The sequence below is a fragment of the Bufo bufo genome, chromosome 10, assembly GCF_905171765.1.
Source record: "Bufo bufo chromosome 10, aBufBuf1.1, whole genome shotgun sequence".
Lineage (NCBI taxonomy): Eukaryota > Metazoa > Chordata > Amphibia > Anura > Bufonidae > Bufo > Bufo bufo.
The window spans coordinates 83,962,336-84,479,795 of record NC_053398.1 but is presented as its reverse complement, the minus strand read 5'-3'; the positions used below and the strand labels follow the sequence as shown (position 1 = coordinate 84,479,795).

Below are 517,460 nucleotides of genomic sequence, written 5' to 3'. Positions count from 1 at the left end.
CAAATGGAACGGAATGAATTCTGGTGCATTCCGTTTAGTTTAGTTCAGTTCAGTTTTGTCCCCATTGACAATGAATGGGGGCAAAACGGAAGCGTTTCCCCCCACTATTGAGATCATGTGATGCATTCCTGTTAAAAGAGCAGAGTTCAACACAGGAACTCACACTGCTACACACTGCAAGTTTCTCCCACTGAACGCGCTCATTTGTGTCTGGCCATAGTTATTGGTCCATGGAGTGGTAAATTCGTTTTCCCAATGTTTTATGGAATGTTAATGAGGTTTTTTTTTCTTAAAGGAGTTGTCCCATGAAAAATATTCTATAGTTTTAAAACCAGCACCTGGATCTGAATACCTTTTGTAATTGCATGTAACAAAAAATTTTGCATAGCCACTGAGTTATTCAATAAAATGTATCTGTATAGCACTACCTGCTGTTTGTTCTTTTTTTTATTTCTTTGACCTGCTCACGGAGGAGGCCGCACATGCTCAGTTTCATCCTTCAACTGCCCCCTCAGCTGTGATGGGGAGAGCTGAGACACACCCCCTTAGCTGTAACAGAAAAGACAATCCCTTGGAGCTGTCAGCTTGATATAAATCTATCAGAGCAATGAATTTGGGGTACAGGGCTGGTTCTAGCTTTGTTAGTAAGAGATTGTCATGTACTATATGATGTCTGATTTTCATTTTTTACATTAGTCATGGGATAACCCCTTTAAGCTGCTCATTTCCTTCACTAATTCTGGGAAATAACACATTCATGAGGAACAGAATTCTCTACTGTATAGTTGTAGTTTACCAATGTAATAATATAAATCAGAACATCTACTTGATTTTTCCTGTTTAAAACAATGTGATTGTGCAATTTTAAGAATAAAGTTGTTAAATCTATATAAAGTTTTTTTTATTTTGTTTCATAATAAATGTATCATTTAAACTTACTTTAAAATATTTTTAGATGTTATATAAATTTTATAGTACAATATTATATTGGTGTTGGGACTATACTGTCACATACTGTAGTAGATTGAGCTAATTGAAAATGTTAATAAATATGTGTAAACTCACACAAAGAACTTTTTTCATTTAATATATATCATTTTGTATCAGTGTTTCTTAACCTATGGGAAGGTTTTCACTGGTAAATGACTCCTCTTGGCCTTATTTTAAAGAGTCTGTCAACCGGAAATTCACAGTTAAACCAGACACAGTGTCTTGTAGGACTATATCAGCTGAATGTAATGATACCTTTTATTAATTTATATGCAAATTATCAGATACAAGCATCAAGGGGAAGCTAAAGCCCCTCTGCACCCATGCTCAGTTCCTTACCAGTAGCCAAATAGTAGTTTGATGTGAATGAATGAGAATACTATATTACTTATCAGGATACTTTCACACTTGCGTTTTGGCTTTCCATTTGTGAGATCCGTTCAGGGCTCTCACAAGCGGTTCAAAACGGATTAGTTTTGCCCTAATGCCTTCTGAATGGAAAAGGATCCACTCACAATGCATCAGTTTGCCTCCGATCAGTCTCCATTCCGCTCTGGAGGCAGACACCAAAACGCTGCCTGCAGCGTTTTGCTGTCCGCTTGACGAAACTGAGCCAAACTGAGCACACAATGTAAGTCAATGGGGACGGATCAGTTTTCTCTGGCACAATAGAAGTCGGATCCTTCCCCCATTGACTTTCAATAGAGTTCATGATGGATGCATGCGGGTGTATTATTGTAACGGATCTGTTTTTGCAGATCTATGACGGATCCACCCAAAATGTGCGTGTGAAAGTAGCTTCACATTCTCAGTTGTAAAGTGAATAAAATCCTTTCCTGTCTAGGTAGCGCTCTGTGAGCTAAACACATGCAACAGTTGCACAAATATCTGACAGTTTGCTACAATGTTTCATACTTAATTGCAGGCTGTTTATCTCATGGAGCATGGCCTAGTCTGGATAAACCAACCAGTCATAACATTAAAACAATGTGCCTAATATTGTATAGGTTAGAGATGAACGAATCAGTTTGTGACAAAACGGGTTCTCCAAGTTGGTGGTGGTGCAGTTGCTGCCGTACCATTTAGTAGAGTCTGCTGCCTTTAGGAAGCTGATGGCATGCGCCCAGCCAACTACCCATAGACAGTGAATCTATTGGCTTGTATGTTCCATGCTATGCTGCTTCTGCCACTACTATTGCAGCCATGTGAATCCTACTACCCTACCTTTTCCATGTAAATCCTACTACCCTACCTTTTCCATGTACACATTGTACTTCTGCTGTTCCCAATTCAAAGGGAGAATTTTTCTAGGCTTGTTCAGAACAAGACACTTTTTCTTTTGACAATGGACACTGTCAAAGAGTAATTTTTGGATGCTGGTCCCCCAACAAGCCACTGTTTTTTGTTTTTTTTTGTTTGTTTTTTATTGCATAACACTGTGTGTGTCTAAACACCATCTGCCTCTGATGAGGGACAATTTTTGGAAGCTTTGTAATATGAAAAAGCAACATGCGACAATGCTAAAAAAAAATAATTTAAACACTCTGTTCGTTGACGCCGTCAAGCATGCGTTTACCCATAGCTATGTACTGTATGTCAGTGTCACTCGAACCTGACCTCCAAGGCATGAACTCTGCAAGACATGTTAGTAGCAGAACCTTTAACTCCAGTAAGTTTTTAAACCTGGTTTTATTGAAGATTTTTCAAAAACGATTGCAGAAAACAAAAACATTACTATACCTACAATCTGCATAAGGATAAACAGGAACATACTAGCTAGTCTGATGTAATGAGGTAGCAATCCTTTTCTAAGAAAAGGAGAGGGGGTATCTCACCAATTTCCCTGAGCAGAAATGATATCAACAAGAAGAAAGTTGGCGAAGAGGAGAATACTCAGGCCTCTACTGGCTCTAACCCTTTGGCCTGTCAATCTTCCACAATTGCCGTAGAATACGCATCTACACACCAGAGGACCTCGACAAATCCTGGCTGCTGCTGGACCTGGATCCAATCAAGATTCCATCATGGATGCCAGTCACTGCACCTTCCACGATACCTAAGCTGCCAGTCCAGGCCTCATGGCAGCAGGCATACAGAGGAAAGTGTCCGCGTTCTGAAAAGAACCCTCCAGTTAATGTTCTGGACCTTGCCTGAATGGGACTTAAACCACCACTTGATGCTACTAGTCATGGTACAATGGCTGCCATGGTACAGGTCCTGTAACCTGGGTCTTTGATTATGAAACTGTTAGGCCCCTTTAGTAAAATAGGGCTGGAGGGGTTAAAAAAAATTTTAAAATAATTTAACTCACCTTAATCCACTTGTTCGCGCAGCCGGCATCTCTTCTGTCTTTATCTGTGAGCAATAGGACCTTTGATGACGTCACTATGCTCATCACATGATCCATTACCATGGTGATGGATCATGTGATGGACCATGTGATTAATGCAGTGACATCATCAAGGGTCCAATTGCTCACAGATGAAGACAGAAGAGATGCGGGCTGTGCGAACAAGTGGATTAAGGTGAGTTAAATTATTATTATTTTTTTTAACCCCTCCAGCCCTATTGTACTATGCATTCTGTATTCAGAATGCTATTATTTACCCTTATAACCATGTTATAAGGGGAAATAATACAATCTACACTACAACTAACTCAAACCTGAACTTCTGTGAAGAAGTTCGGGTCTGGATACCACAGTCAGTTTTTTATCACACGCGTGCAAAACACATTGCACCCGCTCGATAAAAACTGAACATCAGAACGCAATCGCAGTCAAAACTGACTGCAATTTAGAACCTACTCGCGTGGGTTTGCCGCAATGCACCGGGACGCATCCGGACCTAATCCGGACATGCTCGTCTGCAAGGGGCCTTAGTTAGTTTATTAGTTGTGTGACCCTCTTAACTAAGGCGTCACTACAGATCTGGATAAAAAATGTTTACCTTTGCACCGAATGTTATCCGGTGTGTCGAGTTTAATAGTACAATTGACTAGCCAAAGATTAACATAAGTCTCTGTTTGACCATATACTGCACTATATGGTAAAGTATTGTTTCATAAGCCCCCACCTCCCCTCCCTTTTCCTGACACATGGTAATTTTTAGTGGCATATGTGTAGAGGCTTATGTCACCAACTTTATGATACAAGGGTAACTTTTAGTGACTCATGTAGAGTCTTACTTCCATCTATCAGACCTGTATACTGCTACAGCTCTTTCTTATCTGCTTTTACTCTTCCTAACAGGAATAGAGAGCTTTGGAAAAGGTTGATATGTATCATAAGGCAATATTGTAGATTGTTGAAATAACTGTAATGTAAAATGCTGCACATTACCAGCTATCGCCTAACATTACGATCTATCTGCTCTAACATGGGTCGAATAGCTTATCTGGTCACTATTTATAGGTCAGTTTAATAGTTATTGTGTATTGTAAAGTAGGGCCTGCCCTACGATGTATACTTGCATACTGCTTGTCAGGACAAAAAAGTGTCTTTGCTCCTCAACACCTCCCCCACCACATCACATCTTACCAGAGATTCAATACTGCTGTTTTTTGTGATAACATAACTATAGATTTGATACACCCTCGGCTATCTGCCTACTGTTCCACGTTCCCTCCTCCCGTCCCTCCCCACCTCTCAGTAACTGTATCCTCTACCCAGTACTAATAGACACAGATGGACTGCAGTGTCACTTCGCTTAAGGCCTCATGCACACGACCATTGTGTGCATCCGCGGTTCCGTTTTTTTTTCGCGGCTCCATTGACTTTCAATGGGTCCGTGGAAAAATCTGAAAATGCACCGTTTGGCAGCCGCATCCGTGATCCGTGTTTCCTGGCCGTGAAAAAAATAAGACTTGTCCTATTTTTTTCACGGTCACACAAGATTGTCATCCGCGCCCGTGATCCGTGTCCGTTTTTTCCTATCATTTCAATGGCAAACTTGACTTAGATTTTTTTTTCATTTTTCATGTCCGTGGATCCTCCAAAAATCAAGGAAGATCCACGGACAAAAAAATGGTCACGGATCACGGACCTACAGACCCTGTTTTTGCGGACCTTAAAAAAAAACGGTTGTGTGCATGAGGCCTAATGTAAAGGGTCTTAACTCACCCAATAAACAAAGTCATATCCCACTTCTCCTCAAGTCACACATTGTCTTCCTACAGGAGACACATTTTAAGACTAATCGCATTCCAAAGCTACCCAAATCACCATTCTCGCAATGGTATCCTAATACTAGTTCTTCCTCGGCCTCCAGAAGGGTTTCCATAGCAATATATCACTCAATACCTTTTGTTCTCTCCAAGTCATATATGGACATAGATGGTAGATTATTGCTAATAAAGGGAGAAATTGGCATACAAAAATTCACGTTAGCTAATTTTTATGTCCCCAATTCGGGTCAAGCTACCTGGTTACTCAAAGCTCTCGACACCTTGCACTTGTTTGCTGAAGGCACGGTCATTGTGGGCACAGACCTAAACCTGGCTTTGAATCCCCAGTAGGACTCATCTACAGATAGGTCTAAGGTCTCATCTAGAGAAATTAAGAGAATACAAAACAAACTTCAGGACCTAAGACTTGTAATTATTTGCAGAATATGCAACCCATCAACAAGAGATTTCACATTCCATTCAATACCTCACAACTCTTTTCAACGGCTTGACTACATTTTTGTGTCAGCTGCCTCTATTTCACTTTTCTCATCAGCACAGATAGGCAGCATTACAATATCAGACCATGCACCATGCTCAGCAACCTGCCGCCTCGCCCAGCTCCCTCGAGGAGAATGGGTATGGAGTTTGAATGAAACCCTATTAGACAGAAATGAACCAAGCGCATATCAGAAATCACTTGAACTCTTTTTTTTCAAGATAACGCTATGCCTCAGGTCTCCTCTTCTCTCCTGTGGGAATCACATAAGGCGTATATTAGAGGGGTCTTCGTTGCATTGGGTGCCAAGGTCAAAAAAGATAGACAAAAAACCATAGACAAGATATTAGCCAACATAGCTACTGCCGAAAAGAACTTAAAATTAGTTTGCTCCCCAGAAAAACTAAAGCGAATTAAAAGCCCTCTGACAACGCCTGAAACCTATACTGGATCTACGCTATGCAAAACAACAGCTTTTTTTCAAACACAAGTTATATGCATATGGAGATAAGGGAGGGAAACTCATGTCCGCTTTGATAAAGAAATCACGTGAAAAAACATACATTCACAAAATACGGAATAAACAGGAAATAATCCATACCCAAACATCTGACATAGCGCGTGCTTTTCATTCATACTATTCTGGTCTATACAATCTCAGACCCATGTCGGGCCCACTCCTCCCTGAGAGGATACATGGTTTCCTTGACAAGCTGAACATGCCTAAAATAACAGAGGAAGAAGCCTCCGAGCTCCTAACATCAGTCACAGCAGAAGAAATACGTAGCATACTATTTAGCTTTTCCCCAGGGAGAAGTCCGGGACCTGATGGACTATTGCTCCTATATTATAAGAAGTTTAGCGACCTCCTAATATACCCTATCTGACTTCACTTTGTAAACACCTACTTCAGGGAGGAACTCTGTACCTGCAGGCACAAGAGGCACATATCACATTAATACATAAGACGGGAAGAGACCCACAGGCATGTGAAAACTATCGCCCATCTCGCTACTGAACCTGGATTTGAAGGTTATATAATAGGCTGTCCCTGGATACTCTGGAGAGACCTTTCGCATTGCATTGCAAAAAATTATTATGGTGATACAGCATTTCATCTCATTCCATTTCACTTCATTTCATCCAATAGGATGAAGTTACTGGGTACCCGTTCCAACATACACCTCCTTCCCCTTCCGTCTTCCCCTTGGTTAAATCTATTTTACCACATAGTGGTCACTGGTTCACCTAGTCTTGTAGTGACATGAAAGGAGATCACGCTGTAATGAACATTGGATTTGAAGTCTGTTCTTTCTTATGTGAAGATGCATCATCACCATTCATAGAATGTGTCGGCAGATAAGAACCATTTGGCCCATCTAGTCTGCCCAATATACTAAATACTATGAATAGCCCCCGGCCTTATCTTATATGAAGGATGGCCTTATGCCTATCCCATGCATGCTTAAACTCCTTCACTGTATTTGCAGCTACCACTTCTGCAGGAAGGCTATTCCATGCATCCACTACTCTCTCAGTAAAGTAATACTTCCTGATATTACTTTTAAACCTTTGCCCCTCTAATTTAAAACTATATCCTCTTGTAGCAGTTTTTCTTCTTTTAAATATTCTCTCCTCTTTTACCTTGTTGATTCCCTTTATGTATTTAAAAGTTTCTATCATTTCCCCTCTGTCTCGTCTTTCTTCCAAGCTATACATGTTAAGGTCCTTTAATCTTTCCTGGTAAGTTTTATCCTGCAATCCATGTACCAGTTTAGTAGCTCTTCTCTGAACTCTCTCCAAAGTATCAATATCCTTCTGGAGATATGGTCTCCAGTACTGAGCACAATACTCCAAATGAGGTCTCACTAGTGCGCTGTAGAGCAGCATGAGCACCTCCCTCTTTCTACTAGTAATGCCTCTCCCTATACACCCAAGCATATATAATCATGTTACCACCATCTTGGACTTTGAGCTTGGGCGGGTAGAGCAACTGGAATCTTGTATTCCTCTCAACAAGGAGATGACATACTGGTACAAAGGCTTTGCTCTTTTGAGTGACAGCAGCAGAAAAGTCCGGGAAGATGAGAATCTTGGAATCTTAAACGATCAACTCCCTTTGTTGTCGATAGGCTTTCAAGACTTTTTCTTTTATGGCCTATAAGGCAGTGACAGTCCTCATATTTGAAGGAATGTATGTGTCTCCAAGAATGGTGCAGGAAACCTATTATAGGAGAAGCATATCATGCTTTGCTGTGTTCCACCTGAGACGTGTCACCAAGGTGCCCAGCCTTGGTGGAGTAAAAGCCATTAGCTTGTGCGTCCACTAGGATAGATAGTGGACGCTAGGGCTGCACGATATATCGCAAAAGCAATCGAATCGCGATAATCGGCAAATGCGATTTGGCGATTCGGCCGACCCAAAAAAGGCCGCGATTATATATGAAGGGGCCTCTATTGATAAAAAGTCCTCTGTCCTATTGATAACAGGTCCAGCCTCTGTACTTACTTTCACGATGAATGCACTGCAGCGACGAGCGGGAGCGAGCGAGGCAGCCGGCCGTCGCGTGACTGACGTCACTTAGTCACGCTCCTGCTTCCTGAATTAAGTGGGAGGAGCGTGACAGTGACGTCAGTCACGCGCACGGCCGGCTCGCTCTCTGCACTGCAGTGCATTCATAGTGAAAGTACAGAGGCTGGCCATTTTATGAATAGGAGAGTTATGTGCGTTTAGGACACATGAAGGGACACATAGGGCCATGAGGGGGACCAGCATAAGATGCTATATGTGTGTCTTATGCTGGCCCCCCTCGTGGCCCCATGTGTCATAGCACACATCCCCTATAACAGTGTCCTCCGCAGGTCCCCCATAACAGTGTCCTCCGCAGGTCCCCCATAACAGTGTCCTCCGCAGGTCCCCCATAACAGTGTCCTCCGCAGGTCCCCCATAACAGTGTCCTCCGCAGGTCCCCCATAACAGTGTCCTCCGCAGGTCCCCCATAACAGTGTCCTCCGCAGGTCCCCCATAACAGTGTCCTCCGCAGGTCCCCCATAACAGTGTCCTCCGCAGGTCCCCCATAACAGTGTCCTCCGCAGATCCCCCATAACAGTGTCCTCCGCAGATCCCCCATAACAGTGTCCTCCGCAGATCCCCCATAACAGTGTCCTCCGCAGATCCCCCATAACAGTGTCCTCCGCAGATCCCCCATAACAGTGTCCTCCGCAGATCCCCCATAAGTGTCCTCAACAGATCCCCCACATAACAGCGCCATCCACAGATCCCCCGTATAACAGCGTCCTCCACAGATCCCCCGCATAACAGCGCCCTCCACAGATCTCCCGCATAACAGCGTCCTCCACAGATTCCCCCATAACAGCGTCATCCACAGATCTACACCTCCACAGATCCCCCACATAACAGCGCCATCCACAGATCCCCCATAACTATGTCATACCCAGCCGCGTCAGCGGCTCATATGGGAAAATCCAAGCAAATAGACCTCTAGCACAATTCCCTTAAAACAGTGTCCTCCGCAGGTCCCCCATAACAGTGTCCTCCGAAGGTCCCCCATAAGTGTCCTCCGCAGATCCCCCATAACAGTGTCCTCCGCAGATCCCCCATAACAGTGTCCTCCGCAGATCCCCCATAACAGTGTCCTCCGCAGATCCCCCATAACAGTGTCCTCCGCAGATCCTCCATAACAGTGTCCTCCGCAGATCCCCCATAACAGTGTCCTCCGCAGATCCCCCATAAGTGTCCTCCGCAGATCCCCCATAACAGTGTCCTCCGCAGATCCCCCATAACAGTGTCCTCCGCAGATCCCCCATAACAGTGTCCTCCGCAGATCCCCCATAAGTGTCCTCAACAGATCCCCCACATAACAGCGCCATCCACAGATCCCCCGCATAACAGCGTCCTCCACAGATCCCCCGCATAACAGCGTCCTCCACAGATCCCCCGCATAACAGCGTCCTCCACAGATCTCCCGCATAACAGCATCCTCCACAGATCCCCCATAACAGCGTCATCCACAGATCTACACCTCCACAGATCCTCCAAATAACAGCGCCATCCACAGATCCCCCATAACTATGTCATACCCAGCCGCGTCAGCGGCTCATATGGGAAAATCCAAGCAAATAGACCTCTAGCACAATTCCCTTAAAATATCGCATCGCACATCGTTATCGCAATTTTTAGGGCCCTAATCGCAATCGCACAAAATTCCCATATCGTGCAGCCCTAGTGGACGCTCTTGTTAACTAGCATAGCTGGTTTCAGCTAATCCGGACCTGGCTTTTACTAGGAGTAAGCAAAGAGCTGGGTGGGTGCTTATTCCCCACGATCCACTCCGGGTTTCACACTTGGCCCATGTCCACGGTTGTGTTTAAAAGTCAGCAGCATGAAGCAGGGTGTGTCTGTATGAGTGAGAGGCTTACAGATCACAGAGCGCAAGTTGTGTGTGAAGCAACACTGGCCTGAGGATGGCTCTAAGTGAGACCCGAGCCTGTATCGCTCTATTCGTGTGTTATGGACTGACTACCTGACTCGGCTGTACTGAACTGTAAGTTGGCCGGAACTATCAACAAACCATATTGAAGTGACTTTGTTGTGTTCCTGCCTTTCTTGGTCGTAGGAGCTGACGGCTCTACAGGCCCAATGAAGGTATTTTGTTATAACCGGACGGGACCTGATATGTCTATCATCCCAATTAGGTTTCGGAGGACCCAGTCTGTGCGTCCGTTCGATCATCATTGGGTGTCACTACCAGAGCTTTGAGACGTTCTCACAGCTCTGTTTCTCCACCCCTGTGATGATGTCACTACTAGAGCTTGGAGGAGTTCCCTCTGCTCTGTTTCTCCGCCCCTGTGTTGAGGTCTTTACTTCCTCCCAGCTGTCCCTCCTGTGTTTGATTTCTCTGCCTTTAAATCACCCCTTCTCCTTTGTAGGGTGTGGATTATACTTTTCCTCTGACCTGCAGTTCCCGTTTTCTCCTTTCTGCCAAGGTGGCGCTAGAGAGCAAAGTCATTTCTTGTGAAATTTTTGTCGATAGTGGAGCGGCCGTCAATCTTATTGACACTCAATTTGTAGCCATGCATGGTTTTCAGGTTTGCACATTAGAAAAGGATATACCTGTTTTTGCTATTGACTCTGCTCCACTCTCACAGAGATACCTGAAGGGCATTGTTCACAATATCCGGTTAGCTGTAGGTGACACTCATGTGGAGGATATTTCTTGTTTTGTCCTTAACGGATTGCCCTGGCTCACTAGACATAACCCCACTATTGATTGGCAAGGAAGGCAAATAAATGAGTGGAGTGAGTTTTGTAGAGAGAATTGTCTCACAGCGACTTTGGCAGAGGTGTCTACTAAAACTGTGCCATCATTTCTCTCTGATTTCTCGGACGTGTTTTCCGAGAGCGGTGTTCAGGAGCTACCTCCTCACCGGGAGTTTGACTGTCCCATTAACCTCATTCCCGGCGCCAAGCTGCCAAAAGCACGCCTCTACAATCTCTCACAACTGGAAAGAATCGCAATGCGAACCTATATCTCTGAGAGTCTCGATAAGGGGCATATTCGTCACTCAAAATCACCTGTTGCCGCTGTTTTTTTTTTTTGTTAAAAAAAAAGATGGCTCTCTGAGACCTTGCCTAGATTTTAGGGAGCTGAACCGTATCACGATTCGCGATCCCTATCCCCTTCCTCTGATCCCGGACCTCTTCAACCAAATTGTTGGGGCCAAGGTTTTTTCCAAATTGGATTTGAGTGGCGCGTACAACCTAGTCAGGGTCAAAGAGGGGGATGAATGGAAAACAGCCTTTAATACCCCTAACGGGCATTTCGAGAATCTCGTTATGCCTTTCGGCCTGATGAATGCTCCGGCTGTCTTTCAGCATTTTGTTAACAGTATTTTCTACCATTTAATGGGGAAATTTGTATTGGTGTATATTGATGATATTTTGATTTTTTCCCCTGATGTTCAGACCCATCAGGATCATCTTTTTCAGGTTCTGCGGATTCTGCGGGAAAATAAATTGTACGCCAAGCTGGAGAAATGTGTTTTTATGGTATCGGAGATTCAATTTCTGGGTTTTCTCCTCTCTGCTTCTGGTTTTCGCATGGATCCGGAGAAGGTCCGTGCTGTGCTTAAGTGGGAGCTTCCTGAGAATCAGAAGGCTTTGATGCGCTTTCTGGGTTTTGCGAACTATTAGAGAAAGTTCATTTTGAATTATTCCTCTGTTGTCAAACCCCTCACTGACCAGACAAAAAAGGGGGCAGATTTTTCCTCTTGGTCGGAGGAGGCGCTTGCAGCTTTTTCTAAGATTAAAGAGAGTTTTGCGTCTGCTCCCATCTTGGTGCATCCCGATGTTTCCTTACCTTTTATTGTTGAGGTGGATGCTTCCGAGGTGGGTGTGGGTGCGGTATTGTCCCAGGGCCCTTCTCCTGCCAAATGGCGACCCTGTGCCTTTTTCTCTAAAAAAAACTCTCCCCGGCAGAGAAAAACTATGATGTGAGAGACAGGGAGTTGTTGGCCATCAAGTTAGCTTTTGAGGAATGGCGCCATTGGTTGGAGGGGGGCAGGCACCCTATCACCGTTTTTACCGACCATAAGAATCTGGCGTACTTGGAGTCGGCCAAGCGTATGAATCCGAGACAGGCCAGATGGTCTCTGTTCTTCTCCAGATTAAATTTTGTCGTTACATTCCGCCCTGGGATCAAAAATGTGAAGGCTGATGCTCTCTCTCGCTGTTTTCCGGGAGGAGGAATCTCTGAGGACCCGGGTCCCATTTTGGCGGAGGGGGTAGTTGTTTCTGCTCTGTATTCTGATTTGGATGCCGAGGTCCAGGCTGCCCAGACTGAGGCACCTGCCCGTTGTCCTTCTGGGAAGTTGTTTGTGCCTCCTGAGTTACGTCACAAACTCTTCAAGGAGCATCATGATACTGTTCTTGCTGGTCACCCCGGGAGTAGAGCCACGGTAGATCTCATTGCTCTGAGATTTTGGTGGCCGGCTCTTCGTAAGTCGGTGGAGGGTTTTGTGACTGCTTGTGAGACATGCGCTCGCGCGAAGGTCCCTCTTTCACGGCCTTCAGGTCCCCTTCTCCTGTTACCCATACCTTCCCGTCCTTGGACACACCTGTCCATGGACTTTATCGCGGATCTTCCTCAGGGAAGTCGGTGATCCTGGTGGTGGTGGACCGTTTTAGCAAGATGGCTCATTTCGTACCCTTCCCTGGTTTACCCAATGCTAAAACGTTGGCGCAAGCTTTTGTCGACCATATTCTTAAATTGCATGGCATTCCCTCTGATATTGTTTCCGATAGAGGCACGCAGTTTGTGTCCAGATTCTGGAAGGCTTTCTGTTCTCGCCTGGGGGTTCGGCTGTCCTTCTCTTCTGCTTTTCACCCGCAGTCGAATGGTCAGACTGAACGTGTCAATCAGAATCTGGAGACATATTTGCGCTGTTTTGTGGCAGAGAACCAGGAGGATTGGTGTTCATTTCTCCCTCTGGCTGAGTTTGCTCTGAACAACCGTCGTCAGGAATCTTCTGATAAGTCACCATTCTTTGGTGCATATGGGTTCCATCCGCAGTTTGGGACATTCTCGGGAGGGTCTCCTTCTGGTTTGCCTGAGGAGGAGAGATTTTCCTCGTCTTTGTCTACCATTTGGCAAAAGATTTAGAGTAATCTTAGAAAGATGAGTGAGAAATATAAGCGTGTGGCTGATAAGAGACGTGTGCCTGGTCCGGACCTGAATGTGGGTGATCTGGTGTGGTTGTCTACAAGAAATATTAAACTGAAGGTTCCCTCCTGGAAATTGGGTCCCAAGTTTATTGGGCCTTATAAAATCTTGTCAGTCGTCAATCCTGTTGCCTTCCGTCTTGATCTTCCACGGGTTTGGAAGATACATAATGTATTTCACAGATCTCTCTTAAAACCATATGTCCAGCCCACGGTACCCTCCTCTTTGCCTCCTCCTCCGATTTTGGTTGATGGCAATCTGGAGTTTGAGGTTTCCAGAATTGTGGACTCTCGCATTGTCCGCGGTTCTCTTCAGTACCTCGTTCATTGGAAGGGTTATTGTCCTGAGGAGAGGATGTGGGTCCCTGTGTCGGACATTAAAGCCACTCGCCTCATCAGGGCATTTCATAGGGCTCATCCTGAGAAGGTGGGTCCTGGGTGTCCGGAGTCCACCCGTAGAGGGGGGGGTACTGTCACTACCAGAGCTTTGAGACGTTCTCACAGCTCTGTTTCTCCACCCCTGTGATGATGTCACTACTAGAGCTTGGAGGAGTTCCCTCTGCTCTGTTTCTCCGCCCCTGTGTTGAGGTCTTTACTTCCTCCCAGCTGTCCCTCCTGTGTTTGATTTCTCTGCCTTTAAATCACCCCTCCTCCTTTGTAGGGTGTGGATTATACTTTTCATTTGAGCTGTATCTCTCGATTGAGTATCTTCACTTGTGTGTTATCTTTCTATGGACCTGAGTTCTGCTGAAGCAAGTACTTCGGATAGTGTCTGCTGACTTTGGATCTGTCTTCACTGCTGCTGCAGCTCCTTCAGTTAAGTGTGCAGACATTGTGTGTTTCTGTTTGTTTTCTGACTGGATCCGAGGCGACCCCGGTTCCGTCCATATTCTGAGCAGGGCACCGGTGGCCGTGCCTCTTCCACTATTGTAGGGGTTACAGTGGTCATCAGCCTTAGGTACGCGGGGATGTCTCGATCCACCATTTGGATCTGGACATGTGCTTAGCAGCATAGGGAGAGCTTTTAGGGTCTGACAGAGGTCACCCTTTATCCTCCCTAGTTTGGGTCCGGTCAGTAGCTTATTCACTGTGTATGCTCTTGTTGCTCACAAACAGACGTGACATTGGGTCCGCACCAAGGTCTAGGTGAAGAGTCGCCGGAAGATCTTTGGTTAGAGGTGCTCACCAATAACCGTTTTTGGAATCCCCCAAAAAGTGCAAATTGCTGCATCGAGCTCTATTCCAGGTCTTCTAGCTTGTCTTGCAGCTCTCTCTGTGCCCTGGCTTTGTCTCAGAGGCTTCCAGTTCCAAAATTTAAGTTTCAGATGTTTGAAGTCTGTTTTCCAGGTCCGTCAATCTCTGGGTATTGGTAGTTATTTGGGCCATAGCCGCTGTAATAGTTGAGTGAAGTACGTCAAGTCGCTTATCAAATAGTGGCATCAGTAACTTAGACACCTCTTGGGCCACCAAAAGTCGCCTGCATGGGGTCCTGTTCAGAACCAATTGGTATCGGGGAAAATTGCGGTTGAGTGATATCACATCAGTTAACAGCTCAGGTGATGCCTCTAATCGTGGAGAAGCTGGTTGCTGAGACATTACCTTGTTGATCTGTTTAGAGGGTGTTCCTGGTTTTATACATAATGCAACATTGAGGCTCGTCTAAGTATGAGGATACCTGTGAACGGGTAGATCTCTCTGCTAAAGGTTTTATAAGATATTTGTTCATATCAAATCCCCAACATCTGGGACGAAGCAAAACTAGCAGATAATATCTCCCAGAAGAATGGCAGATAAGAAGACTGCTAGTAGCAGATTATAATATCATGGCTACACTATACAGGTGAAACTCAAAAAATCTGAATATCGTGCAAAAGTTCATTTATTTCAGTATTGCAACTTAAAAAGTGAAACTAATATATGAGATATAACAAAATAACAAAGATAGGTGCACTCTGCAGTTTCACTAAACCCTCAAACTGATTTTAAAATTGAGAGATTAGTCAACATGTCCTACGGTGTAGAACATGTCTAAGCCCGGGCACCACGCCAAGGTTTCTCAAGTAGCCCGGGACCTAACACTCTCCTACCTGAGCCGTTTGGGCAATACCAGGAGCCAGTGGGCAAATTACAGGAGCATCAGGCCGACTCGCAAACAGCTCACCTAGTTACCTCCAGCATGTAGCCATGCTTGCAATGGGAGGAGGGAGGAGTCTGCAAGTCCCACTCAAGACTGGCTGATATGTCCCAGGCTTTACAGGTGCACCTAGATGTGGCCTGCAAATGGAAAACAGGCACATTTAAATTGGAGTTTATACACCTCCAGGATTCTATATATACAAACTAAGAAGACAGGTTGGCATTCGCAGGAGGTGCTCAAACCCACATGCAGTTGTGCATATATATATAGGGGAGCAAATCCTGCACTTGTGGCCCGTTGCTAATGGCAATCCCCAGCAAAATGCATACGGTGGAGGATGCCTGCGGCGAACCACAAGTACCACAATAGACATCCTACACAAGGTAACAAGTGCGGATGTGATAATTAATATAACAATATAACAAAATAACAAAGATAGGTGCACTCTGCAGTCTCACTAAACCCTCAAACTGATTTTAAAATTGATGCCCGTGGTGCCCGGGCTTAGACATGTTCTACACCGTAGGACATGTTGACTAATCTCTCAATTTTAAAATCAGTTTGAGGGTTTAGTGAGACTGCAGAGTGCACCTATCTTTGTTATTTTGTTATATTGTTATATTAATTATCACATCCGCACTTGTTACCTTGTGTAGGATGTCAATTGTGGTACTTGTGGTTCGCCGCGGGAATCCTCCACCGTATGCATTTTGCTGGGGATTGCCATTAGCAACGGGCCACAAGTGCAGGATTTGCTCCCCTATATATATGCACAACTGCATGTGGGTTTGAGCACCTCCTGCGAATGCCAACCTGTCTTCTTAGTTTGTATATATAGAATCCTGGAGGTGTATAAACTCCAATTGAAATGTGCCTGTTTTCCATTTACAGGCCACATCTAGGTACACCTGTAAAGCCTGGGACATATCAGCCAGTCTTGAGTGGAACTTGCAGATTCCTCCCTCCTCCCATTGCAAGCATGGCTACATGCTGGAGGTAACTAGGTGAGCTGTTTGTGAGTCGGCCTGATGCTCCTGTAATTTGCCCACTGGCTCCTGGTATTGCCCAAACGGCTCAGGTAGGAGAGTGTTAGGTCCCGGGCTACTTGAGAAACCTTGGCGTGGTGCCCGGGCTTAGACATGTTCTACACCGTAGGACATGTTGACTAATCTCTCAATTTTAAAATCAGTTTGAGGGTTTAGTGAGACTGCAGAGTGCACCTATCTTTGTTATTTTGTTATATTGTTATATTAATTATCACATCCGCACTTGTTACCTTGTGTAGGATGTCTATTGTGGTACTTGTGGTTTGCCGCGGGCATCCTCCACCGTATGCATTTTGCTGGGGATTGCCATTAGCAACGGGCCACAAGTGCAGGATTTGCTCCCCTATATATATGCACAACTGCATGTGGGTTTGAGCACCTCCTGCGAATGCCAACCTGTCTTCTTAGTTTTTAATATATGAGATAGACTCATTACATGCAAAGCAAGCTATTTAAGGCCTTTATTTGTTATAATTTGGATGATTATTGCTTACAGTTTATGGAAACCCCAAATTCACAATCTCAGAAGATTAGAATATTGTGAAAAGGTTTAATATTCTAGGCTCAAAGTGTCACACTCTAGTCAGTTAATTAATCCATAACACCTGCAAAGGGTTCCTGAGCCTTTAAATTGTGTCTCAGTCTGGTTAAGTAGGAATCACAATCATGGGAAAGACTGCTGACATCATAGTTGTGCAGAAAACCATCATTGACACCCTCCATAAGGAGGGAAAGCCTCAAACGGTAATTGCAAAAAAGTTGGATGTTCCGAAAGTGCTGTAGCAAAGCACATTAATAGAAAGTTATGTGGAAGGGACAAGTGTGGAAGAAAAAGGAGCACAAGCAGCAGGGATGACCACAGCCTGGAGGGGATTGTCAGGAAAAGGCCATTCAAAAGTGTTGGGGACTTTCACAAGGGGTGGACTGAGGCTGGAGTTAGTGCATCAAGAGCCATCACACACAGAAGGATCCTGGACATGGGCTTCAAATGTTGTATTCCTCTTGTCAAGCCTCTCCTGAACAACAAACATCAGAAGCGTCTTACCTGGGCTAAAGAAGAAAAAAAAACTGGTATGTTGCTCAGTGGTCCAAAGTCCTCTTTTCTGATGAGAGCAACTTTTGCATCTTATATGGAAACCAAGGACCCAGAGTCTGAAGGAAGAATGGAGAGGCACACAATGCAAGATGCTTGAAGTCCAGTGTGAAGTTTCCACAGTCTGTGTTGATTTGGAGAGCCATGTCATCTGCTGGTGTTGGTCCACTGTGCTTCATTAAGTCCAGAGTCAACGCAGCCGTCTACCAGGAGATTTTGGAGCACTTCATGCTTCCTTCCACAGACGACCTTTATGGAGATGGTGACTTCATTTTCCAGCAGGACTTGGCACCTGCCCACACTGCTAAAAGTACCAAAACCTGGTTCAATGACCATGGGATTACTTTGCTTGATTGGCCAGCAAACTCGCCTGACCTGAACCCCATAGAGAATCTATGGGGCATTGCCAAGAGAAAGAGACATGAGACAGAACAATGCAGAAGAGCTGAAGGCTATTGAAGCATCCTGGTCTTCCATAACACCTCAGCAGTACCATATACTGATAGCATCAATGCGATGGGGCAGTAATTGATGCAAAAGGGGCCCAAACAAAGTACATATGCATGATACCATATTGTGTCAGTAAAAACGGATCCGTCCCCATTGACTTACATTGTAAGTCAGGACGGATCTGTTTGGCTCCGCATCGTCAGACCAAACGCAGCCAAACTGATGCATTCTAAACGGATCCTTATCCATTCAGAATGCATTGGGGCTGAAATGATCCGTTTTGGGTCGCTTGTGAGAGCCCTGAAACGGATCTCACAAGCGGACCCAGAAACGCCAGTGTGAAAGTAGCCTAACATTCTAATCTTCTGAGATTGTGAATTTGGGGTTTCATAAGCTGTAAGCCATAATCATCCAAATTATAACAAATAAAGGCTTGAAATATCTCACTTTGCATGTAATGAGTCTATCTCATATATTAGTTTCACCTTTTAAGTTGCATTACTGAAATAAATGAACTTTTGCACGATGTTCTAATTTTTCGAGTTTCACCTGTATGTAACTGAGGGAACAAAAGGTTATCTCAATAGCAGGAGGTGATGCCAAAAATGGCCACATGAGGGCAGCAGTGCCTCAGGATTCACCAGCTGAGAGACTAATAGGGCCAGAGAGTCCAACAGAGGGTTATACAGGGAGTGCAGAATTATTAGGCAAGTTGTATTTTTGAGGATTAATTTTATTATTGAACAACAACCATGTTCTCAATGAACCCAAAAAACTCATTAATATCAAAGCTGAATATTTTTGGAAGTAGTTTTTAGTTTGTTTTTAGTTTTAGCTATTTTAGGGGGATATCTGTGTGTGCAGGTGACTATTACTGTGCATAATTATTAGGCAACTTAACAAAAAACAAATATATACCCATTTAAATTATTTATTTTTACCAGTGAAACCAATATAACATCTCAACATTCACCAATATTCATTTCTGACATTCAAAAACAAAACAAAAACAAATCAGTGACCAATATAGCCACCTTTCTTTGCAAGGACACTCAAAAGCCTGCCATCCATGGATTCTGTCAGTGTTTTGATCTGTTCACCATCAACATTGCGTGCAGCAGCAACCACAGCCTCCCAGACACTGTTCAGAGAGGTGTACTGTTTTCCCTCCTTGTAAATCTCACATTTGATGATGGACCACAGGTTCTCAATGGGGTTCAGATCAGGTGAACAAGGAGGCCATGTCATTAGATTTTCTTCTTTTATACCCTTTCTTGCCAGCCACGCTGTGGAGTACTTGGACGCGTGTGATAGAGCATTGTCCTGCATGAAAATCATGTTTTTCTTGAAGGATGCAGACTTCTTCCTGTACCACTGCTTGAAGAAGGTGTCTTCCAGAAACTGGCAGTAGGACTGGGAGTTGAGCTTGACTCCATCCTCAACCCAAAAAGGCCCCACAAGCTCATCTTTGATGATACCAGCCCAAACCAGTACTCCACCTCCACCTTGCTGGCGTCTGAGTCGGACTGGAGCTCTCTGCCCTTTACCAATCCAGCCACGGGCCCATCCATCTGGCCCATCAAGACTCACTCTCATTTCATCAGTCCATAAAACCTTAGAAAAATCAGTCTTCAGATATTTCTTGGCCCAGTCTTGACGTTTCAGCTTGTGTGTCTTGTTTAGTGGTGGTCGTCTTTCAGCCTTTCTTACCTTGGCCATGTCTCTGAGTATTGCACACCTTGTGCTTTTGGGCACTCCAGTGATGTTGCAGCTCTGAAATATGGCCAAACTGGTGGCAAGTGGCATCTTGGCAGCTGCACGCTTGACTTTTCTCAGTTCATGGGCAGTTATTTTGCGCCTTGGTTTTTCCACACGCTTCTTGCGATCCAGTTGACTATTTTGAATGAAACGCTTGATTGTTCGATGATCACGCTTCAGAAGCTTTGCAATTTTAAGAGTGCTGCATCCCTCTGCAAGATATCTCACTATTTTTGACTTTTCTGAGCCTGTCAAGTCCTTCTTTTGACCCATTTTGCCAAAGGAAAGGAAGTTGCCTAATAATTATGCACACCTAATATAGGGTGTTGATGTCATTAGACCACACCCCTTCTCATTACAGAGATGCACATCATCTAATATGCTTAATTGGTAGTAGGCTTTCGAGCCTATACAGCTTGGAGTAAGACAACATGCATAAAGAGGATGATGTGGTCAAAATACTCATTTGCCTAATAATTCTGCACGCAGTGTAAAGTTTTGTTTTTGTTTTTTGTTTAATTTTCATTCTTTATTGAAGAAAATGATAAATTCACAAAGAATCAATAAAAATAACAATAAGAACATTACTTCTGAGGTACATATCAGTACAATTGCATGTTAGGGACAATGTTTATAGAAGCAAAGGGAAATATGGTATATCTCTCAGAGATGGGCTGGGCAGAGAAATAGAATCTGAATACGACAAACATACCCTTCAGTAATTCCTAAAGGAAGACCAGTGTAGCCAATATTTCGGAAACTTCACTATATTGTTACTTTCCCATGATGCTATTTCCTCGAACCTATATAATTGATCTACTTTACTCAGCCATTGTGGTACGGGTGGAAGATCCTCTGAAAGCCAATATAACGTGGGATCAGTAGCGAGCTGCATTGAGGAGGTGGCTAAAAAGTGGTGGGGTAATCCCAGTTGAAATGGAAGGTTGGACCCCCAACAAGGCTAATTTGTTGGAATAGCTGAGTGGCATATCTTATTACAGATATTAAATATTTCTGACCACCAGATCTTGATTTGAGGGCAGGTCCACCAAATGTGGAAATAAAAACCTTTGTCAGCTCGACACCTCCAACAAATATCTGATCTATCCGTACTATATCTACATGTAATATCTGCAGTAGAGGATTATAAAGTTTTGAAACAGAGGTAACCAGAGATCAAGTAGTATGGAAATGTAATATGTCTGTCCTTGATTAAGGCCCAGAATGGGCGCCTGCCCTTAAGATTAGGTTATTGGTTTCTGAATAGCGTGGGTGGGTCTTGAGTTGTATTGGGGTGCAGTGTGCACGTGTCCATAATCTGGTATAAATGGTGTGGACAGTCAGTCTATGGTCGGGTGTAAATGCTGAGATCAGGCCATAGTCTAGTGTAAATACTGCGGTAAGTCAATCCATAATGTAGTCTAAACGCTGTGGTTATTTCATAGTCTGGTGTAAATGTTGCGGTTGGTCATTTCATAGTCTGGTGTAAATGCTGTGGACAGTTTTTTTTATAGTCTGACATAAATGCTGAGGTCAGTCAGTCAATAGTGTAATTTAAATGCTGCAGTCAGTCCATAATCTGATGTAAACTGTGCGGTCTATCAGTCCATAGTCTAGTCTAAATGCTGTGATGAGCTGCTACACTAATTGGGGTTACTACAAGTGATCTACTTGAGATTTTAGGTTGTTTTCAACAGTAATTGTGGTAATCCTAGCATCTGTTATTGGGTTGAAAGTGCTGTCTGATACAAGCAGTTTTGTGGTGTATTTTTATATATATATATACAGTACAGACCAAAAGTTTGGACACACCTTCTCATTCAAAGAGTTTTCTTTATTTTCATGACTATGAAGGCATCAAAACTATGAATTAACACATGTGGAATTATATACATAACAAACAAGTGTGAAACAACTGAAAATATGTCATATTCTAGGTTCTTCAAAGTAGCCACCTTTTGCTTTGATTACTGCTTTGCACAGTCTTGGCATTCTCTTGATGAGCTTCAAGAGGTAGTCCCCTGAAATGGTCTTCCAACAGTCTTGAAGGAGTTCCCAGAGATGCTTAGCACTTGTTGGCCCTTTTGCCTTCACTCTGCGGTCCAGCTCACCCCAAACCATCTCGATTGGGTTCAGGTCCGGTGACTGTGGAGGCCAGGTCATCTGGCGCAGCACCCCATCACTCTCCTTCATGGTCAAATAGCCCTTACTTTCAAAGTTTTCCCAATTTTTCGGCTGACTAACTGACCTTCATTTCTTAAAGTAATGATGGCCACTCGTTTTTCTTTACTTAGCTGCTTTTTTCTTGCCATAATACAAATTCTAACAGTCTATTCAGTAGGACTATCAGCTGTGTATCCACCTGACTTCTCCTCAACACAACTGATGGTCCCAACCCCATTTATAAGGCAATAAATCCCACTTATTAAACCTGACAGGGCACACCTGTGAAGTGAAAACCATTTCAGGGGACTATCTCTTGAAGCTCATCAAGAGAATGCCAAGAGTGAGCAAAGCAGTAATCAAAGCAAAAGGTGGCTACTTTGAAGAACCTAGAATATGACATATTTTCAGTTGTTTCACACTTGTTTGTTATGTATATAATTCCACATGTGTTAATTCATAGTTTTGATGCATTCAGTGTGAATCTACAATTTTCATAGTCATGAAAATAAAGAAAACTCTTTGAATGAGAAGGTGTGTCCAAACTTTTGGTCTGTACTGTATATAATTCCACATGTGTTAATTCATAGTTTTGATGCCTTCAGTGTGAACCTACAATTTTCATAGTCATGAAAATAAAGAAAACTCTTTGAATGAGGTGTGTCCAAACTTTTGGTCTGTACTGTATATCACTATATTCTAAATATTCGCGAATTCTCGAAGTGACGATATTCGCGATTAATATTTGCTATTCGACAAACAGAAACATCTGTCGTGATTGATGATACTCGCCAGTTCATAAGTTCTTCCTTTGAGAGAGTATCAATTAGGCCAAGAGCAGTTAGGAGACAACAGTCTTGGATGATCTCGCACAAATATTTCGTGATTGTCTAATAAAATTAGGGGAAAAGCAGACTCGGTATAAGCAATAGTTAACAACCATGGTCCGGCAGATGGAGGGTTTTGGCCGCCCCGGAACACCTTTACCCTAATCAGTAGTTTCTATTGACGTTAAGTCATTGGATGGACGACATGACTCCAGAGCAGAATTGTGATTGTAGAGTGTCATTGATTCAGTCTGTAATATTCAACATCCACCCCCAGTCCTGTGATCCACCCCAGTCGTATCAACCACCCACCTCCTTTTCAACAGCCATGACTTCACAACCTGCTCGCTCTTTCTCTTTGGCACACACCTTTCCCCCGTCCTACACCTTTCCCCCATCCCCCATCCCTCATCCCATACCTTTCCGCTGTCTAACACATTTCCCCCGTCAGAAATACGTGTGGAAACTAACATGGGGTCTAAAAGCAAAGGCTCTTTGGTCAGTATATAATTGTGCAACACAACACATGCTTTTATAACGTCATCCACTGCGTCTATTTTTAATTGTATTGGCCTAGTGAATATTTGCCATTTTGCAACCCCCATGACGGGGGTTTTTGTTAGAGAGCCCCAGAGTTAGTGGGATTGGAGGACGAGGATAGAGGGGGGGGAGGGGGCTAAAGGGTGGGCAATGGGTTAGGATAGGTCAGTTTAAGTAAGGGGGAGGAGTTAAGGGGTTAAATACGTCAGGGAAGAAGAAGGCAGGGAGCCATTTTAGGTTTGAAAGAAGCTGGCTGGTAACTGTGGCACCATGGAGCAGTTTGAGGCGGCAATACGCGAGTTGCGGGCAGCAGCGGAGGTGAGGGGCTCGGCGTGGGCCCAAGAGCAAGTGCAGCTGCTGCTGAGGGGGGCGGGTAAGGTTCCCGTTCCGCCTCACCCACCCGTTGTACGGCCGCGGCTAAAGGGGGAGCTAAAGATCAGGGTGATGGCAAGAAGACCCTCCAACCTGAAAGATTTGGAGCTCATTGCTAAAGATGAATGGGCAAAAATACCTGTGGAGACATGCAGAAAGCTGGTCTGCAATTATAAGAAGCGTTTGATTGCTGTAATAGCCAATAAAGGCTTTTCTATTGATTATTGAGAAGGGTATGAATAATTTTGGACTGGACACTTTATGCTCAAATGTAAATAAAAGCTGAGAAATTTGTTTTTTTCCACAATAATGCGTCTTGTACATCGTCTTATTATCTTTTGGGAGACACCTATGTTATTTCCCATCAAAAAATTACTTGCTGGTTTAATAAAAGTAACTTTAAGTCAAAATTTGCCAGAGGTATGAATAATTATGGGCAGCACTGTATGTAGCATACATACATACTGTAGGAAGGCGCAAGGGTCCGTCATTGACGGAAGGTGCGCTTATCCCAATCCTCTTCCCGCTCCTCGGGCTCAGCGCCGTATTCGGAGCCCATCGAGGGACCCTCCACGTCGGGTGCCGCCGGTGCCAGCTCCATCCAGGCCCCGACGTGGGAGGAATCGTACCTGTAGGCAGAGCCTTGGGGGTGGCCATCTCTGTCAGCGTGCGGCGACATCGGGGGACCAGGACCTGGTACTGCGGGCACCTCTGTAGCTCTGGGCACGGAGGCGGCCCCTCGGCGTGGTAGGTCACGTTTCCAGCGCGGGGCTGCTGCCAGTATGGCGTCCGGTGGCAGCAGGCCCCCAGGAGCATGTGTGAAGCGGTGATTAACCCCATCGTCCCTGGTCTGTCTGGGGCCAGGGGACAGGAGACAGCAAGACACTGGGGGCTGGGGCGGGGGGTGGCCCCCAGTTAGATTTAAGCAAGGGCCTGGGGCAACTGTTGGGGGGTTTGGCGGGGTTGGTGGCTAGTTGAGGGATGAGCGGGGGGCACCTTTGCAGGCTTGGGGGGTGCAGGGTTTAGCGGCAGCGCTGGGTCGGTGGGGGAGCAGCGGCGGGGGTTACCTGGCATTGGGGTGTCGGTGCAGACGCAGGTGGGGGCGGATGTGGAGAAAGATAACGTACGGGTGGATGATAAGGCAAAAGGGGAGGTTTACGGCTGTTTTGAGGGTCCGTTGGGGGCTCATTTGAAGCCTGAGGTTAGGGAGAGGATTTGGAAGGGTGAATATGTTAAGATATTTTCACTGCTTCCCTTAGAGCGGTTTAATTTGGATAGAGTACGCAGGGACGAGGGTAAGAAGGAAGAGGAGGAGAAACCCCGTTTTAGGTTGATACCGCGGACGTTTGCGAATTGGTTGCAAGCGTTTGCGATATTGGCTAGCGTGAATGGGGAGAAGGTGCCAGAGGCTTGTTCGGGCCTTTTTTGTTATCTGGACGCAATTGGTGAGGCTTATCGGGTATATGGGGGGTGGCTTGGTTAAGATATGATGAGCAGTTCCGTCAGTGGAAGGCGGTGCGTCCGGAAATGCGGTGGGACCACAAGGATATTGCCTTGTGGTTGAAAGTTACGGCCCCGGTGCGGTCGGGGCAGCCCTTTCGGGGGGAGGGGAGCAGTGGGGGGACGCTCAATATGGCAGCGGCCTGTGTTTCGCCTATAACGAAGGAAACTGTCGCTTCGGGGTTAAATGTAAATTTAAGCACAAATGTTCGGGTTGTGGAGGGAATCATGGGGCGACGAGATGTTTTAGAGGCGATAAACAAAGAGGGGGAGATGGTAATGGTAAAGGGGGTGACACCGGTGTGGCTGGAAAAGATGCAGCCGTATCTAGATAGGTACCCCGATAGAGAGACGGCGGGGTTGTTGGGGTCAGGGTTTTTGGATGGTTTTAGGATTCCGTTTGTGCCGGGGGGGGGCTGTGTTGCTTAGGAAGAATTTGCGGTCAGCCAGGGAGCATCCGGAAGTTGTGGGGGAGAAGCTGGGGAAGGAGGTGGCGCTGGGGCAGATGGCGGGCCCGTTTTCGGAGCCGCCCATTTTTAGTTTGCGGGTGTCGCCGTTGGGAGTTGTCCCCAAGAAGGAGGCGAATAAGTTTTGCCTTATCCATCATCTGTCGTTTCCGAGGGGCTCCTCAGTCAACGACGGTATTGACCCTGCGGTTTGTTCAGTGGTATATACGTCGTTTGACGCGGCGGTTGGTTGGGTAAAGCGTTTTGAGACCGGTGCTCTGATGGCGAAAACAGACATCGAAACGGCGTTTAGGTTGCTGCCGGTTGTTAGGGTGTTTTTGGGATGTTTTTTTTTTGGGGATCGTTGTCTACCCATGGGGTGTTGGCTGTCGTGCGCCTACTTTGAAGCGTTCAGCTCGTTTTTGGAGTGGGCAGTCGTGGACTCGTCAGGTTGTGAATCGCTGATTCATTATCTGGACGATTTTTTGTGTATCGTCCCCCCGGGGTCACGGGTTTGTGCGTTATTGTTGGAGATGTTGAGTTAGCTTTTTGATAAGTTTGGTGTCCCATTGGCTGAAGAAAAGACGGTGGGCCCTGTAACGGAATTGAGCTTCCTTGGGATAGTTATTGACTCAGTGAGAATAGAGTGTAGATTGCCGGGGGATAAGCTGGAGGATTTGAAGGGGCTGGTGGCTAGGGCGAGACGGGTGAAGAAGTTACAGTTGAGGAAGCTTCAGTCGCTGCTGAGGAAGCTCAATTTCGCTTGTCGGATCATGCCTATGGGCCGGGTGTTCAGCAGGCGCTTGGCGCAAGCGACCGCGGGGGTGGTCGTCCCACATCATTACATTCGGTTGGGGAGAGAATTGCGAGCGGACTTGCAGGTGTGGAGTTCATTTCTGGACCGGTATAACGGTCGCTCGCTGTTTATGGGGGAGGTTGTTGATTCATTTGATTTTGAATTGTTTACTGACGCGGCAGGGGGTTCAGGTTTTGGGGCCTTCTGTGGGGGTCAATGGTGTGCTGGGGTTTGGCCGGTTGTGTGGGTGGAGCGGGCCTGGTGAAGAATTTGGCCTTATTGGAGTTATTTCCCAATTTTAATGCTTGGATTGTAGCGGTGCACGTGCCAGGGGTAGACAATTGTATTGCTCCTTTCTCGTTCGCAGTGGAATCGGTTTCGGCAGTTGGCCCCGGAGGCAGACGCGGTTGGTCTGGAGTGTCCGGCTTGCCTGTGGGATCTGTTGGAGGAACCGTAGCGGGGCTCATCCAAGCGTCATTGGCGCCGGGTACGTGGGCTATGTATATGGGAGCCTGGGGTGCTTGGGAGGATTGGTGTACCGGTTTGGGAGGGGGGAATGAGGAGTTGGAGTTTTCTTTGTTAATGTTTTTGGGCCACTGTAAGGAGGAGGGTTGGTCGGTAAGTAAGATTAACGGTTATATGGCAGGGTTGGCGTTTGGTTTTAGGGCACGGCGTATGGCGGATGTTACAAAATCGTTTTTGGTGGTTCAGGCACTGAAAGGGTGGCGAAGGATGGGTATGGGGGTGGATGGTAGGAGGCGTGTGTCGTTCGCGTTATTTCTTCAGTTGGGTAGTCAATTGCGGGGGGTTTGTAGGTCGGAGTGGGAAGTCCAGTTGTTTTGTTTGGCATTCTCTTTAGCGTTTTTTGGGGCAATGCGTTTGGGTGAACTGGTTTGTCCGTCAATGAGTAGGGTGGGGGGGGGCTTTTGAGGGAATATGTTGACTTGCTTGCGGACAGAGTTGAGTTTGTGATTCGTCGGTCAAAGAAGGATGTGGTGGGTCGGGGTCGGAGAGTGGTTCTTTTCAGGATTGGGGGTTGTGATATGTGCCCTGTTCAATGTCTGCAAGACTATGGGGCAGGGACTGTTGGGGCGTTGTCCCCTTTGTTGGTGCACGCCGATGGCACTTTCTTGTCTCGTTTTCATTTTTTAGCTGTATTTTATAAGTGTATGAACCAGGTGGGGTTGGACAGGGAGGGGTACTCCAGCCACTCCTTCAGGATCGGGGCGGCAACGGAAGATTGGGCCTGGGAGAGGAGGTTATCAAGCGGATTAGGCGGTGGGAATCGGCCCGGTTTCGGTCGTACATTCGATTAGATCGCTTATAGGAGTTCCGTGGGTAGGGGTAGATTGTTGGTTAGGGGATTATGTGTTTTGTGCATGCAAAAAGCTGCGGTATTGTTCTTGAAATCTTCTCATTGCAGATGCGGCACCCGCTCTGGTGTGGATCTTGGGGCATTCTTACTTTTTCTGGGGGGGCGTCCGGGCAGCGGTTCGGCCGGACGGCCAGCAGTTGGGATTTGACAGAGAATCTACGGTGGTAAGATGGATTGGGTGCAGGGGTATGGTCTGGAAAGGGGTGTTGCCAGAGGTACATCGGTTTGTGCGGATGGACAGGGCGCCTGATGTGTTAGTGGTCCATGCAGGAGGCAATGATTTGGTGGCAAGGCCTATTCGGGAGTTGATTAAGGAGGTCAAGTGGGATTTTCTGCGGCTATGGTCATTGTTCCCCGGTATGGTGACCGTGTGGTCGGACATAGTCCTGAGGCGGGTTTGGAGGGACGCTCAGCCAGTGGAGGCAGTTAACAAGGCGCGGGTGAAGGTAAATAGAGCGATAGGGCGTTTTATGGCTCGGAACGGGGCGGTGGTGGTCAGACACAGGGAGTTGGAGAGTGGAGTAGGGGCCTTTTGGAGGTCGGATGGTGTGCACTTGAATGCCGTAGGGCTGGATATGTGGAATTTGGCGTTGCAGGAAGGCATTGAGGTGGCCCTGAGGTTGTGGAGGAACGCCCGGAGTTGAGTTGGTCAAATCCGGACGTCGGTGGCGGTGGGGGGGGGGTCCTTGGAGTTGGTCATGGTGGAATTTGAGGACATTGGGGGGGCCCCACGGTTGGGGCTGGACTCCCAGGTGGACCGAGCGGTTGTGGTGAATTGAGGGGGGGGTCATTCGGTGGTGCCTTTGAGCTGGGGGTAACGGCTGGAGGCAAGAATGTCTCACCCTGGTTCAGCAGCTCGATGTTTTTGGGGCTTCAAGGACCTTCCCCCATTGGGTTAAGTTATTAGGTCATTTATTATTATCAGTATTATTGTTGTGGTTATTTGTGTATTTGTTATTTAATAAACGGCTGCTGTGGCCATTCCATTCCAGTCGGTGGTCCGAGTCTTATGTGGGTTCGGGGGATGGTGACGGGGAGATGTAATGGAGGTGGTGGGGTAAGACAGGGAAGTGTAATGAGGTAAGTAAAGGGGGCGAACTGTGTATACCCAATACCCCCGTCAAGCAATGGCCGGACTGGGGGGGGGGGCGAAGCCTCTTTAGGGGAGGCCCCCATGGCGGGGGTTTTGGTTAGAGAGCCCCAGAGTTAGTGGGATTGGAGGACGAGGATAGAGGGGGGGAGGGGGCTAAAGGGTGGGCAATGGGTTAGGATAGGTCAGTTTAAGTAAGGGGGGAGGAGTTAAGGGGTTAAATACGTAAGGGAAGAAGAATGCAGGGAGCCATTTTAGGTTTGAAAGAAGCTCCCACCCACCCTCCCCTTTGTTTTTTGGGGGGTTGGTTGGAGCAGGGGGATGAGATATTTTGTGGAGCTTGATTATGTCACGGCGGCTAGGGGCGGTGGGGGGGGGGTCCTTGGAGTTGGTCATGGTGGAATTTGAGGACATTGGGGGGGCCCCACGGTTGGGGCTGGACTCCCAGGTGGACCGAGCGGTTGTGGTGAATTGAGGGGGGGTCATTCGGTGGTGCCTTTGAGCTGGGGGTAACGGCTGGAGACAAGAAAGGCTCACCCTGGTTCGGCAGCTTGATGTTTTGGGGGGTTCAAGGACCTTCCCCCATTGGGTTAAGTTATTAGGTCATTTATTATTATCAGTATTATTGTTGTGGTTATTTGTGTATTTGTTATTTAATAAACGGCTTCTGTGGCCATTACATTCCAGTCGGTGGTCTGAGTCTTATGTGGGTTCGGGGGATGGTGATGGGGAGATGTAATGGAGGTGGTGGGGTAAGACAGGGAAGTGTAATGAGGTAAGTAAAGGGGGCGAACTATGCATAACCAATACCCCCGTCATGCCAAAAGCACACTCTAGCATTCTTCGTGCACAAGTCAGAAGGTAATTAAAAACTCTTTTAGGATTGGTTAAACCATGGCTAGAATATGGTTTCAGTAAATTTCCACACATTTGGAAAGCTTCATCTCCAACAAGAACAAATGGTAGAGCAGGGTTTGAAGTACCAGGTAAAGACCTATGCTCAGGAATTTCAAAGTTTCCGGAGTATAGACTTCTTCCCATACACAAATTTTTAAAAACACGAGAATCATTGGTTCATCCAAAAGCTCCAATGTCCACAGCAACAAATTTGTACAGTGCATCCGCTATAGCTATTGATATGACACTATTTATAGTTAAAAAAGGAGGATTCACTACATGGGGGCTTCATGATTCTCACATGCTTTCCATACACAGCCCCAATACAATTTGGAAACTGGGTGACCTCCAAAAACTTGTTGGCTATGCTAAGCCAGTGCTGGGGAGTAGGAGTGGAAACAAATTCTTCACACAGAAGATTCCATATTGCCTGTCAGGTATCTTTAACTATGTAAGAAATGGTTGATTTTCCAAGACAAAATTGAAAATGAAGACTTGAAAAACTTTCACCTGTGGCCAGAAACCTAGGAAACAAATACATAAGTACCACATATTAAACATAATGTAGCAATACTATTTTGACAGTTTTTATAAAGCAGAACAACTGTCCGTTCATTGGTCAACAAGTAGCCTTCAGGTTTAAGTACTTAACACCAGGTAGCTAAAAATTTAAATTACCATATAGTAGCTCACAGTAACTTTGGTCAAATACCACGTATTTCACCCATGATTTATAGAAAATATGGTATACTACCATTCTGGCTTCCATTAACTGCAAGTAATAAACAGAAAATTTACTAATTGGTGTAAAGAGTCAATGTGATCCATCACTTCACCACACATGGGGATAGTACCAGTGGCCTATAAAATCTGTTCATCCACGCAATATTGTCTCTTGACATATTTCATTCAAATCCCATACTCTCACTGTATTTTAAAATGTTATCTTATTTTGGCCTAATTGAAAATAAATATACCAAAAAAATTGTGTTACCAAAAAATACAAAAAAACATAATTGCTAAAGTACTAGGGGAAAAAATGAATTATGTTGGTGATAAGTAATACATATGTCAGAGTGACCATCAGTCGTTCTTCAGGAGTTACACTCCGACAAAATTTTGTATCCTTGCATCTTAATCGTCTACGCAAACTTGGACAAGGTCGTCAAAGCTTGAGACACTTACACAGAGATAGTCCGAAAAATTTTCAGGGTGTTTTTCGAAGTTGATGGAAAAGAGTCGAAAAAACACTGCGTGCCATTTGGGCCGATGTAATGGAATGCACCCAATATTGCCGTCTTCTTTGACGTAAGCAAGCCATTCTCCTGTGTTTGATTTTCCAAATCATATAGTCCACAGAAAAAAGGACATGAACAGGCAGCATAGTTCCACTCCCAGCAAAGAGATGCAAAATCACATATCTAGCACCTTTCCTGAAATTTAAAGCATGAAAATGTGGGAGGGACAAGGAAAAAAAACCAAAAACAGATACATTAATTGACATAACGGATCGAACGGACAGTTTTAAATCCGTTTTTAACAGATCCGTTACTGAAATCCGTCTGTAAAACGGACAATAAGGGGTCTGTTGTGTTATGTTATGAAACAATCCGATTCTTTTTCAGAACTGATTCAAAACAGAACGGAGAGCAGAACGGAAAGCAAAAACGCTGATGTGAACTCAGCCTAAGAAAGTTATCCCTTCTTCATAGCTAAGCTAAAGCCTGTATCAGCCAACCACCAAGCCTGTTGTCTGGAGTTGCAGCTTTACCTCATCACTGTGAACCAAAGCACTTTTATTGGAATTGCATTTACCTCAAGGCAATTGGTTAAGTAAAGTTCCAGTTTGTTCATCAACCTTTGACTCTCCTTGTTCTTCATTATCTTCAATTGCACCTTACGGTGCTGGCGTCACGAACACCAGGGACCCTGCCTCCCCGGCACCATAAACCCAGTCCACCAAGGGCACCTCAACCACCATCTGGCGGGAGTTCCTGGACAACAGAGTGTGCCCGGAGGGAACTGGTGCTGTCCTTCTATTCACTGCACGTCGGCCCAGGGATGGATAAACTCACTCATGTTATGAGTGGACTATGGTTTTGAGGTTGTATATATTAGGATACAAGTTTAATTACATAGAAACATAGAAACATAGAAACATAGAATGTGTCGGCAGATAAGAACCATTTGGCCCATCTAGTCTGCCCAATATACTGAATACTATGGATAGCCCCCGGCCCTATCTTATATGAAGGATGGCCTTATGCCTATCCCATGCATGCTTAAACCCCTTCACTGTATTTGCAGCTACCACTTCTGCAGGAAGGCTATTCCATGCATCCACTACTCTCTCAGTAAAGTAATACTTCCTTATATTACTTTTAAACCTTTGCCCCTCTAATTTAAAACTGTGTCCTCTTGTGGTAGTTTTTCTTCTTTTAAATATGCTCTCTTCCTTTACCGAGTTGATTCCCTTTATGTATTTAAAAGTTTCTATCATTTCCCCTCTGTCTCTTCTTTCTTCCAAGCTATACATATTAAGGTCCTTTAACCTTTCCTGGTAAGTTTTATCCTGCAATCCATGTACTAGTTTAGTAGCTCTTCTCTGAACTCTCTCTAGAGTATCTATATCCTTCTGGAGATATGGCCTCCAGTACTGCGCACAATACTCCAAGTGAGGTCTCACCAGTGTTCTGTACAGCGGCATAAGCACTTCACTCTTTCTACTGCTTATACCTCTCCCTATACATCCAAGCATTCTGCTGGCATTTCGTGCTGCTCTATTACATTGTCTTCCCACCTTTAAGTCTTCTGAAATAATTACTCCTAAATCCCTTTCCTCAGATACTGAGGTCAGGACTGTGTCAAATATTCTATATTCTGCCCTTGGGTTTTTACGCCCCAGGTGCATTATCTTGCACTTATCCACATTAAATTTCAGTTTCCAGAGTTCTGACCATTCTTCTAGTTTTCCTAAATCCTTTTCCATTTGGCGTTTCCCTCCAGGAACATCAACCCTGTTACATATCTTTGTGTCATCAGCAAAAAGACAAACCTTACCAGCGAGGCCTTTTGCAATATCACTTATGAAGATATTAAACAAAATCGGTCCCAGTACAGATCCCTGTGGAACCCCACTGGTAACATTACCTTGTTTTGAATGTTCTCCATTGACTACAACCCTCTGTTGTCTGTCACTCAGCCACTGCCTAATCCACTCAACAATATGGGAGTCCATGCTCAATGACTGCAGTTTATTGATAAGTCTTCTATGTGGGACAGTGTCAAAAGCCTTACTAAAATCTAGATATGCGATTTTAGTAAGGCTTATATGTTGTTTTCAGTTAATATAATTTATTAGGTAACATTATAGCATTGTGGCCAATTATTATCCACTAATAAAAGGAATTTACTCATTATCATTTGTGGTCTATTATTAAAATGAACACTAACAATATTTGGTAAGGTTGGTTTCAATTGATGGGACTTTTGACACCATGCGGACATTTCAAAAAGAATTGTAGTGCTAAAATTGGCCACAGGGGGTCCGCAGAATACTTAAAAAGGAAGTGGAATATTTTTATTCAAAACAGTATTTATGTGATGTTAAATATCTTTGCGTTAGAAAAAGACAAAGGGGAGATTTATACAACTGGTGTAAAATAGAACTGGCTTAGTTGCCCATAGCAACCAGATTCCACCTTTAATTTTCAAGAGGAGCTGTGAAAAATGAAAGAAGGAATCTGATTGGTTGCTATGGGCAACTAAGCCAGTTCTACTTTACACCAGTTTGACAACAGCCTGGACATCCCTGGAGTTGTAGTTCTCTCCTCTTATATCCCTCTCCATATAATGGCCACTGATACTCCATAATAACAGTCTGTGCATTCTGGGAGCTGTAGTATTTCCACATAAACCCCTTTACCTATAATGTTCACTGATGCCCCATAATAACTTCCTGGTAGTTGTAGTTCTCTCCTCTTATACCCCTCTCCCTATAATGTAATGTTAACAGATGCTCCATAATAACAGTCTGGACATGCTAGGAGTTGTGGTTCTCTCTTCCTATATCCCTCTCTATGTAATGGCCACTGATGCCCCATAATAACATTCTGTACATGCTGGGAGTTATAGTTCTCTTCTTATATACTCTACCTATAATGTACAGTGGTAGCCTATAATAACAGTCTTGACCTGCTGCGAGTTGTAGTTCTCTCCTTTTATACCCCTCTCCCTATTTTGTCTACTGAAGCCCCAGAATAACAGTCTGGACTTGCTGGGAGTTATAGTTCCCTCCTCTTATACCCTTCTCAATGTAATGGCCACTTATGCTCCATAATAACAGTCTGTGCATGGTGGGAGTTATAGTTATCTTCTTATACCCATCTCCCTATAATGTTCACTGATGGCCCATAATAACAGTGTAGATATCCTGGGGGGTTATAGTTCTCTCCTCCTATGTTTCTTTCCATGTACTATCCACTGATAATAAAAGTCTGGACATCCTGGGGGATTTTATATCCCTCTCCATGTAATCAAAATCTCTTACTGAATGTCACTACAAACTGTTATCTGGGTTATATCTGTATTTATCTGAGTGGGTAGAGGGATATATCTTGATCTTAATCGATTTAGTAATCTGTAGTCCCTTACAATTCAGCATTAGCTCAGCTTTCCCAGGATCCACAAATGCAAATCTGCCTAGCTGGGGCACTATTTAGGAGTTAGGAGGGTAGATTGGAGGGAATCTTGGTAGATCCAGTGTTCTGCAGACTCCATTACAGATCCATATGGTAGTAACCCAGCTTTCCCAGGAACCTAAAAGACAAATCTACATAGTCATGGCACTATTTAGGAGATTTTTCTTGGTAGATTTTGTACTCTGCAGTCTATTACAGTTCCACATGGTTATAACCAAATCTATTTGTACAACTGCTGTGCTCCCTTATCGATTTCTTTTGTTTTTGCACATTCGGCACACTTAAATATTTCAGATTATCAATTAAATTAGAATATCAAAGATATCCTGAGTAAAAATAAAATGCAGTCTTTAAATGATTTCATTAATTAAGTAAAAAAAAAGCTTTCCAAACCAACCTGGTCCTACAGTATGTGCTCCCTAAACCTAATAACTGGTTGAGCCACACTTTGAGGCAATACCTGCATAAAGCGTTTGCGATAACTGGCAATGAGCCTTTCCTTTCTGTGTGGAGGAAATTTGGACAACTATTCCTTGCAGAATTGTTTTCATTCAGCCATATTGGAGGTTTTTTGAAGGTCATGCCACAGTATCTCAATCAGACTAGGCCACTCCAAAACCTTCATTTAATTTTTTTTATCCAGCCATTCAGAGGTGGATTTGCTGGTGTGCTTCGGATCATTGTCCTGCTGCAGAACCCAAGAACGTTTGAGCTTAAAGGGGTATTCCGGTTATGTAACTTTTTTTAACTCCTGTAGCATTGTTGTGCATGTGGTGCACTTAAACTAACCTGATACATATCAGCCTCTGAAGTGACTCTTCAAAATACTGTCAGCAGCACAAAATTGATCCCCAAAAACTTCCACTGGCCGGCTGTGAGGAGGGCCCAGGCAGCCACCTGCGCATCAGCCTACTGGTAAATTTCCCTGTAAGGTCTATTGCTAGGGCTGAGCAAAGTTCGTACCGAACTTTAGGATTTTTGGACCTCAGACCGGAACCCAAACTTTTCAGTAAAAGGCTGCTTTTTGAAAGGCTGCAGAGCAGCCAATCAACAAGCGTTTAACTTATGTGCCCTTAGAAGCCATCACAGCCATGCCTACTAATGGCATGGCTGTGATTGGCCAGTGCAGCATGTGACCCAGCCTCTATATAAGCTGGAGTCACGTAGCGCTGCACGTCACTCTGCTCTGATTAGTGTAGGGATAGGATGTTGCTGCTGCTGTGAGGGAGAGAATAGGAAATATTATTCAGAAGTGCTTGTTAACTCAGCGATCTACATAGATTTTGTTTTGTGGGTGCAGTGCACAATCTTTTTAACCTGCCCTAAGCCCAGTGACACAGAAAAATAACTTTTATCCGTCTGTTAGTTAGGTGGGCAAGTTCAGTGCACCAGCACAGCATATGTGCTATTGTGAGAGTCAAATAGAAGCTTGAAATACTGCAATAATATTTTGGGTTTAAAAAAATCAAAAACATTTTGCAAGACCCTACATTTGGGGCCTTTGCAGCATTTGTCAGTGTGAAATACAAGCTTGAAATACTGCAATAATTTATTGGGTTTAAAAAAGCACCCATTTTTGACAATACCCTACATTTGGGGCCTATGCTGCATTTGTTAGTGTGAAATACCAGCTTGAAATACTGCAATAATATTCTGGGTTTTAAAAAAACACCCATTTTTGGCAATATCCTACATCTGGTGCCTTTGCAGCATTTGCCAGTGTGAAATACAAGCTTGAAATACTGCAATAATTTTCTGGGTTTAAAAAAACGCCCATTTTTGCCAAAATACAAAATTTGCAGCCTTTGCTGCATCTGTCAGTGTTGAATACTAGCTTGAAATACTGCAATAATTTTCTGGGTTTAAACACCCATTTTGGGCAATACCCTACATCTGGGTCCTATGCAGCATTTGTTAGTGTGAAATACAAGCTTGAAATACTGCAATAATATTCTGGGTTTAAAAAAACACCCATTTTGGGTAAAATACTGAATTTGAGGCCTTTGCTGCATCTGTCAGTGTGAAATACAAGCGTTACATACTGCTGTTATATTCTGTTATAAAAAAATACACCCATTTTGGGCAAAATACTAAATTTGCGGCATTTGCTGCATCTGTCAGTGTGAAATACAAGCTTGAAATACTGCAATATTATTCTGGGTTTAAACACCCATTTTTGGCAATACCCTACATCTGGGTCCTATGCTGCATTTGTTAGTGTGAAATACAAGCTTGAAATACTGCAATAATATTCTGGATTTAAAAAAACACAAATTTTTGGCAATATCCTACATCTGGTGCCTTTGCAGCATTTGTCAGTGTGAAATACAAGCTTGAAATACTGCAATAATTTTCTGGGTTTAAAAAAACACCCATTTTGGGCAAAATACTAAATTTGAGGCCTTTGCTGCATCTGTCAGTGTGAAATACAAGCGTTAGATACTGCTGTTATATTCTGTTATTAAAAAAACACCCATTTTTGGCAATATCCTACATCTGGTGCCTTTGCAGCATTTGTCAGTGTGAGGGAGAGAATAGGAAAGATTAATCAGAAGTGCTTGTTAACTCAGTGATCTACATAGATTTCTAGTGCCGAGTGTGATTTTGTGGGAGTGATTGCAGGTGGCTGATTGTGACTTATCAGAGGACTCCTGGCGACGGTTATTCAAAGCAAACTCAGCAAGGGACAAAAAAGAACACCAATCCTCCTGATTCTCTGTCACAAAACAGCGGAGATATGTCTCCAGATTCTGATTGACGCGTTCGGTCTGGCCATTCGACTGCGGGTGAAAAGCAGAAGAGAATGACAACCGAATCCCCAAGTGAGAACAGAAAGCATTCCAGAATCTGGAAACAAACTGCGTGCCCCTATCAGATACTATGTCTGAAGGAATGCCATGCAATTTGACAATAGGATCAACAAATGCTTGCGCCAGCGTTTTAGCATTGGGTAACCCAGGAAAAGGAATGAAATGCGCCATTTTGCTAAAACGGTCCACCACCACCAGAATCACAGTCTTCCCCGAGGAACGAGGCAGGTCTGTAATGAAGTCCATGGACAAATGTGTCCAAGGACTGGAAGGAATGGGTAACGGGAGCAGAGGACCCAATGGCCGTGAATGAGGGACCTTGGCACGAGCGCAGGTCTCGCAGGCTGCCACAAAACCCTCAACCGTCTTACGAAGAGCTGGCCACCAGAATCTCCGAGCAATGAGATCCACTGTGGCTCTAACCCCCGGGTGCCCAGCAAGGACAGTATCGTGGTGCTCCTTAAAAACCTTGTGTCGTAAAGCGAGAGGCACAAACAACCTCCCAGGAGGACAAAGATCAGGAGCCTCTGCCTGGGTTGCCTGAACCTCTGCCTCCAATTCAGGATAAAGAGCAGAGACGACCACCCTTTCAGCCAAAATGAGACCCGGGTCTTCAAAGTTCCCCCCTCCCGGAAAACAACGTGACAGGGCATCAGCCTTCCCATTTTTAACCCCAGGGCGGAACGTGACAACAAAATTAAACCTTGAAAAGAACAAAGACCATCTGGCCTGTCTTGGGTTCAGACGCTTGGCTGACTCCAAGTAGGCCAGATTCTTATGGTCGGTAAACACGGTAATAGGGTGTCTGTCTCCCTCTAGCCAATGGCGCCATTCCTAAAAAGCTAACTTGATGGCCAACAACTCCCTATCTCCCACATCGTAATTTCTCTCTGCGGAGGAGAGTTTCTTAGAGAAAAAGGCACATGGTCGCCGTTTGGCAGGAGAGGGACCCTGAGACAAGACCGCACCCGCACCCACACCCACCTCAGAAGCGTCCACCTCAACAATGAAGGGCAGAGAGACATCAGGTGTTACCAAGATGGAAGCGGAAGCAAAACTCTCTTTAATACTAGAAAAGGCCTTACGCGCATCTACCGACCAGGAGGAAAAATCTACCCCCTTTTTTGTCATATCAGTGAGTGGCTTAACAACAGGAATAATTCAAAATGAACTTCCTGTAATAATTGGCAAACCCCAAAAAGCGCATCAGCGCCTTCTGATTCTCAGGAAGCTCCCAATCAAGCACAGTGCGGACCTTCTCGGGGTCCATGCGGAAACCAGAAGCGGAGAGAAGAAAACCCAGAAATTGAATTTCTGGAACCGCAAACACACATTTTTCCAGTTTAGCGTACAATTTATTCTCCCGCAGAATGAGCAAGACTTGACGTAGATGGTCCCTATGAGTTTTGAAATCAGGAGAAAAAATCTAAATGTCATCTAGATACACTAGTACAAATTTCTCCATTAAATGATAAAAAATGTTGTTCACAAAATGTTGGAAGACGGCTGGAGCATTCATCAAACCAAAAGGCATAACCAAATTCTCGAAATGGCCCTCAGGGGTATTGAAGGCCGTCTTCCATTCATCCCCTTCCCTGACCCTGACCAGGTTGCATGCCCCTCTTAAATCCAACTTAGAAAAAACTTTAGCCCCAACAATCTGGTTAAACAGGTCCGGGATCAGAGGAAGCAGATAAGGGTCACGAATTGTTCAGCTCCCTGAAATCCAGATATGGTCTTAAAGAACCATCTTTTTTCTTAACAAAGAAAAAAACAGCGGCAACAGGTGACTTCGAGGGTCGGATGTGTCCCTTTATCAGGCTCTCAGAGATATAAGTACGCATAGCGACCCTTTCAGGTTGGGAGAGATTGTATAAACGAGATTTAGGCAGCTTGGCGCCTGGAATGAGATTAATAGGGCAATCGTACTCCCGGTGAGGGGGCAGCTCCTGGACACCACTCTCTGAAAACACATCCGAAAATTCAGAGAGAAAAGATGGTACAGTCTTAGTGGAAACCTCTGAAAGAGACGCCGAGAGGCAATTCTCTCTGCAAAAGTCACTCCAACCATTTATTTGCCTCGCTTGCCAATCAATGGTGGGGTTATGTTTAGTGAGCCACGGTAGCCCCAACACTAGAGGAGTAGGTAATCCGCTTAGGATGAAACATGACACATCCTCAACATGAGCATCACCCACAGTCAAACGGATATTGTGAACTATGCCCTTTAACGATTTTTGAGAAAGTGGAGCGGAATCGATAGCAAACACAGGTATGTCCTTTCCCAAAGTGCATACCTGGAAACCATGTGTTATAGCAAATTGATTATCAATGATATTGACAGCTGCTCCACTATCTACAAAAATCTCACAAACAATGTTCTTGCTATCTAGCGCCACCCTGGCAGGCAGGACAAAACGGGAACTACAAGCAAACGGAAAAGCTTCAATTTCTGCATCAACCTTGCCAATAGTAACAGATGGAAAGTTTTTAGAGGACTTTTTTCTTTTTGTTTCTATATTACCCTCAAAAAACTCCCTGAATCTTCTAGAGGGGCAAACATTTGCCAAATGATTTATACCTCCACAACAGAAACAAACCCTCCTCTGAGAGCTGAATCCTCTATTGTTAGAGGCAAGCAAACCCAGCTGCATGTGCTCCTGCTCAGAGGGGATTGAGAGAGACTGAGGTCCCTGCGCACTGAATGAGACCACCCCACTGTCCTTGGACTGAATATGACAGGAAGGAGTGATCACTCCTCTCTCTCTAAGACGCCTGTCAATACGAACAGCCCGAGACATGGCAGACTCCAAGGAGGTAGGTCTCTCATGAAAGGCAAACGCATCTTTCAATCCCTCCGAAAGAGCATGGCAAAATTGACTTCGGAGTGCAGCATCATTCCAACCAGAATCAGCTGCCCATCTCCGAAATTCTGAACAGTATACTTCTGCGGACTGTTTACCCTGGCATAAAAAACGCAGTTTAGATTCAGCCAGAGCAATACGATCCGGGTCATCATATATCTGACCCAGGGCTACAAAAAATTCATCCACCGATCGAAGGGGCCGTGCCCCCACCGGTAGCAAAAAGGCCCAAGACTGAGCGCTATCCCTGAGCAGCGAGATGATGATCCCCACCCTCTGCTCCTCATCACGAGGAATGGGGAAGTAGGTGAAAATGGAGTTTGCAAGCCTCTCTAAAACGAACAAAATTCTCACTACCCCCGGAGAACGTATCCGGAAGCGAGATCTTAGGCTCAGAACAAACTCCATGAACGCAAGCAGAACCGGTCACCTGAAACTGAGAGACAGTTTTACAGAGATCTGCTACCTCCAGTGAAAGACCCTGCACGCGGTCAATCAAGGCTGAAGCCGGATCCATGCTTAAGACGGTTTTGGTGGTTTATAATGTCACGGATGGTGTTTGCAGAAAACTGGAAGTCACAAATAAACAACAGACTGACTTGATCCCAAACTAAGGAACAAATGGGTAAGCCCTATAACAGCCCTAGAGCTCTCCCTTACTGCTCAGCCCATGCAAAGATCTCTATGATAGATAATTGCATGCCCTCGTGCCTCGACTGTATGACACCTGGGAACCCTACAATAGTGAGGGGACACGACCACCAGCTCCCTGCACTCAATACGGAGGAAGCCAGGGTCACCTAGAATCAAGCCAGCAGAAACACAAATAAAGGAAACAGACTTATCTGTGGAATCAGCAGTAGCAGCTTCTAGCAGTAGCACAATCCAGGAAGTAGTATAAACCACAAAGTGAGGCAGTATGGGAGGGGATATAAAGGGAGGCAATCAGTGTGAATAGATGAGGGAAGGAAAAGAGATGAGAAAGTGAAACCAAAACAAAAGAACTTCATGCAGGAGGTACATTTCTGGAGCGTAATAATATTACAGGCTATAGCTACTAGAGAGGGGTCGTTGATCTAGGGAGTTATTCTGATTGCCTGATTGGAGTCGGGAAAGAATTTTTTATTCCCCTAAAGTGGGGAAAATTGGCTTCTGCCTCACAGGGTTTTTTTTTGGCCTTCCTCTGGATCAACCTGCAGGATAACAGGCCGAACTGGATGGACAAATGTCTTTTTTCGGCCTTATGTACTATGTTACTATGTTACTAAATACATGCTTGAAATACTGCAAAAATTTTCTGGGTTTAAAAAAACACCCATTTTGGGCAAAATACTGAATTTGAGGCCTTTGCTGCAGTGTGAAATACAAGCGTTAGATACTGCTGTTATATTCTTTATTTTTTTTTTTTTATTCTCTTTTTATTAGGTGTATTTTATTTTAACACAGTACAAGAAGGGGACACCCTGGGATGCAGTCCAAGAGAGTTACCCCATAAGACATATAGGCACATAAATATTAACGTAAGGTATAATATGAAATAAGCAAATGGGAAATAACAGTGAGACGCCAATGGCGACCAAGTTGCTAAATGGTCGGTTCCAGCATAGGCCGGATTACATCGTAGAATTCAATCCAACTAGGTGTGGTCCAGTAAACATGGAACTACGAACGATTAGTGGGGGGGAGGAAGGACTAGGGAAGATAGGGAAGGGAAGTGGGGGAGAGAGGGGGAAGAGACAGGACCAAGAAAGAAAGTTGTCTTGAAAGAACAGAAAGAGAAAGGAAGGCCGGTTAGTTGACAGAAAACCATCAGCATCAGGCAGCAAAAAGAAGTTTATACGCCTGGGTGTCTTGAAATGCCATCCAGCTTTTCCACGTTTTAAGGAACTTATTCTCAGTGTTTTGTAGTGAAGCAGTTGGATCCTCCATCCTCATGATCTCATGAATATTACCCAACCACAGAGACATCGTAGGTATTGTCGATTGTCTCCAAAGGCATGGGATACAAGCCTGGGCTGCGTTAACCAGATGTCGTATCATAGATTTCTTGTAAGTCGCAAAAGACAGGTCGCACTAGTGGAGCAGGAAAAAACGGCGGTGACCTCGGGAGGTTGACCGTGGTGAACTTAGATGTGACCTGTCAAACTCTATCCCAAAATTGTGTCAGTGCCTGCCATTCCCAAAAGATGTGTATTAAAGTTCCTCTAGCTTCGCCACAGCGCCAGCAAAGTGGAGATACCGTAGGGAATATGTCATTCAGTCTTGTGGGTACTCTGTACCATCTGGAAAGTATTTTAAATCCTGCTTCCTGTATGTTACTAGCTATAGAAGTCTTATGTGCACACATGTAGATCCTGTCTTTCTGTTCAGTCGTGAACGTCACTCCCAGGTCCTGTTCTCATTGTGTCATGTATTTCGGGGGTGGAAGACCTGAAGGTGAGTTCAGTAGACTGTACATGCTGGAGAGAGTGTGTCGGAGAGTACCCCTCTGGTCACAGAGTTTCTCAAAGTCAGTTTTGTTTCTAGTATATAAGGTCGCCTGGGGGAGTGTAGAGAAGAAGTGACGGAGTTGTTGAGACTGCCAGTCAGTCAAGACTGGCGTGTCAGTAGTTGAGTGTGGAATCGTCCAGGAGTTTGTCACAATAAAATGGTGTGCCCGGAAAGTGTTGTTGGATAATAAAGTCCTAAGGTTGCCCTGGTCGAGCCCCGATGCAAATTGAGGGTTTCCTAAGATCGGATACATCGGTGAGGGGGAGGGGGAAATGTCAGCGTTATCCGCAGTGGAGGTAAAGGTATCAAGGGTCGGACCAATGGTCGGATGGAGTCGTGCTTGCAGGGGCACCCAACCATGGAGTCGCTGGCAACGGAGTGGGGATGAAGAATTGTTCCAATTGGACCCACTGTTTATGCGATTGGTGCCGACACCAGTCAACAATGCGCATTAGATGTGAATCCCTATGGTAGGCTACAAAATTAGGTAGTCCAAGACCTCCACTGTGTTTAGGGCAGAACAGGAGGGAACGGAAAATCCTGGGGGTTTTCCCAGCCCAAATGAAATGTGTGAGCATTTTTAACAGGGTGTGAAAGAAAAGCCTGGGGATGTGTATCGGGATCGCTTGGAATGCTGTTATATTCTGTTATTTAAAAAGAAACACCCATTTTGGGCAAAATACTAAATTTGCAGCATTTGCTGCATCTCTCAGTGTGAAATACAAGCGTTAGATACTGCTGTTATATTCTGTTATTAAAAAACCACACATTTTGGGCAAAATACAAAATTTGCGGAGTTTGCTGCATCTGTCAGTGTGAAATACAAGCTTGAAATACTGCAATAATATTCTGGGTTTAAAAAAACACCCATTTTTTGCAATATCCTACGTCTGGTGCCTTGTGAGCATCTGTCAGTGTGAAATACAAGATTGAAATACTGCAATTATTTTCTGGGGTTAAAAAAACACCCATTTTAGGCAAAATACTAAATTTGAGGCCTTTAAAGCATCTGTGAGTGTGAAATACAAGCGTAAGATACTGCTGTTATATTTTGTTATAAAAAAAAACACCCATTTTGGGCAAAATAAAAAATTTGTGGCGTTTCCTGCATCTGTCAGTGTGAAATACAAGCTTGAAATACTGCAATAATATTCTGGGTTTAAAAAAACACCTATTCTTGGCAATACCCTACATCAGGGGCTTTTTCAATAAAAAAAACACCCATTTTGGGCAAAATACTAAATTTGCGGGGTTTGCTGCATCTGTCAGTTTTAAATACTAGCTTGAAATACTGCAATACTTTTCTGGGTTTAAACACCCATTTTTGCCAATACCCTACATCTGGGTCCTATGCTGCATTTGTTAGTGTGAAATACAAGCTTGAAATACTGCAATAATATTCTGTGTTTAAAAAAACACCCATTTTTGGCAATATCCTACATCTGGTGCCTTTGCAGCAGTAGTGAGTGTGAAATACAAGCTTGAAATACTGCAATAATTTTTCTGGTTTAAAAAAACACCCATTTTGGGCAAAATACTAAATTTGAGGCCTTTGCTGCATTTGTCTGTGTGAAATACAAGCGTTAGATACTGCTGTTATATTCTGTTATTAAAAATACCCCCATTTTGGGCTAAATACAATATTTTTAGCATTTGCTGTATCTCTCAGTGTGAAATACAAGCGTTAGATACTGCAATAATATTCTGGGTTTAAAAAAACACCTATTTTTGGCAATACCTTACATCAGGGGCTTTTTCAGCATTTGTTAGTGTGAAATACAAGCTTGAAATACTGCAATAATTTTCTAGGTTTAAAAAAACACCCATTTTGAGCCAAATACTAAATTTGAGGCCTTTGCTGCATCTGTCAGTGTGAAATACAAGCTTAAAAAACTGCAATAATATTCTGGGTTTAAAAAAAACACAAATTTTTGGCAATATCCTACATCTGGTGCCTTTGCTGCATCTGTCAGTGTGAAAGACAAGCGTTAGATACTGTTGTTATATTCTGTTATTAAAAATACACCCATTTTGGGCAAAATACTAAATTTGCAGCGTTTGCAGTATATCAAAATTTGAAATAAAAGCGTTAGATAATGCGGTTATATTCTGTTATTAAAAAAAACCATTTTGGGCAAAATACTAAATTTGTGGAGTTTGCTGCATCTGTCAGTGTGAAATACAAGCTTAAAAAACTGCAATAATATTCTGGGTTTAAAAAAAACACCCATTTTTGGCAATATCCTACATCTGGTGCCTTTGCAGCATTTGTCAGTGTGAAATACAAGCTTGAAATACTGCAATAATTTTCTGGGTTTAAAAAAAACACCCATTTTGGGCAAAATACTAAATTTGAGGCCTTTAAAGCATCTGTGAGTGTGAAATACAAGCGTAAGATACTGCTGTTATATTCTGTTATTAAAAAAAACACCCATTTTGGGCAAAATAAAAAATTTGCGGCGTTTGCTGCATCTGTCAGTGTGAAATACAAGCTTGAAATACTGCAATAATATTCTGAGTTTAAAAAAACACCCATTTTTTGCAATATCCTACATCCGGTGCCTTTGCAACATTTGTCAGTGTGAAGTACAAGCTTGAAATACTGCAATAAATTTCTGGGCATAAAAAAACAGATACTGCTGTTATATTGTTATTAAAAATACACCCATTTTGTGCAAAATACTAAATTTGCAGCGTTTGCTGCATCTGTCAGTGTGAAATACAAGCAAGAAATACCGCAGTAATTTTCTGGGTTTAAAAAAACACAGATTTTTACTAATACCCTACATCTGGGGCCTATGCTGCATTTGTTAGTGTGAAATACAAGCTTGAAATACTGCAATAATATTCAAAGTTTAACAACACACCCATGTTGGGCAAAATAAAAAATTTGAGGCCTTTGCTGCATCTGGCAATGTGAAATACAAACTTAAAATACTACAATAATATTCTGGGTTTAAAAAAAAACACCCATTTTGGGCAAAATACTAAATTTGAGGCCTTTGCTGCATCTGTCAGTGTAAAATACAAGCGTTAGATACTGTTGTTATATTCTGTTATAAAAAGAACACCCATTTTGGGCAAAAAACTACATTTGCGGCGTTTGCTGCATTTGTCAGTGTGAAATACAAGCAGGAAATACTGCAATAATATTCTGGGTTTAAAAAAACACCCATTTTTGGCAATATCTTACATCTGGCGCCTTTGCAGCATTTGTCATTGTGAAATACAAGCTTGAAATACTTCAATAATATTCTGGGTTTAAAACAACACCCTTTTTTGCCAATATCCTACATCTGGCGCCTTTGCAACATTTGTCAGTGTGAAATACAAGCTTGAAATACTGCAATAATTTTCTGGGTTTAAAAAAACGCCTATTTTGGGCAAAATACTAAATTTGAGGCCTTTGCTGCATCTGTTAGTGTGAAATACAAGCGTTAGATATTGCTGTTATATTCTGTTATTAAAAATACACCCATTTTGGGCAAAATACTAAAATTGCAGCGTTTGCTGCATCTGTCAGTGTGAAATACAAGCTTAAAAAACTGCAATAATATTCTGGGTTTGAAAAAAACACAAATTTTTGTCCATATCCTACATCTGGTGCCTTTGCAGCATTTGTCAGTGTGAAATACAAGCTTGAAATACTGCAATAATTTTCTGGGTTTAAAAAAACACCCATTTTTTGCGGACCGTGAAACCCCGTTTTGCGGACCGTGAAAAAATACTGTCGTGTGCATAAGGCCTTAGATACTGTTGTTATATTCTTGTCACGGAACCATGAACCAGACGTACAACAAGAGATAAATGAAAATAAGAAGGCTTTATTGAAAATAAAGCTGTAAAGCAAAAGTCCAAACGGATGGTGAAACCGAGCAGAGTCTGCGAAGCCAGAGGTCAGGAACCAGAAGGGTAGTCAGACGAAGCCAGGATCAGGAACCAGCAGGGTAGTCAGACGAAGCCAGGATCAGGAACCAGCAGGGTAGTCAGACGAAGCCAGGATCAGGAACCAGCAGGGTAGTCAGACGAAGCCAGGATCAGGAACCAGCAGGGTAGTCAGACGAAGCCAGGATCAGGAACCAGAAGCAGCAGCAGTCTTAGAAGCATGTGAACACAAGGGGACCAAGCAAGGAACTGAAGCCACAGACCTCCTATATATATGAGCTAGGCATCCAGCTCCTCCCAGGGGAAGGAGGAGCCGCAGGGTGGAAGGCTACAAGAAACCCAGGACCCAAGATGGCCGCCAGCACATGTCAAACGAAGGAGAGCAGCAAGCAGGTAAGACCATGACAGTACCTCCCCCTCAAGGGCCCCTCCTCCGCGGAGCACAAAACGGTTTCTGAGGGAAGCGTGCGTGGAAGGCTCGGAGCAAGGCAGGAGCATGGACATCTGCGGAGGGAACCCAGGAACGCTCCTCTGGACCATAACCACGCCAATGGACCAAAAACTGCAACCGACCGCGGACCAGGCGTGAGTCCAGGATATTGCTCACCTCATATTCCTCACGATTGCCCACTTGGACCGGACGAGGCCGAGGAACCGAGGAAGTGAAACGATTACACACCAGTGGCTTCAACAGGGAGACATGAAACACGTTGGAGATCCGCATGCCAGGAGGAAGCGCAAGGGCATAGGCTACCGGGTTTACCCTGCGAAGCACTCGGAAGGGACCAACAAAGCGAGGCGCCAGCTTGGGAGTGGGCACTCGAAGGTTGAGGTTGCGGGTGGACAACCATACACGGTCTCCGACCTGGTAGGAAGGAGCAGGCGCTCGTCTGCGATCAGCCTGGAATCTCTGGCGCTGCGCAGAGACCTCAAGGGACTTCTGGATCTGTACCCAAGAAGCACGTAGGACGGAAAGGTGATCCTCCACAGCCGGAATATCCTGGCGAGAGAATACCTCCGGTAACACGGCAGGTTGGAACCCATAATTGGCCATGAAGGGAGACGTCCCAGAGGAAGAGTTCACCGCCGTGTTCCTGGCAAACTCAGCCCAAGGCAGGAGGTCAACCCAATTGTCTTGGTGATCGGAGACATAGCAACGAAGGAATTGCTCCAAGGCCTGATTGGACCGTTCTGCGGCCCCATTGGACTGAGGGTGGTAGGCCGAGGAGAAGGAGAGATGAATCCCCAACTGGGAGCAAAAGGCGCGCCAGAACCTGGACACAAACTGACTCCCCCGATCCGACACAATCTCCTTAGGCAAACCGTGCAACCGGAAGACCTCCCTGGCAAAAATCGTGGCCAACTCTTGTGCAGAGGGTAACTTCTTGAGAGGAACACAGTGGCACATTTTGGAAAACCGATCCACAATCATGAGAATGACCGTATGGCCTCGGGATGCAGGGAGGTCCACAATGAAATCCATCCCCAGGTGTGACCATGGGCGCTCCCCGGTGGCTATGGGTTGCAGAAGGCCCAACGGAAGGTGCCGAGGGGACTTACTCTGGGCACAAACGGAGCATGCCGCTACATATGCGGCGATGTCGGAACGTAGGGAAGGCCACCAGAACAGACGTGAAACAGCCCAGGACAGCTGATTCTTTCCAGGATGCCCCGCGGTCTTGGAGTTATGGTAGGTTCGCAACAACCGAGTGCGCAACTCCTCAGGCACAAAACATCTGCCGTTGGGTCTCCCAGAGGGAGCACCAGATTGAGCCGCCAAAATCTGCTCACCCAGGGGAGAGGTCAGGCTGGTGCGAATGGCGGCCAGGATCTGATTCGGAGGTATGACCGAAGTCGGAATCGACTCCTCCCTGGACAGCTCGGAGTACTGCCGTGATAAGGCATCCGCCCTGATGTTCTTGGAACCGGGTAGGTAGGAGACCACGTAATTAAAACGTGACAAGAACAGAGCCCATCTGGCCTGACGTGGTGTCAATCTCTTGGCCTCAGAAAGGTAGGTCAGATTCTTGTGGTCCGTCAGGATGAGAACCGGAACCACCGAACCCTCGAGCAAGTGCCTCCATTCTTTAAGGGCCTGCACGATGGCCAATAACTCCCTGTCACCAATCTGATAGTTGCACTCCGCGGAAGACAGTTTCCGGGAGTAAAACCCACAAGGAAGCAGAGGACCCTCTGGTGTTCTACGCTGAGACAGAAGGGCGCCTACTCCCGTCTCAGACGCGTCCACCTCGAGGACAAAGGGCAACCCAGGGTTGGGATGCGACAGAATCGGAGCCGACACAAAGGCGGACTTTAGGGCCTCAAAAGCTCGGATGGCCTCGAGCGGCCAGACCTGGGAATTACTGCCCTTCCTGGTCAGATCCGTGAGAGGCTTGGCCAGCATGGAAAAGTCCCTGATGAACTTCCGATAATAATTGGCGAAGCCCAAAAAGCGCTGCAGGGAACGAAGACCACTGGGCTGGGGCCACTGTAAGACAGCCGAAACCTTCTCAGGATCCATGGAGAACCCCTCAGCGGAAATGATGTAACCTAAGAAGGTTACCTGGGATCGGTGAAATTCGCATTTCTCAAGCTTACCGAACAGCTTGTTCTCTCGTAACCGTTGCAACACTCGTCTGACATCCAGAATGTGGACCTCCATGGATTCAGAATATACCAAGATGTCATCCAAATAGACTACCACACACTGCTGCAACAGGTCACGGAAAACATCGTTGATGAATTCCTGAAAGACTGCGGGCGCATTGCACAACCCAAAGGGCATAACCAAGGATTCGTAATGACCGGTCCTGGTGTTAAACGCGGTCTTCCACTCATCGCCCGCCTTGATCCTTACCAGGTTATATGCCGCCCTCAGGTCGAGTTTGGTAAAGACCGTGGCCCCTTTAAGGCGATCGAACAGCTCGGAAATCAAGGGTATCGGGTAAGCGTTCTTGATCGTGATGCGATTGAGACCCCTGTAATCGATGCAAGGCCTCAACTCACCTCCCTTCTTTTTCACAAAGAAAAATCCAGCCCCTGCCGGGGACGAAGATTTGCGAATGTGTCCGCGTGAAAGCGCCTCCCTCACGTACTCCTCCATGGCCTCATTCTCCGCTACCGACAGTGGATAGACTTTGCCACGAGGAGGAACGGCACCAGATTGTAACTCTATGGCACAATCGTATGGGCGGTGCGGAGGTAGGGCAACCGCGCGCACCTTATCGAATACATCCCGGTACTCCTCGTATTCAGGAGGCAACAGAGAGTCCGAGGAAGTACACAGCAACTTGACAGACCCATGGATGCAACTAGCCCCACACTGCGGTGACCACGAGAGGATCTCGACCGATCTCCAATCGAAAGTCGGATTATGCTTCTGGAGCCAGGGGTACCCCAAGACCACCGAGTAGTGTGGAGACGAAATAACCTGGAGGCAGACCGACTCTCTGTGAACGGCACCAATGGCTATCCCCACTGGAAGGGTCTCATGAGTCACGTGTGGCGGCAGAAGGGGTCTGCCGTCTATCGCCTCAAGAGCCAGTGGGGAACCTCGAGCCTGCAGAGGAATGGAATTGGCGGCAGCGAACACACTATCAATGAACAAACCACCAGCACCAGAGTCCACCAACGCCTGGGTCGTCACCGAGCCCCCGACCCAGGAGAGGACAACAGTGATCAGTGGTTTGTCAACACGGGAAACCGGGGACGAGGAGACTCCACCCAAGATCTGCCCCCGACAGGATCTCAGGGTACGAGCGTTTCCCGGACGGTTCGGACATGCCAACCGAAAATGCCCACCGAGACCACAGTACATGCATCGGCCCTCGCGTCTTCGGAGTGCCCTCTCCCCCTCGGACAGGCGAGCAAACCCCAGCTGCATGGGTTCACCCCCAGACAAGTCATCCCCAGGAGGCGTGGGAGGAGAGGGAGGCACGGGTGGGACAGCAAACGTAGGCACCAATCTGTTAGACGACCTCCGCAGGTTCTCCTTAAAGGAAGGTCTCTCCCTGAGTCTGGTGTCAATCAAAATCAGGAAAGAAATAAGAGACTCGAGCTCAACTGGTAGGTCCTTAGCTGCAACCTCATCCTTCAAGGCATCCGAGAGACCATGAGAGAAAGCAGCGACCAGAGCCTCATTATTCCAGCCCACCTCTGCTGCCAGGGTACGAAACTCAATGGCGTATTCAGCTACGGATCGTGAACCCTGTCTGATGGACATAAGGAGCTTCGCAGCAGAGGCAGCACGAGCCGGCACATCGAATACCTTCCGAAGAGAAGCAACAAAACCGGAAAACTCGGCAACCACCGGATTGTTGTTCTCCCATAAAGGGCTGGCCCAGGCCAAGGCCTTGTCCGAGAGCAGCGAGATCAAGAAGCCCACCTTTGATCTCTCAGTAGGAAAGGCATGTGGCAGCAACTCGAAATAAATGCCCACCTGGTTAAGGAAACCTCGGCACTGAGTTGGCTCTCCCCCAAAGCGCTGTGGAAGAGGGGCAGAACCGGTCATACCCCGAAACACCGCAGGCGCAACAACAGGTGTCGGGGTAGACTCTGGCGCAACAACCGGAGCGGCAGTAGGAGCGAGCCCAGGAGCGACAACCGACCCATCGGCAACGGGAGCGAAATGAGCCGTGCGTTCAAGCAGGGTTTGCAACGCCACAGCGAACCGACCCAACAGGTGATCCTGCTGATCAAGTCTGGCAACCAGCGTGGGTAGCGAGGATGGCCCTGTACCGTCAGAATTCATGGCTTGGTCCTAATGTCACGGAACCATGAACCAGACGTACAACAAGAGATAAATGAAAATAAGAAGGCTTTATTGAAAATAAAGCTGTAAAGCAAAAGTCCAAACGGATGGTGAAACCGAGCAGAGTCTGCGAAGCCAGAGGTCAGGAACCAGAAGGGTAGTCAGACGAAGCCAGGATCAGGAACCAGCAGGGTAGTCAGACGAAGCCAGGATCAGGAACCAGCAGGGTAGTCAGACGAAGCCAGGATCAGGAACCAGCAGGGTAGTCAGACGAAGCCAGGATCAGGAACCAGCAGGGTAGTCAGACGAAGCCAGGATCAGGAACCAGAAGCAGCAGCAGTCTTAGAAGCATGTGAACACAAGGGGACCAAGCAAGGAACTGAAGCCACAGACCTCCTATATATATGAGCTAGGCATCCAGCTCCTCCCAGGGGAAGGAGGAGCCGCAGGGTGGAAGGCTACAAGAAACCCAGGACCCAAGATGGCCGCCAGCACATGTCAAACGAAGGAGAGCAGCAAGCAGGTAAGACCATGACAATTCTGTTATTAAAAATACACCCATTTTGGGCAAAATACTAAATTTGCAGCGTTTGCTGTATATCTCAATGTGAAATATAAGCGTTAGATAATGCGGTTATATTCTGTTATTAAAAAAACACCCATTTTGGGCAAAATACTAAATTTGTGGAGTTTGCTGCAGTTTTTGGCAATATCCTACATCTGGTGCCTTTGCAGCATTTGTCAGTGTGAAATACAAGCTTGAAATACTGCAATAATTTTTTGGGTTTAAAAAAACACCCATTTTGGGCAAAATACTAAATTTGAGACCTTTGCTACATCTGTCAGTGTGAAAGACAAGCGTTAGATGCTGCTGTTATATTCTGTTATTAAAAAAAACACAAATTTTGGGCAAAATACTAAATTTGCAACATTTGCTGCATATGTCAGTGTGAAATACAAGCTTGAAATACTGCAGTAATTTTCTGGGTTTAAAAAAACACAAATTTTTGCCAATACCCTAAATCTGGGGCCTATGCTGCATTTGTTAGTGTGAAATACAAGCTTGAAATACTGCAATAATATTCAAAGTTTAACAACACACCCATGTTGGGCAAAATAAAAAATTTGAGGCCTTTGCTGCATCTGGCAATGTGAAATACAAACTTAAAATACTACAATAATATTCTGGGTTTAAAAAAAAACACCCATTTTGGGCAAAATACTAAATTTGAGGCCTTTGCTGCATCTGTCAGTGTAAAATACAAGCGTTAGATACTGTTGTTATATTCTGTTATAAAAAGAACACCCATTTTGGGCAAAAAACTACATTTGCGGCGTTTGCTGCATTTGTCAGTGTGAAATACAAGCAGGAAATACTGCAATAATATTCTGGGTTTAAAAAAACACCCATTTTTGGCAATATCTTACATCTGGCGCCTTTGCAGCATTTGTCATTGTGAAATACAAGCTTGAAATACTTCAATAATATTCTGGGTTTAAAACAACACCCTTTTTTGCCAATATCCTACATCTGGCGCCTTTGCAACATTTGTCAGTGTGAAATACAAGCTTGAAATACTGCAATAATTTTCTGGGTTTAAAAAAACGCCAATTTTGGGCAAAATACAAAATTTGAGGCCTTTGCTGCATCTGTTAGTGTGAAATACAAGCGTTAGATATTGCTGTTATATTCTGTTATTAAAAATACACCCATTTTGGGCAAAATACTAAAATTGCAGCGTTTGCTGCATCTGTCAGTGTGAAATACAAGCTTAAAAAACTGCAATAATATTCTGGGTTTGAAAAAAACACAAATTTTTGTCCATATCCTACATCTGGTGCCTTTGCAGCATTTGTCAGTGTGAAATACAAGCTTGAAATACTGCAATAATTTTCTGGGTTTAAAAAAACACCCATTTTTTGCGGACCGTGAAACCCCGTTTTGCGGACCGTGAAAAAATACTGTCGTGTGCATAAGGCCTTAGATACTGTTGTTATATTCTGTTATTAAAAATACACCCATTTTGGGCAAAATACTAAATTTGCAGCGTTTGCTGTATATCTCAATGTGAAATATAAGCGTTAGATAATGCGGTTATATTCTGTTATTAAAAAAACACCCATTTTGGGCAAAATACTAAATTTGTGGAGTTTGCTGCAGTTTTTGGCAATATCCTACATCTGGTGCCTTTGCAGCATTTGTCAGTGTGAAATACAAGCTTGAAATACTGCAATAATTTTTTGGGTTTAAAAAAACACCCATTTTGGGCAAAATACTAAATTTGAGACCTTTGCTACATCTGTCAGTGTGAAAGACAAGCGTTAGATGCTGCTGTTATATTCTGTTATTAAAAAAAACACAAATTTTGGGCAAAATACTAAATTTGCAACATTTGCTGCATATGTCAGTGTGAAATACAAGCTTGAAATACTGCAGTAATTTTCTGGGTTTAAAAAAACACAAATTTTTGCCAATACCCTAAATCTGGGGCCTATGCTGCATTTGTTAGTGTGAAATACAAGCTTGAAATACTGCAATAATATTCTTAGTTTAACAATACACCCATGTTAGGAAAGATATTAAATTTGAGGCCTCTGCTGCATCTGGCAGTGTGAAACACAAACTTAAAATATTGCAATGATATTTTGGGTTTAAAAAAAAACACCCATTTTGGGCAATATCCCACATTTGGTGGCTTTGCAGCATTTGTCAGTGTGAAATACAAGCTTGAAATACTGCAATAATTTTCTGGGTTTAAAAAAAAGCCTATTTTTGGCAATACCCTACATTTGGGGCCTTTTCAGTATTCGTCAGTGTGAAATACAAGATTTAAATGCTGCCATAATATTCTTTTTATTTAAAAAAAACACCCATTTTGGGCAAAATACTTATTTTTTTCAGCCTTTGCTGCATCTGTCTGTGAAATACAAGCTTGAAATACTGCAATAATTTTCTGGGTTTAAAAAAACACCCATTTTGGGCAAAATACAAAATTTGAGGCCTTTGCTGCATTTGTCAGTGTGAAATACAAGCGTTAGATACTGCTGTTATATTCTGTTATTAACCGCCTCCGGACCGCCTAACACAGGATCGCGTTCCGGAGGCGGCAGCCCAGCGCAGAGTCACGCATATATGCGTCATCTCGCGAGACGCGAGATTTCCTGTGAACGCGCGCACACAGGCGCGCGCGTTCACAGGATCGGAAGGTAAGCGAGTGGATCTCCAGCCTGCCAGCGGCGATCGTTCGCTGGCAGGCTGGAGATGCGATTTTTTTTAACCCCTAACAGGTATATTAGACGCTGTTTTGATAACAGCGTCTAATATACCTGCTACCTGGTCCTCTGGTGGTCCCTTTTGTTTGGATTGACCACCAGAGGACACAGGCAGCTCAGTAATATGTAGCACCAAACACCACTACACTACACCCCCCCTGTCACTTATTAACCCCTTATTAACCCCTGATCACCCCATATAGACTCCCTGATCACCTCCCTGTCATTGATCACCCCCCTGTCATTGATCACCCCCTTATAAGGCTCCATTCAGACGTCCGTATGATTTTTACGGATCCACTGATACATGGATCGGATCCGCAAAACACATACGGACGTCTGAATGGAGCCTTACAGGGGTGATCAATGACAGGGGGTGATCACCCCATATAGACTCCCTGATCACCCCCCTGTCATTGATCACCCCCCTGTCATTGATCACTCCCCTGTAAGGCTCCATTCAGACATCCGTATGTTTTTTACGGATCCACGGATACATGGATCGGATCCGCAAAACACATACGGACGTCTGAATGGAGCCTTACAGGGGGGTGATCAATGACAGGGGGTGATCACCCCATATAGACTCCCTGATCACCCCCCTGTCATTGATCACCCCCCTGTCATTGATCACTCCCCTGTAAGGCTCCATTCAGACGTCCGTATGTTTTTTACGGATCCACGGATACATGGATCGGATCCGCAAAACACATACGGACGTCTGAATGGAGCCTTACAGGAGGGTGATCAATGACAGGGGGTGATCACCCCATATAGACTCCCTGATCACCCCCCTGTCATTGATCACCCCCCTGTCATTGATCACTCCCCTGTAAGGCTCCATTCAGACGTCCGTATGTTTTTTACGGATCCACGGATACATGGATCGGATCTGCAAAACACATACAGACGTCTGAATGGAGCCTTACAGGGGGGTTATCACCCCATATAGACTCCCTGATCACCCCCCTGTCATTGATCACCCCCCTGTCATTGATCACCCCCCTGTAAGGCTCCATTCAGATGTCCGTATGTTTTTTACGGATCCACGGATACATGGATCGGATCCGCAAAACACATACGGACATCTGAATGGAGCCTTATAGGGGGGTGATCACCCCATATAGACTCCCTGATCACCCCCCTGTCATTGATCACCCCCCTGTAAGGCTGCATTCAGATGTCCGTATGTTTTTTACGGATCCACAGATACATGGATCGGATCCGCAAAACACATACGGACGTCTGAATGGAGCCTTACAGGAGGGTGATCAATGACAGGGGGTGATCACCCCATATAGACTCCCTGATCACCCCCCTGTCATTGATCACCCCCCTGTCATTGATCACCCCCCTGTAAGGCTGCATTCAGATGTCCGTATGTTTTTTACGGATCCACGGATACATGGATCGGATCCGCAAAACACATACGGACGTCTGAATGGAGCCTTATAGGGGGGTGATCAATGACAGGGGGGTGATCACCCCATATAGACTCCCTGATCACCCCCCTGTCATTGATCACCCCCCTGTAAGGCTCCATTCAGATGTCTGTATGTTTTTTACGGATCCACGGATACATGGATCGGATCCGCAAAACACATACGGACATCTGAATGGAGCCTTATAGGGGGGTGATCAATGACAGGGGGGTGATCACCCCATATAGACTCCCTGATCACCCCCCTGTCATTGATCACCCCCCTGTCATTGATCACCACCTTGTAAGGCTCCATTCAGATGTCCGTATGTTTTTTACGGATCCACGGATACATGGATCGGATCCGCAAAACACATACGGACATCTGAATGGAGCCTTATAGGGGGGTGATCAATGACAGGGGGGTGATCACCCCATATAGACTCCCTGATCACCCCCCTGTCATTGATCACCCCCCTGTAAGGCTCCATTCAGATGTCTGTATGTTTTTTACGGATCCACGGATACATGGATCGGATCCGCAAAACACATACGGACATCTAAATGGAGCCTTATAGGGGGGTGATCAATGACAGGGGGGTGATCACCCCATATAGACTCCCTGATCACCCCCCTGTCATTGATCACCCCCCCTGTCATTGATCACCCCCCTGTCATTGATCACCCCCCTGTAAGGCTCCATTCAGACATTTTTTTGCCCCAAGTTAGCGGAATTTTATTTATTTTTTCTTACAAAGTCTCATATTCCACTAACTTGTGTCAAAAAATAAAATCTCACATGAACTCACCATACCCCTCACGGAATCCAAATGCGTAAAAATTTTTAGACATTTATATTCCAGACTTCTTCTCACGCTTTAGGGCCCCTAGAATGCCAGGGCAGTATAAATACCCCACATCTGACCCCATTTCGGAAAGAAGACACCCCAAGGTATTCCGTGAGGGGCATATTGAGTCCATGAAAGATTGAAATTTTTGTCCCAAGTTAACGGAAAGGGAGACTTTGTGAGAAAAAAAATAAAAAAATCAATTTCCGCTAACTTGTGCCCAAAAATTTTTTTTTCGATGAACTCGCCATGCCCCTCATTGAATACCTTGGGGTGTCTTCTTTCCAAAATGGGGTCACATGTAGGGTATTTATACTGCCCTGGCATTTTAGGGGCCCTAAAGCGTGAGAAGAAGTCTGGGATCCAAATGTCTAAAAATGCCCTCATAAAAGGAATGTGGGCCCCTTTGCGCATCTAGGCTGCAAAAAAGTGTCACACATCTGGTATTGCCGTACTCAGGAGAAGTTGGGCAATGTGTTTTGGGGTGTCATTTTACATATACCCATTCTGGGTGAGATAAATATCTTGGTCAAATGCCAACTTTGTATAAAAAATGGGAAAAGTTGTCTTTTGCCGAGATATTTCTCTCACCCAGCATGAGTATATGTAAAAAGACACCCCAAAACACATTGCCCAACTTCTCCTGAATACGGCGATACCACATGTGTGACACTTTTTTGCAGCCTAGGTGGGCAAAGGGGCCCACATTCCAAAGAGCACCTTTAGGATTTCACAGGTCATTAACGTACTTACCACACATTAGGGCCCCTAGAATGCCAGGGCAGTATAACTACCCAACAAGTGACCCCATTTTGGAAAGAAGACACCCCAAGGTATTCCGTGAGGGGCATGACGAGTTCCTAGAATTTTTTATTTTTTGTCACAAGTTAGCGGAAAATGATGATTTTTATTTTTTTTCTTACAAAGTCTCATATTCCACTAACTTGTGACAAAAAATAAAAAATTGTAGGAACTCACTATGCCCCTCACGGAATACCTTGGGGTGTCTTCTTTCCAAAATGGGGTCACTTGTGGGGTAGTTATACTGCCCTGGCATTCTAGGGGCCCTAATGTGTGGTAAGTAGTTTGAAATCAAAATGTGTAAAAAATGACCTGTGAAATCCTAAAGGTGCTCTTAGGAATGTGGGCCCCTTTGCCCACCTAGGCTGCAAAAAAGTGTCACACATCTGGTATTGCCGTACTCAGGAGAAGTTGGGCAATGTGTTTTGGGGTGTCATTTTACATATACCCAGCATTTGCTGCATCTGTCAGTGTGAAATACAAGCTTGAAATACTGCAATAATTTTCTGAGTTTAAAAAAACACCATTTTTTGGCAATACCCTACATCTGGGGCCTATTCTGCATTTGTTAGTGTGAAATATAAGCTTGAAATACTGCAATAATTTTCTAGGTTTAAAAAAGCCCCCATTATTAGCAATACCCTACATCAGGGGCCTTTTCAGCATTCGTCAGTATGAAATACAAGCTTAAAATACTGCAATAATATTCTGGGTTTAAAAAAAACACCCATTCTTGGCAATACCCTATATGTGGGGCCTTTTCAGCATTTGTCAGTGTGAAATACAAGCTTGAAATACTGCAATAATTTTCTAGGTTTAAAAAAGCCCCCATTATTGGCAATACCCTACATCAAGGGCCTTTTTAGCAGAGTGAAATACAAGATTAAAATACTGCCATAATATTCTGTTATTAAACAAACACCCATTTTGGGCAAAATACTAAATTTGCGGCCTTTGCTGCATCTGTCAGTGTGAAATACAAGTGTAAGATACTGCTGTTATATTCTGTTATTAAACAAAAACACCCATTTTGGGCAAAATACTTAATTTGCGGCCTTTGCTGCATCTGTCAGTGTGAAATACAAGCGTTAGATAGTGCTGTTATATTCTGTTATTAAAAAAAACTAAAATTTTTGGCAATATCCTACATCTGGGACCTTTTCAGCATTTGTCAGTGTGAAATACAAGATTAAAATACTGCCATAATATTCTGTTATTAAAAAAACACCCATTTTGGGCAAAATACTAAATTTGCATCCTTTGCTGCATCTGTCAGTGTGAAATACACACGTTAAATACTACTGTTATATTCTGTTATTAAAAAAACAGCCATTCTTGGTAATACCCTACATCATGGGCCTTTTTAGCATTTGTCAGTGTGAAATACAAGCTTGAAGTACTGCAATAATATTCTAGGTTTAAAAAAACACCCATTCTTGGCAATAACCTACATCAGGGGCCTTTATAGCATTTGTCAGTGTGAAATACAAGCTTGAAATACTGCAATAATATTCAGGGTTTAAAAAAAACGCCTATTTTTGGCAATACCCTACATTTGGGGCCTTTTCAGTATTCGTCAGTGTGAAATACAAGATTTAAATGCTGACATAATATTCTTTTTATTTAAAAAAAACACCCATTTTGGGCAAAATACTAAATTTGAGGCCTTTGCTGTATTTGTCAGTGTGAAATACAAGCGTTAGATACTGCTGTTATATTCTGTTATTATAAAAAAAAAAACAAATTTTGGGCAAAATACAAAATTTGCAGCATTTGCTGCATCTGTCAGTGTGAAATACAAGCTTGAAATACTGCAATAATTTTCTGAGTTTAAAAAAACACAAATTTTTGGCAATACCCTACACCTGGGGCCTATTCTGCATTTGTTAGTGTGAAATATATGCTTGAAATACTGCAATCATTTTCTGGGTTTAAAAAAGCACCTATTATTAGCAATACTTTACATCAGGGGCCTTTTCAGCATTCGTCAGTATGAAATACAAGCTTAAAATACTGCAATAATATTCTGGGTTTAAAAAAAACACCCATTCTTGGCAATACCCTACATGTGGGGCCTTTTCAGCATTTGTCAGTGTGAAATACAAGCTTGAAATACTGCAATAATTTTCTAGGTTTAAAAAAGCCCCCATTATTGGCAATACCCCACATCAGGGGCCTTTTTAGCATTTGTCAGAGTGAAATACAAGATTAAAATACTGCCATAATATTCTGTTATTAAACAAACACCCATTTTGGGCAAAATACTACATTTGCAGCCTTTGCTGCATCTGTCAGTGTGAAATACACACGTTAAATACTACTGTTATATTCTGTTATTAAAAAAACACCCATTCTTGGTAATACCCTACATCATGGGCCTTTTTAGCATTTGTCAGTGTGAAATACAAGCTTGAAGTACTTCAATAATATTCTGGGTTTAAAAAAACACCCATTCTTGGCAATAACCTACATCAGGGGCCTTTATAGCATTTGTCAGTGTGAAATACAAGCTTGAAATACTGCAATAATATTCAGGGTTTAAAAAAACGCCTATTTTTGGCAATACCCTACATTTGGGGCCTTTTCAGTATTCGTCAGTGTGAAATACAAGATTTAAATGCTGCCATAATATTCTTTTTATTTTAAAAAACACCCATTTTGGGCAAAATACTAAATTTGAGGCCTTTGCTGCATTTGTCAGTGTGAAATACAAGCGTTAGATATGCTGTTATATTCTGTTATTAAAAAAAACACACATTTTGGGCCAAATACTAAATTTGCAGCATTTGCTGCATCTGTCAGTGTGAAATACAAGCTTGAAATATTGCAATAATTTTCTGAGTTTAAAAAAACACAAATTTTTGGCAATACCCTACATCTGGGGCCTATTCTGCATTTGTAATACTGCAAACACCCATTTTGGGCAAAATACTAATTTTGAGGCCTTTGCTGCAACTGTCAGTGTGAAATACAAGCGTTAGATGCTGCTGTTATATTCTGGAGTAGCGGCATGATGTAGGACGTGCCGCGCCCCCTCGCCTCGCTCCTTGCTCGAACGCTCCATCACCCCACCGCCTTAGCGCTGCCTCGATTGTTCCATCGCTTCACCGCCTGTCCTTGTGGGATGTCGGATGCTGGACGGCGGATGAATGGTTGACGCTGGTGCGGGACTCTTCACCGCCTCATTTTCCCTACTGCAGCTCGCCGATGCCGATCCCGATGCCCAGGTGATGGCAGTTCTACCACCAGTGAGTCTTCTGATGGATGGCCGGACGTCTGGGTGAAGCTTGGTCTGAGCCCTTTATTTGATGTCTTTTCCAGCGTTTCATTCGTTTATCCTCGACCGTGGATAGTAGTTTAAGGAGGTGGAGATTTAACATCAGGGCTTTTTGAGTCACCGTATTACAGGAGCATTTTTTGGAGGCATGTGGGACTGGTTACATGGCCCGTGTGCCAGCGTGATCTGTGCCTTCGTGGTGGTCTGGACATAAAGGGGGGCTTATATTGCCGGACTCAGATGCATCGCCTATTTGCTCTCAGGGCGGTGTTAATCTGCGGTAGTTCAAGGTCATAGACATTAGACAAACTCACTTAGTCCCTTTAAACACTGGTGTGAGGTGTGGGTGTGCGGAGCAGGGGTCCTGTGTGGCCCTGAGGGTGCCGGTGTCCTGGGCGGAAGAGCTAAAGGGTGCACTTGGTGTGAGCAAGAGCGCCCCAAGCCCGGTTACGGCCTTGTATTTGCCTCCTGTTTTGTTCCAGTTTTGTTCCAGTTGTGCAATTAATAGGCCGTCCTGACCTCTGCACCACCTCTGATGGGGATGAAGATTGGCTCCTTGTGAGAGAGGGAGAGACCTTCATGCCTAAGTGTTTTATGCCTAAGTGTTTTTGCCTGTGTTTTTCTGCACTGCGTTGAACTGTACTGATGTATATTATTGGAACTTTTCAGGCCCATCTGGCAGTTTTTATGCTGTCCCCTCCTTGAAAACTTAGAGAAAAGGGCTGAAGATTGGTGAGATCTGCAGGGGTCGCTATTTTTCTGCTATTCAACCTTAAATCCTAATTACGCTTTAACAGATACTAACTTTGATTAACTTTGATTAACCTGGATTGAATGGAGCGTTCATATTTTTTTATAACAACACTTATGTTTTTACCCAGTTTAACCTCTATTCTTTCTCTGTAATATGCGGTTGTCTATTATGCTCCGAAAAGATGGCTACAGTTGTATCCTTTTGACTTATTTTGCATGAATTGAATTTCCATCTTCTCCCTAGGTTGTGTCAGCAAATGTAAATTCCGGTCACGCCCTTTGATATAGGGTGGTACTACATTTAGTTATAATGCCCCCTAAGTTTCGGAAATCGGGGGGGGGGGGGGGTAAGCCCGCCTAAAGGAGGCTCTGGGACTAGTCCCCAAGCACGCCTAGATACTTTTTTGCGGTCACCTACACCCAAAACTAGGGAGGCCACCTTGAGGCGGCGAGAAATATGCCAGCCGCTTCAATGTCGGTTTCCGCGGATTCTAAGGAGGTTGACAGGGAAGGCCTGGATTGTGTTAATAATAAATTAGCTGAAATGGGGGCAGTGAATATGACTAATAGCACTGTATCTCAATTAATCACAATGGCGGCTCTACAGGGGGACATCACTATAATTAGGGATGAAATTACAAAATTAAGAGTAAAAGTGAAAGATTTGGAGCTGGAGATAGTGGCTGTGAATAAGGAGTTGGGTTTAACAAAAAAACGCCTTGAGGGTGTGGAGCAAGAATGTCTTGGGTTGAAAAATAAACTGATATATCTGGAGGATAGATCCCGGAGGAATAACATAAAACTGATGGGGTTTCCTGAGGGGGTGGAACAAGAGAACCCAGCGGACTTTGTGCAAAAGTGGCTGGTGCAAACACTGGGATCGGATTACGATCTTTCTACCTTCTGTGTAGAGCGAGCGCATAGAATCCCTCTGAGGAAGCCCCCTCCAGGTGCTCCCCCCAGAGCTCTATTAGCTAGATTAGTTTACTCCAAGGACCGGGATTGGGTACTTAGACGCAAAAGAGAGATCCTCAAAACTGGCTTTGATGGGAATGACATTCAAATATACCCGGATTTTTGTCGAGAGACACAAAATAAAAGGCGCTCTTTTTATGATGTGAAAAAAAGATAAATTTCTGCACATATAAAGTACGCAATGCTGTATCCGACCAAACTCAGGGTTGTTTACAACGACTCTGTGCAATTTTTCTCTACACCTACAGAGGCCGTACAGTGGCTTGATTTGACCGGTTTATAGCCCTTGTTGGGATCTCTAATTTATATTTTGATGGCGTTTGTACTTTTACACGTTGGCTATATGGTGGTGGAGTGAGGAGGGGGGTTTGATTGGGAGCGGGGTTGGCTATAGTGGAAGAGGTTGATGGGGATAATATTCTCTGTGAGCCAAATGGTGGGTTTAGGTAATGGCTATGAGTGGGGGCTGGGTATTAGGGAAGGGGTGGGGGGGTTAGCTGCTGTCGCTGGGCCTAGGGGACCTCTCTCCCCTCTCCTGCCGGTCTGCGGAAGGCTTCGTCCTGTGATAGCTTATAATGACGCTTAGGGTCCTGTGTTGGAACGTGCGAGGGCTGGGGGATAGAATTAAAAGGACAGTGGTGTTTGATGTTATGGCTCGGCACCTCCCGGCAATAGTGGCCTTATTGGAGACACACGCAACGGTTGAGAAGCTCCCCCAATTAAAGAGGCGATGGGCGAAACTGGAATACCACTCATGCCTCTCATCATATTCGAGGGGTGTGAGTGTGTATATTCATCATGTGGTTGATTTTCACCCGTTGGATGTTCGGGTGAATAGGGCGGGTCGATATGTTTTTCTCCATAGTCAGTGGAATGGACAGGAGACTATTTTAGCTTTTGTCTATATCCCTCCCCCTTTTGCATCCACTGTCCTATCTTTGTTGTCTACGTTCATTTGTAGTAAACCCCCGTGCCCGATGTTGCTGGTAGGTGACTTCAATTCGGTTTTGGATCCGGAACTGGATAGGATATCTCTCTCCTCTGAGCAGAAGCAGACTTGGTCCCTTTTGGGCAGCATCACTCAGGAGCTTGCATGGGTTAATGTTTGGCACTATCTGTATGGAAAAAAAAGTGCGTATTCATGCTTCGGCTGGACGTATAGGTCAATGTCAAGAATCGACTTAGCCTTCGCAAATGGGGCTATGTCTGATCAAGTGGTGAAGATGAAGTATGAATTGCACGGAATCTCTGACCATTCTCCGGTTCTGCTTCTACTCAGGGGGGCGGGGTTAAATACGCGTCCCAATAGAGCCTTTAGACTGAACCCTTATTGGTTGGAGGTTATTGGTGAGCGGGATTTGATCAACGAAGAGATCCTTGAATATTGATACCGTAATGAGGGCTCAACTCATATCCATTTTGTATGGGATGCTTTGAAGGCCTACATTAGGGGCCTTTATTGTAGTAAAAAAAAAAAAGACAACGAGCGGAGTTCCATAAGAAGGAAAATGAAATGAGGGAGACAGTTAGGAGGTTGCAGGGTGCGTTGACTAAATACGGTACGGATTCACTTCGTATACAATTGAAAGAAGCTAATCAACAATATAGGTCTTTTATGGTAAATAAAGGACAGAGACGTTTTAGGGAGGAGGGAAAAACAGGTAAATTGTTAGCCATATTGGTCGCCAATCAAAGGGGTGGGACCAAAATTAGGTATATTAGGAATAATTGGGGCCAGATAGCAAAGGATCCGGATCTGATTAGACAGGAATTTGCCAACTACTACTCTACTATATATAGATCCGACACGGTATGTAGTTCCTCTAAAATCGATGACTATTTGGACCAATTAGAAATGCCCATTCTTTCACCTCAGGAAACTGGAATGCTCGATCAACCCATACAACAGGCAGAATTGGAAGATGCTCTTCGGTCGGTTAAACATAACTCATCCCACGGGGCGGACGGTTTGCCATTTGAATTTTATAGATATCACGCTAAAGTACTCCACCCTATTTTGTTGCAGGTGTTAAGTGAATCTTATAGATATGGTTCTCTCCCTCCATCTTTAAGGGAGGCAATCATCATGATTAATTAAAAAAAAAGATAAGGATGGTAGTGAGGTTGGGTCTTATAGGCCCATATCACTCCTTAATACTGACTATAAGATCTTTGCAAAGCTTTTAGCAAACCGTCTGAAACGGGTGATTGCAGCCCTGGTCCATCCTAATCAAACAGGATTTATACCTGGGAGACATATCCAGGCGAATCTGTATGGGACGTATTTGAACCTGTCGGTAGGGGGGGGGGACCGGACCACTCCATCCTGTCTTTGGATGCTGCTAAAGCGTTCGACAGGGTAGAGTGGTCCTTCTTGTGGCGGACTATGGCACACTTTCGATTGGGGTCTACCTTCATTGCAATGACTCAACTGTTATACACCCAACCAATCTCCCGAGTTAATATTGATGGGGTTAATTCCTCCATTATTGAGCTTCAACGTGGCACGAGACAGGGGTGTCCCCTTTCTCCCTTATTATTCGTGCTATTTATGGAGCCGTTGGCTTGCGGGATTCGTTTGGACGGACAGATTCGGGGGTTCAGGGTAGCGGGAGAGAGTGACAAAATCATGCTTTATGCCGACGATGTCATACTCTTTTTGGATCAGGGCTGGAATGCTGTCCCCTACGTTATGCAGGTGATAGAGGAGTTTAGTCAACTGTCTGGTTATTTAATTAACTGGGCTAAGTCCTCACTCCTCCCGCTAAATCGAAATGCCCCCGGCGGAGGCTCCCAGGTTCGGATATTGTCTACGGATGATTCTCTGGATTATCTAGGGATAAAGATAGGTGTCCCCATAGGTAGATTTTATGAGTTAGATCTTTCCCCGGTAATAGATAAAGTAAAGGGGAAAATTTGAGCCTGGCAAAAATTGGTAATATCCCAAACCGATCGTCTGGCATTAGTAAAAATGATCATATTACCGCTGGTTTTGTATCCGATCTGTGCTTCCGTCATAGACGATACTTTTTTTTATAGATTGGAAGTCTTAATAAATGACCTAATTTGGGGGAGGAAGAGGGTCCGCATAAAGCAGAAGTATCTGTGGCTGGCTGAGCCAGATGGGGGACTATCACTCCCTTTCTTTCAAGGCTATTTTTTCTCTGCGCAGTTACAAAGATGTTGTAATGCTGGAGAGAATGCATTAGGGCAGTACTTAAGGAGGACCTTTCACCGATTATTACACTGTGAACTAAGTATACATACATGTAGAGCGGCGCCCGGGGATCTCACTGCACTTACTATTATCCCCAGGAGCTGCTCCATCCTCCTGCTATGCCCTCCGGTATCTCCGGTCACAAAGTTATGGTAGGCGGAGTCTGCCCTTGTTCTTCTGTAGCGCTGGCCAATCGCATTGCAGAGCTCACAGCCTGGGAGAAAATAACCTCCCAGGCTGTGAGCTCTGCGCTGTGATTGGCCAGCGCTAGAGCAGAACAAGGGCAGACTCCGCCTACCATAACTTAGTGACTGAAATCTCCGCCTACTATAACTTAGTGAGTGGAGATACCGGAGGGTATAGCAGCAGAACGGAGCGGCGCCCGGGGATAATAGTAAGTGCAGTGAGATCCCTGGGCGCCGCTCTACATGTATGTACAGTTGCAAGAAAAAGTATGTGAACTCTTTGGAATTATATTGATTTCTGCACAAATTGGTCATAAAATGTAATCTGATCTTAATCTAAGTCACAACAATAGACAATCACAGTCTGCTTAAACTAATAACACACAAATAATTAAATGTTACCATGTTTTTATTGAACACACCATGTAAACATTCACAGTGCAGGTGGAAAAAGTATGTGACCCCTTGGATTTAATAACTGGTTGAACCTCCTTTGGCAGCAATAACTTTAACCAAACGTTTCTTGTAGTTGCAGATCAGACGTGCACAACGGTCAGGAGTAATTCTTGACCATTCCGCTTTACAGAACTGTCTCAGTTCAGCAATATTCTTGGGATGTCTGGTGTGAATCGCTTTCTTGAGGTCATGCCACAGCATCTCAATCGGGTTGAGGTCAGGACTCTGACTGGGCCACTCCAGAAGGTGTATTTTCTTCTGTTTAAGCCATTCTGTTGTTTATTTGCTTCAATGCTTTGGGTCGTTGTCCTGTTGCAACACCCATCTTCTGTTGAGCTTCAGCTGGTGGACAGATGGCCTTAAGTTCTCCTGCAAAATGTCTTGATAAACTTGGGAATTCATTTTTCCTTTGATGATAGCAATCCGTCTAGGCCCTGACGCAGCAAAGCAGCCCCAAACCATGATGCTCCCACCACCATACTTCACAGTTGGGATGAGGTTTTGATGTTGGTGTGCTGTGCCTCTTTTTCTCCACACATAGTGTTGTGTGTTTCTTCCAAACAACTCAACTTTGGTTTCATCTGTCCACAGACTATTTTGCCAGTACTGCTGTGGAACATCCAGGTGCTCTTGTGCAAACTGTAAGCGTGCAGCAATGTTTTTTTGGACAGCAGTGGCTTCCTCTGTAGTATCCTCCCATGAAATCCATTCTTGTTTAGTGTTTTACGTATCGTTGATTCGCTAACAGGGATGTTAGCATATGCCAGAGACTTTTGTAAGTCTTTAGCTGACACTCTAGGATTCTTCTTCACCTCATTGAGCAGTCTGCACTGTGCTCTTGCAGTCATCTTTACAGGACGGCCACTCCTAGGGAGAGTAGCAGCAGTGCTGACCTTTCTCCATTTATAGACAATTTGTCTTACCGTGGACTGATGAACAGCAAGGCTTTTGGAGATACTTTTATAACCCTTTCCAGCTTTATGCAAGTCAACAATTCTTAATCGTAGGTATTTTGAGAGCTCTTTTGTGCGAGGCATCATTCACATCAGGCTATGCTTCTTGTGAAAAGCAAACCCAGAACTGGTGTGTGTTCTTTATAGGGCAGGGCAGCTGTAACCAACACCTCAAATCTCATCTCATTGATTGGACTCCAAAAAAAAAAGTTCACATACTTTTTCCACCTGCACTGTGAATGTTTACATGGTGTGTTCAATAAAAACATGGTAACATTTAATTCTCTGTGTGTTATTAGTTTAAGCAGACTGTGATTGTCTATTTTTGTGACTTAGATGAAGAGCAGATCACATTTTATGACCATTTTGTGCAGAAATCCATATCATTCTAAAGGGTTCACATACTTTTTCTTGTAACTGTATACTTAGTTCACAGTGTAATAATTGGTGAAAGGTCCTCTTAACTAGGGTATTAGGTAGGTCATTGGATAATATTTTTATGCACTTAGAAACCGCACATTTTGGCACCTTGGACACTAGATGCCCAATCGCAAGAACGCTACAGAGGGTTTGGGACACATTGAAAACGACCTTACAGGTGACACACGCTTTTTATTTTACCTCGTTGTGGGAAAATCGGAATTTAGGGGAATTTTTTTAAATAACTGATTACACTTATTGGAGTTGTAGGGGTATTACCAGAGTGGCTCATTTGTTTGTTGTAGATCGTTTTAAAGTTTTAGGGGACTTTAACTTCACAAACACTTTCTTAGATCGATTTATGTACGCACGTTTAAAACATGCATACGACGGCACACTTAATAAAAAATATATGATTACTAAACAACATTCATTTTTTGATTATTGTTTTTCTCACGCAGGGAAAGGCTTATTGCACACGACAGTATATTTTCACGGTCCGCAAAACGGGGTCCCGGTTTTCCGTGATCCGTGACCGTTTTTTCGTCCGTGGGTCTTCCTTGATTTTTGGAGGATCCACGGACATGAAAAAAAAGTCGTTTTGGTGTCCGCCTGGCCGTGCGGAGCCAAACGGATCCGTCCTGAATTACAATGCAAGTCAATGGGGACGGATCCGTTTGACGTTGACACAATATGGTGCAATTTCAAACGGATCCGTCCCCATTGACTTTCAATGTAAAGTCAGGAGTTAATATACCATCGGATCGGAGTTTTCTCCAATCCGATGGTATATTTTAACTTGAAGCGTCCCCATCACCATGGGAACGCCTCTATGTTAGAATATACTGTCGGATTTGAGTTACATCGTGAAACTCAAATCCGACAGTATATTCTAACACAGAGGCGTTCCCATGGTGATGGGGACGCTTCAGGTTAGAATATACTAAAAGAACTGTGTACATGACTGCCCCCTGCTGCCTGGCAGGTGCTGCCAGGCAGCAGGGGGCAGCCCCCCCCCCTGTAGTTAACACATTGGTGGCCAGTGGGCCCCCCCTCCCCTGTAGTTAACTCATTGGTGGCCAGTGGGCCCCCCCCTCCCCTGTAGTTAACTCATTGGTGGCCAGTGGGCCTCCCCCTCCCCTGTAGTTAACTCATTGGTGGCCAGTGGGCCCCTCCCTCCCCTGTAGTTAACTCGTTGGTGGCCAGTGGGCCCCCCCCTCCCTCCCCTGTAGTTAACTCATTGGTGGCCAGTGGGCCTTCTCCCCTCCCTCACCCTCCTAATAAAAATCTCCCCCCTATCATTGGTGGCAGCGGAGTGTACCGATCGGAGTCCCAGTTTAAACGCTGGGGCTCCGATCGGTAACCATGGCAACCAGGACGCTACTGCAGTCCCGGTTGCCATGGTTACTTAGCAATTTGTAGAACTATTATACTTACCTGCGAGCTGCGATCTCTGCGTCTGGCCGGGAGCTCCTCCTACTGGTAAGTGACAGGTCCGGCCGGGAGCTCCTCCTACAGCACCTGCCAGGCAGCATGGTTACCGATCGGAGCCCCAGCGATTAAACTGGGACTCCGATCGGTACACTCCGCTGCCACCAATGATAGGGGGGAGATTTTAATTAGGAGGGGGAGGGAGGGGAGAAGGCCCACTGGCCACAAACAAGTTAACTACATGGGAAGGGAGGGGGGGGCCCACTGGCCACCAACGAGTTAACTACAGGGGAGGGAGGGGGGCCGGCCGCACTGGCCACCAATGAGTTAACTACAGGGGGGGGCCCACTGGCCACCAATGAGTTAACTACAGGGGAGGGGAGGGGCCGCACTGGCCACCAATGAGTAAACTACAGGGGAGGGGGGGCCGGCGGCACTGGCCACCAATGTGTTAACTACAGGGGGGGGGGCTGCCCCCTGCTGCCTGGCAGCACCTGCCAGGCAGCAGGGGGCAGTCATGTACACAGTTCTGTTAGTATATTCTAACCTGAAGCGTCCCCATCACCATGGGAACGCCTCTGTGTTAGAATATACTGTCGGATTTGAGTTTTCACGAAGTGAAAACTCATCTCTGAAAAAGCTTTTATGCAGACGGATCTTCGGATCCGTCTGTATAAAAACTAACCTACGGCCACGGATCACGGACACGGATGCCAATCTTGTGTGCATCCGTGTTCTTTCACGGACCCATTGACTTGAATGGGTCCGTGAACCGTTGGCCGTGAAAAAAATAGGACAGGTCTTATTTTTTTCACGGACTCAAACCACGGATCACGGTCAAGGATGACAAACGGTGCCTTTTCCAAATATTCCACAGACCTATTGAAAGTCAATGGGTCCGCGAAAAAAAACAAAAAACGGAACAACGGCCGCGGATGCACACAACGGTCGTGTGAAAGAGGCCAAAAAGATTAAAATGGCACAGATTTACTCGAAAATGCGAGATTCACTGTCCCCAGTGTTTCCTTTTAAAAGTATACCTAAATGGGAGCAGGAATTAAAAATCTCCCCCTCCCCTGTTCACAGATTTTTTAAAATATGAAAAAGGTAGTATCGGCAGCCAGCTATAGCTTGATTCAGTTTAAGATTCTTCACAGGTTATACTATACACTGCAAATGCAGGCTAAATTTGCTAATAACCGAGGACGTAATTTTTTTCTGTCTAAAGTGCGGCAGACCCAATGTTGGATATATCCATCTTTTATGGGAATGCAGTGTGATAAAGCGTTTTTGGGAGCAGGTATTTACAGCATTGCAGGGGGATCTTCCCCAATCCTCTGCACCAGATATGATCTTAGCAATTTTGGGCATTTATATACCTGACAGTCCTAACCCTTCCGTACATCAATTAGCTTGGCTGAAGGGCTGTTTGATAGCAAAGGTGCTGATAGTCAAGAGATAGGGTTCCCCCATTTCCCATGTACTTGAGGAGTGGAGACGGATCATGTCCCAAATAAAGCTCTATGGGGAGGTTGAGAGGCGGAGTAGGTGAGGCATGCGTTATTATGCTGCTCCGCAGAAGTGAGGTGAATTGATTAGTTCAGCTTGAAGGGTGGAGTATATGGATGGGTACGGGGGGGGGATACGGGGTCCGGGCTATCAGCGACAGCAGCTAAGGGAAAGAGGGGGAATAGTGGGGCTTAAAGGTATTAGGCTTGAGTTTTTACAGTGTTGGATTGAATGTTATTGGCTATGATAATGTTGAAATTATATTAACATCTTTGTCATATGCGTATAAGATTTGTTTTTCTTTTTGTATTTTTGGCTTATTTTTGTTCCTTCCGCTCTGTTTAATAGCTTTTTTGTAACTATCATTGAAGAAAATAAAATTTAAATAAAATAAAAAATAAAACTCCCATTTTGGACAAAATACTAAATTTGAGGCCTTAGCTGCATCTGTCAGTGTGAAATACAAGCTTGAAATACTGGAATAATATTCTGGGTTTAAGAAAGGACCCATTATTGGCAATACCCTACATCAGGGGCCTTTTCAGCATTTGTCAGTATGAAATACAAGCTTGAAATACTGCAATAATATTCTGGGTTTAAAAAAACACCTATTATTAGCAATACCCTACATGTGGGGCCTTTTCAGCATTTGTCAGTGTGAAATACAAGCTTGAAATACTGCAATAATTTTCTATGTTTAAAAAAGCCCCCATTATTGGCAATACCCTACATCAGGGGCCTTTTCAGCATTTGTCAGTGTGAAATACAAGATTAAAATACTGCCATAATATTCTGGGTTTAAAAAAACACAAATTTTTGGCAATACCCTACTTGCCAATACCCTACATCTGGGAACTTTTCAGCATTTTTCAGTGTGAAATAAAAGATTAAAATACTGCCATAATATTCTGTTATTAAACAAACACCCATTTTGGGCAAAATACTAAATTTGCGACCTTTGCTGCATCTGGTAGTGTGAAAAATACGCGTTAGACACTGCTGTTATATTCTGTTATTAAAAAAACACCCATTTTGGGCAAAATACTAAATTTGCGGCCTTTGCTGCATCCTTCAGTGTGAAATACACATGTTAGATACTGCTGTTATATTCTGTTATAAAAAAAACACCCTTTGTGGGCAAAATACTAAATTTGCGGCCTTTGCTGCGTCTGTCAGTGTGAAATACACGCGTTAGATACTGCTGTTATATTCTGTTATTAAAAAAACACCCATTTTGGCAAAATACTAAATTTGAGGCCTTTGCTGCAACTGTCAGTGTGAAATACAAGCTTGAAAAACTGCAATAATATTCTGGGTTTAAAAAAACACCCATTCTTGGCAATACCCTACATCAGGGGCCTTTTCAGCATTTGTCAGTGTGAAATACAAGCTTGAAATACTGCAATAATATTCTGGGTTTAAAAAAAAACACCCATTCTTGGCAATAACCTACCGTACATCAGGGGTCTTTTCAGCATTTGTCAGTGTGAAATACAAGCTTGAAATACTGCAATAATATTCTGGGTTTAAAAAGACACCTATTCTTGGCAATACCCTACATCTGGGGCCTTTTCAGTATTTGTCAGTGTGAAATACAAGATTTAAATACTGCCATAATATTCGTTTTATAAAAAAATATATATATATATTTCAAAATACTAAATTTGCGGCCTTTGCAGCATTTGTCAGTGTGAAATACAAGCTTGAAATACTGCAATAATTTTCTAGGTTTAAAAAAACACCCATTTTGGGCAAAATACTAAATTTGAGGCCTTTGCTGCATTTATCAGTGTGAAATACAAGCGTTAGATAATGCTGTTATATTCTGTTATTAAAAAAAACACCAATTTTGGGCAAAATACTAAATTTGCTGCGTTTGCTGCATTTGTCAGTGTGAAATACAAGCTTGAAATACTGCAAAAATTTTCTGGGTTTAAAAAAACACAAATTTTTGGCAATACCCTACATCTGGGGCCTATGCTACATTTGTTAGTGTGAAATACAAGCTTGAAATACTGAAATAATCTTAGTTTAAAAAAACACCCATTTTGGGCGAAATACAAAATTTGAGGCCTTTGCTGCATTTGTCAGTGTGAAATACAAGCGTTAGATAATGTTGTTATATTCTGTTATTAAAAAAACACAAATTTTGGGCAAAATACAAAATTTGCTGCATTTGTCAGTGTGAAATACAAGCTTGAAATACTGCAAAAATTTTCTGGGTTTAAAAAAACTAAAAATTTTGGCAATACCTTACATCTGGGGCCTATGCTGCATTTGTTAGTGTGAAATACAAGCTTGAAATACTGAAATAATAAAAAAACACCCATTTTGGGCAAAATATTAATTTTGAGGCCTTTGCTGCAACTGTCAGTGTGAAATACAAGCTTAAAATACTGCAATAATATTCTGGTTTTAAAAAAACACCCATTCTTGGCAATACCCTACATCAGGGGCCTTTTCAGGATTTGTCAGTGTGAAATACAAGCTTGAAATACTGCAATAATATTCTGGGTTTAAAAAAACACCCATTCTTGGCAATAACCTACCGTACATCAGGGGTCTTTTCAGCATTTGTCAGTGTGAAATACAAGCTTGAAATACTGCAATAATATTCTGGGTTTAAAAAGACACCTATTCTTGGCAATACCCTACATCTGGGGCCTTTTCAGTATTTGTCAGTGTGAAATACAAGATTTAAATACTGCCATAATATTCTTTTATAAAAAAAAAAATATATATATATATATATTTCAAAATACTAAATTTGCGGCCTTTGCAGCATTTATCAGTGTGAAATACAAGCTTGAAATACTGCAATAATTTTCTAGGTTTAAAAAAACACCCATTTTGGGCAAAATACTAAATTTGAGGCCTTTGCTGCATTTATCAGTGTGAAATACAAGCGTTAGATAATGCTGTTATATTCTGTTAGTAAAAAAACACCAATTTTGGGCAAAATACTAAATTTGCTGTGTTTGCTGCATTTGTCAGTGTGAAATACAAGCTTGAAATACTGCAAAAATTTTCGGGGTTTAAAAAAACACAAATTTTTTGCAATACCCTACATCTGGGGCCTATGCTGCATTTGTTAGTGTGAAATACAAGCTTGAAATACTGAAATAATCTTAGTTTAAAAAAACACCCATTTTGGGCGAAATACAAAATTTGAGGCCTTTGCTGCATTTGTCAGTGTGAAATACAAGCGTTAGATAATGTTGTTATATTCTGTTATTAAAAAAACACAAATTTTGGGCAAAATACAAAATTTGCTACGTTTGCTGCATTTGTCAGTGTGAAATACAAGCTTGAAATACTGCAAAAATTTTCTGGGTTTAAAAAAACTAAAAATTTTGGCAATACCTTACATCTGGGGCCTATGCTGCATTTGTTAGTGTGAAATACAAGCTTGAAATACTGAAATAGTAAAAAACACCCATTTTGGGCAAAATATTAATTTTGCGGCCTTTGCTGTATTTGTCAGTGTGAAATACAAGCTTGAAATACTGCAATAATATTCTGGGTTTAAAAAAACACCCATTCTTGGCAATACCCTACATCAGGGGCCCTTTCAGCATCTGTCAGTGTGAAATACAAGCTTGAAATACTGCAATAATATTCTGGGTTTAAAAAAACACCCATTCTTGGCAATACCCTACATCAGGGGCCTTTTCAGCATTTGTCAGTGTTAAATACAAGCTTGAAATACTGCATTAATATTCTGGGTTTAAAAAAAAACACCCATTTTTGGCAATACCCTACATCTGGGGCCTTTTCACCATTTGTCAGTGTGAAATACAAGATTTAAATACTGACATAATATTCTATTAAAAGAACACCCATTTTGGGCAAAATACTAAATTTGCGGCCTTTGCTGCATCTGTCAGTGTGAAATACACGCGTTAGATACTGCTGTTATATTCTGTTATTAAAAAAACACCCGTCCTCCTAGATCAAGATTTTTTTTATTTTTTTTTTGCGTATTTTATGTTAAGTAATATCCCTATCCACATTTGTTTGCAGAGCACTTGCCATGCTCTTAATCACATTTTGATGTGATTTGCAGCCCTCTAGCCCTTTCCATGACTTTTTTAGAGCCATTTTAGTGCTTTCGTTCGGGTTCCCATTGACTTCAATGGAGTTCGGGTTCCGGGCCAAGTTCGGGTCCCGAACTCAAACTTTTTTGTGAAGTTCGGCCGAACCCGTCGAACCCGAACATCCAGGTGTCTGCTCAACTCTATCTATGGCCAATCCACCTCTGTCGAACAATAGCAGGAGAGAGCAGATAGGTTGTAACCAAGGGATGCAGAAGTGTAAACAAGGCTGAGGGAGACTAAGAAGTAGATATTATAAGAGAACAGTGCTAAAACGTTTATTACAGTATATAAGACATTTGTAAAACCTGCACAGTGCTTTCAAACCAGACCCAGTCCAGAGAACCGGAATACCTTTTTACGGTCACAAACTGATGGCCGGACATAATCCTTCAGGATTTTCTGGTAGAGAGCAGAATTCATGGTTCCATCAATCACAGTAAGTCACCCAGGACCTGAAGCAACAAAGCACCCTAAGACCATCACACTACCACCACCATATTTGATCAGAATGATGTTCTTTTTATGAAATGCTGTGTTAGTTTTATGCCAGCTGTAACGGCACGCACACCTTCCAAAAGGTTACATTTTTGTCTTGTCAGTTTACAGAATATTTTCCCAAAAGGCTTGGAGATTATCAAGATATTTTGGGCAAATGTAAGACGGGACTGGTCAGAATTGGTTTTTACCTTGGAACTCTCCCATGGATACCATGTTTGGCCAGTCTTTTTCTTATTGTTGAATTATGAACACTGACGTTAACTGAGGCAAGTGAGGCCTGCAGTGCTTAAGATGTTTTTCAGTTTTTTTTGTGACCTCCTAGATGAGTCATTGATGCGCTCTTGGAGTAATTTTTGTAGGCCGGGCACTCCTGGGAAGGGTCACCTCTGTTCCATGTTTTCTCCATTTGTGGATAATAATTCTCACTGTGGTTCACTGGAGTCTCAAAGCCTTAGAAATTAATTTATAATCTTTTCCAGGGTGATAGATGTCAATGACTTTTTTTCTCATCTGTTAATTTCAGAATTTCTTCAGATCTGAGCATGATGTGTTGCTTTTTGTGATCTTTTAGCCTACTTCATGTTCTCAGACAGGTTCTATTTAAGTGTCTTCTTAATTCCACAGAGAGCATTGATGAATTAAAGATTTTTGGAGAAGTTAGGGAAAAAGCAAGAGGAAAATTCTTTCATTTATTCTTTTCTATTTTTGTTCTATGCTGGTGGGGGTGGTATTCATTTGTACCGGGGCCCATGAGCCGCTAGCTACACCTCTGTACCTAACAACTGCTATATCTTTCCAAAATCAGCTCTATTACGGTTGTTACACCAGTCAGAGAAAAGAGCTGACTCTAAAAACACTAACTGGGCGGTGGTAATGGGAGGCAGGTCAGCAGCAGTGTCCAGAAAGAGAAAGCAGGATGAGGCAGCAGCTTCTGAAACAAACCTCTGAAGGGAAGGATATCTGACACTGGAGTCTCTCCATCCTGAATTCAACCAAAGACACTAATATAAGGTTTGTAAACATCTTTTTAACAAGAGGCTGCTGTGGTGGACCAGCATTTGCTGCCTTTGCCTGTCAGTTCATGTATTTATAAGGCAGATTTCCTGTTTATGGGAATGCAGCAAATTTTCCAGGATACTAGGAAGAGACTTAAAACATTAATGGAACCAGTTAACTTAATTGCTTAATGTACTTTTATAGGGTTTAATTACATATGAAATGTTAAATGCATTGTGCTGAAGAAGGATTGTAGTGCTGAAGCACATAGCTCCTAAATTGCTGCACCAATAGAATTGCAGAAAAATACATTTGGTTGTTGCTATGAATTTTCTACAATAACAGCTATGGTTTTTTTTAAATAAAGGAAGCAATTCTAGGGAAAGTTTCTAGACCTGTTTCTATGAAAAACTATATTACTGCATCATAATAAAAATGCTAAATTTGCTTGTCAGTTGGGTGAAAATGTCAAAAGGTCCCAAATATGGTAAGCCCTAAAATGCATGGTTAACTAATTGCACTGTGTAAATGAAATGTCATAATATTGTATTCACAACAATGTAACATCTGTCTAATGTAGATGTATACAACAGTGGGTATTGTAAGAGTTTATTATTTGTGGGTTCTTACAAGGTGGCCAAAAATATCTTGTTGTAAACAAAGGAGTTTATGGGGTTTAGACCCGCCCTTTGTGCCTCCATTCTGTCATAATCTAGCGTTTCACCCAGTAGACCTCTGTCTTGCTCCCAGACGTGGGCAGTATGGCTACATAATAGTGTCACTTGAGCTTCTTGTGGAGGTATTATTCAAGCACTGCTTACAATTATCTATGTCAGCATTAATTTTCTATATTATTTTGGCACTTTATTGATGGTGTTTTTTGGTTTTACAACGTGGAAGTATTGTTTAGGTATACTGTAATGTGCTTTTTATATATGTCTCTGCATACATGATTTTGTGTGTATTTGCAAACTACTTTATGTGACAAAATCATGCTTACATCTCTGTTACGTATTGATAGACTGGTTTGAGAAAGGGAAAAATGTCAAGTAAAACAAATAGCAACCTATACAAACATGTTTCTTTGCAACCTAAATCCTCTATCTGTAATTTGTATTTAATATAAGCACTGCTAATTCTAGTATACAGAAATTGGCTCTTATTGACAGTGTGTGGTTCAAAGTAATAAATCCTCAATATATAGTAATACATTTTTTTCTGTAGTTTTCCACATAAACATTTACCACTTACTGTACCAAAATGGCCACAATGTGATTTTCTAGCTCACTGCATAAAGTTATGTCCTGTAGTTCAGCTTCAGTTTGCTGGTAAAGCATGCTCAACAGTGGGAGGATAGCAGACTCCCACTGTAGGCTACTACCCACATAGTACCGCCAAGCCAACTCTAAAAAGGTCATGATACATGTTTAGGAAGTAATATTAGTGCTGTACCACTGCTTTGTGTGTAATTATCCTGCTGCCCTGTTCCAAACAACAGAACACCCATTTAATGAGAAATGTGTAACTTACAGGGGTTTTCCGAGATATTTTTATTGATGACCTATCCTTAAGATAGGTCATCAATATAAGATTGGCGAGGGTCCAACACCCGCCACCCCCGCCGATCAGCTGGTTGAAGAGAAGGCTGCGCAGCCTTCTTTTCATTGTTTACCTGCTCGCAGGTGTAATTACAAGAAGACGTCCCATTCACGTCAATGGGACGGCTCGTTCCTAAACAAGTGGCTTCTTGTAACCAGTTGATTGGCAGGGGTGCTGGGTGTCGGACCCCTGTAGATCTGATATTCATGATCTATCCTGAGGATAGGTAATCAATAAAAATTTCTCAGAAAACTCCTTTAATATTACATACCTTATTCTCTGACGCTTGATAGACTTGTCTGCTGATAATTGTTCAGAACACACATTTCAAATCTACTTAGTTGTTTATGGTCATTTACTATAACAATAACTATGGCAGAGATTGAGATATTAGATAGCTATTCAGACATTTCCACCTCCAGCAAGTCGGTGTTTCTTTTTTCCATTAACTCACTGCTGATGCTAATAACTATGTGATATCATTAAGGTAGTTCAGAGAGGCTACTGAAAAACAGGAAATAAAATTTCCATGTTTAAAGAGGATCTGTCATCAGGCAGCATGTTATTGAGCAGAAGGTACTGCATATTGTACTGCATTTCATGGTGACAGGTTCTCTTTAATGGCTTCTGACTTTCAGCAGATATTAGTGGTCCCTTCTTTAATTCTCATTAAAAAAAAATGCATAAGTTCCCATGACCTGCACATTTTATTTGTGTGGAAAAACATCCTTATGGACAGTTTTCATTTTTGTTCAACATAGTCACTGTAATGGGCCGCCTAAGGTGCACTCGGTCTCCCATCAGCCGCAGACCTGCTGCTTAGCTTCGGGAGACAGGATCTGTGTTTGGCCTCATACCCAGGGCGGCTTTGCTAGCTGGGAGGCTCCCTGCTCCTAGGTCTGCCTTGAGCGCCGAGCTGATCACTCGGTGCTCGACTTGTCTGGCTGTCGGTCATGTGACGCTGGCCACGTCACATGACCCTCACTCCCCACTATAAATACAGGCGGCCTGCTGGCTACAGGTTGCCTGTGATTTTCGTCCTATAGGCTGTGTACTTTATTGTTATTAAGCTACCTCTGGAATTGAACCTCGATGCGCCTCTTGACACCTCTTCTGCCTGCTCCCTGTACCTTGACGCTACTTCTCGGATTTTGACCTCGGCTTGTTTACGCATTTGTCTTTGCCTCTTCCCTTGTTCTGACGTGACCTCCTGGACTGACCTCGGCTAGTTGACCCGCCTCGCCTCCCGTTTTTGTTCTACCTCTTGTCCGCTTATTGTAACTTCTCAGTGGCTGTCCTCTTCCCTGCTGTCTCTTTCTCTCTGCTTGCACTTAGTAGCTTAGGGACTGTCGCCCAGTTGCGCTCCGTCACCTAGGGCAGGTGGTGCAAGTAGGCAGGGACAGGGGACCGGGTGGCAGCTCAGGGGGTGCACCTCTGCTCTATCTTGATACCCGTGACTCTACCCGTGACAGTCACAGTCAATATCAAGGATTTTCTATGCAGAGGCCAATTAGGGAAATATATAAATGATGTGCAATACAAGGGAATATTCAGGGTTTGGTGACGAGAACAATAAACTCAGGGAACAAGCAAAAAAAAGGGGAGAAGGATAAAAAGATAGAGGGAAGTTTGAGACAAAAGGTGTAGAAATAAAGGTTTATGCTGGCAAAACCACATCCCCAACTTTTAGGTCATTAGAAGAGTTATCAGGGAATAAATAAGTGTTCACAGATACCTGCATCCTTTTTCCGCTATGGAAAAAATCATTCTTACCTGCTCCCTGACACTCCTGTCTTGCGCACTGGCTCAAATGTGTCTGTGGCTTACTTCCTCCTCAGCATGGGCATGATCACCTGCTCAAAAGTATTGGAACACACCCCTTAATTATTAAATACAGGTGTTTCATTCAGTCCTATTGTCACTGGTGTATAAAATCAATCATTTAGCTGCGCAGTCTGCCTTTATAAAGAATGGTTCATTCTAAAGCGCTTACTGAATTCAAGTGTGCTACTGTAATAGCGTTCCAATATTACAAGTCAGTTAGTGGAATATCTAGATGGGAAGAAATTTCACAATCATCTGTGAGTGGTATTATTGCAAAGTGGAAGCATTTAGAAACCACAACTCAGCCGAGAACTGGCAGATGTAAAGTTACAGTGAGTGCTTATGTGTCTAAAAGTCGTCATCCGTTAGTCTGATGGTTTAGTGAATTCCAGAAAAACATTACCTGCATAGCCTAACTGTGCCAGGTGTAAAGTTTGGTGGAGGGGGGATAATGCTATGGGTTACTTTTCTATGGTTAGCTTTGGCCCCTTAGTTCGAGTGAAGAGAAATCTTAATGCTTCCACCATCATGGGAACAGTTTGGCGAAAGCCATTTTCTGTTCCAGCACGTCTGTGCCCTATTTCACAAAGCAAGGTCCATAAAGGTATGGTTGGGTGAGTTTGGTGTGGAAGAACTTGACTGGCCACACACAGTCCTGACCTCAACTCTATCAAACTTTGGGGTGAACTAGAATGTAAACTGCACATCAGGCTCTCTCATCTAACATCAGTGTTTGACCTCACAAAGACTCTTCTGGATGAATGGCAAAAAAAAATCAAAGACACATTCCAGCATTATGTAGAAAGGCTTCCCAGAAGAGTGAAAGCTGTTTTAGCTGCAAATAGTGGGGCCAATTCCACATTAATGCTTATGGATTTAGAATTGGATGTCATGAAGTTCATATAGTAGTAATGTGTAGATATCCCAATACTTTCTGTCCATATAGTGTACTGTGCCCGCTTCTCTGTGGAGTTCAGTTCCTTCATGTTGAAAGAAGCTACCTAGAAGGCCACCATCAGTGGAAGAGGGAGCTCAATAACATTCATAGTATGGAATTCACTAAAAAGGGGAAGTAAAAGAGGAACATACAAACAATACACAGTATCTAAAGGACTACAGCAAACCATATTATGTAGTATAGAAGTTCACAAAAAAACTTCAAGTCCCATGTGAAGACCTCTGGCGAAGGGAGAAGTGACAGAATTACCAACTATCAAAGCTCCCTAAGAAGTAATGACAAAGAAGGGAGGCATTTTATGGATATAAGAGGGCACCGCCAATGGTTCCCTTATGGTGTATACGAAAAGGGGAAAGCAGGGTCGTTTTTAGACAAAATGTATATAGTATAACCCACCCAGCCCCACACTGTATACAGTATAACACCCAGCCTCAGACGGTATAGAGTATAATACCCCAGCCCTCACAGAATATAGTATAACACCCCCAGCCCCATATGGTATTTAGTATACCACACCCAGCTCAGGGGTGCACCTAGCCTTTCTGATGGCTGAGGTGAAAATTTAAAAAGCACCCCGCCATGCCAAATTCTCAACCTAACCCCTTCCCTCCAGCCCTACTGTTGAAAGCATACTTGCAAAACATTACATATAGCGCTACAAAATATACTCTGCAATACAGTACTACATGCCATGTGTTCAATAATGCCCCCCAGTAGTAAAAAATCCACTTATAATGTGGGCCAGCACAAAAATACCCCCTTATAATGTATGTCAGTACAAAAAAATAATCCCTTATAATGTGTGCCAATACAAAAATGCCCCCCTTATAACAGGTGCCAGTACAATAAATACCAACCTAGTGCCCCTTGTAGAACCAGTGTCCCCATAGTGCCCCCTTATAATGTGTGCCAACACAAAAAAAGCCTCCTTATGTGTGCCAATACAAAAATCCACCTTTTTAGTGCCCCCAGTAGAACCAATGCGCCCATAGTGCCCCCACAGTTATAATAATGATCCCCAAAAAAGCCAAGCAACATTCCACCAAAAATAACAAACTCAAACTCACTAGGCCTGAAGCCTTACAGAGTGGCAGGGAAGATACCTTTCCCATGCCCCACCAAAGCATTTACCTGTATCACCGTCACTGATGTCTATTTGTATCAATGGACTGTAAGCTTTTGCACCTTTATATTTATCTGAGATAAAGAAGCTTTTCTGCTGCTTGAGGTTCCTCTCCTTCCCATGCCAAATTCTCAATCCAGCTTCTCCTCCAGCCAGTCTCCTCTGATGTAGATGTTCTTTTTCCTCATCTTCGTCATTTATCCCAGACCACCATGACAACTTCTTTCAGCCACGTCTCATCTCTGCAAAGTTTGCCATACAGACACACATCTTAGGTGCCTCACTCTGCTATAATTTTCCCGAACAGTGTTATCCTGCTGCTACTCCCAATACTGTGCCAACAATGCTCCCCAGTGCCCCCAAATACTATCCTGAGTGCCCTCATTAGTAATAGTGCTCCCTAAAGTGCTCCCAACAGTGATAATGCTCCCCATGAGTGCCTCCATTAGTAGAAAAGCCCTCCATATTGTGCCCAATAGTAATACCAAATGCCACCACCGTATGTCCATTAGCAAATATTGCCCCCACAGAACCCCTAGTAGAAATTAGGACCTCCTATAATGCCCACAGTGGTAATAAGGCCCCCTATAATGTAATTATATTTATAATGCTCACTGTAGTAGCCCCAGTAATTGTGCCCCTCTGTAGTGCCCCCAGTATTTATAATGCCCCCTTTAATTATAATGCACTATGTAGTACCTCCATGATTTATAATTCCCCCTGCAGTATCACATTATTTATAATGCCCCCTATCGTTATAATGATCCCTCTGTAGTACCTGTGTATTTATAATTCCCCACTGCAATGCCACCTATATTTATAATCTTCCCTGTAGTGCCTGCAAAAGTATTAATGCCCCAGACACCCTAACATACAGGTTCATGTAAATAGCATCACACCCTCTCTCCAGTCCCCTCCAACATACAGTCCCATGTAAATAACATCAATCCCTCCCCCAGCCGCCTCAAATATACAATGACATGTAAATAACATCACTCCTCTGCGTTCAGCCCCCTCCAACATACAGTCCCATGTGAGTAACATCACACCTTCTCTCTAGCCCCCTCTAGCATACAGTCCCATGTAAATAACATCATACCCCTCCCTTCAGCCCTTCTAAAATACATACCCAGGTAAATAACATCACTCCTTCCATGAAGGGAGGGGATATAAGAGGAGAGAACTACAACTCCCAGCATTTTTCTAGGTCAGACACTGAATCCATCCTTCCTTCATTTACTTCTCCTCATGTCACAGATGTCATCACAGGTCTTCACAGCCAGTGAGCTCTGCTTCATCTCTTTACTGCTGAGCTTCGTCCCCTCCTGCATTGATTACCGTATTTTTCGCCCTATAAGACGCACCGGCCCATAAGACGCACCTAGGTTTTAGATGAGGACAATAAGAAAAAAAAAATGTCATTAGAACTCAGGTCAGACCACTAATCAGACCCCCAATATTAATCAGACCCCAACAAGACCTCAGATCAGACCCCCAATCAGACCTCAGATAAGAGCCTCATGCCTCTCATCAGTCCCCAGCAGTCTCACATCAGTCCCCAGCAGTCCCTATTGCCTTATATCAGCCCCCATGGCCTCTCATTTTAGCCCCTAGCAGGCCCCATTGCCTCATATCAGCCCCCAGCAGCCCCATATTGCACCACATCAGCCCCATATTGCCTCAGCATCTCCATATTGCCCCAGATCAGCCCCCAGCATCTTCATATTGCCCCCATATCAGCCTCCAGCATCTCTATATTGCCCCCAGCATGTCTATATTGCCCCCAGCATGTCTATATTGCCCCCATATCAGCCTCCAGCATGTCTATATGGCCCCCATATCAGCCTCCAGCATCTCCATATTGCCCCCTCATCTCTATATTGCCCCCATATCAGCCTCCAGCATGTCCATATTGCCCCCATATCAGCCTCCAGCATGTCCATATTGCCCCCAGCGCCTCATGTTTTATAAAATAAAAAAAACACTTACCTTCCCTGCTCCGGGCGCCGCCGCTCCTCACCGCCCGCGCTCGGTCTTCCTCCTCCTCCATCTGCTGTGCTGTGAACTGGCGCACACAGTCTGAGGTCACAGAGCGCCCTCACACTGTGCGCAGCCTTTACAGCCGACAGCCGAGGACCAGGAAGCGGTGAGTACAGAGCCTTCACCGCTTCCTCCGGTACTAATGAAGCGCTTCCATAATGAAGACGCTTCATTAGTATTCGCCCCTTAAGACGCAGGGGCATTTCCCCCCATTTTTTTGGGGGGGAAATGTGTCTTATTGGGCGAAAAATACGGTACATGATTGTGATGTCATCACAGGTCCTTCACCACCACTGAGCTCTGCTTCTTGCACTGATCACATGACTGTGATGTCATCATAGGTCCTTCAGGTCCTTCAGCTCCTGCAGCGCATCCTGGTCCATAGTCACTGCTGTTTTACTGTTTTACAATATTTACAGTGTGCAGGGGATGCAATATTCCCAGCGGCAGTGGCTATGGATCAGCTGAGCAGGGGGCCCCTTTTAGAGATGGGGGCCCTGGGTATTTTCCTAGTCCCCCCCTCTCTCAAAGCCACCTCTGAGTGGAAGGAGAGGTATAATGTGGTGGCCCTACACTCCTACATACATTACTTTGGGTTTGAGAGCGTTATCTGGTCATATGGACAGATATTCTATACATTTTCTCATCTTGGGAGGAACAATATTTGTATAATCTGAACAATAACCATATTTCATCCTCTGTTTGGTTAGGAAGGATAGACAACATGTTGCTCTTCTGGAAAGCCTGTCAATAGGATTTTTTTATTTCTACGGTAGATTATTCTTTAAATTTACAATTCACTGCACATATGAGAGGGTCACCGATTACCTTTCTTGCTGTTAGGCTTGACATAAAAATAACAATAAATGGCCGGTTTTCGTTGAAAATAAATCCACATTTATTATTACCTAAAAATGCATATATGGTAGCTTACAATCCTGATAAAGACAAAAAATACATCAGGTATAAGCAATAAATAAAACGAAAAAATGAATAAAGATGTGCTAGATCATGCAGTCATGGTCCCTCTATATGTATATCGTGCTGAGCTCTCGCACTAATTAAAAATCACATTTTCCACAGCAGTATACGAGGAGTAGATACAGTATTTTAATTATGCATGCTTTTTTTTATTATAATGTCCTTGACGGATTTCCAACAGCCACTTTTTAGACTGCTAATAGATATGGTATATAGCGGTACTCAACCAGTAAAATTGTTATTATTTGGGTCGGCGGCACCATTTTAATGCAAGGTATTCCAGCAATACGTCCATATGTGGCTACCTACTCCTTTTCAGGTGCGTATTAATTATGGCGTGGTTACGCCACCACTGTCCGACTCATCCACCCGGTTGTATAGTTGATACAGACGGAAATTTGGTAAAGTATGTTATTAGCTGCTTACCAGATCCGTTGTTGCCCACAATGTTTAGTAGTACATATGTGGCTGTATTGAGCTTCGGGATCTCTTGTGAAGCACCTGTTGATTTTCTTACATCGGTGCTAGTGCCGGTACTACCTTCCAACGTACGTTGTTTCCGTGGATCGGGTCTTTTATTGTGGGATTCTCGCTGTAGAAAATGATACTCTTTATGAACTGCTGTGTTTTAAATCACCAGATGCGTTTCGAAACCGCTTGGGTTTTTTCCTCACTGGTTAAACATATATGGTAATTTAAAACATAGCAGTTCATAAACAGTACGATTTTCAACTTTTTTATTTTTCCATTGATGTAACCGTAAGAGGGCTTGTTTTTTGCAGGACAAGTTGTAGTTTTTAATGGCACCATTTTTGGGTACAAATAACTTACTGATAAATTTAGATTTAATCTTCCTATGTGTGGGGGTATGGAAAAAAAAAATAGCAATACTGCCAACTGAGTTTTGATGTTATAAATTTTGCGGGGTTCATTTTTCAGTAACATTATTCTCTGGGTCAGTATGATTACAGCAATAAAAAATACATATACTTCTTTTTTAAGTTTTACTACATTTGCACAATAAGACACTTTTTTTTTTTTAAGAAAAAGAAAATGTTTTTGCATTACCGCATCCCAAGACCCATAACTATTTTTCTTTCTATAGAGCTGTGTGAGGGCTTAAAGGGAACCTGTCACCGGGATTTTGTGTATAGAGCTGAGGACATGGGTTGCTAGATGGGCGCTAGCACATCTGCAATACCCAGTCCCCATAGCTCTGTGTGCTTTTATTGTGTAAAAAAACTGATTTGATACATATGCAAATTAACCTGAGATGAGTCCTGTATGTGAGATGAGTCAGGGACAGGACTCATCTCAGGTTAATTAGCATATGTATCAAATCGTTTTTTTTACACAATAAAAGCACACAGAGCTATGGGGACTGGGTATTGCAGATGTGCTAGCGGCCATCTAGCAACCCATGTCCTCAGCTCTATACACAAAATCCCGGTGACAGGTTCCCTTAAATTTTTTTGGGGCGAGTTTTCATTCCTATCAATTTGAACTACATAACACTTTGATTGCTTTTTATTCTAGCGACTGGAATTATTTTTTTTACAACTTTCACTGTAAGGGCTGTTTCACACGAGCGGATGCCGTGCGTGACATCCGCTGCGTGAATGACAGCCAAGACCCGATGCAGACTGCAGAAGCACGGAGCATTAACATGACTGATAATGCTCCGTGCCTCTCTGTGATCGCTTTACTACGAATTCACAGTTAGATAAAGTTGTCACTGTGATTTCGTAGTAAAGAGATCAGAGAGAGGCACGGAGCATTATCAGTCATGTTAATGCTCTGTGCTTCTGCTGTCCGCATCGGGTCTTGGCTGTCATTCACGCAGCGGATGTCACGCACGGCATCCGCTCGTGTGAAACAGCCCTAAGGGATAATTGTGTAGGGGTAGGGATTTAATTTTTGCAATTTTTTCCACCAAAATGCATTTTTTTTTCAATAAATTGTGTTTTCTTATTGGAATTTTTTATTAAAATGTTTTTTAACTTTTTTTAACATTTAATAGTCTCACAAGGGGACTTTAATAGGCAAAATTTTGATTGCATCTATGATTCTCTGGCCTATTATGCACTGCAGAGAATTATACTGTTAGTCACCAGCAGGCTGAGCCAGAGAGGAGTGACCTACTAGGATACACTTCAGGCAGGGATGGGGGCTTCATTAGGTCCCAGCCTGCCATGCACAGACATTGGCATCTTGCGATCTCATTAATGGAGTGCCGATGGGAGACAGAGTTAAACAGCCTGGATCAACACTTCTCCCAGTCTGAATCATTAGGGCAGGAGCCGGTTTTCATGTGAGAGCCGAGCTTCCACTCTCTGCTTCATCAGAGACCCATGCAGAGCTAATTCAAAGATGCTGTAGAAAGCTGGCAGTCTAGAAATAAAGCCCCTTAATGACTGATGTAGAAACCCGTATCGGTGGTCATTAAGGGGTTATTATTTATTTAGTATTATTCCTGTGAAGAAAGCAGTAATACTAATTAGGCACAGAAAATGCTTACTTCCTAAAGATACATTCTATACAATTCCATATATCATACCTGTAAAATAATTTCATTATTAAAGGTTGTAACATGTACAATATAGTGAAGACATATGGGGGGAATTTACCAGAGACCAGTGTTATAGGCTACTTCCCCATCTGCGCTTTCCCTTCCCATTATTGAGATCCGTTATAGGATCTCAATAGCAGAGGAAAAAGCTTCAGTTTTGTCCCTATTCATTGTGAATGGGGACAAAACTGAACTGAAGGGAATGGAGTGAACCAGTATTCATTCCGTTCCATTTCATTGCATTGCCATGACGCACACAAAAGCGCTGCAAGCATCGTTTTTGAGTGCGTCCTGGGATGCGGAGCAAGACGGATCCGTCATGATTCACAATGTAAATCAATGGAGACGGTTCTGTTTTCTCTGACACAAAAGAAATTGAATCCGTCCCCCATTGACTTACAATGGTTTTAGAGACGGATTCGTTTTGGCCATTTTAGAGATAATACAACTGGATCCATTCATAACAGATGCAGACGGTTGTATCATCATGAAGCAAGCGTTTTTGCTGATCCATGACGGATCCAGCAAAAACACAGATGTGAAAGTAGCCTTACACTCTTACACTTTTTGCAATATGGTTGAAGAAATCCAGCTCCACTTCGGTAAAGGAAAAATTTATTTTGCTTGCGGTAAAATCACATCCAGTTATAGTTACAAAGTCGTTGTCTACGCGTTTCGGGCTACTGAAGACAATTCGAGCCCTTACTCATGACACAATACAACATTAAAAAGTGGCAGTATTTATAGAGGGACTGCACCTGTTTTCACTGATTGTGGTCCCATGACTGCAGACACCCTCTAAGACATGCCACACCTATGAACAAGACTTCTCATGAGAAAAAAACACACAATGAACAAAAAAAGCCTATATAAAAATGCGCAACATATGCACTGGCTATAGGAAGCAAAATTGAAGGAGAGACTTTTTTGAGCTTTTTGACTTTTTTGAGGGACGGCTGTGAAGTGCAGGAATAATGACATAATGAGTTTATTGTTGCAAGTTTAGGTCTAGACGTCTGTTCAGACCATCAGGTTGCCGCGTGTTCAATGCGAAAATCCAAAAGGATTCTCTATTTAATAATTTTCTTTTGTAATCCCCTCCTCTTTTTGGCAAAAAAACCCTTTCTATACCCTGTACCACTAGATCCGATGTATCCCCACCATGGCAGACAGCAAAATGCAGACTAGCTGCAGATATATTGCGACTGCCGTGGTGGGGCACATTGGAAATGTGCCTGCGTATTCTGGTTTTTATGGCATTGGTGGTGAAACCTACATATTGCAGTTTGCATTTTCTGCATGTGATTAAATAAACTGCAAAGGTTGCGTTGCAATTAAGATATGTTTTCATTTGAAAAATCCTGCCAGTAGAAGCTGAAACAAAAGTATTAGATATCGACATGTGGGTGCAACATATGCACCTATAATGTCCGCATCTATAGCTTCCTTTGGTCGTGAGCCCGACAGGCTGCGATTTTTTCCTGTCCTGATGCAGGCTAGGACTGACATAGTTAGCGATGGTGGGTGCTCTTCTGGCTGCACATTTAACCCCCTCTGCAACTATGTCCGTCCATTCTCTATCATATGCCAGGACAGGAAAATGCCTTTTTACAATGTGGCAGATCTGTGTGGACTCCGTGCTGTATTGTGTAATAAACAGATTTCTTTTGTTGTTTCCATTACTTTTGAAATTTTAGTTTTTAGTTTTGTTTCTGTTGGCAACCACAGCACTGAGTTCACTATCCCTAGACACACTCTCCTGCTCTGGATGGACCAGAGACCCTCTTTCAATCTCAGACACCTGCCGTATTACATCCTCAACCTCACTTCTGGCATAAGCTCTCTTGTGTAATCTGTGGGCGATATTTTCGGCTTCAGTCATGAAGCTATCATCATCCGTGCAGTTCCTTCTTGCACGTATTATCTCGCCCCTCGGTATGTTCGCTATGATATGTTTCGGATGGCAGGATGTGGCGTGCAGGGTCGTATTTCCTGCTAAGGGATTTCTATAGGTACATGTATGGATTTTTCCAGTGGAGGGGTCCCCCCTGCATGTCATGGTGGACACTAAATGAAATAGTGTCCACACAGGAGTTGATATAGCAACCAAAAGCTGGTATGGCCGTCACATCACCCGTCCAAACCAGGATAAGGTCATCAATGTAACGGCCATACCACCTGATGCAATGCCAAAAAGGATGGGTGTCGATGAGGAGAAAGCTCCTCTCCCACCATGCCATAAAGATATTAGCTATGGAGGGAGAGAACTTAGCCCCCATCGACACCCCTGATACTTGCAGAAAAAACTTATTGTTGAACAAGAAGAAATTGCGCCTGAGGAGGAAATCCACCACCAGAAGTACATATTCCTGCAACCCTGCGGTAATGTTACCATAGGTTCCGAGGAACCAGGCTAATGATTTAATAGCCAGTTCATGCGGAATATTAGTGTATAAAGACACAACGTCCGCTGTCATCCATGTATAATTTGATGACCATTCAATGTTCTCAATTATTTGTAAAACGAACGCTGTGTCTTTAAGAAAACCTGGTATGAGCGGTATTAGCGGTTGAAGTATAGAATCGACCCACTGGGAGATTTGTTCTGAAAATGAACCAATACCTGCTACAATAGGCCTGAGAGGAGGTGGAAAGGTGTTTTTGTGTGTCTTGGAGAGTGCATGAAAAACCGGGATGACGGGAGATAAAACATATATGTATTCAGATTCCCTGTTAGTCAAAAAAACGGATTTAACCCCCAAATCCAAAATATTTTTAAATTCCCTCTGAAAAGAGGGGAGGGGGTTGTCGCTAAGGGTGACATACACTGTGGTGTCACTTAGCATAGATTCAATTTGGGTCTTGTATAGACCATTATCTAATACGACAACTCCACCCCCCTTGTCAGATTGTTTGATAACAATGTCATCCCTCAATTTCATGTCCTGCAAGGCCTTCATTTCATTTTTGGTTATATTTTTAGTACCAGCCGTATTCACATTAATTTGATCATGCAACAGGACTAGATCTCGCTCTACCAACTCTTGGTACCGATCCAGTGCTGGGGATCTGGATTGAATGGGATAAAAATCCCGATTTTTAGTGTGGAAATACAGAGACCTATTGTTCAAATCCAGATCACCCAGGACTGTGTTAGATTCCTGTAACTCACATGCATGCATCATTTCAAGAAAGCTCATATTGCCTGTATTGTGAGAACTAGTGTTATCATAAACAATGGAATCGCTCATGGGTGCCACAGGGTGATCCGCGATCCCCATCTCCGCAACACAACCATCGTGATCACCCACCTGGAAATGTCGCTGGAGAGTGAGAGCGCGGGCCAGCCTGTTGACATCCAGGAGCGTCCTGTACAAATCAAATTGGCAGGTGGGAGAAAAAGTTAAACCTCTTTTAAGCACATTAATGTCATCTGATGATAAAATAGAGGCGGACAAGTTGATCACTTGAAGTTCATCTTGTTCTTTTTGTATCTCACCGGATATCGGCGGTTTTCGATGTTTCCGACCCGCCCTCCGTTTTTTGAAGCCGCTTTGTGTGAATCAGTCTCTTTCACTTTAGAAGTATGTGCAGGTGAAGAGGTAGGTTCCTGCTCTGAATCAATGGAATCCAGATCCGTCGAACTAAATGAAACCCTCTGGGAGTTTTTTCTGTTCTTTTTATTACGCAACCTTTTCAAAATCGAATGGGGTGTATGTTGTTTAGAAACCGTCCATGTATATACTTGGTTCGACTCATAGTCAAGCAGATCTCGATTATATTTCATCTGTTTAAACTTTATAAGATCATCCTCCATTTTTTGCAGATCTTCCTTTAATTTGTTATCCAGTTTGATGAATTCAGGATTATTATATTACACTGTATAGAAAGGGTTTTTTTGCCAAAAAGAGGAGGGGATTACAAAAGAAAATTATTAAATAGAGAATCCTTTTGGATTTTCGCATTGAACACGCGGCAACCTGATGGTCTGAACAGACGTCTAGACCTAATCTTGCAACAATAAACTCATTATGTCATTATTCCTGCACTTCACAGCCATCCCTCAAAAAAGTAAAAAAACTCAAAAAGCTCAAAAAACTCTCTCCTTAACCACCTCAGCTCCCCTAGCTTAAACCAGACCACTTTTTACAATTTTGCACTACACTACTTTCACGGTTTATTGCTCGGTCATACAACTTACCACCCAAATGAATTTTACCTCCTTTTCTTCTCACTAATAGAGCTTTCATTTGGTGGTATTTCATTGCTGCTGACATTTTTACTTTTTTTGTTATTAATCGAAATGTACCGAAATTTTTGCCAAAAAATGAAATTTTTCACTTTCAGTTGTAATTTTTTTTTTTAAACTACATTTCTATATAAATTTTTCTCTAAATTTATTGTTCTACATGTCTTTGATTAAAAAAAATGCAATAAGTGTATATTCATTGGTTTGGGTAAAAGTTAGAGCGTTTACAAACTATGGTACAAAAATGTGAATTTCCGCATTTTGAAGCAGCTCTAACTTTCTGAGCACCTGTCATGTTTCCTGAGGTTCTACAATGCCCAGACAGTAGAAAAACCCCACAAATGACCCCATTTCGGAAAGTAGACACCGTAAGGTATTCACTGATGGGCATAGTGAGTTCATAGAACTTTTTATTTTTTGTCACAAGTTAGCGGAAAATTATGATTTTTTTTATTGATTTTCTTTCTTACAAAGTCTCATATTCCACTAACTTGTGACAAAAAATAAAAACTTCCATGAACTCACTATGCCCATCACGAAATACCTTGGGGTGTCTTCTTTCCAAAATGGGGTCACTTGTGGGGTAGTTATACTGCCCTGGCATTTTAGGGGGCCTAATGCGTGAGAAGTAGTTTGAATTCCAAATATGTAAAAAATGCCCTGTGAAATCCTAAAGGTGCTCTTTAGAATTTGGGCCCCTTTGCCCACCTAGGCTGCAAAAAAGTGTCACACATGTGGTATCGCCGTACTCAGGAGAAGTTGGGAAATGTGTTTTTGGGTGTCTTTTTACATATACCCATGCTGGGTGAGAGAAATATCTCTCTAAAAGACAACTTTTCCCATTTTTTTATACAAAGTTGTCATTTGACAGAGATATTTATCTCACCCAGCATGGGTATATGTAAAATGACACCCCAAAACACATAGCCCTACTTCTCCTGAGTACGGCGATACCACATGTGTTACACTTTTTTGCAGCCTAGGTGGGCAAAGGGGCCCAAATTCTAAAGAGCACCTTTAGGATTTCACAGGGCATTTTTAACACATTTGGATTTCAAACTACTTCTCACGCATTAGGGCCCCTAAAATGCCAGGGCAGTATAAATACCCCACAAGTGACCCCATTTTGGAAAGAAGACACCCCAAGGTATTCTGTGAGGGGCATGGCGAGTTCCTAGAATTATTATTTTTTTGGCACAAGTTAGCGGAAAATGATGATTTATATTTTTTTTTCCCTTACAAAGTCTCATATTCCACTAGCTTGTGACAAAAAATAAAAACTTCCATGAACTCACTATGCCCATCACGAAATACCTTGGGGTGTCTTCTTTCCAAAATGGGGTCACTTGTGGGGTAGTTATACTGCCCTGGCATTTTAGGGGCCTTAATGCATGAGAAGTAGTTTGAAATCCAAATGTGTTAAAAATGCCCTGTGAAATCCTAAAGGTGCTCTTTAGAATTTGGGCCCCTTTGCCCACCTAGGCTGCAAAAAAGTGTCACACATGTGGTATCGTCGTACTCAGAAGAAGTAGGGCAATGTGTTTTGGGGTGTATTTTTACATATACCCATGCTGGGTGAGAGAAATATCTCTCTAAAAGTCAACTTTTCCAATTTCTTTTTTACAAAGTTGTCATTTGACAGAGATATTTCTCTCACCCAGCATGGGCATATGTAAAAAGACACCCCAAAACACATTGCCCTACTTCTCCTGAGTACGGAGATACCACATGTGTGACACTTTTTTGCAGCCTAGGTGCGCAAAGGGGCCCAAATTCCGTTTAGGAGGGAATTTTTAGACATTTGGATTCCAGACTTCTTCTCACGCTTTAGGGCCCCTAAAATGCCAGAGCAGTATAAATACCCCACATGTGACCCCATTTTGGAAAGAAGACACCCCAAGGTATTCCGTGAGGGGCATGGCGAGTTCATAGAAGATTTTTGTTTTTGCCACAAGTTAGCAGAAATGGATTTTTTTTTTTTTTCTCACAAAGTCTCCCTTTCCGCTAACTTGTGACAAAAAATAAAATCTCCCATGGACTCAATATGCCCCTCAGCGAATACCTTGGGGTGTCTACTTTCCAAAATGGGGTCACATGTGGGGTATTTATACTGCCCTGGCATTTTAGGGGCCCTAAAGCGTGAGAAGAAGTCTGGAATATAAATGTCTAAAATTTTTTATTTTTTGTCACAAGTTAGTGGAATATGAGACTTTGTAAGAAAAAACAAAAAAACAAACAAATCTATTTCCGCTAACTTTTGACACAAAAAAAAAATCTATGAACTTGCCATGCCCCTCAAAAGTGATCTTTTTATAGCGCCGCTGCGATTTTACGGTGTTATTGCAGTGATCAGAAAGAAAAAAAATTATGCCACTGTGGTGGGGCGGACTGAATGCAAGTGTGCGCACAAGATCAGGTCTGATCGGGCAAACACTGCGTTTTTTGTAGAGCCTATAGAACATGTCCTATTCTTGTCCGCAATTGAAGACAAGAAAAGGCATTTTCTATATAGTTCTGGCAATGTGTGGATCCGCAAAATGCGGAAAGTACATTGCCGGTGTCCGTGTTTTGCGGATCCGCGGTGTCCGTGTTTTGCGGATCTGCGGATCCGCAAAACACACACGGACGTCTGAATGGAGCCTTACAGGGGGGTGATCAATGACAGGGGGGTTATCAGGGAGTCTATATGGGGTGATCACCCCCCTGTAAGGCTCCATTCAGACGTCCGTATGTGTTTTGCGAATCCGCGGATCCACAAAACACATACGGACGTCTGAATGTAGCCTTACAGGGGGGTGATCAATGACAGGGGGGTGATCAGGGAGTCTATATGGGGGTGATCACCCCCCTGTAAGGCTCCATTCAGACATCCGTATGTGTTTTGCGGATCCGTGGATCTGCGGATCCGCAAAACACATACGGACGTCTGAATGGAGCCTTACAGGGGGGTGATCAATGACAGGGGGTGATCAGGGAGTCTATATGGGGTGATCAGGGGTTAATAAGGGGTACATAAGTGACAGGGGGGTGTAGTGCGGTAGTGTTTGGTGCTACTTTGCAGAGCTGCCTGTGTCCTCTGGTGGTCGATCCAAGCAAAAGGGACCACCAGAGGACCAGGTAGCAGGTATATTAGACGCTGTTATCAAAACAGAGTCTAATATACCCTTCAGGGGTTAAAAAAATCGCATCTACAGCCTGCCAGCGAATGATCGCTGCTGGCAGGCTGCAGATTCACTTGTTTACCTTCGGTTCCTGTGAACGCGCGCGCCTGTGTGCACACGTTCACAGGAAATTTCGCCTCTCGCGAGAGGACGCGGCGGCGCTTCCAGGAGGAATAACAGGGCCGCCGCCAGGATGCAATCCTGCGTACGGCGGTCATGTACTGGTTAATATTGTTTCCTATATCCAGTGCATATGTTGCGCTCTTTTTTTCTCATGAGAAGTCTTGTTCATAGGTGTGGCATGTTTTAGAGGGTGTCTACAGTCATGTGACCACAATCAGTGAAAACAGATGCAGTCCCTCTATAAATACTGCCACTTTTTAATGTTGTATTGTGTCATGAGTAAGGGCACAAATTGTCTTCAGTAGCCCGAAACGCGTAGACAACGACCTTGTAGCTGTAACTGGATGTGATTTTACCGCAAGCAAAATAATTTTTCCTTTACCGAAGTGGAGCTGGATTTCTTCAACCATATTGCAATACGTTACCCGGGCCTGACACGGGTCCTCCGTGCTCACAGGTGAAGGTGGGGCAGGTGAGAGCTGCTGAACTTTCTTTTCTTCTACACTCTTACACTGGTCTATGATATTCCTTGGTTGGTCATCATACTGCAAACGTTTCAGTCCTCCATAAAACTTATCTTTTTAATATAGTAATTATTCAATAAAGCTGTGAATTTCAGTGACCAAACTGTAGAAGTCATTTTTACCTCTGTTCATATTCTGTGAAGTTGTGCTAAAATGATTAGTGATTATTTTGTGCGCAGTGCTCCTACCTTCAGTTCCTATCCCCATTTGAATTCCCATTGTTTTATACATGATATCCTAATGTTTAAGATTTTTGCAACTGTGTTGCTAACCAATAAAATCTAACACTCAGAACCGCCAACACTCCTTCTTTTGGGCTACCAAAAACCCTGAACCCAGAACCCCTGTAATAACATTATGAAGTCACAATGAACAGGCATAAAACTGTTCATTTTCATCATTGCCCTGAAGAAAAGGCTCTAATCAGAATGGTACCATGTGTAACTAAGACTTTTTTGTTAGATCTTTTTTGTTAGATCAATGTTTATACGTTAGGAACACAGCTTTGACATTATTTATTATTCTTAAGATCTAAAAACCCTTTAGAATGGTTGGGGAGTATAGTCTGTTATTTTAATTAATTGTTTTTAAATTACTGATAGAATCATTTGGACTGTTGTAAGTTAAAGGAGCTGCCCACGTTAGAAAACCACTTTTTGTTGTCCCTTGCTAATAATCTAATCACAGGTTATCCTGCTGGTGAGATCCTCATGGATCAGCCGTAATCTTTGGGGGAATCCATCAACAAGTGATCAGCTCTTCTGCAGCACCACCCAGGGCCGGCTCCAGGTTCATGTGAGCCCTTGGGCGATAAATCTCAGTGGGCCCTTTTGTGGAATTTTTTTTACATTTACATGCCGTACATTTACAGTGCCCCCTGGAAAGTATAGTGGCCCCCATACAATATAATAACCTCCCAGTGCCCCCATACAGTATAATGACCCTCAGTGGCCCTCCACACAGTATAATGACCCCCAGTGGCCCTCCACACAGTATAATGACCACCAGTGCCCCCTGGAAAGTATAGTGACCCCCAGTGGCCCTCCATTCAGTATAATGAGGCCCAGGGGTCCTCCATTCAGTATTATGACCTCCCAGTGGCCCTCTATTCAGTATAATGACCCCGCCAGTGGCCCCCTTCAACAGTATTTTAACCCTGGTCCCCTCACAGTGTAATGACCCCACAGTGGCCCCCTCACATACCTATCATTGCTGGAGCGCAGGGGAGCTGGTGGTGATACACACGTCATGATGTCACCGCTGGGCCAGTCCTGGAGGAGAGAAAGAGCTGGGGTTAGTGAATAAAAGGTCCGCCCGCACCCCTGCACTCCAGCAATGAGCACTTCAATCTGTATTGATGAAAGCACTTATAGCAGCCGGCCAGCCACCCCCCCTGAGAGCAGGACGGCATACCTTCCCCCCCCCCACCAAAAAAGTATTGTGAAACTTGATACCATTGGATACCATGCGAAAAAAATAAAACACCAAAAGCTATGTGCATTTTGGATTTTATGGAACGTCCGGCCAGTGGTGGATCCAGAGCCTGGTCTCGGGAGGGGCACTTCCAGATTATTTTCTGTCCACCGCCACAAAACAATGCTGCTTATAGAACAGACTCCACAGTGTAGAGGTATACTATATATTGTGTGGCACAGTGTATGCTATATGCGTATAACAAACATATTTCACATGAAAACTTACAATTACTTGGCTTGGCCCTTGGGGATCTCGGACACCACCTCAACACTTTGGCCGAGGGCTTAGCGGAGCTGATGTGTTTTATCCTAATGAGAAAGATTTCATAATAAGGATTTAGAGAAGGGGCAGAGGGATAGCAGAGCAGGGAGAGGCTGGTGCTGCTACTAGGGGGTCATACCATGGGGGAGTAATAAAGCCCACCATAATGCCCCCCCAGTAGAAATAATTCTCCTTATAATGTGACAGTGCAAAAAATACCCCCTTGTAATGCCCCCAGGTGTGCTAATATCCCCATAGTGCCCCCATAATGTGCCAGTATAAAATACCCCTACAGTCAGGTCCATAAATATTGGGACATCAACACAATTCTAAGATTTTTGGCTCTATACACCACCACAATGGATTTGAAATGAAACTAGATGTGCTGCAGACTGTCAGCTTTAATTTGAGGGTATTTACATCCAAATCAGGTGAACGGTGTAGGAATTACAACAGTTTGCATATGTGCCTCCTACTTGTTAAGTGACCAAAAATAGTATTGTACCTGTATTGCCTCTTACGATTGTGCTATGAGACAATGTACCTGTATTATTTTTTCATTGATAAAAAAATCAATAAAATAAACAATTTAAAAAAAAAAAGTGACCAAAAATAATGGGACAGAATAATAATCATAAATCAAACTTTAAATTTTTAATGCTTGCTTGCAAATCCTTTGCAGTCAATTACAGCCTGAAGCCTGGAACGCATAGACATCACCAGACGCTGGGTTTCATCCATGGTGATGCTCTGCCAGGCCTCTACTGCAACTATCTTCAATTCCTGCTTGTTCTTGGGGCATTTTCCCTTCAGTTTTGTTTTCAGCAAGTTAAATGCATGCTCAATCGGATTCAGGTCAGGTGATTGACTTGGCCATTGCATAACATTCCTCTTCTCTCCCTTAAAAAACTCTTTGGTTGCTTTTGCAGTATGCTTTGAGTCATTTTCGATCTGCACTGTGAAGCGCCATTCAATTGTGAAGCATTTGGCTGAATATGAGCAGATCCTTTTGCCCGAAACACTTCAGAATTCATCCTGCTGCTTTTGTCAGCAGTCACATCATCAATAAATACAAGAGAACCAGTTCCATTGGCAGTCATACATGCCCATGCCATGACACTACCACCACCATGCTTCACTGATGAGGTGGTATGCTTAGGATCATGAGCAGTTCCTTTCCTTCTCCATACTCTTCTCCTCCCATCACTCTGGTACAAGTTGATCTTGGTCTCATCTGTCCATAGGATGTTGTTCCAGAACTGTGAAGGTTTTTTTAGATGTCGTTTGGCAAACTCTAATCTGGCCTTCCTGTTTTTGAGGCTCACCAATGGTTTACATCTTGTGGTGAACCCTCTGTATTCACTCTGGTGAAGACTTCTCTTGATTGTTGGCTTTGACACACATACACCTACCTCCTGGAGAGTGTTCTTGATCTGGCTAACTGTTGTGAAGGGTGTTTTCTTCACCAGGGTGAAGAATTCTTCGGTTATCCACCACAGTTGTTTTCCGTGGTCTTCCGGGTCTTTTGGTGTTGCGGAGCTCACCGCTGCGTTCCTTCTTTTTAAGAATGTTCCAAACCGTTGTTTTGGCCATGCCTAATGTTTTTGCTATCTCTCTGAGGGTTTTTTTTTTCTTCTGCCTAATCATGGCTTGCTTCCAGTGGCGTAACTGCAGGGGAAGCGGCTGCTTCGGGGCCCCGGGGCCCGGCGCCCCGGCAGCGTGTGTGACAGTTTATTTTCAAGTTAGTTAAATATGATCGATTCGATTCTTGTCTTAATGTTCAGGGCCCCTTCACAGCAGCAGCGGACCAGGCCCCCTCGCTAATGTGATCTAATCTTACTGTCTCCTGAAGTCTCCTGATGTGTCTGGGATTCGAACCCACAACCTTCATGTATCAGAGGCAAAGCATTTACCCACACAGCCATAAGGGCTGCATTGCCACTGATTAAAAAAAAAAAAAAAAAGAGACTTCTACTGTTATAGCTGGCTAAGTGTATATCTATACACATGACAGCTGCCCCAACACACCCAGTACTGCTATATCTCTATATGACAGCTGTCCCAGCACACTCAGCTCTGCTATATCTCTATATATGATAGCTGCCCCAGCACACCCAGCTCTGCTACATCTAATACACATGACAGCTGCACAAGCACACTCAGCTCTACTATATCTCTATATATGACAGCTGCCCAAACAAACCCAGCTCTGCTACATCTATACACATGACAGCTGCCCAAACACACCCAGCTCTGCTACATCTATACACATGACAGCTGCCCCAGCACACTCAGCTTTGCTATATCTCTATATATCTATCTACTGTATAGCAATACTTAGAGATATATAGATGTAGCAGAGCTGGGTGTGCTGGGGCAGCTGTCATATATAGAGATATAGTATAGCTGAGTGTGCTGGTGCAGCTGTCATGTGTATTAGATGTAGCAGAGCTGGGTGTCCTGGGGCAGCTATCATATATAGAGATATAGCAAAGCTGAGTGTGCTGGGACAGCTGTCATATAGAGATATAGCAGTGCTGGGTGTGTTAGGGCAGCTGTCATGTGTATAGATGTACACTTAGCCAGCTATAACAGTAGAAGTCTCATATTTTTTCAGTCAGTGGCAAGGCAGTTCTTATGGCTGTGTGGGTAAGTGCTTTGCCATTGATACAGAAGGTTGTGGGTTCAAATCCCAGCAGAAACTTTTCTGAAATACAAGCACTGACTCCATATATGGACATACAGGGCGGGACACAGGAAAAGGCTGACATGGAGGTAAGTATAAGTGTTTATTTTTTTAATACCCGACTGTTACTGCCATGGGGGGAGCGGGAGGCACTTGATACTGGCACATGGGGGGAGGGGGGTTGGCACCTGATACTGGCACATGGGGGGGAGGGAGGTTGGCACCTGATACTGGCACATGGGGGGGAGAGAGGCACCTGATACTGGCACATGGGGGGGAGAGAGGGGTTGGCACCTGATACTGGCACATGGGGGCGGGGGGTTGGCACCTGATACTGGCACATGGGGGGGGGGAGAGGCACCTGATACTGGCACATGGGGGGGAGAGGGGTTGGCACCTGATACTGGCACATGGGGGGGGAGAGAGGCACTTGATACTGGCACTTTTTTTGGGGGGGGGGGGAGATGTCACTATGATACTGGGACATGGGGGGAGGAGAGAGGCACTTGATACTGGCACGTGGGAGGGGGGTTTGGCACTTGATACTGGCACATGGGTGGGTTTGGCACTATGATACTGGCACATGGGGGGGAGAGGCACTTGATACTGGCACTTTTTTGGGGGGTAGATGGCACTATGCTACTGGGAAATGGGGGGGAGAGAGAGGCACTTGATACTGGCACATGGGGGGGGAGGAGAGAGGCACTTGATACTGGCATGTGGGGGGGTTTGGCACTTGATACTGCCACTTTTTTGGGGGGGAGATGGCACTATGATACTGGGACATAGGGGGGGGGAGAGAGGCACTTGATACTGGCACATGGGGGGGGTTTGGCACTATGATACTGGCACATGGGGGGTGGGAAGGAGAGAGGCACTTGATACTGGCACATGGGGGGGAGATGGCACTATGATACTGGGACATGTGGGGGGAAGGAGAGAGGCACTTGATACTGGCACATGATTGGGGGGGGGCATCTATGGGGACACTTACTGGCACATTATTGGGGGGCATTATGGGGGACACTAGGCCGGCAGCCTATCAGAGGCCGAACACTGAGGGGCATCTACTGGGGCACTATATATGGGGCATTTTATACTGGTACATTATGGGGGGCACTAGCAGGAAGGGGGGAGAGGAGCACTATGGGGGAATTTACTGGGGGCACTATATAGGGGTATTTTATACTGGGACATTATGGGGGCACTATGGGGACATTAGCTCAACTGGGGGCATTACAAGGGGGTATTTTTGCACTGTCACATTATAAGGAGAATTATTTCTACTGGGGGGACATTATGGTGGGCTTTATTACTCCCCCATGGTATGACCCCCTAGTAGCAGCACCAGCCTCTCCCTGCTCTGCTATCCCTTCTGCCCCTTCTCCAAATCCTTATTATGAAATCTTTCTCATTAGGATAAAGCACAACATCAGCTCCACCGAGCCCGCGGCCAAAGTGTTGAAGTGGCGTCCAAGATCCCAAGGGCCAAGCCAAGTAACTGTAAGTTTTCATATGAAATATGTTTATGTTATACACATATAGCCTACACTGTGCCACACAATATACAGTATACCGCTACACTGTGCCAAAGGAGTGGGGTTTACACAGGAGGAGGCAGGTGCGAAGCGCGCTGGGGGGCCCTTACAAATATTTGCTGTGGGGCCCAGTCACTTCTAGTTACGCCCCTGCTTGCTTTACTGATAGTGACAGCTCTTTGGATCTCATCTTGAGAGTTGACAGCAACAGATTCCAAATGCAAATAGCACACTTGAAATGAAATCTGGACCTTTTATCTGCTCATTGTAATTGGGATAATGAGGGAATAACACACACCTGGCCATGGAACAGCTGAGAAGCCAATTGTGCCATTACTTTTGGTCTCTTAACAAGTGGGAGGCACATATGCAAACTGTTGTAATTCCTACACCGTTCACCTGAATTGGATGTAAATACCCTCAAAATAAAGCTGTCAGTCTGCAGTTAAGGCACATGTTGTTCGTTTCATTTCAAATCCATTGTGGTGGTGTATAGAGCCAAAAATCTTAGAATTGTGTCGATGTCCCAATATTTATGGACCTGACTGTATATAGTGCCCCCAGTAAATGCCCCCATAGTGCTCCACACCCTCCTTCCTCCTAGTGCCCCCATAATGTACCAGTATAAAATGCTCCAGTAGATGCCCTCAGTGTCCCCTATAATTTGCAAGTATAAAATACCCCTTCTTAGTGCCCCCCGTAGATGACCCCATAGTACTCCTCTCCCTCTTCCCCATAGTACCCACCATAATGTGTCCCAGTATAAAATTGTACTGTACAGAGAGCCCCATATAAAATACCCCTTCTTTGTGGCCTCAGTAGATGCCCCTATAGTGCCCCCAATCATGTGCCAGTAATAACAGCCCCTCCATGTGCCAGTAATAACAGCCCCCCCATGTGCCAGTAATAACAGCCCCCCCATGTGCCAGTAATAACAGCCCCTCCCCCCCATGTGCCAGTAAAAGTATTGTATATTTAAAAAAAAAAAAAAAACACATACTTACCTCCATGTCAGCGATGCGATGCAGGCCTCTTCCGGCCTGTGTCCCGCGCTGTACGGCTCAGGCGGCGTGATGACGTCCTCATCCCGCCTTTGCCGGCCTCTGATAGGCTGCCGGCCTAGTGCCTCTCGCTCCCTCCCCTGCCTCAGCACAGCCATCCGTATCGCTGTCCTGGGGAGACAGCAGCCTTCATTAACCTCACAGGTGTTCCCCTCCGGGCTCAGCGTCGGTGCTGTGCAGCCAGAGCCTCGGTGCGGCTCGTGTGTTGAACCAGTTGCTTCGGTGTCCAGTTGGCGTCCAGGAACCAGCTGAATTCTTTTCAGTCGGGTGAGTTTGCTGCAAGTTTGCGCAGCACCGTCTTCTTTCAGTCCGGTCGGCGGTGTGTCGGCTCCTTAGGTGAGGAGGAGCAGCACCGCAACGGAACGGTCTGCCTGGCAGCCCGCGATTGGCTCCCTTTTAGCAGTACAATTAGGGCACTGTTTCGGTTCTTCCTGTTTAATGTCTTGCACGGGCCGCCGTGCTATGAAGAGAGGCAGGGTGGTGAGGGGGGGTGAGACGGGGAAGGTTTTCAGCCCGTGTTGCAGTGGTTCCTTTTCTGCATCACGTAGCGGCACCAGCTGTTTTAGGTTATGGCGGTATGGTCCATGCTTATGCCCGGGCACGCCGCCGTGGCCCATGCTGCCCAACCGCCCCCCTCCCCGTTTGCTGGGGGATACGAACTGATAGCTTACCCAACTACAGCAGTGTTGGTCCATGTTATGTAAGCTTTGTGGTCACATACGCTTTCTGTTGAGGTCTGCATGCTCCAGAGATAAGGTGGTAATAGTATGTCGTCTTTATTTTCAGGTCAGCGCTCTATTTTCAGTTGATTATCAAATACGCCTTTGGATCATGTAGAAGAAAAAAAAAAGTTTGGATGAGGTTTTGATGTTGGTGTGCTGTGCCTCTTTTTCTCCACGCATAGTGTTGTGTGTTGCTTTCAAACAACTCAACTTTGGTTTCATCTGTCCACAGAATATTTTGCCAGTACTACTGTGGAACATCCAGGTGCTCTTGTGCAAACTGTAAACGTGCAGCAATGTTTTTTTTGGACAGCAGTGGCTTCCTCTGTGGTATCCTCCCATGAAATCCATTCTTGTTTAGTGTTTTACGTATCGTAGCTTCGCTAACAGGGGTGTTCGCATATACCAGAGACTTTTGTAAGTCTTTAGCTGACACTCTAGGATTCTTCTTCACCTCATTGAGCAGTCTGCGCTGTGCTCTTGCAGTCATCTTTACAGGACAGCCACTCCTAGGAAGAGTAGCAGTAGTGCTAAACTTTCTCCATTGATAGACAATTTGTCTTACCGTGGACTGATGAACAGCAAGGCTTTTGGAGATACTTTTATAACCCTTTCCAGCTTTATGCAAGTCAAAAATTCTTAATTGTAGGTCTTCTGAGAGCTCTTTTGTGCAAGGCATCATTCACATCAGGCAATGCTTCTTGTGAAAAGCAAACCCAGAACTGGTGTGTGTTTTCTATAGGGCAGGGCAGCTGTAACCAACACCTTCAATCTCATCTCATTGATTGGACTCCAGTTGGCTGACACCTCACTCCAATTAGTTCTTGGAGATGTCATTAGTCTAGAGGTTCACATACTTTTTCCACCTGCACTGTGAATGTTTACATGGTGTGTTCAATAAAAACATGGTAACATTAAATTCTTTGTGTGTTATTAGTTTAAGCAGACTGTGATTGTCTATTGTTGTGACTTAGATGAAGATCAGATCACATTTTATGACCAATTTGTGCAGAAATCCATATCATTCCAAAGGGTTCATATACTTTTTCTTGCAACTGTATATACCTCAACCCAATCAAGAGATGTTGCTTGCATTTCAGGATTTGGTCATGTAGTGTTGGTTTGTCATAAAGTATTGCTAATCATTGAGTTGTGGTGTTTTGCCCTCTTTTAAGTATAGAGAGAGAGAAAAAAATGCGAGGGTTAATCCAATCTAATGGAGGATACCAAAGAGATAGGATATAACTAGAGGCACCAGTGGATGGAGAACAAGAAAAAAGCAGAGGCAGGAAGAACCAGTGTATCAGGGTAGGCAGCTGGAAGGGGTGTCCACACTGAAAGAAATCAGTGTGTATAAGGAGTAAACAAAAATACTTTTCAAGTCCAAGAAATTACACCCCTATGAGAAGCGCCAAAACCCAAAGTGCATATCAGAGAAATAATTGGTTATATAAACATTAGACGTTCACCCTAATTAGGGTGACTAAAAGGTAGAGGGGTGAGTAGATGATAAACACACCACTAAAGCGTACCTATAATTAATAGGTGGAAATAGTCATATAAAATAGCCGTATAACGGTATATTAAAATAGCCAAGGATAATAATTATTAACTCACTTCACGGGGGGTGAAGTGAGTTAATAATTATTATCCTTGGCTATTTTAATATACCGTTATACGGCTATTTTATATGACTATTTCCACCTATTAATTATAGGTACGCTTTAGTGGTGTGTTTATCATCTACTCACCCCTCTACCTTTTAGTCACCCTAATTAGGGTGAACGTCTAATGTTTATATAACCAATTATTTCTCTGATATGCACTTTGGGTTTTGGCGCTTCTCATAGGGGTGTAATTTCTTGGACTTGAAAAGTCTTTTTGTTTGCCCTCTTTTAGGCATCCCTCCTATGCAGCTGTTATGGCACAATTCAAGCCGCTTAGATCTAGTTAGTTAGTCAGGTTGATGGTCACGTCTCTAGTTGCCTTCGTCACACAGGTAGCCGTGACCACAAATGTAAAATTGGAGAAGGGGGTGATTTAAACTTTTAATATTTTTGTGGTTTTTTTTTAAACTTTTTTTTACTTTTTATTTAATAACTATTAGCCCCCTTAGGGTGCTGGAGCCCTTGTCCTATTCACCCTAATAGAGCTCTATTAGAGTGAATAGGATTTTACACTGTCCCTGCTGCCCTTTGTGCACACGGCAGCAGGGAGCTTATCATGGCAGCTATGGAAGGCTTCAGCAGCGCCCTGGCTGCCATGGTAACCGATCGGAGCCCCGCAATTTTACTGCTGGGGCTCCGATCAAATGCTGCCACTGCCAGCAATGAATATACTGAGTGGAAGGGGGGGGCCCTGTGGCCACTGCCACCAATGAATATAACACTGAGGAGGCGGGGATGGGACCCTGTGGCCACTACCACTGCGCCACCAATGATTATAGTTAAACCATTAATAGAATTGTAGGCTGCGGGGGCTAGCCGTATCATATACCTAGCACCCGTCTCTATGACAGGGCAGGGCAATTTGCAGCAATTAACCCCTCAGGTGCAGTACCTGAGGGGTTAATTGTCGCGGATCGCCCTGCCCTGTCATAGAGGCTGGGTGCCAGGTATATGATATGGCTGGCACCCGCAGCCTACATTTCTGTTAATGGTTTAATTACAATCATTGGTTACGCAGTGCGCCCCCCCCCCCCCCCAACCCTAGTAATATATGCATTGATGGCAGTGGCCACAGGTTCCCCTCCCATCCTCCTCACTGCTCTCCTCATTGCTGGCAGCGGCACCCGCGTCACAGTGGGGAGAGACTCCCTCGTTCTCCACTGTGCTGGCTCAGGAGAACATGGCTCACGCTGAGGGTAGAGCGTGCCATGTTATCAGCGCAGTGGGCCCTGGCCCTTGCCCGGGTATGCCAGGTGCTGATGATGGCCCTGGCACCACCACTGGGAAAATTAAAAGGGTTGTCTTCTCTCTTCCTGTCCGCTGCTGCAGTCCCATAGGCATGTGTGCACTGCACGCACAGTCACCTCAAACAGCTGATTGGCGGGGGTGACGGGTGTCAGACTCCCGTCGATCTGATATTGATGATCTATCCTAAGGATAGGTCATAAATATTAAAAGGCCAGACAACCTCTTTAAAGGGGTATTCCAGTTAGATTGTTATCTTCTATCCACAGGATAGGGGATAACTATAAGATCTGTGAGGGTCCTACAGCTAGCACCACCACCAATCACGTGAACAGGCCCCGTACCACCTGCAGCCTCCCTGTAATGAATGGAGCAGCCGGTCACACATACAGTACAGACCAAAAGTTTGGACACACCTTCTCATTCAAAGAGTTTTCTTTATTTTCATGACTATGAAAATTGTAGATTCACACTGAAGCTCATCAAGAGAATGCCAAGAGTGTGCAAAGCAGTAATCAAAGCAAAAGGTGGCTACTTTGAAGAACCTAGAATATGACATATTTTCAGTTGTTTCACACTTGTTTGTTATGTATATAATTCCACATGTGTTAATTCATAGTTTTGATGCCTTCATAGTCTTGAAAATAAAGAAAACTCTTTGAATGAGAAGGTGTGTCCAAACTTTTGGTCTGTACTGTATTCGTGGCCGCTTCATTCATTTCTAGGGAATTCCAGAGACAGAGTAGTGCTGTACTCTATCTCCGGAACTCCCATAGAAATGAACGGTGCGTCCACTGCATGTGCGGCCGGCTGCTCGGTTCATTTCAGGCTGGCTGCAGGTGGTACGGGGCCCCATTCTTGTCATTGGTGGTGGTGCTAGCTGTAGGACCCCCACAGATCTAATTGTTATCCCCTATCCTGTGGATAAACTCAATCTAACCGAAATACCCCTTTAAATATTACATAGCTCTCATGGAAAGCAATTTGCTTTCCATGTAGTACACTGGAGAATGCTGAATAATAGATGAAAGTCCTGAATGGTAGAGGGGATGCCTGGCTTTTTAAAGAAGGGGATGCAGAGGTAACAGTCGCTACTCGGCCCAGGAGCCTGAGGGGGCCGAAAGACCCTTGTGCCACATAAGAAGACACCAGTATTATAGCAAGTGCATGTTGGTCAAGTTACACCTCTGGCTGGAGGGAAGGGGTAAGGTCAAGAGTTTTGCATGGGGGGGTGTGCCATTTCAATTTTTGCCTTAGGCAGCACAAAGGCTATGTGCTCTAGATCTATGTGTTCTAGATTTATCACTAATCCAGCATTTATGGGACCAGCTTGGAAGCCAGCTTCGGCAACCTATGAGTGTGCAGGATCTACAGGCCCTGCTGCAACATCCGATCTTGTATCCAGGCTTGTTCCCCAATAAACATATTGTTCTGCTCTAATATTGTAATTACTTATATATATCATCATTACATTCACAAAGAGAAAGTTTCATTTCATTCCAACAACTACAATATACATACGCACAGAGGTGTGTGTGTATATATATATATATATATATATATACACTCACCTAAAGAATTATTAGGAACACCATACTAATACGGTGTTGGACCCCCTTTTGCCTTCAGAACTGCCTTAATTCTACGTGGCATTGATTCAACAAGGTGCTGATAGCATTCTTTAGAAATGTTGGCCAATATTGATAGGATAGCATCTTGCAGTTGATGGAGATTTGAGGGATGCACATCCAGGGCACGAAGCTCCCGTTCCACCACATCCCAAAGATGCTCTATTGGGTTGAGATCTGGTGACTGTGGGGGCCATTTTAGTACAGTGAACTCATTGTCATGTTCAAGAAACCAATTTGAAATGATTCAAGCTTTGTGACATGGTGCATTATCCTGCTGGAAGTAGCCATCAGAGGATGGATACATGTTCTCATTCTGTTTACGCCAAATTCGGACTCTACCATTTGAATGTCTGAACAGAAACCGAGACTCATCAGACCAGGCAACATTTTTCCAGTCTTCAACAGTCCAATTTTGGTGAGCTCGTGCAAATTGTAGCCTCTTTTTCCTATTTGTAGTGGAGATGAGTGGTACCCGGTGGGGTCTTCTGCTGTTGTAGCCCATCCGCCTCAAGGTTGTGCGTGTTGTGGCTTCACAAATGCTTTGCTGCATACCTCGGTTGTAACGAGTGGTTATTTCAGTCAACGTTGGTCTTCTATCAGCTTGAATCAGTCGGCCCATTCTCCTCTGACCTCTAGCATCCACAAGGCATTTTTGCCCACAGTACTGCCGCATACTGGATGTTTTTCCCTTTTCACACCATTCTTTGTAAACCCTAGAAATGGTTGTGCGTGAAAATCCCAGTAACTGAGCAGATTGTGAAATACTCAGACCGGCCCGTCTGGCACCAACAACCATGCCACGCTCAAAATTGCTTAAATCACCTTTCTTTCCCATTCTGACATTCAGTTTGGAGTTCAGGAGATTGTCTGGACCAGGACCACACCCCTAAATGCATTGAAGCAACTGCCATGTGATTGGTTGACTAGATAATTGCATTAATGAGAAATAGAATAGGTGTTCCTAATAATTCTTTAGGTGTGTATATATATATATATATATATATATATATATATATATATATATAGAGAACAAAGAAGTAGGACTGCACTCCAAGATAGTGATAAAATCAGCAAGTGGTTTATTCACCCATAATATGGCAAGTCTTGCGACGTTTCGGCTCACAAGAGCCTTCCTCAAGCATGGTAAGAGTGAAAGTGAGAGCATTATAAAGGCATTTACAAAGTGTCCAACCCATAAGGGTGTGGTTACAATCAATTACAATTGCAAACATACGATGCATAGCAATACAAATAAAGTGCATGTGCATAAAGTGAGAAGTGGTATACAATTCATGACTAAGGGATGCCATCCCTACAAAGTGTATTAAAATGTATGTGATACTTCATCTAAGCTAAAATCACAATTATATAGGTGATAATATGATGAAGGTGGATCACAGAAGTCAAACCGTAGGAAGCAATGGGGCCCGCACATACCATGGCGTTCTTTGTGCGTCTCCAGGTCCTCATTGCGCATGACCACACTGACATCATCCGATGCATCACAGTGTAAAGGTCAAGCGCTCGCGCTCTGCCTGGGTCGACATGAGAGCGCCATTTTACATAAGGAAAAAAAACACCTAAAGGTTACGTACAGGTTATCTATTTAACTGTTGTCCACACGGAACAATCATATCTCCGACCGCTGCAGGGATCTCCTACATATATCAGCAAATGGACAGGGGTCCCGTCCAAATGGGCGGGACACCTGACCAAAGCGCCACTACAAGCACAATTGCCAAAAAAATAGCAGTCGTAGAGGGATGATCCCTCAATTGTACCAACAACCTTATCTTGTTAAAATATAATGACATATCTGGAGTAACGCATTAATGAAAGAACGCTGATGTCCACCTCGGGTCGCATAGCTTCCAAAGGGTCTGATTCTAGGATCCACATCCAATTTAGTGAAAATATAAAATCCTAAAAAGCAGAGAAAAAATATTTTAGTTTCAAAATAGATCTTTTTCCTAATTGTAGATAAATCTTTCACGGTTATCAAGCACCAATATACAAAAATGAGAAAGACAAAGTGCAAACATGCCAAGGGACCGGGGGTCAGCCACAGATCCTAGGTCTCTCACCTGAACTCAATATTGAGACCCCTGGGATGCAGGCTATCCAGATCATATATCCAGCGTAACTCTCTTTTCTTCAAGAGTGTCAGGCGATCACCACCTCTTCTAGGAAGCCTGACCTGATCAATGATCCAGCATCTTAGATCACGCTCGGAGTGTCCGAGGGATCCAAAATGTCTGGACACTGGTAGGTCAGTACGTTTCTTCCTTATTGAATTCCTGTGGTTATTCAACCTTACTTTCAATTCTGTGGAAGTTTCCCCGACATATAATAGGTTACAGGGACAAGCCAACACATAAACTACATATGACGAGGAACAGTTTAGATGGAACTTTATCGGATACTCTTTGTTGGTAAGCGGGTGTGTGAAAGATCTAGTTTTACATATATATCGACAATTGACACAACCGAGACACGGATAACATCCAAGTCCCGGCTGTGTCAATGTCCGCTGTATGCTGGTTTTCTTTGGACCTGCATCCGCTCTGACCAAGTGGTCTTTAAGATTTTTGTTTTTACGGTACGATAAAAGGGGCGGAAGCTTAAACTCTGGTACATCTTTAATAGACCTGCTTAGGATACCCCAGTTGTCCTTCAGGATACGTCCTATCTCCATACTACATCCAGAATATGTGGACATAAATGGTATCCTCTGAGTTTTTTTAGAGGTGGTATGTGTTATTTCAGTATTCATATGTAGGATTTTGTTCTTATGTGCATCTAATAATCTGCGAGGATAACCCCGCTCCCTAAACTTATCTGACATCGTATCCAGTGTAGTCTCCAACTCAGTGTGGTCTGAAACAATGCGTTTCGTACGGAGGAACTGCGAATGGGGGAGGTGTTTAACCAGGCTGCGTGGATGATTGCTTTCATAACGTAGGATAGTATTTCTATCTGTCGATTTGACATATAAGCCTGTGCCAACCATACCATCAATTAGCTTGACGTTCGTGTCTAGAAATGACAATTGCGTTTTAGAGTATGATATAGTATACTGAAGATCAGGATCTATGTCATTCAAATATGTGTGAAACTCCCTCAATTGTAGTTCAGTGCCCGACCACAGGAGTTTAAGCTTCCGCCCCTTTTATCGTACCGTAAAAACAAAAATCTTAAAGACCACTTGGTCAGAGCGGATGCAGGTCCAAAGAAAACCAGCATACAGCGGACATTGACACAGCCGGGACTTGGATGTTATCCGTGTCTCGGTTGTGTTAATTGTCGATATATATGTAAAACTAGATCTTTCACACACCCGCTTACCAACAAAGAGTATCCGATAAAGTTCCATCTAAACTGTTCCTCGTCATATGTAGTTTATGTGTTGGCTTGTCCCTGTAACCTATTATATGTCGGGGAAACTTCCACAGAATTGAAAGTAAGGTTGAATAACCACAGGAATTCAATAAGGAAGAAACGTACTGACCTACCAGTGTCCAGACATTTTGGATCCCTCGGACACTCCGAGCGTGATCTAAGATGCTGGATCATTGATCAGGTCAGGCTTCCTAGAAGAGGTGGTGATCGCCTGACACTCTTGAAGAAAAGAGAGTTACGCTGGATATATGATCTGGATAGCCTGCATCCCAGGGGTCTCAATATTGAGTTCAGGTGAGAGACCTAGGATCTGTGGCTGACCCCCAGTCCCTTGGCATGTTTGCGCTTTGTCTTTCTCATTTTTGTATATTGGTGCTTGATAACCGTGAAAGATTTATCTACAATTAGGAAAAAGATCTATTTTGAAACTAAAATATTTTTTCTCTGCTTTTTAGGATTTTATATTTTCACTAAATTGGATGTGGATCCTAGAATCAGACCCTTTGGAAGCTATGCGACCCGAGGTGGACATCAGCGTTCTTTCATTAATGCGTTACTCCAGATATGTCATTATATTTTAACAAGATAAGGTTGTTGGTACAATTGAGGGATCATCCCTCTACGACTGCTATTTTTTTGGCAATTGTGCTTGTAGTGGCGCTTTGGTCAGGTGTCCCGCCCATTTGGACGGGACCCCTGTCCATTTGCTGATATATGTAGGAGATCCCTGCAGCGGTCGGAGATATGATTGTTCCGTGTGGACAACAGTTAAATAGATAACCTGTACGTAACCTTTAGGTGTTTTTTTTCCTTATGTAAAATGGCGCTCTCATGTCGACCCAGGCAGAGCGCGAGCGCTTGACCTTTACACTGTGATGCATCGGATGATGTCAGTGTGGTCATGCGCAATGAGGACCTGGAGACGCACAAAGAACGCCATGGTATGTGCGGGCCCCATTGCTTCCTACGGTTTGACTTCTGTGATCCACCTTCATCATATTATCACCTATATAATTGTGATTTTAGCTTAGATGAAGTATCACATACATTTTAATACACTTTGTAGGGATGGCATCCCTTAGTCATGAATTGTATACCACTGCTCACTTTATGCACATGCACTTTATTTGTATTGCTATGCATCGTATGTTTGCAATTGTAATTGATTGTAACCACACCCTTATGGGTTGGACACTTTGTAAATGCCTTTATAATGCTCTCACTTTCACTGTTACCATGCTTGAGGAAGGCTCTTGTGAGCCGAAACGTCGCAAGACTTGCCATATTATGGGTGAATAAACCACTTGCTGATTTTATCACTATCTTGGAGTGCAGTCCTACTTCTTTGTTCTCTATACCATTGGGGATTGCCGTTACCCTACGTTGGACCTTGCACCCACATGCTGGCTGGTGCTCCCACTGGACTTTTTCTTCTCTATATATATATATATATATATATATATACAGTACAGACCAAAAGTTTGGACACACCTCATTCAAAGAGTTTTCTTTATTTTCATGACTATGACGGCATCAAAACTATGAATTAACACATGTGGAATTATATACATAACAAACAAGTGTGAAACAACTGAAAATATGTCATATTCTAGGTTCTTCAAAGTAGCCACCTTTTGCTTTGATTACTGCTTTGCACACTCTTGGCATTCTCTTGATGAGCTTCAAGAGGTAGTCCCCTGAAATGGTTTCCAACAGTCTTGAAGGAGTTCCCAGAGATGCTTAGCACTTGTTGGCCCTTTTGCCTTCACTCTGCGGTCCAGCTCACCCCAAACCATCTCGATTGGGTTCAGGTCCGGTGACTGTGGAGGCCAGGTCATCTGGCGCAGCACCCCATCACTCTCCTTCATGGTCAAATAGCCCTTACTTTCAAAGTTTTCCCAATTTTTCTTAAAGTAATGATGGCCACTCGTTTTTCTTTACTTAGCTGCTTTTTTCTTGCCATAATACAAATTCTAACAGTATATTCAGTAGGACTATCAGCTGTGTATCCACCTGACTTCTGCTCAACGCCACTGATGGTTCCAACCCCATTTATAAGGCAAGAAATCCCACTTATTAAACCTGACAGGGCACACCTGTGAAGTGAAAACCATTTCAGGGGACTACCTCTTGAAGCTCATCAAGAGAATGCCAAGAGTGTGCAAAGCAGTAATCAAGGCAAAAGGTGGCTACTTTGAAGAACCTAGAATATGACATATTTTCAGTTGTTTCACACTTGTTTGTTATGTATACAATTCCACATGTGTTAATTCATAGTTTTGATGCCTTCAGTGTGAATCTACAATTTTCATAGTCATGAAAATAAAGAAAACTCTTTGAATAAGAAGGTGTGTCCAAACTTTTGGTCTGTACTGTGTATATATATATATATATATATATATATTTATATATTCAGTACTGTGGAAGAGGCAATTGTGCAACAAATGCTGCAAAGTAAGAATGCTTTCAAAAATAGAAGTGTTAACAGTTTTGCTTTTATCAATTAACAAAATGAAAAGTGAATTAACAAAAGATAAATCTAAATCAAATTTTTGGTGTGAACACCTTTTGCCTTCACCCTCTGTTCTTCTAGGTACACTTGCACACAGTTTTTGAAGTATATCATCAGGGAGGTTGTTCCAAACATCTTTGAGAACTAACTACATAGCTTCTTTGGATGTAGACTTGCCCCGATCCTTCTGTCACTTCATGTAATCACAGAGAGGCTTGATGATGTTGAGATCAGGGCTCTGGGGGGGGAAGGGGGGCGCGGGGGGGGGGGGGGGGCATATAATCACTTCCAGGACTCCTTATTCTTCTTACGCTAAAGATAGTTTTTAATGACAGTATGACTGACAGCAGAAAAAGACTACATGGTCAAATCTTGGGATACACTTGTATTTATACTAGGCATGATTAAATTCACTTACTATTTCCCAACCACATCTGATGGAAGTTGGCTCCAAGCCTGAACTACTCATGGAATACTGTGTACTATATACTGTATATACTCATTCCATGTATCCAAAGATATAATGGAAAGTAAAGAATGTGTGCCTCTTTTTTGTTAAAACGTAAATAACATACACCCAGGATGTCCTCTTTTTCCTTTCCCCAGTACCAGTATTGTGACTAGTAAGTGCAGCACATGTACACTAGCTACAAATGTACAGGAGTCATTACTGCAGACTTCATACAGTATGAGCATTCTCATTTGACTCCGCAGATTCCATGGCACAAATGAATGTATTTGCACCATTTCCAATATTTTGTCTTATCTTCTGTGGGAAACATTTCTTAAATGGGTATTACCGTTAGATTACTGTAGGTTATCCCCTATTCACAGGGTAGGGGATAACTATTAGATCATGGGGGTTCTACAGCTAGCACCCCCACCAATCACAAGAATGGAGCCCGTACCCCCTGCAGCCCCCCTGAAATGAACGGAGCAGCTGTTCACATATGCAGTGGCCGCTCGATTCATTTCTATGGGAGTTTCGGAGATAGAGTACAGCACTACACTATCTTCGGAATTCCCATAGAAATTAATGGAGCGGCCACTGCATATGTGCGACCAGCCGCTCCGTTCTTGTGATTGGCAGGGGTGCTAGCTGTAGGACCCCCACCAATCACAAGAATGCCGACCCCATACACCCTGCAGCCACCTGAAATGAACGGAGCGCCCGGTCGCATATGTGTGCACTGTACTCGGCTATATCAGAAACTCCCATAGAAATAAATAGAGCGCCCACGCGCATATGCGGCCAGGCGCTCCATTCATTTCAGGGGGCTGCAAGGCGTACAGGGTGCCCATTCTTGTGATTGGTGGGTCCCAATGCGGGGTCCCCCACCAATCTGTTATTTTACTGGAATACCTCCTTAACCATTGGCCTAAAAATTTGAGTGAACATCAATTTGTAAAAGTGGAAAGAAAGTGGAAATAGCTTTTTAACATCTAGGCAACATCTGCCTTACATGTGGAGCAGATGGGAGCAGGGGAAATATGGCACAGGCACAAAAGACAAGTCCGTTCCATATATAGCAGGTGGTGGCTGTGTTACACCTGCCTGCCCTGACTGGGACCAGAGATAACTCCAATCCCATTCATTTAACCCTTCAGATGCTGTGATCAATAGTGATATTGATAATAAATGAGTGCTTAGACAGACGGAGGGGGGCTCCCTTTATCTTTCTATGCCCCCTCCCTGCAAAATTATGGGGCGCCAAGTGGTTGTCACAGCAGCAGGGGGTCCTGTAAAGGCCCCCTGCCTGCCATGTTATTGCCAGTTGTAATAAAATTCAGGCAAATCCTTATATATACATTATACTGCAATACAGAAGTATTATAGTCAGTGTATGGTAGAAGCAATCAAGCGATCACGGGATTAAATCGCAGTGTCGCAACTCTGCAGAAAAAAAATGAGTAAGCAATTATCAAAAAGTCTCAAGGGTCCTAAATTGGTATTAATAAAAACTACAGCTCATTATACCAAAAAACAAACCCTCACACAGCTCCATCAGTAGAACAAAAAATAGCTAAGGGTGTCAAATATGGCAACACATAGGTTTATCATTTTTAATAGTAGTAATAATTTGAAAGACCTACCGCATATAAATTTGGTATCTCCATTATCATACTGGCCTGCAGAAGAAATTTAATATGCAAAATTTAGCACACACTGAGGGAGATTTATCAAACTGGTGTGAAGTGGAACTGGCTTAGTTGCCCATAGCAACCAATCAGATTCCACCTTTCATATTCCAAAAAAGCTTAGAAAAATGAAAGGTTGAATCTGATTGGTTGCTATGGGCTACTAAGCCAGTACGATTTTAAACCAGTTTGATAAATCTCCCCGCTGATCTCTGTAAAATTAAAACCTAAACACAATGGCAGAATAACTTTTTTTCCTTTTTCCACCAAACAAATATTTATTTTTTCTGTTTCTTAAAACTTATTATTAACATTAGATGGTAGCAATTAATAATACAACTTGTCCTACAAAACAAGCCTTAATATGGCTATGCCAATTGAAAAGTATAAAAGTTCTACCTCTTAAGAGATTGTTTTCTGCATGTGGAACTTGAGCTCCATGGGTTCTTCCTGTCCTGGCTCTTTAACTTCCCCTTTCTTTGGACTTTTAGCACAGCAGTTTTGCTTAGGCTAAGTTCACATCAGCGTTGTTTTCTGTATTTCTGTTCCATTAAATGTACTGTAAAAAGAAACTAAAGTAACATGTGCTCCATGTGACGGCCGTGAAGAGAGCATAAGAGGTGCTGTGAATCTTTAAAAAAATAAAAAGTACTCTAATCTATCTACTGTACATGTCTTCCTCCCCCACCCCGATTGTCAGTAGGATTTGGCTTGGGGGAAGGGTGCCGTTTCAATTTTAGCCTCTCGGCCGCTGTCCACAAAGCACTGAGTGAACTCTTGCAGCAGGGCCCGGGAACCTTTAGCTAGGCAGTTCCGCGAAACAACCCGATGAAGGCCCCAGCGGCTGTTCTCGGAACTGCCTGCTCACGGTGACCACATTTGATTTCAGACCAGCTCCCGGCACAGGCACAGGTAAGGGCTTACCTGTGCATCACCGGACGGGTGAGTCTACCTTACTAAAGATGGTAGCCCGCATGTGTTCGCTGGCGAACACTGCGAACTGACCATCACTGCTCTCTATGATGTAAAAGCTATAGAAATTACAATTGTACGTTCATGTGCTCTTCCTGGGAGTCCAGAGGTCGCAATAGTGGATCTCTTTTCTTTTCTTTTTTACAAATGGACAAAAATGGATTACATAATGATAGAATAAATGGACTTAAAGGGCTTGGCCCATCTTAGACATTGGTATTTAATATCGATGCATCGTGTTCCCTTGCAAGTATTGATGTCGAAGCTCTATACAGCTCAATTCCCCATGAGAAGGGCTTAATGGCATCTAAGGAATTTCTGAACACTAGAGCCGTCTGTCATAGACTACATAGTAACTTTGTGGTGACCCCTCTTATGCAAATCTCCTCCTGGGCTGGTGGGAGGACAAAGTGGTCTTCCCGGATTTATACACATGGTGGGGTGACAAGATCGTCTTCTGGACTCGATACATCGATGATGTATTCATTATATGGAATGGTACTCGGGAGGAATTTGATTTATTCATCAGGGTTCTCAATGCGAACGAATTGGGACTCTCTTTTACCTCAGAGTACCATCCAGAGTCTTTAACATTTCTCGATGTTAGAGTAACCAAAACCGGAGGCGGTCTTGTCACCTCTACTTTCAGGAAGACCACGGCTACTAATAGCTTATTGCATTGGAACAGCCATCATCCATCTAGTTTAAAGCGGGGCATACCCCGAGGGTTTCCACCAGGATGCGAGGAAACTACAAAAAAGATTCATTAAGAGAGGTTATCCCCAACACGTCCTTAGGGATGCATTCCAACATGCATCTGCATGTGAACGTAACACCCTACTGGTCCAGAGAAAATCAAATAAGGAGGACAATGAGGTCATTAGAATAATCTTAACCTATGACACCATGAGCCAAGAAGTGAGAAACATTATCGGAAAATATTGGCCCATCTTGCTAATGGACCCGGACGTGTTGGATAAACTCTCCCCTCAACCAAGCATTTCATTTAGACGCGGTAGGAGCCTTCGTGATCGACTTGTCCACAGTCACTACACGGGGCCCGCACCCAAGGGCACCTGGCTCGATCGCAAGCCCTTGGGTACCTTTCGGTGCGGATCCTGTCTGGCGTGCCATAATGTGCGGAGCTCCAGACAGAATACCTGTACTGTTACAGGAAAAACATATGAAGTCCGTGATTTCGTGAACTGCCGTAGTAAGGGAGTGGTGTATTTGGCTCAGTGCACTTGTCCCAAAGACTACGTGGGGAAAACGTTTAGGGAGTTTCGGAAGCGCATCCTAGAACACCTAAATGACATCAAGAATAAAAAAGACACCTCTTTAGCCAACCACATATGGGAGCATCATAATGGAGACCACCGGCTCATAAATTTTTCAGCACTCGAACTGATTAGACCCTCCCCGCGAAAGGGAGACTGGGACCGCAGGATCCTCCAAAAGGAAACCGAATGGATCTACCGACTGCGGTCCCAGACACCGGGTGGCCTCAATGAGCGACTCACATTTACCTGTTTTCTTTAGCGGACCCGAGCATTCCTTCTCTGATTATAGGGGATTCTTTTCCCGTCTTCTTCTCGTCCTCATACGACAGAAATTGACATTGACACAAGAAGTGTCAAAATTCACACATCCAAGGGTCTCTCTTATTATTTAGACCCAGTATATTGTTTATTATCTTTAAGACAGTAATAACGCTCAAGTAGCCATTACCCCCCCTTTTACATATCTCTTATGTGTCCCGCACTACCCCGTGAAATTTACGCATTAGGCACACTTCCGTCACACATTCCCTAAATTGGGACCATGCATCTTGGGTAGACGGGATATTGCTAAAGGGTGACCCTTGCATACATGGATTCTGTCATTTCCTGCATACATGGACTCTGTCATTTCCAATAATAATAATATATACAGGATCTTGTCATATTTATTCATATGTATATGTCACCAATACATATTTTCATATTCCTCATTGATCATCAGGGTTTCCACATCTGCTTTTAGGCACCTAGTTATTTAACTGGACACCCCCTGATCAGTGCTCCCTGCCCAGGCACACCGTCGCTGTGTCATGGGCATTTCCTGGTCTGTGGAACGCACGGCCATTTCTCATATCGGCGTGCGTTCCACAGGGACCAGCGATGTGCGGCTGGGACAGCGCTTCCTGGACGGTGAAGCGCACGGCCATCTTTGATCTTGCCGTGCGTTCCACAGGTCCCTACAATACAGGTGGCGCTCCTATTCACTGTGCAGGCGGGCCCATGGTGGAGTGCACGGCCATCTTGTATGTTCGGGGTGCGTTACACCTGTACTTTAGTAATATGAATTATACGATCATGCCATGCCCCATGGGCACCACTTACCACATGGAGTCTAGGCGATCCACCCATTATATTATTTTATTATCCTATATACATCATCTTATAGGTGACCTATTTGAGTGATGGTATGCAGGGATAATTATGTGATCCAGCCCCCACTGTGATTGGGGAAGTGCTAATAGGGACCTCCTACTTAGGGTTTAAATGTAATGGCGCAGATACACACATTGGAGCCTCATCTTAGTGCCCCCTGGAGCACCTCAAATCGCCTGGACGCACTTCCTAAAGATAAGTACAGCACGTTTTATCTCTTTTTGAGGTTGATAAGTGCATTCTTCCGCCGCATGCTCTGCTTGATTGACAAATACAGCACCGTTGACTAATATTCAAGTACTTATTTCATAGCAAGTTCTGCTTTTACATCATTTTTGCTAATTGCATTATCATTGCTTTTCCTGTTGTGTGTCAGGCGTTTTGAAGGTATTTGCCTGGTGCTCCAGTATCTTGGTCTATATCCCTCCTGTGGATTGTGTATGTATAGACTTAGCAGTGCGTCAGCACTGCACTGGGTTTTTCTCTAGCTGTCTCCTGACGAACCAAATCTAATGGGGAAACGCGTCGAGACGAGAACCTTTAATTTATTTTAAACAATCAATTCGGTATTCATATCTTACTATATTATATGACCTGGGCATCCATAAGGGTCTACTGTGTGTTATAGGGTTAATATTAGGACAGATAGGGCAGGCACGGGGACAGAGTGCTCCCACCATCTGGGTGCATCTCTGGGCTGAGCATTAGTAAGGGATACCCTAGGGTTTACTAGGGACCCATCTTGCCTGCCCTCTCTTTGCTATACCATCTTCCCTCCTGTCCTGATTTAGCCTAATTGTGCTTGTTTGTTTGTTTGTCTGTCTTGTTCTATTTGTCCCCACGTGAGGGATTCATGGTAATTTTTAATATTTTTCCATTAAAAGTTATATTTTAGGTGGTTGACCTCTGTGACATATATTCTGTATACAACCACCATTTACGCATTTTCCAGTGTTTAAATTAAGCCCTTACCTGTGCCTGTGCCGGGAGCCGGTCTGAAATCAAATGCGGTCACCGGGAGCAGGCAGTTCCGCGAAACAACCCGATGAAGGCCCCAGCGGCTGTTCTCGGAACTGCCTGCTCACGGTGATCGCATTTGATTTCAGACCGGCTCCCGGCACAGGTAAGGGCTTACCTGTGCATTGCCGGACGGGTGAGTCTACCTTACTAAAGATGGCAGCCCGCATGTGTTCGCTGGTGAACACTGCGAACTGACCATCACTGCTCTCTATGATGTAAAAGCTATAGAAATTACAATTGTACGTTCATGTGCCCTTCCTGGGAGTCCAGAGGTCGCAATAGTGGATCTCTTTTCTTTTCTTTTTTACAAATGGACAAAAATGGATTACATAATGATAGAATAAATGGACTTAAAGGGCTTGGCCCATCTTAGACATTGGGGGCAAATGCTTGTACATGTCCTCATCATCTCCCACCTAGACTACTGCAACACTCTCCTCTGTGGCCTTCCATCTAGCACTCTCGCACCGCTCCAATCTATCCTCGCCCTGTTACTCCTCTGCCTCTCCCCTCTGCCAATCCCTTCACTGGTTCCCCATTGCCCAGCGAATTCAATTCAAAATTCTAACAGATATGAATAAAGCCGTTCACAACCTGTTCCCCTCCCTACATCTCTGAGCTACTTTCCCGATACATCCCCACACGTAATCTCTGATCCTCACAAGACCTCCTTCTCTCCTCTCCTCTTATCACCTCTTCCCACAATCGCCTCCAAGATCTCTCCCGTGCATCCCCCATAATCTGGAACTCGCTGCCCCAACATATCAGACTCTTACCTACAGTGAAATCCTTCAAAAGAAACCTGAAAACCCACCTCCTCAGACAAGCCTACAGCCAGTGACCCTGCTGCCTCTATACCGCCATGACCAGCTTTACCCTCACCTACGGTGTCCTTTCTCCATACCTCATAGATTGTAAGCCTTTGTGGGCAGGGCCCTCTCCCCTTCTGTACCAGTCTGTAACGCGTCTTCTTTATACTTAGTGCAATTGTGTGTATTATGTATGTATACCCCTTATCATATGTACAGTGCCATAAAATGAATGGCGCTTTAATAATAAATAATAATAATTATTATATCACTATACCTAGAACGGAGCCTGCAAAGTGCTGGAGGCGCGGCTGTCCGCCATTCATTCCTATTGGAGTCCCAAAGGTGAGACCTGCACCAATCAGACATTGGGGGAATATCCTAGCAAGATGCCCCCAATGTCCAAGATGGGAATAACCCTTTAAGGTGCAAAAAAGATGGATGTCCACAAGGAATGAAAAACATCCCTTTTTTGCAGCAAGAAATAGGACATGTTTTTTCACAGCCATCTTAATCACGCGTTAGGGCTTGTGCACAAATGATAAATCTGGCAAAAACCATACTAAGGGCTCATGCACACAAACCTATTTTTCTTCCATGTCCATTCTGTTTTTATTGCGGCCCATAAGCAGAACCATTCACTTCAATGGGGCCACAAAAAAATGGAAATGTGTGCATTTCGTATCCGTATGTCCTCATTGTCGTTTCGCAAAAAAATAAAATATGTCCTATTATTGTCCGCGTTACAGAGAAGGATAAGACTGTTCTATTAGGGGCCGGCCATTCCACAACATGTGGAATACACATGGCCGGTATCCGTGTTTTCTGGATCCGCATTTTGTGTACCGCAAAACATCCAACGGTGGTGTGCATAAGCTCTTATTTTGTGTTTTTTATTTATTTAGGGCTTCCAAAGTTCATCAGGCAGATTATGTGCAAAAAATAGCCCTCTCATAGATGTCAAAAAGGAAAATCCAAACCACGGATCAATTTATACATGGAAATATTTTATTTCTATGTATTATGTTTTAAGAGTTACATGGGAGGAGGGTGTTGCTGGGGGTGCCCATTCAAAAACTTGCTGGGGGGCCCAGTCAGTTGTAGCTACGACACTCATGTTAACATGTTGGCCCGTACACAAGTAAGGTTTACCAGATAAACCCAGGCACAAGTTTGGTCAAAGCTTATGGGGGGAATTTATCATGAAGAGGATATCTGAAGTCATTTTTGCTTGAGTCTGTGTTGGAGTACTTTGTGCCACATTTATCAAATGTCACATGTCACTTGTTGTTTGATAAATCTGACACTTCTGTTTAGAGAAGCTACTCCAGTTTTTCTGCTCCACTCTCTTCCTGGAGTGAGATCGCAACTTATTTACGACTTTTAAATAAAGTCTCAATCCTTTCACACTCACGTTTTGGCTTTCCGTCTGTGAGATCCGTTCAGGGCTCTCACAAGCGGTCCAAAACTGATCAGTTTTGCCCTAATGCATTCTGAATGGAAAAGGCTCCGCTCAGAATGCATCAGTTTGCCTCCGTTCAGTCATCATTCTGCTCTGGAGGCGGACACCAGAACGCTGCCTGCAGTGTTCTGCTGTCCACCTGACGAATAGGAGCACACAATGTAAGTCAATGGGGAATGATCCATTTTCTCTGGCACAATAGAAAACGGATCCATGGTGTTCAAGACAGATCCGTCATGGCTATAGAAGACATAATACAACTGGATGCGTTCATGACGGATGCATGCAGTTGTATTATTGCAACGGAAGCGTTTTTGCAGATCCATAATGGATTTGCAAAAAAAGCTAGTGTGAAAGTAGCCTAAGAGATGAGCGAATCGAAGTTGGAAAATTTGACTCGCACCGAAGTCGAATTTCCTCACACTTCATGGTAACGAATCACATTTTTTCCTAAAATGACTGCTCTGGGAACGAGGGATCATCCACAATGCCATGCATGCAGCCAATCAGCAGCCAGCCAGCCCATGTGATATCACAGCCCGCAACGCATCTGGACCTCTTCTGTGAAAGGGGACTAATAGAAGCGATTCTATTACACCTTGCTGCACTTATTGGGGATCAAAATTGCACTATATAACTCAGTAATTCCAGCAAACCTTGCATGTTATTGAGGTGCAAGTGCTGTGTGATACAGCCATTTACGGGGTGTATTAATAGGCTGATGCCACTTCACCACTCTGTGGTCTCCTCATGCTGCTGCCACCTCACCACTCTGTGGTCTCCTTATGCTCCTGCCACCTTACCACTCTGTGGTCTCCTCATGCTACTGCTACCACAACACTCTGTCACTTGTCCACTCTGTGGTATCTTCATGCTGCTGCAACCTCACCACTATGTCACTGGGCCACTCTGTGGTCTCCTCTTGCTGCTGCCACCTCACCACTATGTCACTGGGCCACTCTGTGGTTTCCTCATGCTGCTGCAACCTCACCACGATGTCACTGGGCCACTCTGTGGTCTCCTGGTGCTACTGCCACCTCACCACTATGTCATGGTCCACTCTGTGGTCTCCTCATGCTGCTGCCACCTCACTGCTATGTCACTGGGCCCCTCTACAGACTTTTCATGCTGCTGACACCTCACCACTATGTCACTGGCCCACTCTTTGGTCTCCTCATGCTGCTGCCAACTCACCACTATGTCAATGGCCCACTCTGTGGTCTCCTCATGCTGCTGCCACCTCACCACTATGTCACTGGGCCACTCCATGGTCTCCTCATGCTGCTGCCACCTCACCACTCTGTGGTCTTCTCATGATGCTGCCACCTCACCTCTATGTCACAAGGCAACCCTGTGGTCTCCTCATGCTGCTGCCTCACCACTCTGTAGTCTCCTCATGCTGCTGCCATCTCACCACTCTGTGGTCTCCTCATGCTGCTGCTACCAAAACACTCTGTCATTGGGCCATTCTGTGATCTCCTTATGCTGCTACCACCTCACCACTATGTCACTGGTCCACTCTGTGGTCTCCTCATGCTGCTGCCACCTCACCACTCTGTGGTCTCCACATTCTGCTGCCAACTGACCACTCTGTGGTCTACTCATGCTGCTGCTACCACAACACTCTGCCATTGGGCCACTCTGTGGTCTCCTCATGCTGCTGCCACCTCACCACTACATCACTGGGCCACTCTGTGGTCTCCTCATGTTGCTGCCAACTCACCACTATGTCACTGGGCCACTCTGTGGTCTCCTCATGCTGATTGCACCTCACTGCTCTGTGGACTTCTCATGCTGCTGCCAGCTCACCACTCTGTGGTCTCCTCATGCTGCTGCTACCACAACACTCTGTCACTGGGCCACTCTGTGGTCTCCTCATGCAGCTGCCACCTCACCACTATGTCACTGTGCCACTCAATGGTCTACTCATACTGCTACCACCTCACCACTATGTCACTGGTCCACTCTGTGGTCTCCTCATGATCATTCCACCTCACCAATCTGTGGCTTCCTCATGCTGATATTACCTCAACACACTGTCATTGGGCTAATCTGTGGTCTCCTCTTGCTGCCACCACCTCATCACTGTGGTTTCATCATGCTGCTGCTACCACAACACTGTGTCACTGGGCCACTCTGTGGTCTCCTCATGCTGCTGCCACCTCACCTCTATGTCACTAGGCAACCCTGTGGTCTCCTTATCATGCTGCCACCTGATCACTCTGTGGTCCCCTCATGCTGCTGCCACCTCACCACTCTGTGGTCTCCTCATGCTTTTGTTACCACAACATTCTGTAATTGGGCCACTCTGTGGTCTCCTCATGCTGCTGTCACCTCACCACGCTGTGGTCTCCTCATGCTACTGCGACCTCACCAATCTGTGGTCTCCTCATGCTGTTGTTACCACAACACTGTGTCACTGGGCCACTCTGTGGTCTCCTCATGCTGCTGCCACCTCATCTCTATGTCACTAGGCAACCCTGTGGTCTCCTTATCATGCTGCCACCTGATCACTCTGTGGTCCCCTCATGCTGCTACCACCTCATCACTCTGTGGTCTCCTCATCCTGTTGCCAACTAAGCACTGTGTGGTCTCCTCATGCTGCTGCCACTTCACCACTCTGTGGTCTTTCCATGCTGCTGCCACCTCACCACTCTGTGGTCTACTCATACTACTGCCACCTCAACACTATGTCATTGGGACACTCTGTGGTCTCCTCATGCTGCTGCCACCTCACCACTCTGTGGTCTCCTCATGCTTTTGTTACCACAACATTCTGTAATTGGGCCACTCTGTGGTCTCCTCATGCTGCTGTCACCTCACCACGCTGTGGTCTCCTCATGCTACTGCGACCTCACCAATCTGTGGTCTCCTCATGCTGTTGTTACCACAACATTCTGTAATTGGGCCACTCTGTGGTCTCATCATGCTGTTGCTACCACATCACTCTGTCATTGGGCCACTCTGTTGTCTCCTCATGCTGCTACCAACTCACCACTATGTCATGGTCCACTCTGTGGTCTCATCATGCTGCTGCCACCTCACCACTATGTCACTGGGCCACTCTGTGATCTCCTCATGCTGCTGCCACCTCACCACTATGTCACTGGGCCCCTTTATGTTTTTTTCATGCTGCTGCCACCTCTCCATTATGTCACTGGGCCACTCTATGGTCTCCTCATGCTTCTGCCACCTCACCACTCTGTGAACTCCTTGAGCTACTGCCACCTCATCACTATGTCACTTGGCCACCCTATGGTCTCCTCATGCTGCTGCCACCTCACCACTATGTCACTGGGCCACTCTGTGGTCTCCTCAAGCTGCTGCCACCTCACTACTCTGTGGTCTTCTCATGCTGCTGCCACCTCACCTTTATTTTACTGGGCCACCCTGTGGTCTCCTCCTGCTGCTGCCACCTCACCACTCTGTGGTTGCCTCATGCATCTGCCACCTCACCACTCTGTGGTCTCCTCATCCTGTTGCCAACTCACCACTGTTGGGTCTCCTCATGCTGCTGCTACCTCACCACTCTGTGGTCTCCTCATGCTGCTGCCATCTCACCACTTTGTGGTCTCCTCATGCTGCTGCTACAACAATATTCTGTCATTGGTGCCACTCTGTGGTCTCCTCATGCTGCTGCCACCTAACACTCTGTCACTGTGCCACTCTGTGGTCTACTTATGCTGCTGCCGCCTCACCACTCTGTGGTTTCTTCATGCTGCTGCCACCTCACAACTATGTCACTGGGCCACTCTATGGTCTTCTCATGCTGCTGCCACCTCACCACTATGTCACCGGGCCACTCTGTGGTCTCCTCATGCTGCTGCCACTTCACCACTATGTCACTGGGCCACTCTGCGGTCTACTCATGCTGCTGCCAACTCACCATTATGTCACTGGTCCACTATGTGGTCTCCTCATGCTGCTGCCACCTCACCACTCTGTGGTCTCCTCATGCTGCTACCTTACCACTATGTCACTGGGCCACCCTGTGGTCTACTCATGCTCCTGCCACCTCACCACTATGTCACTGATCCACTCTGTGGTTTCCTCATGCTGCTGCCACCTCACCACTCTGTGATCCCCTCAAGCTGCTGCCATCTTATCACTCTGTGGTCTCCTCATGCTGCTGCTTTCACAACACTCTGTCACTGGGCCACTCTGTGGTCTCTTCATGCTGCGGCCACCTCACCACTATGTCACTGGGCCACTCTGTGGTCTGCTCATGCTGCTGCCACCTCACCTCTATGTCACTGGGCCACTCTGTGGTCTCCTCATGCTGCTACCTTACCACTATGTCACTGGACCACTCTGTGGTCTCCTTATGCTGCTGCCACCTCACCACTATGTCACTGGGCCACTCTGTGGTCTACTCATGCTGCTGCCACCTCACCACTATGTCACTGATCCACTCTGTGGTTTCCTCATGCTGCTGCCACCTCACCACTCTGTGATCCCCTCAAGCTGCTGCCATCTTATCACTCTGTGGTCTCCTCATGCTGCTGCTTTCACAACACTCTGTCACTGGGCCACTCTGTGATCTCCCCATGCTGCTGCCACCTCACCACTATGTCACTGGGCCACTCTGTGGTCTACTCATGCTGCTGCCACCTCACCACTATGTCACTGATCCACTCTGTGGTCTACGCATGCTGCTGCCACCTCACCACTCTGTGATCCCCTCAAGCTGCTTCCATCTTATTACTCTGTGGTCTCCTCATGCTGCTGCTTTCACAACACTCTGTTACTGGGCCACTCTGTGGTCTCCTCATGCTGCTGCCACCTCACCACTATGTCACTGGGCCACTCTGTAGTCTCCTCATGCTGCTACCTTACCACTATGTCACTGGACCACTCTGTGGTCTCCTTATGCTGCTAACACCTCTCCACTATGTCACTGGGCCACTCTGTGATCTACTCATGCTGCTGCCACCTCACCACTATGTCACTGGTCCACTCCATGGTCTCCTCATGCTGCTGCCACCTCACCACTCTGTGATCTCCTCAAGCTGCTGCCACCTCATAACTCTGTGGTCTCCTCATGCTGCTGCCACCTCACATCTATGTCACTGAGCCACTCTTTGGTCTCCTCATGCTGCTGCAACCTCATGTCGGGGGGTAATAATCCAATTAAGAATTATTAATTATGGTCATAAAAATAATTAACCATAAAAAAATAAAATGTATAAAATTTGTCATAAATTCTTAAAATCATGACCTGGTGAATTGTAGACAACCTAATTGATACAATTCACATCTGAGTCCGACTATTTCCTCAGATAAATAAGTTATTTTTGACGTGAGATGACATCAATGATAAAATGTAGTTCTGCATTATACAATAATACACAGGTATTATAAAAAAAAGCAGATTTATTGGTTACAAGGTTATAAGCATATATAAGTAAATAAACACAATGATACATGCAAATGAATATATATAGCGTTAATATAAAGCATTACAAGCTTAACAATACATGTGAGTGGAAATAAATTGTCACATTATAACCAAGCTATTATAAGGTTAGGATATCAAAATAGGAACATAAGTTATATACATTACTTCTGTTCAGAGAAAATCTCATGATATCAAGATGGGCATGTCTAATCCTAGACATTATTATAGAATGCTAAATACATTCTGCCCCCCTAACCAACTACACATCACATGGCTTCAAGATGGGCACTTCCATCCAAGGATATAACTTAGAAGAGACAACTGTATCCTTCCACCCCATCCTGGACTATTTTCACATATATAACATTGGTAAGACTATTAAGACAAATAACAGGGATCTAGGATCTTAAATGGGAAGGACTTGACGTCTTTCCTGTGGGAATCCATCACTTAGCTTGGCGAAGAATGTTCTACCAATATATATACATATATATATATATATATATATATATATATAAAAGCAATCATTTAATGCTTTGCTAGATTATGAGTCTAGATTCTTCTGCAGGTAGAATGAAGCCTCACAATATCCTAAGACTACATCTCAATATGGAGATGATCAATTAATTTAATCATTTATTTATTCGCAAATCTAGATGGTATAATTTCACCCACACTATCAAATTAGTCTTAATAAAATGAAATATCATTTTCTGTGTCTCTTACCAAGTCCTAGTAGGAATCTCACTTCTGCTCCTAGGAAAGCTGGGTGGTCCATCATAGCGCATCTCACCATGGTTTCCATCTTGATAGACCTCAACTTCTCCTCTCCTCTCTTTCTCCTTTTTTCTCTCCAGCTCTCGCCTTTTTTCTCTTGCTAGCTCCCCATGCTACCCCGCACACGAGTAATTATTCCCCCCCTTATTTAAGAATCATCCCCTTTAGATTATGGATTCCCAATCAGGTAGGGTGGGTGTATTCGCATGCTAATTACCTCATGACGTTGTCTCAACTCCTAATATGGTATAGAGCAAATAATGAAATAATATAATGTTGCCCATCTGCCTCCAGATGGCACTGCGGTACTGTAGGTGAACATCCCAACTTTTAAGCATAAAATTAAATACCTAATAATATGTTTACAGGACCTCGTTGACCTTTCCATATAAATCATTGAGGAAGGTCTTTCCTGACACTTTTAATTACCTATATCCTGGACTTGTTGGAGTTGACTGTCTTCTCCTATCTTTTTGAAATATAGGTTGACTTGATGAAAATTTTATATAGCGGCTTTGATGCTTGGCATTGGAACTTGTAAATTTCATTTATCTACATCCATGAATAACTATTATTTTGAAATGGCATTTACTTCTCCCAGAAACCCAATTAACACTCACCACTCTGTGGTTTACTCATCCTGCTGCCACCTTAACACTCTGTAACTGGGCCACTCTGTGGTCTCCTTATGCTGCTGCCACCTCACCACTTGGTGGTCTCCTCATGCTTCTGCTACCACAACACTCTGTCACTGGGCCACTCTGTGGTATCCTCATGCTGCTGCCACTTCAACCACTTTGTCACTGTGATCCCCTCATGCCACCTAACACTCTGTCACTGGGCCACTCTGTGGTCTACTTATGCTGCTGCCGCCTCAACACTCTGTGGTTTCTTCATGCTGCTGCCACCTCACAACTATGTCACTGGGCCACTCTATGGTCTTCTCATGCTGCTACCACCTCACCACTATGTCACTGGGCCACTTTGTGGTCCCCTCATGCTGCTGCTGCCACCTCACCTCTTCGTGGCCTCCTCATGCTGCTGCCAACTCACCACTGTGTGGTCTCCTCATGCTGCTACCTCACCACTCTGTCACTGGGCCACTCTGTGGACTTCTCATGCTGTTCCCACCCTCCCCACTCCATGACTGGGCCACTATTTTGCCGTTTTGGCCTGTATGACATCATCATTTACTTGACCCTTCTGATCTGTCAGAAGGAAGGAAAAACCAGGGTGCCGGCTCTCAGGGGGTGTCAGAGCCTAGAAGCCATGAGCGCTTCGATCAATATAGATGGAAGCGTTCATTGCTGGAGCACAGGGAGCTGTGGTCCTGTCACTCAGCTCCCTGCATTCTGTCTCTCCCGCACTGAATAGTGAAGCAGAAAGACTGCAGTCACAGATCGCGCTGCCTGTCTTTATGGGCGGAGCCTACGGCCTAGAAATCTGCATAAGCTCCGCCCGCACAGTGCTGCAGAGCGATCTGTGTTTGTAGGGGAGAGAGGACTGTGAGCTTCAGGAACGGGACAAGGTGAGTAGGTACTGTTTTTTTTTTTTTTAACAGAGGGCATTTATACCATGGTGGGGGCACAGAGGGTATTTCTACCATGGAGGCGGCACAGAGGGCAATACTACTACAAAGGGGGCACCGAGGGCAATACTACTACAAAGGGGGCACAGAGGGCAATACTACTAAAAAGGGCATTACTAGTATTAGGGGGAACAATGGGCATTACTACTGTGAAGGAGGCACAGTGAGCATTATTACTATGAAGGGGGCACAATGAGCATTACTACTATTAAGGGATCACAGATTGTATTAATACTATGAAGGGGGCACAGAGAGCATTACTCTTGTAAAGTGGGTGGGCATAACTGTTATGAGGCACTGAGTGGGCATTATTACTATGAAGGGGCACAGAGGGCATTATTACTGGTATGGGGGCACAGTGAGGGCATAACTACTTTTAAGGGGCACAGACAGGGCATTACAACTGTGAATAGGGCACATATAGGGCATTAGTACTTTGAAATGGGCACAGAGAGGGCATAACTACTGTTAGGGAGGCACAAAGAGGGCATTACAACTGTGAAGGGGGCACAATGAAGGGATAAGTACTTTAAAGGGGCACAACGTGGGCATAACTACTGTGAAAGTTGTACAGTGAAGGCATAACTACCTTGAAGGGGCACAATATTGGCATAACTACCATGAGAGGGCACATATCTGGACAAAACTACTCTGAAGGTTTTACAATGAGGGCAATACTACTGTATTGCGCTATCCGGCAAAGCTATGGATAGCGCAGGCACGGGATCTCGCTGCAGAGAAGGAGGACGCAAAGGAAGAGCGGGGTGGGCAGAGGAAGAGGCTGGGGCGGGGATATGACGAAAAGAGGCAGAACAGCCTGGGCTCCAACGAGGTGAACGCCGCCCCTGGGCACTTGCGAGCCCTAATTTACATATGAATAAAAGTCTGTTTTTGCCTTGGGGGAACTTCACAAGCAAACATCAAAGGTACCATTAGAATCATAGACCGCTATGCTAGAGCGCTATGTAAGCGGTCTATAAGGTCAAAATCTGGTGACAGACTCCATTTAAATATGTTCTATTTAATATGTTTATTGTTCTTAGTATTTTCCTGTGTGTTTTTTAAATATGATTTAATTTTTTTTTTATAGTTTTAGGCCTCATGCACAAGAACGCATTTTTTTACCGCGTCCGTTCCGTTTTTTTTGCGGACCGTATGCCGAACCATTCACTTCAATGGGTCAGCAAAAACGGATGTTACTCCGTGTGCATTCCGTTTCACCATCACCACCTCCTCAGGAAGAGAGTTCCATAGTCTCACTGCTCTTACCGTAAAGAATCCTTTTCTATGTTTGTGCACAAACCTTCTTTCCTCCAGACACGGAGGATGTCCCCTTGTCACAGTCCTGGAGATAAATAGATGATTGGAGAGATCTCTGTACTGACCCCTCATATATTTATACATAGTAATTACCGTATTTTTCGCCCCATAAGACGCAAAGTGGGGAGAAAATTGCAGTGCATCTTATCGGACGAATGCTGGCATTTTTACATCGCTAACGCTGATACATCACCGGCTGCGATGCTGCACAGCGCAGCGATGTATCAGCAGGGAGGGAGTAGGGGCTGGAGGCTGGCAACTCGTGGCGGGGCCCAGTGCAGTCACTGTACTCTTACAGCCACGCCACCCACAGCAGTATACATATCTAAACAGTACTCCTTAACCTCGAGTAACTTTAACTTTAAAGCAGCGCTATCCTGGTTATTACCTTACAATCAATCTCCAGTAACAGGCAGAGCGGGCGGCGGCATAACGTCACTCACTCACGTCACGCGCCTGCTCCTCCCACTTTATGAATGAAGCAGGCGCGTGAGTAAGTGACGTTATGCCGCCGCCCGCTCTGCCTGTTACCGGAGCTTGATTGTAAGGTAATAAATAGGATAGCGCTGCTTTAAAGTTAAAGGGGTTATACTTTTTTTAACTGATGATCTATCCTCTGGATAGCGGGGGTCCGACACCCGGGATCCCCGCCGATCAGCTATTTGAGAAGGCTGCGGCGCTCCAGCAGCACCGCAGCCTTCTCACTGTTTACCGCTGGCCCAGTGACGTCACGACTAGTATCAATGGCCTGGGCGGGGCTAAGCTCCATTCAAGTGAACGAAACGTAGCCCCGCCCAGGCCAGTGATACTAGTCGTGACGTCACTGGGCCAGCGGTAAACAGCGAGAAGGCCGCGGGCTGCTGCCTTCTCAAACAGCTGATTGGCGGGGGTCCCAGGTATCGGACCCCCGCCGATCAGAAGCTGATGATCTATTCAGAGGATAGATCATCAGTTAAAACTGCAGAAGTTGCGGTACTCGAGGTTAAGGATTACTGTTTAGATATGAATACTGCTGTGAGCGGCGCGGCCTGGTGTATTGGGGGACACTGTTATGGGGGGGATCTGTGGTTGACACATATAGCATAAGATGCTATATAGTGTCATCCACAGATCCCCCTCCCCATAACAGTGTCATCCACAGATCCCCCTCCCCATAACAGTGTCATCCACAGATCCCCCCATAACAGTGCCATCCACAGATCCCCCTCCCCATAACAGTGTCATCCACAGATCCCCCCCATAACAGTGCCATCCACAGATCCCCCCATAACAGTGCCATCCACAGATCCCCCCATAACAGTGCCATCCACAGATCCCCCTCCCCATAACAGTGTCATCCACAGATCCCCCTCCCCATAACAGTGTCATCCACAGATCCCCCCATAACAGTGCCATCCACAGATCCCCCTCCCCATAACAGTGTCATCCACAGATCCCCCCATAACAGTGCCATCCACAGATCCCCCCATAACAGTGCCATCCACAGATCCCCCTCCCCATAACAGTGTCATCCACAGATCCCCCTCCCCATAACAGTGTCATCCACAGATCCCCCCATAACAGTGCCATCCACAGATCCCCCCATAACAGTGCCATCCACAGATCCCCCCATAACAGTGCCATCCACAGATCCCCCTCCCCATAACAGTGTCATCCACAGATCCCCCTCCCCATAACAGTGTCATCCACAGATCCCCCCATAACAGTGCCATCCACAGATCCCCCTCCCCATAACAGTGTCATCCACAGATCCCCCCATAACAGTGCCATCCACAGATCCCCCTCCCCATAACAGTGTCATCCACAGATCCCCCTCCCCATAACAGTGTCATCCACAGATCCCCCTCCCCATAACAGTGTCATCCACAGATCCCCCTCCCCATAACAGTGTCATCCACAGATCCCCCTCCCCATAACAGTGTCATCCACAGATCCCCCTCCCCATAACAGTGTCATCCACAGACCACCTTTAGTTTAAAACCCACCAAATTTGGTTATAAATATTTTTTTTCTTATTTTCCTCCTTAAAAACCTAGGTGCGTCTTATGGGCAGGTGCGCCTTATAGGGCGAAAAATACGGATCTCCTCTCAGTCGTCTTTTTTCTAAAGTGAATAACCCTAATTTTGATAATCTTTCAGGGTACTGTAGTTGCCCCATTCCAGTTATTACTTTAGTTGCCCTCCTCTGAACCCTCTCCAGCTCTGCTATGTCTGCCTTGTTCACAGGAGCCCAGAACTGTACACAGTACTCCATGTGTGGTCTGACTAGCGATTTGTAAAGTGGTAGGACTATGTTCCCATCACGGGCATCTATGCCCCTTTTGATGCAACCCATTACCTTATTGGCCTTGGCAGCAGCTGCCTGACACTGGTTTCTACAGTTATCATTGTCCTTTTCCATGGCCCATGCCTGTGCAGATCCGCAACATGTGAATGGGGCCTTATGCAGTGAATCTGCATGTAATACTCAGTATGTGCATGCAGCCTAAGACCACTATTGGGTGAAATGTAATGAATCTAACTGATGTGATTGGGTGAGAGGCAGATGTCCCTGGGCAGTGATGTCAGCCTCTTCCCCTGCCCAAAGATAGGTAGGCTGGAAGAAATCCCAGGAAGGCAGCGGCCCCTCCCCCTCCCCTCCTCCACATAGTGGGGCTGCTGCGTGTTGTCTCCCTCCTGCCCTCGGCCGCATCCAGTGACAGGAGCCGCGGCAGCGTGTGGAGGAAGGACGGCAATGTGAGCAGCGCTGCGGCCAGGACCTGCCCTTCCTTCAGCTCATCCGGCGCAGCCATGTAAGTCCTCGGCTTCTCCTGCCCTACACGGCCAGATAACGCAGGGTAGCGGTTCTGTGTACACTGCCAGATAACGCAGGGTAGCGGTTCTGTATACACTGCCAGATAACGCAGGGTAGCGGTTCTGTGTACACGGCCAGATAACGCAGGGTAGCGGTTCTGTATACACTGCCAGATAACGCAGGGTAGCGGTTCTGTGTACACTGCCAGATAACGCAGGGTAGCGGTTCTGTGTACACGGCCAGATAACGCAGGGTAGCGGTTCTGTATACACTGCCAGATAACGCAGGGTAGCGGTTCTGTGTACACGGCCGGATAACGCAGGGTAGCGGTTCTGTGTACACGGCCGGATAACGCAGGGTAGCGGTTCTGTGTACACGGCCGGATAACGCAGGGTAGCGGTTCTGTGTACACGGCCGGACCAGAGGCTGCTCGGGCACAGCTGTGTGAGGACTGACGTAGTGCTGGTGAATGTGTCGTCTGCTCTCATGGAGGCCAGCGCTCCACAGACTAGGCCGTTCCGGTGGGATTATTCATTGTGCGTAATATATCGGCCATGTAAGGAGGGGATCTCTGTCACATCACAGGCACCGTGCTGTGTGACGTCATGTACAGAGAGAAATCCCCAGTAACCAATCAGGTGGCTTCTTTCATCACCCAATGATAGTTGGGGCTGTAATGTCATTAGTTGCTATGGGCAACCCCTCCATTCCACCAGTGACTAAGTATCTGTGGCAGGAGGTAGGACTTTACATGGTGCTGCCAGATAATTATGCTGGTAAAGCTAGAATGTCAAAAAACTGGTGCAAACCAGAGGGAAATCCGGTGCAGTCTGGTTGCCGTGGACTCTTACATTGCTCCAGCTTTGATTCATCTCCCTGGTTGAGTACACATCATCATGTGCCACCCATCAGATCACTCCCTTTAGGAAGATGAGGGTTGGCATCTAGTTTGCACGTGCGTGCCTGGCATTTATTGCATGAGGCGCATTGCGTATCTGATATCCAGCTTTCTGACTTTGGCCTAGTCTCAGTGGAAAGTGTGGCCCTCGGAGCGCTCCGCTCTATTAGATCACATAGACTCTGCTTAGCACCCAGGGTCCCCTCTGCGCCGCTCGCTGTAGCGCGGATGGGAATCGGTGGGTGGAATCCTCAGTAAAACCCCAGGCCCGCTCATTTATTAGGGCTCATGCACACAAACGTATTTTTTGTCCTTGTCCGTTGCTTTTTTTTCGGCCTGTATGTGGAACCACTTGGTGGGAAATGACTCTGTGTGCATTCTGTTTTCGTATGTCCACATTGCCGTTCCGCAAAAAAGATAGAACATGTCCTATTTTTTTTTCCCTTTTTGCCGACAAGAATACGCATTGTTACAAGGGATCAGCAAAAAAACGGATGCAATATGGATGTCATATTTTTTGCGGATCGCAAAATACAAACGGTGGTGTGCGTGAGCCCTTATACTTATACCCTGTCCAGCTTATTACATTCTAATCACTTTATTACTCTCACGTCTTCATACTCCTGAGGAGGCTCAAAGTGAGACCAGCCGGGTACTGCTGGTGACCAGATATATGCAAGGTGCCAGGATAAGTGAGCGCTCCTGGGGTTTAATGGGGGATTCCACCCAAGGTGGAGAGTGTTTCCTCTTTGTCTATTCCTCCTGACTTCTGATAGTTTCCATCATCACTCCAGTGACCAGCATGGATACGTGAGGGTAGAGCGGCCGTTCATGTGGACATCTTAGGCTCCTTTCACACTGGCGTTTTGGCTTTCCGTTTCTGAGATCCGTTCAGGGCTCTCACAAGCGCTCCAAAACGGATCAGTTTTGCCCTAATGCCTTCTGAAAGGAAAAGGATCCGCTCAGGATGCATCAGTTCAGTCTTCATTCCGCTCTGGAGGAGGACACCAACACGCTGCTTGTTGCTTTTCGGTGTCCGTCTGTTGAAACTAAGCCAAACGGATCCGTTCTGACACACAATGTAAGTCAATGGGGACGGCTCCGTTTTCTATGACACAATCTGGCACAATAGTAAACGGATCCGTCTTGGCTATGTTATAGATAATACAGAACAGGGTGGATTTGATTTAAATCACTAGTCAGTAAGGCTTGATTTAAATCATAGTTTTCGAAGACTAATTCTTGCTGGTATAACTTATAATATGCAAGTAGATGATTTTTAGAATAACAACTTTTCATATTAGGTTGATTCTGCATTCATAGGTTTGTAGAAGTTAGGATTAAAGGGAACCTGTCACCAAAAAACGCTTACTAAGCTGTTAATAGTACCTTACAGTGCTGCATAGTAGTTTCCTAATGCACTTTTTCATCGTTTAGCCGCATCTAGCCTCCTTGAGAAATCGATGTTTTATTCAGCCGCTGCCCCCCTGCTTCAAGTCAGGTTTGAAGTCAAGGGGGCAGCGGCCTAGGCGTCTCCAATCCTGCTCTCCCCGCCTCCCGCCGCCTTTATTGACACACCGGATCTCAGTGTCAGGACCGCGCTCTCAGCCCGCATGCGCAGTAAAGGGCTGCTGTAGCGCTATCCCGGCTCCGGCTCGTACACTCAGCCGGCTTCAGTTTCGCTACTGAGCATGCGCCCACCAGCCTTACATACTAGCGCAGTTACAGAAGATGCCGGGCGCATGCGCAGTAGCGAAACTGAAGCCGGCTGAGTGTACGAGCCGGAGCCGGGATCGCGCTACAGCAGCCCTTTACTGCGCATGCGGGCTGGGAGCGCGGTCCCGGCACTGAGATCCGGCTTGTCAATAAAGGCGGCGGGAGCAGCATTGGAGACGCCTAGGCCGCTGCCCCCTTGACTTCAAACCTGACTTGAAGCAGGGGGCAGCGGCTGAATAAAACATAGATTTCTCAAGGAGGCTAGATGCGGCTAAACGATGAAAAAGTGCATTAGGAAACTACTATGCAGCACTATAAGGTACTATTAACAGCTTAGTAAGCGTTTTTTTGGTGACAGGTTCCCTTTTAAGGTCTTTTTCTTAACTCTGTTCATGTTATAACATTTTTGCTGTGAAGAAGAGGCATGTGATCTCTGCTGAGTCAAATTCAGTTTTGAGAGCTGCAAAAGTAAACCAAGCATCTGTGATAATATCTTGTAGGCAGAGAAACTGCCCAATAGGCCTCATGCACACGACCGTTGTTGTGTTCCGTTCCGCAAAATGGGGTTCCGTTGTTCCGTGATCCGTTTCCGTGTGTCTTCCTTTATTTTTGGAGGATCACCAGACATGAAGGAAAGTAAAAAAAAATCTGTCAAGTTTGCCATGCAAATGATAGGAAAAAAACGGACGCGGATAACAATCTTGTGTGCCTCTGCGTTTTTTCACGGTCCCATTGACTTGAATGGGTCCGCGAACCGTTTTCCGTGAAAAAAATAGGACGTTATATTTTTTAGACGGACTGGTACCACGGATCACGGACGCGGATGACAAACAGTGCATTAGCCGAGTTTTCAACGGACCCATTGAAAGTCAATGGGTCCACAGAAAATCACGAAAAACGGAACTACGGACACGGAATAAAACAACGGTCGTGTGCATGAGGCCTTAGGCGTCCGCGTCCGTTTTTTTCCTATCATTTGCATGGCAAACTTGACTTAGACTTTTTTTTTACTTTCCTTTATGTCGGGTGATCCTCCAAAAATAAAGGAAGACACACGGAAACAAAAACGGATCACGGAACAACGGAACCCCATTTTGCGGAACGGAACACAACAATGCATGAGGCCATAATCTTACAAAAACCTCTGGAAGAGCATGACATTGTGAATGGATTAATGGAATTTATTTACCCAAAAAATTACACCTATACAGCCTCGGGCATCTTTCACACTTCCGTTTTGTGGGCCGTTTTTTGCGTTCCGTATATGGTCCGTATGCGGAACCATTCATTTCAATGGTTCCGCAAAAAAAAACAAAAAACAATGTACTCCATATGCATTCCGTTTCCATATTTCAGTTTTTCCATTCCGTTGAAAGATAAAACATATCCTATTATTGCCCGCAAATCACGTTCCGTGGCTCCATTCAAGTTAATGGGTCCGCAAAAAAAAGGTACACATACGGAAATGCATCCATATGTCTTCCGTATCTGTTCCGTTTTTGCGGAACCATCTATTGAAAATGTTATGCCCAGCCCAAATTTTTTCTATGTAATTACTGTATATGCCATACGGAAAAACAGAACGGAAACAAAAAAAACGGTACAACGGATCCTTGAAAAACGGACCGCAAAACACTAAAATAGCCATACGGTAGTGTGAAAGAGGCCTTATTCTACATAATTAAAAAAACTAATCTTTATTTCATGATGGAATAACCTTTGGATGGTAATATATTTTCCTCCAAAAAGCATTTTATATATAAAAAAAAAATCCAATTATTATATTTATTTATTTTATTTTTTATTTATTTTTATTTTTTTATCATAGATTTTTATCCACCCTGATACAAACAGATCCGTTCTGAACGGATGCATGCGGTTGTAATATCTGAACGGATCCGTCTGTGCAGATCCATGACGGATCTGCACCAGACGCGAGTGTGAAAGTAGCCTTATCTGAAAGATGCAAGCTGAGGAGCCTCGGTGTTGAGGAGCCATTCTTGGAGATCAGAGCTCTTATGTTTTATTATCTTAGTGCGGTGTGCGCCGTGGTTCATATGTTTTTGTGACTATTTGCTGTGGTGTGGACACGGTCTACCTCTTTGACGAAGGATCCTTGAGCTCCGTTAAGAACTTTTGCTGTATTTCTGTTCAGGAGAGGTATCAGTTTTGCATTGGTGGGGATCCCACTCTTGAAGCCCTTGCTGATCAGCTGGGTCAACTTGCAGGATAAATGGCTAAACTGGATGGACAGATGTCGTTTTTTTTTTTTTTTCTTAGGCCCCTTTCACACGGGCGAGTATTCCGCGCGGATGCGATGTGTGAGTTGAACGCATTGCACCCGCACTGAATCCCGACCCATTAATTTCTATGGGGCTGTTCACATGAGCGGTGATTTTCACGCATCACTTGTGCGTTGCGTGAAAATCGCAGCATGCTCTATATTCTGCGTTTTTCACGCAACGCAGGCCCCATAGAAGTGAATGGGGTTGCGTGAAAATCGCAAGCATCCGCAAGCGAGTGCTGATGCGGTGCGATTTTTCACGCACGGTTGCTAGGAGACGATCGGGATGGAGACCCGTTCATTATTATTTTCCCTTATAACATTGTTATAAGGGAAAATAATAGCATTCTGAATACAGAATGCATAGTACAATAGCGCTGGAGGGGTTAAAAATAAATAAAAAAATTAACTCCCCTTAATCCACTTGCTCGCGCTGCCGGCATCTCATCTGTCTCCTTCTTTGCTGAACAGGACCTGTGGTGACGTCACATGATCCATCACCTGATTCATCACATTGGTGATGGATCATGTGATGACCGGAGTGAAGTCACCACAGGTCCTGTTCAGCAAAGGCGACAGAAGGAGATGCCGGCAGCGCGAGCAAGTGGATTAAGGGGAGTTAAATTTATTTTTTTTTTTTTTTTTTTCAACCCCTCCAGTGCTATTTTACTATGCATTCTGTATTCAGAATGCTATTATTTTCCCTTATAGCCATGTTATAAGGGAAAATAATACAATCTACACAACCCCGATCCCAAGCCCGAACTTCTGTGAAGAAGTTCGGGTTTGGGTACTAAACATGCACGATTTTTCTCACGCGAGTGCAAAACGCATTACAATGTTTTGCACTCGCGCGGAAAAATCGCGCGTGTTCCCGCAACGCACCCGCACATTTTCCCGCAATGCCCGTCTGAAAGAGGCCTTAGGCCCCTTTCACACGAGCGAGTTTTTCGCGTGGGTACAATGTGTGACGTGGACACATAGCACCCGCACTGAATCCTGACCCGTTCAGTTCAGTGTGTTGGCGGCGCAGTGGCCACAGCCCCCCAACCCCAGTATTAGACATTGGTGGCGCACTCTCCACAGGGTCCCCTCTCCCCTCCTCCTCAGTGACAGTTCCCATTGGAGCCCCAGCAGTGTAATCCTGGGGCTCTGATCGGTTACCATGGCAGCCAGGAAGTCCTGGCTGCCATAGTCAGCTCCCTACTGCTGTCTGCACAGAGCAGCAGGGACAGTAAGAGGCCCTATTCACCCTGATAAAGATCTATCAGGGTGAATAGGACAAGGGTTCTAGTCCCTAAGGGGGCTAAAAGTTAGTAAAAAAACCCCCCACCAAAATATTAAGTATAAATGGAAAAAGAAAGATTTACAAAAAAAAAATAACTGCACATTAAGGCCTCATGCACACGACCGTTTTTTTTGCGGTCCTCAAAAACGGGTTTCGTTTTTTCGTGATTCGTGACCGTTTTTTTGTCCGTGGGTCTTCCTTGATTTTTGGAGGATCCACGGACATGGAGGATCCACGGCCTGGCCGTGCGGAGCCAAACGGATCCGTCCTGAATTACAATGCAAGTCAATGGGGACGGATCCGTTTGACGTTGACACAATATGGTGCAATTTCAAACGGATCCGTCCCCCATAGACTTTCAATGTAAAGTCAGGAGTTAATATACCATAGGATCGAAGTTTTCTCCAATCTGATGGTATATTTTAACTTGAAGCGTCCCCATCACCATGGGAACGCCTCTATGTTAGAATATACCATCGGATTTGAGTTGTTTCGTGAAACTCAGATCCGACAGTATATTCTAACACAGAGGCATTCCCATAGTGATGGGGACGCTTCTAGTTAGAATATACTACGAACTGTGTACATGACTGCCCTCTGCTGCCTGGCAGCAGCCGATCTTTAACACCTGAAGGGGTTAATTGTGCGTATCATAGCCCCCTGTAAGAGATCAGGGGCTGCCAGGCAGCAGGGGGCAGACCCCTTTCCCTCCCCAGTTTGAATATCATTGCTGGCCAGTGTGTGGCCCCCCCCTCTATTGTAATATCATTGGTGGCCAGTGTGTGGCCCCCCCTCTATTGTAATATCACTGGTGGCCAGTGTGCGGCCTCCCCTCTCCCCCCCCCCACCCCCTGCCCGATCATTGGTGGCAGCGGAGATTCCGATCGGAGTCCCAGTTTAATCGCTCTGGGGCTCCGATCGATAACCATGGCAACCAGGACGCTACTGCAGGCCTGGTTGCCATGGTTACTTAGCAATATTACAATATTAGAAGCATCATACTTACCTGCTGGCTGCTGCGCTGTCTGTGTCCGGCCGGGAGCTACTCCTACTGGTAAGTGACAGATCATTAAGCAATGCGCCACACAGACCTGTCACTTACCAGTAGGAGGAGCTCCTGGCCGGACACAGACAACGCAGCAGCCAGCAGGTAAGTATGATGCTTCTAATATTGTAATATTGCTAAGTAACCATGGCAACCAGGCCTGCAGTAGCGTCCTGGTTGCCATGGTTATCGATCGGAGCCCCAGAGCGATTAAACTGGGACTCCGATCGGAATCTCCCCTGCCACCAATGATCGGGAATCTCCACTGGCCACCAATGATATTAATACAATAGAGGGGGGGCCGGGGCCGCACACAGGCCACCAATGATATTACACTAGAGGGAGGGGGGGTGGCCGGGGGAGGCCGCACACTGGCCACCAATGATATTACAATAGGGGGGGGGGGCCGCACACTGGCCACCAATGATATTACAATAGAGGGAGGGGGGAGGCCGCACACTGGCCACCAATGATATTACAATAGGGGGGGGGGGCCGCACACTGGCCACCAATGATATTCAAACTGGGGAGGGAGGGGGGTCTGCCCCCTGCTGCCTGGCAGCCCCTGATCTCTTATAGGGGGCTATGATATGCACAATTAACCCCTCAGGTGCAGCACCTGAGGGGTTAATTGTGCGGATCACAGCCCCCTGTAAGAGATCGGGTGCTGCCAGGCAGCAGGGGGCAGTCATGTACACAGTTCGTAGTATATTCTAACTAGAAGCGTCCCCATCACTATGGGAACGCCTCTATGTTAGAATATACTGTCGGATATGAGTTTTCACGAAGTGAAAACTCCTCTCTGAAAAAGCTTTTATGCAGACGGATCTTCGGATCCGTCTGTATGAAAGTAACCTACGGCCACGGATCACGGATGCGGATGCCAATCTTGTGTGCATCCGTGTTCTTTCACGGACCCATTGACTTGAATGGGTCTGTGAACCGTTGTCCGTCAAAAAAATAGGACAGGTCATATTTTTTTGACTGACAGGAAACACGGATCACGGATGCGGCTGCAAAACGCTGCATTTTCCAATTTTTTCCATGGACCCATTGAAAGTCAATGGGTCCGCAAAAAAAAAGGAAAACGGCACAATGGCCACGAATGCACACAACTGTGTGGACACAAGTGGACTAAGGTGAGTTAAAGTTATTTTATTTTTTTAACCCCTCCAGCGCTATTGTACTATGCATTCTGTATTCAGAATGCTATTATTTTCCCTTTATAGCCATGTTATAAGGGAAAATAATATAATCTACACAACCCCGATCCCAAGCCCGAACTTCTGTGAAGAAGTTCGGGTTTGGGTACCAAACATGCGTGATTTTTCTCACGCGAGTGCAAAACGCATTACAATGTTTTGCACTCGCGCAGAAAAATCACGCGTGTTCCCTCAACGCACCCGCACCTTTTACCGCAACGCCCGTCTGAAAGAGTCCTTAGCTCTAAAAAGGCCGTGGGTGGGGTCTGCCTATCTTGCAGTATATAGCAACTATGCTAGAGGAGTATCAGTGCTTATAGCTAAAGTGCTCCCTTTTCAGTTACACTCAGTGCAGCTTGATATCTCTGGCCAATACGTCATGGTTTCCGCTGCAGTGGGGGGAATGGACCATGTAATAGTTGGACTCTATGTCCCTCCCCCATTTCAGTGAGGCATAATAGAAGAAATAATGGGTAAAGTGGCAACCCTACCAATCCCCCCCCCCCCCCCGATCATGTTGGGAGACTATAACGCTTAGATCTGATTGCTGATGGACTCCGCCCCCAGGCAACTCATAGTAGATTGCTCAGTAACTCGGCAGAGGCCCATGGTCTAACGGAGGGATGAGACCCATCCTGGTGATCGCCAATACTCCTGCCACATCATCTGCCACAAATATCTCGTATAGACCTTGTGTGTGTTAGCCGGAACCTGCTGCCAATGTTAACTTAGGCGGAGTATCTGCCAAGGGGTATCTCGGACCATGCCCCTTTGCTTGTGATTCTGGCCCAACCGATTGCACCCCCAGATACAGTGGCGCCTTAACTCTAAGTGGTTGGAAGTCTTGCCTGTGGTTAGTGCATCACAGCAGTGTGTCCCCGACTATTGAGTTTGCAACGAGGTATCTACAGACCCTGTTGTAGAGTGGGAGGCATTTAAAGCGTTACTGCGGGACATGCTATAGCGTCACATAGGAAAGGACCTGGGGCTACCCACGCTAAACTGGAGGCAGAACTAGCTGCTATGGAAGAGGTATACATTCAAGACCCGAGTGATGATACACGCAGGGATGGGTAGAGGCGCAACGACGCCTAAACCTTCATTTAGTGAAATATATTCAGAAGAAGCTCTTATTTCAAAAGCAAGTGTTTTTTTCGGAGGGTGACAACAGGAGGGCACTAGCCTTTTTAGCAAAAACAGAATCGCCGCAAACTGTTTCGTATATTACTAGTGCAGAGGGAACTCAGATAAGTGAACCTGGGGAAATATGTGACCAGTCTGCCAGTTACTACTGTGATCTATATGAAACAAAGACATCCTGTACAAAGTGACTTGCAGAATTTCCAGAGGGCCATTCCGCTTACACTGTTATCCTCGTCAGACAGGAGTTACTTGGTCTCCCCAATTACTGTAGGGGAGATCAAGATGGCAATTTTGAGCATGGCAGTCGGGAAGTCCCCTGGTCCGGACTGTTTGCCCTTGAAGTGGTATAAGTTAGATGTGGATGCGCAAAGTGCGCGACTCCTTAAACTGTTTGAATACGCTTTTGAGCACAATAGGCTGCCCCATAAGCCTGGGAAGCCCCCGCACCAGTGCAGTTCATATAGACCGATTTCCCTTCTGAACATCGATGCTAAAATTTTAGTGAAGGTTTTGGTGAGACGTCTGTGATGTTATACTCTCAGTGATAGACCCTGATCAATTGGGCTTCATGCTGGGTAAGACTACAGATATACAGTGGGGGAAATAATTATTTGACCCCTCACTGATTTTGTAAGTTTGTCCAATGACAAAGAAATGAAAAGTCTCAGAATAGTATCATTTCAATGGTAGGTTTATTGTAACAGTGGCAGATAGCACATCAAAAGGAAAATCGAAAAAATAACTTTAAATAAAAGATAGCAACTGATTTGCATTTCATTGAGTGAAATAAGTATTTGAACCCTCTAACAAAAAAAGACTTAATACTTGGTGGAAAAACCCTGGTTTGCAAGCACAGAGGTCAAACGTTTCTTGTAATTGATGACCAAGTTTGCGCACATTTTAGGAGGAATGTTGGTCCACTCCTCTTTGCAGATCATCTCTAAATCCCTAAGGTTTCGAGGCTGTCTCTGTGCAACTCTGAGCTTGAGCTCCCTCCATAGGTTTTCGATTGGATTAAGGTCCGGAGACTGACTAGGCCACTCCATGACCTTAATGTGCTTCTTCTTGAGCCACTCCTTTGTTGCCTTTGCTGTATGTTTTGGGTCATTGTCGTGCTGGAACACCCATCCATGACCCATTTTCAGTTTCCTGGCAGAGGGAAGGAGGTTGTCGCTCAGGATTTCACGATACATGGCTCCGTCCATTTTCCCGTTTATGCGAATAAGTTGTCCTGTGCCCTTAGCAGAAAAACACCCCCAAAGCAAAATGTTTCCACCCCCATGCTTGACGGTGGGGACGGTGTTTTGGGGGTCATAGGCAGCATTTTTCTTCCTCCAAACACAGCGAGTTGAGTTAATGCCAAAGAGCTCTATTTTGGTCTCATCAGACCACAGCACCTTCTCCCAGTCACTCTCTGAATCATTCAGGTGTTCATTGGCAAACTTCAGACGGGCCTGCACATGTGCCTTCCTGAGCAGGGGGACCTTGCGAGCCCTGCAGGATTTTAATCCATTGCGGTGTAATGTGTTTCCAATGGTTTTCTTGGTGACTGTGGTCCCTGCTAATTTGAGGTCATTAACTAACTCCTCCCGTGTAGTTCTAGGATGCTTTTTCACCTTTCTCAGAACCATTGACACCCCACGAGGTGAGATCTTGCGTGGAGCCCCAGAGCGAGGTCGATTGATGGTCATTTTGTGCTCCTTCCATTTTCGAACAATCGCACCAACAGTTGTCACCTTCTCTCCCAGCTTCTTGCTAATGGTTTTGTAGCCCATTCCAGCCTTGTGCAGGTCTACAATTTTGTCTCTGACATCCTTGGACAGCTCTTTGGTCTTTCCCATGTTGGAGAGTTTGGAGTCTGCTTGATTGATTCTGTGGACAGGTGTCTTTTATACAGGTGACTAGTTAAGACAGGTGTCCTTAATGAGGGTGACTAATTGAGTAGAAGTGTCTAACCACTCTGTGGGAGCCAGAACTCTTAATGGTTGGTAGGGGTTCAAATACTTATTTCACTCAATGAAATGCAAATCAGTTGCTATCTTTTATTTAAAGTTATTTTTTCGATTTTCCTTTTGATGTGCTATCTGCCACTGTTACAATAAACCTACCATTGAAATGATACTGTTCTGAGACTTTTCATTTCTTTGTCATTGGACAAACTTACAAAATCAGTGAGGGGTCAAATAATTATTTCCCCCACTGTAAATCTCAGAAGGTTATTCAAAAATCTGCAGTTTAGACATGAGAACGCAGGATCCCGGGTGATCGCCTCTCTTGATAACTAGAAAGCCTTTGACTCTGAATGGCAGTTCATGTGGGAAAAACGGAGTTGCTTAAAGTTCCCCCTGTCTTTCATACGGTGGGTGCAGTTGCTGTACCAAGCACTAAAGGCAAGAGTGAGAGTAAATGGCTATCACACCCCTTTAGGTTGCATAGGGGTACCAGGCAGGGGTGCCCCTTGTCACCTATGCTGTTTGCCCTCATCATGAAAGCTCTTACCCAGTTGATTAATACTAGTATGCTGATAGAGGGGTGGACAATAGCAGGTATACAGGAGAAGCTATTGTTGTATGCAGGCGATATGTTAGTATATTTGGCAGATCCTGGTCCCTTACTAGAGGCGCTGCTGGCCACGGTAGACCGTTTCGGAACCTACTCGGGGCTTCAAGTTAATTGGGAAAAGTCTAGCCTGTGCCTTGTTGACGAAGTGGACAGGGCGGAGGTGTCACGATAGAAGGTGGTTGATTGCTTTGTCTACTTGGGGATTTGGATACACATAGACCCCAGTCAGTTTTATCAACTGAATGTGGTACCTACGATGGAAAATATTACGTGTAAAATTGTGTCCTGCGAAAACCTGCCTCTATCACTGGTGGGCCGCATAAATATTGTTAAGATGGTATTACCTAAACTGCTATATGTCTACAGAGCGACTCCAACGAAAATTCCCAAAACTCACTTCGAGTCCTTAGGTTGGCTAGGAAATCCCTAAAGGTTTTATATTCGCAGGGGGGTTGGAATTGCCAGATATGTATATTTTTTATATCGCCTCATGACTGGTGTATGCATCCTTGTCGATCTGGGCAGATGCGAATAATCCAGTGGTGGTTCTCGAGTTGGCGCTAGAGGGCTCGTACAAGGCGCTGGCAAACCTAGTATACCGGGGAGGGGTGCACACGGTGAAGCACTATATGGAAGGCATGGCGACTGTGGTTGCGGCGTGGACAACATTTATAGAGGTGTATGTAGTAGGTGCGGATGGCGAGACCTGTTCCCCATATATTCTGCTGTGGTGGAACAAGCAGCTTGAAGAACTACATTTGCCCAACTATGAGTTCTGGCCCCAGAAAGGGGTGAGATACCTTACCCAACTTTATCAAGATGGATTTTGCCGTACTTTTTGAAAGTCTTCAACGAGATTACAACCAACCCCGTACGAGCTTCTACCCATGCCTCCAGTTGAGACACACCTGTGAGACGCAGTTTAACAGTCTACCCCCTACAGTTGAAATGTGGCCCCCTCGGGTCAATCTCTAGGTGGGCATGGCCATGTAAGCCAGTTTCTTCCTTCTATAGGGAGATATTTGGGTATGCAGGATTCACCACTCCAGTGATCATTTGAGCATTGGTGCGTGGATATTCTTGACCTAGAAGCGTCTCATCTGAGGGAGCTGAGCTCTGTATGGAGATCTACGGTAATTAGTGCTCGAGACCAGCTCATTCAGATCAAGTCGGTACACAGGGTGTATCGGACCCCAGTGCGGCTGTTCCACATGCGTAGACTACCGGATCCTTAATGTTCGAGATGCGGGGAGTTGAGGGGGTCATTGTACCACATGATATGGGATTGTCCTGCTGTGTGGCGGTACTGGGGCCAGATCTGCACTTTCATTAACACAAGGCTGGGGATCTGCTCTCCTATGGTATGCTTGCTGGGCCTTATGGTGGACTTAGTCTCCACTAAGCATGACAGACGACTGCTCCATATGCTAATGTTTTATGGGAGGGAGACTATTTTCCTAAACTGGAAACCAGCTAAGGTCCCTACTCTTGAACAGTGGGTGCAACTGATAACTTATACATGTGAAGGCCAGCATTTAACATATGCTGCTAGAGGAACTCTGGACTGTTTCCAGAAGATCTGGGGTGTTTGGTTCCACATGCAAAGCACTGTTTAGGTATTGACTTGGGTGGGGCTACGGGGTGCTTAGGTGTATGTGTGAATGGAGTCTGGTGATCGCTCTATACTACCGGTGGGATGCTGCCATGAAACGGGCCTACTCATGTGATTTTAATTTTTTCCCCGTGATCGATTACCACGATACCAGGGGCTATTGCCTTTAATGGATGTCTAATGTTCTTCTTTTGTTTTCTTACTATTCAGGTTGGGATGCTGTTGTATTGTACCATTGTTTGAACCAAAATGCAAAAAATAAATACTATAAAAAAAAAAAAAGAATTTGACACCAAAAATGTGGCACAATTTTGTCGCAAAGGGTTGCATCTCAGGCCGTGCACCTTTCCTGTGAAGGCACTTCTTGGATGCAGACACTTTCTCTAAACCTAGATTTGAATCCAATTGTATGTCAATATCTAGGTGCACTCGCATTAGTACATGTGGGCCATTGCGTTATGACAAGATGCTCCAGAGTCATTATTGCACAAAGATTGGTAGGGCCCCCCAGTCAACTGTTCCCAAGCAGCTGTTTAAGGGCTCATGAACATGGACGTATTTTTGGTCCGCACCCTTGGTCCGCACCCTATCTGCATTTTTTTTGCAGGTCGGATGCAGACCCATTCACTTTAATTGGGCTGCAAAAGATGGGAACAGCACACAGGTATGTCCGTTCCCCAGCCCTGCAAAATAAATGAACATGTCCTATTCTTGTCTGTTTTACTGACAAGGAGAGGGCAGGACGTTTTGTTCTGCAAAATGTAGAACACACATGGCTGGTATCCGCAAAAACGATGGTCGTGCGCATTAAGATACTTTCACACTTGCGTTTCCGGTAGTGAGATCCATCATAGGAACTCAATACTGGAGAAAAAACGCTTCTGTTTTGTCCCCATTCATTGACAATGGGTTAAAACGTAACTGAACAGAGCGGAATGCACCAAAATGTATCCTGTTTCATTCATAATGGTTGTTTTATCGGTAACTGAAGCGTTTTTGCTGATCCTTGCCAGATCAGGCAAAAGCGCAAGTGAGAAAGTAGCCTTAGCCTTAAGTGAATGGGAGCAGCACAAGAAATGGCCTTCTTGGGCCTCATGCACACAACCGTAGTATCAGTCAGCATTTTTTTTTTTGTTCAGTCACTTTTTTTGAAGACTATCATATAGCATAAAGCAAAACATCTTGACTTTAAATTTATATTATCCAATAAGTACAATATCCAAATACAATTAGGCCATCACCTCACATGAAATGTATATTTGGTAGAATAGATGACCACTATTGCTAAGATGAAAAACCTCTTTCGGTAAGCACAAGTACAAACATCTAGAACATTGGTATCTCTATGTTCTATAAAGATTTTACACTCTGAAATCTACCTAACCAGGTTTGATACGCTTCAGAACCCTTAAATAGAATCCAGGGGGTCCACGTTTTTAAGGTATTTCTCATCCATTCCTTCATCCTCCGCCAATAATTCCTCCATTCTGCGGATCTTTTCAAACATGTCTAACCAATCTCTGATGTGTGGGGTGTCATGAGATTTCCAATATCTGGGTATGACCAGGCGAGCAGCCTGCACAAAGAATCTTAAGAGGCCCCCTTTTAAGGCTGAAATGGGACCAGGGAGCATGGATAGCAATGCCCCTTCGAGGGTCCACTGTGTTGCTTTACCGCTCACCTGATTATACAGATCATTCAAAGCCTTCCAGAATGGAGTCAGACGGTCACACTGCCACCAAATGTGGGCCACTGTACCCACCTCCCCTTCACATCGCCAACGCGTGTTCGGACAGGTAGGATAGAATGTAGGAGTGCTGGTGTCTTCTACCCCCTGGTCAAAATCTTGAAGTTCTTCTCCTGTAAACTGCAGCTAATGGTTGATTTGTGTGATAATTTAAATTTTCTCTCCCATTGTTCTGCAGAGAAGGACCTTCCCAACACCCTCTCCCAAGCCAACACATATGGCAGCGAAGATGGGGGGGGCTCTGACCCCCCGGATCAGCCCATAGACCAGAGACACGAGATGTGTGGGTGGGGTTGTTTGGAGGCAGAGAGATTTGAAAGGGGTGAGGTCCCTAGATAGTCATGATCACTATTCGCGCCTATGACTATTGTGCTGTTCTCTTTTGTTAAAACTCAATAAAAATGTATTGAACACCTAGATAGTCATGATAGGACCCAATGAAGATATGACATTTTGGATACTGATTATATTGGAACCATGCCCCTCTGTTGCTCCCCCCAGGAAACGAGTTAAGTGGGCGAATAGCGTTCTTCCTAATAAATTGAAATGCCCGGAGGTTTTCTTCCCTGCTGAGTTCCAGCAACGTAAGCTGTCCCATCCCCAAGGGAAAGTCTGGATTATAAAATACAGGAGTCGTGGGACCCGGAAAGGTTGTAAGACCTAGGGACACCGCATATTTATCCCACATATGCAATATTCCCGATGTTAGTGGGGGGAGGTGCGGGGGTCTATTTGATTTAGTGATCCAAAGCAGATCCATTCTGTGGCCTCACTAAAAAAATAGAACATGTCCTATTCTAGTCAGTTTTGCCAACAAGAATAGGCAGCTCTAACAGAGGGCAGGACATACTGAGCCGCAAAATTCGGAGCGCACACGGCCGGTATCTGTCTTTTGCGGATCTGCAATTTGCACACTGCAAAAGATGGCTACGGCCGTGGGCATGAGCCCTTTATCTAACAGACTCTGATCTGCTCTTTGGCTGCGGATATGACTGCTGTTACCTGGTGTGGGCTTGAGGCAGATGACCCTGCTGTATTTATATTGCTTTCTTTTAGGGTACTTTCACACTAGCGTTTTTCTTTTCCGGTATTGAGTTCCGTCCTAGGGGCTCAATACCGGAAAAAAACTTATCAGTTTTATCCTAATGCCTCCTGAATGGAAAGCAATTCGTTCAGTATGCATCAGGATGTCTTCAGTATTCCGGAACACTCTCTAGTAGCTATAACCTGTAATATTATTACACTCCAGAAATACATCCAGGCCCCTCTTGAATTCCTTTATTGTACTCACCATCACCACCTCCTCAGGCAGAGAGTCCATAGTCTCACTGCTCTTTCCGTAAAGAATCCTCTTCTATGTTTGTGTCTTTCCTCCAGACGCAGAGGATGTCCCCTCGTCACAGTCCTGGGAATAAATAGATGATGGGAGAGATCTATGTACTGACCCCTGATAAATTTATACATATGGAGTCGGGAAGGAATTTCCCCCCGCTTAAGTGGGGAAAATTGGCTTGTACCTCACAGGGGTTTTTTGCCTTCCTCTGGATTAACTTGCAGGGTAACGCTGCGTTCACACCTGAGTGTACGGGATGGAGCGCTCTGTATGCGCGATAGTATTTTACAATCGCGTCTCCGGAACAAGCGAACGCCCATTGTCGCACGTTCCCGGAAGTCTATGTACGGGAACATGCGACAAGACGCCCCAAAGAAGCTCCTGTACTTCTTGGGGCGTCGGGCGTTTTACAGCGCGATCGTACGCGCTGTAAAACGCTCAGGTGAGGACCATTCCCATAGGGAATCATTGGTTCTTGCCTGTTGAGCGTTTTACAGCGCGTAGGAACGCGCTGTAAAACGCTGAGGTGTGAACAAGCCTAAAAGGCTGAACTGGATGGACAGATGTCCTTATATACTATGTTACTTGCCGGAATGCCAGATCCAGCATTATTTTACATTGAAATCCATTAATGCCGGATCCGGCCCCAATTGTTCGGGAAAAACTGATCCGGTTTTGCGGTCTGCGCATGCTGAGACCTTTAAAAATGTGAGAAAGATGACTACCTGATCAGTTTTTCCGGATGACAACCGGAGAGACGGATCCGGTATTGCAATACATTTGTGAGAGGAATCCGCATCCTGATCAGTCTACAAATGGTATCCGTTTGCATACAGATTGCCGGAATCCAGCGATGCTAGTGTGAAAGTACCCTTAGGCCCCTTTCACACGGGCAAGTTTTCCGTGCGGGTGCAATGCGTGAGGTGAACGTATTACACCCGCACTGAATCCGGACCCATTCATTTCTATGGGGCTGTGCACATGAGCAGTGATTTTCACGCATCACTGCGTTGCGTGAAAATCGGAGAATGCTCTATATTGTGCGTTTTTTCACGCAACGCAGGCCCCATAGAAGTGAATGCGGTGCGATTTTTCACGCATGGTTGCTAGGATGAAAGTATTCACTGTATTATTTTCCCTTATAACATGGTTATAAGGGAAAATAATAGCATTCTTTAATACAGAATGCTTAGTAGAAGGTCAATTGAGGGTTAAAAAAATAAATAAAAAAATTAACTCCTCTCCTCCAATTGATCGCGTTGCTGCCGGTCTCTGTGATTATCACATGATCCATGGACCATGTGATAAGTTCAGTGACGACAGGTCCTGAAGAAAGAACAGGAGACCGGCAGCTACACGATCAATTGGAGGAGGTGAGTTAATTTTTTTAATTTAATTTTTTTTAACCCTCAATTGACCTTCTACTAAGCATTCTGTATTAAAGAGTGCTATTATTTTCCCTTATAACCATGTTATAAGGGAAAATAATAAAATGTACAGAATACTGAACCCAAACCCGAAATTCAGTGAAGAAGTCCGGGTTTGGGTCTGGGTACCAAACATGCAGATTTTTCTCACGCGCGTGCAAAAAGCATTAAAACGCTTTGCACTCGCGTGGGAAAAATCACGCAATTTCCCGCGACGCACCCGCTTCCTATCCGGCTCTGGAAAAATCACGCATGTTCCCGCAACGCGCCCGCATCTTTTCACACAACGCCTGTGTGAAACCAGCCTTACTGTTGTATTTGTAAAACTGCACAAACTGAATTAACACGAACCTTGTGATTTTGATCATTGTGATATTTAACGGAAAGTTTCTTTGCTTGTATGTCAGAGGAGACTTTTCTCTTGTGTTGGAAGCAGAATAATTTGTTTTTCTGTCTCTCCAAAACGGCTGTCATGCATTCCTCATCTTGCTCCCATATGTTCAGCGGTACTGTTACTCATTATAGCTGTTGGCTTAAAGGAAATGTGTCACCAAAAATGTTATCTGCCACTTAAAACTGCATAGCAACACACATTCTTTTTTTTTCTAATCAGTTTTTTTATTTTATATTTTTCTGATTGCTTTTTGTTGGCTTCTATGGGAGAGTTTTCTAGGCATGCTCTGTGACCTGTGCAGAGGTGATTGTACAAGGAAAGCATACATAAGCTTTGACAATCGTCATTCTATTCTATCCCGTGTTATCTATACACAGAGGTGATTTTATTACAGGCAGGATAAGAATGACAGATAAGCAGGTAACTGCAGTAGTGATCTGTACAGACCAAGAGCGTGCCTATTTTTAGGCCTCTTTTACACGGGCGTCGTGTGTGAGGACCAGATAGGATGTGGGTGCGTCGTGGGAAAATCGTGCAAGTAGGTACGCAATTGCAGTCAGTTTTGACTGCGATTGCGTTCAGTCTGCTCAATTTTTATCGCGCGGGTGCCATGCGTTTTGCACGCTCGTGATAAAAAACTGACTGTGGTACCCAGACCCGAAGCCAGACTTCTTCACTGAAGTTTGGGTTAGGTGTTCTGTATATTTTAATTTCCATTATAACATGGTTATAAGGGAAAATAATAGCATTCTTTAATTCAGAATGCTAAGTAAAAGGTCCATTGTGGGATTAAAAAAAATAAATGTAACTCACCTTATCCACTTGATTGCGCAGCCAGGCTCGTCCTCTTCTTTATTCTTCTTCTTGCAGGATCTGGCTGGAAAAGGACCTTCGGTGACGTCACCGCGTTCAGCACGTGATGAGCGCAATTACGTCACCAAAGGTCCTTTCGCAGGTCCTGAAAGAAGAGGAGACTATGCCAGTTGCACGATCAATTGGAACAGGTAAGTTAATTTTATTTAATTTTTTAACACCTCAATCTACAATTTACTTTGCATTCTGTATTAAGAATGCTGTTATCTTCCCTTATAACCATGTTATAAGGGAAAATAATACAGTGAATAGACTTTAATTTGGTCCGGGGTTGCTTATCCCTATCATCTCCTAGCAACCATGCGTGAAAATCGCACCGCATCCGCACTTGCTTGCAGATGCTTGCGATTTTCACGCATACCCATTCATTTCTATGGGGCCTCCGTTGCGTGAAAAACGCAGAATATAGAACCTGCTTTTTTTTTTTATTCGTGCAACACACAAATGATGCTTGAAAATCACCGCTCATGTGCACAGCACCATTTGTATGCTAATCACTAGCATCGGAACACCAGGGAGAAGAAATCGGCTTCTGTCCCTGGGCGTTCCTTCTCCCTTCCTTCTCCAATCGCAGCGCAGAGCATCACAGCCAGGGAGAAAAAAACTCGCCTTCTCTCTGGCTGTGATGCTCATCGCTGCGATTGGACAGCGCTACAGCCAGGGAGAAGGAACGCCCAGGGAGAGAAGCTGATTTCTCCTCCCTGGTGATCTGATGCTAGTGATTAGCATACAGTGCGGGACAAGGTAACGGTGGCCATAGCAGCGCAATGGAGCGGCGCCCAGAAATAATAAGTGCAGGGACATCCCCTATGTATGCCCTACATGTCCTGCTACTTAGTTGATCAAGTCCGGACCCATGAAAGGTCCTTTTTAATAGGGATCGACCGATTATCGGTTTGGCCGATATTATCGGCCGATATTGAGGATTTTGAACGTTATCGGTATCGGCATCTATTTTGCCGATATACCGATAACATATTGGGAACACAGAACGCGCTGCTCTCAGCGCTCTCTGTGTTCCCTCCGCAGCACAGGGGAGAAGGAAGCAGTGTCTCCCTCCCCCTGTGCTGCTGCTGCCGCCAATGAGAGGAGAGAACATAAGAGGAGGGGAGGGGCTGTGGCCACTGCGCCACCAATGAAGATAAGCCATTCATTCATATACAGGAGGCGGGAGCTGGCTGCAGAATCACATAGCCGGCTCCTGACCTCTATGAACGGCAGCTGCGATCTGCGGTAGTTAACTCCTCAGGTGCCACGGATCGCAGCTACCGCTCATAGAGGTCGGGAGCCGGCTATGTGATTCTGCAGCCAGCTCCCGCCTCCTGTATGTGAATGATTGAGAGACTTATCTTCATTGGTGGCGCAGTGCGCCCCCCCCCCCAAGCCCCCCAGTATTAATCATTGGTGGCGCAGTGCGCCCCCCACCCCCATCCCAATCCCAATAGTAAAAACGTTGGTGGTGCAGTGCGCCCCCCCACCCAAGCCCCCCCCCCCAGTTTTACTCATTGGTGGCAGTGGCCACAGGATCCCCTCTCCCCTGCTCCTCCGATCGGAGCCCCAGCTGTGTAAGCCTGGGGCTCCGATCGGTTACCATGGTAGCCAGGACGCTATTGAAGCCCTGGCTGCCATGTTCAGCTCCATGCTGCTGTGTGCACAAAGCACAGAGCAGCAGGGACAGTGTGAGCTCCTATTCCCCCTGATAGAGATCTATCAGGGGGAATAGGACAAGGGTTCTAGTCCCTAAGGGGGCTAAAAGTTAGTAAAAAAAAAAACACAAAAATATTAAGTATAAATGAAAAAGATATATATATATATATATATATATTACACTAACAATAAACATATTAATTTTCAGCAGATTTGTGTAGAAATTTATTTTTTTCTCAAAAATGAAAATTCCCAGAATATCTGTATAAATTATCGGCTATCGGCCTGAAAGTTCACAAAGTATCGGTATCGGCCCTAAAAAATCTATATCGGTCGATCCCTACTTTTTAATACTTTTAAAAAAAGACATAAGTCCATTAAGTTCAACCAAGGGATAGGTGGGGACGCGAATCCCAGAAGGAAATGAGACTCAGATTTCTACACATTTTCATAAGCATTAATATCATTTACTTTCAAGAATTCATCTAAACCCTTTTTAAAACTATCCACTGTTCCTGCTGTGACCACGTCCTGAGGAAGTCTATTCCACAGATTCACAGTTCTTACAGTTAAGAAGTTTTGACGCTTCCGGAGACTGAACTTTTTCTTCTCCAGTCGGAGGCAGTGCCCCTTTGTCTTTTAAGGGCATATTACATGGAACAGTTTTTCACCGTATTTTTTTTTTTTTGGTGTGGTCCATTTATATATTTGTATAGGTCAATCATGCCCCCCCCCTCTCTTTTCAAGACTAAATAAATTTAATTATTTTAATCTTTCTTCATAACGAAGACCCTCCATGCCCCTTATCAGTTTAGTCGCTCTCCTCTGTACTTTTTCCAGCTGCAGTGCGTCCTTTTTATGGACTGGTGCCCAGAACGGATTCCAGATGAGAACGCACCAGGGCTTTGTAAAGTGGTAGTATTACATCCCTGCCCCGCGAGTCCATGCCTCGTTTAACACATGACAATATCCTGGTGGCCTTAGAAGCAGCTGATTGATATTGTATACTATAATTTAATCTACCATCCACAAGGACACCCAAATCCTTCTCATTAAGTGACTCTCCCAGTGCTACATCCCCTAGGACATATGAAGCACAGAGATTATTACTACCAAGATGCATAACTTTACATTTATCCACATTGGGTATCAACTTGGCAAATGAGGTTCAATCAGAGTGTTCAAGTCAGCTTGTAGTTTATGGACATCTTCCATAGACTGCACAGTACTACACAGCTTAGTGTCATCTGCAAAACAAGAAATGGTGCTATTAGGCCTCTTTCACACGACAGTATGTCTTTTTCAGTGTTTTGCGGTCCGTTTTAAACGGATCCGTTCCGTTTTTTGTTTCCGTTGTGTTTCCGTTTCCGTTCCGTTTTTCCGTTCCGTTTTTCCGTATGGCATATACAGTGTACAGTAATTTCATAGAAAAAATTGGGCTGGGCATAACATTTTCAATAGATGGTTTCGCAAAAAACGGAACGGATACGGAAGACATACGGATGCATTTCCGTATGCATTCCGTTTTTTTGCGGACCCATAGACTTTAATGGAGCAACGGAACGTGATTTGCGGCCAAATATAGGACATGTTCTATCTTTGAACGGAAAAACGGAAATACGGAAACGGAATGCATACGGAACACATTCCGTTTTTTTTGCGGAACCATTGAAATGAATGGTTCCGTATACGGACCGCAAAAAACGGCCCGCAAAACGAAAGAAAAAAACGGCCGTGTGAAAGAGGCCTTAATCCCATCCTCAAGATCATTGATGGGTGAATTAAATAATAGAGGGCCCAGCACTGAATCTTGGTGTACACCACTTATAACCCGGGACCATTCTGAATAGGAATCATTGACCATACAGTGCTCCAGACTAAAAAAATTACCTAGGAGCCAAATAAAATTTTTAGTTGCCAAATTTAAATACATATATAATTATGATATAAAAAATTGCCTTATTCACAAGTCAGTGATTGTGAGCCAAAACCAGGAGTGGAGCCTCCACAGACATAAGGTAAAGGGAAAGATCTGCACCTGTTCTGGGTTTAGAGCCGCACCTGGTTTTGGCTCAAAATCACTGATGGAAATCACTGACTGAACACTGACGTGTGAATAAGGCCTACTGTGTGCAGTGTCTCTCTCCTCTTACAGCTAAACTTAAAAACTTGAACATTCATCACTGATGAAAGCTATTTACATAGTTCAAAATTTAGGGTTTATTGGTCCCAATAAACAGTCAAAATTGACTGACTGTCAAAATGTCAGCGTCACTTGGCCATCCTGTGTAATGAGGCATCCTCTTTCTTTTAGATCTTACTCAGAGCTCAGGATTAAATGGCTCAAGTGAAGGGCCTTCTGAGCTAATTTGGATTAGATCCTGCAGTGTAGAAATATGAATTGATTGCATACGTTTGATTTAATTCTGTTTTGCGCAGATAAACCTTCGTTCCCACTAGATTGAGTTCTACTTTTCAATAGTTATATATATATATATATATATATATATATAATATAACTTTCAGTTTATTAAAGCTGTTCGGTGAGGGCCTGCCTCCGCGTTGTCTGCACTAAAGGTAGAAATCTTCAGAGCAGCGTGGAAGTGCAAGGAAGTGTGCCGTGAAGGGAGGAAGCCGGGGGAGGGGGAACAGCACAGGGGCCTCATGATAAAGTACCCGCTATGGTATGCAGCCAGTTAGACTACCCAATTTACTATGTGGATACCGAAGTGTTTAGCAAAGCAGAGTATTGTACTTGTGTACTCACAAGCTTGCCGTCCTTGCCAATGGCGTGCCTATGGTGTTTGGCACCCGGGGCGGGTCCTTTCTCTGGCACCCCCCCCCCTCCCCAATACTTAAAAAAAATTGTACCCCTCACAATAGTATTGTCCTCATTGTACAACCTTCACAGTAGTTTTGTACAGATGTGTGCCCTCTCACAGTAGTTATGCCCACATTGTGCCCCCTCACAGTAGTTATGCCCTTTCTGTGCCACTTTCACAGTTGTAATGCCCTCTTTGTGCCTCCACAGTAATAATCCCTATTGTGCCCCCTTTATAGTAATAATGCCCACTGTGCCACCTTCATAGTAATAATGCCCTTTGTGCCCCTTTAATAGTAGTAATGCCCTCTGTGCCCCCTCCATAGTAGAAATGCCCATTGTGCCCCCTTCACATTAGTAATACCCTCTGTGCCCCCTCTGTATTACAAAACACTAACTACTCACCTTGTCCCGTTCCTGAAGCTTGCATATGTACCTCTCTTCCCTGCAGGCAGAGATTACTCTGCAGCACGGTGTGGGCAGAGCTTATGCAGATTTTTGGACTGCAGGATCAGAACACACAGGCCGGCAGCGCGATCTGTGTCTGCAGGCTGAATGGTGGAGCGGGAGAAGTCTTCCTGCTTCACCATTCAGAGAGCGCCGCCGGCCTGAAGGAGGGGAGGAGCGCGGGGAGCTCAGCGATGAGTGACAGGACCGCAGCTCCCAGCGCTCCAGCAATCGGCGCTTTCATCTGTATTGATGGAAGCTCTCATTGCTTCTGGCACCCCCTGAGAGCCGGCACCTGGGGGGGGGGTTAACTGCTGCGGATCGCAGCGCCATGTCATTTAGCCGGCACCTGACCTCTGTGATTCTGCCGCTGGCACCCGCCTCCTGTATTTGTATTAAAAGTTTACTTATCTTCATTGGTGGCGCAGTGCGCCCCCCCTTCCCCCAGTACTAAAAACATTGGTGGCGCAATGCGTCCCCCTCAACCCTCCCCCTCAACCCCCTTCCCCCAGTATTATAATCATTGGTGGCAGTGGCCACAGGGTTCCCTCTCCTCCTCCTCATTGGTGGTGCAGTGGCAGTTCTGATCGGAGCCCCAGCAGTGTAATCCTGGGGCTGCGATCGGTTACCATGACAGCCAGGATGCTACTGATGCCCTGGCTGCCATGGTAATCTCTCTGCTGCTGTGTGTACTATACACAGGGCAGCAGGGAGAGTGCGAAGTCCTATTCTCCTTAATAGATGTCTATTAGGGTGAATAGGACAAGGAATGAAAAGATCTCCGGTTCTAGCCCCTAAGGGGGCTAATGGTTATTAAATAAATAAAAATAATAATAAAGTAAAAAAATATATATATTAAGTTTAAATCACCCCCTTTCCCAATTTTACATATAAAATATATAAACAATAAATAAATAAACTTATTACATATTGCCACCCCCAAAAAGTGTGAACTATTAAAATATCAAAAAAAATCTCCTATGCGGTGAACGCCGTAACAGAAAATAAATAAATAAATAAAAACCGCAAGATTCTCAAATTTTTTATTTTTTTTTGTCACCTTGTCTCCCCCCCCCCCCCCGCAAAAAAAACCCAGGATCGGACTATTCGATTATGGGCTGGACATTCTATTAAATGCGGAATACATGCTGCTTTTTTGGTGGTTTTATTGAGTATCACAATACTTTTTTATGGTATCGAAATCAAATCAAAATTTTGGTATCACAACAATCCTACTTTACCTATTAAACGTGTATGAGAGACAGTATCAAAAGCCTTTGCAAAATCCAGAAACACTAAATCTACAGCCGCCCCTGTGTCCAGGCTACTACTCGCCTCCTCATAAAAACAAACCGTGTAGTCTGACAACGTCTGGTAAACCCCTGTTGGTTATCACTTTTGATATTATTTACAGTCACATACTCCTGTATACAGTCCCTTTTAAGATTCCTTCATTTTTCCCACAACAGAAGTTAAACTAACTGGTCTATAATTACCTGTAGAGGTCCTAGATCCTTTTTTGAATATGGGCACCACATTTGCCTTGCGCCAATCACTTGGCACTGTACCAGTACATAGAGAATCTTTAAAAATTATAAACAGGGGCATATCAATGATTGAACTGACCTCTTTAAGAACTCTTGGGTGTAATCCATCTGGACCCGGAGCTTTGTTCACATTTACCTTATCCCCTTAAGGACCGGGCTCATTTTCACCTTAAGGACCAGGCCATTTTTTGGAAATCTGACCAGTGTCACTTTAAGTGCTAATAACTTTAAAACGCTTTAACTTATCCAGGCCATTCTGAGATTGTTTTTTCGTCACATATTGTACTTCATGACACTGGTAAAATGAAGTCAAAAAAAATATTTTTTTTGCACAAAAAAATACCTAATTTACCAAAAATTTGGAAAAATTTGCAAATTTCAAAGTTCCAGTTTCTCTACTTCTGTAATACATAGTAATACCCCAAAAAATTGTGATGACTTTACATTCCCCATATGTCTACTTCATGTGTGAATTGTTTTGGGAATGATATTTTATTTTTTGGGGATGTTATAAGGCTTAGAAGTTTAGAAGCAAATCTTGAAATTTTTCAGAAATTTACAAAAACTAAATTTTTAGGGACCAGTTCAGGTCTGAAGTCGATTTGCGAGGCTTACATAATAGAAACCACCCAAAAATGACCCCATCTAAGAAACTACACCCCTCAAGGTATTCAAAACTGATTTTGCATACATTATTAACCCTTTAGGTGTTGCACAAGAGTTATTGGCAAATGGGGAGGAAATTTGAGAATTTCATATTTTTGTCAAATTTTTCATTTTAACCCATTTTTTCCACTAACAAAGCAAGGGTTAACAGCCAAACAAGATTGTATCTTTATTGCCCTGACTCTGCCGTTTACAGAAACACCCAATATGTGGCCGTAAACTACTGTACGGCCACACAGCGGGGCGTAGAGGGAAAGGTGCGCCGTATGGTTTTTGGAAGGCTGATTTTTATGGACTGGTTTTTTGACACCATGTCCTATTTGAAGCCCCCTGATGCACCCCTAGAGGAGAAACTCCCTAAAAGTGACCCCATCTAAGAAACTACACCCCTCAAGGTATTCAAAACTGATTTTACAAACGTTGTTAACCCTTTAGGTGTTGCACAAGATTTAATGGAAAATAGAGACACAATTTTAAAATTTAAAATTTTTGGCAGATTTTCCATTTTAATATTTTTTTTCCAGTTACAAAGCAAGGGTTAACAGCCAAACAAAACTCATTATTTATGGCCCTGATTCTGTAGTTTACAGAAACACCCCATATGTGGTCGTAAACAGCTGTATGGGCACACGGCAGGGCGCAGAAGGAAAGGAACGCCATAAGGTTTTTGGAAGGCAGATTTTGCTGGACTGGTTTTTTTGACACCATGTCCCATTTGAAGCCCCCCTGATGCACCCCTAGAGTAGAAACTCCAAAAAAGTGACTCCATTTTAGAAACTACGGGATAGGGTGGCAGTTTTGTTGGTACTAGTTTAGGGTACATATGATTTTTGGTTGCTCTATATTACACTTTTTGTGCAGCAAGGTAACAAGAAATAGCTTTTTTGGCACGTTTTTTTTTTTGTTATTTACAACATTCATCTGACAGGTTAGATCATGGGCTAATTTTTTAGAGCAGGTTGTCACGGACGCGGCGATACCTAATATGTATACATTTTTTTTTATTTATGTAAGTTTTATACAATAACTTCATTTTTAAAACCAAAAAAATGTTTTAGTGTCTCCATAGTCTAAGAGCCATAGTTTTTTTTAGTTTTTGGGCGATTATCTTGAGTAGGGTCTCATTTTTTGCGGGATGAGATGACGGTTTGATTGGCACTATTTTGGGGTGCATATGACTTTTTGATCGCTTGCTATTACACTTTTTGTGACATAAGATGGCAAAAAATTGCTTTTTTTACACTGTTTTTATTTTTATTTTTTTACGGTGGTCATCTGAGGGGTTAGGTCATGTGATATTTTTATAGAGTCGGTCGATACGGACGCGGCGATACCTAATATGTATACTTTTTTTTTATTTATGTAAGTTTTACACAATGATTTCATTTTTGAAACAAAAAAAAATCATGTTTTAGTGTTTCCATAGTCTAAGAGCCATAGTTTTTTCAGCTTTTGGGCGATTATCTTGAGTAGGGTCTCATTTTTTGCAGGATGAGATGACTGTTTGATTGGTACTATTTTGGCGTACATGCGACTTTGTTGATCACTTTTATTACCTTTTTTGCGAAGTAAGGTGGGCAAAATTTCAATTTTCTCATAGTTTTTATTTTTTTATTTTTATGGCGTTCACCGTGCGGGGAAAGTAACATGACCATTTTATAGATCAGGTCGTTACGGACGCGGCGATACCTAATATGTGTAGTTTATTTTATTTTTTTAATTTTTATTCAGTGATAAATGTTTTTTTTTTATCTTAACTTTTTTCACTTTTTACATTTTTTTGACCCAGACCCGCTTGGTTCTTGAAGATCCAGTGGGTCTGATGTCTGTATAATACAGTACAGTACAATATATATTGTTCTGTACTGTATTTTACTTACACTGAACAGATCTATGCTTTCAGCACAGATCTGTTCATCACCATGGACAGCAGGACGCCTGAGCAGGCGTCCTGTTGCCATGGGAACCCTCCCCGTCTGCTCAGAACTTCGCAGACGGGGAAGGGTAAGCACGGGGCTAAGGGGGGCTCTCTGGGGGCTCTCTCCATCGGGGGGCTGCAAAGGCACAGCAGCCCCCCGATGGAGAGGGAGTGAGCTCCCTGACCGATGACAGATAACTTTTTCCATACAGCGGTCCGTACGGACCGCGGTATGGAAAGGGTTAAACGGCTGACATCTGCACAGATGTCAGCCGTTTATACCAGGGTGCCAGCAATGTGCTGGCACCCTGGTATAACCACTAGAAGCCAACGATCATTCATGGGGAGGCGATCCCGCCTGCCGCACCGCCCGCCTCCCGCAACGCCCCCACCGCCTGCGACACCCCCCCCGCACCACCCGCCGGCATCAAATCATGCAGGGGTGCAGGGGGGGGTGAAAAATATAGATTATAGGCACTCAAAAGTTTCTGATCCCCGCGGTCAGGGACCGCGGGCATCAGAAACTGCAAAAAGCGCAGCAAACCGCAGGTCTGAATTGACCTGCGGTTTGCTGCGATCGCCGACACGGGGGGGTCACATCACCCCCCCTGGCGTTGTCACAGGATGCCGGCTGAAGGATTTCAGCCGAAATCCCGTTCCGTTTAACCCCTCGGGCGCCGGAATCCCGATTTAAAAGTTAGGACGTACCGGTACGTCCTTGGTCCTTAAGGACTCGGGAAATAGGGCGTACCGGTACGTCCTATGTCCTTAAGGGGTTATTTACCGTATTTTTCGCCCTATAAGACGCACCTAGGTTTTTGAGGAGGAAAATAAGAAAAAAAAAATGTTTTAACCAAAAGGTGTGCTTTTGGTGGGTTTTGAACTAATGGTGGTCTGTGCATGACACTACTATGGGGATCTGTGGGTGGCACTGTTATGGGGGGGGGTGATCTGTGGGTGGCACTGTTATGGGGGGGGGGGGTGATCTGTGGGTGGCACTGTTATGGGGGGGGGGGGTGATCTGTGGGTGGCACTGTTATGGGGGGGGGGGTGATCTGTGGGTGGCACTGTTATGGGGGGGGTGATCTGTGGGTGGCACTGTTATGGGGGGGGTGATCTGTGGGAGGCACTGTTATGGGGGGGTGATCTGTGGGTGGCACTGTTATGGGGGGGGTGATCTGTGGGTTGCACTTCTATATATGTGCCATCCACATATCCCCCCACCCCATAACAGTGGCATCCACAGATTCCCTAATAACCTGTGGGAGGGGCCGGTGTCATGCAAATGCGGCGGGGCCGGTACGGTCACTGTACTCCGGCCCCACCGCTCACTCAGTGCTTTATTGCCTAAACATTTTATAATAATAGCTTACATTGAAGTTCCGATCGCCAGCCCCATCTGTACTACTTACTAAATGTCCTGTAGCAGGCAGAGCAGGGCGGGCGGCCGGCCGGAACTTACTGATGTCACGTGCCTGCGCCGCCTACTTTAATGAATGAAGTAGGCGGCGCAGGCACATGGGGGTTTAATTTTAGCAGTTTATACTTGTTACCTAAAGGAATCAAAAAATTTGTGCAATTACTCAATGTGGATTTAAAGCTCTCCCATTTATCCTCAGTATTATTATGACAGTATCTGCTCCCAGTCTATGCCCTGAAATGCTGCCCTCAACCCAGGGAAATTGGCCTTTGTCAGGCAGAGCAAAGACACTGAATTTTAAAGAGTTTGCTTCTTAGGGCTCTTTCACACTTGCGTTGTTGGGATCCGGCGTGCACTTCCGTTGCCGGAGGTGCCCGCCGGATCCGTAACACCGCAAGTGAACTGAAAGCATTTGAAGACTGATCAGTCTTCAAAATGCGTTCAGTGTTACTATGGCAGCCAGGATGCTATTAAAGTCCTGGTTGCCATGGTAGTGGTGTGGAGCGGGGGAGCAGTGTGCTTGCCGCCCGTGCGGCTCCCGGGGCGCCCCATGCGCATGGATCGCGTGATCCATGCGATCGCGTGGTCCATGCGCGTGGGGCGCCCTGGCGTCGCTCTGGGGCGCCCCGGGGACTGCGCGGACGGTGGGTGTGCTGCTCCCCACTACACTTTACCATGGCAGACAGGACTTTAGCGTCCTCGCAGCCATGGTAACCATTCAGAAAAAGCTGAACGTCGGATCCGGTAATGCGCCGAAACGACGTTTAGCTTAAGGCCGGATCCGGATTAATGCCTTTCAATGGGCATTAATTCCGGATCCGGCCTTGCGGCAAGTGTTCAGGATTTTTGGCCGGAGCAAAAAGCGCAGCATGCTGCGGTATTTTCTCCGGCCAAAAATAGTTCCGGTCCTGAACTGAAGACATCCTGATGCATCCTGAACGGATTTCTCTCCATTCAGAATGCATTGGGATAATCCTGATCAGGATTTTTCCGGCATAGAGCCCTGACGACGGAACTCTATGCCGGAAAAGAACAACGCAAGTGTGAAAGAGCCCTTAGGCCTCTTTCACACGGGCGAGATTTCCGCACGGGGGCAATTCGTGCATTGCACCCTCACTGAATCCGGACCCATTCATTTCTATGGGGCTGTGCACATGAGCAGTGATTTTCATGCATCACTTGTGCATTGCGTGAAAATCGCATGCTCTATTTCTCTTTCACGCAACGCAGGCCCCATAGAAGTGAATGGGGCTGCGTGAAAATCGCAAACATCTGCAAGCAAGTGCGGATGCGGTGCTATTTTCATGCACGGTTTCTAGGAGACTATCGGGATGGGGACCCGATCGTTATTATTTTTCCTTATAATATGGTTATAAGGGAAAATAATAGCATTCTTAATACAGAATGCTTAGTAAAATGGTGATGGAGGGGTTAAATAAATTAAGAATGCTATTATTTTCCCTTATAACATTGTTATAAAACTTATAATGGAAAATAATAAAATCTACAGAACACCTAACCCAAACCCGAACTTCTGTGAACAAGTTCGGGTCTGGGTCCCAAACATGCCGATTTCTCTCACACGCGTGCAAAACGCATTGAAACGTTTTGCACTCGCGCTGGAAAAAAATCACGCATTTTCGCGCGACGCACCCGCTTCCTATCTGGCCCTCACACACGACGCCTGTGTGAAAGAGGCCTTATAGTTTAGGGGAAATATAATTATATTGTGGTTACTATTACCTAGAAATGACCAGATCCAATATAGCATTGCCCCTAGTGGGCGCTTCTACAAACTGGCCCATAAAGTGGTCCTGCGGCAAGTTGAGAAATCTTCTCCCCTTTGTGGTTGAGGCAGACCCCAGGCAATGTCTGGGAAGTTAAAATCTCCCATTATGACCACTGTGCCAGCCTGTGCAGCCCACTCTATTTGGTTATATAGTTGCATTTCTACCTCCTCTGTGATGTTAGGGGGTCTATAGATTACACCAAGTCTTATTTTTTTTCAGTGTTTTATATCCCTTTGAACTTCCACCCATAAGGTTTCAACATCCTAACCCACAATTGCCTCTTTCAGACTTGTCTTATAGACACGGTGATACCAAGTATGTTCAGGTGTTTTTATTTTTGAAAATTTGTTTTATTTGAAAAGCATTATTTCAATGGAAAAAAATTGAATTTTTTTTAACTTGGAGATTTTTATTTATTTAACATAGTACATAAGGCCGAAAAAAGACATTTGTCCATCCAGTTCGGCCTGTTATTCTGCAAGTTGATCCAGAGGAAGGCAAAAAAAAAACTGTGAGGTAGAAGCCAATTTTCCCCACTTTAGGGGAATAAAAAATTCCTTCCCGACTCCAATCAGGCAATCAGACTAACTCCCTGGATCAACGACCCCTCTCTAGTAGCTATAGCCTGTAATATTATTACACTCCAGAAATACATCCAGGCCCCTCTTGAACTCTTTTAGTGAACTCACCATCACCACCTCCTCAGGCAGAGAGTTCCATAGTCTCACTGCTCTTACCGTAAAGAATCCTCTTCTATGTTTGTGTACAAACCTTCTTTCCTCCAGACGCAGAGGGTGTCCCCTTGTCACAGTCCTAGGGATAAATAGATGATGGGATAGATCTCTGTACTGACCCCTGATATATTTATACATAGTAATTAGATCTCCCCTCCCCTTGTTCACAGGAGCCCAGAACTGTACACAGTACTCCATGTGTGGTCTGACTAGCGATTTGTAAAGTGGTAGGACTATGTTCTCATCACGGGCATCTATGCCCCTTTTGATGCAACCCATTATCTTATTGGCCTTGGCAGAAACTGCCTGACACTGTTTTTTGCAGATTAGTTTGCTGTTTATTAAAATTCCTAGATCCTTTTTCATGTCAGTGTTACCGAGTGTTTTACCATTTAGTATGTACGGGTGACTTGCATTATTCCTTCCCATGTGCATAACTTTACATTAGTCAGTGTTAAACCTCATCTGCCACTTATCTGCCCGAGTGTCACGGATGGTGTACAGGAAACAAGACAATACCATATAAACAATGTCTCTCTGGATCCACAACTAAGGAACAAAGGGAAACCCCTGCAATAGACCTGCCGCTCTCCCTCACTGCTCAGCCTATGCGTACACCCCAAAGGTGGATGGCCGCATATCCACGTTCCTCGGCTATCTATTACCTGAAGACCCTACAATAGTGAAGGGACACGACCACCGGCTCCCTACACTGACACGGAGGGAGTCAGGGTCACCTGGATCCAGAAAAGACAAAATCATAAATACATAAACAGCACTTATCTTGCAGAGGACTGGGAACTGGGAACTGCATGCGCACACACTCCAGGAAGTTGTATCAGCCGCACACTACTGCATTATGGGGAGGAACTTAAAGGGTAGCAATCAGTCCAACTGCATGACAGCTGAGATAGACTAACGAGATGAGAAACTAAACCAAAACAAAGAAATTCAAGGAGGAGGATCTGAGAAGCTCCTGTGAGCGCTTCTCAGCTGTCTGGCTGTGACAGTACCCCTCCCTCTAGGAGTGGACTCCGGACACTCAGAGCCCACCTTCTCAGGATGGGACCTATGGAAAGCCCTGATGAGACGAGAGGCCTTAATGTCCGTCACTGGGACCCACATCCTCTCCTCAGGACCATAACCCTCCCAATGAACGAGGTACTGGAGGGAACCGCGGACAAGACGAGAATCCACAATCCTAGAGACCTGAAATTCAAGATTTCCATCAACCATAATCGGAGGAGGAGGCAAAGGCGAGGGTACAATAGGTTGAACATAAGGTTTCAATAAGGACTTATGAAAAACATTATGGATCTTCCAAGTCTGATGAAGATCAAGACGGTAGGCAACAGGATTGATGACAGACAGGATCTTGTAAGGCCCAATAAACCTAGGACCCAACTTCCAGGAGGGAACCTTCAATTTGATATTCTTGGTAGACAACCACACCAACATTCAGGTCCGGACCAGGCACACGTCTCTTATCCGCCACACGCTTATATCTCTCACTCATGCTCTTTAGATTATCCTGAATCTTTTGCCAAATAGATGACAAAGACGAGGAGAATCTGTCCTCATCAGGCAAACCAGAAGAGCCCTCTCCCGAGAAAGTCCCAAACTGCGGATGGAACCCATATGCACCAAAAAATGGTGACTTATCAGAGGACTCCTGACGACGGTTATTTAAAGCAAACTCGGCAAGGGACAAAAAAGAACACCAATCCTCCTGATTCTCCGCCACAAAACAGCGCAGATATGTCTCCAGATTCTGATTGACGCGCTCTGTCTGGCCATTCGACTGCGGATGGAAAGCAGAAGAGAATGACAACCGAACCCCCAAGCGAGAACAGAAAGCCTTCCAGAATCTGGAAACAAACTGCGTGCCCCTATCAGAGACTATGTCTGAAGGAATCCCATGCAATTTGACAATGTGGTCAATAAATGCCTGCGCCAGCGTCTTGGCATTGGGCAAACCAGGAAAAGGGATAAAATGCACCATTTTGCTAAAACGGTCCACCACCACCAGAATCACAGACTTCCCCGAGGAACGAGGCAAGTCCGTTATGAAGTCCATGGACAGATGTGTCCAAGGACGGGAAGGAATGGGCAAAGGAAGGAGAGGACCTGATGGCCGTGAATGAGGGACCTTGGCACGAGCGCAAGTCTCGCAAGCTGCCACAAAAGCCTCAACCGACTTACGAAGCGCAGGCCACCAGAATCTCCGAGCGATGAGATCCAGTGTGGCTCTTGCCCCCGGGTGCCCAGCAAGGACCGTGTCGTGGTGTTCTTTAAAAATCTTGTGTCTCAAAGCGAGAGGCACAAACAACCTCCCAGGAGGACAAAGATCAGGAGCTTCTGACTGGGCTGCCTGCACCTCTGCCTCCAATTCAGGAAAAAGAGCAGAGACCACCACACCTTCAGCCAAAATGGGACCCGGGTCTTCAAAATTCCCACCTCCCGGAAAACAATGTGACAGGGCATCTGCCTTCACATTCTTAACCCCAGGGCGGAACGTAACAACAAAATTAAACCTTGAAAAGAACAAAGACCATCTGGCCTGTCTCTGGTTCAGACGCTTGGCTGACTCCAAGTAGGCCAGATTTTTATGGTCCGTAAACACGGTAATAGGGTGTCTGGCTCCCTCTAGCCAATGGCGCCATTCCTCAAAAGCCAACTTGATGGCCAACAATTCCCTATCTCCCACATCATAATTTCTCTCCGCGGAGGAGAGTTTCTTTGAGAAAAGGCACACGGTTGCCATTTGGCAGGAGAGGAACCCTGAGACAAGACCGCACCCACCCCTACCTCAGAAGCATCAACCTCAACTATGAAGGGTAACGAAATATCAGGTTGTACTAGGATGGGAGCGGAAGCAAAACTCTCCTTGATATTAGAAAAGGCCTTACGCGCCTCTACCGACCAGGAAGAAAAATCTACCCCCTTTCTGGTCATATCAGTGAGTGGTTTAACAACAGAGGAATAATTCAAAATAAATTTCCTGTAATAATTGGCAAAGCCCAAAAAACGCATCAGCGCCTGCTGATTCTCAGGAAGCTCCCACTCAAGCACAGCGCGGACCTTCTCGGGGTCCATGCGAAAACCAGAAGCGGAGAGAAGAAACCCCAGAAATTGGATTTCTGGAACCGCAAACACACATTTTTCCAGTTTCGCGTATAATTTATTCTCCCGCAGGATGAGCAAGACCTGACGTAAGTGTTCCTTATGAGTCTTGAAATCAGGAGAAAAAATCAAAATGTCATCCAAATACACTAATACAAATTTTCCCATTAAATGATAAAAAATGCTGTTGACAAAATGCTGAAAAACGGCTGGGGCATTCATCAAACCAAAAGGCATAACCAAATTCTCAAAATGGCCCTCAGGGGTATTGAAAGCCGTCTTCCATTCGTCTCCTTCTCTGACCCTGACCAGGTTGTATGCCCCTCTTAGGTCTAATTTGGAAAAGACTTTAGCCCCAACAACCTGGTTAAACAGGTCCGGGATCAGAGGAAGCGGATAAGGATCACGAATAGTGATACTGTTCAGCTCCCTGAAATCCAGACAAGGTCTTAAAGAACCATCTTTTTTCTTAAAGAAAAAACCAGCGGCAACAGGTGACTTCGAGGGTCGTATGTGTCCTTTTCTCAGACTCTCAGAGATATAAGCCCGCATAGCGACCCTCTCAGGTTGGGAGAGATTGTATAAACGAGATTTAGGCAGCTTGGCGCCTGGGATGAGATTAATAGGGCAATCATACTCCCTGTGCGGAGGTAAACCCTGAACTCCACTCTCAGAGAAGACATCCAAAAATTCAGAGAGGAAAGGTGGTACAGTCTTAGTAGAAACCTCAGAAACAGATGTTATGAGGCAATTCTCTCTGCAAAAGTTACTCCAACCATTTATTTGCCTCGCTTGCCAATCATTGGTGGGGTTATGTTTAGTGAGCCAGGGTAGCCCCAACACTAGAGGAGTAGGCAAACCGCTAAGGACGAAACATGACACATCCTCAACATGAGCATCACTCACAATTAAACGGATATTGTGAACTATGCCCTTTAATGATTTCTGAGAAAGTGGAGCTGAATCAATAGCAAAAACAGGAATATCCTTTCCCAAAGTGCATACCTGGAAACCATGAGTTATTGCAAATTGATTATCAATGAGGTTGACAGCTGCTCCACTATCCACAAAAATCTCACAAAAAATGCTCTTGCTCTCTAGCGCCACCCTAGCAGGCAGGACAAAACGGGAACTACAAGCAAACGGAAAACCTTCAATTTCCGCCTCAACCCTGCCAATAGTAACAGACGGAACATTTTTAAAAGATTTTTTCCTTTTTGTCTCTTTATTACTCCCAGAAAACTGCCTGAATCTCCTAGAGGGACAAACATTTGCCAGATGATTTATACCTCCACAACAAAAACAAACCCTCCCCTGCGGGCTGAATCTTCTATTGTCAGAGGCAATCAACCCCAGCTGCATGGACTCCTGCTCAGAAGGGGCTGACAGCGACTGAGACCCCTGTGCACAGAATGAGACCGCTGCACTGTCCCGGGACTGAGTATGACAGGAAGGAGAGATCTCTCCTCTCTCTCTAAGACGCCTGTCAATACGAACAGCCTGAGACATAGCAGAATCCAAGGAGGTAGGTCTTTCATGAAAGGCAAATGCATCTTTCAATCCCTCCTGAAAGACCATAGCAAAATTGACTTCGGAGTGCAGCATCATTCCAACCCGTATCTGCTGCCCATCTCCGAAATTCTGAACAGTATATCTCTGCGGATTGTTTACCCTGGCATAACAGACGTAGTCTAGACTCAGCCAGAGCAATACGATCCGGATCATCATATATCTGACCCAGGGCTAAAAAGAATTCATCCACTGAACGAAGGGGCCGTGCCCCCTCCGGCAGCGAAAAGGCCCAGGACTGAGCGTTACCCCTGAGCAGCGATATAATGATCCCCACCCTCTGTTCTTCATCACCAGAAGAATGGGGAAGAAGGCGAAAATGGAGTTTGCAAGCCTCTCTAAAACGCACAAAATTCTCACTACCCCCGGAGAACGTATCCGGGAGCGAGATCTTAGGCTCAGCACAAACTCCATGAAGGCAAGCTGAACCGGTCACTTGAAACTGAGAAAAAGTCTTACGGAGATCAGCTACCTCCAAAGAAAGACCCTGAAAGCGTTCAGCCAAAAGTGAAACCGGATCCATGCTTGAGACGGTTTTGGCGGCTGATAATGTCACGGATGGTGTACAGGAAACAAGACCATACCATATAAACAATGTCTCTCTGGATCCACAACTAAGGAACAAAGGGAGACCCCTGCAATAGACCTGCCGCTCTCCCTCACTGCTCAGCCTATGCGAACACCCCAAAGGTGGATGGCCGCATATCCACGTTCCTCGGCTATCTATTACCTGAAGACCCTACAATAGTGAAGGGACACGACCACCGGCTCCCTACACTGACACGGAGGGAGTCAGGGTCACCTGGATCCAGAAAAGACAAAATCATAAATACATAAACAGCACTTATCTTGCAGAGGACTGGGAACTGGGAACTGCATGCGCACACACTCCAGGAAGTTGTATCAGCCGCACACTACTGCATTATGGGGAGGAACTTAAAGGGTAGCAATCAGTCCAACTGCATGACAGCTGAGATAGACTAACGAGATGAGAAACTAAACCAAAACAAAGAAATTCAAGGAGGAGGATCTGAGAAGCTCCTGTGAGCTCTTCTCAGCTGTCTGGCTGTGACACCAAGCCTCCAATCTATCCAGATCCCTCTGTAGCAGTATACTGTCCTCTTCAGTGTTAATTACTTTACACAGTTTAGTGTCATCTGCGAAAATTTATATTTTACTGTGCAAGCCTTCTACAAGATCATTAATAAATATATTGAAGAGAATAGGGCCCAATACTGACCCCTGAGGTACCCCACTAGTGACAGTGACCCAATCTGAGTGTGTACCGTTAATACCCACCCTCTGTTTTCTATTACTGAGCCAGTTACTTACCCACATACAGACGTTTTCTCCCAGTCCGAGCATTCTCATTTTATATACTAACCTTGTCAAATGCTTTGGAGAAGTCCAGATATACAACATCCATTTACTCGCCGCTGTCGAGTCTAGAACTTACCTCCTCATAGAAACTGATTATATTAGTTTGGCATGACCGATCCCTCATGAAGCCATGCTGATATGGCGTTATTTGCTTATTTCCGTTGAGATGCTCTAAGATAGCATCTCTCAGAAAACCTTCAAACAGTTTACCCACAACAGATGTTAAACTTACCGGCCTATAGTTTCCAGGCTCTGTTTTTGGCCCCTTTTTGAATATTGGCACCACATTTGCCATGCGCCAATCCTGTGGGATATTCCCTGTCAGTATAGAGTCCGCAAATATCAGAAATAAGGGTCTGGCTATGACATTACTTAATTCCCTTAGGATACGGGGATGTATGCCATCCGGTCCTGGCGATTTGTCTATTTTAACCTTTTTAAGTCGCTGATGTACTTCTTCCTGGGTCATTTCATTATTAAATTTTTTATTTAATGGAACTCTTATTTTTGCAATGGATCACATACCATCAGGCTGTGTCATCTCCCTCTAAACCAGGGATCTAAGGGGTTAAACATTCCTGAACGGCACTTCTGCCGATCCAGGCTAGCAGGAGTCTGGCTCCTGCTCTTCACTGCACAGGAGATCTGTCCAGTGCTTAGACTAGATCTAGCCTAAGGCCCGTTGGTGACCCCAGTTTCAAGACAACTCAGGGGATCAATCTATAATAAAGAATAGATGATCACTTACCTGACAGATCCTAATACGCAGCTCTTTTTAGCGTCAATTCACACATCATTCTCTATGGGTCCGGAAGAGATGCGGACAGCACACAGTGTACTGTCCGCATCCCCATTTCCGGAGCGCGGCCCCGATCTTCTGGTCCGTGGCTCCCGAGAAAAATAGAACATGTTCTATTGCGGACAAGAATAGGCAGTTCTATGGGGGTTCCGCCCGGGGGTATTGCGGATCCGCAGTTTGGGAATCCGCAATACACTACGGACATATGACTGGACCCTTAGCGGCAGTTTTCCAGCCAGGAATTCTCTCTGGGAGAATTGGAGCGGTGATGCAAGAACTGTCAGGTAGGTGATCATATATTCTTTATTGCAAGTTTCCTCCTTGACTTCTCTATAGGAGAAAAAAAGTCAGATAAAACATTGTGTGATTTAAAAAAAAAAAAAAGAAATACATTGGGCCAGATTTATCATTACTCTGACAGCTCACTCCACTTTAACATATGGCTAAAGTCAGTTTTAGCCAAGTCAGATTTATGATCGGCCCTTTAAGACTGTAATAAATGTGGTTTGACGGTAGCAGTTTATCCGTCAGTAAGCAGCTTTACAAAAGTCGCACGTTTTTATGAAAAAGTCGCATGTTCTATTAAAAAGTCTCATAAGATAAGCATGGTCCTCACTGGAGTGAAATTGCAACTTTTTTGCGACTTTTTAAATAGTCCCAATAGTAAATCTGTCTAGAGATTCATTTACATAAGAAAACACGCCCACTTTCAGAAAACTGGCGAGCATAGTGCAGAGCAGAAAAAAGTCGCAAATTTGTGCGCAGTTTTAGCATTTGGGACTTTTTTGGGGACTTTTTCACTCCATTATTCTGACCAGAGCTAATGATAAATCTGGCCCATTGTGTATACATTTTTAGATCCGCAAACCACGGATCTGCTAAATATGGCTCCCGGCCATGACTTAGTTTACCTAATAGAACTGCCTACTCTTGTCCACAAAACGGACAAGAATAGGATATGTTGTATAATTTGTGGAATGGCTGCCCGGATGCTACAGCACAGGGATGACATCGGTGTACAGTCCTCCTCTTTTGCTGACCCTTAGAAATAAATGCACTTTTTTCCTAGCTCTATACCAGTTGGTTGGCTTACTATGATACAGAGTTGTGGGGCTATTGGTGCATAATGACGCATCTTAGGACCCTTTTCAGTAAACCCCGCCCCTTCTCACTATGCCCTGCCCCCTTTTTGAGGCAGTCGGAAAATAGTATAAACCCTATTTGCGCCAAATTGTATTCTGTCTACATTAAATCGATCTGAAAAGTGCCTCAAGTGGAAATCTGGGTCTTACTGTGGCAGCAGCCTATGGTGGTCCCCACATTTATGTTTTAAAATTTTTATTTTTCAAACACAGTTCCTGGGCCTGAGCCAGGAGTGGATCCAGCAGAAGGACAAGTATGTTGTTCCTTTTATGCTTCTCATTCTTTTCCACTTCTGGCTTTAGCTCCGCTGTTCAGCAGTAGCTCCAGCTTTGAAAGTCTTCCTGCACTGGAACTACACAGCTGTGTCCACCCTATAGTGGACGGAATGAAGTAATGAGAACGGGGGCCCTGAACCCCCTGCAGGCCCCTTGCAGATCCCCTAAAATGACCGGAGCGGCCAGTCACACATGCGCACAGCTGTTCCATTCATTTGTATGGGAATTCCGGAGATAGTGGAGCGCTGTACTCGGCTATCTTCAGAACTCCCAAAGACATGAATAGAGCAGCCGCACATGTGCGACCGGCCGCTCTGGACATCTCGTGATCGGTGGGGGTCCGAGCAGTAGGACCCTTTTTAAAGTCATCGGGATAACTTGTACTAACCGGAATACTCCTTTAAGGTACAGTCACACGACCATATGTATTTTGCACCCATTGTTTTCAGTGGATCCTCGAACTGCATTTTGCAGCCATGAGACATGTTCCATCCCCTGCAGAAAGCACAAGGAAGACGTCTGTATGCTTTCTGCATCTGTATGTTCATTCTGCAAAAGATAGAACTTATCCCATTCTTGGCTGAAAATGCGGACCCTGGATCCATTGAGGTCAGTGGATCCGCAAACAGATGCAACACATTAACTCGCTGTGCTCTTTGCCGTGATTGTATATCAGAGCATGAAGGGGTTAAAGTGAATGTCCTGAATGATGAGAAAAGTGGGCATATGTAGAACAGAGTGGAAAGGCACAGGTTTTGACACAAATCTACACCTGTTAAAATGTCTGCAAATGAATTTTTAAAACTATACATCTTTAATAGTGCTCTGTTTATCCCCTGCATAGTCATAATTAGATGGTGTAATTGCTTCACCACTAGGAGGCGCTTACAACATTGAGTTTCTACTTTGAGCTCCATAATATCACAGTAAGGCCTCTTTCACACGGGTGTTGAGGGAAAAGGTTCGGGTTCGTTGCGGGAACATGCGTGATTTTTCCGCGTGAGTGCAAAACATTGTAATGCGTTTTGCATGCGCGTGAGAAAATCGGCATGTTTGGTACCCAAACCCGTACTACTTCACAGAAGTTCGGGCTTGGGATCGGTGTTCTGTAGATTTGTATTATTTTCCCTTATAACATGGTTATAAAGGAAAATAATAGCATTCTGAATACAGAATGCATAGTACAATAGCGCTGGAGGGGTTAAAAAAAAGAAAAAAATAATTTAACTCACCTTAATCCACTTGATCGCGCAGCCTGGCTTCTCTTCTGTCTTCTTTGCGGTGTGCAGGAAAAGGACCTGTGGTGACGTCACTCCGGTCATCACATGGTCCGTCACATGATCTTTTACCATGGTGATGGATCATGTGATGACCGGAGTGACGTCACCACAGGTCCTTTTCCTGCACACAGCAAAGAAGACAGAAGAGAAGCCTGGCTGCGCGATCAAGTGGATTAAGGTGAGTTAAATTATTTTTTATTTTTAACCCCTCCAGCGCTATTGTCTATGCATTCTGTATTCAGAATGCAATTATTTTCCCTTATAACCATGTTATAAGGGAAAATGAATAATGATCGGGTCTCCATCCCGATAGTCTCCCAGCAACCGTGCGTGAAAATCGCACCGCATCCGATTTTCACGCAGCCCCATTCACTTCTATGGAAAACGCACAATATAGAGCATGCTGCGATTTTCACGCAACACACAAGTGATGCGTGAAAATCACCGCTTGTGTGCACAGCCCCATAGAAATGAATAAGTCAGGATTCAGTGCGGGTGCAATGCGTTCACATCACGCATTGCACCCGCGCTGAATACTCGCCCGTGTAAAGAGGCCGAAGGGTCCTTTCACACTTGCGTTAAAGGGGTTCTGCACTTTGTTTTAACTGATGATCTATCCTTTGGATAGATCATCAGCTTCTGATCGGCGGGTGTCTGACACCTGGGACCCCCGCCGATCAGCTGTTTGAGAAGGCAGCGGTGCTCCAGTAGCGCCGCGGCCTTCTCACTGTTTACCGCTGGCCCAGTGATGTCACGACTAGTATCAACTAGCGTGGGCGGGCTAATCTCTGCTCACGTGAATGGAGCTTAGCCCCGCCCACACTAGTTGATACTAGTCGTGACGTCAGTGGGCCGGCGGTAAACAGTGAGAAGGCCGCGGCACTACTGGAGCGCCGCTGCCTTCTCAAACAGCTGATCAGCGGGGGTCCCGGGTGTCGGACCCCCGCCGATCAGAAGCTGATGATCTATCCAGAGGATAGATCATCAGTTAAAACAAAGTGCAGAACCCCTTTAAACTTTTCCAGTATTGAGTTCCGTCCTAGTTTTATCCTAATGGAGAGCAATCCATTCAGGATGTCTTCAGTTCAGCCACTGTACAGTTTTTGGACAGAGAAAATACCGCAGCATGCAGCGGTATTTTCTCAGTCCAAAATTCCAGAACAGTTGCCTGTATGCCGGATCCAGCATTATTTTCCATTGAAATGCATAAATACCGGATCCGGCCCCAAGTGTTCCGGAAAAACTGATCTGGTTTTGCGGTCGGCGTATGTGTAGACCTTTTAAAATGTGAAAAAGATAAATACCGGATCCGTTTTCCTGGATGACAACCGGAGAGACTGATCTGGTATTGCAATGCATTTGTGAGACGGATCCGGATCCGTCTACAAATGGTATCGGTTTGCATACAGTTGGATACGGGCAGGCAGTTCTGTCGCCAACAACGCAAGTGTGAAAGTACCCTAAGGCCCCTTTCACACGAGCGAGTATTCCGCGCGGATGCGATGCGGGAGGTGAACGCATTGCACCCGCACTGAATACTGACCCATTCATTTCTATGGGGCTGTGCACACGAGCGGTGATTTTCACGCATCACTTTTGCGTTGCGTGAAAATCGCAGCATGCTCCTCTTTGTGCGTTTTTCACGTAACGCAGGCCCCATAGAAATGAATGCGGTTGCGTGAAAATCGCAAGCATCCGCAATCAAGTGCGGATGCGGTGCGATTTTCACGCACGGTTGCTAGGAGACGATCGGGATGGAGACCCGAACCTTATTATTTTCCCTTATAACATGGTTATAAGGGAAAATAATAGCATTCTGAATACAGAATGCATAGTAAAACAGGGCTGGAGGGGGTTAAAAAAATAAATAAATCATTTAACTCGCCTTAATCCACTTGCTCGCGATGCCGGGCATCTCCGTCTGACTCTTTTACTGTATAGGACCTGTGGAGAGCATTAACTATAGTTTAAGGACCTGGGATGACGTCACTCCGGTCATCACATGGTACGTCACATGATCTTTTACCATGGTGATTCACCATGGTAAAAGATCATGTGACGTACCATGTGATGACCAGAGTGACGTCATCCCAGGTCCTTAAACTATAGTTAATGCTCTCCACAGGTCCTATACAGTAAAAGAGTCAGACGGAGATGCCCGGCATCGCGAGCAAGTGGATTAAGGTGAGTTAAATGATTTTTTATTTTTTTTAACCCCCTCCAGCCCTGTTTTACTATGCATTCTGTATTCAGAATGCTATTATTTTCCCTTATAACTATGTTATAAGGGAAAATAATACTATTTACAGAACACCGATCCCAAGCCCGAACTTCTGTGAAGAAGTTCGGGTTTGGGTACCAAACACGCGCGATTTTTCTCACGCGAGTGCAAAACGCATTACAATGTTTTGCACTCGCGCGGAAAAATCGCGGGTGTTCCCGCAACGCACCCGCACATTTTTCCGCAACGCCCGTGTGAAAGAGGCCTTTGTCTTTTTCTCGAATGTTATTCTACATAGTAATGTTATTTTATGTTGTTGCTTGACTGCAGCAATACAATATGCATGCTTGTGGTTTTTGCCTAATTAAGGCCTGATTATGCTAGGTTTACATGCCACCGCAGCCGCATGCAGCCATACCACCACCCACCAGTGGCTACCTATCGTCAGGCATGTGGCAGCCGTCCTGTGTGTTCCCAGCCTTGTGAGATTTCAGCTTTACTTTTTTCAGTAATATGTTTGTTGGTGTTCCACTGACAGGCGACCTATTTGACCCTGCATCAGACATGTTGGGGAGAGTTCACATCTATACCTCCCAACCTTTGAAAAGCACAAAGAGGGAAAATACAGGGAGTGCAGAATTATTAGGCAAGTTTTATTTTTGAGGATTAATTTTATTATTGAACAACAACCATGTTCTCAATGAACCCAAAAAACTCATTAATATCAAAGCTGAATATTTTTGGAAGTAGTTTTTAGTTTGTTTTTAGTTTTAGCTATTTTAGGGGGATATCTGTGTGTGCAGGTAACTATTACTGTGCATAATTATTAGGCAACTTAACAAAAAACAAATATATACCCATTTCAATTATTTATTTTTACCAGTGAAACCAATATAACATCTCAACATTCACAAATATACATTTCTGACATTCAAAAACAAAACAAATCAGTGACCAATATAGCCACCTTTCTTTGCAAGGACACTCAAAAGCCTGCCATCCATGGATTCTGTCAGTGTTTTGATCTGTTCACCATCAACATTGCGTGCAGCAGCAACCACAGCCTCCCAGACACTGTTCAGAGAGGTGTACTGTTTTCCCTCCTTGTAAATCTCACATTTGATGATGGACCACAGGTTCTCAATGGGGTTCAGATCAGGTGAACAAGGAGGCCATGTCATTAGATTTTCTTCTTTTATACCCTTTCTTGCCAGCCACGCTGTGGAGTACTTGGACGCGTGTGATGGAGCATTGTCCTGCATGAAAATCATGTTTTTCTTGAAGGATGCAGACTTCTTCCTGTACCACTGCTTGAAGAAGGTGTCTTCCAGAAACTGTCAGTAGGACTGGGAGTTGAGCTTGACTCCATCCTCAACCCGAAAAGGCCCCACAAGCTCATCTTTGATGATACCAGCCCAAACCAGTACTCCACCTCCACCTTGCTGGCGTCTGAGTCGGACTGGAGCTCTCTGCCCTTTACCAATCCAGCCACGGGCCCATCCATCTGGCCCATCAAGACTCACTCTCATTTCATCAGTCCATAAAACCTTAGAAAAATCAGTCTTGAGATATTTCTTGGCCCAGTCTTGACGTTTCAGCTTGTGTGTCTTGTTCAGTGGTGGTCGTCTTTCAGCCTTTCTTACCTTGGCCATGTCTCTGAGTATTGCACACCTTGTGCTTTTGGGCACTCCAGTGATGTTGCAGATCTGAAATATGGCCAAACTGGTGGCAAGTGGCATCTTGGCAGCTGCACGCTTGACTTTTCTCAGTTCATGGGCAGTTATTTTGCGCCTTGGTTTTTCCACACGCTTCTTGCGACCCTGTTGACTATTTTGAATGAAACGCTTGATTGTTCGATGATCACGCTTCAGAAGCTTTGCAATTTTAAGAGTGCTGCATCCCTCTGCAAGATATCTCACTATTTTTGACTTTTCTGAGCCTGTCAAGTCCTTCTTTTGACCCATTTTGCCAAAGGAAAGGAAGTTGCCTAATAATTATGCACACCTGATATAGGGTGTTGATGTCATTAGACCACACCCCTTCTCATTACAGAGATGCACATCACCTAATATGCTTAATTGGTAGTAGGCTTTCGAGCCTATACAGCTTGGAGTAAGACAACATGCATAAAGAGGATGATGTGGTCAAAATACTCATTTGCCTAATAATTCTGCACGCAGTGTATGTGCGGCAAATTTTACATACTGGGCCACGTCTCTAACCCTGCCCAAAACCGAACTATACACGCCCAATCCCACCCAGTCCCTTTAATGCCCCACATAGTAATTATTCCCCCTTTATGCCCCCACACAGTAAATATGCTCTCATTGTGCCCCTTTACAGTAGTAATGCCTACATGTGCCACCTTCACAGTAGTTATGCCCAGATATGTGCCCCCTGTACAATAGTTGTGCCCCTTTTACAATAGTTATGCCCAGATATGTGCCCCCTTCAAAGGAAGTAAAAAAACAACAGAAAATACTTCTCTACTGTTTGTGATGATCTGCACTCCCCAGTAGCAGGCAGAACACACATTGCACTGCTGGCCTGCACCCCTCCTCCTACACAGCCACCAAAACCCGGGACTGTCCTGCCGGATCGGGAACGGTTGGAAGGTATGCACACCTGCGTTGGAGGTTCCATTTGGGGCCTCAGTAGCAGATTCTGTCAAAAAGACCGGCCCAAAAACTCCTGCATGTAGGACTTTTTTGTCCAGAAAAATACCGATTTCTGAACAGAAGTCGAAGGGTTCTGTTTAGCTCCCTGATGGTCAGTTATGTGTCCTATCCAGCCAGCACGGTTAGTTCCTGTTTTTTTGCTCTTCTAATGCAGCAGAACAATGGTAAATATAGGGTTGATGTGAACTTGGTCTTAAACAAATAGCCATTGCTGGTCTGGGGGACTTATTAGACTCTTAGCTGCCATGAAATCCCATTGGGACTTCACAATTGTGTCGTGTTTGTATAACCATTGAGATGCCATGGTTCCCAACGGACTGTGACATCACTGGTGAGATGCCATGGTTCCCAACGGACTGACATCACTGGTGAGATGCCATGGTTCCCAACGGACTGTGACATCACTGGTGAGATGCCATGGTTCCCAACGGACTGTGACATCACTGGTGAGATGCCATGGTTCCCAACGGACTGTGACATCACTGGTGAGATGCCATGGTTCCCAACGGACTGTGACATCACTGGGGAGTACCTGCATATTTCAGTCAATATTTTAAGTGAATGGGTCCTGCATCTGCATATGGTGGCCCTAGGGTCGATGCCACACAAACTTTTTTTTTTTTTTTTTGTGTGGCCTGTATGCGGAACCATTCACTTTAATGGGGCTGCAAAAATAAGGAAATCACTCCGAGTGCACTCCGTATCCCTATGTCTGCATGGCTGTTCTGCCAAAAAATGGTACATGTCCTATTATTGTCCATATTACAGACAAGGATAGGACGGATCTCTTAGGGGCCAGCTGTTCCATTCCGCAAAATATGAAATGCACACTGGCGGTATCCGTGTTTTGCGGATCTGCGATTTGCAGACATGTGCATGAGCCCCTAAAGGAATATGGCAGTGTATAGTGTGATGCAGGATTATAGGTTCTTGTACCGTACACTCCCTGCAGCTAGCGCTGTAGAGCACATCATACTCTATGGCTTTTTCCTCACTTGGGCTCCTGATAAGTGCTAGTTGCCCGACCTGTCATTTTCTATTCCCTGTAATGTATTTCCTTATTTCACATCCATACTGCAATGCACATGTCGTAAGAGACAGCCTGGGTGACATTGTTACAGATCAGGATTTGACTCGTCATGAGGAGGGTGATGTCAGATAGTTTGGCAGGGGAAGTATAGGGAGGAAACCTGCCTGGCCCTTTCCTGTCGTGGACTTGCTGGACCTGGCTTTCGGCATATCCGAAAGTCTGGAATCCAGGAGCTGCACAGTTCAGTGGGGCGGATGACTGCATCAAATATATCGATTTTTGCCTGAAGCCAGCAACATGAACGTTAACCTTCAAGGTAACAGACTTGGGATAGGTGCCTGCTGCTGAAGTGCGCATCCATGGGGGGGGGGGGTCATGTTCTTATTGGGTAATACTGCTCGAAATTGTGTTGTGGAGAGACGAGACTTTCTCCCTCTAAGTGACCTGGAGAATTAGTGTGTGGGGGCCCTATGGTGCCGTATGCTCTTCACGCTGACCACTCGCCCTGCTGATGAGGAGGGGCGGCGGTAGGCGCATCAGCAGGAGAGGAGAGCAGTGTGTCCTCTGATTGGAGGCGCCTACCGCCATTGACAGAAAGTGTCAGTGGTCCTCGCTCTGGCGGACTTAGCCTGTGCATAAAGGGGAATGCTGCACCGATCCCATCAGGCTGTATGTCTGATTCTGCAACCAAACCTACAGCTTGTGCAGGTACCCTGAAGTTTTCAGTTGTTACCATGTTTAAAGTTTGCAGTTGTTTATAGCATTAAATGTCAAGCTAAAGATTGCTGCATCTGTATATTATTAGGTGTGTCGGTATACACTGATTTATTTTTGCATTATATTCAGTTGTTGAACGTTCTCTAATTATGGTTTAACTTCTGTATATTTATCATTTTGATTGCACTCAATCATGCCTGTCACGTTCTCCGCCTAATTGTTTTAATGTGTATTTTTGCCATTTATGTTTGATCGGGGCTGTGCATAGCTTATACACTGTTAAAGAGATCAGTTTTGGTTATCCAGCCCTGGAGTCCTTCCCTGTTGCCCACTCGCCCACTGCTCGGTTCCATCTGCTTCCGGTACTCATAGGACTGGGGGACGGCTTGGTCAGAGTGGTTGGACGCCACGTTTTGTGTTACAGTAGCGCCAAGGATTACCTGAAACTGTGCCATCAAGTAATACCTCTGATGGGCATCCCGTTAGGCTGGACCTAATACACACAGGGCCTAATAGATGTGCCAAGTTGTCGGGCCAGGGGGGTCTAACAGTGTTTTCCATAGCAACCCTTCTATGCCTTTGTAGTTTCATTTGGGGGGGGGGGGGGACCACTTAAATACAACAGTTGTCAGAGATGTTTTAGCACAAGGGTGACTATAATACATGCATACATTTAAAGGGGTTGTTGGTCTGTCCTCGGGACTGACGCCCAGCACCCCTGCTGATTAGCCCTTTGAAGAGGCTGCAGAGCTCCGGTGAGCCGTGCGGCCTCTTCCTCCGCCAGCGATATTATGTTAACCAGTCACATGGCTAAGTGCTGCTTAGTTCCATTCAAGGGAATAGCCCTGGGCTGCAATACCAAGCTCTGCCACTATGCAGTGTACAGCACTGATCTTGGTAGGCTATGAGGAGGCCACAGCACTCGCTGGAGGAGCATTTTCTCTTCAAACAGCTGGTCGTCGGGGGTGCTGGGTGTCAGAACTCCACCGATCAGATACTGATGATGTATTCTCAGAATAGGCCATCAATATTAACTCCTTCAAGACCGGGTGACTTTCATATTATTTTACTCGCAGCCTTCCCAAAGCCATAAAGTTTTTTTATTTTTCATTTTTCCATTCACACAGCCGTATGAGGGCTTGTTTTTTTTGCAGGACAAGTTGTACATTCTAATGGCACCATTTACTTTTGCATACAATGTAGTGGGAAGTGGGAAAAAAATTCCAAATGGAGTCGAATTATTAAAAAAAAATTCGGTCACAGTTTTATGGGCTTTGTTTTTTACAGCGTTCCTATGCCGTAAAACTGATCTGTTCCTTTCATTTTACTGGGTCAGTACGATTACAACGATACCACATGTCTACTTTTTGTTGCTTAACCACCTCAGCCCCCAGTGCTTAAACACCCTGAAAGACCAGGCCACTTTTTACACTTCTGACCTACACTACTTTCACCGTTTATTGCTCGGTCATGCAACTTACCACCCAAATGAATTTTACCTCCTTTTCTTCTCACTAATAGAGCTTTCATTTGGTGGTATTTCATTGCTGCTGACATTTTAACTTTTTTTGTTATTAATCGAAATTTAACGATTTTTTTGCAAAAAAATGACATTTTTCACTTTCAGTTGTAAAATTTTGCAAAAAAAACTACATCCATATATAAATTTTGCTCTAAATTTATTGTTCTACATGTCTTTGATAAAAAAAAAATGTTTGGGTAAAAAAAAAAAATGGTTTGGGTAAAAGTTATAGCGTTTACAAACTATGGTACAAAAATGTGAATTTCCGCTTTTTGAAGCAGCTCTGACTTTCTGAGCACCTGTCATGTTTCCTGAGGTTCTACAATGCCCAGACAGTACAAATACCCCACAAATGACCCCATTTCGGAAAGTACACACCCTAAGGTATTCGCTGATGGGCATAGTGAGTTCATAGAACTTTTTATTTTTTGTCACAAGTTAGCGGAAAATGATATTTTTTTTTTTTCTTACAAAGTCTCATATTCCACTAACTTGTGACAAAAAATAAAAAGTTCTATGAACTCACTATGCCCATCAGCGAATACCTTGGGTCTCTTCTTTCCAAAATGGGGTCACTTGTGGGGTAGTTATACTGCCCTGGCATTCTAGGGGCCCAAATGTGTGGTAAGGAGTTTGAAATCAAATTCTGTAAAAAAATGACGAGTGAAATCCGAAAGGTGCTCTTTGGAAAATGGGCCCCTTTGCCCACCTAGGCTGCAAAAAAGTGTCACACATCTGGTATCTCTGTATTCAGGAGAAGTTGAGGAATGTGTTTTGGGGTGTCTTTTTACATATACCCATGCTGGGTGAGATAAATATCTTGGTCAAATGCCAACTTTGTATAAAAAAATGGGAAAAGTTGTCTTTTGCCAAGTTATTTCTCTCACCCAGCATTGGTATATGTAAAAAGACACCCCAAAACACATTCCTCAACTTCTCCTGAGTACGGAGATACCAGATGTGTGACACTTTTTTGCAGCCTAGGTGGGCAAAGGGGCACATATTCCAAAGAGCACCTTTCGGATTTCACTGGTCAGTTTTTACAGAATTTGATTTCAAACTCCTTACCACACATTTGGGCCCCTAGAATGCCAGGGCAGTATAACTACCCCACAAGTGACCCCATTTTGGAAAGAAGAGACCCCAAGGTATTCGCTGATGGGCATAGTGAGTTCATGGAAGTTTTTATTTTTTGTCACAAGTTAGTGGAATATGAGACTTTGTATGAAAAAAAAAAAAAAATCTCTGCCAAAAAAAGAAAAAGGAGGGGAAAGGCGTCTGCCAGGACATAGGAGCTCCGCCCAACATCCATACCCACTTCAGCTCGTATGCCCTGGCAAACCAGATTTCTCCATTCACATCAATCGATGTGGATGAATAAATCCTTGCCAGGATTTTTTTTTTTTTATATATACAAAGTGTTTGCCAAAGCATAGGAACACCGCCACCTCCTCAGCTCATATGCCTCGGCAAACGTATCTTTTACTGCAGAGGAGAAATCTCGTCTTGCAGCGCCGCATACACCGACTTGCGTGTAATCTGACAGCAGCGCAATGCTTCTGTCCGAATGCACATCAGTGCTGCAGCTAGTCGATCGGTTGGTCCACCTGGAAGGTAAAAAAAAGAAAAAACCAGGCCGCAACACAATAATTTTATTAACTTTGGAAGAGAACATATTAACTTTAACTTTTTGAACTAAACATTAACCTTTTTGCTTACTGGTGTTTTTTTTGTTTTTTGTTTTTTTTTACCTTTATAGAACAAACCTCTCCTTCCCCATGGGACAATGTGCAAAGCGCAAATCGCCCAAAGATGTGGCGAAGTACGTTATGCACTTTATCCCAGGTGAAAGGAGAGGTTTGCAGCAGCTGTGAGAGAAAGGGCCCTAATAGCCCTGTGTGCCTGTCCTGGTGAGATGTGATCCCTATGCTAGGTGTACCTGTGTGTGGTACTTCCGGAAACACTCTCCAAAGCCTAGGGCAGGGTGGTCAGCACAGTCAGGACAGAAATAGCGGGTGTCACGCCTTATTCCACTCCTGCTACAGACACGACATCTTTTTCGGGGTGACGGTTGGGTTGAGGTACCAGGAACGACACTGGGGAAATGTCGCTCGTGTAGACGGCTAACTACACTGGTGGTTGGGGCCACGGAACCTCCTGGGTAAAGGAGGTTCTCGATGATCTCTTCCTGGAATTTGAGGAAGGATCCTGTTCTCCCAGCCTTACTGTAGAGAACAAAACTATTGTACAGCGCCAATTGAATCAAATATACAGACACCTTCTTATACCAGCGTCTGGTTCTGCGGGAAACTAAATACGGAGACAACATCTGGTCAATGAAGTCCACCCCTCCTATGAGCGCATTATAGTCGTGGACACAGAGGGGCTTTTCAATGACACGGGTTGCTCGCTCAATTTGGATTGTCGTGTCTGCGTGAATGGAGGAGAGCATGTAAACGTCACGCTTGTCTCTCCATTTCACCGCGAGCAGTTCTTCGTTACACAAGGCAGCCCTCTGCCCCCTTGCAAGACGGGTGGTTACAAGCCGTTGGGGGAAGCCCACGCGACAAGTTCGCGCGGTGCCACAGGCGCAAATCCGTTCTAGAAACAAATGCCTAAAGAGGGCCACACTTGTGTAGAAATTGTCCACATAAAGATGGTACCCCTTGCCGAATAAGGGTGACACCAAGTCCCAGACTGTCTTCCCACTGCTCCCCAGGTAGTCAGGGCAACCGGCCGGCTCCAGGGTCTGATCTTTTCCCTCATAGATCCGAAATTTGTGGGTATAGCCTGTGGCCCTTTCACAGAGCTTATACAATTTGACCCCATACCGGGCACGCTTGCTTGGGATGTATTGTTTGAAGCCAAGGCGCCCGGTAAAATGTATTAGGGACTCGTCTACGCAGATGTTTTGCTCAGGGGTATACAAATCTGCAAATTTCAGGTTGAAATGGTCTATGAGGGGCCGAATTTTGTGGAGCCGGTCAAAAGCAGGGTGGCCTCTGGGACGGGAGGTGGTGTTGTCGCTAAAATGCAGAAAACGGAGGATGGTCTCAATTCGTGTCCTGGACATAGCAGCAGAGAACATGGGCATGTGATGAATTGGGTGCGTTGACCAATATGACCGCAATTCATGCTTTTTTGTCAGGCCCATGTTGAGGAGAAGGCCCAAAAAAATTTTAAGTTCGGAAACTTGGACTGGTTTCCACCGGAAAGGCTGGGCATAATAGCTTCCCGGGTTTGCGGTTATAAATTGTGTGGCATACTGGTTGGTCTCTGCCACGACTAAGTCCAAGAGCTCCGCAGTCAAGAACAGCTCAAAAAATCCCAGGGCCGAACCGATTTGAGCCGTCTCAACCCGAACTCCAGACTGGGCGGTGAAAGGGGGAACTACTGGTGCGGCTGAAGTTGGTGACTGCCAATCAGGATTTGCCAGCACCTCAGGGACTCTAGGGGCTCTACGGGCCTGTCTGTGCGGTGGCTGCGACGGGGTAACTATTGCACGTGCCACCGTACCAGCTTCAACTGCCCTTCTGGTGCTCGCTACTTCACCAGGTTGTACGGCAGTGCTGGTACTAGGTCCAGGAAGGGCTGCGCTGCTGGTGTATGCCTCACCACGTGATCCGGCAGCGACAGCCCCACTCTGCTGCTCTTGAAGCGGATCCTGCGTAACCTGTGGTCTAGCGACATGGGGCAGGGTACGCCTGGTGCTGCCAGGGACCTCCACCTCCTCGTCCGAACTTTGGGTCAGAGAGCCACTGCTTTCCACAGGTTCATATTCTGACCCGCTAGATTCGTCAGATGAGGGTTCCCACTCCTCATCCGACTGGGTCAGAATCCTGTAGGCCTCTTCAGAAGAATACCCCCTGTTTGACATTTTGGACTACTAAATTTAGGGGTATTCCCTGAGACTACCCAAGAAAAGAAGCAAACCTGTCTTACAAAGGGGAGGCTAGCGAAGTACCGGAGGCTGCTGCGGTTGATAAAAAATATCAAAACTGATTTTTTTATCGCCGCAGTGCGTGTAAAATGAATGTGCAGTGATCAAAAAATATATATTTTTTGTCACTGCGGTGGGGCGGGCGTGGGTGAACGCACGTGTGGGCGACCGATCAGGCCTGATCGGGCAAACACTGCGTTTTGGGTGGAGGGCGAGCTAAGGTGACATTAATACTATTATAGATCTGACCGTGATCAGTTTTGATCACTTACAGATACTATAAAAGTACAAATGCTGATTAGCGATACGCTGAACAGCGAATAAAAGTGACTGCGGTGGGGTGGGCGCTAACTGACGCTAACTACCTAACCAAGGGGCCTAAACTATCCCTAAAAGCTAACAACCAATACCAGTGAAAAAAAAAAAGTGACAGTTTACACTGATCACTTTTTTTCCTTTCACTAGTGATTGACAGGGGCGATCAAAGGGGTGATCAAAGGGTTAATTGGGGTGCAGTTGGGTGATCTGGGGCTAAGGTGTAGTGTTTGGTGTACTCACAGTTCAGTCTGCTCCTGTGCTGGATCCAACCGACGAAAAGGACCAGCACAGGAGCAGACAAGCCATATAACAGATCATATTTACTAATATGATCTGTTATATGACTTTGGATTGGATTTTTTGAAAATCGCCAGCCTGCCAGCCAATGATCGTTGCTGGCAGGCTGGTGACGAAATACTTCTTTTAATTTTGCCGGCCCGCGATGCGCATGCGCGGGCCGGCTTTGAGCGAAATCTCGCGTCTGGCGAGATGACGCGTATATGCGTGACTCTGCGCAGCGCTGCCACCTCCGGAACGCGATCCTGCGTTAGGCGGTCCGGAGGTGGTTAACCCCTTCAACCCCGGGCCTGTTTTCACCTTCCTGTCCAGGCCATTTTTTGCAAATTTGACATGTGTCACTTTATGTGGTGATAACTTTAAAACGCTTTTACTTATCCAGGCCATTCTGAGATTGTTTTCTCATCACATATTGTACTTCATGACAGTGGTAAAAATGAGTAAAAAAAATAAATACATTTTTATTCATGAAAATAATACCAAATTTACCCAAAATTTTAAAAAATTAGCAAATTTTCAAATTTCTACTTTTATAATACATAGTAATACCTCCAAAAATAGTAATTACTTTACATTCCCCATATGTCTACTTCATGTTTGGATCATTTTGAAAATTACATTAAATTTTTTGGGGACGTTAGAAGGCTAAGTTTGGAAGCAAATCTTGAAATTTTTCGGAAAATTTCCAAAACCCACTTTTTAAGGACTAAACGGATCCGTTTGCATTATCATGAACAAAAAAAAAAGCTTTTTTGGGTAGGGTCTCATTTTTTGCAGGATGAGGTGACAGTCTGATTGGTACTTTTTTGGGGGGCATACGCCTTTTTGATCACTTGCTGTTGCAATTTTTGTGATATGTGACAAAAATGTCTTTTTTTTTTTTTTTTACACCGATTTTTATTTTTTTATGGTGTTTATTGGACAGGGTGGATCATGTGATATATTTATAGAGCCGGTTATTACGGACGCGGCGATACCCAATATGTGTGGGTTTTGTTTTTGTTTTTACGGTCTCTTATTATAAAATAAGGGGAAAGGGGCGTTTTTTTTTCTTTTTTGACTTTATTAATTTTATTAAAAACTTTTTTTTTCTTTACTTTATTTATGACATTCACTTTTGGGGGTCTGATGCCCTCTGCAATGCATTACAATACACCTGTAATGTAATGCATTGCCTGTTTGTGTACTACAGTGATTAGTACACAAACAGGTTGCCTAGGAGAACCAGCCTGAGGCTGGAGCTCCTCGGCACCCGTAGATGTCAGTTCCCGATGCCGTGCAAGGCATTGGGCTGCCTTGTGTCACATCGGGTCCCTGCCACAGCAGCGCGGGGACTCGATGTGATCACCCACCCGTCACAAACCCCTTCTATGTCGCGGTCAGCGGCTTTTACAGCGATGCCAGCGGATACAGCAGGTGTCCGCGCGATCACTATGACGTACTATTACGTCAAATTGCAGGAACTCGGTGGTTCCCATGATGTAGTAGTACGTCATAGGTCGGGAAGGGGTTAAATACGGGAACATTTTTTTTGGGATAAAACTATTTTTTTTCCTTGTATCACCATCTGAACCTCATAACGTTATTTTTATGTATACGGAGCTTTGTGAGGGCGATCTGTACTTTTTGTTGATACCATTTTGGGGTGTGTGACTTTTTTGATCACTTATAAAAAAATATTGTGGGAGGTGAAGTGACAAAAAAAAAAAATGCAGATCTGCCATTTTGACTTTTATTTCCATTTCGCCGCTTGCTGTATTCGATAAATATTTTTATATTTTAATAGTGTGGAAGTTTTTGCATATGGCAATGCCCATTATGTTTGTTTCATTGTTATATGTATATATTTTTTTTGGATTAAAGGGGGTGATTTACAATTTTAATATTTTATTTTAATACATATAATTTTTTTATTTATTTTTTTCCTTTTATAGTTCTCATACGGAACTATAAGAAGCAATCATTAGATTGCTTTTCTTATAGACCTCAATGCATTAGCATTGGAGTCTATGAAAATTATACTATGTTCCTAAGGAGGCTCTCACGGTTTTTGACCTCCCAGATGCCGTGGTCACATTTGACCATGGCATCTGAGGGGTTAAGTGTGTAGGTTAAGGTCTCTTGCACACGGCTGTGTGTCCCCCGTGGCCGTATTCCATCCCGCATACGGCGGGTCCGCAATACACGAGACACCGGCAGTGTGTATTCCGCAACACGAATGTGGACCCGTTCACTTGAATGGGTCCGCAAATCCGGAGATGCGGAACGGAAGCACGGAACGGAACCCTAAGGAAGCACTATGGAGTGCTTTCGTGGGGTTCCTTTCCGCGCTTCTGTTTCGCAAAAAGATAGGACAAAGTCTATCTTTTTGCGGAAAGGGCGGATCGCGGACCCTATTCAAGTGAATGGGGTCGCGATCCGCATGCGGCTGCTCCACGAGGCCCAAATGTTTACATTTTTAAATACCTGACTGCTGGGGTGTGTGTGTGTGTGTGTTTCCTTTTTTTTTTTTTTTTTTTTTTTTTAAATTTAACAACCTGATTTGCTATCCTCCTGAATAAGTCATCAGTATCAGATCTGTAAATTGTGAATAAAAGGGTCCTCTTGATAGGTCAGTATCAGATTGGTGGTGCCTGACACTCGTGACCCCCGCCAGTCGCTGTTTGAGAAGGCACTGGCGCTCCTGTGAGGACTGTGGCCTTCTTGCAGCTTACCAAGCACAGCGCTGTACATTGTATAGTGGCTATACTTGGTATTGCAACTTGGCCCCATTCGATGATCGTGATGTCACTGGCCTAGGGTAAGCTGTGAGAAGCCTCTGCGCGCACTGGAGCACCGTTGCCTTCTCAATCAGCTGATTGGCGGGGATCCTGAGCGTCAGACCCCACCAATCTGATACTGATGACCTATCAAGAGGATAGGTCATCCGTTAAAGTCTCGGGAAAAACTCCTTTAAACTCCCGGAAAAATCCTTTAATCAATTTACAGGAACTACATAGCTCCAAGGGTCAAGAAGAGGTTACACACACACAGGCACTTATACTTCCTACAAGTATCCAGGTCCTTCATGCTGACCAGGACAGGGTCTGTATACAAGCTCCCCTCCCCCGTCATCTCTCAGACCCCACTGCTGAGCTGTCAGTGTCATGCTGCAAGTCGCTGGGAAGATGCTCAGGGGGATACAAGATTTGTATGGGGGTCCTGGAAGTAAAGCTAGAAAATGCCTAGAGGGTTTTAATACGGTCAGAAGGACTGTACAGTGCTGTGGTGGGGCATCATCTTCAAGGACCTAAGGAGAAGCTTAGGCTAGTTATACAGGAGCGAGGTCAGTCTGAGGTCCGTTCACTCATTTTAATGGGAAGCAGCACTTGTTTTGTTTCCCTATCTTGGGGCAGAATCCACACTGAATCATTGAATGAGAAGCATAAAAAGACAGCTCCGTCCATGCGTTTTTTTTTGTGTGCGTTTTCCGGGGGCCAAGAACCTTAAACTGAAAATGCAGCTTTGTATTGCAATGAACACACATTGGTTAAAAAACGAGTCAAATTTTTTTCAGTGTCAAATCTGTCGTGTGAATATCCCCTTAAGGCTCCATTCACATGTCCGCAAGTGTGGTCCCCATCCGTTTTGTAATTGTGCGGAAAGGGTGCGGACCCATTCATTCTCTATGGGGACGGAATGGATGCGGAGAGCACACTATGTGCTCCGCATCCGCATTTCCGGTCCGCAGCTCCGTAAGAAAATAGAGCATGTCCTATTCCTTTCCGCAGCTGCGGACAAGTATAGGACTTCTCTATTTAGTGCCGGCCATGTGCAGCCCGGTGTATTGCGGATCCGCAATACACCACGGACGTGTGAATGAACCCTTATGCTGGGTTCACACGTGACTGATTAGCTGCAGATTTGCCATTGTAGATTTTTGTGTGGCAAATCTGCAGTATTGGGCAGTACCAGCAAAGTGGATGAGAATTTAAGAATTCTCATCCACATGCTGCATAAAAAAAGCTGCAGTATTGCGGATTTCAAATCTGCAGCATTTATACTGCGGATTTCATTTAGGATTCCCTTTTTTTAATTTTTTTTTATAATAATAATAATAAAAAATAATAATCATGCTTGCAATGGGCGGGTTGGGGGGTTCTGTAAATGTGGTCAAATCCGGAGTACTACATGAATTTGCTTGTAGGGGTTTTCCTGGAGTTAAATACTGATGACCTATCTTCAGGATAGGTCATTAATTTCTGATCGGTGGGGGTCTGGCTCCCACATCCCTGACAATCAGCTGCTTGAAGAGGCCATGTGAGCTCTGTGGCCTTTTCCTAGGCCAGTGACATCATGTTCATTGGTCACATGGCCTTTGTGCTGCGCCTGGGCTGCAATACCAAGCACAACCACTATACATTGTGTGGTGCTGTGCTTGGGATGCTGTCAGGAGGATGAAGCGCTCACAGGAACTCTAGGTCCTCTTCAAGCAGGAGATTGGCCGGGATGTTGGGGATCGGACCGTGCCGTGGATATAATTGTTCCTGGGGATCGGACCCCCACTGATCAGATATTGATGACCTAATGATAGGTCATCAGTACTGTACCTACTGGAATACCCCTTTAAAGAAAGGAAGGGTAATAAAATGGGTTTTCCAGGAGTGCAAGTTATCCCCATCCACAGTATAGGGGAGAACTATCAGATCAGAGGGGGTCCTACTGCTGGGACTGCCACCGTTCATGAGAACAGGGCCCTGTACACCCTGCAGGCTCCTTGCTGTACCCCTAAAATGACCGGAGCAGCCACTTTGGTAGGACCCCCAACAATGTGATAGTTATCACCTATTCTGTGTACCTACCAGAATACCCCTTTAAGTTAATGCACCGCGTCACTTTGAAACTTGTGATTATGGAAAAACGGGGCAGTTGCCAGAGATAATCTGACTGGTTGCTAATGGCAACTGCTCCTTTGCAGTAGTTTTGCTAACTCTCTCCTAGGACCTTTCCCATCTCTCTATATACTATTATTATACATGTACCAATAGTTGGGAAAGCAAGTCCCCTGCCATCTCATTGCGTTGTGCTGGGGCAATGTGTACTTTCTCAAGGGAGTGGTCTGTACAAATTCCCAGTATTAAACAGATGCCGGAAGCAGATTAAACACTGTGGAGAGGACCACAGGAAACTGAGCAATGTACACCGAGGTTCAGGGACTGTAGGTCTGTGAAATATTAATAAACCGCTAGAAGATGGTTCTGAAGGAAATCCTCATTGAAATTCTATACTGATCCGTAATGTTGTTCTTGGATGTTCAGGTCTAAAAGTGGGGGTGGTGAAGGGGACGGGCGTAGAAAATGGTCTAAATGTAAGCCAACTCGAAAGCTGTCTTACATTTACAACGGGCACTGGATGTGCAAAGTTACACTACTTTCACAGCAGCGTTTTTGCTGCATCCATCATGGATCATGATAAATACAACCGTCTGCATCCGTTCTGAATGATCTGAAGGATCCGTCATGAGCACCATTGTAAGTCAATGGGGACAGATCCCTTTTTTCTTTTGTGTCCGAGAAAACGTATCCACCATCATTGACTTACATTGTGTGTCATGACGAATCTTTCTTGCTCCACATCACATCTCGGGCATTATTCTGTCCGCGATGGGGACGCAACCAAATGGAATGGAACGCATTCTGGTGCACTCTGTTTCATTCAATGTATGGGGACAAAATGGAAGCGTTTTCCTCCCGCTATTGAGATCCTATGACAGATCTCAATAGCGCAGATGTGAAAGTAGCCTTATGGAGAGGTCTGCGCCTTTTCATTATTTCGGTGTTCCACAGCCAGTGCAGGGGCTTTATTAGGCTGGCTGTTCCAGCGGGTGAGCAGCCTGTCGGATCTGTCCTGCCGCTAGTTCACGTGTGCCCCCGGACTGCAGCTCCGTCCCCATTGACTATAATGGGGGCGGGGCGGATCTCCGACGGCAGCACATGCCGAGAGGAAGCCGGATTAAAAGTACTGCCAAAGTCCCCTGCCGCTAGTGTGAAAGTTTTTTCTTTTTCTTTTTCTTTTTCTCTTTCTTTTTCTTTCTTTCTTTCTTTCTTTCTTTCTTTCTTTCTTTCTTTCTTTCTTTCTTTCTTTCTTTTTCTTTCTTTCTTCTTTCTTTCTTTTTCTTTCTTTCTTTCTTTCTTTCTTTCTTTCTTTCTTTCTTTCTTTTTCTTTCTTTCTTTCTTTCTTTCTTTTTCTTTCTTCTTCTTTCTTTCTTTCTTTTTCTTTCTTTCTTTCTTTTTCTTTCTTTCTTTCTTTTTCTTTCTTTCTTTCTTTTTCTTTCTTTCTTTCTTTTTCTTTCTTTCTTTCTTTTTCTTTCTTTCTTTCTTTTTCTTTCTTTCTTTCTTTTTCTTTCTTTCTTTTTCTTTCTTTCTTTCTTTTTCTTTCTTTCTTTTTCTTTCTTTCTTTCTTTCTTTTTCTTTCTTTCTTTTTCTTTCTTTCTTTCTTTCTCACACTTAGGCTACTTTCACATTTGGCGTTTTGGTTTCCGTTTGTGAGATCCGTTCAGGGATCTCGCAAGCGGTCCAAAACGGATCAATTTTGCCCTTAATGCATTCTGAATGGAAAAGGATTCACTCAGAATGCCTCAGCTTGCATCAGTTCAGTCCTCATTCTGCTCTGGATGCGGACACCAAAACGCTTTGCAACATTTTGGTGTCTGTCTGGCGAAACTGAGCAAAATGGACGCTAATGGGGACGGATCCGTTTTCACTGGCACAATAGATAACGGATCCGTCCCCCATTGACTTTCAACGGTGTTCAAGACGGATCCGTTTTGGCTATGTTAAAGATAATACAAACAGACCCGTTCTGAAGCGATGCATGCGGTTGTATTATCTGAACGGATGCTTTTGTGCAGATCCATGACGGATCCACACCAAACGCGAATGTGAAAGTAGCTGAAGTACACCTTTAGTTCCCTAGACAACTTTTGTATAGGTATTGAATTGCCTAGTAATTGCAGCATGTTCTTTCCTCCCCCAGGCATTTCAGTGGTGCGGCTAAAACAGCATTGCTAGGTGTCTGTCCCCCATCTCCTATATACAGAAGACGTAGGACGTAGTAGTGGGCAGTCCCGGACGCTGCGTGCGCGCTCCCGTCGGACTGGGATAGTGCCGATATTCCCGAATTTGCAATTTGAATATTCACAATCAACTACTCAGGAGGAAGAGGGCGTGTTTAAGTCTAGAGAAAGCCGATTGGTTGGGGTGAGGCTGCGCGTTCCTGAGATGAGCCGAATGAATTCTGGGTAGTTAGGGAGGGAGGTCTCAGGGTAAGGGCATCGGCGGCCATCTTGAGAAGATAGTCAGAAAGAAGTCTTGTGAGGAGCAGTTGCTATGGACGGAATCTTATTAAACAAGTGGTATGTGAACACCAATTAGTGATTCTGGATGATCACCACAGCAGCAAATATGAAAATGGAATTTGGAGTGAAAATATGACAGTTATCCTTTTAAGACAGACATCTATACCCCCTATAGCTTTATTTTCCCATCGATGTGGCCATGATGAGGGCTTGTTTTTTGTCTGACAAGATGTCGTTTTGAATGGCTCTATTTTGGGTTGCACATAATTAACTTAATGGCAGCACATTTACACAGGATTATTATTGGGAATGAGCGTTCATAGTAATGTTCGTTCCCGATAATTGATGCCCATAAGGCTCCTATTTGTCAAAAATAGTGATAAGCTGGGTGTGCTACTGCTGATGGGAAATCAGTTCTCATTAACGATTGCTTGTCCCCATACTGTAGAGGAGATCGCTGCATGTAATACCAGCGGTCTCCTCCTTTCAGACAATCGCCTGTGTAATCTGCAGGTGTAATAGAGTTTTAAAGTAGAACCCCCGCTAAAATGTTTGTTCTCTGACCTGCTAGAAAGTGATGTCATGTGACCAACTCCAGCGGACACGGGACAGGAAGTCAGTTACGTCTCTAGTCATTCCTGAGACTGAGAGGGAGGCTCCCATAGGAATACATAGAGAAACTGACTTCCTGTCCACACAGAAGACGCTGTGTAATTTGGAGAGTCTGGTTGCTGGTCACATGACACAGGTGAGAAGCAGAAGGGAGGGAATGACACTGGTAAGAAGATTACATTCGCACAGATTAGATCATGTACCCTTCTAGCAGGTCAAAGAATATATATTTTTTTCTTCTTTAAAGGGGTTGTCTCATCACAGACAATGGGGGCGTATTGCTAGAATATGCCCACATTGTCTTATAGGTGCGGGTGGGACCCGCACCTATATTGGGAACCAGCGCGCTCATTTTTGTATGAATCACATGTTCTTCTCTCAGTAGCACAATCATTGTTGCGCGGTGTTATTTAAATTGTGTTCTTAAAGAATTTTGTTGGTGGTTATTTTTTATTTTAAATGTCAGTAAAAATCATAAATTCCTCTAGTTTCAAATATTGGTCAGAATATAAAAAAAATGGCCATTAAAAACGGACACACTGTCCCTTTTTTCTGGCCATTTGTCTGTTCTTAATGGCTGTTTTGCATCTGTTTTTCAAGACTGTTAAAATGGCTGTGAAAAGAAGATGTTTATTTGTTTTGGAACATGCCAACCCCTGCAGTGCCCTCAGTATATATTATACAAAAGTGGCACAAGTAGAACTGACTGGGCCTACAGCAAATGTTTGATCTGGGCTCCTTTCGCTCCCCTTAATATAGACCTCAGACCGGACTTAAAAAGAAAAAAAATGCTCACCTCTCTTCTCCTCCGAAGGTGTTTGTGCAGCATTGTGTCTGAGCACGCACACACTGTGACCTGATGTTGCACAGCGTCTCCTACGCACACTACATTCTGTGTTGAAGCTGTGGGCTGCCAGGACTTTGTGCAGTGCAGGCGCCCAGTGAAGAAGACAAGGATGCAGTGAGTAATACCAATGCTAGGAGCATTATACTCGCCACTCCCTGGGCCCAGTAAATTAATCCATTTGTCGTCGTCGTCCTGGGCCCCTTATTGAGTTTGGGCCCCATAGAAGCCGCTTCCCTTTTTTCCATGGTAGCTATGCCGATGTTATACTCCCCCTCAGTGCCCCCAACATAAATAATGGCCCCCTTTTCATGGCGCTATACATATGAAAAGGGGTATACATTAGGGTTGCCACCCGTACGGGATTTACCCGGACAGTCAGAGTTTGTAATCCTGTGTCCGGGTACAAGCCTTTCTCAGACCCGGACACAGGATTCATTTCCAACTGCAGTGCAGACTGTCTGATTTGCTCGTCACACAGACTGTCTGACAGCTGGCGGTGAGTAAGCGGCCGGTACTCCGGGACCGGCTCGAACCTGAAGAGGACAAGGCCGCCGGTCAGGATGGATTGGAAGCCGGAGAGCTGGGGGCTGTGGGTGGTCAGGAGCACGAAGAAGCTGCTGAAGGAGAGCAGCAAACCCTCTCCCCACAGCATGGCGGCCGCGCCACGACTGAGCTGCTCTCGCTCCCAGATCGGGCTGGATAACAATGAGACGAGCCGCGGGCCTGCGCTCCTCCCATCCCCGGCTCTTCTGCTGCTCTCCTTTCCTATCACGACACCTCCCCCGGGCCCAGGAAAGCTGCTGGACTCGCACAACACTCTACAGTCAGTGTGCCAGCCCCGAGTGACTGTTCCCAGTGGATGAGGGCCACATTACTCTAACCGGGGGTCACTAATGGGGGCATTATTCTTAATGGGTGGCATTATTCTTACTGGGGGGCACTAATAGGGGTATTATTCATTCTGGGGTGCACTAATAGGGCTATTACTCTTACTGGGGCACACTAATGGGGGCATTACTATTACTGGGTGTATTACTATTACTGGGGGTGCTAATGGGGGATTTAATATTCCTGGGGAGCCACAGTATGACAGCGACTTCACACCCTGTGTTAAGCCATGCACCCACAACTAAACTTGCCCGGTATTTTTTGTTGGGAAAGGTGGTAACCCTAGTATACATGCATAATGCAGACAATTGCAATAAGCATGAACAAGACAAGTTACAAACTGGTACAGAAGGAGAGAGGGCCCAATGTACAAGGTATGGAGGAAGGACACAGTAGTGGCCCTAGTATATACAAGGCACCCGCACAGTGCCCCTTATATAAAACCCCACCAGTACTCCCCTCCAGTGTAAATATTGCCCCCAGTAGTGCCCTCCATTCTGCGGGGCCCTTTGTACTGTATGCATGTACATTAGTTATTAAGATGCTGCCGTCATGTTTTTCATGCCACGTTTTCAAAATCACTGTGAAAACGCAATGTGATCACAAGATATGAAGAGGCCCTAGAAGAATTTTACCAGTTCATTCCAAACTGTCATGGAATGTACCTTCTGTTCCAGGCTAATATTTTAATATCCGTTTTATGGGAATTGTACTTTATCTGTCACACAGTCAGATTATTATTTAAGATGCTCCAGTGGGAAAACAGCAGTTTCCGTGTATTCTTTGTAGTACTCGCCCAGCCTTTTCCTTTTCCTGTCCTGACTCTGCATTCAGTTCTTGTTTGTGTCTTCAGGGGGTGGCTGCAGGGCACACGGGCAATTGTACTGTTCTAGTAAGTCTTCTGCACGCCTGGTTTTCCTCTTGTATGTAAATAAAGTAGATTTTATTTTAATTGAACCTTGTAAATATAGTGCACGGTCGTGTTTCAATGTATTACTGCTTTTATGATCTATTTGCTGTCATTGAACGAAACATTCTTTTGTCTATGGATGGCAACTGCCTAAACGTCCATTGGAATGGATTGGTCACCTGTAATGTTGGCTCCAGTCATGGCTGGGATATCACAGTAATCGTAAACAGTAGTACCTACTTTTATCCTCTAGATGGGCTGGTTCGCAGGACCGTGTGAAGCCCATGCTGTGGACCGCAAATCACTTGAATGGCTCCACGATTCCACTGTTCCACAAAAAGAGAGCGCATGTTCTATCTTTTTGCGGTGCGGATGTACCGAATGGAACTCCAGAAAGAACTCTGTAGTGCTTACGTCCAGATTTGCAGACCCATTGAAGTGAATTGGTCCGCATCCGTGATGCGGAATGCACACGGAACGGTGCCCGTGTATTGGGGATCCGCAAATGCGGTCCACAATACGGCAACGGGCAGCACACGTTTGCGTGGACAAGCCCTAAAGGAATGGAAATCTCTTGAATTTTACTTTAATGGGGTCATTTATCAAACTGGTGTAAAGTAGAACTGGCTTAGTTGCCCATGGCAACCAATCAGATTCCACCTTTCATTTTACAAAGGAGTTGTCAAAAATGAAGGGTGGAATCTGATTGGTTGCTATGGGCAACTAAGCCAGTTCTGCTTTGCACCAGTTTGATAAATGACCCCATAAGGTTATGATTACTACAGAAACTCTAACAGTAGCGTTGAGGCTTATTCACATATTGACCTGAATTTAATAATGTGTCCATGCCAAAAATCTGTCTAAAAAGTGGCACAATTAGGTGCATTTTTCCGGCCTGCTATCAAGGGGGTAGAGCTTCACCTAAAATAGGGCAAGGTCTAAGATGCACCTTTTTTACACCAAAATTGCACCACAGTTCTGAAGTAAAAATCTGTCTCAAAGGAAGTGCTGTATTAGACAAGTAGATTTTGTACAGATGACGATTGATGATCAGATGGTTAGCGACATTATACAGAGCTATGGACACTGTAGAGATCGGAAATGTTATGGTTATACACTCACTAAAACAAAGAATATAGCTCATGGAGGTGGACGTTAGGGGAAATGGTAGGTGCAACAAAGGTGCATGTTGTCATCAAATTGGTGTTTAGACATTTTAGACCACCTACTGTACCACCTCCCAAGAGTGTCGTCTTCCTTCTCACATTTTGAATTATATCAAGATGTTGATAATGGAAAGCTGTAGATAATAAACATACCTGTGGGTACACCTAAAACACCACACCTACAGTCTGATCTTCTAACGAGTAGGTGATGAGCGCTCGATGAAAATGAATGATTAAACATGCTGAAAGTTCACGATCAGCGAGAATCAGACGATTTCACAATTACTGGAAACTATCACACACACACTTGCGAACAATATTACGATTTTTCTTGCGATTCTCACAACATCTAATACAACCCTAAGGCCTCTTTCACACGGGCGTCCCGGATTTGCTCCGGGTGTGTCGCGTGTGCATTGCGGGAAAAGCACGCGAGTAAGCACGCAATTTCAGTCAGTTTTGACTGCGATTGCGTTCCGATGTTAAGTTTTTTTTCTGCACGAGTGCAATGCGTTTTGCACGTGAGAAAAAACTATGTGGTGCCCAGACCCGAACCCGGACTTCTTCATTGAAGTTCGGGTTTGGGTTAGGTGTTCTAGTCATTTTATTATTTTCCCTTATAACATGGTTATAAAGGAAAATAATAGCATTCTTAATACAGAATTCTTACTAAAATGTTGCATGAGGGGTTAAAAATTTTAAAAAAATTAACTCGCCTTATCCAATTGAAAGCGCAGCAGTCATAGTCTTCTTGCTTCTTCTTTCAGGACCTGCAAACGGACCTTTGACGTCATCACGCTCACCACGTGGTGAGCGTGATGACGTCAGCGCAGGTCATGCTGAATGAAGATGGGTCCTGAAAGAAGCAAGAAGACTATGCCAGCTGCGCGATCAATTGGATAAGGGGAGTTCATTTTTTTATTTATTTTTTAACCCCTCAATCCACATTTTTGTAAGCATTCTGTATTACGAATGCTATTATTTTCCCTTATAACCGCACGGGTGCAATGCGTTAGTGAACGCATTGCACCCGCACTGAATCCGGAACCATTAACTTCAATGGGGCTGTTCAGATGAGCGGTGATTTTTCACGCATCACTTGTGCGTTGTATGAAAATCGCAGCATGTTTTATATTCAGTGTTTTTCACGCAACGCAGGCCCCATAGAAATGAATAGGGATGCGTGAAAATCTCATTGCATCTGCAACAAGTGCGGATGGAATGCAATTTTCACGCATGGTTGGTAGGAGATGATGTTAGTCAATTGATAAGACAATTGATAAAATTTACTGTATTATTTTCCTTTATAACATGGTTATAAAGGAAAATAATAGCATTCTTAATACAGAATGCTTACTAAAATGTTGCTCGAGGGGTTAAAAAAATAAATAAAATTAACTCGCCTCATCCTGTTTGCGCAGCCGTCATGGTCTTCTTCTTTCTTCGTCTTTCAGGACCTGCAAAAGGACCTTTTGACGTAATCGCGTTCACCAGGTGGGAAGCGTGATGACGTCGGCGCAGGTCCTGCTGAATGAAGATAGAAGATTTCTATCTTCATTCAGCAGGACCTGCGCTGACGTCGCCGTGCTGCTCACCACCTGGTGAGCGCGATTAAGTTATCAAAGGTCCTTTTGCAGGTCCTGAAAGAAGAAGAAAGAAGACCATGACTGCTGCGCAAACAGGATGAGGTGAGTTAAATTATTATTTTTTTTTTTAACCCCTCAAGCAACATTTTAGTAAGCATTCTGCATTAAGAATGCTATTATTTTCCTTTATAACCATGTTATAAGGGAAAATAATAAAATGAATAGAACACCTAACCCAAACCTGAACTTCAGTCTAGAAGTTCAGGTTCGGGTCTGGGTACCACATTCAGTTTTTTCTCACGCGTGTGCAAAACGCATTGCACTCGCGCGGAAAAAACTGAACATCTGAACGCAATTGCAGTCAAAAATGCTTGTTCATCGGGCAGTCCAGATCTTTCAGCATACTCAGTCTAATAGAGATCTGCTGCCGGCACACCACTGTCCTGTATGGGGGTGAGTGATGGCACAGCGATCACTCCTCCCTCGGCATGTAATAGCAGCGGTGTCCTCTGCTAGCTATCTGCCGATTCACAGCAGCGGTTTAATGCCATATAGATGTAATATACCGGTCACAATAGTGGATCTCCAGTCAGTCTTTCTACTATAAGGCGAGTTTCACATCTGCAGCAGAGGCTCCAGCAGCCTGCTAGTGTCCTCTGGATTTGGCATTGCCGGCTAGTGCTGCCTGTCTGCCGGACCCTATTGTTTATAATGGCGTCCGGCAAAGATCCGGCTGCTACCTGGCAAATATCCCAAGAGTCATCCAAACAAAAAACGCTGCATGCAATGGTTTTTATCTGGCCGAGTCCCGGCATTTTGTGCCAGAACTTCTGTCCGGATCACCCAGCTGCCGGTGTGAAACTAGCCTAAAGGCTTAGGAGAGAAGACGTATAGTGCAGACCAAAAGGATAGTTTAAAACCAGAGCATTTTATTCTCTATACTCACAGTTAAAATTTGAAACCGGTATACACATAACGTGAGCATTGATCAAAAAACCTGACCCATGGTTTTGCCCCCTTTGTCGTCTTCCGATGCCTGAGATACTGACTGGATCCACTATTGTGACCGGTATATTACATCTATATAGGATTTCCAGAGACGCATGTTGGCATCTTGAACTCTGAAAAGACGTGCATGACCAAATAAGAGGCCTATTGAACCTTTTATCTACTTTATCGGGTGATCAGGCATAAAACATTGCTCCAGCTGTGATATGGTGCAGTAAAAGAGTGGCTTTGTGCACACAGACCTACGTTCTTTACCACCATAATGGACAGTACTAAGATGAGAGGCTTCGTGAAATGATTGTTAGGACCTTGTTCACACCAGTTGCACATCACATAGTCAGATTCCAGTCCGTTATTAGAGACGGTTTTCTAGATAAATGCTGAAATCCTGTAATTTTGTGTTGTATATAAAATGCACTGGAGGTTTGAGAGGATGAATGTTAATGGGGTTTTCCTGTCTTTAGATATTGGATATACTCTGGATAGGTCATCAGTATGACTCCTTTCACCTTCCCAATCAACTGTTTTCAGCAGCCGGTGGTGGCGGAAACGGTGAACGGAGCTCCTTTCACTAGGACACCGGTGATAGTTGAGTGCTTGTACCATATGTATGACCCCAGCTCCATACAGATGGAGGTGCATGTTCTTGTGAACGGTGGGAGCCCCAGCATTTGACTACAGTCTATCAGACGCTTACATAGTTGCATAATTCCATCTAGTTCAACCAAGGGATGGGTGGGGATGTAAAGGGGAATGAGACCAAGACTTCTACCTGTGGATAGGGAACATGTATTTGTAATGGGACAACCCCTTTAAATGCTATACATGGATCTGGATAAGATGGTGGCTTGGATAGAGAAGTGTCTAATGACATGCACTGGTTTACTACTGATGACCTATCCCGATAATAGGTCATCAGTATCAGATTGGCGGGTGGCCAGGCTCCGTGAACCCCTGCCAATTAGGAGCGTTAAGAAGCAGCAGCGTTCATACAAGTTGTAATTATACTGCACTGCCGCTGCAAATGAGACAACGTGACGGGCAGAGATCAGGAGGGAGTAGATAAGCTTTGACAATCTTGCATTGTGAATGGAGGATTCTGTGTTATCTGTAACTAGGGCTGAAACGATTACTCAAATTAATCAATAAACTCGACACAAAAAAAAACCTTGATGCTAATTTTTTGCATCGATTATTCGTTGGTGCCATGTGACCACAGAGTGTGAGTGAAGAGCTTGCTATTACTCCCGCTCCGTGGTCATGCACAGTGCTGCACTGGATCCCGACGTACACACATCGTCAGGACTAGGGTTGTTTCGATACCAAAATTTTGATTCGGTTTTGATATCATAAAAAAGTATTGCGATACTTAATACCACGTGAAAAAAATGAACGCCAACAAAAGCCATGTGCATTACGCATTTTATGGAACATCCGGCCCATAATCGAATAGTCCTATTTTTCCTATTTTTTTTTGGGGGGGGGGGGGGGGGGCAAGGTGACTAAATAAAAATGGCGAATCGCGCAGTTCTTTTTATTTTACGGCGTTCACCGTATAGGAGATATTTTTTAATATTTTAATAGTTTTGGATATGGCGATATGTAATATTTATTTTTTATATGTAAAATTGGGAAAGGGAGTGATTTATAGTTAATATTTTGATATTTTTTTTATTTATTTTTTTTAGTTTATTTAATAACTATTCCCCCCCCCTTAGGGGCTAGAACCTGGGATCTTTTAATCCCTTGTCTATTCATCCTAATAGAGCTCTGTGAATAGGATCTCGCTCTCCCTGCTGCCCTGGACTTTGTGCTCATGACAGCAGGGAGATTACCATGGCAGCCAGGGCTTCAGTAGCGTCCTGGCAGCCGTGATCAGAGCCCCAGGATTACACTGCTGGGTCTCCGATCAGAAACTGCTACTGCCACCAATGAGAGGAGGTGAGGGGACTCTGTGGCCACTGCCACCAATGATTTTAATACTGGGGAGGGCGCACTGCACCACCAAGGTTTTTAATACTGTGGAGGGGGAGGGCACACTGCACCACCAATGATAACTAACGTTTAATATACAAATGCAGCCTGCGATCGGCGGCAGTTAATTGCCGCGGATCGCAGCTCCCTGTCAGAGGTAGGGTGGCGGCAATGTGTTTCTGCCACCGGCTGCATTTGTAATGTATTAAACGTTAGTAATCATTGGTGGCGCAGTGGCCACAGCCCCTCCCCCTTCCCTCTCTCCTCTCATTGGTGGCAGCAGCAGCACAGGGGGGAGGAAGAGACTGCTTCTTTCTACCCTGTGCTGCTGAGGGAACATGGCACACAGCCTAGTATCGATAAAAGACAAATCCTGGTATCGTATCGATACCGGGCTAAAAGCATCCGAAAAAACCCTAGTCAGGACACTGTGACATCAGGTCCCAGTGCAGGGCGTGATGAAGAGGATGGAATATCTCTGGAGTTTCGTCAGTGCCTCTACAGGAAAGGTAAGTATTTTAGTTCAGTGGTGCTGCGGCTGGGCACTGATGGCTAGGAGAGAGAGTGAGGGCACTGGGTGGAGCTGGTAGCACTGGAGGGGGAACTGATGGCATTAGTTTTTTCTAGACTACTCGGTTAATCGGTAGAATACTTGATTACTAAAATAATCGATTGCTGCAGCCCTATGGCCTCTTTCACACGGGCGTCGGGTTTGAGGGCCGGATAGGATGCAGTTGCGTCACGGGAAAATGCGCGTGAGTGCAAAGCGTTTTAATGCGTTTTGCACGCGCCGGGGAAAAATCTGCATGTTTGGGTTTTGGTTAGGTGTTGTGTGGATCTTATTATTTTCCCTTATAACATGGTTATAAGGGAAAATAATAGCATTCTTAATACAGAATGCTAAGTAAATTTGGGATGGAGGGGTTAAAAAAATAAAAATTAAACTCTCCACAACCACTTGTTCGCACAGCCTGGCTTGTCTTCTTTCTTCTTCTTTGAGGACCTGGGAGGAAAAGGACCTTTTGGTGACGTCACTGCTCTCATCACATGGTCAATCACCAGGGAAATAATAAAGATCGGGTCCCCATCCCGATTGTCACCTAGCAACCATGCGTCAAAATTGCACCGCATCCGCACTTGCTTGCGATTTTCACGCAGCCCCATTCACTTCTGCCTGCGTTGTGTGAAAAAACGTACAATATAGAACATGCTGCGATTTTCACGCAACGCACAAGTGATGCGTGAAAATCAAAGCTCATGTGCACAGCCCCATAGAAATAAATGGGTCCGGATTCAGTGCGGCTGCAATGCGTTCACCTCGCGCATTGTACTCGCGTGGAAAACTCGCTCGTGTGAAAGGGGCCTATCTGTACCCAAAGGTGATATCTGTCATTCTAATCCTGCCTGTAATGATAAGCAGATAAAGTGATCTGTACAGACCAAGAGGTGGCGCCTATTAATTAGGCTTAGTGCCCTGGGTGGAAGCTGCAAGATTTTATGGGTTTTGTTTAAATATAGATACTGACATGGAAAGTTAAAAATAATACCACCAAAAATGCTTGACATAAATATGTGATTTAAACAATAGGCCATTTTCTGATGACAAATTCCCTTTAAATAGGCTGTCTACCATGCACTATTTTTATCACAACGGCTGAAGCCTCATTCACCCGTCAGTGTTTTGGACAGTGATTGTGAGCCAAAACCAGGAGTGGAGCCTCCACAAACACAAGGTACAAAGGAAAGATCTGCTCCTGTTCTGTGTTTAGAGCCGCACCTGGTTTTGGCTCACAATCACTGATGGAAATAACTGACCGAACACTGACTGTGTGAACTAGGCCTGACGTGTTAATGAGGCATTAGGCTGGATGATAAATCTGGTGCATGAGTAGACACTAGCAGCAAGAAACTCCGGCAGGCTGTTCCGGCGGGTGAACAGCCTGTCGGAGCCGTGCTGCCGCTAGTGAACGCGTGCCCCCGGATTATCGCTTCGGCCCCATTGTCTAAAATGGGGGCGGGCCGGAGTTCCGGCGGCAGCACGGCAAACATGCTGAGAGGCGGCCGGAATAAAACTACGACGTGTAGGCGGAGACAGACCTTGCAGGAGGAGAATTGGATTTGTGTACTGCAGGCGATTAGAAGAGTCTCTAGGAATCCATCCCATAGAGTAACACAATTTTTTTTGATTTACCGTTTATACTACTCCGAGAAAAAAATGATTGAGATATTATCAGCATAAGGAATTCAAATGTCAAAAATGTGTCTGGATTGGGGTTGATGATTTACATTTACTTTCAAATTGCATCAAAATACAAGATTCCTGGAAGAACTTGATCCTGCAAATAGATGGCAACCATTCATTGAAGGTGTCTATTAGGGATCGACCGATTATCGGTTTTACCGATATTATCGGCCGATATTCAGGATTTCGACCGTTATCGGCATCTATTTTGCCGATATTCCGATAACGTATGGGGAACACAGATCGCGCTGCTCTCAGAAATAGTGTTCTTTTCACTACCAACTGATCTTTATCGGCTATCTAAGCACAACTTAGTAACCCATTTCATATCGGCTGCTAAAGCCATTATACCTCTCCATTGGAAGAATACTAGTACTCCCTCAATACAAGAATGGAAGGCTAAAGTCAATCAGATTTGCCAATTTGAAGAAATGACGAGTTGGATCAATAGAAGTCACGAGAAATTCCTGAAAACGTGGCAACCTTTGGATGACAGTGGGTGTTAGAAAACGCTATGATGACAGTTAGAAGGCTTAACTTGATTGGCTTAGCATCAACTGATCAGCTGTGTAAGCACCTGACCAGCCTTTTAAGCATTGACTAGCTTCTTGGGTACTGAAGCTCGACCCCCCCCCCCCCCACCCCCCTCTCCTTTCTTTCCTTTTCCTCCCCTCCCCCTTTTTCCCCCCCTCAATTTCTTGCCTCCCTTTCTTCTCTCTTCTCTCATCATCTTTCTCTCTAATGTATATTATGTCCTATGTTTGGGTAGCCAACGTCACCTTGAACACTCCAATATATTACACCTTTGGTAAACAATAGAATCTCTAGGAGTGGTACAGGAGACTGTGAAATTTGTAACAACTATGGCTACTATATATTGATGTTATTATACACTGCTCAAAAAAATAAAGGGAACACTTAAACAACACAATGTAACTCCAAGTCAATCACACTTCTGTGAAATCAAACTGTCCACTTAGGAAGCAACACTGAGTGACAATCAATTTCACATGCTGTTGTGCAAATGGGATAGACAACAGGTGGAAATTATAGGCAATTAGCAAGACACCCCCAATAAAGGAGTGGTTCTGCAGGTGGTGACCTGACCACTTTTCAGTTCCTATGCTTCCTGGCTGATGTTTTGGTCACTTTTGAATGCTGCCGGTGCTTTCACTCTAGTGGTAGCATGAGACGGAGTCTACAACCCACACAAGTGGCTCAGGTAGTGCAGCTTATCCAGGATGGCACATCAATGCAAGCTGTGGCAAGAAAGTTTGCTGTGTCTGTCAGCGTAGTGTCCAGAGCATGGAGGCGCTACCAGGAGACAGGCCAGTACATCAGGAGACGTGGAGGAGGCCGTAGGAGGGCAACAACCCAGCAGCAGGACCGCTACCTCCGCCTTTGTGCAAGGAGGAACAGGAGGAGCACTGCCAGAGCCCTGCAAAATGACCTCCAGCAGGCCACAAATGTGCATGTGTCTGCTCAAACGGTCAGAAACAGACTCCATGAGGGTGATATGAGGGCCCGACGTCCACAGGTGGGGGTTGTGCTTACAGCCCAACACCGTGCAGGACGTTTGGCATTTGCCAGAAAACACCAAGATTGGCAAATTCGCCACTGGCGCCCTGTGCTCTTCACAGATGAAAGCAGGTTCACACTGAGCACATGTGACAGACGTGACAGAGTCTGGAGACGCCGTGGAGAACGTTCTGCTGCCTGCAACATCCTCCAGCATGACCGGTTTGGCATTGGGTCAGTAATGGTGTGGGGTGGCATTTCTTTGGAGGGCCGCACAGCCCTCCATGTTCTCGCCAGAGGTAGCCTGACTGCCATTAGGTACCGAGATGAGATCCTCAGACCCCTTGTGAGACCATATGCTGGTGCGGTTGGCCCTGGGTTCCTCCTAATGCAAGACAATGCTAGACCTCATATGGCTGGAGTGTGTCAGCAGTTCCTGCAAGACGAAGGCATTGATACTATGGACTGGCCCGCCCGTTCCCCAGACCTGAATCCAATTGAGCACATCTGGGACATCACGTCTCGCTCTATCCACCAACGTCACATTGCACCACAGACTGTCCAGGAGTTGGCAGATGCTTTAGTCCAGGTCTGGGAGGAGATCCCTCAGGAGACCGTCTGCCACCTCATCAGGAGCATGCACAGGCGTTGTAGGGAGGTCATACAGGCACGTGGAGGCCACACACACTACTGAGCCTCATTTTGACTTGTTTTAAGGACATTACATCAAAGTTGGTTCAGCCTGTAGTGTGTTTTTCCACTTTAATTTTGAGTGTGACTCCAAATCCAGACCTCCATGGGTTAAAAAATTTGATTTCCATTTTTTTTTTTTGTGATTTTGTTGTCAGCACATTCAACTATGTAAAGAACAAAGTATTTCAGAAGAATATTTAATTCAGATCTAGGATGTGTTATTTGTGTGTTCCCTTTATTTTTTTGAGCAGTGTATGTTCTGCCTGATTATTTGTAACATTACCTTCATATATTATCAGACTATGGACATCAGACTTTTGTTGGTCTGTCTCCAGATTGAAAATTTTAAAAATAAAGAATTGATAAAAAAAAAAAAAATTCACATGTAAAAAAAAAATTAAAAATCCCCAAGTAAGGAATTTAAAAAAAATGTTAAAAATTTATTTTTTAAAAAATAAAATAGACATATTTGGTATTGCCGCATCAGTGATGGTCTGCTCTATAAATATATCAAATGATCAACCCAGTCTGATAAACACCATAAAAAATAAAAAACTGTCAAAAAAGCCATTTTTGTCACCTTACATCACAAAAAGTGCAACACCAAGTGTTCAAAAAGGCGTATGTCCCACAATATGGTACCAATAAAACCGTCGCCTCATCCCGCAAAAAATGAGCACATACATAAGAAAATCGCTCAAAAATAAATAAATAAATAAATATAGCTCTCAGAACATGGACACATTAAAACATCATTTTTTTTTGTTTCAAAAATGCTATTATTGTGTAAAACTTAAATAAATAAGAAAAAGTATACATAATAGGTATCGCCACGTCCGCTTTGGAGGCGGACACCAAAACTTTGGTGTCCGTCTGACGAAACTGAGCCAAACGGATCCGTTCTGACACACAATGTAAGTCGATGGGGAAGGATCTGGTTTCTATGACACAATCTGGCACAATAGAAAATGGATCCGTCCTCAATTGACATTCAATGGTGTTCAAGACGGATCCGTTTTGACTATGTTATAGATAATACAAATGGATCTGTTCTGAATGGATGCAGACGGTTGTATTATCTGAACAACCCTCCCACCGCTACCTTTCTATAATCGTCTGTCCCGATTTTAGAAACATAACCTAATATACAAATTTTGGGATCTCTATCCACTCTCACCGAGAATACTCGATGTATGTTCTCCAATATGCCTTTCCAGATTCTGGCATTGCCACATCATGTGTAGCAAGTCAGCTGGCTCCAGTAATCATCTCGGATATTTCGCATCAGTTCTAACTCCAATTTTATGTCAAAATATTGGCGTTTTGTATACTCTGTGAATGATAAAAAGCTGGGACAGTTTTCCTTGTTCACTCAAGGACATCAGTGGGACTGCTTCCGAATCTCTCCCATCTCTTCATTCGTGTCAATGGATGAGACTCTAAAAACTTGTCCAGTGGTAATGGGTATAGCGCAGATATCAAGCCTCTCTTTTCACCCCCAGTGAGCATTCATTTTTGGGCAGTCTCTAACTTAATATTTGTGCCTTTTTTTTGTTTAATTTTTTTGTATCATACGCATGTCGCAGCTGAAGATACTGAAATAATCTAGTACGAGGGATCTGGAATTTCTCCTGTGTATCTGTGAAGGATCTAAATACTAAATTTTCTAAAAGATCACCTATCCTAAGGATCCCCTTATTCTTCCATTCCATTATTTCTGGGAGAGATTGAAACTCCGGTAATAGGGGGTTGCTCCATAACGGAGCTATTAATACGCAGGACACCTCTCAGCTGCTTAACCTTGGTCCACACTTTTTTCATAAGTCCTATTAAAGGAAAATTTCCTTTCAGACTATGGATCCCCGCTCCCTCCAGTATCCACATAAGATCTCTCCCCCCTATTTTATACTGTAAGATCTGACTAGTCATATCCACCATTGTATAGTCCTGACGTTGCGCTGTTAAATAATACAGTATTTCCAAGGGTTTGGTACTGCCAACTCCCCGCCGTTTTTGCGTATTGCAGTGTTTCCAATTTAATCCTAGGCTGACCTCCTCTCCATATTAATTCTCTGAAATCTATCTAAGGGCAGCCAAACCAGTGCGTTATGAAGTATATACAACAGTTGCGGCATCATTACCATCTTGAGGAGATTAACTCTACCCACCACTGAAAGGAATAGCTTACACCATGTTTTAGCCTTCACTCTAAATTTCCCCAGCAATGGACATAGGTTCAAATCCTCAAAGTCCATTAGCCTAGGAGATGTATGAATTCCTAAGTACTTTGTTATTCACACAGGGAATATTATTAGCTATGACCGTATCAGACAATATCTGTCCATCAATAGGCATTAATGCAGATTTTTGCCAATTAATAGTAAGGCCCGAAAGTCTGCCAAACCGTTCTATAAGAGACATCGTGGCCGATAAAGAGGACACCGTATCTCCCAAGAATAAGAGTGTCGCCTGCATATAACACTATTTTAATATGTACCTGTCCATATTGAAAGCCCCTAATATCCGGAGATTTACGTACTGCTGCCGCTAGAGGTTCAATGGCTATAGCAAATAGCAGGGGCGAGAGCGGACATCCCTGTCTAGTTCCCCTAGCCAATTGAATGTAGTCAGACACTCCCCCTTTAGCCCTAATCCGCGCCTTCAGGTTTGAATACAGGACCTGAACCCATTTGATGAATCTCTTTCCAAATCCAATATAACCCAGTGTAGCCCAAATAAACCCCCATTCAACACTGTCAAATGCCTTAGCAGCGTCAAGAGATAGAGCTATTCTATCTCCACAATTATCCACCTGAACTTGTAAAAAAAACCAATTAATTTTAATGGAGTTTATAGGGTTTTTACAGGTTGCCTGTCTGGACGTACCTCAGGCTCCAGTATGCAGGCAGCTTACCATGGCAACGCGGGGAGCCTTCATAAGGCTGTTGGTTTTGCCATGGGGGCTCAGAGGAAAGGGAGAGACCCATCTCTCTGTCTAACCTCCACAGATGCTGAGGTCACTATTGACAGCGGCATCTAAGGGGGTTAAATGACCGGGATCGGAGCCATCTCCATTCCCGTTCACTGCTGGCAGGTGTCAGCTGTATTATACAGTCGGTACCCGTCATGTATGGAGCAAGCTCAGCACTTGAGCCCACTCTATATAACCCTTTAACATTCATGACATATGGGTACATGATGGTGGGTTAAGTGGTTAACGGGCTGACTGAATTTGAATGTGGTACTGTAATAGAGTATTAATAACTGCAGAGTTCCAAACCTCCAATGGCAGACCTCCCAAGTGTCCCTCTTTTGGAGGGACAGTCCCTACTTTTGACCAATGTCCCTCTTTGCTCCTTAAAGGTCCCTCTTTTTTATCTGAGGTATAGATTTCCAGAAATACATTTACAATATTGATCCAGAAAGTGTTTTTCTGGTTTCTCTGTATATTAGAGCCCGCCTTGTATATTATTTGATTAAATGATTTTAGAAATTTCTGTATGAAGGTTTTGTGCAAAGGAAAACACATAATAATAAAGTGCATAATCGTGCAGTAAAAATGGGTTTTTCACACAATGAACCATAAGTGTTCCTCTTTGGCTGTTGAAAAAGTTGGGAGGTATGCAATGGCCCTAAAGGGTTTCTATCATCAGAAATTCGCTGACTGACATTAGCGATGTGCTAATGTTAGCAGTACATAACAGTGTTCTTTATACTTTTGTCCCTGCCGCCGTTCTCCCAAAAAAAAATACATTTTTAAAATATGCTAATGTACCTGTAGGTGCTATGAGGGCGTTGATTCAGCACCTAGAGGCTCGGTCTACTAACCATTTATCCAGCCCAGGTCCTCCGTTTAGCCCGCCCCGCTCCTCTTGCGTGACGTCAGCGTTAGCTGGATTGCTAAAGAAATTCCACGCCTGCGCCGTCCACTTCTGTATTCGGCGCAGGCGCAGTGAATGAAGGACGCGCTCCTGGTGCAGTCTTCCATGTTTACATGGTGTGTTCAATAAAAACATGGTAACATATAATTCTTTGTGTTGTTAGTTTAAGCAGACTGTGATTGTCTATTGTTGTGACTTAGGCTACTTTCACACCTGTGTTCAGGTGTCCGCTCGTGAGTTCCGTTTGAAGGGGCTCACGAGCGGTCCCGAACGCAGCCGTCCAGCCCTGATGCATTCTCAGTGGAGGCGGATCCACTGAGAATGCATCAGTCTGCCAGCGCTCAGCCTCCGCTCCGCTCAGCGAGCGGACACCTGAACGCTGCTTGCAGCGTTCGGGTGCCCGCCTCGCCGTGCGGAGGCAAGCGGTACCGTCCAGACTTATAATGGAAGTCAATGGGGACGGATCCGTTTGAAGATGACACAGTATGGCTCAATTTTCAAACGGATCCGTCCCCCATTGACTTTCAATGTAAAGTCAAAACGGATCCGTTTGCATTATGAACAAAAAAAAAATTTTTTTTTTTTTTTTTTTCATGGTTATGCAAACGGATCCGTTCTGAACAGATGCAAGCGTTTGCAGTATAGGAGCGGATCCGTCTGTGCAGACACCAGACGGATCCGCTCCTAACGCAGGTGTGAAAGTAGCCTTAGATGAAGATCAGATCACATTTTATGACCAATTTGTGCAGAAATCCATATCATTCCAAAGGGTTCACATACTTTTTCTTGCAACTGTATATTGCTGCTTCTTCATATATTCTTGTAGTACACATGATGAAGGAACTGGTGATGTCTCGAAAGCTCGCTGTGTAACATCATTACTTCTAGTTTTGTTAGACATTAAAAGGTATCAAACCTGCAATACTCTTATTTTGTTTCTCTTAATGAGAGCACTAAACTAGTTTTGGTAGAATTGAACCACATGAGTCTCTTCCCCTGACCATGTAAAGCTTGTATGCATTCCTCACCTACTTAAAGAGGAACAAGATGCAGAACAGTCTGCAGCCAGGATGTTATAGAGAAGGAGGAACTGAGCAGATGTACAGTTTTATGGGAAAAGATTCAGTATAACTTGTAATTACTTCAGTTGTATGTGGAGGAGGTGTTATCAGTGATGGCATTCTCTATGTGGGTGGATATGCATACAAAGCTGTGAGTTACTGTAAAAGCTGTATACAGAGGTCGTCTTATGTTTTGGAAAAAAAAGAGATTATAAATGTATAAATTGCAAGTTTTACTGAATCTTTTCCCACAAAACTATATCTCAATCTGCTCAGCTCCTCCTTCTCTATATCATGCCTCTTTAAAGAGGACCTTTCGCCAGAATAAAACCTCTAAACTGACTATACAGACGTGTAGAGCGGCGCCCAGGGATCCCCCTGCACTTACTGTTATACCTGGGCGCCGCTCCGTTCTCCGGTTATAGCCTCCGGTATCTTCATAGTTAGGCTCCACCCAGGGGAACCTACCGGCAGCTTTCTCCTATGCTGTAGCGCTTGCCAATCACAGCGCTCAGCTCATAGCCTGGCTATGGCCAGCACTACAGCATAGGAGAAAGAGACGCCGGCAGGTTCCCCTGGGTGGAGCCTAACTATGAAGATACCGGAGGCTATAACCGGAGAACGGAGCGGCGCCCAGGTATAACAGTAAGTGCAGGGGGATCCCTGGGCGCCGCTCTACACGTCTGTATAGTCAGTTTAGAGGTTTTATTCTGGTGAAAGGTCCTCCTTTAAATCGTGCTAGTTCTTCTTCTTCTATTATGCAAAAGAAAAATGCTTTCCAAAATACCTGAACCATCTGCTGTCTCTCTCTGTTCTGCTGTTAGCTGTAGGGGACATCTCCCCTACATTGTTTTTACTGCTAATCTCAACGTTTTGTCTGCCATATAAAGAATTTAATACATTATTTAGATTGTAAGCTGTTACAAAAAGGACCAACTTTCCTTTTGACTCATTGAGGCAAATGAATCAAGTAGTTTACGCCACTTTTATGAGCCATAATTTACAACTTTTCACTTCTTTCACCACTTTTGAAGTTACCTGAACTTAGAAACAGTGGGGCACTTCACGGCCTGTCAGATTTACTACATTTTATGCTAGAAACTGGAGTAAATTATAGTTCAAATCTACGCTGAACAAAAATATAAATGCAACACTTTCAGTTTTGCTCCCATTTTGCATGAGCTGAACTCAAAGATCTGAAACATTTTCTACATACACAAAAGATTCATTACTCTCAAATATTGTTCACAAATCTGTCTAAATCTGTGTTAGTGAGCACTTCTCCTTTGCCGAGATAATCCATCCCACCTCACAGGTGTGGCATATCAAGGTGCTGATTAGACAGCATGAATATTACCCAGGTGTGCCTTAAACTGCCCACAATAAAAGGTCACTCTGAAATGTGCAGTTTGATCACACAGCACATTGCCACAGATGTCGCAACGTTTGAGGGAGAGTGCAATTGGCATGCTGACTGCAGGAATGTCTACCAGAGCTGTTGCCCATGCCATGAATGTTCATTTCTCTACCATAAGCTGTCTCCAGCCTTTCAGAGAATTTGGCAGTACATCCAACCAGCCTCACAACCTCAGACCACGTGTAACCACACCAACCCAGGACCTCCACATCCAGCATGTTCACCTCCATAATCGTCTGAGACCAGCCATCCGGACAGCTGCAGCAACATAACCAAAGAATTTCTGCACTAACTGTCAGAAACTGTCTCGGGGAAGCTCATCTGCATGCTCGTCGTCCTCATCGGGGTCTGGACCTGACTGCAGTTCGTCGTCGTAACCGACTTGAGTGGGCAAATGCTCACATTCAAAGGCGTCTGGCACATTGGAGAGGTGTTCTGTTCACGGATAAGTCCCGGTTTTCACTATTCAGGGCAGATGGCGGACAGCGTGTGTGGCATCGTGTGGGTGAGCGGTTTGCTGACGTCAACGTTGTGGATCAAGTGGCCCGTGGTGGCGGTGGGGTTATGGCATGGGCAGGCGTATGTTATGGACAACGAACACAGGTGCATTTTATTGATAGCATTTTGAATGCAGAGATACTGTGACGAGATCCAGAGGCCCATTGTTGTGCCATTCATCCACGACCATCACCTCATGTTGCAGCATGATAATGCACGGCCCCATATTGCAAGGATACTCGCCGGACATGTCACCCAGTGCGCCTGCCCCCCCCCCCCCCCCCCCCCCCGTGCTGCTGTTACCAATGGGGAGAGGGGGGCAGGCGCACTGCGCCACCAATGATAGGAGGATTTTAAATGGGTCCGGACTTTAAGTTAGCAGGCTCCATTCGCCGCTGTGCCCTCATTACTGTCTCCTCAGTATGCTAATTACTACTATCGGAGCGATAGGGAGGAGACATCAGCTTCTCTCCTGGGCATTCCTTCTCCCTGCTGTAGCGCTGTCCAATCACAGCTCTGAACGTCACAGCCAAGGAGAAGGAACGCCCAGGAGAGAAGCTGATGTCTCCTGCCCATCGCTCCGATAGTAGTAATTAGCATACGGAGCAGTAATGGGGGTGAACTGAGCAGCGCCCAGGAATAATAGTAAGTGCAGGGAGATCCCTGGGCGCTGCTCTATGTAGCCTGCTCATGAAAGGTCGTCTTTAACTTTTAATACAGGAGGCAGGTGCCGGCAGCAAAATCATATAGCTGGCACCCTGCCTCTGACGGGGAGCTGCGATCAGCGGCACCTGAGGGGTTAACTGCTGCTGATCTGCTGCCAGTACCCGCCTCCTGTATAAAAGGTTAATCCTTATTGGTGGCGCAGTGAGAGCCCCTCAACCCCCCCCAGTATTAAAGTCATTGGTGGCAGGGGCCACAGGGTCCCCTCCCCTCCACTTCTCATTGGTGGTGCAGTGGCAGCTTCTGATCGGAGCCTCAGCAGTGTAATCCTGGGGCTCCGCTCGGTTACCATGGCAGCCAGGAAGCTACTGAAGCCCTGGCTGCCATAGTCGGCTCCCTGCTGCTGTGTGCACAGAGCACAGGGCAGCAGGGACAGTGTAAGATTCTTTTCACCCTAATGGAGATCTATTAGGCTGGGTTCACACGAGCGGATGCCGTGCGTGGCATCCGCTCCGTGAAAGAGTGCCAAGACCTGATGCAGACTGCAGAGGCACGGAGCATTAACATGACTGATAATGCTCCGTGCCTCTCTGTGACCTCTTTACTACGAAATCACAGTGACAACCATCGGGTCTTGGCACTCTTTCACGGAGCGGATGCCACGCACTGCATCCGCTCGTGTGAACCCAGCCTTAGGGTGAATAGGACAAGGGATTAAAAGATCCCAGGTTCTAGCCCCTAAGGGGGGGAAATAGTTAATAAATAAACTGTCAAAAAAAAACGCACCAAGTATAAATCACCCCCTTTCCCAATTTTACATATAAAATATAAAAACAATAAATAAATAAACATCACATATTGCCACATCCGAAAAGTCCAAACTATTAAAATATAAAAAAAATCTATGCAGTGAATACCAGAACAGAAAAAAATAAAAATAAAAGCTCCACGCGATTAGCCATTTTTTAAATGTTTTTTTTTCCGCGTGGTATCAAGTATCGCAATACTTCTTTTTTATGGTATCGAAACTGAATCAAAATTTTGGTATAGCAACAACTCTAGATAGATTATCTTGACAAAGGAAGTGCTCCCTAACACAGATTTAGACAGATTTGTGAACAATATTTGAGAGTAATGCGTCTTTTGTGTATGTAGAAAATGTTTCAGATCTTTGAGTTCAGCTCATGCAAAATGGGAGCAAAACCGAATGTGTTGCATTTATATTTTTGTTCAGTGTATATAAGCCCATAGCTGGCATAGGTTTTGAGTTTCTAGCTCATTGCTCTTCCAGAAGATACACCTATTGTATTGTGATAAATGTGGCCGTATGTAACGGTTTCTCAATTTGTTTTCATTCTTTGATGTTTTACTAGTTGCCTCACAAATTGGAAAACTGCAGAATATGTTGATGCTGTATAAATTACAACTGATTCCAAAAAAGTTGGGACACTGTAAAATGTAAATGAAAACATTACAATGATTTACAAATCTCAGACCCATTTATTCACAGTAGAACATGGAACATATACCCCATGCAACTGGATCAGTTGATAGACTTATCATATGAAACAAGTTGCTTTGTCTGGGTTGACAAGCTTGGAATATTATATTGGACTCTGCCAAGCCGTAGAACTGAAGGCGGTTATACTACATCTTGCTAATGTGGACTAACGGGCTCAACCACAACGTCCAGAAACGTTTTGTAATATCTCAATACAAACTTTATAACAGTAGAACATACATCAGATGTTGAAAGTGATACAATTTACCACTTCATGAAAAAATTTTGCTAATTTTGAATTTCATGGCAGCAACATATCTCTAAATAGTTGGAACAGGGCAAGACAGTCTGTAAACTTGTCAGAAATGAGATGACCAATTTCAGAGGTTTTGGGAGAGGAATCTTGTCCAATTCTTGTCTGATGTAGGATTCTAGCAAAGTCTTGGGTTGTCTTTGCCAAACATTTTTCGTGAAAGGTCTGGACTGCAGGCAGGTCAGTTTAGCACCCAGACTCTTCATCTGCAAAGCCATGCTGTGATGCATGCAGAATATGGTTTCGCATTGTCGTGATAAAAAATGTGCAAGGCCTTCCCTGATAGAGATGTTGCCTGGATAAGAGCATATGTTCTAAAATCTGTATGTACTGTCCAGCATGGTTATTTCCTTTCCATATGTGTAAGCTGCCCAATCCATAGGCACTCGTGCAGCTTTATACCATCCGAGATGCAGGCTTTTGAACTGTGTGCTGGATGGTCCTTCTCCTCTCGAGTCTGCAGCACACGGCATCTGTAGTTTTCAAAAAGAATTTCAGATTTAGATTCATCTGACCATAGAACAGTTTTCCATTTTGCCTCAGTCCATTTTAAATGACCTTTGAGAAGATGGGCATCGTATCTGGATCATGTTAACATATGGCTTCTTTGTATAATACAGCGTTAACTTGCATTTTTGGATTCCACAGTGAATGTGTTCATAGACAGTCCATTCTGGAAGTGTTCCTGAGCCCGTGCAGTGATTTCCAGTACAGAACCATGCCTATTTTTAATGCAGTGCTGCCTGAGGGTCTTATCCTTTGCTCTCACTGACTTCTCCAGATTCTCAGAATCTTTTGTTCATATAATGTACTGTAGATGGTGGGATATTTGCAGTTTTACATTGAACATTTTTCTGAAATTGTTTACATTTTTAGACTGTCTTTTTTTTTTTGTCCGTCTTTGCATCGGGGAGATGGTGCCTCTCTGAGGGTAGTTTCACACTACCACTTGTAATCTCTGCAGTCTTGCGTTACCGGAAGCTAAAGCGTTGCCGTCTGGCCTTATTGGCTATAATGGGGATTGGCAGCAATCCGGCTAAGAAATGGCCGGACGAAAACTGCTGCGTTGCATAAAGTGTAATGAGGTTATTTTATTTTCATGAAATGGTAAAATGTCTCACTTTCAACATCTGATATGTGTTCTATGATCTATTGTGATAAAAAAAAAATGGGTCCACGAGACTTGTAAACCATTGCATTCTGTTTTTTCTTACTCAGCACCCCAACTTTATTAGAATTGGGGTTGTAGAAATAAGTATCCTTATTGGGCTACTTTCCCACTTTCGTTTGGTGCGGATCCATCCTAGATCTGCACAGATGGATCCGTCAAGATAATACAACCGTCTGCATCCGTTCAGAACTGATCCGTTTGTATTATCTTTAACATAGCCAAGACGGATCAGTCTGGAACCCCATTGAAAGTCAATAGAGGATAGATCCGTTTTCTATTGTGCCAGATTGTGTCAGTGAAAACGGAGCCGTCCCCATTGACTTACATTGTGTGTCAGAACGGATCCGTTTGGCTCAGTTTCGTCAGACGGACACCAAAGCGGAATGGAGAAGGAACGGAGGCAAACTGATGCATTTTGAGCGGATCCTTTTCCATTCAGAATGCATTAGGGCAAAACTGATCTGTTTTGGACCGCTTGTGAGGGCCCTGAACGGATCTCACAAATGGAAACCAAAACGCCAGTGTGAAAGGAGCCTTAGCATCCTGTCAAGTGAGTGATCCAAACTCCTACAAAACAGAAATGTAAGGAATGTGAAGAGTGTTTGGTAAGGAGAAAGGGAGTGAGGTTTCTTATCTGCTTTGTAAGTAGGATTAAAGCTGTGTCTCTGAGAATCTCCTTCTTTATTTGCTTTGTGTACACTCACATAAAGAGACGGCGCCATAGGAAGAGCCGGCATTGTTGGATGCGTTGCTATTTGTTATGGGTAAGCGACATCTCTCAAAGGAAACTGGGACTTTGTATTTAAGACTGTATTGGCTTTGAATCTTAGATGTTTTTTTCCTGCGTATTGTTATACTGGGTTTAGACGGCTGTCATCTGCGGCCAAAAGCCTGACCACCCATGGCTGCCAGTGGCTGCACGATTTTGTGGGTACAACTGGTTTATTACATGCAGCATCACCAGATAGAAACCCACTTTCCAAACTCATGAGTTAAAACGGTCAATGGCAATGAGGTGGAGCCTTGGAGTTTATTGGGAAATGTGTTGACCAAATCGGATGAATATTTTAAACATGCTGCAGAAAATGCAGCTCCTCTTTAGGACTTTTGTTCGAAAAATGTTGCCACTCAGTCTGCACGTTGTCGTCTTGATGTTCTGGTGTGTATTGTGACCTAGAGGTCAGCGCTGGCCGGCTGGAAACTTCAGCCACATTTAACATCTTCCAGAGTTTCTCCCTTTTGGAATAAATGCTGTTACTGTAGTTTGTGAAGACCGAGGGTCTTGAAATGTATTTTATCATATTGTGGAAATGTTTTGAAGAGACTGATTAGTTACTACTTCACTCTCAATAGCTAATAGGCTGTCTACCACTATAGCTGTACACACAGGTACAAACCTAATGTATCACAATGTATCACAAGATGGTATACACCATCACACTGTATTCTGTACGCCATATAAAACCAGCTAATCTGATCCAAGCCAAAGCACTAAACCTACAAAAAAGCATCACTGGACGGCATGAGTAATATCATAAATTCATATATTGAAACCGTGGCATCATACAGAACAAAGATCTAGAATCTACAAATGATCCCCTTAACGAAAATGGTAAAAAAATAAATTATAGAAACATAGAATGTGTCGGCAGATAAGAACCATTTGGCCCATCTAGTCTGCCCAATATACTGAATACTATGGATAGCCCCCGGCCCTATCTTATACGAAGGATGGCCTTATGCCTATCCCATACATGCTTAAACTCCTTCACTGTATTTGCAGCTACCACTTCTGCAGGAAGGCTATTCCATGCATCCACTACTCTCTCAGTAAAGTAATACTTCCTGATATTACTTTTAAACCTTTGCCCCTCTAATTTAAAACTATGTCCTCTTGTAGCAGTTTTTCTTTCTTTTAAATATTCTCTCCTCTTTTACCTTGTTGATTCCCTTTATGTATTTAAAAGTTTCTATCATATCCCCTCTGTCTCGTCTCGTCTTTCTTCCAAGCTATACATGTTAAAGGGACTCTGTCACCACTTTCTAACCCCCCCTTTTCAAAGTATTGTTATCTGCATGGCGCCCCTGTGATTATAAATGTGTTGTTAGAAGTTAAATTCGCCGTCTCCTTTTGATAAAAAGAGCTTTTATCTAACCTGTCAATCTTCTTGATAAGGTGCCCAGGGCGTTTCTTTTCGTCTCAATCTGCCGCCCGCCGCCGCCACCGTTGGTGCCCAGCTCCTCCCCTCATGCTTTCAGCGCCGCCTGAATGTAATCAAATACGCCTCCGGCTCTCTCTCAGTGCCCCCTCCTCCTTTTCAAAGATCCCGCGCGTGCGCACAGGGCTGTGCCTGATGCGCCCGTGCGGACATTTACAATCAGCCTCATTGAGCGAAGTGCGCATGCGCGCACTTCGCTCAACCTCCTCATCAGACGAGCACTGCAGCCAGCTGGCTGCAGTGCTCGTCTGATGAGGAGGTTGAGCGAAGTGCGCGCATGCGCACTTCGCTCAATGAGGCTGATTGTAAATGTCCGCACGGGCGCATCAGGCACAGCCCTGTGCGCACGCGCGGGATCTTTGAAAAGGAGGAGGGGGCACTGAGAGAGAGCCGGAGGCGTATTTGATTACATTCAGGCGGCGCTGAAAGCATGAGGGGAGGAGCTGGGCACCAACGGTGGCGGCGGCGGGCGGCAGATTGAGACGAAAAGAAACGCCCTGGGCACCTTATCAAGAAGATTGACAGGTTAGATAAAAGCTCTTTTTATCAAAAGGAGACGGCGAATTTAACTTCTAACAACACATTTATAATCACAGGGGCGCCATGCAGATAACAATACTTTGAAAAGGGGGGGTTAGAAAGTGGTGACAGAGTCCCTTTAAGGTCCTTTAATCTTTCCTGGTAAGTTTTATCCTGCAATCCATGTACCAGTTTAGTAGCTCTTCTCTGAACTCTCTCCAAAGTAACAATAAACTTGCAAGTGCATACAATCAATGAAGGGTACCGATACGTAGGCACATCTATTCTGTCACAATAAGGCTACATTCACGCGACCGTATGTGTGTTTGCGGTCCTAAAGTTGTGGATCCGCAAAAAAAGAATTACGTCTGTATGGCATCTCTTTTTTTGTGGATCCATTGTAACAGTGCCTGTTTTTGTCTGCAAAACGGACAAGAATAGGACATGTTCTATTTTTGTTTTGCGGTGCTATGTAATAGACATACGGATGCGTATAGCACACGGTGACTTGTCCGCATTTTTTGCGGACCATTGAAATGAATAAGTCTGCATCCTATCTGTCAAAGAACGGACACTGAAACAAAATATGTTCATGTGAATGTAGCCTAAGTAGCTGTTGCAGCCAGAGTCAACATAACAATATGTAAGACTATAGTGACAATGTATTACCCATAGTAGCTAATGCAGCCAGGATAGGGCCCGCCCCAGTGTGCGTTTCCTCTGGATAGGTCATCGGTATCTAATCAGTGGGAGTCCAACAGACGGGACCCCTGCCGATCAGCTAACTGCCACTCGCAGTAGTGCTGTGGCCCTCTCTGCTCACCAAGCACAGCGCCGTCCATTGTATAGCAGCTGTGCTTGATATCGCAGCTCAGCTCCTTTTACTTCAAGGGGGCTGAGCTGCGTCTAGGCCATATGACCCATAAACATGAGGTCACTGGCCTAGGCAAAGCTATAAAAGCCTGCGCTTTATTGTGAGTGCCGATTCCTTCTCAAATAGCTGATTCGCGGGGGTCCCAATTGTTGGGCTCCCACAGATCAGATACAGAGGATAGTTCATCAGTATAAAGCTCACATAAACCCCTTTGAAGTGTTTGGTTTGTTATATTTATCTAATATATAAATGTATTTTCCATAATGGTGACCTGGATGTGTGGTATTGTATTACTGCCCTCCTTAATTTAAATGATGTTTTATGGGTTTACTTGGGTTCTATTAGTCTCTTAGTTAAAACTTTGCAGCACCTCAAGTTATTAAGGGGCAGTTACAGTACCAAAAAAGAAGGGTTATGACCACATGGTAGGGTGGTGTCATGGTTGTCATGTGGATAAAAGCACCACAATGGGCTCTAACTAAACGAATGAAGAACGCACTGTTCAGTGGGTCTGCATTGTTGATGGCTGAGCAATGCCTTCAATACCATGCACCCATTAACAATACAGACCCACTTCATAAGTTTAATTAGAGAGCGCTTTTGGCCCCTCGATACTGGAACGCAGCACGGCATGACTAGTTGTCAGGAGATAATGGTGTAATACTGGGGCTCCAGGACAGATAAGAGGAGCACCATCTGTTTTTAGCTGTCTAGAACACCATCTTAGCAGACGCGAGTCCAGTAATCTGCTTACAAACCTCCATAGACCTGCAGCACAGTATAACCGAAGATACAAATGCTTCAAGCAGCTAATGTTATACTATTCATCTTCAATTCTTCATATGTATCTTACAGTTGTTTGCCCTTTGTAATTGGAGATGTACCATTAGTTTGTGTAGTTGTAAATAGACCAAGTTTACATCAGCAGTGTGTTTTCTGTCAGTGGAACAGAAAATGGGGAAAAACCAATATGTTTTGTTTTGAGCATTAGTTTGTGTTAGGTTAGTCTCACACTAGCATTATTTAATTCTGGCTGGGATTCCGCCTCTACCTGGCAAATATGCCAGGATCCTGCTGGACACTGTGCTGCTGCCTCACATTCCTGGACATGCCCCCGCCACTTTGACAGGGCCAGGCAGTAAAGAGCTGGTCATGTTGGCATGTTCGACAGACATGCTGTACTTGGCTGGATCACCCAGTGCTCTTTACTGCCTGGCCCCGTCAGTCAAAGTAGAGGGGGTAGAGGGGGTGCATCTGGGAATGAAAAGGAGCTGAGCCTCGGATGCAATAGCAATGTCCTCTTTGCACCCAGAGGCTAATTGGCATACAATAAAAAAAATCTGATTTCTCAACAAACCTATGCAGTTGTGGAAGCCTAAATCAGGAGAGAAAGTGTTAAAGTGGCTATCCGGGACTTTCATGTGAGATTTGCGGGGATCACCAGAGCTCCTGTGAGTGCCATGGCCTTCTCTCAGCTCCCCAAGCTCTCCTGTCTAAAGATCTAGATGCTGCGGTCACTATAGACAATAACATCTAAGGTGTTAAGCAGCCAACATTGGAGTACTGTCCGATCCCGCCTGTTACATCGGCTTCAGTCGGCACCTGGCTCCTGCGGTGACCTGGAGTGCTGTATCAATGTAGCCAGTGAGGTCTGGTCAATTCTTTCTGCTCAGTCCAGGATCAATAGTGCTGAGCAGGCGACACAGACTGTACTTCTCACCAAAGAAATTCTCATGCATAGAAATATGTACAGTATGAGACTTTTTGTAAAGCATAAAATTGCTTGTACAGGTGTTATTGTGACCTCTGGTCAGGGTAAATTAGTTTTTAACTCTGTAACTTTTAATTGGATGCTACCATCAACATTTTATTTTTTCACATGCTGCTTATGCTTACGGTAAATATATTTATTTTTTAAATGGTTGGATGTTTTTTTGGCTACAAATTTTGTATTCTATTTTCTGTGCTGGCTCTTTATCTCCTTTGCTTGGACTTTTAGCACAGCAGACTCGGGTTGTACCTGATATCGAATTTGCGATACCCAATCAATACTTTTGTACCGGTATCGATTCGATACCAGGATTTGCCTTTTACCGATACTGCGCAGTAGCGCAGCCTAGTATCGCAGAACACGGCTTGCGCTGCTCCCAGCGCCCCATGTTCCCTCATCGGCACAGGGGAGAAGAAATCAGTCCCTCCCTCCCCCCTGTGCCACTGCCACCGCGACCAATGAGAAGAGAGAGGGGAAGAGGAGGGGAGGGGCTGTGGCCACTGCGCCACCAATGAAGATAACTAACGTTTAATACGGCACCCGACCTCTATGACAGGGAGCTGCGATCAGCACAGGGCAGCAGGGAGAGCGTAAAGTCCTGTTAACCCTAATAGATCTCTACTAGGGTGAATAGGACAAGAAATTAAAAGATTCCAGGTTCTAGCCCCTAAGGGGGGAAATGGTTATCAAATAAAAAGTGGAAAAAACCCCAAAAACTAAATATTAAGTATAAATCACCCCCTTTCCCAATTTTACATATAAAATATATAAACAATAAATAAACATATTACATATTGCCACGTCCAAAAAAAGCAAACTATTAAAATATAAAAAAAAATCTCTTATGCGGTGAACACCAAAACAGAAAAAATAAATAAATCAAAACTGCGCGATTCGCCATGTCACCTTGTCCCCTGTTCGATTATGGGCTGGATGTTCCATAAAATCTGTATTGAACGCGGCTTTTTTTGGTGTTTATTTTTTTTCACGTGGTATCAAGTATCCCAATACTTTTTTATGGTATCGAAATTGAATAAAAATTTTGGTATCGTGACAACCCTACAGCAGACAGCCTCGTTTTGACTTTTTTAGCCAGACCATCAAAGCGACCAGTGAAAGAAGGGGACGAATGACCCAGAGCATCCCTCATTTCTTCTTTAGTCTTGTTGTCATCCCAATTCTAGACCTACCATAAGGCTGGGTTCACACCTGAGCGTTTTACAGAGCGTTCCTATGCGCTGTAAAACGCTCAACAGGCAAGAACCAATGATTCCCTATGGGAATGGTTCTCCCCTGAGCGTTTTACAGCGCGTACGAACGCGCTGTAAAACACCCTACGCCCCAAGAAGTACAGGAGCTTCTTTGGGGCGTAGTGTCGCACGTTCCCGTACATAGACTTCCGGGAACGCACGACAATGGGCGTTCGCTTGCACAGGAGCCGCGTATGTGAGACGCCCGTAGAATCGCGCATACAGAGCGCTCCATCCAGTACGCTCAGGTGTGAACCCAGCGTCAGGATTACCTCGCAGATAACTTCTTCCTGTCACAGCAGCAGTGAATGGACATTGGATTATCTATATAGGGGGTCTTATTTTGTGTTGACTGCTACTAAAGGACATTATGCTGTAATTAGTCTGGTACATTACAGAATAATATTGGTGTAATAATGAAAAAAGAAAAACTACCAAAAATTGGAAAAAGTTTTGTATGTATGGTGTGTTTTTTTTTTATTTATTTTTTTAAATGCTCCTTTCTAACAGAGGTGTCACTTTTACCCCTTTTTAACTGTATGGATTGTCAGGGGGTCATTAGTATGGAGGAGACAAGGGAGCCATATAAAGAGAATATAGAAAGCTTTCTATTTAGTGGCAACACCCCATCTGGCATTTAAATGTAGTTAATGCCATGTTTCAGGCCTCTGAAGGGAGAGTGGTGGGCTCCCCTGGGCCCACTACTTCAGAAGACTTAGGGGTCTTTTATGATGGCCCCTTACACCAGTTAGGCATACAGAATTTGCACGTCCCTGTTATGCGACATTCAAATGTCTTTGCACCTAAATTTAGATGCATGCAATGATGTTGTTGTTCTGCCATCCTCACCAGGGGCTAGACCATTGTCTCTAGCAAATTCACTTAAGTTTGTCTGTTTCAGGCATAAATGATGTTTCAAATCGACTTCAATCAGAGACTGGAGTAGATTTCAATCTAGGTGCAAGGGCAGCCTGAGGATGTGCCCAACTCAGGGGAGCACCCAGGAATTCTGTCTGCGCGTAGTGCGCTGTGCTGATTCTTTTACCTGCCTATTTCTAAAAGCTCAGTAGGAATAGATTAATGCGGCAATTGTTTTGCCCCGCCCATTATTAAAAGCCCCTCCTACATATAATAGGCCACTCCCAACAAACACTGTACAGCTGACATTCTATAGTTGCGGCCTGTCTCTACACATCATACGGAGAGGGGGGGCCTGTCCTGGCTGCACTGCCTGCTTCACATTATACAATAGACAGTAGGCTACAGCCAGAAAGCTCCTCCTCTCTCCTCCCTCCCCAGATCCTTCTTAATGCCTGTGGTTCCCCCCACCCGTGGCCTGCTGCCCCCCTTGGCCGTCCTCACCCAGCTCTGAATCCTCCTTCTGTAAATGGCAGGGGAGGAGCCGGAGCATCTCCTCTCCTACATAGCGCCACATACCTCTTACATCCAGTGATGTCACCTTTGTTGTAGACGTTCTCTTTCCTCATCTTCTCCATTCAGACCAGACCGCCATGATTATTTTTCAGCCATCTCCCATCTCTGAAGAGATTGACAAACAGACATTGGACAGTACTTGAAATACCCCCGCTTAGTGCCCGCAGTTGAGCTAATGTCCCCATAATGTATGTCAGTATAAAATACTCCTATATAGTGCCCCAGTAAATGCCCTCATAGTGCTCCTCTCCCCCTTCCCCATAGTGTCCCCCATAATATGCCAGTAAAGAAAATGCCCCTTCTTAGTGCCCCCAGCAGATGTCCCTAAAGTGCTCCTCTCCCCCATAATGTGCCAGTAAAAAATGCCCCTTCTAAGTGCCACCATATGCCCCAATAGTGCGCCACTCCCCCATAAGTGCCGCTCTCCCCTATAGTGCCTCCTATAATGTGCCAGTAAAAAATGCCCCCTTAGTGCCACCAGATGCCATAATGTGCCAAAAAGAGAAAAGGCCCCTTAAGAGCCCCCTCTTCCCCATAGTGCCCCCAAATAATGCCCCTATAGTGCAGTTCTCCCCTATAGTGCCCCCCATAATGTGTCAATAAAAAAAAGCCCCTTCAGAGTCCCCAGATGCCCCTATAGTGCTCCTCTCCCCCATGGTGCCCCCCCATAATGTGCCAGTAAGAAATGCCCCCAGAGTGCCACCCCCAAAAAAATGGGGCTGTAAGAATTGTCAGATGCCCCCATAGTGCCAGCTTCCACCCCCCCTAAAAAAAAAACAAAGAAAAAAACAAAAAAAACACATACTTACCTCCATCAGCAGCAATGCGATGCAGGCCTCTTCCGGCCGGTGTCCCTGCTGTGTGCTGTCCGGCTCAGGCGGCGCGATGATAATTACGTCATCTTGCCGCCTGAGCCGGCCTCTGATAGGCTGCAGGCATTAGTGCCTGCGGCCTATCAGAAGAACAGGGAAGGGAGACACCTCTCCCTCCCCTGCCGCAGCACAGTCATTTGTATCGCTGTCCTGAGGACGGCGATACAGATGAATATGGAGATGAGCGCTTCCACAATGGAAGCGCTCATCTCCTACTGCGCCCCCCCCCCCCACCGACGCCGCAATTGCATCCAGGGCCCCACGCCTGCGGTGTCGCACATTGAAAAGAAGTGGTCTATTGAAAAAGTGTCACCATCAGCTTAACAGGATTTTATACCATAAGAGCAGGAAGACTTTGGAACTCTGTGATTTGCTAAATAACTTTAAAAGACATCAGGTTGCCTTCTTCAGAAAGATCGTATTACAAGTTATCTGTATTGCTTGAGATGAATCCTTGTTCCTGGGAGTCTTTTGATTGCTATATTCTAAAAGAATAATCACAGAAAATAATACACTTGGGCTACTTTCACACTAGCGTTTTTGCTGGATCCGGCAGGGCTCAGCAAAACGCTTCCGTTACTAATAATACTACCACCTGCATCCATTATGAACAGATATGGTTGTATTATCTGTACCATAGCCAAGACGGATCCGTCATGAACTTCATTGAAAGTCAATGGGAGATGGATCCGTTTTCTGTTGTATCAGATAGTCTCCGAGTTAAACGGATCCGTCCCCATTGACTTAGATGTTGGGTCATGACTGATCCGTTTTGCTCCGCAACCCATGACTGAAATAAAACTGCAACATGCTGCAGTTTTCTCTCCGGTATGATAAAGCAACCAAACGGAACGGAATGCATTTCGGAGCATTCCGTTCTGTTCAGTTACGTTTTGTCCCCATTGACAATGAAAGGGGACAAAGCGGAAGAATTTTTTTCCGGTATTGAGACCCTATGACGGATCTCAATACCGGAAAATAGAAACACTAGTGTGAAAGTGGCCTGACACAATATATGCAAACATTATACAGTGGATATAAAAAGTCTACACACCCCTGTTAAAATGTCAGGTTTCTGTGATGTAAAAAAAAAAAATGAGACAAAGATAAATCATTTCAGAACTTTTTCTACCTTTTAATGTGACCTATAAACTGTACAACTCAATTGAAAAAGAAACTGAAATCTTTTAGGTAGAAGAAAAAATATAAAATAATATGGTTACATAAGTGTGCACACCCTTAAACTAATACTTTGTTGAAGCACCTTTTGATTTTATTACAGCACTCAGTCTTTTTGGGTATGAATCTATCAGCATGGCACAGTTTGACTTGGCAAGATTTGCCCACTCTTCTTTGCAAAAACACTCCAAATCTGTCAGATTGCGAGGGCATCTCCTGTGCACAGCCCTCTTCAGATCACCCCACAGATTTTCAATTGGATTCAGGTCTGGACTCTGGCTTGGCCATTCCAAAACTTTAATCTTCTTCTGGTGAAGCCATTCCTTTGTTGATTTGGGTGTATGCTTTGGGTCGTTGTCATGCTGAAAGATGAAGTTCCTCTTCATGTTCAGCTTTCTAGCAGAAGCCTGAAGTTTTTGTGCCAATATTGACTGGTATTTGGAACTGTTCATAATTCCCTCTAGCTTAACTAAGGCCCCAGTTCCAGCTGAAGAAAAGCAGCCCCTTGGCATGATGCTGCCACCACCATGCTTCACTGTGGGTAGGGTGCTCTTTTGGTGATGTGCAGTGTTGTTTTTCCACCAAACATATCTTTTGGAATTATGGCCAAAAAGTTCAACCTTGGTTTCATCAGACCATAACACCTTTTCCCACATGCTTTTGGGAGACTTCAGATGTGTTTTTGCAAAATGTAGCCTGGCTTGGATGTTTTTCTTCGTAAGAAAAGGCTTTCATCTTGCCACTCTACCCCATAGCCCAGACATATGAAGAATACAGGAGATTGTTGTCACATGTACCACACAGCCAGTACTTGCCAGATATTCCTGCAGCTCCTTTAATGTTGCTGTAGGCCTCTTGGTAGCCTCCCAGACCAGTTTTCTTCTAGTCTTTTCATCAATTTTGGAGGGACGTCCAGTTCTTGGTAATGTCACTGTTGTGCCATTTTTTTTTTTTCTCCACTTGATGATGACGGTCTTCACTGTGTTCCATGGTGTATCTAATGCCTTGGAAATTCTTTTGTATCCTTCTCCTGACTGATACCTTTTAACAATGACATTCCTCTGATGCTTTGGAAGCTCTCTGTGGACCATGGCTTTTGCTGTGGGATGCGACTAAGAAAATTTCAGGAAAGACCAACTAGAGCAGCTGAACTTTATTTGGGGTTAATCAGAGGCACTTTAAAGGGATTCTGTCACCTCGTTTTAGCCTATAGAGACGCGGACATGCACGGCTAGATCGCCGCTAGCACATATCTATAAAATCATTATTTAAACACCATAAAAGGACACAGCGCTATGGGACAGGTATATTGCGGACATGCTAGCGGCGATCTAGCCATGCATGTCTGTGTCTCTATAGGCTAAAACGAGGTGACCGAATCCCTTTAAATGATGGCAGGTGTATGCCGACTCCTATTTAACATGATTTTGAATGTGATTGCTTAATTCTGAACACAGCTACATCACCAGTTATAAGAGGGTGTGCACACTTATGCAACCACATTATTTTAGTTTTTTTTTGTTTTCTTCCCTCCACCTAAAAGATTTCAGTTTGTTTTTAAATTGAGTTGTACAGTTTATAGGTCACATTAAAGGTGGAAAAAGTTCTGAAATGATTTATCTTTGTCTCATTTTTTTTTTTTTTACATCACAGAATCCTGACATTTTAACAGGGGTGTGTAGACTTTTTATATCCGCTGTATATGGACTAAGCCCTCACTATGTTATAATAAAATCTGAGACTCTCAGCCAATATATTTTGATCAAAACACATCTGTGCCCGCCTACCAGCCCCAAGACCTGCTCTAAACCTATCTATGCAGTTGGGCATCTACATTCAGGAGAGCAGACCCTGCACACAAAGGTAACAAGAAGCAGTGCACTATATGTGCAGGGTCTGAATGTAGATGCCCAACGGCACAGATAGATTTAGGCCTCTTTCACACGGGCGTCATGTTTTTGGCCCAGATAAGATGCAGGTGCATTGCGGGAAAATGCACAATTTTTCAGCGCGAGTGCAAAACATTGCAATGCGTTTTGCACGCACGTGAGAAAAATCTGCATGTTTGGTATCCAGACCCGAACCCGGACTTCTTCACAGAACTTAGGGTTTGGGTTAGGTGTTGTGTAGATTTTATTATTTTCCCTTATAACATGGTTATAAGGGAAAATAATGGCATTCTTAATACAGAATGCATAGTACAATAGGGCTGGAGGGGTTAAAAAATATATTTTTTAAATAATTTAACTCTCCCTAATCCACTTGCTCAGGCAGCCGACTTCTCTTCTGTCGTCTTCTTAGGAATAGGAGCTTTGATGACGTCACTGCGCTCATCACATGGTCCATCACATGATCCATCACCATGGTGATGGATCATGTGACGAACCATGTGATGACTGCAGTGACGTCACCACAGGTCCTTTTCCTGTGCACAGCAAAGATGAAGACAGAAGAGAAGCCGGGCTGCACGAGCAAGTGGATTAAGGGGAGTTAAATTATTATTTTTCATTTTTTTTAACCACTCCAGCCCTATTGTACTATGCATTCTGTATTACGAATGCTATTATTTTCCCTTATAACCATGTTATAAAGGAAAACAATAATGATCGGGTCCCCATCCCGATCGTCTCCTAGCAACCGTGCGTGAAAATCGCACCGCATCCGCACTTGCTTGCGGATGCTTGCGATTTTCACGCAGCCCCATTCACTTCTATGAGGCCTGCGTTGCGTGGAAAACGCACAAAGAGGAGCATGCTGCGATTTTCACGCAACGCACAAGTGATGCGTGAAAATCACCGCTCATGTGCACAGCACCATAGAAGTGAATGGGTCCGGATTCCAAAATCTCGCCCGTGTGAAAGGGGCCTTAGAGTACGACCTGCCTGACTGAGACCACCTTGGCACTGGTAGGTGGGCACAGATGTGTTTTGATCAAAATATATTGGCTGAGAGTCTCAGATTTTATCATATCATAGTGAGGGCTTAGTCCATATATAATGTTTGTATCTATTGTATAAATATTAATATAAGTAATATAGTATAAACATTGTATAAATGTAACCATCCACATGTTCATGTATTACATAATGCAGGATGTGGTGAAAGGTCCTCTTTAAGGGCAATTTTGGCTTCCTTTAGAATAACACCACAGGTTAATAGGTTAAATTACATGGGCTTTAGTATTTTTCATCATAGGCCAAAGACTACCAGAACTGCTTAAATCTGGGCCAGAGAGGTAGATTTGAGTGTCATTATAGATGTGGCATTGCAAGACATGGGATTCTGAGATGTTCCAGGTCGAATGTATAAACTGAGAAATGTTCCAGAACAGTGCTTTTAGGGGCACCACAAGAGAGGTCGTGATGAGGTGGTGTGTGAATGGGAGACATTGAATATTTGGTTGGTGAGGAGATCCAGAGGAGAGCCAGGTTTCTAACATCGAGGGACGAGAGAGTTAGTAACAGGAGAGAGGTCAACATGGTCAAAGGCATATGACAGGTCAAGAAGGAGAAGTACAGAGTAATGAAGTTCAGCTTTGCCAGCTAGCAGATCTTTTGGTGACATTGGTTAGAGTAGCTTCAATTGAGTGATTTGGTCAGAAGCCGGATTATAGCTTTTAAAGAGGAACTTTCACTGGTCCTGGCATATTAGTAGCTGGCAATTCATTTTTTTATTATTTATTTATTTTTCAGAATTGCTGCTCAGTTGGGGCATTGTGCCCCTTTTTTTCTTTTGCCACCCTGTACGCTAATTAATAGTATCGGTACAGGGAGGAGGAGATGGCCGTGTTCCTCAAGGGGTGTCTGCTTCTGAGCTTTTTTTTTTTTTCCTCCCTGGCTGTTAGCTGCCCAATCGCAGTGGAGCGTGCCGCAGGGAATGCCAGCTTTCAAACAATACAAAGCCCATAGCTCTAGCTGGTACGAAACCACAGAAATTAGCAGCTAAAGCAGCGCCCCCCCCCCCCCCCCCTTACTCTAACAATCTGCAGGAGGAAAGGAGAAATAGTAAAAATATATAGAAATGTGGCATTATCATCATTGTATGGAGCCGCATAATAAAATGTTTTTTTTTTTTTTTTATCACACAGTGAACGCCGTAAATAAATAACAAAAAAAATTTGGGGGGAATTTTATTTTTAGGGTGAAAGATTAAAAAAAGTTATTTAATACACTATACCGGTATATATTAATGAAAATCCGCGGCACTCCTTGAAAGATGAAAAAAATGTGCTATTTATTCACACATGTCATACAGCCATGTTTCGGTTCTCTCACAGAACCTTTCTCAAGCCAAGTGAGCCTAAAATGTTGCACCCCCTCCCCCGTATGGGTAGTTAGGTGGCAACATAGGTGCCTTTTATTTCTTACCCATCTTCTCAGCCCTGGGTGTAGTCCAAACTTTTTAGAGATGTCTTGTAAACTTTGTCAACCAGATGTGCATCAACAACTCTTCTGTAGTCCTCAGATATCTTCTTTGTTCCATGATACACTTCTACAAATGTGTTGTGAAGATCAGACTTTGTTAGATCCCTGTTATTTAAATGAAACAGGTTACCCATTCATACCTTATCTCACCGATTGAAAACACTTGACTAAGGTTACTTTCACACTGTTCCGTGTAGTAAACAGCCTGTCGTACTTTTAGTCCGGCTGCCTCTCGCCGTGCGCTGTCGTGCTGTCAATGGGGACTAAGCGGCAGTCCGGGGACACATGTGAACTAGCGCAGGACGGATCCGACGGGCTGTTCACCCGCCGCAACACCCTGCCGGACTCCCCTGCCGCTAGTGTGAAACTAGCCTAATTTCACAGTCACGTTATCTTGCCACTCTGATATGGCATTAATTTTCCTCAATAAATAAATTATATTTTTACTGATTTGTTTTAGGTCAAATTTATTTAGAAAATTCTGAAGGGTTTACAAATTTTAAAGCACCTATGTGGCTACATTGAAAGAAAAATGTCAGTTATGACCAGGAAAAAAACAGCTACCCTCCATTATTTTGCACTGTACAGGCAAGAAATACTAGAAAAATGAGGAGTAACATAGTAACATAGTACATAAGGCCGAAAAAAGACATTTGTCCATCCAGTTCGGCCTGTCATCCTACAAGTTGATCCAGAGGAAGGCAAAAAAAAAAACCTTTGCTGTAGAAGCCAATTTTCCCCACTTTAGGGGAATAAAAAATTCCTTCCCGACTCCAATCAGGCAATCAGAATAACTCCCTGGATCAACGACCCCTCTCTAGTAGCTATAGCCTGTAATATTATTACACTCCAGAAATACATCCAGGCCTCTCTTGAATTCCTTTATTGTACTCACCATCACCACCTCCTCAGGCAGAGAGTTCCATAGTCTCACTGCTCTTACCGTAAAGAACCCTTTTCTATGTTTGTGTACAAACCTTCTGTCCTCCAGACGCAGAGGATGTCCCCTCATCACAGTCCTGGGGATAAATAGATGATGGGATAGATCTCTGTACTGACCCCTGATATATTTATACATATTAATTAGATCTCCCCTCAGTCGTCTTTTTTCTAAAGTGAATAACCCTAATTTTGATAATCTTTCAGGGTACTGTAGTTGCCCCATTCCAGTTATTACTTTAGTTGCCCTCCTCTGAACCCTCTCCAGCTCTGCTATGTCTGCCTTGTTTACAGGAGCCCAGAACTGTACACAGTACTCCATGTGTGGTCTGACCAGTGATTTGTAAAGTGGTAGGACTATGTTCCCATCACGGGCATCTATGCCCCTTTTGATGCAACCCATTATCTTGTTGGCCTTGGCAGCAGCTGCCTGACACTGGTTTTTGCAGCTTAGTTTGCTGTTTATTAAAATTCCTAGGTCCTTTTCCATGTCAGTGTTACCGAGTGTTTTATCATTTAGTATGTACGAGTGAGGCTACTTTCACACTAGCGTTCGGAGCGGATCCGTCTGATGTTTCATCAGACGGATCCGCTCCGATAATGCAGACGTTCGCATCCGTTCAGAACGGATCCGTCTGCATTAAAACTTAGAAAATTTTCTAAGTCTGAAAGTAGCCTGAGCGGATCCGTTCAGACTTTACATTGTAAGTCAATGGGGAACGGATCCGCTTGAAGATTGAGCCATATGGTGTCATCTTCAAGCGGATCCGTCCCCATTGACTTACATTGTAAGTCTGGACGGATCCGCTCGCCTCCGCACGGCCAGGCGGACACCCGAACGCTGCAAGCAGCGTTCAAGTGTCCGCTCACTGAGCGGAGCGGAGGCTGAACGCTGGCAGACGGATGCATTCTCAGTGGATCCGCCTCCATAGAGAATGCATCAGGGCCGGGCGGCTGCGTTCAGGACCGCTCGTGAGCCCCTTCAAACGGAGCGCACGAGCGGACACCTGAACGCAGGTGTGAAAGTAGCCTGACTTGCATTATTCCTTCCCATGTGCATAACCTCACATTTGTCAGTGTTAAACCTCATCTGCCACTTCTCTGCCCAAGTCTCCAATCTATCCAGATCCCTCTGTAGTAGTATACTGTCCTCTTCAGTGTTAATTACTTTACACAGTTTAGTGTCATCTGCGAAAATTGATACTTTACTATGCAAGCCTTCTACAAGATCATTAATAAATATATTGAAGACAATAGGGCCCAATACTGACCCCTGAGGTACCCCACTAGTGACAGTGACCCAATCTGAGTATGTACCGTTAATAACCACCCTCTGTTTTCTATCACTCAGCCAGTTACTTACCCACATACAGATGTTTTCTCCCAGTCCGAGCATTCTCATTTTATATACTAACCTTTTATGTGGTACAGTGTCAAATGCTTTGGAGAAGTCCAGATATACGACATCCATTGATTCGCTGCTGTCAAGTCTAGAACTTACCTCCTCATAGAAACTGATTAAATTAGTTTGACATGACCGATCCCTCACGAAGCCATGCTGATATGGCGTTATTTGCTTATTTCCGTTGAGATGCTCTAATATAGCATCTCTCAGAAAACCTTCAAACAGTTTACCCACAACAGATGTTAAACTTACCGGCCTATAGTTTCCAGGCTCTGTTTTTGGACCCTTTTTGAATATTGGCACCACATATGCCATGCGCCAATCCTGTGGGACATTCCCTGTCAGTATAGAGTCTGCAAATATCAGAAATAAGGGTCTGGCTATGACATTACCTAATTCCTTTAGGATACGGGGGTGTATGCCATCCGGTCCTGGCGATTTGTCTATTTTAATCTTTTTAAGTCGCTGTTGTACTTCTTCCTGGGTCAGACAGGACACTTTTAATGGGGAATTTATTTTTACATTCTGCATGTCATCTGACAATTTATTTTCCTCAGTGAATGCATTGGAGAAAAAAATTTGTATTTTTATTGTTCTGAAAAAAGCGTTGTGCAACCTCTGCGTGACATAATTGTGGAGTATCTAAATAAGAACATTGTGAATGGTGGTGGTTGCTACTGGTTATTCTGAGTCTACTGTAATAAATTCTCTTCTTCACTGCAATAGCTTATCACGGAACCATAACACAATTCTATGACGAAATGCATAAGTCTATGGGCTGCAAAACGGATCCGTTCTGTTTCCGTTATGCAAGCCATAGACTTCTATTATGACGGAATGAATAACGGAATGCCTCTAAATACATTCCGTTATGCATTTAGTCATAGAATTGCGTTATGGTCCGTGGTAACTGAATCTATAACGCAATTCTGCTTTTACCACCAAACGAAGCGTGAACGAATTTCATAACATGAAATTCGCTCATCTCTAGTCCTCACATGTAAGATTCTACACAGGTGGGGGTTACATGCACTGCAGCAGACAATGACTTGGTGCTGGGTGTCAGGCCCCTCACTGATCAGATATTGATGGCCTATCCAGAGGAAAATCCAAGGAGACCCCTTTAATCTTCACAAATAAAAATGTGTGCATGTTATGGTGTATTTGGACATCCATAGTACAAGAGCACAGTTATAGTGCTTATACTGCTGAATCAGACATAGAGCAACATAAGATCTTAAGGTTCTTGAACTATAGTGGGTCTGTTTATCTGTAGCAAAGATTCATCCATGTCAGGGATGGCCAACCTGAAGCTCTCCAGCTGTTGCAAAACTAGAATGCCCATCATGCCCAGACTGCCAACAGCTATCAGCTTACAGCAGGGAATTGTGGGAGTTGTAGCTGGAGAGCCGCATGTTGGCCATGCCTGATCTATGTAATGGCTGTTTGCAAATGGCCTAAGGGTACTTTCACACTAGCTGCAGGACGGATCCGACAGGCTGTCCACCCTGTCTGATCCGTCCTGCCGCTATTTTGCCGTGCCGCCGGACCGCCGCTCTGTCCCCATTGACTATAATGGGGACGGAGCTTCGTCGCAGCACGGCAGTGTACAGCGAAAGGCCGCCGGACAAAAGTACTGCATGTCCGACTTTTTAGTCCGGCGGCCTCTCACCGCAAACTGCTGTGCTGTGCCGGAGCTCTTCCCCCCCCGTCCCCATTATAGTCAATGGGGACGGAGTGGCGGCACGGCGAAATAGCGGCAGGACGGATCCGACAGGGTGAACAGCCTGTCCGATGCGTCCTGCCGCTAGTGTGAAAGTAGCCTAAGGCTGCCGGTACACAGTCAGGTTTTCAGATTCAGTTTGGTCTGGGTGAGAAAGCATAAAAGGCAGGCTCTACTTACCCACTTGTCTCTATTCCTTAATTAGTTCATTAGAAGAAGTGTTATTTTTCTTGTATTTTTTCTTTCAGGGAGCACACACAAGGCTCACTCCACCATGACTCTCTACATGCAGTCGTCTAGGGTCATATCCACATCAATTACTAGAAGTCAGTCTTTTGCAGGCGTTAACTCAAACTACGAAAAGACCAGGTTTGTAAACTTTTGTCATATTTTATTATTGGACGCCATTTCCTACATATATTTGTGTACTTAAAATATATATAGTGGGGAATTGGCTTGCTGGTCAGAGTCAAATCGGACTTTGTAGAGACACAGAAAGCCTTCAAATGTTCAAAGCTCAGGTCCTTTCCACTTTTTAACCCCTTAAGGACTCAGCCCTATTTCATTTTAAGGACTTGGCCATTTCTTGCAAATCTGACCAGTGTCACTTTAAGTGCTGATAACTTTAAAACGCTTTGACTTACCCAGGCCGTTCTGAGATTGTTTTTTTCGTCACATATTGTACTTCATGACACTGCTAAAATTGGGTCAAAAAAGTTAATTTTTTTACATAAAAAAATACCATATTTACCAAAAATTTAGAAAAATTTGCAAATTTCAAAGTTTCAGTTTCTCTACTTCTGTAATACATAGTAATACCCCCAAAAATTGTGATGACTTTACATTCCCCATATGTCTACTTCATGTTTGTAGCATTTTAGGAATGATATTACATTTTTTGGGGATGCTACAAGGCTTAGAAGTTTAGAAGCAAATCTTGAAATTTTTCAGAAATTTACAAAAACCCAATTTTTAGGGACCACTACAGGTCTGAAGTCACTTTGCGAGGCTTACATAATAGAAACCACCCTAAAAGTGACCCCATCTAAGAAACTACACCCCTCAAGGTATTCAAAACTGATTTTGCATACGTCGTTAACCCTTTAGGTGTTGCACAAGAGTTATTGGCAAATGGGGATGAAATTTGAAAATTTCTTTTTTTTGCTTAATTTTCCATTTTAACCCATTTTTTCCACTAACAAAGCAAGGGTTAACAGCCAAACAAGACTGTATCTTTATTGCCCTGACTCTGCCGTTTACAGAAACACCCAATATGTGGCCGTACACTACTGTAAGGCCACACAGCGGGGCGTAGAGGGAAAGGTGCGCCGTTTGGTTTTTGGAGGGCTGGACCGGTTTATTTACACAGTGTCTTGTTTCAACCCCCCTGATGCACCCCTGGAGTAGAAACTCCCTAAAAGTGACCCCATTTTGGAAAACTACGGGATAAGATAGCATTTTTTTTGGGACTATTTTTAGGGTACATATGATTTTTGGTTGCTCTATATTACATTTTTGTGAGGCAAGGTTACCAAATATTGAAATTCTGAAATTTCATCTCCATTTGTCATTAACTGTTGAGGAACACCTAAAGGGTTAATAAAGTTTGTATAATCAGTTTTGAATACCTTGAGGGGTGTAGTTTCTTAGATGGCATCACTTTTAGGGAGTTTTTACTCTAGGGGGGCATCAGGGCCATCAAAATCGGCCTTCCAGAAACCATGTCTGTCCTTTCCTTTTTGCGGCCTCCCTTTTACTGATACAGCAGTTTACGACCACAAATGTGGCATTTCTGTAAACTGCAGTATCAGGGTAATAAATATTAACTTTTGTTCGGTTGCTAACCCTTGTTTTGTTACCGGAAAAAACGGATTGAAATAGAAAAGTGCCAAAAATAGCGGTTTTGGCACAGTTTTTTTTTTTTTTGGACCGTGTTAATCTGGGGGGGTTAGGTCATGGGATATTTTTATAGAGGAGATTCTTACGGACGCGGCGATACCTAATAAGTCTACTTTTTTTTTACAATTATTTCGGTTTTTGTCTATATTACCTTTTTGATACAAAAAAAGTTTTTTGTATCTCTAAAGTCTAAGAGTCATTTTTTTTATTTTTTTTTATCCGATTATATTATGTGGGGCTCATTTTTTGCGGGATGAGAGGACTGTTTTATTGGCACTATTTCGGGGGCTATATGACTTTTTGATCGCTTGCTATTAAACTTTTTATTATGTAAGGTGACAAAAAAAAAAGTCCTTTTTTGCACCTTTTTTTTTTTTTTTTCTGGACAGTGTTAATCTGGGGGGTTAGGTCATGGGGTATTTTTAAAGAGGAGATTCTTACCGACACGGCGATACCTAATATGTCTACTTTTAATAAATTATTTTAGTTTTTTTGGGTGTCAACTCTGAGAACCAGTTTTTTTTTATCCAATGTCAGTGCTAAATTGGGAAATAAATTTAGTACTCCATGGAAGTGTGATACTCCCTGAAGCAACCAATAATGCAGAGGCTCGGATGATCGGGGCACGTGTCACATTGAGTTGTGGTGTCCTTCCGTATCCCCTTCCTGTGACACACTCTGCACCTTTTTTGGGTTCGTCCCTTCTTTCCAGTATGAGGGACCACACCTGGAAAGTGTTGGCCAGGGACGATCCGGGCGCCTACAGTTCCCGAGGTACTCCGGCCTGTTCTTTCCCGGTCCGAAAATATCAGGGCCTTGAGGAATGCCTCATAGAACTGGAGGAATGTCCCTGTGCTGCCAGCGCTTCGGGATAGTACAAAAGAGTTGTACATGGTAACCTGCACCAAGTAGACCGCAACTTTTTTGTACCATGCCCGGGTTTTGCGCGTGGCGTTATATGGCTTGAGGACTTGATCAGAGAGATCAACTCCTCCCATATACCGATTGTAGTTGACGATACAATCGGGCTTGAGGACCGTTGCCGCGGTACCTCGCACAGGGACAGGGGTGATGCCGTTACCATGAATTGTGGACAGCATAAGAACATCCCTCTTGTCCTTATACCTGACCAGCAACAGGTTTCCAGTGGTAAGGGCACGGGTCTCACCCCTGGGGATAGGTACCTGGAGGGGGAGGGCAGGGAGGCCGCGTTGATTTTTCCGCACGGTCCCACAAGCAGACGTGGATCTGGCGGCAAGAGACTGGAACAATGGGATACTGGTATAAAAGTTATCCACGTACAGGTGGTAACCCTTATCCAGCAGTGGGTGCATAATGTCCCACACAAGTTTCCCGGTAACACCAGAGTGGGTGGACATTCTGGGGGTTGAATCCGGGAATCTCGCCCCTCATACACACGAAATTTGTAAGTGTACCCTGAGGTACTCTCACAAATTTTGTATAGCTTCACGCCATACCTCGCCCCCTTGGAGGGCACATACTGGCGGAAAATGAGTCTCCCCTTGAACGCAATGAGAGACTTCCAGGTACATAGGCCTCCATGAATTTGGCCCCAAAGTGATCGATGACCCGTATCTTATACAGACTGTCATGGGCAGGATCACCTCGGGGGGGACATGCTGCATTATCGGAATAATGCAGACATTTCTGGATGGCCTCAAACCGGGAGCGTGTCATAGCCGAACTGTAAAGTGGGGTCTGGTATAGGACGTCCCCACTCCAGTACAGCCTGACACTGGGTTTCTTGACCAGGCCCATATGCAGCACGAGGCCACAAAATGTCCTCATTTCGGCTGCACTGACCGGCGTCCAGCCACCGGGCCTGGCCAAAATGGAGCCCGGGTGTTGAGCAACGAACTGTTGGGCGTACAGGTTCGTCTGCTCAACCATCAGATTTACCAGTCGGGTCACTGAAAAAATGACAAAAAAAGTCATATTCAGTGTAGCCCACTGTGGAAATCTGGATTCCTGATTGGCCTACAAAATCAGGAATCACGGGCTCGTATCGCTCTGGGCTACACCAGACTAGTTCACTGGCAGGGTGCGCCGGTGGATTTAACTGGTGGGCCGGGAAACCAGTACGAGCCCCAGAGCTGCTCGTACTAGTGTGGGCCACAGGGTCCCTAACATGGCGGTCCCCTTGCTCCGCCTGACGGCGTCTCCGCCGCCTTGGGGGCTCATCATCATCGCTAGATGATGAGGATGACGCGGATAACAACAGGAATGTGGGGTCATCCTCGTCCTCACTGGGACTCTCGAAGTCTGAGGCAAGCTGGGCGTATGCCTCCTCGGCCGAGAACGTCCGGCGGGCCATAGGGGAGTGTGTGTCTGCGTGTGTATGTGCGTGTGTGTAAAACTTTATTTGGTGTGCGTGTGTGTGGGGGCACGGGTGTTCACAAACTCACCCTAAAACTAACAGAAAAAAATAAATAAATAACTAAAAAAAGGGCAAAAAATTTGAAAAAAAATTCTAAACCGCTGATCAACCGTCCGAAGTTGATTAGTGGTGGAGTGTGCGATTCGCTAACAGTGGCCGGATGCTAAGAGTGCCGGCCACATTCAGCGTACACAAAAAATAAAATAAAACATCCTGCACCCCAAAAAAGTGGGGGGGGGGGGGGGGGCAAGCGGCAGCACCCCTGGGGGTGGACCCCAGACACCCTAACTTGGGGTGATGCAATCAAAGTTTTCAAACTAACTTTCCCTTTATTTTCTTTGCCTAACCCAAACTTTCCCTATGCTTTCCCTATGTACCTGAAGTTCAGATGGGGGGTGCTGGGGCACAGATCGGGTCCTGGGGGGCACAGATGGGGTGATGCTGGCAGCGATGGACGACGTGCAGGCAGCTCCTCTCTCCTCCGGCTCCGGAACACAAAAGGAGGAGGAGAGGAGCGCTTGCATCATTTGAATCTGCCACCGGCCCGCCCACAGACCAATCAGAGGCGATCCTGAGAGGTGATGTCACCATCACCTCTCAGGATCGCTGGATGGTGATTGGAGACCCGAATAACTCGGAAACGCAGAAAACCGCAGGTCTGAATTGACCTGCGTTTTTCCGCGATCGCCGACATGGGGGGGTCACCGGACCCCCCGGCACATTTAGCCTAGATGCCTGCTCAATGATTTGAGCAGGCACCGGGTTCCGATCACCGCCCGCCGCAGCGGTGGCAGAGGAGAGTTCACCAATGAATTTAAAACTGGGGAGGGAGGGGGGGTGCGGCACCTGAGGGGTTAATTGTGCGGATCACAGCCCCCTGTAAGAGATCGGGTGCTGCCAAGCAGCAGGGGGCAGTCATGTACACAGTTCGTAGTATATTCTAACTTGAAGCGTCCCCATCACTATGGGAGCGCCTCTGTGTTAGAATATACTGTCGGATCTGAGTTTTCACGAAGTGAATGAAAACTCAGCTCTGAAAAAGCTTTTATGCAGACGGATCTGCGGATCCGTCTGTGTGAAAGTAGCCTACGGCCACGGCCACGGATGCCAATCTTGTGTGCATCTGTATTTTTTCACGGACCCATTGACTTGAATGGGTCCGTGAACCGTTGTCCGTCAAAAAAATAGGACAGGTCATATTTTTTTGACTGACAGGAAACACGGATCACGGCCGCGGATGAACAACGGTGCATTTTCCGAGTTTTCAACGGACCCATTGAAAGTCAATGGCTCCGCAGAAAATCAATGAAAACGGAACAACGGCCACGGAATCACACAACGGTCGTGTGCATGAGGCCATATGGAGTGTCTGTCACTTTGTTACCAGTCACCCCAGAGAGCATTTGCAAAGTCAGGTGAGGAGGAATAGTATTGTGTTGCAGTCGTTTTTTCCACTCTGTTTGATAGGATTGTAGTCTGGTTTCTAGGCAAGCCTCCACGTTTTTTTTTTTTTTTTTTTCTGGCTAAATCCCAGCATATTTGCCAGATCCAATTATAGTCAATGGGGCTGGTGGGCATTGCGGTAAACTAGAGAGCACCGGCAGGCTATTCTCCTGGAACACCCTGCTGGAGAGTAAGCCTCAAGTGTGAGACTAGCCTTAGTAGGCCAAGAGGCCTGCCTCTGTGTGCTCCACAGTCGTTTTCAGTGTTTTCTGGCTGAGTCACTGATTTTGTGATTCCATTTCAGTGGTATAACCCTTCCCAACTTGGATCGCACATGTACTGCTCAGTGGGTGCATATAGGAGCTGTGCCCGCTCGATCATGCCAGGATCCTGGTTGTCACTGATTGCCAGGCCCCTGGTGTAGTTGCTGCCAGCATCAGAGATAACTCATGTCAGCCATTTAACCCCTTTTCATGTGGCGGTTACTGCTGACTACCCCATCTAAGGGGTTTACAGAGAGAGGGGGCTCCCCCTCTTCTCATTGGCTGGTGTGATCACAGGATGATGATGATTGTTGCTATGGCAGCCGGAAGTCTTACAAACACCTCCAGGTGTGTCAGTTATGAAAGCCTATCAGGTCCTGCAACAGGCTGTCAGTGTAAAACAGAAACAATATATTACAATACAGTATGTATTGTAATGCATTGTGCCAGCAATCTGACCATCAGAAGTTGAAGTCCCACCGTGGAACTAACATAAAAAGTACAAAAAAAGGGTTTTAGAAAAATAAAAAAATGTAAGTTTCACGTAAAAACAACATGCCCACTCATCCCATTTACTATTAAAATTAATAAATTAATAAATACATATTTGGTATCTCTGCATACGTAATGACCTTCTATATAAAAGTGAATGCAGTAAAAAACAAACACAAAAACAATTCCAGAACAGCTACTTTTTGTCACTTCACCTCACAAAAATGCTAATTCATTGGCATCTATAAGAGAAGCAATCTAATGATTCCTTGTTCAAGTTCCCTAGGGGAACTTTTTAAAAAGTGTAAAAAAAATAAATAAAAAGTACAGCGAAATGGAAAAAATCAAGATGGCCAATTTGCTATTTTTCGGTTACTTCACCTCCTGCAAAAAAACGAATAAAAAGTGATCAAAAAGTCATACACAACCCAAAATAGTATCAATGAAAAGTACAGCTTGCCCCCACAAAAAATGAGCCCTCACACAGCTTCCCTCACATAACTGCAAATAAGTTATAGGGGTCAGAATATGGCTATAAAAAGAAAAAACTATTTTTCCCAGTATTAAAACACAAGAAAAACTATACATATGTGGTATATCCGTAATCATACTGACCTGGAGAATGAAAGTAAAAGATCAGTTTTACTGCTTAGGGAACGCCATAGAAACAAAACTCATAAAGTGTTGTGGAATTGCATTTATTATTCAATTCCACCCCATTTGGAATTTTTTTTACAGCTCCTACATAATATGCAATATTAAATGGGGCCATTAGAGACTACAACTGGTCAAGCAAAAAAACAAGCCCTCATACGGCTATGTGCATGGAAAAATAAAAAAAGTTATGGCTCCAGGAAGTATGACGGAAGATAGCTGGTGGAGGATCCGCCCCATAGCTGGCGAAGGATCCGCCGAATTTATGAAGAAGTGCAGGCCTCTCCATAACTTTGGCGCTTCTAACGCCAGTTCTAAATGTAGGACAGCTCGCAAGCTGTCTTACATTTAGCCCATTTTCTACGCTTAAGTTAGGCGTATTTTAGATTAGTAAATGACCCCCCTGTATCCCTTAATGCTGGATCACCAAGACTTTTAGGTTACAGTTGCATGAAAAATTGACTTTTTTGTACTGGCTGTCACATGGCTGTCTAAGGGGCTATTCACATGACCGTTTTTAGTAGCAAATAGCGGCCATCACAAAATAGCATATGTCCTATTTTTGGCCAGACAGACCTTATTGAAATCAATGGGGCTTTTTTTTTAATGGCCATTTAGACAGTTGTCCACCCATCTAACAGCCATTAAAAATGGGCAAAAGGGGGTGAAAAAAGTAATAAAAACTCATCCTCTTGAGCTCAAGTTCACTTGCTTTGCACTGGAGGGAACAGAACCTGACACTCCCAGGATTGTGACGACCCAACGTTAAGGGCCAGTTCCTATTGAAATTAATAGAAGGCTGTTTTGAAGTGTTTTTGGAGCTGAATTTGAGGCTGAAATGCTCCAAAATCAGCACCAAAAACCTCTCTGTGAATTGGCCCTAAAGCTTCAGGTCCTGCTCACTCCAGTGTGGAATAAGTGGATGAGGTGAATATTTATTTATTTATTTATTTATTTATTATGAACCCAGCAGAATGGAGGGCACTGTTGGGGAAAATGTATATCCTGGAGGGCACTATTGGGGAGGTATTTTATATACATGTGGCACTGGTGGGGCATTTATATACTGGGACCACTATGGGGGCATTATAAACACTGGGAGCACTACAGGGGGGCTATTATAGATACTGGAGGCATTATGGTGGCTATTTATGCTGGGGGCACTCTACGGGTTTGTAATATATTCTGAGGGCACTGCAGGGGTTGGCTTGTTAAAAAAAAAAAAAAAAAAGACATTCTAACTTTTTTTTTTTTTTGAATAGCCAAGGAAAACTGATGCAAAACGGCCATTAAAACCAACAAAAGGAAAATAAATGCATGCACACATGGATGAAGAATGGCCATTAAAGACTGACCTGTGTCCATTTTTTAAAAAGTTTTTTTCACTGTTGTGAAAATGTAGCCTTAGGTTGCCAGATAATTGTCTCATAGTCTGGGTATTGTTTTGTATTACCCAGATAATTATTTGCGCTGTACTTTTTTTTTTTTATATAATAACTTATCACATTTGCCAATTGGCAGTGGAAAAAACTAAAGATACTTTATTTTACTATGTTAAGAATATATCTTATTTGTGCTATTTCTAACATACAGTGTGACTTCAGAAGTGTGCTGTACATCCATCGAAAGTTTAAATGATGTGATTTTATTTATTTTCAAATAGTTTTTATTATTTTCGAAAGGTTGCATACCATTGAGAGAATACAACAAGGTATGAATATCACATATATCAGTATGCTTATACAAAAACTTGTACAATTGTTATAAATAGGGATCGACCGATTATCGGTTTTACCGATATTATAGGCCGATATTCAGGATTTTGACCGTTATCGGTATTTGCATCTATTTTGCCGATATTCCGATAATGTATGGGGAACACAGATCGCGCTCTCTGTGTTCCCTCAGCAGCACAGGGGAGAAGGAAGCAGTGTCTCCCTCCCCCTGTGATGCTGCTGCAGCCAATGAGAGGACAGAAGACAAGAGGAGGGGAGGGGCTGTGGCCACTGCGCCACCAATGATGTTGACTTCATTCAAATTGAACAGGAGGCGGGAGCTGGCTGCAGAATCACATAGCCGGCTCCCGACCTCTATGAGCGGTAGCTGCGATCTGCGGTAGTTAACCCCTTAGGTGCCTCGGATTGCAGCTACCGCTCATAGAGGTCGGGAGCCGGCTATGTGATTCTTCAGCCAGCTCCCGCCTCCTGTATATGTATAAATGAGAGATTTATGTTCATTGGTGGCGCAGTGTGGCCCCCCAGTATTAATCATTGGTGGCGCAGTGCGCCCCCCCCACCCCCGTATTAAAAACATTGCGCCCCCCCACCCAAGCCCCCCCCAGTTTTAATCATTGGTGGCAGTGGCCACAGGGTCCCCTCTCCCCTCCTCCTCCGATCGGAGCCCCAGCAGTGTAAGCCTGGGGCTCCGATCAGTTACCATGGCAGCCAGGACGCTATTGAAGTCCTGGCTGCCATGGTAAGCTCCATGCTGCTGTGTGCACAGAGCACAGGGCAGCAGGGACAGTGTGAGATCCTATTCACCCTGATAGAGATCTATCAGGGTGAATGGGACAAGGGTTCTAGTCCCTAAGGGGGTTAAAAGTTAGTAAAAAATAAACACCAAAATATTAAGTATAAATAAAAAAGAAAGATTTGCAAAAAAAATAAACTACACATTAACAATAAAAATATTTATTTTCAGCAGATGTGTGTAGGAATATTTTTTTTTTTAAATGAAATTTCACAGAATATCGGTATAAATTATCGGCTATCGGCCTGAAAGTTCACAAATTATCGGTATCGGCCCTAAAAAATCAATATCGGTCGATCCCTAGTTATAAATACAATGTTACAATCACTGTATCGATTAATTCAACAGAACATGAAAAAGGGGTGGGGGGGGGGGAAGTTGTAGGAAAGTCTGAGGGGAAGAGGGGGAAGGGTAATATAGAGAAGTATGAGATCTCATTTAGCCATTTACTACAATAGCAATGAGAAGTCGCTTATACAATCTAAGATGTCCAAAGGAGTTATTCCATAAAACTTCTAAACTTTTTCCACGGCCCCCAGATGTCTGAGAATCATTGGGGTGTTCGGGCGTCCCAGTGTGCAATTTGTTCTAATCGGTAGATCTGGTCACATTTCTGAAACCAATGTTGTAAAGACGGAGAGTCTGGTTTCCGCCAGTATACAGCTATGAGCAGACGGGCAGATGCAAATGATGTGATTTTAAACTAAAATTGTGTTAAATGTGGGGGTTGAAATACATAGGCACTTTCAGACATGTTCTCTTCATTGCTTCTATGCACCTTTTCATACATGTCTTATTTATTTTATCTGCTCTGTTGGTTAGGCTACTTTCACACTCGCGTTTAGGCTTTCCGTTTCTGAGATCCGTTCAGGGCTCTCGCCAGCGGTCCAGAACGGATCAGTTTTGCTATGGGCTACTAAGCCAGTTCTGCTTTTCACCAATGACATCTGTCCACCCAATTCAGCCTGTTATCCTGCAAGTTGATCTAGTTCTAGAGGAAGGCAAAAAACCCTCATGAGGTAGAAGCCAATTTTCCTCATTTTAGGGGGAAAACAAATTCCTTCCCAACTCCAATTAGGCAATCGGATTGTATGTAATTGTATGTATTTCTTCTTTTAGACATCGACAGGCCTTCCATACACCAACTGTTTCTCGAAAGTCTGGATCTAAAGTTCGTAGAATGTTCTCGATGTCACACAAGTCCCCTCCTCCTAAGGTTCCTCAACCTGACAGAGTGGACGAGGTCTATAATGCACTGAAAAGGGGACTGGGGTAAGAGTACATGTGGTACACAAAACCTTAAACATTTTGTAACTAACAGCTGTCATTTTGCAAGATTTTTTATTATTTTTTCTGTCTCAATGACATACAGTATATAACCAATTATGCATTTTTTTTTTTCTCATTAACTACTATGTTCAGGCTTTTTAATTGCACCTTTGAGTAATTAAACTTAGGGTAACTAAACTTTGGTAAAGCAAAGGGGCAGAAGCACTGCTCTGAGTGCCGTGTTCCTTCAGTGTGGAGTACGGACGCCATATATTTCTGTGGATCAGTATACCATCACGCTCGGACAGCAGAGCCGAAGAAAGGCGATGTAGGACAGTGCTCAGGGCAGTGCTTCTGCCCCTTCGTTTTACCAACGATTAGTTACGCCTCAGCCTGCAGTTTGTTTTATCTCCCCCTACTTGATCCCACCAGACCAGCAACCTGCAGTATTCTGTTTGTTCAGTCAGTGCTAGTTTGTCACAGGCTTTTCATAAACAGCCCTTTATGGAAATGCTGGGTATGGTTCCGATCACCAATAATATCCACGTGTGTTCATTGGCAGCAGGGAATATAGAGAGCACCCAATCTTCACAGAGGGAGAGCATGCCGTCTTCATAGAAACACGCAGTTTAGAAACTGGAATGCAGTTGGGATCTATCTAGTGAATCCCCGGGAAACATTGGGCCGAATTTAATCAGAACTGTCTAGCAGTAAAAAGGTCACGGTTAGCCAGAGCAAATAGTTAGAACTTATTTTCCAGAGCCGTTTAAGAAATAAAAGCTGTGCTTTGATTGGGTGCCATGGGCAACAAAGACCGTTTTACTACTAGTCATTTTTGAGAAATGACGCCCGAGGACTCTAATTTAGACTCCTAGTAACTTGCAATAAACCTACAGCTCATTAAACCCCCCACTACCAACAATCTGGGATGGCAGAACACGGGTAAAAATAAATCCCAGCTAGCCAAAAACTGTAAAATTATGAAAGAATTAATAAATAGTGACCAAGAGTCAAACAAAAGGTCCACAGAAATAATAGTAAATAGATCTCACCCAAGTGTAGCTGGTGGTCAGACCATAGGAAGTAAGGAAAGCAAAGGCTACAGATATATCGCCACCACTCTGCAGCTTCCTCAACCCTTGGTATCGATAAAAACCACCCTGCAAAGCATGAGCCCTCACACCGCTCCATAGACTTAAGTATCAACAAGTTTTAGTGACAATACAAAGAAAATAGTTTTTATTTTTAAGTATTAAAACACAAGAAAAGCCATAAAAATGTGGTATCTCTGTAATCGTACTGACCTGCAGAATAAAGGTAAAAAAGGTCAGTCTTACTTCATAGGGAATTCTGTAAAAATGAAACCCGTGAAACTGTGGCAGCCATAAATGTAAGGTGCAGCAAACATCGCTTTTGCACAGAGCGCCGTACATGTCCAGCGCACTGATTGGGCAGGCACAGGAGCAGTGCCTGCTAGATCAGTACAGAGGCCTAGATGTATCCCCCGGCATGCCTGAAAATTCTTATACTGGCAAATTAATCCCTTAGATGCCTCAGTCAATGCTGTCTGCAGCATGTAAGAAGTTTACAGAAGGAGGGGGCTCCCTCTCTTACTCCATCGGCCCCCCACAATGTGATTGTGGGGCGTCTCTGGTTGCTTTACAAAGGCCTCAGGTCCTGCCATGTACAGAAGCCTGTAAGACCCAGCATGTATTGTATTACATTAAAACATGGATCAGACCCTCAAAAGTTGAGGTCCCATAATGGGACTAAAATAGAAAGTAAAAAAGTGTTTTATAAAAATAAGTTTAAAGTGGGAAAAAGCATCAAGACATTTACAATTGAAAAAAATAAACATTAGGTATCACTGCGTCCATGACCTGCTCTATAAAATTATCACATTATCTTCCCCGCAAAGTAAGCGCTGGAAAAAAAAAAAAAACAAAACAATTTTCAGTCACCCCCCCCCCCCAAAAAAAAAATATAATAATCATATCAAGCTATCAAAAAGTCATGTGTACCCTAAATTGGTACGATTGAAAACGTCACATCATGCAAAAAACAAGCCTTCACACAAAGGCAACAGAAGAAAAATATTAAAAATGAAGACACAGAAACTTTATCTTTTTTTCCGAAAATACTTTAATTGTGCAAAAGTGGCAAAACTAAAAAAAAAAAAAAAAAAAAAAAAAGGCTATATAAAATTAGTATCTTTAAAATCATACTGACCAGCAGAATAAGGCTACTGCACACGAACGTATTTAGTTTCCATGTCCGTTCGTTATTTTTTTTGCGGCTAGGATGCGGACCCGTTCATTTCAATGGGTCCGCAAAAACTGCGGACAGCACACCGTGTGCTGTCTGTATTCAGTAACACCGCAAAAAAAATAGAACATGTCCTATTCTTGTCCGTTTTGTGGACAAGGATACATAGGCATTGTTACAATGGATCCGCAAAAAAAATGGATGACATCAGATTTCGTCTGTTTTTTTGGGCGGATCCGCAATTTGCCGACCGCAAAACACATACGGTCGTGTGTATGTAGCCTAAGGGTAATGTCATTTTTCCCACACAATGCATGCTGCAATAACAAAACCCAGCATCCCAACCTTTTGCAATGTCACCTGTTTAATTAGTGCTTAGGCTTTGTCTGCACTGTAGGGGCCCCTGGGGGATTCTGTCGGGGTAGGGCAGTTCTAAGTCAAAATTACCAGAACCCCTGAACTCCCATGAAGAAAATGAGTGTCAGTATAAAGGCTAATCTGACATGGCTGCATTATATACAGAAGCCATGATGCTTGTGTGAACAGAGCACTAGCTTTCTATGTGCTGGTAATCTGTGTAATCCTATAATTGCAGAGAGTAAGTCAATCAGGGGTTTTATCAGGGAAAATTATTTTTGGCTTGTAAAGTGCATGACTTGTAATACACTCAGGAGGTCAGCGTGGTCAGCGTGGTCCGCTTTTATCATGGATGTTTGTGTGTCTTTACATGAGAGGTTTATGCTGTGCCAAGTAAATGTACCATTAAAACACATCCATGTTCCTTTTCTTCATTTTCTTTTAAAGTTAGATACTTTTCTTTCATGGAAAAAATAATTTAAGTTTGCCTAGTAGCTTTTATTTTTCACAATGACCGTTTTAGGCCTCATGCACATGACCGTGGTGTGTTTTGCGGTCCGCAAAACACGGATGGCGTCCGTGTGCGTTCCGCAATTTGCAGAATGGCACGGACAGCCTTCAATATAAATGGCTATTCTTGTCCGCAAAGTCATCGGTATTTGATCGTGGGGGTCTGACACTCAGGACCCCCTCGCTCCTGTGAGTGCCACGGCCTTCTCTCAGCTTTTCCTTTGCCAGTGACAACATGTTCATTGGTCACGTGGCCTAGGAGCAGCTCAGTCCCCTAGAGGTGAATAGGGCTGAGCTGCAATACCAAGCAGAGCCACTATACTATGTACAGCGCTGTGCTTGGTAAGCACCGGTGCCTTCTCAAAATAGCTGATCGTGGGGGTGCTGGGTGTCGGACCCCACTGGTCAAATACTGAGGATAGGTCATCAGTATAAAAATCTTGTAAAACCATTGTTAGTCTTAAAGGAGATTTATGCTGGCAGATTATCGGGAATGAACGTTCTTGACAACCGGCCCGTTTAAAGGTGCAGCCAATCACCCGATAAATGAGCGAAATGCAATAGAAATCCCTCATCCTCATACTGTGGAGGTGATCACTGTATGTAAATGCAGCTCTTCACCTCCACTGAGGGAGCAGCCGACTGTCGGGAAGGAACGCTTCCTTCCTGTTAAGCTGCTCGGAGCGTGTAAATGCGCCTTTAGTCTTTCCAGCCATATTAAAAACTGATGGTAAATGTGGGACAGTTGGTGATAGGAGACACCTAAAATTTGAACTAGAGGAGAGGGAAACTGGAAAAGTTCCTCTAACCACCATTCAGATTCCAACTCTCACATTTCTGAAGTTGAAAAATAATAGGTGTAGCCTGAATGGTTGATATGGACTACTGTAACACTTTTCCCCATAAATAACCCCCAAAATATGTAGTGCACTAAATTCTAGGGCCTAGGACTCATGAAGTCAGAAAAGTTCTTGCTTGCCGTTACAAGGCTTCCTACTAAGGGGCTATTCATACAATCTGACCATCTTATACTCTAGTAGTCTGACCATGTCGTCATGGCCCAACAGCGGGTTTAAATGGCGCAAGCTGCATAGAGCAAAACCTGCCGTAAGGCTACGAGACTCGGAAGTAATACAGACGGGAATACGCTTGTGTGAGTAGCCCCTATTCAGCTCTCTGGACCGCTCCTGTGCTGAACTGAAGCCTAGTTCCCTGTGCCTCCAGTTTCAGTTCCCGCCTTCCTGGTTTGCTTCACCCTGTTCCCTGATTGAACATCCTATAGCCTTGCACTTCCTGCCTTGCGAGATTATTGTGCTCTCAGCCTGTAATCAAGCTAGTCTCTCCTGCTCTGCTGCTGGTACTATGCTTATTGTGCATCGACCACTGACCTCCTGACTACAGTATTTTCCTACTCCTCTACTACTGACGCTCCATCTTGTGCATCGATCACTGGCCGCCTCCTGACTAGATCTGCCTGCTCCTCTACTACTGACGCTCCATTTTGTGCATCGACCATTGGCTTTCTCCTGAGTCCTGACTACAGTATTTTCCTACTCGTCTACTACTGACGCTCCATCTTGTGCATCGACCACTGGCTTCCTCTTGACTACAGTATTTTCCTACTCTTCTACTACTGACGCTCCATCTTGTGCATCGACCACTGGCTTCCTCTTGACTACAGTATTTTCCTACTCGTCTACTACTGACGCTCCATCTTGTGCATCGACCACTGGCTTCCTCTTGACTACAGTATTTTCCTACTCCTCTACTACTGACGCTCCATCTTGTGCATCGACCACTGGCTTCCTCCTGACTAGATCTGCCTGCTCCTCTACTACTGACGCTCCATCTTGTGCATCGACCACTGGCTTTCTCCTGACTACAGTATTTTCCTACTCGTCTACTACTGACGCTCCATCTTGTGCATCGACCACTGGCTTCCTCTTGACTACAGTATTTTCCTACTCGTCTACTACTGACGCTCCATCTTGTGCATCGACCACTGGCTTCCTCTTGACTACAGTATTTTCCTACTCCTCTACTACTGATGCTCCATCTTGTGCATCGACCACTGGCTTCCTCCTGACTAGATCTGCCTGCTCCTCTACTACTGACGCTCCATCTTGTGCATCGACCACTGGCTTTCTCCTGACTAAAGTATTTTCCTACTCCTCTACTACTGACGCTCCATCTTGTGTATCGACCACTGGCTTCCTCCTGACTACAGTATTTTCTTACTCCTTTACTACTGACGCTCCATCTTGTGCATCGACCACTGGCTTCTTCCTGACTATGATATTGGCCTTGCAATTACCCCTAGTAGTTGCAATAAAAGACTCCAAACCAGACCCGGACCTTTACAGCAAGAGTACCTTCTTGTTTGTGTGTTTTGGGTATTATATACCGTACTCTAAATGACATGTCTGTATTGTTAGGAAATGTACTTGAAGGTCAGGGTAGTGAGGAAGAAATTGGGGGGGAAGGGGGGTGTTGTCAAACGTGCACGCCAGACTTTTGACTACAAAAGGCTGCAAAATAGTGCAAAGCAGTTTACTTTTTTTTTTTAAATAAATGAATATAAACCTTAGAGGTTAACATACCCTTTAATGCAGGGGTGCACAACCTGCGTCCCCCAGAACCATGGTTTGCGGCCCCAGTCCTGCTGGGAAGAAACACAGCTGATCGGGTGGTCAGCTGTGTTTCTGCCCGGAGCGCCGCACAATTGCAAGATTACAGCTCCTGCTCCCGCACTGTAGTAGGAGCAGGATGGGTCCCCGGCTGTCAGACAGCACAAGACCCAAGGAGAAGGCAGAAGCAGTGTATCAGCACTTCTACCTTCTCCTCACACAGGTGAGCGGCGCACTGTGCAGTTTAGACCCGGTGATCACGTGATTGCCAGAGGACTGCAGAGCCTCACCAGCTCTGCCCTGTACAAAGCTGGAAGCAGCAGGAAGAAGACTGAGCGGGCTGGAAGTGAGGAGCAGCGGCGTCCAGGAGCAGGAGAGGTAAGTGGGTTTTTTATTTTATTTGCGCTGTGGCACTGGGGCTCATACTGGGGGCATAATGGCACTGGGGGCTCATAAATGGCATGGAGGTCTGATCTGAGGTCTTACTGGGGTCTTAACATTGGGGGTCTGATCTAAGGTCTGATTAAGGGGCTTATTAACATTCAGGCCTGATCTGAGATCTAATGAGAATTTTTTTTTCTTATTGTCCTCCTCTAAAACCTGGTGCGTCTTATAGGGGGCGAAAAATACGGTAAATAAAATACAAATAAAAAGTGGGAAAAAAAGGTTAAATGTGCAAAAAAAAGGCAGTGTCCCCCAAAGGTCTTTTTGTAGCAGAAATATATTTTTAAAAAAAGTAAAAAATAAATAGTAAAATACATAAGAAAAAAACACCCACACCAACCAAAACCATTACAATTATCACCCCATTCATGTGAAACTATACATATTGTACACGGAGTGCTGTCCGGTTGAAGTAAATGGGTCCACATCCAAGCCACATAAAAAAAAAAAAAAAAAAAAGCGGCTCAGATGCGGGCCAAAACAATGGCCGTGTGCATGAGCCTTCAGGGAAAATGCTTACTGGTTATTGCAGGGCACCTACAGTATGTCTGGCGGTGCAGAAGGTGGTAATAACCAGTGAGCGCCATCATCTGCAGTGAAGGAAAGCGCTCATTTGTGCATAGTAGGCAGGAAGGAAACGTCGCCACTTGTAGGAGTTTCCTAGTTAAAATTATGAAACAGAAGATTCCTACTTTCCTGCTCCGAGCTGCTCTCACTGTCTCCATCTTCTGCTCCCCGAGCACCTCCAGCAAATGACTGACTTTAGCAGTGGAACGCTGCTTGTGGCAACATCACCACTGAAGCCAGTCATTGGCTGGAGAGGCACAAGAGACTATGCCCATATCCAACCGGATGTAAACAGCGCCGTAACCAGAAGATGGAGACAACGGGAGCAGGAAAGTATGAATCTTCTGTTTCAGGCCCATGCTGCAGGAACGTGTTAAAAATAATTTTTTACCAGGATATCTCTAAACCCCTGATACACAGCACGATATTCTGGACAATTACTGGGAGTGTTCATAGGAGCGCTCATTCCTGATATCTGGCCGGTATAATCGTGCCACTGATCAGCAGATAAGCAAGGAATCACTCGTTTGTTGGCTGATTCACATATTTTACCAGGATGAAAGATGTACAATTATCGTCAGCACATCTCACCGTGTAATCAGGAATGTGCTACCAATAATAGATAGACGTCACTTTGCATTAGCCTGTGTAATAGGCTGATGCAAACAAGCGAGGAACTTTTTTTTTTGTTTTTTGCGGCCCCTTAAAATAGTGCGATCTGACAATACGGCCACCAGACGAAAAAAGGTTGTGCACCCCTGCTTTAATGCATCCACACTTGATAGAGATGAAATTCAATGGCATATTAACCAATTAATGCAATTAACAAGTAACCAACACATATTTTAACTCTTTAGGGCATACCTAGAAGTCCACCAAGTCGAACTGGATAAGCTGTCAGTCCAGATCAGAGAATCTAAAAGGAACTCAAGACTGGTAAGTTCCAGAGCAATGTTTAACTATATCAACTTTGCAGGATAATAGGCTGAAGCGGACAGACACACTTCATTTCCTAGTTTATGAATACAATCTGCATAAATTGTGATGTTTATGTGCCTTAAAATATATATATAAATATATATATTTTCTAATATATAAAGCTGTGTGTGTGTATGTCCGCTAAAGGAATCCGCACCGTCGCATTTACAATCACTTAATTTGGCACACAGGTACATCAGGTGTCCGGGAAGGTTTTAGAGCGGTCTAAGCTCTCTAGGAAGTACCGTTCCTGAGATATTCTCAAAAATGCATTAGCCAATAGAAGCCTGGTCACATAACCCTTATCAGCCAATAGAAGCTTGCAGGCCCTTAGGCCTCTTTCACACGGGCGTCATGTTTTTGGCCCGGATAAGATGCGGGTGCGTCGTGGGAAAATGTGCGATTTTTCTGCGCGAGTGCAAAACATTGTAATGCGTTTTGCACGCGCATGAGAAAAATCTGCTTGTTTGATACCCAAACCCGAACTTCTTCACAGAAGTTCGGGTTTGGGTTAGGTGTTGTGTAGACTGTATTATTTTCCCTTATAACATGGCTATAAGGGAACATAATAGCATTCTTAATACAGAATGCATAGTACAATAGGGCTGGAGGGGTTAAAAAAAAAAGTAATAATAATTAAACTCACCTTAATCCACTTGTTCGCGCAGCCCGGCTTCTCTTCTGTCTTCATCTTTGCTGTGCATAGGAAAAGGACCTGTGGTGACGTCACTGCGGTCATCACATGGTCCATCACATGATCCATCACCATGGTAAAAGATCATGTGATGGACCATGTAATGAGCGCAGTGACGTCATCAAAGCTCCTATTCCTCAAAGATGAAGACAGAAGAGAAGCTGGGCTGCGCGAACAAGTGGATTAAGGTGAGTTAAATAATTTTTTATTTTTTGTTAACCCCTCCAGCCCTATTGTACTAAGCTCTCTGTATTAAGAATGCTATTATTTTTTCTTATAATCCTGTTATAAGGGGAAATAATAATGATCAGGTCCCTATCCCGATTGTCTCCTAGCAACCGTGCGTGAAAATCGCTTGCTTGCGATTTTCACGCAGCCACATTCACTTCTATGGGGCCTGCGTTGCGTGAAAAACGCACAAAGAGGAGCATGCTGCACAAGTGATGCGTGAAACGCACAAGTGATGTGTGAAAATCACCGCTCATGTGAACAACCCCATTAAAGTGAATGGGTCTATATTCAGTGCGGGTCCAATGCGTTCACCTCACGCATTGCACCCGCACGGAAATCTTGCCCGTGTGAAAGGGGCCTTAGTTTCCACATACAGTTTTATACCAGGTTTCCATAACAACCCAGCCATTTTTCTTCACTGATGTAGGTCAGATTAAAAGGGACAGGGCGCTGTGGATGACACTGTTAAGCCAGCGGAGTGCTGTGGAGGTCACAGTTCAGGGGCAGGTAGGATGGCCATTCAGGCAACCCTTAAAAGACAGACTTAAAAACCCCGCCCCCAGGTCCCGCTAAGCCACGCCCCCTCCCACTCCGCAGCTGATGGGGATTGAAAAAATGAAGGTAAAAATCAACTTCTGTCAGCTGCAGGGGTGGGAGGGAGGGTGACTGCTGCTGTCTGAGAGTGAGCCGTTCAAAGAGACATCCCTGTGTCCGTCTAGGCCCTGCGCTGGATGGAGTAAAGGGAGTCTGAAAGCCGGACTTTCCAGCCTAAAACCAGACCTCTGGCCACCCTAGGGGCAGGCTGCTGTGGAGGTCACAGTTAAGGGGACGGTCTGCTAAGGAGGTCAGTGTTAAGGGGCAGATTGCTGTAGAGGCCACTGTTAAGGGGACGGGATGTTGTGGAAATCACTGATTAGGAGATGGGGTACTGTGGAGGTCTCTAATATAGTGGCGGCCGCTGTGGAGGTCACTGTTGAAGGGGCGGGATGCTGTCGAGGTCGCGGTTAAAGTGGCGGGCGCTGTGGTGGACTCTGTTAAGGAGACGGGGAACTGTGGAGGTCACAGTTAAGGGGATGGTCTGCTATGGAGGTCTGTGTTAAGGGACAGGGTGCTGTAGAGGTCACTGTTAAGGGGGCGGGGTGTTGTGGAGGTCACATTTTAAGGGAACAGAACTCTGTAGAGGTCACTTAAGGGGGTGGGTTATTGTGGAAATCACTGTTAATGAGACTGGGTACTGTGGAGCTCACTAATAAAGGGGCGGCTGCTGTGGAGGTCACTGTTAAAGGGGCGGGGGACTGGAGATGTCAGTGTTATAGAGAATACTGTCTATCTTTTAACGACACACGAATATAAAATTAAATAGATGAAATATACCCGTGCGAAGCCGGGTCCTTCTGCTAAAATATATATTATGGCATGCAGGTAAATGTTAAAGAGGACGTAGTGTTTGCAGGAGTGCCAGGTATTGTGATATGGAGAGATCATCAATATTATAACCCCTTCAGCTATCTAAGAACTCTTCTCTAGCCACCAAGACTGCAGCCATGCATTAAAAGGGTTGTCTAGAATTCTGATATTGATGGCCTATCTACAATACCACGCCCACACTCTAGTGGACGAAGTTCTGTAGTTCTGGAACTACAAGGTAACAGCTCATCAGCAGGGTGTCAGACCCCCACTCATTTGATATTGATGGCATATTCTAACAATAGGTCATCAAATATCAAAATCTTGTACTACCCGGTTAAGCTCTCTAATCTCCCTTTTCCTTGCCTGTGTTGCACATAAAAGTGTCAGTATTCCAGAGAATACAACCTTTAAGGAAATTAGGTCACTAAATAAATAAAATATCCTCAAAGTAGAACTCCCGCAATTTTTTGTATTCTCTGACCTGCTAGAAAGGTACATGATGTAATCTGTAGTGAATGTAATTTTCTTAGGGTACTTTCACACTAGCGTTTTTCTTTTCCGGCATTGAGTTTTGTCACAGGGCTCAATACCGGAAAAAAACTGATCAGTTTTATCTTAATGTATTCTGAATTGAGAGCAATCCGTTCAGTATGCATCAGTTCCGTCCCTCTTACGTTTTTTGGCTGGAGAAAATACCGCAGTATGCTGTATTTTTCTTTCCGGCCAAAAATCCTGAACACTTGCCGGAATGCCGGATCCGGCATAAATTTCTATTGAAATGTATTAGTGCCGGATCGGGCATTAAAATTGCTGCATTGACGGCTCCGTTCTTCCGGTCCGCGCATGTGCAGACCTTTAAATCTGTGGGGAAAAAAAATATACCGGATCCGTTTTTCCGGATGACACCGGAGAGACGGATCCGGTATTTCAATGCATTTGTCAGACTGATCCACATCTGTATCCATCTGACAAATTCCATCCGTTTGAGTCCGGATTGCCGGATCCAGCAGGCAGTTCCTGCTGGAATCCTCTGCCACAAGTGTGAAAGTACCCTTACCAGTGTCATTCCCTCCCTTCTGCTTCTCACCTGTGTCATGTGACCAGCAACCAGACTCTCCAAATTACACAGCGTCTTCTGTGTGGACAGGAAGTCAGTTTCTCTATGTATTCCTATGGGAGCCTCCCTCTCAGTCTCAGGAATGACGAGAGACGTAACTGACTTCCTGTCCTGTGTCCGCTGGAGATCAGAGAGTTGATCACATGACACAGCTAAAAATTAGAAGGGAGGGATAACTCACAAATACAGATACTGATGAGAAGATTACATCATGTTCCTTTCTAACAGGTCTGAGAATGGATGCAGCCGCGCAACATTTTGGAGGACACACCCTCTTACTCACGCATATTGAGGACCTATATCGACTATGTGTGCATATAGTATATATACTGTATTTTTCGCCCTATAAAAAGCACCTGCCCATAAGGCACACCTAGGTTTTAGAGGAAGAAAACAAAAAATATGTTTTTAATCAGACCCCCAATGTTAATCAGACCTCAGAGCAGACCCCAACGTTAATATGTCCTCCATTCAGACCGCCATGTGAATGACCCCAATCAGACCTCCATAAGTTCCACAATTAGACCTCAGATGAGACCTCCTTGGTAAAGACCAGGAAGCGGTGAGTACAGAGCCTGGGGAACGCTGTAGTCACTGCTTCCTGGTCCTAGTGCACTAATTAATATTCACCCCATAAAATGCACTGACATTTACCACCCACTTTTGAGGGGGAAAATTGTCTTTATAGGGCGAAAAATACATTACTTAGAAGTTGTAATCTCTATGAGAATGTTAATCCTCTGTAATGTGTCTAATTTAATGCTTACCCAGTGTTTGTTTTAATGAAACGAAATTTATTTTTTTAGGGTTTTTTATATGACTTGGACAAGGTAAGACAATTCTTAAAGTTATAACTATTCTGCCTAAGTGATCACTTTTGAGTTTCTATACAGAGTTTGAAGAATATATAGAACATGTTTTTATCGTTTACTTACTAGCGACATTGAATCGCCTCCAACGAAGCATCCTTTTATAATAAATGGAGTAAATAACTTCACTAAATATTAATGGCTAAAGCAAACATCTAGCAGTCATTTTTCTGCTCATGTTTGGCAGAAAGCCAACCAAGAATAAGGTTGAGTTCACACCACCACTAGTAATAGAAGCAGGACAACGAAAATAACAAAAGTGCTGGATTTGGCACATAAGGCCCATTTCACACGAGCGATTTTTACACGCAGGTACAATGCGTGACGTGCACGCATAGCACCTGCACTGAATCCTGACCCATTCATTTAATTGGGTCTGTGTACATGAGTGTTTGTTTGTTTTTTTCACGCATCAGTTCTGCGTTGCGTGAAAAATGCAGCATGTTCTATATTCTGCGTTTTTCACTCAGCCCTGGAAGCAAGTGCGGATGCAATTCATTTTTCAGTGATGTTGTTTGTAAACCTTCAGTTTATCACTCGCATGAAAAACGCATCAAAACGCAGTGCACTCGCACTGAAAAAACTGAACGCAATCGCAGACAAAACTGACTGAATGGTGTGAGTTTCACGGAACGCACCCTGAACGCATCTGGACCTAATCAGTCACGCAGATGGAAACCATCTCTAACTGCTTCTCATTGACTTGTAGAAGATAATGACAAGCTGTAGTGTATAGGTTAAAAAAAAAAGAGTATTAATAAATCTAAACCCTTTCAGAAACCCAGCAGTGGTGAATATCTCACAGTACTGTATCTGTGGTACGTATTCAGCATATAGGGCGGCCCTTGCCAATTGTGTGCATTGCCACAGTCTTGGGCTACATTCACACGACAATGAAAAAAACAAGTTAAAAATGGATAAACTGTCCGTTTTCATGGCCATTTTGCATCCGTTTGTGCATCCTTTTCCTGGCCGTCTATCCATTTTTGTCTGTCATCCATTTTGCATCTGTGCCCCTATTATAAATTATGGCTCTCTTAGTGCCCCCCGTATAGGGAAAAAAAAAGCCACCTTGAGGGTGCATTGACACGACCGTATAAATGGATCTGTTCCGCAATTTTGCAGAATGGGTGCGGACCCATTCATTGCAAAAAATATGGAGCATGTCCTATTCTTGTCAGCACAACAATTGGCATTCTTGTCCGAACAACAATAGGCATTCTCTATATAGCGCCGGCCATGTGCGGTCTGCAAAATGTGGATTGCAGACGGCCGGTATCCTTGTTTTGCGGATCCGCAATTTATTGCCCGCAAAACACTCATGGTCGTGTGAATGCACCCTAACTGTGTGTGTGTGTATATAACAGAATATGTATGAACAAACCTCACCGCAGGCGCGCGGTGTAGCACTTCACTGGTCGCTAAATAAACAGCCATGTGAAAACCCTCATAGACTGCAATGTTCTGTGAATGTAGTCTTGCATTTCTGATTCTGGGTACTGCAGTGGATTTTGAGCAGTTATGGGTCTGGTTTATGAGAATCATGCTGGGTATTACCCATACAAACAGAATCATGTGATATTTTTTCCAGTGTACATTGTAAAATTAATTAGTTTTTTTCTATTTTTCAACATAGCAAGTGAAGTCTATTGAGCGGTTTATCCGGAAATTAGAATTTCACACAAGTAAGGTTAGTACTTTTGTTATTTAATTTCGTTAGGTTTGTATAGGAGAGTTTTATTATCTACTTTAAAAAAATAAAAAATAAATTGGGAATTATCAGGATTTTTGCATGAAGAACATGTAAAATGAAAATGTTTTAAGGGCTGAGGATTTGGATTCCCTCATACTATCTTAGGGCCCATGTACATGACCGTTGTAGTTTTGCAGATCCGCAAAACACTGATACTGGCAGTGTGTGTTCCGCATTTTGTGGAAGAGAACGGCCGGCCCATAATAGAACAGTGTCAGTGTCCGTAATGCGGACAAGAATAGGACAGGTTTTATTTTTTTACGGAACAGATTTGTGGACTTGGAACGCACAAAGAGTAATTTCTGTTTTTTTGCAGCCCCATTGAAGTGAATGGTTCCGGATATGGTCACTGACAAAAAAATACATTCATGTGTATGTGCCCTTAGGGTTATGTTCACATGGTGCATTGATCCAGGGGCGTAGCTAAAGGCTCATGGGCCCTGGTGCAAGAGCTCAGCTTGGGCCCCCATTCCCTCAGTGTTTTGTGACCAAGAGCAGGAAAGCATATAGCCTTCATATTGCCTGAGGCAAAAATTGAAACTGCATCCCCCTCCCCTCCATTTTGACCTAACTCCTTCCCTCCAGCCAGAGGTGTAACTTGACCAGCATGCACTTTCTATAATAATGCAGCACAAGGGTCTTTGGGCCCCCTCAGGCTCCTGGGCCCGGTAGCGACTGCTACCTCTGCACCCCCTATAGCTACGCCCCTGCATTGATCTAAGTGTGATTCCAATGCCCAAGATCTTGAGTGAAACTCGCACACCATACAATGGCCTCAGGATACAATATTTTCAACATACAGTGGTCTTTTCTGGGCCATCGTAAGTTAAAACCAGACTCAACATACAATGTGTCAGACTCGGATCCAACCAATGAAGGCCATTTCTCTGATAAAACTGCTGTATTAGTTTCTAGTTAGCAGTTATTCCTGACTGTTATATGTAAGGACTTGTCTTATCTGTGTTAGTTATCTGCTTATTTTTCTTAAATCTTCATTTTCTCTCATCTTGGATAACATTTTGGCTTTGGAACGCCGATGGCGTCTTCTCTTTCGGTGATGTCATCGGCGCAGGCGCACTGAGGGAGTGCTGAGGAGGCGAGCCTCCTTCTCTCAGAGCGCCTGCGCCAAATGAAGACAGGCGCTGGATTTTTGAAATGCTGACAGGGCCAGCCGGAGGAGGAGAGCGCTCGCTAGCCCTGTCAATCAACAAGAGGAGGGGGCGTTTTTTTGCGGCGGCTACCAGCAAGTAGACGCCCTACTTGCTGGTAGTGAAGTGATTAGCATATTTAAAAATATAGTTTTTTAATGAAAAGAAGCCACAGACAAAGGTAAGATCCCTATATAGAGAATAGTCGTTAAATAACGATTTTAACAAGCCCAAAAAAAAAGGGGTTTTGGGGGTGACAGAAGCCCTTTAACCCCATAACCACCAGACTGGTGAGAGGCCAGGAAACATGAGCAGTGCACACACACATGCAGAAACAACACATTGCCCCAGGCAACTGCATGCACGGCTGACGTGTTACGGAAAACTACACCGGGACCGAGACACAGCCGTGACAATAACCTGGCCCTTTTGTTCATTGGGTTTTAGTTAAGAGCTTACACCATGGCTTATAAAGTCGTGCACGGGTAAGCAAGTGGTTAATTCGTTGATTTTCCAATACAGTACAGGTAAGTAAGGGAAACCAGAAATAAGCAGTGTATGTATGTGTGTGTGTGTGTGTGTGTGTATATACACATATATATATACACACAATACTAGACATTAAGCCCGTTACAATACAATAGTAGGAACAGTCTTTATTAAATGGCAAGGGAACTGACTGGTAGCTGTGGCTGAGACTGCTGGCACTGACTGGTGGCTGAGACTGCTGGCACTGACTGGTGGCTGAGACTGCTGGCACTGACTGGTGGCTGAGACTGGTGGCTGAGACTGCTGGCACTGACTGGTGGCTGAGACTGCTGGCACTGACTGGTGGCTGAGGCTGAGACTGCTGGCACTGACTGGTGGCTGAGGCTGAGACTGCTGGCACTGACTGGTGGCTGTGGCTGAGACTGCTGGCACTGACTGGTGGCTGTGGCTGAGACTGCTGGCACTGACTGGTGGCTGTGGCTGAGACTGCTGGCACTGACTGGTGGCTGAGACTGCTGGCACTGACTGGTGGCTGAGACTGCTGGCACTGACTGGTGGCTGAGACTGCTGGCACTGACTGGTGGCTGAGACTGCTGGCACTGACTGGTGGCTGAGACTGCTGGCACTGACTGGTGGCTGAGACTGCTGGCACTGACTGGTGGCTGAGACTGCTGGCACTGACTGGTGGCTGAGACTGCTGGCACTGACTGGTGGCTGAGACTGCTGGCACTGACTGGTGGCTGAGACTGCTGGCACTGACTGGTGGCTGAGACTGCTGGCACTGACTGGTGGCTGAGACTGCTGGCACTGACTGGTGGCTGAGACTGCTGGCACTGACTGGTGGCTGAGACTGCTGGCACTGACTGGTGGCTGAGACTGCTGGCACTGACTGGTGGCTGAGACTGCTGGCACTGACTGGTGGCTGAGACTGCTGGCACTGACTGGTGGCTGAGACTGCTGGCACTGCTGGCACTGACTGGTGGCTGTGGCTGAGACTGCTGGCACTGACTGTTGGCTGTGGCTGAGACTGCTGGCACTGACTGGTGGCTGTGGCTGAGACTGCTGGCACTGGCTGGTGGCTGTGGCTGAGACTGCTGGCACTGGCTGGTGGCTGTGGCTGAGACTGCTGGCACTGGCTGGTGGCTGAGACTGCTGGCACTGGCTGGTGGCTGGTGGCTGAGACTGCTGGCACTGGCTGGTGGCTGAGACTGCTGGCACTGGCTGGTGGCTGTGGCTGAGACTGCTGGCACTGGCTGGTGGCTGTGGCTGAGACTGCTGGCACTGGCTGGTGGCTGTGGCTGAGACTGCTGGCACTGGCTGGTGGCTGTGGCTGAGACTGCTGGTACTGTGATTGGTAGCTGTGGCTGGTGTCACTGACTGATGGCTGAGATGGCTGGCACTGACTGGTGGTGCTGAGACTGCTGTCTGTGGCTGCTGTCTGTGGCTGAGTTTGCTGGGACTGTGCGGCTCCGTGATGCACGAATAGTAATGGCGGCGCTCCGACATGGAGAGCACACCATGACTTGTGACCGGCGGCGGTGATTTGCCGGTGCGCAGGTGTGGGCGGCGTGTGGAGCGCCGTGTGAGGATTAGACGGCGCGCCATGCTCGCTGGTGTGGGCGGCACAGGTGCGTGTGGGGCAGCGGTGATTGGGCAGAGCGCCGTGTGTCGATTGGTAGGCGCACTGTGCATGCGCAGTTCAATTATCGGCACACATGCACAGACGTGCAGCCTGGAGCACGCACACAGGGTTTTATTACAAAGGACATCTAGTGGTATTTTATAGTGTTATACTGACATCTGTTGGTATATTATGATGTTTTACTGTCTTGTTTGCACTTCCTTTATGAATACTTGTCAGGTTGTTTTCGTTGGGCTGTAGCGCCAGTGGGGTGCCTTGGGTGTTTGGCACCTGGGGTGGGTTCTTTATCTGGCACCCCCCCCCCCCCAATACTTTAAAAAAATTGTACCCCCTCACAGTAGTTTTGTACAGATGTGTGCCCCCTCACAGTAGTTATGCTCTCTCTGTACCCCTTTCATAGTTGTAATGCCCTCTTTGTGCCCCCTTCACAGTAATAATCATCATTGCGCCCCCTTAATAGTTGTAATGCCCACTGTGCTAGTAATGCCCTCTATGTTCCCTCCATAGTAGAAATCTTCATTGTGCCCCTTCACAGTAATAATGCCCACTTAATTGTAGTAATGCCCTCTGGCGCTGTGTCCCTTCCATAGTGATAAAGTTCTCTGTGCCCCTTCTGTATATAAAAACACAAAACGCAGTAACTACTCGCCTTGTCCTGTTCCTGAAGCTCACATACCTTTCTTCCTTGCAGAAACAGATTGCTCTGCAGCACGGTGTGGGCGGAGCTTATGCAGATTTCCATGCTGCAGGCTCCGCCCACACATGCAGGCGGCGCGATCTGTGTCTGCAGGCTGAATAGTGGAGCGGGGAGAAGTCTTCCTGCTCTACCATTCGGAGCGCCGCCGGCCTGAAGGGGGGGGGGGGGGGGTAGGAGCGCTGGGAGCTCAGCGGTGAGTGACAGGACCGCAGCTCCCAGCGCTCCAGCAATCGGCGCTTTCATCTGTATTGATGGAAACTCTCATTGCTTCTGGCACCCCCTGAGAGCCGGCACCTAGAGCGGACCGCCCCCTCCCCCTTAGTACACCACTGTGTAGCGTGGTCTCTGTTCCCTGCCTTTTGCTCACCTGACACCACACGGTTATCTGTTCCCAGGTCCTGACTGCCCGCTCAGCATTCCCTCCACTGAATCTTACTGGATCTGCGCTGGTGTGGGCGGCGTCGGCTGATAGGTTGCCCCGCCGCTCATGCCCAGTTCAAAACTGGGTACACGGACACAGCGCACTCACACAGCGCTTTTATTATAGGATAGGAAATATAAAATATATAGATATATATTATATTATAAGCAAATATATTACATATTCTTGGTTTGTGTATTAACTCCACATTATGTCTTTATCTTTTTCAGATAGATGAGTTATATGAAGCATACTGTATCCAGCGTAGATTGAGGGATGGCGCACATAATATGGTTAGGGCTTTTTCCTCCTCTCCAAGTAGTAAAGAGGCCCGTGAGAGCATGACAGAAGCTGGAAAAGGATACAAAGAATATACAGAGGTGAGCTATATATTATGTGCATCTATATCTGTAAAGGCATTACACCATAGCATAACATTAGAATAATAATGTAAAGGTACATGGCACAATAATCGGACCATTTTGTAGAAGCTCTCATTCCCCATAATTAGTCCATTTAAGGGCTCATGCACACAGCTGTTGCTCGGCAATTCCGTGCATTGGGGACCGCAATTTGCGGTCCCCAATGCATGGGCAACATCCGTGCGGATTCCGCAGATGGATCCAGACCCATTCGACTTAAAGGGCTTCTGTCACCCCCCAACCCCCAATTTTCAGTTTTTGACTTATTATATTTGTTAATGTAAGCAGATTCCATATATGCCCCTCTTACCTCGGGCTGTGCAGTAATTACAGTAAAAAACATACTTTTATCATATGTAAATTTCTTCACTACCAGCAAGTTGGGCGGACTTGCTGGTAGCCGCCGCATCCTCTGTTTGAAAAAACGCCCCCTCCTCCACTTGATTGACAGGGCCAGCGAGCGCTCTCCTCCTCTCGCTGGCCCTGCCTGCAGCCTCAAATCCTGCGCCTGCGCTGTACTGGTCGTCATTCGGCGCAGGCGCTCTGAGAGAAGGACGGCCGCTCCTTCCTCAGTGCGCCTGCGCCGATGACGTCAGCCCTACACCCGGAAGAGAGGTCAAAAATGCCAAAAATGGAACATGTCCTATTCTTGTCCGTTTTAGGCATTGTTACAATGAATCCGCAAAAAAAAAAACGGATGCAATACGGATGTCATCTATTTGCGGACCGCAAAGCACATATGGTTGTGTGCATGTAGCCTTATGCTATAAAAACAAAACCCAAAAAACATGCCAGAATTGCATTTATTTCCACCCCCAAAACACCCTAAACCATGTCTCTTGGTTTTATACCTTTTTTAGCTTCTCCCCGTTTGCAAATTTTCCAGCACATTTACTAATCGTAGAACAACTCTTTGTTCATAAGTCAGAAATTTTTACTTGGCAGCAAAATACTGACTTTTAGGGGTTATGCTATGATTGATGTAAAAAATTTAAATTAGACATAAAATAGTACATGAAAATCTCTTTCCAAGGCTGCCTGCACACGGTTGCACAGATTTTAACGTGTCGCTTGCCGTTTTTGTTGCAGATTTGATGCAGGTTTCCATTGCAAAATTTTTAAATCGGCACTGAAGTCCAAATTGGGCACAGAAGCAAAAAGCAAAGTGTACCTGAGATTTGTCTTATCGCATACATTTTACTGATACATTATTATATTATGCGGTTTGCAGGTAGCCTAACACAGCTACAACCTCCCTGTACCTCATATCCATACAGTGCTCTCCCCATTCATTTTAGGCTGGCAGCTCAGGGGGCTTGTCCTTTCTGCTGCAACTCTCTCCCTGTAACTGTCACTGTATCTAATAGTAGATACAGCTGATGGCAGTTGAAGGATGGAACTGATCATGTGTGTCCACCTTAGTAGGTGAATGTGCACCAAGGGCTGACATTATAGTAAAATTTGGGCCACAATTCCTACACCAGTGAAAAGTCGCTCTTTAAGACACTTTTATGGCATAAACTAATTGGTCAATGTGGGCCCGATTTAAATGACAAAAATACGTGGTCTTAAAAGGCAGGAAAGGCTCAACCCCAGATGCAGTTGTGCATTTATGCTTGCGCTTGTGGTCTGTTGCTAAGGGCCATCCCCAGCAAAAAACGCATACAATGGAGGATGCCCACAGCAGACCACAAGTGCCACAGAGACATCCTACACCAGATAGTAAAATGTGTGGATGTAGAATAATACATAGAATAAATACCAGTAGTTATAAGATTAGGTGAACTACTGTGATGGATGCAAACAGTATCATTTGACTAACCCTCACACTGATGTTATAAACTGAGACATTAGCCTGTATATCCTTATATTAAGGACACACCTGAGCCCGCACACCACGCCAAGGTTTCTCAAGTGGCACGGGACCTAACGCTAAACTTACCTGTACCGTATGGGTAGTACCAGGAGCCAGTGGGCAAATTACAGCAGCGTAAGGTCCGACTCACAGCACAGCTCTCGGTTCCCTCCAGTATGACTAACCACACATACAATGGGAGGAGAGAGGAGGCTTATATGTTGCAGGCCTCACAGGTGCACCTAAATGCTGCCTATGGATGGTAATCAAGGCGCATTTAAATTGGAGTTTATACACCCAAATGTAAATATATACGATTTAAATGAGAAAAATACGTGGTCTCAAAAGGCAGGAAATGCTCAACCCAAAATGTAGTTGTGCATTTATGCTTGGGGGATCAGATCAGGGCCGATCCTAGGGTCACAGGCGCCTGGGTGCAGAAATATTTCTGGCGCCCCCACATGGGCGTGGTTATCTTACTAACTCCTCCCCTTTACAATGTTTCTATGGCAACAACTTCAGCCCCCAACTTCAGCCCCACGAATCGGCGGCTCGGCTGCTCGGCTTAAAAAAAAAAGTCCCGGCGGCTCGCTCGGCCAGGGCCGGACTGGGGATAAAAACCAGCCCTGGAAAAAGTTGCACACCAGCCCCACAGCATTGCGTCATTATTTACTTGTTTATAATAGGAGAAAGCATTCATTTTAAAACACGTGTGTAAACACGAATATGAACTTTGCCCCACGATAGCTCTTTTGTAGAACCCCCATAAAAACTTACAGTTACTTGACTTGGCCCTTGGGGATCTCGGACGCCACTTCAACACTTTGGCCGGGGGCTCGGCGGAGCTGATGTTGTGCTTTAACCTAATGAGAAAGATTTCATAATAAGGATTTGGAGAAAGGGCAGAGGGATAGCAGAGCAGGGAGAGGCTGGTGCTGCTACTAGGGGGTCATACCATGGGGGAGTAATAAAGCCCACCATAATGCCCCCCCAGTAGTAATAATTCTCCTTATAATATGCAAAACATTTGTAATGCCCCCAGTTGAGCTAATGTTCCCATAATGTGCCAATATAAAATACCCCTTCTCAGTGCCCCCGTAGATGACCCCCATAGTGCCCCCCCCTTCCCCATAGTACCCACCATAATGTGTCCCAGTATAAAATGCCCCTATACAGAGCCCCCATATAAAATATCTTCTTTTTTAGCCTCAGTAGATGCCCCTATAGTGCCCCCCAATAATCTGCAGTAAGATGTGCCCCCATAGATGCCCCCAATCATGTGTCAGTAGCCAGAGCCCCCCCACCATCATGTGTCAGTAGCCAGAGCCCCCCCATATCATGTGTCAGTAGCCAGAGCCCCCCCATATCATGTGTCAGTAGCCAGAGCCCCCCCATATCATGTGTCAGTAGCCAGAGCCCCCCATATCATGTGCCAGTAGCCAGAGTGCCCCCAATCATGTGCCAGAAATAAGAGCCCCCCCACCATCATGTGCCAGTAGCCAGAGCCCCCCATATCATATGCCAGTAGCCAGAGCCCCCCCATATCATGTGCCAGTAGCCCCCCTTATCATGTGCCAGCCCAGTAGTCCCCCCTTATCATGTGCCAGCCCAGTAGTCCCCCCTTATCATGTGCCAGCCCAGCCCAGTAGTCCCCCCTTATGTGCCAGCCCAGTAGCCCCCCTTATGTGCCAGCCCAGTAGCCCCCCTTATCATGTGCCAGCCCAGTATTGTACCTATATAAAAAAAATAAAAAAAATAATACACTTATACTTACCTCCAGCAATGCGATGCGATGCAGGCCGCCTCTTCCGTCTGTGTCCCTCGCTATACGGCTCAGGCGACGCGATGACGTCATCGCGCCGCCTGCACCGGCCTCTGATAGGCTGCCAGCACTAAGCCGGCAGCCTATCAGAGGAACAGGAGGGGACACACCTCTCCCTCCTCTGCCGCAGCACAGGCATCTGTATTGCCGTCCTGAGGACGGCAATACAGATGACTATGGAGATGAGCGCTTCCGCAATGGAGGCGCTCATCTCCTGCTCTGCCCTGCCGCCGGCCGCGGCCGCCCCCACTTGTCACCAGGGCCGCGGCCTTGCGGCACTCAGGCTTGCCGGCCCACCGGGAAATTTCCCGCTATCCCGGCAGGCCAGTCCGGCCCTGCGCTTGGCGCCTTTCGGGTGACAGCGCTGGGGTGCGGTCACCCACTGCACCCCGTGTAGGATCGGCCCTGGATCAGATACTGCACTTGTGGTCTGTTGCTAAGGGCAAAAAATGCATACAATGGAGGATGCCCACAGCAGACTACAAGTGCCACAGAGACATCCTACACCAGATAGTAAAATGTGTGGATGTAGAATAATACATAGTGTGTGTCCTTAACCACTTCACATCCGGGCCATTTGCCCCCTTCCTGACCAGGCCTAATTTAGCAAATCTGATATGTCACTTTGTGGTAATAACTTTGGAACACTTTTACTTATCCAAGACATTCAGAGATTTTCTCGTGACATATTGTACTTCATGATGGTCATAAATTTGAGTCAATATATTTCACCTTTTATTTATGAAAAAATTTTGAAAAATTTGCAAAATTTCTATTTCTCTGCTCTTAAAACAGAGAATGATACCTCAAAAAATATTTATTACTTAACATTCCCCATATGTCTACTTTATGTTGGCATCATTTTGGAAATGTCATTTTATTTTTTTAGGATGTTAGAAGGCTTAGAATTTTAGAAGCAATTCTTAACATTTTTAAGAAAATTGCCAAAACCCACTTTTTAAGGACCAGTTCAGGTCTGAAGTCACTTTGTGGGGCTTACATAGTGGATACCCCCATAAATGACCCCATTGTAGAAACTACACCCCTCAAGTTTCTTAAAACTGATTTTACAAACTTTGTTAACCCTTTAGGCGTTCCACAAGAATTAAAGGAAAAATGGAGATCAAATTTCACTTTTTTGGCAGGTTTTCCATTTTAATCCATTTTTTTCTTTAACACGTCAGGGGTTAACAGCCAAACAAAACTCAATATTTATTACCCTGATTCTGCAGTTTACAGAAACACCCCACATGTGGTCATAAACTGCTGTATGGGCACACGGCAGGGCGCAGAAGAAAAGGAGCGCCACATGGTTTTTGGAAGGCAGATTTTGCTGAACTGGTTTTTAGATACCATGTCCATTTGAAGCCCCCCCGATGCACCCTTACAGTAGAAACTCCCAAAAAGTGACCCCATTTTGGAAACTAGGGGATAAGGTGCCAGTTTTATTGGTACTATTTTTGGGTACATATGATTTTTTGATCATTCATTATAACACTTTATGGAGCAAGGTGACCAAAAAATTGGATGTTTTTTTTGCACTGTTTTTATTTATTTATTTTTAGAGCGTTCACCTGAGGGGTTAGGTCATGTGACATTCTTATAGAGCAGATCGTTATGGTCGTGGCGATACCTAATATGTATACTTTTTCTTATTTAAGTTTTACACAATAATAGCATTTTTGAAACAAAAAAAGTATGGTTTAATGTGTCCATGTTCTGAGAACTATAGTTAAATTTTTTTTATTTTCTTATGTAGGGGCTAATTTTTTGCGGGATGAGGTGACTGTTTTATTGGTCCCATTTTGTGGGACATACCGTATGCCTTTTTGATCACTTGGTGTGGTGTGTTTTTTTATGGTGTTTATCGGACTGGGTGGATCATGTTATATATTTATAGAGCCGACTGTCACGGACACGGCAATACCAAATGTTTCTATTTTATTTATTTATTTTAAATTTTTCGCTTTTTTTTTTTTCCACTATTGATTTCTCCTGTAGCTGGGGCTGACATAGTACACCCCCCAGAGAGGCTATACAGAGGTACTGCTCTGTACAGTCTCAGTGCAGGGCTGATCGAGGTCTGTGAAAGACCCGACAGCTCCTGCACACTCCCGGCCCCGGCAGTCACATGACCGCCGGGCCGGAACAAGAAGCGCATAGCGCTTCCTGCACTGTATACACAGCGCTTGGTGAGCGCTGTGTATACAGTGATCTAGAAGGCAGGGACACCTGGGCACTGTCACTGCCTTCTCTAAGGGTTGCCCTGCTGTCAGTGACAGCGGGCAACCCGCTCTGCAGCTGCACGATTAGCGTGAAGCTGCGATCTCTGAATGGACGTTCAGAAACGTCCATTCAGAGATAGGAAACCACCTTCCGGACGTTTATTGTCAACGTGCGGACGGGAGGTGGTTAATATAAGGATATACTGGCTAATGTCTCATTTTTAACATCAGTGTGAGGGTTAGTCAGATGTTACTGTTTGCATCCACCACAGTCGTGCACCTAATCTTTTAACTATTTAGTCAATGTGGGCCCACTGGCTTAAAGGGGTTGTTTCACATCAGCAAATTGCATTTATTATGTAGAGGAAGTTAATGCAATGTACTTGCTAATGTATTATTATCTATATTGCCTCCCTGGCTGGCTAGATTAATTTTACCATCAGTTATACACTGCTCATTTCCATGGTTACGACCACCCTGCAATACAGCAGCAGTGGCCGTGCTTGCTGTGACGATCAGTGTCGGGGGGGGGGGGGGGGGGGGACTCCACCACACTGAACACTGGCGGAAAGGGGAACAGTAACTGGGTCTGAAAACTAGGGAAGAAACAGTTCACCTCCTAGACAACCCTAATCCTGGCCCTGACTACCTATCAATATGAATTGAACTTGAAGGTAGGAATATTCATATGCAGGATACCTAGGCCCTGATTTCCCTATAATGCCCTGGATTAGGTTTAGGACCAGAGACAACCCATTCCTCCTCAGATGGACTAATGGAAGTCTCAGGCTCAATAGGGGCTCAATACCTGAATAGAACTGATCAGTTTTATCCTAATGCATTCTGAATGCAGAGCAATCCGTTCAGGATGCATCAGCATGTCTTCAGTTCAGTCTTTTTGCCTTTTCAGGACGGAAATAATACCGCAGGATGCTGCGGTTTTATCTCCATCCAAAATTCCGGAACACTTGCCTGAATGCCGGATCCAGCATTTTTTCCCCATTGACATACATTAATGCCGGATCTGGCCCCAAGTGTTCGGGCAAAACGGATCCTTTTTTGCGGTCTGCGCAATTTTAAGAAATAGGTGATTTTCTTATGATATTATTGTAGCATAAATTAAGTACATATTTGAAAATAGTACATATTTGAAAATATGTGTCTGTACCAATACTGGTGCATCTGTACCTTTCCCCAGGAAGCAAGCACTAGATTTTTCAATTTGTTGTGGTCTTGTCGACCTTTACACACACCACAATGTAACTGTACGTTGTTGGTGCTCTGTATGGAGTAGGTTCACGAGCTGAGCCTGCTGCCTGCACAGTGAGTTTTGGCTGTGTAATGTAGCTCACATTCGAATGCAGTCACCAGGATCAGCGATTTTTTTTCCCCCCTTCCTCCCAGTAGCAACCCCAGTGTCTGAGCGGTTAGATGGAGGGGGCTCCCTCTGTCCACTAACTTTGGTCGGTTGCTGTGACAGCCTGGGACCTTGTGAAGGTTTTAAGGCCTGCCATAGCAAACTGTCTGTTTTTACTTGCCTGCTGAGGGCTTGACAGCCAGTAAAAATCCCATAGACTACAGTAGTATTCTATTGCAGTCTATGGCACAAGCAATGTTTGTAAAAATAAACACAAAAATGTTAATAATTCCTAACTTATAAAAAATTAGTAAACAGTGCCTGAACTACTAAAATGTCTAAAAACTTTTCCTCACGTTACCCTTTGAAAAATTGAATAGAAGGTGATAATAAGTATTATGTACCCCAAAATGATACCAATTAAACACTACAGCTTGCCCACAAAAAAGAAGCCCTCTCACGGGTCTGTAGACAAAAATCTAACCCCTTGGGGGTCCAGGTCGATTTTCATTTTTGCATTTTGGATTTTTCTTCCCACGTTCCAATAACCATAATTTTTATTTTATTTTTTCGTTCACATACAGTATCTATATGAGGGCTTATTTTTTGTGGGACATGATGCATTTTTTTATGTCACCATTTAATTTACCATATCTTGTTTTGGAAAACGGGGGGAAAAAAATTGTTTTGGCAAAGTAAAAAAAACAAACAAAAAAAAAAAAACAGCGGTCCGCCAAGGTTTTTGGGGTTTTGACATCACAGCGTTAACTGTGTGCTAAAAATGACCTGACGTCATTATTCTGCGGCTCCATACGAATGCAGCGATACCAAACTTGTATAGGTTTTTTACTACATAAAAAAAAAATGTAAAAAATATTTTCTTTGCATTGCCATATTTTATATCTTGGTCTACAAAGCCGTAATGAACTGTATTTTTATTGGTACTATTTTTGTGGTGTGTGTGTGTGTATATACGTCTTTTTGATCACTGTTGTAAAATTCTTTGGGGGGACAAGATGACAAAAAATGGGGAATCGCGTGTTTTTCATTTGTTTTCCGTTACGGCGTTCACCGTACAGGAATTTTCTTTTTTTGTTTATATTTTAATAATTCAGACATTTTCGGACACAGCGATGCCTAATATGTTTGTTTATTTTTTATTATATATTTAATATTATATATCTTTATATGTAAAATTAGAAAGGGGGGGTGATTTTAAACTTTTAATATATTGGAGTGTTTATTTATTTGTATTTTTTTATTTTTTTTGTAACTATTAGACCCCTTAGGGGCCTAGTACATGGGATCTTTCTATCCCCTCTCCTATTCATAGATCTCTATTACGGTACTTTCACACTTGCGTTGTTGGATTCTGGCAGGCAGTTCCTCGCGTTTAGTTGGATGATTCATAAATCTGGCGTGCAGCCAGAAATACATTAATACATTATTACATTACATTACACAGGACGGTCTGAATTTGGCCCTGCTCAACATGGACCATATGTTATTGCTAATTATCTTTTTTTTTTTAACAGAACATGTGTGTACTAGAGAATGAACTTGAAAGTCAGCTGGGAGAATTTCGCATTAAAATGAAGGGTGAGTATTGAATCAGTTGATAGTTCAGGGCTCATGCACATTGCTGTATTAAACACTTACTGCTTCAGCCAGTTTTGACGTTAAAGGGGTGTTCCCACAAAAAAACACTTATTTCCTATCCTGTGGGGAGAAGTATGTGATTGGTTGGGGTCCAGCCGTTGGGGAAATACTGGCTTCCCATTCTCATGATCGATGGGAGCTTCAGTGGTTGGACCTTCACTGATTAGACACTTATCCCCTATTATATGGATAGGGAATAAGGCGGTCACTTATTAAGATTGACATTTTAAAACCCCTTTAGCTGGCGGTGGATCCGCCGAAGTTATGAAGAGGCGCCGCCCCTACATATCTTCAGCATATCCACCGCTGGCCTGAATCTACTCCAGTTCCCTTGCTGGCGTTATACTGCAAGTCAGTATTATTGCAGCAAAATCAAATTTGTACAGTTTTGATGAATCTATATATCAATTGGCTCAGCTCCTCCTGGTCTATAACATGGCCCCAGTAGCTTACATTGGATTTTTTATGGTGACAGGTTCCCTTTAAAAAAAAAAAAAAAACTGTAGCAAAAAATTGCTATATATATATATAACAGGGGCAATAGAGAGGAAATGCATGGTCTTGCAAACTGAGAGCCTTCAGGAAATAATTGTTAATGCAGCTTTGGTATGACTGGAGTATAAGACCCTGTGTGTGTGCCTTGTTCTGCGATGATTAGTCTCTATTGTGTGGGAATGTGGTTAGAGGTTTGGCACAGTGTGTTCCGTATTTTTGAGACCCACTAGCTGGAAGTTAAGATTCCAATACTAATGTTATCCTGGTAGGAAGGCACTGTCTACTTCCTCCTGCACCGCCAGTCTGGCCCTCTTTCTACAAACAGTGATGTGCAGGGTTTGCCTGTATGGGACCCTGAAGTTCCTGGTGGTAGCCCTGTTGTCCCTATACACAGGGGATGGGGGGGGAGAGAGCTTTTTTTTAATTTTAATTTTTTGTTCCCCTAATTTAGGGCTTGCGGGATTTGCAAGGTTGTGTGCTGGAGATCAATATGAGGTAAGGCTGGAAATAAAACTAATGCATTTATGCTTACAGTAGTTGGTAAATACTGAGTTAATGGGGTATTTAGTTAAAAGATTGTATGTTGTGGCCTCCATTTGTAACAGAAGCTGCAAGGTTCTGACAGATTTATTACAGGTTAGATGTCAGCAGTACCTGATCGATGTCTTGTTCTGCCTAGTTGTCTGTCCATTTGGTGGGAAAAATGGTGCTGCCTGTAGCAATCTTTTTCCCATCAAAAACAATGTAACCTGTGATCCCCTCTAATGCAGTACATGTCAGCCAGCAGCGACTGCTTAGAAGACCTTATGGCGAGCTACCTCCAGATGTGCGCGGCTCTCTCCATTACACTCTACAGCGTTTTTTTTGGTCCTGCCATCTGGTGTCGGTACCAGAACTGGGATCAGTTTCAAAACATTATTACATCTAATAATCTTTATTTATATAGTGCTGCCATATTCTGTAGTGCTTTACAATTCAGAGGGTACATGTACAAATCAAAATAGACCTCGCATGATTACAGGTTAATGTATCATTGAAACTCCAAGAGTGAGGGCCATGCTCACAAGAGCTTACAATCTATGAGGAAATCGGGGTGACTCAAAAGGTTTTCTATAGTCTTCCAGCCATCGTTTAGTAAATGGTGTAGTGCAGGCGGCGCTGCATGAGGTAGTCCACTGAATGTGGGGATTACGGTCAGAAGATGGAGTTTGTTTCTGAAGGTTGAGGGGCGGGGATTAACGGGGAAGTGTCCATTTAGGGAGCATGATAAGAACTGAGATGTGTTTTGAAGACCTGTTTGAAGGTAAGGCTTCATTCACACGTCCGTGGAACACGGTCCTTGAGATACCGGTCTGGCATGCTGCTTAGTGCAGGAGCGCACGGCATCATTGGTTGCTATTACGGCGTGCGCTTTGTCCCGCGGCAGTACAGTAATACTCGTATGATCTATACGAGTGTATTAATTACTGAACAGCAGCAGTGGCACGAAGCGCACGCCGTCATAGCAACCAATGATGCCGTGCGCTCCTGCACTAAGCAGCATGCCAGACCGGTATCTCACGGACCGTGTTCCACAGACGTGTGAATGAAGCCTTCGGACTTAATCTGATTGCCTGGGGCAGTGCATTCCAGAGAGCAGGTGCAGCTTGAGAAGTCTTGAAGACGAGAGTGAGAGGTTTGAATTATGGAGGATGTAAATCTTAGATCATTGGTGGAAGGGAGAGCGAGAGTCTGGTGGTAGACAGAAATGAGAGGGGATATGTAGGAAGGTGCAGTGTCATGGAGGGCTTTGTGGGTGAGACGTTTCACCTGTATTCTGTAGTGGAGTAGTAACCAGTGAAGTGACTGGCACAGGCTAGAGACATCTATAGAACTAGTACACAGATAGATGAGCCTGACTGCTGCATTTAGGAAAGACTGAAGGGGGGCGTTTAGTGAGGGGAAGACTGATGACTGTTTTAGCCACACAGTTGCTCATGTTTGCTATAATCTGTTCATTTAATGTTCGATTCTATTATTTAATATTTAGATTTTTATGAAGTATGGCCGGCAACGCTGGAAATTAAAGGGACGCATTGAAGTAAATGGAAAGCAGGTTTGGGACAGTGAGGACATGGTATTTCTTCCACTAATCACGGAGTTCCTTTCTATAAAGGTATGCAGAATCATTCTTTCAGGATCTAGGTATACAGAAATAAAGTACCAGTCGCCACAAAATGCAGTGCAATCTGCGGGCAACATATTATACAGCAGCCGAGCAGATTGATAAATAATTTTGTAGGAAAAGATTCAATAAAACTTGTAATTTATACATTTAAATGTCTGCTTTTTCAGAGTTATACATGGGGAGGTAATCTATGATGAATTAGCATTCACTGTATCAGTCACTGATAACTGTTCAAAGGGGTGGACTTAAAGTGGTTTTGTGGGATTTTAATATTGAGACCCTGTACTCAAGATAGGTCACCGATATCAGATTGGCGGGGTTCCGACACCCAGCACCCCCGCCGATCAGCTATTTGAAGAGAAGGCTGCGGTTCCTTCATTTTTTATCTGCTGGCCATTGAAATGGCAGCGGTGAGCGGGTGTAACTACAAGCTGTCCCATTCACTTCTATGGGACGTCTCCTTCCTATACACTTGAATACTACAGAACTGTCCATATACCTGCTCACCGGTGCGATGTCTATGTTTTATTGTGACTATTTCTGTAGTCATTACAGTCCATAAAAGGAGCCGTTTGGTCAGTTTTTCCCATTTAACATGAGAGTTTTATGAATCTCAAGTCTTAGTCCAAATCTCTAGTGCTTCTTAAATAAATGACCAAATCCACCAAAGTAATAAGAGAATTACATGTTTTTTCCTACTTAAAGCAACGCCCGTAACCTAAACACCTAGCATACCAATCAAAAAGCTACTGAGTACGGTATTATTTTAATCACGTAGCAGTATGCTTAATCTTTGCTCCATAATAAAAACTAATTTAAGATTTCAGACGTCAAATAATTGACTCTCTTGTTATTGCAGGTCACAGAACTGAAGAGCCTTGCAAACCATGTCATAGTAGGCAGTGTTTCATGCGAAACAAAAGACCTCTTTGCAGCTCTTCCCCAGGTTGTAGCAGTGGATATTAATGACTTGGGAACAATCAAACTAAATTTGGAGGTCAATTGGAAGTAAGTGAAGGCAGTAGAGCAGATGACCAGTTTCATATTCAATAATTTCTATTGTTTTGCATACATTTTAAGTGCCATAGATAGATATATATATATTTGGCTTTCGGGGGAAATTTATGAAAAACGTAAAAAGTTCACGCTACAGTGATATTATATCATGAAAATAGGGCATTTAAGTAGAAGCATGGAGTGGTGATTTCCTCATATCAAACAATTTATTGAAACAAAAGGCAACAACAGTGGTGGGTATACCCCCACAAAAAATGTCAATGTCTCAAAAACTTGTCATGTGGCCATGAGCATCAATTACAGCTTGACAACGATGTCTCATGCTGTTCACAAGTCGACTTATTGTCTGCTGAGGCATGGCATCCCACTCTTCTTGAGGGGTGGCTCTCAGGTCATTGAGGTTCTGCGATACAGAGTTTCTAGCCTCTACATGGCGACCCAGCTGATCCCGTAGGTTTTTAATGGGATTCGGGTCTGGAGAAAGTGCAGGCCTCTCCATTTGAGGTACCCTAGTCTCCAGCAGCCATTCCCTAATGATATAACCTCGATGAGCAGGGTCATTGTCATCCATGAAGATGAAATTAGGCCTGTGTTGTTCATGCAGAGGCACAATGACTGGATTAATGATGATGTTCAAGTAGTATGGGCTTGTCACTGTACCATTCAGAGTGTATGTGTCACGGTAGGTAGGTAAGCAGGGAAATAACCAAACACACGGAAAACAAACAGAACAATTGACTAGGCCCAAAAGCTAGGGAGAAAAGGGCCACCTCCTAGCGATCCCTAAGGCTTTCCCTATACTGCTGTGCACATGTGCATACCCTTATGGTGGATATGCACATGCCCTCGTGCCTAAGTCTATACACCCTGGAAAAACCCTGAGCAGTAGGGAAAAGGGAAGAGGCAACCTGCTTCTTCAAACAGGAGGAAGCAAGCGTCTCCCTAGAGGCCTAGATAAAAGACACCAAGGGAAGAAACAGAGAGGACTTATCTTGAGCTGAGCTGGAGCAGACGATCCACAACACATACAAAGCCCACAGGAATGAACTATAACCCGCACAGGCCACTGGGAGAAGGAGGAATAAATAGCCTCGCTAACAATCAACCCAGTACACCTGAGGGAAGGTGGATCCAGCTCAAACCCAAGCCAAAACAAAGAGAAGAGTCAGACATGTGCAGCCAGCCTGGCAGATCTCCGCACAGTCACAGGGCAAGGCATGACAGTACGGCAGTTCTGTATTCACTAGACACACCTGCCTACACTGTAACACCACCACCAAAGGCAAACAGTGGCTGATGCATAACGCTCTCCTTGAAGTCTCCATCATTGGCGGCCATAATTTCCCTAACTTTTTGAGTAGTATGTGTGTGTGTGTGGAGAAAACTTCAGGGACGTGACGGCACTCACGTTCTTGAATCAAAACTTAGTGTTTAATCACACCGGAAAATACTGCAACATTGTATGTGTAAATATATAGTGCTGTCCATAATTATTCATACCCCTGGCAGACCAAGGAGGACGCCACTTCTCCAGATAAGGCACACAAAAGCTTGCTTGGCCTTTGCAAAAGTTCATCTGGACAAAGAAGACTTCTGATCTTCTGTGTTATGGTCAGATGAAACAAAAATTGAATTGTTTGGTCACAATGATGTTTCCTTCATTTGGCATAAAAAAGGAGAAGCCTTCAACTCAAAGAACACCATACCCACTGTCAAACCTAATGCTTTGGGGGTGTTTTTAAGCCAATGGACCAGGGAACCTAATCACAGTAAATGGCAATGTCAACGACAACATCAGGCAGTCTGCAGAGAAACTTGGCCTTGGGCACCAGTGGACATTTCAGCATGACAATGACCTAAAACACGCAGCAAAAGTGGTGAAGAAATGGTTAGCAGACAACAACATTAACGTTTTGGGGTGGCCCAGCCAGAGTCCAGACTTGAATCCAATTGAGAATCTGTGGAGGGAGCTAAAGATCAGGGTGATGGCAAAAAGACCCTCCAACCTGAAAGATTTGGAGCTCATTGCTAAAGATGAATAGGCAAAAATACCTGTGGAGACATGCAAAAAGCTGGTCTGCAGTTATAGGAAGCGTTTGATTGCTGTAATAGCCAATAAAGGCTTTTCTATTGATTATTGAGATGGGTATGAATAATTTTGGACTGGACACTTTTTGCTCAAATGTAAATAAAAGCTGAGAAATGTACAAGAGGCATTATTATCTTTTGGGAGACACCTATGTCATTTCCCGTCAAAAAATTACTTGCTGGTTGAACAAAAGTAACTAAGTCAAAATTTGCCAGGGGTATGAATAATTATGGGCATAACTGTATATATAATCTTAGAGGAAAAATCTAAAGGAGTTTCCCAGTAATACACAATTTCTGACAGCTGCCAGGGTCATACTTAACCTGCCCCGCACAACTCCAGTCCTCCTCGCTGGCAACTGGCTTCAGGTCCAGAAATAGTTTTCTTCTTTCTCAGAATTGGTCTCCTGATCCTCTTCAGCCAACTGCTAGCCTCAGTGGTGACCTATCTTTTGTGAAGCCAGTGATTGGCTGAAGAGGATCGGGGATCATGCCAGAGGGGAGCCAAACAAACCCTTGACTGAAACATACGGACACAGTAGCCAGTGCGGAGGACTAGAGCGATGTGGAGCAGATAAGTGTGATCCATTAGTAGGGGAGGCAGGCTGCCGGCATGTGTTCTAAATTGTGAATTCCTGAACAATCCCAGTGTATAAAAGGGTGCTAGATCTTCACCGGAATTATAGACCCAGTAAGCTTAACATCCATTGTGGGAAAAAAAATTTGAAGGACTTCTACGGGACTACATACAGGATTATATAACTGTCAATAATATAATTTATTATTATTATTATTATTATTATTATTATTATTATTATGTGATGGCCAACATGGTTTTACTACGGACAGAAGCTGTCAAACTAACCTGACTTATTTTTGAGGAGGTGAGTAGAAGCCTGGACAGAAGGAAGTCTGTGGATATTGTGTTTTGGGACTTTGCAAAGGCATTTGATAGTGTCCTGCACAGATGCCTAATGGGTGTAAATTGAGGTCTATTGGCTTAGAAAATATAATTTGTAATTGGATTGAAAATTGGCTTCAAGATCGTATCCAAAGAGTTGTGGTCAGTGATTCATACTCTGAATGGTCCCCAGTTATAAGTGCTGTACCCCAAGGTTCTGTGCTGGGTCTGCTATTATTTAACTTATTCATTAATGACATAGAGAATGGGATTAATAGCGTTGTTTCTATTTTTGCAGATGATGGGAAACTTATTAATATCTTCCATAGAATGTACCGTATTACAATGTTACAAGCTGACTTGGACAAACTTACTGTTTGGGCCTCCATTTGGCAAATGAGGTTCAATATAGAAACATGTAAAGTTATGCACTTGGAGGCTAATAATCTGCATGCAGCATATGTCCTAGGGGGAGTAACACTGGGAGAGTCACTGGTTGAGAAGGATCTGGGTGTATTAGTAGATCATAAACTAAATAACAACATGCAAAGCCAGTTGGCTGCTTCTAAGGCCAACAGAATTTTGTCTTGTATTAAGAGGTATGGACTCGCGGGACAGGGATGTAATATTGCCACTATACAAAGCATTTGGATGGCCTCACCTGGAATACGTGGTTCAGTTCTGGGCACCAGTCCATAAAAAGGATACTGTGGAGTTAGAGAGTCCAAAGGAGTGCAACTAAACTCATAAAGGGCCTGGAAGATGAGATTAAAAGAACTTAATTTGTTTGGTCTTGGGGGGGAAAAAAAGACTTCTAAGTGGGGGTGGTGGTGGGGGGGGGTTAAAGTATATAAACAGACCATAGGAAAAATATCGAGAGAAGCTATTCTCTGATACACCCCCTCACAAAACAAGGGGCCACTCCCTACACCTGGAGAAAAAAAGATTCAGTCATAAGAGGCGAGAAGCATTCTTTACAGTAAGATCTGTGAATCTCTGGAATAGCCTGCCGCAGGAGCTGGTCACAGCAAATACAGTAGATGGCTTCCAAAAAAGGTTTAGATGACTTTTTATTTTCAAAATAACATTAGGCTTATTACTTTGTATGTACCCTTTCCCTTTTGGCTCAAACCCTCATTAAAAGGAAGATGGATGTTTGAATTTGTTCCGTGGATCAATATAGCAGGATTACAGGTTGGACTTGATGGACATGACTCATTTCCATGGTAACCACCACCCTGCAATCCATCGGTGGCCGTGCTTGCACACTATAGAAAAGAGGCACCTGCCTATGCACATTCCCATGGTCCCAGCCACCAGAGAGGTTTGTACTTTTTTCTATAGTGTGAAAGCACAGCCACAACTGCTTGATTGTAGGGTGGTCATAACCATGGAAACGAGCAGTGTATAATACAATGGAAACATGAATCAAACCAGCAAAGATGTTGTCTTATTGGCACACAGGATTATTGTCCGATCAGCAGGGATTTGACCACTAGGACCCTGTTATTCATGGGAACATTATGTTCCCCCATTTGAATGGAGTGATGGCCATAGATGCAAGCTACTGTCCCATTCAACTCTGTGGGTTTGCCAGAGAAAGCAGAGTTGAATGTAGCAGCAGTGCACATGCGTGACCACTGGATCATTCAAACAGAGGAACCCATTCCCATGATCGGCAGGGGACCCAGTGGTCAAATCCCCACCGATGAGTAACTTATCTTCTATCCTGTAAAGGGCAAGTCTTTCTAATGGGACAATGCAACCAAAGACGATGGGGTTGTGGAATAACAAGAGTCACAAATTACTCAACTCAAAAATGTAAATGGAAAATTAAATGAAAAAGGTATTTGGGTATCTTTCTGGGACTGCTTATGAGCATAGTGCAGTGTAGATGTGTGTAATGTACAGTATTGTGTAGTGTGCACAATAACATGCTCAGCTCTGTAATGTTTCCTAGGCCATGCTTCACACTGTTCTCTCTGCAGTAGATATGTCCCATACACCGCCTCTCTCCATGCTAACTAGGCCGAGCAAACACTGTGAAACATTATAGAGCAAAAGCATGCTGGCTTTTGTTGGAAAACCCAACAGGAAGCTGGTAAAAACAGACATTTCTGCATCCAGACATCCAGCCTAAAGGAACTAATGCAGAAAAAAGAGAAAGTACAGTGCGGACATAAAAAACAGGCATATGGGGCAACAATATGCAGTGTTTGGAGTACTCTGGGTAGATAAAATAAAATTAAGAAATCGGATAACCCCTTTAAAAGGTAGGATTTTTTAATGAATTTTCAGGCAAATGAAGTATAAAAATAAATGCTTTTATCAGTCTGGGTTTGTTAATGATATTTAAGAAGAATTATTCATTTTGTAATATTATTATAATATCTATATTTTTATTTCCATTCATATTCATTTGTTTCTTTTTTTGCAGTCCATTTGACAAGGAAGACCAACCCTCAGCTGCCAGTACTGTAAATAAAACCTCTACTGTGAACAAGCGATTTTCCACATATAATCCTAGTCCTCCAGATACCCCCTCATTGCGGGAACAAGCATTTTATGTAAGTAACTCTCAGGCAGGGACTCATTTTATATTAAGAACAAAAGGGTGGACCTGAACAAAAGTGCTCCTGGTTCTCAATGTCTTTGCTGACTACCATATCTTGCAGAATTCAAGATGCACCTGACTGTAGAACCCCCTTTTAGTTTAAAAACTGGAAAAAAAAATCTTTAACTTTTCCTGTGTTCTAAGGAAGTGAAGGGGTTAATAATCACTAACTTTGGTCCCTCCTTTCTTTGATGTTTCAAGTGAAAGAACAAATGAACAGTGAAGCCATTATTCACTGCTTTTATCAGAAAGGTGTGTGTATATATTGTGGGGACTCGCTCTGGTAGGATTAGCGGACACAGTATAGAGGCAACAACAAGTTCTTTGCATCAAACAGTTCAGTGTTTTATTCACACTTTAGGCAAGTGACAAAACAAGCAGTCATATTCAAACAATTGCCTCCGAGCCTTGCTGATAGTAGCACCAACCTGTTTTCACGCCAAACAGGTAGCAAGCCTTCATCCAGACACAAGGCTCCCAGATTCCAACACAGAGACATGGCTTCTGAGCTCAGCTGCCTATTTAAGGACAGCCAGGTGCTGACAAAACCCGGACCGGCATTTAAAATCTGGTCCGGTATTTGACCTCACCTGGCTGGGAGAAGCACATGCTGGGAGGAAAATACCTGTTTTCCCAGACCAAACCCCTCACTGTGTCACATACCCCCCCACCCCCCTTTGGTTTAACCATGAGGGGTTAACACATGCCAGACAGTGTATCCGGGACAGAGCATCCACTTTTCCCTGTAACCGGCCTGCCCTGTGTTCCACCGAAAACTAAAAGTTTTGTAGGGAGACAAACAATTGGGTGACCCAGGCATTTCTGTCCTTTGCCTTGGTCATCCACTTGAGAGGGGAGTGGTTGGTCACCAGGCGGAATTTTCTCCCCAATAAATACTAGCGGAGAGATTCTAGTGCCCACTTGATAGCCAGGCACCCTCTCTCCACTATACTATAGAGTGAGCTTACGGCTGAGGAACACAACGGGATGCTCCTCCCCGTTGACTTCCTGAGACAGTACAGCACCGAGGCCTACTTCTGAGGCATCGGTCTGTACTATAAACTTCCTTTTGAAGTCGGGTGTCACAAAAACCGGGGACCCACACAGGGCCGACTTCAAAGCGGAGAAAGCCTCTTCTGCCCGATCATACCAGCGAACCATCATTGACTTGTGTCCCTTCAAGAGTCCTGTTAAGGGCGAAGCTAGAGTAGCAAAGTGGGGAACAAACCTCATGTAATAGCCCACCATTTCCATAAATGACTTTATTTGCCTAGTGATGACAGGTCGGGGCCAATTCCGTTTCGCCTCTATTTTGTTCACTTGGGGTTTGATGACTCTGTGCCGAATGACATACCCCAGATACTTAGTCTCTTCTAACCCTATCGCACGTTTTTTTGGGTTAGCGGTTAGGCCAGCTTTCGAAGGGAGTCCACTACAGCCTGCACTTTGGGTAGGTGACTTTCCGAGTCGGCACTGTGGATGACAATATCGTCCGGGCAAGCCAAAGTTTACCAACGATGTGGACGAAGCACAATGTCCATTAGTCGCTGAAAAGTGGCGGGGGGCCATGCAGACCAAAGGGTAAGACCTTATATTGATACAGCCTCCGTTAAGGGCACCTGCCAGTACCCTTTCGTGAGGTCTAAAACAGAAAAATACTGCACTTGTCCTAACCTCTCGATGATCTCATCCACCCGGGGCATGGGATATGCATCGAATTTGGAAACCTCGTTAAGTTTTTCGAAAGTCGTTACAAAACCGCAACGTCCCATCCGGCTTGCGTATCAATACTATAGGACTGGCCCACTCACTTTTTGACTCCTCAATGACGTCTAGCTGCAACATTAGCTGCACCTCCTCCAATATGGCTGGTCGCCGAGCCTCGGGCACCCGGTATAATTTTAATCGGACTTTTGCCTGAGGCTCAGTGACTGTCATGCTGGATTATGGAAGTGCATCCAGGGAGGTCCGAGAACACATCCCTGTTCCGACTAACTAACTCCCTGGCCTCCTGATTCTGTTTAGAGAAGAGGCTGTCGGCAAATTTTACTGTGGCAGCTGCCTCTCTTGCTTCAGACAGAGGGGCCGGTACCTCTTCTCCTAGAAAACGTGGCCACGGGCTGTCTTCTGTACAGGTTTCCCTATCTTTCCAGGTTTTGAGTAAATTCACATGGTACACCTGCTCCGACTTTTGCCGCCCTGGCTGGTGTACCTTGTCGTTTACATCTCCAATTTTCTCGAGTACCTCGTAGGGCCCCGGCCACCTAGCCAGGAACTTACTGTCCACGGTCGGCAGCAGAACCAAAACCCGATCACCCGGGTTAAAGATCCAGACCCGAGCCTGTCGATTATAGACCTGACTCTGGGCTCACTGAGCTGCCTCCATATGCTCCCTAATAAGAGGCAACACTGTCTCTATCCGATCTTGCATCTGGGTAACGTACTCAATGACACTTTTATGTGGAGTGAGCGGTTGTATCCAAACGCCTCTTTGGCCACATCCAAGAGACCGCAAGGGTGTCTGCCATAGAACAGTTTGCGGATGGTAATCGGACGTCCGTAGTTTTATGTGTAGCAACTTGCAGAGTTCCCTCATCACCTTGGACATAAAAGGGGTCCCTTGGTCGGTCAGAACCTCTTTAGGTAGTCCTACTCAGGAAAACATCTCAATTCACTCCTTAGCTATGAGTTTGGCCGAGGTATGTCGCAGTGGCACTCTGTACGAGTGGCTTAGTCTAGAATGACTAAGATGTGTTGATTCCCTCTGGCGGACTTCGGTACTGGGCCTATGAGGTCCATAGCTATCCTGATGAACCACAAAATAGGAAAAATCTGACTCTGCCCCAGGTTGTTGTAGTTCACCATCTACTATTAATACATTTTCCCAGGCGCGGGATAGGGTTGGGTCCCGACGTTGGGCGGTACCAAAATTATCCTCGGAGACATTGAGGTCTGCCAATTCAGGACCTGGCGGCAAGTCCTCCACGTCTCCCAACATCACACTTAGCGGGTTTGTCTCCCCCTTTTCCACCGAAGTGGTGGTCACCCCTACCGCTGGCCCTTCGGTCTCAGGTTCCCAGGGTTCTGGTCTCCCCCTGATCCGGGCCACTCTGCTAGGGTTACCCCTGTCTCATGGGTATCAGTCACTTTCATAGCAGGCCACAGTGCCGGGAAATCTCTTCCTATTATAAGTTCGTAGTGTAAATTTGGGGCAACTGCCCCTTCGTGAGTCGATCTGCTAGTCCCTGTGGTTAGAGACACCAGGGCGGTGGGATAGTCTTTTAAGTCTCTATGGATGCACATGACCCAGACTTTCCAGCCAGTATACTCAGTGGACCGCACCAGGGTAGCCCTTACGAGGGTCACCAGACTCCCTGAGTCCAGCAGAGCCTCAGTCAGAGCCAGGTCCGCCGTGGGTACATCCCGGGCAGGTTTTATAGGCTCAAATCTCCGGGCCTGGGGTGGAGATTTCCGGGGTTTGCCGACGCCCCCCCTCCCGACAGAACCCTCCTTTAGATTCCTGGTAGCTTCATACCGTTCCACCAGGTCCACCATCTCAAGGGCATTGCCAGGAAACACCTGACCAATCCAGTGCTGGAGAGGGTATAGCAAAGCCCTCCAGAACATATCGGCTAATAGTCTATCCAGCATAGCCAGGGGACTCGGCACATCAGGCTGTAGCCACTTTTGCAAGAGGTGGAGTAAGTCGTAATACTGGGTCTTCGCAGGCTCAGCCGGCCTAAACCCCCACTGATGTACCCGCTGGGCCTGGACCAACACATTCACCCCCAGTCTTGCCAATATCTCACCCTTTACTTTTTGGTAGTCTGTCGCTTGATCGTCCGGCAAGTCGAAATACACCCGCTGGTAATTGGATGCCAGTGATGGAGCGACGACCTCAGCCCACTGGTCACGGGGTAGCTTTTTCCTGATGGCCACTTTCTCGTACATCGCCAGGTAGGTTTTGATGTTGTCTGCTGGGGTCATCTTAGGAATCGCGGCACGGACTGATTTCCGGGCATCATGGACTCTTGGGGTTGCTCCTGCTGTCTGCAAAGCCATTACGTGTTGTAGCAGCAACTGGTTAGTCTCCTGCTTATTAGCCTCGCGTTGCTGCAGGTTTGTCTCTCGCTGCTGCAGATTAGCCTCCATGAGGGCCTTCACAACAGCCTCCATTTTTTTTGTGGGGCCCTGGTTGTAATACAGCTGGTTTAATGTATGACATACAACCGTGCCTGAAAAATGCAGAAACCAAAAATATAGGCGTTCATACCAGCCTCACTGCTCTTGCCCGCATCCTCCACCAATTGTGGGGACTTGCTCTGATAGACAGGATTAGCGGACGCAGTATAGAGGCAACAACAAGTTCTTTGGATGAAGCAGTTCAGTGTTTTATATTCACACTTTAAGCAAGTGACAAAACAAGCAGTCATATTCAAACAAAAAGTCACCTTGCTGTGTTGGTGGTAATTCACACCATGCGGCAATTCTGCCTTAAAGAGTCCTTGCTGATAGCAGCACCAACCTGTTTTCACGCCAAACAGGTAGCAAGCCTTCATCCAGACACAAGGCTCCCAGATCCCAACACAGAGACATGGCTTCTGAGCCCAGCTGCCTATTTTAAGGACAGCCAGGTGCTGCCAAAACCCGGACCGGCATTTAAAATCTGGTCCGATATTTGACCTCACCTGGCTGTAAATCAGCCCAGCAACACATGCTGGGAGGAAAATACCTGTTTTCCCAGACCAAATCTCTCACTGTCATAACAAAAATGCCAGTGGAGATAATATATCCAAATTCATATCACTTTATTGTATAAAATGTAGAGAGAAAGAGCAAGATGGAAAAAGTATACAGAGAAGCAAAGGGCATATATTTGCACAGGTCTGTGCTGTGACGTACAAACATCAAATGTACACCAAAGAGGTGTATAGTATAACGTATACACACCCCAATGGGGAATTACATAATATACTGCAATTACCTCAAAAGAAATTCATGGATATTATTGCGTATGGATATACGCAATAATATGTCTGTATAGCCTAATCAATAATATGGATATGTAGAGAGAATCTCTAAATCGCACATCCTCATACCTATGCTTCTGATATACAACTGTTTTCAATTATCAGCATTTCTTATGATAAAACATGGCTATACAGCGATGCTATCAATCATTTGCTGTGCACTATAAAGAGACAATTAGTAGCACAGCAAATGATTGATAGCATCGCTGTATAGCCATGTTTTATCATAAGAAATGCTGATAATTGAAAACAGTTGTATATCAGAAGCATAGGTATGAGGATGTGCGATTTAGAGATTCTCTCTACATATCCATACAATTTATGCTATAAACTTCTTTTTCCCCCCTCTGAATCAGCACTCCTCCCCATGTGGCTTAGGTGCTTTTTAATTAGCAGAAGTCTGCAAAGGGTCTATAAATTCCTACCACATCTCAGTTGGAGTTCCTGAGAGGCTGTGAACAGGTGAGCCATTTGCACCAGTTCACATGCGGCGCTGGACGGCGGCCGTCTCTGCTTCTGTGCCGTGCTGGTGGAGTGATGGGACCCGGGGCCCATGTGGCCTCACTGTATAGTGGGGCTGCTGTGCGGCTGCTGGATCCCATTGCCTGCTGGAGCGGTGTGGAGGCGTGGTGGTCGCTGCACGGCTCTGCGCCATGGTTAGAGTAGGTTCCCACTTAAACAAGAGGCAACCTTGTCGCGGTAAGTGGGCCTATGCGCTTTGATCAAACTGTATACTAATTGTCTCTTTATAGTGCACAGCAAATGATTGATAGCATCGCTATATAGCCATGTTTTATCATAAGAAATGCTGATAATTGAAAACAGTTGTATATCAGAAGCATAGGTATGAGGATGTGCGATTTAGAGATTCTCTCTACATATCCATAGCCTAATCAATAACATAGGCCTAATATAGAAGCTGTATATGGCAGTGTCTATAATGGTGTCTCAATAAACACTTTAGTCCTAGGACGTACCTGAAGACATGACCACGCCCAGATGGATGTAATAGCCCTAAGCGCAAGGAGGTACTTTTTCCATCTTGCCCTTTCTCTCTACATTTTATACAATAAAGTGATATGAATTTGGATATATTATCTCCACTGGCTTTTTTGTTATGACATTGTATGTTACTCCAGGTGGAACGTTGTGCTGTCAACTATAGACAGAGAGGTTTTTTGTAGGTTAACAAATCTCTCACTGTGTCACTATACATACTTCTTCAGGATTCACCAGGATTAAGGTCCAAACAACGCTTTTATTTGGCACCAGCTCAAACATAAATGATACAAAATAAACACCTGCCCGTCTAGGCACTTGCTAATACAAAATAGCTTATCCCTGAATCGCCTAAAGAGCTCTGTTCACACATGAAAATCAAATGCGGCTTTCCTCAGCCAAACAGGGTAGCAGCTGTGACAACTCCAGTACCTTTTGGCGGGATTATGGCCCAGTAGTCCTCCTGACTCTCTGGCCGTGCGACCCTCGCTCCACAGGCGTCGCTGGGCCCCCCAAACTTCGAGCTATCACGTAGCCTCGTGGCCCCTCAACCTTCCTGCCTGAGACCACTCAGAGCCTCTGCAGGTCTCTGTTCCAAATCACTCTCTCCCAGCTGACACCCTGGGAGGTGCTTTATCCCAGTCTGATTATCGCAGACCTCACCTACGATCCTCTCTGGACCAAGGGAACACCCGTCCTGGAAGGGTGTGGATTGGCAGATCCCACTTCCAGTCCTATCTGCCAATTCAACTAAAATCAAGCCCAGAATATACCAAAAATCTTGTCTCCGCAACCTACATGCTGCTGAGACTATTACAGATTTTAGCTATTCCACCCAGCTGAGGTATCTGAGTGGGATATACACACCGTCCCGCACTGTCCACTATATATATATATATATATATATATATATATATATATATATATATATATATATATATATATATATATATATATATACACACTCGCCTAAAGAATTATTAGGAACACCTGTTCTATTTCTCATTAATGCAATTATCTAGTCAACCAATCACATGGCAGTTGCTTCAATGCATTTAGGGGTGTGGTCCTGGTCAAGACAATCTCCTGAACTCCAAACTGAATGTCAGAATGGGAAAGAAAGGTGATTTAAGCAATTTTGAGCGTGGCATGGTTGTTGGTGCCAGACGGGCTGGTCTGAGTATTTCACAATCTGCTCAGTTACTGGGATTTTCACGCACAACCATTACTAGGGTTTACAAAGAATGGTGTGAAAAGGGAAAAACATCCAGTATGCGGCAGTCCTGTGGGCAAAAATGCCTTGTGGATGCTAGAGGTCAGAGGAGAATGGGCCGACTGATTCAAGCTGATAGAGCAATGTTGACTGAAAGAACCACTCGTTACAACCGAGGTATGCAGCAAAGCATTTGTGAAGCCACAACACGCACAACCTTGAGGCGGATGGGCTACAACAGCAGAAGACCCCACCGGGTACCACTCATCTCCACTACAAATAGGAAAAAGAGGCTACAATTTGCACGAGCTCACCAAAATTGGACTGTTGAAGACTGGAAAAATGTTGCCTGGTCTGATGAGTCTCGATTTCTGTTGAGACATTCAAATGGTAGAGTCCGAATTTGGCGTAAACAGAATGAGAACATATATCCATCCTCTGGCTACTTCCAGCAGGATAATGCACCATGTCACAAAGCTCGAATCATTTCAAATTGGTTTCTTGAACATGACAATGAGTTCACTGTACTAAAATGGCCCCCCCAGTCACCAGATTTCAACCCAATAGAGCATCTTTGGGATGTGGTGGAACGGGAGCTTCGTGCCCTGGATGTGCATCCCTCAAATCTCCATCAACTGCAAGATGCTATCCTATCAATATGGGCCAACATTTCTAAAGAATTCTATCAGCACCTTGTTGAATCAATGCCACGTAGAATAATGGCAGTTCTGAAGGCAAAAGGGGGTCCAACACCGTATTAGTATGGGGTTCCTAATAATTCTTTAGGAAACGGACAGCACATCCAATAGAAAACCGTGATTTATTCAGCCTAAGTGGCACAGTGAGACAACGTTTCGGCTCGGACACAGAGCCTTTCTCAAGCATAAACCATAAGTGCAATACAGAGTATAACTAGACAACCATGATTAAGGGGTGGAACAATCAATCAACATGATCATTACAATATAAATATAATAAAAATAATGAATACAATGTGAAATAACATGATACAGTGTATTACAATGTTTATAAAAAAGCATGATTGCATGTGAATTACAAAAAATGTATAATGATAAAGTGCACACAATGAATAGGATCCATAAATGATACCCAATACATATCAGCTGCCGTGTATCATAATAATTAGATTAAAATATGAACAGGTGGAGCAAAGGATAAGATCAGTAACATACCACACAGAACTATTGTAAATCCACATGCTGCCAATGGCCAAACTCTGCGTGTAACAACTAGCAATGCGCAAGCGCCAGGTTGCGTCTCCACTGTTTGATCTCATGCCGTACCCGGGGTGGACGTATCACGCATCTCCCCACCATTCGGATGCGGCCAGACCGGAAGCTGCTACCAATGTTCCAACACGCATGCCCACATCAAGCCGAGTCGAGAAGCGCCATATTGGATATTGGCGAAGTTGTCCCGAGTAGTAATATTATAATAATATCAGTTAGCAGGAAGCAAATATAGGACGTGGACACTCCCTTGTCAAGGGGGTACATCATCCTAATAATTGGGCATGCAATATGAGCCAGAACGGCACTGCCGTGCCAATCATGCATCTAAGCACCGCCCCATACACGCATCCTATCCCAGCCAAGAACAGGGTTCTCCTGACAACTATGGGATACAATATAAAAAATATACATCAAGGCTCAACCTGGACAATGGCACAGATAACAATAACACAATTGTACTAGACAAGCATGTACAGTACAGACCAAAAGTTTGGACACACCTTTTCATTCAAAGAGTTTTCTTTATTTTCATGACTATGAAAATTGTAGATTCACACTGAAGGCATCAAAACTATGAATTAACACATGTGGAATTATATACATAACAAACAAGTGTGAAACAACTGAAAATATGTCATATTCTAGGTTCTTCAAAGTAGCCACCTTTTGCTTTGATTACTGCTTTGCACACTCTTGTCATTCTCTTGATGAGCTTCAAGAGGTAGTCCCCTGAAATGGTTTTCACTTCACAGGTGTGCCCTGTCAGGTTTAATAAGTGGGATTTCTTGCCTTTATAAATGGGGTTGGGACCATCAGTTGCGTTGAGGAGAAGTCAGGTGGATACACAGCTGATAGTCCTACTGAATAGACTGTTAGAATTTGTATTATGGCAAGAAAAAAGCAGCTAAGTAAAGGAAAACGAGTGGCCATCATTACTTTAAGAAATGAAGGTCAGTCAGTCAGCCGAAAAATTGGGAAAAATTTGAAAGTAAGGGCTATTTGACCATGAAGGAGAGTGATGGGGTGCTGCGCCAGATGACCTGGCCTCCACAGTCACCGGACCTGAACCCAATCGAGATGGTTTGGGGTGAGCTGTACCGCAGAGTGAAGGCAAAAGGGCCAACAAGTGCTAAGCATCTCTGGGAACTCCTTCAAGACTGTTGGAAGACCATTTCAGGGGACTACCTCTTGAAGCTCATCAAGAGAATGCCAAGAGTGTGCAAAGCAGTAATCAAAGCAAAAGGTGGCTACTTTGAAGAACCTAGAATATGACATATTTTCAGTTGTTTCACACTTGTTTGTTATGTATATAATTCCACATGTGTTAATTCATAGTTTTGATGCCTTCATAGTCATGAAAATAAAGAAAACTCTTTGAATGAGAAGGTGTGTCCAAACTTTTGGTCTGTACTGTATATATAGTTTATAATATTTTAGTGCAATGCCAATCTAAAATTTATACACACCTTTTCCTTCCTTGTTTTTTATTTTTTTCTACATTGTAGATTTATATTGAAGACATGGAAACGATAAAGGAACACATATGGAATTAGGTTGTAAACAGAGTGTTTATTCAAAAAAGAAAAATAGACCCCTTTATGGTCCAGGGTATTTCAATAATAAAAGCACAATAGCTAAGGAGGCTATATAGAAACCCTGTTTGAGACCCATCTTTAAAACTTAATTTTTAATAAGGTAATAAATAATAAACACCCACAATTTAACAAACTGATTTAAAAGTTAGCTGTCTCCCTGCTGACTTCAAACCTAAATTCTGATTGATAAATCCCATCTGGGAAATCTAAAGGTTTAGTACTACAGGTCTTAATATAGGTAGTGTGGAGTAACACACCTAAATTATTGATTCACAGCACCACTCTGATTATGACTCTATTAACATTGTAAGAAACGATACAGAAGTCAGCAGGGAGACAGCTAACTTTTAATCAGTTTGTAAAATTTTGGCTGTTTATTATTTATTACTTTATCAAAAGTTAAGTTTTAAAGAGAGATCACAAACAGGGTTTCTATATAGCTTCCTTAGCTATTGTGCATTCATAAAATATAGTATCCTAATCTACTGTCAGTAGGTTAACAAGAAGCAGAAGGAAGATGAATAGAAGCAACACAAGTGCAGGACCAGACTAAGTGTTTTGTAGTCGGTTTCCTTGAAGACACAGCAGCCTTCATAGGAATTTACTGTATATACAACAGTGAGTTTTAAAGGGATTGTCCGGGCTTTTTCATATAGAATCAATATGAGGATAGGTCATCGATATGAAAAAGCCCAGACGACCTCTTTAATCAAAACTCAGAGGTTGGAGTTGCTTTATTTTATACATTGGATGCAAAAGAGCAAAAAATGATAGCAAGATGACTTATTTTCACCCAGGCAGCCCCCCTGATGTTAGCATCAGAGCATCTCATGCCCCGATGTGCTCCCTTGCCCTGTGCTGGATCGCTCAGGGCACGGGCTCTTTTGTTTACAATAGCACACTGCTGGGCGGAGGCTTCTGCCCGGCAGTGTGTTCGGTGACGTCACCGACTCTGATGGGCGTGCTTTAGCGATGTTCTAGCCGTTTTACTGGCTAGGGCAGTGCTAAAGCCCGCCCATCAGTGCCGGTGACGTCACCGGGCTTCGTGGCAGACCCATGAAAAGCCTGGTTCATCACCGGAACTCCTGAAAATGCCTTTGTCCTGCGCGATTTAGCGCAGGGCAAAGGAGAGCATCTGAGCATAAACTGCTCCGATGCTCAAGTCAGGGGGGGGCTGCCTGGGTGAAAATGGAGGCATGTCCGGGTTCAGCTCTGAACCTGGACAACCCCTTTAATGAAACCTTGTTAAAACTTTGTTTATTCATGTTTCTGTTAAGGAAATGTAATTATTCAATGTGACTTTTTATTGAAAATCCAGTACAGTACATTTCAATAAGCCCTAATATTTACATGTATTTATTGTATCTTTTACTACAAAATGCATCCTGCCACCGTATTGCACATGATCTGAAATAACTGACATTTGCATACTATTTTCATCTCCTGTATGATGCCTATTCTTTTTATTTATGCTATGGAAAGAGTTCCTTGTTGCCAGATCTGGGAAAGCATAGCTGGCCAATGCTTGTAATGCTTCGAGAGACCCTAACTGACAAATTGTCTCAGGCTTGCTCGTGCAATGATGTCTCATCTGTCCAGGTTAATACTTATGAGCAAGACTACTATGTAAGTTGTCCTAGATGTAGCATAATTTAGCTTTTGAGAACTTAAAGGGGTTGTGCAACTAATATAAATGTATCTCGCCCAACAGATATTACTATTATATTGCTTTCCTTACACACCACCATTTAAAAAAATGGTAGTTTCCAAAAGTTATTAGCCTATCATTGCACTCTCTGGCAAATCTGCTTTGATTTTCACTTGCTGTTGGTTACGTCCTGCATTGGAGACTTATAATGTAGGACGTAGGAAGCCTCATTGGTAACAACAAGGGTTGTCGTTGGTCTTATATCATCTGCTGAGGTCAGTACACATCTCGCTGCCCTAAGGCATGATGGGACAGCAGTCACATGACAAACCAGGAAGTAGGATTCAAACATGGGGGATAAGAGAAAACTGCAAATGAGGTACATTTAAAAATACCAATGAGAAATGGGAGCTTGAATAATTGATGAAAATACACTTTATAGTTAAAAAGTAATTTATAGCACAAACCCTTTAAAGGCTATGGAAACCTTTTATGGCATTTACTTGCTTAAATGCATGTAAGTTTTTCTGAAAAAAAAAAAACATTTCTACAATAGGGTTGTATTAAAATATTTGCACCGTTTGGTTTCTGCAGCTTCAATGTTTCACATTACATAGCAGGCTGCAGCCTGCTGTTCACAGTGAAATTTGTCAGAGACCACACTGAACCCCACTGTATTTAAGTAAAAAATGCCCACAAAGGTGTCCATAGCATTTAAAAATAAACTTCCAGAAACATTCTGCTTTATAGAAGCTAAAATTAAGTTAGCAAATTACTTCCTGGATAGCTCGCTGCTTCTTTTCACGTAAAAATACTGGTTTCTACCTCTTTCTCAAGCCTCTAGCATTTGCTGAAAAGAATGTAAATATTCTTTATAATGCAAGTGTTCAGTAGCTTGTGCAGTTTTCATATGATACATTAGTATTGAGGTGCTGAAAATAGCTTGTTTGTTCATAACATGTTTGCTAAAATGAAATGTGGTATGTATGCATTTATATGTGCCCTTACCTTGCTGGTTATACAAATAACTGACTGAATGCTATGTGACTTATGTGTTCTTGTATTACTTTATTTTATCACCATATATATTGACTGTTGCATGTCTTTTTTAGGGCATATTATATAACTTATTGGATGGATAACTAAACCTGACCTATTACTTGCTGGACATAGTGAAAAAGAGTGAATTGTGAAAAATGACAGTGAAAGATAATGATTGAAGGGATACTCCCTTCTTAGATGTTTATGGCATATCTACAGAATATGCCATAAATGTTTGGTGCATGTCCCTTCATTGGGACTACTTATTGAGGTGGCTGCTAAATCTAGTTGGGCAATGAATGGAAAGGTGGCCACTTCTGTGCGTGGCTCTATCCATTCGCCAATGGAGTGATGGAAATAGCCAGGTGTGCTTTGTCAGCTGTTTACATAACTCCCATTGAAGTGAGTGGGGAAACTTGCACACCTCTCTATTCAGTCGCTGCCTCACCAGGCAGGATAGGGGTCCAGGGGCCCCCATTCTGGAAATAGGTGGGACTCAAGTCTGTTAGACATTTATGGATAGGCTGCAGTAAGAGAGGAGGGACACAGATCATCCTTTTTCTCAATGTTTAACTGTACATGACCCCAGGGTAAGTGTAACATGGACTTATGTGCATGTTATCAATCCACTTTCCCCCATCAGTCAGAGAGCATACTTGCTCTCTTATTGTTACATATGGTCTTTTCTTATTGATCATCAAGTCTGATACCATAAACATAATTGTTATAGGTGGCTCGGTTGATAAATGCAAATGTGGCTCAAAGAATTCCTGTTTAATGTAAAGCCTGCTCCTGGGGTTCAGTGGTGTTGACCGTGCTTCCCAAGAATTAAGTTTTATTGTGAAATACAGGGCACACAATACTGTAGCCCCAAACCGAAGCTGATTAAGGCTACTTTCACACTAGCGTTCTTTGAATCCGGCGTTCAATTCCGTCACCAGAACTGGCCGCAGGATCCGGAAAAACTAGTGAAAACGGATTACATTTGAATCCTGATCAGGATTTTGATCACAATGAAAAAACGCATTGGAAAAAACGGATCCGCCATTTATGGACTTTAACTTTTTTTTCACATTTTTCGGGTTTAACATGCAAAAGCCGGATCCGGTTTGATGGAACACACGGCGTTAATGCAAGTCAATGGGGAAAAAGGCCGGATCCAGCGTTCAGTCAAAGGGTTCCGGATTTTTGGCCGGAGGTAAAAATACAACATGCTACGGTTTTCTGAAAAGCCTGATCAGTCAAAAAGACTGAACTGAAGACATCCTGATGCATCCTGAACGGATTAGGGTACTTTCACACTTGCGGCAGGACGGATCCGACATGCTGTTCACCATGTCTGATCCGTCCTGCGGCTATTTCGCCGGACCGCCGCTCCGTCCCCATTGACTATAATGGGGACGGGGGCGGAGCTCCGGCGGTGCACGGCGAAAGCCGCCGGACTAAATAGCCTGACATGCAGTAATTTTAGTCCGGCGGCCTTTCGCCGTGCACCGCCGTGCTGTGCTGGAGCTCCGCCCCCGTCCCCATTATAGTCAATGGGGACGGAGCGGCGACACGGCGAAATAGCCGCAGGACGGATCCGACATGGTGAACAGCCTGTCGGATCCGTCCTGCCGCAAGTGTGAAAGTAGCCTTACTCTCCATTCAGAATGCATGGGGATAAAACTGATCAGTTCTTTTTCGGATTTGAGCCCCTAGAACGGAACTCAGCGCCGAAAAAGAAAAACGCTAGTGTGAAAGTACCCGAACACCACCATGCCATGACTAAATAACATAATTTTTATCTCTGTATTATTATTTTTTATTCTCTGGTAAGAAGCTTCAGCATGAGCCAAGTGTTGGAGTCCTCGAATTCATGTTTTGCTCAAGGTCTCTGTCACTAGTTTATGCTGCCCTCGGGAGCATAAAAATGGTGACAGATTACCTTTAAAAGTTTACTTTAATAACTTTGTAAGTATGTTAATTTACATTAAAAGAAACCTGTCACCATGAAAATGCAGTGTAATTGGCAGACAGCATAGTATAGAGCAGGAGGAGCTGAGCAGATTTGTATATAGTTTTATGAGAAATGTTTCTGCAAAACTTGAAATGTTTTCATTATTTTGGCTTGAAAGGCCAACATATTGTTCTTCGATTTTTATTATTTTTTTTTGTTTATTTCAGCTTATTATGTTGGCTTGAAAAAGCCTGTAACATACTGTTATTCGATTCTTTCAGCTTATTATTCCGTTTTATTATTCTTCTCCGCCCCCCCTTTTTCTATACGCTACTGCTCCTACAGTTTTGGGGTTACAAACGCCAAACTTTCCACACTTCTTCGAACTATACGCAGTCCAGTGCGTATCAGTGCGCATCTTGCATGATGTATGCAGTCCTGGAACAGGAGTTCAAGGGTGCATATCTTTGTTCTAGATGTGAGCAAATTACCCATTTGGAATCACAAATCGAGTCTCTAAACGGGCAAGTTGCAACACTGAGAGGCATTGATAATTTGCGAAAGAGTTTGCTTCTCACCGAGCAAGCACTCTTTGGGGTAGATGAGGGGGAGGGTGACAGAGAGGAGGCTGAGGAAAGTGAGGTAGCTAGCTGGGTAAAAGTTAGAAAGCGGGGTAGAGGGAAGAGTGCCAGGGAGGCTAGCCCTGATCTGACACACCCCAACAAGTTTGCACGTTTGGCAGATGAGGAGACGGGGACGGCACTGCTGCAGCCGGGCACTTCCTCTGCCAGTCAGGGGAATGTCAGCTCCAGTAAGCAGGGAACGAGGAGAGCAGGGCAGGCCAGACAGGTGCTGGTAGTGGGAGACTCCATTATTAGGGGAACAGATAGGGAAATCTGTCACAAAGACCGTGATCGCTGAACAGTGTGCTGTCTTCCTGGCGCTAGAGTTCGACACATCGCGGATCGGGTTGACAGATTACTGGGAGGAACTGGAGACGATCCAGCGGTCATGGTCCATATCGGAACCAATGACAAAGTTAGAGGTAGGTGGAGAGTCCTTAAAAATGATTTCAGGGATTTAGGTCAAAAGCTGAGGGCAAGGACCTCAAAGGTAGTATTTTCCGAAATACTGCCTGTACCACGAGCCACACAAGAAAGGCAATGGGAGATTAGGGAGATTAACAAGTGGCTCAAGAACTGGTGTAGGAAGGAGGGGTTTGGGTTCCTGGAGAACTGGGCCGATTTTTCTATCGGCTACAGGCTCTATAGTAGGGACGGACTGCACCTCAATGGGGAAGGGGCAGCTGTGCTGGGGAGAAAGATGGCTAGAAGGTTGGAGGAGTGTTTAAACTAGGGACTGGGGGGGAGGGTAATTACGTTATAGGAGGGGAAGATAGTGCAGATAGAGACCGGGGGCAAGGTAGTGGGACTGGGGGAGGAATGGAAGGAGGGACTAGAACAGTTCAGAAGGAAAGGTGTAGGGTAAAAAATATACATAAACCTCTCAAATGTATGTATACTAATGCCAGAAGCCTGACTAGTAAAACTGGGGAGCTGGAATTAGTGATGTGTGAGGAGAACTATGACATAGTGGGAATAACTGAGACATGGCTGGATGATAGCTATGACTGGGCAGTTAATGTACAAGGTTACAGTCTGTTTAGAAAGGATCGTCAAAACCGGAGAGGGGGAGGGGTCTGCCTTTATATAAAGTCCTGTCTAAAGCCCACAGTCCGAGAAGATATAAGTGAGGGACATGAACATGTGGAGTCACTGTGGGTAGAGATACATGGAGCTAAAAACAACAATAAATTACTAATAGGAGTTTACTATAAACCACCAAATATACCAGAGTCCACAGAAAATCTACTACTAAACGAGATAGACGAGGCGGCAAATCATAATGAGGTGGTTATTATGGGGGACTTCAACTACCCAGATATAGACTGGGAAACTGAAACTTGTATATCTCATAAGGGAAACAGGTTCGTGGCAATAACCAAAGACAATTACCTCTCCCAACTGGTTCAGGACCCGACTAGAGGGACGGCCATACTGGACTTAGTATTAACCAATAGGCCCGACAGAACAACAAACGTGCAGGTTGGGGGACACCTGGAAAATAGTGACCATAAAGTAATAACCTTCCAATTATCATTCAAAAGAGCGTTTCTACAGGGAGGAACAAAAATACCAAACTTCAAAAAAGCTAAATTTAGCCACCTAAGAGAGGCCATAGGCCTAACTAACTGGGACAAAGTCCTCAAAAATACAGCCACAAAATGGGATATCTTTAAAAACATCCTAAAATCTCATTGTGAGAGGTACATACCGTATGGTAATAAAAGGTTAAGGAACAAAAAGAAACCAATGTGGATAAATAGAACTGTAAAGAGAGCAATAAATGACAAAAAGAAAGCATATAAAACACTAAAAAAGGAGGGTAGCACAGAAGCACTGAAAAACTATAAAGAAAAAAATAGAACATGTAAAAAACAAAAGCGGCCAAACTAGAGACCGAGAGATTAATTGCCAAAGAGAGTAAAACTAACCCTAAAATGTTCTTCAATTATATAAATGTTAAAAAGTATAAATCTGAAGGTATCGGCTCTTTATAGAGTAATGAGGGGGGAGTCGCAGAGAGCGACGAGGAGAAAGCAAAGCTGTTAAATATTTTTTTCTCCAATGTATTCACTGAGGAAAATAAATTGTCAGATGACATGCAGAATGCAAAAATAAATTCCCCATTAAAAGTGTCCTGTCTGACCCAGGAAGAAGTACAACAGCGACTTAAAAAGATTAAAATAGACAAATCGCCAGGACCGGATGACATACACCCCCGTATCCTAAAGGAATTAGGTAATGTCATAGCCAGACCCTTATTTCTGATATTTGCAGACTCTATACTGACAGGGAATGTCCCACAAGATTGGCGCATGGCAAATGTGGTGCCAATATTCAAAAAGGGGCCAAAAACAGAGCCTGGAAACTATAGGCCGGTAAGTTTAACATCTGTTGTGGGTAAACTGTTTGAAGGTTTTCTGAGAGATGCTATATTAGAGCATCTCAACGGAAATAAGCAAATAACGCCATATCAGCATGGCTTCATGAGGGATCGGTCATGTCAAACTAATTTAATCAGTTTCTATGAGGAGGTAAGTTCTAGACTTGACAGCGGCGAATCAATGGATGTCGTATATCTGGACTTCTCCAAAGCATTTGACACTGTACCACATAAAAGGTTAGTATATAAAATGAGAATGCTCGGACTGGGAGAAAACATCTGTATGTTGGTAAGTAACTGGCTGAGTGATAGAAAACAGAGGGTGGTTATTAACGGTACACACTCAGATTGGATCACTGTCACTAGTGGGGTACCTCAGGGGTCAGTATTGGGCCCTATTCTCTTTAATATATTTATTAATGATCTTGTAGAAGGCTTGCATAGTAAAGTATCAATTTTCGCAGATGACACTAAACTGTGTAAAGTAATATACACTGATGAGGACAGTATACTACTACAGAGGGATCTGGATAGATTGCAGGCTTGGGCAGATAAGTGGCAGATGAGGTTTAACACTGATAAATGTAAAGTTATGCACATGGGAAGGAAAAATGCAAGTCACCCGTACATACTAAATGGTAAAACACTCGGTAACACTGACATGGAAAAGGAGCTAGGAATTTTAATAAACAGCAAACTAAGCTGCAAAAACCAGTGTCAGGCAGCTGCTGCCAAGGCCAACAAGATAATGGGTTTCATCAGAAGGGGCATAGATTCCCGTGATATGAACATAGTCCTACCTCTTTACAAATCACTGGTCAGACCACACATGGAGTACTGTGTACAGTTCTGGGCTCCTGTGAACAAGGCAGACATAGCAGAGCTGGAGAGGGTTCAGAGGAGGGCAACTAAAGTAATAACTGGAATGGGGCAACTACAGTACCCTGAAAGATTATCAAAATTAGGGTTATTCACTTTAGAAAAAAGACGACTGAGGGGAGATCTAATTACTATGTATAAATATATGAGGGGTCAGTACAGAGATCTCTCCCATCATCTATTTATCCCCAGGACTGTGACTGTGACGAGGGGACACCCTCTGCGTCTGGAGGAAAGAAGGTTTGTACACAAACATAGAAGAGGATTCTTTACGGTAAGAGCAGTGAGACTATGGAACTCTCTGCATGAGGAGGTGGTGATGGTGAGTACAATAAAGGAATTCAAGAGGGGCCTGGATGTATTTCTGGAGTGTAATAATATTACAGGCTATAGCTACTAGAGAGGGGTTGTTTATCCAGGGAGTTATTCTGATTGCATGATTGGAGTCGGGAAGGAATTTTTTATTCCCCTAAAGTGGAGAAAATTGGCTTCTACCTCACAGGGGTTTTTTTTTTTTGCCTTCCTCTGGATCAACTTGCAGGATAACAGGCCGAACTGGATGGACAAATGTCTTTTTTCGGCCTTATGTACTATGTTACTATGTTACTATGTTATAGTGAGGTAAGTTGCTTGTGCTGTAATAAGCGATCCCACCCTCCGGGCCCCTGCGGTGGACCACCAAAGACCCCTTTTTTGCCGTTGACTTTGACAGGGAAAATTTTCAAATTGCTCCCACTTGCACAGTTTTGAAGCTACACTCCCCAAACTTGGACCACATATTGTTGGTGTCAACCCGAATAAAAGGGTACATCTCGAGGGGACACCCCAAAGTGGGCGGAGCTATCAACAGCCAATGAAAATTTAGCTATTTTCTATACGCTACTCCTCCCACAGTTTTAGGAGTACAATTACCAAACTTTGCACACTTGTTCAGCACATACCCGAATAGGTTGCTTGTGCTTTGTTAACCGATCCCACCCTCTGGGCCCCCCAAAGACCCCACTTTTTGTCATAGACTTTAATTGGAAAATTGGATACTTTTGCCACTCGTACAACTTTGAAGTTAAACTCACCAAAGTTGGGTCACTTAGTCATGGGGTCAACCTGAAAATTTCTGTCACATTTTGGGGACTCTAAAAAGTGGGTGGAGCTAGAAAACAACCAATCAGATTTTCCCAATTGACTTCAATGATAAAATGTAAAAAGCTGTCATTCTCACAGTATTTAAGCAAGAATACCCAAACTTGGCACCATGGGTCACTGGGTGACTGGGGTTAAAATTTATGAAAAGTGGGCGGAGTCTACAACAGCCAATCAAATTTCAGCCATTTGTTTAAATGGTAAAATTTAAAACTGCTGCTGCTCTTAGACTGTTAATGGCAGAGTCCTCAAACTTGGCACAGTTGGTCACTGGAGGACTGGGATTAAAATTCTGAAAAGTGGGTGGGGCCAAAAACAACCAGATTTATTTTATTGATTTAAATGGGGAAAAACTAAAAATGCTGCCATTCTCACATTGTCATGGACCGCAAATATCACAAATGTGGTCATTGGGTGTTTCCACTTCAAGGTTATAAAAAGCAGGTGGATTCACCAACAACCAATCAAATTTCGCTCATTGATTTTCAGTAGAAAAAAATAAAACTGCTGCCATTTTTACACGTTAAATGCCATTATTCCCAAACCTTAAAGGGAACCTGTCACCGGGATTTGATGTATAGAGCTGAGGACATGGGTTGCTAGATGGCCGCTAGCACATCCGCAGTACCCAGTCCCCATAGCTCTGTGTGCTTTTATTGTGGAAAAAAAACTATTGATCCATATGCAAATTACCCTGAGATGTGTCCTGTACGTGACTTGAGTCTAGCGTGAAGGAGCGCAGCACCGCCCGGCATCCTCAGAATCTCCTCCTTGCTCCCCGACGTCAGACAGCCAGAGCGCCGTATTCTCGCGATGTGCGAGCTAGCGCATGCGCTGTTCCTTCCCTGAGGCTGATGCCAGCACAGGGAAGGAACACTATGCAGACACTGCGCATGCGCTAGCTCACGCATCGCGAGATTACGGCGCTCTGGCTGGCTGACGTCGGGGAGCAAGGAGGAGATTCTGAGGATGCCGGGCAGTGCTGCGCTCCTTCACGCTGGACTCAAGTCATGTACAGGACACATCTCGGGGTAATTTGCATATGGATCAAATATTTTTTTTTTCCACAATAAAAGCACACAGAGCTATGGGGACTGGGTACTGCGGATGTGCTAGCGACCATCTAGCAACCCATGTCCTCAGCTCTATACATCAAATCCCGGTGACAGGTTCCCTTTAAAGTGTTAGTCACTGGGTGACTGTGGTTCAAAATTAGGGGGAAAAGGGGCGGGGCAACAGCCAATCAGATTTCAGCCATTGACCTGAATAAAAACAGATAAACTGCTGCTATTATCACAGTTTAAATGCCAAGTGTCCCAAACTTAGCACAATTACTCACTGGGTGACTGCAGTCAAAATTGAGAAAAAGTGGGTGGAGCCTAAAACAGCCAATCAGATTTCACCTATTGACTTTAATGTAAAACTTTCAAATATTGCCATTCTGAGTTTTAAAGCCATTAGTTTTATATGGGAAAATTTAAATTGATGCCACTCTTAGACTGTTAATGGCAGGGTCCTCAAATTTGGCACGTCAGTCATTGGATGACTTGGGTTCAAATTTTAATAAACCAGGTTAAACACACTTTGCTTATATCTCTAGCGTTTTCAAGCCAACATCCTGTGGTTTCTTCAGAAACGACACCATCTAGGTTAAATAACCGTTCTGGACGTTGAAGTCAAGGAAGAGGTCCCATCAGTGATTGATGGCCTTCCCTCTGACTGTAGTCACTGATGGGACCGCCTTCTTGACGGCAAAGCCCCGAATGAGCAGTAATTTAAATGTATAAATTAAAAGTTTTTTGCTGAATCTTTTCCCATAAAACTATATATTAAACTTTTCAGCTTCAGCTTCTCCTGCTCTATAACATGCATATTACACTGCATTTTCATGGTACCAGGTTCCCTTTAATCCAGAGAGTATACCCAAATTGTGCATACTAGCACTGCAGAATACACACTAATACAGACTCACAGTTGTCTGCCACACAGCAAGCGTATGTGGGTTTTTTCACTAATCAACGTGGCACTGGTTTTCATAATAACTGTATTGAAATTTTGAATTCAGTGAAGTTGCAGCTGTCAGCAGGAGGGAATATGTGGACAGTGATATCACAGTAGTAGGTGGATATGCACAGTGATATCACAGTATTGGGCGAATATGCACCGTGATGTCACAGTAGTGGGTGAATATGTATAATGATGTTGCATCATGTGCTAAATATGACCCTTCTCTAGTGATACCCGTTACAGTCTGCAGTAATAGCAATAATGATTATCACGAGAAAGGAATCTAATGTATTTCTGACACAAAGAAAACATTTCACTCACTGACTAACATTATTCAGCCACCTTTCAGACAGGTGGAATACAGCAGCATTTTTGTGCCCATATTATGGATGCAACACCCAGACCTACTGATGTTCATGAGAAGCAGAGTTAATGCACTCCAACTCCCATTTTCTGATGAATTTCATTAGGTCCTGTTGTGTACATGACGCTGCATTACTATAAGCCATTGGATGATAATTACCTAACTTGACATTTGTCATTTCAACTAAACTTCTTTTTTTTTATTATTGTAAAACCAATTTGATAGCAATTTCCCAGCCTGTTGCCGCTATTTATATAATACAGTTTGTATATCCTAGCTGGTTCAGATGGTGAAGCATACTTCAGCCTATTTGATTATTCCTCCTCAGTTTTATTGTGCTTTACTTGCTAGCAGTAAACACACCATTGAAATCCCTAAATAAGCTAAGCGTATACCTAACATTTGTCAGGGTCATGTTGATTCAGTACATAAGGCTTCATTCACATGACCCTGGGATATCTGTGCCTGTGTTGTGGACTGCAAAACACGGGCACTGCCTGTGTGCACTCCATATCGCTGTGCAGACTAGTTGACTTCAATGGAGTTCTTGTGTGGGTTTCCATGTGCTTCCGGGTCTGTGTCTCCGCTCTGTGGGTGCTATCTTTTGCCACATCCTGCAGATCGCAGACCCATTGAAGTGAAATCCAGGAGGAGGTCATATAAGGGACTGACAGCTATCTCTGTATACACAGTCATAGAGGAAAGGCTGTCAGTCACTGATAGGACCGCCCAGGGCTGGGACAAGGTCCACCACCAACAGAGGCTGAGCTGCCCAAGTGCGCCCCGCCCCCCCCCCCCCCCCGCCATTTAGATATGTTTGTTTGTTATTAATCATCATCCAGATCCCCCTCCCCTAAACAGTGCCATCCACAGATCCCCCTCCCCTAAACGGTGCCATCCACAGATCCCCCCCCTCCCCTAAACAGTGCCATCCACAGATCCCCCTCCCCTAAACAGTGCCATCCACAGATCCCCCTCCCCTAAATAGTGCCATCCACAGATCCCCCTCCCCTAAACAGTGCCATCCACAGATGTCCCCTCCCCTAAACAGTGCCATCCACAGATCCCCCTCCCCTAAACAGTGCCATCCACAGATCCCCCTCCCCTAAACAGTGCCATCCACAGATCCCCCTCCCCTAAACATTGCCATCCACAGATCCCCCTCCCCGACGCTCACAGGAGTACATTTATAAACTAATCAGTAACTTAAACTTTAATCATTGCTGATCTCTTAACTTGGATACCTTACTCTGTCTTAGCTCCGGTAACAGCAGTAAGTGCGGGCGGGTGGCGCTCACTCTCTGACGTCATGCGCCTGCGCCGCCTAGTGGGAGGAGCAGGCGCGTGACGTCAGTGAGTGAGCGCCGCCCCCCGCACTGCCTGCTATTACCGGAGCTAAGACAGAGTAAGGTATCCAAATAATCCAAGTAAAGAGATCAGCAATGAGCAATGATTAAAGTTAAAGTTACTGATTAGTTTATAAATGTAATCCTGTGAGCGGCGTGACCCTGTATATTCTAACCCCCAGGCAAGCGTCCCTGTCACCATGGGAACGCCTGGGGGTTAGAATATACCATCGGATCTTCTGACTCAGTGGCCTGCCTGCCAACCAGAGGCTGGGGAGCTGGCCTGCGCCCTGAGGCTGGAGCCTCCCCAGCCTCTGTGTCGGCCCGGACCTGGGACCGCCTCCTTGACTTCAAAGCTCAGAAAGTTATACTGAATATTTTACAAAAAATCTATATATCAATCTGCTCAGCTCCTCCTGCTCTATAACATACTGCCTGCAGCTCAGATACCATGTTCACCGTGACAGGTTCCCTTTAAGTGACTTCACAACATCCACAATTTTTAGGCGCTTCCTAAAAACACATCTTTCCAGCTCATCCCTCATGACAGTACAACAGGAGGTTGTTCCCCTTTGACCTTCTTAGGACAGGAAACAGAGAGGTTAAAAGGTAAATCCCACCCACCAGTATTCTTCCTGTCCCTACAGGGGATACACGCAGAGAGGTTCCCTGCTCTAGGGTTGAAGAAATTCTACAAGAACTTTTAGAGCCTAAGGCTGGGACTTAGATCGGGGGGTGTCCAGCCTCTCCTTCAAGGTCTCAAATAGCCTTGCTAACACCTCTCGGGGTAGAGGTCCCTTAGCAGCTCGGAACCCACTTGGCTGAGTCCGAGCCTATAGGTGGGTTCTCTGATGGCCTGGGTTCGATATTTGGGTTTATCCTCATCCTTCCTACCCTATAAGTAGCCGTGCCAGTACTACTTATGTGGAGGTCACCTGGCTTGCTTCTAACCCTGAAGTGGGTAATGCAGCTGGTGGTTACCTCACTATGGACGGCTATGGGTTCATGGAGCTTGAATCTGCTGTTCCTTAATGGAGTTCAGCAGGATCGCGCCTCAGTGCATCTGAAACAGTCAGCAGCTGAAATGGGGCCTTTTCTTTTCTTTTTACCAATGCTCCGTGTGCAAGTGTTGGCAGAAGCTGCATGACCTTATTGGTGCTTGCTTTGGCAGCACATACTACAAGATTGATAAGTAAACCATGCAAACTATTTGTCAGGTAAGTAAACCATGCATGTGTTTAACCAGCTGGATTGCCTCAACATTACTAATTAATTGAGAATCTGTGTGGATCTAAATGGGAAGTAAGGCGATAGTAGCATCACCTGTTTCTTTAATGAGGACTGAATGTGGATTTTAAATTTTCAGCCTGCATTCAGTTGACAAGGTCGCAGACTTAAATCTTTCAGGTCTAGCAACCTGGCTTAGTTATGTCTGACTTGATTCCTTTATCTAGAAAAAATGTATCTGTGCCTGGCGTGCCGCCTCATGGCCTCTGTGCCTGGCGTGCCGCCTCATGGCCTCTGTGCCTGGCGTGCCGCCTCATGGCCTCTGTGCCTGGCGTGCCTCCTCATGGCCTCTGTGCCTGGCGTGCCGCCTCATGGCCTCTGTGCCCGGCTTGCCACCTCATTGCCTCTGTGCCCGGCGTGCCGCCTCATGGCCTCTGTGCCCGGCGTGCCGCCTCATGGCCTCTGTGCCCGGCGTGCCGCCTCATGGCCTCTGTGCCCGGCGTGCCGCCTCATGGCCTCTGTGCCCGGCGTGCCGCCTCATGGCCGGCTGACAACTGCCACCATGCCCATTCACGTTCTACAGTTTAGCGCAAAGCTGTATTTGGAGCCACATTCCTCCTTGGACAATGTGGACAACAATAATGGAAATTGTATGTAATTCAGTGCAAGACATATGTATACCAGCCATGTGATTTATAGGGTATAGTATACTCTACACCTGGAGATAGTATGGGTCAGCCTGAAGTTAAAGGAACATTAGTGTGACCAGAGCACTGAAATTTAGTAAAGATCCTACTCAGACCTGTTATAATTGGAGGCAGCACCATCCTGGCTGGGAATTCGTCTTGTATGGATTATAGCTACCCCAACTAAACTCTTCTGTTATTCTGTCTATTTGCACCTAAGGGTGCTGATGTCACAAACATTAGGGACCCTGCCTTCATTGCACCTAATGCCCATAACCTCAAGGGCACCTCTGTCACCTCCGGGAAGGAGACTCCCCTCACTGCACGCCAATCCAGGGAGCTACAAAACGGCAATATAGACTGTGCATTCCTCTGTCCACATTCACACTTACAGCCATGCTCACACATATAAGCTGCGGCTATGTACGCTGCACAGGTCCTGTAACCTTTTGCCACTCCTCAGCCCCTGTGTCTCCTGGCCAGTGCCATTTAAAGATCTTGTGAAACCCTCAAGACAAGTGATTTTCTGTAAATGTCAACTTATGCCCTTGAGTTCATACCAACACCTCCTGGTACGGGATCCCAAGCTTGTCCTGCAGTGGTATGTAGTTAATGGTACAGTCTCGGTTACCTCATCGTTTATGTCCATGCCTGCCGTGTGCCAGTGCTGTCAGCTTGGCTCTGTTTCTTACATATAACTTGTAGATATTCCTTAGTTTTTTTTATCATATTATAACAATTAAGCTCTTGGGAATGAACTGCAATGGGTGTCTGCAGTAAATTTTTACTCGGTGTAGTGGTTATATATGATGTTACAATATTTTATCTGGTTTTATAGCGAGTCGCTTTTACGCAGTGGTACTTACCATATAAGCTAGACTTAGAGATAAAGAGCATATTTTTTATGGCCGATGTCTAATAAGACAATTTATTCTTCCTCTAATTACTGTATTTTTCGCTTTATAAGACACACCCGATAAGACGCACCTAGGTTTTAGCGGAGGACAATAAGAAAAAAATATTTTTCATTAGACCTCAGATCAGGCCAGCAATCAGACACCCAATGTCAATCATACCACATCTGACAGCCCCAATCAGACCCCCAATGTTAAAAAGACCCTCGCTCAGACAGACCTCAGATCAGCTCCCCCATGGCATTTATTAGCCCCCCATGCCATTTATCAACCCTCACTATGAGCCTCCATGCCATCTATGAGCCTCCATTATGAGCCCCCATGCCATTTATCAGCCCCAGTGCCATATATTAGCCCCCAGTGCCATTTATTAGCCCCCATTATGAGCCCCCAGTGCCATTTATTAGCCCCCATGGCACAGATAAAAAAAAAAAAAACCTACCTCTCCTGCTTCTGGATGCCGCCGCTCCTCACCTCCAGTGCGCTCTGTTTTCTTCCTGCTGTGGCTGTGCTGTGTTACGACGCGCACAGCATGAGGTCACAGAGCGCCTTCACACTGTGCGCAGCCACACCACAGCTGAGGACCAGGAAGTGGTGAGTACAGAGCCTTTGCTGTTTCCTGGTCCTCCGGTACTAATGAGCGCTTCCATAATGGAGACGCAGGGCCATTTCCCCCCCACTTTTGGGGGGAAAAAGTGCGTCTTATAAAGCGAAAATTACGGTAAGCATTTAAGTCTATAAACAGAGGTAGGTCTGATTAAGAATGCAGATAAAGAGACATTTCAGAGTTACGACTGGGTTCACAAATTCTGTCATCAAGATTTTGTTTTCTGGCAGAATCAAAAAGTTTCTGTCTCAGGTTTATTCCTGATTCTGTGATCTGTTGTCCTTAGACTTAGCCCCCCCCTAAATTATCATTTGGTACATCTCCTGTTGTGCTGTCACGAGGGATGAGCTGGAAAATAGGAATTAGATTTATCGGTAATTCGGTTTCCAGAGATTCCCTCATGACCACACCCGTACATTTCCTCCCTTACTAACTACTATGTAAATATTGCATATAAGATTTTCTTATGATTTTAATAAATCTGTTGCATCCATCCTGGTGTGGTAATCTGGAAAAACACTAGTGGGTGGAGGTGGGAGGGACCTTTTAAAGGGTTTCTGTCATCAGAATTAACCCTATGAAACTAGCTGACATTAGCAATGTGCTAATGTCAGCTGAACCGAACTAGCCTATTTCTACGCGCGCTATCACATCCCCTGATCTAGCTCTTCTTCAGTCACTGCCCCTTTATCATAAGTCTTCTGAACTTCATCCCTTGTCAAACATCCATGCCCCATGCACTCAAATGCACAACAAATATCAGCTGGGGACTGGCTCATGTAAGTTCATATATACTGTGCTATTTTATTATGGCCGCACCATTGTACAAAACAAGCAATTTTTACCTTTTGTGTTACCCCTATAACCTCATAGATTGTAAGCTCTTGTGAGCAGGGCCCTTACTCCTCTTGTTTTAATTGTTGACTTGTTTGTTGCTGTGTAATTTATGACTTTTTGTACGTGAACCCTCCAGTCGTAAAGTTCTGTGGAATATGGTGCTCTATATAATTATTATTTCTAATATTTGTGCATTGCTTTTGTATGTGAGTTTTAGGTGCTGTTTGTTTGGATGCTTCTTTTTTTTTTTTTTTTACTTCTGTTTGTCACAAAGTTACATGAACCTATGGCCGCTTTCACACGAGCGTATTGAAATCCGTCAGTATTCTGGCTCAGGATCCTGATTTATATACCATCAGTATTGTCATCAGGATTTACATAGTAACATAGTATATAAGGCCGAAAAAAGACATTTGTCCATCCAGTTCGGCCTGTTATGCTGCAAGTTGATCCAGAGGAAGGCAAAAAAAACTGAGGTACAAGCCAATTTTCCCCACTTTAGGGGGAAAAAATTCCTTTCTGACTCCAATCAGGATTTCCATGCGTATTTCTTTCTTCCTTCATTATTTATGCACTGCACATACTGTAATTTGTGTATTTGAAAGCAAATTTGCACAAAACTCGAACATGCTGTGTATTTCAAATGCTGACGGAAATTACCGTATTTTTCGCCCTATAAGACGCACCCCCCCCATAAAAAGTGGGGGAGGGGGAATAGTAGTGCGTCTTATGGGGCAAATGCTGCGACCGTCTTGTTTATGGCTGAGAGGGAGGAGGGGCTGGGGGCCGGCATCTGGTTCTGTAATGGCAGCGAGGCCCGGTGCAGTCACTGTATTCTACTACACTGGGCCCCGCTCACTGTAGTATAATCCTATCTAACTTGTGGGTATTGTTAAAGTATTCAAATCATCTTAAGTAGCTCACTACGTCACGCGCCTGCTCCGCCCACTTTATGAAAGAAGCAGTGAATGAAGTCGTGAGCTACACTGCGAGCGCCCTTCCGCCCCGCCTCCTGGCTGCCAAGAAGTTAGTAGTAAGTAGTACAGCGGTGGATTTAAGAGGATTTGAATACTTTAACAATACCCTCAAGTTAGATATGATTATAGTACAGTGAGCAGGGCCCGGTGTAGTAGAATACAGTGACTGCACCGGGCCGCGTTGCCATTACAGAACCAGATGCCAGCCCCCCATTCACTACACAGGGACACTGTTATGGGGGATCTGTGGATGACAAATTAGATAAGATGCTATATATGTTTCATCCACAGATGCCTCCATAACAGTGCCATCCACAGATGCCCCCTTAACAGTGCCATCCACAGATGCCCCCTTAACAGTGCCATCCACAGATGCCCCCTTAACAGTGCCATCCACAGATGCCCCCTTAACAGTGCCATCCACAGATGCCCCCTTAACAGTGCCATCCACAGATGCCCCCTTAACAGTGCCATCCACAGATGCCCCCTTAACAGTGCCATCCACAGATGCCCCCTTAACAGTGCCATCCACAGATGCCCCCTTAACAGTGCCATCCACAGATGCCCCCCCTTAACAGTGCCATCCACAGATGCCCCCTTAACAGTGCCATCCACAGATGCCCCCTTAACAGTGCCATCCACAGATGCCCCCTTAACAGTGCCATCCACAGATCGCCCCCCCCCCCCACAGTGCCATCCACAGATCGCCCCCCCCTTAACAGTGCCATCCACAGATCGCCCCCCCTTAACAGTGCCATCCACAGATCGCCCCCCCCTTAACAGTGCCATCCACAGATCGCCCCCCCCTTAACAGTGCCATCCACAGATCGCCCCCCCCTTAACAGTGCCATCCACAGATCGCCCCCCCTTAACAGTGCCATCCACAGATCGCCCCCCCTTAACAGTGCCATCCACAGATCGCCCCCCCTTAACAGTGCCATCCTCAGATCGCCCCCCCCTTAACAGTGCCATCCACAGATCACCATTAGTTCAAAATATTTTTTTCTTATTTTCCTCCTCAAAAACCTAGGTGCATCTTATGGGGCAAAAAATACGTTATACCCCCATGTGAATAGCTCTATTAATTAACATTAGCAGCGGATTCCGGAACATAAAATCCGGACTATATACGCATTGCAAATACGCTTGTCTGAAAGCGGCCTATACATGGTTGTCAACAGTCTGTCAAGGCAACTGCAATTATTAGGTTGTCTGCTTTCAGAAAATATATAGGTTTAGGGGTGCACTTTCTTTATTTTTCTGTATTTTATAGGTAGAAATTTTTTAAAAGTAACAATCTTGAATCTTCCAGAATTTTTGTGTTGATGATTTTATGAAGGTATGTGTGTGTAACTTTAGGCCTAAGTGGTATGTCTGAACCCTGCACACATTGAACTTTTATTTGTAGGTGGTGTGGTGGATATACCTTTCTGCTTGGATCACACTTTTACCACTGATATCAACATTATTGCAATTTTTATGAAAAATTACACTTTGCCTTAAAATTGCATAAAGATTTGTGCGTGTAACATCCTGGGTGTCTGCTTTCAGAAAATATGTGGTTATGGGGCCCATATTTATTTGTACATGTCAAAACTGAGAGAGTTTTCCTGGCTACCGAAAGTGCAAAATGTCCAGACACCCGTAACACCTTTCCTGTATGACAAAAGACTAATTGTAATAAGAATGAATAGTTTAAAAAGTTTCTTAACATCTGCTTGAGGCTCTCTAAAAAGTAAATTTTAATCATTTGTATTTTACTACTTCTAGAATATGTTACGACGTCAGGATGATTTGGAAAATGGAGCTGCCTGGTCAATTTCTTCAGAATCTTCTGATGATTCCTCTAGCCCACAGTTACCTAGCAGTACTTGGCATACTCCCAAGAACATTGTTCAACCTGAACTTCAGGCATCTGCTCCAGATATAGAAATATCCTTTACACAAACAGATGAAAGTGTGGTCACAGGAGCAGATATTTCAACCCAGGAAGTGGAAAACGATGTAAAAATAGGTAATGAAATAGTGGCATCAACAAAAGGCTCTGTAGCTAATGGCCATGTAGTATACTCAAGGACATTAAGCCATATAAGTGAAGTAAGCTTTGATGCTGCAGGTTCAGATTTCCATGTCTTGGATGAACCTCAGATAACACTACCATTGGATAAGGATGTCTTGGAAAGTGTTGCTGTTCAAGACAACTGTGAAAAAGTTGACAGTTTTCAAATCACTGCACAATTAACCTGTGCTAAGGAAGAGGAAAAGGAAATACTTCACATAAAACCTGAAGCAGATGTGGAGCAAGTGATCATTGATTCAAGTCAGTCATTGAATTCAGAGACTCAAGTACAGGAGATTGTACCTTGTGCTGAAGAGTTTGAACTTGTGTTAAATAACCTTGTTGAGACTCAGCAGTCTGTAGTTCATGGTTCTCCCACTAATCCTCCATGTTTGGACACTGTTCCAGAAGAGAGGGAGAGTCCCATCTTTGCAGTAGTATACTCTGACTCCACAAAAAGGAAGAATGTTGATGGTGTGGATGAGGCAATTAATTCCTTGAGTTCATCACTGGATGACTACCGGGGCCAGTTCCCTGAATTACAGGCACTTGAAATTAAACTCCGACATCTGGAAGAGATTCTCATGGTAAGTTATTTAATGTTTGCATTAAGTTAGGAATAATCTTTTTCTGTTGTGATGGCAGTTAAAGGGTTTCTGTCACCCCACTAAAGTGATTTTTTATTTTTGGGCTAGTTAAATTAGCTATATAGCGATATATTAAAATATAATAGTGTTCCTTACTTTGATCCAGCAGTTTAGTCAAAAAACGAAGTTTTATCATATGCAAATTCGGTCTCTACCAGCAAGTAGGGCGTCTACTTGCTGGTAGCTGCTGCAGAAATCCGCCCCCTCCTCTTGTTGATTGACAGGGCCAGCCGGGATCTCCTCCTCCGGCCAGCCCTGTCGGCATTTCAAAAATCGCGCGCCCGTGTTGAATCTGCACAGGCGCTCTGAGATGAGGAGGCTCATCTCCTCAGAACTCCCTCAGTGCGCCTGCGCCGATGACATCTTCTATTTCGATGATGTCATCGGCGCAGGCGCACTGAGGGAGCTCTGAGGAGACGAGCCTCCTCATCTCAGAGCGCCTGCGCAGATTCAACACGGGCGCGCGATTTTTGAAATGCCGACAGGGCTGGCCGGAGGAGGAGATTCCGGCTGGCCCTGTCAATCAACAAGAGGAGGGGGCGGATTTCTGCAGCAGCTACCAGCAAGTAGACGCCCTACTTGCTGGTAGAGACCGAATTTGCATATGATAAAACTTCGTTTTTTGACTAAACTGCTGGATCAAAGTAAGGAACACTATTATATTTTAATATATCGCTATATAACTAATTTAACTAGCCCAAAAAAAAAAAATCACTTTAGTGGGGTGACAGAAACCCTTTAACTCCAAGAACATTTGTCGTACTGAAAAAGTCTAGTCTCCAATGATTGTGGTTCTGCTGGTTCAATAAAATCCAATTTTGATTGTTTGATTTTGTTAGGGAGAAAAAGCTGTAGAAACCAGAAACTCTCCAGTGTATAGTCTTTGCCAAGTGGGATCCTTTGAATATTTCTTAGTCAGCTGTAGTAACGCTTAGGTTTTGAATGTGCAATTAGGCTTTTCATTTTTTGTATATGTAAAAATCCTATCCCCCATGCCTGTGGGGTCAAAGCGCTCACTACACCCCTCAATAGGTTCCTTGAAGGGTGTAGTTTCCAAAATGGGGCACTTTTTGGGGGTTTCCACTGTAGGGGTAGCTCAGGGTCTCTTCAAATGTGACATGGCGCCAGAAAACCATGCCAGCAAAATCTGCTCTAAAACCCATATGGTGCTCCTCCCTTTCTGAGCCCTATGATGTGCCCATACAGCAGTATAAGACCACATACGACATGTTTCTGTATTCAGGAGAAAATGGGTGACACACGTTGTCCTTTTTTTTTTCACGTTACGCCTTGTAAAATTTAAAATCTTGGGCTAAAGCAACATTTTATTGGAAAAAAGTTATTTTATCATTTTCACAGCTATGTAGTTCTAAATTCTATGAAATATCCTCATTACACCCTTGAAAATTTCCTTGAGGGGTGTATTTTCCAAAATGGGGTCACTTCTTGGGGGTTTCCACTGTAGAGGTACCTCAGGGTCTCTTCAAATGCGACATTGCCCCCGAAAATGATTCCAGTAAAATTGCTCCTTTGCTTCTGAGCCCTTCAGTATGCCCTTACAGAAGTTTATGACCACCTATGGGGTGTATCTGTCGAACTACGGTAATAAATATTGCTTTAATTCCTATGGACCACCTAAAGGATTAACAAAGTTTGTTAAATCCGTTTGGAATAATTTGAGTAATGTAGTTTCTAAAAAGGGGTAATTTATGGGTGTTATGTAAGCCCCTCATAGTGACTTAAGAACTGAATTGGTCCTTAAATTGGTTTGGGAAATTTTCAGAAAATTAAAAAAAATTGCTTCTAAAGTTTAAAAAAATAAAATTACATTTACAAAATGATGCCAACATAAGGCAGACACGGCTGTAAGCACACTGTGGTCTTCAGAGTGCCTGATAAAGGGCGATTGTTAGCCCGAAACGTTGCAACTGATATACCACTTACTCCGGCTGAAATAATATGAAGTGAAATAAAACCATTAATTATCATCACTTAAGGAGTGCTGTCTAAATATTTGTGTGATACCTACAGTTCTTGAAGTGGAGCTGCAGAACACAACCCGGACGTGCACCCACCCTTGCCTTTTATTGTAAAGAGTGCTGTGGCCTATTTACTTAAAAAGATAATAAATATTATGGTATTTATAAGTAAAGGTTGAAACTTATCGACTCAAATTTACCAGTAATATGAAGTACGATGTGTCACGAGAAAGCCTTCTCATAATTAGATTAAAAAAAGCATTCCAAACTTATTACCACATAGTTAAAGAGGTTGTCTCACTTCAGTAAATAGCATTTATTATGTAGAGGAAGTCACTTACTAATGTATTGTTATCTATATTGCTTCCTTTGCTGGCTGGATTCATTTTTCCATCACATTATACACTGCTTGTTTTCATGGTTAGGACCACCCTGCAATCCAGCAGCAGTGGTCGTGCATGCACACTATAGAAAAAAGCAGTAGGCCATTTGCGGTCCCGGCCACCAGAGAGGCTGATGCTTTTTCCTATAGTGTGCAAGCACGACCACCACTGATGGATTGCATGGTGGTCATTAGAGATGATCGAATCAAACTAAGTGGAATGTGATCCGAATTTTAGCAAAAATTTGATTCGCAACGAATGCGAATTTCCTCGCGCTTCGTGGTAACGAATTACAATTTTTCCTAAAATGGCGGCTACATGTGTGAGGACATGGGGCAAGGAACTCTGGGAAGGCGGGCTGACCCATAATGCCATGCATGCAGCCAATCAGCAGCCAGCCCTGTGATGTCACAGCCCTATAAATATGGCGGCCATCTTAGAGTCAGACATTTTCCAGTGTTCTGACCTGCAGGGACAGACATGAGAAGGCGCTAGGGACTGCAATAGGAAAAACCACATTGTGAGAAAAAAAATGAAAAAACTATTTAAGTGCAGGGAAAGGACAGGGAGGAATTATTTCACAGCATCTTTGTGCAGGGAGAGACATCTGAAGTCGGTAGGGACAGTGCTAGAAAAACCTTATTGTGAAAAAATAAAAAAAAAGCGATTTACAAGTGCAGGGAAACATTATTTGGGGATCCAAATAGCTATTATACAGCTCTGGCATTCCAGCAATTTGTTCTTGGGGTGCAAGTGCCATGTTGAAAAGCCTTTAGTAGCTTATATCTGTGGAAAAAGAAATATATATGCACATTTTACTTCTGCAGTTATATGTGGTGAAAGCGTTCAGTGTCCTATTTCATTACCAAAAGGAAAAAAATATATACACCCTTCACTGTTTAGCGTTTAGTGGCCTATTTCAGTACAAAAATAAATATATATTCTCAGTTCACGTGTCACAGTCCCTCCTGTGAGAGAGGTGAGAAGATTGGATAGACTTGCTGCACGTGAGGCTGACAGGTCTCTCAGTTTTCCTCTATGTATGTTGTTTGGCAGGATCTCTGCTCTCCTCAGGTGCCACTCGTTATCAGTGATGAGGCTCTATTTAGATCCGCCTCACACTGCTGACCATGTGGTTGATGGTTTCTGCTTGAAGTAGCTAGTGCTGGTTTGTCTTGGATCTCCTGCTTCTCCATACATCTCTAAGCTAAGTACTTGTTGCCTTCACTGTTTATTATCTGGTGTGTGTTGTTTCTAGGCCTCAGGGAAATGCAGGTTCCTTCATTCTGGAAGGGACCAGCTGTCTCATCCCCTACCACCTATCCTAGGGCTCGTCAGTTTTAGTAGGGCTTTAGGTATCCGGTGTATGAGTATTTCCACCATCAGGATCTGCTCATACTGGCAGGAGTTAGGGAAAGGCCTAGGGATTACTAGGAGGTCACATCCCTCTTCCTTAGCTTTTGAGGCCTAGATTGTTGTCTATTCGTTGTGGTGTGTATTTGGTGTTTTCCCTTCCCCTAAACTGTTGTTCAAATTCTTTGTTTTATCAGTGCAGCTATGGATACTGTTTCTGCACTGTTTGATCGTATGCAGGGGCTGTCTTTGGAGATGGCTAACCTCCGCACGGCTGTTTCACAGTTTTAGAGACCACAGGCGGTGGGTTCCAGCAGCGGGAACCAGGCCTGCCCTAAACCGAAGGTTGCTCTCCCGGATAGGTTTTCCGGGGGAAGTGACAACTTTGTTCGGTTCAGGGAATCGTGAAAATTATATTTCAGACTGCGTCCTAGCTCTTCTGGGGACGAGAGTCAGAGAGTGGGGATTATTATTTAGTTGCTGAAATGTGACGCTCAGTCTTTGGCTTTCTCTTTGCCGACTGGTTCACAATCCCTCCGGTTGGTAGATTAATTTTTCAGAGCTTATCTACGATGACCCAGATCGGGTTTCCCTGGCCGAATCTAAGTTGCTTTGCTTGCGGCAGGGAGAGCGTTCAGCTGAGTCCTATTGCTCTGAATTTAGGATGTGGGCAACTGATACAGAGTGGAATGACCTAGCGCTCCGTAGTCAATTTTGTCAAGGACTGTCTGAGAACCTGAAGGACGCCTTGGTATTTCACACAAATCCAGAGTCATTGGAGGCGGCCATGTCTCTGGCGGTGCGTATTGATGGACTCCTTTGGGAGAGATCTAAAGTTCCTCTCGCTCAGGACGTATTATCATACAGGGAAGTGGGCTCTTCTGACACTCTAGGTAAAGAGACACTCGAGCTAGTCTCTGATGATGAGCCAATGCAATTGGGTCAGGTCACACTTGGACCAGGTGATAAAAACTTTAGGGTTAAGAAAAGACTTTGCTTTTTCTGTGGTCAAGGAGGAAATTTTATTAACGAATGTTACAGGTTAAGGGGAAGGGAAAACGCCAAATACACACCACAACGAATAGACAACAATCTAGGCCTCAAATGCAAGTAAAGCCTTGGCCTTTTCCTAACTCCTGCCAGTATGAGCAGATCCTGATATTGACTAAGAAGACAGGTTGGCATTCGCAGGAGGTGCTCAAACCCACATGTAGTTGTGCATATATATAGGGGAGCAAATCCTGCACTTGTGGCCCGTTGCTAATGGCAATCCTCAGCAAAATGCATAGGGTGGAGGATGCCCGCGGCGAACCACAAGTACCACAATAGACATCCTACACAAGGTAACAAGTGCGGATGTGATAATATAACAATATAACAAAATAATAAAGATAGATGCACTCTGCAGTCTCACTAAACCCTCAAACTGATTTTAAAATTGAGAGATTAGTCAACATGTCCTACGGTGTAGAGCATGTCTAAGCCCGGGCACCACGCCAAGGTTTCTCAAGTAGCCCGGGACCTAACACTCTCCTACCTGAGCCGTTTGGGCAATACCAGGAGCCAGTGGGCAAATTACAGGAGCATCAGGCCGACTCACAAACAGCTCACCTAGTTACCTCCAGCATATAGGATTCTATATATACAAAATGTCTTCTTAGTTTGTATATATAGAATCCTGGAGGTGTATAAACTCCAATTTAAATGTGCCTGTTTTCCATTTACAGGCCACATCTAGGTGCACCTGTAAAGCCTGGGACATATCAGCCAGTCTTGAGTGGGACTTGCAGACTCCTCCCTCCTCCCATTGCAAGCATGGCTTCATGCTGGAGGTAACTAGGTGAGCTGTTTGTGAGTCGGTCTGATGCTCCTGTAATTTGCCCACTGGCTCCTGGTATTGCCCAAACGGCTCAGGTAGGAGAGTGTTAGGTCCCGGGCTACTTGAGAAACCTTGGCGTGGTGCCCGGGCTTAGACATGCTCTACACCGTAGGACATGTTGACTAATCTCTCAATTTTAAAATCAATTTGAGGGTTTAGTGAGACTGCAGAGTGCACCTATCTTTGTTATTTTGTTATATTGTCAGATCCTGATATTGGAATTACTCATACACCGGATACCTAAAGCCCTTCTAAAACTGACGAGCCCTAGGATAGGTAGCAGGGGATGAGACAGCTGGTTCCTTCCAGAATGAAGGAACCTGCGTCTCCCTCAGGCCTAGAAACAACACACACCAGATAATAAGAAACAGCGAAGACAACAAGTACTTAGCTTAGAGATGCACAGAGAAGCAGGAGATCCAAGACAAACCAGCACTAGCAACTCCAAGCAGAAACTATCAACCACATGGTCAGCAGTGTGAGGCAGATCTAAATAGAGCCTCATCACTGATAACGAGCGGCAACTGAGGAGAGGTGATATCCTGCCAAACAACAAAATACATAAAGGAAAACAGAGAGACCTGTCAGATAGCCTCATGCGCAGCAAGTCTATCCGATCTTCTCACCTCTCTCACAGGAGGGACCGTGACATCATGTCAGTGGTTATATGTCTTAAAAGCGTTTAGTGGCCTATTTAATTACAAAAAGAAAAATATATTCTCAGTTCACGTCGACTGTTGTGTGTTGAAAGCATGGCTGGGAGTCAGCAGGGTGGCAGCAGTGGAAGGTCGGGAGCCAAACGTGCCCGGGGTAGACCTACCTGCCTGGGAAGTAGTGGTGCAGGGGTTCACAGAAGCAGTGATGGTAGCAATCAGTCAGTGCGGACTGTTGGGGGGGGGGGGGGGGAAATCACCTACTCTGCAGTGTGGCAGTTTTTTGTTAAGCTGCCGGAGGAGGTTAACATGGCCATATGTAGAATATGTTGGCACCACAGCCCTGCGTCAACATATGCAGCGTCACCATATGTGGTATCCTGCTGCTGCTACTGCCATCTCCACACTGTCACCTTGCAGGTCTGTGGTATCCTCCTGATGCTGCTGCCACCTTCATACTTTGTCATTGGGCCACTCTGTGGTCTCCTCATGTTGCCGCCAACTCCAGACTGTGTCATTGTGCCACTCTGTGGCCTCCTCCTGATGCTGCTGCCACCACCTCAACACTTTGTCATTGGGCCGCTCTGTGGCTTCCTCATGCTGCTGCCATCTCCACAATCTCTCGTCGTCGTGCTACTCTGTGGCCTCCTGATGCTGCTGCCACCTCCAGACTCTATCATTGTGCCACTCTGTTTCCTCCTCCTGATGCTACTGCTGCCGCCACCTTTTTTTTTGCATTAGCAATACTGATGGATTATTGAGCAAATGCTGACCGAGTGAAGGCTCTACTTGTATACGCGTTTAATAGAACAGGTTCTGTGGACATCTATGTGGAATCAGCTGGCGACGGTGTAAAAGGAGTGCGCTTCTTCTTGGCGCTAGCATCGACCTGTAAGGCTGAGTTCATACTTAAAGGGAATCTGTCACTAGCAATGTTTAAAATTTCTTTTTTTCATGGATCCATGTTTAATAAAGTACCTTTTTTCCATCTGTGTTCTTCTTTTCCATGTCAGTCTTGTCCTTTCTTCTAAAAATCGATTCTTAGGATATGCAAATGACGCTGTAAGGAGCCCAGAGGGGCGTTTTTCTTTCTCCACGGTGCCCAGGAACGCCCCTCTGAAGTGCCGTGCCCGCCTAAATATGAAAACTACTAACGCCTCCATGTTTAGCTGAATCGCCTCCCAGAGGCGCGGCTAAGTCCTCAACACCCCTCCTCCTCCTCAGCGCCGCGCTCTGCGAACACCCGATCCTCCTCTCGTCGGCGTCCCAAATCCCGCGCAGGCGCAGTGCCGGCGATTGCCTGCGCTCTGATAATACGGCTGAGGGCAACAGCTTCAACATAGTCACTGGGCTCGGCGCATGCCCAGTGACGATGTTGAAGCTGTTGCCCTCAGCCGTATTATCAGAGCGCAGGCAATCGCCGGCACTGCGCAGGATTTGGGACGCCGACGAGAGGAGGATCGGGTGTTCGCAGAGCGCGGCGCTGAGGAGGAGGAGGAGGGGGGTGTTGAGGACTTAGCCGCGCCTCTGGGAGGCGATTCAGCTAAACATGGAGGCGTTAGTAGCTTTCATATTTAGGCGGGCACGGCACTTCAGAGGGGCGTTCCTGGGCACCGTGGAGAAAGAAAAACGCCCCTCTGGGCTCCTTACAGCGTCATTTGCATATCCTAAGAATCGATTTTTAGAAGAAAGGACAAGACTGACATGGAAAAGAAGAACACAGATGGAAAAAAGGTACTTTATTAAACATGGATCCATGAAAAAAAAATTTTTAAACATTGCTAGTGACAGATTCCCTTTAAGTTATTTGGTCAGTTTTGGCCCTGTGACTGCCCAAATAAGTGAAGTGTGCAGGGATTCTAAGAGCGACGCCTGTCATCTGCATGTCTTACAATGTCTTACGGACTCGCAGTATTATTTCACTACCAAAGCAGACTCCCTATGCGTGTTACTACAAGGCACAGTGTTCTACACCACTATAAAGGCTCTCAGCAGCCAGGAAATAGACGTTTTTTTTTTAACGTAATTCACCGCAAATATATTGGGATCGATCCAAATTTTTCCTGAAAAATTTGGCGAAACGGCGAATCGAATTTTTTTTAAATTCACTCATCTCCTAACCATGGAAATGAGCAGTGCATAACTTGGAAAAATGAATTCAGCCAGCGAAGGAAGTAATATGTTAATTTTTTTATATTTCCGTTCACATAGCTGTATGAGGGCAAATTGTACTTTCTAATGCCACCATTAATTATGATATACAATGTAGTGGGAAACGGTAAATAAAATTACAGATGGGGTGGAATTATAAAAAAGAAACGCAATTCCTCCACCGTTTTAATATATATATATTTTTTTTTTCTCACAGCGTTTTGTTTGCAGTGAAACTGACCCATGCCCTCCATTCTCTGGGTCAGTACGATTATGATGCCCCATATGTATAGATTTTTTTTATGTCTAAATAGTGTAAAAATGAATTTAAACTTTGAAAAATATATATATATTTTTTACATCACCATATTCTGACCCCCATAACTTTTTTCGTAGTTATATCTACTGAGCTGCGTGGGGGCTCATTTTTTTTGGGACAATCTGTAGTTTTTATTGATACCATTTTGGAGTGTGTGGAACTTTTTGTCCACCTTTTTATTACTGGCAAACTGGACATTTTTACCCTTTTTTCCCTGTATTGGAAAAATATTTTTACAGTCATGGCCGTAAATGTTGGCTCCCCTGAAGTATTTCTCACAGAAAAGTATTGCAGTAACACATGGTTTGCTATACACATGTTTATTCCCTTTTGTGTGTATTGGAACAAAACCAAAAAAAGGGAGTAAAAAAAGCTAATTGGACATAATGTCACACCAAACTCCAAAAATGGGCTGGACAAAATTATTGGCACCCTTAACTTAAAGAGTACCTTTCACCGATTATTACACTATGAACTAAGTATACATACATGTAGAGCGGCGCCCAGGGATCTCACTGCACTTACTATTATCCCCGGGCGCCGCTCCGTTCTCCCGCTATGCCCTCCGGTATCTCCGCTCACTAAGTTATAGTAGGCAGAGATTCCAGTCACTAAGTTATGGTAGGCGGAGTCTGTCCTTGTTCTGCTCTAGCGCTGGCCAATCGCAGCGCAGAGTTCACAGCCTGGGAGGTTAGTTTCTCCCAGGCTGTGAGCTCTGCAATGCCATTGGCCAGCGCTACAGAAGAACAAGGGCAGACTCCGCCTGCCATAACTTAGGGAACGGAGATACCGGAGGGCATAGCAGGAGAACGGAGCGGCGCCCGGGGATAATAGTAAGTGCAGTGAGATCCCCGGGCGCCGCTCTACATGTCTGTATAGTTAGTTCATAGTGTAATAATCGGTGAAAGGTCCTCTTTAATATTTGGTTGCACACCCTTTGAAAAAAATAACTTAAATCAGTCGCTTTCTATAATCTTCAATAAGCTTCTGACACCTCTCAACCGGAATATTGGACCACTCTTTCTTAGCAAACTGCTCCAGGTCTCTTATTGGAAAAGCGCCTTTTCCCAACAGCAATTTTAAGATCTCTCCACCGGTGTTCAATAGGATTTAGACCTGGATTCATTGCTGGCCACTTCAGAACTCTGCAGCGCTTTGTTGCCATCCATTTCTGGGTGCTTTTTGATGTATGTTTGGGGTCATTGTCCTGCTGGAAGACCCAAGATCTCGGATGCAAACCCAGCTTTCTGACACTGGGCTCTAAGGTGCGACCCAAAATCCGTTGGTAATCCTCAGATTTCATGATGCCTTGCACACATTCAAGGCACCCAGTGCCAGAGGCAGCAAAAAAGCCCCAAAACATCAAAGAACCTCCACCATATTTCACTGTAGGTACTGTGTTCTTTTCTTTGTAGGCTTTATTCAGTTTTCCGTAAACAGTAGAATGATGTGCTTTACCAAAAAGCTCCATCTTGGTCTCATCTGTCCACAAGACATATTTTCTCAGAAGTTCATTTTTGCAAAATGTAGTCTTGCTTTTCTAGGTCTTGTGTCAGCTGTGGCGTCCTCCTGGCTCTCCTGCCATAGAGTTTCATTTCATTTAAATGTCGACACGATAGTTTGCGCTGACACTGATGCTCCCTGAACCTGCAGGACAGCTTGAGTATCTTTGGAACTTGTTTGGGGCTGCTTATCCACCATCCGAAATATGCGGCGTTGACACCTTTCATCAATTTTTCTCTTCTTTTTTTTTTTATTCTCTTTATTGAATCGAGAATCTTTCATATATTCGGTATATTATAAGCATATAACGACATACAAAGTTAGCGTTTTCTAGCAAATATCAGCTTATAACAATACAACAGGGTATCCTTTATGTTTCTCAATTCACAATTTTTCAATTTGTTGCACCCCCCCCCCCCTAAACCCCTCTCCCCAACTTTGCCCAACACCGTGAACACTGGTCTGAGTCTGTGGTAATCTCTTCTCCTTTCTGTCTTATACTACATCATGTCTTCAGCTTAGACCTATCCTGTATTACTCTATACTGCCAACTACCCCAATCTATTCGCCAGTTGTGCCTCCAAGTACCATTTAGTCAACTTGAAGGGGGCCATAAGTTCCTTGATTTCACAAGTAGACAATTGCTTCTCAATCAATTCCCTCCACTTCTTGATGTATTTCTCGATCAATCCTTCCTTATCCTGCTCTATCTCCAGTCTTTCTAGATATAGCACATTCTTCATAGTACCAACCACCTCTTCCCATGACGGTATTTCTGTTTGCAGCCAGTGTCGTAAAAGGGATTTTTTCACTGACATCAATAAGATATGTATCCCTCTTGTCGCCACTACTGTCCCTATTTCTTCTTCCTGATTCTTAGGTATGTAATGAAAAATACACTGTTGTGGTGTTAGTCCCACTGTCTCTCCCCAAATCTCTTTCACTGCTTCCACCGACCGTTGCCATATCGGTTGCACCCTCGGGCACTCCCACAGAGCATGTAGAAGACCAGCCCCTGAGAGGTCGCACTTGGGGCAATGTCGCAGGTAATGGGCCAGGGCATCACGATATGACAAATTAAAGGAGTATGTCGCCCTGTGGATAATCCTTAGTTGTGTCTCCCTCTATTGCTCATTGTACACTGTTTGCCTTACTAGGTCCCTCATTTTTTTGGCTATGTTTTGATCATTTAATTCCCTTTCCCATGTTTTGAAAGCTCCTTTCACTAAGCCTATCGTTTGTATGTTATGTCGTTTTCGGTACATCTCTGAGAGGGACATAAATGTGCCATCTCTGCCCAGTATAGCCGCGAACCACGTAAGTTTTTCCGAGTCACCTAACGAACCTGACTGAGCTTTACAGTAGCTCTTGATTTGTTGGAAAGAGAGATAGTGTGCTACAGCCAAGTCATATATTTTTCTTTCAGCTGTTCCCATGTCGGCAATTCCTGGCCACAGGTTCCCAGCAAGTCCCGAAGTTTGGTAATCCCTTTATTCCTCCATTCCCGAAACAACATGTTCTCTCTACCTTGCGGGAAGGAAGGCAGTGTCCATAATGGCATCATGGGCGATATATAGAAAGGGAGCCCATATATCTTCCTAACCGACTTCCACGCCATTATGGTGTCTTTTAACAGAATAGATTGTCTGTCTGATGCAGGAACATCTCTCAATTTTGTATGTAGCAAGGCCTCCAGGTTCCACAAGCCGGCTAATTCCTGTTCTATCTTAATTGCAGAGTGATGTCCCGTCCCCCACACCCAATCTCTTACGTGGCGAAACAGAGCCGCTAGGTTATAATGGCGAATATTTGGCAGTTGTAACCCTCCCTCCCATTTTTAGCATCGTCAGTTTTGCATATGCAATGCAGGGCCTTTTAGATTTCCACAGGAAGCGGTGTATCTGTGTGCTTCAATAGCAATGGGATCGTTTGTAGCGGGTAAAGCAATTTTGGGAAGCTGACCATTTTTATTAGGTGCGCCCTTCCGCACAGAGACAAGGGTAAATCCTGCCATTTTTCCAATTCCCTCTCTATCTTTGAGAAAAGAGAGGGGTAGTTCAACGTATACACCGATTTCGGGGTGCGCCCTATTTTGATCCCCAGATAAGTTAGATAATCTTTTCGGATTTCAACCCTAAATTGATTTTGATTATCTTGATATGTCCCCTGGCCCAGGAGCAAAAGCTGGCTCTTGGCCACATTGATTTTGTAGCCCGTTACTTTCCCATATGAGATGAACGTCTCCAGCACCTGGTCTAAATGAATTTCCGGAGACTCTAGGTTTATCAGGATGTCGTCTGCGAAACAAGTCACTTTCAACTCCTTTTTACCCACTTTTATTCCCTTTAAAGGTATCAGAGTTTACCAACAATCGAGCTAGGGGTTCGAATGCCAGGTTAAAAAGTAAGGGGGACAAAGGGCACCCTTGTCGCGTGCCCTTGCTGAGTATAATTTTTTTCGATTAAAAAGCCCGTTACATACACTCTCGCTTGAGGATCTTCATATAACGCCACTAAATTGTTTCTAAAGTTGCCTTTAATATTGACCTTGTCTAGCACTATGTCCAGCCACTGCCAGTTTACATTATCGAAAGCCTTCTTGGCATCAATTGCTAACAACGCTGATTTATACTCCTGACCACTGCTCCCGCTGCTATTTAAAACCGCTAGAACCTTGCGAATATTGGTCACCGCCGATCTACCCCGCATAAATCCCACTTGGTGGGGGCCTATTAACTCGGACACACAGAGAGCCAGTCTATTTGCTAAGATTTTGGACAGGATCTTAATATCTTGGTTGATCAAAGATATAGGCCTATATGAGCCCGGCTGAGTCAAATCTCTTCCTGGTTTTGGGAGTATCTTTATATAGGCCACTTTGCCAGTCTCTGGTAAGCTCCCTCCTTTCATAATGGCGTTAAATAGACTAGTTAACGTCGGTGACAGCTCTTGTTTTAATGCCTTATAAAACTCTGCAGGAAACCCTTCGGGGCCCGGTGCCTTGTTGTTTGAAAGGGTTTTTATGGTTGTTACTAATTCCTCCTCGCTTATGATTAAGCGTTTCTAGCACTTCCGTCGAAAGCTGGGGCAGTTTAACCTTTCTCAGGAGATCATTTGCTCTCTGGGTATCAAAGAAGTCCCTCGTATACAACGTCTGGAAAAATTCTCCCAAAGTCTCGATTATGTAGTTCGGCTGAGTACACAATCGTCCGGTTTTATCCCTTAGAGGATGTAATGGTGCCTGCTTATTAAACGGGCGAGTTAATTTGGCTAGCAACCGCCCTGCCTTATTACCATGACGAAAATTTTTTGGTAGTCTCCGAACCATCTTTCCTGCCTTTCCAGGCAGTAGTCAAAATTATGTTTAGCAGTCACCCAAAGTATTTTATTAAATTCTGTGGGATTCTGTAAAAAACTTGTATATGCCTTACGCACCAATGTAGTGGCCTCCTCGTATTTTTTTCCTAGCCTCCTTTTTCCCCCTATAGTTTGTGCCAATATGCGGCTTCGGCCGCATCTTAAAATAGAGCTTGGTTGTTAACATGCTCTGCGTTATCTTGCGAGTACTCCCACCACACCACCCTGTCACTTTGTCTATAAATTCCTTGTCCTTGGACAAGTGATGAGGCATTCTCCATATATAGTCTTGTCCCCTGGGAACGGTGTCCATAATCTCCATGATCACTGGGGCATGGTCAGAGACCACCAAGTCCGAGATCTCTACCGTTTTGACTTTCGTCAACAACATAGGTGACGTCAACAAATAGTCGATCCTCGACCATGACCCCCGAGCATGTGAGAAGTGGGTGAACTACCGGTCTATTGGGTGGTGGTACCGCCATACATCAGTCATTCCGGTGGCCTGCAATAGGGGGAGTAGCGTCTGGGTGTACCCCTGACTGTTAGTCATACTGGAGGTCCCTCGCTTCCTGTCTTCCTGAACATTATGTACTCTATTGAAATCTTCCACTACCATTATCTGTGGTGAGTCTTCCTTCAAGATGTCCGTCTCTAATTTCTTATAAAAGTCTGACTGGGACGTATTGGGAGCATAGATGTTATATATGACCATATGACCTATAGAAGATTCTAAACATGTTCTTATCCATCTCCCTTGGTCGTCAGTTGATGTGGACTTAATCACATATTGAAGACGTTTATGCAATAAGACAATTACTCCCGCTTTTTTCCCCACAGAAGAGGATACTTGCCCCACCCATAACCTCCGTAGCCTCCAATAGTCCGTCTTTTCCAGATGAGTCTCCTGCAGAAATGCGATATCAATCTTCAGCTTCTAAAGGTGACGTAATATTGCCGTACGCTTGGAGGGAGACCGAAGGCCTTTCACGTTCCAAGTGGCCACTCTCATTATGTTTTTACCTTAAGGATCTCTGCAGGAGAATTCACTTGAAAAAGACAACCGCAGTATCTCACAAAGTGTTGTCCTATCTTCTTACCCCTTACTGGTCTAAGACTAGTGTTCACTCCCCCCCCCCCCCACCCCAACCTTAGCCTTCTTGTGTAAACCCACAACATTAACATACCATTTGCTAACTTCACTTTTTTCGCACATCCTATAGTGTAGCTGTCGTCACTACATATACATAACTTTCTCATTAACATTCCTATGATCTGTCTAGCCCTCCGGCCCTTTGTAAATCATATAACTGTTGACCATAAATCATAACAGAACTCTAAGTCCTTGGGTATCTCGCTTGTCCCGTCAGGAGTCCTTTTAACTTTGCCGACACATTTTTGCTCACAGTCCTCATCTGGAATCCACGGCTTGCTCCTCTGATCCTATGGGCCTGGATGGTGGTCGTCCCTGCTTCATCCTGAAGCTTCTTCCTCTGATCGATGATGTGGATCTTTGGGAGAGTGGCGGGACCATATGCGAATACAGAGGATCTGTCTCTAGCGCCTCCATCGCCCCGCCTGGAGAATGAAAGGTGTCGATCGTTCCATCTTGACGAAAAAGTCGCAGTGTTGCTGGGTACAGCAAGGCGAACTTGGCTTTATTCTTCGCCAGTGAGGAACAGATCTGTGAAAACTCTCTTCTGCGCTTTACTTCAGCTGTGTAGTTGCTGAATAATAAAATCTTGTTGCCCCGAACCATTAGGGGTTGCGAGTTGCGCCTGAATTTCGCCAATATGGCTTCCTTGGCAGCGTAGTTCAGGTACTTAGCGGCGTATGTTGTTGGAGTTCCCTCCCGCCGACATCAGCGGACCCAGGCGGTGTGCCCTCTCCACTGTGAATGTACCTTTCAGCCCCAGCGCTTGTGGTATTTCTACTTCACAAATTGCCGCCAGCTGGCTCGGGGGGATCGATTCTGGCAATCCAATAATTCTCAAGTTGCTCCTCCTGGAGCGACTTTCTAAATCATCGACTTTCTACTTTAAAAACTGGTTGCTGCGCAGGAGATTACTCATATGGCTTTGGGCTTTTTCTAATTCCTCCTGCACCAGCATCATTCTCTGCTGCACCTCAGAGATCTGGGAGGTATGTTGCGCCACTTCTGTCTGCAGTTGCTGCAAGGCTGTTGATACTGTGGCCTCTAGCGATGCCTTGATATCCGGGGCTAGAAGTTTGGCCACCTCTATGGCCATTGCTTTACAGGAGGATGTAAATTCCCCGTTTGGGTTTTGGCTGCAATCCACTTCCTCCTCCTCTGAGTAAGAAGCCTCAGCGTTCCGTTGTGTGGATTGAGAGGCAGTGCGGGTAAGTCTCTGTCCCTTGTCTAGCGCCGACGCCATCTTGCCCCTGCTTCTGTGCCCTTCTCCTGCCGGGTGCGTTGTCTGAAGCTCTTTCTGGGAGCCGCCTCTGGCCACAAATTTTTCCATGGGCTGTCCCCGACACTTTAGGGGGTAGTTGTGGGGGCTTCACAGTCTCGATTTGCGGCGGCTCTATGAATTTCGGGCCGAACGTGCGGAGCTCTTCTCATTCGCGGCTGGTCATGTGCACGCTGGAATCGGAAGTATCCAATTTTTCTCTTCTGTCTACTCCCAGGGAGATTAGCTACAGTGCCATGGGTTGCAAACTTCTTGATAATGTTGCGCACTGTGGGCAAAGGCAAATCTAGATCTCTGGAGATGGACTTGTAACCTTGAGATTGTTGATATTTTTCCACAATTTTGGTTCTCAAGTCCTCAGACAGTTCTCTTCTCCTCTTTGTGTTGTCCATGCTTAGTGTGGCACACACAGACACACAATGCAAAGACTAAGTGAACTTCTCTACTTTTTATTTGCTTTCATGTGTGATTTTTATATTGTCCACACCTGTTACTTGCCCCAGGTGAGTTTAAAGGAGCATCACATGCTTAAAATAATCTTATCCACAATTTTGAAAGGGTGCCAATAATTTTGTCCTGCCCATTTTTGGACTTTGGTGTGACATTATGTCCAATTTGCTTTTTTTCCTCCCTTTTTTTGGTTTTGTTCCAATACACACAAAGGGAATAAACATGTGTATAGCAAAACATGTGTTACTGCAATACATTTCTGATAGAAATACTTCATTTTCTTGAAAAGTTTTAGGGGTGCCAACATTTACGGCCATGACTGTATATTTTAATACATTATAAAATATATATTTTTTTTTTGTTTATTATAAGGTAAGGGGGGTGGTTTAAACTTTTTTTTAATATTTTTTTATATATATTTAAAAAAAAAACTATTTTTTGTAATGATTCTGAAGCATATATGTGCCTATAAAATCTTTTATTTTTATTTTGAACAATCATGTATTTTTAAAATGTGTATTACTGTCTCTTGCTCATTTCTTATGTTGGCCTGCAAAATAAGAATTGCAGCATGAATGCTCTAAGTCTCGTCAGCGTTCAAAGCAATTACCGACATCCCCATTGGCCGCAGGGGATGTCTGTAACACTCTTGGAAGCACGAGCTTCCGGGTTTTTGACACTTTAGATGCCCTGATCTCACTTGAACACAGCATTTAAAGACTTTAAAGGCCACTTTCAGTATTAAGACAGCAGAGACCTGCCGGCCATGACGCCCGCTTCACGTGTGAGTGGGCACCATGTTTGCCTATACTCTAGCGCCATACATGTACAGCGCTGGTAGTGAAAGGGTTAAAGGGGTTTTCTGGGATTACTATCGTTCCTAAACAGATGTGCTCATGTAGTTGCTTACCACATGTACATCTTCCCTATGCTCTGTCTTTCACCGTGTAAACAAATCGCTGGTTTGTGTATATCCTGTATGTTGCACTTCCTGTTGCTGTATCTAACCAAACTCCTAATGGACTTTTCCTTTCTCTGCCACACCTCCAGCACCACCCTAACAATGCCTGGTTAGTTTATAGCTCCTCCTACCCAGTTAGGTACATAGACATTATCACTGCCCCTGTTGCTGCTCTGACACGTCCATGGACATAACATAACAGGAAATGAGAGAGAGCTGCATAGACATGGTCATGTGACTAAGGGCCCATTCAGACGGCCGTAGTGCTTTGCGGATCCGCAAAACACGGATACCGGACGTCTGTGTTTTGCAATTTTCAGACCGCACATGGCCGCAACCATAATAGAAAATGCCTATTCTTGTCCGCAATTGTGGATAAGAATAGGACAAGCGCTATCTTTTCCGTGGAGTCGCGGAACCGCGTGCTGTCCGCATCTTTTGTGTTCCCGTTGAAATGAATGGGTCCTCAATTTTGGCCGTCTGAATAAGCCCTAAGGCCCAGAATTGAACATAGGAGCAATAAAGGTGAAAGAAAAACATTATAAAATTACAGCTATCTTCAGAAATGGTTATTTTAAAGGATATTGATATGAACCGGAAAACCCTTTTAAGTATTGATGACCTATACATAGAATAAGTCATCACCATCAGATCGTTAGGAATCTGACTCGCAGCACCATAGCTGATCAACTGTTTATGGGAGCTCTGCCATCGGAACTGTCCAGCTTCGTCCATTGTGTAGTGGCTGGGACTAGATGATGTAGCTTTAAAGTGAATTGGAGCAGAGCTATAGTGGACGGAGGTGAAAATTTCCGGTTGCTGTTTCCGACTTTGGCTACTGCAAATGGCTGAATGGCAGGGGTGCTGGAAATTGGACCTCGGCTGATCTGATATTTCTTCTAAGGATAGGTGATCAATACATCAGGCCTGGAGAACACCTTTAATGGTGGAGAGGTCTTCGATCTGATAAGTCACAGACCTGTCTTTTTTTTTTTTTTTTTTTTTTTTTTTTTTTTTTTAAATCATGACAGCAGAAGCAAGGAGTATTCAGAAGCAGAGCATCCAGCATAAGCCTCACAGTGGAAAATGCCCTTGAGAGTTTTGACTTCTTAAATACCACTTCTGATATGGAGGATTCAGAATGCTCGGAGGGAGAAGGTGTTCCAAATGAAAGGTGAGACTATAATATTTATTTTATTGAGAAACGCACATTTTACATGTATATGTAATTATCATGCTACTGTGACATGACATCTTTAGTGGTGTAGGAATTGGGGTCACATATTTAAAGGAGTTGACTGGTTTAAAGATAAATAAGGCTACTTTCACATCTGCGCTTTCCCTTTCCGCTATTGAGATCGGTCATAGGATCTCAATAGCAGGGGAAAACGCTTCTGTTTTGTCCCCATTCATTGTCAATGGGGACAAAAATGAACTGAACGAAACTGAGTGCACCAGAATGCGTTCCATTCTGTTTGGTTGCTTCCCCATCATGGACAAAATAATGCTGCAAGCAGGGTTTTACTGTCCGCAATGTGGTGCAGATCAAGATGGATCCGTCATGACTAGTCATGATCCGTTTTCTCGGACACAATAGAAAACTGATCTGTCCCCCATTGACTTTCAAGGTGATCATGACTGACCCGTCATGGCTATTTTAAAGATAATACAACCGGATCCGTTCATAACGGATGCAGACTGGTACAGACCTCTTAGACAGTGCTGATACTATAATATACTCCAAGGAGCACTCCAATCGGGCATCATAGCGCAAGCAAAAATGCAGAAGTCCAGCATGGAATTCATGCCGCTGTATAGGGAGAAAGAAAGAAGTGAACACGACTCAAGATATATAATAATTGTGTGCGACAGTGAAAGTAACATCATAAAAATGACCCTAAAAGTAGATTGATAATAGGGCCAGGCATTCCAAAGTAGGCCTTAACCTCTTCCGGACACAGGGCGTATGATGTCCCGGTACTTAAGTACACAGGGCGTACCTGTGTATTTCCGATCACCGCCACGCGGCGGGTGGTGATTGGAACCCGGTGCCTGCTCAAATCATTGAGCAGGCACCCGAGGACAATGCGCCGGGGGGTCCTGTGACACCCCCCCCCCCTGTGTAGGCAATTGCAGCAAACCGCAAGTCAATTCAGACCTGCGGTTTGCTGCGTTTCCGGGTTATTCAGGTCTCTGGGGACCCGATAACCCGGAACAGGATGGTGATTGGTGGTGTGAGGTATGGCGTAAAGCTGTACAAACTTTGTAAGAGTACCTCAGGGTACACTTACAAGTTTCGTGTGTACAAGAGGCGAGATTCCCGTATTCAACCCCCAGAATGTCCCCCCACTCTGGGTGTTAGCGGGAAACTTTTGTGGGACCTTATGCACCCACTGCTAGATAAAGGTTACCACCTGTACGTGGATAACTTTTATACTAGTATCCCCTTGTTCGAGTCCCTCGCCGCCAGATCCACGTCCGCTTGTGGGACCGTGCGGAAAAATCAACGCGGCCTCCCTACCCACCCCCTCCAGGTACCTATCCCCAGGGGTATGACCCGTGACCTTGCCAGTGAAAACCTGTTGCTGGTCAGATATAAGGATAAGAGGGATGTCCTTGTACTGTCCACAATTCACGGTAACGGCATCACCCCTGTCCCTGTGCGAGGTACCGCGGCAACGGTCTTCAAGCCCGATTGTATCGTCGACTACAATCGGTATATGGGAGGAGTTGATCTCTCTGATCAAGTCCTCAAGCCATATAATGCCATGCGCAAAACCCGGGCATGGTATAAAAAAGTTGCGGTCTACTTGGTACAGATTGCCTTGTACAACTCTTTTGTGCTGTCCCGGATCGCTGGCAACACAGGGACATTCCTTCCGTTCTATGAGGCAGTCCTCAAGGCCCTGATCTTTTCTGACCGGGAAAGAGCAGGCCGCAGTACCTCGGGAACTGGAGGCGCTCGGATCATCCCTGGCAAACACTTTCCAGGTGTGGTCCCCAATACTGAAAAGAAGAGACGGTCCCAAAAAAAGTGCAGTGTGTGTAACAGGAGGGGGATATGGAAGGACACCACCACCACTCAGTGTGACACGTGCCCCGATCATCCGGGCCTCTGCATTGACGGTTGCTTCAGGGAATACCACACTTCCATGGAGTACAAAATTTATATCCCAATTTAGCCACTGACAATCGGATAAAAAAACTATAGTTCTCAGACTTGAGACACTAAAACAAAAAAAAATAATTTACATATTAGGTATCGTCACGTCCGTAAGAATTTTCCCTATAAAAATACCCCATGACCTAACCCCTCAGATAAACACGGTCAAAAAAATTAGTAAAAACGGTGCAAATTTTCTTATTTTTTGTCACCTTAGATAACAAAAATTGTAATAGCAAGCGATCAAAAAGTCATATGCCCCCCAAAATAGTCTTCTCATCCCGCAAAAAATTAGCCCCTGCCTAAGATAATCGGCTTAAAACTTTTTAAAAAATTGCTTCGACTATGGAGATACTAAAATGTTTTTTTTTCTGTTGTTTATTAAAAGATTATATAGTGTAAAACATAAATAAATAAATAAAGTAGACATATTAGGTATCGCCGCGTCCGTAAGAATCTGCTCTATAAAAATACCCCATGACCTAACCCCTCAGATGAACACAATCAAAAAAGTTAAATAAAAACGGTGCAAATTTTCCATTTTAATCCGTTTTTTTACCAGTAACAAAGCAAGGGTTAACAGCCAAGCAAAACTTATTTATTACCCTGATTCTGCAGTTTACAGAAACACCCCATATGTGGTCGTTAAACTTCTGTATGACCAAACGGCAGGGCGCAGAAGGAAAGGAACGCCGTATGGTTTCTGGAAAGCAGATTTTGGTGGCATTTCTTTTTTGGCACCATGTCCCATTTGAAGCCCCCTGATGCACCCCTAGAGTAGAAACTCCATAAAAGCGACCCCATCTAAGAAACTACACCCCTCAAGGTATTCAAAACTGATTTTACATACTTTATTAACCCTTTAGGTGTTCCTCAACAGTTTATGGCAAATGGAGATGGAATTTCTATTTTTGGTAACCTTGCCTCACAAAAATGTAATATACTGTAGATAAACCAAAAATCATATGTACCCTAAAAATAGTCCCAACAAAACTGCCACCTTATCCCATAGTTTCCAAAATGGGGTCACAAGTAGTTTACGGCCACATATGGGTTGTTTCTGCAAACTACAGAATCTGGGCAATAAATATAGCATTTTGTTTGGCTGTTAACCCTTGCTTTGTTACTGGAAAAAATGGATTAAAATGGAAAATTTACCAAAAAATTTAAATTCTGAAATGTTATCTCCATTTGTCATTAACTCTTGTGGAACACCCTAAAGGGTATACGACGTTTGCAAAATCAGTTTTGATTACCTTGAGGGGTGTAGTTTCTAGAATTTTTGGGTGGTTTCTATTATGTAAGCCTCACAAAGTGACTTCAGACCTAAACTGGTCCCTAAAAATTGGGTTTTCGAATATTTCTGAAAAAGTTCAAGATTTGCTTCTAAACTTCTAAGCCTTGTAACATCCCCAAAAACTAAAATGTCATTCCCAAAATGATCCAAACACGAAGTTGACATATGGGGAATGTAAAGTAATAACTATTTTTGGAGGTATTACTATGTATTCTAGAAGTAGAGAAATTGAAACTTGGAAATTTGCAATTTTTTAAAAAATTTGGGTAAATTTGGTATTTGTTTATAAATGAAAATGAATTTTTTTGACTCCATTTTACCAGTGTCATGAAGTGCATGGCCTGGATAAGTCAAAGCGTTTTAAAGTTATCACCACATAAAGTGACACTGGTCAGATTTGCAAAAAATGGCCTGGTCCTTAAGGTGAAAATAAGCCCAGTCCTTAAGGAGTTAAAGAGGACCTTTCATCTGGCCAAAAATTCTGAACTAAGTGTCATGATATATACAGCGGCGCCCAGGGATCTCGCTGCACTTGCTATTATCCCTGGGTGCCGCTCCGTTCTCCTGCTATGCCTTCCGGTATGTTCGGTCACTTGGTTATAGTAGGAGGAGACTGCCCTTGTTCTCCTGGGCGTCTTTTTCTTCCAGGCTGTAGCGCTGGCCAATCGCAGCGCAGAGCTCACAGCCTGGGAGAAAAAAAACTCTGGCTGTGAGCTCTGCGCTGCGATTGGCCAGCGCTACAGCCTGGGAGAAGACGCCCAGGAGAACAAGGGCAGTCTCCTCCTCCTTTAACCAAGTGACCGAACATACCGGACGGCATAGCAGGAGAACGGAGTGGCGCCCAGGGATAATAGGTGCAGTGAGATCCCTGGGCGCCGCTGTACAGATCATGACACTTCAGAATTTTTTGCCAGATGAAAGGTCTTCTTTAAAGGGGTTTTCTCACTTCAGCAAATGGAATTATCATGTAGAGAAAGTCAGGGCTGGACTGGGTATGAAAAACCAGCCCAGGAAAAAGTTGCATACCACAGCAGTGCATCATTATTTACTTGTTTATAATAGGGGAAAGCATTCATTTTAAAACACGTGTGTAAACACGAATATGAACTTTGCCCCACAATAGCTCTTTTGTAGAACCCCCATTGTTCATATTATCACAGTGTTTTCCCAACCAGGATGCCTCCAACTGTTGCAAAACTACAACTCTCAGCATGCTCAGACAGTGTTTTACCACGCCCTTTGACCCGCCCCTTTTTTGTTGGCCACCAATTTAATGATTGTTGCATGCAACATTTTACTTGACCAGAAATTTATGATATTCTACGGCAGTCCTGTTACAATCCCCCCTCCCCCCCCCCAATGACCCTTTCGACCAAATAATAAAAATATTAATAAAATCTCACCCATATGCTGCAAAAAATAAATAAAATCTGCAATGTAAAATCGATAATAAAGATCAACTACAAACATAAACATATTTCACATGAAAACTTACAATTACTTGGCTTGACCCTTGGGGATCTCGGACACCACTTCAACACTTTGGCCGGGCGGCTCGGCGGAGCTGATGTTGTGCTTTATCCTAATGAGAGAGATTTCATAATAAGGATTTGGAGAAGGGGCAGAGCAGGGAGAGGATGGTGCTGCTACTAGGGGGTCATACCATGGGGGAGTAATAAAGCCCACCATAATGCCCCCCCCCCCCAGTAGAAATAATTCTCCTTTATAATGTGCAAAACATACCCCTTTGTAATGCCCCCAGTTGAGCTAATGTTCCCATAATGTCCCAATATAAAATACCCCTTCTCAGTGCCCCCGTAGATGACCCCATAGTGCTCCCCCCCTTCCCCCCACCATAATATGTTCCAGTATAAAATGCCCCTATACAGCGCCCCCCAATCATGTGCCAGTAAGATATGTCCCAATAGATGCCCCCAATCATGTGCCAGTAAGATGCCCCCCAATCATGTGCCAGTAATAAGAGCCCCCCCACCATGTGCCAGTAATAAGAGCCCCCCCACCATCATGTGCCAGCAGCCGTAGCCCCCCTTATGTGCCAGTAGCCGCCCCTTATCATGTGTCAGTAGCCGCCCCTTATCATGTGCCAGTAACCGCCCCTTTTCATGTGCCAGTAGGCCCCCCCTTATCATGTGCCAGTAGCCCCCCCTCCCATCATGATCCAGTATTGTACCTATATAAAAAAAATTAAAAAATAAACACTTATACTTACCTCCAGCGATGCGATGCAGGCCTCTTCCAGCCTGTGTGCCTCGCTATACGGCTCAGGCGGCGAGATGACGTCATCGCGCCGCCTGCATCGGCCAATGATAGGCTGCCAGCACTAGGCCGGCAGCCTATCAGAAGAACAGGAGGGGACACACCTCTCCCTCCCCTGCCGCAGCATAGACATCTGTATCGCCGTCCTGAGGGCGGCAATACAGATGACTATGGAGATGAGTGCTTCCACAATGGAAGCGCTCATCTCCTGCTGCTGTGCCCTGCCGCCGGCCGCCCCCACTTGCCACCAGGGCCGCGGCCTTGCGGCACTCAGGCCTGCCAGCAAATTTCCCGGTATCCCGGCAGGCCAGTCCGGCCCTGGAGAAAGTTAATATAAGGCACTTACTAATGTACAATCGCAATACATTAGTAAGTGTATTGTATGAACTTTCTCTACATGATAAATGCCATTTGATGAAGTGAATCAACCGATTTAACAAGGGACCAACCCTCTGTCGACATTCTACACCACCTTCACTACGAGGGTTAGAACAAAGAAATAAGTGACCCCTGGGAGAGTGGCAGAGTAAATATGCTTAAACAAAAAGGATACACGATACAATACTCTGCTGTAGATTACAAAATGTGGTGTAGTTCCACACCAATAAACGAATATGAAGCATTCAAAAATAAGCCACAGAACCAAAGCTAAAGGAAACATTCAAACATCAACTTATCGTCTGGGACTTAAAGTAATAAATCCAGCTCACCTCTTTTTTCAAAATATGTTTATCCCAATCACCCTGTTTTGCTGACTGTCTCACAAGTTGGAGAATCTTAAAGGGAACCTGTCACCTGGAAAAGACAATTTACACTAATCACAGTACCTTAAAGTATCTCTCATAGTGTGCCCAAAGATGTATTCAAGTCTTCTTTCTGCGTTGTGCTGTCTCATAAAATCGACTTATAAAACTGTGTTTGGCACTTTTTTTTGAAGTCGTGCTGAAGTCACGGGGGCAGCGGCCTCCTTGACTCAACTGTCGGATAAGCCCGCCCCTATGCCGCTCCTCCACATATTGATGGACATTTTTCCCTGTAGCCGTGACCGCGCTCTTCTCGCGCATGCGCCTTGCGCGTCCTGCCGCAGCGCAATCCCGGCTACGGCTCCCTCCCTGGCATCTGCATGTTCACTGCGCCTGCGCTGCAGTGCAAGCAGACAGTGATCGCGCTCATGCCGCAGGCGCAGTGAACAAGAAGATGCCAGGGAGGGAGGGAGCCGTAGCCGGGATCATGCTGTTGCAGGACACGCACGAAGCATGCGCGAGAAGAGCGCGGTCACGGCTACAGGGAAAAATGTCCATCAATATGCGGAGGAGCGGCATAGGGGCGGGCTTATCCGACGGTTGAGTCAAGGAGGCCGCTGCCCCCGTGACTTCAGCATGACTTCAAAAAGGTGCCAAATGCAGTTTTAGAAGTCGATTTTATGAGACAGCACAACGCAGAAAGAAGATATGAATACATCTTTGGGCACACTATGAGAGATACTTTAAGGTACTGTGATTAGTGTAAATTGTCTTTTCCAGGTGACAGGTTCCCTTTAAGAAGACAAGCATTAATACTTTGGGTGACATGAACATATGCCACCAGTGTGTCTTTTTTTCTTCGATGTCATTATCATGTTCAGATTCTAATACAAAATTCCTGAAATGTTGTTTCCTACATAATTGAGAGAACAAGGGCATGTGCAAATATACACCGCCCCCGGGATTTCCAGTTAATGAAATCTCGTATGTCATAAAGAAAACCTGTAGCTGAACGAATAACTGATTTCGAGACTAGAGCCACCACAGGTAAACATGCCACAAACTTTGTGATCAAGCCATGTGTCAGTTAGTGTGGGTCAAGTGTAGTGGCCTGATGAAGATGAATCTGAACGCTGAGGGAAATGTGTCGGGACAGAGCTTGTTTTTGAGATCAAATTTTTTTTTTTTTTCTAATACATAAAAGAAAATTCAGGAATTACAGTACTTTCTGATTTAAGAAGTTTATACTGTTAATGTTAGTATGTGGGAAGGGTTAAAGTAGGTCTGCCACCAAAATTTTATTTTTCTGTGTCTTTGGACTCATCAAAATTAGATGATAAATACAATCTGCACTATGTGACTTTTTCCAGCAATGTACTGAACAAAATGACCGCTTATGAGTATTCATTAGAGGTTTCTTACTTGCCTAGCCCTCTATGGGTACAGCCACATGGTCAGATTTCTGCATGCAGTTTAGGAAGCCAAAGTCATGAGTGAATCTTAAAAGGCGAAAATGTTCTCCTTTTTTTAAATTAACTTCCAGTTTTGGCTTCCAAAACTGCATGCATATATATTACCGTGTGGCCGTAACCTTAGGGCTGTTTCACACGAGTGTGTGTCCATGTGTGAGCGTGATCCTCCATTCTGGACACTGGAGTCTGTCAGCTCTGCAAATGGCGGAAAAGACAGAAAATCCACAGGCTGCTATTACAGCATCTCAGCTATGTACACAAAAAGGGATTCATTCCATATATTTTTTTATAAAGACTCAATCACAGCAAAGGGGCAGGGAAGGGGGCGTGTTTACCGTGACTTGAAGCAAGGAGGCCGCTGCCCCCTTGACTTCAAGCCTGACTAGAGAAGCGCGCCGGGCAGGGATTAAAGAACGTTTTTACAGCTTTTGCTTCATCTGCCTGCAGGAAGAAAATGATCGTTACAAACATGCTGCTGCCTACTCTCCGGTACTGCGGCCGGCTTGGGATGTTTGTTGGAGGTGACAGGTTCCCTTTAAATGGAACCTGTCATGTGGATATTTGATTTATAATCTAACTAATTATATACAATCATTAACTACTAAAAAGTACCTTAGATGTATTCACTTACTGGTGTGACAGATGGTTACTTCATAATATACACACAAAGATGCCACATGCCGTATGCTAATGAGCTGATTTGAGTCCAGCGTTTATTTAATTAACAGTTATAGCCACTCCCCTGCCCACCTGCTGCTGATTCATATGGAAAATAACTGTCAATCAGCAGCAGGTAGGCGGGAAGAGTCAGGAGCTCATGAATATTCAGGACTCATCATTATCAGCTGGAGCTTTTCAATGCAAGATGTTGACAGATTGACTGGGTCAATTAAAGAAAGTGACCCAGCATTTTGCTAAGAGAATCAGTCACTTATTTATGTTGCCCTTTGTTAGGACACCATAAAACTGGTGACAGGTTCCCTTTAAATATGGTTTACTGCTTATAAGGTAATTGTCAGGAGATAATCTACAAATTGATGCAGGTAAATAACCACATCTTGTATTTTCTTGTAGGAGCGAGAGTAGTGAAGCTGTGCCTGTAACACCAATTGAACAGAAAAAGGCTAAGATGGAGGATGTTGTGGTATGCTCTTCCTCTGAAGGACTCTCCAATCCTCTGACCACTGGTAGTGAACAGTTGGATAAGGCCTTGGTTTTACACCTGCACAACTGCAATAGGCTGCTGTTGGTGAGTAATAAAATTTGACTGCATATGCGATTGACAACTGCCGCCGTACAGTAATGTCCAGAGTCTGAGTAAACTTTTATTCTGTCTGATTCTGAGATGCTATGGTCAATTATAATTGCTCCATCAAGGAAGAGGAGTCCTTTTTGTGTCCCCATTCTGAAGCTGACTATTTTGTGTGTGACAGCCATGGGCATAAGAAGGATCCCCAGGGCTATGCTGAGGTATGACTTACACTGATGAGCAAAAGAGTAACAATGTTTTGAACTTTTGACTTTCAGGCTCCATATGTCACCATCCACTACAGCTTCGAACGTGAGACTACCATCATTTTATTGACAATCGCCTTGGCTATCTCATACATAATTTGGCCTTGCAACTATTTAGCATATTGTTAGTTATGTAGATTCTTGTCATGTAACTGCATTGTTATTGTTTTGCTTCTAAAACTCTAAATTTTAATTTGATTATTTTGTTAGTATTTTGTAAATCCACCTTTGGCTTTCAACACTGCCTGAATCCTTCTAAGCATGCTCTTGATCAGATTCAAGCATGTCTTGTCCGAAATCTGTTCCCAGGTCTCTTCTACACATTCTCAATGTTGGTGCATACTGGTCGAATCACTTGGGTACGAATACAGATTTTTTTTTTTCCAACTCTACCCACAAGTGTTCGATTTGGTTGAGGTATGGGAACTGTGGGGGCCAATCCAGCACCTTTACTTCATTGTCATTGAACCATTTCTTCGCCAATCTCGACGTATGTTTCAGGTCGTTGTCCTGCTGGAACACTGTCATCCTTTTCATACCCATAGTACTTGAGTGTACGAAGTAACTCGACTTGTAGGATACTCACATATAGCTCAGCATTGAGATCCAGTATCCAACGCCTTTGTCTGTGAAATCACCCCATATCATCAGGCTTCCTCCACCGAACTTGAGAGTTCCTTCCATTTCTCATTCCTTTAGCGCCCTTTTCCCTTGTTTTCTTCCAGACCCATTTGCACCCATCAGAACCCAGTCTATTGACTTTCGTCTCATCGTTCCAAATCACCCATTTGCAATTTTCTACTGTCCACTGTTCGTACTTTTTTGCAAACTCGAGTCGACGCTTCTTATGATGATATCGAAGTTGAGGCGGCTTCACCTTTTTTTCAACCCACCATTCCAGACTTGTGTAATGGGTGTCGCATGGTGCGTACATGGACGTCTGTGATCTCACTATTACGAAGCATACGAGTCACCTCTACTGCCGTGTTTGTTGTGCCAAAACTGATAGACCTTGTGATGAGCCGATGATTCAGATATTTTGCCTGGACATCCACCTCTTTGCTTTGGAATGGATGGACGGACTTCATTTCGTATTCTTCCAACTGTCATGGCACTCACATGATGCATTTTGGCAATTTTTTTTAGCCGAGATACAGCAATCAATGAGGTGGATGATGCGGTTTCCCTTTTCTTGGGAAATCTTCATGGCTGCACCTCGATTCGAGCCAGTGACCTTTCACTTGGTAATCAACCTTATAACACACTGAGCTATTAGGGAATGTGAGAACAGGTTGTAACTTGTAGTATGCAGAAAGAAAAATATTGTTTCACCACCAAGTGCAAAACAGTTACAATGTAGTTACATGATAAGTATCTGCATAACTAATCATATGCTAAATAATTGCAAGTCTAATTTATGTATTAGATAGCCAAGATTGTCTATAAAATTATTGTAGTCTCACATTCGAAGCTCTAGTGGATGGTGAGATATGAAACCTAAAAGTTCAAAACATTATTACCCTTTTGCTTGTCAGTGTAAATCTGCTGTGCATTTTATTTGGCTATATTTAATATAATTCAAAATTTTGTAAAAGTATGAGTCTAATAACAGGACAAAAAAAAAATAAAGTTTAAGAAATAAAAAGAAAAAGTAGTTTTTTAAAATAATAAATCATAAGTGTTTATAAAGTTTATAAAAAAAAGAATGTTTTCTGCATTCCTTTAAAAAGCAATAAGGAGTTGAAGGGGTTTTCCTGGAGAATATTGTTTACTTAACCCGTTAAGGACACATGATCATGATCAAATCATTGAGCAGGCACCTCAGCTAAATGTGCGGGGGGGTCCTGTGACCCCCCCATGTCGGCGATCGCAGCAAACCGCAGGTCAATTCAGACCTGCGGTTTGCTGCGCTTTCTGCAGTGGGACCGTGGGGATTAGAAACTTTAATATGCCGAAAATAAAGATTTTTTTACCCCCCTCCTGCACCCCTGAATGATTTTATGCCTGCGGGTGGTGCAGGGGGGGGTTGCAGGCGGTGCGGCAGGCGGGATCGCCCGCCTCCTCTTGAATATTCATTGGCGTCCAGTGAGTATACCAGAGTGTCAGCAGTGACACTCTGGTATAAAGGGCTGACATCTGTGCTGTGAAGTCAGCCGTTTAACCCTTTCCATACCGCGGTCCGTACGGACCACTGTATGGAAAAAGTTAACAGTCAGGGAGCTCCCTCCCTCTCCTATCGGGGGGCTGCTGTGCCTTTGCAGCCCCCAGACAGGATGGGGTCACAGAGGGAGGGGGCCCCCCTCCTTCCCTTTCCCTGTCTGCTCAGTTGTGGCCACAACTGAGCAGACGGGGAAGGTTCCCATGGCAACAGGACGCCTTCTCAGGCATTCTGCTGTCCATGGTGCTGAACAGATCTGTGCTAAAGGCATAGATCTGTTCAGACTATATAGTGTACTGTACTGTATTATACAGACATCAGACCCACTGGATCTTCAAGAACCAAGTGGGTCTGGGTCAAAAAAATGTAAAAAAAATGTGAAAAAAGTAAAGATAAAAAAAAAACACTTATCACTGAATAAAAAATAAATAAAAATATATACACTACACATATTAGGTATCGCCGCGTCCGTAACGACCTGATCTATAAAACGGTCATGTTACTTTCCCCGCACGGTGAACGACATAAAAATAAAAACTATGAGGAAATTGAAATTTTGCCCACCTTACTTCCCAAAAAAGGTAATAAGTGATCAAAAAAGTCGCATGTACGCCAAAATAGTACCAATCAAACCATCATCTCATCCCGCAAAAATCATTCCCTACCCAAGATAATCACCCAAAAACTGAAAAAACTATGGCTCTTAGACTATGGAAACACTGAAACATGATTTTTTTTTTGTTTCAAAAATTAAATCATTGTGTAAAACTTACATAAATAAAAAAAGTATATATATTAGGTATCGCCGCTTCCATATCGACTGGCTCTATAAAAATATCACATGACCTAACTCCTCAGGTGACCACCGTAAAAAAATAAAAATAAAAACTGTAAAAAATGCCATTTTTTGTCATCTTACGTCACAAAAAGTGTAATAGCAAGCAATCAAAAAGTCATATGCACCCCAAAATAGTGCCAATCAAACCGTCATCTTATCCCACAAAAAATGAGAACCTACCTAAGATAATCACCCAAAAACTGAAAAACTATGGCTCTCAGACTATGGAGACACTAAAACATGATTTTTTTTTTTTTTGTTTCAAAAATGAAATCATTGTGTAAAACTTAAATAAAAAAATTGTATATATATTAGGTATCGTAGCGTCCGTGACAACCTGCTCTATAAAAATACCACATGATCTAACCTGTCAGATGAATGTTGTAAATAAAAAAAAAACTGTGCCAAAAAAGCTATTTCTTGTTACTTTGCCTCACAAAAAGTGTAATATAGAGCAACCAAAAATCATATGTACCCTAAACTAGTACCAACAAAACTGCCACCCTATCCCGTAGTTTCTAAAATGGGGTCACTTTTTTGGAGTTTCTACTCTAGGGGTGCATCAGGGGGGCATCAAATGGGACATGGTGTCAAAAAAACCAGTCCAGCAATCTGCCTTCCAAAAACCGTATGGCATTCCTTTGCTTCTGCGCCCTGCCATGTGCCCGTACAGTAGTTTACGACCACATATGGGGTGTTTCTGTAAACTACAGAATCAGAGCCATAAATATAGTTTTGTTTGGCTGTTAACCCTTGCTTTGTAACTGGAAAATAAATATTAAAATGGAAAATCTGCCAAAAAAGTGACATTTTGAAATTGTATCTCTCTATTTTCCATTAAATCTTGTGCAACACCTAAAGGGTTAACAAAGTTTGTAAAATCAGTTTTGAATACATTGAGGGGTGTAGTTTCTTAGATGGGGTCACTTTTATGGAGTTTCTACTCTAGGGGTGCATCAGGGGGGCTTCAAATGGGACATGGTGTAAATAAACCAGTCCAGCAAAATCTGCCTTCCAAAAACCATACGGGGGACCTTTCACTCTACGCCCTACTGTGTGCCCGTACAGTAGTTTACGGCCACATATGGGGTGTTTTTGCAAACTACAGAATCAAGGCAATAAATATAGCATTTTGTTTGGCTGTTAACCCTTGCTTTGCTACTGGAAAAAAATTGATTAAAAAGGAAAATTTCCCCAAAAATCTAAATTCTGAAATTTAATCACCATTTGCCATTAATCTCTTTCACATGCGTCCGGATGTGTTCAGGGTGCGTTCAGTGAAACTCGCACCATTTTGTAAGCAAGTTCAGTCAGTTTTGTCTGCGATTTGCGTTCAGTTCAGTTTTTTCCGCGCGGGTGCAAAGCGTTTTGATGCGTTTTTCACGCGCGTGATAAACTGAAGGTTTACAAACAACATCTCCTAGCAACCATCAGTGAAAAACTCATCGCACCCGCACTTGCTTGCGGATGCAATGCGTTTTTCACGCAGCCCCATTCACTTCTATGTGGGGCCAGGGCTGCATGAAAAACGCAGAATATAGAACGTGCTGCGATTTTTACCCAACGCAGAACTGATGCGTGAAAAACAACGCTCATGTACACAGACCCCTTGAAATGAATGGGTCAGGATTCAGTGCTGGTGCTATGCGTTCACATCACGCATTGCACCCGCGCGGAAAACTTGCTCATGTGAAAGGGGCCTAACTCTTGTGGAACACCTAAAGGGTTAACGACGTTTGTAAAATCAGTTTTGAATTCCTTGAGGGGTGTAGTTTCTAGAATGGGGTCATTTTTGGGTGGTTTCTATTATGTAAGCCTCACAAAGTGACTTCAGACCTGAACTGGTCCCTAAAAAGTGGGTTTTTGAAAATGTCTGAAAAATTTCAAGATTTGCTTCTAAACTTCTAAGCCTTGTAACATGCCCTAAAAATAAAATATAATTCCCAAATTGATACAAACATGAAGTAGAATATGGGGAATGTAAAGTAATAACTATTTTTGTAGATATTACTATGTATTATAGAAGTAGAGAAATTGAAACTTGGAAATTTGCAATTTTTTACTACTTTTTGGTAAATTTGGTATTTTTTTATGATTAAAAATGATTTTTTTTAACTTCATTTTACCAGTGTCATGAAGTACAATATGTGACGAAAAAACAATCGTAGAATGGCCTGGATAAGTCAAAGTGTTTTAAAGTTATCACCACTTAACCACCTCCGGACCGCTGTACGCGTTCCGGAGGTGGCAGCGCTGCGCACAGTCACGCATATACGCGTCATCTCGCGAGACGCGAGATTTCGCTCCAAGCCGGCCCGCGCATGCGCATCGCGGGCCGGCAAAAGTTAAAGAACAAGTTCGTCACCAGCCTGCCAGCAATGATCATTGGCTGGCAGGCTGGCGATTTTTAAAAAATCCAATCACAAGCCATATAACAGATCATATTAGTAAATATGATCTGTTATATGGCTTCTCTGCTCCTCTGCTGGTCCTTTTCGTCGGTTGGATCCAGCAGAGAAGCAGACATCACTGTGAGTACACCAAACACTTCACTGTAGCCCCTGATCACCCCCCTGCACCCCAATTAACCCTTTGATCACCCCTTTGATCGCCCCTGTCAATCACCAGTGAAAGGAAAAAAAGTGATCAGTGTAAACTGTCACTTTTTTTTTTTCACTAGTATTGGCTGTTAGGTTTTAGGGATAGTTTAGGCCCCTTGGTTAGGTAGTTAGCGTCAGTTAGCGCCCACCCCACCGCACCGCAGTCACTTTTATTCGCTGAATAGCGTATCGCTAATCAGCATTTGTACTTTTATAGTTTCTGTAAGTGATCAAAACTGATCACGGTCAGATCTATAATAGTATTAGTGTCACTTTAGTTCGCCCTCCACCCAAAACGCAGTGTTTGCCCGATCAGGCCTGATCGGTCGCCCACACGTGCGTTCACCCACGCCCGCCCCACCGCAGTGACAAAAAATATATATTTTTTGATCACTGCACATTCATTTTACACGCACTGCGGCGATAAAAAAATCAGTTTTGATATTTTTTATCAACCGCAGCGGCCTCTGGTACTTCGCTAGCCTCCCCTTTGTAAGACAGGTTTGCTTTTTTTCTTGGGTAGTCTCAGGGAATACTCCTAAATTTAGTAGTCCAAAATGTCAAACAGGGGGTATTCTTCTGAAGAGGCCTACAGGATTCTGACCCAGTCGGATGAGGAGTGGGAACCCTCATCTGACGAATCTAGCGGGTCAGAATATGAACCTGTGGAAAGCAGTGGCTCTCTGACCCAAAGTTCGGACGAGGAGGTGGAGGTCCCTGGCAGCACCAGGCGTACCCGGCCCCGTGTCGCTAGACCACAGGTTATGCAGGATCCGCTTCAAGAGCAGCAGAGTGGGGCTGTCGCTGCCGGATCACGTGGTGAGGCATACACCAGCAGCGCAGCCCTCCCTGGACCTAGTACCAGCACTGCCGTACAACATGGTGACGTGGCGAGCACCAGAAGGGCAGTTGAAGCTGGTACGGTGGCACGTGCAGTAGTTACCCCGTCGCAGCCACCGCACAGACAGGCCCGTAGAGCCCCTAGAATCCCTGAGGTGCTGGCAAACCCTGATTGGCAGTCACCAACTTCAGCCGCACCTGTAGTTCCCCCTTTCACCGCCCAGTCTGGAGTTCGGGTTGAGACGGCTCAAATCGGTTCGGCCCTGGGATTTTTTGAGCTGTTCTTGACTGCGGAGCTCTTGGACTTAGTCGTGGCAGAGACCAACCAGTATGCCACACAATTTATATCCGCCAACCCGGGAAGCTTTTATGCCCAGCCTTTCCGGTGGAAACCAGTCCAAGTTTCCAAAATTAAAATTTTTTTGGGCCTTCTCCTCAACATGGGCCTGACAAAAAAGCATGAATTGCGGTCATATTGGTCCACGCACCCGATTCATCACATGCCCATGTTCTCTGCTGCTATGTCCAGGGCACGATTTGAGGCCATCCTCCGTTTCCTGCATTTTAGCGACAACACCACCTCCCGTCCCAGAGGCCACCCAGCTTTTGACCGGCTCCACAAAATTCGGCCCCTCATAGACCATTTCAACCAGAAATTTGCAGATTTGTATACCCCCGAGCAAAACATCTGCGTAGACGAGTCCCTAATACATTTTACCGGGCGCCTTGGCTTCAAACAGTACATCCCAAGCAAGCGTGCCCGGTATGGGGTCAAATTGTATAAGCTCTGTGAAAGGGCCACAGGCTATACCCACAAATTTCGGATCTATGAGGGAAAAGATCAGACCCTGGAGCCGGTCGGTTGCCCTGACTACCTGGGGAGCAGTGGGAAGACAGTCTGGGACTTGGTGTCACCCTCATTCGGCAAGGGGTACCATCTTTATGTGGACAATTTTTACACAAGTGTGGCCCTCTTTAGGCATTTGTTTCTAGAACGGATTTGCGCCTGTGGCACCGCGCGAACTAGTCGCGTGGGCTTCCCCCAACGGCTTGTAACCACCCGTCTTGCAAGGGGGGAGAGGGCTGCCTTGTGTAACGAAGAACTGCTCGCGGTGAAATGGAGAGACAAGCGTGACGTTTACATGCTCTCCTCCATTCACGCAGACACGACAATCCAAATTGAGCGAGCAACCCGTGTCATTGAAAAGCCCCTCTGTGTCCACGACTATAATGCGCTCATGGGAGGGGTGGACTTCAATGACCAGATGTTGTCTACGTATTTAGTTTCCCGCAGAACCAGACGCTGGTATAAGAAGGTGTCTGTATATTTAATTCAATTGGCGCTGTACAATAGTTTTGTTCTCTACAGTAAGGCTGGGAGAACACTATCTTTCCTCAAATTCCAGGAAGAGATCATCGAGAACCTCCTTTACCCAGGAGGTTCCGTGGCCCCATCCCCCAGTGTAGTTAGCCGTCTACACGAGCGACATTTCCCCAGTGTCGTTCCTGGTACCTCAACCCAACAGTCACCCCGAAAAAGATGTCGTGTCTGTAGCAGGAGTGGAATAAGGCGTGACACCCGCTATTTCTGTCCTGACTGTCCGGACCACCCTGCCCTATGCTATGGAGAGTGTTTCCGGAAGTACCACGCATAGGGATTGCATCTCACAGGACAGGCACACAGGGCTATTAGGGCCCTTTTACTCTCAGCTGCTGCAAACCTCTCCTTTCACCTGGGATAAAGTGCATAACGTACTTCGCCACATCTTTGGGCGATTTGCGCTTTGCACATTGTCCCATGGGGAAGGAGAGGTTTGTTCTATAAAGGTAAAAAAAACTAAACAAAAAAAAAATTACCGGTAAGTAAAAAAGTTTAAAAAAGTTAATATGTTCTGTTCTAAAGTTAATAAAGTTATTGCTTTGCGGCCTGGTTTTTTCTTTTTTGTTTTGTTTTTTTTACCTTCCAGGTGGACCAACCGATCGACCAGCTGCAGCACTGATGTGCATTCGGACAGAAGCATTGCGCTGCTGTCAGATTACACGCAAGTCGGTGTATGCGGCGCTGCAAGACGAGATTTCTCCTCTGCAGTAAAAGATATGTTTGCCGAGGCATATGAGCTGAGGAGGTGGCGGTGTTCATATACTTTGGCAAACACTTTGTATATATAAAAAAAAAAAAATCCCGGCAATGATTTATTCATCCACATCGATTGATGTGAATGGAGAAATCGGGTTTGCCAGGGCATACGAGCTGAAGTGGGTATGGATGTTGGGCGGAGCTCCTATGTCCTGGCAGACGCCTTTCCCCTCCTTTTTCTTTTTTTGGCAGAGATTTTTTCATCCACATTGATCGATGCGAATGAAGAAATCTGTGCCGTTCATTTTTTTTCTTTCAGCCCAGAGGCTGAACGGAAAAAAAAAATCTCATTACCCGTATGCTCAATATAAGGAGAATAGCAGAAACTCCTAATGCTGGGCATACATGTAATGATTGCGGAGACCCTCAAATGCCAGGGCAGTACAAACACCCCACAAATAACACCATTTTGGAAAGAAGACACCCCAAGGTATTCGCTGAGGGGCATATTGAGTCCATGAAAGATTGAAATTTTTGTCCCAAGTTAGCGGAAAGGGAGACTTTGTGAGAACAAAATCAAAAAAATCAATTTCCGCTAACTTGTGCCAAAATTTTTTTTTTTTCAATGAACTCGCCATGCCCCTCATTGAATACCTTGGGGTGTCTTCTTTCCAAAATGGGGTCACATGTGGGGTATTTATACTGCCCTGGCATTCTAGGGGCCCCAAAGCGTGAGAAGAAGTCTGGTATCCAAATGTCTAAAAATGCCCTCCTAAAAGGAATTTGGGCACCTTTGCCCACCTAGGCTGCAAAAAAGTGTCACACATGTGGTATCTCCGTATTCAGCAGAAGTTGGGGAATATGTTTTGGGGTGTCATTTTACATATACCCATGCTGGGTGAGATAAATATCTTGGTCAAATGCCAACTTTGTATAAAAAAAATGGGAAAAGTTGTCTTTTGCCAAGATATTTCTCTCACCCAGCATGGGTATATGTAAAATGACACCCCAAAACACATTCCCCACCTTCTCCTGAGTACGGAGATACCAGATGTGTGACACTTTTTTGCAGCCTAGGTGGGCAAAGGGGCCCACATTCCAAAGAGCACCTTTCGGATTTCACAGGTCATTTACCTACTTACCACACATTAGGGCCCCTGGAAAATGCCAGGGCAGTATAACTACCCCACAAGTGACCCCATTTTGGAAAGAAGACACCCCAAGGTATTCCGTGAGGGGCATGGCAAGTTCCTAGAATTTTTTATTTTTTGTCACAAGTTAGTGGAAAATGATGTTTTGTTTTTTTTTTGTTTTTTTTCTTACAAAGTCTCATATTCCACTAACTTGTGACAAAAAATAAAAAGTTCTATGAACTCACTATGCCCATCAGCGAATACCTTGGGGTCTCTTCTTTCCAAAATGGGGTCACTTGTGGGGTAGTTATACTGCCCTGGCATTCTAGGGGCCCAAATGTGTGGTAAGGAGTTTGAAATCAAATTCTGTAAAAAATGACCTGTGAAATCCGAAAGGTGCTCTTTGGAATATGGGCCCCTTTGCCCACCTAGGCTGCAAAAAAGTGTCACACATCTGGTATCTCCGTACTCAGGAGAAGGTGGGGAATGTGTTTTGGGGTGTCATTTTATATATACCCATGCTGGGTGAGAGAAATATCTTGGCAAAAGACAACTTTTCCCATTTTTTTATACAAAGTTGTCATTTGACCAATATATTTATCTCACCCAGCATGGGTATATGTAAAAAGACACCCCAAAACACATTCCTCAACTTCTCCTGAGTACGGGGATACCAGATGTGTGACACTTTTTTGCAGCCTAGGTGGGCAAAGGGGCCCATATTCCAAAGAGCACCTTTCGGATTTCACAGGTCATTTTTTACAGAATTTGATTTCAAACTCCTTACCACACATTTGGGCCCCTAGAATGCCAGGGCAGTATAACTACCCCACAAGTGACCCCATTTTGGAAAGAAGAGACCCCAAGGTATTCGCTGATGGACATAGTGAGTTCATGGAAGTTTTTATTTTTTGTCACAAGTTTGTGGAATATGAGACTTTGTATGAAAAAAAAAAAAAAAAATCATCATTTTCCACTAACTTGTGACAAAAAATAAAAAATTCTAGGAACTCGCCATGCCCCTCACGGAATACCTTGGGGTGTCTTCTTTCCAAAATGGGGTCACTTGTGGGGTGGTTATACTGCCCTGGCATTCTAGGGGCCCAAATGTGTGGTAAGGAGTTTGAAATCAAATTCTGTAAAAAATGACCTGTGAAATCCGAAAGGTGCTCTTTGGAATATGGGCCCCTTTGCCCACCTAGGCTGCAAAAAAGTGTCACACACCTGGTATCCCCGTACTCAGGAGAAGTTGAGGAATGTGTTTTGGGGTGTCTTTTTACATATACCCATGCTGGGTGAGATAAATATATTGGTCAAATGACAACTTTGTATAAAAAAATGGGAAAAGTTGTCTTTTGCCAAGATATTTCTCTCACCCAGCATGGGTATATATAAAATGACACCCCAAAACACATTCCCCACCTTCTCCTGAGTACGGAGATACCAGATGTGTGACACTTTTTTGCAGCCTAGGTGGGCAAAGGGGCCCATATTCCAAAGAGCACCTTTCGGATTTCACAGGTCATTTTTTACAGAATTTGATTTCAAACTCCTTACCACACATTTGGGCCCCTAGAATGCCAGGGCAGTATAACTACCCCACAAGTGACCCCATTTTGTAAAGAAGAGACCCCAAGGTATTCGCTGATGGGCATAGTGAGTTCATAGAACTTTTTATTTTTTTTCACAAGTTAGTGGAATATGAGACTTTGTAAGAAAAAAAAAAAATCATCATTTTCCGCTAACTTGTGACAAAAATAAAAAGTTCTATGAACTCACTATGCCCATCAGTGAATACCTTAGGGTGTCTACTTTCAGAAATGGGGTCATTTGTGGGGTGTTTGTACTGTCTGGCCATTGTAGAGCCTCAGGAAACATGACAGGTGCTCAGAAAGTCAGAGCTGCTTCAAAAAGCGGAAATTCACATTTTTGTACCATAGTTTGTAAACGCTATAACTTTTACCCAAACCATTTTTTTTTTACCCAAACATTTTTTTTTTATCAAAGACATGTAGAACTATAAATTTAGAGCAAAATTTCTATATGGATCTCGTTTTTTTTTGCAAAATTTTACAACTGAAAGTGAAAAATGTCATTTTTTTGCAAAAAAAATCGTTAAATTTCGATTAATAACAAAAAAAGTAAAAATGTCAGCAGCAATGAAATACCACCAAATGAAAGCTCTATTAGTGAGAAGAAAAGGAGGTAAAATTCATTTGGGTGGTAAGTTGCATGACCGAGCAATAAACGGTGAAAGTAGTGTAGGTCAGAAGTGTAAAAAGGGGCCTGGTCTTTCAGGGTGTTTAAGCACTAGGGGCTGAGGTGGTTAAAGTGACACTGGTCAGATTTGCAAAAAAAGGCCTGGTCCTTAAGGTGAAATAAGGCCTGAAGGGGTTAAAAATGGGTTGAATGACTTAAACTCAGTAGACACCTCACTGATCCCTTGCCGCTGCTCCAGTCCTCGCTACTCTCTCTTTCCTGGTGTCAAGCTTGATGAGCAGGAATACGCTGCCTGCTCAGCCAATTGCTGCTGAGGTGGGTCACTACTGCAGCCAGTGATTGACTTAGCAGACAGTCCAAACCATTTCCAGTGTGGAGAGGGACTGGGACCAGAGCAGTGGTGGGACAGCAGTGGCAAGTGATCTGTAAGTTGAGTTATGATTTTTTTTTTTGCTTAGTTTTAGTCATTCCAACTTCATCTTAAATTAAAGTATTTCCACGGAAAACGTGAATAGAGCGAGTACTCAGCATTGAACTGCTGAGACAATTGGCAATGTAATGAAGAGGAAGCCGTACTTGCATGGATCACCGCCTCCTCCTCAAACAGCTGATCAGGGGTGTCGCGTGTTGGACCCGCAACAATCTCTATTAATATCCATAGTTCAGTAGACTCTCATTTCTCACAGACTGAGAGGCCACAGATTTAAAGTGTAATTGTCGTTTCGATTTATTTTTAATATAGTGTAGGGACACGGATGTTAAACATTTTTGTAATATGCTTTATTAGGGAACGATGTTTCTTTGTACTAGAAAACAGGCTGTAAGGTCTTCTAAGCAAAGCTGTATCATCGTTACTAAGGAGAATCTGTCTTCGGTCTTCAATCTTCAGAAGATGCTTGTGTGTAACATAGAGAGGCTTCCAGACTGCCTCTTTTCACTACCCCAGTCCCTGACTGACAATCAAGGGGGCAGCGGCCTCCTTGCTTCAAGTCAAGATGACCACGCCCCCTTCGCTGTGACTGACAGCCGGCTGTTTGGCTGGCTTTGTCGAACTCTCTGCATAAGCGCTGTCAGTCACAGTGAAGGGGCAGGGAAGGGGGCGTGGTTATCTTAACTTGAAGCAAGGAGGCCGCTGCCCCCTTGACTTCAAGTATGTCTAGAGAAGCGCGCCGGCAGGGGATAAAGAAACCTTTTCAGAGCTTTTGCCGCATCTGCTTTCAGGAACAAAACAATTGTCAGAAACACACTGCTCGCTACTCTCAAGTACTACTGGCAGCTTCAGATGGTTTTTGGAGGTGAAATGTTCCCTTTAAGGTGAAAAATGGCAGGGTTCTGAAGGGGGTTAAAGGGAATCTGTCCCCAGTTTTATGGTGTCCTAACAAAGGGCAAAATAAACTAGTGACAGAGCCCCTTAGAAAAATGATGGGCCACTTTCTCAACTCTTTAATCTAAAAATCTTCTATTAAAAAGATCCAGCGTATTCTGATGAGTCCCCATATTCATGAGCTCTTGGCTCTCCCCGCACACTTGCTGCTGATTCATATGGAAAAACCTGTCAATCAGAAGCAGGTGGGCGCAGAGAGCCGTGAGCTCATGAATATGGGGACTCAGATGTTAGGATCTAGAAGTGAGGGCAGCAGAAAACTGGTGACAGGTTCCCTTTAACCGCCTCCGGACCGCCTAATGCAGGATTGCGTTCCGGCTGCTGTCGATTTGTTCCTCCTTCACGCTTCGGCGCGTCATTTCCTGAGAACGCGCGCACACAGGAGCACGCGTTCACAGGATCGGGAGGTAAACGAGTGGATCTACAGCCTGCCGGTATATTAGACGCTGTCTTGTTAACAGCATCTAATATACCTGCTACCTGGTCCTTTGGTGGTCCCTTTTGCTTGGATCGACCACTAGAGGACACAGGCAGCTCTGTAAGTAGCACCAAACACCACTACACTACACCCCCCCCCCCCCGTCACTTATTAACCCCTTATTAACCCCTGATCACCCCATATTAGACTCCCTGATCACCCCCCTGTCATTGATCACCCCCCTGTAAGGCTCCATTCAGACGTCCGTATGTGTTTTGCGGATCTGCAAATCACATACGGACGTCTGAATGGAGCCTTACAGGGGGGTGATCAATGACAGGGGGGTGATCACCCCATATAGACTCCCTGATCACCCCCCTGTCATTGATCACCCCCCTGTAAGGCTCCATTCACACGTCAGTATGTGTTTTGCGGATCCGCAAAACACATACGGACGTCTGAATGGAGCCTTACAGGGGGGTGATCACCCCATATAGACTCCATGATCACCCCCCTGTTATTGATCACCCCCCTGTAAGGCTCCATTCAGACACGTACACCAGCAATGTGCTTTCCGCATTTTGCGGATCCGCACATTGCCAGAACTATATAGAAAATGCCTTTTCTTGTCCGCAATTGCGGACAAGAATAGGACATGTTCTATAGGCTCTACAAAAAACGCAGTGTTCGCCCGATCAGGCCTGATCTTGTGCGCACACTTGCGTTCAGTCCGCCCCACCGCAGGGACAGAAATTATTTTTTTTCTGATCACTGCAAAAACACAGTAAAATCGCTGCTGCGCTATAAAGATCACTTTTGAGGGGCATGGCGAGTTCATAGAAGATTTATTTATTTTTTTGGCACAAGTTAGCGGAAATTGTTTTATTTTTGTTTTTTTATTTTTTCTTACAAAGTCTCATATTCCACTAACTTGTGACAAAAAAAAAAATCTCGCATGAACTCACCATACCCCTCAAGGAATCCAAATGCATAAACATTTTTAGACATTTAGATTCCAGACTTCTTCTCACGCTTTAGGGCCCCTAAAATGCCAGGGCAGTATAAATACCCCACAAGTGACCCCATTTTGGAAAGAAGACACCCCAAGGTATTTCGTGAGGGGCATGGCGAGTTCATGTAAAATTTTATTTTTTGTCACAAGTTAGTAGAATATGAGACTTTGTAAGAAAAAAATTAAATAAAAAAAATAGTTATTATTTTCCGCTAACTTGTGACAAAAAATAAAAACTTCCATGAACTCACTATGCCCATCAGCGAATACCTTAGGGTGTCTACTTTCCGAAATGGGGTCATTTGTGGGGTGTTTGTACTGTCTGGCCATTGTAGAACCTCAGGAAACATGACAGGTGCTCAGAAAGTCAGAGCTGCTTCAAAATGCGGAAATTCACATTTTTGTACCATAGTTTGTAAACGCTATAACTTTTGCGCAAACCAATAAATATACACTTATTGCATTTTTTTATCAAAGACATGTAGAACAATAAATTTAGAGAAAAATGTATATAGAAATGTAGTTTTGTTTGAAAAATTTTACAACAGAAAAATTTCGGTCGATTTCGATTAATATAAAAAAAAGTAAAAATATCAGCAGCAATGAAATACCACCAAATGAAAGCTCTATTAGTGAGAAGAAAAGGAGGTAAAATTCATTTGGGTGGTAAGTTGTATGACCGAGCAATAAACCGTGAAAGTAGTGTAGTGCAGAATTGTAAAAAGTGGTCTGGTCATTAAGGGTGTTTAAAGGGTTTCTGTCAGCCCACTAAACCGTTTTTTTTTTTTTTTGTTTTTTTTTTTAATAATAATCCCTACACTGCGATCTCTGCATACATAAGTAAAATAATAATTTTCGTTCAGTAGAATTTGATAAAACGCTATTTTTATAATAGGTAAATTACCTTGCTACCAGCAAGTAGGGCGGCTACTTGCTGGTAGCAGCCGCATCCTCTGATCCTAATGACGCCCCCTCCGCATTGTGATTGACAGGGCCAGGGAACGGAATCGTTCTCTGCTGGCCCTGCCTATTTTCATTCAATATCTGGCGCCTGTGCCGCGGCCGTACCTATCTTCAATCTGCGCAGGCGCACTGAGAGGCGGCCACTCACTCGGCCGCTCCATCTTCAATGCGCCTGCGCCGGGTGTAGATGTGACGTCATCGGCGCAGGCGCATTGAGGATGGAGCGGCCGAGTGAGTGGCCGCCTCTCAGTGCGCCTGCGCAGATTGAAGATAGGTACGGCCGCGGCGCAGGCGCCAGATATTGAATGAAAACAGGCAGGGCCAGCAGAGAACGATTCCGTTCCCTGGCCCTGTCAATCACAATGCGGAGGGGGCGTCATTAGGGTCGGAGGATGCGGCTGCTACCAGCAAGTAGCCGCCCTACTTGCTGGTAGCAAGGTAATTTACATATTATAAAAATAGCGTTTTATCAAATTCTACTGAACGAAAATTATTATTTTACTTATGTATGCAGAGATCGCAGTGTAGGGATTATTATTAAACAAAAAAAAAAAAACGGTTTAGTGGGCTGACAGAAGCCCCTTTAAGCTAGGGGAGCTGAGGTGGTTAAACTGAAATGACAGTTACACTTTAACAGTGGTTCACCTGGCGGGGCTGCACCTGTTATAATGTGGTCTTTCTGTACTGTGTCAGTTCCCCATTCTCTCTGGGTTCTAAAAGTTCTGTTCTGCACCCTGTGGGCCTCTCCTCTCCTTTTCCTTTCTTGGTCCAGCTTCAGGTCCCACAGTTCAGTGGCCGCACAGGGTCAGCAAGCTATACACACCAACACCCTGTCATTTGACCATATTGACAGGAAAAGCCCTGCCCTTTTATAATGTGGCTTCAGCCCATGTGAGCAACACAATGCTTAGAGCATCAGTGTCCCTATGCTGGCCACTAAAGCTAATGATGCCAGTCTTCACCTGTCACTAATGGAGGCTGGGGCCGGCACTCCTCAGCACCATATTGACATAGGGACGTGTACCTTACCCCCAGTCACCTTGTCTTGGCTAGCGGTAAGGTACACAGGATGCCCAAATGGCTGCAAAATGTTCCCGTTCCTTTGTTTTCAATGTGATAAATTACATAACATAGTAACATAGTTTATACAGCCGAAAAAAGACATCTGTCCATTCAGTTCAGCCTGTTATCCTGCAAGTTGATCCAGAGGAAGGCAAAAAAAACCTGTGAGGTAGAAGCCAATTTTCCCCACTTTAGGGGGAAAAATTATTTCCCGACTCCAATCAGGCAATCAGAATAACTCCCTGGATCAACGACCCCTCTCTAGTAGCTATAGCTTGTAATATTATTACACTCCAGGAATACATCCAGGCCCCTCTTGAAGTCTTTTAGTGAGTTCACCATCACCACCTCCTCAGGCAGAGAGTTCCATAGTCTCACTGCTCTTACCGTAAAGAATTCTCTTCTATGTTTGAGTACAAACCTTCTTTCCTCCAGACGCAGAGGATGTCCCCTTGTCACAGTCCTGGAGATAAATAGATGATTGGAGAGATCTCTGTACTGACCCCTCATATATTCATACATAGTTATTAGATCTCCCCTCAGTCGTCTTTTTTTTAATTTAATTTTTAATTGAATAACCCTAATTTTGATAATCTTTCTGGGTACTGTAGTCCACACATTCCAGTTTTTACTTTAGTTGCACTCCTCTGAACCCTCTCCAGCTCTATGTCTGCCTTGTTCACAGGAGCCTAGAACTGTACACTACTGTGTGGTCTGACTAGTGATTTGTAAAGTGGCAGGACTATGTTCTCCCTGAGGTACCCCACTAGTGACAGTGACCCAATCTGAGTGTGTACCATTAATAACCACCCTCTGTTTTCTATCATTGAGCCAGTTACTTACCCACTTACAGACGTTTTCTCCCAGTCCGAGCATTCTCATTTTATATACTAACCTTTTATGTGGTACAGTGTCAAATGCTTTGGAGAAGTCCAGATATACGACATCCATTGATTCGCCGCTGTCAAGTCTAGAACTTATGGTGAAACATAGGAGAACACGTACAGAACACATCCGTGAAACACTGATGTGTGAATGAGGCTTTACGCCTCTTGCACATGGCTGTTGTATGCCCATGGCCGTATTGCGGCCCGCATACGGCGGGTCCGCAATACACGGGCAACGGTCCGTGTGCACTCCGCATTTACTTGAATAGGTCCGCAATTACTGAGGTGCTGAACGGAAGCACAGATTGGAACCCCACGGAAGCACTACGGAGTGCTTCTGTGGTGTTTCTGGCCGTGCCTCTGCACCGCAAAAAATAGAACTTGTTCTATTTATTTATATTTTTACGGTGTGGACGGATCACGGACCCATTCAAGTTGAATTGGTCTCGATCCATCCCGGAATAGACTCACAACGGCCGTGTGCATGAGACCTTACTTTGTAAAGGGCCGACACCTTCTGATTTATACTTTTTATATAATTGAAGAACATTTTTGGGTTAGTTTTACTCTTTGGCAATTAATCTCTCTGTCTAGTTTGCCTTATAGTTTCCTTATAGTTTTTTAATGCTTCCTCGCTACCCTCCTGTTTTACGGATTTAAAAGCTTTGTTTTTGTCATTTATCGCTTTCTTTACAGTTCTATTTATCCACATTGTTTTTTTTTTTCTTGTTCCTTAAAGGGGTTGTCCGGGGTCAGAGCTGAACCCGGACATACCCTTACTTTCACCCAGGCAGCCCCCCTGAGGCTAGGATCGGAGCATCTCATGCTTCGATGCGCTCCCTTGCCCTGCGCTGAATCGCGCAGGGCATGGGCTCTTTTGTTTATCATAACACACTGCCGGGCGGAACCTCTAAAAATTCAGCAAATAAACATTAATTGTGCAGCTTGCAGAAATATTTATGTTCGCTGAAGCGGTTGTGTTATCTTTTATCCTCAACAGAATGTGCTAACCTTGTATTAACCTATACTTGTTATCATTTTCTGCAGCATTTAGGCACATTTGGACCCCTTCGCTGTCATGAGTTATATGCACTTGATAAATTAATGAGAGAAGCCCATATCTTGGACATGATCTGTACGCTAACTGAGGAAAAGTCAGGAAGGGCACATTCTGCAGTAGAAGGTGAGCCCTTTTATACATTGTATTTTAAGTGGTCCTTATAAAATGGATTTGTTCTATATGCCACACATGTATTAAAAAATTAAACTACTAGCCACAGGAATGGACCAACTGGTGACTGAATGTAAATTAAATGAAAGCAGGGATTATACATATCTCGCTATACTTATCTCTATGGCCATAGCATATAACTGGTATCAATACAGAATTCCTATGCGTCATTCAGAGGACACATTAGTTAGTGTGATACATGAGCAAACAGCATGGAAGCTGTACTGTGACTGGTCAACAAATCTAAGGGGTCATTTATTAAACATTTTCTACACCTGTTTTAGAAGCGGTGGCGCATCCGCTGAAGTCATGAAGAGGCCTGCGCCTCTTCATAACTGTGGCGTATCCACCGCCAGGTATAGGGCTTATTAAGACCGGCATCTAAAACACTAATCTTAATAAATGTGCCCCCTAGTTTTTCTTTTAGACCCTTTTTTATGTTTCACACCTGGCATGAATGGAATGCTAAATAGGTGCCAGAAATAAAGTCTGTGGTCCTGCTTCCTGTTTTCACCTGCAGCTTCCATGTATATGAGGACCTGTATGGAGGATGTTTCTCTGAATACTCCATAGGAGAAAAAATGTGGTGACAGAGAGGCACAATTGTATGCAGTACTCACTAATGTGGCCGAGAATCGGCTATAGGCACGGATCTGTCACATGATGGTTCTTAAGGTACCCCACTGACAGTCATGAGGTCAGTCATTTACCAGCAAAAATAGCACAGCTCACTGTGCTATTTTCCCTGGCATTTTGATGAATACTGCAACAAAGGCATCTAATACAGCCTTAGGGCTCATGCACACAAACGTTTTTTGCATTCCGTATGCGGACCGTATTTTGATTCCGTATTCAGAACCATTCATTTTAATGGGTCTGCAAAAGATGCGGCCAGCATACTATGTGCTGTCCGCATCTGTTGCTCCGTTCCGTGACCCCGACATGTCCTATTCTTGTCCGTTAAGACTCCCAATTACATATACATTCATACTTCTTGTCTCCAATGTTATGCAAAGCATTTTCAGTTCACAGAAATGCAGAAATAAAGTGCCATTAAAGAGCAGTACTGTCAAGTTCAATTCAGCGCGCCCAGATTTTATCAAATGTTATGGGGATGTTTTCTGTTATTGTACAGGATTTTGTATAAAGGAACATATTAATTGGATCCAGTGAGTAAGGTTAAGCAAGACATTAAGATTTTATGAGCACAGAGGAAAAGCCTATCATATGCCCCCTGGGGATCCTGGGGAATTGAAAATAAGTATTAAGAAATGTACGTCCCAACAGCCACCTGACAATGAAAACATTTGTTTGAGTCTCACTGGGGTATAGTATATCCTGTTTAAGAATTTCGTTTGGATGAGTAAAACACAAGCACTAGCCACCGAGGAAAAATAGAAGCGGTCTACCTCCCTCTAAACTTCAACTGTTAATGATGGGATATCTACTGACCATTTTTAGCATAATATTTCTGAGGGCTTAGCTCCACTAGACTGCAATAAATGATATACTTTGGTTAGGGGTTTAGAGAAGTTCGGGGTGCCAATAAGGTCTTCAAATATAGATGAGGTCAGTGTAATAGCCATCAACCTAACTTGCTCCCGTGCAGCATGCCTAAGCTGAAGATAATGAAAATAATCATGCCGTGGAATCTCCTATTTTTTCCCCATGCCTCCACAACAGCACTTCCTGGAGGGTACCCGCCTCTTCAGGGACCGAAAAACAACCAAGATCAGCGCATAAAAGCCTCCTCCCCTTTACCGTCACCAGTTGTTTTCCTGTCCCTCAAGTGACAGGATGGGGATCAGCATGGGTGCGCAGGGCCTTTGGTAAGTTCTCCCGATCTTCCGGAGGGCTCCTGTAGGGGGAAGGATCCCGGAGCGATTTTGGGCAGATCCTCCTTCCCCTCTGGCTTAAGTCTAACATGTGCTGGCTGCCTCTGGCTTTTCTTCCCATGTGTGTTGGCCAGGATCATTGGTACGGTGGTTGGGGGGGGGTTCCCATTTCTAGGGAACACTCCAATATCTACTTCCAGGTACCGCGTGCTGTTGAACGCAGCGCAGGCATGTGACGTCATCACGCCTTACCCGGAAGCACTCGGGCTGGCAGCAGCATTGAAAAGGAGGTGGGTGGTCCACGTTCTGCCTTCCAACATAGTCAGCGTGGGGGAAATAGCAACGCTTGCCTCCTGCGGACCGCCAGAATGTCTGCCCCAGGTGATGTGGACCCTGCAAGGAAAGCCACCGATACCTCCAGGCCCTCTAGCCCGGTCAGCCTCCTCCCTGAGGACATGTGTATGTGGATATATATGCACATTTTTTGTGTATGTGTGTGTGTATATATATATATATATATATATATATATATATATATATATATTCTTTAAAGAGGAAAGCCGTCACCAAGAAGGCAGGATGTGTGTATGTATATATGTGTATATATATATATATATATATATATAATAAACATCCTGCCTTCTTGGTGACGGCTTTCCTCTTTAAAGAATATATATATACACCTGGATGGAAGGGTTCACTGCTCACTGGGTCACCCATCCAAAAATGAAACAATAAACAATAAAAATCACTCAATAAAACGTCACTAAATAAAATAAGTCACTGTGTGACAATTCAAAGGGTGTTCAGAGGTCTGGCGCCCTCATAATATACGGACTCCAATATATACAATCTCCTGAGACGTGCCACAACTGTGGCAAAAAAGGTATCCAGCTGTAACACAAAGGTAAGCACCACTCTTCTCATAGACCGCCCGATATAGTCTGGTAAATAGTTGCCAAGCTTATTAGATTGTCTCAGTGAGACTCTTACCACTCCGTAGTGTTTGTAGTGTCCGTTGGTGTGTCAGCAGAATCGCTTAGGCTACGTTCACACTAGCGTTCGGAGCGGATCCGTCTGATGTTTCATCAGACGGATCCGCTCCGATAATGCAGACGTTCGCATCCGTTCAGAACGGATCCGTCTGCATTATAACTTAGAAAATTTTCTAAGTGTGAAAGTAGCCTGAGCGGATCCGTTCAGACTTTACATTGAAAGTCAATGGGGAACGGATCCGCTTGAAGATTGAGCCATATTGTGTCTGGACAGATCCGCTTGCCTCCGCACGGCCAGGCGGACACCCGAACGCTGCAAGCAGCGTTCAGGTGTCCGCTCACTGAGCGGAGCGGAGGCTGAGCGCTGGCAGGCGGATGCATTCTCAGTGGATCCGCCTCCACTGAGAATGCATTGGGGCCGGACGGCTGCGTTCAGGACCGCTCGTGAGCCCCTTCAAACGGGGCTCACGAGCGGACACCTGAACGCAGGTGTGAAACTCACGTGTCTGCACGGGCACCTTCCAAAGAATGGGGAGTAGGATGTTATCACCGAGACGCTGAATACATGTGTTTGGAGTGCTCGGCTCCGTTGCTTGGGGGGCGTGTCCAAGTCAGGTGATCCTGATAGACAGATCAGGTGATCAGATCAGCTGGTGCAATAGTAAAGTCATGTGGTACACAGGTCCTACACCACAGCAAAAGTCTGTATCACAGATGCACAGGTCCTATACTACAGTAGGAGTCTGTATCAACGATGGCCACTGCAAGAAATTTCTTTTATATCCACGGAATTCTTCTGTACTCTAGGTCCGGACCAGTACTGGATGTGGAGGGGGCGTAGTTTGCTAGACGAGTTTCGAGGCGACTTGCCTCTTCCTCAGTAGCTACCGAACTGCGCTCCTCCAAACATTTTATAGGGTTCATAATTGGGATTCAGATAAAGTCTAGATTAAGACTCAAATAAAACACGGAGTGTATTCCAGATATAAAAACAATACTGTGAGTGAAGATCCAATCAAATTACATATATAGTGTGTGTGTGTGTGTGTGTATATATATATATATATATATATATATATATATTATATATATATATTATTCCCACTCCCCCCTGTTTTTTAGGGGAGGGAGAGCTTGAAATCTTCTGGAGAACCGTCACAAAAAAGATGTCAGATGTGCAAAAAGATATTATCCGCTGCTACCGAAAAAACTTTGTATAAAATGCATAAATTGAGTGGTCTCAGAGGAATCTTCATCTGTTGTGGATAGTTTAAGATCCTTAATTAAGGAAGATAATTGGTGCAGCCATTGATGCGAGATTGGCGGTAGTCTCTCCTAGACCGTCCACCTTGAGCGGTTCCCTCTGTAATTGATGAACATATTTCTGATCTGGACGAGAAAAAAAGCTCTTCTGATTCTAGTATCTCTGAAGGCTCCTTGGGTCGCCCTTTGTGTTCCATAGAGCAAACCGAGTCCTTACTTAAAACAATTAGGGCGACAATAAATTTAGAAGAGACTAAAGAGCAATTATCCGTCCAGGATCAGATGTTCTTGGCCTGGCGGAGAAAAAGAAACCTGGTCTTCCCAGTGCACTCCAACATAAAGAATTTAATCCAGAATGAATGGAAAGATCCTGAGAAGAGGCAGGCGGCATCTAGGATGTTTAAAAGGAAATAGCCTTTTGCAGAGGATGATTCCAGCTCCTGGGACAAGGCCCCAAGGGTACATGCGCCAGTCGCTAGGATCTCCGAGAAATTTTCATTGCCGTTTGAACACTTAGGGATCCTCAAGGATCCTATAGATAAGAAATGTGAATCCTTGCTTAAAAAATCTTGAGAGTCTTCTATGGCTATGTTGCGTCCCAGCATCTTAGCCACTTATACAGCAAGAAGTGGTGAATTTATCAGCAAAAACCGCAGCCTTATCAAATGCCTCCCGTAAGGCCGTATAGTTAAGGTCTTGGAATGGGGATTCAGCATCAAAGAATAAGCTCTGTGCCATCCCATGTGAATGCGATCATTTATTCGGGAAAGCCTTAGATGATAACATGGAGAAGGCTTCTGATAGGAAAAAAGACTTCCCCACGGAGTATAAGTTTTTCCATCAGAGACGTAATTTTCGCTCCCAGAGACGTCCTGGAATTGATCAAAAGAGGAAGAACTCAGGGATTTCCTGGCTGTCGTCAAAAGGGAAAAATAAAGGATTCCTCTTCTCAGAGAAATCTTCCCGTCCAAATACTGTACAGTATATCTCTGTGTTACAATGAAAAAGAGATGGCTCCCCCGTCAGGACTGGGGGCCAATTATACTCTAGCCTTGGCTGCCTCGTGGGCAGAGGGGGCCTTTGTGTCCCTTGAAGATATTTGCAGAGCGGCTACTGGGTCAAACCCTTTTACTTTTTTATAGACACTATAAACTTGATGTACTATCCAATAAGGACCTATCTTTTGGCAGAAAGGTGTTGTCTGCCGTGGTCCTCCCCTGTGTGTATTCTTTGTTATTCCTCCAGGAAGTGCCGTTGTGGAGACATGGGGAAAAGATAAAAATTACTCTTACCGGTAATTGGATTTTCCATTAGCCTCTACAACGGCACGGGGAATTCCCACACATTTTTTGTTTTTGTTTGATTTTTCGGTTGACAGTTTACCCTTTTCATTTTTATTGTTATGCTGATTTAACTTTATTAAATAGTACATCTATTTTTTGAGTCCTAGGCTATTAACTGGTGAAGGTAAAGGGGAGGAGAAAGGGGAGGGGGCTTTTATGCGCTGATCTCGGTTATTTTCCTTTCCCTGAAGAGGCTGGTACCCTCCAGGAAGTGCCGTTGTGGAGGCTAAAGGAAAATCCAATTACCGGTAAGAGTAATTTTCATCTTTCACTTTAAGAGCATCAAATGTGAGAAAGATGGCATCAGTAGAAAATAGATTGGTCAGTTATTTGACACCTGCTCTAGCCCACATTTTAGCGCCTGGTAAACCTGGGAAGTGAGGGTTAGACCAGATAGCAGTCTTAGGTGAAAATGCATCAGCCACAACAGCCCTAAAAAGCTTCTGCAAAAGTGACAAGACATGGGCAATAGTTTTAAGGGGTAGAGGATAGAGACCTGCGGGTTGTTACCTGCAAATTACAAATTGGATAATAATGGATGACCACCTGATTCAGACAGAAGAAGTATGTAATAAGTGGTCGAAATTAAAACTTAACATTTAGTAACATAGTAACATAGTACATAAGGCCGAAAAAAGACATTTGTCCATCCAGTTCGGCCTGTTATCCTGCAAGTTGATCCAGAGGAAGGCAAAAAACCCTGTGAGGTAGAAGCCAATTTTCTCCACTTTAGGGGAATAAAAAATTCCTTCCCGACTCCAATCATGCAATCAGAATAACTCCCTGGATCAACGACCCCTCTCTAGTAGCTATAGCCTGTAATATTATTAAGCTCCAGAAATACGTCCAGGCCCCTCTTGAATTCCTTTATTGTACTCACCATCACCACCTCCTCAGGCAGAGAGTTCCATAGTCTCACTGCTCTTACCGTAAAGAATCCTCTTCTATGTTTGTGTACAAACCTTCTTTCCTCCAGACGCAGAGGATGTCCCCTCGTCACAGTCACAGTCCTGGGGATAAATAGCTGATGGGATAGATCTCTGTACTGACCCCTGATATATTTATACATATTAATTAGATCTCCCCTCAGTCGTCTTTTTTCTAAAGTGAATAACCCTAATTTTGATAATCTTTCAGGGTACTGTAGTTGCCCCATTCCAGTTATTACTTTAGTTGCCCTCCTCTGAACCCTCTCTAGCTCTGCTATGTCTGCCTTGTTTACAGGAGCCCAGAACTGTACACAGTACTCCATGTGTGGTCTGACTAGCGATTTGTAAAGTGGTAGGACTATGTTCATATCACTGGAATCTATGCCCCTTTTGATGCAACCCATTATCTTGTTGGCTTTGGCAGCAGCTGCCTGACACTGGTTTTTGCTGCTTAGTTTGCTGTTTATTAAAATTCCTAGATCCTTTTCCATGTCAGTGTTACCGAGTGTTTTACCATTTAGTATGTACGGGTGACTTGCATTTTTCCTTCCCATGTGCATAACCTTACATTTATCAGTGTTAAACCTCATCTGCCACTTATCTGCCCAAGCCTCCAATCTATCCAGATCCCTCTGTAGTAGTATACTGTCCTCATCAGTGTAAATTACTTTACACAGTTTAGTGTCATCTGCGAAAATTGATACTTTACTATGCAAGCCTTCTACAAGATCATTAATAAATATATTGAAGAGAATAGGGCCCAATACTGACCCCTGAGGTACTCCGCTAGTGACAGTGACCCAATCTGAGTGTGTACCGTTAATAACCACCCTCTGTTTTCTATCACTCAGCCAATTACTTACCCACACACAGATGTTTTCTCCCAGTCCGAGCATTCTCATTTTATATACTAACCTTTTATGCGGTACAGTGTCAAATGCTTTGGAGAAGTCCAGATATACGATATCCATTGATTCGCCGCTGTCAAGTCTAGAACTTACCTCCTCATAGAAACTAATTAAATTAGTTTGACATGACCGATCCCTCACGAAGCCATGCTGATATGGCGTTATTTGCTTATTTCCGTTGAGATGCTCTAATATAGCATCTCTCAGAAAACCTTCAAACAGTTTACCCACAACAGATGTTAAACTTACCGGCCTATAGTTTCCAGGCTCTGTTTTTGGCCCCTTTTTGAATATTGGCACCACATATGCCACGCGCCAATCCTGTGGGACATTCCCTGTCAGTATAGAGTCTGCAAATATCAGAAATAAGGGTCTGGCTATGACATTACTTAATTCCTTTAGGATACGGGGGTGTATGCCATCCGGTCCCGGCGATTTGTCTATTTTAATCTTTTTAAGTCGCTGATGTACTTCTTCCTGGGTCAGACAGGACACTTTTAATGGGGAATTTATTTTTGCATTCTGCATGTCATCTGACAATTTATTTTCCTCAGTGAATACATTGGAGAAAAAAATATTTAACAGCTTTGCTTTCTCCTCGTCGCTCTCTGCGACTCCCCCCTCATTACTCTTTAAAGGGCCAACACCTTCAGCTTTATACTTTTTAACATTTATATAATTGAAGAACATTTTAGGGTTAGTTTTACTCTCTTTGGCAATTAATCTCTCGGTCTCTAGTTTGGCCGCTTTTATTTGTTTTTTACATGTTCTATTTTTTTCCTTATAGTTTTTCAGTGCTTCCTCACTCCCCTCCTGTTTTAGTGTTTTATATGCTTTCTTTTTGTCATTTATTGCTTTCTTTACAGTTCTGTTTATCCACATTGGTTTCTTTTTGTTCCTTAACCTTTTATTCCCATACGGTATGTACCTCTCACAATGAGTTTTTAGGATGTTTTTAAAGATATCCCATTTTGTGTCTGTATTTGTGAGGACTTTGTCCCAGTTAGTTTGGCCTATGGCCTCTCTTAGTTGGCTAAATTTAGCTTTTTTGAAGTTTGGTATTTTTGTTCCTCCCTGTAGAAACGCTCTTTTGAATGATAATTGGAAGGTTATTACTTTATGGTCACTATTTCCCAGGTGTCCCCCGACCTGCACGTCTGTTGTTCTGTCAGGTCTATTGGTTAATACTAAGTCCAGTATGGCCGTCCCTCTCGTCGGGTCCTGAACCAGTTGGGAGAGGTAATTGTCTTTGGTTATTGCCACGAACCTGTTACCCTTATGAGATATACAAGTTTCAGTTTCCCAGTCTATATCTGGGTAGTTGAAGTCCCCCATAATAACCACCTCATTATGATTTGCCGCCTCATCTATCTCGTTTAGTAGTAGATTTTCTGTGGACTCCGGTATATTAGGTGGTTTATAGTAAACTCCTATTAGTAATTTATTGTTGTTTTTAGCTCCATGTATCTCTACCCATAGTGACTCCACATGTTCATGTCCCTCACTTATATCTTCTCGGACTGTGGGCTTTAGACAGGACTTTATATAAAGGCAGACCCCTCCCCCTCTCCGGTTTTGACGATCCTTTCTAAACAGACTGTAACCTTGTACATTAACTGCCCAGTCATAGCTATCATCCAGCCATGTCTCAGTTATTCCCACTATGTCATAGTCCTCCTCACACATCACTAATTCCAGTTCACCAGTTTTATTAGTCAGGCTTCTGGCATTAGTATACATACATTTGAGAGGTTTATGTATATTTTTTACCCTACATCTTTCCTTCTGAATTGTTCTAGTCCCTCCTTCCATTCCTCCCCCATTCTTATTACCTTGCCCCCGGTCTCTATCTGCACTATCTTCCCCTCCTATAACGTAATTACCCTCCCCCCCAGTCCCTAGTTTAAACACTCCTCCAACCTTCTAGCCATCTTTCTCCCCAGCACAGCTGCCCCTTCCCCATTGAGGTGCAGCCCGTCCCTACGATAGAGCCTGTTGCCGATAGAAAAATCGGCCTAGTTCTCCAGGAACCCAAACCCCTCCTTCCTACACCAGTTCTTGAGCCACTTGTTAATCTCCCTAATCTCCCATTGCCTTTCTTGTGTGGCTCGTGGTACAGGCAGTATTTCGGAAAATACTACCTTTTGAGGTCCTTGCCCTCAGCTTTTGACCTAAATCCCTTAAATCATTTTTAAGGACTCTCCACCTACCTCTAACTTTGTCATTGGTTCCGATATGGACCATGACCGCTGGATCGTCTCCAGCCCCTCCCAGTAATCTGTCAACCCGATCCGCGATTTGTCGAACTCTAGCGCCAGGAAGACAGCACACTGCTCGGCGATCACGGTCTTTGTGACAGATTTCCCTATCTGTTCCCCTAATAATGGAGTCTCCCACTACCAGCACCTGTCTGGCCTGCCCTGCTCTCCTGGTTCCCTGCTTACTGGAGCTGACATTCCCCTGACTGGCAGAGGAAGTGTCTGGCTGCAGCAGTGCCGTCCCCGGACTGACATCCCCCTCATCTGCCAAACGTGCAAACTTGTTGGGGTGTGTCAGATCAGGGCTAGCCTCCCTGGCACTCTTCCCTCTACCCCGCTTTCTAAATTTTACCCAGCTAGCTACCTCACTTTCCTCAGCCTCCTCTCTGTCACCCTCCCCCTCATCTACCCCAAAGAGTGCTTGCTCGGTGAGAAGCAAACTCTTTTGCAAATTATCAATGCCTCTCAGTGTTGCAACTTGCCCATTTAGAGACTCGATCTGCGATTCCAAACGGGTAATTTGCTCACATCTAGAACAAAGATATACACCCTTGAACTCCTGTTCCAGGACTGCATACATCATGCAAGATGTGCACTGGACTGCGTTGTAAATTGTGCAACACATACTAAATGGGGATTCCTACAGTAAAAAAGTAAAACAGTATAAATGATTTAGATTTAGACCCTGTCTGCTGTAGTTGAAGGACCACGTAAAATTAAGCCAACAACACACAAGGAAATTATATCCAACCTTAGTTTCCAAACTCCTTTTCTTAAACTCCTTATTTTTTAACTCCACTTAATAAGAAGCCACTTAGTAGAGCAAGCCTCAGAGAATTTTTAGAAAATAGGTCCCATGATAGTGAATAACAATATATAAACATATAAACAAGAAGCAATGCGGCGGTTTGCCACACAGGTGGTAATAGTGCACAAAACCAAGTCATACAACAAAAAGAGATGCTTGGCGGCACCAGAAAATAGCCAGTTGGTCCTACCGCTCAGATGAGATGCTCCTAAGACAACAATTGTCTAGCCGGTGTTGATAGATGAGCACACCGTTGCTAGCGGTAATTGTGTGATGCAGGGTAGTGTGTAGAACTGGCTGGCCCTAGTGATACCCTAGAGCCCTACAATGGCCTATGTGACCAGATAACGGTGACCCGCTACCAGTCACCTACAGGAACCTCACCCTGGAATTAGTGCGCCCTAGAAAGCGCTCGCTTACCTGGTCCCTACACGCATGTTTCGCTGGAGGAGATGAGTAACAAGCTCATCAGGGGAAACACGGGAGCTTGGGCTGAACCTGTGCAGGGTGCACTGACGATGTCAAATGTGCGCTCTGCACAGAGACAAAGTTTCACCACGATCCAGATATGGATCAACGTGGGCAGACTAGCTATAAGGGAAGAGGGGGGTTAGGATATAAAGCCCCTCTCCTAATAACCAACTCAGACGCATGGGCTGATGTAGCCTAGGTAGTACATGAAAACCACTACCTTTTAAAGAGGGAGCCAGCCTCAGAATGAGGCTTGGCTAGGACACTCCTACCTCATTCGGAGCGGGCGGTGCACGCCCGCGCATGCGGTACATCGCATAGAAAGAGGAAGGTAAGTAAGCGGACGTGAATGATAGAGATGACGTCACTGCGTCCTATCTCGCAGATACACGCGAGATCACGCGACGGTTGCCAAGCAAACGGGACACTGTTTCCAGGCACCGTCGGACCGCGCAGCTCCAGATATGTAGCTGTGCTCAATGTAAATATGGTATTTAATGGCACAAAGATGAAACAATATTGGAATCAAGAATATGTTGGCAGTATATGAACACATATGAAGAGGAGAAGGGATGATGGAATCAAAGGAAGGGGCAGGGAGGCAGGGGGGGGAAATAAAAATGAATATGAAAGGAGACAAAAGGGAGGGAGGGCAGCATGGAAACATATAATAAGTATGTAGGCAAACACTAATGGACTAAATGAAACAGCTATAATTGAGCTGTTCATTAAGTCCCGTGGGTGAGACTGTACCTAGTGTGTAAATCCAGCGGGATTCTCTCTGGAGTAACACACGGTCCCAGTCTCCACCACGGGTTGAATGCACAACTTTCTCAATTCCCATTGCCTTAAGGCAATTTGGATTCCCCTGATGGTGGTCATGAACATGCTTCGACACTGCTGTGTCCCTGTTATTGGCAATATTGCCAAGATGCTCGCCAAGGCGCCTGCGCAGCTCACGTTTAGTTTTTCCCACATATTCCAAACCGCAGTCGCAGGTGATCTTGTAAATAACGCCCTGCGTCTTGCAATTGATAAAATCCTTAATGGGAAACGTTTTTGACAGATTAGAGCTAAAGGGTTGTTACCTGTATAACAAATTTGTAAGGCTTTTGTACAAGTCCATGAGCGCACCCGCCAGGGCCTTTTCCACATTACTAAAATGTATGCCCACCCATCAATGGGCATACACCAACTGAGATGCCAAATAATAATACATATGAGGGGCAGAGACCCCACATAACGTTTTGGAGCCTGTAGGGTAGCCATGGAGACCGGCCCTGCCAATAAAATGCACTAAGGATGGCATTTTAAAAAGATTAATTCTGCCAATGAGCGTAAGAATGAGATGGTCCCAAGTTTTCAGCTTTATTGCAGTTTTCAGCAACAAAGGGGCTCTAAATTCAATTCCATAAACTTGCGTACTTCTGGCTGTATTTTTACCCCAAGGTATTTAATTGAAGTCACAACTGGTATATTAACTGGGAGTACTGAATTATGTGGGTAGCTGGCAGACATAGGAAGAAGGGCAGATTTCTTTCAATTCACACTAAGACCAGAAATGGACCAAGCATTTGCAAAAGCTGTAAGAGTATATAGACTATAAGATATACTAAAATATCATCTGCGTACACTGATACACTTTCAACCAATGATCCAGGAGTGATGCCTTTGATAGAGGGGAGTGACGAATAGCAGCTGCAAGGGGCTCAATAGCCAAGGCGAACAATAAGGGGGTCAATGGGCAACCCTGACGCGTAACTCTTTTTAGAGGGAAGGGGCCAGAAACATCTAAATTCATTCTAATGCATGTTCTGGGAGAGTCATATAGAAGTTTAACCCAATTACAGAATTCAGGACCAATATTAAATCTTGGTAGTAGATTCCAGAGATAAGGCCACTCAATAGAATCAAAGGCTTTTAAACTATTCAAAGCTAATCTAAACCCTGGTGAGTCAGAACCCTCTGCAGCCACTATGTAAGTGTCGTCTATGAATGTTTATATCCGTGGCCCTCCCTGTCATGAAACCAGGGTGAATCGGGGACAGCATTGCTTTGTTTAGCAAGTGAAATAGGGTGATAGGAATCAAGCTCCAGAGGGTCCTTCCCTGGCTTAAGCAGGAGTAGTAGTAGTTCTCTTAGTGAGTCCGGTAGGAAACCATTGGATAATGCAGGGTTATACGTCTCACACAGTTTGGATGCAACAATTTCAAAGTTGGCTTTATACCAGCCTGGGCTTTTCCCAGGTGGGAGGGTGCCAATGGCCACTGAAACACCCTCTGGCATAATTGGTGCGCCCAACAGCCACGTTAGAGGCAGGGCATCTGGAGAAATAGAGGTTCTATTAAAAGGTGCTGAAAACAGTTGATCTCTCTCTGAGGGGTGCATACATAGTGTACGATCTCTGGCCTTAACGCTGGGGATAGAGGTACATGGCTTTTCAGAACAGTCCAGATAGAGCAAAAGCTTACCATTCTTGTCCCCATACTCCTATAGAGGCTTCCCTTGATACCAACTTTTTTTTGTGTTTGTTCTTTATAAAGCAGTAGCAGCTCCCTTTGCACTTGTACCCACTTCCTTTTATGCACTTTCTGAGAGTCATTAGCGTAAATTATTGCATTTAGTACTTAAGATGTTAGTTGAGATTCCTGCTGTTTAAGCTGTTTTCTATGTGCTGCTACCCTGCTATAAATGACCCTGTAAGAGTGGCCATGTCTGCATCCCATTTAGAGAAAGGGTCAGGGTGGTCAGTGTTATTGTCACGGCCTTTGGTTTGCGCTTTGACACTGTTGCCACACTTGCGGTTGCCCGCGGCAACGTGTTGCTGTGAGAGCATGCGGTGGCAGTGTCTTGGCCTTCTGGGTGATTGCCAGGACATGGTTGCCACCGCTGTTGCCGGTGGTAACATGTGGATTGGTATGCGTGTGTGTGTGTGTGTGTGTGCACTTCCCCTTTAAGTGGCTTCCTTCCTCTGTCTGGTGTTGGAAGGGTTAACTCCCTTCCTAGTGTTTTGTGAACACTGTGTGTGTGTGGGTGTGGCTGCTTGGGCTATTTAGCTTCTGCTGGATGCCTGAAGCTCTGGGTTCCTCCAGCCTTGGTGTATGCTGGTGGTTCATGGTTCCTGGCTTGTTCCAACTGTCCAGTGAGGGCCACCCTTGTGGTCATAGATGTTCTATGTTACCCTGGTGTCTCCTTCCCTTCCTGTCCCTATGTGTATGGAGTGGATTATGTTCAGGGTGTTGATATGTCTAGTTTTGGTGTTAGATGTCTGGTGGTGTTTGGTGTCCAGCATGTTTACTAGACATTCCCCTGTCTCACATTTATTGCAGCTTTGGGTGTCCTGGGTCCCTCTGTGGTTTGTGGTGTGTGGTGTCCTTTTAATGTTGATGTGGACAGCAGCACCAGTGCACGGGTTCCAGTCAGTGTGTCTGTGGCAGGTAAGTGTGTTATTGGTTTCGCTTACCTGCCATCTCCATATGCTGTATGTGTTCCCCTCTCCTTGCAGCCTGGCCTCAGATAGAGACTCCTGTTCCTCTGTGTTGTGGATGAACAGGTCGTCTCTCCCCTGCTCCTAAGTGAGGGATTTCCAGGGCAACTCAGGATATTAGGTATCCAGTGTATGAGCCGTCCCACCATCGGGGTCCACTCATATGGTGAGGAGTCAGGGAGAGGATGAGGGATGTTGTAGGAGGTGACCTGCTCCCTTATTACTGCTTTTTGGCCTGGCTGATCCCCTTTACCCTTTGACATCGCACGGTGGGGGGTTTCCCCCACTCCCCGCCGTGACAGTTATTGGCTCCGTACTCGGTGTGGGCTGTAAGTGCCACAGAGTTTACTGCAGGGATTTCGAGCCAGGCCGAGTGCATGGCCAAATCTTTGACGTTTGGGAAGGTGCTGAGCAGATTTGTAGTACAACAGCGGCATGGTCAGAGATCCCCCTAGGGGTGTGGGATACCTCTTTAACAGATGTAAGAATATCAACGGAGGTCAAAGCCAGGTCTATTCTGGAAAATGATTTATGGACTGAGGAATAGTAGGAGTATTCCTTGGTATCAGGAAATTTCCACCACCCGGTGCAGATCACCATGACTGAAGATGCACTGACACATCATCATTACCACCCGTACGCTCCACTGTTGCATCTAAAAGGGCATTAAAGTCGCCCACACACAATAACTGACTGGGCAAGAAAGAAGTATTTTTTTGAGATGTGTTCCAGGAGGCTACCATTGAAGAAGGGGGAAGTGGCGGCATATAGAGATTAACCACCGTAAAAACAAAGCCATTCAATGAACATTGTATATTAGCATACTGACCATAATGGTCACATGCTACTTGGGTTATCTCCAATTCTACTGCCTTAGAAACCAGGATTGATACGCCTCTCAAATAGGTAGAGTAAGCAGTGTGATAGCCTATAGCTACCGTATATAGGCTCTACAAAGGGCTAGGACTTTTTGACCAGTTATATGCATCTCCTGAAAGCAGACGAGGTGAGGGGAATGCTTCTTAATATAATCAAATACAGTGGAATGAGTTGAAACCTCTAACAAAACTGCTCATTTTAGTGAAACACATACCCATAAATTGTAAAACTACAGAAATTTATAATTTTGGAGTGGTGTCTTAATTTTCTTTGTGTGTGTATATGTACAGTATGTGTGTGTGTGTGTGTGTGTGTATATATATATATATAATGTATGTGTGTGTATGTATATATGTGTGTGTGTGTGTGTATATATATATATATATATATATATATATATATATACACTGCTCAAAAAAATAAAGGGAACACAAAAATAACACATCCTAGATCTGAATTAATTAAATATTCTTCTTAAATACTTTGTTCTTTACATAGTTGAATGTGCTGACAACAAAATCACACAAAAAAAAAAAATGGAAATCAAATTTTTTAACCCATGGAGGTCTGGATTTGGAGTCACCCTCAAAATCAAAGTGGAAAAACACACTACAGGCTGATCCAACTTTGATGTAATGTCCTTATAACAAGTCAAAATGAGGCTCAGTAGTGTGTGTGGCCTCCACGTGCCTGTATGACCTCCCTACAACGCCTGTGCATGCTCCTGATGAGGTGGCGGACGGTCTCCTGAGGGATCTCCTCCCAGATCTGGACTAAAGCATCTGCCAACTCCTGGACAGTCTGTGGTGCAACGTGACGTTGGTGGATAGAGCGAGACGTGATGTCCCAGATGTGCTCAATTGGATTCGGGTCTGGGGAACGGGCAGGCCAGTCCATAGCATCAATGCCTTTGTCTTGCAGGAACTGCTGACACACTCCAGCCACATGAGGTCTAGCATTGTCTTGCATTAGGAGGAACTCAGGGCCAATCGCACCAGCATATGGTCTCACAAGGGGTCTGAGGATCTCATCTCTGTACCTAATGGCAGTCAGGCTACCTCTGGCGAGCACATGGAGGGCTGTGCGGCCCTCCAAAGAAATGCCACCCCACACCATGACTGACCTAATGCCAAACCGGTCATGCTGGAGGATGTTGCAGGCAGCAGAACGTTCTCCACGGCGTCTCCAGACTCTGTCACGTCTGTCACATGTGCTCAGTGTGAACCTGCTTTCATCTGTGAAGAGCACAGGGCGCCAGTGGCGAATTTGCCAATCTTGGTGTTTTCTGGCAAATGCCAAACGTCCTGCACGGTGTTCGGCTGTAAGCACAACCCCCACCTGTGGACGTCGGGCCCTCATATCACCCTCATGGAGTCTGTTTCTGACCGTTTGAGCAGACACATGCACATTTGTGGCCTGCTGGAGGTCATTTTGCAGGGCTCTGGCAGTGCTCCTCCTGTTCCTCCTTGCACAAAGGCGGAGGTAGCGGTCCTACTGCTGGGTTGTTGCCCTCCTACGGCCTCCTCCACGTCTCCTGATGTACTGGCCTGTCTCCTGGTAGCGCCTCCATGCTCTGGACACTACGCTGACAGACACAGCAAAGCTTCTTGCCACAGCTCGCATTGATGTGCCATCCTGGATAAGCTGCACTACCTGAGCCACTTGTGTGGGTTGTAGACTCCGTCTTATGCTACCACTAGAGTGAAAGCACCGGCAGCATTCAAAAGTGACCAAAACATCAGCCAGGAAGCATAGGAACTGAGAAGTGGTCTGTGGTCACCACCTGCAGAACCACTCCTTTATTGGGGTTGTCTTGCTAATTGCCTATAACTTCCACCTGTTGTCTATCCCATTTGCACAACAGCGTGTGAAGTTGATTGTCACTCAGTGTTGCTTCCTAAGTGGACAGTTTGATTTCACAGAAGTGTGATTGACTTGGAGTTACATTGTGTTGTTTAAGTGTTCCCTTTATTTTTTTGAGCAGTGTGTATGTGTATATATATATATATATATATATATATATATATATTATACACACACACATACATATACAGGTGAAACTCTAAAAAAAATGTATATCGTACAAAGTTAATTTATTTCAGTAATGCAACTTAAAAGGTGAAACAAATTTTTGAGATAGACTCATTACATGCAAAGCGAGATATTTCAAGCCTTTTATTTGTTCTATTCTGGATGATTATGGCTTACCGTTTATGAAACCCCAAAGTCTCAATTTTGAAGTACCCTTTGCTCAGGGGGTATGGATTAATTAGCGAACTAGAGTGTGACACTTTGAGCCTAGAATATTTAACCTGCATTAATGCAATTCCTTTTAATTTGCATTACTGAAATAAGTGGACTTTTGCACGATATTCAAATTTTTCTAGTTTCACGTGTGTGTGTGTGTGTATATGTATGTATGTGTGTATATGTATGTATGTGTGTGTGTATATATATATATATATATATATATATATAATATATATAATTATTCTCCATGTCAAAACAATAATAAAATGTATAGAGTTTGTTAATCCTTTACAGACAGTAAAGAGAAGGGAATATTAGGCTGTTCAAAAATAGCACCAGCGTTTTTCATTAAAAACTCAAATTGCATGTACTATATAAACTGAATTTTTTTTTTGAGATTGCACTCTTGGAATTAATTAATATGTATTGCCATAACCATTGTTTCTGAGAATTGAGTAACATTTTTGTCGCATGTAGTCGATCCAACTTCAAACACCTCTGAACAGGTATTCCAGTTCAAGGCCGATTTGGATTACAGTTCTTGTGCATTTTTGGGGTTTGCCACATAAATGACATTTCTTGTCACCCCACATGGGATTTATTAGGTCAGGAGATTGGGCTGGACACTCCATTGCCTCAATCCTGTTTGTCTGTAAGGGCTCATGCACACAAACGTATTTTCTTTCCTTTCCTTATACGGAACCATTCATTTCAATGGGTCCGGAAGAAAAATGGAAGGTACTCTGTGTGCATTCTGTTTCTGTATGTCCGTATTTCGGTTCCGCCAAAAAATAGAATATGTCCTATTATTGTCCGCATTACAGACAAGGATAGTACGGTTCTACTAGGAGCCAGCTGTTCCGTTCCGCAAAATACGGAATGCACACGAACGTCATCCGTATTTTTTGTGGACCGTATAAGAGTAGTCAGACAGAAAGGGGTCAAAAGTCAGGCCAAAACAGAACCAGATCAAAATCCAAAAGCAAGTCAAATACACAGCAGAATGAACCCGGAGATTATATCGGAGGCAAAACCGGAATACAGTAGAAAATAAGAAAAACAAGCAAAGAGTCAGCGATCCAGAGTAACAAAACTAGCTAGTGAGGCAAGAATACCAATCACAGGCAACTGTGGCCAGGAGCTGCCTGCTTAAATAGCCTGCCATCAATATGTAAATCTCAGAAAACCCCTTTAACCCCTCATTTACCAATTTGCCATTTTTCATTGCACAATATACCGTAAAAGGGAACCACTGAAAACTACAGATCACCCTGCAAAAAATAATTTTTTTAAAAGTTTTATTGAAACACAAATATAGCCACTGACCCCAAGAATGAAGGGAAAAGGTCATTTTACTGCAAAACAATAAGGGGATGTGTACTAGGATAGTACACACAGTGTGATACCTCTAGACGCAAAGACACAACCTCAAATCTTTTTTTATTTTGATAATAAGCGACAACGTGTTTCGGAGTCTGTTTTCCTTTCTCAAGTCTAAAAAAACACAATATTGAAAAAATAGCATAAAATAATAATAAATAACGATAGAGGATAAATGTAAAAAATATGAGTATTTCAATATAATTAAAAATAATAAATGGTTAAATGCAAATTGGATAATTAAATGGAGTGGCTCACTGTTGCTAATGGGTGGTACGGTGCTACAAACTAAAAATCGAGGACGCCCTGCCTCAAGGTAATGGATATAGTAAAAAGTAATGAAGCGAGCACTCGCTCTATGGCAATACTCAGAATTTAATAGTTAAAATGTGAAATAATTAATCTTCAAAATAACAATAGTACAGTAATAAAACACAATAATTCAAACACTATATGATTAAAAGGTCGACCGTGTACCAAGTACTGATGAGATTGGTGCTGTTTCATATAAGGGGCTTATTCAAGCATATAGGAGACTCAACCATAAGCAGTTGTCCAGTGGTGTCCAAATACATAGGTGAAAAGCCAATAAGTGAATAAATAAGGTGATAATATTCCTAGTAATAAAATAGTGATAGAATAATGTCCATATTAAACAATTGTGCTGACAATGTGAAAATTGTGATACATAAAACACAAAAAGAGGGCACCAGATGGAGAGCTGCGTGTAAATACACGCTAATGAAGTTGTGTTGCTTCCTATAGCAACCGAAAACGTCCCGGACACTGTATATTCACTAAACCGCAACAAACAATGTGGTCCGTTGTCTGTCCTCTGTTAATAAAACTTCAACACAGTCTATGGTGTCCACAGTGATCTTACCTCTATCTAGAGGATAGTCTTTCCTAGACAATGAACAGTCTTACCTCCTGTAGAGGAACTCCTTGCTTTGCACGCGTGTTTTTATGCGCGTTTTTTGCAATAGTAAACGCGCGTTTGACGCGCGTTTGTGTGATTGACTGCAGTGTCCTATGGCCACAAACGCGCGTCAAAACGCCCCAAAGAAGCTCAAGAACTTGTTTGAGCGTAGGGCGTTTTTCAGCGCGTTCAAACGCGCTGTAAAACGCTCAAGTGAGAGCCAGGGCCATAGGGAAGCATTGGTTTTCATGTGTTGAGCGTTTTACAGCGCGTTTGAACGCGCTGTAAAACGCTCAAGTGTGAACCCAGCCTTAGGGCATTCTTTTCTACTGAGGTTGTCAGGAATGTTCTGCTCCTTGTTAATGGTCCTGAAGTCTTTAGTGACAAGGGCGGAGAATGTTTCTACACTGCGTGCAGAATTATTAGGCAAATGAGTATTTTGACCACATCATCCTCTTTATGCATGTTGTCTTACTCCAAGCTGTATAGGCTCGAAAGCTTACTACCAATTAAGCATATTAGGTGATGTGCATCTCTGTAATGAGAAGGGGTGTGGTCTAATGACATCAACACCCTATATTAGGTGTGCATAATTATTAGGCAACTTCCTTTCCTTTGGCAAAATGGGTCAAAAGAAGGACTTGACAGGCTCAGAAAAGTCAAAAATAGTGAGATATCTTGCAGAGGGATGCAGCACTCTTAAAATTGCAAAGCTTCTGAAGCGTGATCATCGAACAATCAAGCGTTTCATTCAAAATAGTCAACAGGGTCGCAAGAAGCGTGTGGAAAAACCAAGGCGCAAAATAACTGCCCATGAACTGAGAAAAGTCAAGCGTGCAGCTGCCAAGATGCCACTTGCCACCAGTTTGGCCATATTTCAGATCTGCAACATCACTGGAGTGCCCAAAAGCACAAGGTGTGCAATACTCAGAGACATGGCCAAGGTAAGAAAGGCTGAAAGACGACCACCACTGAACAAGACACACAAGCTGAAACGTCAAGACTGGGCCAAGAAATATCTCAAGACTGATTTTTCTAAGGTTTTATGGACTGATGAAATGAGAGTGAGTCTTGATGGGCCAGATGGATGGGCCCGTGGCTGGATTGGTAAAGGGCAGAGAGCTCCAGTCCGACTCAGATGCCAGCAAGGTGGAGGTGGATACTGGTTTGGGCTGGTATCATCAAAGATGAGCTTGTGGGGCCTTTTCGGGTTGAGGATGGAGTCAAGCTCAACTCCCAGTCCTACTGCCAGTTTCTGGAAGACTCCTTCAAGCAGTGGTACAGGAAGAAGTCTGCATCCTTCAAGAAAAACATGATTTTCATGCAGGACAATGCTCCATCACACGCGTCCAAGTACTCCACAGCGTGGCTGGCAAGAAAGGGTATAAAAGAAGAAAATCTAATGACATGGCCTCCTTGTTCACCTGATCTGAACCCCATTGAGAACCTGTGGTCCATCATCAAATGTGAGATTTACAAGGAGGGAAAACAGTACACCTCTCTGAACAGTGTCTGGGAGGCTGTGGTTGCTGCTGCACGCAATGTTGATGGTGAACAGATCAAAACACTGACAGAATCCATGGATGGCAGGCTTTTGAGTGTCCTTGCAAAGAAAGGTGGCTATATTGGTCACTGATTTGTTTTTGTTTTGTTTTTGAATGTCAGAAATGTATATTTGTGAATGTTGAGATGTTATATTAGTTTCACTGGTAAAAATAAATAATTGAAATGGGTATATATTTGTTTTTTGTTAAGTTGCCTAATAATTATGCACAGTAATAGTCACCTGCACACACAGATATCCCCCTAAAATAGCTAAAACTAAAAACAAACTAAAAACTACTTCCAAAAATATTAAGCTTTGATATTAATGAGTTTTTTGGGTTCATTGAGAACATGCTTGTTGTTCAATAATAAAATTAATCCTCAAAAATACAACTTGCCTAATAATTCTGCACTCCCTGTATGTGGCTCCCCCTATGATTTATAGGGTTAAATGTAGATTTCGGTTTAAGCCCCGTATAGATGGCTTTCAATGTCCCATCGGAATGTGTTGGAATGTTTTCTGATGATGCCTGCGGTGTAATCTTTGGTTTTAGAGCTTGAATCTCAAAGTGTCGGTGTAGCTGTCACGACGAGGTGTGGGAGGGAACACTACACCAAACACAAGGGGGGGGAGGTTTCTGGCCTAGAAGCTAGGGGGAGGAAAAGGTCACCACCTAATAAATCCTAACCCTAGCCCTGACTGCTAACCGAATGAACGGACCTCAGTGGTAGGACCGTTCATTCACTGGAACCTAAAGCTTGACTACCCTGTAATGCCCTGAGGTAGTTATAGGGCCCAAAGACGACCCATTCCTTGAACTGAAGGAACAGGGGTCTTGACTCAAACCAGACACTAGAAGACAGGGGAAACAACACAAAACAAATACAAAGAAATGATTCTGAAGTAAAAGAAAGAGCAGGAACACCAGAGGAGAAAACACACACCAGCTCTTCCACTTGTAAATGAAGCTATACACCGCAGGGAGTGAAGGGAGTAGCCAGACTTAAATAGTAATGACCACTATGCTGCACCTGACTAGAGGTGTGGTCATTACCATCAACAACAAAGTGAAATTAAGAGGCAGACAGCCTCTCCGACCTTCTAAAACCTAGCCTGGGAGTGACCGTGACAGTAACGGATGAAAGTATTTAAATCCACAAACAATTCAAATTCATAAAATTTGCCTGTGGGAAAAAACGAGAGGCCCTTTTGTAACAGGCTGGTCTCTGCGTCACTTAGTAAGTGTAAGGATAGGTTGTAAATTCGGACTAATGCATCTTCTTGTTTCTCTTGGGACGCAGTGTTTGTCTCAGTTTTTTTTTTTGTTGTGTGTGGTCCTATTTGGTCTTTCTTTTTCCTCCTCCTCGTCCTCTTCTAAGCTTATTCTTCATTTTAGTCCCCTAATTGGGGCAGGTCGAAAGAAGTCTGTGATTATTGTGGTCCCTGATGGTTGCCTCAAGGCATAGGTCGCTTCCGGGGTCAGGGCCCCGGGTAAGGTAAAAAAGAAGACTGATGACCAATGGGATCTGGATTATCTTGTGTACTGGTATTGTGGATGGTAATGAGGGAGTCTTCAGACAAATCGTAATGATTATTTTTATCTTATACGTTATGTACGGTTGGTAGCTGGGCAGTGGAAATAGGTGGCAGTGTAGAAGTTGGTAGCAGCGACCAGATGGATGTAGGAGAACCGAAGGTGGTGGGCGGAAAGTTGAGATGGTCAGGAGAATGGTTACCAGTTTCCAAAATAGGTGACATTGTAGGAAAATTGTTATGGACGGACCACTGGATTGATGCTGGTCTCGGGGTTAGAGGTGCGAAATTGGTGGGCTTGGGGATATGGGTAAGAGAGACTGTTGATGGCTCAGAGGTATGGTTGGATAGGGTATGTGTTCCAGAGGCAGGGCTGTGGTGCCTATTAGTATGGTGGACAGGTTTGTTTTGGGGTTTCCTCCTATTGCTGTTGAGGAAAATTTTCTTTTGGTAGTGTTTTTTGGGTGGTGCCCTGGTCAAAATGGACGTACTGATGTTGGGCGGGCGAGTACATGATTGTGAAGCTCCTGGGGGGTTGGGTGGGTGTTTGGAATGAGGGGGACATGGACCGGACTGTGTTCCGTAATGGTAACATGGGTGGATGGGGATCAGACGCATACAGGTTGTTTGATCTATTAAACCAAAACTTGATGTTATTTGTACGGAAATCTGTCCTATCCCTAATTTAGTGGATTTTGTTTCTATGGTTTCTTTTTCGTATTGGAGGACTCTGGTGGTAAGCCAATCAAACTTAAGGAAATCATTATGTGTGGCATATTGAGCCAGGTGGGCCACTTGTTCATCTATCTGTATTTTTAGTGTATCACATAGTTATTTGTGTTTGGTGTAGAGCCTATCCAACATACCACGGGCACATGTTGGCATATATTCGTCCCATTCTTTAGAGAAGATGGGATCATTTTTAAAAATGCTTTTAAATCTTGGTCTCAGACCCCTGGGGATGAGGTCTTCTTTCAGGTATTTTTCTAAAAGCAGCCAGTCCATGTGGTGGTGGATTTCTTCTTTCAATAGTTTCTCCAGACCGAAAAACAAATGGAGCAAGTCTTTAGATTTGATCCTTGGCTCTGTTGGTGGACCTTCAGATGATTGCGGTGGTTCATTTTTGTTGTTTCCATCCTGTGTACTTGTCCAGGTTGATACTAATATAGTCCGCTGTTGAATTCTTTGGAAGCATAGTTGGAATCTGTAGCTGCCGCTGTCGGATAAGGGTAATTGAAACCTAGAGCTGCTGTATTCCCAGACCAACAGGAGTTGGCCTTAGTCCTGAGAAATTTCAGGAATATATAGCATATGTGGCAAAACAGGAAAGGCGCTCATAGGGTAGTATGAATTAGAAAGGATATTTGGGAACAGAATATGCCGATAGTTGTGCTCACCTTACGCAGGCACAACACTCATGAGGGCAAAGGGTCAGTGCTGTCGGAGTCAATGTACTGGCGATGTGTATGGCGATTATATCACACAGTAGTAAAAAGGAAGAAACACAGGACCTTTTCCCAGCGCTGATACAGAAGACATGGAACCAGAATGGTATCTGTAAAAACAGTAACAATTCTTTATTCTGGGTCTACGCGATTCAGGGGCGAACAGCCCCATTCATCAGGACAATAAAACATTTTATTGTCCTGATGAAGGGGGCTGTTCGCCCCTGAAATGCGTAGACCCGGAATAAAGAATTGTTATTGTTTTACCGATACCATTCTGGTCCCACATCTTCTGCATCAGCGCCGGGAAAAGGTCCTGTGTTTCTTCCTTTTTACTACTGTGTGATATAATCGCCATTGATGATATTGGAACAGCAACTGCAATGCAAGCAAGGAAAAGTGCCATGGCGCTGGGTCTTTAGGAAAGTTTGTCATGGTTGGAGTATTTGGCTTCCTGTATCAGCTTTAATGAGTTTGTCTTTAAGGTTCGGGGGTCTTTTTAGGCACATTAGCGGTGGAGTTTGAAAGGATTGTATCATGGGGTAGGCATTCTTTAGGATGGGCCAATGTTTGCGAATTGTGTGTTGAACTTTAGGCATAAGGGGATGATATGTGTGAACAAAAGGAACCCGTTCAAGGGTTGTTGTTTTTTTGTAGTTTTACAGCGTTACATGTATGAGACATTTTATTGTCTAGTAATTTCTTAGGGTAGCCTCTTGCAGTGAATTTGTCGGCCATGGTTTGGAGTGGTGTCTGTCGGGTATGTGGGTCAGAGACAATATGGTTGACACTGTGAAACTGGGATCGTGGAAGGGAGTTTTTAGTAGCAGAAGAATGACAACTGAAATAATGTAGGAGACCATTGCGGTTTGTCTGTTTTGTGTAGAGGTCAGTACTGATGTTGCCCAAATCGTCCTTTAAAATTCTTGTGTCAAGAAAGCTAATGGAGCGAGAATCATGATTTAAGTTGAAGTGAATTGAAGTTCTTGTCTAGGGCTGTTGATTGAACGTGTGAACTCAAACAAGGAGGTGAGGGGTCAATTCCATATACAAAAAATATAATCAATGAATCTGAACCAACATGCAGCACATTGTTTAAAGAGGTCTAGGGAGTATATGTACGATTCCTCAAAGTGGGCCATGTAACCATTAGCGTAGGGCGGGGCCACATTCACGCCCATAGCAGTCCCACATGTTTGCAGGTAGGTGTCATAGCCTTTTACCTCTAATTTAATGAATTCATGTTCCTTTTCTCACTAGTGACTTGTGACCAAGGTCCGAAATGACCAAAACGTCAAGACTCGGAGTCTCCTATATAGGCATTTTTTTTCCATTATGAGCTATGTATTCATTGGAGAATATGTCACAATAAAAGAATTTTATTTGCATAAAAACCCTGAGTGTGCGGTGGTATCTCTCTTACTATTGCGAACAAGAATTGGACATGCTCTATTTATTTTATATTTTGGCGCGGCCGCGGAACGGAAGTGCGGATGCAGACAGCACATGGTGGTGCTGTCCGCATCTTTTGCGGCCCCATTGAAAATTAATGGGTCCGCACCCGTTCTGCAAAATTGCGCAACGGATGCGGATCCATTATGCGGACGTGAATGGACCCTTAGTTATGTTCCGTTGTAGCAGGATACATAACTGAATTCTTATATAACCCAAACCTGAACCTTGTACACCAAACTTGAAACACAAGTTCGCTCATCCCTAGTTGCGACCACAGGGGTGGGGTGAATAAAGTGTTTTTGTTTTCACAAATTTTTTGTGAGTGCTGCCATTTTTGAAAATTTTTATATTATCCTAGATTTGTTGCCGGATCCATTAGCTTGCAACTCCATATTTATATATATATATATATATATATATATATATATATAAACGAATTTCTGTTTGTCTAGACGTCTGTCTGGATGTTCTTTATGCACGACCAAACGACTGGACCGATCTTCACCAAATTTGGCACACAGGTACATCGGGTGTCCAGGAAGGTTTTAGATCAGGTCTCAGCTTTCTAGGATGTACCGTTCCTGAGATATTCCCCAAAAATGACCCACATCCAAGCCTGCAAGTCTTTCTTTTCAAATCCCAACTGCCATAAACCCAGTTTTACTCCAGGTTTCCATAACAACCCAGCCATTTTTATTTACTGCTTAAAGGGGCAGCCACTGTGAAAGTCACTGTTAAAGGGGCAGCCACTGTGAAAGTCACTGCTAAAGGGGCGGTCAATGCTAAAGGGGCGGTCACTGTGAAAGTCACAGTTAAAGGGGTGGTCACTGTGAAAGTCACAGTTAAAGGGGGGAAAAACAAACAAACCAGCACCTCCATAATAAGTAAATTTGATTGAGAACGCAGGTGCACGCTACCTTGGCTGAAACGCAATGGAATTAGTAGAACTACCGGTAACAGCACACTGCTAGTCAATTGCACAAAGATATAAGCAAATACTGAATAAAAAATAGCTGCTTGGTGGCCATACTTACTGCAAGGGCAGTTAGAAGCTTTTTGCGCATATAATTGATCAAAAATATGTCTGGCCCATCTACCGGACGACAAGGTGGCTTCTAATCAGATGGGGCCTACTCTAACATGCCTCTCCTGGGCTTACAGCCTACAATCTGGGCAAAATATCACCCAGCTATATCCTACACATGCATCTCCCAGGCTGTTAGGCCTATTGCACACGACCGTATGGCTTTTTCAGTGTTTTGCGATCCGTTTTTCACGGATCCGTTGTTCCGTTTTTTGTTTCCGTTGTGTTTCCGTTTCTGTTCCGTTTTTCCGTTCCGTTTTTCCGTATGGCATATACAGTATACAGTAATTACATAGATAAAATTGGGCTGGGCATAACATTTTCAATAGATGGTTCAGCAAAAAACGGAACGGAAACGGAAGACATACGGATGCATTTCCGTATGTGTTCCGTTTTTTTGCGGACCCATTGACTTGAATGGAGCCACGGACTGTGATTTGCGGGCAATAATAGGACATGTTCTATGTTAAAACGGAACGGAAAAACGGAAATACGGAAACGGAATGCATACGGAGTACATTCCGTTTTTTTGCGGACCCATTGAAATGAATGGTTCCGTATACGGACCGTATACGGAACGCAAAAAACGTCCAGTAAACGGGAAAAAAAAACGTCCGTGTGCAATAGGCCTTAGCCTGCAATATTTGCAAAGTAGAATACAACTATACAATCTATCTAATTTTTTATTTTTCGTTTTTTACAATGTTCTACTGACTGGGTACATCATGTGATGTTTTTATAGAGCAGGTCATAACGACGCGGCGATACCGAATATGTCTATTTTTTGGGATTTAGACAATAAAAAAAGTTTTGACGAAAAATCATGTTTTGTGTTTCTATGTTCTGAAAACCATATTTTTTATTTTTTTGGGGGAGATTGTCCTAGGTAGGGTCTCATTTTTTGCAGGATGAGATGATGGTTTGATTGGTACCATTTTGGGGCACATATTATTTTTTGATCGCTTGGTATTACACTTTTTGTGTTGTAAGGTGATAAATAATGGCTTTTTGGCACAGTTTTTGTTTAATTTTCTTTTTTTACGGCGTTCACCAGACGGGTTAGCTCATGTGATGTTTTTATAGAGCAGGTTGTTACGGACGCGATGATACCTAATATGTCTGGTTTTTTTTAAATATACTTTGGTTTTACACAATAAGAGCATTTTTGAAACCCAAAAAATCATGTTTTAGTGTCTCCATTTTCTGAAAGCCATATCTTTTTTTATTTTTTGGGTGATTGTCTTAAGTAGGGTCTCACTTTTTGCGGGATAAGATGACTAGTACTATTTTGGGGTACATTTGACATTTTTGATAATGTGCGAAGTGCGGTGGGGAAAATTACAATTCCATCATAGTTTTTTTTCTTTCTTTTTTTTTTTTTTTATGGCGTTCACCGTGCTGTAAAAGTATGTGATCCTTTTATAGATTAGGAGTTATGAATGCGGCGATACCAAACATGTTTAGTGTTTTTTTTATTTTTAACATTTTTAACCAATTATATGTGCAGATATAGGAAGAAGTTACATTTTTTATTTTTATTTTTTACTTTACTTTTACACTGCAGTACACTATACAGTGTCATTCACAGTAAGCCTGATCAGGCTCAGCTATATGATGGCAATCCGAATGCCCTTGAAGGCGTCAGGTTGCCATGGTAACCAGCGCAGCGGCCTGATGGAGGAGGGAGCTCCTTCCCTCAGTTTACCCTTCAAGCATCGGGCCGCTGCCACAGCAGAGCAGCGGCCCGATGGTTATCCTCTGCATGCAGTGGTCCCTAAGGAGTAAGGCTTATTGCGTCACCGGCCATCCTAAAGGAAGGGGGGGGGGGCGGCGAGTGGGGCTTGTTGCATTGCCGGGGCCATCCTGAAGGAAGGGGTGAGGCAAGGGGGCTTGTTGCAGCAACAGCCATCCTGAAGGGGGGAGGGGCTTGTTGCCATCCTGAAGGGGAGGGGTGTGTAGGCTTGTATGGAGGTGAGGACGGTCATCCTACATGGCGAGGGAAGGTCCCTGGAAAACGCATTGCACCCGCGTGGAAAAAACTGAACGGAATATCATACAAAACTGACTGCATTTGCTTGCATAATGGTGTGATTTTTCCCTGAACGCACCTGGACCTAATCCTTCACCCTTGTGTGAAAGAGGCCTTATACACACCTTCCATAAATAAAGTACCTCTGCATTTTCCACCAGCACAGTCCTACACGGAGCCTGTGTCCTCCACACATGGCTGATCACATGACTGTCACATCACCACAGGTCCTGTAACCACAATGTAGTGTTTAGTCCAGACTCTGGAGCTGCTCCCGGTGAGAGATATGTCCGTGAGGGGCAGGGCTTCATGTATGCCTTAACTGGCAGCTTCTAATACAGCTCTCCTGACTAGGGAGGGTAGAGGAGGAGTTACAGAAAATCTGTCAGATGACGGATTCTCTGTAAACTCACTGAGAGCAGCCTGCTGTGCATAGGAAGCACAGCAGGCTGTAGAACAAAAATGAAAAATATAGATAAATAGAACCAATTGGAGAAATGATTTTCTCCACAAAATAAATTAGTGTAAATGTTTTAATTTTTATTTTACCAAGTTGTCCATATCATTTAAGGCACTGGCTTCAGTTAACTTGTCCATTATATAGGGAGCTGGGTCAGATATCAAATAGTTAATCTGAAGTTAGGTATATGGCGCTTAAAAATTTTGCAGGTGTCCCCTCTACCTAACACATTGACTCAGGGCGTATTAAAGGTGTCTCAGGACCTAAGTGCGGAGCAGGGTCTTCTTGGCAGACCCTCCTCTCTTACACTAGTAAAACTGTTACCCTTTCTTTTAAGGCCAGAAAAGAGGGAGACCTTAAAGGGAACCTGTCACCAGTTTTATGGTGTCCTAACTAAGGGCAACATAAATAAGTGACTGATTCTCTTAGCACAATGCTGGGTTACTTTCTTTAATTGACCCAGTCAATCTGCCAACATCTTGTATTGAAAAGCTCCAGCTGATAATGATGAGTCCTGAATATTCATGAGCTCCTGACTCTCCCCGCCCACCTGCTGCTGAGTGACAGTTTGTTTCCATATGAATCAGCAGCAGGTGGGCAGGGGAGTGGCTATAGCTCTGAATTAAATATACGCTGGACTCAATGACATCACGTCGGACTCCAATCAGCTCATTAGCATGCGGCATCTTTGTGTGTATATTATGAGGTAACCATCTGTCACACCAGTAAGTGAATACATCTAAGGTACTTTTTAGTAGTTAATGATTGTATATAATTAGTTAGATTATAATCAAATATCCACATGACAGATTCCCTTTAATGTGGCAGTGTTGTTGGCACTTAACTTTTACACATCCTCCAACTTTTCCTTCTTACCAACGGAAAAAAAAAACATACCCCTATTAAAGTTGTTCTCCAAAAGTATAATATGTCCTCTCATATGCCAGGCACCCCACATGGAATATACTTACCCCAGTCCCTGCTCCCAGCTCCGCTCCTAGTCCCCGCACCGCCGCTGCTGCTTCTCCCTGCACATGGAAGGCTCATCCCCATCCCCGCCTGCCATTGGCTGCTTCCCAACCGACACCGGATGTTTTCATCAGTGTGCAGGGAGAAGCAGCAGCGGCGGTTCGGGGACCAGGAGCGGTGTCGGGAGCGGTGTAAGTATATTCCATGAGGGCACATTTTATGCTCTTGGAGAACCCCATTTAACTTCATAGATTTGGCAGAACTGTGCTTTTCTTGAAAAGATTTTTCAGAAGCATCCATGTTTCTTTGACCTTGCACATGGGTTTTCAAAATGGATTTGTGTTCAGGAAAACTAACACAAAATCTTAACTAGATTGTATAAAACATACCCTGCACTGAAATAGATGATTAGGAGATGAATACGTGATATCTTATAGCAGTTGGCACATTGGTCATCTTTTCTAGTCCTGTCAGAGGATACTAGCCCAGTACTACCCTACTGGGCTAAGTCAAGATATTCCTCAGCCTTTGTGCTCCCTCAATATTGCCTTAAAGGGATCCTGTCACGATGAGAATGCAATCCAAGCTATAGAACAGGAGGAGCTGAGCAGATTGATATATAGTTTGAGAAAAGATTCAGTAAGGCCTCTTTCACACGAGCGTGACGGATTAGGTCCGGATGCGTTCAGTAAAACTCGCACCATTTTGCAAGCAAGTTCAGTCAGTTTTGTCTGCAATTGCGTTCAGTTTTTTCCGTGCAGGTGCAATGCGTTTTGATGCATTTTTCACACACGTGATAAAAAACTGAAGGTTTACAAAAAACATCTCCTAGCAACCATCAGTGAAAAACGCATCCGCTCTTGCTTCTGGATGCAATGCGTTTTTCACGTAGCCCCATTCACTTCTATGGGGCCGGGGCTGCGTGAAAAAAGCAGAATATAGAACATGCTGCGTTTTTCACGCAACATAGAACTGATGCGTGAAAAAAAACGCTCATGTACACAGACCCATTGAAATGAATGAGTCAGTGCGGGTGCTATGCGTTCACGTCATGCATTGCACCCGCGCAGAAACCAACTTGTGTGAAAGGGGCCTAAAACGTGTAATTTTATTAATTTAAATTTGTGTTCATTCTGGGCTTTGAAATCAAAGCGACCCTCCCCAGCAACCCGCCTCTTTAATCTTTAACTGTGACCTCCACAGCATCCCGCCCCCTTAACATTGACCTCCACAGCATCCCGCCCCCTTAACAGTAAATAAAAATGGCTGATATGTTATGGAAACCTAGTGTAAAACTGTGTATGTTAGTGAAGCAAAGACTGAAGGACCTGCAATTCTCTATTGACTATTAAGGGTCGTGTGACCATGTGTATGTCAGTTAGGATATGACTGAAGGACCTGTGAGCTTCCATTGGCTAATACAGGTCATGTGACAGTGCCATATTTGGATTTTTTGAGAATATTTTAAGAACAGTACATCCTAGAGAGCTGAGACCTGGTCTAAAACATTTCTAATTGTCCAATTTATATGCCAAACTTGGTGCAGATTGGTACAGACAATAGACAGAAATAAAAGATGACTGTTTTTGCTTGTATATCATGTGTCTACCATCTATGTGCTCATCTCTATGTATGAGGTGGATCTTTTTTGTGCCTTTGGGCAACATTGTATTGCACTATACTGTATATGTGTATAATGTTGACTTATTGTACCCACCTTTTATTTTTTATAAAAAGATTGATGATTAAAAAATAATAATAATTTGTCCTAGTAGGACATATACATACATGCTGAGATTGCTGACCCTTTTTATTTTTTAAACGAGATTTCAACTTGTACACTCTCATAATCCATAAATTCTTAAAGGCTATTTACACCTTTTGGGGCCATTTTTGTTTTATTAGTGTACATTTTAAGCTGAAAAAAAAAAATTTCAATTGGTCTTTTGTCTGTACAGGGCTGATTTTCTCTAGTAGCAGGATCTGAATTTTCTCTCTGCTGGTCAGCTCACTTGATGGGCTCCTTATCTCTGATCTGACATTATAGAAAGTCATTATAGCTCAGGTCTTATCTTGCTGATAAGAATGTGGCTTAAATAAGTGTTTAAGACCTAAGTAATTTAGAAATAAGGTTTATTAGATGACTGGCACAAAGTGAAAGTAAAAAATACATTTACACAGCTAGAAAAAAGTTAACCCTTTGTGACAGAATGGCTCAATATTTTAATAATAAAGACCATTTGAAAAAAAGATTTTTAATCAAAAAAGAGTAAAATGCAATCATAAAAAATATTGCCCCTGAAGGTGTACACAGCCTTTTAAATTTACATTTTAGTAGTAGTTTGGTATTGTAAACTCAATGATGTAGGTCAGGGCTTGCTTTTTTGGTAAATATTTTTTGTGAAAATCTGTCATGGAGTTAGAAATTTTGTAACCCAACTTTTTGTTTTTCAGTTTTGAAATTTTCAACACCAAAAGAAAGAATTGTGGAGTTTTGGAATGAATGTGTACAGCCCTCAGATGTGTTTGTATGCTCTGTGGAGACAATTTTGCAGTCTTTGAGTATACAATATGCTGAAAAAATCAACTTGCAACAACAAGGGCTTTCTGATGCTGGTGAGTAGAACACATTTATGAAGGATAATTCACCATATAAAGTGGATTGTTTTTCCTTAGAATGGTTCCAAGAAAATGAAAACATATATTTTATTCCTCTTAATCTGTAACTTGTACACAATTGACTTAAAGGGGTATTCCAGGTGGTTAAAGTTATCCCTTATCCACAGGATGGGGGATAACTATCAGGTTGGTGGGGGTCCTACCACTGAAACCTCCACCGATCAGGAGAACAGGGGCCCCGTACTCCCTACAACTCCCCTGAAAGGAACGCAGCAGCTGGTTGCTCATGCAAGCTGTCACTCCATTAATTTCTATGGGAGTGGCAGAGATAGGCGAGCGCTGTACTTGGCTATCTCTGGAACTCCCATAGAAATTAATAGAGCAGCTGCGCACATGTCCGACTGGCCGCTCTGTTCTTTTCAGGGGAGCTGTAGGGGGTATGAGGCACCCGTTCTTGTGATCTGTGGGGGTCCCAGTGGTAGGACCTCCACCGATCTGATACTTATCCCCCTATCCCCCAGAAAGTTGTTAAAAGTTAAGTTATTTGTAAAAAAAAATGGTGCAACTGAAAAGTACAACTCATTTCTCAAAAAATAAGCCTTGAAGTATTCAATAAAGGACCTTATTACATCACCTCCTTGCACCTGCCTTTGTGTTCCTACCTTCACTGAAAGTGTCCTGGATTTTGTGTGCATGTTTTGTACGATCTCTTTGCTGTTTAAGTTCCAATTATAGATGGCTCTCACTCTGCGGTGTATGGCTTTATTTTTAGGCAGTGCTCCTTGTGAAAACGTATGGAAATTAGTCTGTGTCCGCCAAGCTAGAGACCCATCTGTAGACAGCACTGTTTCCATGTTTTTGCCCCCAATCAGTAGAGAGCAGGGTACTGACTTGCTTACTTGAGTCGATCTTCTGCACAGAAACTTGGATTTTAGGTGCCCTCTGAGAGACACAAGTGTTTGCTCATTTATTGGTTGATTGTCAACACCTTTTACACAGGCCAGTTATCAGGAATGAGCGTTTCTGCAAACACTTATTACACCTAATAACACTTAACACCCTAATAGTTGGCCAAATTTTGGGTCCATGTAAAAGAACCATTAGATGCAGCTCATGGTGATACTGGCTCTGTAAAAGGGAAATAGTTTAAATAAATTGTCCATACCTCGCCTTCCTCTTGTTTATTTGTTCAAACATCCCTGGGGCAGTGTTATGTAAGAGGCACACTTATTAGGGTGGGGCTACACCTAGACTTTTTGGAGATCTTTTAATTGATATTATCTACTGAGCTACACCCATAGTCCAAAGCAGTAACTTGAGGTGTATGCAAGATATCTTTCTCCAATTACTTGCACTTAATGTGGATTTGCCTGAATGTGTATTTGTATTCGATGGGGAGAGGGGAGAAAGCTGCGGCCCGGCAGCTCTAGCGTCAGCTTATTTTCCAGGAAAACAAAAGGTTCAGGTGAAAAATATTCACTTCTCCCGATCTGTCGGGGCAGAGTTGAGAGCTCCCCATGCACATGACTGTTGGTCAGAAATACACTAATGTGTATGGGGGCCTTTAGTGTTAGTGTACAGCTTTATCTAGGCCTTTAGTAGTACAATAGAGCCCCCCATCCTCTGTTTATAATGACATGATTAATATCATTGAGAGGTCACTGTGATCTACAGCTGTGCCCATAGTATTGGACACCATAACACTGTAGCCTTGAAAACACTAACCTTGGGAGCGCAGCCTAATTTCTCCCCCAAAATTTACTCTCTCTGACTCACGGAACTGCTCATCCAGCACAGTGCTGCTTGAGGGGCCCCCTCACTGGCCTGTGATGAAGTGGTGAGTCTTGTCAGCTTTAGCCAACACAGAGAGGCCGCTGAGCTGTGGTGTGGACACCGGACACGAGTGGCTGTAAGGTCATGGCTGGCATTGGCAGTCATAGGGCACCTACAATATTATCGATAACACCTGAAGATATCACTATACAGAGAGGGGGGTCTGGCCTAACTGAACTATCAACTTATAAAGGATGCCAATAACCCCAGAAAGTAAGAAATACTCAATATATAAAAGTATATTATTTATTGACTAGTACATATAATTAACAACACATCACATCAAATGACTGAGGCCAGATGGAACACAACCCCATTAAACTGCTACTGAATCAGAGCCTATACAAGGTAAATGAACTACTAGGCCAATATGTTTGAATAAATATACCTTATCAAACATGTCAGTCACTATCCCAAACTAATAAAGATCAAGTAATAAAGTAATAGGTCAATTATTACTCAAGCAGCTGCCAGTTATATGTAATAAATAGATGGCCCTAAAAAGTCTATCTGTGTAAATGTGATAAATATTGAATAAAGTGCCATTGCTAAGAAACAATAATCTATACAATTATATTTCCGTAGCAAATTGCACTACAGTCTGAACATACACACGAGGGCCCACCAGTAAAATACATTCTGGGAGGCCAGTGTACAACTACATGCAGATATTACCTGACGCCCATAATCAAATCCCTAAAACTGCATCAACAGATTTTTTTTTTTTGGGGGGGGCAGCCTGCTGCCTAGCCTGTGCCTCAGACTGTACTGACCCCGTTGGTGTTATGGTGACTAACTATTTTGCAGCACCAAGGTACTACAAGATGATTATTGGGGTAATAAATTGGGTAGTTTGTTAAATAATTTACCCAGTTATTTTATATAGATGCAGAGGCTTGTTGAGATGCTGTAGACTTGCTATTTGTAGATAGTGAAGTCAGTGTACTGTGCTATGTGCCACTTTTGCAGGGGGTAGGGGACTTGGGGCACATACTTGCTACAAATAGTAAAGGTAATCTCTTAACCCCTTAAGGACTCAGCCCTATTTCACCTTAAGGACTTTTTTTTTGCAAATCTGACCAGTGTCACTTTAAGTGCTGATAACTTTAAAACGCTTTGACTTATCCAGGCCATTCTGAGATTTGTTTGTTTTTGTCACATATTGTACTTCATGAAATTGATAAAATGAAGTAAAAAAAATAAATCATTTTTATTTATTAAAAAAATACCAAATTTACCCAAAAATTTTAAAAAATCGCAAATTTCCAAGTTTCAATTTCTTTACTTCTATAATACATAGTAATACCTCCAAAATAGTTATTACTTTACATTCCCCATATGTCTACTTCATGTTTTGGATCATTTTGGGAATGATATTTTATTTTTTGGGGATGTTACAAGGTTTAGAAGCAAATCTTGAAATTTTTCAGAAATTTTCAAAAACCCAATTTTTTACGGACCAGTTCAGGTCTGAAGTCACTTTGCGAGGCTTACATAATAGAAACCACCCCATGCTATAAACTACACCCCTCAAGGTATTCAAAACTGATTTTACAAACTTTGTTAACCCTTTAGGTGTTCCACAAGAATTAATAGAAAATAGAGATACAATTTCAAAATTTCACATTTTTGGCAGATTTTCCATTTTAATAATTTTTTTACAGTTACAAAGCAAAGGTTAACAGCCAAACCAAACTCAATATTTATGGCCCTGATTCGGTAGTTTACAGAAACACCCCATATGTGGTCGTAAACCGCTGTACGGGCACACGGCAGGGCGCAGAAGGAAAAGAATGCCATACGGTTTTTGGAAGGCAGGTTTTGCTGGACTGTTTTTTTGTTTTTTTTTGACACCATGTCCCATTTAAAGCCCCCTCATGCACCCCTACAGTAGAAACTCCAAAAAAGTGACCCCATTTTAAAAAATACGGGATAGGGTGGCAGTATTGTTGGTACTAGTTTAGGGTACATATGATTTTTGGTTGCTCTATATTACACTTTTTGTGAGGCAAGGTAACAAGAAATAGCTGTTTTGGCACCGTTTAAAATTTTTTGTTATTTACAACATTCGTCTGACAGGTTAGATCAGTGGTCGGCAAGCCGCGGCTCGCGAGCCACATGCGGCTCTTTTTATCCTTGAATGCGGCTCTTTGGTGCGGGCTGGCGGGTGGGCGGGTGGGCGGCCGCGCAGCCATATCGCGCTGCTCAAGCTTGCAAAATGTCCGTCATGCGCCTCCTACCCCGTCTGTCTGCTCCTTCCACTTTATGAATGAAGCAGGCAGGCGGGGCAGATAGGTGCGTCCTCCACAGATATCCCCCATAGGTGCGTCATCCACAGATATCCCCCATAGGTGCGTCATCCACAGATAGCCCCCATTGGTGCGTCATCCACAGATATCCCCCATAAGTGCGCCCTCCACAGATATCCCCCATAAGTGTGCCCTCCACAGATATCCCCCATAAGTGTGCCCTCCACAGATATCCCCCATAAGTGTGCCCTCCACAGATATCCCCATAAGTGTGCCCTCCACAGATATCCCCCATAAGTGTGCCCTCCACAGATATCCCCCATAAGTGTGTCCTCCACAGATATCCCCCATAAGTGTGCCCTCCACAGATATCCCCCATAAGTGTGCCCTCCACAGATATCCCCCATAAGTGTGCCCTCCACAGATATCCCCCATAAGTGTGCCCTCCACAGATATCCCCCATAAGTGTGCCCTCCACAGATATCCCCCATAAGTGTGCCCTCCACAGATATCCCCCATAAGTGTGCCCTCCACAGATATCCCCCATAAGTGCGCCCTCCACAGATATCCCCCATAAGTGCGCCCTCCACAGATATCCCCCATAAGTGCGCCCTCCACAGATATCCCCCATAAGTGCGCCCTCCACAGATATCCCCCATAAGTGCGCCCTCCACAGATATCCCCCATAAGTGCGCCCTCCACAGATATCCCCCATAAGTGCGCCCTCCACAGATATCCCCCATAAGTGCGCCCTCCACAGATATCCCCCATAAGTGCGCCCTCCACAGATATCCCCCATAAGTGCGCCCTCCACAGATATCCCCCATAAGTGCGCCCTCCACAGATATCCCCCATAAGTGCGTCATCCACAGATATCCCCCATAAGTGCGTCATCCACAGATATCCCCCATAAGTGCGTCATCCACAGATATCCCCCATAAGTGCGTCATCCACATTACATCCACATCTGCAGACAAGTTTAATAAAAGTAAAAAATTCTAAAGATAAAATGAAATAATAATCAAGATCCAAATAAAAGAAAGTACATATAAAAGTATGTAAAAACACACTCTGGGCTCATGCCCACGAATGTAAGGGCGCCGTGCCTGTGCTCTGGACCGCAAATAGCGGTCCGTCCGCAATGCACGGACACAGACCATGGGGCAGCTGCATGCAGGGCCGGCGCTACCATAGAGGCAAGGGGGGCAATTGCCCCCGGGCCCCCGACTCCTTAGGGGCCCCCAGCGCCGGCCCGGCCGCAACTACTAATTGAATAATTCTATAGTGAATTTGTGTGCCTGTGTCTGGAGAGACACCGCGCCGCCGCAGTAATGTAATTAATAAATTAAAACTAACTGGGCTGGTCCGGAGTCTGGACTGGAGTCAAATGGAGGGGCCCCCCCGCCGGGCGCCGGCGGCCGCTGACTCACCTGACTGTGCCTGCGCTGCGCTGCCGCTGCTTGTCTCTTTAAGAGATTCAAGACTGGAGCAGCGGCATGCACGACACAGGCAGGCACGTCTAGCGTCTGGCTGACGTACGTTGTCACAGGCTCCGCCCCCCCCGCCCTGGATTGAACTTAAGGAGGCAAATTTGAGGCAAGGAGCAAGCAGCAATTAAGCAATCAAGCGCCATTGGCATTTGGCACAGCCAGACAGCCACAGCCCAGAGCCCAGTCTGACTCTGCCAGTCTGCCAGCAGCGCCAGGGAAGGCCCGCCGCCCACAGACAGAAGGCAGCCAGCCCACAGCCAAGTTCCAAACTTCCACTGACTGTCTGGTAGGGTCATAATTCATTGGTTATATTGTTTTGTTGTTAATTAAACTGGATTGGATCCATGATCCATCCATACCATTCCCAGTGTTTCCCACTCAATGACTTACTTAGTCCGGCACCATCTCACCCGTCCGGGCCGTCCTAGTGTACTACTAGCCCGCCCTGCGGGCTGCGGCCCTGGTTCTGTTTGTGTTTGGAGTCAGTTGGACTGGAGAAATGTGCATTTGGGGGGCGGGGGGGGCAGTTACTGGTACTAACAGTAACTGCCCCCCCCCCCCCCAATGCACATTTCTCCAGTCCAACTGTCCAAACAGAACCAGGGCGGGCTAGTATACTGGCACTGGGACGGGTGAGATGGTGCCTGGGATGGATCCGACCCAGTTTAATCAACCAACCTACCAGTAATTGGCCCCCTCACACCCCCCAAATGCACATTTCTCCAGTCCAACTGTCCAAACAGAACCAGGGCGGGCTAGTACACTGGCACGGGTGAGATGGTGCCTGGGATGGATCCGATCCAGTTTAATCAACCAACCTACCAGTAACTGGTTGGTTGATTAAACTGGATCGGGGTCCATCCCAGGCACCATCTCACCCGTGCCAGTGTACTAGCCCGCCCTGGTTCTGTTTGGACAGTTGGACTGGAGAAATGTGCATTTGGGGGGGAAGAGGGGGCCAGTTACTGGTAGGTTGGTTGATTAAACTGAATCGGATCCATCCAAGGCACCATCTCACCCGTGCCAGTGCCAGTGTACTAGCCCGCATTTGTTTACAATACGGGACGTTAAAGTCAGCAAGTGTGATGTGGGGGGGGGGAGGGCCCTTATTGTTTTCCGCCCCAGGGCCCCATTTCACCTAGAACCGGCCCTGGCTGCATGAGGATCGCGGACCCATTCGCGATCCGCATCCGACTGCCCGCACCACAAAAAAGTAGCGCATGCTGAAGTGAATGGGTCCATGATGCAGGCTGCACACAGCCGTGTGCAGCCCGCATCATGGACCCATTCACTTCAATGGGTCCAGGATCGGGGATATGAGTGCTACAGTGTGCTTCCGTGGTGCTTCTGGCTGTGCCTCCGCACCGCGAAAAAGTAGTGCATGCGCTACTTTTTTGCGGTGCGGAGGCACAGCCAGAAGCACCACGGAAGCACTCTGTAGCACTCATATTCCGGATCCTGGACCCATTGAAGTGAATGGGTCCTTGATGCGGGCGGCACACGGCCAGTGCCCGTGTATTGCGGACCCGCCGTATGCGACCTGCAATATGGCAACGGCGGGCACACGGTCGTGTGCATGAGCCCTAATAGTCCTCACTGGTACTGTTGACGCAATATTTTAGATTTTAAAAATGTGGCTCTCCAAAGAAATTTCAATCGTGGTTTTGGCGATATTTGGCTCAGTTGAAAAAAAAGGTTGCCCACCACTGGGTTAGATCATGTGATATTTTTATAGACCAGGTTGTCACGGACGCGGCGATGCCTAATATGTATACTTTTGTTTATTTATGTAAGTTTTACACAATGATTTCATTTTTGAAGCAAAGAAAATCATGTTTTAGTGTTTCCATAGTCTGAGAGCCATAGTTTTTTCAGTTTTTGGGCGATTACCTTGGGTAGGGTATGATTTTTGCAGGATGAGATGACTGTTTTATTGGCACTATTTTGGGGTGCGTGTGACTTTTTGATCGCTTGCTATTACACTTTTTGTGATGTAAGGTGACAAAAAATGATTTATTTAGCACAGTTTTATTTTTTTATTTTTTACGGTGTTCCTCTGAGGGGTCAGGTCATGTGATATTTTTATAGAGCCGGTTGATACGGACACGGCGATACCTAATATGTATACTTTTTTTTTCCCCCTATTTTTTACCAATTTTTTTTTAACTTTATTTGGGGAAAATGACGTTTTTGTTTATTTTTACTTGAAACTTTAAATTTTTCTTTTTTCAACTTTTTTTTCACTTTATTTTTTGTCCCACTTTGGGACTTGAACTTTTGGGGGTCTAATCCCCTTTACAATGCATTCCAATACTTCTGTATTGGAATGCATTGGCTGTATGAGTAATAATGTGTGTATTACTCATACAGCTTCCGGCCTGTGAGATCCAGGGGGCTGAATCTCACAGGCTCGTCACCGGAAGGCATCGCTGATGTCTAAGGAAGGCATTGCGTTGCCTTCCATGCCATCGGGTCCCCCCTACAGCCGCATGGGGAACTGATGGCACCGCCGATCGCCACCGCAAACCTCAGGTAAAGCCGCAAACCACAGGTCTGAATTGACCTGCGGTTTGCTGTGATCGCCAATGCGGGGGAGGTCACATGAACCTCCCCGGCATTGTGACAGGATGCCCGCTGAATGATTTCAGCGGACATCCTGTTCCGATTAACTCCCGCTGCGCCACAATGTAGTTTTAAAGTTAGGACGTACCGGTACGTCATGGGTCCTTAAGGACTCGGCAAACATGGCGTACCGGTACGTCCTAAGTCCTTAAGGGGTTAAAGGGGTTTTCCCAGATTCCTGATATTGATGATGTATCCTCAGAATAGGTAATCAATATCTGATCGGTGGGGCTCCTACACCACACACCACACCAATTAGCTGTTCTCTGCAGCCTACGGTGCCTGAACTAGGACTTTGAGTGGGGGCCGAAGTGCTGCTCTGTTCAAAGTGTAGTGGCCATGCCAGGTTACTGCAGCTGAGCTTTCATTGAAGTAAATAAGAGCTGAGCTTTAGCTTGTAAACTATACAGGAGAAACTAAAAAAAATTGAATATCGTAATGCAACTTAAAAGGTGAAACTAATATATGAGATAGACTCATTACATGCAAAGCGAGATATTTCATGCCTTTTTTTTGTTATAATTTGGATGATTATGGTTTACAGCTTATGAAATACCCAAAGTCACAATCTCAGGTACCCTTCGCTCAGGGGGTATGGATTAATTGGCTGACTAGAGTGTGACACTTTGAGCCTAGAATATTGAACCTTTTCGCAAAATTCTAATTTTAAGTTGCATTACTGAAATAAATAAACTTTTGCACAATATTGTAATTTTTCGAGTTTCACCTGAGACAACTCTGAAATTTAAAACAAATTTTTCTGGCACATTCATGTATTTGACATTTTATATGTGTTAGTCTTGTTTAAACCCTGTTATATTTCTCAGTTTTTGTAAAGCTTCTTGAAGATATTTTGGATCAAAAGTTGCCCAGAAGATCCAGAACCACTGAAGGTGAACATATAACAATCTTTCAGTATTGGAGATACTTTGATTCTACCACAGTCACGGATTTGGATGCCCTCATGCGTGATTTGTCCAAAGAAGGTAAAATACCAATTTTATTGTTTTTCAAAAACATAGAAAATGACATGGAACCAATGAAAAAATTATCTGAATAATTATAGGAGGTCCCAGGCATTGTCAGTGTACAAATGACAACATTAAATGGTAAAACAGACACCCAGGTATAAACAGGGAGGATGAGTATATTTATCAGTGTAGATAATAGGCTAAACAGCTTGCAGTGACAAATTGCTACTCGCCAGCAAGATTTTTAAATATAATCATCAAAGTTAGGTATGATTGTAGGGATTCCTAAGCATTGGTATTAAAATGTAAAGTAAAGCAGCTTACTAGCTGACTTTTGTTTTCAGCCATATTCATATGGTCTGAAAAGTTTGGAGGCTTCCATGTAAGTTGTGACACATTGTTACAGCCTCACGTGACAGGAAGCTTCTTTTCCTTTCCTATGTGTCGGCACATAACCAGTGACCTATAAAAGGGCTGGCTGACTAACATATGAATTGTTGGCATTGGCAGTATGAAAAACTGATAGACTTCCACATTGCCAAGAACTATGGGGAGATTTAGCCTCCTGCAGCGCAGTAGTGGCACCAAAAAAGTCCTATTTTGAAGAAAACTGTGTGACTTTTTGCCCTATTACACCACATTCAATACTTTTATAAAAAGTGGGTGAAGGAGGTCAGTGCCTATTGCGAGCCAACTGTTTATGCCAGAAAACACCTGAAATCTGCTCCACCTGCTAGCTGGCATAGATTTCAGACTCTGGCTCTTGTACCTGCCATCATTCACCAGTAATAATTTTGGCGCATCTTACACCACCACAAATTGGACTACCAATTTTATGTGGTTGTTAATGTTTTCTTGTAATAAGGGACCTTGACAAGTTAAAAGGCTAGTTTTGTGGTCTTTTTCAGTTTTTTGTTTTCCAAAAACTTTTTTATATTTCCATAAGGGTTTTCTAAAATTTTAATATTGATGACCTATCCTTTGGATAGAAATAAGTTTTGACTTGTATGTTGAACCCTGATCTTTCTCTATATCCCCTAATATGGAAACTTGGACGTTGAAGGGTAATTGTACCCTTATCGTGTTTTTAACAATACCATATACATCCTCCCAAAATGCCTGAACATGTCTACAGTACCAGCAAAGATGCATGAAGTCGGCGAACTCTTGCCCCCCCGGGGCATCCCGAGTTTGGCCCCCCATGCATCCTCGCTATTCAGGCAGGTGATAAATATAACCAGTGTACAAAATTAAACTGTATTACAATATAGTTAGTATTCACTAAACATCTGCTCATATTGCAATATATCCTATCCCAATCTGTCTGTACTAACCCAGGTACCTCACATCTCGATCTTTCCCAACTGGGATATGACACCCTGCCGGCCAAGCCATGGATCAATCCCCTGTATATATGTGATAGTTTAATCTTTCCCTCCTGTGTCTTAATCATAGTTTCATAAAATAGGTTACTTTCTGCTGTAAATAAAGAGAACTGACCTGTAATAAATGTAAGCAGAATATACGTGTCTATATATAAACCAATTATTTTACATGTACCTTCTAAATGAGAAATCTCTTCAAATGTGCAAATAACCTCATTCCTACAAAGTTGAGAAATATAACGAATACCTGAAGTTGTCCAAAACTTATCTTGTGACATATTCAAAAATTCCTCCAAGTCCCCCAAAGAGGCGTAAAGTCTAGTTCAGCTGTAACCTCTAATAGTTTTCTCGTGTAGTCCCATACTTTAGTAAGGAGATTCACCATGGCTCAACATGCAGGGCCCTTCCTCTGCTTCAACTGTCCGGATTCCAGCAGCTCGAATATACACTGCTCAAAAAAATAAAAGGAACACAAAAATAACACATCCTAGATCTGAATTAATTAAATATTCTTCTGAAATACTTTGTTCTTTACATAGTTGAATGTGCTGACAACAAAATCACACAAAAATAAAAAAATGGAAATCAAATTTTTTAACCCATGGAGGTCTGGATTTGGAGTCACACTCAAAATTAAAGTGGAAAAACACACTACAGGCTGATCCAGCTTTGATGTAATGTCCTTAAAACAAGTCAAAATGAGGCTCAATAGTGTGTGTGGCCTCCACGTGCCTGTATGACCTCCCTACAACGCCTGTGCATGCTCCTGATGAGGTGGCGGACGGTCTCCTGAGGGATCTCCTCCCAGACCTGGACTAAAGCATCTCCAACTCCTGGACAGTCTGTGGTGGATAGAGCAAGACATGATGTCCCAGATGTGCTCAATTTGATTCAGGTCTGGGGAACGGGCGGGCAAGTCCATAGCATCAATGCCTTCGTCTTGCAGGAACTGCTGACACACTCCAGCCACATGAGGTCTAGCATTGTCTTGCATTAGGAGGAACCCAGGGCCAACCGCACCAGCATATGGTCTCACAAGGGGTCTGAGGATCTCATCTCGGTACCTAATGGCAGTCAGGCTACCTCTGGCGAGCACATGGAGGGCTGTGCGGCCCTCCAAAGAAATGCCACCCCACACCATTACTGACCCAATGCCAAACCGGTCATGCTGGAGGATGTTGCAGGCAGCAGAACGCTCTCCACGGCATCTCCAGACTCTGTCACGTCTGTCACATGTGCTCAGTGTGAACCTGCTTTCATCTGTGAAGAGCACAGGGCGCCAGTGGCGAATTTGCCAATCTTGGTGTTCTCTGGCAAATGCCAAACGTCCTGCACGGTGTTGGGCTGTAAGCACAACACCCACCTGTGGACGTCGGGCCCTCATATCACCCTCATGGAGTCTGTTTCTGACAGTTTGAGCAGACACATGCACATTTGTGGCCTGCTGGAGGTCATTTTGCAGGGCTCTAGCAGTGCTCCTCCTGTTCCTCCTTGCACAAAGGCGGAGGTAGCGGTCCTGCTGCTCCACGTCTCCTGATGTACTGGCCTGTCTCCTGGTAGCGCCTCCATGCTCTGGACACTACGCTGACAGACACAGCAAACCTTCTTGCCACAGCTCGCATTGATGTGCCATCCTGGATAAGCTGCACTACCTGAGCCACTTGTGTGGGTTGTAGACTCCGTCTCATGCTACCACTAGAGTGAAAGCACCGCCAGCATTTAAAAGTGACCAAAACATCAGCCAGGAAGCATAGGAACTGAGATGTGGTCTGTGGTCACCACCTGCAGAACCACTCCTTTATTGGGGGTGTCTTGCTAATTGCCTATAATTTCCACCTGTGGTCTTTCCCATTTGCACAACAGCATGTGAAATTGATTGTCACTCAGTGTTGCTTCCTAAGTGGACAGTTTAATTTCATAGAAGTGTGATTGACTTGGCGTTACATTGTGTTGTTTAAGTGTTCCCTTTATTTTTTTGAGCAGTGCATTTTTAAACCCGGAGATGTGGACAAATTCTTTTAACACAGGGTCGAGCTGCCATTCTCTTATCCTTTGTAGCTGGGCTATTAGGTAGTAACCTCTAAAGAAAGGGACACCCAAACCTCCCAGACTAACAGGGTAGTGAAGATATTTTATTTATGGTCTCCCCCAGATCAGCTCATTTAATAACTTATCAATAAGTGAAAACGTACTATTATCAATCCAGACTGGAGCAGCCATAAATTTATACAAAAATTGAGGAAGGATAATCATTTTGATAAGAGATTCTATAAGCCAATGATAATGGCAATTTAAACCATATCGCTATCTTATCTTTTGTTTTTTTAAATTAGCGGGTTGACATTAAGCGGGACAAAACCATCTATAGAGGCAAACACTCTTATCCCCAGATACTCGATTCCTGGGGTCCCAGTATTCTCAATCCCCCTGCGTTGTCCAGCACTATTTCATCCAGGGGCAGCAAGATGGTCTTGTTCCAGTTAATATCCAACCCCAACATACCCCCCAAACTTCTCCACACTATGAATGATGTACGGTAAGGAGCTCGGGGTATCACCCAGGCAAAATAGAAGTCAGCATATAAGGACACTTTTCCTACACCTACATCCTCTCCAAAGCCTCTTATTGAGTCATCTTACCTGATCTTTAAGGCCAGGGGTTCTAAAAAAATAAAAGAAAAAAAGTCAAACAAAAGAGGAGATAAGTGGCATCCCTGACACATACTTCTCAATAGTGAAACAGAAGGAGTCAGCACACCGTTAACGCTAATTTGAGCGGTCAGGTTTGTATATAACATTCGTGTAAGGTTGATAAAATAATCCCCTATTCCGAAATACCTCATTGTTGTCCAAAAAAAGCCCCACTCCACCCTGTCGAACACCTTAGTGGCATCCAAAGATAGGATGGAGCGGAGGCACCCCTCTGGTCAGCATGTATAATCGACTCTACGACTTTCCTGAGTCTGATGGACAATACCTTAGCAATGATTTTAATGTCTGTGTTGAGCAGAGAAATTGGTCTGTATGCACCGACCTCCAACGGATCTTTCCCCTTTTTTCCAATTAACACAACAATAGCCTCCATCATAGATCTTGGAAATTCCCCCTCCCGGATTGAGTCACGAATAACCTCCTCCAGGCAGGGCAACAGGACATCCTAATACCTCCTGTAAACCTCAAACGGTAACCCATCCGAGCCCAGAGAGCTATTACCGTGAATTGATTTCAGGGCATTTTGTAGTTAACTCACAGAGATAGGTGCATCCAGAGCAAGTCTCTGCTCCTCCGATAGCCTTGAAAATTCAATATAGTTCAAATATTATTCTATCTCTTCTACAGTTGCCTTGCTTTCGGTTCTGTACATATCTGTAAAATAACAATAAAAGGCATTCCTGATTTCTTCTTGAGTATGAACTATATTGCCCTGCAATGACCTAATTGCGAGTATGGAGGGGGCACTGCCCTGAGTATTAACTATGGGCGATAATAATCTGCCTGGCTTTCCTGACTCTCTAAAGGCATCATAACCAGAAAAGAAGATCTTTTGTTGTGCTTTTTCAAGCAGAAAATCACCATACCTCCATTGTGTATTTAGCATATCTTGTCTCTTAAGATCTGTCTTGTTTAATAATATACTTGCTCCCTCCTGTTAACCTCTTCTTTAAGCTCCTTTTTAAAAAAAAAAATTTATTCTCTAAATCCCTCCTCATGGATGCTATCCTTCTCATTAGGATTCCCCTTATAAAGGCTTTCATTGCATCCCAAACAAAATACATTATCGTGGAGCCATTATTTATTTTCCAAATATCAGATATCTCCTGGATAAGTCAATGTTCTACAATAAGACTCAACCAGTGTGGATTTATCCTCCGACATACTCCACCCCCTCTACTCTAACCAAGATCGATCTTCAGCAACATGGGGGAGTGATCAGAGATCGACCTTGGCTCATATCTCATTTTAATCACTCTTCCCGCATATCTAATTATCGCCATGTCGATGCGGGACATGGAGCCACCCGTTCTACTACAGCAGGAGAAGACCTTGGTGAAGCCTTTTCTGTGTCTCCAGATATCAACAAAACCCGTTTCTCTACAAAATTTTGGACAAGTGTAACTTCAATGAACCTTTTCATCCTTAGTACTGCTGAATCTGTCCAATTCTATGTCCATCACACAATTAGAGTCCCCAATAATAATGGTTGTGCAGCTTTCCATCTGTTCCATACATACTATGGTGGAGGAATGTAAACAGATGCAAAGATACATTTTGTGCCATTAAATACCCCGTAAAGAAAAATGTATCTCCCTTCCCCATCGCATGATATGGAAATGCACTTAAAGTCAACCCTATTATTTATCAATACAGAGACACGCCTTGAATAACTAGTGTAAACTGATAACAAGAGCTCATTTAGTTCTTTTTGATACAACAAATAGTATCCTTGATCAAGTGCGTTTCCATTAACCCTTTTGCTACTGATGTGCAAACATGGCGCCCGCTCGCAGCGGGCGTCATGGCCGGCAGATCTCTGCTGTTTCATACAGCAGAGACCTGCGGCTAATTACCGTGACCGACAATAATTCCGATCACGGTAATTGCCGTGACTAGGTTTGGTCATGGCATCTAAATGCGCAAAAACCTTCCAAATAGGGCATCGGTACTTGCGTTAAACACCTTCAGCCTCGCTGATGAGGCTGAAAGTGTTCAGGCTGCAATTCTTATTTGGGCCATCAGATGGCAGGCCAGGATAAGAAATGAGCAAAATTGACTTTCAATGGCAAATATAAAATCCCTGAAAGAACAAAATGAAAAATGTAAAAACATAATTATTAAGCTCATATATGAGCCACAAAATGATCAAATTTTTTTTCCCAAAAATGCTAAATATGTAAAAAATAAGAAAATATAACATTTTAAATCACCCCCCTTTCGGTATAATTTAAAAATAAATACCTAACAATAAATATAAACATTATGGGTATCCTCGTGACCAAAAACGACCATATTATTAAAATAGAAAAAAATATTCCAATACGACGAATGACGTAATGGAAAAAGGGTCAAAATGGCTGATTTGCCATTTTTTAATTGCTACTCTTACCAAAAAAAAAAAGAATACAATGTGATCAAAAAGTCACGCACACTCCAAAATGGTGTCAATAAAAAGTACAGATTGTTCCGCTTAAAATGAGCCCCTAAACAGCTCAGTAGACATAAGTATAAAAAAGTTATGGGGGTCAGAATATAGTGATGTAAAAAGAAAAAATGTTTTCCAATTCCACCCCATTTGGAATTTATTTCCCACTTCCCAGTACATTTTATGCCATAATTAATGGTGGCATTAGAAAGTACAACTTGTCCTGCAAAAAATAAGCCCTCATACAGCTATGTGACTAGAAATATAAAAAAGTTATGGCTTACAGAAAATAGGGAAGAAAAATGAAAACGCAAAAACAAAAAAACAAAAAAAAAAACAAACGGTAGCCAAGGGGTTAAACCAACTATACCTGGAAGATGTTTGTGAATCAGGTTAAAAATGGCACATCTCTTCACTTTATACCCCATGCCCCGTACATTCCATGCTAATATGTTAACCGACATACTGGGTCCAAAGAAAACCAGGGAAAAAAAAGGAACCCCCTCGCCCCACCACACGACCTCACAGTCCAGGATCTACTTGTTGATCTCTGAAAGATTACAATGCCTCATGCTGGCCATACATTAAGGAGAACCTCTCACCATGAAAATGCAGTGCAATCTGCAAGCAGCTTTTTGTAGAGCAAGATTGCTAAAGCATGCTGAGCAGATTGATATATACTGTAGTTGTGTCTATACTCCTTTGTAAAATGGGCAAAAATATAAGAAATAAATTATGTGAAAAATACTTTTTTTTTTTTACAAGTAGAAGTGCAGTCTGTGACTTAACATGGTCATTTCTCTTCTGTATGAAAACAGGATGCTTCTATCAAGGTAGAGTATAATTATTTCTAGAGTAGATACTGAAGAGCCCACCCTACAAGAAAAATGTCTCACTTTCAATCTGTTAGTTCATACATTTAAAATAACAGTTCTATTAAAAATTAATCCAAATTGCATGGAAAGGAGTTATGAATAATTAAAAAAAATTGTATTCTTGTTCACTGTCTCCCATATTGTTGACTTATCCTCAGGATAGGCCGACACCCGATCAGCTGTTTGAAGAGAATGCTGTGCCCGTTGGAGCACTGCGTTCTCTTCACTGTTTACCTGCACGCTGTTGACATTGCAGCAGCCATGCAGCGTCCCATTCACATTTCTTAATTGCAATTGCTAATATAATTTTAGTAATAATAAACTACTTGATAAGTGAAAAAGGGTAATTTTTGTTTTTTTAACTGGATTTTTTTTCTTAAACTATGGACCACCCTTTCTAGGGGGTTGTAGCAGAGTGTCAACTGATGATGGCCCGATCTCAGCTCCTGAACTTACGCCATACATGTTGCTGCACATGTTTGGCCGATGTCATGAAATAGTTCCTCTTTTTGCTTTGTATATAGTATACAATTGCTTTCACTAATGCTTTCACTTTAACTGTTTTTTTAGTAATGTTTGTGCAGAAATTGAATTCAGATGATCAGAATGTAGTTCTTAAAGCCTTGAAGAGGGTGTCTGAGAGCAGCATACAGAAGGAAGGATTCAAGACTTTGAGCCTTTTACTTACTAATGGAAACAGCAGAGTCATTGCAGCTGCATCGTCATTGCTAAAAAGTTTTGCTGAACAGCAACCTTTTAGGGAAAGGGTAAGCACAATATTTTGTTATATTTATTCCTTTTAAGTGAAGATGCAAGAATATAGTTAAAAATGCACAAATAGCACCAATATTGCCTAACCTTACTGAAATGATTCAGTTGTAGTCAGCCAGGGGCAGACTGGAAATTTAATGTAGCTCTGGAAAAAAAACCTAACTGGCACGTATGTTGTAGGGTGGTCCAAATTAACAGAGGGTGGGGGCAACACAAAATTCTGCCTCCACAAACCAAATACCAGTGCAGCACAAAATATTGCCTCAGCGAAATAAATACTACATGCACAAAATACTTCCCCAGAAGCTGCCTTTCTGTGTTGGACATCAATAGGGGCAATATTCTGTCATCCTCCTCCAGTTTAATATATGAATCAGGAGTCTTAGGAGGTGAGATGCAGGCCACAGCACCAAACCAGCACTACCTTCAGTAATGACCCCTTTAGTGCCCCCAGTAGTATGCACCCCAAGTGGCCAAAGAAATAAAAAAAAAAAACTGAGTTCCGTTCTGCTTTCTGAAGTGCAGGCCACAGGCCTTTTCCAGCCTGTGGCCTGAAACGCCTGTGTCCCGGTGCCATTTTGTACTCTGCTTCATATAGTGACCTGTGGCCAATGAGTGTGATCAGCAAGACAGGGAGCCATTGGCTTCCATGCCCCTCTACACGAGTTCAACTGTATCACTATCCTGAGGACAGGTACGTTAACGCTGAGAGCATCAGATCATTATGTACCCGGCTGTGCAGAATCTATGACCAATATCCCCTGTAGCCAGGGGTTGAATACACATTTACAATAGGTTCCCTACTTTCCCGCTGTAAAGCACTTATGGTGTTGATAATGTTTGTAAACATATTTGTGTATTGTAGCTATTGCCCCCCAAAAATGGTGCCATACACAGTCACCCAAAAATGATAGTACCATATAGATTAGAGGTGTACAACTTGTGAACAGCATGCTGCCTGCGCTGCTGCTAATTGTAGCCCCCAATTAGCCATAAGTCGCCAGGGAAGAGGTGCAAGAAGGCAGAAAGCTGCAGTAACCCAGCACGGCCACTACACTTCAGGTCTGGAGACTACAGGTAGGAGCTGATCGGTGGGGAGCGGAATGTTGGACCCTCCCCAATCGGATATTAATGACTTATCTGAGGATAGGTCATTGATGTCAGGAGCCAGGAAAACCCCTTTATTTGTAGACAGTCACAAATAATTGCACAAATATGGCTCCTTTTTTACACCATAAAATAGGCATAAATCCTATGAGGAATCTGCCTCATAGAGTATTCTTGGCTGCATGATGCCCTGTGCTGCGAATAAAGGTGAGGGAGGCTGGTGTGCACTGCCAGGTCATTAAATGGCATCTTCATAAGCACAATATGAAACAATGTAACGAGTTCCTGGAAACTCTGGGGAAAGGTATGTAGCAGGAGTTGGGTGAGATATGGACATGAATACATCTGATCGGCTTTGTGATCAGCTGCTTTTCTGTATGAAAATCAACAGGTCTGGCTTCTTCATTGCTGCAATGTGCCTTTCTTCTGCAGTGGAACAAAGCACTCATTGTTAGATTGCAGTCAGTATGGCAGACAGGAGAAGCACTCAGGATACATTTTATTGCTGTCCCAGCCATTATAAATAGAGTGCCCCCATTATTAATAGTGCCAGCAGTGTTCCCCCCCCCCCCCCCATTATTAATGCCAACAGTTTGTCCCTCATTAACTCCTTGATACCACACCATACATTTTTGGCATGGACATCACACTGCACCTAAGGGTACTTTCACACTTCCGTCGCCGGAATTGCCTGCTGGATCCGTCAAAACGTATACAAACTGATGGCATTTGGATCCTGAATTTTGGACGGAGATAAAACCGCAGCATGCTGCGGTATTTTCTCCGTCCTGTAAAGGCAAAAAGACTGAACTGAAGACATCCTGATGCATCCTGAACGGATTGCTATCCATTCAGAATGCATTAAGATAAAACTGATCAGTTCTTTTCCGGTATTGAGCTCCTAGGACGGAATTCGATGTCAGAAAAGAATAGCACTAGTGTGCAAGTACCCCAAGTCAAATTTGTTGATTGACACAGTGGTTCTACACCCATTGCCATAACTCCACTTATAACGGTTGATAGTGGCCTCTAAACAAAGGATCAGCCCTTGACAAAACCCTCCTTAAAAAAATATAAATAAATAATAAAGTGCAATTCTTTTTCTTTTGCATTATTCTCTAACAAAAACAAGTTAAATGTGCTATTGAATAATAATATTGCCACTTTAAGCCACTTAAGTTTTATATTGGTCCCTTGAAGTTAAATAGTATAATGGTGTGACCTTCAAACCGAAAAAGCCTTTATACCCCTGTGGAAGGTACAGTTCCCTAAAACAGTGACATAAATAAAGTGCTGTAAAAAATAATGCAATTACATAGTTTATATAGCTTCACATTTATAGTGCCTATAGCAATGGAACCAGATGGTGCTAATAATATTTTTAATCCATTAGAGTCATCTCCTCAATATATGTGTTTTGCAGGCTCTTGTGTCCTACTTGGAGCAGCTTGAAGATGAAGATGTACACGTGCGTGTTGCAGGTTGTGCTGCACTAGGGTGTTTAAAGGTAAGGGGACGAAACTTCATGGAAAGTAATTAGTTATCTGAAGGTCAAATGCTGCATACTGTATGTAGAAATGTATCCACCCTCTTACTGGGTTTGATTCTAAGGTAAGGCACAATAAATGAAGAGTTGGTGTAAAATTGTTGTTGTATATATGTACAAACGGAAAGATGTATTAACAAAAAAAAAATTACAAAAGGGCTCATTTGTTATAAACAAGAATTACATTATCGTAGAATTAATTCAGTTATGTTATAGCTACCAATCATGGAGACTCCACATGCTCCGGTTTCAAATTTGTTCCCTTCTGAGCCTTGCTTGCTACATCTGTGTGTTCTCCCCCTGATTGGAGTCTTACTGTACTTATCAAAGAAATGTTTGAAGATCAGATTGGTTAGAATGATGGTGTCATTTCCTTATAAACCAATGGTTGTATTTTAAGGCATTTGCAGGGCTGATACCTATTGTTCACACACTTGTTTAGCATCTGTTAGGGCCCTTTTACACAGGCTCAGAATTGGGCCAATTATAAATGCTGGTTTACCAATCATCACTTATGCCCAAAAAGTGCAGAAGCATACGCTTTATGCCGTTTCTCTTACTGAGGAGTGAGGTGCTTTGTTTTGATGTCAACAACCTGGTTTTTAAAAGCCAGAAGCCAAGTTTGAGTAATAGTGCCCACGTCCTGGTCTGCATGCTTGGAACATGTTGGGGTGGGGTACATTATGGGGTCAGGGTTTAAAGCATGGAGCCTGCTCAGGAGCTGTGGGCATCGTAGCTGGAGGGTGACTGACAGTCATGGACATTTATCCCGTCAGACACCATAGAAACATAGAATGTTTTTCTTCCAAGCTATACATGTTAAGGTCCTTTAATCTTTCCTGGTAAGTTTTATCCTGCAATCCATGTACCAGTTTAGTAGCTCTTCTCTGAACTCTCTCCAAAGTATCAATATCCTTCTGGAGATATGGTCTCCAGTACTGCGCACAATACTCCAGATGAGGTCTCACTAGTGCTCTGTAGAGCGGCTTGAGCACCTCCCTCTTTCTACTGGTAATTCCTCTCCCTATACACCCAAGCATTCTGCTAGCATTTCCTGCTGCTCTATGACATTGTCTGCCTACCTTTAAGTCTTCTGAAATAATGACCCCTAAATCCCTTTCCTCAGATACTGAGGTTAGGACTGTATCACCGATTTCATATTCTGCTCTCGGGTTTTTACGCCCCAGGTGCATTATCTTGTAAATTTTAGTTGCCAGATTTTTGACCATTCCTCTAGTTTTCCTAAATCCCCACTATTGATGTCAGGCTTACTGGCCTATAGTTGCCCGATTCCTCCCTACTACCTTTTTTGTGAATGGGCACAACATTTGCTAATTTCCAATCTTCTGGGACGACTCCTGTTGCCAGTGATTGGTTAAATAAATCTGTTAATGGTTTTGCTAGTTCACCGCTGAGCTCTTTTAATAGCTTTGGGTGTATCCCATCAGGCCCCTGTGACTTATTTGTATTAATTTTAGACAGCTGACTTAGAACCTCTTCCTCTGTAATGACACATGCATCAAAAGATTCATTAGTCTTCTTTCCTAACTGAGGTCCTTTTCCTTCATTTTCCTTTGTAAAAACTGAACAGAAGTATTCATTGAGGCAGTCAGCTAGTTCTTTATCTTCTTCCATATACCTTCCTTCTTTTGTTTTTAATTTGGTAATTCCTTGTTTTAGTTTCCTTTTTTCATTTATGTATCTGAAGAATGCCTTATCGCCTTTTTCCCCTGACTGAGCTAATTTCTCTTCTGCCTGTGTTTTAGAAGCGTTTATAACTTGTTTGGCCTCTCTCTGCCTAATCTTATAAATTTGCCTGTCATCCTCGTTTTTTTTTTTTTTGTTTTTTTTATAATTCCTAAATGCTATCTTTTTGTTTTTAATGATTTTGGCCACTTCTGCTGAGTACCACAGTGGTCTCTTCCTTTTTTTGCTTTTACTGACAAGCCTAATGCAATTTTCTGTTGCCTTCAATAGTGCCACTTTTAAGTAGCCCCATTTCTCCTGGACTCCAATGAAACTGTTCCAATCTGATAGGGACTCGTATACCACTAATCTAATTTTAGAAAAGTCAGTTTTTCTAAAATCTAAAACTTTTGTTTTTGTGTGGTGTGACTGTCACTGTACTTTTAGTAAACCACACTGACACTAGATCCCAAGCTTTCCCCTACAGTAATATCATATACCAAATTCCCATTTGTGAATACTAAATCTAAAATGGCCTCCTTCCGGGTTGGCTCCTCAACTACTTGCTGTAGAGATAATCCCAGATAGATCATCTAATTCTTTGACTTGGCTAGGTGGTCTATATATCACACCTACACAAGTTACCTTATGATTATCAAGCTGCAAGGTAATCCAAACTGACTCTCTAAATTGTTCTCGCTAACTTGTATCAAATTGGATTTTATGTTATCTTTCACATACAGGGCCACCCCTCCCCCTTCTTGCCTTCTCTGTCTTTCCTGTATAGAGAGAACCCTGGTATTGATATATCCCAGTCATTACTCCCCTTGAACCACGTCTCAGTAACAGCCACTACATCTATATTCTCAGATGCCATTATAGCCTCAAATTCATTGATCTTATTCCCTAAACTGCGAGCATTTGTAGACAAGAATCTGAGCTTGTCATTTCTTAACCTTTGTGCTACTGGCATCTTCTGGCATTGTTCCGGGGGGCAGTTGGATTGCTGGATTATCACTCTTTTGCCCCCCTTTCCTAGTTTAAATGCTCCTTAGCAAATACTTGGAACTGTTCACCGAGGACATTCGTTCCCTTGAGAGAAAGATGCAAACCATCTTTCTTGTACAGTTCTTTTCCATTCCAACAAGATCTAACATGAGACACCAAGCCAAACCCTTGGTTCAGACACCATTCACCAAGCCATACATTGAATTCCTTAATGCGCATCTTCCTTTCATGCTGAACGTTATGCACAGGCAAAACTGCAGAGAATGAAACAGTTGATGCAACCTCCCGTATATCCTTTCCAAATGTGTGAAAAGCTTCTTTCACCTTTGAAACCTCATTGCAAGCCAGATCGTTTGTCCCAAGATGGACAATAACATCCACTTCCCTTTCCTGCTTTGCCTGCCTAACAATATTAAGGATCCGTCGTCTATCCCTGCTAGCGGTAGCACCAGGGAGACATTTCACAACACCATTCTCCTCAAACTTCACACCTCTTATGATGGAATCGCCCACCAACAGCTGCTGACTATCAGTCCTCACCTTCTCCTTTTTGTCTTTGGCTGCAGTCTTGCATACTTTAGGCATGGGAGATGATTGTTCCTCACCCACTGTGCTTGAGCCATCCTCCATGATGCTCTTGCACTCTGAAAGTGCTGCAAATGAATTATGGAGAGCCACAGACTGTGGGACATGTCTTCTATCCACAACTCTCAGTCTGCCAGAACCTACAGTAACCCATTTCTAGGGGGCCTCTGTGGCAGTGGCATTGCAATGTTCTCAGCCTGAGTTTGTTTAATGGTTAATTTAAAAATCTCATATTTCAAAAAGGTAATTTCCTGCTGCATTATGGAGAGCTGTCTACAGATCAGACAGTATCCAAACCTCTGAAGAGTGGAACCTGAAATAAAAAACATGCTGCAATTTTTCACGCAACGCACAAGTGATGCGTGAAAATCACCGCTCATCTGAACAGCCCCATTGAAGTGAATGGGTCCGAATTCAGTGCGAGTGCAATGCGTTCACCTCACGCATTGCACCCGCGCAGAATTCTCGCCCGTGTGAAAGGGGCCTAAGACAATAATTAAAAAAAAACAAAACAAAAGGCTTTAAGAAAATGGAGATACAAAAACATGATTTTTTTTTTTCCTAAAATTATTTTGTGTAAAACCAGAATAAAAAAATAAATATATATACGTGTTAGGTTTCGCCGCATCCATAACGACCTGCTCTAAAAAAATATTACATGATGTACCCTGTAAGGTAAACATTGTAAAAGACAAAAAAAAAATATATATATATATATATATAATATATGTATATACAGTACAGACCAAAAGTTTGGACACACCTTCTCATTCAAAGAGTTTTCTTTATTTTCATGACTATGAAAATTGTAGATTCACACTGAAGGCATCAAAACTATGAATTAACACATGTGGAATTATATACATAACAAACAAGTGTGAAACAACTGAAAATATGTCATATTCTAGGTTCTTCAAAGTAGCCACCTTTTGCTTTGATTACTGCTTTGCACACTCTTGGCATTCTCTTGATGAGCTTCAAGAGGTAGTCCCCTGAAATGGTTTTCACTTCACAGGGGTGCCCTGTCAGGTTTAATAAGTGGGATTTCTTGCCTTATAAATGGGGTTGGGACCATCAGTGGCGTTGAGGAGAAGTCAGGTGGATACACAGCTGATAGTCCTACTGAATAGACTGTTAGAATTTGTATTATGGCAAGAAAAAAGCAGCTAAGTAAAGAAAAACGAGTGGCCATCATTACTTTAAGAAAAATTGGGAAAACTTTGAAAGTAAGGGCTATTTGACCATGAAGGAGAGTGATGGGGTGCTGCGCCAGATGACCTGGCCTCCACAGTCACCGGACCTGAACCCAATGGAGATGGTTTGGGGTGAGCTGGACCGCAGAGTGAAGGCAAAAGGGCCAACAAGTGCTAAGCATCTCTGGTAACTCCTTCAAGACTGTTGGAAGACCATTTCAGGGGACTACCTCTTGAAGCTCATCAAGAGAATGCCAAGAGTGTGCAAAGCAGTAATCAAAGCAAAGGGTGGCTACTTTGAAGAACCTAGAATATGACATATTTTCAGTTGTTTCACACTTGTTTGTTATGTATATAATTCCACATGTGTTAATTCATAGTTTTGATGCCTTCATAGTCATGAAAATAAAGAAAACTCTTTGAATGAGAAGGCGTGTCCAAACTTTTGACCTACAAAAAGGCAGCTCTGTCAACCTAGACAGCTATAGTGACCACTTGTACCACATCCAGAGTAAACTAAAAGCCAAACAAGTGGAGTGTTATATCAAAAGATGTCATTTATTATAAAATATAAAAAATGGAGAACAACAGGATGTTATACATTTACACGGAGAAGCACAGGGTAAGTCACATCAAAAAACACCACCATGGAACTGCGCAAAATGAAGCACAGATGGGCACGACCAAAAAGATAAAGCTAAGGCTCTGGGAAACCAAGTGAGTGTAACATATAATGGTCTCCCCAATAGGGGTATAGTACACAAGGTACCACAGACCAAATAAGGTGAACCCAAAGCCTTTAGCTAACATACACGGAATGATAAGGCATCACATTCAGCCAAAGACAGTAATATAATGAATGAAAATCACTAGGCTGGGCTCAAAAATAACTGGCGTGCGCCTAAGTGCAAGGGACCCAATGTGGATATATACAGGGGTACCCCGCACACAGAGTGGAACCGTGCTAGTACCAGGACGTACCTGAAGACATGGTGGTGGGATGAATGACTAGCCCTGGGCGCGAGACCTCGACGCGCGTTTCACCTCAGCGGCTTCGTCAGGAGGTACTATACAATGCATGGGCAGGGTATATATAGAATGTAGTGGAGGTGGGGCGACGGACAGAAATTACCTGGATGCGGCACATCTGCGGACCACACGATCGGGCGCGGGAAGCTCCATGATACGCGGCGCCATCTCTCAGCACGTCCGCTCACCGCGCATGCGCGGCGGCGTCTGCAGACGTAACGGAGCGCGTCAAGATGGCGCCGCCCAGCGCATGCGCACCCCGCGACCCCCGTGGAACGCAGGTGAACCGCAATCCGCGGCTCAGAAAGAGGCTTGGGGATGAAACATAATCGCACAGTTCGCACAATGCTGCGGACGCACACCTGATGCATCCACACGGGATCCCATGTCCACAGGAAATATCATATTAGAAAGATAACCATCAGTAAACATCTAATATCAATGAAAAGAAAAAGATTAAAAGGTGAAATAGGGGCATGATCATAATAGGTATTAACATAACTTCATGACCCGCCCACATAGTGACATGTAAAAATAGAGTGGTGACATATAAGGGGTCCATATAAATGGAACCATAAAAATAGCTATCTGTAGCATAACCCCGTGACACCCTCACGGTGATCCATAGATAAAAAACATGTGATGTTTTGGGGGACTATAAAAGTGGAACCGCAGTATCATTATAGCGATCAAACAATTGATCTAAATGTGTGGTGAATGCAAAAAAGAATTGTAAATAGAAACATCATATATATAAGAAAGTGCTAGCAATAATATACATGTAATCATTATGATACGCAATCCAGGAAGCATACAGTCAGGAGTGCTCATATTGGTAAAAAAAAATTACAATCTAGGCCAAAATTAGCCCATAGTTGGATGCACTCTCCGTCTCAGTCTCAAGTGTACATGATAATGCAGTCTCTCAGATTACAGAGCAGATACATGCACACAAAAAGACAGAAACATAAAAAACATGTAAGCCTAAAAAATGGACGTTGTAAGGCAGTTCGTGCAAGTGAAGAGAATCATCTCATAATAGTAATAAACAAAGATATACTATGTAAAAGGCTGTACAGTACAGACCCTCTGTGACAATGGCAGAGGGCGGGGGCGACACAGGTGGCACCCCGGGCAGCAACAGGCAGCCCGCGGGGTCACCCTAGACGCACCCACCCCACCACCCAGCACAGAAAACAAAAAAGGAGAGATCCCCAAAGTCCTGAAAAGAAGGGGGGTGACCCGGGTGACACCACCGGCGGCGAAAGCCGCCGGCGGGGTCAGCCGAGACACCCCCCGACCACCAAGACAAAGCAGCAAGGATAGGAATGTGGACAATGGCATTTGTGGAGCGGGAGTGACCGGGGGCGGCACCGCCGACGGTATCAGAACCGAATGCGGGGTCGACCCGGGCACCCGCAACCCCACAAAAGAGCTGCAATAAGAGCAGCCCCACCATATGGCACCGGGCACGTCAGATATCAAGCCAGTCTCCCCCAAAGTATAGCAATGTCATAACCAGGATCTTACTGGCTACATTATGTCAGGGAGATCTGCAACACATATAATATCGGAGCACATTATAATGCCACGCCATATACATACACTAAAAGTAATGTGATATAATAAAATGTGTTGCTAGAAGGTCTTAACGAATATCCTCTCTTGTGGCGGCCGTGTCATCACCATGGGTAGCTCTGTCCATCGTCACCAATTCCACACGGAAATGAATGATATAATCTCAAAAAGAAAAAGACAAAACAATATTATAGAAAATACAATATAATAAAACAAAAGAAAATATATACCCTGCAATTAAAATTCGCGCAATATTCATAGAAAGGAAGAAAAACTGTTAGATTCATTAAGGCCGTACGGAGTGACGGTATCCAGGTTGACAATCCACCTAGTCTCTCTGCGGAGTAAAGCCACTTTAATATTACCGCCTCTAGACCCTAGATGGATTCTGTCGATACCCTTCACCGTCAATCCCCCTGGATCGGACCCATGGAACCTTCGAAAATGTCGTGGAACCGCCTGCAGTGACTCCCAATCCCTCTCAGGGATTTCCGCCGCTGCTCGAATCTTACACACATGTTCCAAAACCCGTATCTTCAGGGCTCTCTTTGTCATGCCAACATAAAAAAGGTTACATGGGCATGTGATCAGATATAATCACAGCCTCACTGTTACAGTTTATGTTGTGTACGATCTTAAAATCTTTTTGGCCTGAGGAGTCACTGAAGGCGGTAGAACGAATAATATACCTGCAGGCGGCACACGATCCACAGGAAAAAGACCCCCACTTGGGACCCTTACTGCCAAAAATACCTCCCCTGGGTGTGGGGACATAGTGACTCTTCGTGAGGATGTCACGCAAATTGCGCGACCGCCTCCACGTAATCTGGGGATATGTGGGGAGACATACCGCCAGATCACCGTCTGTGTGTAACACCGACCAATGTCTCCTCATGATATTCTGAATATACCTCCATTTCGTATTGAAAGGGGTAATAAATCTCACACATGTATCTCGGTTATCCCTTTTCTGAACTCTACTCACCAACAAGGAGTCTCTGGATGTTTTTTTGGCTCTTTCGTAGCCCCGCTGTATGGTATTATATTGATAACCTCTTTCGAGGAATCGCTGTGTCAAGACGCCTGCTTGTTGCTCGAACTGCTTATCACTGGAGCAGATCCTGCGGGTTCTTAAGAACTGCCCTGTAGGTATTGCCTGAATCGTATTGGGATGGTGAGCAGAGGAGGCGTGGAGAAGGGCATTGACGGCAGTGGACTTCCTAAAAAGATCAGTGGACAAATATCCGTCAGGTCCCTTAGTAATCATTATGTCCAAAAATTCGACATTCGTAAGACTTTATTTCCAGGTAAGTCTGATATTACGTGTATTCTGGTTGAGACAGGCCAAAAAGTTTTCCAAGGCCGGAATAGTGTCCTGCCATAGGAAAAACACATTGTCTATATACCTAGACCATAGGAGTGCGGCATCATATCCAGGCGTTTCCTGGACGATCTCTCTCTCCCACAGCCCCAGGAACAAGTTGGCATATGAGGGGGCACACGATGCCCCCATAGCTGTACCCTGGAGCTGTAGGAAGAGGCGGTCCTTAAATAAAAAATAGTTATGCGTAAGCATAAATTCTAACAATGTCAGAATGAATTCGATCATACTATTATCATAATCTGACATGGTCAAGAAGGATCTAGATGTCCGCACTCCCTGGTCATGGTATATAGACGTGTATAACGACTCAATGTCGCATGTGACAAGGACCACATCTGAATCAACATGAATCCCATTTAGCCGTCTCAGCATGTCGGTGGTATCTTTAACAAAAGAAGGAAGGGTTTCCACGCTTTTCTGGAGAAAAAAATCAATGAACCTTCCCACATTGGTGCACAGGCTGCCGATCCCCGAAACAATTGGGCGTCCAGGAGGATGGGTACGGCTCTTGTGCACCTTGGGGAGCAAATATAGGGTGGGTTTGACTAGGAAGTCAACTCTCAAACCTTCCATCATTTTAGTAGTAATAATGCCCTTCTCCACGCCTCCACTGCTCACCATCCCAATACGATTCAGGCAATACCTACAGGGCAGTTCTTAAGAACCCGCAGGATCTGCTCCAGTGATAAGCAGTTCGAGCAACAAGCAGGCGTCTTGACACAGCGATTCCTCGAAAGAGGTTATCAATATAATACCATACAGCGGGGCTACGAAAGAGCCAAAAAAACATCCAGAGACTCCTTGTTGGTGAGTAGAGTTCAGAAAAGGGATAACCGAGATACATGTGTGAGATTTATTACCCCTTTCAATACGAAATGGAGGTATATTCAGAATATCATGAGGAGACATTGGTCGGTGTTACACACAGACGGTGATCTGGCGGTATGTCTCCCCACATATCCCCAGATTACGTGGAGGCGGTCGCGCAATTTGCGTGACATCCTCACGAAGAGTCACTATGTCCCCACACCCAGGGGAGGTATTTTTGGCAGTAAGGGCCCCAAGTGGGGGTCTTTTTCCTGTGGATCGTGTGCCGACTGCAGGTATATTATTCGTTCTACCGCCTTCAGTGACTCCTCAGGCCGAAAAGATTTTAAGATCGTACACAACATAAACTGTAACAGTGAGGCTGTGATTATATCTGATCACATGCCCATGTAACCTTTTTTATGTTGGCATGACAAAGAGAGCCCTGAAGATACGGGTTTTGGAACATGTGTGTAAGATTCGAGCAGCGGCGGAAATCCCTGAGAGGGATTGGGAGTCACTGCAGGCGGTTCCACGACATTTTCGCAGGTTCCACGGGTCCGATCCAGGGGAATTGACGGTGAAGGGTATCGACAGAATCCATCTAGGGTCTAGAGGCGGTAATATTAAAGTGGCTTTACTCCGCAGAGAGACTAGGTGGATTGTCAACCTGGATACCGTCACTCCGTACGGCCTTAATGAATCTAACAGTTTTTCTTCCTTTCTATGAATATTGCGCGAATTTTAATTGCAGGGTATATATTTTCTTTTGTTTTATTATATTGTATTTTCTATAATATTGTTTTGTCTTTTTCTTTTTGAGATTATATCATTAATTTCCGTGTGGAATTGGTGACGATGGACAGAGCTACCCATGGTGATGACACGGCCGCCACAAGAGAGGATATTCGTTAAGACCTTCTAGCAACACATTTTATTATATCACATTACTTTTAGTGTATGTATATGGCGTGGCATTATAATGTGCTCCGATATTATATGTGTTGCAGATCTCCCTGACATAATGTAGCCAGTAAGATCCTGGTTATGACATTGCTATACTTTGGGGGAGACTGGCTTGACATCTGACGTGCCCGGTGCCATATGGTGGGGCTTCTCTTATTGCAGCTCTTTTGTGGGGTTGCGGGTGCCCGGGTCGACCCCGCATTCGGTTCTGATACCGTCGGCGGTGCCGCCCCCGGTCACTCCCGCTCCACAAATGCCATTGTCCACATTCCTATCCTTGCTGCTTTGTCTTGGTGGTCGGGGGGTGTCTCGGCTGACCCCGCCGGCGGCTTTCGCCGCCGGTGGTGTCACCCGGGTCACCCCCCTTCTTTTCAGGACTTTGGGGATCTCTCCTTTTTTGTTTTCTGTGCTGGGTGGTGGGGTGGGTGCGTCTAGGGTGACCCCGCGGGCTGCCTGTTGCTGCCCGGGGTGCCACCTGTGTCGCCCCCGCCCTCTGCCATTGTCACAGAGGGTCTGTACTGTACAGCCTTTTACATAGTATATCTTTGTTTATTACTATTATGGGATGATTCTCTTCACTTGCACGAACTGCTTTACAACGTCCATTTTTTAGGCTTACATGTTTTTTACGTTTCTGTCTTTTTGTGTGCATGTATCTGCTCTGTAATCTGAGAGACTGCATTATCATGTACACTTGAGACTGAGACGGAGAGTGCATCCAACTATGGGCTAATTTTGGCCTAGATTGTAATTTTTTTTTACCAATATGAGCACTCCTGACTGTATGCTTCCTGGATTGCGTATCATAATGATTACATGTATATTATTGCTAGCACTTTCTTATATATATAATGTTTCTATTTACAATTCTTTTTTGCATTCACCACACATTTAGATCAATTGTTTGATCGCTATAATGATACTGCGGTTCCACTTTTATGGTCCCCCAGTACATCACATGTTTTTTATCTATGGATCACCGTGAGGGTGTCACGGGGTTATGCTACAGATAGCTATTTTTATGGTTCCATTTATATGGACCCCTTATATGTCACCACTCTATTTTTACATGTCACTATGTGGGCGGGTCATGAAGTTATGTTAATACCTATTATGATCATGCCCCTATTTCACCTTTTAATCTTTTTCTTTTCATTGATATTAGATGTTTACTGATGGTTATCTTTCTAATATGATATTTCCTGTGGACATGGGATCCCGTGTGGATGCATCAGGTGTGCGTCCGCAGCATTGTGGGAACTGTGCGATTATGTTTCATCCCCAAGCCTCTTTCTGAGCCGCGGATTGCGGTTCACCTGCGTTCCACGGGGGTCGCGCGGTGCGCATGCGCTGGGCGGCGCCATCTCGACGCGCTCCGTTACGTCTGCAGCCGCCGCGCATGAGCGGACGTGGACGCGCTGAGAGATGGCGCCGCGTATCATGGAGCTTCCCGCGCCCGATCGTGTGGTCCGCAGATGTGCCGCATCCAGGTAATTTCTGTCCGTCGCCCCACCTCCACTACATTCTATATATACCCTGCCCATGCATTGTATAGTACCTCCTGACGAAGCCGCTGAGGTGAAACGCGCGTCGAGGTCTCGCGCCCAGGGCTTGTCATTCATCCCACCACCATGTCTTCAGGTACGTCCTGGTACTAGCACGGTTCCACTCTGTGTGCGGGGTACCCCTGTATATATCCACATTGGGTCCCTTGCACTTAGGCGCACGCCAGTTATTTTTGAGCCCAGCCTAGTGATTTTCATTCATTATATTACTGTCTTTGGCTGAATGTGATGCCTTATCATTCCGTGTATGTTAGCTAAAGGCTTTGGGTTCACCTTATTTGGTCTGTGGTACCTTGTGTACTATACCCCTATTGGGGAGACCATTATATGTTACACTCACTTGGTTTCCCAGAGCCTTAGCTTTATCTTTTTGGTCGTGCCCATCTGTGCTTCATTTTGCGCAGTTCCATGGTGGTGTTTTTTGATGTGACTTACCCTGTGCTTCTCCGTGTAACTGTATAACATCCTGTTGTTCTCCATTTTTTATATTTTATAATAAATGACATCTTTTGATATAACACTCCACTTGTTTGGCTTTTAGTGTCCAAACTTTTGGTCTGTACTGTATATAATTAGTCAAAGAAACTGACAGCACTCCCAGTAGAAAATAAGCGGTGGTTTATTCACCCTTGTGGTACAGTGAGGCAAAGGCAACGTTTCTGCTCATACACAGAGCCTTTCTCAAGCTTGAGAAAGGCTCTGTGTATGAGCCGAAATGTTGCCTCACTGTACCACATAGGTGAATAAACCACAGTTTTATTTTCTACTGGGAGTGCTGTCCGTTTCTGTAACGATTACATTGGGTAAGGAGCTATACCCCTGGACATAGCACCCACTTTTTTGTTGGCTTATCAGTGCCAATTTTTCCTAATATATAAGTAGATAGATGGGATGGCTCACCCTATTGCTCCAACTGGAATTGATGCACCCAAATCAATAAAATATCAAGGAATTGTGTATAAAATGGGCACTCAGCAGTCAGGGTCACATAGAAATCTAAAAGTGCAATTTATTGAAATAAATAGGGGAAAAAATTATTGTAAAACATCAGATAAATGGATGAAGCATTAGATCTAATACATATAGAAAACAAATGTCACATTAAATTTCCTTAAGTTAAGAACGCAGCTGAGGGATAGCAATCCCCCACAAAGGCTAAAATCAAGAAAACAGTAAAAAGTCAGATGACCAAGAATCGCTGGTATTGTAACCAGTCCTAAACTGCTAGCGATTTGTATATCGTGTTCACATAAGGTGTTCCAGTAGACAGTGCAGACAGTACCATATGTAGGATACTTCAATACATTAATTGACTTATTTGTGGCGTACCACATTTATGAGCTTATTGCAAATATCGTCACCATACACCAATACAGCGGGACAGGAAACAGAGAGTATGTACTTATCTCTCCCAGATGCGATCTCTCATTCAGCCGTCCGCCAGTAGCCTCTGCAGCAGCGAGGAGACTGTATGCTGTGGAGTATGGTGAATGCGTGTTCGGCGTCCCACGTGTCTCAGACTTCAGTTTGGAGTTCGGTAAGTTTTGCAACCCAGACAACATAAATTCGGAATCCCAATAATAGGATTTTTTTTTTTCGGGTACAGCAAACCAGCGTTTACCTCTTCCTTGATCCTGTGGGTATTGTCTCCAGTGTATGTCTTTCGGGTGTTTCTGTGAAGCGCTTCACTTTTCTTTAGGAATATAATAAAAGTCATGCGTATAGTATCCCAATTATTTCTCACTATGCAAGTATCTGTAAAGAACACCAAACGTATTTCAGAGTATTGCTTTACTCCATCAGTGGTAATCCTTGCATAGAGTCTTTGCTGGCTTTATATCCCTCCTTATTAGGTTGGAGATGGACTGGATTTTGTTGTAGAAAACGCTTTTAAATGGGGTTGCGGTTTTTATGCATTTTTGATGCGGTTTTTGATGCGTTTGTTCACTATATAGCATTTAAGTAAACTATAGATCACTGTCAATATATATCATTTTTTTATAAAACCATTGCTTTCATCCTAATTTATTAAAATTAGATTAAAAATGCTTTAAAATATAAAGCAGGCATGTGTTCATCAATTCTTCCCTAGCTTTTATATTCAAAAGCAAGGATCAGTAATATACTTATATACTGTACATATGGGTTCTGCAAACACAAATATCTTATCTTCCACCAACGATATCTTGCTACATTCTAGCATGTGGCGTACAGGATTTTTGGAGTGGGGGCCCTCAACCAAGGGGGAACCCCAGTGTTTAATAACAACTAAACTGGGGTATTGCGTCGGTGGGAGGCACCCACCCAAGGCTCAAAGGAAGCCAAAAATTTTGAGGTCGGCATTCAACACATCTGGTAATTGACTTCCAAATTCAAAAATCTGCCTGGACTCTGCCTTTGACATTCTGGCTATGTGGTCACCACCCCTCCAATGTCGGTTGATTTGTTCAAGTGCAGCAAAAGTCAGTCCCTTTTGGGTCTTTGTTGTGTATCATTTTAAAGTGTCTGGATAGAGAATATTTCTCAAATCCGTTTTTGATATTCGTAACATGTTGTGCTTTTCTGGTTTTCAAAGCTCTTTTGGTCCTTCCAACATATTGTTTAGAGCATGGACACTGAATGATACACACTGCTCAAAAAAATAAAGGGAACATTTAAACAACACAATGTAACTCCAAGTCAATCACACTTCTGTGAAATCAAACTGTCCACTTAGGAAGCAACACTGAGTGACAATCAATTTCACATGCTGTTGTGCAAATGGGATAGACAACAGGTGGAAATTATAGGCAATTAGCAAGACACCCCCAATAAAGGAGTGGTTCTGCAGGTGGTGACCACAGACCACTTCTTAGTTCCTATGCTTCCTGGCTGATGTTTTGGTCACTTTTGAAAGCTGCCGGTGCTTTCACTCTAGTGGTAGCATGAGATGGAGTCTACAACCCACACAAGTGGCTCAGGTAGTGCAGCTTATCCAGGATGGCACATCAATGCGAGCTGTGGCAAGAAGGTTTGCTGTGTCTGTCAGCGTAGTGTCCAGAGCATGGAGGCGCTACCAGGAGACAGGCCAGTACATCAGGAGACGTGGAGGAGGCCGTAGGAGGGAAACAACCCAGCAGCAGGACCGCTACCTCCGCCTTTGTTCAAGGAGGAACAGGAGGAGCACTGCCAGAGCCCTGCAAAATGACCTCCAGCAGGCCACAAATGTGCATGTGTCTGCTCAAACGGTCAGAAACAGACTCCATGAGGGTGATATGAGGGCCCGACGTCCACAGGTGGGGGTTGTGCTTACAGCCCAACACCGTGCAGGACGTTTGGCATTTGCCAGAGAACACCAAGATTGGCAAGTTCGCGACTGGCGCCCTGTGCTCTTCACAGATGAAAGCAGGTTCACACTGAGCACATGTGACAGACGTGACAGAGTCTGGAGACGCTGTGGAGAACGTTCTGCTGCCTGCAACATCCTCCAGCATGACCGGTTTGGCATTGGGTCAGTAATGGTGTGGGGTGGCATTTCTTTGGAGGGCAGCACAGCCCTCCATGTGCTCGCCAGAGGTAGCCTGACTGCCATTAGGTACCGAGATGAGATCCTCAGACCCCTTGTGAGACCATATGCTGGTGCGGTTGGCCCTGGGTTCCTCCTAATGAAAGACAATGCTAGACCTCATGTGGCTGGAGTGTGTCAGCAGTTCCTGCAAGATGAAGGCATTGATGCTATGGACTGGCCCGCCCGTTCCCCAGATCTGAATCCAATTGAGCACATCTGGGACATCACGTCTCGCTCTATCCACCAACGTCACGTTGCACCACAGACTGTCCAGGAGTTGGCAGATGCTTTAGTCCAGGTCTGGGAGGAGATCCCTCAGGAGACCGTCCGCCACCTCATCAGGAGCATGCACAGGCATTGTAGGGAGGTCATACAGGCACGTGGAGGCCACACACACTACTGAGCCTCATTTTGACTTGTTTTAAGGACATTACATCAAAGTTGGATCAGCCTGTAGTGTGTTTTTCCACTTTAATTTTGAGTGTGACTCCAAATCCAGACCTCCATGGGTTAAAAAATTTGATTTCCATATTTTTTTTTTGTGTGATTTTGTTGTCAGCACATTCAACTATGTAAAGAACAAAGTATTTCAGAATAATATTTAATTAATTCAGATCTAGGATGTGTTATTTGTGTGTTCCCTTTATTTTTTTGAGCAGTGTATATAACATTGCAGGAATTGCATGTTAAATTTTTTTTTTTATATCAAAGGTAAAAGAGTTTTGTGTTGAGTCTATTTTAGTAGTTTTTTTTTTAAAGAAATCATGTGTTCCTGCAATTTATACATCTTCCACATCTGTGGAAACCACTTATATTTAACCACCTATGCATAGATACACCGCTTGTTCTTGAATATGTAATGAAGGGAGCGATCTTTAGTCCCAGATTTGGAGCTCTTGTGTATACTATTTGTGGTGAATCTGATATTAGTGATCCTATTGTTTTGTCTTTTTGAATATAGTGCCAGTGTTTGTTTACTATGTGTTCAATCTTTTTTATATTGTGCATTATAGGGAAGAATTATACGGGGAGTTTCTTCTTGTTTTTTCTTAGAGCTAGCCAAATCGGTTGTGGTTCTATCCATTTCTTTTTCTTTTTGTAGGGCATTATCCAATATTTTTTCTGGATAATTTTTTGTCCTAAATTCAGCTCTCATTTTTATGGCTTCTTCCTCAAATTTTTCCGTATTCATGCAGTTCCTCTTTATTCTACGGAACTGGCCAAAAGGAATATTTAGCAGCCACCTAGGGAGATGGCAACTTGAGAACAAAATAAAGCTATTCTTAGCAACAGGTTTCTGGTAAGTGTTGCATATGTAATGATCTCCATCAATAGTAATCTGTAAATCTAAAAATTCTGTACAGTAATTGTTAATATTAGATGTAAAAGACAAATTGTAGTTATTGATGTTAATTTCGTCTAAAAATGTCTAAGTCTGGTTTCCCATCTTGCCAGATCAAAATTACATCATCGATGTATCTTTGCCAGAGCACTAGGTCTGCCCCCAGCCTGGGAGTAATATATTGTTGTTCCCAAAATGCCACTCTATGCAAACAGGGGACATGGTCCCCCATTCTAGTGATCAGCGGATGCTAAACCTGGCACCCCGCCGATCGGTTGTTTGAAAGGGTTGCGGCGCTTGTGGGAACACTACTTCCGCTTCGAAATTACCTGTGCGTCGTTACCTTTGTAGAGGCGTAATTATAACCACCTATCCGATTTCAAGTTGTCCTGGCCTAGATGCAGCAAAATGGACTCAATCCATGGGATGAAGTTTTTTATGCTGCAATGCATTGTTTTCCTTTCCCCCCAAACAAAATGCTTTTAAACCAAAAATTTTCTATTTTGGTCTTCTCCATCTACAAAACATTTTTCCAAAAGCCCTCCAGTTTGTCCAGGTAATCTTTAGCAAACTGCAAATGGCATGCAATGTTCTTTTTGGAGAGCAGCGGCTTTCTCAGCATCTTTTTGCAATTCTGCCATGCACACCATTGTTGTTAAGTGTCCTTCTGATCGTGGACTCTTGAACATTAAAAGGGTTATCCCTGCTGATCCCCGCAAAGCTGCCGCTGCATCTCCCCATCGCACAGATGAAAACATACAGCGTTTCAAGGGCAGCCAATAGCTGCCCATGAGGGGAACGAGCCTCCCGAGCCCTAGGGGACCAAGAGCGATGTGGGTGCCAGGAAGCCAGGTAAGTACAATCAGTGTGAGGGGCCCGGGCGTTGGGGGAGGCTTTTTAGGGTTTGGATAACCCCTTTAACATTAGCTAAAGGCCTTTAGTTGCTTAAAGGTTACTTTGGGTTCTTCTGTGACCTTGCAGACTATTACACAACTTGCTGTTGGCGTGATCTTTGTTGGTCGACCACTCCTATGGAGGGTAGTAATGGTCTTGAATTTTCTTTGTTCGTACACAATCTGTCTGACAATGGATTGGTGGAGTCCAAACTCTTTAGAGTTGGTTTTGTAACCTTTTCCAGCCTGATGAGCCTCAACAACTCTTCTTCTGAGGTACTCTGAAATCTCCTCTCCAAGGAGAGCTTGTTGTGAAGATCAGACTTTAAAGCCTCATGCACACGTCCGTGGAACACAGACCGTGAGATACCGGCCTGGATTCCTGCTGAGTACAGGAGCGCATGGCGTCATTGGTTGCTATGACGCCGTGCGCTTCGTGCTGCAGCTGCTGTACAGTAATACACTCGTATAGATAATGTGTATTACGTAATACACTCGTATAGATAATGTGTATTACTGTACAGCAGCAGGTGTATGGCGTCATAGCAACCAATGTGTGCGCTCCTGCACTCAGCAGGAATCCAGGCCGGTATCTCACGGTCTGTGTTCCACGGACGTGTGCATGAGGCTTAATAGAGCCCTGTATTTTACCCTTTGAGGACCTGCCAATTTTCTGTTTGAGTTTTAGTTTTTTTATTCCGTGCCTTTCCATAGCCATAACTTTCTTTTTTCTGTTCACCTAGATGGCTTTTTTTGTTTTTATGTGGGACAAGTACTTTCTAATGGCACCAAGTTATATTGCGTATAATGTAGTGGGAAGCTGGAAAAAAAAATCTAAATAAGATTGAATTGGGAAAAAAACACAGTTGCGCCAGTTTTATGGGTTTCATTTATAGCGTGTTCCCTACTTGGTAAAACTGAACGATTACCTTGATTCTCCGGGTCCATACGATTACAGCAATAACACATTTATATCGTTTTTCTCGAGTTTTAATAATGAAAAACAAAATTTTGGAAAAAGATAATTTTTTTTTCTTTGCATTGCAATATTCTGACCCCAATAACTTTTTACATTTCTATACATGGAGCTGTGTGACAGCTAATTTTTTGCAGGTCAATCTGTAGTTTTTACTGATGGAGTGTGTGACTTTTTAATCACTTTTTATTCAATTATTTTTAGGACGTGAAGCAACCAAAAAACCGTGTTCAATGTACAGGATAAATATGTTTATATATGTTTAAATATGTTTATATTTTAATAGTTTGGGGTTTTTGGGATGCAGCAGTGCACATTTATTTTTATTATGGGAAAGGGTAATGATATGAATTTTTATATTTAATCTTTTTTATACTTTTAAAAACTTTTCTATTTTGTCCCCCTAGGGCACTTCAATGTACAGTCATTAGATCTCTTATCTCACATACTTATGTGATTTAATGCATTAGTGTATGGGAAATTCAGTATTTTCCAATACATTGCTGCTGCCAGCAATTACGGCTAGTATTGAGATACTACTGCCAACAAACAACTTCCCTGGTCTCATCACAGGGGAAAGCCCTTTTGGCCCCCAAGCAGTTCTTGTGGGGAAAGCCACCTCAGATGACATGGTCACAATTGACATGTATGGTGGATATTGTAAAGGGGTTAAGTAAAACAAGTCGCCCACTCACACTTGATTCTCCTCCCATTGGTTGAAAATACCCAACTCTAATTTCACCTTCAAATCATCTGCTAATCCTAAGGCCCCTTGCAGACGAGCGAGTATTCCACACGGGTGCAATGCGTGATGCGAATGCATTGCGTCTGCACTGAATCCGGACCCATTCATATAAATGGGTCAGTGTACTTTCACACATCACTTGTGCGTTACGTAAAAATCACAGCATGTTCTATATTCTGCGATTTTCACGCAACGCTGGCCTAATAGAAGTGAATGGGGCTGTGTGCAAGCAAGTGCGGATGCGATGCGTTTTTCATGGATGGTTGTTAAGAGATGTTGTTTGTATACCTTCAGTTTTTTATCACGCGCGTGCAAAACGCATTAAATCGCATTGCACCCACGCAATAAAAACTGAACGCGATCGCAGGCAAATCTGAATGAACTTGCTTGCTAAATCACACATTTTTAACGCATTCGCAACGCATCCAGACCTATTCCGCTCACGCTCGTCTGCAAGGGGCCTAAGGGTACGACCACACAGTCAGGTTCACATAATTTCATAACTCTTAATTATGTGATATTGGATAATTTTCCTCAGTAAATAAATGACCAGGTCTAATATATTTGACTCGTTTGATTTGATTTAGTTATCTTTTATCTAGAGAGACATACGGTACTAGTAGCTACCAGTCCAGTATATGCTGACATTGACTGCTTTACAATACTCTTTATGCATACTCTGCTCTGAAACAGATTTGCTCATCTTTTATTACTTTTACACCATAAGATCACTTTAAAAAAAAAAAATTTAAGCGGTTTGCATTTTGTGTCTTCACATAGTTAATACGGTTGAAAAGTCCAAGTTCAACCACAGTTATTGAGCCATAACTTTTTATTTTTCTGTGGAGTTGTAGTTTCCATTGGTGCCATTTCCTTTTTTGACACTTTTTTTTTTTTGGGAGGTGAGATGACCAAAAACAGCAATTCTGTCATTATATTTTGTTGCTTTTATTTATTATATGAAGAAAAAATGTGACCTCAGTCATTCTCAAGGAAGTCATACAGCTAATTCAGAGTAGGCAAAATAAACTGTCATGACAACAAAGTACGAAAGTAAATTTTAAAGTACAATGTCACAATAATCCCACGTGGAAAGAAAACATTACACAGAACAAATCAATGCAAACATGTTCTTGCTACCAAGTTCAAAGAAGAAACAGTCTAGAATTTGTCAAAAATATTAACACAGATGTATGGCCCTACCTGCAATTAGTTGTCCAAGATCAGATCCTCACCCAGTAGTACTTGCTCCTTATGCTAGGTTGTCCGCTGAAAGCACTCCTTGATGGGGACATGCCATGGCAAAATGAAAATGAAGCTATACTTCACTTCAAACAACCTTTTTACTCTTTGCTGGGAGATTCATCCAAGTCTGTAGCTGCAGTCCCTGAATACCCAAAAATTACTCAAAGGTACTCGAGGGGTTAAAACAAGTCAAGTGAGAATTAGAGAAGGTAATAACCTTCATCGATGAACTCCTGAATTACTAAGCAATCCCACACGGGTCATTTATAGATGCAACAATACCAATTATGTGCATTTCGTTATATATTTGTTTTAAATAATGAAGGTCTGGGTAAGGTAAAAATGTGTGTTTTTTGTAACGTTTTTTTTTGTTTTCAAACACATTTTGTACTTTTACTGTCATCTGTATGAAGTTGGAAGATGCGATCACACATTTTTTTATACAAAGTTGGCATTTGACCAAGATATTTCTCTCACCCAGCATGGGTATATGTAAAATGACACCCCAAAACACATTCCCCACCTTCTCCTGAGTACGGAGATACCAGATGTGTGACACTTTTTTGCAGCCTAGGTGGGCAAAGGGGCCCATATTCCAAAGAGCACCTTTCGGATTTCACAGGTCATTTTTTACAGAATTTGATTTCAAACTCCTTACCACACATTTGGGCCCCTAGAATGCCAGGGCAGTATAACTACCCCACAAGTGACCCCATTTTGGAAAGAAGACACCCCAAGGTATTCCGTGAGGGGCATGGCGAGTTCCTAAAAAATTTTTATTTTTCTTTATTTTTTTTAGTGGAAAATGATGATTTTTTTTATTTTTTTTTTCATACAAAGTCTCATATTCCACTAACTTGTGACAAAAAATAAAAACTTCCATGAACTCACTATGCCCATCAGCGAATACCTTGGGGTCTCTTCTTTCCAAAATGGGGTCACTTGTGGGGTAGTTATACTGCCCTGGCATTCTAGGGGCCCAAATGTGTGGTAAGGAGTTTGAAATCAAATTCTGTAAAAAATGACGAGTGAAATCCGAAAGGTGCTCTTTGGAATATGGGCCCCTTTGCCCACCTAGGCTGCAAAAAAGTGTCACACATCTGGTATCTCTGTATTCAGGAGAAGTTGAGGAATGTGTTTTAGGAACTCGTGAGATAAATATCTTGGTCAAATGCCAACTTTGTATAAAAAAATGGGAAAAGTTGTCTTTTGCCAAGATATTTCTCTCACCCAGCATGGGTATATGTAAAATGACACCCCAAAACACATTCCCCACCTTCTCCTGAGTACGGAGATACCAGATGTGTGACACTTTTTTGCAGCCTAGGTGGGCAAAGGGGCCCATATTCCAAAGAGCACCTTTCGGATTTCACAGGTCATTTTTTACAGAATTTGATTTCAAACTCCTTACCACACATTTGGGCCCCTAGAATGCCAGGGCAGTATAACTACCCCACAAGTGACCCCATTTTGGAAAGAAGAGACCCCAAGGTATTCGCTGATGGGCATAGTGAGTTCATGGAAGTTTTTATTTTTTGTCACAAGTTAGTGGAATATGAGACTTTGTATAAAAAAAAAAAAAAAATCATCATTTTCCACTAACTTGTGACAAAAAATAAAAAATTCTAGGAACTCGCCATGCCCCTCACGGAATACCTTGGGGTGTCTTCTTTCCAAAATGGGGTCACTTGTGGGGTAGTTATACTGCCCTGGCATTTTCCAGGGGCCCTAATGTGTGGTAAGTAGGTTAATGACCTGTGAAATCCGAAAGGTGCTCTTTGGAATGTGGGCCCCTTTGCCCACCTAGGCTGCAAAAAAGTGTCACACATCTGGTATCTCCGTACTCAGGAGAAGGTGGGGAATGTGTTTTGGGGTGTCATTTTACATATACCCATGCTGGGTGAGAGAAATATCTTGGCAAAAGACAACTTTTCCCATTTTTATATACAAAGTTGGCATTTGACCAAGATATTTATCTCACCCAGCATGGGTATATGTAAAAAGACACCCCAAAACACATTCCTCAACTTCTCCTGAATACAGAGATACCAGATGTGTGACACTTTTTTGCAGCCTAGGTGGGCAAAGGTGCCCAAATTCCTTTTAGGAGGGCATTTTTAGACATTTGGATACCAGACTTCTTCTCACGCTTTGGGGCCCCTAAAATGCCAGGGCAGTATAAATACCCCACATGTGACCCCATTTTGGAAAGAAGACACCCCAAGGTATTCAATGAGGGGCATGGCGAGTTCATTGAAAAAAAAAAAATTTTGGCACAAGTTAGCGGAAATTGATTTTTTTGATTTTGTTCTCACAAAATCTCCCTTTCCGCTAACTTGGGACAAAAATTTCAATCTTTCATGGACTCAATATGCCCCTCAGCGAATACCTTGGGGTGTCTTCTTTCCAAAATGGTGTTATTTGTGGGGTGTTTGTACTGCCCTGGCATTTGAGGGTCTCCGCAATCATTACATGTATGCCCAGCATTAGGAGTTTCTGCTATTCTCCTTATATTGAGCATACGGGTCCATACGGGTAATGAGATTTTTTTTTTCCGTTCAGCCTCTGGGCTGAAAGAAAAAAATGAACGGCACAGATTTCTTCATTCGCATCAATCAATGTGGATGAAAAAATCTCTGCCAAAAAAAGAAAAAGGAGGGGAAAGGCGTCTGCCAGGACATAGGAGCTCCACCCAACATCCATACCCACTTCAGCTCGTATGCCCTGGCAAACCAGATTTCTCCATTCACATCAATCGATGTGGATGAATAAATCATTGCCGGGATTTTTTTTTTTTATATATACAAAGTGTTTGCCAAAGTATATGAACACCGCCACCTCCTCAGCTCATATGCCTTGGCAAACATATCTTTTACTGCAGAGGAGAAATCTCGTCTTGCAGCGCCGCATACACCGACTTGCGTGTAATCTGACAGCAGCGCAATGCTTCTGTCCGAATGCACATCAGTGCTGCAGCTGGTCGATCGGTTGGTCCACCTGGAAGGTAAAAAAAACAAAACAAAAAAGAAAAAACCAGGCCGCAAAGCAATAACTTTATTAACTTTAGAACAGAACATATTAACTTTTTTTTAACTTTTTTAAACTTTTTTACTTACCGGTAATTTTTTTTTTGTTTAGTTTTTTTTACCTTTATAGAACAAACCTCTCCTTCCCCATGGGACAATGTGCAAAGCGCAAATCGCCCAAAGATGTGGCGAAGTACGTTATGCACTTTATCCCAGGTGAAAGGAGAGGTTTGCAGCAGCTGAGAGTAAAAGGGCCCTAATAGCCCTGTGTGCCTGTCCTGTGAGATGCAATCCCTATGCTAGGTGTATCTGTGTGTGGTACTTCCGGAAACACTCACCAAAGCATAGGGCAGGGTGGTCAGGACAGTCAGGACAGAAATAGCGGGTGTCACGCCTTATTCCACTCCTGCTACAGACACGACATCTTTTTCGGGGTGACTGTTGGGTTGAGGTACCAGGAACGACACTGGGGAAATGTCGCTCGTGTAGACGGCTAACTACACTGGTGGATGGGGCCACGGAACCTCCTGGGTAAAGGAGGTTCTCGATGATCTCTTCCTGGAATTTGAGGAAAGATCGTGTTCTCCCAGCCTTACTGTAGAGAACAAAACTATTGTACAGCGCCAATTGAATTAAATATACAGACACCTTCTTATACCAGCGTCTGGTTCTGCGGGAAACTAAATACGGAGACAACATCTGGTCATTGAAGTCCACCCCTCCCATGAGCGCATTATAGTCGTGGACACAGAGGGGCTTTTCAATGACACGGGTTGCTCGCTCAATTTGGATTGTCGTGTCTGCGTGAATGGAGGAGAGCATGTAAACGTCACGCTTGTCTCTCCATTTCACCGCGAGCAGTTCTTCGTTACACAAGGCAGCCCTCTCCCCCCTTGCAAGACGGGTGGTTACAAGCCGTTGGGGGAAGCCCACGCGACTAGTTCGCGCGGTGCCACAGGCGCAAATCCGTTCTAGAAACAAATGGGCCACACTTGTGTAAAAATTGTCCACATAAAGATGGTACCCCTTGCCGAATAAGGGTAACACCAAGTCCCAGACTGTCTTCCCACTGCTCCCCAGGTAGTCAGGGCAACCGACCGGCTCCAGGGTCTGATCTTTTCCCTCATAGATCCGAAATTTGTGGGTATAGCCTGTGGCCCTTTCACAGAGCTTATACAATTTGACCCCATACCGGGCACGCTTGCTTGGGATGTACTGTTTGAAGCCAAGGCGCCCGGTAAAATGTATTAGGGACTCGTCTACGCAGATGTTTTGCTCGGGGGTATACAAATCTGCAAATTTCTGGTTGAAATGGTCTATGAGGGGCCGAATTTTGTGGAGCCGGTCAAAAGCTGGGTGGCCTCTGGGACGGGAGGTGGTGTTGTCGCTAAAATGCAGGAAACGGAGGATGGCCTCAAATCGTGCCCTGGACATAGCAGCAGAGAACATGGGCATGTGATGAATCGGGTGCGTGGACCAATATGACCGCAATTCATGCTTTTTTGTCAGGCCCATGTTGAGGAGAAGGCCCAAAAAAATTTTAAGTTCGGAAACTTGGACTGGTTTCCACCGGAAAGGCTGGGCATAAAAGCTTCCCGGGTTGGCGGATATAAATTGTGTGGCATACCGGTTTGTCTCTGCCACGACTAAGTCCAAGAGCTCCGCAGTCAAGAACAGCTCAAAAAATCCCAGGGCCGAACCGATTTGAGCTGTCTCAACCCGAACTCCAGACTGGGCAGTGAAAGGGGGAACTACAGGTGCGGCTGAAGTTGGTGACTGCCAATCAGGGTTTGCCAGCACCTCAGGGATTCTAGGGGCTCTACGGGCCTGTCTGTGCAGTGGCTGCGACGGGGTAACTAGTGCACATGCCACCGTACCAGCTTCAACTGCCCTTCTGGTGCTCGCCACGTAACCATGTTGTACAGCAGTGCTGGTACTAGGTCCAGGGAGGGCTGCGCTGCTGGTGTATGCCTCACCACGTGATCCGGCAGCGACAGCCCCACTCTGCTGCTCTTGAAGCGGATCCTGCATAACCTGTGGTCTAGCGACACGGGGCCGGGTACGCCTGGTGCTGCCAGGGACCTCCACCTCCTCGTCCGAACTTTGGGTCAGAGAGCCACTGCTTTCCACAGGTTCATATTCTGACCCGCTAGATTCGTCAGATGAGGGTTCCCACTCCTCATCCGACTGGGTCAGAATCCTGTAGGCCTCTTCAGAAGAATACCCCCTGTTTGACATTTGGACTACTAAATTTAGGGGTATTCCCTGAGACTACCCAAGAAAAAAAGCAAGCCTGTCTTACAAAGGGGAGGCTAGCGAAGTACCGGAGGCCGCTGCGGTTGATAAAAAATATCAAAACTGATTTTTTTATCGCCGCAGTGCGTGTAAAATGAATGTGCAGTGATCAAAAAATATATATTTTTTGTCACTGCGGTGGGGCGGGCGTGGGTGAACGCACGTGTGGGCGACCGATCAGGCCTGATCGGGCAAACACTGCGTTTTGGGTGGAGGGCGAACTAAAGTGACACTAATACTATTATAGATCTGACCGTGATCAGTTTTGATCACTTACAGATACTATAAAAGTACAAATGCTGATTAGCGATACGCTATTCAGCGAATAAAAGTGACTGCGGTAGGGTGGGCGCTAACTGACGCTAACTACCTAACCAAGGGGCCTAAACTATCCCTAAAACCTAACAGCCAATACCAGTGAAAAAAAAAAGTGACAGTTTACACTGATCACTTTTTTTCCTTTCACTAGTGATTGACAGGGGCGATCAAAGGGGTGATCAAAGGGTTAATTGGGGTGCAGGGGGGTGATCTGGGGCTAAGGTGTAGTGTTTGGTGTACTCACAGTTCAGTCTGCTCCTGTGCTGGATCCAACCGACGAAAAGGACCAGCACAGGAGCAGACAAGCCATATAACAGATCATATTTACTAATATGATCTGTTATATGACTTTTGATTGGATTTTTTGAAAATCGCCAGCCTGCCAGCCAATGATCGTTGCTGGCAGGCTGGTGACGAACTTGTTCTTTGAATTTTGCCGGCCCGCGATGCGCATGCGCGGGCCGGCTTTGAGCGAAATCTCGCGAGATGACGCGTATATGCGTGACTGTGCGCAGCGCTGCCACCTCCGGAACGCGAATCTGCGTACAGCGGTCCGGAGGTGGTTAAACTCTCTACACCTGAACTAAACTTACAACAGTGCAAGGGCAGATGCAGTCTATTTAAATGGAGGAGAGTGAGTGATTTGCCTGGTCACATCACCCTTTATCAGCAGCCATTTTATGGACAGGACCTCTGTGTGGACAGCACACAAGCTTTGTTAAACAAGGGGATACAACTTATGAAATGTAGAAAATGGCTACAAAGGCTATATAAGTAAGTGCCATATAGTTATCTTACAAACAGATTGGTCAACAGTAACCAGAAAGTGGCCAACCCCGTGGCCAACCCCTTTAAGCCTTGGCAAAGATGCCAGGCTGTTATGACCATACGGTAGATCTGCATCCCGTGAACTCTCCACAGGAAACGGGTAGATAAGAGGACAGAGTTAGCCTCTTTCCTTTATCTAACTGCTCAGAAGCTATGGTGGCTATCAACAGTTATCTCTAATCCCTGTCACAGCAGGTAGGTATCAGCCATAAACACAAAGATGGTTCTTGCCGTGTACTGAGCGGGCTTAGCTGAGCCTTCTCCATAAACCCCTTCTGACATAATGACGTACAGTTACTTCAGATTTTGGGAAGGGTTTAACAATACTATGTACAACACGTTAACATTTTAGAAGGCTAATTGGTATAAATTGTCTGTATAGCTGGTAGGGATGTCCCGATACCATTTTTTTAAGACCGAGTACGAGTACCAATACTTTTATTTAAGTACTCACCGATACCAATTACCGATACCAATTATAACAGCGGCGCAGTTGCTGATAGCAATGAAAAAAATTAAAGCTGGAATTTGGTTGCTATGGACAACTGCTTTACTTTTCCATAAGAATGGACTGCAGTACCTGGGCTCCGGCAGCTCCTGACATCTCTCCACCTCCGGCCCAGCTTCTTGCAGTCCCCTGAGGATAATATCCAGAACCCCAGCCAGAGGCGGCCTCCTCCTGCCGCTGCCAGGCCAGCACGTCCCCAGGTGTATAATATCCGCTGCCATCCCCACGCTGATCAGCTGGGAGCAGCGCCACCGCCGACCGGAAGAGAAGATGGGACACGCCGCTGCCCGGAAGAAGATGGGACACGCCTCCGCCAGCGCTGATCTAGGGCCATGAGGTATCGGCCGTGGTATCGGCGACATTTGCACGAGTACAAGTACTCGTGCAAATGTCCGGTATCGGCCCCGATACCGATACTGGTATCGGTATCTGGACATCCCTAATAGCTGGTATCGGCATTTAGTTTTTGTGGCAGTTTCTGAGCCAAAATTGGTTTCAGAATATATAGGGAATATAAATGAAGGACCTATACTTCTCCTTCCTGATGTATATGACACAGCTTCCAATGGATCCAACAGGCAGCAAAAGGTTTTATTTTATAATTTTGAATCCACTTCAGGCTTTGGCTCAGAAAAGTGCCCCAACAAATAAATGAGAGATTCCTGCCTTGAGCATTAAAACTGTGGGAGTAGAGATTCTAGTGCATATTCCCTTTAACCCCTTATGGACCGGGCTCATTTTCACCTTAAGGACCAGGCCATTTTTAGCAAATCTGACTAGTGTCAATTTGTGTGAATAACTTTAAAAACGCTTTTACTTATCCAGGCCATTCTGAGATTGTTTTTCCGTCACATATTGTACTTCATGACACTGGTAAAATGGAGTAAAAAAAAAATAATTTTTATTTATAGAAAAATACATAATTTACCAAAAATTTTGAAAAATTTGCAAATTTCCAAGTGTCAATTTCTCTACTTCTACAGGGTGGGCCATTTATATAGATACACCTTAATAAAATGGTAATGGTTGGTGATATTAACTTCCTGTTTGTGGCACATTAGTATATGTGAGGGGGGAAACTTTTTAAGATGGGTGGTGACCACGGCGGCCATTTTGAAGTCAGCCATTTTGAATCCAACTTTTGTTTTTTCAATAGGAAGAGGGTCATGTGACACATCAAACTTATTGAGAATTTCACAAGAAAAACAATGGTGTGCTTGGTTTTAACGTAACTTTAGTCTTTCATGAGTTATTTACAAGCTTCTGACCACTTATAAAATGTGTTCAATGTTCTGCCCACTGTGACTATCTGATCAAAATTCTTTTTTTTTTTTGGGGGGGTGAAGTGCAAAAATGTAGAATTTTTTTTCATTAAACTGTTCACTGTGAAAATATTTTTTTCCCCATAGTACGGGCATTTTGTGACATGGCAATGACAATTCTGTTTTTGTTTTGTTTTTTTATTGTTAAAATGGGGAAAAGGGATGATTTGAGTTTTTAAAGATTTTATTTATTTTTATAGTTTTAAAAACTTTTTTCTTTTTACTCTTAAGACGCCTAGGCCTTGGCTTCAGAGCTTTAAGAAGGGCCAGGGTTGCCATATCAACTGAATAACTCCCTCGATCTCGTAGCAGGGGAGCCGTTGAGGCCTTAGGAGTGCAGCACTCCTGGGATTTCACTGCTCAGATGCTGTGGCTGCAATTGAGCATGGCATCTGTGGGGTTAAATGTCCATGATTGGCATCATCACAGCAGGCACCTAGTAGCCACAGTGCCTGCTCAGCTCCTGAACAGACACCATCTTTTAAGTCCAGACCTGCGCCGTACATTTATGGCAGATGTTATGAAGGGGTTAATGATGTATAATAAAGTTAAGTAATTCTAAAAAGATGTCCTGGTTTAAAGCACATTAACCACAATTTTATATTGTATGTCTTTGTGCATTTACAGGCCAAAGAAAGCATAGAACAACTTGTTTACCTGTGCCAAACAGACAAGGAGGAAGTAAAAGAGGCTGCCAAACATAGTCTGATTCTTTTTGGTAAGAGAAGTGTAAATTTGTCTTTGACATGTTAATTATTATTGTATAATTTTACTAGCCTCAGTTTATTTATTAAAGAGAGGGGAAAAACTTTTCAAGATGGGTGGTGACCACGGCGGCCATTTTGAAGTCAGCCATTTTGAATCCAACTTTTGTTTTTTCAATAGGAAGAGGGTCATGTGACACATCATGGGATGCATCAAAAGAGGCGTAGAGGCTCATGACAAGAACATACGTTTGTCTCTATACAAATAGTTAGCCCATGCATGAATAATTATGTACAGTTTTTGGCTCCTGTGTATAAGAAGGTTTTAGAGTGAGAGGAGGGAGACCAAGATAATTAAAGGCTGTGGACACCTTTCGTGGGCATATTTTTTAAATTAATTTTACTTACTTCGGGCTACGGGTATTTCTCATTCTCACTGAAATCTGTCAGAGGGCTGCTCTCGTTGCTTGATCTATTGCCCTAATTCTGGTCTCCCAAGGGTTCATGAACTCAATTAAGGTGAAATTTTATAAATTTGATCATAATTTAATGAATGTTTTATAAGCGGTCATGTTTTCAGATAAGGGACACAGATCGAGCAGCTCTCTGATGGATTTCAGTTAGGAGAAAGAACAGTCTACAAAATCATTGAAACCTGAAGGCTGTCGAAAACAATCAGTTGAAATTTTCTGTTAAAGTAAAAAATACATTTTTTGTAACTCGCCCGTAAAATCCTGTTCTTGCTACATGCAATTGCTTCCTAGTGGCAACAGCTATACCCACGGTCTTTTATGTTTCCTAACAAAGGTGTCCATGGCCTTTAAGGCAATGGGTGGTTTGTAGTATCAAGACCTATTCAGTTTGGAAAAAATATGACCTAGGGATGATCTAATTACAGTGTACAAATATGTAAAAGGGCAGTACAGAGATCATTCTAATTAACTTTTTATACCCAAGACTGCTTACGCACTTTTTTAGGAAAGAAGGCTTCACCATATACATAGATGGGGCTTTTTTACTATAATAGCAGTAAGGCCTCATGCACACGACCGTTGTTTTATTCAGTGTCTGTTGCGCCGTTTTTCATGATTTTCTGCAGACCCATTGATTTTCAATGGGTCCGTTTAAAACTCGGCTAATGCACCGTTTGCCATCCGCGTCCGTGATCCAGTCCGTCCAAAAAATATAACCTGTCCTATTATTTTCGCGGAAAACGGTTTGCAGCCCCATTTAAGTCAATGGGACCGCTAAAAAACGCGGAGGCACACAAGATTGTCATCCACGTCCGCTCCTGTTTTTTTCCAATCATTTGCATGGCAAACCTGTCTTTGACTTTTTTTTACATTCCTTTATGTCTGGTGGTCCTCCAAAACTTAAGGAAGACACACGGAAACCAAAACGGATCACGGAACAACGGAACCCCATTTTGCGGAACTGAACACAACAACAGTCGTGTGCATGAGGCCTAAAGCTCACAGAGACAGGATGTTGTGATGGTAGATGAACTGAACAAGTTTCTGAGGGACCTGGATGCCTTTCTTTAAAGAGAACCTATCAGCACAAAATGCATTCTGAAGGCAAATGATATATAGCAGGAGGAGCTGAGCAGATGGATTTATAGTTTTATGGAAAAAGATGTAGTAAAACTTATACAAATTTATACATTTATATCTGCTATTTCTGAGTTCATTGTTCACGGGGAGATGTTATCAGTGAAGGCTATCTCTGTATACATACAGAATGCTATCAAACAATAAAAACTCCACCACAGTACACAAAGTTAAAGGGGTATTCCCATCCGAGACAATGGTGGCATATCGCTAGGTCCCACCGAGAACAAAGCGGGGAAGTTGGTGGCCGAAGGACCTCTGATTTGGCCACCTTCAAGACCTCTCCCCATAGTGAATGGAAGTGAACCGCCACAGCTCTCGTTCATTTCCATGGGACCTACGGAAATAGCCGAGCCAACACTTGGCTATTTTGAGTGGCCCTCTGGATTGTATGGATGGCGGCTGCGCATGTGCAGTGCGCCCTCCACACCTTTCGGGGGTCCTCTCTTGGTGTAGGTGCAGGTCCCAGAGGTAGGACCCGCACCTATCAGACAATGGGGGCATATACTAGCGATATGCTCCCACTGTCTGAGATAGGAAAACCCATATAAGTGTGTTGCTTAGGCTACTTTCACACTGGCGTTTTGGCTTTCCGTCTGTGAGATCCGTTTCAGGGCTCTCACAAGCGGTCCAAAACGGATCAGTTTTGCCCTAATGCATTCTGAATGAAAAAGGATCCGCTCAGAATGCATCAGTTTGCCTCCGGGGACGGATCCGTTTTCCGTTTTCTATGACGCATAGATGGCACAATAGAAAACGGATCCGTCCTCCATTGACTTTCAGTGGTGTTCAAGATGGATCTGTCTTGGCTATGTTATAGATAATACAAACGGATCCGTTCATGACGGATGCAGACGGTTGTATTATCTGAATGGATCCGTCTGTGCAGATCCAAGACGGATCCGCACCAAACGCGAGTGTGAAAGTAGCCTTATATGGAGGTTTGTATTACCATGCCACACGTGTGTATTGTTCATATCTTAAGACTAGTGTTGTCAGGGACCTCTTACTGTTTCAGTTTGTAAGGCATACACACCCATGGCACGGCAATACACGTTTGCATATCGGCAATATAGATAACTCCATGCATTGCAGTGTAAGATGACCATGCTATCATGGGAGTATCAAACTGCGTCCCTGTGCTCAATCGCCTCCTCCCTCAGTACAGGCAGGACCAGGCTCAGTTCACATTACTGCATTTGAGAATAGAGTCCCCCCTATTCTCTTATACTCTGTGCCTGCTGTATGACAATCAATAGAGATATTGTTACCGGCTCTGAACAGCAATAACAATAAATATATCATCAGAAACTTAGTAGTAATAAATATATACTTTAAAATGTAATAGTAAGACATCCCCTTTAACCCCTTAAGGACTCAGCCCTATTTCACCTTAAAGGGTTTCCACCACCTCATTTTGACCTAATTAGCTCTCGGACACTAGCGATCTGCTAGTGTCTGATCTACCTAACAATGCTATTCTCAGACCTGTGTGTGGATCCGTTTCACTAAAAAACGAACTTTTATTAATATGCTAATGAGCCTCTAGGTGCTATGGGGGCGTCTTTTCAGCACCTAGAGGCTCGGTCTACTCACATTGTATGCCGCCCCGCTCGTCCCTCCAGCCCGCCCATCTCCTCTTGAATGAGCGAGTGGACGAATTCTTGTGCCTGCGCCGTGCGCGTCTGTATTCGGCGCAGGCGCAGTGAATGTCTGACCGCTCCCTGCACAGACATCTCCACTGCACCTGCGCCGATGACCGAGATGTCTGTGCAGGCAGCGGTCAGACATTCACTGCGCCTGCGCCGAATACAGACTAGCACGGCGCAGGCGCGAGAATTCGTCCCCTGGCTCAGATGGAGGATGGCATTCAAGAGGAGATGGGCGGGCTGGAGGGACAAGCGGGGCGGCATACAATGTGAGTAGACCGAGTTTCTAGGTGCTGAAAAGACGCTAGTGTCTGAGAGCTAATTAGGTCAAAATGAGGTGGTAGAGACCCTTTAAGGACTTGGCCATTTTTTGCAAATCTGACCAGTGTCACTTTAAGTGCTGATAACTTTAAAACGCTTTTACTTACCCAGGCCGTTCTGAGATAGTTTTTTCGTCACATATTGTACTTCATGACACTGCTAAAATTGGGTCAAAAGTAAATTTTTTTGCATAAAAAAAATACCAAATTTACCCAAAATTTTGAAAAATTAGCAAATTTCAAAGTTTCAGTTTCTCTACTTCTGTAATACATAGTAATACCCCCAAAAATTGTGATGACTTTACATTCCCCATATGTCTACTTCATGTTTGTATCATTTTGGGAATTATATTTTATTTTTTGGGGATGTTACATAGCTTTGAAGTTTAGAAGCAAATTTTGAAATTTTTCAGAAATTTTCCAAATCCCACTTGTTATGGACCAGTTCAGGTTTGAAATCACCTTGTGAGGCTTACATAATAGAAACCATCCAAAAATGGTATTCAAAACTGTTTTTACAAACTTTGTTAACCCTTTAGGTCTTCCACAAGAATTTCGATTTTTTTTTTTGGGGGAAAATTTTCCAGTATGATCAATTTTTTCCTGGGAAAAAAAAGGGTTAACTGCTAAACAAAACTCAATATGGGTTGCCCTGATTCTGTAGTTTGCAGAAACACCCCATATGTGGTCGTAAACTACTGTTTGGTCAAACGGGAGGACATAGAAGGAGGGGAACGCCATATGGTTTTTGCAAGGCAGATTTTGCAGGACTGGTTTTGTTTATACCATGTCCCATTTGAAGCCCCCCGTTGCACCCCTAGAATAGAAATCTCAAAAAAGTGACTCCATCTAAGAAAGTACACCCCTCAAGGTATTCAAAACTGGGTTTACAAACTTTGTTAACCCTTTAGGTGTTTTCCACAAGAGTTAATGGCAGATGGTGAAACAATTTTGAAATGTAAATTTTTTTGGACAATTTTCCATTTTAACCCATTTTTTCCAGTATGATCAATTTTTTCCTGGGAAAAAAAAGGGTTAACTGCCAAACAAAACTCAATATGGGTTGCCCTGATTCTGTAGTTTGCAAAAACACCCCATATGTGGTCGTAAATTACTGTTTGGCCAAACAGGAGGACATAGAAGGAGGGGAACGCCATATGGGTTTTGGAAGGCAGATTTTGCAGGACTGGTTTTGTTTATACCATGTCCCATTTGAAGCCCCTCGTTGCACCCCTAGAATAGAAATTCCAAAAAAGTGACTACATCTAAGAAAGTACACCCCTCAAGGTATTCAAAACTGGGTTTACAAACTTTGTTAACCCTTTAGGTGTTCCACAAGAGTTAATGGTAGATGGAGAAACAATTTTTGAATTTCTATTTTTTGGAAAATTTTCCATTTTAACCCTTACTTTATTACTGTAAAAAATGGGTTAACAGCCAAACAAAACTCAATATGGGTTGCCCTGATTCTGTAGTTTGCAGAAACACCCCATATGTGGTCGTAAACTACTATTTGGCTAAGGCCTCTTTCACACGACTGTATGGCTTTTTCAGTGTTTTGCGGTCCGTTTTAAACGGATCCGTTTTTCCGTTCCGTTTTTCCATATGGCATATACAGTATACAGTAATTTCATAGAAAAAATTGGGCTGGGCATAACATTTTCAATAGATGGTTCCGCAAAAAACGGAACGGATACGGAAGACATACGGATGCATTTCCGTATGCATTCCGGTTTTTTTGCGGACCCATAGACTTTAATGGAGCCACGGAACGTGATTTGCGGCCAAATATAGGACATGTTCTATCTTTCAACGGAACAGAAAAACGGAAATACGGAAACGGAATGCATATGGAGTACATTACGTTTTTTTTGCGGAACCATTGAAATGAATGGTTCCGTATACGGAATGCAAAAAACGGCCCGCAAAACGGAAAAAGAAAACGGTCATGTGAAAGAGGACTAAACGGCAGGACATAGAAGAAGGGGAACGCCATATGGTTTTTGGAAGGCAGATTTTGCTGGACTGGTTTATTTACACCATGTACCCTGCTGCACCCTTAGAGTAGAAACTCCATAAAAGTGACCCCCATCTAGGAAACTACGGGATAAGGTGGTTGATGTTTTGGGACTATTTTAGGGTAAATATGATTTTTGGTTGCTCTATATTACACTTTTTTGAGGCAAGGTAACAAAAAATGTAAATTCTAAAATTGTTTCTACATTCGCTATTTAGTTTCGTGGAACACCTAAAGGGTTAACAAAGTTTGTAAAGTAACTTTTGAATATCTTGAGGGGTGTAGTTTCTTAGATGGGGTCACTTTTTTGGAGTTTCTAGTCTAGGCTACATCAGGGGGGGCTTCTAATGGGACATGGTGTCAAAAAAAACAGTCAATCAAAATCTGCCTTCCAGAAACCATATGGAGTTCCCTTCGTTCTATGCCCTGCCGTGCGGCTATATAGCCATTTACGACCACATATGGGGTGTTTCTGCAAACTACAGAATCAGGGCAATAAATATTTAGTTTTGTTAACCCTTGCTTTATTACCGGAAAAAAAGGATTCAAATGGAAATTTTGCCAAAAAATAGGTGTTTTGGCATAGTTTTTATTTTATATTTTTAACGCTGTTCATCCGAGGGGTTTGGTCAAATGTTATTTTCATAGGGCAGATTCTTACGGACGCGGCGATACCTAATATGGCTAAGTTTTAAAATGTATTTAGATTTTACACTATATTATCTTTTTAGGAACCCAAAAAATTATTTTAGTATCTCCATAGCCTGGGAGCTACTTTTTTTTTTTTTTTTTTTTTTTTGGGCGACTATCTAATGTAGGGGCTCATTTTTTGCGGGATGAGATGGCGGTTTTATTGGCACTAATTGGGGGTGCATATGACATTTTGATCGCTCGCTATTAAGCTTTTTGTGATGTTAGGTGACAAAAAATGGCTTTTTTTTTTTTTTTTTTTTTTTTTTTTTTACGCTGTTCATCCGAGGGGGTTGGGTTACATGTTACTTTTATAGAGAAGATTTTTACGGACGCAGCGATGCCCAATATGTATGGGTCTCAGACTTTGGAGACACTAAGCAGGCATCCTCAAACTGCAGGCCTCCAGATGTAAAACTACAATTCCCACCATGCCCTGCTGATGGCTGTAGGTTGTCTGGGCATGCTGGGAGTTATATTTTTACAACATCTGGAGGGCCGCAGTTTGAGGATGCCTGCACTAAAACTAATATTTTTTTTGGGGGGGGGAATTGTTTCCGTGTCTCCATAGTTTTTTATGTTCTCTAGGGGACTGTTGGGGACTATAAAAATGTAGTACTCCATGGAAGTGTGATACTCCCTGAAGCAATCGATAACGCAGAGGCCCGGATGATCGGGGCACGTGTCACACTGAGTGGTGGTGTCCTTCCGTATCCCCCTCCTGCGACACACTCTGCACTTTTTTTGGGTTCGTCCCTTCTTTCCAGTATGGGGGACCACACCTGGAAAATGTTGGCCAGGGACGATCCGGGCGCCTCCAATTCCCAAGGTACTCCGGCCTGCTCTTTCCCGGTCCGAAAAGATCAGGTCCTTGAGGACTGCCTCATAGAATTGGAGGAATGTCCCTGTGCTGCCAGCGCTTCGGGATAGTACAAAAGAGTTGTACATGGCAACCTGCACCAAGTAGACCGCAACTTTTTTGTACCATGCCCGGGTTTTGCGCATGGCATTATATGGCTTGAGGACTTGATCAGAGAGATTAACTCCTCCCATATACCGATTGTAGTCAACGATACAATCGGGCTTGAGGACCGTTGCCGCGGTACCTCGCACAGGGACAGGGGTGGTGCTGTTACCGTGGATTGTGGACAGCATAAGGACATCCCTCTTGTCCTTATACCTGACCAGCAACAGGTTTCCACTGGTAAGGGCACGGGTCTCACCCCTGGGGATAGGTACCTGGAGGGGGTAGGCAGGGAGGCCGCGTTGATTTTTCCGCACGGTCCCACAAGCGAACGTGGATCTGGAGGCAAGGGACCTGAACAAGGGAATGCTAGTATAAAAGTTATCCGTGTAAAGGTGGTAACCCTTATCTAGCAGTGGGTACATAAGGTCCCACACGGGTTTCCCGCTAACACCCAGAGTGGGGGGACATTCTGGGGGTTCAATACGGGAATCTCGCCCCTCGTACACACGAAATTTGTAAGTGTACCCTGAGGCACTCTCACAAATTTTGTACATTTTCACGCCATACTTAGTGGGAATGTATTGGCAGAAACTGAGTCTCCCCTTGAATGCAACGAGAGACTCATCAACCGCGACCTCCCTTCCAGGTACGTAGGTCTACTCAAATTTGGCCCCGAAGTTATTGATGACCGGCCGTATCTTATACAGACGGTCATGGGCAGGATCACCTCGGGGGGGACATGCTGCATTATCGGAATAATGCAGACATTTCCGGATGGCCTCAAACCGGGGACGTGTCATGGTCATACTGTAAAGTGGGGTCTGGTAGTGGACGTCCCCACTCCAGTATTGCCTGACACTGGGTTTTTGCACTAGACCCATATGCAGCACGAGGCCCCAAAATGTCCTCATCTCGGCTGCACTGACCGGCGTCCAGCCACCAGGTCTAGCCAAAAATTAACCCGGGTGCTGAGCAACGAACTGTTGGGCGTACAGGTTCGTCTGCTCCACCATCAGATTCACAAATGGGTTACTGAAAAAAAAAACTAAAAAAGTTAATTTCAGTAAACCCCACTGTGGGAATCTGGGGTGGTCTAGGGTCTGAAAGCTGAAACAAAAAAAAGTTTAGAATAAAAGTGCTTTTTTTTTTTCCTAACTAACTTTTCCCTTCTATCCCTGCCTAACGGTGCCTCTCCCTCACTGACCCTAACCTACCTGGAGGGCGATGGGTGCAGGAGGGTGATGGGTGCCGATTAGGGGGGATCTCAGGAGCCTGGTGAGGACGGTGCTGCAGGGTGCTCGTGCAGAACAGGAGGGGAGAGAGGAGCGCAGGAAGTTTGAATCTCGCGCCTCTCTCACTGCAACAATCAGCACCGTTGACAGCAGGCATCAGCACCATGGCCAGCACCGCCTCTCCAAATGTTCATACTGCGATTGGTGGTGTGTAATCACGCCACCGATCGCAGTCTTTTTCCGGTTCATCGGGTTATCGGAGACCCGAATGGACCGGAAACGCAGCAAACCGCAGGTCTGAATTGACCTGCAGTTTTCTGCGATCGCCGATACGGGGGGGGGGGTCACATGACCCCCCCTGGCGTTGTGACAGGATGCCGGCTGAATGATTTCATCCGGCATCCTGTTCGGATTAACCCCCGCGGCGCCGCAATTGCGATTTAAACTTAGGACATACTGGTACGCCCTGAGTCCTTAAGGATTCGGGAAATAGGGTGTACCGGTACGCCCTAAGTCCTTAAGGTGTTAATAACTGAGTCTTGATAGCATTTATATCACAGTTTTGGTTGATGTATTTATAAAGCATTACTTTGTAAGTTTCCGTTTCTTTTTCTTTTGTTTTTTAACACAGGAGAAGATGGTAAAATTGCTTTTCGGCATTTGGAGGAAACTCTGGGAAATCTGCCTCGACTTTTTGCACCTGGAGCAATGGCAAGCACTGCATTCTAAACCTACCAGACACGTCATCTTGGAGACAAGATGGACACTACTAGGAGACAAGAGGCACATGAGAGAGGAATTTCAAGATATGAGCAAGTGTAGATGACAGTATTGACGAGCATCTTTACTGCGGACAGCTTTGTGCTGGATGCTGATAGAAAGCTTTATTAAAATGATCTACCTCTGACAATTGTAATGTTTCACTAAGTGACAAGATCAGTAATGAGCATCAACTACTACTCACTGTTCAAATATACAGTCCATATGTTCCATTATTGTGTGGGATAATGCAATATGAAATCAGAGAGTTTGCAATATAGGAAGGCGCCTGCTCATTGATGTTTATATGTAGATTTTATTTCATGATGTAAAGATCTGCCATGCATGCCCTCATTACAGTACACGTGTAAGTATGGGCTAAGTGACCACTGCTATTTTTGTAACAAATGCCACTAGTCCATGTGGAGTGGTCCTTGTAACGGAATTCTGTATTTTTTGTTTTTAATGGGAAATAACATGAGAAGAATGGCCTGATGGGAAGCTTCCAGTGATAGTCAGACCTTGTTTATATCAATAAATGTGGCTTATATTTTTACAACAACAAAATAATAGCAGTCTATATGAGATCTGTGAACTGACTATTTAATTTTCTTGTGTAAAATTGTGCTATATCTTTATATGTTCAGGTTATAATTCTGCTGACACTCTTGATATATATTTTTTTTTTTTCTTCAGCAATTCTTTACTCATCAGTTATTTAGTTACTAATTTAAGGGACATTTCCATCAGAACAGGGTATTTTTTCATACTCAATGTTTATTTTAAAAAAAACTTTAGATTTTTGACTGCTTTTCTCGTTCATTTCGACAGTACTATGCCATTGGAATTTAAATACAAAATATTGTCTTTTTGTAGCAGTCAATACAAATAAGACCTGCAATATAGATATACCTATCTATTGTCAGTTTACTGCCACACTGAGGGGAATATTTTATCTCAAGGATAAACCTCATGATGATAGTAATTCTAGAATTAAAATAACAGCAGAACAGCTCTATTGTTCTCTTGATAGGCATAGATAAAGATGCCCATAGAAGAGCACTGCATTGGTTAGTATATTGTGTGATGCTCTTATTTACTCACTCATCCTTCTTCCCTCGCTGGTAGCAGTGATTGACTGAAGACGTTAAGTGGGACTACCTGCTGTACTAAACGTCCAATCAAATAGGAAGTTAAAGAGCCAGGATGGGGAGTGACTTAAAAAATTATATCCAGAAAACCATCCACCCCTTTTTTGATAAAAGAAATTAAATAGAACATTCATATATAGGCTGTTAATATGTGATACATTTTTGCTGGAAGTGTCCCTTTAAAGGGAATCTGTCACCAGCAACCTTCTTATCTACGAGTTTGCATAGACATATAGCTGTGGTTCATCTGATTAAAGTGCTGTTTTTCTTTTGTTGATCTGAAGCTTCGTTCCCAAGTTATGATACTTAGGCCTTTGGTGCAGTGAGGGCGTTGCACTTGCTCTTTTGTTGCACCCAAGCTCTACTCCTTTCTGTGGCAGGCCCCTCTCTGGCTGCTTTGGCGCTGCCTAGCGCTGTCAATCATAGCAGCCAGAGAGGGGCTGGCCACAGAAGGGGGGGGGGGGGGGGGTTGTGTGCAACAAGAACAATGGTGACGCCCTCATTGCACCAAAGGCCTAACTTGCATAATGGGAAAAATATAACTTTGGAACAGAGCCTCAGAGCAACAAAAGAAAGAGAGTTTTGATTACTGAACCACAGCTATGTGTCTATGCAAATACTTGAATAGGGAGGTCACTGGTGACAGATCCCTAAATACAAATGTATTGTTTCAGTTGTTGTCACGGCTGCACCTAATCAGTAATATCACAGCTGCAGTTGGATGAATGGTGTTGAACTATAAAAAAAACGGACACAATCTCTTAAGACTCCTGCTTGCTGTATAACTTTTTCACTATGTCGGGGTTTACGTGGATAGGCGTGAACCATCACAAATCTGCTGTGTATCTCATTTTAATGTTGGGCCCATAAAAGTGACGTTTTAACAGGACATTGTCCATTGTGCTGGAATCTACATAAGGCTGCGTAAGGCCCAATTACACCAGAAGATAATCTATAAGATCATCTCTAACAAGCACTCGTATGAATGCTAGTTAGCGATGATCTGGCAGTGTAATACTGCTGCCGATTACCTGATGAACAAGCAAATGCTCGTTCATCGGGTATTCAGAGTCTTTCAACATGTTTAAAAATAATTGTTTTCAGGCAGCAGATATTGTCGTGTAATCAGCACTCTGCTGCTGGCAAACAATGATTCAGTATGAGGATGAGCGATAGTGATCACTCGTCCCCATACTGAGGAGGAGATTGCTGCTTGTAATAGCAGCTGTCTTCTCCACTAGAGAGCAGGGGATTACCAGGAAGGGACACTTCCTTCCCGACAGTCGCCTGCCTGATCAGCAGGTGTAATAGGACCTTTACTCTGGGAACTCCATGCACAATGATGTGTATCCTGAGGTGGTAAGCTGACTTACATTTCCTTTTCCTTCTCTGGGAAAAATCACTCACCTTGCTCAACTCTAGTACTGCACCCTGGTAAGCAACTGCTGCTGGCAAGGTAGACCAGTTGCTACTTCTACTGTGGCCTGCCTTCTATCTTCCGCTGCAACCCGTGCCCTGCGGCTTTGGCTATAAAGCAGTGCCAGTTGCCCAGAGATGACATTAAGGCAGTGATTTAGGAACGGTGAGATGAGTATAAGCACCTTTTAACAATTTGCAGGCCATGGGAAAACTTTTGTTTTGTGCTGGAATACCCCTTTAATGTACATTGCTTTTGCTATTGATCCTGACCTTGGCATTGTTCTGCTCCTACCGAGTCTTTTGGATACTATGCTTGGTACTTGTACCTGGCCCTGACTTCTGGCCTGTAGCCTGTGTCAAAATGATTGCGGTATGTGGTTTTTTACTTTGTAGAAATGACACAAATCACAGATATAACACAACAATGTTTTAATAGCTGAACATTCTACCTTCATGAAACATACCTCAAACAAATGACCAGCCCAAAACAGACCAGGTTGATATCCACTCTAAAAAAGTATGGAGTGCACTAGAGATGAGCGAATCAATTCTAACAAATCAAATTTGTTCAAAGTTGGCCTTCTGGTGCAGTGACCTGCTGCTCAAGACAATCCCCTTCCACTTGATTGACAGAGACATGTCAATCTTGTGCCCTTGCTCTGAGTGGGACAAACACAAGATATCTGCTGCTGATGCCTGAACAGTGCAGATACACACTCCTCATGTGCAGCATATGTCTGGTTACACCTAGAAGTAGAGATGTTGGCTTTAAATGAAGGAAAACTGCCTCCACTTCCAGGTGTACCAAGACATCAGTAGCACACGCAGAGTCAGTAGCAGCAGCAGATCCTCTGCTCTTGCACTGGTACTCGGAGCAACAGTAAAGGCAAGAGATTGATAGGGCCAGGCCAGACTTCTGGCTCTGTCAATCAAGGGAGTGAGGAGGAGTCTCTTGAATATTGGAACCAGCCCCCTAGTGCTCCAGAAGGCTGATTGTATATGAATTTCTACTAACCCTTAAAGACTTAAATCTTAAACAATAACTACTCAAACAACATTATTCCTAAAGCGTTGTGGTATGAACCACCCTTTTTTATATTAATGATAATACAGCATAGGAGGAGCCTGATTCCAATCATAGCATGGCACTAACTAAGCAGGGGTCGGCCTGCCTGCCAGCTTACAACCCTTAACCAGGACATCCATGCCTATTTGTCCTCCCAGGCAGGCTGGGAAAGCGTTGGCCCAGAAAATCCTGGGGATCTGTCATCTTACTAGTGTTCGCCAACATGCAAGTTCACTCTGCTGTGGGGCTAATGGTAGCACACCATGGTCCACCACAGAACCTCTCACCAAGAAATTTGTTTATACCAGGTCTAAATACTTTTAAGTTATTTAATAAAATGTATTTGTATAGCGCAACAAGTTGTTTTTCTTATTTTTTGGTCCACCTTGCCAAGGTGGTTGCACATGCTCCATTCCATCCTTCAGGTACCAGCAGCTATATCTTCTCTTAGAAGTTATGATAGTTACAGGGAGAGGAGGACATGCCCGCTACATTTATAGCCGTATAATTGGAGCAATGAATGGGAAGATCTCAGTTTTTAGGTTTTTTTTCTACAAAGAGATTGTCATGTACTATATGATGTCTGATTTTCTTTCTTGCATTAATCATGGGATAACCCCTTTAAGACAGTAGTAACCTGAGAGAACCTCTGAGGCCCTGTAAACCTCTGAAGTGTACAGAGAGGCTCTACCTTTTTATCTCTAGGGTGTATCCTCTCTTATGGGTAAGGGAATAATTTAACAAAAAGGGAGGGGGTGTAAGGCCTGAGTGCATGTCTAAATTTTAGACCATATTAATTTTGTAATCGGAAGCCATTTAAAAAAATATATAATTTATTACTTAAATACACATAGTACAAAAAACAACAACAGAGGGGCAGATTTATCATAGCCTTTTAGCTTATGCTGTGCTCTGATAACCAGTCACCTGCTAGATGCTGCACTTGCGTATGCATGCTTACGCCTCATCATACATTAGGGACAGCCTCCAGTAGTCCGTGAGTGTTCACCATCCCTTGGCTGGTGTGGTTTTTAGTCATCTTCTACGCCAGAAAACCAAACTGATTAATGGGGCAGGGCCACAGCCACACCCCTTTTTTTGGGGGGGAGTGGCAAGGCCAGCAGAGTAACTGCTCAAAACTTTTGCCCAAGTGCTGTTGAAAAAGTTTCAGACATGCAGTTTGCGACAAAAGTGGTGTATTTGTATGATAAATGTTGCCCATAATACATATATATACCAACCCCACCCAAACTGGAGGGGATCGGGGAGACAATTGAAGAAGAAATAGAAAAAAATTCTAATTTCAGAAAACCCAAAACTTCCTCAAGTAATAACGACATCCAAGGAGACCAGGTAGCTGTGAACATAAACCTTGTTCATACCAGATTATATTATTCAGCATATTTTTACAAACTAAAATCGAACAAAGACATCCACAGCTCAAGGATCTGCATCTTGGCACACATCAAGTCTCTTACTATGGCACCAGATATGCACTTTGGAACCTTAAGGGACCTCTGTTAATATACAAATCACAGGACAAAGTGGAACTGTTATCTGATGAGACTTGCTGAGTATTTAATTGAATTTAATTTAATTAAAGCTTCGGACATCTCTTAAGATGATTCAGGTCAGCAGACCCCTGAACACATTTTGGGCATTTATCCGAAGATCTTTTCTGGATTTTAAATAAAAAAAATTGGCATATAATATAATCGGTGAACTGACAAATGTTTCCCTATATATGTGAAACATCCCCTACATCATTTCTCCATTTTTTTTGCAGCTTCCAAATTCAAAATGTAAACACTTAGAATATATTATCATTGAGTAAAACTTGCCGACAACTTATATCTAAAGTGTTCCTCAGTAAAAAGACAACAGTGAAAGACAACATATTTAGCCTGGGCTCTATGAACAAGACATAATTCCACAGTAGGACTTTAATTATAAAATGTATATTAATCTTTACTTAATCCAAATATACAACTTCAATATAAAATATAGAAGAGAAAGGCACGATGGAAATAGATACAGAAAATATGCATGAGGGACATAAATCGGGTGAAGCACTCCATGTCACAATAACTGGATACAAATCAAAACCAGATGTATTGAATCACATATACTTAACTGAGTATATACAGATTACAAAATGAGCCTGAATAATAATACTCTACCAAAAATTATGTATCAAGCTACATGTGTACAGCTGAATACATGTATAATATCTTCCTTGGGTTTCACATTGTTACCCTGGGGAAATAGCTATTATACATGTATTCAGCTGTACACACGTAGCTTGATATATCATTTTTGATAGAGTACTATTATTCAGGCTCATTTTTTAATCTGTATATACTCCATTAAGTATATGTGATTCAATACATCTGGTTTTGATTTGTATCTGGTTATTGTGACATGGAGTGCTTCACCCGATTTATGTCCCTCATGCAAATTTTCTGTATCTATTTCCATCGTGCCTTTCTCTTCTATATTTTATATTGAAGTTGTATATTTGGATTAAATAAAGATTAATATACATTTTATAATTATAGTCTCATGATCTTTTTATGGTTTGGAATGTAATTGTAGTTGGTGGATCTGGGGACGATGTTTAGATTAATATGAGGTTCTTATTTATAATTCCATAGTATCTGCACCCGAGCTGATCAGCGCGTGTCTTTCTAGCAGCTTACCAAGCACAGTACCATGCATTGGATCTCAGCCGCATTCATTTAAATGGGACTGAGCTGTAACCACTAAACATAACACCACTATCCTAGAAAGAGGTCTCTTCAAACAGCTGATAAGAGATGGTGCCAGGAGTAGGACTCCCACTGATCGGATACTGGGTATCCTGAGGATAGGTCATCAGTATAAAACTCTCAGAAAACCCTTTTAATCTCTAGTCACACTTTCTGTTTTAAAATTGTGCTAAACTTTGTGGCCCCCAGAATTCGAACAGTGACGGTTTTTCCACCACCTAGACACATGCTCTGGATATACTGACCAACCTGACAAAAAACTTTAACTGACCCGCTAGAAAGTAAAAAAAAAAAAAAAAATACATATTAAAGAACTACACGTCCCCCTCTATCGCTTAAATTCAGCAGATGTGAGAGAGCCATTTTGGGGCATTTACCCTTCCAATTCAACTCAGAGTAATGCATCAATTATCCTAAACACTGCAGGAAACCACACTGGGTTATTTGCAAAAGGAAAAAAACAATAGCTGGAGGAGTATAACAATTTTGCATAACATCACCTGAGAAGCAAAGGATAATGGAAGCCGTTTCCGTATCTTAATTTTCTCCATCAATCTGTGGATCAAGGTGATTATATTCAGATCAACATAATCCTCGATTCTCCTGGACACTACCACCCACAAGTATTTAAATGTAAAGTTTCCATAAATTATCTCCAAGTGTTCCAGCATTCAAGGGAAGCAGTATTAATTTCTGCTAGTAATGGTTCATTCACACATCTGCAAGTGTTTTGCGGACCGCACATGGCCGGCACTATGATAGAAATGCCTGTTGTTGTCCGTGGCTGTGGACAAGAAAAGATCATGCTCTATCTTTTTTATGGGGCGACGGAACGGAAGTGCGGATGCGGACTGCATATGGTGTGCTGTCCGCATCTTTTGTGGCCCCGTTGAAATGAATGGGTCCACACCCGTTCTGCAAAATTGTGGAACAGATGCGGACGTTGGAATGGACCCTTAATCACAGGACCTGAGTAATCGCCAAACCTCTGAAAGATTTCTACGATAACTGGGAGAGCAACAATGGTATCACTGAAAAAGTATGATATTGCAGGCATACAAAGAAAGTTTACTCTCCCCAACACCATATTTAAATGATTTACGAACACCATTGCAAATGGTTCAATTGCTAGGGCATAACGTAAACCGGATGGATCCATTATGCAGGCCACAGACTTCGATTATGACGGAATGAATAACAGAATCCCTCTAAAGGTAACGGAATCCATAACTCAATTCAGTAAATACTACAACACGCACACAAACTTCAAAATATGAAATTCGCTCATCCCTAATGGTATCCCCCTTTTGGAACACACTGCAATTTTGGGGTCATTCCCTTCCTTGCTGTTTGGGGGACTTCACCAGGGAAATGTTGCCCTGGTACAACACAGGCACCATAACTTACAGAAGTACTGGGGCCATCCCATTTCTGGTTTTGAAAAATTACAGCCTTGATCACCACGTCTTTAAAAGGAAGGAATGATCCTGTCTGGCTGGCAGAATGAAAAAAAAAACACGTAAGCATTATACAGTGCCATCTGAACAATGTGCACTGCCAGCACACATACGGTTTCCTCATGGCACTGTATGGCTTCAGCATTTGATCTGAAAGATCAACCCCTCCCATGTATATATTGTAGTACAGGATGCAGTCTGGCTTAGGGGCAGTGGTAGTGGTACCCCATAGCGGAGCAGGGAAGCTGCTGTTTCCATGAACTGTGGGGGATACAAGAACATCCCTCTTGTCCTTGTACTTCACCACCAACATGTTATCATTGCAGAGAGCACTGCTGTTGCCCTTTGAGTGGTTGCTTGAGCAGGGACTTAGGGAGGACTCTCTGGTTTTTGCCTACTGTGCTACAAGCTACAGTACCTCTAAACCAAATTTGGGTTCTCACTGCACAATAGTCACAGATATGTGATTAACAGAGAGCGCATCAGTTTCCATACCCCAGAGATCATATACAAAATGACTGGATATTGAATAAACATCCAGACAGTACAGCTGCGGCATTGGCAAAAGACCAAGGAGCAGTGAGTAGAGAACCAGCACAAGGAGTGATTTATTCACTGCTTCCCAGTCCTGCCATACTAATAAGCGCTTCCATAATGGAAGCACTCATTATTATTCTCCCTATAAGACCCACTGACATTTTCCCCCCAACTTTTTTGGGGGAAAAGTGCATCTTTTATGGGGCGAAAAATATGGTAAATTAATACATGCATACATAAATTTCAAACATCATTATTAATTGGTCAATATTAAAACTAATGTCCTTATTGTAAAGCCATAGGTGGATCCACTACCACTGTTAGGATCAATTGTTGTCATAAAAAATGTTCTTTATAATGTATATGATAAGTTTCAAGTGTGAAAAAAAGTTGGCATTGATGCACCTCACGCCATTCTGATAAATTGGAATGCAGTCCTCCAATTTCCCCCTTCCCCTCCCCGGTCTAGGAAGGTCAATTTGTCTGCTTAGTGAGGTGGTTCCCTTTCATTCAAATACTTGTCCAGTGCCTAGTTGGACCATGTACACTGCCGATCAAGGAATGCCGAAGAACACTGGAGCAACGGTAACAATTTGTAAAAAGTGCGACTCATATAAAAAAAAAAGTTACTGTAGCACTGTTTCAGTAATGGCTATTACTGATAATACTGGCTAATGTCCGTTAAACTCGTGGCATGTGCTTATCCTCAGCTCAAGAATAATGGTGATGCGCTCTATATGTCAGCCTTCCAAATTCGCTAGACATGTTTCGGATTTGTCTAAACTCTGTCCTCAGTAGCATACAGAAAATGTGCCTGATCTCAACTGGACTCGATTTATATTGGTGTTTCTAGGTAATTAATAAACAATGGACTGGATTTTCCATGTTACCAATGATGCTTATCTCAAGGCTGATATTAAAAGTTGGACTGGAACATAAACCGACAAGATATAATATATAGAAAATGTACAATGATGTAAAAGAGGAACTGTCACTAGAAAATGCAATCTGAAAGCAGCATGTTATAGAGCAGGAGAAGCCGAGCAGATTGATATATAGTTCTGTGGGTAAAGATTCAGTAAAACCTGTAATTTATATATTTGCTTTCTTTACTTCCGGAACAACTATCAGTACAGGGAACTGACCGACTATCAGTATTTGTGACTGACCGCTATCTCTTATGCAGACTTATACATATTGCTATTAATCACTGATAACACCTCCCTCCTGTACCGATAGTTATTCACAGGAGGTTCACAAAGCAAAGATATAAATGACAGGTTTTAGTAAATCTTTTTCCACAAAACTATTCAGCAATCTGCTCAGCTTCTCCTGTCACCTATAACATGGTGCTTTCAGATTGCATTCCATTTTGTGGGGACAGGTCCTCTATAAACTCAAATACTGTCATATAAGGCTGGTTTCACACTGCCGACACAGCTTTCCAGCAGGTTGTTCCGGTGTAGAAATGGGCTGGACACATCATTAGAAGCCAATTTTCCTCCATTTAGGGGGGAAAAAAAATCCTTCCTAACTGCAATCAGATTAACTCCCTGGATCAACAACCTATCTCTAGTAGTGATGAGCGAACCCGGACCTCCATGTTCGGGTCCGTACCGAACATTACAGTGACGCCATAGTGTTCGTTGTTTGTAATTACACAATAACGTAAGACCAGAGGAGAATGGTATAGTCTCCCTACAATAATCCCTATTACAGCAGGAAAATCAGAGAGGCCTCCAAAAATTCGAGGTATGGGAATTTTAAAACATAACTTTTACTAATAATTGTTAAAATATTTCAACACCTTAAAGTCATACAACAATTATAGAACACTTGTGTGCAGTGCACCACACTTTGGCTACAACTTACTAAAAAATGTCACCAGGCAGGTTTGGACCATGGGATACAACCTGGGGGAGGAAAAAATTGAACAATCTCACCAGTCCAGACGCGATGGGTGGTTATTTCGAATGTGGATCGTTCAAAGGCCCCTAGGTTGCCATCAGTGCCAGCTCCGGTGCGTGATCAATGTACCGCCAAGCAGAAGATAGGAGTTCTCCAATGTGTCATACATGTGAGGCAGGGTAGCTCTTTAATGTCTATGCAGAGGTGACAGCTCTCCCTAAATTGCCCTGGAAGGGGAAGGGAGCTGAGAAAACCCTGCCTACCTATGCAGAGCACCCGCCCTGAAAGGGGCGCCCCTGCCCGGATGCCTGTCCCTAGGCCCGAGCAGAATCCCTAGTGCACGCTAGAAAGAAGTTCCCGACGTGCCACGTTTCATTGCAGTAGCTCATCATGGGATACGCCGTCTAGGTTGAATAAGCTGAGTATACTAATGGCTGAATACACAATTGTCTTGGTGAATGAGCGGAGTACACTAATTGCTGGACATACAGTTGTGTTCAAAATAATAGCAGTCAGACATCACTAACCTGATCAATCACTATTTTGGTAGAATGATATTTCTACATGGCAAATAATTTACTAGCAGGTGTAGTAGAGTAATAGAAATCCAACAGTCATGACATGCATGCTGCTGATTCTCTGTAATATTTTAGTAAGTTGTAGCCAAACTGTGGCTCACTGCACATAAGTGTTCTGTAATTGTTGTATGTCTTTAAGGTGTTGAAATATTTTAACAATCACTAGTAAAAGTTATGTTTTAAAATTTCCATACCTCTAATTTTTGGAGGTCTCTCTGATTTTCCTGTTGTTTGTAATTAAAATAAAGCTTGTTGAAAGGCTGCAGAGCAGCTAATCAACATACGTTTAAGCTGTGGGCACTTGGAAGCCATCATAGTCATGGCTGTGAATGGCTGGCGCACCATGTGACCCTGGAAAAAAAATGAGAGCATCGAATAAGGGACGTTGCCATGGACGTGGTGCTGCTGCAGGGAGAGAATGTTGTCGATCTGTGCCAGCTACGTGCCCAAATGAAACACCTTCCTCTGGTGTATGCAGGCAACAGTACGTTCTGCATCATGTAGTAGGCCCGAATACCACTTTAAGAATGGTGAGGCCAGAACAAGTAGAAGCGGTAGTAGATTGGATGGCTGACAGTGCCTCCATTTCCTTCACATTGTCTTCCACCGGGTCCACTGCTGAAAGTGCACAGTTGGCACCAGTGGCCCACAGGCATCCGTTTTCCATCTCAACCCCTTGCACATCAGCGAAGGAGTCTGAGCCCCAAGTCCTGCAGCAGTCACTTACCGTATGCTTTTTGAAGACTGCTGGTGGGCTTTCCGTGGGCCATCCACCTAGCCATATCCCAGAAGTGGAAGAGATTGAGTATCATGATGCCCAACCACTTATGTTTGAGGATTAGGATGTGGGAGGACCATCGAAGCACATCTCTGATGATGATGACGAAACACAGGCGTCAACTGCGTCGACTTTCTGTAGTGTGCAGACCAGCCAGGAGGGCAGGGGTGAGGAGTGGGTGAATGATGATGTGGAGGATGATGAGGTCCTAGACCTCACATGGCATCCAGGTCATGCCAGTGATGTGTGCAGTTCAGAGGAAGAGGTGGGGTCACGCAGCACCAGCCACACAGCAAAAGAGGGACCAGGGTGCAAAAGCAGAGCAGCCGGCCCCCAGCCAGTACGCCTGCTGCCTCCCAATGCGCCAAGGAACATAGCACACAAAGCCAGTGGGAAGGAGTTCCCTGGAGTGGCAGTTCTTCAGGCATTGTGCTGATGACAGGACACTGGTGGTTTGCACCACCTGCATGATCCAGCATGTAACTGCAAAGAACGAGCTGCAGTGAAGTAGACACCTGAAGAACCATGAAAGATCTGAGGCTCCAACTCCCCCTCTTCTGCTGCAGTCTCGGCCTCTTCCTCCCCCTCTGTAGCAACAGGGGCCCCTGCCACAACGCAGAAAGTGGATGTCACAGCAACACCACCGTCACCGAGCATCTTTTTTTTTTTTTAAAGTTATCTTTATTTTACTTTTAGAAAACCGTACAATCAATACATAAGCCAATCTCTGTCATGATAATATATCCAATGTAACAGTCATATAACATCATTATATCCCCCCCCCCACCACCCCTTGGCTGTCGTCCCCTCCGTTCAGTTAATGTATGATAGTCTCAAAAATTAAATAATGTATAACTACATAGCCCTGCGTGCATCTCTCCGCTTCCTTTCAATATCCTCGTATATTTTAATTTGTTGTAAGAATAGAGCCCACTCCCTTGACGAGGGCGGGGAGACAGATCCCCAATACTTGACCAATATAGCTTTCGCTACCATCAATCCTCTCATCCAAATCCGTCTAACTTGGGGCGGAATCTCCATCTCTGAGCCATAATCTCCAAAGATCACTATCAGGATCCCCGGGTTATAGTTCATTGTAGATTCCTTTTGAACGGCAGAAAAAACCTCATCCCAATACTTTCTTATTTTATTGCAACCCCAAAGCAAATGAACATAGTTCGCATTTACATATCCACACTTAGGACAGAAACAGTCCCGGTCCTTTTTTTGGGGGAATTTCCCTTGGGTTTTGGGCGTATAATACAACCTATGGAGAATCTTAAATTGGATTAGCCTATGGGCACTGGAAACTGTCGCCTTTTTCACATTCCTATAGATAGTAGGCCATTGCAGTGGGGGGCAATTCAACTCCTGCTCCCACTTACTAGGGCTTTTAAAAGGCGTTACGGTTGCCAGTGCCAATCGGAGCTTAGCATATAAACTAGATAGTTTCACCTTCACGTCCTTCTGAGCTTCACAGTAATCAAAGAATATATTTTCTCGTGGAAAAATAACACCCCTATCCCTAGATGCTTCAAATATGTGTTTCAATCGTGCATAGTTAAATAAATCTAATGGTGAACTAACAGAAAAATCAAATTCCAAAAATGACTTAAAACGACCTGCCAGAAAAAGATGAGACACCCTATTGATGCCATTTCGTGTCCAATAACCAAAATCTGTAATTTTGAAGAATTCCTCCAACCCCCTGTTCCCCCACAGAGGGGTAAAAGCGAACGGGTCGGAGACTTTAAGGATCTCCTTCAACCTATTCCACACCCTCTGTAGTGAGCAAGGGATCAACAGGGACCTCTCCATTCCCATAGACCCAGTCTCCAAATATGCAAATATGTTCTCTATTGACCTATCAATAACCTTAGATAAATACAGTGAAAGTAAGCACTCTTTCCAATAACAACAACGCTGTATCTGTGCACACAAAAAATAACCTTGAAAAAAAGGAAGTGACAGCCCGCCATCTGCCTCCGACAACCAAAGATATCTCTGCTTTATACGCACCCTCTTCCTTCCCCAAATTAAATCGTTGATCAAATGTAATGACCGACGACACGCACAGGGAGGAAAACAGGGAAAGCCCTGCCCAAGGGAGAGGGAAAGGTGGTGACCCCTAACTCACCTTGCGGCTGGCACCTGACTGCCCTGACGTCCCTAGAGGGGTTCCTCACCCGTGCGGCGATCGCGTGCCTAAACCCTGGCTTTCCCTAATATGTGCCCTGGATAGTGAACAGGCCGGTGGGATCGCTAGTCCACACCACTATCACTAAGAGGGAAACACCAGGGAGAGGACAGACAAAACATACAAACACATACACCCAGGTGGGCGACCACAATAAACCAAAAAGGTCCAACAGGGATCTGGAGGGTAGCGTACTGGACCAACTACCAGCGAACGCAGCAACACAGCTCCAGAAGGTCAGAATAGATGTCCAGGCAGGAAGCTCTATCTCTGGCAACCAGAGAAGTGTGAGAGAGAAATATAAGGAGGTCTGGGAGTGCTGGACAAGGAACAGCTGAGGAGAAGGAGCTACGGATCCCTGAGTGAGCCAAAAGGGTTTGCTAAGCAAACCCAGAAAGCTACCATAAGGAAAACAGCCCTATCTTAAATAGAGCGTGCAGCCAACCGCTGCGACTTCCTGACCCCGGGTATAACGGAGTCAGGCGTGGTCCTCGACACCCTCGTGACATCAAAGTCTCCAATCTATGGAAAAACATATCATCAATCCAAATAGGAGAAGCACTGATCGGGAACAAAACTATAGGCAATATAATCATCTTAATCAATGCGATTCGATCTGTCTGGGCCAGTATCAATTTCCGCCAAGCGGCGACTTTGGCCCCAACTTTATTCAAAACCGGGGCCAAATTTAGCTCATAAAACCTACTCAAAGGAACACCAATCTTAACCCCCAGATAATCCAAGGTATCATTAGAAGCCAAGACATGGACTCGCTGCCCTTCCTCTACAGCTTTCCGGTTCAGCGGAAGGAGCGACGACTTTGACCAATTGATCCTATAACCTGATAATTTACCATATTCTTCTATTACCTCTATCACATACTGTAGGATTTTCCAACCCTGATCCAAGAACAGAATCACATCATCTGCATATAAGCTTATTTTGTCGCTCACTCCCGCCACTCCGAAGCCATCTATACAATTATCTAAACGAATCCGGCAAGCCAACGGTTCAATAAAAAGTGCGAAGAGGAGAGGAGACAGGGGGCAACCCTGCCTCATCCCCCTCCGCATCATAACAGGAGAAGAGCCAGTGCCATTAATATTAATATGTGCAATCGGATGTTCATAAAGCATTTGGGTCATTTTCACAAATAGGTTCCCAAGGCCAAAACCAGCCATCGTAGCCCACAAAAAAGGCCACTCCATCCTGTCAAACGCCTTTGCGGCGTCTAAAGACAGAATGGAGTGGTCCACCCCGCCCCCAACAGATAGATTCAGGTATACTCTATATATGCTCATCTGTATTTGGCGGCCCGGGATAAAGCCCGTTTGGTCCGAATGTACCAGGCAAGCGATAACCCTCTTCAGACGACTGGCAAGGATTTTTGCAAAGATCTTATAGTCCGTATTTAGCAGCGATATAGGTCTATAAGACCCCATATCGCATGGATCCTTCTCCTTTTTCAAAACCAAGATGATCACCGCCTCTCTAAACGATGGGGGTAAAGAGCCAGAAGCACACGCTTCATTAAAGACTTGAAGTAAGATCGGCAAGAGTGATTTGGCATGGTACCTATATATTCCAAATGGCAATCCATCTGGACCAGGAGATGAATTATATTTTAGAAAGGGAAGAGTCGCCTGGAGTTCCTCCAAAAGGATGGGGGAGTCCAACATCTCTCTATCTTGAATAGATAACTGCGGGAGCACCAATTGTTGAAGATATTGCTCCATGTCGGTGCGGCTACACATAGACTCAGATCTATACAAGGTAGAGTAATATTTCGCAAATTCCTCTCTAATCTCCTCTGCGGATCTCACCCCAATTCCCTGTGGATTCCTAATTTCTCTTATACTGGTAACCTCTCTCTGGTTGGCCACCAAACGTGCCAAAAACCTACCAGTTTTACCAGATTCGCAAAAACGAGTCTGGCCCTGGAATAGGAGCTTATGTTGTGCTTTTTTATATAAGAGTGTCTTAAGCTGTGTATTAGCCTCCTTTAACTGATTAATATATTGCTCCGTATGGTGGTCAATTAATTCGGCACGTAAACTCCTTATTAGCCCTGTCAGTTCTTGCTCCCTCCGCCGTGATTCCGTTTTAAACCTATTAATTTTAGAGAAATACATCCCCCTAATATGGGCCTTCAACGCGTCCCACACATAATGAATATGTGTCGAACCTACGTTAAACCCCCAAAATTCCTGGATATCCAGATCTAATCGGGACTGCTCCCCTATCACCTCAAGCCAATGCGGGTTTAATTTAAAAGTTCTTCTTGAAGTAGGAGCGTCCACAAACACAATCAAAACTGGGGAATGATCCGAGATTCCATGCGGTTCATACCTCATTCTCAGTACACGGCCACAAAGGTCCCGACTTGCAAAAGCCAGATCAATGTGGGACATAGACCCGTATGACTGGCTGAAACATGAGAAGATTTTTTTATTGCCATATAGGTGGCGCCAGATATCAACCAGCGCCAGCTCCTGGCACACAGCAGTGAGAGGGGACCCAGGGCGACCACGACCAGAAAGAGAAGAGAATCGATCCAACTCAGGATCAAGGACTGCGTTAAAATCACCTGCCACTAATAACACACACTGATTTTTGGTGGATACATAATGGGCTAAATGTGAAAAAAATCACTGATTTAAATGGGGGGGGGGGGAATATACATAAAGGCCAGTATCACCTCCTGCCCTTTCCAGTAGCCATATAAGAATACATATCTCCCTTCTTTATCAATGACACTGTCTAGCGGTTGAAACTCCATCGCTCGGTGGATGTATACACTGACACCTCTTGAGTAGGAAGAAAAACAAGCGTGGTACTCAAAAGTGGCCCATTTCCTTTTTAGAGTATAGATCTTATCTGATACTACATGGGTCTCTAGTAGTACCACAATCGCTGGCAGGTGACGAACCACAAGATCAAATACAACCGTCCTTTTCACTCTGTCTCCCAGCCCTCTCACATTCCAACATAAAATATTAGACGGCATATCCTATGAATACAAAAGTTTCCAAATCCCCCCTCTTAACAGAGAGGCACGCATAGCCACGGAAAAGAAGACGACAGCCAATCCCTCCATTAAACCCACCCCCAAAAATCCCCCTGCATGGTTGACAAGGCATTTCACAATACCCATCAACCTCTCTCCTTCCTCCAAACCTCCCCCCCGCCACCTCCTCTCATTGTACTCCCCCCTCGCCACCTTTTCATACTATTTCATAAGCCCCTTGAGTCCAGCCATTGCACCGCCTCCGCCTGTGTGGAGAGAAAGCTCACAGAATCGTTATATACCACTCTCAGTTTAGCGGGGTATAACATTGAGTACTTAATCTTGGCTGAAATCAATCTCTTTTTAACATCAAAAAAGGCTCTTCTTTTAATTTGGGTCTCGCGGGAAAAATCAGGGAATATAGATATCAGATTACTATCAAAATATGTCTCTGTTATTTCTCTTTTACGTCTAAGAACCCAGTCCCGGTCCTTTGTGCAAACAAATTTTGCTAAGATTGCTCTTGGCGGAGCCCCTGGGGGGGGGGGGTTTTAAAGGGAATTCTGTGTGCCCTCTCCACACAAAAGGTAGAAGCATCATAATCTGGGCCCAATCTTTCTACCAGCCACTTCTGGATGAATTTTGGCGGGTCATCCTGCTCTGCCCCCTCCGGGAACCCCACTAATCGCAGATTATATCTGCGAGACCTGTCCTCCAGCTCTACCACTTTCCTTCTTAGCCAGGAACGATCTTCGTCTACTTCTGCTAATCTATTCTTTAGTACACCGTTCTCCACACTGACTGATTTAACTTCAGATTCCAATTCCTTCACCTTTAATCTCAGTTTCGTCATTTCGTCTCTTATTATTGTGACGTCCCCTTGTACCACTGCAAGGGAAGAGGCCAGCTCTGCAACCGATATACTAGTAGCATTTACCACTCCCAGTATATCCTGCAACTTTTTAGTCACCGAGCATCTTAACACTGTCCCATGGAATCGTTCAGCTGTCCATCCCTCAAACAAGAAAACGAGATCCCCCTACCCACCCGTGAGCCCTGGCCCTGAATGCCAGCATTTAAAAAATCCTGGCCTTTGAAATGCTGCCATTCCGTCTGGCAGAGACAGACAGTTTTAAAAACGGCATGACGACATCTGTCCCACGATATGTAGTTCCCAGCCGCCACTACTTTTCCAGGTGGGCCATCCCTGCCCTGCACAAACAAGTGGTGAAAAAAATCAGGTGTGTACTATGCGACGCCATCAGAAGCAAGGTCCACATAACCACCTATACATGGACCAGTAAGCACAGACAGGAACATTATATCTCCCTAACTGCTCACTGGGTAAATGTAGTGGCGGGAGTGCCCGAGGCAGAAAGCATTGGAAGCACAAGGCGAAGGCAGAGTAGGAGGACAAAGAAGTTGCCAATGCAGCTGGGGCGAAGGGAGGGTTAGCATGACCAAAATGTGGAAAAATGTCTGCATGCTACAACATCCAGCACCACCATCTGATATGGACCATCATAGCAGGAGGCAGCGTTTCAGCAACATGGTGGAACAGTATGTGTGCACACGCCTGCACAAACTGACTGATGGGTCTGCACCATTCAACTTCTGCTAGTTTGTGGATCTTCTATGATTTCCACAAGTCAGGCTTGTGGCCCTCCAGTTGATGTTCCCTGACAAACCTGATGACATCTCCATAATACCAGGGAGCATACCAGTTGTAAGGGATGAAGCTGTCCCACTTGTCCCAGCCTAGACCCCTCCAGAGGGGCAGGAGAAAGAAGCAAAAGATGGCCTTGCCTGCAGAGCCATTTGCAGTTCTCAGAGTCCGGTGAACACTGTCACAAACAAAGCCGATCCGCAGTAAAGTGTGCAGGTCTGGAATGCCCTTCCCACCTTTACGGGGCCTTTGTACATGATGGCTCGCTTCACTCTGTCCATTTTGGATCCCTAACTAAAGCAAAACACTGTCCTGGTGATGGCCCTAGAAATTGTGGCAAGAGGGAGCCATGCCTGTGCGGTCTACTGTAGCACAGGCAGAACTTCATTACGCAGTACAAGTGCTTCCGACTTCCCGCAGTTGACTTTGGTCTGTGAAGCTTGTCCAAACTCCTCGTAGGTCTGGACGAGTGCAGTCACCGAACGCCGGTCAGTGTAGAAGATGGTCACGTCATCTATGTACAGCGAGCACTTGACCTCGTAGTGTCCTTGTCCTGGTGCGGTGATCCCTCTGATCTCTCCATTCTGCCGGATAGACTCTGCTCTAGAACACAAACAAAAAGGAGAGGTGATAGAGGGAAGCCTTGTATGACCCCTGTCACGGAACCATGAACCAGACGTACAACAAGAGATAAGTGAAAATAAAGCTGTAAAGCAAAAGTCCAAACGGATGGCGAAACCGAAGCAGAGTCTTAGCGAAGCCAGAGGTCAGGAACCAGAAGGGTAGTCAGACGAAGCCAGGATCAGGAACCAGCAGGGTAGTCAGACGAAGCCAGGATCAGGAACCAGCAGGGTAGTCGGACGAAACCAGGATCAGGAACCAGCAGGGTAGTCGGACGAAACCAGGATCAGGAACCAGAAGCAGCAGCAGACTAGAAGCATGTGAACACAGGAGGACCAAGCAAGGAACTGAAGCCACAGACCTCCTATATATATGAGCTAGGCATCCAGCTCCTCCCAGTGGGAAGGAGGAGCCGCAGGGTGGGAGGCTACAAGAAACCCAGAAACCAAGATGGCCGCCAGCACATGTCAAACGAAGGAGAACAGCAAGAAGGTAAGACCATGACAGTACCTCCCCCTCAAGGGCCCCTCCTCCGCGGAGTAAAGAACGGTTTCTGAGGGAAGCGTGCGTGGAAGGCTCGGAGCAAGGCAGGAGCATGGACATCTGCGGAGGGAACCCAGGAACGCTCCTCTGGACCATAACCACGCCAATGGACCAAAAACTGCACCCGACCGCGGACCAGGCGTGAGTCCAGGATATTGCTCACCTCATACTCCTCACGATTACCCACTTAGACCGGACGAGGCCGAGGAACCGAGGAAGTGAAACGATTACACACCAGTGGCTTCAACAGGGAGACATGAAACACGTTGGAGATCCGCATGCCAGGAGGAAGCGCAAGGGCATAGGCTACCGGGTTTACCCTGCGAAGCACTCGGAAAGGACCAACAAAGCGAGGCGCCAGCTTGGGAGTGGGCACTCGAAGGTTGAGGTTGCGGGTGGACAACCATACACGGTCTCCGACCTGGTAGGAAGGAGCAGGCGCTCGTCTGCGATCAGCCTGGAGTCTCTGGCGCTGCGCAGAGACCTCAAGGGACTTCTGGATGAGTACCCAAGAAGCACGTAGGACGGAAAGGTGATCCTCCACAGCCGGAATATCCTGGGGAGAGAATACCTCCGGTAACACGGCAGGTTGGAACCCATAATTGGCCATGAAGGGAGACGTCCCAGAGGAAGAGTTCACCGCCGTGTTCCTGGCAAACTCAGCCCAAGGCAGGAGGTCAACCCAAATGTCTTGGTGATCGGAGACATAGCAACGAAGGAATTGCTCAAAGGCCTGATTGGATCGTTCTGCGGCCCCATTGGACTGAGGGTGGTAGGCCGAGGAGAAGGAGAGATGAATCCCCAACTGGGAGCAAAAGGCGCGCCAGAACCTGGACACAAACTGACTCCCCCGATCTGACACAATCTCCTTGGGCAAACCGTGCAACCGGAAGACCTCCCTGGCAAAAATCGTGGCCAACTCTTGTGCAGAGGGTAACTTCTTGAGAGGAACACAGTGGCACATTTTGGAAAACCGATCCACAATCATGAGAATGACCGTATTGCCTCAGGATGCAGGGAGGTCCACAATGAAATCCATCCCCAGGTGTGACCATGGGCGCTCCCCGGTGGCTATGGGTTGCAGAAGGCCCAACGGAAGGTGCCGAGGGGACTTACTCTGGGCACAAACGGAGCATGCCGCTACATATGCGGCGATGTCGGAACGTAGGGAAGGCCACCAGAACAGACGTGAAACAGCCCAGGACAGCTGATTCTTTCCAGGATGCCCCGCGGTCTTGGAGTTATGGTAGGTTCGCAACAACCGAGTACGCAACTCCTCAGGCACAAAACATCTGCCGTTGGGTCTCCCAGAGGGAGCACCAGATTGAGCCGCCAAAATCTGCTCACCCAGGGGAGAGGTCAGGCTGGTGCGAATGGCGGCCAAGATCTGATTCGGAGGTATGACCGAAGTCGGAATCGACTCCTCCCTGGACAGCTCGGAGTACTGCCGTGATAAGGCATCCGCCCTGATGTTCTTGGAACCGGGTAGGTAGGAGACCACGTAATTAAAATGTGACAAGAACAGGGCCCATCTGGCCTGACGTGGTGTCAATCTCTTGGCCTCAGAAAGGTAGGTCAGATTCTTGTGGTCCGTCAGGATGAGGACCGGAACCACCGAACCCTCGAGCAAGTGCCTCCATTCTTTAAGGGCCTGCACGATGGCCAATAACTCCCTGTCACCAATCTGATAGTTGCACTCCGCGGAAGACAGTTTCCGGGAGTAAAACCCACAAGGAAGCAGAGGACCCTCTGGTGTTCTACGCTGAGACAGAAGGGCGCCTACTCCCGTCTCAGATGCGTCCACCTCGAGGACAAAGGGCAACCCAGGGTTGGGATGCGACAGAATCGGAGCCGACACAAAGGCGGACTTTAGGGCCTCAAAAGCTCGGATGGCCTCGAGCGGCCAGACCTGGGAATTACTGCCCTTCCTGGTCAGATCCGTGAGAGGCTTGGCTAGCATGGAAAAGTCCCTGATGAACTTCCGATAATAATTGGCGAAGCCCAAAAAGCACTGCAGGGAACGAAGACCACTGGGCTGGGGCCACTGTAAGACAGCCGAAACCTTCTCAGGATCCATGGAGAACCCCTCAGCGGAAATGATGTAACCTAAGAAGGTTACCTGGGATCGGTGAAATTCGCATTTCTCAAGCTTACCGAACAGCTTGTTCTCTCGTAACCGTTGCAACACTCGTCTGACATCCAGAATGTGGGCCTCCATGGATTCAGAATATACCAAGATGTCATCCAAATAGACCACCACACACTGCTGCAACAGGTCACGGAAAACATCGTTGATGAATTCCTGAAAGACTGCGGGCGCATTGCACAACCCAAAGGGCATAACCAAGGATTCATAATGACCGGTCCTGGTGTTAAACGCGGTCTTCCACTCATCGCCCGCCTTGATCCTTACCAGGTTATATGCCGCCCTCAGGTCGAGTTTGGTAAAGACCGTGGCCCCTTTAAGGCGATCGAACAGCTCGGAAATCAAGGGTATCGGGTAAGCGTTCTTGATCGTGATGCGATTGAGACCCCTGTAATCGATGCAAGGCCTCAACTCACCGCCCTTCTTTTTCACAAAGAAAAATCCAGCCCCTGCCGGGGACGAGGATTTGCGAATGTGTCCGCGTGAAAGCGCCTCCCTCACGTACTCCTCCATGGCCTCATTCTCCGCTACCGACAGTGGATAGACCTTGCCACGAGGAGGAACGGCACCAGATTGTAACTCTATGGCACAATCGTATGGGCGGTGCGGAGGTAGGGCAACCGCGCGCACCTTATCGAATACATCCCGGTACTCCTCGTATTCAGGAGGCAACAGAGAGTCCGAGGAAGTACACAGCAACTTGAAAGAAACAATGGATGCAACTAGCCCCACACTGCGGTGACCACGAGAGGATCTCGGCCGATCTCCAATCGAAAGTCGGATTATGCTTCCGGAGCCAGGGGTACCCCAAGACCACCGAGTAGTGTGGAGACGAAATAACCTGGAGGCAGACCGACTCTCTGTGAACGGCACCAATGGCTATCCCCACTGGAAGGGTCTCATGAGTCACGTGTGGCGGCAGAAGGGGTCTGCCGTCTATCGCCTCAAGAGCCAGTGGGGAACCTCGAGCCTGCAGAGGAATGGAATTGGCGGCAGCGAACACCTTATCAATGAACATACCACCAGCACCAGAGTCCACCAACGCCTGGGTCGTCACCGAGCCCCCGACCCAGGAGAGGACAACAGTGATCAGTGGTTTGTCAACACGGGAAACCGGGGACGAGGAGACTCCACCCAAGATCTGCCCCCGACAGGATCTCAGGTGCGAGCGTTTCCCGGACAGTTCGGACATGCCAACCGAAAATGCCCACCGAGACCACAGTACATGCATCGGCCCTCGCGTCTCCGGAGTACCCTCTCCCCCTCGGACAGGCGAGCAAACCCCAGCTGCATGGGTTCACCCCCAGACAAGTCATCCCCAGGAGGAGAGGGAGGCACGGGTGGGACAGCAAACGTAGGCGCCAATCTGTTAGAAAACCTCCGCAGGCTCTCCTTAAAGGAAGGTCTCTCCCTGAGTCTGGTGTCAATCAAAATCAGGAAAGAAATAAGAGACTCGAGCTCCACTGGTAGGTCCTTAGCTGCAACCTCATCCTTCAAGGCATCCGAGAGACCATGAGAGAAAGCAGCGACCAGAGCCTCATTATTCCAGCCCACCTCTGCTGCCAGGGTACGAAACTCAATGGCGTATTCAGCTACGGATCGTGAACCCTGTCTGATGGACATAAGGAGCTTCGCAGCAGAGGCAGCACGAGCCGGCACATCGAATACCTTCCGAAGAGAAGCAACAAAACCGGAAAACTCGGCAACCACCGGATTGTTGTTCTCCCATAAGGGGCTGGCCCAGGCCAAGGTCTTGTCCGAGAGCAGAGAGATCAAGAAGCCCACCTTTGATCTCTCAGTAGGAAAGGCATGTGGCAGCAACTCGAAATAAATGCCCACCTGGTTAAGGAAACCTCGGCACTGAGTTGGCTCTCCCCCAAAGCGCTGTGGAAGAGGGGCAGAACCGGTCATACCCCGAAACACCGCAGGTGCAACAACAGGTGTCGGGGTAGACTCTGGCGCAACAACCGGAGCGGCAGTAGGAGCGGGCCCAGGAGCGACAACCGACCCATCGGCAACGGGAGCGAAATGAGCCGTGCGTTCAAGCAGGGTTTGCAACGCCACAGCGAACCGACCCAACAGGTGATCCTGCTGATCAAGTCTGGCAACCAGCGTGGGTAGCGAGGATGGCCCTGTACCGTCAGAATTCATGGCTTGGTCCTAATGTCACGGAACCATGAACCAGACGTACAACAAGAGATAAGTGAAAATAAGAAGGCTTTATTGAAAATAAAGCTGTAAAGCAAAAGTCCAAACGGATGGCGAAACCGAAGCAGAGTCTTAGCGAAGCCAGAGGTCAGGAACCAGAAGGGTAGTCAGACGAAGCCAGGATCAGGAACCAGCAGGGTAGTCAGACGAAGCCAGGATCAGGAACCAGCAGGGTAGTCGGACGAAACCAGGATCAGGAACCAGCAGGGTAGTCGGACGAAACCAGGATCAGGAACCAGAAGCAGCAGCAGACTAGAAGCATGTGAACACAGGATGACCAAGCAAGGAACTGAAGCCACAGACCTCCTATATATATGAGCTAGGCATCCAGCTCCTCCCAGTGGGAAGGAGGAGCCGCAGGGTGGGAGGCTACAAGAAACCCAGAAACCAAGATGGCCGCCAGCACATGTCAAACGAAGGAGAACAGCAAGAAGGTAAGACCATGACAACCCCAAAGAGAACCGGGAAGGGGTCGGTCTTCCAGCCGTTCACCAACACCACGTTATGGATATCAAGGTACATAAGGTTAACAAACTAGCAGAACCTCTTTCCCAGACCTAGTTTGCGCAGTGCCTTGACCATGAATTCATGAGAGACTCGATCAAAGGCCTTCTCCTGATCAAGGCTGACCAGGGCTGCATGTACACTGTGGTCTTTGATGTAGTGGACTGTGTCTCTCACAAGGTCAAGACTCTCTGCTACCAGGAATACTGCAGGTCTGGTCCGGATGGATGATCCTGCCAATGACCTTCAGCCAGTTGGCCAGTACCTTGGCGAGGATCTTATAGTCCACGTTCAAGAGAGAGATAGGATGCCAGTTTTTCAGGTCACATCTCTCCCCCTTCCGCTTATATAGAATCATGATCATACCTTCCCTCAGTGAGTTCTAGCAGTTCTGGACAGATCAGTTCCCCCAGCACTACATAGAACTCCGCTAGAAGGTCATCACTTCCCGGGGTCCTGCGAGACTTAAAGGATCTAGCAGTAGAGAGCAGCTCCCCCACTGTCAGTGGGACATCTATAGCCGTCGCACTGACAGGGTCAAGTTGGTTAGTGATACCTGACAGGAATTTATCGGCAGCTTCTGGGATGGTGGTCTTGGGGGAGTAGAGGTCGCTGTAGTAGTCTGTGACAACTCCCATCAGGTCCTCTTTCCCGGATCGCATGTTGCCCATCCTGTCCACCAGCTCATTCAGGGGTGTGTGACATGTGTGTAGCTTCCTGAAAAAGAATGAATTGCACCTCTGATCCTTTTCCATGTGTCCCATCTTAGAACGAAAGATGATTCGCCTGGATTCTTCCTCAAAGTGCCTTTTCAGGTTCTTCTTGGTTTCCTCCAGCTCCTCCTTCACGTCACAGCCGCAGTGGTAAAGGTCTTGCAGAGACTGCAACTGTTGCTGCAGCTTTCTGAAGACCCTCTTCCTCTCACGTGCCTGTTGTTGTTTGGCCTGAAAGAAACAGCGGAACTAGAGTTTAACATACTCCTACTAGTGAATGATCTGTTCGAACAAGCGTTTGTCCTCCTGCCAGGATGAGTAGGCCTCCCTGACTTCCGCCAGTATTTCCCCTTGTTTCAGCAGGGCGCAATTCAACTTCCAGGATCAAGGAGGGGGGGGACCCATTACCAAGGATACACTGGGCGTGAATGGCTCTGTGATCGGAGAGGGAACAGGGTACCATCAGGTGGCCACGCTACCTGACTGCCCGAGAGGTGAACACAAAGTCGATCCGAGAGCAAGGTGAGCCAACGGGCCGTCTCTATATGTAATTTACAGAGCCGTTCCCCATGGAGCCCACTATGTCTCGCAAAGAAGCCTCGGTCACCATCTCGATCAGCAGTTTGGAGGTGACATTGAGCTTTCCCGAGGTGCCGGAGCAGCGCCCCTCTGCCTCGATCGAACTGTTGAAATCCCTGGCCATCACTACTGTCCTGGTGGTGGCAAGCTGAGGTTTTAGGGCCTGGAAAAGCTCCAGTCGCACATTCTTGTTGGATGCATACACATTGATGAATCTAAGCAGTTCACCTGCCCATGAGCCATCTACAATAAGAAGTCTACCGCAGACGAGTTTCTCAACGGAGTCAAGTGCAAAGGCATTCCCCCTGACAAGGATAGCCACCCCAACGAACTTGCAGTCCCCACCCCCAGCCCAGTACGAAGGCCCATGGGATCACTGGCGAAGTGGTTATAGGGCTTGGTGGTGGGTAGGGCGCATTCCTGCAACATGAATACATTGCCAGCCTGAGAGGTGAGAAAAGCTAGTATCCTCTGGCATCTAAACCTATCCCTAATACTCCTCACATTGATGGAAAAAAGATTGAGATTAGCCATCATAGAGGTGAGAGAAAAGGTGAACGACACTGTCTAGTTACCATATTTCCATCCAGAAGCCTTGTTCATTCAGGATCTTGGTGGGCTCCCTTACCACCACGCAGAACCACTTTAGGAATGTGGAGATGTTTTTCCCAGGGGTGTAGATGTTCCTCATGGATGACTGTTATCCATCTTTCTTCTTTCCTTACGTTGCTGTTGCATAATAATTGAGTGAATGGGGAGTTTGGCCCTTGGAATGTCACCGCAGTCCAGTATCTTCTGCAGACCCCCATGGTTATGAAGATTATGTAGAAAGTACAGTTCCAAAACTCGATGTCATAGGTTTTGCTTTTGGAGAACCCCTGATCCATCAGCATCTTCTTGACAAATATCCCACTGGGTATCTGCGGCCTCCTCCCATCCACTTCCTTAGGCTGCAGGGCCACAACATTCTGCATCCAGGGCTCTAGCGGGGGGAGGGCCTGGCTTGGCTACTTGCTGTGGGCCCCTTGCTATGAGGAATCGGGGGTGCTGGCATCCTGGGGGGGGCTTGAAGTGCTGGTGGTGGGGTTCCTCTTGGCTGATCCTGGGGCAACCTTCTAGTTTTTGCTGGTCGGGGCCTTGGCTTCTAGCAGGTTTGTTCTCTTCCGGGGGAGTCCTCTCTGGCTTATAATGTTGTGGTTGAGTGTAAGGGTCTGCTCTGGCTTGCAGGATGGGGTTCTTCCAGGGGGCTACCACAGAGCCCCGAGGTGGGGGGCTGTGCGGTCTCTCCTCCGGTCATCTTCGTCAAACTTCTATTTCCCTGCCGAGAATCCCTGGTCCGCGTCGTTGGGGGTTCCTAGACAGTCCCTGGTCCTGTAGATCCTCCTCGATGATCGTTGAGTCACATAGGATCTTCGATCATCTTTGTCGGCAATTGAGATCCAAGTAAGTACTGTCTAACTCCGTACACCAAGACCGACAAGCAACAGGCCCAGATGCGATCAGAGACTGGAACTCTTTCGTAACTAAGGGAATAGCCCTACACCCAATAGCAGCAGTGAGCTGAAGCCGATTTTAACCGACGATGCCCACAGGCCAAGTGTAGGGGGTACCCAAAGCACCTGAGCCGTCAAGGTAGGCTGATAAGAACAGATACTACACTTGATCTTAGCCAAAAGGCTGAGAAGCGAGTAGGTCAAAGCGTCGAGTGGACACAGCAAGCTCTTTTTCACTCTCCCTGTTCTAAAATTCAATTTATATATATATATATATATATATATATACACTGCTCAAAAAAAATAAAGGGAACACTTAAACAACACAATGTAACTCCAAGTCAATCACACTTCTGTGAAATCAAACTGTCCACTTAGGAAGCAACACTGAGTGACAATCAATTTCACATGCTGTTATGGAAATGGGATAGACAACAGGTGGAAATTATAGGCAATTAGCAAGACACCCCCAATAAAGGAGTGGTTCTGCAGGTGGTGACCACAGACCAATTCTCAGTTCCTATGCTTCCTGGCTGATGTTTTGGTCACTTTTGAATGCTGGCGGTGCTTTCACTCTAGTGGTAGCATGAGACGGAGTCTACAACCCACACAAGTGGCTCAGGTAGTGCAGCTTATCCAGGATGGCACATCAATGTGAGCTGTGGCAAAAAGGTTTGCTGTGTCTATCAGCGTAGTGTCCAGAGCATGAAGGCGCTACCAGGAGACAGGCCAGTACATCAGGAGACGTGGAGGAGGCCATAGGAAGTCAACAACCCAGCAGCAGGACCGCTACCTCTGCCTTTGTGCAAGGAGGAACAGGAGGAGCACTGCCAGAGCCCTGCAAAATGACCTCCAGCAGGCCACAAATGTGCATGTGTCTGCTCAAACGGTCAGAAACAGACTCCATGAGGGTGATATGAGGGCCCGACGTCCACAGGTGGGGGTTGTGCTTACAGCCCAACACAGTGCAGGACGTTTGGCATTTGCCAGAGAACACCAAGATTGGCAAGTTCGCGACTGGCGCCCTGTGCTCTTCACAGATGAAAGCAGGTTCACACTGAGCACATGTGACAGACGTGACAGAGTCTGGAGACGCCGTGGAGAACGTTCTGCTGCCTGCAACATCCTCCAGCATGACTGGTTTGGCATTGGGTCAGTAATGGTATGGGTGGCATTTCTTTGGAGGGCCGCACAGCCCTCCATGTGCTCGCCAGAGGTAGCCTGACTGCCATTAGGTACCGAGATGAGATCCTCAGACCCCTTGTGAGACCATATGCTGGTGCGGTTGGCCCTGGGTTCCTCCTAATGCAAGACAATGCTAGACCTCATGTGGCTGGAGTGTGTCAGCAGTTCCTGCAAGACAAAGGCATTGATGCTATGGACTGGCCCGCCCGTTCCCCAGACCTAAATCCAATTGAGCACATCTGGGACATCATGTCTCGCTCTATCCACCAACGTCACGTTGCACCACAGACTGTCCAGGAGTTGGCAGATGCTTTAGTCCAGGTCTGGGGGGAGATCCCTCAGGAGACCATCCGCCACCTCATCAGGAGCATGCACAGGCGTTGTAGGGAGGTCATACAGGCACGTGGAGGCCACACACACTACTGAGCCTCATTTTGACTTGTTTTAAGGACATTACATCAAAGTTGGATCAGCCTGTAGTGTGTTTTTCCACTTTAATTTTGAGTGTGACTCCAAATCCAGACCTCCATGGGTTGAAAAATTTGATTTCCATTTTTTTATTTTTGTGTGATTTTGTTGTCAGCACATTCAACTATGTAAAGAACAAAGTATTTCAGAAGAATATTTAATTAACTCAGATCTAGGATGTGTTATTTTTGTGTTCCCTTTATTTTTTTGAGCAGTGTGTATATATGTATGTGTGTGTATATATATATATATATATATATATATATATATATATATAGAAAAGGAAAATAGTGGCGGCACCGGAAAAAACACAAAGAGGGTGCTAAGTCCAGGGATGTAGCAGCTTACCCCGTCAATAAGAGATGAAAAACGGACAGCACTCCAGATAAAAGATAATGGTGTTTATTCACCCATGTGGATGGCAACGTTTCAGCTCATACAAGAGCCTTTTTCAAGCAATGAACACAGTGTAAAAGTGGGGTATATATGGTCCAACCCCTATTACATCACAATATAATCAATTAGTGAACATGTGTACATAAAGTGCAGATAGTGCATATATAGAAAAAACAGCATATATAAATAGCAGTGACATATACAACAGTGTCAAAATACAACACTGGTGTATGCAAAATACATAATAAAGTGAATATAATATCACATAGAGATATAATGATCAATTAATAAAAATCAGGTGCACATAAAGTGGGAGGGACTAAAAGAAATGATGCCAGAAGGTGGGGGAAGCGACGACATACCCGGTTCCATTATCCATACCGTACATGTCATGTACCGCCACGTCCGGCGTTCGGCTGGAGACAGTGCGCAGGCGCCAAGTCGCCTGAAGATCACGATGTGACTACCTCAAATGACGTAACCGGAGCATGCGCACAAGTGTGGAAAGGCTTCGTCGGCCATCTTGGAAAAGGTACAGATGCCCACATGTAGAGGAGAACACAAATACCAACCCGCATCAGCGGTATAATGTAATGTATTGTCCTCACATATGGTGACGAGAGTACAAGCAAGACAAAAAACACTTAGTCAGCCATAATAAGACTAAACAAAACAAAATACCTCATCGATGTGTGTGCGCATAACCTAGTGTTAGACAGGATAGCGCAACACGGAGACAGTGCCGTGTACCTAAATGTGTACCCATGGGGGACAGTGGAAAAGTTGCAGCTAAGAAAAGCTGCACCTAACCTCACAGATGGATGAAATGAGATAATGCACGCCGCAGAAACCGCAGCGGACATACCGCATAGAGGCCACTATTACCCAATGGGGACACATATAGTATAGGACACACAATAGGAGGCAAAATGTAACAGGCATAACTAAAAAAATATATAAATAAAATAAAAACCATCACAGAATAAGGGCATATTAACAAATACGGTAACCACCGGGTACGTCTCACTTCTCCAACCCGCAGCATCATTCTTGTCTGTGAAAATAAAAACAGAAAGTAAAGAAATGGCTTAATAGTGTTCATAATACACTATGTATCAACAGAAGAAAGACAAATATCGCATAAATGACAATGTGGGGCAAACTACTCCTCTAAGCATATATCCCCGGATTGTAATCCACATTGAGCCCATTAGGTCTCAAACTATTGAGAGTGTAGATCCAAAAGAGCTCTCTTTTTCTAAGGATCAACACCCTGTTGCCCCCACGTCTTGGCATGGGTACATGGTCAATAGCCCAACATTTAAGGTCTTTTTCGGAGTGTTGAAACTCCGTAAAGTGTTTGGCAACAGGGAGGTCCTTTCTTTTTTTGCGTATAGACAATCTATGATTGTTCAACCGCGTTTTGAGATCCGTCGACGTTTCACCCACATATAATAATTTGCATGGACAAATTAAAACATAGATAACGTAATTGGAATTGCAAGTAAGGTGAAATCGAATCGGATATGTAATACCAGTAATAGGATGGACAAAAGTGCTGCCCTTACCCATATATTTACAGTCAATACAGCAAAGACAGGGAAAACTACCCTTACCATGTACAGTTAGAGAGGTTTGAACAGACTTGGACCTAGGTCCAATATCTGCTCGGACAAGTTGATCACGCAAATTTCTGGACCTGCAGTACGAAAAAAGGGGAGGGGATCTAAATTCTAAGATCTCACTGTGACATCCACCCAAAATCCCCCAATGTCGTTTAATAATACGGTTGATTTCCTCACTCTGTTCAGTGTACTTGGAGATAAAGGGAATCCGAGAAGTAGATCTATCGGACGTCCCCCTCTCCAAAGTACTGGTCCTATCTAAGCCACGAACCTTGTGTATATGGGAATCAAGAAGTTGGGTGGGATACCCTCGTTTTTGAAATTTCCTGGCCATGTTATCCAAAGCCAGATCTACCTGTTCAGGTTCAGAAACTATGCGTTTGACCCTAAGGAATTGGGAAAAGGGCAAATACTTCAGCATGCTACGTGGATGACCACTGTTGTAACAAAGGAGAGTGTTTTTATCCGTGGGCTTAGTGTATAACTGTGTATGCAACTTGCCCTGATTGTAGATGACTGTAGTATCTAAAAACTGTAACACAGTGTCAGAATGGACCAAGGTGAACTGAAGGTCCCTATTGACACTGTTAAGGAACAGATGGAACTCATCGAGTTGGGCAACACTACCCGTCCATATGAGGAAGATGTCGTCGATGTATCTCCACCACCGCAGCAAATGGCTGCGGTGGTGTGACACATGGACGACATCCTCCTCAAAGCACCTCATAAAGATGTTTGCGTAGGTGGGTGCTACGTTCGATCCCATCGCCACGCCCCTTTTTTGTTGAAAAAACGTTTCCTGGAACAGGAAATAATTCTGTCTTAGAATGATCTGTAGTAAATCAATAATGAACTGTCTAGCAGCTGTGGAGTGAGTTGAGGAACCCAGCATACGTTCAATGGCACCTATACCTAGATCGTGATCAATCGAGGTATATAAAGAGGTGACATCAAAGGATGCCAGGTGGACCTCATGGACACCAGCAAAATCAATCTTATCCAACTTGCACAGGAAATCAGTCGTATCTTGTATATACGACTCAGCCCCTGTAGCAAAGTCATGCAAAACCTTGTCAAGGAAGATGGCGATGCGACTAAAGATGGAGTCCGACCCGGACACAATAGGGCGTCCGGGCGGATCCTCAAGTGACTTGTGCACTTTAGGAAGTATATATAAAACCGGCGTAACCGGATGATCTACAGTAAGAAACGTGCACAAGTCATCATCAATAGTGCCTGCCAACATGGCATCCGCCAAACATTCCCTGATGAGTTTGGCTATCCCAAATTTGGGGTCATTATGAAGGACAGAGTAAACATCTCCGTCGTCCAACTGACGTTGAATCTCACTCACGTATCTGCTGGTGTCCATGACGACCACCGCGCCGCCCTTATCCGCTGGTTTGATCGTCAAAGAAGGGTCCTGTCTTAATTGGTCAAGTGCCTCAATTTCCAACTTAGAGAGATTAGGATGTTTAAAAACATAGTTACTACATCTCATCTTATATGCAGATATATCAGATTTAACAGCAGTGATAAATGCATCAACAGAAGCCTCGTTCACAATGGGAGAGAAATGGCTCTTCATGGACAGATCGAGGCGTCTCAGGGAGAACTCGCTAGCCTGAGGCGCCGCGATCTGTGCCCTAGTGTTGAACCACACTTTCAATTTGATTCTACGAAAAAATGCAGACAAATCTGTATCTAAATCAAACCAGTTAGAGGAAGACATGGGACAAAAAGAAAGTCCTCTATTGAGAACACTCACTTGAGCTGGAGTGAGCATCTTACTGGATAAATTGATGACGGTCACTTCCTCTTGTTCATCTGTAATTTGTTTGTCTGAGCTCTGGTCTTGTTGTTCCTGAGTACGGTTGGTTCTGTGGTGTCTACGACCCCCTCTCCTGGTCCGCCCTCGTCTTTTCTTTGAGGGTCCACATTGTTCCCTAAAAAAAGGGAAGATGGAGTAGAAGTAGCTGGGGTGTTTCTTTTCCTTTTCTTTGGATCCTTGTAGTTGGAATAGGTAGTGTCCGACTGCCAGGTGTATACCGCATCCTTCTTATAGTCATCGGAATCACGATTCCATTTGGACCTTTTGCCTTCCTCCAATTCAGTTTTGGCCCGTGCCACATGAGCCAACACATTGTCGCTGAACACTGAATATTCCTCTGTGGACATGGATGTCCGTAATGTGAGGTCAATCTCAGCCGTGTCGTTAGCAATAGTGGATAATTCCTGTTGCAGGTATTGGATATTTAACAGGATAAAATCCAGTGAATACCTGTTAGATAACATTTCAAATTTTTTGCAAAACAATGCATTATGAGAAAATAAATTAGGTCTCAAGTTGGACCTCATGCCACGTGGAATCCTCTGCATTTTGAAGTATTCACCAAGTGTGGTCATGTGCAGTCGTAATGAAGCCGTCTTTTTAGATAGGAACTCAAACTTCTTTTTGAGCTCATGGATAGAAGGGGTGTTTAAAAAAGCAGCATCTCCCCCAATGTCCTGTAATATGCGATCAGTCTCCTCCTGGGAGTACATAGAGCCACATGGAAAATCAATGTCCGTCATGGTAAAATGTTTGTCACCAGACAATATAGTAATCCGTGCTCAGCCACCCAAGCGATATATGGAAAAGGAAAATAGTGGCGGCACCGGAAAAAACACAAAGAGGGTGCTAAGTCCAGGGATGTAGCAGCTTACCCCGTCAATAAGAGATGAAAAACGGACAGCACTCCAGATAAAAGATAATGGTGTTTATTCACCCATGTGGATGGCAACGTTTCAGCTCATACAAGAGCCTTTTTCAAGCAATGAACACAGTGTAAAAGTGGGGTATATATGGTCCAACCCCTATTACATCACAATATAATCAATTAGTGAACATGTGTACATAAAGTGCAGATAGTGCATATATAGAAAAAACAGCATATATAAATAGCAGTGACATATACAACAGTGTCAAAATACAACACTGGTGTATGCAAAATACATAATAAAGTGAATATAATATCACATAGAGATATAATGATCAATTAATAAAAATCAGGTGCACATAAAGTGGGAGGGACTAAAAGAAATGATGCCAGAAGGTGGGGGAAGCGACGACATACCCGGTTCCATTATCCATACCGTACATGTCATGTACCGCCACGTCCGGCGTTCGGCTGGAGACAGTGCGCAGGCGCCAAGTCGCCTGAAGATCACGATGTGACTACCTCAAATGACGTAACCGGAGCATGCGCACAAGTGTGGAAAGGCTTCGTCGGCCATCTTGGAAAAGGTACAGATGCCCACATGTAGAGGAGAACACAAATACCAACCCGCATCAGCGGTATAATGTAATGTATTGTCCTCACATATGGTGACGAGAGTACAAGCAAGACAAAAAACACTTAGTCAGCCATAATAAGACTAAACAAAACAAAATACCTCATCGATGTGTGTGCGCATAACCTAGTGTTAGACAGGATAGCGCAACACGGAGACAGTGCCGTGTACCTAAATGTGTACCCATGGGGGACAGTGGAAAAGTTGCAGCTAAGAAAAGCTGCACCTAACCTCACAGATGGATGAAATGAGATAATGCACGCCGCAGAAACCGCAGCGGACATACCGCATAGAGGCCACTATTACCCAATGGGGACACATATAGTATAGGACACACAATAGGAGGCAAAATGTAACAGGCATAACTAAAAAAATATATAAATAAAATAAAAACCATCACAGAATAAGGGCATATTAACAAATACGGTAACCACCGGGTACGTCTCACTTCTCCAACCCGCAGCATCATTCTTGTCTGTGAAAATAAAAACAGAAAGTAAAGAAATGGCTTAATAGTGTTCATAATACACTATGTATCAACAGAAGAAAGACAAATATCGCATAAATGACAATGTGGGGCAAACTACTCCTCTAAGCATATATCCCCGGATTGTAATCCACATTGAGCCCATTAGGTCTCAAACTATTGAGAGTGTAGATCAGGGCAAGTTGCATACACAGTTATACACTAAGCCCACGGATAAAAACACTCTCCTTTGTTACAACAGTGGTCATCCACGTAGCATGCTGAAGTATTTGCCCTTTTCCCAATTCCTTAGGGTCAAACGCATAGTTTCTGAACCTGAACAGGTAGATCTGGCTTTGGATAACATGGCCAGGAAATTTCAAAAACGAGGGTATCCCACCCAACTTCTTGATTCCCATATACACAAGGTTCGTGGCTTAGATAGGACCAGTACTTTGGAGAGGGGGACGTCCGATAGATCTACTTCTCGGATTCCCTTTATCTCCAAGTACACTGAACAGAGTGAGGAAATCAACCGTATTATTAAACGACATTGGGGGATTTTGGGTGGATGTCACAGTGAGATCTTAGAATTTAGATCCCCTCCCCTTTTTTCGTACTGCAGGTCCAGAAATTTGCGTGATCAACTTGTCCGAGCAGATATTGGACCTAGGTCCAAGTCTGTTCAAACCTCTCTAACTGTACATGGTAAGGGTAGTTTTCCCTGTCTTTGCTGTATTGACTGTAAATATATGGGTAAGGGCAGCACTTTTGTCCATCCTATTACTGGTATTACATATCCGATTCGATTTCACCTTACTTGCAATTCCAATTACGTTATCTATGTTTTAATTTGTCCATGCAAATTATTATATGTGGGTGAAACGTCGACGGATCTCAAAACGCGGTTGAACAATCATAGATTGTCTATACGCAAAAAAAGAAAGGACCTCCCTGTTGCCAAACACTTTACGGAGTTTCAACACTCCGAAAAAGACCTTAAATGTTGGGCTATTGACCATGTACCCATGCCAAGACGTGGGGGCAACAGGGTGTTGATCCTTAGAAAAAGAGAGCTCTTTTGGATCTACACTCTCAATAGTTTGAGACCTAATGGGCTCAATGTGGATTACAATCCGGGGATATATGCTTAGAGGAGTAGTTTGCCCCACATTGTCATTTATGCGATATTTGTCTTTCTTCTGTTGATACATAGTGTATTATGAACACTATTAAGCCATTTCTTTACTTTCTGTTTTTATTTTCACAGACAAGAATGATGCTGCGGGTTGGAGAAGTGAGACGTACCCGGTGGTTACCGTATTTGTTAATATGCCCTTATTCTGTGATGGTTTTTATTTTATTTATATATTTTTTTTAGTTATGCCTGTTACATTTTGCCTCCTATTGTGTGTCCTATACTATATGTGTCCCCATTGGGTAATAGTGGCCTCTATGCGGTATGTCCGCTGCGGTTTCTGCGGCGTGCATTATCTCATTTCATCCATCTGTGAGGTTAGGTGCAGCTTTTCTTAGCTGCAACTTTTCCACTGTCCCCCATGGGTACACATTTAGGTACACGGCACTGTCTCCGTGTTGCGCTATCCTGTCTAACACTAGGTTATGCGCACACACATCGATGAGGTATTTTGTTTTGTTTAGTCTTATTATGGCTGACTAAGTGTTTTTTGTCTTGCTTGTACTCTCGTCACCATATGTGAGGACAATACATTACATTATACCGCTGATGCGGGTTGGTATTTGTGTTCTCCTCTACATGTGGGCATCTGTACCTTTTCCAAGATGGCCGACGAAGCCTTTCCACACTTGTGCGCATGCTCCGGTTACGTCATTTGAGGTAGTCACATCGTGATCTTCAGGCGACTTGGCGCCTGCGCACTGTCTCCAGCCGAACGCCGGACGTGGCGGTACATGACATGTACGGTATGGATAATGGAACCGGGTATGTCGTCGCTTCCCCCACCTTCTGGCATCATTTCTTTTAGTCCCTCCCACTTTATGTGCACCTGATTTTTATTAATTGATCATTATATCTCTATGTGATATTATATTCACTTTATTATGTATTTTGCATACACCAGTGTTGTATTTTGACACTGTTGTATATGTCACTGCTATTTATATATGCTGTTTTTTCTATATATGCACTATCTGCACTTTATGTACACATGTTCACTAATTGATTATATTGTGATGTAATAGGGGTTGGACCATATATACCCCACTTTTACACTGTGTTCATTGCTTGAAAAAGGCTCTTGTATGAGCTGAAACGTTGCCATCCACATGGGTGAATAAACACCATTATCTTTTATCTGGAGTGCTGTCCGTTTTTCATCTCTTATTGACGGGGTAAGCTGCTACATCCCTGGACTTAGCACCCTCTTTGTGTTTTTTCCGGTGCCGCCACTATTTTCCTTTTCCATATATCGCTTGGGTGGCTGAGCACGGATTACTATATTGTCTGGTGACAAACATTTTACCATGACGGACATTGATTTTCCATGTGGCTCTATGTACTCCCAGGAGGAGACTGATCGCATATTACAGGACATTGGGGGAGATGCTGCTTTTTTAAACACCCCTTCTATCCATGAGCTCAAAAAGAAGTTTGAGTTCCTATCTAAAAAGACGGCTTCATTACGACTGCACATGACCACACTTGGTGAATACTTCAAAATGCAGAGGATTCCACGTGGCATGAGGTCCAACTTGAGACCTAATTTATTTTCTCATAATGCATTGTTTTGCAAAAAATTTGAAATGTTATCTAACAGGTATTCACTGGATTTTATCCTGTTAAATATCCAATACCTGCAACAGGAATTATCCACTATTGCTAACGACACGGCTGAGATTGACCTCACATTACGGACATCCATGTCCACAGAGGAATATTCAGTGTTCAGCGACAATGTGTTGGCTCATGTGGCACGGGCCAAAACTGAATTGGAGGAAGGCAAAAGGTCCAAATGGAATCGTGATTCCGATGACTATAAGAAGGATGCGGTATACACCTGGCAGTCGGACACTACCTATTCCAACTACAAGGATCCAAAGAAAAGGAAAAGAAACACCCCAGCTACTTCTACTCCATCTTCCCTTTTTTTAGGGAACAATGTGGACCCTCAAAGAAAAGACGAGGGCGGACCAGGAGAGGGGGTCGTAGACACCACAGAACCAACCGTACTCAGGAACAACAAGACCAGAGCTCAGACAAACAAATTACAGATGAACAAGAGGAAGTGACCGTCATCAATTTATCCAGTAAGATGCTCACTCCAGCTCAAGTGAGTGTTCTCAATAGAGGACTTTCTTTTTGTCCCATGTCTTCCTCTAACTGGTTTGATTTAGATACAGATTTGTCTGCATTTTTTCGTAGAATCAAATTGAAAGTGTGGTTCAACACTAGGGCACAGATCGCGGCGCCTCAGGCTAGCGAGTTCTCCCTGAGACGCCTCGATCTGTCCATGAAGAGCCATTTCTCTCCCATTGTGAACGAGGCTTCTGTTGATGCATTTATCACTGCTGTTAAATCTGATATATCTGCATATAAGATGAGATGTAGTAACTATGTTTTTAAACATCCTAATCTCTCTAAGTTGGAAATTGAGGCACTTGACCAATTAAGACAGGACCCTTCTTTGACGATCAAACCAGCGGATAAGGGCGGCGCGGTGGTCGTCATGGACACCAGCAGATACGTGAGTGAGATTCAACGTCAGTTGGACGACGGAGATGTTTACTCTGTCCTTCATAATGACCCCAAATTTGGGATAGCCAAACTCATCAGGGAATGTTTGGCGGATGCCATGTTGGCAGGCACTATTGATGATGACTTGTGCACGTTTCTTACTGTAGATCATCCGGTTACGCCGGTTTTATATATACTTCCTAAAGTGCACAAGTCACTTGAGGATCCGCCCGGACGCCCTATTGTGTCCGGGTCGGACTCCATCTTTAGTCGCATCGCCATCTTCCTTGACAAGGTTTTGCATGACTTTGCTACAGGGGCTGAGTCGTATATACAAGATACGACTGATTTCCTGTGCAAGTTGGATAAGATTGATTTTGCTGGTGTCCATGAGGTCCACCTGGCATCCTTTGATGTCACCTCTTTATATACCTCGATTGATCACGATCTAGGTATAGGTGCCATTGAACGTATGCTGGGTTCCTCAACTCACTCCACAGCTGCTAGACAGTTCATTATTGATTTACTACAGATCATTCTAAGACAGAATTATTTCCTGTTCCAGGAAACGTTTTTTCAACAAAAAAGGGGCGTGGCGATGGGATCGAACGTAGCACCCACCTACGCAAACATCTTTATGAGGTGCTTTGAGGAGGATGTCGTCCATGTGTCACACCACCGCAGCCATTTGCTGCGGTGGTGGAGATACATCGACGACATCTTCCTCATATGGACGGGTAGTGTTGCCCAACTCGATGAGTTCCATCTGTTCCTTAACAGTGTCAATAGGGACCTTCAGTTCACCTTGGTCCATTCTGACACTGTGTTACAGTTTTTAGATACTACAGTCATCTACAATCAGGGCAAGTTGCATACACAGTTATACACTAAGCCCACGGATAAAAACACTCTCCTTTGTTACAACAGTGGTCATCCACGTAGCATGCTGAAGTATTTGCCCTTTTCCCAATTCCTTAGGGTCAAACGCATAGTTTCTGAACCTGAACAGGTAGATCTGGCTTTGGATAACATGGCCAGGAAATTTCAAAAACGAGGGTATCCCACCCAACTTCTTGATTCCCATATACACAAGGTTCGTGGCTTAGATAGGACCAGTACTTTGGAGAGGGGGACGTCCGATAGATCTACTTCTCGGATTCCCTTTATCTCCAAGTACACTGAACAGAGTGAGGAAATCAACCGTATTATTAAACGACATTGGGGGATTTTGGGTGGATGTCACAGTGAGATCTTAGAATTTAGATCCCCTCCCCTTTTTTCGTACTGCAGGTCCAGAAATTTGCGTGATCAACTTGTCCGAGCAGATATTGGACCTAGGTCCAAGTCTGTTCAAACCTCTCTAACTGTACATGGTAAGGGTAGTTTTCCCTGTCTTTGCTGTATTGACTGTAAATATATGGGTAAGGGCAGCACTTTTGTCCATCCTATTACTGGTATTACATATCCGATTCGATTTCACCTTACTTGCAATTCCAATTACGTTATCTATGTTTTAATTTGTCCATGCAAATTATTATATGTGGGTGAAACGTCGACGGATCTCAAAACGCGGTTGAACAATCATAGATTGTCTATACGCAAAAAAAGAAAGGACCTCCCTGTTGCCAAACACTTTACGGAGTTTCAACACTCCGAAAAAGACCTTAAATGTTGGGCTATTGACCATGTACCCATGCCAAGACGTGGGGGCAACAGGGTGTTGATCCTTAGAAAAAGAGAGCTCTTTTGGATCTACACTCTCAATAGTTTGAGACCTAATGGGCTCAATGTGGATTACAATCCGGGGATATATGCTTAGAGGAGTAGTTTGCCCCACATTGTCATTTATGCGATATTTGTCTTTCTTCTGTTGATACATAGTGTATTATGAACACTATTAAGCCATTTCTTTACTTTCTGTTTTTATTTTCACAGACAAGAATGATGCTGCGGGTTGGAGAAGTGAGACGTACCCGGTGGTTACCGTATTTGTTAATATGCCCTTATTCTGTGATGGTTTTTATTTTATTTATATATTTTTTTAGTTATGCCTGTTACATTTTGCCTCCTATTGTGTGTCCTATACTATATGTGTCCCCATTGGGTAATAGTGGCCTCTATGCGGTATGTCCGCTGCGGTTTCTGCGGCGTGCATTATCTCATTTCATCCATCTGTGAGGTTAGGTGCAGCTTTTCTTAGCTGCAACTTTTCCACTGTCCCCCATGGGTACACATTTAGGTACACGGCACTGTCTCCGTGTTGCGCTATCCTGTCTAACACTAGGTTATGCGCACACACATCGATGAGGTATTTTGTTTTGTTTAGTCTTATTATGGCTGACTAAGTGTTTTTTGTCTTGCTTGTACTCTCGTCACCATATGTGAGGACAATACATTACATTATACCGCTGATGCGGGTTGGTATTTGTGTTCTCCTCTACATGTGGGCATCTGTACCTTTTCCAAGATGGCCGACGAAGCCTTTCCACACTTGTGCGCATGCTCCGGTTACGTCATTTGAGGTAGTCACATCGTGATCTTCAGGCGACTTGGCGCCTGCGCACTGTCTCCAGCCGAACGCCGGACGTGGCGGTACATGACATGTACGGTATGGATAATGGAACCGGGTATGTCGTCGCTTCCCCCACCTTCTGGCATCATTTCTTTTAGTCCCTCCCACTTTATGTGCACCTGATTTTTATTAATTGATCATTATATCTCTATGTGATATTATATTCACTTTATTATGTATTTTGCATACACCAGTGTTGTATTTTGACACTGTTGTATATGTCACTGCTATTTATATATGCTGTTTTTTCTATATATGCACTATCTGCACTTTATGTACACATGTTCACTAATTGATTATATTGTGATGTAATAGGGGTTGGACCATATATACCCCACTTTTACACTGTGTTCATTGCTTGAAAAAGGCTCTTGTATGAGCTGAAACGTTGCCATCCACATGGGTGAATAAACACCATTATCTTTTATCTGGAGTGCTGTCCGTTTTTCATCTCTTATATATATATATATATATATATATATATTAGTTGCCAGGGGACATATAAGATATTAAACTGAGACAAATAGATATATATTTTTTTTTAATATACCAATAATTTTCTTTGCAATCAAATTGTCAAACATACATACTTAGTACTCTGATGCAGTGCAGGTCACAAGGCAGCACAATAAATAATTGCAATGGTATTTCATAGCATGGTATTGTTATGTAAAGCACAGACTAACCTACACTATACATCACAATGCATTCCTATTCAATCACAAATTAACAAAACTTAGACAGTGATTAGGGGTGGGGGATGGGAAGGAGGGGGAAATCTTATGCCCGGAGTTTTATTGAAAGGACAGACACAACAAGGGGGAGAGGGGGAAGGACAGGGTTTTCGTGTTCGTCGTTGACGTCCAAGATGTTGTAATCCCGCAGCAGGCTGCGGACAAGCCTGCGGCAGTCCAGAACGGACATGCTCTCCCTCCTGAGGATAAGCCGGTTCCTGGCAAGCCATATACCGTCCTTAGAACAGTTCATAAGGCGCCAGGCCTCCTTGATGGCCTCAACAGTATGAATCCCTTGAAATGGTCCGTACAACACCGAGGTGTGTTGTAGGTTGTTCCTGGGCACAGAGTCGTTGAGTTCATGTTCCAGGGCATCCAACAGGCCCTGTGCAAAGGGGCACTCCCAAAACAGGTGAAAAGATATTTCCTCCGTGAAAGAGCACCTGGAAAAGTAGCAGGTTTTGCACAGGTTGCGGGTGTGCATGAATGACCTCATGGCCATCCATGACAAGTCCTTGTGCTTGTTGGTCAACCTGTCTGAAGACACATTAGTCCATACTGTCTCTGCAGTGTCATCAGGGTGCCCTGAAATTTACTCCACCAAGTCCTTTGCTCTGATTAGCTTGTGGACTGAGGCAAACAGATTTTTTTTTAAATTGAAAACGCCTTTATTAGAATCAAATCGTCACCAATTAACACATACCATTCAACAAAGCATTTACACAGTGATGGGGGTGGGGGATGGGAAGGAGAGGGTAGGGAGGGGAAATCACATGCCCGAAGCGTTATTGAAAGGACAAACACAACAGGGGGTAGAGGGTAAAGGAGAGGGGTTTAGCCCTCTTCGTCATTGACGTCCAAGATGTAGTGCCGCAGCAGGCTGTGGATAAGCCTGCGGAAGTCCAGGACAGACATGCACTCCCTCTTGAGGATAAGCCAGTTCCTGACAAGCCATATAGCATCCTTTAAACTGTTCATAAGGTGCCAGGCCTCCTGGATGACCTCAACAGTATGAATCCCAGGAAATAGTCCATACTACACTGAGGTGTGTTGTACGCTGTTCCTGGGCACAGAGTCTTTGAGTTCATGTTCCTGGGCATCCAACATACCCTGCACAAAGGGGCACTCCCAAAACAGGAGATAAGATGTTTCCTCCGTGAAAGGGCACCTGTGGCAGTAGCGGGTTTTGCACAGGTTGCAGGCGTGCATGAATGACCGGATAGGCAAGCCTCCCTGGATGGCCAACTATGACAAGTCCTTGTGCCCGTTGGTTAACCTGTCTGAAGACACATTAGTCCATAAGGACTTGGTGGAATCAATTCCAGGGCTCCCTGATGACACCACAAAGTCCTTTGCTCTGATTAGCTTGTGGATCATCTTGGGTTTCCACAAGTCAGGCTTATAGCCCTCCAGTTGATGTTCTCTCACAAACCTGACATCCCTGTAATACCAGAGAGTGTGCCAGTTGTAAGGGATGGAACTGTCCCACTTGTCCCATTCTATACCCCTCCAGAGGGGCAGGAGAAAGAAGCAAGACATGTCCTTGCCCGCAGAGCCATTTGCAGTTCTCAGAGTACGGCGAACACTGTCACAAACAAAGGAGATCCACTCTAAAGTGTGCAGGTCTGGAATGCCCTTCCCACCTTTGCGGGGCTCTTTGTACGTGATGGCTCGCTTCACTTTGTCCATTTTGGAATCCCAAAAAAAGTGAAACACTGTTCTGGTGATGGCTCTAGAAATGGTGGCAAGAGGGGGTCATTACTGCACGGTGTACTGTAGCAGAGGCAGAACTTCATTACGCAGGATGAGTGCTTTGCCCTCAACAGTGAGCTGTATGAGGCTCCATAGTCCAATCCTTTGGTTAACCTTGTCCAAGCATTCTTCCCAAGACTTGAGGGCTGCGCCTTCCTGAACCAGACTCCCTGGATCTGGATGAAGTCCGATTTGATGGTAAATGGGAAGGCGGCAGAGGAAGCCAGTTGCCAGTCCCCGAAGAGCATAGCTTCCGACTTCCCACAGTTGACTTTGGCCCCTGAAGCTTGTCTGAACTCCTTGCAGGTCCGGATGAGTGCAGTCACCGAACGCAGGTCAGCGCAGAAGATGGTCACGTCGTCCATGTACAGCAAGTACTTGACCTTATACTGTCCAGGTCCTGGTGCGGTGATCCCTCTGATCTCTCCATTCTGCCAGATAGACTCTGCAAACACATCTATAACACAAAAAAAGGAGAGGTGATAGAGGGCAGCCTTGTCTGAACCCAGAGAGGACCGGGAAGGGGTCAGTCTTCCAGCCATTCACCAAACGAACAGAATCTCCCGCTCAGACCCAGCTTGCGCAACGCCCTGTCCATGAATTCATGAGAGACTCGGTCAAAGGTCTTCTCCTGATCAAAGATGACCTGGGCTGCGTGTACATGGCGGTCTTTGATGTATTGTACCGTGTCTCTCATGAGACTAAGACTGTCTACGGTCCTGTGGCCAGGAATGCCACAGGTGTGATCCGGGTGGACGATCCTGCCGATGACAACCTTCAGCCGATTGGCCAGTACCTTGGCGAGGATCTTTTAGTTCACGTTCAGGAGAGAGATGGGACGCCAGTTTTTCAGTTCACATCTCTCCCTCTTCCGTTTATACAAGATCGTGATCATGCCTTCCCTCAACGATGGGGGCATTCTACCCTCCACCACCATCTCATCATTGAGTTCCAGCAGGTCCAGACAAATCAGATTCCCCAGCGCTACATAGAGCTCTTATAGAAGACCCTCACTGCCTGGGGTCCTGCCAGACCCCAGACCTAAAGGATCTAAGGGCAGAGAGCAGCCCCTCCACCATCAGAAGGTCATCTATTGCCTCGGCACTTGCAGGATCAAGATGGTTAGTGATACCCGACAGGAATTTATCGGCGCCTGTTGGGTCAGTGTTCTTCAGGGAGTAGAGGTCACTGTAGTAGTCTGTTACGACTCCCATTACGTCCTTCTTCCCTGATCGCATGTTGCAATCCTTGTCTCGAAGTTTGTTCAGGGGCGTGTGGCCGGCATGGAGTTTCCTGAAAAAGAACGAGTTGCATTTCTCACCCTTCTTCAGGTTCTCCATCTTGGAACAGAAGATGATTCGCTTGGATTCCTCCTCAAAGTGTATTTTCAGGCTCTTTTTGGTCTCCTCCAGCTCCTCTCTAATGCTCCAGCTGCACAAATGAAGGTCTTGCAGGGATAGCAGCTGAAGCTCTCTGAAGCCCCTCTTCTTATCACATGAATGTTGTTGTTTGGCCTGAAAGAAACAAAACTGGACTTTAACATACTCCCACCAGTCACTAGTCTGTTCAAACAAGCATTTGTCATTCTGCCAAGCTATGTATATCTCTAAGTTCAGCAAGCATATCCTCCTGATGCAACAGAGCGCAGTTCAGTTTCCAGGATCCAGGGCCAGGGGAAAACCCGTCACCAAGGGCGCTCTCTCCCTGAATGGCTCTGTGATCGGAGAAGAAGCAAGGGATCATAGAGTGCCCACATCGTCTGACTGCCTGAGAGGTAAACACAAAGTCTGTCACGAGAACGGAGTGAGCCATCGGGTCGGCTCAACGTATAAATAATGGAGCCTTTCCCCATGGAGCCCACAATGTCCTGCAAGGACGCTTTGGTCACCATCTCAATAAGCAGTTTGGAAGTGACATCTAACTTTCTCGAAGTGCCGTAGCTGCGTCCGTCCTTCGGCCAGTTGAAGTCCCCGGCCATCACTAAGGCCCTAGTGGTAGCGAGCTGCAGTCTTTGGGCCTGGAAAAGCTCCAGTTATGCACCCTTGTCAGGGGAAGAATACACATTGATGAGCCTAACCGGCTCTCCCACCCAGGAATCGTCTACGATAAGTAGCCTGCAGCAGACGAGCTCCTGGACGGAGTCAAGTGTAAAAGCGCTTCCCCTGAGGAGGACTGTCACCCCGGCCAACTTACAGTCTCCACCACCGGACCAGTAGGACGGGCCATGGGACCACTGTCTGGCCAGATGGTTGTGAGACCTAGAGGGGGGCAAAGCACACTCCTGCAACATATACACATCGGCAACCTGGGAAGCAAGAGAAGTTAGCACCGTCTGACTTATAGACCCGTCCCTAATAGAGTTGAGCGGACACCTGGATGTTCGGGTTCGACGGGTGCGGCCGAACTTCACAAAAAAGTTTGAGTTCGGGAACTGAACTTGACCCGGAACCCGAAACCCATTGAAGTCAATGGGGACCCAAACTTTTGAGCACTAAAATGGCTCTAAAAATGTCACGGAAAGGGCTAGAGGGCTGCAAATGCCAGCAAAATGTGGTTAAGAGTATGACAAGTGCTCTGCAAACAAATGTGGATAGGGGAAATGACTTCAAATAACATAAAATATGTAAAAATTAAAACTAATAATCTTGATTTAGGAGGACGAGGTCCATATGGAGTAGGAGGTTGAGGAGGCGGTGGATGTGGCAGTGTAGGTGGAAGTGGCGCTGGCGGAGGAGGAGGTAGCCTACACTGCTTTTTTTTTTTAAATTTATTTTTATTATTTTAAATTCGGGTACACCCCAAAACATTGGGAAATATAACCTGTGATAACCCCCTCCAGTCGTGCTAAACACACGTTCAGACAATACACTGATTGCAGGGCAGGCCAGCACCTCCAAGGCGTAAAGGGCAAACTCAGGCCATGTGCCCAATTTGGAGACCCAGAAGTTGCAGGGGGCAGAACCATCAGTCAGTTGGTGTAGGCGTGCGCAAACATACTGCCCCACCATGTCGCACGTCCCCGTGATGTTCACAATCCAATTGGATATCTGCTCTATCAACTTTAGATGTTCGTTTCTGCGCATACCATGTTGATCACGGTTAGCGGCGAATCAGGGTTTCACCCCGGAGGGGGAGCGTGAGAAAGAGAGACCACATCCAAGGGAGATCAATGCATGAAATTAAATTTTGATCGAGGGAATATGTGGGAGAAGCTATTAAAACTGAAGAATTGAAGGAAAGGAGGGGGCGTGCGGCAATTACCCACTGACTAGGGGAGGTAGCGATGATAAATAACAATACAGTACTCTTAAGATGCCCTGTTATTGGAATGATTAATAAGAAATTATAGGGAATGTCACTGTGGTATTTTGGATTTGGAAACGTTAGCCAGGAGAGGCCCTGCTGCCGCTTTGTTGACTCTAGATAACTTCTGCCTGATCGCACGTCCCTGTGACGTCCACCATCCATTTGGATATCCTCGCTATCAACTTTCGATGTTTTTTTCTGAGCCTACCATGTTGATCACGGGTATCGGTGAATCAGCGTTCCACATCGGAGAGGGAGCGTGAGAAAGAGAGAGACCACATCCAAGGGAGATAAATGGTTTAAATCTTTTTTTGATCGAGCGGAAATTTGGGAAAAGTTATTGAAGCGCAAATGTGGGACAAATTATTGAAGTGCAAATGTGGGACAAATTATTAAAGCGCAAATGTGGGACAAATTATTAAAGCGCAAATGTGGGACAACTTGTTAAAGTTTAAGCATTGAATTAAAGAAGAATTTCTGAAATTTTATTCCCTGTCACCTATGCAGAGCAGGGGTTTCTATCCGGCAAAATGTAAAAAATGTCACCTGACAATATAACAGATGATATTTAGAAATTTATGTTCCTGTTACCTATACAGAGGTGCCCCTGTGACGTCCACCATCCATTTGGATATCTTCTCTATCAGCTTTCGATATTCTTTTCTGAGCCTACCATGTTGATCACAGTTATCGGCGAATCAGGGTTCCACGCCGGAGAGGGAGCGTGAGAAAGAGAGACCGCCTCCAAGGGAGATAAATGGATTACATTTTTTTTTTTGATCGAGCGGAAATATGGGAAAAGTTATTGAAGCGCAAATGTGGGGAAAATTATTGAAGAGCAAAAGTGGGACAAATTATTAAAGCGCAAATGTGGGACAAATTATTAAAGCGCAAATGTGGGACAACTTGTTAAAGTTTAAGCATTAAATGAAAGGAGGTGGCGCTCATGAATTAAAGAAGAATTTCTGAAATTTTATTCCCTGTCACCTATTCACGTCCAAAATTGTAAAATGTCAACCCAAGAATGTAACAGAAAAATTTGTGAAATTTCTTAACCTGTCTACTCGTTAGAGCAGGGGTCTATGACAGAAAAAATTGTTTAATGTCACCTGAAAATGTAAAAGAAAAATTAGTGAAATTTATTAAGCTGTCAAATTGGTGAATTTTACCCGAAAATGTAACAGACAAATTAGTGAATTTTAGGAATTAGGGTACCTTCCAAAAGAGTGTGAAATATCCAAAATACAAGAATGAGCAATTGCGCTGTAGTATAACAATGGCTGGTTAAGGTCGGTATACATGTCTATTCTGCACAAGGTAAGGACAAGTCCTGTGGGATCCATGCCTGGTTCATTTTAATGAACGTGAGATTGTCCACATTGGCTGTGGACAGGCGGCTGCGCTTGTCTGTGATGACGCCCCCTGCCATGCTAAACACACGTTCAGATAATACACTGGCTGCAGGGCAGTCCAGCACCTCCAAGACGTAAAGGGCAAGCTCAGGGCATGTGCCCAATTTGGAGACCTAGAAGTTGAAGGGGGCAGACCCGTCATTCAGTAGATGTAGGCGTGTGCACACATACTGCTCCACCATGTTGGTGAAATGCTGCCTCCTGCTAAGACGTTCCATATCAGCTGGTGGTGCTGGTTGTTTTGGCGTGCTGACAAAGCTTTTCCACATTTCGGCCATGCTAACCCTGCCTTCTGAGGTGCTGGCAGTGCCCCAGGTGCGTTGGCGACCTCTGCCTTCGCCTTGTGCTTCCACTGTGCCCCCGCTGTCAGGTGGGAATGCCACCAGCAGCACGTCTTACCAGCGTGCGCTTGGACTCGCGCATCTTACGATCACGCTCCAGTGAGGAAATTAAGGATGGTACGTTGTCCTTGTAAAGGGGATCAAGCAGCGTGGCCACCCAGTAATCAGCACAAGTTAGAATGTGGGCAACTCGGCGGTCATTGCGGAGACACTGCAGCATTTAATCGCTCATGTGTGCCAGGCTGCCCAGAGGCAACAAAAAGCTGTCCTCTGTGGGAGGTGTATCGTCTGTGTCCTCTGTATCCCACCAGCCATGCACCAGTGATGGCCATGAGCTGGTCAGAGTGCCACCCTGCTGTGAACAAGGTTCCTCCTCCTCATCCTCCACCTCGTCATCCTCCAGAACTGTGCCCTGGCTGGACAATTGTGTACCTGCCGTTTGTGGGTGCAGGAAACCACCCTCGGAGCCACTTGTGAATGACTGGCCGGAAACCCTACGAAATTATCCCTCTTCCTCCTTCTCCTCCTGTGCCACATGCTCTTCCATCATCGCCAGCAGCGTTTTTTCAAGGAGGCATAGAAGTGGGATAGTAGCGCTGAGAATGGCGTTATCGGCACTGGTCATGTTGGTGGAGTACTCGAAACAGCGCAACAAGGAACATAGGTCTCGCATGGAGGCTTTGTCATTGGTGGTAAAGTGGTGCTGTTCCGCAGAGCGACTCACCCGTGCGTGCTGCAGCTGAAACTCCACTATCGCCTGCTGCTGCTCGCACAGTCTGGCCAGCATGTGCAAGGTGGAGTTCCATCTTGTGGGCACGTCGCATATGAGGCGGTGAGCGGGAAGGCCGAAGTTACGCTGCAGCACTGATAGGCGAGCAGCAGCAGGGTGAGAATGCCGAAAGCGCGCACAGACGGCCCGCACTTTATGCAGCAGCTCTGACATATCTGGGTAATTTTTAAGGAATCTCTGCACCACCAAATTCAGCACATGTGCTAGGCAAGGGATGTGCGTCAAACCGGCTAGTCCCAGAGCTGCTACGAGATTTCGCCCATTATCGCGCACTACCAGGCCGGGCTTGAGGCTCACTGGCACCAACCACTCATCGGTCTGTTGTTCAAGGCCCGTCCACAGCTCCTGTGCGGTGTGGGCTGTCGTTTACCCCTGGCTGTGCTGAAGTTGGTGATGAAGGTGTTACGCTGACCAGATGAGGAGCCAGTAGAGGATGAGGAAGCGGAGTAGGAGGAGGAAGCAACAGGAGGCAAACTTAAGTGCCCTGCAATCCTCGGTGGAAGGACATGCGCCAAACTGCTATCCGCCTCAGGGCAGCCACAACTGCATTTACCCAGTGTGCTGTTATGGAGATATAACGTCCCTGACCGTGCTTACTGGCCCACGTATCCGTAGTGAGGTGCACCTTGCCACAGATGGCGTTGCGCAGTGCACACCTGATTTTGTCCCCCACTTAGTTGTGCAGGGAAGAGATGGCTCGCCTGGAAAAGTATTGGTGGCTGAGCACGACGTACTGTGGGACAGCCACCGCCATAACGCCTTTAAAACAGCATTTCAAAGGCCAGTAATTTTGAAATGCTGGCATTCAGGGCTAGGGATCGCTGGTGGGTAGGGGGGTACTTCCTCTTCCTCTCCAGTGTTTGGGAGATGGAGATCTGAACGCTTCTGTGGGACATTGTGGAGATGCTTGGTGACCGTGGTGGTGTTGCTGGCAGATCCTCTGTTTGCGGGGTGGCAGGTGGCACTGTCACTCCAGAGGTGGATGAAGAGGCCAAGACTGCAGCAGCAGAGAAAGCAGGAGGAGCCAAAGATCTTTCTTGGTTTTTGAGGTGTCTACTTTACTGCAGCTCAAGCTTTGCACTTACATGCCTGGTCATGCAGGTTGTGCTCAGGTTGAGAACGTTTATGCCTCGCTTCAGGCTCTGATTGAACAGCGTGCAAACCACTTGTGTCTTGCACATTGTCTGAAGAACTGCCACGCCAGAGAACTCCTTGGAGCTGGCTTTGGTGTGCTCAGTCCCTTGCTGCTGTGGGCAGTCTAGGGGACGTCCGCTCTGATTTTGCATCCTGCTTCCTCTTCTGCTGTGCTGGTGGCTCTGTGCGACCACCGCCTCTTCCTCCGAACTACATAGGTCACTCGCATGACCTTGATTCCATGTGGGATCGAGGACCTCATCGTCCTACACATGATCTTCCACCTAGTCTTCACCCCTGCCCTCCTTGTCAGTCTGCACACTTTCGAAAGCCCCAGCAGTTGGCACCTGTGTTTCGTCATCATCCGAGACGTGCTGTGATGGTCCTCCCATGTACTCCTCTTGAAACATAAGTGGTTGGGCATCGGTGCACTCAATCTTTTCCACATCTGGGGCAGGGATAGGTGGATGGCCCTGGGAAACCCTGCTAACAGAGTCATCAAAAAGCAGAAGAGACTGCTGCATAACTTGGGGCTCAGACTGCTTGGCTGATTTGCAAGGGGGTGAGGTGAAAGACTGATGGACATCGGCTGCAGGTGCCAACTCTGATCTTTCAGCAGGAGACTGGGTGGGAGACAATGTGAAGGAACTGGAGGCACTGTCAGCAACCCAATCTACTATTGCTGTCATGAGGGTGTCAAGAGCCATGTCTGAATCCGTTATACCCGGGGTCAGGAAGTCGCAGCGGGTGGCTGCGCGCTCTATGTCTAAAGATAGTGCTGTTTCTTAATGGTAGCTTTCTGGGTTTGCCTTGCAATCCTTTTAGGCTCACTCAGGGATCCGTAGCTTCTTCTCCTCAGCTGTTTCTTGTCCGCAATATTCCCCTCTCCCACTTCTCTGGTTGCCAGATATAGAGCTTCCTGCCTGGACTTCTATACTGACCCACTGGAGCTGTGTAGCTGTGATTCCTGGTTGTTGTTCCAGAGCGTTACCCTCCGGATCCCTGTTGGGCTTTTGTTGTCCGCTGTTGTCGACCACCTGGGATTATATGTTTTGTCTGTATTGTCTGTCCTCTCCTTGGTGTTTTCCTTTAGTGTTAGTGGTGCGGACTAGTGTTCCCACCGCCCTATTCACTACGTAGGGCTCATCTCAGGGAAAGCCAGGGTTTAGGCACGTGATCGGCGTACGGGTGAGGAACCCGTCTAGGGACGTCAGGTGCCAGCCTCAAGGTGAGTTAGGGGTCACCACCTTTCCCTCTCCCTTGGACAGGGCCTTCCCATTTCCCTCCCTTTGCGTCAAGTATGTGATCGGCACGCCGGTCATGATAATTGCCTGTACTTGTTCTGGCCTCACCATTCGTAGAGCCACATTAGGCCCGACCAAATACCGCTGCAGGTTCTGTCGCCTACTCGCACCTGAGGAAGGGGTTCCACTTGTGCGTGTAGCTGGCACAGATCGACCACGTCCTCTCCCTGCAACAGTAGCTCCACCAGCAGCACCACGACCTGGGCCATGTCCCCTATTTGACACTCTCCTCATATTTCTCAAATTTAGGATCTTGCCCTAAATGGGTGTTTAATTAATAGCAGAATAGAACGACAGTATGTAAAGGTTGTATCTCACACGTACAGATGCAGACTAGGCCGCAATTAAAGTTTTTTGCCCAAAAAGGGTGTTTTATTAATAGAAAAATATAACCACAGTATCTAAAGTGTGTATCTCACACGTACAGATCCAGACTAGGCCTCAATAAAAAAAAAATTGCCCAAAATGGCTGTTTTTTAAATAACTGAATAGAACCACAGTATGTAAAGGGTGTATCTCACACGTACAGATGTAGACTAGGCCGCAATTAAAGTTTTTTGCCCAAAATGGGTGTTTGTTTGATAACAGAATATGACAGCAGTATATAACCCTTGAATTTCACACGTGCTGATGCAGCAAGGGCTGTAAAAGTGTGTATTTTGCCCAAAAAGGGTGTTTTATTAATAGAAGAATATAACCACAGTATCTAAAGTGTGTATCTCATATGTACAGATCCAGACTAGGCCGCAATTTAAGTTTTTTGCCCAAAATGGCTGTTTTTCAAATAACTGAATATAACCACAGTATCTAAAGTGTGTATCTCACAATGACATATGCAGCAAAGGCTTCAAAATGAAGTTTTTTGCCCAAAATGGCTGTTTTTCAAATAACAGAATATAACCACAGTATCTAAAGGGTGTATCTCACACGTACTGATCCAGACTAGGCAGGAATTTAAGTTTTTTTGCCCAAAACGGGTGTTTGTTTAATAACTGAATATGACAGCAGTATATAACCCTTAAATTTCACACGTGCTGATGCCGCAAGGGCTGTAAAATTGTGTATTTTGCCAAAAAAGGATGTTTTTAAAAACCCAGAAAATTATGGCTGTATTTCTAGCTTAAAGAGGACCTTTCACCGATTATTACACTATGAACTAACTATACAGACATGTAGAGCGGCGCCCGGGGATCTCACTGCACTTACTATTATCCCCTGGGCGCCGCTCCGTTCTCCCGCTATGCCCTCCGGTATCTCCGCTCACTAAGTTATAGTAGGTGTCTGCCCTTGTTCTTCTGTAGTGCTGGCCAATCGCATTGCAGAGCTCACAGCCTGGGACAAAATAACCTCCCAGGCTGTGAGCTCTGCGCTGCGATTGGCCAGCGCTAGAGCAGAACAAGGGCAGACTCCGCCTACCATAACTTAGTGACTGGAATCTCCGCCTACTATAACTTAGTGAGCGAAGATACCGGAGGGCATAACGGGAGAACGGAGCGGCGCCCAGGGATAATAGTAAGTGCAGTGAGATCCCCGGGCGCCTCTCTACATGTCTGTATACTTAGTTCATAGTGTAATAATCGGTGAAAGGTCCTCTTTAAATTGCACATTGACTAATCCTGCAAACGCACCAGATGTTGAATATTGCCAAAAATTTGTGTTTTTTCAAAGCCAGAAAATTATTCCATTTTTTAAAACTTGTTTTTAACAATCACAGATGCAGCAAGGGCTGCAATATTAAAGTATTTTTCGCCCTATATGACGCACCGGCCCATAAGACGCACCTAGTTTTTTGGGGAGGAAAATAAGAAAAAAAATATTTTTAACCAAAAGGTGTGCTTTTGGTGGGTTTGGAACTGATGGTGGTCTGTGGATGGCACTATTACTGTGGATCTGTGGATGGCACTGTTATGGGGGATCTGTGGATGACGCAATATTATGGGGGGATCTGTGGATGATGCACTGTTATGGGGGGGATCTGTGGATGAAGGACACTGTTATGGGGGGGATCTGTGGATGACGGACACTGTTATGGGGGGGATCTGTGGATGACGGACACTTATGGGGGGATCTGTGACGGACACTGTTATGGGGGGGATCTGTGACTGACACTGTTATGGGGGCATCTGTGGCTTGCACTGTTACAGGGGGGATCTGTGGGTGGCACTGTTATATATGTGCCATCCACAGACCCCCCACCCCATAACAGTGCCATCCACAGACCCCCCACCTCTTAACTGTGCCATCCACGGATGTTCCCCATAAAACTGTCATCCACAGATCCCCCTCCCGCCGCTCCAGTATACAAATATAAAATGTCTTATTCAATTAAAAGTTATTAAACATGCCCCCTCAGTCCTAATATTACCGTACATCCTAACCGCTTCAGTAGAATGCAGGCAGGCAGGCCGGGCGGCAGCGTCACTCACGTCACTTGCCTGCGCCGCCTGCTTCATTCATAAAGTAGGCGGCGCAGGCACGTGACATCAGGGAGTTACACTGCCGTCTGCCCGGCCTGCCTGCCTGAATTCTACTGAAGCGGTTAGGATGTACGGTACTATTAGGAGTGAGGGGTCATGTTTAATAACTTTTAATTGAATAAGACATTTTATATTTGTATACTGCAGCGGCGGGGCTATAGTACACTGACTGCACCGCCCCGCGGCTATTGCCGTCCCCCAGCTCCTCCTCCCAGTCCCTTCCCGCTCGCTCGTACATCACAGCCAGCGATGTAAAACTGTCAGCATTCGCCCCATAAGACGCAGGGGCATTTTCCCCCCATTTTGGGGGGGGGGGGTGCGTCTTATGGGGCAAAAAATACGGTAAGTATTTTGCAAAAAAAGGTTGTTTTTTTAATAACAGAATATGAAAGCTGAATATAACGATTGAATTTCACACATGCAGATGCAGCTAGGACTGTAAAATAGTGTATTTTGCACAAAAAGGGTGTTTTTAAAAACAATAACAAATTATGGCTGTATTTCTAGCTTAAATTGCACACTGACTAATCCTGCAAAGGCACCAGATGTTGTATATTGCCAAAAAAGATCACCTGTAGTATCTGTTCGTCTCAAGAAGATGGTATGCAATCTGTGCTGTCTGGTCTCCCAAATCTACAAGGACTGCCCGAGGAGGGAACATACCTGGCAGCCATCGCAGCCAGAGCTCCGGCCAGCAGGAACCCCACCCCAGCCCCGACTCCGGCGGTGACCAAACCCAAGGCGAAACCACCGCGCAGCGGGCGGTGATCGGAAGCCGGTGCCTGCTCAAATCATTGAGCAGGCACCTCGGCTAAATGCCCGGGGGGGTCCCGTGACCCCCCCATGTCGGCGATCGCAACAAACCGCATGTCAATTCAGACCTGCGGTTTGCTGCGCTTTCTGCAGTTTCTGATCCCCGCGGTCCCTGACCGCGGGGATCAGAAACTTTAGTATGCCTAAAATATATATGTTTCACCCCCCCTGCACCCCTGAATGATTTGATGGCGGCGGGAGGTGCAGGGGGGGGGTTGTGGGCGGTGATAAAAAATGAAAAAAATAAAATTCCCTACACATGTTTGGTATTGTCGCGTCCGTAACGACCTGATCTATAAAACGGTCATGTTACTTTACCCGAACGGTGAACGCCATAAAAGTAAAAAATAAAAAACTATGATGAAATTTAAATTTTGCCCACCTTACTTCCCAAAAAAGGTAATAAAAGTGATCAAAAAAGTCGCATGTACGCCAAAATTGTAACAATCAAACCGTCATCTCATCCTGCAAAAATCATACCCTACCCAAGATAATTGCCCAAAAACTGAAAAAACTATGGCTCTTAGACTATGGAAACACTAAAACATGATTTTTTTTGTTTCAAAAATGAAATCATTGTGTAAAACTTACATAAATAAATAAAAAGTATACATATTAGGTATCGCCGCGTCCGTATCGACCGGCTCTCTGAAAATATCACATGACCTAACCCCTCAGGTGACCACTGTAAAAAATATATTTTTTTTAAACGGTGTAAAAAAAGCAATTTTTTGTCATCTTACGTCACAAAAAGTGTAATAGCAAGCGATCAAAAAGTCATATGCACCCCAAAATAGTGCCAAAAAAACCGTCATCTCATCCCGCAAAAAATTAGACCCTACTTAAGATAATCGCCCAAAAACTGAAAAAACTATGGCTCTTAGACTATGGAGACACTAAAACATTTTTTTTGTTTTAAAAATGAAATCATTGTGTAAAACTTACATAAATAAAAAAAATTGTATACATATTAGGTATCGCTGCGTCCGCGACAACCTGCTCTATAAAATTACCAAATGATCTAACCTGTCAGATGAATGTTGTAAATAACAAAAAAAAAAAACGGTGCCAAAAAAGCTATTTCTTGTTACCTTGCCGCACAAAAAGTTTAATATAGAGCAACCAAAAATCATATGTACCCTAAACTAGTACCATCAAAACTGCCACCCTATCCCGTAGTTTCTAAAATGGGGTCACTTTTTTGGAGTTTCTACTCTAGGGGTGCATCAGGGGGGCTTCAAATGGGAAAATGGAGATGAAATTTCAAAATTTCACTTTTTTGGCAGATTTTACAATTTAATCCATTTTTTGCAGTAGCAAAGCAAGGGTTAACAGCCAAACAAAACTCAATATTTATTAGCCTGATTCTGCGGTTTACAGAAACACCCCACATGTGGTGGTAAACTGCTGTATGGCCACACGGCAGGGCGCAGAAGGAAAGGAACGCCATATGGTTTTTGGAAGGCAGATTTAGCTGAACTGGTTTTTAGATGCCATGTCCCATTTGAAGCCCCCCTGATGCACCCCTACAGTAGAAACTCAAAAAAGTGACCACATTTTGCAAACTACGGAATAAGGTGCCAGTTTTGTTGGTACTATTTTGGGGTACATATGATTTTTAATTGCTCTATATTACGTTTTTTGTGAGGCAAGGTAACCAAAAAATTGATGTTTTGGCACCGTTTTTATTTTTAACAACATTCATCTGACAGGTTAGATCATGCGCTATTTTTATAGAGCAGGTTGTTATAGACACAATGATATCAAATATGTCTACTTTCTATGTTTGTTGAGTTGACATTTTTATTGGTACCATTTTTGGGTAATATGATGTCACGAGGGTATCTAGAGCCACGTCTGACTCCGTTATACCCGGGGTCAGGAGGTCGCAGCGGGTGGCTGCGCGCTCTATATCTAAAGATCACGTTGTTTCTTAGTGATTGTTTTCTGTGTTTGCCTTGCTATCCTTTTTGTCTCAATCAGGGATCCGTAGCTTCTCCTCCTCAGCTGTTTCTTGTCTGCCACTCCCAACCTCCTTATATTCTCCCCTCACACTTCTCTAGTTGCCAGTTATAGAGCTTCCTGCCTGGACATCTATACTGACCCACTGGAGTTGTGAATCCTGGTTGTCGTTCCAGAGTGCTACCCTCCGGATCCCTGTTGGGCTTCTTGTTGTCTCCTGTTGTCGCCCACCTGGGATTATATGTTGAGTTTGTATTGTCTGTCCTTCCCTTGGTGTTTTCCTTTAGAGCTAGTGGTGCGGACTAGTGTTCCCACCGCCCTGTTTACTATCTAGGGCTCAGCTTAGGGAAAGCCAGGGCTTTAGGCACGTGATCGGCGTACGGGTGAGGAACCCGTCTAGGGACGTCAGGGCAGCCAGGTGCCAGCCGCTAGGTGAGTCAGGGGTCACCACCTTCCCTCTCACTTGGTCAGGGCCTTCCTTGTTCCCTCCCTCTGTGTCACGTATGTGATAGTCACGCCGACCGTGATATTATAACTGGCCATTACTTTTTGAGAAAAAAATAAATAAAAAATTTTTGTTGTTTTTTTTCTCTACTTAGAATCCAATATGGATCCTATTGCTGCCTTGGCAAAACAGCTTCAAGGTCTGTCTTTGGAAGTGGCAGGATTGAAGTCGTCTGTCCTCCAACAACAGCAGCAAATGCAGCTGACCGCACCCCCAGCGGTTGCTATGGGTAACCAGGTAGTTACAGAACCCAAGGTTGTTCTTCCTGACAGATTTTCTGGGGGAAGGGACAAATTTGCGACGTTCCGTGAGGCCTGCAAATTATACTTTAAGTTGCGCCCTTACTCCTCAGGTAATGAAGAACAGCGGGTTGGGATTGTCATTTCCCTGCTTCAGGGGGACCCACAATCCTGGGCGTTCTCGTTACCCCCTGGTTCCCAGGCTCTCCGGTCAGTGGAGGGATTTTTTGGGGCTTTGGGTCTCATATATGATGACCCTGACCGAGTCGCCCTGGCTGAGTCGAAGTTACGGAGACTCCTACAGGGAGATCGGTCAGCAGAGGAATATTGCTCAGAGTTCCGTAGGTGGGCTACGGATACTCAGTGGAACGACCCGGCTCTCAGGAGTCAGTTCTGCTCTGGGTTATCTGAAAGGGTTAAGGATGCACTGGCGCTGTATGAGACCCCCCTTTCCCTTGATGCTGTTATGTCCCTCTCTATCAGAATAGATAGGCGTCTTAGGGAGAGATCGAAAATTCCTGAGCAATTGGTTACCTCTCCCAAGCAACAATTAGTCTGTACTGACTTAGATGAGCCTATGCAGCTAGGCGGAACTTCTCGTCAGGTCCGTCCTCCTGAGGTTCGCCGTAGGGGGGGGGCTTGTTTTTTCTGTGGGGGGAAGGGTCATTTCATTAATGTCTGTCCCTCCTTTCTCAAAAACAAAAGACTGTCGGAAAACTACTAACTCCAGGCTGTGCGGAGGATGTCAGCCGGGGGGTATACGTTTCCTCCATACGAACATCTCAATTTGTGTTACCAGCGGTTATTGTTTTTGGTGTTAAGACGGAGTCTATTTCTTTTTTTCTAGACAGTGGAGCAGGGGTAAATTTGATTGATGCCCATTTTGCCCGCACTATGGGTTTGTCTCTCTGTACGCTGCAGAGACCTATTCCCGTATTCGCTATAGATTCGGCTCCTCTGTCTCAGAGAAACCTCACCCACATTGTTCATAATTTACACCTTCGGGTAGGGGACCACCATAATGAGTGTCTTTCATGTTACGTTCTGGAGGGCCTTCCCTCTCCTGTGGTATTGGGTCTTCCCTGGTTGGTAGCGCACAATCCAGTGGTGGATTGGCAGGCCAGGGAGATATTGGAGTGGAGTGAGCATTGCAGAGAGAATTGCTTAAATAACAATTGCTTAATCGCCTCCATAGCTTCCCTACCTACATTTATTTCGGACTTTGAGGACGTTTTTTCGAAAAGAGTTGTCAGAAGCTACCACCTCATCGTCCTTATGATTGCCCGGTTAACCTGATTCCCGGTGCAAAATTACCCAAGTCCAGGTTGTATAATCTTTCGGGTCCCGAGAGACAAGCCATGAAAGATTATATCTCCGAGAGTCTGGCTAAGGGACACATCAGACCCTCTTCTTCACCCGTGGCTGCAGGGTTTTTCTTTGTTAAAAAGAAAGATAGGGGCCTGCGTCCTTGCCTAGATTTTCGTGAGCTAAACCAGATAACCATCTGAGACCCATACCCTCTTCCTCTCATTCCTGACCTTTTTAATCAGATTGCGGGTGCTAGGTGGTTCTCCAAACTTGATCTTAGGGGGGCCTACAATCTGATTCGTATCAGGGAAGGGGATGAGTGGAAGACAGCTTTTAACACCCCTGAGGGGCATTATGAAAATCTAGTTATGCCTTTCGGTCTGACCAATGCCCCCGCTGTCTTCCAACATTTCGTTAATGATATTTTTAGTCATCTCATCGGCAGGTTTGTTGTCATATACCTAGATGATATCTTAATTTATTCGGCTGATCTGAAAACACATGAGGTGCATGTCAGGCAAGTACTGCAGGTCCTACGGACGAATAAATTATATGCGAAAATTGAAAAATGTGTCTTCGCCGTTCAGGAAATACAGTTCCTGGGATATCTATTATCTGCTTCAGGTTTCCGTATGGATCCTGGGAAGGTCCAGGCAATTTTAGATTGGGATCTTCCTGAGAACCTTAAAGCCCTACAACGGTTTTTGGGTTTCGCAAATTTCTATAGAAAGTTCATTAAAAATTATTCAGTGATCGTTAAACCCCTTACCGACATGACTAGGAAGGGGACTGATTTTTCTAAATGGTCTGACGCCGCTAAAAATGCATTTTCCTCTCTAAAAGAGAGGTTTACCTCGGCACCTGTTCTAATTCAACCTGATGTCTCCCAGCCTTTTATTGTTGAGGTAGATGCGTCAGAGGTGGGAGTAGGGGCTGTATTGTCTCAGGGTCCGTCTCCTGGCAAATGGCGCCCTTGCGCTTTCTTTTCCAAAAAATTATCTTCTGCAGAGAAGAACTATGATGTTGGAAATAGGGAACTGTTGGCGATTAAGCTGGCGCTTGAAGAGTGGCGTCACTTCTTAGAGGGAGCAATCCACCCCGTCACGGTGATTACGGATCACAAAAACCTTCTGTACCTAGAATCGGCTAAGCGTCTCACCCCTAGACAAGCTAGGTGGTCTCTATTCTTTACCAGATTTAACTTTGTAATCACCTATCGTCCTGGGGCAATAAATACCAAGGCAGACGCGTTATCTCGTAGTTTCCCTGGAGGGGGTAATGCTAGTGATCCGGTACCTATTTTACAAAGAGGAGTGGTTGTCTCTGCTGTACACTCTGTTCTAGAGGGAAAGGTGTTAGAGGCCCAGGGGCCTCTTGCCCCTCAGAGAAATTGTTTGTACCGTTAAACCTGCGTCTTGAATTATTAAAAGAACATCATAATTCGGCACTTGCTGGGCACCCGGGTAGTAAAGCA

The 517,460-nt window shown here is 44.4% G+C and overlaps 1 protein-coding gene and 1 pseudogene across 6 annotated transcripts; one reads left to right on the top strand and one right to left on the bottom strand.

Moving 5' to 3' along the window:
• Positions 1 to 76,410: 76,410 nt before the first annotated feature.
• On the top strand, positions 76,411 to 457,591 carry RIPOR1 (RHO family interacting cell polarization regulator 1). 6 transcript variants are annotated; one of them, XM_040410140.1, is made up of 23 exons: positions 76,411 to 76,507; positions 239,501 to 239,621; positions 250,050 to 250,202; positions 257,827 to 257,905; positions 262,206 to 262,229; positions 263,905 to 263,958; positions 268,649 to 268,798; positions 277,635 to 277,698; positions 278,705 to 278,748; positions 280,283 to 280,408; positions 281,280 to 281,428; positions 286,864 to 286,993; positions 298,613 to 298,756; positions 317,519 to 318,394; positions 336,905 to 337,047; positions 345,900 to 346,074; positions 364,980 to 365,115; positions 397,864 to 398,025; positions 407,050 to 407,208; positions 415,163 to 415,359; positions 417,894 to 417,977; positions 447,490 to 447,580; positions 456,683 to 457,591. In XM_040410140.1, exons 2-23 carry the CDS (start codon positions 239,527 to 239,529, stop codon positions 456,778 to 456,780), a joined length of 3,333 nt encoding a protein of 1,110 aa, XP_040266074.1. In that variant the 5' UTR covers positions 76,411 to 76,507; positions 239,501 to 239,526; the 3' UTR covers positions 456,781 to 457,591. The 6 variants fall into 6 exon arrangements, with proteins under 6 accessions (XP_040266074.1, XP_040266073.1, XP_040266071.1 ...); XM_040410139.1 differs by lacking the exon at positions 76,411 to 76,507 and adding an exon at positions 134,402 to 134,550; XM_040410137.1 differs by lacking the exon at positions 76,411 to 76,507 and adding an exon at positions 182,700 to 182,880 and having other exon boundaries at positions 336,908 to 337,047.
• A 26,666-nt stretch (positions 457,592 to 484,257) lies between these two features.
• Positions 484,258 to 484,345, bottom strand: LOC120981314 (annotated as a pseudogene).
• Positions 484,346 to 517,460: the final 33,115 nt, after the last annotated feature.

Excerpts from the sequence above, each read along its gene's own strand:
- RIPOR1 (XM_040410136.1), top strand. Across the intron at positions 239,622-250,049 it reads TCAAACTACGAAAAGACCAG|ACATCGACAGGCCTTCCATA; the intron begins GTTTGTAAACTT and ends TTCTTCTTTTAG. Across the intron at positions 268,799-277,634 it reads GATACAAAGAATATACAGAG|AACATGTGTGTACTAGAGAA; the intron begins GTGAGCTATATA and ends TTTTTTTAACAG.